Source organism: Podarcis pityusensis, assembly GCF_964106645.2.
Source record: "Podarcis pityusensis genome assembly, chromosome: 8".
Lineage (NCBI taxonomy): Eukaryota > Metazoa > Chordata > Lepidosauria > Squamata > Lacertidae > Podarcis > Podarcis pityusensis.
Genome location: NC_138033.1, coordinates 77,112,995 through 77,689,710, shown reverse-complemented (window position 1 = coordinate 77,689,710; position 576,716 = coordinate 77,112,995). Strand labels below are relative to the sequence as shown.

At 47.7% G+C, this 576,716-nt stretch overlaps 2 protein-coding genes and 2 long non-coding RNA genes across 4 annotated transcripts; 1 reads left to right on the top strand and 3 right to left on the bottom strand.

Moving 5' to 3' along the window:
* Window positions 1-57,439: 57,439 nt before the first annotated feature.
* Window positions 57,440-66,760, bottom strand: KLHDC7A (kelch domain containing 7A). The gene is made up of 2 exons (XM_081017934.1): window positions 63,980-66,760; window positions 57,440-57,912 (listed from the first exon to the last, which is right to left on the bottom strand). Exon 1 carries the CDS (start codon window positions 66,621-66,623, stop codon window positions 64,008-64,010), a length of 2,616 nt encoding a protein of 871 aa, XP_080874060.1. The 5' UTR covers window positions 66,624-66,760; the 3' UTR covers window positions 57,440-57,912; window positions 63,980-64,007.
* Window positions 66,761-123,187: 56,427 nt separating this feature from the next.
* IGSF21 (immunoglobin superfamily member 21) lies at window positions 123,188-359,753 on the bottom strand. The gene is made up of 10 exons (XM_081017983.1): window positions 358,806-359,753; window positions 279,467-279,579; window positions 228,340-228,461; window positions 177,828-177,946; window positions 149,998-150,113; window positions 143,449-143,920; window positions 130,399-130,484; window positions 126,312-126,504; window positions 125,014-125,052; window positions 123,188-123,446 (listed from the first exon to the last, which is right to left on the bottom strand). Exons 1-10 carry the CDS (start codon window positions 358,861-358,863, stop codon window positions 123,373-123,375), a joined length of 1,392 nt encoding a protein of 463 aa, XP_080874109.1. The 5' UTR covers window positions 358,864-359,753; the 3' UTR covers window positions 123,188-123,372.
* On the top strand, window positions 238,893-246,125 carry LOC308483802. The gene is made up of 2 exons (XR_013989791.1): window positions 238,893-239,033; window positions 245,195-246,125. It is a non-coding gene; the product is annotated as an uncharacterized lncRNA (long non-coding RNA).
* A 42,877-nt stretch (window positions 359,754-402,630) lies between the features above and the next one.
* Window positions 402,631-413,132, bottom strand: LOC308483804. Its single transcript, XR_013989793.1, has 4 exons — window positions 413,062-413,132; window positions 405,041-405,205; window positions 404,476-404,593; window positions 402,631-403,725 (listed from the first exon to the last, which is right to left on the bottom strand). It is a non-coding gene; the product is annotated as an uncharacterized lncRNA (long non-coding RNA).
* Between the last annotated feature and the right edge of the window lie 163,584 nt (window positions 413,133-576,716).

Below are 576,716 nucleotides of genomic sequence, written 5' to 3'. Positions count from 1 at the left end.
GCAGAATTGGAAATTCCTGCCCTACTCAGGTCCTGCTTACGGGCTTCCCATTGGGGCAACTGGTTGGCCACTGTGAGAAGACCCATTAAGCGGCTCAGGACCACAACACCTCAATGACCACCTCTGTCCCATTATGCATTCATAATCTGAGGCCCTTCTTCGTGTGCCTCCTCCATGTGAGATCTCTGGAGACCGACAACGCGAGAATGGGCCTTTTCTGCAGTGGCTCCCTGTTTGTGGAATGCTCTCCCCAGGGAGGTCTGCCTGGCATCTTCATTGTAAATCTTTAGGCTCCAGGCAAAAACCTTCAACCAGGTCTTTGGCTGATTAGTATTCTGCAGCCTTTAAAATGTGTGTGTGTGTTATTGTTTGTTATTTTTCCTTTAACTATTTATTTGTGCTTTTACCCAGTACAGTGGTGTTTGTTTAGTCGTTTAATCGTGTCCGACTCTTCGTGACCCCATGGACCAGAGGACGCCAGGCACTCCTGTCTTCCACTGCCTCCCGCACTTTGGTCAAACTCATGCTGGTAGCTTCGAGAACACTGTCCAACCATCTCGTCCTCTGTTGTCCCCTTCTCCTTGTGCCCTCCATCTTTCACAACCTCAGGGTCTTTTCCAGGGAGTCTTCTCTTCTCATGAGGTGGCCAAAGTATTGGAGTCTCAGCTTCAGGATCTGTCCTTCCAGTGAGCACTCAGGGCTGATTTCCTTCATAATGGATAGGTTTGATCTTGGGTTAATATCTTAATTCATTCCGGAGGTCCGTTCTTAATCTGAAACTGTTCTTAACCTGAGGTACCACTTTAGCTAATGGGGCCTCCCACTGCCGCCGCGCGATTTCTGTTCTGATCCTGAAGCAAAGTTCTTAACCCGAGGTACTATTTCTGGGTTAGCGGAGTCTGTAACCTGAAGCGCCTATAAACCGTGGTACCACTGTATTTTTATCTTGTGAACTGCCCTGAGATCATCAGACGAAGGGCGGTATAAAAATCTAATGAATAAATAAAAATAAATCATTTTTAAACATCTGAACCAGCCGCATTGCTCCTCACCTCTGGCAACGCCTCACCTCAAAAGAGCTTCGCTGTGTTTGTTGAGACTATATATGCTGCAGTGACACACACACACACACAAAATATATCTCTTTCTTTTTCTCACCACACCACAGGGGCTCCACAGCCAGAAGCTGCAGACATTTGCTCTGGATCTGTGCCCCGGCCCTCCCTGGGCCTTCTGTTTATCTGACGGGTTCCTGCAACAGGAGCTGGGACTTGCGAAATCAGCTCCCTGGAAGCTCCGGAAACCTGGAAGTGTCAGGGCTCAGTCGGCGAGCCAGCGGCAGATGGCCTGGCGTGCGCCAACCCTTTGCGCTGGCACCGGCTGGCAACTCTCAGCCGCAGGGCACCAGCGCTGCATGAACGGATTCCTAATTAGTCGTTACACAGCGAACGGGGGCTGGCGGGGTGAGCTGGGGAGGGGTAAGAGAGAGAGAGAGAGAGAGAGAGAGAGAGAGAGAGAGAGAGGCGGCGGGGGGGGGGGGACAGCAGGACCTGAACAAATGACTGTAAGCTCAGAGTGTGGAGAAAACCAGCAGGGAAGGGTGGCGGTGGGGGGCGGGGAGCCTGAGGTCGCAAGGCGAAGAACCGGCACATTCCCCACCATGCTCTTATTTCGTATAGGCCTCCTGAAACAATCCATTGATGTCCCCAGGTCAACTGTGAGCTTGGTGGATCTGCGCCTGCCTACCTGCCCACCTCCTCCCTTTTTAATGATCTATAAATCTCTACCTCCTTGGGAGGCTGACAGGGCCGGCTGAGTCCCGAGTTCTTCCAAGACGGCTCGATTCAGTCTTTCCCTTCGACAGCTTCATTAAGCGATGCGACCTGCTGCAGAAGTCCTGCTGCTGCTGCTGCTGGGTTCAAGGGGAGATGTTGCAGTGTGTGTGTGAGAAAGAAGATGCCTTGCATGCAGAATGTATGGAGAGATGGCTCGAGCAAGCTCCCTTTATCACCCTGCCTTAAGCACAAACATAGCATCTTAGGATTGTAGAGTTGAAAAGGAGCATCTCCACCCCCATCGTTCTGCCTGGACACTGAGGTCCAGCGCCGAGGGCCTTCTGGCGGTTCCCTCGCTGCGAGAAGCCAAGTTACAGGGAACCAGACAGAGGGCCTTCTCAGTAGTGGCGCCCACCCTGTGGAACGCCCTCCACCAGATGTCAAAGAGAAAAACAACTACCAGACTTTTAGAAGACATCTGAAGGCAGCCCTGTTTAGGGAAGCTTTTAATGTTTAATAGATTACTGTATTTTAATACAGTGGTACCTCGGGTTAAGTACTTAATTCGTTCCGTAGGTCCGTTCTTAACCTGAAACTGTTCTTAACCTGAAGACCACTTTAGGCCATCACACTAGCAGCCATTGGTAGCCTCCTCCATGAAGGGATGCGGGTGGCGCTGTGGGTTAAACCACAGAGCCTAGGACTTGCTGATCAGAAGGTCGGCGGTTTGAATCCCCATGATGGGATGAGCTCCCATTGTTCGGTCCCTGCTCCTGCCAACCTAGCAGTTCGAAAGCACGTCAAACTGCAAGTAGATAAATAGGTACCGCTCCGGTGGGAAGGTAAATGGCATTTCCATGCGCTGCTCTGGTTTGCCACATGACCCGGCCACATGACCCGGAAGCTGTACGCCGGCTTCCTCGGCCAATAAAGTGAGATGAGCGCCACAACCCCAGAGTCGGTCACGACTGGACCTAATGGTCAGGGGTCCCTTTACCTTTACTTCCTCTGTGAATTTTTCTCCTGTGGGAGTGAGTTCCATAGTTTAACTGCATGAAGAACTTTCTTTCATCTGTCCCGAATTTTCCAACTTTCAGCTTTATTGGAGGCCCCCGATTTCTAGTGTTACAATATGCTCTTCTACTGAGCAATGCCTCTTCCTTGAGGGCAATCGCCCTCTCCTGCTTGTCCCCAGAGACTGGCATTCATCTACATCTGAACTTGGGAGGCGGTAATATCCATCACAATTAGTAGCCATTGGTGGCCATGAATTTGCCGCATCCAATCAGGCTCTGACCAAGGTTCCTGTGGAATGGAGCATAGCACCATTTCAATGGTCTTCCCCACCAGCTGTCCCTGTGTCTCATGTAGTGAAGACTTATCAGCTAAGGCAAATGGGGGCACCAACATCAGCCAGCCCTCGCTAGACTGCCTTCTTATTGTCAGGGATTGGACACAAGAGGGTGAGATGGAGGAGGAGGAATGGTGGAGATCACCACCACCCTTTCTCCTGATGCTGCAGGAGAAGAGGGATGCAGCATTGGTTTACAGCAGGGGTTTGAGGAAAGTCAAAGAAAAGCTGGGAAGCAGCAAGAAGAATTACCAACGAAAGAAGACTGGAGGATGAAGTTGATGGACTAAGCAGCATTAGACAAATTAACAGGAAGGATTCAAAACCTGCGGGACCAGAGATCCTTAGAAGACTGGTGTAAATATATGAACTATTTGGAAAGTAATTGTGATGAACAGATTACGCTAGTAGGACTGCAAGAAATTCTGCAAAGGATTATTTGCAATACTGCAAGAAAGACTATGAAGAGAATTATAGTTAAGGACAATTAAATGCAGATGCAGATAAAGAACGGAAAATCAACAGAGGTGTTGACGGAAGTCTAAAATATTGTATAAGATGAGAAGATATGTTGTATGACTGTTGGAACTGATATGTAAGAAAAAATAATAAAAATGTATTTTTTTAAAAAAAGAAAAGTTGGGAAGTGAAGGGGGGGGGAGAAGAACTACGGCAGGGCAACTGGGTGACACGTTGTCACTGGAGAGTATTTCTGATCCCCCTTCTCCCAAAACTTGGCGTTCATTAAGAGTACAGGAACAAAGGAATTTGACCATGAGTGGCCACCATAAAGGGAGAGGCTGTTGCTAGGGAGGAGGGGCCCAGTTTGGAGCAATGTCATCGTTAGAGCTTGGTGTGTTCTTTTGTCTCTCTCTGTTGTGATTGAATAAACTCATTAAAAAGGACTCCACCTTGTTTCTCTTGCTGCAACCGGGGGAGGAATAGCTTTCCTGAAGCCTTGACATTTTGTTGTTGTTGTTGTTTAGTCATGTCCAACTCTTCGTGACCCCATGGACCAGAGCATGCCAGGCACTCCTGTCTTCCACTGTCTCCCGCAGTTTGGTCAAACTCATGCTGGTAGCTTTGAGAACACTGTCCAACCATCTCGTCCTCTGTCGTCCCCTTCTCCTTGTGCCCTCAATCTTTCCCAACATCAGGGTCTTTTCCAGGGAGTCTTCTCTTCTCATGAGGTGGCCAAAGTATTGGAGCCTCAGCTTCAGGATCTGTCCTTCCAGTGAGCACTCAGGGCTGATTTCCTTAAGGTTTGATAGGTTTGATCTTCTTGCAGTCCATGGGACTCTCAAGAGTCTCCTCCAGCACCATAATTCAAAAGCATCAATTCTTTGGCAATCAGCCTTCTTTATGGTCCAGCTCTCACTTCCATACATCACTACTGGGAAAACCATGACATTTACTTACAACCAACTCAGTGGTGTGACCCTGCCTCTCAGTTTCCCCCGAATCTCAATGTTGCCCTTGTAGAACTCAGCAGGGACGAGGATGGAGACAAAACCGGAAAGAATTGGCTCTGCCTGTCATTGGCTCTGGCTCAACCTGCTGCTGACTTCCACTGTACAATGGACAGCCACTGCCACTGTATATATATCTTCCTATATACATAAAAATGTAAGGCTTTCGTCATGCTGCAGTTTGTGTGGCTGCCAATAGCACAACCAGCTTCCTCCTCCTTAGTCCCAGTGTTGCCTCTGGTAGAGGTCAGCAGGAAGGAAGAAGATGGGGATGAAACTAGAATGTGTTGGGTACACATGCCATTGGCTCTGGCTCAGCCAGTCATGGCCTCTGGCGCCACCTACTGTCGGGCTCCCCGCCTTCCACCCCACCAGTCCAAAAGGGCACCAGCCACCACTGTTGTCATCTAAATAAAAGCAGCCCGTTCTTTCCCTAAAATGGAAATTTCAAGAGATGGAGTAGAACTGCTTTCTCTTTTTCTTTTTAAGTTTGAGGGTAGAAAGACAACAAAGAAAAATGGAAGTGTAAAGGCTTAAGAAAACAGCCCCAAGAGTCCATTAAGTCTATAACACTGTGGATGCTGGTTCTTGGGGAACTCACCTTTCCAGCTGCCTCTGGCCTGGAACCGTTGACGAGAAAATCCCAAAATGTTTCCATCATTTTAACCATCTTCTCTGCAAAATAGTGACAGGCGCCACCAATTGGCCTGCTTGCAGCCATCTTCTGCCTGCCCCAGAAAGACAGACTGTTGTCTGAACGTGCAAAGCTGTTGGCTCCGTTGACAGGAAGAGAGAAAGTGATGGATCTCTAACTGCTGGGCCTATTTTTATTTTCTTTCCGGAGTGCAGGAAGGCAAACATCTCCACCATTGCCAGCGCCAGTGACGGAGGCCTCAGTGCTGCCTTTGGTGGCAGTGTGGGGAAAGCCAGTAGCTCTGGAAAGTGTATTCTAAACTCTGAACAGGGACAGGCAAATGTCTATTCCGCCTGGCCTTTAATTTGAATTCAGCCTGATCTTGTATTTCCCTTCTGTTCCCTTCCCCTTCCCTCCCCTTTATGAAGATCACCCACTCTGAGACCCCACAGCAAATTCTCCCCTGGCCTCCTCACTGGCCCAAGTAGGAGCAATTCAGCCAGCTAGCCCTGACTGATTTTTGACTTTTATTGTTAGTCATGTTTTTATACTGTATTTTATGCTGCTTTTATAATTAAGTGTTTTAAATTTGTTGTCAGCTGCCGTGAGCCCATTTTTTGAACCGGAAAGGGCGGGGTATAAATAAAAATTTATTATTATAAATGGGAGTTTCCTGGCCCTCATTGCTGGGAGAGGACTCAAGCTCAGATCCTTGCTTCTCTCAAACTCTTTAATTAATACTTATTTATTTATTTACATTTATTTCCCACCTTTTTCCTCCAAGGAGCCTGACATGGCATGCACAGTTCTCTTCCTCCTCATTTTACCCTCACAACAACCCTGTGAGGTAGGTTACGCCGAGGGAAGCAGCAAGTGGTCCCCAAATTTCACACCCAGTGAGCATCCTGGCTGAGTGGGTGAAGGAAGAGGGGAAGGTTTAATCTTAATATTATCTGCACATAGTGAGTCTTTGCACTAAGCTTACTTCTGCAATTGTGGTTAAGCCAGCTACCAGACAGGCTGAGGGGTCGTTTCCTGTCTTGCGCTTCTGCTTCAGTAATGCAAGATAAGAAAAGACACGTACAAGGGAGTAAGGGAGTGCTTAGCTAGCAAAAGGACACGTGTACGAAGGAGAGGGGAGGGAGTGCTTAGCCAGCAGAAAGGCACACGTACAGGGGTAAGAGGAGGGAGTGCTTAGCCAGCAGTGCTTAGCCAGCAATAAAGATATGCCCTAAAAGGGAATAAGTTGAAAACTTGCCAGCTGATTGGGGAAGTTTTGGGGGGAGGTCTGGGAGGTGGGTAAATGCTTTCAGGTATAAGAATGCTTGCTGGACTAGTAAAGTTGCAGCCAGATTTCAGAAACTATTCTGCTGGTTGTCTCTGTGCACAGATTAAACTCTTTTCTCCAAAGAAGAAACTTTCCAGGTGTTATTTTACTCTTTCTTCGGTTCTGGGGACGCGGGCAAACGATTCCCTGGGGCAATAAGGCTTCATGGGGAGATTTCAAAACTGGTCTCTGCAAGCTCCTAGGCCGACACTGTCACCACTATGGCATTATGCCATTATGATATGGTTTCAAATTGGATTTGCCCCCTCCCCCAACGTGCTGAGATTCCTGCATTGCAGGGGGTTGGAGTGTTACCATAAAGCACCAATGCTGCAGCAAGCAAAGGCTCTAGCAGCTCAGCCAGTTGCTTGTGGCTGGAAAGCCAGACAGGATGTTTGTGACTGTTGCCATGGGAACAAAGGGGCAGTCCATTCTGTACTGAGCACCGGATGTTAGCTCAGTGTGTGTGTGTCATATGACCCGTACTAGATGTACTTGGGAGGAGTTTCTTCTTGCTGTTGTTGAGTGCAGACATGATTCTCTGTACTGATGTAAGAGGCAGAAATAAATGATGTAAATAGTTTTCTGTCTGCTTCTTTCCCCTCCCTGGGGACACCAAAGGGGAGAGAGGAAGAACGGTGTGTTCCTCTCATACATCTGAGAAGAATCGCCGGACCTCGCCTGCTTATCAGCAAAGTGGAGACGCGGGGAGGTCGACAGGAATATCTGCCGGTGCCTACGCTGTGGCACATTCCTCTGACCCAGGCAGAATTCCAACAGTGGCAGCCTTCGGATGGTTGCGATTCATCGGACATCTGCATGAGAGGCTGGTGGATTGTCCTCCTCTGCTCCAAGGAGGAAGGAAAGCGTCTGAAAGAAGCCAGAGGTTCCACAGACAGCTGGTGGAAAGAAGAGGTGTTTTCCAGAGCAACAAAGTTCAAGGTATGCTGCATTTCGGGCTAAAAGTGTGAACGCAGGAAGATTAATTCCCTGGTTCACGGAGCTGCGTTTCAAAGAAAACAAAAGCTCCGGAGGAAGAGGCCTGCAGCTTGGAGGCTGAAGCCTGCATTCCACAAATTTTTGTGGTAGATAAGATGTCTTATTGAAATGCATTGTTGCTAGGTAACGGTCCTGGAAAGTTACTGGCAAAGGGGCTGGACTCTGAGTGTAAGCCTGGGAAAGCGAAACAAAACCAGAGAATGTTTTGGCTACAAGGTTTACGAGCTCTTGGAAGGGACTTTTCAATAGCAGCCTGAGTTTAGCTGCCAGGTGCAAAAAGCACAAACAACTTGCAGTTTTGCTGCGTGAGAAAGGAAAAAACAACTGTTGGATTTTACAGTTTGTTTGACAGCGTGAAAGAGGCTTGGCTTCAAGATGGATGCCAAGAAAGGGGGAGTTTTGCCTTGCCCACCTCCCTTAACCAATGACAATTATTCATCTTGGTCTGTAAAGATGAAGGCCCTGCTGCAGAATCAGAGGCTTTTTGATGTAATTGAAAACCCCATCCCTGCAGCACCAACCAGAGGTTGGGAGTCACAGAATGTAAGGGCCAGGACTGCTATAATTCTGTGTGTCTCAGATGATCAGTTGGTGCATGTTCAGCATTTAGAAAATGCGAAAGAGGTATGGGACACGCTGCGTACAACGCATCAGAGAGATGCTGGTTCTTCAGCGTTGCTGTATTTTGAGAAATTGACCAATCTGAGACTTGCGCCTGATGGAGATGTTCAAGCGCACCTGACAGAAATGAAGTTTCTGCGTCAACAGATGGTGGAACGCAATTTCCGTCTTCAGGAGGAAGTGTTTTGCTTCATGATGATAAACAGCCTTAGCCGCACCTACAAGGTTGTTGCCAGTCAGCTTGGTTCCCTACCGGCCGCGCAGCTGACCGCGGAGAGAGTTTGTGCTGTGGTCCTGAATGAACACGACAGACTTGCTGCACTGGAAGAAAAAGACAGGGGGAGGGAAGAACAGAGTTCTAATTCCCCCACTGCTGATGCTACTGGAGAGCATGGTGTAGCATTGAGTGCTGTCCGATGCTACAATTGTGGACAGACTGGGCATCTACAGCGAAACTGTAAGAAGCCGCGCCAGTCAAGAGGAGCAAAGAGCAGCTCTACGAAGCCTCAGGCGTCAGGCAAAAGCCATACCAAGTGCCAGGTGAAACCTGCAAAGGCTATGATGGCGAAAGGAACCACGCCAGATGTTGGGAACGCATTCATAATCGACACGGGCTGTACAAAACATTTGTGCCCGCACAGAGGACTGTTTTCGACGTTGAAGAAGCAAAGCTTCACTGTGAAACAGGCCAACGGTCAGGAGTTGGAAGCGACTGGAATTGGGACTGTGTATCTTGAGAGTCTGAACTTGACTATAAGTGATGTTTACCTGGTTCCAGAACTGAGATTTAATCTGCTGAGCGTGTCGCAGATTGCAAAGAAAGGACTGAAACTGTCCTATGATGCTAAAAGCTGCAAGATCTACAAAGATGGAGAACTGTTTCTTACTGCCAAAGAGAAAGATGGACTGTATTTGTTGACTTTTGATCAAAGTGATTACATGAAATGTAATTCTTCTGATGTTTCTAACGAAATCTCTCTCGCAGGTGTGACCAGTGTGAGCACCAGGAAGGTGACTAAGACGAAGAAGGTCAACAGAGCATTTCAGCGGGTGTATGCTGATGTGATTGGTCCTCTAGAACCATCTAGAGGCGGTGCACGATTTTACCTTGTGTGTGTGGATTGTTTCACAAATTATTCTTGGGTTTATATGATGGAGAAACCGCAAGAAACTTTAGAAAAGTTTCAGGAGTTTTGTGACAAGGTTAAAAGTATGCATGATGCTAACATTGATTGTCTTTTCACAGATGAGAAGCAAATTTTTCTGTTGCAGAAGTTTCAGAAGTTCCTGGATGGAAAAGGGATAGACCATAAAGTTGCAGTTTCACAAGAAGCGTGGAACAGAGGGGTCTGTGTGAGAGTGAACAAAGAATTGCAAGAGGGGATGCATGCGCAATTGCTGAGTTCTCATTTGCCACATGAATATTGGGCTGAGTCGCTAGCGTCCTATCTTCATGTGTGGTTGAGAAAGGTCTCAACAGAGTTGGGATGTTCTCCTTTTGAGAAGCTGTTCAATAGAAAACCTTCTGTTGCCTACTTTAAGGTTTTCGGGTCTCATGTGAGAACAGAAGCTCCAGGTGGTGTAAAGAATGCCAGAGGCATTTTTGTGGGTTATGAAAAAGGTCTCTACAGAGTAATTTTGTCTGAATCTGGTCAGGTGATTCTCACAAAGTTCCTAGAGAGTGCTCCAAAGCAAGAGCGGATAGTACAGACATTTCCCACAGGAAACGATTCTGATGATGATGATGATGATGAGTTTGATCTTATTGAGTTCAGTAGTACTGATGATGACAGTGAGAGCTCAGAGAGTTCAGTTGTCACAGTCATTGAGAGGAAATCTCACACAATGGATAGACCTTCACAGGTGAAGGAAGAACCACTGATTGCTACTGGTTCTCCAGAGAGTTCAAAGGTTGAACCAGTGAGCACAGAGGATCAGAACCTCTTACGTAGGTCTGAGAGAGCAACGAAGGGTGTACCACCCAAGAGGTATTCAAAGGAGTTTGCTAACCTTGCATATGTTGCTATTGTAAACGACCAAGGACAGATTGAAGCTGTGTCTGAGTCAGAGACAAAGGCACAACAGAGAGTTGTTAACCGAGGTAATGCGAAGTCACACAACCAGAGAGGTACATTGGTTAAACCAGTGGCGGGTAGTTCCAAGGGTGGAACTGAAACAACAGGGGAATGTTATAAATATAACAACTGTTTGTTTTCTTCTCTAGATGACGCTTTGCTCGCGGCACACATTGATACTTTAGGGGGAGTATGTTACCATAAAGCACCAATGCTGCAGCAAGCAAAGGCTCTAGCAGCTCAGCCAGCTGCTTGTGGCTGGAAAGCCAGACAGGATGTTTGTGACTGTTGCCATGGGAACAAAGGGGCAGTCCATTCTGTACTGAGCACCGGATGTTAGCTCAGTGTGTGTGTGTCATATGACCCGTACTGGATGTACTTGGGAGGAGTTTCTTCTTGCTGTTGTTGAGTGCAGACATGATTCTCTGTACTGATGTAAGAGGCAGAAATAAATGATGTAAATAGTTTTCTGTCTGCTTCTTTCCCCTCCCTGGGGACACCAAAGGGGAGAGAGGAAGAACGGTGTGTTCCTCTCATACATCTGAGAAGAATCGCCGGACCTCGCCTGCTTATCAGCAAAGTGGAGACGCGGGGAGGTCGACAGGAATATCTGCCGGTGCCTACGCTGTGGCACATTCCTCTGACCCAGGCAGAATTCCAACATGGAGTAGATGACCCTTGGGTTCCCTTCCTACTCTACAATTCTATGATTTTCCCTCTCTCACAACGCTAGAACCTGTGGGCATCCAAAGACACTGAACGTTGGATGATTGAGGATAGATAACAGAAAGTCCTTCTTCACGCAGAACTGCGGAACTCCCTCCCACTGGAGACCTTGATGGCCACCAACCTAGATGACTTTAAAAGAGGATTAGACATATTCAGAGAAGAGAAGAGTTTTGGATTTGATATCCCACTTTATCACTACCCGAAGGAGTCTCAAAGCGGCTAACATTCTCCTTTCCCTTCCTCCCCCACAACAAACACGCTGTGAGGTGAGTGAGGCTGAGAGACTTCAGAGAAGTGTGACTGGCCCAAGGTCACCCAGTAGCTGCGTGTGGAGGAGCGGGGAATCGAACCCAGTTCACCAGATTATGAGTCCACCGCTCTTAACCACTACACCACACTGGCTTTCAGTGTGGTGCTAGCCACAATGGCAATGTTCTTCTGCTTCCAGCTGTAGGGGGCAGAGCACAGCCATCATGACTAGTAGGCACTGAGAGCTGTCTCTTCCTTTTGTGCTTGGGTCCTGCTTGTGGGCTTCCTATAGGGGCATCTGGCTTTGCCACCGTGAGAAGAAAAGGCTGGACTAGATGTGGCCCCTTTGACCAGATCCAGCAGGCTCTGATTCTTAATGTGGCAAACAACAGGCGTTCCTGCTATGGACAAGCAAAACGTGGGCTGGACCTCTGAGGCTTGTGTGCCCTGGCATCCCTGTGTTCCTACTGTTAAATAAGTTGGAGTTCTTATTATTAAATATACCAAGAAAAAAGCACACCAAGAACTCTGGCCAATATAAGTTTCAGTAGTGGGAGTGGTCCCTATTCGTAAATCAATAGTCAATTATAACAAAAACTAATCCATTCAAAAGTATGTATTCTGACAAGGATCGCAAAATCAAACAGAGATTACAAACTCAAACTCATAAGGATATGTATAACACAATAATTCGTTACAGTGTTAGAGATAAAAGTTTATGAGTAGAGATAAGTCCACGTTAGTCCATAGTCAGATTTGACGTGAAGATCTTAGTTTCAATCATTGAGCAGAAGTCAAAGTCAATTTTGGATCAGAAGCCAGGACAGGGCCCTGTTTTGATGTACAGTGGTACCTCAGGTTACATGCGCTTCAGGTTACATACGCTTCAGGTTACAGACTCCGCTAACCCAGAAATAGTGCTTCAGGTTAAGAACTTTGCTTCAGGATAAGAACAGAAATCGTGCTCTGGCGGTGCGGCAACAGCAGAAGGCCCCATTAGCTAAAGTGGTGCTTCAGGTTAAGAACAGTTTCAGGTTAAGAACGGACCTCCAGAATGAATTAAGTACTTAACCCGAGGTACCACTGTATTCACCTTCATCAGCTGGAAGTATCAAACATTACATGAAAATACAGTTAAATTCTAAATTATCATAAATTATAGAACAGTATTATACAACATTTGGTTCCTCAGTATTATTCCAACATTTGGTTTTTAGTTTTGAAAAACTAAAAAATAGAGTGCGAGATTGGCTCCACTATTATCAAATAATGGAGGCGTACAATTTGGATAAAAAAATTGGCTTCCAGGTGGAAAAATCAAAATTGGAAATAGAACTGTTAGATCCCAAAACTAAGAACTTGTCAAGAATGTATAACTTGCTGTTGAAATGGAATACTCAGGATGAAACGGTGAAATCAACTATGATCAAATGGGCACAAGATGTAGGACATAATATTATGATGGCTGACTGAGAACAGTTATGGACCACAGGTATGAAATTTACGGCATGTAATGCCCTAAGAGAGAATATAATGAAAATGATCTACAGGTGGTACATGACACCAGTCAAGCTTGCAAAAATATATCATTTGCCCGATAATAAATGTTGGAAATGTAAAGAGACTGAAGGCACATTTTTTCACCTTTGGTGGACATGCCCAAGGATTAAGACATTCTGGGAGATGATTTACAATGAAATGAAAAAGGTATTTAAATATACCTTTCAGAAGAAACCAGAGGCCTTTCTCCTGGGCATGGTCGGCCAATTGGTGTCAAAAAAGGATAGAACTTTTTTTATGTATGCCACAACAGCAGCAAGAATACTCATCGTGAAGTATTGGAAGACACAAGATCTACCCACCCGGGAAGAATGGCAGATGAAGGTGATTGACTACATGGAACTGGCGGAAATGACTGGCAGAATCCGAGACCAGGGAGAAGAGTTGGTGGAAGAAGATTGGAAGAAATTTAAAGTTTATTTACAGAAACATTGTAAAATTAAGGAATGTTAGAAGGATATTGGAATGAAATAATGCGGTTTTAGCAGAAATGCTATAAAGGATTAAGGAAAAATAGATTGCTAAATGGTGAAGGAGGGAAAGTAAAGTTACATTATATTAAGATAGAATAGAGGACAAAAACTGGAAAAGATGGAAAGGATTTGCTGAAATAGCTAATTGAACTAGAATACAAAAAAGGGAGGTGTGAGGAGGTCAAGGAAATAAGCAAATGAAAGATAAGTTATGGGAAGATTTATTGTATTTTTTCTTTTTTTCTCTCTCTTTTTTTTCTTGTTTCTTTTTTTTTTTATATTATCGTGATGTGATGTTTTGTATTTCTTAAATATGCTGTTTTTTAATTCTTTCTTTTTGTAACCCTTTAAAATTCAATAAATATTTTTTTTAAAAAAAAAACGTTTGGTTCCTCACCTGATTTTTAAGCGGTCGTGTAAGTTTCTGTGTTCCTGGCAATGGAGGTGCTGCCCCTGTATCTGACTTACTCTCAAGCTCCTCCCCAAAAGGAGGTTCCCTACTGATATAGGTGGCCAATTCCCACCCCTGTGGAAAACAGGCACATTTTCAAATTCCTCCTGAAAGTTGAAAATGATGGAGGCAGGCGCACCTCACCAGGAGAACAGTTCCACAGTTGGGGAGCCACTGCTGAAAAGGCCCTGTCACGGGGTCTGCGCCAGCCGGGCACCACCAACAGTTCAGTGTTCTGGATGACACCAAAGGCCAGGACGTTGACAGGGTGGGGATACCAATAAATTATGCGATAGTGGGAAAAAAGATTTCTATTTTTTGTGTGCAGCAGAACCTAGATCATCAGGAATCCAGGTTCTAATCCTGGTTGCTATTGACAGTTTCTTGGCTGGGCCATGAATATGCAGCTGCTGGTTGCATTGTGTATGTTTTTGAAGAGAGTGCCTGCCACACTGGACCAGAGCAAATGTCTGTCCAGCCAATCAGGTCACGGCAGGGATAGACATGGAGCAACCAATAGCCCTCAAGCGGTCAAGAGGGTAAGAGGCAGGTCTTGGGGGAAAGCCAATCAGGGACTGATGATGGCTCAGGAGAATGTTTCTTTTGAATTTAAATGAACAACTGCAGAGAGTTGACCAAATCTTCGCCTCTCTGGTTTCGTCTAGAGAAACCCCGCTAATGTATTCCAGGACACATAAGAATTTATTCATGACTGGGCAGGATGCAGAGGGAGGAAAGACAGGCCTTGTTGCCTCGGTGACAGACAAGGGGTGTTTGGCAGAGCAGAACGGCAACAGCAGTATAGGCCAAGCCAGGATGGAAGAGAGAGAGAGAGAGAGAGAGAGAGAGAGAGAGAGCATGCACAAAAAAGAGAGGGGGTAATATAGGAAGATGCTGCTTAAGACTGAATGAGACCCATACGTCCATCCAACTCAGCATTGCTTGCACTGACTGGCAGCAGCTTCTCCAGGTTTCCAGGCAGGGGATATTCCCAGCCCTACCTGGAGATGCTAAGGGACGCGGGTGGCGCTGTGGGTTAAACCACAGAGCCTAGGGCTTGCCGATCAGAAGGTCGGCGGTTCGAATCCCCGCGACGGGGTGAGCTCCCGTTGCTCGGTCCCTGCTCCTGCCAACCTAGCAGTTCGAAAGCACGTCAAAGTGCAAGTAGATAAATAGGTGCCACTCCTACGGGAAGTTAAATGGCGTTTCCGTGCACTGCTCTGGTTTGCCAGAAATGGCTTAGTCATGCTGGCCACATGACCCGGAAGCTGTACGCCAGCTCCCTCGGCCAATAAAGCGAGATGAGCGCCACAACCCCAGAGTCGGTCACGACTGGACCTAATGGTCAGGGGTTCCTTTACCTTTACTTTACCTGGAGATGCTAGCGGTTGAACCCACAACCTTCTTCATGCAAAGCAGGTGCTCTAACACCAAGTTACAGCCCTTTGCTATTCTGAAGCTGGCCACTGCTCCCATCTAGCTCAGTACTGTCTACCCTGACCAGCAGTGGCTCTCCAGGATTTTAGGCATCCGTCCTTCCCAGCCATGCCTGGAATTGGTGGAGTCTGAACCCAGGACCATCTGCATGCAAAGCAGGTGCTCTGTCACTAAGCAGCCGCCCGTCCCTTACGACACAGGAGCACAGCAAGCTACCTTCTACTGAATCAGACCATTGGTCCATCTACCCCAGTGTTGTTTACACTGACTGGCAGCAGCTCTTTAGGTTTTCAAGAAGGGGATATTTCCGGTCTTACCTGGGACTAATCTATACTGGTGAGTTATAATGTTATAAATGCGTTATAAAAATGTGACACCAGGGGGTGCTGTAAAGCAGTCAATGGAAAATTGCACTGAGAGAAACATAGCGTTTTTTTCTTAGTGTTTTTAAAGATCTGTGTAGATCCAGCCCTAGAGATGCTGCCAGGGATTGAGTCTGGGACTTTCTGCAGAAGATCCAAACCTGAGCTATGTCCCTTTCCCCTATAAATAGTTAAGTTCTCATCGCTCTGAGTAAAGTGTTCATAGAATCATAGTGGGGGGGGGGATCTCGAGGGTTATCTTGCCCAACCACCGGCAATGCAGGAATCTTTTGCCCAACGTGGGGCTTGAACCCTCGACCATAAGATTCAGAGTCTCATGCTCTACTGACTGAGCTATCCCAGGAATCTGAAACATAGGAAGCTGCCTTAGATAGGAACATAGGAAGGGAGCATTGTCTACACAGACTGGCAGGTTATCAGGAAGGGGACATTTGTGGTCCTATCTGGAGGCGCTGCTGAGGATTGAATCTTGATCCTTCTGCATGCAAAAAAATAATTTTTTAAAAAAATACAGGTGCTCTGCCACTTAACTAAAGTGCTGGTATGTGGTCCCTAAAAGGTAAAGGGACCCCTGACCATTAGGTCCAGTCGTGACCGACTCTGGCATTGCGGCGCTCATCTGCCTCTATTGGCCAAGGGAGCCGGCGTACAGCTTCCGGGTCATGTGGCCAGCATGACTAAGCCGCTTCTGGCGAACCAGAGCAGCGCACGGAAACGCCGTTTACCTTCCCGCCGGAGCGGTACCTATTTATCTACTTGCACTTGATGTGCTTTTGAACTGCTAGGTTGGCAGGAGCAGGGATCGAGCAACGGGAGCTCACCCCGTCGCGGGGATTTGAACCACCGACCTTCTGATCGGCAAGTCCTAGGCTCTGTGATTTAACCCACAGTGGTGACAAAAGCAGAAAGTGGTCCTTGGGCTTGAAAAAGACCCCAATCCCTGCTCTGTAATTTTTTTTAACCCTTTCCCCAGTGTCTCAGTGGATTTTGTTTGGGGCAGGAAAAAAAGGACCATCGCTCAACACAGCTTCTGAAGTCTGGGCCTGACTCCACAGTTCCTCTGCCACAGGAGTTCCATTCTGCTTACACAAAAAAATTGCAGGGGAGGAAATCCCTCCCGCTTCGCCATCATGTTTTCCTCCCCACCCTCCCCCCATGTCAATAAAGCAAAAAACAAGGAACATCTTGTAAGGCCGGATGACAAGAGTGCTGAGGCAGCTTTGATTATGCGTTGATGGAGTTTGCTGGGAAAGCTCTAAGTGGAATGGAAGAAGTCGCTAATGGATGTGGACAGAGGGTGCCGAGATGACCTTTTCCGCGCCTTAAAGGATCTTCCAACGAAGCCAGATGCCAGGTTTTGGACAGCACTGTCAAAATCCTTGTTATGTAATCCACTCCTGCCCCCTATCCCAGTGGTCTTGAGTCCCTTGGTCTGGCTGCTATCCTGTTCTTAGGGCCTGCAGGGAAAGTGGTGGTGAACATCAGCTCTTTCAGTCCTAAGCAAAATGAACCAGGACCCAGGCCAGCTCCCAAGAGAAAGGCAAGGGAAATCAGCACCTTGGCTAGCTCCCAGTAGCAAGGCAACACCAATCAGGACCAGTGGGACCTGCTGGTTGAGCTTGAAAAAATGTTGTCACAGCAAAGGCTCCAGAGTCACCTGAAGCCTTAAAAAGCCTGGCATGGGTTGATCTTCCAGTGGCTCTCCCTTCTCCCCTGAATAGTTCATGGGCCCCATGTCTATTCTGCAGCTGTATGCAGGACATGGTTGTCCTGGTGGGCACTCAGTGCCAAGGTAAGTAGACCACATGGCACACTGGCCCTGGAGATGTTCTCAATCCCAATGCTGCCCTCCTAACCCTCCTCCTGATTGTTGGAGACAGTGGGGTCAGGGAGTCATGTTCCTCCAGGGTCCTAGCCTCCTCTGTGTCGGAGGACTCTGTGATCTCTTCTGTGCTGGTCCCAGGGGTTAACCAAGAGGCGAGGTCCAGGTCCAGTCCGTGGTTGATGATGCAATAAGTCCGTAAAAGTTGAAGCTGGGGGCAGGGCAGAGTACAGGCAGGAACTGACAACCAACAATGTTGCTTCCGCAACTTGGGACTGGGGCTGACTGGCTTTTATCTGCCCCGAGGCATAGGGCAGCCACGATCCTCAGGTGACTCGCCTCTCCTGGCCTGGAGGCAAGCACTCCTCCTGCGGGAACCTAGTTCCCTCCGCCTCTCTGCCCTGAGCCTCTGCAGCCCAGGAGAGGCTAGAGGGTTATCGGACCCAGAGGCAACCTCCTCTTCCCCTGACGGGGCTGAGAGTGGAGCACCTGCAGGCAATGGGTCCTCCATCACCTCAGGAGCCAGAGCAGACTCAGCTGGTGTCTGCGTCTGAGGATCCAGCGCGGGTGAGGACCCTTCAGGCTCATGCCCCAGCCCCGGCTCAGCTGGTCCTGGAGGCAGGGAATCCTGTGCAGGCTGGGATTCCTCAGGTTCAGGATCCGACTCTGAATCCCAGGCCATAACATCTTCTTCCATGTGTGCCTGGTATTCCGTTCTTCTTGCTCTCCCTTTGGCCCTTCATTCTCCAGCCTCTCTTGCACCTCTTCATGTTCCATGGGGGTGTTGAGGTCTCCTGAACTGAATCCCAAGAACCTTCAGTAGCCGCTGCTGCCCTCCTCCAGGTCGTGCACATCCTGTCAGCCGTGGCGCACCTGCTACTCCATGACAATGGTGGTGGAGCAAGCTGTAGTGGAATCATCAAATTCTATTACTGGAAGGGATTCCGGTGTCATCAAGACTTGCAGTGCAGGAATCACAACTAGAGAATCCCAAAGGGCCATCTAATCTCTGTTTAAATTCCTCCAAAAAATGAGTCTTCCATCTTCCAATGGAATGTATGCAGTCAAAACCTCCTTTCTTATAATTTGAACCCATTGGCTTGGGTCCTACCCTCTGGAGGAGCAGAAAACAAGCTTGCTCCATCTTCCAGGTGACAGCCCTTCCAATATTTGAAGGTGGCTATTCTATAACCAAGGGTGGTGCTGTGGGTTAAACCACAGAGCCTAGGACTTGCCGACTGGCGGTTCGAATCCCTACGACGGGGTAAGCTCCCGTTGCTCAGTCCCTGCTCCTGCCAACCTAGCAGTTCAAGAGCACGTCAAAGTGCAAGTAGATAAATAGGTACTGCTCCAGCGGGAAGGTAAATGGCATTTCCGTGCGCTGCTCTGGTTCGCCAGAAGCGGCTTAGTCATGCTGGCCACATGACCCGGAAGCTGTACGCCGGCTCCCTCGGCCAATAAAGCGAGATGAGCGCTGCAACCCCAGAGTCGGTCACGACTGGACCTAATGATCAGGGGTCCCTTTACCTTTTACTATCCTATAACCTCTCTGTCTTTTCTGCTCCAGGCTAAGCATACCTACCTCCCTCAGCTGCCAGTGAGAGGGGTGACATGGCTAGTGTTCTGAGGGCCAAATAAAGAGGCCTTTATTTGAATTATGTGACGCCAATTGTTGCATTCTCCTGGGGCCCCCTTAACCCAGGCAGGGCAACAGCAAATGAATTTTCTGCATGCTATGAAGACCCCTCCCAGAATTCCCTGAAGCATCACAGAGCATTATGGAATAGCCTCTCAGCTGTCAGGAACATGCCCCCCCCCCAAGCGCAGGGGAAGAGTTAGATTCAGAAACCGGACTAAGTGAACGAGGGACCGACTCTGCAGATGAGAGCTGGCTGATAGAGTCGAGAAAGGGCAGTTTGACCCCCCCCTTCCCAGGGAAGACTCTGTTAGCTCTCAAGAAGAGGAAGAGTTGGAGGGCAGCCAGAGTGTTGCTAGGCAATCAGCAGATAAGCCGAGGTATGAGTCTGTGTCAAGTGGCAGTGGGGAGGGGGCAGGCCAACCCCTCAGTCCCCGTTCTAGGCATCTGGATAAGATCAGATGGCAAAGGAAGGGCAAGAGGGGAAAGGCGGGAGTTTGGCGTCCTTCCTGCTGTGGGAGGGGCGAAAATTCAGACTGACCAACTATCGTAAATGTGAGCAGGCGAGAAGCCATGCTCTGTCTTTTTGTAAATAAACGTACACAAAACTGCTGAGAGTCATTACTTCTTATCGGGGCTTGCTTGCCTGCCACAGATCATTACATCAGCCTTAACTTCACTGCTGTATTCAGCAAACTGACTGTCCCTCTCTCTGATTGCCTTACACAGCCACCTTGTTGCTCAGCAGCCCTGTCTCTTCCTTGCCCTCCATGGTGCAAGATCGACTACAGAAGAAGCTTTTGCTTCTGGAGCCCATCTATAGCACCAAAGATTCAGACACACTGAAAATGCAGCCTGCGGGCCACTTTCTTTCCAGTGCATTTGTCAGTGGAGGTGGGGGGAGCTTTTAATCCAATCAGTGAAAAGGTTAACGGAAAGACCATTGACCCGTAGCCTCAAATGTTGTCTTTGGAAGCTGCAAAGCCCCCAGTGGCTGCGTGTCAAAGTTCTTTCGCTTCTTGTTACAGCTGGAGGAAGGGGATCGCTATTCTTTTATTTTCACCGTAGCTGTGTGTGCGTAGCTGGCAGGTGAGACTTTCCAACAGAAAATGGGTGGGGTGGTGGAAATCGGCAGATAGGAACAGGAGAAAAAGCTGCAAAACCTCCCTGTGAATGCCAGAGGCGTGCAGTGAAATTTTTCATAGGTGAACAATTAGGGCCAAAGGCGTCACCTTGCGCAGGCAAGAACGCAACATCGCGCCTCCATCCCTAAGCTAGGCAAAAGCTTCCCAGGCTTTGGGAAGGAGGCGCCAGGCTTTAATACTTTAATACTCTAATTTACTGGATCATTTAGAGGACTGGCCTAGTCCATTGACCTAGTGCCACTGAAATATAGACACAGGATGGTGTGTACCTTCCCAGAAAAACCAGCTCCCCAGAAACCTCAGTTTTCATGTGTATTTGTGTGTGTGTATATATGTATAATTTTTATTAAATGCTCTGTTTTACAATTTAAAATATTTATTTAAACAATCTGAAAATATCAGTGACTTCCCTTCTTCTCTTTCCATGGTTCATTATGCATAACATAGTCACTGCATATTTTATATAAACTAAACCATTCAGTATTCCATTATTACATCCATCAAAACTTATTTACACTGTTGAATTTATCTTAACGCTGCCAACGTTTTCAAATATACCCCCCCATATATTCAATAAACATTTTCCAATCTTCTTTAAACACATGTTCTTCTTGTTCTCTTATTCTATAAGTTAGGTCCACATGCTGCACATATTCCAGTTGCCATTCATCTTTGGTTGGGACCTCGATCGTTTTCCATTTTTGGTCTAATGAAAAACGGGCCGCAGTAGTGGCATACATAAATAAACTTTCTTGACACCTGGGAATTTTAGTCTGAATTAGCCCCAACAGAAAGGAATCCGGTCTTTTTTTGTAAAAGTGCTTTGAAACATTTCTTTCAATTCATTATAAATTATTTCCCAATACAGTGGTACCTCAGGTTAAGAACTTAATTCGTTCCGGAGGTCCATTCTTAACCTGAAACTGTTCTTAACCTGTTCTTAACCACTTTAGCTAATGGGGCCTCCCGCTGCTGCTGTGCCGCCGCCACACAATTTCTGTTCTCATCCTGAAGCAAAGTTCTTAACCCGAGGTACTATTTCTGGGTTAGTGGAGTCTGTAACCTGAAGCGTCTGTAACCTGAGGTACCACTGTATTCTTTTATCCTTTTACAGGTCCACCCACCAGTGGTGGAGGAACCCTCTCCAGCACCTGGGGCAGGATGCTGAGGGGTGGGGTGAACCGCCTGGTGGCGCACGCGCAACACCTGTAAAAACTGCGCACGTGCGGCATCCCATATGGACTGCACATGCGCAGCATCCTGTACGGACTGCATGCACGCCCTCGGCCACTCTCCAGCTGGGGGGGGCAGTAGGTCATATTGTCACCCCCTGAGTGGTGCCCAGGGCGGACCACCCCCTTGGCCCCCCTTCGTATGCCTCTGCCACCCACTCATTTCTGGAGTGCAAATTCAGAGTAGAAGGGTTTCGGTTTAGCCTTAGGGCGTCTGCTCTGCCTGCAGAAGGTCCCAGGCTCAATTTTTGATGTCTCCAGGTAGGGTTGGGAGAGACTCCAGCCTGAAACCGCTGGGAGGAGGCCCAGCGCTGAGCCCAGTGCAGTGTGACTTCATCTCTCGTGCTCAAAAGGAGCCAGTCCCTGAACAGCACCATGCTTGGCCTCTTCTGCCCACTCAAATATTGAAGGGGCTGAAGACCCCTCAGTCCCTGGGAGTTGGCACTCCTGGGAAGGTGGAAAACCAGCAACAGATATTCCACACCTGCTTCATGACTTGCTTTCCTCGCAATGTAAGTCTTTCACGAGCAGCAAAGCTCTGTGCATTGTAAGGACCCAGCAAGACCTTTGTTATACAGTGGTACCTCAGGTTAAGTACTTAATTTGTTCCGGAGGTCCGTTCTTAACCTGAAACTGTTCTTAACCTGAAGCACCACTTTAGCTAATGGGGCCTCCCGCTGCCGCCATGCCACTGGAGCACGATTTCTGTTCTCATCCTGAAGCAAAGTTCTTAACCCAAAGTAATATTTCTGGGTTAGCGGAGTCTGTAACCTGAAGTGTATGTAACCTGAAGCGTATGTAACCCAAGGTACCACTGTACAGTGGTTCCACCCTTCCTCCTGGGCCGTGTCCAGAAAGTGGTGTTGGGGGATGAGTGTTCAGATCTCTGGGCTCTCACTTGTGGGGTGCCTCAGGGTTCTGTCCTCTCCCCCATGCTTTTTAATATCTATATGAAGCCGCTGGGAGAGATCATCAGGGGGTTTGGGCTGGATGTTCATCAGTATGCGGATGACACCCAGCTCTACCTCTCTTTTAAATTGGCACCAGTGAAGGTGGTGAAGGTCCTGTGTGAGTGCCTGGAGGTGGTTGGAGGATGGATGGCGGCTAACAGATTGAGGTTGAATCCAGAAAAGACAGAAGTACTGTTTTGGGGGACAGTGGTCGGGCTGGTGTGGGGGACTCCCTGGTCCTGAATGGGGTAACTGTGCCCCTGAATGACCAGGTGCGCAGCCTGGGAGTCATTTTGGACTCACATCTGTCCATGGAAGCACAGGTTAATTCTGTGTCCAGAGCGGCTGTCTACTAGCTCCATCTGGTACACAGGCTGAGACCCTACCTGCCCGCGGACTGTCTCGCCAGAGTGGTGCATGCTCTGGTTATCTCCCGCTTGGACTACTGCAATGCGCTCTACATGGGGCTATCTTTGAAGGTGACCCAGAAACTGCAATTAATCCAGAATGCGGCAGCTAGACTGATGACTGGGAGTGGCCGCCGGGACCATATAACTGAGAGAGATCTGCATTGGCTCCCAGTATGTTTCCAAGCACAATTCAAAGTGTTGGTGCTGACCTTGAAAGCCCTAAACGGCCTCAGCCCAGTATACCTGAAAGAGCATCTCCACCCCCATCATTCAGCCCGGACACTGAGATCCAGCACCAAGGGCCTTCTGGCAGTTCCTTCATTGCGAGAAGTGAGGTTACAGGGAAGCAGGCAGAGGGCCTTCTCTGTATTGGCGCCTGCCCTGTGGAATGCCCTCTCATCAGATGTCAAGGAAATAAGCAGCTATCCTATTTTTAAGAGACATCTGAAGGCAGTCCTGTTTAGGGAAGCTTTTAATATTTATTGCTATAGTGTTTTTAACACTCGATTGGGAGCCGCCCAGAGTGGCTGGGGAAACTCAGCCAGATGGGTGGGGTATAAATAATAGATGATGATGATGATGATTAGAGTTTCTTGTACTGATTGGTGAGGATCAAATACAGCTGAAGCCTCAGCCTTCGCTCAGGCAGGGAAGAAACACCCTCCCTGGAAACCCTCTTGCAGACACCAGCTCTTCCCTCCTAGCACAGTTCCTCGAGCTCCTTCTCTCCCAACCCTTTCACTTCCCTGTCTTGTTTAATTAGACAAATAAGCTCCTTGGGTTGGCGGATATCTTTCACGAGGTGTTCTCATACCGGGCCACAGCAGGCTTGTCATTAAACAGGAGCCCCAGGTGATTTTTCTTGTTAAATAGGGCTTGTTGACACAGAGTCATGTGCCCCTTCCCCAAAAGTTGAAGCTGGCAGTCTTCATCCTGCTCTCACAGTGGCCAATCAGATGCCCCAGAGGGAAACCTGCAAGGAGAATCTGTGCACAAAATCTCCCCTCTGGCAGCTTCTAGCAACTGGTCTTTGAAAGCACTGCTGCCTCTGACAGTGGAGGCAGAGCATAGCCTTTGTGGCTAGTAGACCTCTTCTCCATGAATTTGTAATTCTAATTCTGGAAGTCATTTTGGACTCACATAAAGGCGAAGTTCAATTCTGTGTCCAGGGCAGCTGTCTACCAGCTCCATCTGGTACGCAGGCTGAGACCCTACCTGCCCGCGGACTGTCTCGCCAGAGTGGTGCATGCTTTGGTTATCTCCCGCTTGGACTACTGCAATGCGCTCTGCGTGGGGCTACCTTTGGAGGTGACCCAGAAACTAAAACTAATGCAGAATGCGGCAGCTACACTGGTGACCGGGAGTGGCCGCCGAGGCCCTGTAACACAGGTCCTGAAAGGCCTACATTGGCTCCCAGTATGTTTCCGAGCACAATTCAAAGTGTTGGTGCTGGCCTTTAAAGCCCTAAATGGCCTCGGTCTGGTATACCTGAAGGAGTGTCTCCACACCCATCGTTCTGCCCGAATACTGAGGTCCAGTGCCGAGGGCCTTCTGGCAGTTCCCTCGCTGCAAGAAGCCAAGTTACAGGGAACCAAGCAGAGGGACTTTTTGGTGGTGGCGCCCGCCCTGTGGAATGCCCTCCCATCAGATGTCAAGGAAATAAACAACTCTCTGACTTTTAGAAGACATCTGAAGGCAGCCCTGTTTAGAGAAGTTTTTAATGTTTGATGTTTTAGCGTGTTTTAAATATTCTGTTGGGAGCTGCCCAGAGTGGCTGGGGAGGCCTGGCCAGATGGGCGGGGTATAAGTAATTATTATTATTATTATTATTATTATTATTATTATTATTATTATTTTAAAGGCATCTAGGATGGCGGCCATCACAGCCTCCTGGGAAAAACCTGTTCTATAGTTTAACTATTCACGGCATGAAGTACTTCCTTTTAAAGGTCCTGAATTTTCAGAGGATCTGTTTGCAGAGTGTAGAGTTGATCTACTGGACTTGTAAAAGGGTAAAAGATTATTGGGAAATGATTGATAATGAATTGGAAAAAATGTTTAAAACCACTTTTCCAAAACCAAACCAAAACAAAACCCAGACTTCTTTCTGTTGGGGATAATCCAGACTGAAATTCCCAGGTGTCAAAAAAGGTTATGTATGCCTCAACTGCAACCGGTGTTTTGTTAGCCCCAAAATGGAAAACGAGTGAGGTCCCACCCAAAGAAGAATGGCAACTTAAGTTGACAGAATATGTGCAACTTGCAGACTTTACATATAAAATAAGAGAACAAGAAGAACATAAGTTTAAAGAATATTGGAACATATTGATTGAATATATGGGAAACAATTGTGCCCAGCTGAAAACGCTAGCAGCATTAAGATAAATTCAACGGTGTAAATAAGTTTTGATGGATGCAATAATGGAATACTGAACGGTATGTTTTTTGTAAAATGTGCAAGGATTTATGATATGTAAATTGAGCCATGGAAAAAGAAGAAGGGAAGTCATTGATATCTTAAGGATGTAAAATGAGTATTTTAAATTGTAAAACAGAAAATTTTATATATATATATATGTGTGTGTGTGTGTGTGTGTGTGTGTGTGTGTGTGTGTATTCCAAAGATCTCATTCTCTCATATATAAGAGGCAGTGACAGACACCATCTTGGCTGGCTTTAAAAGAAGATCAGGCCAATTTATGGGGGGATAGGGCTGTCACTGGCTAGTAGCCAACGAATGCTGACCGTTGAAGAATCACAGATGGGAAGAAAGCTGTTGTGCTCAGGTCCTGTAGGCATCTGGTTGCCCACTGTAAGACTAGGACTAGACTGGACTAGATGTGCCATTGGCTTGCTCTAGCAGGGCTCATGTTCTTATGCTCTAAGATGCAGTGATGGCTTCCAACTTGGCTTAGACAAACTTGGCTATCAATGGCCCTTAGCCATGATGGCTATGTTCAACCTCTGCTTGTCAAGAAGCAGTTGCTGAGAATCACAAGTAAGGAGCGTTGCTGTTGCGTTCAGATCCTGTCCGTGGGCTTCCCATGGGGACATCTGGCTGGCCAAGGTGGGAACAGGATGCTGGACTAGATAAGCCCCCTTTGGCTTGCTCCAGCAGGGCTCTTCTGGTGCCCTCATGACATTGTACTATCTGTCAGGGTTCCCAGAGTTGGGATCAAGAGAGGGCATGGTCAGGAGCCAATGAAAATAGGCCGAGAGAAATTTCTGCAGGAACAGGAAATGGTGAGATTATTTTCTTCGAGCCAAGGCTTCCTATGCTGCCTGAGGTAAATCACCGGAGGAGGAAGGGGTGTGTGGTAGGTGCGGCCCACCCTGGGTGTCATTCCTGAAGGGTGTGTGTGACATTGCTGCCCTTCACCCTGGGACGCTCGCCGCTTGCCGCTCGCAGCGGGTGGCGCCCCCCTGGGATGCTCGCCCTGCCCCCATGGGCAGCTAGCTCCACCTCTGAGGTAAATAAAGGACAAATGAAAAGAAAGTACTTCGTCACACAGTGCATAGTTAAACTATGGAACTCACTGCTGCAGAAGAAGAAGAAGAAGAAGAAGAAGAAGAAGAAGAAGAAGAAGAAGAAGAAGAAGGAGGAGGAGGAGGAGGAGGAGGAGGTGGTCTCTTCTTATGTTCCTTTTGGTGCATCTTCCAAGAGCTGCCAGCCTGCTCCTGGTGTATTATTATCCCTCCTACAACCCAAACAACCGGCCATTTCTAAACCCAGATCTCTTTATTGTCCTTGGCATTCCTAGCATCACATTCTTTTGTGGTAACTGAGCCAAATGCTGATGCTGCGTCAAAAGGGAAGGGGCCAATTAGCAGGTTTTCGAGCACAGGTGTGAAATCCTTCCACGAAGCTTGCAGGACTGCCAAAGGGGCAGCTGCTGTGATGCCCCTTGCCTGCCTCCCCTCCCCCCACCCTCCAGCAGGCATGATGGATGCAGGGATGGAATTTGGCCTGTCCCACTTGCGACGGCTCTGGCTGTTCACTGGAAACAACTGCCTTTGCTAATTGCTCCGTTCAAAGGAGACCGAGGTGTGCAGCTGGCGTTCCATAAATCAAAACAGCACAAAAACTTAAAATTGCTTGCCGAGGGAAATGAGGGGAATGTGTGCATGAGGAGTGGGGAAGGAGAGGGGGGAAGAAAGAGGTGTCCTGCTTAGAAAGTGAAGCGACGCAAGTTGGGATTCATGGCTGGTGCCACCGATCCTGGGCCCCAGGTCTCGCCGGCGATTTGTCTCCTTCTCGGCAGACTTTTTGTAGAGGAGATGTTTTCCATGGGTGAATTGGCTGAAGATTAACCTGGAAAGTTTGAAGATTCGGGACAGGTAAAAGAAAGCCCTTTGTCCTGCAGCACATAGTTAAACTATGGAAATTGCTCCTGCAGGAGGCAGTGATGGTCATCAATTTGGAAGGCTTTAGAAGAAAACTGGTCAAATTCATGGGGAGGACTATTGATGGATACTAGCCATGATGGCTATGCTCTGTCTCCATCGTTGTAAAGGTAAAGGTAAAGGGGACCCCTGACCATTAGGTCCAGTTGTGGCTGACTCTGGGGTTGTGGCACTCATCTCACTTTATTGGCCGAGGGAGCCGGCGTACAGCTTCCAGGTCATGTGGCCAGTGTGACTAAGCCACTTCTGGCGAACCAGAGCAGCACACGAAAACGCCGTTTACCTTCCTGCTGGAGCAGTACCTATTGATCTACTTGCACTTTGACGTGCTTTCGAACTGCTAGGTTGGCAGGAGCAGGGACCGAGCAATGGGAGCTCACCCCGTCGTGGGGATTCAAACTGCCGACCTTCTGATCGGCAAGTCCTAGGCTCTGTGGTTTAACCCACAGTGCCACCCGCGTCCCTCCATCGTTGTCGGGAACAGTTATTTCTGAATAACAGTTGCTGGAAGCCATAGGAGGTGAGGGTGCTCTCCTGCCTGAATCCTGCTTGCAGGTTTCCCACAGGCCACTGTGAGAACAGGATGCCAGCAGGCTATTCTTATTTTTTTTTATCATGGGACCATCCTGGTAGAATCTACTGATGACTCAGGTGCAGGTCAGATATTAATTCACAGCTAAAAGGGGGGTGGAATTGTAATCAATGTTAAAGGCACCATCATTTAATTGCCTTTGTGGAGATATCTGGGCCTTGAGATTCTCTAACAAGCCATCCAATGGGGACCTCATTTGTGGAGAACAAGCTCTCCTGAATGTTGCTGAGGAAGGCTGACTTCTTTTGGGCTTCTCCGGAGGGAACAGGGCGGGGTGAGAGATTGGGGTGCCATTTTGATGATCCCAGCAGATAGGAGTCCTCGAGACTGCAATAATGCAGCGCTGGCAAGATGAAAGGGATATATCATCTCCTTTCCCTCCCCAGGTCCTGCTATAGAAGAAAGATAATGTGTGATATTTTTAGAATGTTTTAATGCACTTCTTACAGCTGCGGTGGTAGGGAAGGATTAAATGATGGTGTGGGGAGCATCAGCTAGGAGATTGGATTGACTTTGGCCATACTCCTAGAGAAGCAGGAAGTGGTGAGGCCCCTAAGTGTTGCCAAACTTCTACAGAAGCATAGGCATCTAGCTGGGCTCTTTGTCTGTCTTTGTGCGACGTGTTCTTAATCAGGAAGTGATGAGAAACTTCCCTCCCCCCCAACACTGTTTGACTTTTTATTAAATACAGTTGTACAAGAGCAACTATTTATTCCTTTTCCTCACTGCACAGTCTGGCATTTGGATTGGTGACTTTGATAGCAAGCCAAGCTGCTCTTTACACAATGATCTTCCGATTCTTGGATGAAACACTATGAGCAATCTCTGCACAATAGAACTTCATCAGCACCTCCAGCTCTTTGGCGTTGTGGATAAGGAACTTTCTGAATCCTGAAGGCAACATGTGCTTTGTCTTCTTACCTCTACCATACCCAATGTTGGGCATCAAGATTTGGCTCTCAAACCTTCTGTGGACTCTGTTGTCAATACCTCTGGGCTTCTGCCAGTTACTCTTAATTTTGACACAGCAAAGCCACTTCCGAGCTGGAGAGGAGGTGGGGTTGCGGGCCCACACCCTCCCCACACATGCGGGGGCTGGCTTCCAGCCCCCTCGAGAATGAGGGAATCCTCGGGCGCGTCAGCTCCCTGCCTAGCCAATCGGCTGGGCAGGGGGGCGTGGCCCGGGCTATTTATGCCCGGCGCGCCCGAGGACCGCCCTCTCTTCACCTTCCAGCTGATCAGGTTTCCCACCCTGCCTGCCCTTTAGTTGCTCCTCTGACCTTGCTATGGACTTCGGTTGGTCACCGTCAAGGGGCCTGGTAGGAATTTTTTCCACTTGGCGAATTGGCACCAGCCATTTGGTTTTTCGCCTACCTCGTAGCAAACGTCACAACTTTCCCGGTATTGGCGGTTAGGCATTGGCAGGGGTATTGTTATGCAAATGAGGGGGGGAAGGAAGTGCCATCACCTTCCCCAAAAGCAAAGGGTAGTCCGGTAAAGGATTCCGGGGGGCGTTGCCCTGTCCGAAGCCTATGGAGGTGTCGGTCTAAGGCACGCCCCTGAGCGGTGACACCCGGGGGATCCTAGTTGACCTACTTCAGCAGGACTCCCCCCGCTGGTGGTTAACCCTCACCGGTCTTCATGCAATTGGGCTGAAGCCGGTTAGTCGATAGGAACCAATGCCTAAGCCAATACCTCTCAATTCCTGTCATCAGTAAAGTTGTGGCCTTTTACGCCCATTAACCTTAAATAAAGTGTCCTGTGTCTTTATTTCACAAGGGGGAGGGGGACTTGCCACGCAATCAGATTGATGGCAGATGAACTTCTTGGTCCTCTTCTTGATGATTTTAGGTTTCATGAAGGGTCTGAGGGCCAGCATAGTGTCAGAGAGAAAGTTGAGCTCCAGGAATGTTTTTGAATGGTGCCTAAAGATATGTAACAAAGGGGCCAGGCAGGCCTCACCAGGGAGAGTATTCCACAAGCGGGGAGCCCCCACAGAAAAACCCCTGTTCTTGTATTGCCATCCTCTGGCCTCTCATGGAAGGGGCACATGAAGAAGGGCTTCTGTTGGTGATCACAGGGTCTGGATCTGTTCATATGGGGAGAGGTGACACTTGCGATCCTGAGCTGCTTAAGGCTTTATAGGTCAAAACCAGTACTTGGAATTAGGCCCAGAAACTAATTGGCAGCCAGTGCCATTGGACCAGGATTGGTGTAATATTCTCAAACTGTCTTGCCCCACAAGCAACCTGGCCCCTGAATTCTGCACCAGCTGAAGTTTCCAAAACATTTTCAGAGGCAGCCCCACATATAACATACTGCAGTAATCTAGCCTAGAGGTTAGATTACCCCAATGAGATTAAGGTGCTTGGTTTAATTATGCCTAATAATTTCAGTGCACCTACTCTGAGTAGGACTAACACTAGATGCAACCCGTGGTTTCCATCCTTTTTTCTTTCAATGGTTATGCGATTATCTCCCTTCATCTTAACATTGTTATTTTAGCTTTGACATAACCGCAGAGTCGTATATTTTGCCCTCCCAGCTCACAACAGCAGGAATTGTTGGCATAGCAAATTCTAGCCGTTACTATTCTATACTCCAGGGGCGAGCAGACTCCAGACTTGACAGATCGACTTTGTTTTATTTGCTAGAACCTCAAGACCCACCAAACCGGAGGACTGGAATTTATTTTTGGAACCAGAACTGACCTGCTTTCGCATATAACCCCACTCCGAGTTTCCCACCCACCTCTCCCAGCCTCCTTCAGTTCAGCAACATAACTCAGAAGCAGAAAAATCCATTTTTCTTTGCCCTTGTTGAACCAGAGATGGGGAACCTCTTTTCCCCAGAGGACCGGATTCAAATGCTGCCAAGCTTCCAGAGTGTGCAAAGGCAGAAGTGGGTGGGGTCAAATTGGGTGTGACCAAAGACAAAGCTGAGTGGAAAAAACGGAAAGCTTATCCACATTTACCTCCCCCACCCTGTTCTTTAGTGCTCAATCAGAGCAAATGGCAATTTGGATTTTCCTCAGACTGCTGTTTGCTCCAATTCAGCTTTAAAAAGTGGCTTGTCTTGGAGAAAGGGTGATCTTGTGCCTGGAAAGAGAGAAGCAACAGGTAAATGCGGATAAGCCCTATGTTTCTATTTAAACCATCTTTTTAATAACAACCACAAGGACCGGCATCTTGTTGTTATTTAGTCGTTTAGTCGTGTCCGACTCTTCGTGACCCCATGGACCAGAGCACGCCAGGCACTCCTGTCTTCCACTGCCTCCCGTAGTTTGGTCAAACTCACGTTGATAGCTTCAAGAACACTGTCCAAACATCTCGTCCTCTGTCGTCCCCTTCTCCTTGTGCCCTCCACGTTTCCCAACATCAGGGTCTTTTCCAGGGAGTCTTCTCTTCTCATGAGCTGGCCAAAGTATTGGAGCCTCAGCTTCACGATCTGTCCTTCCAGTGAGTACTCAGGGCTGATTTCCTTGAGAATGGAGAGGTTTGATATTCTTGCAGTCCATGGGACTCTCAAAAGTCTCCTCCAACACCATAATTCAAAAGCATCAATTCTTTGGCAATCAGCCTTCTTTATGGTCCAGCTCTCACTTCCATACATCACTACTGGGGAAAAACCATGGCTTTAACTATACAGACCTTTGTTGGCAAGGTGATGTCTTTGCTTTTAAAATGCTGTCTTAAAAAGATGCTGTCTAGTGACGACTAGAACCTTGATTTTTGGTTTTGGAGTGTGCTGCCCTGGACAAATGGATCACCTCCAGTGTTGGCTCCTGTTTTTTTTTTTTGGGGGGGGGGGTCCTGCTTTTTAAGGTGATGTCTCTGCTTTTTAAGATGCTGTCTAGGTTTCTCATTGCTTTTCTTCCAAGAAGCAGGCATCTTTTAATTTCTTGACTGCTGTCACCATCTGCAGTGATCATGGAGCCCAAGAAAGTAAAATCTCTCACTGCCTCCATTTCTTCCCCTTCTATTTGCCAGGAGGTGATGGGCCCAGTGGCCATGATTTTCATTTTTTTGATGTTGAGCTTCAGACCATATTTTGTGCTCTCTTCTTTCACCCTCATTAAAAGGTTCTTTAATTCCTCCTCACTTTCTGCCATCAAGGCTGTGTCATCTGCATGGCCAGCATCTTACTTCACCCTTAAATGAAGGACCATAGCACACTGGCAAAGCACCTTCTTTCCGTGTAAAAGGCACCAGTTTCAACCCCTGGCATCTCCAGGTATGGCTGGGAATGACCAAGGAATGGTCTAACTCAGGACAGTGCAACTTTCCGTGTTCTGCGTTGTTCCTTCAAAATCCTGTGGAAGTTCCGCCCATGGAGGGAATGCAAATTGGCTTCCTGTTTCATTTCAATCTCCCCCAAGGTCCTTCATTCAAAGAGTGCAAATGAGAGGCAGTGGTGTGTAGTGGTTAGAGCACTGGGCTGGGGCCTTGGCGATCAGGGTTCAAAACCCCTACTCAGTCATGAAGCTCACTGGGTGTAACTTTGGACCAGTCGCCCACTCTCCACCTCACCTACCTTGCAGGGTCGTAGTTGAGGAGAAAATGGTGAGGGGGAGAACTGATGAGAGCCTTTGTGGTGCAATGGTGGACTAGGATGGTCTACAAATATTCTACCTGCCATTTGGATTGGTCGGAAGAGGAAAAAGGGAAGAGGGAAGTAGCAGAAGAAAGAAAGGAAAGAGAAAGGGGAACACATTTAATTGATAAGCTGGGTAATGATTAAAGGTAGCCCGGAGGTGGATGATGGGAGTCGAGTCACACGATCGCCCATCTAATGTGGAATTGTCTGCTCTGATGGTCAAAGGCTCTCCATGATTTGCAATGAAGATCCCTGATCAAGGACACGATCAGAGAGGTTTTCTCTGTCACACACACCTCCCGCTTTGACAGAACAAAGAGTTATTCTTTTCCGCCAAACCGTGCAACGAAGCCATTCATTTAATGGGGTGACAATAAAAAAGAAGGTTTCTTTCTCTCTCCCCCCCCCTGCCCAGAGGGGAGGAAACAGGAAAGCAATTATATCACATCCTTTTGACAAGCGAGCACAATGGCGGGTTTAGCGGAAGGCCGCCTGCCACCCAGCTTTCGGCCGCCGCTCTTCCCGCATTTCATTCTTCGTAGTGTGGCAGACGTGCCCTTCTGTGATCTCGGCGACACCTGTACCGGCAGCCTTAGTCTTTCAACGTGGGATGGCTTGTGATGTGTGCCGGCCGCGGGCCATTAAGCAGGAAGGTCAGCCCAGAGTCCCTGGCTGCATTGCAATTCATCCTGGCAAGCCTGTGGTTCCCCGAGCCAAAATACCAATATTTTCGTTCCGTGTAGCAGGAAATGATCGAATTTTTGTTGGGTTCTCTTTCCTCCACCTCTTTAGGGGATGAATGCAGGGGCTCCTTAGCCGGCCCTTAGGAATCTCCCCATGCCCCATATCTCCCTGGCCTGCTCTGCACTTGCCTCACAGACTTTCTCTTGACGGGATTGTATCTGGAATATGGAAGTAAGAAAACACAGTTTTCCATTCTTCCCTGTATCCATGGAATCATAGAATTGCATTGCAGAAATCACAGCTACAGAATCCCTGACAGATGGCCACACAACATCCTCTAGGACTGGGCGATCTCTGGTTTTCAGCATTGTGATATATCACAGGCTAAACATCACAATACACCAATATATCACAATGTCCAAAATAAGGATGGAGCTACGCAGAGGCATTGGCTGGCTTCACAGTTTTCCCCACCTTGTAATTTTTGATGCATGATATATTGCCAGGTCAAAAATTATGAAACCGATATCACAATATGGACTTCGAACTGATTTCGGACATGATATCAATATATCGCCTGGCCCGAGATACTTAGCCGCTCCAGCAGCATATCTATATTTCCTCACATCCAGAAACGCAAGAAGGGCTTTTACTCTTGCTAGAAGCTCGGCCGTGCCCTCACCGGTTCTGGAAGACTCCTATAGAAGTGTCCCGTACGCACAGAGACTTTGCACTTGCCCATTAGGGGAAACAGGAAGCCTCGAACCTATATTTTTTAGATGTCCTTTTTATGTTGAGATTCATAGAGACACCATTGATCCTTTGCTGAAGAGGCTCTCCGATCTTTCAGACAAGTCTAAACTTAATTCTCTCCTTTTAGGCAAGGTTCATAAGATGACCTGGCTGGTAGCCAGAATCTGCGCCCAGATTTGTAGGCACAGATCATCCTCTAGAATAAAATAGCTTACTAGGGAAATAATGAAGTTGCCCTTGGGGCACTGTGATGTTAACATAAGAGAGAGTGCTGGAGGTAAATAGTTAAACAGGTTGCCCAGTCAGGACCCAGGGGGGTGGAGTCAGTGGGACTATAAAACCAGTTCTGGGAGGAGTTCGTTGGGAGTTGTTGGTGGGTAGTTGGTTGGATTTAGTGGGTTGGCTGGTTGGGAAAGGCAGTTGGTAATAGAGAGACAGTTAGGGCAGTGGGTTCTTGAGTGTGGGGAGGTAGAAGAGATAGAGAGAGGGAAATAAGACTAAGAAAGTAAAGAGTAACAATGTTTGGAATGCTGTAAAAGTTCTGTTTGTGTCTGAAATAAAACACACTCTTCTTTATTAATTGAAAAGCTGACTGAGACTGAAGTGATTTTACCAGGGAGGACCTGGTTGGTGGCAGCGGATTAGTGGTGTACGGGTCAATAGTCCGTGAGATGACTGGGGGCTCCTTACGAACGCCACAGGCGCCTCAGGGTCAATTCTTGTTATGGTAGCCCAAATCTCAGTTGTACGGGTGTATGTATATATCTCAATTTTAACTCATTGCTGCAATCTGCTCCGATTGTATGTTTTATCTTTATGAACGCTGTTTTTATTGCGTTATGTTATGTGAGCTGGTCTTTGACCATTATAAATTATCTATTTATCTATATCTATCTATCTATCTATCTATCTATCTATCTATCTATCTATCTATTGCCCAGCCCTAGGTAAAGGTAAAGGGACCCCTGACCATTAGGTCCAGTCATGACCGACTCTGGGGTTGCGGTGCTCATCTCGCTTTATTGGCTGAGGGAGCCGGCGTACAGCTTCCGGGTCATGTGGCCAGCATGACTAAGCCGCTTCTGGAGAACCAGAGCAGCTCACGGAAATGCCGTTTACCTTACTGCTGGAGTGGTACCTATTTATCTCCTTGCACTTTGACGTGCTTTCGAACTGCTAGGTTGGCAGAAACAGGGACCGAGCAACAGGAGCTCACCGCGTCGTGGGGATTCGAACAGCCGACCTTCTGATCGGAAAGTCCTAGGCTCTGTGGTTTAACTCACAGCCCTAACATTCACTTAAAAACTTCCAAGGAAGGAGAGTCCACCGCCTTCCGAGGAAGTCTGTTCCACCACTGAATAACTCTTACCATCAGAAAGTTCTTCCTGAAGTTTAATCGGAATCTCCTTGTGATTTGAATCCATTGCTTTGGGTCCCCTCTCTGGAGCAGGAGAAAACAAGCTTGCTCCATCTTCCATGTGACAGCCCTTCAGATGTGTGAAGTTGTCACCTTTTAGCCTTCCCACCTCCATGCTAAACATCCGTAAACATCTCCCTCATAAGGCTTTGGGTTTCCAGACCCTGTTCCATATTAGTTGCCCTCCTCACAACAAACCTCCCGATCCATTGCTGGCAGCACCATTTTCTTCTGTCAAAAAACAGTGTTTTTCATTCTTGCTGTCCACTGTGCTGAAATTACATCGCTTACATAATACATACAATTACTGCATTACTACTATGCACTCTATGTGGGGGTTCCCTTGTGCTTTATCCGGAAGCTGCAATTAGTGCAAATTTCTGACTCGAAGGGAGATCTTGCCAGCGTAAACCACACCTCTGCTTAAGAGACCTGCACTGGTTGCCAATTTGCTACCGGGCTAAGTTCAAGGTGCTAACACAAAGCCCTTCACGACTTGGAACCGGTTTACCTGTGAGATCACCTTACCCAACATGTGCCAGCTCAACTGCTTCTATCTGCAGAACTGGCATTGTTACAGGTGTTAATTCCTCTTTCCACATTTGTAAGGTTGTTTTTTTTTAGTGTAGCAGCACCTGTACTTTGGAATTCTCTGCCCATTGACATCAGACAGATGCCTTCACTGTACTCTTTTGCGCCTGCTAAAAACATTTTTGTTTAGACAAATCTGCGCAGGTATTTAGAATGTTGATGCATGTTTGGTTTTTAGTTTATCCCTGATATTGATTTTTGGGGGATGTTTCAAATAGTTCATAGAATCATAGAGTTGGAAGGGACCCTGAGGATCATTTAGTCCAACCTACTCTCCGACCAGGGACACGAGTGGCACTGTGGGTTAAACCACAGAGCCTAGGGCTTGCCGATCAGAAGGTCAGCTGTTCGAATCCCCGCAATGGGGTGAGCTCCCGTTGCTCGGTCCCAGCTCCTGCCAACCTAGCAGTTCGAAAGCACGTCAAAGTGCAAGTAGATCAATAGGTACCTCTCCGGTGGGAAGGTAAACAGTGTTTCCGTGCGCTGCTCTGGTTCACCAGAAGCAGCTTAGTCATGCTGGCCACATGACCCGGAAGCTGTACGCCGTCTTCCTCAGCCAATAAAGCGAGATGAGCGCTGCAATCCCAGAGTCGGTCATGACTGGACCTAACGGTCAGGGGTCCCTTTACCTTTACCTACTCTCCAACCTACTCTCTTTGCAAACTGCTTTGAGGTTGTTGTTTTTTAAACAATCGAACAGTGCATAAGTTTTATAAATAAAACGAGTACCTAAATTACGTTATCATTCTATTTGACCCCATTGATTTCAGTGCAAAGGGAACACAACGCAGATGAGTGTGGGGGTGGGAATGTAATCAATTATGTATCATTTGTGGGCCGATAGCAACAGCAGCAGCAAATACTGATCACATTTGCTGGATTGATTTCCATTCCGGACGAATAAGCAAACATCATCAATTGGAATTCTCTGATGTACTTGGCCCTGGAATTGTGATAATGCGTTCTCTTGCCTGGAAGGCGAGAGGTGTCTCTGTGTGGAAGCCATCTAGTTTTTGTGTAGCTGGAACACAGCATACAGTTCCCAGGTAAGAGACACACCCATTGTGCTGCAGACATTTGTCTCTGGTCCCATACGTTATTGGCATGTTTCCTTTATGCTCACAACAGAAGGTCCAACTCAATATATAGCTCAGTTGGCTAGAGCGTGGTGCTGAGAATGCCAAGGTTGCTGGTTCAATTCCCCGTATGGGACAGCTGCATATTTCTGCATTGCAGGGGGTTGGACTAGAATGGTCTTCAGGGTCTCTTGCAACTCTGCAATACTATGGTTCTATTTTTAATGAGACTGTAACTATCAAAAGGGGATGCGGGTGGCGCTGTGGGTTAAACCACAGAGCCTAGGGCTTGCCGATCAGAAGGTCAGCGGTTCGAATCCCCACAACGGGGTGAGCTCCCGTTGCTCGGTCCCTGCTCCTGCCAACCTATCAGTTCGAAAGCACGTCAAAGTGCAAGTAGATAAATAGGTACCGCTCCAGCGGGAAGGTAAACGGTGTTTCCGTGTGCTGCTCTGGTTTGCCAGAAGCGGCTTAGTCCTGCTGGCCACATGACCTGGAAGCTGTGCACCGGCTCCTTCGGCCAGTAAAACGAGATGAGCGCCGCAACCCCAGAGTCGTCCATGACTGGACCTAATGGTCAAGGGTCCCTTTACCATTAACTATCGAAAGCATGAAATAAAGCAGGATAATGCCAGACAAAACCCACCGTTTTGTACACGAGGCTTCAGTTTGCATCTATTAACCTTCTTCCTCCCGTCTCTCTTTTATCGAAAATGCTCAAGATGGTAAGTCGGCTGGTTGTCCCATTCCCGGCCAGGAACAGAAGGTGGAACAGCAATCTTGTGCCTTGCTCAGCTCAGGGCTCCCTGCCATCACCGCCTGGAGCCAAATCTTTGGCAGTTTCCAGTCGCAATTCTCTCTCACCCTCCTACCCCCATGTAGTATATGTTCTCATTTACCTCTTCAAGGAGCCCCTGAATCTTCCTTGACTGCCTGAGCATCAGGGAGACACCCTGAGTGGTGATGAAGTGCCAAGATGCTAACTCAAATGAATGCTCAAGCTTCTCCATTGTTCGATCTCGCTGCAATGGTTGCGGCACACACTCACACATGCCAAACACGCCATAGGTATTTTTTGATGCCCCCCCCCTTGCAGGGCCCAATTTCGCCAACCCCCTAGGTATGCCTCTGAGAGTCAATCCCTCCCCTCTGGCAGCCCCAGCAGCCTGGATAGCTCAGTTGGCTAGAGTGTGGTGCTGATAACGCCAAGGTTGCAGGTTTGATCCCTGTGTGGGGCAGCTGCGCATTCCTGCAGGGGGTTGGACTAGATCAGTGGTTCCCAATTAGGGGACACACTCAGGGGGTCCGTGGCCCCATCCCTTGCCTCCCCCCCACCTATTTATTTTAATCATTTTTTGCAAATTTCATGGTCTGTTTTAGCGCTGTGCGATTTTTCAATAGGGAAAAGTCGTGGTCCAGTCATGACCGACTCTGGGGTTGCGGCGCTCATCTCGCTTTACTGGCCAAGGCCAGCATGACTAAGCCGCTTCTGGCGAACCAGAGCAGCGCACGGAAACGCCGTTTACCTTCCCGCTGGAGCGGTGCCTATTTATCTACTTTCACTTTGACGTGCTTTCGAACTGCTAGGTTGGCAGGAGCAGGGACCGAGCAATGGGAGCTCACCCCATCGCGGGGATTCAAACTGCCAACCTTCTGATCGGCAAGTCCTAGGCTCTGTGGTTTAACCCACAGCGCCACCCGCGTATATCGGACAAAATTGGTTTTGAAATCACACCTTGATAACGATTTTGACCTGGCAATATGCAGCAATGTATCGCTCCTTGCACGAGGGTGAGCAGGGCACCTGATTTTAAGGCACCACCGATATCGCACGATGATCTCAGCCGATAATGCTGCTCCCGGTAGAGTACAGGGTCAGATTTAAGGTGCTGGTTTTGACCTTTCAAGCCCTTCACGGCCTAGGACCCTCGTACCTATGGGAACGCCTCTCCCGATATGCCCCACGGAGGACCTTAAGGTCCATAAATAGCAACACCCTAGAGGTCCCGGGCCCTAAGGAAGTCAGATTAGCCTCAACCAAAGCCAGGGCCTTTTCAACAGTGGCTCCAGCCTGGTGGAACGCTCTGCCTCATGAGACCAGGGCCCTGCGGGATCTGATTTCTTTCCACAGGGCCTGTAAGACAGAGTTGTTCCGCTTGGCCTTTGGCTTGGAATCAATTTGATTCCCTCCCCCTCTTTCTTTTTTCCTTTCTCCTTCTGTGAAGGAACTCCTATTTGGGGACTTCCCTGGCTTTTTTCTGGCCCATGTAGGACCAGTCTGGATAGTTAGCCTTGGTGAAGATTTGACGTTTTCATCCCCCCAAAAGTTTTTGATTTGAGTTTCCATTGAAATGAGGCTGTATTTTAATGTTTTAATGTTGTATTTTAATCTTGTTTTTTAAGCTGCATTTCAGTCGTTTTGGTGTTAGCTGCCCTGAGCCCGGTCTTGGCTGGGGAGGGCGGGGTATAAATAAAATTTATGATGATGATGTTGATCTGAGCTGCCTTCCTCTCATGCTGACAGAGAACAGGGCAGTTGATTGCCCTCATTTCAAGGCACTGTGGCACAACCTTCCCCTGGCACTGAGGCAGAGCAGCTTTTTCAGTCATCAGGAAAGCAGCAGCCACAGTGGACATGCATATTTGCTGGCTGCCAATGCTGGCTGCTCCACTGACTTTGGCTTGATGCACCCCCCATCATCCCCATCCCATCCCCTCCCACTCAAACCTCCCACCCATCCAATCTCTGTGACTGCTCCTTCCCTCATCCCCACACCTAATCTCCAGTTTCAGACATTGTGATGTATTGCAATATTGCGATGTTTAGCTGCTGATATATCACGATGCTGAAAGCCAGATATCTCTCAGCCCTAGTCTGTTTTTTTAGTACAGTGGTACCTCGGGTTACAATAAGGGATGCAGGTGGCACTGTGGTCTAAACCACAGAGCCTAGATCTTGCTGATCAGAAGGTTGGCGGTTCGAATCCCTGTGACGGGGTGAACTCCTGTTGTTCAGTCCCAGCTCCTGCCCACCTAGCAGTGCAAGTAGATAAATATGTACCGCTCTAGCAGGAAGGTAAACGCATTTCCGTGTGCTGCTCTGGTTTCTCCATGCTGGCCACATGACCCAGAAGCTGTCTGAGGACAAATGCTGGCTCCCTCGGCCTATAGAGCGAGATGAGCACCGCAACCCCATAGTTGTCTGCGACTGGACCTAACGGTCAGGGGTACCTTTACTTTTTTACCTCTGGTTACAGATGCTTCAGGTTACAGATGCTTTAGTTTACAGACTCATCTAACCCAGAAATAGTACCTCGGGTTAAGAACTTTACTTCAGGATCAAAACAGAAATCGTGCCGTGGCGGCGGCGGCAAGAGTCCCCATTAGCTAAAAGTGGTACTCCAGGTTAAGAACAGTTTCAGGTTAAGAACAGACCTCCAGAACGAATTAAGTTCTTAACCCGAGGTACCACTGTATACCTGAAATCCTTTGCTTAGTAGGGGCTACCCCCACATTTTGTTCAAAAAATTGCTTAGTAGAGGTAACTGCAATAGAGTTATCTATGGTAGGGGGTCCGTGGCTTGGCTTTTGAAAAATCAGGGACCTCAGTTATTAGCTAATTGGGAACCACTGGACTAGTTGATCCTCAGCGTCACTTCCAACTCTACGATTCTTTGATTCTGTCCAAGAAAGGCTAGTGTGCTCCTGTTCTCTGTTTGCTGGCTGAGAGTCCAGACACAAAGACTGGCACAATCTCTCTGCAGCCTGTCTTCCTTGGGGCCATCAGCCAACAGTTGCTGGGCGGGTAATGACTTGTCTGTCCTCTGGAGGTCTACAGGAGTGCCACAGGCTGAGGCTGCTGCCAATTCTCTTTCCAGCCACTGGTGCTGATTATCAGTGGATTTGTTTGACCCTCTGGCAGGAGGCCGGGGCTTCGAACTGGGGCAGATTCAGCTCCCCCACCTCCTGGCATCCTTTGTTCAGTTGCTCTGGCTCCCACCACCGTCTCTAAACCCGTTATCAGCAGCGGCCAGTCCGAGTGCTTTTCTGAACGCTTCCTCTCGCTGGGAGATTTGGCTGCCTTCTCTGTTTTGCTTTCTGATTCCGTTGGCTTCCCTCTCCCACCTGCCTTCTCCTGCAGATCATGCAAAAAAGGAAATTAGGGTTGTTAATGGAGGAATCCAGGGGCTCCCTTGGGCAAAAAACAAAGACACCAACCAGAACAATTTGGAGCAAAACAGCAGCCTGTAGGCTTGGCCTTTATTGGAAACTGTCACGACAGGACTCCCACCCACAACAAGATGAAGCAAAATGGAAGCCCTGAACATAAGAAGACCCCAACTTTTATTAGCTACTAATCCCCCAAGCTACACCCCTAGAACTACATCACAACTATATCATGACTACATCATTCACACATCACAAAAAGGAGGGGTTGAGGGAGGGGTTGTGGAAGTAACCTGAGTATCTTGTCACCTGGCTGGTCCCTCCTTTCCCCCTCCCCATGAGTCATTTCCAGAGGACAAAGGGGAGTTGGCAGTTTCCTGCCCCCAGAGGGAAGAGCTGATCATTGTCCTTTGTTTCAGTCTGTGTTGAATCCACTCCCATATGCAAGTCCGTTGAGTCCTTGATGGTCTTCTGCCTGGGACCATCAAAGTTGCCATGCCAACTGGGCAGGGCTCCTGAGTACGTGTTGGTACAGTTAAGGGATTATGGCTGTCGTGTATCAAACCATCCCCCTTTGATAGTCCTTCCTTCATGGAGCAAAATAAAAGTGGACTGGTGTAAATCCGATGTATGGTTGATTTACTATGAATTTATAACAGAAACATCACGTATGTCATGTGTGAGTGTGTGTGCTGTGTTTGTACAAACTGAATGATTGGGGGGGGGGGTTCCTGCAACAGGGTTTCTCCCCTCTGCATTTCCTCTATATGTCCCAGTTTAGTTGGTAGGTGCTGGATGTTGCGGTGTGGCTCAGAAGAAGGGAATCTGCTTTGCATGAAGAAGGTTCCAGGTTCCATCTCCAATGACATCTTCAAGTAGGGTTGAGAATGTCCCCCTCCCCACACAATCTAAATCCCTGAAGAGCTTTTGCCAGTCAGTGAGACACTACTCAGCTAGATGTCCCAGCTGTCAGACTCAGTATGAGGCAGTTTCTCATGTTCCTGAAGATGACCTGGAAACAGCAGAAGCTGGGCGTTTTAGTGTCTCCCTATCGCTCAACCCTCCCTCCCAGTTGTAGTGAGGACTTTGTTGTTGTTTAGTCGTTTAGTCGTGTCCGACTCTTCGTGACCCCCTGGACAAGAGCACGCCAGGCACTCCTGTCTTCCATTGCCTCCCGCAGTTTGGTCAAACTCATGCTGGTAGCTTCGAGAACACTATCCAACCATCTCGTCCTCTGTCGTCCCCTTCTCCTTGTGCCCTCCATCTTTCCCAACATCAGGGTCTTTTCCAGGGAGTCTTCTCTTCTCATGAGCTGGCCAAAGTATTGGAGTCTCAGCTTCACGATCTGTCCTTCCAGTGAGCACTCAGGGCTGATTTCCTTAAGAATGGATAGGTTTGATCTTCTTGCAGTCCATGGGACTCTCAAGAGTCTCCTCCAGCACCATAATTCGAAAGCATCAATTCTTTGGCAATCAGCCTTCTTTATGGTCCAGCTCTCACTTCCATACATCACTACTGGGAAAACCATAGCTTTAACTATACGGACCTTTGTTGGCAAGGTGATGTCTTTGCTTTTTAAGATGCTGTCTTAAAAAGATGCTGTCTAGTGAGGACTAGAACCTTGATTTTTGGTTTTGGAGTGTGCTGCCCTGGACAAATGGATCACCTCCAGTGTTGGCTCCTGGTGTTGTTTTTTTTTTTGGGGGGGGCGGTCCTCAGATGAGACAGCTCCCATAGGCCTCCATCCTTTGGTGATGCTGTTCCTCTTTGCCACCATCACCATCATCTTCCTCACTGCTTGCTTGTGACGCAGAGAACCCTTGAACAAACAGCAGGGATGGCTGCTGTCCAATTGGGGACTAGTGAGGAGCAACACAGTAGATGACGCCAGAGCCATGACAGCTCATTCTAGTTTTGTCCCCAGGCTCTTGAGTTCCACAAGGGGCAGCACTGGGACTACAGGAGAGTTGGCCGCAGGGCTGTCTTAAGCATATGCAGTGCCAGGGTGCAAAGATCTGCCCGGCGGCACCCCCAGGTTGCCCAGTCCCAGGCGCGCAGGAGGGCGGAGCCAGCCTGCCACCTCAGCGTCTTGCTGGCAGAAGAACCTGCCGCAGTGCTTCAACTGATGGGCATGCTCCTCCCTAGACTCAACTCTCGGGCCCCGGACTCTTTTTTTATATATATAAATTTTTATTAGTTTTTTAACATATCATTTTCAACAGTAATTAAACATACTTTTTACATCTTATTCAATTTTTTTGACTCCCATCAATCCTGTCTGAAAATTTTCCAATCTAATCTCTCAGTATGCATTTCTTATTTTCTCTATTACATTTCAATCTCATAATAAACATCTCTATCTTTTTCTACTTTGTAACACTTCGTATATTTCTCCTTACAAAACTTCTTGTAGTCCTACTAGCGTAATTTGTCAAAGGTGAAGCGGGGTCCAAGGCAGGGAGTCGGGTGAGGTCAAGAACTCCGGCAGAAGAGCAGGACAGGGTGCAGGCAGGAACAGGCTACCAACAATGTTGCTCCCACAACCTGGGACTGGGGCTGGCTGGCTTTTATCTGCCCCGAGGCATAGGGCGGCCCCAGTCCACAGGTGACTCGCCTCTCCTGGCCTGGAGGCGAGCACTCCTCCTGCAGGAACTTAGTTCCCTCTGCCTCTCTGCCCTGAGCCTCTGCAGCTCAGGAGAGGCTGGAGGGTTACCGGACCTAGAGGCAACCTCAGCTTCCCCTGATGGGGCTGAGAGTGGAGCACCTGCAGGCAATGGGTCCCCCATCACCTCAGGAGCCAGAGCAGCTGATGCCTGCACCTGAGGATCCAGCACAGGTGAGGACCCTTCAGGCTCAAGCCCCAGCCCTGGCTCAGCTGGTTCTGGAGGCGGGGACTCCTGTGCAGGCTGGGATTCTTCAGTTTTAGCCTCCGAGTCTGAATCCCAGGCCATCACAGGTTACAGTGTTTGGGACTTTTTAGTTTAGACCTGTTTTTCCCAAACCTGGGTCTCCAGCTGTTTTTGGACTACAGTTCCCATCATCCCTGAACACTGGTCCTGCTAGCCAGGGATGATTCTCTCAAACCTTTTATTGGCATCACATACAAACATCCATAGCAAATCAATACAGAATTTCCGCCTTCCCAGTGACACAAAACATTTGTCAAATGAAAGAGGCAAAGCAGTCTAACATTACATCTCTAGGTCTCCAGGGAGATCAGACGTCTGCAATGTGTTTCGACGACAAAAAACCAGATAAAGATATTTAACCACTAACTTGGTGAGCTCCTGATTACAGTGGTACCTCTGGTTGTGAACAGGATCCGTTCCGGAGGCCCGTTTGCAACATGAAAAGCCCGCAACCTGAAGTGCCTTATCTGCGCAGGTGTGCAGCATGATTTGGCGCTTGTGCGCATGCGCGAAGCACGATTTAGCGCTACTGCGCATGCGCGAGCAGCGAAAGTCGGAAATAACCCTTTCCGGTACTTCCAGGTCACTGTGGGGCGCAACCTGAAAAAACGTAACATGAAGCAAACGTAACATGAGGTATGACTGTATTCCCTAATAATAGGAAATGTATGACCTCTAACTCTGGTTTCCATCTGGGGATGCAGAGGTGATCTAGGAACTGATGGAAGATCAACATATAGTTTACATTTAAGAACCATATGTGTAAGAGTTTCCACCTGATGGTCTTCACATGGGCAAATTCCTTCTCCTTCCACCATTCCTGAGAACCTTCCCCATAGGAGGTTTGAAGGATTTAAATTAAACCTGGCCAGCGAAAATGCCCTTCTTTCTTGAGGATTAAGCAAAAATTCAAGATAATTGTGGTTAATTTCATGTGCCCAAGAAAGTTGAAAGTTAAGAGGGGAACATGTTATTATTTATTATTAGATGGGCCATGGGCTGGATCCAGCAGGCTTTTCTCGCATTCTCAGGTGGGATGTGGTGGAGGGCAAGCCCATGGAGGTGGGGCAATACCCCACTTGCTCTGATGGACCAGCCTTTGCTGTCCAGTGGGCAATGTGGATTCCACATTCCCAACACCACCACTGCCTGGGGCAAGAGCAAGAGGTAGGTGCAGGAGGAGGTGAGTGGGATGCTGAAGAAGAAGAGCCAGGGGCCCTTGCCAGCGTGGTCCCCCAGCACATGTCCACGCAAGCTGAGCCTTGGTGCCCCCCCAACCATCACTTTCCCTGTCGCTTCCAAAGCCCCGGGGCTCCCCGAAAGCTGTAGCAAAGATTCATGGCTGCGGAAAGGGCGGTAATCACCCGTGAAGCTGCTTGGCCTGGCGCGAGGTCTGCCACTCAGGTAAATGTCCACCCAGAGGCCAGTTCCTGGAAGCCTTGCCCTTTTGGCAAGGCGGCTAATGAGCTTGTAATGGAAAATAACAACCCCCGAGCTCTCGAGGTGATGCTTTTAATCTTCCACGGCCGGGTTTCCAGCCTGACTCAGACTGAGCACTGAAGGTTGACAGCGTCGGCTGGGCCTGGAAAAGAAATATTCCGGGGCTGTCAAGCACGCTCTCCCTCCCGCTCATAGAGGCTCTTTCAGGTCTTTCTCAGAACAATTCAGCTACAGGAGCCCCAGCTGATGAAGTGTTCTAGAATTGTAGTGATCAAAGGGTCACCAGCGGTCATCTAGTCCATCCCCCTGCAATGTCAAGGTGCCAAGGTGAGTTAGACAGGAGAAGGCTTCCACCAGCTCATGGAAGAGCCACAGGTGTTTCTTCAGGAGGGGGCTGTATCTGAACAACCCCCCTCCCAGATAGAAGAGGTTCCTTGGGGCAAATGTCTGGGTCCTTGAGAAAATCAGAGAGGTGTTGGATGAGGCCAGTGGCCTGCCTAGTCCAGCATCCTGTTCTCACAGTGGCCAAGCAGTGGCTTGTGGGAAACCCACAAGCAGGCCCCAAGCACAAGAGCCTTCTCCCCACTCCTGTGGCTTCCAGCAACTGGTGTTCAGAAGCTTTGCTGCTTCTGAACATGAAGGCAGAGCATAACCATCCTGACTAGTGGCCATCAATACCTTTTTCCTCCTCTGTGAATTTGCCCAATCCCTTTTGAAAGTCAACCAGTTTGGTGGTCTCACTTTCTCCTGTAGGAAACAGTTCTATGGCTTAACTATGGTTAAAAAAAGGTAAAGGTAAAGGGACCCCTGACCATTAGGTCCAGTTGCGGACAACTCTGGGGTTGCAGCGCTCATCTTGCTTTATTGGCTGAGGGAGCTGGCATACAGCTTCCGGGTCATGTGGCCAGCATGACTAAGCCGCTTCTGACGAACCAGAGCAGCACACAGAAATGCCATTTACCTTCCTGTTGGAGTGGTAGCTATTTATTGACTTGCACTCTGATGTGCTTTTGAACTGCTAGGTGGGCAGGATCAGGGACCAAGCAACGGGAGCTCACCCCGTCGCGGGGATTCAAATTGCCAACCTTCTGATCAGCAAGTCCTAGGCTCTGTGGTTTAACCCACAGCGTCCAGCCAAGGCGACTATGGGGTTGCGCTCATCTCACTTTCAGGCTGAGGGAGCCGGCATTTGTCCACAGACAGCTTTCTGGGTCATGTGGCCAGCATGACTAAACAGCTTCTGGCGCAACGGGACACCGTGATGTAAACCAGAGCGTATGGAAACGCTGTTTACCTTCCCGCTGCAGCGGTGCCTATTTATCTACTTGCACTGGTGTGCTTTTGAACTGCTAGCTTGGCAGGAGCTGGGACAGAGCAACAAGAGCTGACCCCGTTGTGCAGATTCGAACCACCAACCTTCTGATCGGCAAGCCCAAGAGACTCAGTGGTTTAGACCACAGCGCTAACCACATCCCTATGGTTTAACTATGAGCCCCGGCTCACCAAGCGTCAAGGTGATCTAAACAGGAAAACACAGTTTTCCTCTGCTTTTATCATCAGAACAACCCTGTGTGGTAGGTTGGGCTGAGAGACAGTGACTGTCCTGACATAACCCAGTGAGCGTCAGAGTCAAGTGGGTGGATTTGAACCCTGGTCTTGTCTGGTGCTCCAGGTCTGGCTTTCAGTTCAGGAGGGGAAAGTGTCTGTAGTGTGCTCTATGTGTCTCTGAAGGGAGGAGCATCTGACCAAGGGCAAACACAGGCCATGCGCCACAAACAGACACATCTTTGCTCTAGAAGCTTTTCCTTCGATATCCACACATCCTTTCCCATCCTTTCCTTAATGATTGCTGAGTCAGCACACCAGTGTCAGAAATGCTGCAAGGGTAGTACACGACATCCGGGCAGTTAGGGAAAATGTACAAAACTAGTTCAAATATATGTTGGAAGTGTAAGGAAAAGAAGGGACATTTTATCGTATGTGGTGGGATTGTAAGGTAATTAAAAAAATTGGGAAATGATATACAAGGAATTGAAGAAAATGTTCCATTTAACATTTGTTAAAAAACCTGAAGCTTTTTTGTTAGGGATTGTAGGGAAAGATCTGCCAAAAAAGCTGAAAAACATCTTCATGTATGTGACAACGGCCGCGAGAGTTCTGGTAGCACAAGGATGGAAGACTGAAGAAACCCCAACTAAAGAATCATGGCAAGAAAAATTGATGGACTATGCAGAACTGGCAAAATTGACATATAAGCTACGGGACAAGGATAACTGTGACTTTAAAGATGAATGGGAACCCTTTACAAAGTATTTGAAGACGCAACAAAGCGAACTGGACTCCTTGGCTGGCTTTGAATAAACATTCACAAACTTTTCTATTGCTGATAATCAGCTAAATAGTTTGAGGACCTATACAACTGTGTAACATGCAGAAAACAGCATTCTTAGAGAAATTGAAGACTGGAACTGAGGGAAGCTGGGGGGTGGGGGTGGGTGAGTTTTGTGTGGGAGGGTGGGGGGTGGGAGGAAAAATGGGGGGGAAATAAGGATGAGATGTTTCTGGATAATATGTTTTGTTTTAATTTTGAATAATTTTTTTTTTTTAAAAGAAATGCTGCAAGAAATGCACTATAAAGAATCAGAAATGTTGAGTCGGAAGGGATCTCCAAAGGTCATCCAGTCCAACCCCCATCAAGGCAGGGATCACAGCACAAAAATCCCTGATAGCTGGTCATTCAATTTCTGCTTAAATACCTCCAACCAAGGGGAGTCTGCCACCTTTCAAGGTAATTCTTCCTCTCCATTCCACCCCCCCCTCCAGCATTGTGGGCGGCCCACATTTCCCTCTGTCTGACGGCTCCCTCCTAACTCCCGCCAGCCACAAGGAGCAGCCTCTTCTTGGCCTCTGCTATTTCTGCTGGGGAGTGGAGCAGGGAAATCAAAACGCCTTCCACCCGTCTCACGGGAGCTCATTTAAGCGGCTGATGGCTGCTGTAGCTCCTGTTCCTAAATGATAATTCAGGGGTTCCTGCAGTTGCAAGGGGGAGGAGAAGGAAGAGCGCTGCTTTGTCCCACTGGATGGATGATGAAGGAGGCCCCGTTTAGGCGACAAACCGCTTCCATTAGCCTGGTTGCGGCAGCCTCTGCAACTCCTTTCTCCCTGTTCATCTATATTTCAGCACGGCGGGCTGAGGGGATCATCTAGGCTTATGGAAAAGGATCAGCCAAGGGGGATCAGAAACGTCAACAGGCTCCAAGAGCTATTGACCAGGGCTGCTTATAGGGAGCAGGCGATTCTCTCAGACCCTCCAAATGTTCCTATTTTCCATGGACAATCCCGGATTTATAGAAGCTGTCCTGGTTTCTGATTTGATCCTGGAATGTCTTGCTTTTCCTTAGGACGTCCCTATTTTCATTAGATAAAAGTCGGAGGGTATGGCAGGATGTCCCTATTTCCATCGGAGTGCATGGAGTTGTGTGACCCCCAAGCCAAGGAGATAAGTAACTGTACAACCTTTAGAAGACATCTGAAGGCAGCCCTGTATGGGGAAGTTTTTAAAAGCTTAATGTTTTATTATGTTTTTATACATGTTGGAAGCAGCCGAGAGTGGCTGGGGTGACCCGGTCAGATGGGTCAGGTATTATTATTATTATTATTATTATTATTATTATTATTACTTCCCTATTTTCCTCGGAGAAATGTTGGAGGGTACGTTCCCTTTGTAGAACAGCTTCACTGGCTACCAGCCTGTTTCTGGGATATAATCCAAAGTGCTGGTCATCACCTATAAAGCCCTGTATGGCTTAAGCCCAGGCTGTCTGGAGGACCATATTCTCTCATACAAACATGCCCGGGCTCTGAGATCTCCAGGGGAGGCACTTTTCTCAGTCCTGCCATCCTCACAAGTGCACTTGGTGGGGATGTGGGGCAGGGCCTTCTTGGTGGTGGCTGCTCCTAAACATCTTTGGAACTCCCTTCTTCTTCTTTTTTTTTTTTTTAAAAAAAAACATTTTTATTAAAGATTTTCTCGGTTTACAAAAGGACATGCCTTGTCTCTTTTTCAGGTTGTGCAGTCTTTCTTACAAACCAGTTATATTTGTTGTGAGACATTAGTGTTGAGTGCAGTATAAGGTTGGGGGAGAGGAGGGGTGGGGTGGTGAGGCTCAGGGGCGGAGGAAGGGGGTGAGGTGGGGGCGGGGCGTCCCAGGTATCTTCGCTGAGGTGGGTGACATTTGACGTGCCACCCTCCTGTGACTCCCAAGCCTACCCCGAGCCATCGGGGGGAGCTGCGCTGCTTTGCTGGTGGCATTCCCCCCTTCCCCCTTCATTTTGACAGCTGGGGGAGGCTTGGGAGTCACGGGCGGGCAGCGTGCTGAATGTCCGCCATCGGCGGCTCGCTGTGCCCCTGGCTGCAGGGCACCTGTGCTGTTCCATGCACCCGAGCAGCTATCCTGCACCTGGGAGAGCACCCTCCACGCCATGCCCCCCTCGGGAGTGTGCCCGCCGTGGGCAGCGCAGGCCTATGCTCCGGCGCTGGTGAGGCTTACATTCTTTTACATAGTGTACATGTGGGGTTTTGTATCAGCATCAACTGGGTAGGTTCTCTTTCTGTTTGTTTCTTACCTTTCCTTGGCATTGATAGGTCTTGGGGAGCTTGTCTGTGGTTGGTTGCCTGTGGTTGTCTGCAGTGGGGTTTGTTTTTGTGAGGCAGGGAGGGCTTGTTGGGTCAGGTAAGCCAGATTGATTCGTATGCTGTCGGTGGATTCTTGTTGTCATCTTATTGGGCTGTGTGCAGTGGTACCTCTGGATGTGAACAGGATCCGTTCTGGAGCCCCGTTGGCATCCTGAAGCAAACGCAACTCGCATCTGCACATCTGCGCAGGTCACGATTCGCCGCTTCTGCGCATGCGTGTGACGTAATTTTGAGCATCTGCGCATGTGCGAGCGGCGAAACCTGGAAGTAACATGTTCCATTACTTCCGGGTCGCTGCAGAGCGTAACCTGAAAACGCTCAACCCGAAGCTACTTCAACCGAAGGTATGACTGTATGTGATAAAGGGGAGCCATACTGGGGTGAAGGCATCCTCTTCTATTTGTCCCCTCATCAGTTTCAGTTTATTGGTTAGCTTTTCCAGTAAGGCTGTTTCCCATACAATTTGATACCATTGGTTCATATTTACTTCTGACAGGTCTCTCCAGTGTCTGGCTATGAGGTTTCTGGCTGCTGAGAGAAGGTGGGTTATAAGCTCTCCATAATGTTAGTGGTCATTATGATCTTGGAAGATGTTCAGTAGGGCCAGTTCTGGGGTGAGTTCTAATACCTGTTTAGTTATTTTGCGTATCTCTTGTAGGACTGCTGTCCAGAAGGGTTGGATTTTAGGGCACTCTCACCACATGTGGAGGTATGTACCTGTGGAGGTACAGCCTCTGCAACATCTTGATGAGGTTCTTGAGCGTCTTCTTCTTTGGTGATCACTCGTAGCCGAGTAAGATTGTCTTCCATAAACACGGTTTTAACAATAAGTCCGTAAGTGACTGTGGAGGCCAATTCTGGAACCACACATCCTTCCACAGTAGGGACATTGGTTTTCAGGTGGGAGTTGGTCACAGTGTGAATTTGCCAAGTGTGCCTTCCTCTTAGCACGTTTCTCCCTTGTGTCCTGAGTTTGAGTGTCTCCAAAGCCCATGACACCTTTGGTAAAGGCTGTTCTAGCCTCCTTTTTCTTCCTTCAGTTGTCCCCCGCCTGCTCTTCGAGTCTCTTGAAGCGCTGCAATATCGATGTTAAAATGTCACTGCTCTCTTGCAATGATGGCAGTTCTGTATTCAGGACTCTCGTTATCTGTGTTATCCGACAAAGTCCGTATATTACATGTTCCAAAGTTCAATTGTCTTTTACGACCGCTAGGTGGTGACCCCACTGGGTGTGGTAATCCAGTCAGGGAAAATGGGAGGCAGACTATTTTTAGGGCACCTTTCCTAGCCCCTCCCCCTTTTCGGGGTGAGCAGAATGGATCCTAAAAAGGGCTGCTCAGTCATGGATACAGCTGCTGAGCTGCTCAACTGCCTCGTTCCTTGAGTCAGAACGACTGAATCTGTATCCACTGTCCATGTGCCGGTTCATGACTAGGGGCTTCCAGATTTCACGATCCTGCCCCCGTTACCATTTGCCGATCGCCTTGGGACTTTTGGGGTTTGGGATGGGGTTTTGGAAGACACCTGGACGTGAATTTGTTTTATGTGTGTGGATCAGTGCACGCTGCCCAACGCACAGTCTTCGCAGTAAGGCTCTGTTCCGATGGATTCTTATCTGCTGCAGCCTTTATCTGACTTCCCAGCTGTTGTAGCATACCGCTTGATATCTTCCACCTGTTCTGCCGTTGAGGACTTCTTGGATCATTCTTTGTCTAGCTCCTTCCCTTTGACCTTACCGCCTTGGGTGACCCTGCTGGGAATATGAGATTCCTGATGGCTATACGGCCTAGGACCCTCGTACCTATGGGTCCGCCTCTCCTGGTATGTCCCACAGAGGAATTTAAGGTCTTCAGATAAAAACATCCTGAAGGTCCCAGGCCACAGAGAGGTTAGGCTGGCCTCAACTAGAGCCAGGGCTTTTTCGGCTGTGGCTCCAATCTGGTGGAACGCTCCATCACAAGAGACTAGGGCCCTGCAGGACTTGACATCTTTCCGCAGGGCCTGCAAGACGCAGCAGTTCCACCAGGCCTTTGGTCAGGGCACAGCCTGACTCCCTCCTATGGCAATCTTCACAGAACTTTAGCCTAACGGTTGCCATCAATTTGAGTTGAATTAATTTTATAATGAAATGATTTTAGAATGTTGTACAGTGGTGCCTCGCAAGACGAAATTAATTCGTTCCGCGAGTTTTGTCGTCTTGCGATTTTTTTCGGCTTGCGAAGCACGGTGTCGGGAAAGTTTTGGAAAAGCTTCAAAAATCACCAAAGTCTTTAAAAACCTCAAAAAAGGCTACCACACCAGGTTCTATGAGTTGCTCCTCGAAGTCAAGTCACAACTGTATTAACGGTGTTAAGAAAAAGAAAACAAACTTGCAAGACGTTTCCGTCTTGCGAAGCAAGCCCGTAGGGAAAATCGTCTTGCGAAGCAGCTCAAAAAACGAAAAACCCTTTCGTCTGGCGAGTTTTTCGTCTTGCGAGGCATTCGTCTTGCGGGGCACCACTATACTATTTTATTGTTGTTAGCCACCCTGAGCCCGGCTTCGGCTGGGGAGGGCGGGATATAAATAAATTATTATTATTATTATTATTTGCTCACAAGGGTCATAGGAACGTGCAAGCCCACTCACCACGACACAGTGAATCAGCACCAGTTTCCGTGGTGCTAAGTACCACCTGTAGGTGAGTTTCAGAGTGTATTTTAAATATAGCTGGGTGTGTTTGGCCAACGTGCACCATAGTTTCAGGGAGTCCTAGAGACACTCGCACAATCTCCAACATTATATTCTACTCACCCACAACAGAGAGTGGAGGGAGAGCCTGAGACGAGATGAGAGGGGGAATGGATTTCAGCCAGGCTCCTTTGTGACAGCAAGAAAGATGACAAGATTATTCATCTAAGCAGCCAGGAGAAGATTGAACTGTAAAAATCTGGGAGCTTCTGCTGAGGCGGCGAATTCTGTCGCCGTTCTCGGGGATCTCGGAGGATTACTGCTGGCACTGGGAGGCAAGATGGGAACAATGCTCAGATTTCTCCCCAGCTCCTGAGGCTGAAGGCCAAGTCTGCTCCAAATGAACCCAGCATCTAATTTTGTGCGTTTGAAACATTTGCACAATGCTATCTAGCTCGAACAGCTCTAAAAAGGGGCTTACATAATTCTAGTAATTATTATAGTCAATAAAATAGCTCTCAGTCTCACAATCTCGAAAGACATCACACAAAAGGAAAATGGGAAGAGGAGGGAAGAGGAAAACAAGCAGGCTCAGGCATTCAGTTCTTAATTTTGCAAGGCTCTTCTCCTTCTCCTTCTTCCTAAGGTCACTAATAACCAGCTTGAAAAGAAATGGGCTGCTTACAGTGTTTACAGTGTTGGACTTGGGAGACCAGGGTTCAAATGCCCCACATGGAGCTCACTGGGTGCCCTTGGGAGCCAGTCACTGCCTGTCAAACTGACCTACCTCACAGGGTTGTTGAGGAGGGAGACAACCATTTACAGTGTACCTCGGGTTAAGTACTTAATTCGTTCCGGAGGTCTGTTCTTAACCTGAAACTGTTCTTAACCTGAAGCACCACTTTAGCTAATGGGGCCTCCTGCTGCTGTCATGCCGCCAGAGCCTGATTTCTGTTCTTATCCTCCAGCAAAGTTCTTAACCTGAAGCACTATTTCTGGGTTAGCGGAGTCTGTAACCTGAAGCGTATGTAACCAGAAGCGTATGTAACCTGAGGTACCACTGTACTCCACCTTGAGCTCCTTGGAGGAAAAGGTGGGATATAAATGCTGTTCATGATGATGATGATGATGATGATGAAGATAAAAGGTAAAGGGACCCCTGACCATTAGGTCCAGGTGTGACCGACTCTGGGGTTGCGGCGCTCATCTCGCTTTATTGGCTGAGGGAGCCGGCGTACAGCTTCCGGGCCATGTGGCCAGCATGACTAAGCAGCTTCTGGCAAACCAGAGCAGTACACGGAAATGCCGTTTGCCTTCCCGCCGGAAAGGTACCTATTTATCTACTTGCACTTTGACGTGCTTTCGAACTGCTAGGTGGGCAGGAGCAGGGACCGAGCAATGGGAGCTCACCCTGTCACGGGGATTCGAACCGCCGACCTTCTGATCTGCAAGTCCTAGGCTCTGTGTTTTAACCCACAGTGCCACCTGCGTCCCTATATGATGATGGTAGCACCACTAATAATAATAATGATAACGATTTGCATACATGGTGCAGATGTGGCCCAAGTTGCTGCTAAGGGCACAGGCTGGGCCCTTCATTCTCGTCAGTTGGTGACCCTATGTATGGTTCATTTTTTTGGGAATGGCAGTGTCAAAATACAAGGAATTTTCAGACTGGCTGGAGGCCTAAACAGCACCATTTTCAGTTGCTGGAGATGCCCTGCAACATTTTGCTGCAGACTCCAGCTTGCACTGCCCCTCAAACAAAGGACCAAAAGAAGAACCAAATGTACAGACAAGCAGATGCACAGCGCCAGTCCACAGTCTGCAGGGCTCTTGGACTGTGCCCCCGTGCCCCTAAAAACCTTGAATGAAAACCCAACCTTTTCCATTCGAAAAGAACACATCTTTTGTTTCTTTTGACCTTCTGAGGTATTTTTTAAAAATGACCTTGATTCCAAAGCTAGGATGGAGCGAGGCAGGGTGGGGGAATAATGCAAAATGCAGAATAAAAAATGACCTCTCTCGGTCTAGAGTCTTTGGACCAAACGATAAATAAACGTTGGGCCCAGGCTGGGTTTTAATGGCCTGGCTGATTGTGTTCCTGACATTGGCAAGCCTTAAAGTACGGCGTTGCTATAAACCTTGTGGGGAAAGAGAGGTGAAATAGGATCGAGGAGAGAAAGCGCAAACAGTCTCCCTCGCACACACATGCTCTCTCTGTAATGATAGCTGGTGAATCATGTGCCACTGGTCTCTCTCTCTCTTTCTCCTGAACTGGCAGGCCAGCAGCCATTGCATAAAAAGCAATGCGCAGCCCGCCAGACCCCGCGCATATTTTTACCCCCACGCTTATTCGCTCCCTGTTCTGACGCCGGGCAGATTTTAATTAAATAGTCATTCGCTGGGCTGTTACTCTGCCTTGGACGCCGTCCAAATACCAGGACTTGTTCCAAAGGCATCGCAAGGGGGGCATGTTCCCTCCCCGCTCCGCTGTCTCCCCCCACTTCTCCCTCCGAGGAGGGTCGTCGTCTGCAAATACCGCTAATTATGTTTGGCTGGCGGCGGGCCAGCCTCCCCGATAGCATCTTTTCATTAGCCCCGACCTCATCGCGCACACAAGGTGCTGGCTGGCACCTTCCATGACGGAAGGCTCTGGCTGTGCGTTCTCTAGGGCAGTGGTGTAGCATGGGATGCCAGCGTCCCTGGGGAGGGGACAGTGGCAGTGGCTGTTCTATTATTATTATTATTATTATTATTATTATTATTATTATTATTTTCATGAAATTGTTATGCCACTTGATTTTGGTTTATTTTTCTTTTGACATTTTGCACCACTCCCAAATTTACTGCCACGGCAGCAGTCCCACTTCCCCCGCTATGCCACTGTTCTAGGGGGGTGGCATTCGAACCATGGGAGCCATGAGCATGGAGGGGGCCTGGGGCCACCGAGCCAGCTGAGTGAGTGCAAGACCACAACTGAGCATGCACTAAATTTAAAGCCTTAAACAGTCTCGGCCCAGTATACCTGAAGGAGCGTCTCCACCCCCATCGTTCAGCCCTGACATTGAGGTCCAGCTCCGAGGGCCTTCTGGCAGTTCACTCACTGCGAGACGTGAGATTACAGGGAAGCAGGCAGAGGGCCAGTTCCTGGAAACTACAGGAAGGGAGAGTGAAATACTGCTGGTGGCTTTCCCACTGGGGCTTCTGGTTTTCAATGTGAGACCAAGATGCTGGATTAAATTAGGTCCAGTGGCCTAATCCAGGAGACTCTTCTTATGTTCTCTTGTCCGATTCAGCACTCCAGCGGTTGGGAGAAAAGGATCTGCCTCTCCCATCAGAAAAGGTTCCCTACACCAGTTTGATCCACGCTAGTTTGACACTTAAAGATGGCCAACCTGCAGTAAGTCTTTTTGTGGGTTCTGGGTTCCAGGGATCCTCTGCAGGACTGGTAACATGCTTTGCTGTCTTTGGCAAATGATGGCAAAAACGGGACGTGGGAATCAATCGTCAGGAGCAATCCTGCCCCATCTTGGGCCTGCCTTTACTGCAACAAATTGGCCCAGTCTTTGACAGGCAGGCTGCCTGTGAATTACAATTATTTGCATTATTGAAGTGGAAATCTCTCCCCAAACGTGACGCGTTCATCTGGGCACTGCAGGGGCCGTTTTGATGTTCCTGCCGTAATTGGCTTGACATTTTAATGGGAGCAACTCACTTAGCTTGGCGGTGCTCATTGTATGATTTCGCTATTTATTCTTGTTTAAACTTGTTTGAGCATGTTTGTCTCTCTCTCTCACACACACACTTTATCTATATATAGCTATAAGATTCAAGCGATGGGGGATTTCATTAGGATGTTATCTAGCTCTTGCGTGATCGTGGTGAGTGGAGTCACAGCCTCCTGCAATCGACACTCTTGTAGGTTCCTGGTTCTTCAACCTGGGCTCCCCACACGTTGCTGGACTACAATCCCCATCATCCACAGGAAGTGTAGCCAATGGCAGTGGATGATGGGAATCGTAGTCCAACATCTGCAGAGCCAAGATTAAAAAGCGCTGCTTAAAATCTTGCAGCCTTGAAGGTAAATCAGGGGTGGGGTGGGGGTGATGTCAGATCAGACACCTGGAATCTTATCTTTTCTTATCTTTTGTTGTTTACTAGTACAATGGGATTCACCAAATGGATCCAGATCCAAATCAGGACCCAGATTTATTTGTAGGGAGAGGCCTTGGCTTCCCTGAACCCAGGGGAGTTGAGTGGGACAGAATCCTTCACCACACCTGAGGGCAGCAGAGTAGATTTGGGATTGCCTTAGCTGTGAGTCCTGCACTGCAAGGGGTTGGACTAGATGACCGCTGGGGGAATTTCCAACACTGCAATTCTAAGATTCCATCTTACTAAGATAAACCATCCTGGAAACAACTAACAGTGACCATCCTGGAGCCATCTATGGCTTTTTAAAAAAACAAAAAAAGTGCCTATAGTGGAGGAATGAAACCGCAGCCATTTGGAATCTGCACTCCAGATGAGTAATTGGTGGCACTTTGACGAAAATGCATTCTGAGACACCGAGATGTAAAGCGCATTAATGATTATGGCAGGTTATGTATCTTAATTATCCAATTTCAGTCACTTACAGTAATGGAAGAACCAAGGGCAAATATGAGGATGCGGCAGAAACCTTGATGAAAGCATGTGGCAGAGATCTCAAAGGCTACTTTGTTGTTACTGCTGTTTATTTTATTTTATCTGCATATTCAAGCCCCGGAGAAAATATATATAGGCCCATTTAATTACACACAGGCATTTAAAAAGTCTGCAGAGTTTACTGCCCCTCTCCATTTGAGGTCCACACAGCTTCTGCCGCCATTGGCTGAGTCTCTGTGATGTCATGGAATGCTCATAAACACACACATATATACACACACACACACACACACACACACACACACATTCCCACCTGCTAGAGAGGGGAAACTGTCAGTGATGGAATGTGGTCAAACACTGCAGGGCTGTGAAGTGTGTGTGTGTGTGTGTTTGTGTTTCATGAGATGGGGCAAATCCTTGCTTGGTGCTGAGGCATAAACTGATCTGTGAACAAGCAGGAAAGGCTTTTGGGGGCTGGGAGCAACTCTCAGAGATGTGGAGTTGAGACCGCTTTGGTCCCTCATCAAGCTTGCATCTTGTCCTACTTATGAGGAAAAGAGAGCTTTAGTTAAAAGAATGTTCCAAGCCTTTATGAGATAATTTTTGATTCAATGAGCATTGATTAATTGAGCCCAATGTCCAAGTCATCAGAAAGCTCTTTTAATCTGTACGGGAAAGTGCAGCGGAGAACAGTTGCAGGGATGCCATCTGCTCTGACCCAGATACCCTAACCTACCTAGTATTATGAGATGAGAGGCAGTGTGGCATAATGGTTAGAGCATGGGTAGGCAAACTAAGGCCCAGGGGCTGGATCCGGCCGAATTGCCTTCTAAATCTGACCCGTGGATGGTCCAGAAATCAGCGTGTTTTTACATGAGTAGAATGTGTGCTTTTATTTAAAATGCATCTCTGGGTTATTTGTGGGGCATAGGAATTTGTTCACCCCCCAAAAAAAAATATAGTCTGGCCCCCACAAGGTGTGAGGGATAGCCCACAGCTGAAAAAGGTTGCTGACCCCTGGGTTAGAGTGTTGGACTATGACCTGGTAAGACCAGGGTTCGAATTCCCACTCAGCCATGATGAAGGACACTGCGTGTGACCTTGGGCCAGTCGCCATTTCTCAGCTTTAACCTACCTCACAGGGTTGTTGTGAGGATGAAATGAGGGAAGGGAGAACTGTGTGTCCACCTTCAGCTCCTCGGAGGAAAAAAGTGGAACATAGATGTAATAAATAAAACCACTCTGCACATGCGCTCTATGTGGGGCTACCTTTGAAGGTGATCCGGAAACTACAACTAATCCAGAATGCGGCAGCTAGACTGGTGACTGGGAGCGGCCGCCGAGACCACATAACACCGGTCTTGAAAGACCTACTCTGGCTCCCAGTACGTTTCTGAGCACAATTCAAAGTGTTGGTGCTGACCTTTAAAGCCCTAAATGGCCTTGGTCCAGTATACCTGAAGGAGCTTCTCCACCCCCATCATTCAGCCCGGACACGGAGGTCCAGCACCAAGGGCCTTCTGGTGGTTCCCTCACTACGAGGTGAGATTACAGGGAACCAGGAGGAGGGCCTTCTCGGTAGTGGCACCCACCCTGTGGAACGCCCTCACACCAGATGTCAAAGAGAACAACAACTACCAAACTTTTAGAAGACATCTGAAGGCAGCCCTGTTTAGGGAAGCTTTTAATGTTTAATAGGCTATTTTATTTTAATATTCCGTTGGAAGCCGCCCAGAGTGGCTGGGGGAACCCAGCCAGATGGGCAGGGTATAAATAATAAATGATGATGATGATGATGATGATGATTACATGGGCAGAGAACCTCTAGTCTTCAGTTCATCCCAGTGGTGTGATCATGGCAGTTTTGGACTCTGGACTTAATGGTCTTATGGAGAGACCCCTCCATAGTCAGTTACCGTACTTTTCGCTCTATAAGACGCACCAGACCATAAGACGCACCCAGTTTTTGGAGGGGGGAAACAAGAAAAAAATATTCTGAATCTCAGAAGCCAGAACAACAAGAGGGATTGCTGTGCAGCGAAAGCAGCAATCCCTCTTGCTGTTCTGGCTTCTGGGATAGCTGCGCAGTCTGCATTCGCTCCATAAGACGCACACACATTTCCCCTTACTTTTTAGGAGGGAAAAGGTGAGTCTTATAGAGCAAAAAATACGGTAAGTGAATGAGTTGGCTTACTTGGCTTCCCCCACCCCCTGGTGCATTTGGGAGTCCTCTTGCTTTTCCTGCTGGCTGGAGCCTGGGTTTCTGCTTCCCACAAGTCCTGCCCTGATGATGCTCATGTTAATTTCTGGTACTGGGTTTGTGGGAGGAGTGACCCCTCCACTGGGCATGTCAGAATGTCTGTACTCACACAGGAACCCCAAAACTTCCCCATAGAGTGGTCCAGAGCAGAAAGCTCAGTCTCACCATAACTGCTTAGGCATAGAGGGTTGTATCCAATTAAGTACAATGTTCCATCTGTCAGAGGTTCTTTGCATTGCAGGGGGTTGGACTAGATGTCCACCTGGGGCCCCTTACAACTCTACATTTCCCCCTTTCTTTCCAATCTTAAGTTCAGTTCTATATAATTTCACATTAATTTGTTGTTGTTGTTGTTGTGACTATTACTATTCTAATTATTTAAGTCCTCCAGAAAATTCAATAGCATTTTACTGTGAATTTCTATTAATGCATACATGTTTGCATGCAATTTTGCCTAACATACCCATTCTGGCAAAGCCCTGCATTTCTACATGTTATTGTCACTAACAGATGCATTTTGATGCATGATTGAAACACACACCCGCACTTGCACACACATGACTTGGCTGGAGAATGGCATTGCAAAATTTGGAGAGCTGTTAATTCTCAAGGGGTGATAGTGTTTTCAGTCCTTGTACCATTTTGGAAAGTGTGAAATAGGTGGGTTTTGCGTTGAAAGGTGAAACTGGAATCACATTTTTCCCTGCCAAGAGACGTGAGGACAGCTGCTGCCTTAAAGGTAAAGGGACCCCTGACCATTAGGTCCAGTCGTGGACGACTCTGGGGTTGCGGCGCTCATCTCGCTTTATTGGCCGAGGGAGCCGGCGTACAGTTTCCGGGTCATGTGGCCAGCATGACTAAGCTGCTTCTGGCGAACCAGAGCAGTGCACAAAACGCCGTTTACCTTCCTGCCAGAGTGGTACCTATTTATCTACTTGCACTTTGACGTGCTTTTGAACTGCTGGGTTGGCAGGAGCAGGGACCGAGCAACGGGAGCTCACCCCGTCGCAGGGATTCAAACCGCCGACCTTCTGATCGGCAAGCCCTAGGCTCTGTGGATTAGACCCGCATCCCAGCTGCTGCCTTAAATGCCTTTAAATGGAATTAGATCAATTCGTGGAAGAAGAGGAGACTAGCAAAAGAACATAAGAAGAGCCTGCCAAAAAGCAGTGGTGTGCGGTGAAATTTTTAATAGGGGAACAGTTAGGGCTGCAGGAGCTGGCTTGCGAGGGTACTTGGGTGGGTGGGACGTCGTGCTTGTGAGCATCGTGCTTTCTTCCCTAAGCCAGGTGTCACAAAAGCCTTCTGCCTGCCCCTCTCTCCACCATGATAATGATAATAATAATAATAATAATTTATTATTTGTACCCCGCCCATCTGGCTGGGTTTCCCCAGCCACTCTGGGCGGCTTCCAACAAAGATTAAAAATACATCAAAATGTCACACATTGAAAACTTCCCTGAACAGGGCTGCCTTCAGATGTTTTCTAAATGTCTGGTAGTTGTTTATCTCTACCCAGACTCTGACAGGAGGCTGGACACCTCCTGCCTCCAGATGGGCTTTGGGGAGGTGGCAGCAGCGGTGGAGCATATGCCCACGCTGCCCAGGGTGGGCACGCTCCTGAGGGGGGCGTGGCGCGGAGGGTGCCCTCCCAGGCGTGGGATAGCTGCTTGGGTGCCCAGAGCGATGTGCACGCCCTGCAGCCGGGGGCAGAGTGAGCTGCCCACGGTGGACATTCAGCACGCCGCCTGCCCACAACTCCCAAACATCCCCCAAGCTGTCAAAACGAAGCAGGAAGGGGGGAATGCCGCCGGCAAACCAGTTTGGGAGTCGCAGGTGGGCGGCGTGCTGAATGTCACCCCCCTCAGTGAGGGCACCTGGGGCAATCGGCCCCTCACCCCCCCTTCCTATGCAGGAGGGTTCTTGGAGCATATTCCTGGGCTTTGGGAAGAAGGCACCAGGGGAACATTTAGGGGACTAGCCTAGGCCCCCCCAGTCCACTGACCACATGCCACTGCAGCCAATGACCCATACTGCATCCTGTTTTTACAACGGCCAGCCTGATGCTGCAATGGGGAACACTCAACCTGAGCACTAGAGCCATAATAATAATAATAATAATAATAATAATAATAATAATAATATGTCACCCATCTAACTGGGTTGCCCTCCTGGAAGTGCCACAAAACCTCTGCATTCCACCCATGAGAATTTCACCAAATCCCCCCCCCCCAGCCTTTTGCTAGCTTTCTAATGCAGTTCCCTTTTTTCATTAAGAGCATAAGGAGACTCTGCTGAATCAGGCTAATGTAGCCCAGCAACCTGTTCTCGCAGTGGCATGTTCTTGTTGTTGCCTGTGGGATACCAGCAGGCAGGATCCGAGTGCAACAGCCCTCTTCCCTCCTGTGGTTTCTATAGCCCCACCACTGGAGCTGGAAAGATCAGGCATGCATGGAATTGTTTGGCAGTTCCTTTCGGGCTGCGAATGGCCTTTCAGAACACAACACAGCGGCAGCTTGGTTCTCAAACGCCTTGGTTCTCAAACTCCGGAAGCAAGTGTTCTGGTTTTCAAACTTTTTCGGAAGCCGAACGTCCAATGTGGCATTCGGCTATTGTTTCTGGGGCGCCTGCACCAATCAGAAGCTGCGCCTTGGTTTTCGAACATTTCGGAGTCAAGCAGACTTCTGGATCGGATTAAGTTTGACGCTTTTGTTTTTGCTATTTATTTTGTGGTTTTGTTTTTGAGGCCTTTTTGGTTCATTTGTTTTTGTGTCTGTGTGGGACCCAGTTCAGCTACTGATTGATTGATTGATTGATCCATTTCCACAGTCACATAAAAGCCAAACAATGACTATCACCAGTGCAGGTAAGAAAAAAAAAATTTTTTTTTATCATCTGTCTTATTTATTTTATAGTACTGTCTTATTTATTTTATAGTACAGTATAAATACTGTACTATAAATTAATAAATACTGTCTTATTTATTTTATAGTACAGTACATTGATTATTGCTTTCTTTTTATGGATCAATGGTTTCATTAGATAGTAAAATTCATGTTAAATTGCTGTTTTAGCAGTTGTTTTTAAAAGTCTGGAATGGATTAATCTATTTTGCATTACAGTTATACCTCGTGTTACGTTTGCTTCACATTGCGGCTTTTCAGGTTACGAACACGGCAAACCCAGAAGTGTTTACTTCTGGGTTCACCCGTGCGCGTGCACAGAAGCGATTTGTGCACTTTGTGCATGCACAGAAGCGCTCTATTGCGCTTTGCGCACAAACAGTAGCGGTGCTCTACTTATGGACTTTTTGGGGTGCGAATGGCATCCCGAAACGAATCGTGTTCATAAGCAGAGGTACCACTGTACTTTCTATGGGAAAGCGCGCCTTGGTTATGGAATGCTTTGGTTTTAGATTGGACTTCCGGAACGGATTAACTTTGAGAAGCAAGGTACCACTGTAGTGTATTATGAGGCTGCTGGATCAGGCCAGTGGCCATTCTAGTCCAGCATCCTGTGGCCAACCAGATGCCTGTGGAAAACCCGCAAGCAGGATTCAAGCAGAACAGTGCCTTCCCCTCCTGTGGTCCCAGCATCTGCGATCCAGAAGCATTGCTGCCTTGAACTGTGGAGGCAAAGCCGAGCCATCATGACTAGCAGTCATCGAAAGCCCTCTCCTCTTCCATGAATTTGTCTAATCCTTTTTTAAAAGCCACCCGGGTTGGAGGTCATGCCTGCCTCCTGCGGGAGCAAGTTCCACAGTTCAACGATCCGCCGCGTGGTTAATTGGTGATTGACAGAGGACGGTTAAAATCAGAGCACGGAAGACCCTTTTGGCACAGCGCCCTGAAACACATCAATATGGGTGGGGTGAACCTTTGGTCTTATCCCGCAGGGCTCTCCTTATATCCTTGCATCTCTCTCTCTCTCCCCTCACTCACTGCCCCCAGATTGCTATACATTCATAAACAAAATCAGAAGATGACTTTGAGAGCTGAGAGCAGGGAGGAAGGGAGTTGAGTTAGCCATAGGGTTAAGCCTCCCTTGTATCACAGATAATGATGGTGTGAAGCAGGATTGTGGTGCCCCGGCTCTGCGGCATTTGCCTACATTCGCACTAACTAGGCCTGTATTGGCGACCGTCCAAGACCCCAAAGGCTGCGTTTAATTTGCATGCAAATTTACAAGGATTTAAGTGCCTTAAAATAAACAGATCCTGCCAACCCGCTTGTAGCTCCATCTCCCTTGACAGATTTGTGGAAATTGGCTAGTGGGCTGTGTGTGTGTGTGTGTGTGTGTGTGTGTGTGTACGTGCAGCGGCAAGGCCTGTGGAATCAAGCAGCTTCACCTCCTCATGGTTCCCGCCATCGGTGTCCTCAAACCCTCGTCTGTACCACTTCCCTGTCCGGCAGCACAAGAGTCACAGGCGAAAGGGTCCCTCTTGGGGAAGGGAAAGTTTGTAACTCCTTGGTCCCGAACCGCGGCGAGACATAATCGGCCAGGAAGCGGATGTTGAACTGCCGGCCGATGCAATAGACCAGGTTCTCGACGACGGCACACTGGAAGCTGGTCAGGAAGGGCATGGGGTGGGTGGCACACTCATACCAAAGCTTGGCCCTGGCACCACAGCGGTAGACACTGATGCCCATACTCCGGTTCAGGTCAAAGCGGTAGATGAACCCATTGACGGTCACCATCTCTGTTGTCCGGTCTTTGTTTCCACTGGTGAGGCTGAACTTCCACGTATCCGTCTGCCCAACGTATCTCAGCAGCATGTAGCGCAGAGTGCCCCCTGTGACGTAGATCTCTCCATCGCACGCCGTGGCGGTGTGGGCCACGGCGAAGGTATCGTTGGGCAGCGGGGCGGCGAAGGTCCAGCGGTCCAGGCGTGGGTCGTAGCGCTCGACGGTGTAGAGGCACTCCCCGCCAATGGCGTACAGGTAGCCATCCAAGGCAACCAACTTGCAGTGTGGCCTGGCTTGGTTCAGTGGGCAGATTTCGCGCCAGATGTTGGTCAAAGGGTTGTAGCAAAAAACCCGGTTGGACGGCTTCTGGTGCCTCCCCCGTCCTTCGCAGCCAGCCGCCACAAAGAGGTAATTGAACATGCTGCACATGGCACAACCCTTGGAGACGACTTCCAGAGGCACGTGAGTCAACAGGTGCCAGGTATCCTTTTGGTCGTCGTAGTAGCAGAGCCTGCTTGCATGCTGGTTCTCGCCCTGAGAGCTGACGTCCGCCACAGTCACGTACTTCCTCCCCCGCATCCTCCGCTGCAGGATCAGGTCCCTCTCCATGCCATTGAGGCGGCTGTAGATTGCATGGGTCCTGAGCACCTGGAGGTAGTTGTCGCTCATGACCTTGTAGGCCGCTTCCCGAAGCGTCTCCAGCTTCTGCTTCTTGGCCGTACACAAGACCTCGTAGCAGTTCCCCAAGTCCAGGTGGATGTCGATGGAGGACTCTGAGCTGAGCGGGATGTGGAAGAACTTGGCGCCAGCCACCAGCTCCACTGTGGGTTCCTCACTCGTGTCGCTTTGGAGACTCTGCATGGACCCGACCAGTGAAGAAACGGAGCTGGAACAGAGGGGGCTGAGAGGTGGCGTGTCCAGTCCTGACAGCCCAGAAGCCAGACAGCCAAACCCTTCCATAGGGACCTGAAGCTCTGGGTTGTCTGTGATTTGATGGAGGCTGTCTTTCCGGCTGAAGCTGCCAGCTCCAGGTCCTGGAGGTTTCTTGGACCTCTTTTCTTGGACAGCAGCCTCATCCTGGCTCCCAGGTTGCCGGGGCTTTGTCTCATCCTGGATAAGATGAGGAAGAGCACCAGGAGATGGAACATCCTCAGGGTCATCTTCTGCTGCTGAGGACTGGGCTGATTCCTGACCCAACCGCTCATCAGAAGCATCAGGGATGTTGATCACAGGTAGCTGAGAAAATGGTTGGGTACCCAGGCTGGTGCAGGAAGGCATTTCCTTCAGGACTGACTGGGAGATGGACTGAACGTAGTAATCATAGACTTTGCCTCTCAGGCTGGTCCCAGGGACCCCTGGTTGCCCATTACTGTTCTCCTGGATCTTCCGCTCTTTAACAAGGCTCTCCTCCACCTGAACTTGGGCCACAGAGGAGAACATGTACGTGGTGTGTGACCCAGCATGGCTATGGTTCATCTTCAGGCCCATGTCAGAAGTGGCATGGAACGATGGACGGGTCCTCTCCTGCTCCTCTTGGGTCGGGGCTAAATGCTGCCTCTCCTCTTCTCCAGGTGGATCACTTCTCCCTCCTCCTAAAGTGGAGCCATTCTCATCTGCAGGGTGAAGTGCTGCATGTCCAGATCCCTTCTCCTGAGCAGCCAGGCAAAGTCCATCTTCTGCAGAGCTGACATCCTTGTGGCTGCCGTTCAAACTGCAGAAGCTGCCTTCTGGGGAGAGCAAACCCAGAGAAGGCAACCTGCCCTCTGACTCCGTTGCAGTCTCTGTGACTGCAGCACTGTTTCCGTTGCTGAGGACAGCACCAGAAGTCTCCCCTCCCTTCTCCTCTTCTGCCACAGAGCATTTTCTGTCTGGGGGCAGCCCACTTCCCAGGTGACTCATCCTCTCCTTCTCCTGTTTCTTTACCTCTTTTTCCCCATCCGGCTCTCTGCAGGCAGGTGTATTTTGCCCTCTAGATTCCCCAAAGACTGCAGGCCCAGGTGCCCGAAGCGGCGGGTTACCCCCTGCCCTGTGGTTCGGCTTCTCACCCTTGCTGTTGACCCACCGGTGCCTCAGTCCAGGGGGCAGTTCTTCCTCCCTGCAGCAGACCATGCTCTCCGTCCCCTCTGCGTCTTCGCTGCCCTTGCCTCTCTCCCCGCTGGCTCCTTGCTGGCTGCCGCAGGGCACTCGAGACTTGTAATATCTATACGCCAAAGTCAGTAGGAGGAAGGCGGCGGCCGAGAGGGCCACCCTAGCAGCCAGCTGCATATCTGAGGTCTGCTCTCCGCTTACCTGGACACCGGGGGTCATCCTTCCATACCACGCTGGGTGCTCAGGAATGCGAGAAATCCGAAGTTAATTATTTCTTGAGCAGGGGCTGGCTCAAAGCGGCCAAGGCCTGACTCCCAGGAAGGTGACTTTTACCTGTCGACAGGTAGAGAACACCGCAGGCTCCCTGGCTGGTCTCCCTCCCTCCCTCCCTCTCTGTATGCCAGGTGTCTGCTTACCATAGGAGGTTTGCATATTTGAACAAGGTGGGCCGGGCCGGACACAGGTGACACGGGATGTGTGTGTGTGTTTGTGTGTATTAAGTGGAAAACAAAGCAAGCAGACAAGACAGAGTCTCCCAAATGGGGGTTTAGTTTACCAAGCTTCTGTAAACAAGAGAGGAAACTTTGGAAAGCTATGAGGAAGTAGGAAGAGAAAATGAACAGGTGCCTGTAAAAATAGATTTCCCTGAGCTGATAGGAGCTGGTCACTGATTATGGTTTTCTCCTTCAGTGCTCACTTTTAGAACTCGGCTAATGAACATTTTTTCAGGCGGCGCATTGTTAAACTAAGGAACTCACTCCAGCAGGAAAAAGGGATGACCTGCTTTAAAAGAGTATTGGATCAAATCATGGAGGAGAGGGGTCTTGAAGGCTGCTTAGCACCATGGCTATGCTCTGCCTCCAGACCCTCCGAGTGTCTCTATTTTTCGGGGATGGTCCTGGATTTGCAGAAGCCATCCTGGTTTCTGATTTCATAGAATCATAGAGTTGGAAGGGACCCTAAGGATCATCTAGTCCAATCCCCTGCATTGTAGGAAGAGGCAGCTGTCCCATACAGGGATCAAACCTGCAACCTTGGCATTATCAGTGCCGTGCACTAACCAACTGAGCTATCACGGAATGTGATACAGGGCTGCTTTGAGATGTCTTTTAAGAGTTGTATAGTTCCTTATCTCCTTGGCTTGGGGGGTCGCATAACTCCATACCCTCTGATATTTCTCTGATGAAAATAGGGATGCCCTAAGTGGGTGGTGCTGTGGTCTAAACCACTGAGACTAGGGTTTGCCGATCGGAAGGTTGGAGGTTCGAATCCCTGCGACGGGGTGAGCTCCCATTGCTCGGTCCCAGCTCCTGCCAACCTAGCAGTTCAAAAGCACATCAAAGTGTAGGTCAACAGGTACCGCTCCGGTGGGAAGGTAAATGGCGTTTCCGTGCGCTGCTCTGGTTTCACCAGAAGCGGCTAAGTCATGCTGGCCACATGACCCGGAAAAACTGTCTGCGGACAAACGTCGGCTCCCTCGGCCAGTAAAGCGAGATGAGTGCCACGACCCCAGAGTTGTTTGCGACTGGGTTTAACTGTCAGGGGTCCTTTACCTTTACAAGGAAAAACTGGACATTTTGGGATCAAGTCAGAAACTGGGACGGCTTCTGCAAATCTGGGACTGTCATGGGAAAATAGGGACACAATGTTGCACATGGCTCAAGAGCTTTTGCCTGGCTAGGATGAGGCCCTGAATTGGGATAATGCCTCTTGCTTGCTTAGATGGAGAGACACATGTGCGTTTGTGGAAAACCCTGGGCATATTTCCAGGCCGGATTGTATGCTACTGTTGCAAGACAAGAGATGTATCAGTTGCTCCACTTAACATTGTTTCTGCTGAAAGCTTGAACAAGTGGGGGGCGGGGGGTAGAGGGAGGGGCTGAGTCCACCTTCCAGGCTGAAAATGTTTCCCCACCCCTGTTCAAAGGCTTTTAGGTCATTGAACCGGGACTCTTCTTTCACTTTCTCCTCACAAGCCTCGAGATTCACAGACAAGGCCATCTGAAACTCCAGGCCCTACTATTCCTGAACTCTGTCAAAGAGGTCAAAGTCCCTGGAAGGCTGCAGTTCATGAAAGTTGCCGCTCACACCAGACTGTGATTTTTTTATCGTAATCATTTGCATGCTTTACAAGGATTTTATATATTAGCGCTGCCATATGTCCAGAATTTCTCAGGCATATCCGGGATTTATCAGGCGGACGGGATTTCTGGGGAAATGTCTGGTCTGGGGAAACCCAGGCATATGGCAACCCATGTTGGAAGTGTTGATTTTTTTTGGCGAATTTCCTAAAAAACATCTCAAAAACTTCATTTTTTTGTTTGTTTGAGATTTTGCAAAAACTTTTGTGCCCAGATTTTCACTTTTAGAAATATGTATATGGTTTTAATTCCATTAATGCTTATTTTTTTAAAAATGATTGTCCTTTCTATGTTTTTAGCACTTCTTGTTTTTATCTGTAAGTTGCCTTGCGTCCTGTCATGGAAAAAGGCAGGGGATAAACAACAACAACAACAACAACAACAACAACAACAACAACAACAACAGGTTTGTTGGTGTCAGGGTTTGGGCAATATCTAAAGCCTTTAAAAGCTGCCACACACCTTTCTGCTGGGTCCTCGCCTCCTTGCAGAGCGGGGATACTCTGTGGCAACAGAAAAATAAAGATCTTCCTTGCTTTCCTTCTACGGGTCCTTGCCTCTACTCATTCTTCACTGACTGATAATGGACTTAGGGGACCCCGATCCGCTTGGGGAGTTGTGCTGTAAAGGCCAACCCCAGATTTCCATACAACAATTGCTCTGGGAAAGACTACCAGCCAGGGCATAAAATGCTCAGGGGAGTAGCTCAGTTGGTATAGCATGAGACTCTTAAATCTCAGCTAGACGGGCCAATGGCCTGAATCTGAAACAGCACCATAATACTTTGACCAGTTGTGGCTTCCTCCTTAAGGCATCCTGGGGGATGTAGTTTGTCCAGGGGGTTAGGAGACCCTGGCTCCCCTCCCAGAGGAAAAAATTCCTCCTAGAGATCATCAGTCCCTCAGTGCTGCTTCATTAACAGCAGCGAGATTAAAGGAGAGCCTCTCCACCCTCTAATTTTTTTAAATTTTTATTTCTAAAATTTCACAAATAAAATACAATCGACCAAACATTTACCAATATACATTCACTTTAAAAAGTCAACTCCCCCCCCCACCTTTCCCTGGTTTTCTCCTGATTTATCTTGTCCTGCTACATATTATAAATAATCTATACCTTTTCCCCCTCAGCTTTATTATTGAAATAACTTTTACTGCTGAACTTACTCCAAACCTGCTAGCGGGCTAACACATTTACAACTTTAAAAAAAAAGAATCTACAAACATTTCCCCTTTCCTCCATGAAAACTGTTTCATTTAGTCCTCTGTTTTTACTAGTTAAACTTGCTAATTCTGCAACTTCCATCAATCTCTCCACCTTTTCTCTAGATCAGCCCAGTGGGCTTTCCCTCAGGGGCACAGTTACCCCATTCAGGACCAGGGAGTCCCCCACACCTGCCCACCCCCTGTCCCCCCAAAACAGTACTTCTGTCTTGTCAGGATTCAACCTCAATCTGAAACAAAACTCCTGCTCACCACGGGGCATGCACAATGTGGCGGCTGGGGGCTGGCAGAAGTGTTTACTGTAATCTTACACTCTGCACGGTAGCTAGGCAAACGGGTTTTGATAAAACCGCAAGCAAACATGCACATTCCCTTTTAGATTTCCCCATAGGATCCTGTGCGCAAAGCACTAGAGGTGGGTGTATTTATTTTAATCCTGCCCCACAAAGAATTGTGAGGAGGGGGATGTACGCACTCTGTATCTTGTAGCTGCAGCCTCCGAGGAGATGCCGTGAGCAACTGCGGCTGCTAAGGTCAAAGCGGTCGGCGCTCGAGTCAGAGAAAGTTCCGAGTTGGAAAAAGAAACTTCCTTCAACTCTGGGATCACTTCAGGGCTGGGAAAGCTCTCAAGGCTCTTGGCGCTCGGTTCGTTCTGGAATGGCATCTCCATGGTCTGGCTCATTCAATGCCGGGGTCTACCTGGCAGGACTGTTGGGAGGATAAAGTGTGGAGGAGAGACGAGTCCTGTGGGATCTGGCCAATTGCCCATCTAGTCCAGCAACCTGTTCTCACAGTAGTCAACCAGATGTCTATCATAAAGGTAAAGGTACCCCTGACCGTCAAGTCCAGTTGCGGACGACTCTGGGGTTGCGGCGCTCATCTCGCTTTACTGGCCGAGGGAGCCGGCGTACAGCTTCCTTGTCATGTGGCCAGCATGACTGAGATGCTTCTGGTGAACCAGAACAGCGCACGGAAACACCGTTTACCTTCCCGCCGGAGTGGTACCTATTTATTTACTTGCACTTTGATGTGCTTTTGAACTGCTAGGTTGGCAGGAGCAGGGACCGAGCAATGGGAGCTCACCCCGACGCAGGGATTCAAACCGCCGACCTTCTGATCAGCAAGTCCTAGGCTCTGTGGTTTAGACCACAACGCCACCCGCGCCCCATGTCTATCATAGGAAACCCTCAGCCAGGGTTCTCCCCACTTGTGATTTCCAGCGACTGCCTTTGCTCATGGAGGGTACATGCAAACCTAAAAAGAGCCCTGCAGCTGGATCAGGCCAGGGGCCATAGGTGCAGCCGGGAAGGGAGGGGGAGTAAGGTGGAGCTTTCCCCTCCCTAAACAAAATAAATAAAGAGAAATACTTAACTGAAAGTAGAAATTGTGGAAAGATTTGGACAGATTTTTTGGAGCGCTAGGGGTCAAAAGAAAGTAATTTAAAGCAACTGTTGCTGAGGCATTTCATTCCAAATCTGCTGGACAGAGCCAGACAAAGGATGATGACAGGAGGCTGACCTCCCACCACTAACATATATCCTGGCTAAGTCCATCTAATTCAGCATCTTCTCACAGTGGCCAACCAGATACCTCAAAGGGAAACTCACAAGCATTGTGAGGTTGAGAGGCAATGAATGGCCTAAGGACACACCTGGTGAGTTTCATGGCCACGTGGGGAAATTGAACCCTGGTCTCTCCCAGGACCTAGCCTGACACTCTAACCACTACACTACACTGCTTCTCCAGAGCTAACTGGCTCGTGCTGTTTTCCACCCACATGCAACCCCTCAAACAAACCTGTTTTTGTATTTATTTATTTTTGCTGCATCGGAGAAAGCAAAACCAGCACCTTAACAGCTCCTTTTTGTGCCTCCAACCCTCTTTTTTGTTTTCTGAGCAGCAAAACGCCTTTGATGTCTCTTGCTCGCTCGCTTCGTCCCCCAAGATCCCCATGCAAAAAAAAAAAGTCAGCAATATTTTCACTTCTTGCTGCCTGAACTCCAGGAGGAGATTTCTGCCATTTTCTCCCTTAAGGGATAAGATAGGCCTTTGATGGGGTCTGCAAACAAGGCACTTCTCGTTTGCTGGCAGGGTACCGCTTTGCTGTTCCTCCTGCTCATTTCACCCCCACCCCTACCCCAAATATGTGAAAACAAAGTCAAGATCCAAAGCTGAGCATCTTAGCCTCCGCCATCAGCAATTCAGATTAGGAACTCCCGCATTGTAACTGAGAATCAGGTTGCCTTTAAAGCAGCAAACCAAGGTTTCATCTTCTACTCAGGGCATTAAACCTAAAGAGGACCTGGGAACACTTAGTGCATTTGCCAGAGAGAAAGGCTTGCTGTTCCCCAACTATTCTTTAATAAGGGAGCTTTGCAATGATCTAGCTAGAGCAAGGAATATGGGGACATGGAACTGACTAGCAGGCCTGATCCTTATCCACTGTGGGCCAAATCTGGCTGGCCTGTGGGGCCGCCCACTAGTCAATATCACAACAAGAACATAAGACGAGCCTGCTGGATCAGGCCAATGGCCCGTCTAGCCCAGGTGCCCCAGTGGGAAGACCACAAGCAGGATTTGAGCACAGCAGCAAACTCCCCTCTTGAGAGTTCCAGACACTGGAAGTATCTGGAAGTATTGGAGGCAGAGCTTTTTCTTCTTCTTTGGCGATCATTCATAGCCAAGTAAGATTGTCTTCCATGAACACGGTTTTAACAGTGAGTCCGTAAGTGGCTGTGGAGGCCAGTTCTGGATCCGCACATCCTTCCACAGTGGGGACATTGGTTTCTGGGTGGGAGTTGATCACGGTGTGGATTTGCCAAGCGTGCCTTCCTCCTAGCACGTTTCTCCCTTGCATCCTGAGTTCAAGTGTCTTCAAAGCCCAGGACACCTTTGGTAAAGGCTGCTCTTCAACTGGAACACTCGCAGGCCAGTGTTTCCCAGTTTATACTACATTTTTTAAAAAAGATTTGCCTTTAGAGTGTCTTTAAACCGCTTTTGTTGACCACCAGCATTACGCTTTCCATTCTTAAATTGGGAATAGAGTAGTTGCTTTGGAAGACAATAATTGGGCATCCGAACAACATGACCAGTCCATCAGAGTTGATGTCGAAGAATCATTGGTTTAACTCTGGAGATTTTTGCTTCTTCCAGTACACTGATACTAGTTTGCCTGTCTTCCCAAGTGATTTAAAAAATTTTTTTTAAATCTTTTCTATGATACAAACAACAACCGCAAAAGACACATACAACAAAAACCATAATAACAATAACACAATTTGACAATTCAGATTTGAATACATTGATATACCTATGACTTCACCTTTTTTAACAATATTTTCTCACCTCTCTCTCCTCCCCCTACTTCCCACCACTATCCACCTTCCCAAGTGATATGTACAATTTTTCAGAGATGCCACTGATGGAATCTTTCAAGGAGTTGGGGGTGGCATTTATAAGTGGTCCTTGTTTCACAAGCGCACAGTAAAGTTGGCAGTAGCCACTGTTAGCAATCTCGTCTGAGTATTTGTCTAATCCTCTTTTAAGATACCTAAATTGGTGGTCATCGCTGCCTCCTGGGAGAGGGCTTCCATCGTTTACCTATAAAAATACCAGAGCCATTTACAACAATTATATAAAAGAACCAAACAATAAAAACCACATGCAATTCTAAAAGCAGACATTTTAAACTCGCCATTGCAGAAGGACCTTTTATTAATTGCTTGCATAGGTCTGGTGGCATATAAACATTTTCAGCAAACGTTTAAAGGTCAATAGAGAGGACGTCGGCTGAATCTCTATTGGAAGAGCATTCCACGTGGCTGGGCTGGTGACGCTCAAAGCTCGGTTTTGTGTCGATGTTAAATAAGCCTCACTAATTCAGAGGGTGACTCGTGACGCTGCTGCAGATGATCTCAGTGACTGAGCTGCGATATCGGGGTTCAGGTGGCGCCTGAAGGTTCCTTGGACCTAAGTTGTTCAGGGCTTTGTGAATTAACACCAGGACTTTGAGCCTGGCTCGGTAGGAGATAGGCAAGCAATGCAGATGTTTTAATTACCAGCAGTGTGGCTGTCACACTCTACTCCATCTGGAGTCCCAGGGCGGTCCCACAAAAAGCACTCTGCAGTAGTCTAATGCACATGCTGGAGGTTCCTCACTGCTGAGCTAGGCTTAATAATGAGGGGCAGGCAGGCAGGCTGGGGTATAGATGGTATAAAAGAGTGGTATTTAAAACCAGTCAGATTACCGTATTTTTTACTCTATAAGACGCACAGTCCACAAGACGCACCTAGTTTTTGGAGGAGGAAAATAAGAAAAAATATATTCTGAATCTCAGAAGCCAGAACAGCAAGAGGGATCACTGCGCAGTGAAAGCAGCAATCCCTTTTGCTGTTCTGGCTTCTGGGATAGCTGCGCAGCCTGCATTTGCTCCATAAGATGCACACACATTTCCCCTTACTTTTTAGGAGAGAAAAAGTGAGTCTTATAGAGCAAAAAATACGGTAAATCAAATAAACAAAGAATATTCGGTGTTATTTTGGAGAGGATGCCAGGAAACCGGGAATTATGTTCACATGTAGTGGGGGTGTAAATATGTACAATTTTTCTGGCAAAGGGTGTTTAAGGAGATAACAGAAATCACTGGGTTAAAGCTGACCGAAAGTCCAGAGGTGGCATTATTATCAATTTACGATGGGGTGGAAGGTTCACAGGCTAGGAAGAACTCGCTCACAAATTCATTGACAGCTGCCCGAGTTATTGTAGCTAGGAAGTGGAAGGGGCAAGCAGAATATAAAATGGAAGAAAGGTATAAAGAGGTGTGGGACAGAGCTATGAATAATGAATTAACACGTGCCATTAACGTAAGAGGAGGAATACGCAGGAGAAATGATTTTGAAGAAATATGGAAAGTGTCTGTAGAATTTGTCCTATTACAACGGAAAGGGGTCAAACCATCGCAAGAGGTGTTGAAATTTTGGAAGGTTGGATAATTAGAATGGAATGGCCTCAATGGTGGGGCACCTTTTTATTCTTATTTATTTATGGTTATTACTTTGTCAAAATAAAAAATAAAAAATGACACATTCTACTCATGTAAAAACACGCTGATTCCCAGACCATCCGCGGGACGGATTTAGAAGGTTATTGTATCCAGCCCCCGGGCCTTAGTTTGCCTACCCATGCTCTAGGTTATCGCATGGATCTTTCCTCCACCCCCCTCACCGAGCTATCTTCTTCGGCGATCACTCGTAGCCGAGTAAGATTGTCTTCCACAAACACAGTTTTAACAGTGAGTCCATAAGTGACTGTGAAGGCCAATTCTGGATCCACATGTTCTTCCACAGTGGGGACATGGGTTTCCAGGAGAGAGTTGATCACGGTGCTGGTTTGCCTATTGTTAAGTTGTGCGTGAACTTATCAGACGACACAGCGATTCTTCAAACAGCTCTTGTTTATTCACAGGCCGGAACAGAACTGAACTGAAGGGTTCAGCCAGCCTGCTTATATAGAGCTTCACTAGAACGCAACAGTAACCATTTTCTGTAACTATCCAATCACCGAACATCACTTTCGATCCCTTATTTGCATATGTGGATCTGAACTATCTGCAGTATCCCCCTGCTGGCCCAGAGTGAGAACTTCAGTATATAACACCTATCGTGCCTTCCTCTTAGCACGTTTCTCCCTTTCGTCTGAGTTTGAGCATCTTCAAAGCCCATGACACCTTGGGTAAAGGCTGTTCTCCAATTGGAGTGCTCGCAGGCCAGTGTTTTTCTGAAAGACACCTGTGCGTGAATTTGATTTCTGTGTGTAGATCAGTGCACGCAGGTAAGGCTCTATTCTGATGGCATGAGTATCACCACAACCAGTAGATTCTTATCTGCTGCAGCCTTTATCTGCCTTCACAGCTGTTGTAACATACTGCTTGTTATCTTCTGCCTGTTCTGCCGTTGAGGGCTTCTTGCATCTTTATTTGTCTAGCTCCTCCCCTTCGACCTTACCGCCTTGGGTGACCCTGCTGGGAGTACGAAACTCCCGATGGCTTCACTCACAAGGGTCACAGGAGTATGCAAGCCCATTCACCTCGACAAGGTGATAGTAATAAATGAAAATCTGCCCTTATTCCCTTATGGGGGACACAAGAGCCCTTTTAGAGTCCTTTACAAGTTCTCCATTGGTCGGAGAAGATAACAGAGGCCAACCAGAGAATATTGAGAAGCAAAGCAGCTAGTAAGCCTGATCTTTATTGAACTGTTGCAACAGGCTGCCCCCTTCACACGCAAGAGAAGGAGGAGGACCCAGAACACAAGTGTGTCCGCCCTTATATAGACATTTTAAATTGCCCGCCTTGGAGTCCAAGACCACCCCCAGAAACATCATACCTACATCACAGAAGGGGTGCAGCTCAAGACCACTCCCCAGATACGTCATACCTACATCACAGAAAGGGCGGTCTACAACAGAAATCTGAGCGCATTGTTTATCTCCTGTCTGGCAGATTACCTGTTAATGGTCACTTGATTGGATACCCTGGGGAGCCTGACCAGTCTTTTGTAATGATAAATACTTAGTTCCTGAGCTAGGTCACAGGCTCACCCTATTCATACACAGACATACCCTTAAGACAGGTTTTGTGAATGAAAAGACAACGGGGAGGATTTTCCATTTTCCTTTGACCTTGCAGAGAAAACATTTGGTCAGTTTGGGAGCCAAAATCGTTCCAGGGCTGTTTTCCTGTGCTGCTTCAGACATGTGGTTTATGTATTTATGTACGTGTTTGCTTGGTACATTTATGAACATTTATTATATATATAAGACCTTAATTTTTTTATTTCATGATGATCCAGCGAGTGAGACTGAGCTATAGATAGGAGAACAATAGCAGAGTTGTGTGTGTATGAACTGAGCTGGAAACAGGCTGGAAGCTGGAGACCCAGAGACCTGCTTGCTCTGTGCTGGATCCATAGCTAAAACTAAAGGAGAAGCAAGATCTGTTGAGGGTGTCAGTGTTGTGAGTCCTTCCACTTTAGGCTCAGGTTGCCTCTGGGAGTCTCTCACTGCACAGAGATCAGGGCGGCAGGCAGCAATATTGAAGCTGAAGGTGGCCAAAGCTCACCCAGGAGAGTTTAGAAGGCAGTGCAGAGAGAGAAGCTGATCTGAGACAAATCTCTCTCCCATTTTAAAAAGTTGAGGCTTTGCAGCCAGCACTTGAAAGGGGACTTGACATCAAAGGAGAGGCGCCTGCTTTTCATTGGTGTCTCCTGAAGGAGGGGGCGGGGTGACAGTGTGTGTGTGTGTGGGGGGGGGAACTGGGCAGCTTTGAAGAGTTAGGGAAAGGATTAGCCCAGCTTTTGCTGACAAGTGTTCCTCTCTAAGTGAAGGAGAAACGTAAAGAATTCCTGCCAGTTTCTTTGCAGGTTTTGGGGGGTGACACGGTTTTGTCAGGCTGGGGATGAGTAAAACTGGCAGCGCTTTGAAGGAGGAGGGTGGTGTGACAGGGATGGAGGGATGGGAAGGAGGAGGATTTCAGCAATTAGCTTCTAAACCAGGATAAAGGCAGTGGTTTTTTCTCTCCCTGGGGAGACACAGGGGTACACGTACCCCTAAACATTTTGTACTTTTGTCCATTCACTGTCTTTATTCCCCTCGATTTGAATTATAAAATGGTGACTTTCTTGAGTCAAAATGAGAGTACCCCTAAACATTTTTATATAAAAAAAGCCTGACTCCAAGAAGTGCTTCTTGGTTAGAGTGTCAGCTAGGACCCCAGGGAGGTAAAGGTAAAGGAACCCCTGACCATTAAGTCCAGTCGTGACCGACTCTGGGGTTGCGGCGCTCATCTTGCTTTATTGGCCGAGGGAGCCGGCGTACAGCTTCCGGGTCATGTGGCCAGCATGACTAAGCCGCTTCTGGCGAACCAGAGCAGCGCACGGAAACGCCATTTACCTTCCCACCAGAGTGGTACCTATTTATCTACTTGCACTTTGACGTGCAGGGACCAAGCAATGGGAGCTCACTCCATCGCGGGGATTCGAACTGCCAACCTTCTGATCGGCAAGCCCTAGGCTCTGTGGTTTAACCCACAGCGCCACCCATGTGTCGACACCCCAGGGAGACTAGGGTTCAAATCCCGCCTCCAGTTGCTCATGAAGCTCATTATGTGACCTGGGGACCAGTTGCTGCCTCTGAGTGCTCTTCTGCACTGCTGTTGTGCCATGCCTTAGAAAACACGGCTCTGAACAGTTTTCTGCTTGACATATGTTTTCTGCTTCTTTGAATAACCCTTTCCCCACCCATTTCCCAGGGAAAACCTGCTCTTTAGCTCTAAATCAGAACCAAAGGCTATCTGTGGAAAACCCAATTGCCGTTTGCACCAACTGAGTGTGTTTTTTCCCTGCGGAAAAGCAGAGGGACAAGGGGAAGTGGGGATGAGACCTCAGTGCAGCCTACCTGACAGGATTACTGTGGAGATTAATTGAGGAGGGGGAGGACCATGGTACACCCCCTTGGAGGAAAAGGCCGGCTATCAATGCAATAAAGAAATAAAACAATAAATAAGTAAACCTAGCTGGAAAAACCCCAGCTCTTTGCACATGCCTGTCCGGCAAGGAAAGTGAGTTAGGGTTCTGATCCACATCTGCCGCTCCTCCCATTCTGCCACTGAAGCGTCTGCCTCACCATGGCTCATGAGAGAGCCGGCCCTGAATTGAAGACTATCCAGATGAGCAGAACTCCCAGACCCAAGCATTTGCTGTCATACAGCGACACATCCAGTGCCGGATTTACGTATAAGCCAAACAAGCTATAGCTTAGGCCCCCACTCTCTCTTAGGAGCCCCCAAAAAATTAAAGGAAAAAACCACTGGATGTACATTTCCAAAATATAAGATTAAAAAAACAAATAAAATAAATCCTACATACAGCAACAGTGTTTTGTGTTGTATAGGCTCCCTTGTGTTGTAAGTAGTGCTAGCCTGCTCCCTAAAATATCACTGCTTGGTCATTTCTATATATAGGGTGCCTACATTCTGCATGGACTAGTTGCATGGCAATATGTGCAAATGGCTTTAGATACATATTAGGTCCACAAATTACCATATAGCATATATTCAACACGAAAAACAGCAACAATTTGTTGTTGACAAAGGACAGTTTAATATGACATGGGGATTAATATGACATGGGGATTAATATGACAGCCAAAAATGGGAACTTATTTAAAGATAATTATGAAAAATGTTGGACTGAAGTGAAAAAAGGTTTAGAAATCTGGTCAAATTTGAAACTCTCACTGCTGGGCCGTATTGCTGTGATAAAGATGAATGTATTGCCTAGAATGTTGTTTTTGTTTCAGACACTACAAATTGTAGATAAGATGGACTGTTCCAAGAAGTGGCAGAGAGATATTTCTAGATTTGTCTGGCAGGGCAAGAAGCCCAGAATAAAATTTAAGATATTAACTGATGCCAAGGAAAGAGGTGGATTTGCCCTGCCAGACTTTAAACTTTACTATGAATCAGCAGCTTTTTGCTGGCTGAAAGAATGGCTACTTCTTGAAAACACAGACATTTTGGATTTAGAAGGTTTTAACAATGTATTTGGGTGGCATGCATACTTATGGTATGATAAGGTCAAAGCACACAAAGCATTTAAAAACCATATTGTTAGGAAAGCATTGTTTAATGTTTGGATAAGATATAAAGATTTAGTGGAAAATAAAACCCCAAGGTGGCTGTCACCAATGGAAGCTTCTGGCGAACCAGAGCAGCGCACGGAAATGCCGTTTACCTTCCCACCAGAGCGGTACCTATTTATCTACTTGCACTTTGACGTGCTTTCGAACTGCTAGGCTGGCAGGAGTAGGGACCGAGGAACAGGAGCTCACCCCATAGTGGGGATTCGAACCGCCGACCTTCTGATCAGCAAGTCCTAGGCTCTGTGGTTTAACCCACAGTGCCACCCGCGTCCCTTCAGTAGCTTAGGGCCTCATCAAACCCAAATCCAGCCCTGGACACATCACCAAGCTGAGATTCACAAGTCGGCATTTCAGAGTCGAATGCTGAAATCTGACTTAAGGGGGGGGGGGCAAAAGAAAACTCATATGTGTTTGTTTCAGAAGAAGGCAATTCTCCCTAAGCCAACCATGGGTGTTGGCTGGGGTCCTACTTGTGCAAATGTCAAGCCCTGGTGCTTTCCGGGACTCTGCTAATTGGCCAGGCTTGGCTGAGAAAGTTGGGCCATTAAGGGAGGAAAAAGAAGAAACATATCCCAAAGAGTTTTCCTGTGGCTCTTATTATGATGATCATTTTTCAAAAGGAATCAGCATGCAGACCTGGATGGGAAGAGCCTCGTTCTTGGAGAACAATGAATAATGCATCCAATTGCCGGTGGCCCCCTGAACCTCACTCGACACTCGCTACTTCTCATAATTACATGAAGGAGTAGGCAGTGAGCCGAATGCATCCCTTCCTTGCAAATTCAAATGGATTTTGAAAACAAAAATCTTCATGCAGACGCCTGGGCAGTTGGGTCTTCCAGATCAGAGATAGGAAGGAGTGCTAAGACTGACGTTTCTCAGCCCCTTTTGGCGAGAGGAAACTATGCGAGCCTAAATCAACCCACCCAGTGCTTTCAAGATCCACAGCAACACCCGCCAGGCTGTTAGGGCCGGCGCAAGAGGCTTTGCTGCCTGAGGCAAAGAACAAGATGGCCCCTTTCCACATACAAAATCCAAACAGACAAGTGGTTCACTCTTATTTCAACACTGCTGATGGAACAATGTCCACGGTGTCTGAGAATAGCAGGCCGGGTCTATTAATTATTATTACTATTATTACCATTTTTTTGTTTAGTCGTTTAGTCGTGTCCGACTCTTCGTGACCCCATGGACCAGAGCATGCCAGGCACTCCTGTCTTCCACTGCCTCCCACAGTTTGGTCAAACTCATGCTGTTATATATAGATCAAGATTAAGGATTAGGATTAAAAAGGTTAAAAGAATGGAAAATTGGTTTTTAATAGGTAAAAATTTAATGTTATATTATATTAATATTAAGGATTGGGATTAAAAAGGAGGGAAAGGAATTGCTGGACAAACAAACTGAATTGGAATACAAAAGAGGGAGGTATGAGGAGGTCCGGGAAATAAGTAAATGTAAAAGTAGTGATGAAAAGATGGAATTATTTTTAACTGTTTTTTCTTTTTTCTTTTTGTATTCTGTATTGTGTATTTTTCTTTTTATTTTTAAATTCTTTTTATTTTTTATTAATGTGTTTCTTTTCATGTGAAACTTTAATAAATATCATTAAAAACAAACAAACAAACAAACTCATGCTGGTAGCTTCGAGAACACTGTCCAGCCATCCCGTCCTCTGTCGTCCCCTTCTCCTTGTGCCCTCAATCATTCCCTGCATCAGGGTCTTTTCCAGGAAGTCTTCTCTTCTCATGAGGTGGCCAAAGTACTGGAGCCTCAGCTTCAGGATCTGTCCTTCCAGTGAGCACTCAGGGCTGATTTCCTTAAGGTTTGATAGGTTTGATCTTCTTGCAGTCCATGGGACTCTTAAGAGTCTCCTCCAGCTTGGCTGCAGGAGTTGCCGGAAGGAGGCGTAGCAAGCCCAGGTGGTACCCGGCACGAAATTGTTTATGTCACCCCCCCCCCCACATTTACAGCTCAGGGTAGACTTGGGAGTCATGCGCGGGCACCAAATGTCACCCACTCTGGGTGACACCTGGAGTGGTCCGCCCTCCCTTCCTACGCCTCTGTGCCCCCACCACTGTGACTCCCAAATACCCTGAGCTGTCGGGGAAAGGGGGAGAGCTATGCCGCTTTACCAGGGCACTGGCAAAGCTGTGCAGCTCAGGAGCCATGGCTTCTGTCCGTCCCCCTCCCTCCCTCCCCGGCTCGCTGTAAAGTGGCAAAGCGGGGGTTGCTTACGGCGAGATGGGGAGGGAGGGAGGCTGGGAGGGGGGCCCCTGGCTTGCCGTAAGTGGCTCCTGCTGGTGGCGGAGGGATCCCACCGCCGTCCGTACAGCGCTCCAGCAGCGCCGGTGGCAAACTGCTATGTACAGTGCATGTGCGGCATTGCTATGCACAGCGCATGCTTGTGACACCGCACATGCATTGTACATAGCAGTTTGCTGCCGGTGCCGCTCGAACACCATACAGACAGTGGTGGGATCCTCCGTTCACGGCTGCAGCCATGAATGGAGGATCCTCCACATGCGGCTGTGGCTGCACCGCCCCCCGCCCCCACCTTGCTGTTAGAATTCCTGCTCCATGATTGCAGTCATGGGATTTTTGTCTTTCACATGACGGTGTATGTTTTGACTCCACAGAGTGGGAAGTGACGGAGACAGGATGTTTGTGTTACTGTGTTCCATGAAGTGGGAGTATTGTCCTTTGTTTTCTCTCTCTTTGCTGTCTGATGCTAGAGAGAGAGGGAGCCATGTTGCAGTGCTCCGTGTGTGTTTATATGTAAATAAAGTAGATTAGCCAAAATGCTGAGTTGCTGAGCTCTGTTACACAAGCTGCGAAGACTCTGCGGATCCCTAAGTGGTGCCGAAGTCTGTTGGCATCGGTCGCTGTGATGTTTGGGCTGAAGAAAGCTTTTAAAGCTCCCGTATGATTGACCAGGAAGGAGAGAACATGCCAGTCATGAGCTCCTGACACTTGCGACGTCACTGTGTACGAGGCGCCAGCCAACCGCCTTAGGGACTCCACTCTGGACCTGTGTAGCGTTTACTCCTAGCCTTTTCTTCTCCCAAAGATATCCACAAAGGCAGCAGAGGTTTAGAATCAGTATTTTCTCCTAGGTAAGCTACCTTTCTATTATTTTAATTTATTATCTGCCAGTGTGGTGTAGTGGTTAAGAGCGGTAGTCTCGTAATCTGGTGAGCCGGGTTCGCGTCTCCGCTCCTCCACATGCAGCTGCTGGGTGACCTTGGGCCAGTCACCCTTCTTTGAAGTCTCTCAGCCCCACTCACCTCACAGAGTGTTTGTTGTGGGGGAGGAAGGGAAAGGAGAATGTTAGCCGCTTTGACACTCCTTAAAGGGAGTGAAAGGCGGGATATCAAATCCAAACTCCTCCTCCTCCTCTTCTTCTTCTTCTTCTTCTTCTTCTTCTTCTTCTTCTTTGCCCATATATACAATTCAAAACTTCGTTACACTGTGGAACTTGCTCCCGAACGAGGCTGTGATGGCCACCAACTTCGAAGGCTTTAAAAGAGGATTGGACAGATTCATGGAGAGTGTTATCAGTGGCTACAAGCCCTGATGTGTATACTGTGCCTTCACGGCCAAAGGCAGTAATGTTTCTGCACTCGGATTTGCTGGAAATCACAGGAGGGGATGGTATTCTTGTGCTCAAGGCCTGCTTAAGGGATCACTGGCCTGATCCAGAAGAGCTCTTCTTATGTTCTTAGTCTAAAAACTTACCTTTACAGAAAAATGTGATTATAAGAAAAAACCAACTTAGGTCCACTCCTTTCAATGGGTCTACTCTGTGTAGGACTTAGCTGAAGACAACCAAGGCAGTGTGTCGCAAGGGTATAACAGGCATGGCTCACCTTTGGCCTTTTAGATCAGGAACCATTTCCAACCCATTGGTCAGTCGAGCTCCATACTGTCTACATCAGAGCTTTCCAGCTCGACTTCCGGGGGCGGCGCGAACGACAATGGCGGTCCTCTTCTGAACGGGAGAGGAGGCTCCGCAGGCAACGGGTCGTCCGCTACGGCGAAGCGGAGACCCACATCGGAAAACCCCAGGCGGCAAGAGCCTGGGGTCTTGAGGCTCGGTGGGCGCCTAGAGCGACCCTCCAAGTGCAGAAGGAACCCCGTAAGGGGCTCCGGAGCACGGAGGGGGGTTGCGGCGCTGTGAGCTGTTTCGCAGCCTGAGGAGCGAAGCCGCGCTGCTGCTGTCGGTGAGCGCTGATCCCTTTTCCTGCCAAATTACGGATCCGGACAAAAAAGCAACTAATTTGTGAGTAAAAGACTGAATCACTCGGAATTTGAGACTTTAAAAGGGAAATTTAAATTGGCTTGAACTTGGCTGTGAGCGGAGAGACGTGGAAGCAGGAAGTCCGTCTTCCGCAGCCATTGAACTTGAAAAAAAAGCAATCAGCTGGAGGAGTGGAGGCTGAAAAGAAAGAGACTTTAAGTTTTACAGATCTAAGCATCTATTTGAACTTGCATTTTAAAGTAAAGACTTCAAGTTAAAGATTTGGGATTGCTATTTGTACTTGACTTTCCTCCTCTTATTGGATTACAAATTTAAAGGTGAAACCCAGAGTCAGGAGCTGCCTGAGTACTAAGGGAGCTGTCAGTACTGCAGATTTGGATACAGCATATTGGAACTGGAAACAATCTGAGGGTATTGATACCTTTTAAATTTGAAACATTCTTTTTGGAAATAAATAAGCACTGTCTGCAACAAGGTAATCATTTATAAACTCTGCTAAGTATTTGTATCTGAAGGTTCTTGGACATTAATTTAGACTCTGAAAGATAGATCAAGCTCCCTCTAGAGGACTGGATTATAACAGTGATTTTACATACACTTTTTACTTTCGATTCCCTTGCTGTTTGCTTGCTCTGGACCTTTCCATTCCCATGGGAACAACTCAGTGTGACCTTGACTGATAGATAACGTTGGAATGAGTGGCACAAGAAAAAGAGGGAGAGCTAAACAAACAACTCTAACAACTCTAACCTCAGCCTTACAGACACGCAGATCATCTGTGCCTGCTTTGCCCTCAGAAGTGGAGGGTGAGGGCGAAGCAGAGCAGTTACAATTGGAAGATATGGCCTCAGGAGCATCTGCCTCTATACTAGATAAAATCTTTGAAAAATTGGAAGCTTTGGACAAGAAAGCAGATGCCCAATCAGCAAAGATTGATAAAAATACAGAATGTTTAAACAAATTAACCACACAAGTGACACAGAATGCACAAGCAATTGGACAGCTAACTGAGGCCTCAGCAGAAAATCGGAAATTGACTGAGGACACTAGACAAAGATTTGAAAATTTAGAGCAAGAGGTAAGACCACTCACTAAACAAGTTGGGGAACACCAGATTTATCTCTCGATGATAGAACTGCGAAACCGTGAGAATAACTTAAGGATTAGATCACTACAAGAGGCAGAAGAAGGAAATCTAACTGAGTTTTTGACTAAAGAATTCTCCAAGTTCTGGAACTTGGAAGAAAAGGACTTTAAAATTGTGTCAGCTTTCAGACTTGGAAGATTCATAAAGAAGGAGAGGCCCAGAGACTGTTTGATAACATTGAGATCAAAGGAGGAAAGGGATAAGATTCTGGGATTACATTTTGTAAAATCACTGGAGGTGTTGGATAGAAGAATTGAAATTTATAAAGATATCCCAAGACTACTGCTTGACCTTAGAACCGCCTATTCTGAACTTGTTAAACTACTAAGGAGCAACGCAATTCCATTTAGGTGGGAATTTCCTCAAGGATTATCTTTTACCTTTAGAGGGAGAAAGGTTAAAGTTAGAACACTGGAAGAGAGAGACAAATTCCTGTCTACACACGGAGAGGACCTTCAAAAAAGAATTGAACTACCTGCTGGGCCTGAGGCAACGCCAACACCAACATCAGCACCTGTGGAACCTGAAGTCCCTGAGAAGATACCACCCCTTGAAAAATAACCAGATAATCCAGGATGTCTCTGCAACTGTTGAGCTGGAATATTAATGGTTGTAACATTCCGGAAAAAAGGAAGAAAATATTTCATATATTAAAAAAAGAACAATTGGACATTATTTGTTTACAAGAAACACATGTGACGAGGCTCCACAGAAAAGTGTTAATAAATAAAAGATTGGGCCAGGAATTTGTATCTTCGGACAAAGTTAAGAAGAGAGGCGTAGTGATATATGCAAAAGAGAGCCTGTCACCTAAATTCTTATTTAAAGATGAACATGGAAGAATTTTGGCCATTGAGATACAATATCAAGGAGAGAAACTGCTGATATTAGGAATTTATGCACCTAATGAAGGGAAATCGGAATTTTACAAGAAGTTGCAGGAGACAATGCTGGATTATCTAGACTACAACAACATCATAATGATGGGAGATATGAACGGGGTCGTATCAACTAACATGGACAAGTCACAAAGTCAAAATGTTACAAAAGACGGCAGACTACCTAAAACCTTTTTTGAAATGACTGACAATATGGACTTGATTGACATTTGGAGGACAAAGAACCCACTAGGAAGAGAGGGAACATTCTTTTCTGAAGCCCAACTGACCTGGACAAGAATCGACCAAATATGGATTTCCAGAGGCCTGGCACCTAAGGTTAGAAAAGTGGAAATCTGCCCAAAGACCTGCTCTGACCACAATGCAGTAAAGATGGATATGACACTATTACCAACTGGATCCTTTAGATGGAAGATGAATGACAATTTGTTTAGAGATCAGGAAATTACCAAGAAGGCCCAAAAAGTTTTGAAGGACTATTTTGAGATAAACATGAATAATATGGTGGAAAAAAGAATAATCTGGGACGCAAGCAAAGCTGTAATGAGGGGATTCTTGATACAACAGAATGCAGTGAAGAAAAGAACATATAATGAGAAAAAAGATAAGATCTTGGATAAAATAAAAGAATTAGAGAAGAAATTAAGAGTGAATCCGAAGTCACAGCCAACTCTGAGAGAAATTAAACTTTATCAAACACAATATTCCAAGTTGATAAATCAGGAAATTGAATGGAAGGTTAAATTAATGAAACAAAAAACGTTTGAGTCGGCGAATAAATGTGGAAAACTGCTAGCTTGGCAGTTGAAGAGAAGACAAAGATTAAACACTGTTACAAACTTGGAGGTTGATGGAAAAAACATCCAGAATCCGGTGGACATTAGAAAGTGTTTCCAGAGATACTTCAAAAAATTATACACCCAAGGGCCGCAAGATGATGTTGAGATTAAACAATTTTTGGCAAAAAACGGATTATCTAAATTGTCACAAGAAAATAGGACAATCCTGAATTCTAAAATAACACGACAGGAGATCGAACAAGCTATCCAGAACATGCAACTTGGCAAATCTCCAGGACCAGATGGGCTGACCTCCAAGTACTATAAGACATTGAAAGACTATTTGATACAACCTTTGATGGAGGTCAGCAATGAAATTATGGAGGGGAGGAGGGCACCGGAGTCGTGGAAGGAAGCATTTATCACATTAATACCAAAGTCGGAAGCTGAAAAGACACAACTTAAGAACTACCGTCCCATCTCTCTCTTAAATGTGGATTATAAAATATTTGCAGACATTTTGGCAAATAGATTTAAAAAAGTTTTAAATGAAGTAATTCATAAGGACCAGGCTGGCTTTCTCCCAGGAAGACATCTGTTTGCTAATACAAGGAACATTATTGACATCTTGGAACTTCTGCAAACAGATATAAATACAAAAGCAGTTTTAATTTTTATAGATGCGGAGAAGGCCTTTGACAATATCTCCTGGAAATTTATGATGGGAAATTTAAAAGAGATGGGAGTGGGACGGGGTTTTGAAAATGGGATTGAGGCGATATATTCAGAACAGAAAGCTAAACTGATAGTTAATAATGTGGTTACGGAAGAGTTTAAAATTGAAAAAGGGACACGACAAGGTTGCCCTATTTCCCCTTTGTTATTTATTTCGGTTCTGGAAGTGCTATTGAACATGATTAGAAGGGATCAGTTGGTGGAAGGAATTCAGGTTGGTCAGAAACAATATAAATTAAAAGCTTTTGCAGATGACCTGGTTTTGACTTTGCAGAAGCCAGAGCCCAGTACGAAAAGAGTATTACAACTGATTAATGACTTTGGTCGGGTGGCTGGATTTAAATTAAATAAACAGAAAACTAAGGTTTTGGGGAAAAATTTGACTAATACAGAGTCAGAACGGTTTCAGAATGAGATGGAACTTAATGTGGTGAAAAAAGTGAAATACCTAGGGGTAAACATAACAGCAAAAAATCTAGGTCTATTTAAGGACAATTATGAAAAATGTTGGACAGAAATTAAGAGAGACCTAGATAGTTGGACAAAATTGAAACTTTCCTTGTTAGGCCGAATTGCTGCTATTAAGATGAATGTATTGCCAAGGATGCTGTTTTTATTTCAAACACTTCAGGTTTTGGACAAAACGGAGTGCTTTCAGAAGTGGCAGAGAGACATTTCCAAGTTTGTCTGGCAGGGCAAAAAGCCCAGAATTAAGTTTAAGATATTAACCGATGCAAAACAAAGAGGGGGCTTTGCCCTGCCAGACTTAAAGTTGTATTACGAAGCCGCAGCGTTCTGCTGGCTAAAAGACTGGCTACTTCTTGAAGACACTGATGTGTTGGATTTGGAGGGGTTTAACAATACCTTTGGATGGCATGCATATTTATGGTATGACAAGGTTAAAGCAAATAAGGCCTTTAAGAACCATATTGTCAGAAAATCATTGTTTAATGTCTGGTCAAAATATAAAGACTTGCTGGAAAATAAAACACCAAGGTGGCTTTCACCTTTGGAAGCCAAGGCCCGAAAAAGACCCAATATGGAGGCCAAATGGCCAAAATATTGGGAAATACTAGAAAAGGATGGAGACAAATGGAAATTGCAGAGTTTAGAGAAAATGAAAGACAAAGTGCGAGACTGGTTACATTACGCTCAGATCAAAGAAGTTTTTAAAAATGATAAGAAATTAGGGTTCCAGGTGGAGAAATCGAAACTAGAAACAGAATTGTTAGAACCAAAGATTAAGGTACTTTCAAGGATGTACAACTTGCTGTTGAAATGGAATACACAAGACGAAACGGTTAAATCGGCTATGATAAGGTGGGCACAGGACATTGGGCATAATATCATGTTTGAGGACTGGGAGAGGTTGTGGAATAATGGACTGAAATTTACTGCATGTAACGCCCTGAAAGAAAATGTAATGAAAATGATTTATAGATGGTACATGACCCCAGTCAAACTTGCTAAAATTTACCACCTGTCTGATAATAAGTGTTGGAAATGCAAAGAGTGCGAGGGAACGTTCTTCCACCTCTGGTGGACTTGCCCTAAAGTGAAGGCGTTCTGGGAAATGATCTATAATGAACTGAAAAAGGTATTTAAATATACCTTCACTAAGAAACCAGAGGCCTTCCTTTTGGGTATTGTCGGCCAAGGGGTGGCAAAGAAGGACCAGACATTCTTTATGTATGCAACAACAGCAGCAAGGATACTTCTCGCAAAACATTGGAAAACCCAAGATCTACCCACACTGGAAGAATGGCAGATACAACTGATAGACTACATGGAACTGGCTGAAATGACCGGCAGAATCCGCGACCTGGGAGAAGAGAGGATTGAGGAGGACTGGAAGAAATTTAAGAACTATCTACAAAAGTATTGTAATCTGAGTGAATGCTAAATAAGATGCTAGACTAAAACAACTGAGCACCACTAAATTTAGAAGCTTTTTTAAGAAAATAAGTAAGACTGTGAAAAGTTAGCTCCTTTTGAGAATTATATGATTATGAAATATAGAAGGGATATAAGAATTTAAACAAGATGATAAATTGCTGACAAAATGTTTTAACGATGAAAATGGGAGCGGGAGGTGTGAGGAAGTCCAAAGAAAATGTGAAAATAAGTTAAGACCGATGTTACATTGATTATTATGTCTATTTTTATTGTAAAATTTAATAAATTGCTTTAAAAAAAAAAAAATACATCAGAGCTTTCCAAACTTTGTGTCATGACACGTTAGTGTGTCGGCTGCAGTGTGTAGGTGTGTTGTGTGAACACTCCCCATGCGCCTCCTGGGGCTGGAAAGGGGTTAGTTTAACCTCCGGTTTGCTAGTAAAACTGAATTACCGCGTCGCGAAATGATGCGAAACTGAATTACTGTGTTGCAAAATGGTGCGTGTCTAATAAGTGTGTCGCCAACATGAAAAGTTAGGGAAGCTCTGGTCTACATCTCGGCTGTGAGTCCTGGAAGACCTGATCCCTGCCTTGCGGGCTTTTCCCCACCTGGCCTGGAAGGGCAGAGGCCTAACTCCAGCTACAAAAGCTGAGATGGCTGAACAAATGTTTAGGGTTTTTCGTTGCTGTTGTTGATACTAATTATATTTGCGTCTTTATTTTTAGACCTTACGATTTATGTGGGAACGACTCAGTTTGGTTGTGCCCTTTCTGTTGTGTTTTATTTATCGTTGATGACAACTTTAGTTACGTTTGCAATTATGCAAATCTCTTTACGTTGCAAGCTGACTCCAGCATAGTTTTAACTATGGAAAGGCGGCATACGTTTCCGAGCACAATTCCACCCCCATCGTTCTGCCCGGACACTGAGATCCAGCGCCAAGGGCCTTCTGGCGGTTCCCTTACTGTGAGAAGTGAGATTACAGGGAACCAGGCAGAGGGCCTTCTCGATAGTGGCGCCTGCCCTGTGGAACGCCCTCCCAGCAGATGTCAAGGCAATAAACAACTATTTTACAGTGGTACCTCGGGTTACATACGCTTCAGGTTAAATACGCTTCAGGTTACAGACTCCGCTAACCCAGAAATATTACTTCAGGTTAAGAACTTTGCTTCAGGATGAGAACAGAAAGCATGCAGCGGCGGCGCGGCGGCAGCAGGTGGTCCCATTAGCTAAAGTGGTGCTTCAGGTTAAGAACAGTTTTATGTTAAGAACAGACCTCCAGACCTCCACTTTTAAAAGACAACCAAAGGTGGCCCTGCTTAGGGAAGTTTTTAATGTGTGACGCTGTATTGTTTTTAATATTCGGTTGGAAGCTGCCCAGAGTGGCTGGGGAAACCCAGCCAGATGGGCAGGGTATAAATAAATTATTATTATTATTATTATTATTATTATTATTATTATTATTACATGAAGGGGATGATGGCTGGCTGGAAGTAGCTCTCCAGGATTTCAGGCCTTCTCGGTCCTACCTGGAGATGCCATTGAAGGTTGAACCTGGACCTTCTGCATTCAAAGCAGGTGCTCTACCACTGAGTTATGGTTCTTCCACCATGCATAAGGGCTGGAAGGGTTCCTGGATTTTGCTGCCTTTGCTGGGCTGCTTATAACTTCATCAGCAGGACGGATGTGACAACCTCCTGCAGTTCTGGAAGGTGTCCTTGAACGGATGTCTTTCCATACTTTTGCGATCACCTTCCCACGGTCATGGGTGAAGACAGCCAAGCCTGTCTTCAAAAGATCTGGCAACCTCCTCTCTGTGTCACTTTATGAATTATTAGTTGGCTCCGGTCCAAGCAGGAGAGTGCAAACCTGTCTCTTTTTCCCCTCTGCCTGCTTACCAGCAGGAGGAAAGTAGGCTCAGAGAGTTGAAAGGCAAGCAGGTGCCGCCTGCGATCATTGGCAAAATCCTAGACCCTCGCCTCCCGAATGGAGGTGATTCAGGTCCCAGCGGCATTGCTGAGACTTGAAAAGAGAAATGCCCCTACACCACCGGAGACAGGAAGAGGGAGGGGGAGAGAAACTGTCTTCTTCTCCCACCCTGCTAACACGTAGCAGATTCAAGGCTTCAGGGAGGGCGTGAGTCTATAGAGCATTCGAAAGGATATTGCTGAACGGGAGGAATTCTAAGCACACACAGCCAGGTCCTTGTGGAAATGAGCTCTCATTGCAAGTCAGAACCCCAGCATCTCATAGAATCGTAGCGCTGTCGAGTTGGAAAGTCATCTAGTCCAGGGTGTAAAGCACAACAAAGATAATTACAAAATTGTATTATTTGCGGATGATTTCCTTTTATTTATTACAAAACCAGAATTATGGAGAAAATAAAAACCTTTTACAGAATATTGGGATATTCCATAAATTGGACAAAATCAGAGCCACAAAAAGATTCCATTGAGCACATGGATTGATAATATGGACAGATTAGCTACATACAAACGAATTGCATGTCGATGCAAAATAAGAATGGATAAATATGAAGAAATCTGGAACAACATTTAAGCGATAAGGCGGATAGTGATGGGAAGTATGGGGAGGAGAGAGAGGTGGGAAAATATTGTTTAAAAATGTGTAGTCATAGGCATATCAGTGTATTCAAATCTGAATTTTTAAATTGTGTTATTATTGTTATTATGGTTTTTGTTGTATGTGTCTTTTGCGGTTGATGTTTGTATATAAAAAAATGATTAAATAATAAAAAAAAGTCATCTAGTCCAATCCATGGCAATGAAGATGACCTGTCCAAGTTCAAACAATGACAGAGTGGTAGAAGGGTCCTCCATGAAAGTTATCCATCCTGTTAGAGCAATGTTGGGGGAGATTTTCAGCCAGAGGGCCACATTCCCTTCTGGGGGCCACATGCCAGGGGTGGGGAGGGCCAGAGACAGAAGCCGGTAGATTTTAGCCTTCTCCGTCAGTCTACATAAACTAACAATGCGTCTCTCTTTCCAGCAAAGTTATACTCGGGGTAGACCCATTGAAATGAATGGACCTTGCTTATTCATGTGCAGAGAAGGGTGACCATGATGACCAAGGGTCTGGACACCAAGCCATATGAGGAACGTTTGAGGGAGTTGGGTGCGCTTAGCTTGGAGGAGAGAAGACTGAGAGGATGCTCACACATCCATATGAAAGACAGAGCCAGCTTGTTTTCTGCTCCTCTGGAGGGTAAGATCTGAACCAATGGACTCAAGTGACACGTCAGGAGATTCTTACTAAACAGCAGGAAGTACTTTCTGATGGTAAGAGAGATACATTTTGAAATTTTTAGTTTCTTCTCTAGCATGGTGAATCGTCAGTTCCATTGCTACCCCCGATGGTGGCCTCATTTCCTGTCATGTTTTCCTGAATCTGCGAATGTGCGAAGTAGGAGTTGGAATCTAGCACGGTGATTAGTCAATTTCATTGTTGTTGTTGTTTAGTTGTTTAGTCGTGTCCGACTCTTCGTGACCCCATGGACCAGAGCACGCCAGGCACTCCTGTCTTCCACTGCCTCCCGCAGTTTGGTCAAACTCATGCTGGCAGCTTAAAGAACACTGTCCAACCATCTCGTCCTCTGTCGTCCCCTTCTCCTTGTGCCCTCCATCTTTCCCAGCATCAGGGTCTTTTCCAGGGAGTCTTCTCTTCTCATGAGGTGGCCAAAGTATTGGAGCCTCAGCTTCAGGATCTGTCCTTCCAGTGAGCACTCAGGGCTGATTTCCTTAAGGTTTGATAGGTTTGATCTTCTTGCAGTCCATGGAACTCTCAAGAGTCTCCTCCAGCACCATAATTCAAAAGCATCAATTCTTTGGCGATCAGCCTTCTTTATGGTCCAGCTCTCCAATTTCATTGTATTTACTATTTTTATTTCCCCCGATCTGAACTATAAAATGGTGATTTTCTTGAGTCAAAATGAGAGCACCCCTAAACATTTTTTTAGAAGAAAAGCATTGCATTCATACCTTGAAATGCAGACCTACACAAATAAGTTTCTTTATTACATTTCCAAGCCCACTTTACAGCCCACAATATTGTCTTTGATGAACGTTCTTCTCAATCGCAATCATGAACCTTGCAACGTTGCCTGTCATGAACTTGTCAGAGTCAGACAGCAAATATGGGATCTTCACTTGGCCGTCCACATCAAGCATCTTACACAATCGTTCACAAATGGGCTTAGCTCTCGGGTTCAGAATATATGTGTCAGGGATGCCTTAGCTGTGATTCCTGCATTGGAGTCCCTCACAACTTTACAGATCTATGATTTAAGGTTGAATGGGTCTACAGTGAGTAGGACTAGCACGGGATACCATTCTGTGTGCGAAAGGCAGGAGAAGCAGGGTCTCCTTTAGACTGATGGATGAGTAGCTCTGCCCTGCCTTGTTTTCTATTGCAGGAATGGCTAAACTCTTTCAAGCCAAGGGCCACATTGACCTAAAGCCAACCCTCCAGGGGCCACATGCCTTATTCACACTTCTCCAAGCAATATGTGAATTGAAAGAGCACCTATCCTCTGAAACCTGTGCTTCTCTGACTTTTGCAAAGCAGCTCATCAGCAACAGCAGGTTTTAAAAAAGAACGTATTAGGCAAAAACATGCAAAAGGTGCACATAATTGAAAACAGCATTTTATTTGGCGGGAGGAGAGAAAAAACATTTGTAAAAAAAATGTGCACGCTAGGTAAAATTGGGTAGAAAAGTGTGCTTGTTCCGTGTTTTGTGGAACAGCATCCCTGTTGAGCTGTGACAGGTGCCTGCGATCTGTAATTCCTGAAAACGATCGGAGATGTTTTTGTTTCGGCAAGCTTTTCCAGCTGGATGAAAAAGTGGCGTGTACAAAGACAGGAACCCAGGAAGATGCCTTATTCCTGGGAACTGAGCCTGGGACCTTCTGCATGCAAAGCAGTTGCTCTGCCACTGACCTTCACCTTGAAATAAAATAAGATTCCAGTCCTCAAGGCTCTAATTACTGTATTTTTTGCTCTATAAGACTCACTTTTTCCCTCCTAAAAAGTTAGGGGAAATGTGTGTGCGTCTTATGGAGCGAATACAGGCTGCACAGCTATCCCAGAAGCCAGAACAGCAAGAGGGATCGCTGCTTTCACTGCGCAGTGAGTGATCCCTCTTGTTGTTCTGGCTTCTGAGATTCAGAATATTTTTTTTCCTGTTTTCCTCCTCCAAAAACTAGATGCGTCTTGTGGTCTGGTGCATCTTATAGAGTGAAAAATACGGTATAGGGTTGGTTTACACAGGAAGACAGGAAGTTGCTTTCGATAAAGTCAGACCATTGTCTACACCAACTGGTAGCAGTTCCGCAGGTTTTCAGCCAGGGGTCCCTACAGAAGATGCTGCCTGGGACCAAACATTCTGCATGCAAAGAACCCACTCTAACCACTGATCCTTAACCCCCCTCTGCTTTAGTGTTCGGTTTGTGTTGCTTTTAAAACTACCTTTAGTTGTTTTCTACAGTATTTCTAAAACTGCTTTCAGCAGTTTTTTATGGTATTTTTGCAAGTGAGACTCAGGTAAAAGGAGATCAATAAATTAATATTGGTTACAGATAGGTAGCAGTGTTGGTCTGCCATAGTCAAAATAAAAAATATTCCTTCTAGTAGCACCTTAAAGACCAACTAAGTTAGTTCTTGGTATGAGCTTTCGTGTGCATGCACACTTCTTCAGATACACTGATACACGTGTATCTGAAGAAGTGTGCATGCACACGAAAGCTCATACCAAGAACTAACTTAGTTGGTCTTTAAGGTGCTACTAGAAGGAATATTTTTTATTTTTAATATTGGTTGTGATTCCTTCACTGCTCTGGGTCGGGTCAGATGACCCCTTGCATCCTTTTCAACTCCAGCATTCTGTGATTAATATTAATACTAATAATAGACTATTAGAAGACTTTTCATGTACAGATTTTCATGCTGATTTGTTGCTGTTTTTAAAAAAAATAAATTTGCAACCTCTTGTGGAAAACAGGGCAAACTGTACTAAAGACTGACCCCCTCCACCCCCCAAAATTGACTACATCCATTCAGTTCCAGACAAATCCATTTCCCAGAAATATGAAATGTGGGGGGATTATATATGTCAATATACCTTCTGACCACTTTGGACCAGGGCCAGCACCTCTCGGAATATCCTTTTCAACTGCCTTCCATTCTCCTGGTGACATTTTGCTGCTTGTGATCCTAATTGAATGTAATTGCCTCCACCGAAACCTTTGGGAAGTCCCTTGAAATAAGCAAAGCGTCAATATCGCTGGTCTTTGGGGGTCACACGTGCACGTGTGTGCGTGTGTCCTCACCCCCACCTCATCCACGTCTATCCAAAGAGCGACAATTAATTTTTTACAAGCTAATCATCTCCCTTAGGCAGATTGTCAGCGGAGGACCCGTCATCTCTCATCAATAATGAAACAATCGCCGTGATCCCTTTCTCCCCCCCCTTCCCTCCCCAGCGTCTCTGCATTATTCAATTCCAGAGCTTCAAATGCAGGGCCAGGCAGGAGCACTTTAATTGATGTCCTTTGTAATTACCTGGTGAGAGTCATATGGGCTGAAGGCAAGCGAAGGCAATTGGCTACCTGATTTATGATCTACGGCTCACACGCCTGTCTCCGTTGTCAGATCTCTGTGTGTGAGGCAAAACGCAGCGATAGCCACCTGAGCTGGTAGGATGGGCACCCCCCCCCTTTCTGGATACCTTTTTAAAATGTTCCCCAACTGACTGATTTCAAAGTATTTATATCCTGCTCTTCAGCCAGAAAGGCTCCCAGAGCAGCTGATAGATCTTCGAAAAAGAAACCAACCAACAAACCACCCACAAAACAAGACAGGCTGTGTTTGCAGGCCTACGATAGAAACAGACACAGCACAAAAGGAGAATGTGGAGGGCAGGGAAGAGGAAAACCAAGCAGCCTCAAGTACCTCACCTCGAAAAGGATATTGTAGCACTGGAAAAGGTTCAGAAAAGAGCAATCTGAATGGTCAAGGGGATGGAGCAACTGAATTTGTCTACAGTGGTACCTCGGGTTACAGATGCTTCAGGTTACAGACTCCACTAACCCAGAAATAGTACCTCAGGTTAAGAAATTTGCTTCAGGATGAGAACAGAAATTGTGCAGGAGGCCCCATTAGCTAAAGGGATTTGATCTCCCGCTTTATCACTACCCGAAGGAGTCTCAAACCAGCTAACATTCTCCTTTCCCTTCCTTCCCCACAACAAACACTCTGTGAGGTGAGTGGGGCTGAGAGACTTCAGAGAAGTGTGATTAGACCAAGGTCACCCAGCAGCTGCATGTGGAGGAGCGGAGATGCAAACCCGGTTCCCCAGATTACGAGACTACTGCTCTTAACCACTACACCACACTGGCTCTCCACCAGGTGTACAGGAGCACCAACACTTTGAATTGTGCTCAGAAATGTACTGGGAGCCAGTGTAGTTCTTTTAGGACCAGTGTTATATATATGTACAGTGATACCTCGGGTTAAGAACTTAATTCGTTCTGGAGGTCCGTTCTTAGCCTGAAACTGTTCTTAACCTGAGGTACCACTTTAGCTAATGGGGCCTCCCGCTGCTGCTGTGCGATTTCTGTTCTCATCCTGAAGCAAAGTTCTTAACCCGAGGTACTATTTCTGGGTTAGCGGAGTCTGTAACCTGAAGTGTCTGTAACCTGAAGCGTATGTAACCTGAGGTACCACTGCATATACAGAGTTAGACCATTGGACCATTTTGCTCCGTGTTGTCTGTAATTTAGCAGTCTGGGGTTCCAGGTAGGAGTCTCTCCCAGGTCTACTTGGTGATGCCACAGAGATTCAAACCTGATACCTTCTGTATGCAAAGCAGACACTCCAGGGCTGAGCCACAGCCCTTAAGCAACCTCCACCTGCCTCCAGAGGAAAGTGGGGCAGATCAGTGAGGATGTTTTGGACCCCTCCCTGCCCCCACTGTTTGCATCGCTCTGTAACCTGGTTGACAAAGATTAAGCCCTGTCTCCCAGGGCAATGCGGGAGATAGCTCCTCCGATGCCATCACCACCACTGCTGCCTTAATGCTCCTCATTTCCATGGTTCCAGGCTAATACTGCCACATTTGCATTTAAATGGAGGCCTGGGAGTCCGTAAATCTCCATTTTCTCAGCAAGTGGGCATAATGGCGGTTTAATCACGTTCGGATGAGACCCCCTCGGAGCATCAATCCACGGAAAAGATGAGAGGGGAGCTATCCAGTTCGGTCAGCGTAGGAGCGAGAGAGCTCCTCATCTCCCCAAGGCCTGATCGAGGTGAGCGGTGAGGAATGGGTGGGGGAAAAGATCCCACGTTTTGGCTCCGGGGAAGCTCTGGGGAACGTGGGCTTTGAATATCAACTTCGAGAGAAGCAAGCTGCCGGGGAAGATGGATGGCTGTTGCCAGAAACACCCGCCCCACATTGCTTTCTCTCGCCGCAACAGCGAGTAAGTAAAAGAAAAAAAAAAAGAGAAAAACTCGCAGGAGCTGGGAAACATCAAGCACCACCGCCCATAGCAGAGTGCTCATAGAATCATCTAGTCCAGGGGTGGCCAACTCCCAAAAGACTGTGATCTACTCACAGAGTTAAAAACGGGCAGGGATCAGTGATCTACCCCTTTTTGGGGGGTTCAGGTCATAGTTTCATAGCTTTTTTTAGGGGGGAGGAAAGCAGGGCTAAAATCATGAGCTTTTTAAAAATTGTTGAGCTTCTTTGGGGGGAACCAGTAATCTACCAGAGACATCCAGTGATTTACCGGTAGATCACGATCTACCTGTTGGACATGTCTGATCTAGTCCAAGTGCCTGCGGTGGGAAAATGCAGCTGTCCTGCATGGGGATCGAACCTGCAACCTTTGCATCAGTAACACCACCAACTGAGCTATCCAGGTTACATTAGGACGTAAGAGAGACCAGAGTTTGAATCTCCCCACTCGGACATGAAGCTCACTAGCTGACCTCGGGCGCTAGTCTCTGCCTCTCAGCACAACTGTCAGGTTTCAGGGAATTTTATGCCAAGAAGCAGATAAACAAGAAGAGTTCTTACCAGTAGTTTATTCAATATTCACAGAGAGAGACAAAGGAATGCTGTCTCCCTTAGATAATGGCGTTGCTCCAAGTAAAGTCCCACTCCCTCAGTCCCTCCTATTCTACGTCACCCCTGTGCTGGCTGATCTGTGCTTTCTGCCTCTGAGCTTTCTGTTCTCCTACTCTCAGGGCACGCCTGGTCCTAGGAGAGGGGGGTCAGGAATACTTTCTGGAGACACTGAGCCTGTTAGCTGTCTCTCCTCTGGGTCTTTTTCTCCCTCCTGCTCCTCTCCCAATATTTCCCAGCTTCTCCCCTCTGCAGCCTCTGAACTGTGACCTTCTGCGAACCACTGTTCTAAATCTCTACTGTCCTCCTCTTCTCGGGAAGGTCCCTACCAGTCCTCCTTAGTCCAGCCCCTGACAACAGCCTACCTCATAGGGTTGTTGTGGCGCTTAAATGAGAAGGGGGAGGGGAAAAAGCCACCTATGGCAACTCAAGCTCATTGAAGGGAAAAAGGTGGCATTTCAATCACTGAATAAATATACAGTGGTACCTCGGGTTACAGACGCTTCAGGTTACAGACACTTCAGGTTACAGACTCCGCTAACCCAGAAATAGTACCTCGGGTTAAGAACTTTGCTTCAGGATGTGAACAGAAATCATGCAGCAGTAGCATGAGGTCCCATTAGCTAAAGTGGTACCTCAGGTTAAGAACAGTTTCAGGTTTAGAATGGACCTCCAGAACAAATTACCGTATTTTTTCCTCTATAAGACTCACTTTTTCCCTCCTAAAAAGTAAGGGGAAATGTGTGTGCATCTTATGGAGCGAATGCAGGCTGCGCAGCTATCCCAGAAGCCAGAACAGCAAGAGGGATTGCTGCTTTCACTGCGCATCGATCCCTCTTGCTGTTCTGGCTTCTGAGATTCAGAATATTTTTTTGTTTGTTTTCCTCCTCCAAAAACTAGGTGCGTCTTGTGGTCTGGTGCGTCTTATAGAGCGAAAAATACGGTAAATTCTTAACCTGAGATACCACTGTAATCTCAAAACAAAGCTGCAGCAAGTTTTGGGCACCTTGAGGTCACTAGCTATTGTGGCTACCTACAGCCTCCACGGTTGGGGCAGTTTGCCTTGGAATCTGAATTGCCAGGAATCCCAAAGCAGGGAGATGACACTTATAACTCTGCAGTTCCCTTTGCCCTCACACTCTCCTGGAATTCCAGTTTGGCTAGATGGATTTCTACAATCAAATTCCAGAATCGGGACATGCACAGCTTGCAACAGCGGACTGCAGAACCTCTCCAAAATCCTTACCTGGCTTGTATCAAGGTTCTGTTGGGTTCTTTTGTATTCTGTTGGAGGCAACCCAGTCAGATGGTCAGGGTGCAAGTAACAAATTATTATTATTGATAAAAACACAAGGAGAGCTTGCTGCATCAGGCCAATGGCTTAATAGTCCAACATCCTGTTCTCATGATACCTGTGGAACAGTGGCAAACAGGACCCAAGAACACGAGCATTTAGGATCACTCAGTCGGTAGAGCATGAGTCTCTTAATCTCAGGTTCATGGGTTCAAGCCGAACGTCAGGCAAATATTCCTACATTGCAGGGGGTCTACATTGTGGTCCCTTTTAACTCTGATTCTATAACTCTCCCCTCCTGTGGTTTCCAGAAACTGGCATTCAGAAGCACTGCTGCCTCTGACCCTGGTTTTTAGGTATTTGGTACAAGTCTCATCACCTCTCCCCCACAGCCGATCACTGCCATCCGTTCTGCAAACTCACACAAATGTCACATGGCAACTCCTCAATTAGTCCTCTCCCACTGAGGATCTGATCCTCTCAGATTAGTCTCTGTTTGCTCAGTGTCTCTGAAGGCTAAAGCACTTAACACAAATGCCTGGTATTAATCACAGCGTTCCGGGTGGATGGATGGTGATCTTCCCTGTCCTGTCAGCTGAGATCTCAAAAGTGAACCTCAAATGAGTTAAACGCCAGTCGGCTGATCAAACAGAGTCCAACCAGTCTTCCAGGTGCGTTCATTCTGGAGCAACCTCCCCCAGAATAAGGTGCCCCTCCACAACGCCTATCACCTTGAGCCAATCTGGGAGCTGAGGTTCAACACATCTGTAGGTAAAAGGCAAAAGGCGAAAGGTGAAAGGTGAAAGGTGAAAGGACCCCTGGATGGTTAAGTCCAGGCAAAGTTGACTGTGGGGTTGTGGTGCTCATCTCGCTTTCAGGTCGAGGGAGCCGGCGTTTGTCCACAGACAGCTTTCCGGGTCATGTGGCCACCATGACAAAACCAGTTCTGGCGTAACAGAACACTGTGATGGAAACCTGAATGCACAGAAACACCATTTACCTTCCTGCCACAGTGGTACCTATTTTTCTACTTGCACTGGTGTGCTTTCGAACTGCTAGGTTGGCAGGAGCTGGGACAGAGCAATGGGAGCTCACTCCATCACGGGGATTCGAACCGCTGACCTTCCGATTTGCAAGCCAAGAGTCTCAGTGGTTTAGACCACAGTGCCACCCGCGTTCCCTACATCTGTAGGGCATCCATTTGGGGAAGAGTATAGGAAAACCCCCACTTTATTTTGAAGCTTGGAAGGCACACACAGGAATCATTGGTCCATGTAGCTCAGTGTTGGTTACACTGATTGGCAGTGGCTCTCCAGAGTTTCAGGTGGGAATCCCTCCCAATCCTACCTGAAGATCTTGTCATGAAATAAACCTGGGACCTCTGATGCTCTCCCACTGAGCTCCGGCCCTCCTCTGAAGACATAGGAGCCTTGGAAGCTGCCTTCTGAGTTGGACCCTTGGTCCATCTAGCTCAGTGTTGCCTACACTGGCTGGCAGCAATGGTTGTCCAGGGTTTCAAGCAGGGGACATTTCAAGCAGACCTACCAGAAGATGCTGCTGGGAACAGAATCTGAGACCTTCTACATTCAAGGCAGATGTTCTGTCACTGAATTTCTGGGCCTTACCTGAAGACAAAGGAAGCTGCCTTCTGAGTCAGACCATTGGTTCAACTAGCTTAGTGCAGACAGTACTAAGCTGGTACTAGGCAGCACTAGACTGGTAGTGGCTCTACAGGGATTCAGGCAGGGCATATTCACAGGGTTCCCTCCCAGCTCTACCTACCTAGGACCTTCTGCTTTCATGACAGATGTCCTGTCATTAAACCACAGCCCTTCTCCTCATGCTTGACAGGTTTTCCCTCGAAATTCAGTGAGATTTGATGCCTGGCTGTCATTGGAACCCACACTTACCAGGGGTTTGGCCCCAGGACCTGGATGACCCTGCCAGTGCACTGAGATCATTTCCTGAGACTCTGATCCAGGTGACTGGACCTTCATAGGTGAGGTGGGAGGCTGTCAGAACCACTGCCTTTTCTGTTGTTGTTTTTTTTTTAGTCGTTTAGTCGTGTCCGACTCTTCGTGACCCCATGGACCAGAGCATGCCAGGCACTCCTGTCTTCCACTGCCTCCTGCAGTTTGGTCAAACTCATGTTCGTAGCTTCGAGAACACTGTCCAACCATCTCGTCCTCTGTCGTCCCCTTCTCCTTGCACTCTCCAGCTTTCTCACCATCAGGGTCTTTTCCAGGGAGTCTTCTCTTCTCATTAGGTGGCCAAAATATTGGAGCCTCAGCTTCAGGATCTGTCCTCAGGGCTGATTTCCTTAAGAATGGAGAGGTTTTATCTTCTTGCAGTCCATGGGCCTCTCAAGAGTCTCCTCCAGCACCATAATTCAAAAGCATCAATTCTTTGGCGATCAGCCTTCTTTATGGTCCAGCTCTCACTTCCATACATCACTACTGGGAAAACCATAGCTTTAACTATACGGACCTTTGTTGGCAAGGTGATGTCTCTGCTTTTTAAGATGCTGTCTAGGTTTGTCATTGCTTTCCTCCCAAGAAGCAGGCGTCTTTTAATTTCGTGACTGCTGTCACCATCTGCATTGCGTTTTCTGTAGTTGCACCCATTTCTGGAATGCCTTAAAAGATATTCACCTGCTCTTAACTAGCTCATCAGTTCTAAGTATCTAGTCTGCTAAGTAGTGGCTTGTTGGCGCTATGGCTCTAGCCTCCTCACAACTAGCTTGTTGGTGCTATGAATCTAGCATGTTCAAAACTAGCTTGTTGGTGCTACAACCCTAGCCAGCTCGTAACTAGCTTGTTGCTGCTACGGTTCTAGCCTGCTCATAACTGGCTTTTTGGCACTACAGCTCTAGCCTGCTCGTAACTGGCTTTTTGGCACTACGGCTCTAGCCTGCTCGTAACTGGCTTGTTGGCACTATGGCTCTAGCCTGCTCATAACTGGCTTGTTGGCACTACGGCTCTAGCCTGCTCGTAACTGGCTTGTTGGCGCTACGACTCTAGCCTGCTCACAACTAGCTTGTAGGTGCTACAAATCTAGCCTGTTTGTAACTAGCTTGTTGGTTTTTGCTTTTCAGTTCTAGGACTCTAGCTTGCTCATAATTAGCTCGTCAGCGCTATGAAATAAATGAGCCTGCTCCTAACCAGTTCTTCGGTTCTAGGAATCAAGCCTGTTCATAACCTAGCATGTCAGTACTGCAAATCTAGCTGGCTTGTAATAATTCTCAAATGTATAATGAGTCTTGGCACTGTTATGCTGAAATTCTTAATATAGTTGTCAACAAAAACAAGACTAAATATGAGCTATTATTGCACGTGTGCCGACTGAGTGGCTGGCTCCTGTTTTTCCTTTTTCCCAGCTAGTCTGCTAGTTTTATCAAGAGGATGCCTAGCTGTGTTTTTGCTTTTAAAAACCAGGGAAAAGATGCAAAACCGTGGCCTATTTGCAGCCAAGATTTCCATATGTAAATGTATGCAAAAAGCAGCAGAGTGAGGCCCCTGGGGTGGGGGTGGGGGAGAACGTGGGAAGCAAAGTTTATTTCTCCCAACAGAGAGAGTGAGAGTGAGTGAGAGAGAGAGAGAGAGAGAGAGAGAGAGATCGGAAGAGTTGTATACAAAATGTGAATGAATTAGTTTTGGGGGAATCAAAATGCACCAAAACAATGCTGGTTTGGGTGTGCAGTTAACAAACGCGACCTTGATGCATGGTGTAGGCTGGCTTGAAAATGTTCGTAGAACAGCTGTGAGCTTTAAGAGAGGGATTCCAAGTCAACCTCATCACTCTCCTCTTTTGTCTGATATTTTGGAGCCTCCGTTAAACTGAGCAAAAACATATTCTCAGTCTGCTGAAGCATTTGAGAGTACCCTGAAAGATGAGATGATCTTGGATAAATATTTGATGATATTGTAGCAGCTGCCGGCCGGCCGCTCGTGATACCGTTACAGCTGTAACAGCAAGTCTTGCCACATCTTTTATGCCCTCGTCACAACCTCGTCGGCTGAATTCACTGGGAACCAACATTTTCTGTTTCATCTCAAATGGAGGCCACACACGCATACACAAATATTTAAATCTGGGAGAGGGGGGTCACTTTTTACTGCACTTACTGGAACCAGGATGGCCAATGGTCCACAAAGGAACACCCAAAGGTCATCTAGCCCCCTCCCACAATGCAAGGATCCCAGGTTAGAAGACTCCTGCCTGAAAGCTGCAGAGAGTGGGTTTAACAGTTAACCCTTTGTCCCCTGGAACTGTAGCTCCTTGTGGCGGGTAGGGGGGGGGTCTCCAAACAACTCTTAGCACTCATAACAAACTACAGTTCCCAGGATTCCTTGGGGGAAACCATGACTGTGAAAACGCTACAATGCTACTTCAAATGCATAGCGGAGACAGGGCTTAAATCAGACCATCGAGGTCCATCTAGCTCAGTACAGTCATACCTCGGGTTACAGACGCTTCAGTTTGTGTTTTTTCGGGTTACGGACGCGTCAAAACCCGGAAGTACCAGAATGGGTTACTTCTGGGTTTCAGTGGTCATGCATGTGCAGAAGCACCAAATCGCAACCCGCGCATGCGCAGGTGCGGCTTTCAGGTTGCGAACGCTGCGAGTTGCGAATGTGCCACCCGCACGGATCACGTTCGCAACCCGAGCATCCACTGTATTGTGTAAAAGGTAAAGGGACTCCTGACCATTAGGTCCAGTCGTGACTGACTCTGGGTGTTGCGGCGCTCATCTCGCTTTATTGGCCGAAGGAGCCGGCGTACAGCTTCCGGGTCATGTGGCCAGCATGACAAAACCGCTTCTGGCAAACCAAAGCAGCACACGGAAACACCATTTACCTTCCTGCCGGAGTGGTACCTATTTTTCTACTTGCACTTTGACGTGCTTTCAAACTGCTAGGTTGGCAGGAGCTGGGACTGAGCAACAGGAGCTCACCCCGTCACGGCAACTTCTGATCGGCAAGTCCTAGGCTCTGTGGTTTAACCCATAGCGCCACCAGCCACTGTGTTGTGTACACTGACCTAATAAACTGGGGATGTGATGGGATATGGCAACATTGCTGCACAAGAACCTTCAGAGACTTTAACCCCTCCATCCGCAACTCTCAACACTGTCTCCAGGGTGCTTTGTGTTAAATCACGACTGTTTAAAGGGGTATGATACTGCTTCAAATGTACCTCGATAATATTATGATTGCCAATAACCAATAATATAATGATGTTATCAAACGTATCCATTCTTAAGGAAATCAGTCCTGAGTGCTCACTGGAAGGACAGATCCTGAAGCTGAGGCTCCAATACTTTGGCCACCTCATGAGAAGAGAAGACTCCCTGGAAAAGACCCTGATGTTGGGAAAGATGGAGAGCACAAGGAGAAGGGGACGACAGAGGACAAGATGGTTGGACAGTGTTCTCTAAGCTACAAACATGAGTCTGACCAAACTGCGGGAGGCAGTGGAAGACAGGAGTGCCTGGCGTGCTCTGGTCCATGGGGTCACGAAGAGTCGGACACGACTAAACAACTAAACAACAACATAATGATGTTCCTTTTTTAGTGGGGTGGGGCAGGATTTTACAATGGCCTCTCTCTTTTTTTGGTCAAGAATGCTTTTTGTCGTTCTGATGTTGTCTTTAATTCGCTCCTCTGCATGTTTTTACAGTGCTAAGTCACTTTGAGACAAGCGATCAAACAATGCAAGAAGTAATAGCAAATAAATTAGAATTTCACCGCTACCTTGAGAATGCAAGGAGGTCTCCCCAATGCATTAAAACATCTGATTTATGATGCCCTTGACAGAATGGTGTCCCCTTCCTCTCTGTGAGGACATGAGGACCCTTTCTTTCTTTCTTTCTTTCTTTCTTTCTTTCTTTCTTTCTTTCTTTCTTTCTCTTTGAACGCTGGGGAGAAAAAGCAAGGATGGTCTTTTAATATTTAAAATGTGGTTTTATACACTTTTTGATGTCTCATCTGGACATAAATGCCAAGGCATTTTATGAAGGGCATAAAACTTTTATGGCACAGCTGCACCGTTCCGCAGCGACTGCATTTTTGAGAAGACGGGGCGGCATTACAATTAAGTGGCAGAGAGGTTTTGCTCAAAGGCCCGGCCCGTCATCCTCCGGGGAGAAAGAGACACCTGCTGTCGACGCGACGCGCTCTGGGGACCTTTCTGAGCTGAAACGGTGGGTGGGTTTCCCAGGCTTGAAGATTTGGGTGGAGAAATATCCTCAGCGCTATTTCCGCATGCCTTGGTTTACACGTAATTAACCAGCACCCGGCACCTGCTTCGTATACCATGCTAAACTCCAGAACAGACTGCTGGGAACCCTGGAGTCTCACTGCTACTCAGTGTAGACAGTTCTAACCTTTAAAGCTATTTACAACTCTTGATCACAATACTTTCAGACCCGCCCAATATCCCTGTTTTCCAGGGACAGTCCTATATTTACAGAAGCTGTCCTGGTTTCTGATTTGATCTCAGAGTGTCCTGCTTATCCTTAGGATGCCCCAATTTTCATTGGAGAAATGTTGTTGGGTTACAGAGTGATGCGACCTCCAAGCAAAGGAGATAAGCAACTACCGTATTTTTCACTCTATAAGATGCACTTTTCCCCTCCTAAAAAGTAAGGGTGTGAGTCTTATGCAGCAAATGCAGGCGGGAGGCTCTGTCAGCGCTCCCTTTAAAGAGCTGCGTGGAGCATGTGTGCGGCTCTTCGAGGCTTTTCCCCGAGGAGGGAGAAGGGCTGCCCTTCTACTTCCTCGGGGAAAAGCCCACAAGAGCCGCACACACACTCTGCACGCTCTTTAAAGGGAGTGCGGCTCTTGGGGGAGCCTTAGCCGCGCGCAGCCTCTCCTGGGCAGGGGATGAAGGCTCCTCTTGCCCAGGAGAGGCTGCGTGCGGCTATCCCATAAGCCAGGACAGCCAGCGGGATCGCTGCGCAGTGAGTCAGCCCTGTATAGGAAAGGTTACTTTATGTTTAATGTTTTATTATGTTTTTACATATGTTGGAAGCTGCCCAGAATGGCTGGAGCAACCCAACAGGATAGGCGGGGTATAAAGAATAAAATTATTTTCATTATGGAATAGGACGTCACCATTTTCATTGGAGGAATGTTGGAGGGTATGCTGGAATGCTCCTTCTGCTATGAACCTACCTGGACTTTTAGATCTACATTTGAGGCTCATCTCCGGGCTTGGAGGGAGAGCAGGGACTTTTCAGTGTTGGCTCCCCATTTGCAGAATGCTCTCCCTAGCGAGGTATGTTTGGAACTTTCCCCGATATTTCAGTATCAGGTAAAAAGACTCCTTTCCCCCTTCTGGGCATTTTGATAGGCAGAGATGATGTTGTTCTGTTACTAAAGGTAAAGGGACCCTGACCATTAGGGTCCGTGACTGACTCTGGGGTTGCGGCGCTCATCTCACTTTATTGGCCGAGGGAGCCAGCGTACAGCTTCCGGGTCATGTGGCCAGCATGACAAAACCGCTTCTGGCGAAGCAGAGCAGCGCACGGAAACGCCATTTACTTTCCCACCGGAGCAGTACCTATTTATCTACTTGCACTTTGCCGCGCTTTTGAACTGCTAGGTTGGCAGGAGCAGGGACTGAGAAACAGGAGCTCACCCCGTCGCGGGCATTCGAACCGCCGACCTTCTGATCGGCAAGTCCTAGGCTCTGTGGTTTAACCCACAGCGCCACCCGCATCCCATGTTCTGTTACTACTCCACTATTAAAACTTCCTAAGTCACACCCTCATACCAGGCACCCAAGTGGCTAGCTCAGTGAAGAGTTGGACACAACTAAACGTCTAAACAACAACAACAGACAGTGTTTTTGGGGAGCAAGTGGCTCTGGGAAATGGAGCTTTCCCAAGGGCCCCTCACACCTCCAGTTCATCAGCTGCAGCAAGGGAAGGGAAGAAGGGGATCAGTGGTTGAGAGTGCGTTGGGAACAAGGTGGGTGGGAGAGACAGGGGAGGAGCAAGTCCTGAGCTGGGAAAAAAACCCAGGTGCTCATGATTGTATTTGGCTCAGAATTGGCTTTTTCTTAGGCCAGCATTGTGAGCCTTCTGAGGCTTCATAGTTCTGAATCCCACATGCCATCTCTGTTCTGAACAGGAGCTGTTTCCTTTGGCAAGGGCTTCCAGAAAGCAAGCCGGTCAGCCATGCTAGATCAGCACCTCCAGCCGATGGCCAAAGGTGGATAAAAAGCAGGTGCTCAGAACTGGCTTTGTAACTGGCTTATATTACCAGCATTACAAAACCTTCATCTACAGTGGTACCTCGGGTTACATACGCTTCAGGTTACAGACTCCGCTAACCCAGAAATAGTGCTTCAGGTTAAGAACTTTGCTTCAGGATGAGGACAGAAATCATGCTCTGGCGGCGTGGCGGCAGCAGGAGGCCCCATTAGCTAAAGTGGTGCTTCAGGTTAAGAACAATTTCAGGTTAAGAACGGACCTCTGGAACGAATCAAGTACTTAAACTGAGGTGGCGCTGTGAGTTAAACCACAGAGCCTAGGACGTGCCGATCAGAAGGTTGGCGGTTCAAATCCTTGTGATGGAGTGAGCTCCCGTTGCTTGGTCCCTGCCCCTGCCAACCTAGCAGTTCGAAAGCATGTCAAAGGGCAAGTAGATAAATAGGTACTGCTCTGGCGGGAAGGTAAACGGTGTTTCCATGTGCTGCTCTGGTTCGCCAGAAGCGGCTTAGTCATGCTGGCCACATGACCCAGAAGCTGTACGCCGGCTCCTTCAGCCAATAAAGCGAGATGAGCGCCACAACCCCAGAGTTGGTCACGACTGGACCTAATGGTCAGGGGTCCCTTTACCTTTACCACTGTATTATTTTTAGCTCCCCAAAATAAGAGAGTGGCACTTCTGATTTTTTTATGGGAGATCTTTTCTTTGGCTAGGGCCTCTGGAAAGTCCACTTGTTGGCCACACAGGCTCAGCATCACCATCCAATGGCTCAGAGCTTTTGCAAATGACCGGCTGCTTTGAACTGCACGAATGGCGCCGCATTTCAGATCTTTTTTTTAAAAAGCTTGAGTGCACTGCAGTAAAACCCATCTTTCACCTAATATATGCTAATTTGATTTTAATGGGATTCAGGTTTTTTTCAACAGCGGTGCAGCTTTATCCCCGGTAAGTTATAATCATATCTAATTGGTAATTCTAACATAACAAATTTCCAGGATAAATTATTCGTAGTTAATAGCCCCTGGAGAACAAAGAAGGTATGTGTGTGTGTGTGTGTGTGTGTGTGAGAGAGAGAGAGAGTTTTAGATATATATTTTAATGTGTCTGTATAATAATAAGAAAAGGAGATGAATGAGTTCAAGGAGAAGAAAATTCTTAAACATATTAAGTGTATATTTCAGATGCAAAACGGCAGGGGTGGCGGAGGGAGAAGGGTTGAACAAACTCAGCCTAAATAATATGAAAACGGAAGCAGAAAAAATTCACGGAGTACAGCTTTTCCCCATGTAATAATAGGAAACTCATATTGTAGCCAACAGAAAGCTGCCCCTGTGTGACGTGGAGATACCTGCAGGCTGGCGAGGAGTGAGAAAACGGGGAATAGCCCAAGGTTTGGATAAAAATATTGTAAAGGGACCCCACCCCACTCCAGATTTAGAATAAATTAGGGCTGAGTATCAAAAGTGGGCCTGGGATGCTTAGGGGAGGGGCAGAACAGAGAATCAGTGGTGGGGGCCTGGGGGAGGGGAAACGGAGTACCCTTGAAAAGGGCATGCAACCCTTGGTCAGGAGTACTCCATACTGCACTGTTTTGTGGCGACGCGGGTGGCGCTGTGGGTTAAACCACAGAGCCTAGGACTTGCCGATCAGAAGGTCGGCGGTTCGAATGCCCGCGACGGGGTGAGCTCCCGTTGCTCGGCCCCTTCTCCTGCCAACCTAGCAGTTCGAAAGCATGTCAAAGTACAAGTAGATAAATAGGTACCACTCCGGTGGGAAGGTAAATGGTGTTTCCGTGCACTGCTCTGGTTCGCCAGAAGCGGCTTAGCCATGACTTCCGGGGTGGCGCCATCGGCAATGGCGGACTCCCTCTGAACTGGAGGGACTAGCTCCGCGTGAAACGGGTCTTCTCCGCTACGGCGAAACGGGGACCCTTTTGAAAATCACAGGTGGATGAAGCCTGTGACCATGGGACTCGGCGGGCACCTTTAGCGCCCCCCCAACTCGCAAAGGAACCCACTAACGGGCTCCGAAGTGAAGAGGGGGAAGTGGCGTGGTGCTGTGAGTCAACTGCTATTTCCGTGGAGCGAAGCCGCATAGCCGTTGCCGGAGAGCGCTGCCTTTTTCCTGGGACAATTTGGACTCTAAAATAAGCACCCGTGAGTACTTAAACTTTGAACAACTGGACCTTAAATAAGGACTTGCGAGCAGAAAGGAATTGGATTTAAAAATTTATTTCAATTTGGTACTGAATGGGAAGGTCTAAACAGGAAGTCAGCCTTCCATTCTTTTGTAGACAGAATAAAGCAAAGACAACGTAAACTAGAGCTCAGAAAATCGCCTTTAAAGGATTGGATTTCACCATTTAAAATTGTGGAACCCCCCTTCGACAGCAGGAGAAGAAGGGGGATCTTTTTTGGACTGTTTAAAGTGAGTTTAAAGTAAAGTAACTTTCCACCGTCCTGATCCTGGAGCGGGGTGTCAGGACTGACGTTTGAAGCTCATTGACCAGAGACAAATGTTTTTGACAGATAGCTAAAGGAAGAGAGGCATAGTGATTCCACTGTTTCCCTTCGCATTTTAAAGGAACAAATATTGACAAAATATCTCAAAAAGGAAAACTTTGTTGCAAGAACAAATAGAAGTTTCCCCCCTAGAGGGAGACTGTGAAACTGTAACCAATTCCAGGGAGCCGGCAGCTGTTACAGATTACAATCATGGGAATAGACATTTGACCTTGCAGGACAATGTATTCAGAAGCTCTGTTGTGTGCTTTCTATAAAACAAATGCCCTACTGGAACAGTTACATGAGAAGATGAATTTGATGGTGACTTCGACTAGAAATTTTGAACAGGCAGTGGGAAATTTTGAACAGACAGTGGGAAAATATGTGGAGCCCACCCAGGAATTAAATCAGGAGTGTGTCCTGACAGAACAGGCCCAACAGGAATATGAGCTTTCGGATTTGATAAATGAACTTGGAAAAAGCCAGATTTGGAAAGGAAAAGTTTGGTTTGGCTTGGAAATGGGGGGCTGGATTGACCCCCCTATGCTGGGATGTTTGGCCTTTTCAAATCTGGCAATGGGCCGTGAGATGTTTGGGATTGTGGGGGCTCTTAATTTTGGAGGGTTTTTGAAACATGTTTTTAAATACCACATGGAATTTAGTGTTGAATATGGAAAAGGGGCTGATCTGTCGAGAAGGGTCAAAAATATTGCCAAGCTGGAGTTACCACGAGCAGGAGACAAGGGAAAATACAGTTACAAATATGAAGAAGAGCTGCAGAAGGGACATGGAAGAGACTTGAGGGCCTCGGATATAAGGTTGCCAGGTTAATGCGCTAGATCAATGGGATAATAAGGACTGACAAAACCCGGGACCAGGAGGAAGGGACGCTGGATGAAGATTGGATCTGTTTGTATTCCTTTTCTTTACTATTAGGACTGTTTTATAAAATTGATGAATGTTAGAAAAATGTTGGAATGAAATTACTTGGCTTTAGTAAAGATGTTTAAAGAATTATGAAAGAATATTATGGTTATGAGAGGTCGGTAAGGACAAGATTTAAGCTTTAAGTTTCAAGGTTTTTTTATAGAAAGATAAGACTAAAACAGTTTAAGGTAATGCAATGACAGAATATTATGAAATATGGAAAGGATTTGCTGGGATAATTAATAACTAGGATACAAAGAAAGGGAGGAGGAGGAGGTCAAAGAAAGAAGGTAATGACAGTTGAGGATTTGAGAATAATGAATTTGTTTTTAAATGTTCTTAAATGTTTGTGGTGTATTTTTGTTTTTTTCTGTTTTTTTTCTTATTTTGAATTTGTATTTGTATTGTTGGAAGTGGTTTGTTTTTCCCCTTTTTTACTCTGTTAACCATTTTTATTTTGTACTTTTTTCTTTTTTTTATTTTTATTTTCTAACATTTTGAAAATCTCAATAAATATCTTATAAAAAAAAAGAAAAAAGAAGCGGCTTAGCCATGCTGGCCACATGACCCGGAAGCTGTACACTGGCTCCCTCTGCCAATAAAGCGAGATGAGCGCCGCAATCCCACAGTTGGCTACAACTGGACCTAATGGTCAGGGGTCCCTTTACCTTTACCTTTATAGAATCGTAGAACTAAGGCCCGGGGCCTGGATCCAGCCCAATCACATTCTAAATTTGGCCCACGGATGGTCCAGGAATCAGTGTGTTTTTATATGAGTAGAATGTGTCCTTTTATTTAAAATGCATCTCTGGGTTATTTGTGGGGCATAGGAATTCGTTCATTTTTCCCCCTTCAAAATATAGTCCGGCTCCCCACAAGGTCTGAAGGACAGTGGACTGGCCCCCTGCTGAAAAAGTTTGCTGACCCCTGATCTAGGCCAAACCCCTGCAATGCAGGAATCTCAGCTAAAGCGTCCATGACAGATGGCCATCAATCTCTGCTTGTAAACCTCCCAGGAAGAAGAGTTCACCACCTTCTGAGGGAGTCCTTTCCCCTGTCAAACAGCTCTTACTGTCAGAAAGTTCTTTCTGATGTTCCGTCGGAAACTCATTTCTTGCCATTTGAATTCATTTGTCCGGGTCTTACCCTCCGCAGCAGCAGAAGACAAGTTTGCTTTATCTTTCACATGACAGCTCTTTAGATATTTGAAGGTGGCAGTCATGTCCCTTCTCAGTCTTCTCTTCTCCAGGGCTTTGTGTCCAATCCAGGTTTATCAGGACAACAAAGCATGTTTGGCTTTGCTGACTTCTGAAGGTTGTAAGCAAAGCACGAAGCACTTGCAGTTGAAGCTGCAACATGCTAGAGAATGTGTTCAGAAAGGACTCGTAACGGTGTCCTACATGCCAGGTAATGAAATTCCTGCTGATTTATTGTCCAAGGTTGTTCCGAAGGATCAACACTGTAACTATGTACAGAAACTGGGCTTGTACTGAGATTGTACTGACACACTGCCCAGTGGTGTTCACAGAAAGGGGGAGGATGTTAGTTTCTGTTTGTGCCACTGTGCAGCCGCTTGGAGTCACAGGACTCTGTTTACATTCCAGGGATTCCAGACTGTTGGAAGTCTCACAGAAGACAGGAGACAGATGTGATGTTTACTGGTTTCCTGTTCCTTTGTTTTTCGGTTGCTCTTTGCTTTCACAGAGAGAGGATGCATTTCTTTTCTGTCTGCGTAGCTAGAAAATAAACCCTTGCGATGTAGCTCATAAATCTCGTCACTTCTGCTGCTATGAAACTCTGCTGAATGGGAACGTGCTTGGAGCCTTATCAGAGGCTCAGGTCATTAATTATAGTCGGAGGGCAATTCTGGAGGAGCTCAGAGGAGTTTGGTTGAATGCAGGTTCCGACATTTTTTACTAGATGACCCTCAGGGTCCCTTCCAACTTTACGCTCCCATGACTCTATGAGTCGACTTGCGAAAAGCCCCAAGTTCAATATCCAGGTAGGTTATGGTTACCAGATGTCCCTGTTTCGCGGGGACAGTCCCTGGATTTACAAATCTGTCCCCAGACAAAAATCAGTCCCCGCAATGTCCCAGGATTTCATTTAATGTCCCCAGATTTATATTTTAAGTGTTGTAGATTTATTAGTAGGGAATGAATGTTGTGTGATTGGTTCAACGGCACAAGACACATCATATGGGGACTTTCGGTGAGGCAAAATGGCGGGCGCCACGGCAGCGAGCAGCTCCTGAAGCCAACCAGAGCCAACTGCACTACCAGGCTGGCTTCAGGCTGCTGAGACTGCTGCTACTGCTGCCGAGGGGGAACCAGGGACACCTGGTGCTTCAACTGGGGGAACTGCTGACCCCCCTCCCCCCTGACCCAAATCGAGCCGGGAGCGAGAGCACCTGGCCACCCGGCTGACTGCCCAGCGGCGCTCCAGGGCCAGTAAAAATCCCGCAGCTTGCACAGGGAGAAGGAGGAGAGGAGAAGGAAGATAGAGAAAGAGGAAGGAGAAAAAAGAGGGGAGCCCCAACCTTGCTGTGCTGCTGTTGCTGCCGCTGAGGAAGAGAGGTAGGAGAGCACTGGGAGGGCAAGGCATGTGACCCGAGCCTACTCCACGGCGGCTAACGCTCCAAGAGATCCCAGAGGAAGGCCATGTGACAGAGGACACCACAGAAGAGAAGATAATAGTTCTTAATTTTTAATTTTTTTAAAAAATTATTTTTTTAAATAACTTTTGTTTTATTTTGTTTTTAAAATAAAAAGGTGTCCCTGGATTCTTTGAAAAAAATCTGGTAGAATGCCCTTTGTGAGAAAACCTGGAGAGATTCTGCTGCTGAGCTAGACAAGGCATTGGTTCAGCTTTTTGTAAGGCAGCCCCCGACGTCTACAGAAAGCGCAGAAGTCCTGTGGTTGAATAACCTAGTTTGCGAAGCCTCCTCTGGGGAGAGATTCCCCAAGGTCGGAGAGACCTCAGTGGCGAGTTTATCCCGGCGTTCCCGTTGACATTTTGGTGTTGGAGCTTGTGGGACCACCTTGTCAGCAGCAATTCCCTCTCACTGCGAAACACAAAAAAGGTTTTGCCTGTTGGAAGAGGGCTCACAACCTGCCACAGATTCGACGCTCCTCACCTGCCCCCCTTCCAAGCCCAGGAGGGTCAGCGTCTGTCTGGACAGTGTTGATTAATAGTGCTAAGTGCCTCTTGACAAGCTGTCCACTAAGGCAGCCTCTCCTTTATGTACTTTTTCTCCTTCAGATGATGCGTTTCATGTCCTTCTCCCCATGGACACCCACCCGCCTCCCGCTGTCTCTTTCCCTCCCATCAACACCTTTTAATTTCCTCTCTCTCGAGAAGGAACTATGCTGTCTGCTGAGCAGAACTTTTAGCAGCTAGAAAGAGTTTGCTGGACTTTTTTAACTGCCAGGAGCCCTGGATGGTGTGGCAAATGGTTAGAGGAGGTGGACGCTGGAGTCCATTAGCACCCAGACTAGGGTTACCAGACGTCCCCGTTTCCCAGATTTGCGAATAAGTCCCCAGACAAATTCCATCCCTGGAATGTCCCCGGATTTCATCTAATGTCCCCGGGCAACGCAGCGGTGGCAGTCTCAGCAGCCCAGAGCAGTTGGCTCTGGCTGGCTTCAGGAGCTGCTCGGACGTCCCCATATGATGGTGGTGCAGGGGCTCTAAGATGCAGCTTCCGGGCTGCCTCCACCTTCCGTGACCCCAGCAACTAAGCTGTGAAGGGAGGCTTCATGCTACCTATCAGAGCAGCCTCCCAACTCCTACTTGCGTGCAAGCAGGAGGGGGCAGGGATCTCTCAGTTAGGCAATGGGAAGCCTCCCTTGCCAGCTGAGGGATCCCCGTCCCCTCCTGCTTGCATGCAAGTGGGAATGGGATTGGGGCTGCTCCGATGGGAAGGGAGGTATCATGCTGCCCAAGCCTCGCTACTGCTGCTCCTCTCGGCCCTCCTTCTCCGCCCTCCACGCCTGACCCGCCATGCACTGCTCCCCCCCCCGAAGAACCAACAACTCAGGGGCTGCCCAGGCTCATGGAGAAAGGCGATAGAAGCCTCGGAGAAAGGGGAAACGTGGTGGTTGAGGTCAAGGTGGTGGTCGCCCCTCTGCCACCACCATCGCTGCAGCATCAACGTCTCGAACGTGTAGTATTTATTTATTTAAAGTGGATTCATTGAAAAAAAATCTGGTAACCTTAACCCAGACTGCTTGCAGTCTCCTCTGGCCTGCATTAAGAGGAGGCGGAGTTGTGGAGAAGGGGCAGTGAAGGCAAGTAAGGGAGTAGTTCAGGAATATGGAGAACGCTTGGCCCTCCCGATGTTACTAGAATCCTCCCATCATGGCCAATGGTTAAGGATGATGGGAGTGGTGTCCAGCAAAATCTGTACTTAATGTACTTTTAACCTTCTGTTGGAAGCTGCCCAGAGTGGCTGGGGAGACCCAGACGGATGGGCAGGGTAGAAATAAATGATGATGATGATGATGGAGGGCCAAGGGTTACCTATTCCTGCTTTGAAAGGAGGCTGGGTGGTGATGGAGGTAGCTAGGGGCAGTGAAGGCAAGTGATGATCTAGTTTAGGAATGGGGAACTTTGAACCCTCCAGATGTTGCTGGAGCCCTCCCATCATGCCCAATGGTCAGGGATGATGGGAGTGATATTGGAGGAAGCTAGGGGCCATGAAGGCAAATGACGGCCTAGTTTAGGAATGGGAACCTCAGATCCTCCAGATGTTGCTGGACTCCCAAATGCCACCAGCCCAATCAGCAAGTGGTCAGGGGTGATGAAGGCCAACAACATCTGGAATGTCACAGGTTCCCCACTAAATAGTCCAACCCTCTGCAATGTAATTTGGCTTAATAAAAAACCCCACCAAAGCGTCCACCATTAGATCAGAAAATAGGGATTTCCAGAAGCAAGAACATGTTCACTGAGCGATTGCCACCCCCTGCCATACCTCTTTACTCGTGATCCTCAGCTGGTGTCCCTCATCCGTCACCATGGTGACCGGCCCACATCAGTCATCTTCACTACCTTTGGAGAGCTGTCATGGGAAGGCATTGCATTTCGAATGCGTGGCCCGGAGGCTGGGAGGTCCATAAATAAGGGGAGGTTTGTGTCCCCAAGCAGCCACTCAGCCCAGACCTTCTCTGCGCCCGCCTTGAGCTATTGCCCCCAAGGAAGCTCTTTCTCCTGACAAAATCGCCGACACCAAGGCAGCAGGCGGGTGACAGATGAGATGCTCCGTGGGATGACGCGCGTCACAGGAGCACTCGGGGGATCCATCAAAGGGGGTGATTTAGAAACCGGCACCGGAGGCGTCTGATGGATGGTCAGGAAAGAGCAGCCTCCGATGGGCCCCGTTAACACCCACGTTACACTTGCGTCTTTGGAGAACGGCATCACAAAAAGGATGCCAGAAGATTCTGCGTCGGGAGTGGGGTGGGATGAGGGCACGGGCTGGTCCCTTTTTCTTTTGAGCCAGCTTCCCTAAACCTCTCCGTAAGAAGAGACCTTCCGGATCAGGCCAATGGCCCATCTAGGCAGTGGCATAGTGTGTGTGTGGGGTGCATTGGGGTGGTTTCCCCAGGTGCAAAATTGTTAGGGTCACAAAATTTCAGCATACAGCTGAGCACTTCCGTAGCTGGGCTCCACTGAAAATGGTGTCTCCATTTGAACCAGGAAGTGACCTCTCCAGACAACAGAATGACTTCTCTATTCTTATACCCGCAGCTGCAGTCTCCTGGGTGATGTGGACACCATTAGGCAGTTGATTGTGCATGTGTACTCTGTCCGTTCCCCTCTGTGTGGCCCCGGGTGCTAGCAACCCACGCTATGCCACTGCATCTAGGTCTCACAGTGGCTGAACAGTTGCCTGTGGGAAACCAACAAGCAGGATTCTGGAACAAGGACTCTCTCCCCTCCTGTAGTTTTCAGTACACAGAAGCATCACAACTGTGGAAGCAAAGCAAAGCCAACATGCCTGGTGGCCATTGACAGTCTTTCCCTCCTCCATTAGTTTGTCTAATCCTCTGTTAAAGCCATCCAGGTCAGCGGCCATCCAGGTCTCTTGTGGGAGGGAGTTCCATAGTTTAACTATGTGCTGTGCAAAGAAATTTATCCATCCTAAATCTTCCAACACTCAGCTTCATTACAGTATATATGTGTACGCTTTATAGTGTTATGAGAGAGTGAGAAAAACCTTTATTGGCTTTCACAGTGAATAATTATAATAAACTTCTATCGTGTTGTCTCTCCCTTGCCTTTTCTCTAAACTAAGAAGTCCCAAACGCTGCGACTTTTCTTCATTGGAAAGAACACTCCATCCCCTTATTTGGGTCGCCCCTTGCTGAATTTCCCCCCAACTCTGTAATATCCTTTTTGAGGTGAAGCAACCGGAACTGCTACATTCTGCCTCTATAGTAGAAGGCGGTGATGCTTCTGAGCACATAGGAGGGGAAACTGCTCTTGCAGGAATCCAGAAGGCCACCAGGAGAGCAAGACACAGGACTAGATGGGCCGCTGGCCTGATCCAGCAAACTCTGGTGCCTCAACACCATATGAACAGGCCAGTGTCCCATTTAGCCCAACACCCTGTTCTCTCAGACAGATACCCCCAGGGGAAGCCTTCAAGTAGGACTCAAGCACAACAGCCCTCGACCCTCCTGCTGTTGCCATCAAGTGGTACGAACAGTGTTTGGGCTGAGAACTGCATTTCAAAATTCAGAGAAGTAGAAAATCCAAAGTATAATTACGGTCCAGCGCTTTAGCTCTAGTTCAGAAACACAGAAACCTGACCTCAAATGAGGGGTGTTTCTATGACTAAGGTGAAACTTTGAAGCTCCTTTGTTTTTGTTTTCTTGCTTTTGGATGCTGCATGTAATTTTAAGTATTCTTGTTATATTTATCGTATTGAAATATGTTAGCATATTTGCTATTATTCTGCTCTGTTATTACAAAATCATTCCTATGAAATTGTTTTGTAGTGTTTGTTTGAATTGCATTCTTGTTCCTTTCTTGTAAGCTGCTTTGGGTGTGATTTCTTTTGTGGGAAGATGACATACAAATAAAATAAATTAATTCAGACCACAGATCCATCAGAGAGTTCAGTGTTGTCTACACTGACTGGCAGCAGCTCTTCAGGGTTGCAGAGCATCCTTTCCCAGCCTTACCTGGAAATGTTGGGGATTGAACCTGGGAACTTCTGGCATACAAAGCAGGGGCTGTACCTATGAACTGTGGACCTTCCCTTAACAAACAAGCACCTGTCTTATACTGTCAGCTCAATGGCCCACCTAGCTTAGTATTGTCAACTCTGACTGGCAGCAGCTGCCTAGAGTTTCAGACAGAGGCACTCCCAAGCTGACCTGGAGGTACCAGGGACTGAACCTGAGATGTTCTATGTGTAAGGCAAGATGTTCCATCACTGATCCAATGTCCTCCCCCTCACCTTAGCATTGTAGAATTGGAAGAGACCCCATAGGATCATCTAGTTCATCCCCCTGCAATGAAGGAATCAAAACTAAAGCATCCCTGACAGATAGCCGCCCAACCTCTGTTTATTTCCTTGACATCTGATGGGAGGTTGTTCCACAGGGTGGGCGCCACTACCGAGAAGGCCCTCTGCCTGAGAAAATAGGCTGAGAAAACACCAATCGGCCCTCTCTATGGAGGAGGAATATCCCACCATTTTTCTCTTCTTTTAAACATTCTCAGCTCCGCAGACCATAAACTTCCCTCACCAACATCTCTCTCCCTTTCTTCCTCTTTCTCTCCTGCCATACAGCCTTCCCTCTCAAAAACTCTCAGGTGTCGAAATAGGTAAAGAAGCTTCAATTATAATAAATTTATAATTTGAATAAATGATGCGGGAACCTAATTAAGGTGTTTTGTTTGCTTCTTAAAGCAGGTTGGTAGCGGGGGGGGGGGGAGAGAAGAGAGAGTGGCTTATGATTTCCTTCCTCTTTTTCAGAAAGTCTCTGTGGGATGTATTATTACTAGAGCAGTCAATTACAACGTTTTCCTGTTGCCTAGAATGGACACACAGGGGAATGTGGTTCCAGATAGGGAGGACTTCCTGTCATACCTGCTCTGGCGCTTCCTCCCCCTGTGTGTGACCAGGTAGATGGGCATGATCCTAGCTGACCAGATAAAAGCTCTGGCCATGCAATCATCTCTGTCTTGGTCTCTTGGCCTCTTGCTCTTGGATTCTCCTGGCTGGTAGCCAGCGCATGACTCAACCTTCACATAGAATGGAGACCATAAGCAGGAAGTCAGAGATGTAACTCAGACTTCTTTTTGCTGAAACCACAAAGTAAAGCCTGCCTTCAGATTACAACAACAAACCTATGGTTACGTGCAACATACTCAATAAACACACAAGACGTAACCGGCTTTACTTTTGAATAAATAAGGTATACTATTCATTGTAGTATACCTTATTTATTCAAAAGTAAAGCCGGTTACTATTCATTGTAGAGACGCGGGTGGCGCTGTGGGTTAAACCACAGAACCTAGGGCTTGCTGATCAGAAGGTCAGTGGTTCGAATCCCCATGACGGGGTGAGCTCCCGTTGCTCAGTCCCTGCTCCTGCCAACCTAGCAGTTCAAAAGCATGTCAAAGTGCAAGTAGATAAATAGGTACCACTCCGGTGGGAAGGTAAACGGCGTTTCCGTGCGCTGCTCTGGTTTGCCAGAAGCGGCTTAGTCATGCTGGCCACATGACCTGGAAGCTGAATGCCGGCTCCCTCGGCCAATAAAGCGAGATGAGCGCCGCAACCCCAGAGTCGGCCATGACTGGACCTAATGGTCAGGGGTCCCTTTACCTTTACTATTCATTGTATCAAATTATAGATTTCAACAGAAGTCTCATAAAGTTCAACGAAAAAAGCAGAAGACCCAGTGGATCAGTTCATTCTCTAGTCAGTTCATGCATAAGGTACATGCATACATGTACAGTGGTACCTCAGGTTAAGTACTTAATTCGTTCCGGAGGTCCGTTCTTAACCTGAAACTGTTCTTAACCTGAAGCACCACTTTAGCTAATGGGGCCTCCTGCTGCTGCCGCGCCACCGGAGCACAATTTCTGTTCTCATCCTGAAGCAAAGTTCTTAACCCGAGGTACTATTTCTGGGTTAGCGGAGTCTGTAACCTGAAGCATATGTAACCTGAAGCGTATGTAACCTGAGGTACCACTGTATAAGTATCTATTTGCCATCCTAGGCTTCATCAGTAGAACAGGTTCATATGTAATATTACAGGATAGTGGATCTTATAGCTTAGTAGTGGTTGCAAGATGGCGAAACAAGGCTAATATTCTGGAAATCCTTGTCTTAGACACTGTGAAAGGATTCTGTGGAACTGTAACAACCCTTCATGTGGATTATTGGACTCTTTGAACAGACAGGTGGAAAAGATACTTACACATGTATGGACCTTATGCATGAACTGACTAGAGAATGAACTGATCCACTGGGTCTTCTGCTTTTTTTTGTTGAACTTTATGAGACTTCCGTTGAAGTCTATAATTTGATACAATGAATAGTATACCTTATTTATTCAAAAGTACAGTAGGGTTACGTCTCGTGTGTTTATTGCCTTCAGATTACTGTTGTGAACTGAATGTGAATAACACTTTATTCTTACTTTGAAAGAAGACTGTGTTGTCTTGTGTTATTATTTTAAGAGGGAAATGAAGGGGAAACTTAGCAGGAACAATCCAGACTGGGTTGCTTAATTAACGGATTCTAACGAATCCTCAACTTGCTTCCAATAAGTTGCACAGGGAATGTGCTCTGCTGTTTACTCACTAGCGTGAGTGAGGAGGGATAATATCAAAACAATATATCCTCTCCTACCTTCCTTAGCATTCCCACAGTCTAAGTGCCTGGCGGTCTTCCATGTTAATATTTCAGAGGATGCCGGAGCGTGCTCCACTCATGGGAAAATCTTGCAGAGTTGTTGTTCAGCTCAAGGCTTCCTGGAATGTGTGCAGCTGCAAGGAGGATGGGAGCAGGAGGCCTGGAGCTGGAGGTGGGTGGGCAAAAGAAGACAAATTCTACAAGTGAGTGTCTGGAGGTGGTTGGAGGATGGATGGCTGCTAACAGATTGAGGTTGAATCCTGACAAGACAGAAGTACTCTTTTCGGGGGACAGGAGGCAGGCAGGTGTGGAGGACTCCCTGGTCCTGAATGGGGTAACTGTGCCCCTGAAGGACCATGTGCGCAGCCTGGGAGTCATTTTGGACTCGCAGCTGTCCATGGAGGCGCAGGTCAATTCTGTGTCCAGGGCAGCTGTTTACCAGCTCCATCTGGTATGCAGGCTGAGACCCTATCTGCCCGCAGACTGTCTTGCCAAAGTGGTACATGCTTTAGTTATCTCTTGCTTGGATTACTGCAATGCGCTCTATGTGGGGCTACCTTTGAAGGTGACCTGGAAACTACAACTAATCCAGAATGCGGCAGCTAGACTGGTGACTGGGAGTGGCCGCCGAGACCACATAATACCGGTCTTGAAATATCTACATTGGCTCCCAGTATGTTTCCGAGCACAATTCAAAGTGTTGGTGCTGACCTTTAAAGCCCTAAATGGCCTCGGTCCAGTATACCTGAAGGAGCGTCTCCACCCCCATCATTCTGCCTGGACACTGAGGTTCAGCACCGAGGGCCTTCTAGCAGTTCCCTCACTGCGAGAAGCCAAGTTACAGGGAACCAGGCAGAGGGCCTTCTCTGTAGTGGCACCTGTCCTGTGGAATGCCCTACCACCAGATGTCAAAGAGAAGAACAACTACTAGACTTTTAGAAGACATCTGAAGGCAGCCCTGTTTAGGGAAGCTTTTAATGTTTAACAGACTACTGTATTTTAATACTTTGTTGGAAGCCTCCCAGAGTGGCTGGGGAAACCCAGCCAGATGGGCGGGGTATAAATAATAAATTATTATCATCATCATCATCATTATTATTATTATTATTATTATTATTATTATTATTACCAGCAGCCATCCCAGCGCCTAAGCACCATTCATCTCATTTCACACAATTTATTCCACATCCCACCACCATGTCTTAAACTATTTTGCTATGTAATCAATTCTTCAGAATAGTCATGCAGAGAGAGCGGATCTCCAGCATCTCCGCAGACCGGTCGAAAACCCAATTCCCACACTGGCTTTGGAGATTTCCCTGGGGTGTCTTTTGGCTGGCTTTCCCAGCCAATTCTTCATATGGACTGGGAACTTGAGTGTGTTAAATACTGAAGTATGTTGAGAACGGAGCTTCTGAAACTGAAAGATGTGCTGCAGCTCTGTAGGTTTCTTTTCTTTTTTTAAAAGGAGAAAGGGAAGGTACATTCCCAGTAAGATTCTAGTCCTCATGAGAAAGTGCTGATTCAAATAGGAACAAAGTAAGCTGCCTTACAATGACCTGGTTACATCTAGAACAAGACTGTCAACACTGACTGGTAGTGGTTCTCCTGAGTTTCAGGCAGAGAACAATCTCAGCCCTCTCTGGAGATCCTGTTGAGCATTGAACCTCAGACCTTCTTCATGCAAAGCAGGCACTCTGCCACTGACCCTTTCCCTAGAGCTCATATAGCCTGGGATACAGTGAGGTGCTCAAATCCATTTGGTGTTGGGTGGAAAAAAACAACCCACCTGTGCCCTGTTGCTGTGCCCTTGAAAATCCTTTCATGTGCAATTACAATGGTTTCATGTGGATTCTGGCTAGCCAGCTTTTAAATTATTATTTTTTAAGTCACCTGCATACAACGGACGAAGAAAATAATCAGCATTAGTCTTACTCCCAGGATATTATTATCATTGGGCGGCGGTGAGGTTTTTTTTTTTCTGTCATTGTTTTCTTTTTAATTAAATTGGATGACAAAGCCAAGACACAGACAGAAGAAGACCGATAACGAGACCGTAAATAGTTTTAGAAAAAAAGAGGGGGTGGGGAGAGGAGGAAGAAAAGAAAGACAGAAAGAAAGAAAGCAAAGCAGAAGAGAGAAAGAGAGAGAGAGAGAACAGAAGTCTGGTCAACGGAGATGTGAATTCTGGGTGGAGGAGAAGAAACGAAGGGTCTCTGTGTCAAAGGCTTTCACGTTAGTTCCAAAGTAACTGTTAAGATGATGGCCAGAAGGAATTTATAGCTGCTGTGGCTGTCTGGTGAACCTAGGTAGGCAAAAAAAGAAGAAGACAATTTTTGACGGGCTTCTTTTGTACGTGTCTGGATGCACAGACCTGGACATCATTTCATTTTTACTTCATCAGAAAATCAGAAGAGGCTGCCAGATCAGACAATGGGACCATCTAGTCCAGCTTTCTGTTCTCACAGTGGCCAACGAGATGCTCCAAAGGCAGGGTTCAAGCATAAGAGCACCATCCCCTCTTACAGTTTCTGGCAATTGGTATTCAAAAGCATTTCCGCCTCTGACCATGGAGGCAGAGCCTGCTGTCATGGCTTGTAGCCATCAATAAGCCCTCTCCTCCGAAAAGTTTAAAGCCATCCAAATTGGTGGCCATCATTGTGGCAATATCTAAAACAAGGCAGTCAGAACCAGCTAGATTGCCAGAAAGGCACGCACACAGTTGGATCTCACAAGAGCCTGCAGGAAATTCTTTCTTGTGAGAGCCACTTTCACTGTGTCAAGCCAGGTAAAGGAGATCAGCCTATACAGTGATACCTCTGGCTGTGAACGGGATCCATTCCGGAGGCCCGTTCACAACATGAGCAGAACGCAATCCGCGTCTGCGTGTGCGTGGCTTGTGATTTGCCGCTTCTGCGCATGCACATGATGTCATTTTGAACATCTGCACATGCGCAAGCGGCGAAACCCAGAAGTAAACCTTTCCGGTACTTCTGGGTCACCACAGGACGCAACCTGAAAACGCTCAACCTGAAGCAAACGTAACATGAGGTATGACTGTATAAGCTGGTCACGTCCCTAGCCTGCTCTCTCTCTCTCTGATCTCTGATCTCCGATCTCTCTGATCTCTTCTCTTCGATGCTTCATCGATGACTAGGGATGCAGGGCACGTGTTGAGTCTGAGTCACAGCTCAGACACCGGTTCTAACTTAAACAACAATATATGTCTGTAACTACATTTTAAGCCTGCCTCAAAACTGTTACTGTGAATCCGAGTGAGGAAATCTACCTTTACTTAGAAGAAGAGTGTTTTGCATGGTTGTTTTGAAGGGAGAAAAGGGGGAAATACCAGGAAATCCAGTTTGCAGTAAAGCATCCTTGATGAGTTAAATTAAAAGGCTAAAGCTAGCTTATCAACAGCTTCCTTAGTTTTGCTGACAAAGGGATGGACTCAAAAACGTAAGGATGGATAATATCTAAGAAATATATCCTCTTCCTAGTTTCTATACCAGGATTCCTCAACCTCGGCCCTCCAGATGTTTTTGGCCTACAACTCCCATGATCCCTAGCTAGCAGGACCAGTGGTCAGGGATGATGGGAATTGTAGTCTTAAAACATCTGGAGGGCTGACGTTGAGGAAGCCTGTTCTCTACACATCCTTGCAATCATTTCTCCCTTTGGGAGGAAGTTCCTTAGTTTAGCTGTGTGCTGCATGAAGAAGCCCTTTCTTGTGATCTCCAGCAACTGGTGTTTCCGAGGTATAGTGTTTATGACAGTGGAAGGAGAACATGGATATCATGACTGGTTGCCTTATCCACCGGGCAGGGACTTAGGATTGCTCCCTAAATAAAAGCAGAAGGGTTGTGCCTTACCATTGGAGTCTTCTGTTCCTCTTGGGATATTTGGGTTTTCTAAAAGGAGAAAGAAAAGGGACAAAAATGGAGAATAATGAGGTGGTCACATTAACATGGGAGAACATTATGCAGTTGCCAGATATTGCCAGTGTGGGATGTGATACATAAGTAGCAGTCAAATACAACATTCCTTGTTTTCCTAGAGTGGACATGCAAGGGGATGTTTGGTACAGCCAGTCGGAACTTCCTGTTTCATCCTGGGCTGGGACATACTTCCTTTTGCATGTGACTAGAGGTGGGCGTGACCTTACCTGTGCAGGTAACAAAAGCACAAGGCACGCAGCCCTCCTTCCTCTCTTTTCCACCTTCCTTTCATGGTGTGAACTGTAGTGACTGCCAGTCTGTAGTCACTGGGATTAACCCTCCCATATGGGGTTGATCCACATGTATATACTTTGTAACTAAGTCTGCCTTCAGGGATCCATCTGTGGAACTGATGATGTGAGTAAACTTCTTTTATAGACTTTACACAAGATTGTGGTGTGTTTATTCTTTTAGGAGGGATTCAAAGGGAACTTACTAGGAGTGTAATAGTAAGAGGCTTAAACAAGCCTGCAACCAGCTATCTGCTGTGCATTTAAAAGGGGAATGTGAAACTCTGCTAAGTTAAAGGACTTGCTAGTGCACGTTAGAAAGGATATAAATAAACAATATATCCTCTCCTGCCTCCCTGAACTCCCTGCCTCCCACAGCCAGGACATTGGTGACACCTTCAAAATTCAAGGGGGGTAGGAGAAAAGAAGACACCCCCTGCACTCCCAGGCTGCTTCCTGGGGGGGAGCCGCATCGCTTTGCCGCCAGCCTCCCCTCCCTTTCCCTTTATTTCTGGCGGCTTGGGGGAGGATTGGGAGCAGCAGGCGGGCTGGGCACCATTGCCCCATGCTCCCTTGCTGCTCTTGGGGGGGGGGGAAGACCGCCGGCAAAGCAGCATGACCCCCGCAGAGCAGCCCACTGCTCCCAAGCCTCCCTGAGCCATCAGGAGAAAGGGAAGGTCATGAATATAAGCTGCACTTTAACTTTTCACTGTCAGAATTTTTTGTGTGTGGCTTATATTTGGGCCAATACGGTACTTCATCGTAAGATTTTGGGGTGGTTCACAGACCATAGAGCCAGCATGCCCAGAGGCTTCTATGAGTAGTGAGGAGGAGGATCTGGGCCTGATGGTGGCAGGAAGGGGATAATGTGTGGAGGACCCCAAACCATGGAGAATGGTTCCCCAAGGGCTGTGAATGGGAGAACCTCAACCTCCCGCATACCAAAGACTATCAGCCTGGTGTGAGTGTCTGTGGATCCAAGTGGGTTCTGTGCTGTGCAGCGGTACATGGAGCCGTTCAGTTCTGCTGGCACTCGCTCCAAGATCAGCTCCTTGCCATCGTGCTCCGCACTGCCGTCCAGGAGCCTGCTCCCAACGCGGGTCCAAGTGAACATGGGTTCGGGGAAGACTTCATTCTGAAAGCCAAGCAATGCCCAACAAATGCATCAGCAGAGCTGCAAAGTCTAGTTTCTCTGCAACAGTCACCAGATAGGAACTTTGAAGACTCGTAAGGCTCATCTTAAAGAAAGAGGAGGCTAAACCTCGCAAGGTCCCTAGATTTGGAATTGCAATCTAAACTGGAGAAGAACTCCTTGCAGCTCACCTTGAACACAATGGAGTGCAAAGCAAACTACATTTCCCAGAAGCCACTGCAGCAGTGGGTGTTTTGGATGGATGAATGCTATTTCAAGGGAAGGAGAAAGGGGAGTTTCATGAATTAAGAGGCTGGATGGTTGGTTGACTTTGGGGGGTGGATTGGCTTGCTATTTAAGTACAGTGGTACCTCGGGTTACATACGCTTCAGGTTACATACACTTCAGGTTACAGACTCTGCTAACCCAGAAATAGTGCTTCAGGTTAAGAACTTTGCTTCAGGATGAGAACAGAAATCGTGCTCCGGCAGCACGGCAGCAGCAGGAGGCCCCATTAGCTAACGTGGTGCTTCAGGTTAAGAACAGTTTCAGGTTAAGAACGCACCTCCAGAACGAATTGAGTACTTAACCCGAGGTACCACTGTACAGTCATACCTCATGTTATGTTTGCTTCATGTTATGTTATTTCAGGTGACGTCCCGCGGCGACCTGGAAGTACCGGAAAGGGTTACTTCCGGGTTTCGCCGCTCATGCATGCGCAGAAGTGCAAAATAACATCACGCGCATGCGCAGAAGCGACGAATCGCAACCTGCGTGTGTGCAGACGCACCGCTGTGGGTTGCGCTCTACTCATGTTGCGAACGGGCCTCCGGAACAGATCCCGTTCGCTACCAGAGGTACCACTGTAGAGTATTTTCTAGCATTTTGGGGTTAATGTGGGGGCAACAGGTGGCTTGATCTGATGTGAGTTAGGCAGGAAAGGTTTGTGTCCAATGCCAGTCCTACTCAGAGTAGACAGTGTTGTGTAGTGGTTCGAGTGTCAGAATCTCCTTTCTTGTAACTTGAATCCATTGGTTCAGGCACCATCCTCTGGAGCAGGAGAGAACAAGCTTGCTTCATCTTCTATGTGACAGCCCTTCAAGGTATCTGAAGATGACTCTTGTTTCACCTCTCCTCTTATCCAGGCCAAACATCCCCAGCTCCCTCAGCCATTCCTCCTAAAGCTTGGTTTGCAGACCATTTTATCATCTCGGTTGCCCTCCTCCGCCTACGTTCCAGCTTGTCAATATCCTTCTTAAACTATGGTGCTCAGAATTGGCACTGGATTCCAGGGTGGGGTATAGACTGTTCCCACAGACTGTCTCGCCAGAGTGGTGCATGCTCTAGTTATCTCCCGCTTGGACTACTGCAATGCACTCTATGTGGGGCTACCTTTGAAGGTGACCCGGAAACTGCAATTAATCCAGAATGTGGCAGCTAGACTGGTGACTGGGAGTGCCCGCCGGGACCACATAACACCGGTCCTGAGAGATCTGCATTGGCTCCCAGTACATTTCCAAGCACAATTCAAAGTGTTGGTGCTGACCTTTAAAGCCGTAAACGGCCTCAGCCCTGTATACCTGAAGGAGCGTCTCCACCCCCATTGTTTTGCCTGGACACTGAGATCCAGCGCCGAGGGCCTTCTGGCGGTTCCCCCATTGCGAGAAGTGAGGTTACAGGGAACCAGACAGAGGGCCTTCTTGGTAGTGGCGCCCGCCCTGTGGAATGCCTCCCTTCAGATGTGAAGGAAATAAGCAGCTATCTCATCTTTAAAAGACATCTGAAGGCAGTCCTGTTTAGGGAAGTTTTTAATATTTAATGCTGTATTGTTTTTAACACTTGATTGGGAGCTGCCCAGAGTGCCTGGGGAAACTCAGCCAGATGGGCGGGGTATAAATAATAAATTTTTATTTTTATTCTTATTCTTATTACCTCCACCCATGAGGTAGAGCTGCCACTGAGCTACGCTTTGTGCGTCTTCTACCTTCCCCCTGCCCAACCCCAACCCTGTGCACACATGCAGCTGTGAATATGGATCGGCTTCACTCTCCCGAAAAGTCCTACTTAGTGCCTTCAATTGGTTCAGCTCAGCGCCTGGATTAAGGAACAGTTACCCCCCTTTCACACCCTGAAATCACCTGGTAATGACAACAAACATAGGGCAGATGAGATGGCATTAAACAGCTTGCAAATCCTCTTGAGTTAATGGGGTGAGAGAAAACAGTGTAGGGCAGGGGTGATATCTAAATCTCACCAGCTTTGTGCTTTGCAAGGAAGGGTGCAAAACATATGAGAGATTTTGACACACAGGAACACAGCAAGCTGTCTTATACTAAGTCAGACCATTCGGCCCATCTAGCTCATTACTGTCTACACTGTTTGGCAGTAGCTCTCCAGGAATTATAGACATGCTTCTCTCTCATCCCTACTTGGGGAGTGAACCTGGGACCTTCTGTATGCAAAGCAGATGCTCTACCACCAAGCTATGGCCCTTCTCCTCCTTTTGCTAATTTTAATTTTTCCGGTTAGCATGAAAATGCTTTATAATAATGCATCCAAACTGCCATTTCCTACTCTGAATGGAGAACGTGTCTCCAAAAACATTCTCTGTTTTGGCAAGCTGGAAATCTTTTTGCTGCAGGTGCTGGGGATCAAACCAAGGTCTGTGGTCTCATCTGATGAGGGCTGTGGCTCAGTGACAGAGCAACTGCTTTGCATGCAGAAGGTCCCAGGATGACCCTCCAGTGGAATCTCCAAGCATGGATGGGATTGTCCCGTGCCTGAAAACCTGGAGAGCTGCTGCCAGCCTGTGGTTAGTAGGCCAAAAGCCCCAAATTCACTCCAAGCAGAAGGCAGCTTCCTACATTCTTCTATTGAACACATGCCCATCGTAGGAGCTCTCCAAGGTCCTGAAAAGTCGGAAACTACTGTCTGTGATGGTATTATCCAGATCCTGCAATTCTCTTCTCACTGCTGGCTGGTCTAAGGTGCAAGTTTAACATTCCTATGAGTAATGGACCCACACCCATACATAGCTGCTGAATACTGATTCAGACCATTGACTCATCTAGCCTAATATTGCTAACTCTGACTGGCAGTGGATCTATAACAGGCATCCCCAAACTCGGGCCTCCAGTGTTTTTGGGACTACAGTTCCCATCATCCTTGACCACTGGTCCTGTTAGCTAGGGATGATGGGAGTTGTAGTCCCAAAAAAGCTGGAGGGCCAAGTTTGGGGATCCCTGCTCTATAAGGTCCTTTGCCTAATATAGAATATCTTTCTACATTATCTCCACTAATCCGGATGTCTTCAGTTTGTTGTAAGCTGCAAAATTTAGAGAAGAGCAGATGTCAAAGAACAACTGTGGTTTGATCTCCGTGTGTTAGTTTGCGAAGTAGGTTCATATGGGATCCAGTGTGGCATAGTGGTTAGAGTGTCAGACCTGGTAGAGACCAGGGTTCAAATCCCCACTCAGCCATGATGCGGGTGTGACCTTGACGCCAGTCACTGCCTCTCTCAGCCTAACTTACATCACAGGGTTGCTGCGAGGTGTAGTGGTTAAAGTGTCGGACTAGGTCCCAGGAGACCAGAGTTCGAATCCTCCCACTGGGCCATGACACTCACTGGGTGTAACTTTGGGGGCCAGTCACTGCCTCTCAGGCTAGCCTACCTCACAGGGTTCTTGTGGGGATAAAATGGGGAGGACGAGAAGCATGTACACCACCTTGAGCTCCTTGGAGGAAAAGGTGTAAGACTATAAATGTAAACAAACCAACAAGATTAAAATGTGAGCTGATGAAACATCTCCCCCATCCTTAGATATAAACAACTCAAACTCATATGAACTATACCAGATGCCAGTAAGTCTCAGTGATGCCCTTTGGGTTCATACTCACTTGAAAACCTTGCACCAGGATTCGCACTGTGTCTCCTACTCGGGCTCTTGTTGGGGTCATCATGATCTTTGGGCCCTTGGGAGCCACTGTGGGAAAAGAGAACAGGTGGGTACCCCAAACTGTTGCACTTCCAAACATCCCCATCATGCGCACTGACAACTGTTGAACTAGTCCCAGCTCCTTTGCCTTTTTGACAGAAGCCAGGTCCACAGCAAAGAACAGAGTGTTGTGTTTAGTACCATCCCAAGAGATGGTTGGAATGGCTGGTTAGAGCGTGGTGCTGACACTACAGTGTGGTACTGAGAACTGGGTTCAAATCCCACCCAGCTGTGATGCTCACCTGGCGATCTTGGACCTCTCTCCCTCTCCCTCCCTCCCTCCCTCTCTCTCTCTCTCCTACCTCCCAGGGTTGTTGTGGGGGGCAAAACAGGAGAGGAGAGCCACCCATGTTACCTTGAGATCCTTGGAGGAATGGTGGAATATAAATATAAGGAAGAAAACATATGAGCTTCACCCACCACTAGCCCCACTCAAAGGAGATCAAATGAAGTTAATAGACATGTCTTAGGTTTATTCATTTCAATGTGTCTGCTCTGAGTATGACTTAGTTTGATATACTCCATTGCAACTCCTTACCTGCCCATTTCTCTTACAATCATAGAATTGTGGAGTTGGAAGGGAGCCCAAGAGTCATCTAGTCCAACCCCTTTCAATGCAGAAATCACAGCTAAAGCATCCTTGACAGATGGCCATCCCACCTCTGCTTAGAAACAGGCCCTCTTCCCTGGTTGGTTGGCAACTTCATGCATACATTTCCTGGCTTTTCCTGGCTGGATTTCATGCCCCAATTCCCCCCCCCCCCACCTTTGACCTCAAAACTCTGAGATCTGAATGCAGATCCAAGAAATCTGAGCAGACATTCAAATCCTCCTTCTTCCACCAACTTGGGGTCCTTGTTCCAGCACCTCAAATTTCAATGGTGCCTTGTGTGATGCCAAAATCTGGCACCTTCCCACCAGGATGAAAGAGTGGTGGCAGCTGCTGTGACACCCCAGATGTTCAGCCCCCAGTACGACCACACCAGTCGCGCTCCCCTAGAACCGCCTCTGCTGGTTCATGGCCTGACTTCTTCACAATTTCACAAACTTGCTGACCATTAAAGACGGGAGGAAAAATTCAATACGAAAAATGGCGGGATTTTGCGTCTAAAAGTTCTTGGCTGGGGGGCTGTTTGAGAGTTCCCTTCTTCCACATGGAGGAGAGGATCACATCAGGGAGTGAGAGGATCCCTCCTGGACTAGAGCCCCTAAGTCCACCTTTCTGTTTCCCGCATCAACCAATCAAATGCTTCCAGGAAGCACAGAGGCAAGATGGGAAGGTATTGGCCATCCCTCGTCCCTAGCAGCCAATAACCAGAGGTTGACTGCTCCTGCTCATGGAGGCTCTATCCATATTCTGACTAACAAGGTTTGGTCCGCTTTTACTAGAGACTGGGCACTGAGGGTGGCATACTCTGCCCTCTGGAACTCCCTCCAGCAGGGCTCTTTGCATGTTCTTATGTTTCTTTCATGTCCCTACACACACTTTTTGTAAATGAAAATTCCCCCATATGTAACAGTACCTCGCAGGAGACCTGCTACGGCCCCACTATCTTTTGGGTTGCCCTTTTCTGCACCTTTCTTAGCTCTACAAAATCCTTTTTGAACTGTGGGGACTAGGACTGTTCACAGTTATTCCAACTGCTGTTGCACCACAGATGGGCCTTTTTATCTTCAATACCTTTCCTAACAACCTTCCACACAGAATTCACCAGCACCATCCCCCTAACCTCCCTACTGAACAAATCAGAATATAATTTGCATCGGTTGTCCTTAACAAGTCACCGGCTATGTGGGGGTCAGGCGTCTAGGAGGCAGAAAAAGTGCCCCGAGTTGTTTCTTTTTGCGGAGATCAAGCAACGAAGCTGCATGCATAAATGAGATTCGCCGGGCACTCCACTCTCTTCAAAGGATGTGTGGAGATGTGCTGGAATTGGTAAGGGTCAGAGCTGATTGGATGAAACAAGGAAGGTTACCTTGGCAACGAAAGATCTAAATTCCCTTGGCTTACACTAAGACTGGGGCGACGCCCCCCACCCCAAGGGGGACATGCGGAAAGTGTTCTAGGGGGTTTCTACATTTTCTGCATTTGGAGAGGCACCAGTTGCGCTCTTTGTGCCACTGTAGGAAGAAGCTGCCAATCTCAGACTGGCCTGGTCTTTCTCATCAGTTTGACACCTGTCAGTCGGCATTTCCCAATCTTATATTCAGCCTTCCATGTTTCCACATCAGTAAGCGGTGATGTGACAGAAGTTTATAAAATTATGCGTGGCATGAGACAGGGGATAGAGAGGCAGTGTGGTGTAGCGGTTAGAGACCTGGAAAAGAGTTTGAATCCTCACTCACTCATGAGGCACACTGGGAGCGAGGGCAGTCACTGTCTCTCAGCCTAACCTACCTCACAAGGTTGCTGTGGGAATCGAATGAGGAGAGAGAGCCATACACACTACCTTCTGGCATAGATGTCAACTTACAGATTTGAAAATAAGGGACAAGCAGCCTTGGAAATAAGGGATCAGCAGCCAAAATAAGGGATTTTCAGAGCACAGGGATGTTCGATTTCTGAGCCCCTCTGAGCCAAAGGCAGAAAGCCCAGCCAGCAGCCAAACGAAGCCTCAGGCGGTGGTTCCCACAGCGCAGCAACCCGGCAAAGGGGATGCAGCAAGGAAAACCAATGCCACCTCTCTGCTGGGAAGCGCTGAGCAAAGGCGAGTCCCCAGGCAACGCGGCTGATTTGATCGGCACAAGGCATGCAAGCTCCACCCCCCAGTCGTTCTTAGACTCCTTATTGGGTGAGCAACACAGCCAAGCAACACAGTTGGAGCCTCCCTCCTCCCTGGCCAGCAGGGAGGGAGGGAGGGAGAGGAGCTGCTTCCTTTGAAACCCGAGAAATTTAAGGGACATCATCAATAAGGGACAGCAGCGGGACACGGCACTGGGATAAGGGACTTTCCCGTCAAATAAGGGACGGTTGACAGCTATGCCTTCTGGGAGAAAAAGGTGGGTTATAAATGCAATCCATGCAATGAACAAATGTTTTCCTTCCTCTCCCATAGCATTAGAACTCATGAACTTCCAATGAAGCTGAAGCTGTGAAGATTTAGGACGGATAAAAGGAAGGACTTAACATTTAAGAACATAAGAAGGCTCTGCTGTATCAGGGATGGGCTTTGGTCTTTCAGACAACATTAACACCCCTTGCCTCTCGTCCTCTGTGCTGCTCAATCCTCTATGTGAGGCACGTCCAACTCTGGCTGTGATCTACCCATTGTCATGAGTTGCTGAGCTTCTTTTAGGGGAGACTTGACCAAAGTTCTTGAGCTTTTTAGGGGGAGCGGGGTTTGGAACACAAGAGTGATCACTAACTTGATACTTAGACACCCCCGAGATTGACCGGTCGATCGCGATCGACCTGTTGGACATGCCTGCTCTACATCATAGTTGTGATGCCCCACGGCACCCCCTAGGCTAGGTGCCCCATATGTCCTAAATCCGACTCTGGCCGGATCAGGCTAAAGGGGGCACATCTAGCCCAACATCCTGTTCTCTCAACCAGATGCCTCTTCTGGGAAAGCAGTGGGATCTGAGTGCAAGAGCCCTCTTCCCTCTTGCAGTTTCAGCAACTGGTGTCTGGAAGCATTGAACTACTGCAATGCACTCTATGTGGGGCTACCTTTGAAGGTGACCTGGAAACTACAACTAATCCAGAATGCGGCAGCTAGACTGGTGACTGGGAGCGGCCGCCAAGACCATATAACACCGGTCTTGAAAGACCTACACTGGCTCCCAGTACGTTTCTGAGCACAATTCAAAGTGTTGGTGCTGACCTTTAAAGCCCTAAACGGCCTCGGTCCAGTATACCTGAAGGAGGGTCTCCACCCCCATCGTTCTGCCCGGACACTGAGGTCCAGCGCCGAGGGCCTTCTGGCGGTTCCCTCGCTGCGAGAAGCCAAGTTACAGGGAACCAGGCAGAGGGCCTTCTCAGTAGTGGCACCTGCCCTGTGGAACGCCCTCCCACCAGATGTCAAAGAGAAAAATAACTACCAAACTTTTAGAAGACATCTGAAGGCAGCCCTGTTTAGGGAAGCTTTTAATGTTTAATAGGTTATTGTATTTTAGTGTCTTGTTGGAAGCCGCCCAGAGTGGCTGGGGAAACCCAGCCAGATGGGCGGGGTATAAATAATAAAAAATTATTATTATTATTATTATTATTATTATTATTATTATTATTATGGCCAGCTGTCATGGGTTAGCTGAAATTCCTGGGCTGCAGGGGGGTTGGGCTAGATGACCCTCGTGGGTCTCCTTCCAGCTCTATGATTCTAACGATGCCTCTAACTGCACAGGCACAGCACAGGCACCCTGGCTGGTCACCATCGATAGCTTCCTCTTCCTCTGTGAATTTCTGGAATCCTCTTTTGAAGCTATGTTCTTAGAGAAACAGCAAAGCATGGTTCTACCTGGGATGAGGATGTGGCAAATTTCAGCTGGTGGTAGTGGGTCACAGAGGATGTAACCCTGCCCTCCCCTTCAGCTCATGAAGAACCAGAGTAAGAGCAGCTTGCCTGCATCTTCCCCCTCCCTAATCCATTTTCACACCCTGTTCCTTAATACCAGGCCAAGTCACTTAAATTAACAAGCAGGAAATAAAACAGAAAGGTTTCTTTGCACAGCCTGAATCCACCAAGGCAGCAAAAACTCTCCACTCACATCCAGGGCCTGGGGTATTCCTCCCTACCACCATTTCAATTTTTTACGACCGTTAATAAACACAACGATGGCAGTTATGCCTCTTAATAAAGGAGGTGATCAAATTTCATGCTTTGATGGAAGAGGAATGGAGGACTGGAGGACTCTCTTAACACCAGCCTTTCTCAACCTTGAACTACAACTCCCATCATCCATAGCTAGCAGGATCAGTGGTCAGGGATGATGGGAGTTGTAGTCCAACAACATCTGGGGACCCAAGATGTTGAGAAAGGCTGCTCTAATCATTCTGCAGTGCTGGGCAGTGACAATGAGTGGGTGGAGCACAGCAGGTTGGCCCAGAACTCCCAAGCAATAAGTGAGGGGGTCAACATGTATCTTTCAGCATGAGGGTTCTTTGGTTGTTGGCAATCCATCTGTCTCAAGAGACAACGGAAGTGTGTGCCTTTGAGTGTGCTCAATTACATCCATCCTTGCGGGCTTCCAATTGGGGCACCTAGGGGACCACTGTGAGAACACGATGCTGGACCAGATGGGGAAATTGGTCTGATCCAGCAGCCAGGCTCTTCTGGCATTCCTTAGATCCTGAAGTTCTAATTTAGATTCTGAAGTTCTTCCTTAGATCCTAGAGGAAGCTTCCTGACCGTCCGTGGGAATTCTTTGCTCCTTGCAGTGAGGATTGTTTCACAAAAAGATACCCACAATCCCTCTGAATATCTGTTGCAGGGAATCACACGTGGAGAGAGACGTGTTGCACTCAGGTCAACATTTGTGGGCATCTGGTTGGTTCATAGCTGTCAACAGCCCCTTATTTGGCAGGAAACTCCCTCATCCCAGAACCGTTTCCCGCTGCTGTCCCAGATTGATGATGTCCCTTAAAGTTCCTGGGTTTCAAAGGAAGCAGCTTTTCTCCCTCCCTCCCTGCTGGCCAGGGAGGAGGGAGGCTCCAACTGTGTTGCTTGGCTGCGTTGCTCACCCAATAAAGCGTCTAAGAACGACTGGGGGGTGGAGCTGCTTGCATGCCTTGTGCCAATCAAATCAGCCGCGTTGCCTGGGGACTCGCCTTTGCTCAGTGCTTCCCAGTGGAGAGGTTCCGGTGGTTTTCCTTGATGCATCCCCTTTGCCGGGTTGCTGCGCTGTGGGAACCACCGCTTGAGGCTTCATTTGGCTGCTGGTTGACTAAAATCCCTTATTTTGGCTGCTGGTCCCTTATTTTCGAGGCTGCTGGTCCCTTATTTTCAAATCTGTAAGTTGACAGCTATGGGTTGGTTAGATGGGCCACTGGCTTGATCTAACAGGGTTCTTTTGATGTGCATTGCTAAACTGTGGAACTCACTTCCACAAGAAGTTATGATGGCTGCCAACTTGGAGGGATTTTTTAAAAAAGGTTGGACAAGTTCCTGGAGGAAAAGGCCATCCATGGCTACTAGCCATGATTCCTATTTTCTACCTCTGCCTCTGCCTTTGAACACGAATTGCTGGAAATCTCAAGAAGGTCCTGCTTGCAAGCTTCCCTTTGGGGTATCTAATGGGGCCCTGTTGCAATAGTTGTGCTTCTTCTGGACCCCCCATTTTTAATACAAATGGAGGTGGGGAGAGAATTACCACAGATCTTTCTCCCACAAAATGTTAAAAATAGTAGCGTCTCTGCAGCCCTTTACCCCAAATGCCTTCAAGCATGCAGAGGCTGCCCACTGGAGATCAAACCATTTCCGTGTCAATTATTCACTCTTTCCTCTATTATTTACCAATGCCACAAAGCCTGTCTGCCTTCCTTGCTGGTTAGCATTGCCCCAGGCTGACAGGGCAGTGCTGGATAGTCAGGGACACTGGCAGTGGGCCAGAGCCTCTATATATCCTTTCCAGCAAGAAAGTTTGGATCCTTGTGGCAGTTCAGTGTAAGGTAAAGGTAAAGGACCAGGACCCCTGGGCGGTTACGTCCAATCATATTTGACTATGGGGTTGCGGCGCTCATCTCTCCTTTCAGGCCGAGTGAGCTGGCATTTGTCCACAGACAGCTTTCCAGGTCATGTGGCCAGCAGGACTAAACTACTTCTGGAAGCCATGGAAGTCATGGAAGCCAGAGCGTTGACCTTCCCATCACAGCCGTACCTATTTATCTACTTGCACTGCTGTGCTTTCAAACTGCTAGGTTGGCAGGAGCAGGGACAGTAACGGGAACTCACCCTATTGAGTGGACGTGAACTGCCAACCTTATGATCAGAAAGCCCAAGAGACTCAGTGGTTGAGACCACAGCGCCACCCGCACGCCCCCCCCCCCCAGTTCAGTGTAGACCAGGGGTCAGTGAACCTTTTCAGCAGGGGGCTGGTCCGCTGTCCCTCAGACCTTGTCGGGGGGCCCAGACTATATGTTGCCATGATTATGACCCGCATTTTTGGCAAAATCCCTTATTGGGACCAACCCCAACATTGCCGAAATGTGATTTTTTTGGGGGGGGGAGTTTTCCCTCATACACCCACGCTGCTTCCTTTGTGTTTTATGTGTTGACAGTTATTATTTCTCTCATAAGGTGGGGTAGGGGGGTGGGGGGCTGAGGTAAGCACGCCATTCCTGTCAGCCCTGGAGAGCGTGTGCGCATGTGTGGGTGAAGGGAAAAGCCGTTGGCCCCGCTAAGTCAGGCTAGAGCTGCTCAAGCAAAAACTTTCTTTTCCCTGCATGAGGGAAGACGAGGCAGCAGCTATTTACCTTTCCATGGCTTGCACCATGTAGCTAACAAGCAGCCTCCCCAGCAGAGCACAGAACTGTTTTGGAGTGCAGCCGCCCAGGCGCTCCCTGCTTCCTCCTGTGGGGACTACTGCCGCCACAGACACTGGCAGGCGTTGCTCCTGAGGCCGCAACTGCCCTTCCTGAGGTCAGTCGCCGTCAGCTCCATGGTGGAAATCCGAACTGTGGCTCCTTTCCCCTCTTCCCCACCCCCCACCCTGGAAGAAAACATTGCTGCACGCACATGACAGATGAAGCAGGGGCTTGTCTCGATCAGCCACCCACCTCACTTTTGACCCCCAAGCCTGGCTGAATAGCAAAAAGCATTGCGCACATGCTATGCCCACTGCCTGGATTCCCGGACCGTCCGCGGGCCGGATCTAGAAGGCAATTGGGCCTGATCCGCCCCACGGGCATAAGTTTGTCAACCCATGGCATGGTGTAGACCATGGGTAGGCAAACTAAGGCCTGGGGGTCGGATGTGGCCCAATCGCCTTCTAAATCCGGCCCACGGATGGTCCGGGAATCAGCGTGTTTTTACATGAGTAGAATGTGTCCTTTTATTTAAAATACATCTCTGGGTTATTTGTAGGGCCTGTCTGGTGTTTTTACAGGAGTAGAATGTGTGCTTTTATTTAAAATGCATCTCTGCATTTGTGGGAGTTCAGGAATTCATTCAGGTCCCCCCCCCTCAAAATATAGTCCAGACCCCCACAAGGTCTGAGGGACAGTGGACCGGCCCCCTGCTGAAAAAGTTTGCTGACCCCTGGTGTAGACAATGCCAAGACAGCTGACCAAGGTCCTGACCAGGAATATTGCAGTTTTCTACATTCCGCCTACATCTGCCGCCAACCACTTTCCTGCAGCTCCCCTTGCTTTACTCTTGTCACAGACACCGACTCTTAAGATGGGGGTGGAGGGAGGAGCATCCTTCAAATGCCTCTGCACTGAGCACAGGATCTCCTTGCCCGAGTCCCATTATCCTGGAAGTGTAAGATTTATGTCTCTCTCAGCCAAAGGCAGCTTCTCCACTGGGGATTAACATAAAAGGTATTTTGTCTTTAATATGTAAATGTCGGGTTTGACAGGAGGAGCGGAGCTCTCGCAAAGGCAAGGCTCAATGGAATGTTTGATCAGGACACTCTTCCCAGGATTAGCTCCTTAAAGAACATCGGCTAATCTTCCTCCTCTAGCCTGAGAGGGGAGGGGAGGGGACAACAAGCGGAGCTGGATCAAGTAAAACGGGGAAGGGTTAATGACTTCTCTTAAGGGATTAAGGGTCCACCCTCTCTCTTTTGATGTTGGGTTTCTCCTGCTACGGTCTGTGGACCAGGCCCCCTAAGACTGACTGATCAACAATGGATGCTAAGCAGAACGTAAGAAAGCAAGAAGAGCCCTGATGGATCAGTGCACTGACCCATCTACTCATAGAGGCATAAAGGTAAAGGGACCCCTGACCATTAGGGCCAGTCGTGGCCGACTCTGGGGTTGTGGTGCTCATCTTGCTTTACTGGCCGAGGGAGCTGGTGTACAGCTTCCAGATCATGTGGCCAGCATGACTAAGCCGCTTCTGGCGAACCAGAGCAACACACGGAAACGCCCACCGGAGAGGTACCTATTTATCTACTTGCACTCTGATGTGCTTTCGAACTGCTAGGTTGGCAGGAGCAGGGACCGAGCAATGGGAGCTCACCCCGTCGCAAGGATTCAAACCACCGACCTTCTGATCAGCAAGCCCTAGGCTCTGTGGTTTAACCCACAGTGCCACCCGTGTCCCTGCATAGAGGCATAAAAGGATAGAATTGCAGAGTTGGAAGGGACCACGAGGGTCATCTAGACCAACCCCCTGCAATGCAACAATCTCAGTTAAAGCATCCATGACAGATGGCCATCCAACCTCTGCTTAAACACCTCCAATGAAGGAGAGTCCACAACCTCCTGAGGGAATCCGTTCCCCTATCAAACAGCTCGTACTGTCAGAAAGTTCTTGCTGATGTTTAGTCATAATCTCCTTCCTTGTAACTTGAAGCTGTTGGTTCGAGTCCTACCCTCCAGAGCAGGAGAAAACAAGCTTGCTCCATCTTCCATGTAACAGCCCTTGAGATATGGGAAGATAGCTCTCATACCTCCTCTCAGTCCCCTCTTTTCCAGGCTAAACATACCCAGCTCCTTCAACCATTCCTCATACAGCTTGGCTTCTATACCCCTGGATCATCTTGGCTGCCCTATTCTGCACACATTCCGGCTTGTCAACATCCTGTTCTCACATTGGCCAACCAGAGGCCAGTTGCTGTAATGTATGGGATGGGATGCCATCCCACAAAATGTTTCTGTGCTACTGATCCAGCAGGGAAAGAATGGGTCTGGAAGGAAGGTGGTCCACAAGCTAAAACATTGGCAAGGGAGATAGATGGGTTTTCCATGGCAAGCGAGTCACCACTTGCAGAAGGGGCAAGATTCAACTAAGTTGTGGCATACATGGAATGAGGTTTGCTTGCGCAATGCAAAATCTGCTCTGGAGGGGATGGAGGAACCCCTAGAAACAGGTTTGGGAGGAGAGAGGTGAATGTCCCATTGTGCAAGTGGACTTTATTCCTTGTGTGGATATCCCCCTTGGTGCTACATTGCATTCCACTGTGCACTGCACGAAGGTCTATCTTTTATCTGCCCTGAATCTTCCAACATTCAGCTTCACTGTTCTTGTGTTTTGAGAGAGTGAGAAGAATTTCCCTCGATCCACTTTCTCCAGGCCGTTCATCATTTCATGTACTTTCTCTCACTCACCATGTCCCTAAGATAAAAAGTCCGGAACGCTGCAATCTTTCTTCATAGGGGAGTCACACACCCCCACCCACCGCCTTGATTAATTTGGTTGCCCTTTTCTGAGCCTTTTCCAACTCAACAACATTCCTCTTGAAGTCAGGCACCCGGAACCGTATTCCAAATGTGGTCACGCCATAGATTTGTATAACGGCATTATGACACTGGCAGGTTCCCTTTCAGCTATGATATCAATGCTTTTCTCAGAAGTGGTTGTGAGATTCTTCGCGATGAAGGAATGGCAGCCAGAACCTTATCTGACTTTCATCTGTGCTCCCTCTCTGAACTCCTTCAACAACCAGGAGTTCCAAGTGCGATACAGTTTCTCAGCCTGGAGCACATTTTGAAGGGACGTATGTAGATATATGGGCAAGATGCCCTACTATCTGATCTCAGGTCGTCAGCTAGGAGAGCCATACTCATATGATCGTATTGAAGTTTCCTTGTGCTGAGTAAGACCATGGGTCCCTCTAGCTCTGAATTATCTACACTGTCAGCAGCTCTCTCAGAATTTCAGGCAGATGTCCTCCCAGGATGGCTTAAATAGGAGCAAATTAAGCTGCCTTATACCCAGTCAGAGCTGTGGTCCATCTTGCTCCATAGATGGCAAAGTTGTAATGGCGGTACCTAGGGGCAGTAAAGGTGGCTTAGTTTGAAGATGGAGATGTGTGTATTTTCTGTGTGTTATTCTACTTCTGGGCGACTCTTCATCTCATGGAATTGTAGGGTTGGGAGGGACCTCAAAAGTCATCTAGCCCAACCCCCTGTGATGCAGGAGTCAAAGCTAATCACCACCCTGGGAGCCACCAGGTTGAAAGGTGAATTACACACCTTCCTAGCAGAGCTAAGCCACTGGATGAAACGAAAGAAGCAGAAAATTCCCCCTGGCGTTCCTTCAGCACGGCTTGCAGTCCACCAAGGCTCGTTAGCTCAAATCTTGCTCACTAATGATGGGCAAGAACAAAGGAGGAGGAGAGCGAAGGTCTGTGCTCACACTCTAGATAACTGCCTTCTTTTTTTAATGAGAAGGAAAGAGAGAACGGAGGAACGAAATGTGGAGGATGGAAGGGAGGAGGGAACCATCATTTATGCCTGACAAGAGATCTCAGCTGGATGAGGCAATCTCAGATGGCTGATAATGGTCTGAAGAGCCCATTAGACCTAAGGAAAGTACAAGCAGGTGGAGCTGCAGGGTGGTGGAGGAAGGCAGGCAATTTCATTAATTTAAAAGGAACAGTTCCAGGACCGTACGCTTGGAAGGACCCCTTTTTTGAGAGAGAGCACCTTCCTGGTGCCACACCAATTTGCTTCCCTCGGAAATACGCTCAAATCTCAACAAGTGTTGGGCCAATCATTTTGGCCTGTGTGTGAGATGGGAGGGGGAATTCATGTGGAATTTCACAGTGGGGAAGTGTGCTGGTGCTTAATAAAATTTCCTATACTTCTTAGAATGCATTAAAGGTTGTTATAAGAACATAAAGAGAACCTGTTAGATCAGGCCAACGGCCCACCTAGACCAGCATCCTGTTCTCACAGTGGGTACCCAGATTCCCCAAAGGGAAGTCTATGCACAGGGCCTGAGTCCAACAGCAGCTTTCTCCTCTTGTGATCCCCAGCGACTTAAATTAAAAGGTAGACTGCCTATGATCCTGGAAGTAATATACATCCAACATTACTGGTAGCCATTGATGGTCTAATGCTCCATGAATCGGTCTAATAATTTTTCAAAGTCATCCATAAGGTTACATTCCCTCTGAAGGGGCAGGTACGTAGCTTGGGGGGGGGGGGCGGTCCTTCTGGAGCCATAGCTGTAACTTGAGGTTCAGGTGGCCTCAGTGGTGCAGAGTGCCTTCCATCAGCTTCAGCTGGTGGCCCAACAGGCAACTTCTGTTGCCTATGCTCTGGTAACCTCTAGGTTTGAATACTGCCACACATTATACCAGGCATAAGCAAACTCGTCCCTCCAGATGTTTTGGGACTACAACTTCCATCATCGCTGACCACTGGTCCTGTCAGAAGGGACCCTGAGGGTCATCTAGTTCAACCTCTTGCCATGCAGGAATCTCAGCTAAAGCATCCATGACCTCTGCTTAAAAGCCTTCAAGGAAGGAGAGCCCATCATTCAAGGGAGACTGTTCAACTGTTGAACTCTTACTGTCAGAATTTTTTTCCTGCTGTTTAGTCAGAATCTCCTTTCTTGTAACTTGAAGCCATTAGTTCAGGTTCTACCCTCCAGAGTAGGAGAAAACAAGCTCATTCCCTCTTCCATGTGACAGCCCTTGTGGATGTACATCATTATATCCACACAACTGCAAGGAATCCAGAGTTTGCTCATGCCCAACAAATACCTGTACAACCTCTGCTTTCAAACCACTGTTGCAACAGATATGTTTCTCTAACCAAAGTCTACCCTCCTGCAGCTGGAGCCCATTAGACCTAGTCCTCAGTGCACCAGTGCAGAGCAGACATGATGGAGCCCTGCCGTAATCACCTCTAGATGGGTCAATCCACTCCAAAATGCCTATCCCACATTCATCTCCAGATGTTTCAATTGACTCCCAAGTGTGCATCTCACATACACCTCCAGGTGGACCGGTCCACTCCCAAGTGCCCCTTCCAGGTCCACTTCCAGATGGTTTGACCCACTCCCATGTGCCCATCCCACTTTCTCCCACCAACCATGGTGGCCATCCATCTTACCTAGCGTCACTTCGGATTGCATGGGCATAGAGAGGGCAGGGTGCTTGACCTCACAACTGAAGAGTGCATCATTGTCTATCTGGGGGTTAAGCGTCCACATGAGCATGGCCCGCACCTCCACGGTGCCATCGCTGATGGGGATGTGGGTGTGGTGGAAGTAGTAGATGGGCTCCACATTCTGGATCCACCGTGGAAACTCCCGGCTCACCACAGTCTCTGGGATGATCTCCGTAGCTGGGCTGAACAAAAGTCCCTGGTTGGGGGTGAGGCCTTTCAAGGGGTCCTCCGTGTAGGGCCTCCCACCCCGGTCCTCCACATCCAGGAGGGAGAGAGACTTCTGCATCTTGGTGTCGTCCATGTCTCGGTGGAAGAGGTTCCGGGAGGCCCGGCCATCTTGCAACCCGGCAGCATTAATGGGGGCTTCTGTGAGGGGCACCACCTCGATCAGCTCCCCGTCTCTCTTGAAGTACACCTGGAGAGGGAAATTTGGGAAGAGATTGGAGTCAATTCCTTCTCAAGAGCAGAAATACAGGCCACATTCACACCACACTATTAAAGCGCTCCGATACCACTCTGAAACAACCATGGCTTCCCTCAAAGAATCATGGGAGTTGGGATGAAACGGTGAAATCTGCTATGATTAAATGGGCACAAGATGTTGGACATAACATAATGATGGCTGACTGGGAACAGTTATGGACCACAGGTATGAAGTTTACGGCATGTAATGCCTTAAGAGAGAATATTATGAAAATGATATACAGGTGGTACATGACACCAGTCAAGCTTGCAAAAATCTATCATTTGCCCGATAATAAATGTTGGAAATGTAAAGAAACTGAAGGTACATTCTTTCACCTTTGGTGGACATGCCCAAGGATTAAGGCTTTCTGGGAGATGATCTATAATGAAATGAAAAAGGTATATAAATATACCTTCCTGAAGAAACCAGAGGCCTTTCTCCTGGGCATAGTTGGCCAATTGGTGCCAAAGAAGGACAGAACTTTCTTTATGTATGCCACAACAGCAGCAAGAATACTTATTGCAAAGTATTGGAAGACACAAGATCTACCCACTCTGGAAGAATGGCAGATGAAGGTGATGGACTACATGGAACTGGCAGAAATGACTGGCAGGATCCGAGACCAGGGAGAAGAGTCGGTGGAAGAAGATTGGAAGAAATTTAAAGACTATTTACAGAAATACTGCAAAATTAATGAATGTTAGAATGATGTCAGAATGAAGTTAAGTGGTTTTAGCAGCAATGTTATAAAGGTGTATGTAAAAATGGATTGTTAACAGGTGAGAATCTAAAGTTATAATATATTAAGTTAAAGGATTAAGATAAAAACAAAGAGGGAAAGGAATTGCTGAATTAACTAATTGCTGAATTAACTAACTGAACTGGAATACAAAAAAGGGAGGCGTGAGGAGGTCAGGGAAACAAGTAAATGAAATGTAAGACATGGAAAGATTGATTTGTTTTTAAGTGTCTTTTATTTTTTCTGTATTTTGTATTTTTTCTTTTCTCTATTTTTCTTTTTTTTTATCTATGTAACCTTTTTTTGAAACCTTAATAAATATCATTTAAAAACCCCCACAAAGAATCATGGGAGTTGTAGTTTGTTATGGAAGCTGATAATTTGTTAGGAGACCCCCTCCCCACCCACATTTCTCTCTCACAGCCCCACAGCCCTGTTTCCATTCTGCTGCCGTTCACTTTCCACCAGGGCCTTCCCTATTCACCTCACTGTTCACTGTGGCGAAATTAAATAACTAGTGTATATTGCGCTGTCATTACGTTATTCCACACCGTGAATTCCGGTGCAAAGGAAACACAATAGAAACTGGGAGGGAGGGAGGAGCATAATCAATTACGTCTTATTTGTAGGTGGAAAGCAACAACAGCTAATACCAATCACACCTGCTGCATCGATTTCTGTTCCAGACACGGGACAAGGAAGCGGGTATCAAATTTCCATTCCCATTTCTGCACCTGCCAACCTCCCTAAGTCACAGGAGAGGACAATGAACATTTGAGTTTTATTTGAGGCCCCAGAGGGGACCTTCACCCTAGTGGCTCCTAGGCCCAGGAACACCTTGCCCCAGCAGGATTGTGTGGCCACCTCCCAGAATGCATTTGGGTACCAGATGTTTCTGGAGCCCTGGCATCCCTGAGCTGTCCTGGATGGTGCTGATGCTGATGGTAGAGACCCACAACATCCGTAGGGTGGCATCCACATTAGTTTACCCCAAACTGTGGCTATATGATCACACAGGTATGCATGCAAAGAGGGTGCCAGTCTGCAGAGGTGCATGCGAGAGTGTGTTTGTGTAGCTCGGAGGACGGTTTCTCTGCAGACGCAACGCCTGTTAAAAATATTTCTGAACGTCTCTCTCTGAAGAGAAGATTGTATTCCTTTATCAAAAGCTCCTTTCAAGCTCCGGATGTCATGGTGGTAATGAAACGGCCGCAGGAATGTTTGCAGATAAGTGTGTGGTTTGCATTTTATTTTTAAGTATACGTTTTTTGAAAAAGGCTTCCTCTCACCTCTCTCTCCATTTTAAAAAATTCAGATGCTTCAAACATCGGAACGAATAAGCAGAAATAAGTCTCGGGGTCCTTAGATCCTCAACTCTCTTCCTCTCCCCCCCTTCTCCCACCGCCTCCCCACTTTAAATCTCTTGCGTGTGTTTGCATAAAAGAGAATCCACAAGGGGAGAGATGAGGCAGAGAGAGGGGAGGGATGAGTCTGGGAGGAAAATAAAAAAAGCTGACAAATTCAAGACATCTCCAGAGGGACCGCAGAGGAAGATATCATTTTCCAAGCTCCGTTTAATAGCATGCAAACTGATGCACCGGACAGATCTCGTTCTGCTTCACAACAGCCTGAAAAGGTTGGCCACCTTTGCTTCCCCCATCCACATTTTACAGATAGGAAATGGGAAGCAGAGTCTCACTCCTGAACCCAGGAAACTGCCTTAGACGGAATCACACCATTGGACTAAAAGCAGCTTCTCCGGGGATGCTTGCCAGAAGGTGTCAGGGGCCAAACCAGGGGCCTTCAACATGCCAAACATAGAATCATAGACTTGGAAGGGACCCTGGGGATCATCTAGTCCAACCCCCTGCAATGCAGGAATATGCAGCTGTCTCATACTGGGATCGAACCTGCAACCTTAGCATTATCAGCACAGCTCTCTAATGAGCTGAGCTATCTAGGCTGACACGTGCCCTGCCACTGAGTTGTTGGTTCCATCTAGCTCGACATTGCTGGTGGGATGATGATGATGATTAACAGAAGTAGAACTGTATTTATTTATATTCCATTGTTTTCCCAAACTGGGACACAAGGCAGCTTGCACAATTTAAAACAACGCACATAAAATGCAAAAAGCTAAAAGCACACAACAGTTAAAAAGCAATTAAACTCCAATAGAATTAAAAGGGATAAAAAAACCTCCCACAAATATATTAGACTGCAGATGATAAAAGCAGCACGGCTCTATTTGAAAGCCCTTTCCTTTAAAAAAACAGTCAGTTCCCAAGAGCCTGTGGGAATAGAACAGTCTCCATCTGCCAAAGGAAGGGCAGCAAGGAGGGAGCCAGTTTGGTCTCTCTAGGGAGGGGTTCCTAAAAGAGAGCTCCTTCAAGAAAGGGGGGGGGGTCTGTCCTGTTGCCTCCGACTAACAGCAAGGGATTCAAGTGGCTTCTCTGCAGGGTCAATGTCTTTTATACACAGCAGTTGTGCAGAGGCATTGATCCTGAAGGGGGCTCATTCACAAGCAACTTTCCTCCACGCAGAGCACCAGCTTGCAAGGGCAATGGGGTGTGTGTGTCAATGATGCACGTGTGACATCAGGACATCGGGAAGAGCTGGGGGCAAAGCCTAGCACGGTGGTCACATGGCTGCAATGGCTGGCAGCTCCTTCTCCACTTCTTCCTGTGTGGGAATGTTCAGGGATGCAGGAGAGGATATATTGTCTGATTATAGCCTTTCCAACTTGTGTGAACAACTTCACAATTTAGCAGAGTAACATTCCCCTTTTTAAACTCACAGCGGATGCGTTTGCTCAGGCTCGCTAAAGCCTCTATAATAACTGTTCTGGTATTTACCCCTTATTCCCTCATAAAAGATAAGACACGACACAGTCTTCTATAAAAGTATAGAAAGAGTTTACTCACATTCTGTTCACAATTGGATCCCAGAAGGCAGACTTACCGTATTTTTCACTCTATAAGACACACTTTCCCCCTCCTAAAAAGTAAGGGGAAATGTGTGTGCGTCTTATGGAGCGAATGCAGGCTGTGCAGCTTTCGCTGAAGCCAGGAGAGCAAGAGGGATCGGTGTGCACCGATCCCTCTTGCTCTCCTGGCTTCAGGGATAGCTGCCCAAAGCCTCCTGAGCGCAGCGGGACAGCTCCTCCCGCTGTGCTCCGGAGGCTTCGCGTTGCTTCCGCTGAAGCCAGGAGAGCAAGAGGAATCGATCCCTCTTGCTCTCCTGGCTTTGCTTCCCTGGAGAGCCGCTGCGCAGCTTTCCCTCTCTGCGCAGCGCCCCTTCAGCGAAGCGGGAGGAGAAACGGAGCCCCTTCCGTTTCTCCTCCCGCTTTGCTGGAGAGGCGCTGAGCAGAGAGGGAGAGAACATTTTTTTTCTTGTTCTCCTCCTCTAAAACTAGGTGTGTCTTATGGTTGTGTGCATCTTATAGAGCGAAAAATACGGCAACTTAGAAAAGTAACATACACCTGGAAACTATCTCATAAGGAGACAGTCCCTTTGTCCTCTCTTGGCTGGAAGCCAAGAGAGCATCTTTGGCAAAGCAGATGTTGCTTCTTTGATGCATGTAGTCAGAGAGAGGGAAATGGCTGCCCTGACCTGTGCTTTTGTCGTTACCTGCACAGGTGAGGCCACGCCCACCTCTAGTCACATGCAGAGGAAGTCTGTCCCAGCCCAGAAGCAAACAGGAAGTTTACCTGCTGGCTGGACAAACATTCCTCCCTATGTGTAAACATGTTCACTCTAGGAATGTTCTACTTGACTGCTCTTGTGTTTCACACCCCACATCCTGGAGCCACGGAGGGGGGAAGGAGGAGGCTGCATCGACCTTCAGGAAGGTGCCAACCAATGGAGCCACCCCACACTCAGTCCCAAGCTTTGTCTCTGCGTTTTTTGAACACGGGGTGGTGGCCCCCCACGCCCCAAAATTTTAATGGGCCCCAGAAGGGCTTGGCCCCCAGCAGCTGGTGCCCCTGCCCACATGGAAGCCATTTGGAAAAGAGCAGCCTGCACCCACAGGATCGAAGCCTCCGCTGAGCAGCTGTTCAGTGGAGGCACTGATCCTGTTCTTGCAGGAAGGAGAGCCCGGCATTGTCGGGCTCCTACCTTCTCCTGGGGAGACACAGCCGGCGATCAGGGGGATCTTGGCCTCTTCATGGGGTGTTCCCACCCAGTGCCTGCCACTCCTTCCTGTCTGACAAAAGCCCTGATAGCTCTGGACCAGCCAACTTGACCCTCAGCGATCTGTGGCTGGCATAACCCAACTTGGCCAATGCCCAAATCCCTCCAAATGGGCCCCTTCTTAGCTTGGGCCTCAGCTGCGATTCCTGCATTGCAGTGGGTTGGACTAGAGGACCTTTGGAGGTCTTTACAGTTCTACAATTATATGAACCTGGTCCACAACTTTAGCATGAAACTGATATGAAGCTGATCCTATGGCCTACAGAAGGCATACAAGTTCATAGAATCATAGAATTGTAAGTTGGAAGGCACCCATTTAGGCGACAAACCGCTTCAATTAGCCTGGTTGCGATTGCCTCTGCAACTCCCTTCTCCCTGTTCATCTATATTTCAGCACGGTGGGCTGCGGAGATCATCTAGGCTTAAAAAAAAGGATCAGCCAAGGGGGATCAGAAATGTCAACCGGCTCCAACAGCTGCAGCAGGGCTATTGACCACGGCTGCTTATAGGGAGCAAGCGATTCTCTTAGACCCTCCAAGTGTCCCTATTTTCCATGGACAGTCCCGGATTTGCAGAAGCTTTCCTAGTTTCTGATTTGATCCCAGAATATCTTGCTTTCCCTTCGGTAAAGGTAAAGGGACCCCTGACCATTAGGTCCAGTCATGGCCAACTCTGGGGTTGCGGCGCTCATCTCACTTTATTGGCCGAGGGAGCCGGCGTACAGCTTCCGGGTCATGTGGCCAGCATGACTAAGCCGCTTCTGGCGCACCAGAGCAGCACACGGAAACACTGTTTACCTTCCCACCGGAGCAGTACCTATTTATCTACTTGCACTTTGACATGCTTTCGAACTGCTAGGTTGGCAGGAGCAGGGACTGAGCAACGGGAGCTCACCTGTTGCGGGGATTTGAACTGCCGACCTTCTGATCGGCAAGTCCTAGGCTCTGTGGTTTAACCCACAGCAGCACCCGCGTCCCAATAAAATGGTAGAATCAGAGAATTGTAGAGTTGCAAAGGAACCCAAGGGTCATGTGGACCAGCCTCCTTGAATGCTCTGCCCTCTCCCCAATTCACTGCCCTTGCCAAAACTCACCATTGGGGCAGGCTTCCCGCCGGAGACAATGCAGACCAGAGTGAAGTTCTGAGCCTGGTAGCGGCTGAAGGGAGCTGGCGTGTCTGCAGCAATGACCGAGATAGACATGGGAGGAGCTGTTGGAGTGAGAGGAAGATAGCTGATAGTTAGTTCAATTGTTCCTTGGTATCATACCCCACCGAAAAGACCCAGCCACCCACACCTTGGAAGATTCAGGAAAGACTAAAGCATGGGTAGGCAAACGGCCTCAGTCCAGTATACCTGAAGGAGCGTCTCCACCTCCATCGTTCTGCCGGACACTGAGGTCCAGCGCCGAGGGCCTTCTGGTGGTTCCCTCGCTGCGAGAAGCCAAGTTACAGGGAACCAGGCAGAGGGCCTTCTCAGTAGTGGCGCCCAGCCTGTGGAACGCCCTCCCACCAGATGTCAAAGAGAAAAATAACTACTAGACTTTTAGAAGACATCTGAAGGCAGCCCTGTTTAGGAAAGCTTTTAAAGTTTAATAAGTTATTGTATTTTAGTGTTCTGTTGGAAGCTGCCCAGAGTGGCTGGGGAAACACAACCAGATGGGTGGGATATAAATAATAATTTATTATTATATTATTATTATTATTATTATTAAATAGAAGCAAAGTGAGCTGCCTTATACAGAGTCAGAGCATTGCTTCATCTAGCTCATGGGTAGGCAAACTAAGGCCCAGGGGCCAGATCCGGCCCAATTGCCTTCTAAATCCAGCCGGCGGACGGTCTGGGAATCAGCGTGTTTTTACACGAGTAGAATGTGTGCTTTTATTTACAATGCATCTCTGGGTTATTTGTGGGTGTTATGTACTGAGTTGAATAGGATCCAAACTGCAGCAGTCTGATTGGTCCTAGAACAATGGGATCCAAAATGCAGCAGTCTGATTGGTCCTAGAACAATGGGATCCAAAATGCAGCAGTCTGATTGGTCCTAGAACAATAGGATTCAGAATGCAGCAGTCTGATTGGTCCTAGAACAATGCAGCAGTATGATTGGTTGGCAGGAACCACCCAATCATGCTCCAGATAGAAGTGAATCCACAACCTGATTGGCTTACAGTAGAATTCCGGAATTAGCCAATCATGTGCAGCCCATTGTGTAAATAATGTATATAAAGCAGATACTTTGAGGGGACATTCATTCATTCCTCCTCACCACTATGAGCTGAATAAAGAGCGTGAAATCACTTTGCGACTCTGAGTATATTTCAGTGGGCCTTAGGAATTCTTTCATATTTTTTTCCCCAAAATATAGTCCGGCCCACCACAAGGTCTGAGGGACAGTGGACCGGCCCCCTGCTGAAAAGGTTTGCTGACCCCTGGACTAAAGGAAGCAGTTCTTCGCAAAGAGCATAGCTAACCTATGGAATCAGGGGTGGCCACCAACCTAGATGGATATAAAAGAGGAGGACATAAAATCATGGAGGAGGAGAGGGCTAGCAATGGCCACTAGCCACGATGGCTCTGCCTCTGTGGTTGGAGGCAGCACTGCTTCTGAACGCCCTTTGTTGGAAACCACAAGAAGGGAAACCTGCTCTTGTGCTCGAATCCAATTTCTCTGGTTTCCCCCAGGCATCTTGTTGGCCACTGTGAGAAGAGGGTGTTGGACAGCAGGCTCTTATTCTGTCCTGATGTTTGTAAGTTTTGCCAGCCAGTTGCAAAGAAATCCCAGCCCCCGATGACGGAAAGCAGGTCAGCTCGGCGGGTTGGGAGCCCCAGCTGGCAAACGCCGCTGCAGCCGTTACGCCGAAATTGAGAGAGCGAGTGGTTGATTTATGCCGGGCGACAGTCCGTGAACTCCATCCCGCGCTCCCGCGCTCCGGCGGGATTTCCCGAGCTGCAACACAGCGTTGCCCGGCAAATCGGAGCCTTCAGCTTGGAGCAGAGGGCTTCGGGCCATGTGCTTCCTCCTGCTTCCGCCTCAAAAATATTGAACAACCTTGGAGAGAGAACAGGCACACACTTCGTTCCACTTGGCCATCTCCCTACAGACATCTCCCCGGGGGGATCTGTACAGCAATTGTATTTGAAAACACTTTATAAAGTCTTCCCAGCTCTAACGACAACGCTCAAGCGATCACCCTTGTCAACGTGGGCACAAATAAGTGCTACTGGTTTATGTCGTTTTAGAGACTGCGCCTCACCTCTTGTGCTCCACTTGTTGAGTCGGAAAACGTAGGATCCCCAGGAGCATAGGGTGTTTTCCTGGGAATATTTCTAGGAGCATTTAAAGGCTCAACCCTACATTTCATTGAATATTTTCACATCTACATAGAATCATAGAGTTGGAAGGGACATTGAGGATCATCTCGTCCCACCCCCTGCAGTGAAGGAATATGCAGCTGTCCCATGCAGGGACTGAACCTGCAACCTCAGGTGGCCTCAGTGGCCCGGAGTGCCTTCCATCAGCTTTTGCTAGTGGCCCAGCTACAGCCCTATCTGAACAGGGATGGCCTAACTACTGTTGCCTATGCTCTGGTAAGCTTAAGGTTAGATTACTGCAATGCGCTATACGTAGGGCTGCCTCTGAAAATGATTCGGAAACTTCAGCTAGTGCAGAATTCAGCGGCCAGGTTGCTCACAGTTTGAGCATATTTCACTGATCCTGGTCCGACTGCACTGGCTACCAGTGAGTTTCCGGGCCCAATTCAAAGTGCTGGTTTTGACCTATAAAGCCTTAAATGGCTCAGGACCACAATACATCAATGACCGCCTCTTTCCATATGAACCCACCCAAACCCTCAGATCATCTTCTGAGGCCCTCCTTTGTGCGCCTCCTCCTTGAGAGGTCCGGAGGGTGGCAACACGAGAACAGGGCCTTCTCTGCAGTGGCTCCCCATCTGTGGAATGCACTCCCCAGGGAAGTTCACCTGGCACCTTCATTACACACCTTTAGGCACCAGGTAAAAACATTCTTTTTTAACCAGGCCTTTGGTTGATCTGTTTGACATCCTATGCCCTTTAAAATATCTCTCTCTCTCTCTCTCTCTCTCTCTCTCTCTCTCTCTCTCTCTGTGTGTGTGTGTGCTATTGGGTTATTGTTCTTATTTTTATTATATAGATTGTGATTTTATTCTGTGAATCGCCCTGAGACCACCGGGTATAAGGTGGTATATAAATTCAATAAATCAATAAGTAAAACTTGCTTTAACCAACTGAGCTATTTTTCCTCCATAGCTCAGGGGCACATAGGGTCATATGTGGCCCTCCAGACCTCTCCATCTGGTCCTTGGTGTTCGCTGCAGGTCTTGCTTCACAACTTCCTTGAGTGCTTTTGCCTGGCTGGGGTCACAGGATGATAAACTTGTACAGCTGAAAGGGACTACAAGGGTCAAAAAACCCAATGCAAAGAATCCCTGACAGATGACCACCCAACTTCTGCTTTAAAACTTCCATTGAAGGAGATTCCATGACCTTTCAAGGGAGTCCATTCCACTGGTGAACCGCTCTTGCTGTCAGAAAGCTCTTCCTAATGTTTATTTTGAATCTCCTTTCTTACCATTTGAATCCATTGGACGGGCCCTTGAACTCTGAGGATGAATATTGTTTGCTTAGTTGGCACAAAAATGGAAGCAAGAAGGATTACTGACGAAAGAAGAATGGCGGATGAAATTGATGAACTATGCAGAACTGGATAAATTAACAGGAAGGATTTGAAACCTATGGGACCAGAGATTCTTAGAAGACTGGAGTAAATATACGAACTATTTGAAAAGTAATTGGGATAAACAGATTACGCTAGTAGGACTGCAAGAAGTTTTGTAAGGAGGACTATCTGAAATATTGCAAGAAAGACTATGAGGAGGATTATTAGTTAATGATAATTAAGAGTAATAGAGAAATGGAGAAATGCAGAACAAGTGATAAAGAACGGAAAATCACCAGAGGTGTTGACGGAAGTCTAAAACATTGTATAAGAGAATAAGTTATGTTATATGATTGTTGGAAATGATACGTTTAAAAAAACCCCAATAAAAATCTATATACCGTATTTTTCGCTCTATAAGACTCACCAGACCACAAGACGCACCTAGTTTTTGGAGGAGGAAAACCAGAAAAAAATATTCTGAATCTCAGAAGCCAGAACAGCAAGAGGGATCGCTGCTGGGATAGCTGCGCAGCCTATATTCACTCCATAAGAAGCACACACATTTCCCCTTACTTTTTAGGAGGGAAAAAGTGGGTCTTATAGAGCAAAAAATTCGGTATATAAAAAACAGAATGAATATTGTTTGCTTGGATATTGTGTTGGTCCCAGGGGGAAGGTTACCGTTGGCGTGGTCAAAGTCCGGTCCTGGGTCATGAGTCTGGAAACAGTTCACAAAGAGCGAGGTGGGGTCCGAAGCAGGAAGCCGGGTGGGGACGGGAACTCTGGAAGGACAGGTCTGGGTCCGGGCAGAAGCAGGTATTCAACGACGTTGCTCCCACAACCTGGCCTTTATCTTCTCTGAGGCCAGGGGCAGTCCTGGCCCCCAGGTGACCCGCCTCTTCTGGCCTTAAGGCGAGCACTCCTCCTGGGAGAAACCAGTTCCCTCCGCCTCTCTGCCCTGAGCCTCTGCAGCTCAGGTGAGGCTGGAGGGTTACTGGACCCAGGGGGAGACTCACCTTCCCCTGACAGGGCTGGGAGAGGCACACCTGTAGGCACTGTGTCCTCAATCACCTCCGGAGCCAGAGTGGAATCACCTGGTGCCTGCTGCTGAGGATCTGGCACAGGTGCAGATGCTTCAGATCCAAGGCCCTGCCCCAGCTCAGCCGGCCCTGGAGGCGGGGACTCCTGTGCAGGCTGGGGTTCCTCCGGTTCAGCCTCTGAATCAGATTCCCAGGCCATCACAGATATAGGATGGAGAGGGTTTGTGAGAGTGTATCAAAACTAGCCTGCTGCATCGATGTGAAATTCACACCCATTTGGCGCCCTGGAAGGCTGCCTTCAGGCTGAAGAAGTTTCCTCACCCCTAACGCAGAGTTTTAACCAACTACTCAAGAGGGATTCCCAAATCGCCATGTTTGGTCACATTGTATCTCTTTCTTCCGAAGCCCCCCGCAATTTAATATATATACTCTCCTCCTCCCCCAGCATAAGCGAGAAGCAAGTCCCCAAATGCCAGGCTGTATATCTGTGTGACAATGCGAGAAAGATAGACTGGGAGGGATGGGGAAGAGAAATTATCCCAGAACTCATTTTCCAGGAGAGGGTTGGGGGGGGGCGAGAAAGAGTTAGAGATGAGAGATGGATAAATGGAGGAAGAGAGAGTTATGGTAAGGTGGAGGAGGGGGAAAAAATAGATGCCAACACAGAAAAAGCCGGCTGGGGGTTTAAATAACAGGAGGGAGCGACAGCTACATGGAACGCAACAGATGCATGGCTCGGAAGATTTGTGCTCCTGTCATCTCTGGGATGCATTTTCTGCAGTCTTGCTTTAGAAAGAGCAGAGGAGGTCGAGGCTCACACATCATCTACCTACGGGCACCAACCGGGATGGCTTTCAAAGAGGATTAGATAAATCCATGCAGGAGAGGGCTATCAGTGGCTACTAACCATGATGGCTATGTTCTGCCTCCAAAGTCTGAGACAGCAATGCTTCTGAATACCAGAAGCTGGAAACTCCAGGAGGGGAGAGTTCTGCTGTGCTTGGGCTTCCCATAGTTGGCACTGTGAGAACAGGATGCTGGACTAGATGGGCCATTAGCCTGACCCTGCAGGTGCTTCTTATGCCATTGAGTTTTTAATAATAAATAATAATAAATTTTATTTATACCCCGCCCTCCCCAGCCAAGAACAGGCTCAGGGCGGCTAACACCAGGTATAAAAACAATTGATTGAAATACAACTTAAAAGCAAGATTAAAATGCAACATTAAAATGCAGCCTCTTTTCAGTAGGAACTCAAATCAAAAACTTTTTGGAGGATGAAAACGTCAAGTCTTCACCAAGGCCAACTATCCAGACTGGTCCTACATGGGCCAGAACAAAAGCCAGGGAAGTCCCCAAATAGGAGTTTCATCACAGAAGGAGAAAGGAAAAAGGAAAGAGGGGGAGGGGATCAAGTTGATTCCAAGCCAAAGGCCAGGCAGAACAACTCTGTCTTACAGGCCCCGCAGAAAGAAATCAGATCCCGCAGGGCCCTGGTCTCATGAGACAGAGCGTTCCACCAGGCCGGAGCCAGTGTTGAAAAGGCCCTGGCTCTGGTTGAGGCTAATCTGACTTCCTTAGGGCCTGAGACTTCTAGGGTCTTACTATTTATGACCTTAAGGTCCTCCGTGGGGCATACTGGGAGAGGCGGTCCCGTAGGTACGAGGGTCCTGGGTAGGTCCTGAAGCTATTGCTCCCCTGCGAGCCTCTCTCTTTTAGAATCTTCCTGTATTCCAGGCACTTTCTAATGAGCAAAGTGACATCCTGTTTAGCTCATCATCAGCCGCTGACACCATCCATAAGGGACAGACGATGTGTCATGTTAGCCAAGACAATTATTGCATGATTCCTTCTGTCTGGACACCGCAGCCTCCCCAATGAATGCCCGATGGTGCTATCCACTCCTGATGCGATGCCAGTAACCTTCGCCGCTCCCCTAAATCATCCCTTGAGCACACCCGCGCTCCCTGGACCATGAAGTCACACATCATGACCAATTAAAGGTGCCGTCTGGAGGAAGGAAACTTTACCTAATGCCGAAGACTGCTAAATTTAGAACCAACCAACAGGGGAGGTGTAAACCATCCCACCTGACCTAGGAGATGTCAGAATCTAATTATGTCACTGCCAGATTCCCCCCTCCCCAGCACCAATCAGGGCAGACAGAGGAGAAAGTCAGCAGACAAGAAAAGTCAGTGTTGTCTATCAAATGGAGCATTACCTTTCTTTCTTTCTCTCTTCCCTCCCGTCCAACCACAAATGCCAATTCCAATTTAACATCTCCCCTGCAAGATTTCAAAGGAAAGATCTACAGGAGAAACTGTGATGTATGCTCTCAGGAGCAGCCGCTGATATCGGGAAGCATGGGGAGATTGTATTCCCCGTGGTTCCCTGTGTCAATGAACGCCGCCATCGAAGTTTTCAGCAACACCTGGCCTTTAATTGCGGAGGCTAGATTTCCACGGACCCACTCTGGAATAGGCTCCTGTCCCAAGGTAAATTGGAGAGGTGGTAATGAAGGCTGATCGCCGAAGAACTGATGCTTTTGAATTATGGTGCTGGAGGAGACTCTTGAGAGTCCCATGGACTGCAAGAAGATCAAATCTCTCCATTCTTAAGGAAATCAGCCCTGAGTGCTCACTGGAAGGACAGATCCTGAAGCTGAGACTCCAATACTTTGGCCACCTCATGAGAAGAGAAGACTCCCTGGAAAAGACCCTGATGTTGGGAAAGATGGAGGGCACAAGGAGAAGGGGACGACAGAGGATGAGATGGTTGGATAGTGTTCTTGAAGCTACCAGCATGAGTATGACCAAACTGCGGGAGGCAGTGGAAGACAGGGGGTGCCTGGCATGCTCTGGTCCATAGGGTCACGAAGAGTCAGACACGACTAAACGACTAAACAACAACAATGGTGGAGAAGAGGAGGTTTGGGGTCAGAGTAGCTGCCAAGCAGACGTCTTCCTATCTCAGCTGATGTTTCGGAATGAAGACAGATGACATTCAGTGAAGATGGCTGCAACACCTTGAGAGCAGTAAGGCTTGTCTGGGACTGCCCTCAATTCACATGTGCCTTTTTCCAACTCTGATTTAGCGTGGGGCTGTATACTCGGCTCCAGAAAACCTGCAGCTGAAGCTGTTGTGCACTGACTGGCTAGCACCCGGGATGTCACCCCAAAAATGACACACAAACACACCAACCCAGCTCTAAAGCAGCTTTTTCAGTTTCAAGTCTTCATTAAAACTAGGATGAATTGATAACAGAGATATGATTCTTTTCAAAATCACAGAGGGGCAGACCACCCACTTTTTGGGGAAGCTGGTGGCCGAACCACACTCCTGTCAATCAAATTGCTAAGTCAAGTTCACACAGCAGAGAGGGTCCTCATCATATATATTCCCACATACTCTCTCTGCACAGCTTTTTCTCAGCTGTCACGCAGATTTTGCATCCCATCTTAGCAAAGCATGAAACTCCCTAGATATGCCCCAGGAATCCCATTCGCATGCTTTCATCTTCCCTTAGATATGCATGGCAGACCTCACCACCACCACCAAAAAAAGGGAGAATGTGGCTCTGTTACTTGCATGGAGACCCAGGGGAGGGGCAGTGCATTAGGGAAAATGGGGCAATGCCCCCACCTGCCTGCCTTCTTACTTACAACCAGTCTGGGGAAAGGGGGGGGGGAGCTGCCTGCCTGTTTCCTCCTCCTTAGACCACAACTGCACCATCCATTTAAAGCCCTACAGTACCACTTTAAAGAGCCATGACTTACCCCAAAGAATTCTGGGAGCTGCAGCTTGTGTAGAAAGTGTGTAGAAAGTCAGCAGGGTCTAGTGGTTAGAGCAGGGGTCAGCAAGGTTTACCTTGCCTGGGCCAGTTCACTCCAGCAGAGATCCCTCTGTGAACTGGATTGCGTGCATGGCCACGATTTCCGGTGTCCACGTCTGCGCAGACATGATTTCCTGCATCTGCGCAGATGCGATTTTCGGCGTCTGAGCATGTGCAGATGCAATTTCCGGCACCGCAGAAGCGAGTCCCTGCGCCATGCTGCACCAGTTTAGCACAGCACTTGGGGACTCGCCAAGCGGGCAGCTTGGTTCAGGGGTCGATTAAATGACCCCCGTGGGCCGCTTGTGGCCCTTGGGCCTTAGGCTGCCTATCCCTGGGTTAGAGTGTCAAATGAGGAACTGGGAGAGACCAGGGTTCGAATCCCCACTCGTCTACATAGTTACGATTCCCAGATTGGTTTGTTTGTTTGTTTCATTTATAGCCCACTCCCCTCCCCAGGGACGCGGGTGGCGCTGTGGGTTAAACCACAGAGCCTAGGACTTGCTGATCAGAAGGTCAGCGCTTCGAATCCCCACGATGGGGTGAGCTCCCGTTGCTCGGTCCCTGCTCCTGCCAACTTAGCAGTTCGAAAGCACGTCAAAGTGCAAGTAGATAAATAGGTACCGCTCTGGCGGGAAGGTAAATGGCGTTTCTGTGTGCTGCTCTGGTTTGCCAGAAGCAGCTTAGTCATGCTGGCCACATGACCCGGAAGCTGTATGCCGGTTCCCTCGGCCAATAAAGCGAGATGAGCGCCACAATCCCAGAGTCGGTCACGACTGGACCTAATGGTCAGGGGTCCCTTTACCTTTACCTTACCCCCCCCCAAGGAGCTCCAGTACATAGCTCTCCCTTTCTTTTCATTTAATCCCACAACAACCTTGTGAGGTAGGTTAGGCAGAGAGAGAGAGTGACTGGCCCAAGATCACTCAGTGAGCTGCATAGCCAAGTGGGGATTCGAACCCTGGTCTCCTAGGTCCTAGCCTGACACTCAAGCCACAACGCCACACAGACAATCCCTCTTCACAGGGAACTCTAGTAATTTTAGTTCTGGGAGGGAGGGGAGGCTCTTGACAAATCTCAGCACCCTAAACATTCCACAGTTCCCAGAAGTCTCTGGGGGAAGCTATGACTGTTTAAAAGTGACACTACAATGCTTTAAAGGGATGGTGTGGATGTGGTCTCCGTCTCAGTGTTGCCCTAGAGATCAGTGGGGAGGAAGAAGAGGGTGTGGACGAAGCTTGGGTTCATTGCATCTGCCTGTCATTGCCTGTGGCGCCACCTGCTGTTGGGCTCCGTCCCTACCGCCAAACCAGCTCCATCCATCACCAGCGAACACCGATAGATTCAAGGAGAGCACCTCCATTAAGACACAGCCAAGCCCTCTGCAGCATCTACAAGGGGGAAGATGCAGCGTAGGAAGGAAAAAATAAACATTTAATGCAGCAACGCAATGTTGCCTGCGGAGGGGAAGGTGGAAAATCCACAGTGGGTGATGATTTTATTCCCTGAAGCATAAGATTTGATTGCTCTTAATGTCTCCTAACTTGCACAGCTACAAATGTTATGAGCAGGCGTTAAACATTCCAGGGCTCGTTTTGGAAGCCAGGCGTGGCGTCGCCACACTGACCTCTCAACCCAATCCCTTCAAATTCGACTGAAGAAAGCATTAGCCCCCTACTCCTTTAACCAAATGTAAATATTCTGTACAGTCCCTGGGAAGGGAAATAAAAGCAATCTCAGCTTGGGTTGCCTGGGAAGGGCCATAGCTCAGTTGGTAGAGCATCTGCTTTGCATGCAGAAGGAGCCAGGTTCGATCCCCAATGACATCTCCGGGTACAGATGTCAAGGAAATAAGCAACCATCTGACTTTCTGTAGACATCTGAAGGCAGCCCTGTACAGGGAAGTTTTTAATGTTTGATGTTTTACTGTGCTTAATGAGTTTAATTTGTTTGAAGCCGCCAAGAGTGGCAACCCAGTCAGATGAGCAGCAAGCAAGCAAGCAAGCAAGCAAGCAAGCAAACAAACAAACAAGCAAATACAGTGGTACCTCAGGTTAAGAACTTAATTCGTTACGGAGGTCCGTTCTTAACCTGAAACTGTTCTTAACCTGAAGCACCACTAATGGGGCCTCCCGCTGCTGCTGCGCCGCCGGAGAACGATTTCTGTACGCATCATGAAGCAAAGTTCTTAACCCGAGGTACTATTTCTGGGTTAGCAGAGTCTGTAACCTGAAGGGTATGTAACCCAAGGTACCACTGTAAGTAAGTAAGTAAGTAAATAAATAAATAAAAAATTGTTGTTGTTGTTCTTATTATTATTATTTGGCAGGTAAAAAGGTAAAGGTAAAGGACTCCTGGAAGGTAAAGTCCAGTCAAAGGCGACTATGGGGTTGCGGCACTCTTCTCGCTTTCAGGCCGAGGGAGCCGGCGTTTTTCCACAGACAGCTTTCCGGGTCATGTGGCTGGCATGATTAAACCGCTTCTGGTACAATGGGACACCGTGATGGAAACCAGAGTGCACAGAAATGCCGTTTACCTTCCCGCCACAGCGGTACCTATTTATCTGCTTGCACTGGTGTGCTTTCGAGCTGCTAGGTTGGCAGGAGCTGGGACAGAGCAACAGGAGCTCACCCGGTCGCGGGGATTCAAACCGCCGACCTTCTGATTGGCAAGTCCTAAGCCACCGCGCCACACTGCACTCAGTGGACCAAGTCTGTCTTGGTATGAGGCAACGTCCTATGTACAGGGCAGTTGAGAGCAAATGGGGTCTTTCAAAAATTATTGGACTCCCCTGCTGCCCTTGACCACAGGCCCATTCTAGCTCAAAATGATGGGAATTATTGGACCCCAGGAACAACAGGTTACACTTTGGAACTCCTTGCTTATTAATATCCAGCCTTTGCTGCAATCTTTTCGGTGCCTGCCAAAAGCATTTTTGCTTAGGCAAGAAGTTGACGAGGGTTTTAATCTGTTGCTATCTTTTCAAAAGTCTTAAACTGCTGCTGTTGTTTCCCCCCCACCCCAAGTAATAATTTTATTGCTTTCTCTTGTTATGTCAGCTGTTTTGTGGAGAGGGGCTGGGGTTTCACTTTTGCAATGAAGCGGTGTATAAATCATACAAAAAATAAAAAATAAACCCTGCCTTCAGCTGCATAGCTCAGCTGGCTAGAGCGTGGTGCTGATAACGGCGAGGTTGCAGGTTTGAGACCCATATGGGACAGCTGCATATTCCTGCATTGCAGAGGTTTGGACTAGATCAGTGTTTCTCAGCCTGTGGGTCCCCAGATGTTGTTGGACTACAACTCCCATCATTCCTAGCCAGCATGACCAGTGGTCAGGGATGATGGGAGTTGTAGTCCAACAACATCTGGGGACCCACAGGTTGAGAACCGTGGGACTGGATGATCCTCAGGGTCCCTTCCAAGCCTAGAATTCTATGATGTAACATTTGCTGCAGAAAACAGCTGGCAATACGGCTTCTGTGGATCTCCCTCTTTCCTCTCCGCCCCCCCCCCCGAGATTGCCTCCTTCCCCACCCTTGCCAACTGGGCCTCTTGCCTCATTACCAAGAGGCTTGTAAGTTTAAAGCTGCAGAGATTGAACAAGAGGCAGCGCCTGGGAGGTTTTCCGCTTTAATAGGGGGCTTTGGGGCTAATCTGCAGGCAGAGAGCCATCTTCTTCTTCCCAGGTGATTTAATGGAGGATCCAGGGCCAGGAGGCAGAAAGAGTGGAGGAACAAATTAACAGAGCTGGGGAGGGGGGGGGAGTGAAGAGGAGGAGAAGAGGAATCAAGGGGAATGAGCCATGAAGGAGCTGAATCGGAGCCTCTGTACATAAACCACTTGGGTGCAAAAAGATGCTTGGTGATGGATAGCTGGGGGGAGATTTAACTATCTGTCCTAGAATAATACCATTGTAGAGCTGGAAGGGGTCTCCAAGGGTCATGTAGTCCAACCCCCTGCAAGGTTGTTTACTCCTGCTCTGGAGGGTAGGACTCGAACCAATGGCTTCAAGATAAAGAAAGGAGATTCCGACTAAACATCAGGAAAAAATCTTTCTGGCAGTAAGAGCTGTTTGGACGGTGGAACGGTCTCCCTCGGGAAGTGGTGGGCTCTCTTCCCTTAGAGGTTTTTAAGCAGACGTTGGATGGCCATCCGTCATGGATGCTTTAGCTGAGATTCCTGCGTTGCAGGGGGTTGGACTAGATGACCCATGGGGTCCCTTCCATGTCTATAATTCATGGGTAGGCAAACTAAGGCCCGGGGGCCGGATTCGGCCCAATTGCCTTCTAAATCTGGTCCACGGACTGTCCGGGAATCAGCATGTTTTTACATGAGTAGAATGTGTGCTTTTATTTAAAATCCATCTCTGGGTTATTTGTGGGGCATAGGAATTCGTTCATTATTTCCCTCAAAACAATATAGTCCGGCCCCCCACAAGGTCTGAGGGACAGTGGGCCGGCCCTCTGCTGAAAAAGTTTGCTGACCCCTGCAACAATTCTATGATCCAGAAACAAGGATCATAGTAGCCGATGGGCAATGCGAGGATGCCTTGCTCCACCAAAGGAAGATTTGGGAGTTTGCTTGAAGCTCTCAATTGCTTGGGACCTGCCCCACCCCTGATGGAAACAGCAATGTAGTGGAGGGGGTTCAGAAGGGAGAGCAACTCCAGGACTCTCTCTCCTCCCTCCACACAGAGCAGAAGAGTGGACATAAATCACTGCAACAGCAGGGCAACTGATGACTCTCCCCTACTCTGGCAAGCCAATGTGGAGATAGCAAGGCTTTCAAGTTCCCCCCTTGTTTGCAAAATATCGGCACAGAGAATGGCCCCAGCTTATCATTTTATGACAACCCACTTGTGGCGATCACACAGGGTCCCCGGACGTTTAACGGTCTATTGATCCCTGTGCCACAACTGTGCTCGCTTCCCCGCTGCCACCAAGCAGTTACTCTCTGGTAAAACACTGAGTCCAGTCAGTTGTTAAAAGTGAACCAAAAGAAGAAGAAGAAGAAGAAGAAGTTTATTTTACAAACATTAACAAGTTTATGGTTTCTCAGATAATATTCCTGTCAGTATCTTAACTTTAGTTTCTTTACCGGTCTAAGATCAAACCTATCCATTCTTAAGGAAATCAGCCCTCAGTGCTCACTGGAAGGACAGATCCTGAAGCTGAGACTCCAATACTTTGGCCACCTCATGAGAAGAGAAGACTCCCTGGGAAAGACCCTGATGTTGGGAAAGGAGAAGGGGACGACAGAGAACGAGATTGTTGGTCAGTATTCTCGAAGCTACCAGCATGAGTTTGACTAAACTGCGGGAGGTGGTGGAAGACAGGAGTGTCTGGCGTGCTCTGGTCCATGGGGTCACGAAGAGTTGGACATGACTAAACGACTAAACAACAACCTTCCTAACACCTTCTGACTGATTATCTCAACTGTTTGACTGACTCCTCTTAACAAATTCTCTCACTCTCTCACACCAGACTAGCCCAACCCACAGACTTATCTTCTCGTCTCGTCTAACTCCAGACTGTCTCCTCAACAACTCTAACTCCCTAAAAAAACCTCTGTGCTTAAACCTTATACACAGTTAACTCTGCCCCCTGGGTTCCCATTGGTTAGTCATTTTACCTTTCCCTATGAACCCAGTAGGGACGCGGGTGGTGCTGTGGGTTAAGGTCCTACAGAGCCTAGGACTTGCCAATCAGAAGGTCGGCGGTTTGAATCCCCGCGACGGGGTGAGCTCCTGTTGTTCTGTCCCTGCTCCTGCCAACCTAGCAGTTCGAAAGCATGTCAAAGTGCAAGTAGATAAATAGGTACCGCTCTGGCAGGAAGGTAAACAGCCTTTCCGTGTGCTGCTTTGGTTCGCCAGAAGTGGCTTAGTCATGCTGGCCACATGACCTGGAAGCTGTACGCCGGCTCCCTTGGCCAATAAAGCGAGATGAGCGCCGCGACCCCAGAGTCGGTCACGACTGGACCTAATGGTCAGGGGTCCCTTTCCCTTTCCCTATGAACCCAGTATGATGTCACACACATAGCACGGCAAACTCCACATCGCTCTTCCTAATAAACTGGGTATTGAATTGGGCATCACTGCTCTGTCTACCTCTGTATGCATCAAGGCAGCAGGCTGTGATTTGGGGTTGGGGTTGGGATAGGCACAGGGGCAGCCACGGTGAGATCCTGCACTTCAGACTCTTGCACTGCGGAAGCAACTCAGGAAGGGCACGGCTAAATCTCAACACAGTGCAACTTCTGCGGCCCCTGCTCTATTTTATGAGGATGTTTTAAGACAGAAAGGTCTCTCCCAGGAGCTCCTTGGTTAATTACCTCATTCGGTCCAGACATGGCTTTCCATTATGGGATGAATTATTCTCTTTTCCTGCTGAGGCAGCTGGCATGGGGAGAATGGGGTCACCAGCCTTCCTTTGAAACCCAAGGGCAATTGAGATGATGTGGGAGGGAGGGAGAGCCATTGAAGGAGAAGAGGGGTGGTGGTAGGAAATGACTGTGAACACTCACAGCACCAGGGAGGTAGTGAGGAGGGGGAAGAGGAAATGGGCATTTCCTGATTTGTGGACTGGCTTGAAAGACCCCCCCCCCCAATTAACATGTCTCAGAATGCCGAAGATACGAGGCTGCACTTTCTATTTATACTGACAGCCCACCCTACGAGCTGACCTACATATCCAGCAGAATTGCATGCTGCAGCACTAACAGTTATGGAATCACAGAGCTGTCGAGTTGGAAGGGGCACCCAAAGGCCATCTAGTCCTGCTCCCTGCAACACAGGAACTGCAGTTAAAGAACCCCCCACAGGTGGCCATCCAATCTCCACTTAGCAACCTCCAAGGAAAGAGAGGCTACCACCTTCATGTGGTGCAGTCGGTCAGCATGTCTGGCTGTTAATCAGAAGGTTGATGGTTTGAGTCCACCCAGGGATGGTTGTGGGCAGCATTCCTGCATTTTTGGGGGTGGGACTAGAGGACCCTTCCAACTCTACAATTCTATAATAAATAATAAAAATAAACTTTTATTTATATCCCGCCCTCCCCAGCCGAAGCAGGGCTCAGAGCGGCTAACAACAGTAAAAATAGCACAATTTACATAAAATCACAATCAAATAATTAAAATACATTCTAAAATAAATTCAGAATCAGTTTAATGGCAATCATTGGGCTAGAGTTCTATGAGGATTACAGAAAGATGGGGTCAGACTGGGCCTTGGCCAAAGGCCTGGTGGGACAGCTCTGTCTTGCAGGCCCTGCGGAAAGATGTCAAGTACCGCAAGGTCCTAGTCTCTTGTGACAGAGTGTTCCACCAGATCAGGGCCATGGCCGAAAAAGCCCTGGCTATGGTTGAGGTCAGCCTAACCTCCCTGTGGCCCAGGATCTCCAAGATGTTTTTATTTGAAGACTGTAAGGTCCTCCGTGGGACATAGCAGGAGAGGCGGTCCTGTAGCTATGATTCTAAGAGAGTTTGCTCCACTCTCAAACAGCTCTCACCATCATAAAATCTTCCTGATGTTGAGTTGGAATCTCCTTCCTTGTCATTTGAATTCATTGGTTTTTGTCCTACCCTCTGGAGCACCAGAAAACAAGCTGGCTCTGCCTTGTATATGACAGCTTTTTGGCAATGAGAAGATGGCTATTGCGTTACATCAGCCTTCCCTTCTCCAGGCTAAACATACCCAGCTCCCTCAACCATTCCTCATCTAGCTCAGTTTCCATATCCTTGATCATCTCGGTCACCCTCCTCTGCGCATGTTCCAGCTTGCCAACATCCTTCTTACATTGTGGTACCCAGACGTAGACACAGGACTCCAGGTGGCATCTGCGGTAATAGAGTGGAATAGAGAGGTAAAATAGGGATGCAGGTGGCGCTGTGGTCTAAACCACTGAGCCTAGGGCTTACCGATCAGAAGGTCGCTGGTTCGAATCCCCGCGACGGGGTGAGCTGCCATTGCTTGGTCCCTGCTCCTGCCAACTTAGCAGTTCAAAAGCACGTCAAAGTGCAGCGGGAAGGTAAACGGCATTTCTGTGCGCTGCTCTGGTTCGCCAGAAGTGGCTTTGTCATGCTGGCCCGTAGACTGTCTCGCCAGAGTGGTGCATGCTCTAGTTATCTCCTGCTTGGACTACTGCAATGTGCTCTACATGGGGCTACCTTTGAAGGTGACCCGGAAACTACAACTAATCCAGAATGTGGCAGCTAGGCTGGTGACTGGGAGTGGCTGCCAAGACCACATAGCACCAGTCTTGAAGGACCTACATTGGCTCCCAGTACATTTCCAAGCACAATTCAAAGTGTTGGTGTTGACCTTTACAGCCCTAAATGGCCTCGACCCAGTATACCTGAAGGAGCATCTCCACCTCCATCGTTCTGCCCAGACACTGTGGTCCAGCGCCGAGGGCCTTCTGCCAGTTCCCTCGCTGCAAGAAGCAAAGCTACAGGGAACCAGGCAGGGGGCCTTCTCAGTAGCGGCACCTGTCCTGTGGAACGCCCTCCCATCAGATGTCAAAGAGATAAACAACTACCTGACATTTAGAAGACACCTGAAGGCAGCCCTGTTCAGGGAAGTTTTTAATGTGTGACATTTTAATGTATTTTTAATCTTTGTTGGAAGCCGCCCAGACTGGCTGGGGAAACCCAGCCAGATGGGCGGGGTACAAATAATAAATTCTTATTATTCTTATTATTCTTATTATTCTTATTATTCTTATTACCCAGAAGCTGTATGCCGACTCCCTTGGCCAGTAAAGCGAGATGAGCGCCGCAACCCCAGAGTTGTCTGCGACTGGACCTAACAGTCAGGGGTCCCTTTACCTAACAGCAGACTGTAATGCTCGTTTCCCACCACTAGGTGACACATGCCCAACACATCTGACAGGCATTTAGCAGCTCCTAGTGGCAAAACGCAAAGAAAAAGCCCCAGAAATGCAGCCAGACAGCTTGTCAGGGGTGCAGCTTCACATCAAAATTGGCCTGTGGCCAGATAGCACCTCCAATTATTTCCCACCGTGTGCAGAGGCGAACGCACTGTTGTCTCGGAGACGGAACGTGCTCCTTGTAGTAGACTTCGCTAAAGGTTACGGCAGGCTGTTCTCCCCCGATATATCTTCACTTCTATTAAGGCCGATTTGTAGGTTCAAATGCCTCTGAGGAGGAGGACAGCCGCCCATGGGGAAAGTGTGACCTCATTTATTGCCATGTCTTTCGACAAGGTTGAAGACTTTTACTGAGGAAGCCATGTGGGAGACAGAGACCTGTTCCTATCTCTAAAGGTCATGTACATGGCTTATTTTTAAACAGCCAGTGCCCCCTTAGACATGCATCTTACTTGGCAAAAGACCCACCTGCTTCCTGACCCCCAACAATACAAAACATCAAACAACCCACTTTCCTCCCTCTCTCCCTCCCTCCCCACATTTGTAATGGCAGAGTTCATATTGGGGCATTTGTTTCTACCCAGAGTAAAGGCAGGTTAGACCTTGCTTTCAATTCCAGAGCTATAAATCCTAGCAATGCAAAGGCCATGCCTCTGTGCATATCTAGAGTGTGCACTACATTTACAATGCACAGTCTCTGAGCCTCACACACTACAGGCAAACATTTCAAGGTCACAGGGATTCATGGACCAGGCAATAGTTCCAGGAAGGGCTGGGAGAGGGCCCCTGGCAGAGCCACATCTAGTCAGTGCTGATACTGCTGTGCTAGGTATACTTGTCAGGAGTCCAGGTTCCCAGCTTGATAACACAGTAAGCGTAGGTAATTAAAAAGGAGGATTCATTGCAAAAAACAAAAACAAAAAAAAAACAGATAGCTCCAGGAGGCTCTGAAAAAGCCTTCAGCATTATTACTCAAGATGACCCTTCTGAAGACTCCTTCCAGCGTCAACAGAAGATATTGAACTTACGACCCTTACATCTCTTGTTTTGCTTCCAATCTAGCAGCCCTCCCATTCACCGACTTCGGACTTAGTGGATCAGCTCCAACCTCTTCCTGTTCTGAGAGGTTGTCTCTGAATCTATTCGCTCCTATTTGTGCTTCCTGTGAGCTTTGCCTGTGTTCTAGCCTGCTCTCAGCTACTGCCTTATCAGCCTGCCTATCAAGGTCAGGAAGTGCCTAAGTCTGAAGCAGCCAGCTCTCGCCTGCCTGCAGAGACGTAAGGGTAGTAAGTTCAATATCTTTTGTCGACACCGGAAGGAGTCTTCAGAAGGGTCATCTTGAGTAATGATGCCGAAGGCTTTATCAGAGCTGCCCGGAGCTATCTGTTTGTGTTTGCAATAAATCCTCCTTTTTAATTTAATTAGGGTTAGTGGCGCCCTGCACCACGGTGCCCGCCCATCAGGGGCGCCCATCAGCCGGAGTGCAGGATCAAAAGGGAACAGCTGCAAGGGCATGCTGGGCAGCGGTGGCTCTTCCTACGGCCAGCCACACTCTCTTGCTTCCTGCCTGGGAGAGGCGGCGGCGCCGCGCAAACCTACGGGGCGCCCTTCTCCCTCCTGCCTGCCCCGCTGCAGTAGCAGGACTGCTGAGGAAGCCCGCGCGGCAAGCAAGCCTCAAGCTGCCCAGTGCAGGGGGCAGGGAGGACAGGGAGGGGGAGGGGTGCCAAGAACATTGGCCCCCACCCCTTCCATGGAGGAAAAAGGTGGAGGAGGGATTCATTCGGATTTGGGACGGTGGGAGGGGAAAGCTGGGAGGGCGCACTATCATTAGGACTCAGTTCGGAGGTAAGAATGGACTCGAGAGCATGCTCTCCATGAAGTTAGTTAGTGGTTAAAAACAAACAAACACCAACAAAAAGTCCTTTAAAGACGGGGGCGGGTTTTAAGGTCCTATTAGATTCAGCAGGGCTTACTCTCAGGTAAGTGCAGTTAGGGCTCCAGCCTTTGTGACCCAAGTCTTGGATCCTTTTTAGGTTCAGGGTGTCACTGCTTGACACACACGCACACACACCAATATTTGAAAACGTCAGCTTTGTACTTAAACACAAATTTGACGGGAACTTCATTCTCTGTGTCTTCATCAATTTATTTAAAGAACAACAAACTGGTGATTGCTTTAACTTTTTGATATGTGGTGATTTGAATCATGAGGATGAATTAGAAGAACTGCTGAGTCTTGAATGAGTCTTGCTTTGGAATTGAGGACTTCATTAGATTTTCTTCTGCCTTTTCATTTCATTTTGTTCTAAGGGCTTGTTAGAGATAATATGTAAGTGTGGTGTCAGCTCCCTTAAAAAAAGTCAACCTCTCTGGGGCCCCCCTTATTAAAAAAGGCTGACAACTCTGAGAAAACGGGGGGGGGCGGGGGCACCGGAGGGATCTTTGCACCACGGCGCCGGATATGCTTAAGAGGACCCCGCCTACCTAACATCTAAGCCTCTCTGTTCCTGGCTGCTTTCTGCAGTTAGTAAACAAACAAACCCCTGTGTTGCAAAATATGAGTCAGCAATATCAAAAGCAACATGATGGCCAGAAACAATTACAATGTGAAAACTTTATGGAATAATTCAAAACATCAAAACTAACAAACTGAAGTCTCTGAAAGTCCTTAAATGAATCACGGTTACCGTCCCGTCAGTCCCAGCCTCATACTGGCGGCAGGTCCACTAGTCAATCTAGTTTATCATCCCAGTCGGACACTGGAGACCAACACGTCTCCTTACATCCCCTCCCACACAGACTGAGTGCAGCACTTGGTAGAGGGGATTTTCGAAGGGGGAGTTGCTACCGGAAAAGGAGGAAATTTTAATTGTTAATAATTTGTCGTGCACTTCATCTACTAATGAACTGCAAACTTTACAATTGGGACTTGGCTTTGTTCCAAAACCTTCTTATAATGCTTTTCGGACCAGGGTCTGGCCATCGTGTTGCTTTTGATATTGCTTTCTGCAGTTGGCAGCTGGCTGTAAACCTTCGCTTGGAGCTGGCTCATTCCTGACAATACCTTTGGTTTGGCTCAGGATCAGGAAGCTCCTGGTGTTTTAAGGCAAGGTCAGGCAGGCAGAGCATGAAGGAAACAGCCGAGCTGCATCGGACAACTTAACTACGAACTGCAAAAATTGGAATTTCCTCCAAACCTGTGCCAAAATTTTGCAGGTTTTTGTGTGTGTGTGTGTGGCAGCGTTTAGCAGTAAAAACCCTGCATTTTGCAGCACCCCACAAACTGCTACATCAAACACGGGGTCCGTACTTAACTATGAACCCCAAAATCTGGAATCTGCTCCGAATCTCCCACGTCTTTACTCAGAATAAGAGCTCTGCAGCTGGATTGGAGCAAAGGCCCCTCTGGTCCAGCCTGCTGTTCTCACAGTAGCCAATCAGGTGGCTCCACAAAGCCCATAAGCACCTAGGACACCACAAGAAGAACCTGCTTGACCTGGCCAATGACTCATCTAGCCCAGCAACTGGGATTCAGAAGCACTGCTGCCTCCAATGGTGGAGACAGAACCAAGCCACCATCAGGGCCGGTCCAATATATTTTGATACCTGAGGCGAACTGCAAAATGGTGGAGTAAGATCTACATCAGGAACAAGGGGGTGGGGGAATAAATATCTACATTGGGATCTGCTTTCCCTGTGGCTCCTGCCACCCAAGGCTGTTGCCTCATCTTGTCTAATGGGTGGGCCAGCCCTGACCATCATGGCTATTAGCCATTGATAGCTGTATCTTTCATGGATTTGCCTCAAGCTCTTTAAGGCCATCTAAGGGGGCGTGTAACCCTGCCTCCTGTGGGAAGGAGTTCCAAAGTTCAATTATGCACTGTGCCAAGTGCATAATTTTATCTGTCCTGAATCTTCCAACATTCAGCTTCATTGGATATGTTCTAGTGTTGGGAAGAGAGAGGGAGAAAAGCTTTCTCTATCCTTTTCCGTATAGTTAAAGCCATGGTTTTCCCAGTAGTGATATATGGAAGTGAGAGCTGGACCATCAAGAAGGCTGATCTCCGAAGAATTGATGCTTTTGAATTATGGTGCTGGAGGAGACTCTTGAGAGTCCCATGGACTGCAAGAAGATCAAACCTCTCCATTCTGAAGGAAATCAGCCCTGAGTACTCCCTGGAAGGACAGATCCTGAAGCTGAGGCTCCAATACTTTGGCCACCTCATGAGAAGAGAAGACTCCCTGGAAAAGACCCTGATGCTGGGAAAGATGGAGGGCACAAGGAGAAGGGGACGACAGAGGACGAGATGATTGGACAGTGTTCTCGAAGCTACCAGCATGAGTTTGACCAAACTGCGGGAGGCAGTGGAAGACAGGAGTGCCTGGCGTGCTCTAGTCCAGGGGGTCACGAAGAGTCGGACACGACTAAACCACTAAACAACAACATCCTTTTCTCTAAGCTATTCTATACCCACTTTCTCCCTGCAGCTGGATCAGACCAAAGGCTCCTCTAATCCAGCCCTGATGCCTATGGGGAGCCTGCAAACTCTCTCTCTCTCTCTCTCTCTCTCTCTCTCTCTCTCTCGCCCCCCACTGGTAAAGAGAGTTTAAATCCTAGGGTCAAAAGAGATGCAATATAACAGGTACAGCCTTTGGCATTTCCATGCAAAGCTCAAATGCGTACAAGACAAGCTTTGTGACCCTTTGCCACAGCAGGCAATTAACAATAACACATTCTTGCAACACTCCCGCTGTTGTATACATTTGGGCTTTGCATGGAAATGTCACAGGTTGCAACTCCTGAGTTCCACCACCTCTTGGTCACTCTGTTAATTATTATAATTTTTTGAAAAAAGGCATCTGATGATGGTGGTTCTGACCCATGAAAAGCTTATGCTGCAATGAAAAATAAACCTTTTTATTTTTTTAAGTTAACAGCAAAACTAGCACAGTTTTCTGTGGAAAGGTGCTCCATGTCTTGTAGGTGCACCGCCGGTTTTTGCCTAAAGAAAACATCAAAGCAAATCCTGCCTATTAATGATGATGATGATAATAATGATAATGATAGGAATTATACCCTGTCCTTCCCAAGGAGCCTAAGGTGGCAAGCAGTTACACAATCTAAAAACAAAGCTGAAACATTGCAAAACAGCCAAAACATTCCAAAGACAATTACACAACTGAAAACATCTAAAAGCACTTTCAATTAAGAAATATTCTAAAAGCAATTACTGTGAAAAACATCCTTCCATCCAAAGATCAGGGGGATGCCAGCAGCAAGATTTTTCAGTGTGGGTAAGCAGGAGTGCTTCTGAATGCCATCTGAAAGTTAATCTATATCTGTCTGTCTGTCTGTCTGTCTGTCTAGCCATATTGCATGCATATCCCTCCTTTTTCTCCAATGAGCTCAGTTCACTCCCAGTCAGAGCAACCAGCTCACTCTGAGCTCTCCGTGGTACTGAAACTCTTGAAATTTCTGAGGTGCCTTGCCTTGGGGTTGGGTTGGGGGCTTCTCCTCTCTGGACCTAGACGGGGGTGGGGGCACTATATTCACAGCCATCTCCTTAAGTACACCCATGAAAGATCTGAGGCCTGAGGCACAGCCACCATTAAATATTACAGACCAGTGAAGGAGAGTGATGTTTTCCCAGCTAGTAAGTAACTGTCAGAAGACTCTGACCAGAGATATAATTACTACAATGGGAAGAAGAGAACAACAGAAGGGTTGGGGGGGGGGAGATGGAAGAGAAAGAGTGTTTAGCCCGGCGGCTGGTCGCCATGGATACCACTGCGCACTGCACTGGGCTTTTCTTAAAGACCTCGAGAAACGGAAGGGTCATCCGCTCGAGAGAAAACGCTCCTTAAGAAGCTGATTTCATATTTGAAAGCCCAGGGCTTGGGATGCATCCCACATCACCGCAATTACATACAATCTATGAGCTAGTCCTCCTCTCCTCCTCCTCCCCCCAAACCCCCCACGTCCCCTACACAACCCTCTCAGATGGGGAGGCTCACAAACCTGGGACTTAAGAAAATAAGAAGAAACTTTAAAATCGAAAATGCATAAATAAACATTAAAAAAAGAACATAAGGTGGATCAGGCCAAGGGCCCATCTAGTCCAGCATCCTGTTGTCACAGTGGCCAACCAGATACCCCAATGAGAAGCCTACAGAACATGCAAGATTCAAGCACAAGAGTGCTCTCTCTCCTCGCCTGTGGTCTCCAGCAACTGGTGTTCAGAAGCATTGCTGCCTTCAGCTGTGGAAGCAGAGCACAGCCGCTGTGGCTAGTAGCCATCAATAGCCCTCTTCTCCTCCATTAGTAATAATAATAATAATTTATTATTTATACCCCACCCATCTGGCTGGGTTTCCCCAGACACTCTGGGCAGCTTCCAACACAATATTAAAATACAGTAATGCATCAAACATTAAAAGCTTCCCCAAACAGGGCTGCCTTCAGATGTCGTCTAAAAGTCTGGTAGTTGTTGTTCTCTTTGACATCTGGTGGGAGGGCATTCCGCAGGTCAGGCGCCACTACCGAGAAGGCCCTCTGCCTGGTTCCCTGTGACTTGGCTTCTTGCAGTGAGGGAACCACCAGAAGGCCCTTGGCGCTGGACCTCAGTGTTCGGGCAGAACGATGGGGGTGGAGATGCTCCTTCAGGTATATTAGGCCAAGGCCGTTTAGGGCTTTAAGGTCAGCACCAACACTTTGAATTGTGCTCAGAACCGTACTGGGAGCCAATGTAGGTCTTTCAAGACCGGTGTTGTGTGGTCTCGGCAGCAGTTCCCAGTCACCAGTCTAGCTGCCACATTCTGGATTAGTTGTAATTTCTGGGTCACCTTCAAAGGTAGCCCCACATAGAGCACATTGCAGTAGTCCAAGTGGTAGATAACCAGAGCATGCACCACTCTGGCAAGACATTCTGCGGGCAGATAGGGTCTCAGCCTGCATACCAGATGGAGCTGGTAAACATTAATTTGTCTAATCCTCTTTTAAAGCCACCTCGGTTGGTGGACATCACTGCCTCCCACTGGAGTGAGTTCCACAGTTGAACTAGGTGAAACCACTAGGTGAGTAAGTCCTTCCTTTTATCTCTCCTGAATCTTTCCATATTCATCTTTATTGGATGGCCATGAGTTCTTGTGCCATGAGAGAGGGTCCCATTCAGTCCAGTAAGGCCCCAAACCACAGATCCCATCCCCATGACCATGGAACAGCCCTCCAGGTCTCACTTTGGGGCTTTCCACAAGCATCTGAATGGCTGCTGCAAAAACAGGATGTTGGACAAGGCCAGGAGGACTCCCCTGCTCAGTGCCTGAGGGCCACAGCCCTGCCACTCACCAGCTGGCCCGGGGCGGGGCCTAATGGGCTCTATAAAGGACTGCTGCTGCTGCTGCCACTGGGCAGAGAGGGCTCCGTTTAGTTTAGTTTTTGTTTAAATTGCTGTTATTTTTTACCTACCGTATTTTTCGCTCCATAAGACACACTTTTTTCCTCCTAAAAAGGAAGGGGAAATGTCTGTCCGTCTTATGGAATGAATGTGTGGTCGATCGCTGGCTCCCTTTCCAGCCCCAGCCCCTTGCCCAGGTCTGCATTGCTGAATGTTCTGCAGACGGAGGCCATTTGTTTCCCCAGCGACATGGGACTGGCTGATGAGATTATCTGTCTGGAAACTGTAGAAATGGCTCCCTTTCCTTTCCTAAAGAAGCTGCAGAACTGTGAGTTGAACCCCATAAAAACAAGATTTTTCCCCTTTGCAAAGCAAGCTCAACAACTTTGAGCTGATCCTCAAAAAAAAGGGGCTTTTCCCCTTTGCAAAAGAAGCTGCACAACTGTGAGCTGATCCCCCCAAAAACGGGGCTTTCCCCCTTTCCTCCTCTGAAAACTAGGTGCGTCTTATGGACGGGTGCATCTTATGGAGCGAAAAATACGGTATGTCATTTTAAACTGTGATATTAATGCTGTATTCTTAGTTTTAGATTTTGATTTATGTGGAAATCGTTTCCCATTAGGTTGTGTATTTTTTTGATGTGGTTTATTTAATGTTTATGACTTTTGTAATTATGTAAATCTTGTTATGCTGTAAGCTGCCTTCAGCATTTTTTTTGGACTGTGGAAAGGCGGCATACAAATAAAAAATGATGATGATGATGATCTTGTTCTTATGTTTAACTGAGTGGGGAGGGAGGGCTGTGGTTCTCCTGCCTGGCCCATGGCCTTCATGGAGCCACTTGAATGGCTACTATAGGAAACAAGATACCGAATTAGATAGGTCTTTTGCCTGATCCTACAATGACAAACCTAGACAGCATCTTAAAAAGCAGAGAATCACCTTGCCAACAAAGGTCCGTATAATTAAAGCTATGGTTTTCCCAGTAGTGATGTATGGAAGTGAGAGCTGGACCATAAAGAAGGCTGATCGCCGAAGAATGGATGCTTTTGAATTAGGGTGCTGGAGGAGACTCTTGAGAGTCCCATGGACTGCAAGAGGATCAAACCTATCCATTCTGGAGGAAATCAGCCCTGAGTGCTCACTGGAAGGACGGACAGATCTTGAAGCTGAGGCTCCAATACTTTGGCCACCTCATGAGAAGAGAAGACTCCATGGAAAAGACCCTGATGTTGGGAAAGATTGAGGGCACAAGGAGAAGGGGACGCAGAGGACGAGAAGGTTGAACAGTGTTCTTGAAGCTACCAGCATGAGTTTGACCAAACTGTGGGAGGCAGTGGAAGACAGAGGTGCCTGGCATGCTCTGGTCCAGGGGGTCACGAAGAGTCGGACATGACTAAACGACTAAACAACCACAACAACCACTACAACAACAGGGCTCTGCTTATGTTCCTTATTTCCAGGTCTTTGTCCTTGACTGATCTTCACGTATGAGGTTTTTTTTATTTTTATGTCCCTCGTTATAAGGGTTGCTGATTCGAAGAGAGGGAAGGGAGGGGGAGAGGCGGTAGAACATGCCTGCTGCACCGTTCCAGGCCTGAGAAGATTTCAACAGACAGGCAACTGCACGAAACGTGGTAGCAGCTGGTGCTGAGCGCAGCCTTCCTCCCCCCCTCCAATGACAGAGAAGCTCATTTGTCAACTCCGGGTTCCTCCGCTGCAAACGGAGCCACGCTCAGTAAATATAAATCGCAACATCTGTTCCATGCTGCTCCCTGGCACAGATCTCACTCACCCACCCGTCCTCCTCCTCCCCGAAATAGCACACACACACACACACACACACACTCGGAGCAAGCGACAAAGATGGAGGCTCGGCCTCTTGGCTACAGACAACAGAACCTGCTGACTCCATCGCCATCCGGCAGCCTCCCTGTGGTACAAGGTCTGGATCAGGGCTGCAAGGGACAGCTGGTGTTTGTATTGTGGTGTGTGCTTCTGTGGCGAACTTATGTTTATTTTTAAACAGGCGTTTGGACCCGTGGCACGGCGCACTGGCACCATTAACGGGGAGGTTAAACCTGTGCCTGTAGGAAGGCATTGCCGTTTCATATATAGCTGCATGTAGTTGCCAGATTAAGGGAAGTCACCGCACTACTCTGTCCTGCCTGGAGTCCTGTTCTGGCCATGCCATGGTTCCAGGAGGGTATTGACAAGCTGGAAGGTGACCTTAAGAGATTTGAGAGTGGGGCCAAAACTAACAAAGTGAATTTCAGTAGGGACAAACGTAAGGTTCTGTGCTTAGGCAGGAATAGTCAGATGCACAGATGTAGGATGGAGGAACCCCCTGGGCTTGACAGCGGTGCATGCGAAAAGGATCTACAAGTTCTTAGTACACCACAAGCCGAACACAAGTCAACAGTGTGATTCAGCAGAAGCAGAAGCTAAACATATATATTTTTGAAGGAAGTTTTAAATATTTAATGCTGTATTGTTTTTAACACTCGATTGGGAGCCGCACAGAGTGGCTGGGGAAACTCAGCCAGATGGGCGGGGTATAAATAATAAATTATTAAATCATTATTACTATAAACCAAACAGCAAATGCAATTCTAGTCTGAATCAACAGAAGTCTCGTGTTCAGATCAAGGGAAGTAATAGCATCTCTCTATTCTGCCTGAGACAATGGAGAAGTAATAGGAGAGCCATCTTCAAGCATCTGAAGGGCTGGTCCATGGAGGATGGAGCAAGCTTGTTTTCTCCTGCTACAGAGGGTGGGACCCAAACCAGTAGATTCAAATGACAAGAAAGGAGATTACAACTAAATATTTGGAAGAACTTTAGGAGGGTAAGGGTTGTTCAACAGTGGGGTGGTCTCCCTTGGAAGGTGGTGGGCTCTCCTTTCTTGGAGGTTTTTAAGCAGATGTTGGGTGAACATCTGTTGTGGATGCTTAAGCTGTGATTCCTGAATTGCCGGGCGGCGGACGAGATAACCCTCTCAACTCTACAGTTCTATGATCCTATAAATAGTGTGTCTAGTGAGTTGTTAAGAAGAGGGTTTAGCACTTACACATCACGTTGAGGAAGATGTTTCCAGATGCTAGCACCACTTTCTCACGCGTTGCTCTGTCGTAAATCCCCACGTGGCACTCATAGGGGCCATTGTCTGAGATACGGACTTCAGGGAGCCTGGAATTACAAAGAAGAGGGAAAGACAAAGGTGAGGAGAGACAGTGCAAATTATAGGGCTATGCACGGACCTTCCGATCTGCCCTGTGGTCCCCGGAGGAGGGTGATTTACCCTGTGCCACCCCTGGGGTTCACTCACCCTACCTCAGATCCATCACTGAAACAAGTTGAGTGCAGGGCTGGCTTTTTGGCTTTTTAAGGTAAAGGTAAAGGGACCCCTGACCATTAGGTCCAGTCGTGGCCAACTCTGGGGTTGCAGCGCTCATCTTGCTTTACTGGCCAAGGGAGCCGGCGTACAGCTTCCGGGTCATGTGGCCAGCATGACTAAGCTGCTTCTGACGAACCAGAGCAGCGCACAGAAATGCCGTTTACCTTTCCACCCGAGTGGTACCTATTTATCTACTTGCACTTTGACGTTTTTTCGAACTGCTAGGTTGGCAGGAGCAGGGACCGAGCAACGGGAGCTCACCCCGTTGCAGGGATTCGAACCGCCGACCTTCTGATTGGCAAGTCCTAGGCTCTGTGGTTTAGACCACAGCGCCACCCGCGTCCCTGGCTTTATAAAGGGGTATTTAAATTCTCAAAATTCCTCTTAAATGTTAGGGGTGCTGGTTGCTGCTCAGAGTGGCTTCTCTGAGCACAAGGGAGCAGTTGCTAAGCAGGAGGAGTTGCTCGCAAAGGGGCACCCACACCCTGCAGGATCAATGCTTCCCCTCAACGACTGTTGAGCAGAGGTACTGATCCTGCATGTTGAGATGTCAGGCAGGAAGGAGAGACGTGGCTTAGGTCTCGCTTCTTCTGGGAAGACACACACTTAGTCAGGAAGGTCTCGGCCATTTTTGCATCCTGCCTGCTCCTCCCTCTTGCCTGATGCCACACTCACTGACAGTCACAGATCACGCTGGATCAATCCGACTTGACTCGAAGTGATCTGCAGCTGCATGAACCTGATTCGGTTGAAGCCGAAAGCTTGCATCCAATGCACAGTAAAGCAGCAGCTAATTCTACAGTGTAACAACCTCAGATATGCAGATGACACAACCTTGATGTCAGAAAGTGAGGAGGAATTAAAGAACCTTTTATTGAGGGTGAAAGAGGAGAGTACAAAATATGGTCTGAAGCTCAACATCAAAAAAACGAAGATCATGGCCACTGGTCCCATCTCCTCCTGGAAAATAGAAGAGGAAGAAATGGAGGCAGTGAGAGATTTTACTTTCTTGGGCTCCATGATCACTGCAGATGGTGACAGCAGCCACAAAATTAAAAGACGCCTGCTTCTTGGGAGAAAAGCAATGAGAAACCTAGACAGCATCTTAAAAAGCAGAGACATCACCTTGCCAACAAAGGTCCGTATAATTAAAGCTATGGTTTTCCCAGTAGTGATGTATAGAAGTGAGAGCTGGACCATAAAGAAGGCTGATCGCCAAAGAACTGATGCTTTTGAATTCTGGTGCTGGAGGAGACTCTTGAGAGTCCCATGGGCTGCAAGAAAATCAAACCTATCCATTCTGAAGGAAATCAGCCCTGAGTGCTCACTGGAAGGACAGATCCTGAAGCTGAGGCTCCAATACTTTGGCCACCTCATGAGAAGAGAAGACTCCCTGGAAAAGACCCTGATGTTGGGAAAGATGGAGGGCACAAGGAGAAGGGGACGACAGAGGACAAGATGGTTGGACAGTGTTTTCGAAGCTACCAGCAGGAGTTTGACCAAACTTCGGGAGGCAGTGGAAGACTGGAGTGCCTGGCGTGCTCTGGTCCATGGGGTCATGAAGAGTCTGACGTGACTAAATGACTAAACAACAACAACAATGTCTTAGGATGTGAACACAAGAGAAGCTCTTGCCTCCCCCCTCCCAGCTGTGCTCATGATATCATGATTGCAGTAAGCCAGAAAGTGGATTGGATTGTCTTCATTGTCAAGGTATCAGTGCACAATTTTCAAGCTCTCCACCCCAGCCAACAGTTTGCTGTTATCTACACAGACTGGCAGAAGCTCTCCAGGATTTCAGGCAAGAGATATTCCCAGCCCTGCAGGGAAATGTTGTTGTGAATTGAACCCGGGACCTTGTGCATGCAACACAAAAGTCCCCTCCCCCCCACGAGACACATCCTTTTCTTCCCCCATGGCCCTTCTTCGTCTCCACCTCCACCTGCAACTGTTTCACCAAGTAACATTTGCAAATGAGAGAGACAGAGAAAGAAACTCTCTCTTGCAGTCTTCTGAATGCAAACAGAAGAGAGAGTGAGAAATTAGGGCAAACTCTTGGATGCAAGAGAATTCTCTGTGGAAGTTGGGAGCAGGGGTTAAGCTGAGAGAAGCATTGATCTCTCTTCACCTCGATGCTCTGGCGCCTGACACTTCTCTGCTCCAGTATTAAATTCATCATGTGACATAATTTTAAATTAAAAACGGGTCTGAAGAGAGGGGAGGGGAAGAGGAAGGGGGGGCAGAGAAGGCCATCAGGGGGAGAGCAACAGAAAATCAAAGTGTCCCTACCTTGTCGCAGAGTCCAATTTGGAACGGGAGCTAAAGAATGAGCCTCCACGGACAGCAATCATGAAGGGCTCCTTGGTTGGAAAAAGACAGATTGATGGGATCGGGCTTCTGGTGGGCCCCCAATATTATGAGTTAATCAAAGGATGCTGGCATGCTGGGGAGGCCGGGGTTTCAGGAGGGCAGATGCAGAACTCCAATTATAACCTCACAAGAAGAGGGAACCGGTGGCTTTCTTGGCACAGGGTGAGAGAGGGCTAAGGAGACCAGAAATATATTGGGCAGAACTGGGAGAGAGAACGGAGGAAGAGGAGGAGGGAGAAGGTGTTGGCCCGGATGGAGAGCTTGAAAACCGAGCACCAGTACCTTGATAATGAAGGGATGTGGCCCTGGGTAGAGCATCTGTGTTGCATGCAGAAGGTCCCCCAGGTCCAGTCCTCAGGTAGGACTGGGAATGTCTCCTGCTTGAAGATCCGGTGTAGACAATGAAGGAGAGTCCACCACCTTCCAAGGTCTTAACCATAGCATTTTTACACTGTACACTACAGTTGGCATGAAAACACGATGCTGGACTAGATGGGCCTTTGATCAGATCTGCAGAACTTATCATAAGAACTTGAGAAGAGCCTGCTGGATCAGGCCAATGGCCCATTTAGTCCAACATCCAGCTCTCACACCAACCAGATGCCCATTCTGGGAAGCCCTTAAGCAGATTCAAGCACAAGAGCTCTCTCCCCACATCCTGTGCTTTCCAGCAAGTGGGATTCAGAAGGATGGCTGCCTTCAGCTGTAGAGGCAGAGCTAGTAGCCATCAATAGCCCTCTCCTCTATGAACTTATCTATCACATTTTTTCTGAACTAAAAAGTCCCAAATGCCGCAACCTTTCCTCCACCCCCCTGATGCTTTTGGATGCCCCTTTCCACCCCCCCCCCCACTCTGTGATATCCTTTTTGAGGTGAGGCATCCAGATCCGGACATAATATTCCCAACGGGGGTCGCACCATAGATTTGTAATGCCATTATGATATTGGTAGTTTCATCCGCAGTTCCTTTTCTAACAATCCCTAGCATGGGATTTAACCCTTTTTCACAGCCGATGCACACTGGGTCATACGTTCCTAAGTATTTTTGGGGCGCTTCCCCAAGGGGAGACACCATTCCACTTTCCTCCCCTTGTGTGGGCCATCGCTGAAAACTTGAGCCATGAATTTCATTGGCCTTCACTTGACATTATTCCTGCCTCCCTCCTGTAATCTTACCTCCCCACAGAGCTGCCTCCTTGCTAAAGTGGATTAAGTAGGCAGGAGAACATTTTTTTCCCTGGGAATTGAGTACCATCGATCGGCTGTCTGGTTAGTAGTCAGTATTCAGATAACCGAGGGAGGGGGAGAGAGAGATATGTCAGGGGGGGCTGGAACGAGGCTTCTTTTTTTCACTGGCGATGGGGCTCAGGGATCAATAAACTATTAATAAACTGCAGAAGGTTTTAAGGAGAGATCTGTGTAATGCAGTTTAGCAGCTGGAGTTTACCAACACTGACAGCGCTTCAGAAGGGTAAGTAATTGTGTTATTGGAAGGAGGTGGGAAGAGGCACAGAGGGAAGAGGTGGGGGAACCAAGGCCACTGGTGGATCAGGGATGGGGACAGATGCTCACCGCAGCAGGACCAACCACCAACAACAACCAACCACCTAGCATTTGTGGGGGAACAGAGCTTCAGCTGAAAAGTTTTGGAGCTCAGGATTCTCTCTCCCTCCCCACTCCCATTCCATTAGTCCACCAGGCCTTTGTGAACAGGCCAGCTTTGGCGCTGGAGACTTCAGACTTAAAAAAAATGGAATGGGGAACCTGTGCCCTCTCAAATGTTATTGGACCACAATTCCCATCAATATCACTAACTGTTGGCCATGCTGGTGAGTGTCAGAGTCCAGTGACATTTGGGAAACACAAGTTCCTTATCCCTGAACCAGACCATCACTTGCTCTCATTGCCCCTAGCAGCTTCCATCATAACACTTGTCTTATTTTAATGCTGGGATTGAGAACCTGCAGTTATTTAGATGTTGCTGGACTTCAGCTTCCACCATCCCTGATCTTTCTCCATGTTGGCTGGGTCTGATGGGAGTTGGACTCCACTAACATCTGGAATGCCACAAGTTCTACCTGAACTAGACTCTCTTGGCTTTACTGCCTCCAGCTGCACCATCTTAGCTCTGCCTTCTTTCAATGCAGGGATGGAGAACTGTGGCCTTGTGGAAGCTGTTAGATTCTGACTCCCATCATCCCCAACTGGTGACCACACTGACTGATGGAAGTCAGGAGTCCAGCTACATCTGGAAGGCCACAGGCTCCCCATCCCTGACCCAGACCACCACTTGCCTCTTCTGTCCCATCACAACTCTGTTTTTAGTTAATTCAGGGATGGGGAACCTGTGCCCTCTAATCCTTGATGTTCTTCATTTACAACTCTCCTCCTCCACCACCACTGGTGATGCTGACTGAGGCTGAATGTTTGGAAGGTCACAGGTTTCCCCATGGGCTGTGAGTCAGGTCAGGGGGGCTTTGCCCTTCCTGAAGAGTTGACCTCAAACTAAGCCAGATGACCAAGTCCATCTAGTCTGATGTCAGGGACTGGCTGGATGAGGAGGAGTGGTGGAAGCCACCTGACCAAGATCCTCCCTGGGAAAGCAGAGAGGGAGAGTATTTGGATCCTGGATCCTGGTGGTGGGAAACTGGTCACACCCCAAAGGAGGGGAGGCTGGGAGCTTGGAGGATGATGAAGAGGAGGAAACAGGCAGGTGCCCCAGCTCAGGGCAGAGACAGGAACCAGACTTTGCAGCTCCACCACAGAGCCACACCAACAGCTTCTCTGCTGACAGCCTGCAAGTCCCCTCTCACTCCCAGAAAAAGGCATTTATTGCATGTTAGCGAGCAGAAAGCCAGGCAGAAACAGAGAGGGTCCCTTGGGGCTTGCTGTAGACAGAGGGAGGGGCTGGACACAGAAGGGTAGGGAGTGAAGGGGGAGCTACAAGTCAGTCTGGGCAACTGCTTCATCTAGACAGGAGCAACCCTTTGACGTCTCAGTGTGTTCTCTGTTCTTGCTTCCTTAATAAAGAAACAAACTATAAGTTAGCTGGTGTTTCACTGATCTGTGAACAACCTGTTCTCCTTGTCGGCTCCCGGACATCTGAAATTGTCTATCCTTCCAGTTTCGGTGCCCTAGCTATTATTGAGTTGCAACTGCTGTCATTCCTGTATGATTGCTTAAGCTGGTTGGGGATGATGGGGGTTGAAGTCCAACAACATCTGAGGACCGAAGGCAAAGGGGTGTGTGTCCTCACCCCCCCATAAGTCTTTCACTGAAGAGGCACTACCAGTGATTGAAATTTCAAGTGTTCTTCATGCAAATCGTACGCTTTCCTACTGAGCTACAGCCTCTCTCTCTTTCTCCCTTTGGAAGTCTGATCTCAATAAGTTGTCAGATCAAAGCAACACCCGTCGCTAGACAGCCTCTTGCACACCCCCGCCCACTCTAAGTTAGCCTTGCAAACTCAGAGCTGTGGATGGTGTGTGTTACTTAAGCTACTTTGAAAGTTACTCCTTTGAATCTGAGCCACAGCTGAGGATGGGCTAGAGAATTTTGTTCCGTCTTCTTTCCACAGCAAACTGGCCCAAGACGATTCTCCTGAAGCGGCTGGAAAAATCGGAACACTATGATTCTATGATTTTATGATTTTGTTAGAGAAAAGATGCATGTGGGGGGAAATCAATGCTTTATGGAAGAATGCACTGAAAAAGTGCATTTGTCGTCAGGCTGCCATGGGCATTCTCTCTCCAAGCAGCCAGAATGTCTGCAAGCACATTTCATGACATCACAGCACCTCATTCAACAGCCGCACCAGGAAAGCTGGTGTACCCTTGTGTGTTTCAAGCCTTTTGCAGCTAAAATGCAACTCCTGTTTATCCCTTCTCCTCCTTTTTGGCAAGGCCTGTGAGGTTTTCAAAACAGCTGGCATTTTTTCAGTCCCTGCTCCCAGCTCCATGGGATGCAAATCAGCCACTGTATCTGATTTAAATATGTTGGGTTGATCCAGGCATCTCTGGCCGTGGCCAATTAATCCACCAGATGAAGGCAGAGATGAGATTCTGGGGAAGGAAGGCAGGAAGAAGGGAGCTGGTTTGCCGGAATCGGAGCATGTCTCGTTGCAGAGCCGAGAAGGCTTTATTGCTCCATTTAGTGGGTGTTGAACTCTTCCCCCCCAAAGCCTTTAAAAAGCCATTAAGAGCTTCCAACCAGCCCCACCACCCCATCCCCTTCTCCTCTCGGCTTCCAAGGCAGATGCAATCATAAAATCATTCCGTGGGATGAACACATCCAGAGATGGGGGAGATCAAAGGATGGTTGAATAAGAAACGCAGATTGGACAAGATGAGCCACTCGGATTCAACGTGCTGGAAAGGTTGGCAATTTGGGGAGGGGGAGGAGAGGGGGGGTAAAGACCCTCATCAAGGAGGATGGAAATGACACGCAGGGTCACATCCTGCTAAAAACAAACAAACAGGCAACATGCCCCAATCTCCGAAGCGAAGGAGCTCTTGGCTGGCAATTATGGCACTCCCGAGTTAATGTTGTTATAATTAGCTGCTCTGCGCAGTTCATTACTAACACCTCGTTGCATCGGTGGCAGAGTTCCAGTGACCCGTTGGGATGGAGGACAGGTTCCTGCCGGCTGTGCACCAAGGGGGTTCTTCTCGACTCTGTTCCTCCATTTCAAGGCAACCTCATCTCTCCCGAGGTTAGCAAGTTGCCACCATGCTGCAATGGCTTTCACTGCAGAAGAACATCAGGAGAGCCCAGTGGGGCTGGATCAGGCCAAAGTACTAATAATTATGCATTGCCGTTTATTAAATTTATATACTGCCCTTTTCCAAAGATCCCAGGGCGGTTTACAGCATAAAAACACAAAATACATAACACAATCATAGAACTGTAGGGTTGGAAGTGAGGCTGATGATCATTTAGTCCAACCCCCTGCAATACAGTAATATGCAGCTGTCTCATACGGGAATCGAACCCGAGACCTTGGTGTTATCAGCACCATTCTCTAACCAACTGAGCTATCCATAATGTAACATAACAACAGCGAAATCAGCATATCCCCTTCCCCAGATGCATTTAAAAAGCCATAGATTGTTTCATTGGCCCAAGGCCTGGGAGAAGTGTTTTTGCCTGACACTTAAAGATATGCAACAAAGGAGCTAGGCAAGCCTCCTTGGGGAGTGCATTCCACAAGTGGGGGGCCACCACAGAAAAGGCCTGTTCTCACGTTGCCGGACCTTTCATGGAGGAGGCACACAAAGAAGGACCCTGTCAGATTCTGACTGTAGGGCCTGAATCGGTCCATAAGAAGAGGCTGCTGGATCAGGCCAATGATCCATCTTGTCTAGCATCCTGTTCTCACAGTGGCTAACCAGATGCCTGTGGGAAACCCCGCAAGCAGAACACGAGCACAAGAGCCTTCTCCCCTTTTGTGGCTTCTAGCAACTGGTATTCAGAAGCATTGCTGCTCCAACTGTGGAGGCAGAGAATAGCAATCCTGGCTTGTTGTTTAGTCGTTTAGTCATGTCCAACTCTTCGTGACCCCATGGACCAGAGCATGCCAGGCACTCCTGTCTTCCACTGCCTCCCGCAGTTTAGTCAAACTCATGCTGGTAGCTTCGAAAACACTGTCCAACCATCTTGTCCTCTGTCATCCCCTTCTCCTTGTGCCCTCCATCTTTCCCAGCATCAGAGTCTTTTCCAGGGAGTCTTCTCTTCTCATGAGGTGGCCAAAGTATTGGAGCCTCAGCTTCAGGATCTGTCCTTCCAGTGAGCACTCAGGGCTGAGTTCCTTCAGAATGGAGAGGTTTGATCTTCTTGCAGTCCATGGGACTCTCAAGAGTCTCCTCCAGCACCAGAATTCAAAAGCATCAATTCTTCGGTGATCAGCCTTCTTTATGGTCCAGCTCTCACTTCCATACATCACTACTGGGAAAACCGTAGCTTTACCTATACGGGCCTTTGTTGGCAAGGTGATGTCTCTGCTTTTTAGCAATCCTGGCTAATAGCCATCAATAGCCCTCTCCTCCTCCATGAATTTGTCTAATCCTCTTTTAAAGCCCTCTAGATTGGGGGCCATCACTGCTGCCTATGGGTGAGTTTCATCATTTGGCTAATCACTGATCCTGTGGGGCATGGGTGCTTCTTTCTAAGTGGCCTTCCTGCAGGAATGTGATTTGTGAAGGGGGATCTCTGCCTTCCACCAACAACCACACAGAAACACTTCATTCTGTAACTTTTTGTTGCCATTCCCTCTGGTTCCTTACACTAGACCAGGGGTCAGCAAACTTTTTTGGGAGGGGGTCGGTTCACTGTCCCCCAGACCTAGTGTCAGGCCGGACTGCATAGATGTGCATGCGGCGGAGGGGGCTTCTCTCTCCCCAGCCCCTCCCCTCCCCCTGAAGAAGAAGAAGAGGAGTTTGGATTTGATATCCCGCTTTATCACTACCCAAAGGAGTCTCAAAGCAGCTAACATTCTCCTTTCCCTTCTTCCCTCACAACAAACACTCTGTGAGGTGAGTGGGGCTGAGAGACTTCAAAGAAGTGTGACTAGCCCAAGGCCACCCAGCAGCTGCATGTGGAGGAGCGGGGAAGCAAACCTGGTTCACCAGATTACGAGCCTACCATTCTTAACCACTACACCACACTGCCTATCTCCTCCACTGCTCTGCCTGTGGTTTGGAGCCAGTGGTGGTGGTGGCGCCGCCTCTCCTTTTCGGGCCAGCTTTCCTGGGCGCCAGGTGCAGGCCCAGCGGGCACACCAAGCTCCAGCCCACAGCGTGGCCATGGGGGGAGGCCGACTGGCGGGTGGCGAGGCTTCCTACCAAAGCCCAGCCCCCTTCCTATGCAGGGTGGGGATAAGCCAGGAAAAGGGAGGGAGGAGGGAGGAGACACTGCAGTGGTGAGGGAGGGGGGAATGCAAAAAAAAAAGAGGCACCCCCCAAAAAAATTGGGGGGAAAATGGCGACCACACCAATCCAAGCGACGATTGCAGAACCATTTGCGGGCCGGATCTAGCAGGCAATTGGGCCTGATCCAGCCCGCGGGCCTTAGTTTTCCGACCCCTGCACGAGACAGTGGGACTTAGTTCTGAGTAAAAATGCTTCAGATTGTAGTGTAAGGCTGCACAGTTACTTGGGAGCAAGCTCCATTGAATACAGTGGGACTTACTTCTGAGTAGACAGTGTAAGTCTTAATTTACACCCCCCCATTTGTTTTTCGAGATGTGCAGGGGAGGAAAAAAGGAAAACCAGGACATTCTGGGATCAAATCACCAACCAGGATGGCTTCTGTGTTTCTGGGACTGTCCCTGGAAAATCGGGACACTTGCAGGGTATGGAGAAAGTGGGATATAAACTTAATAAACAAAGGAAATTGGGAATGCCTTTGGCCCTTGTCTTGCACTGGCCTAACAACCTCTCCCTCTCCCTCTCTCAGAGTAGGAATCTAGGCTTTAGGGTGGTGAAGAAAGAAGTTTGCTAACGTTGCACTCCTCTCTCCTTTTTCTCCTAATAGTTCTCTGAAGCTTTGATTTTCTTTTTTGTGTGGACTTGATTTGTTTATAGAGCAACATCTTCACCTTAAAAGGGAAAACAGCCGTGGCAAAGGAACCCTGCCCAGAGCTACGTTTATTCTGCCGACGTTTCGTTAGCGGAGAGCCAAGCATAGTTTATCTCAATGGCACCGAGGGGGGAATGGATTTTCTCGCTGCAACTTGGGCTGGGAGTTTTGCGGGTAAGCTGAGCTGAGTGGGCTTAATGAGATCCGGGAGCATACGTTATCAACACAGCATGCCAAGGAAAGGCAGGGGGAGAGAAAGAGAGAGGGAGGGAGGGAGAGAGAGACTACATCGTGTGTCCATAAATCCAAAATTGGGGTGGGGAGACTTCAACCACCGCAAAACAATTTCCAGTTTAAAGCTTCCTCTTGGATGGCTGAGCTGCACTTCCTCTCCTCCCAGTAAAGGAAATCTGGCTGTTTAAGAGAGTGTTGCTGCCGCTTACATGAAAGATGGCCCACAAGGGAAAGAAACAATGTCCCAGCTATGCTGGGCTCTCCACATGTCTCCTAACAGCAGCCCTGCTATGGATATTTTATTATTAAATTTGTATACCACCCTTCATTGGCTGATTATTGTAACTCACTCTACGTGGGGCTGCCCTTGAGGCTGACCCAGAATCTCCAGCGGGTGCAGAATGCCACGGCGAGGCTCCTTACGGGGTCCTTGCCGTGGGATCACATTCATCCAGTGCTTTACCAACTGCATTGGCTCCCGATGGAGTACAAGATCAGGTTTAAGGTGCTGGTTTTAACCTTTAAAGCCCTATACGGCCTAGGACCCTCGTACCTACAGGACCACCTCTCCTGGTATGTCCCACGGAGGACCTTACGGTCTTCAAATATAAACATCTTGGAGATCCCGGACCACAGGGAGGTTAAGCTGGCCTCAACCAGAGCTAGGCTTTATCGGCTGTGGCCCCGATCTGGTGGAACGCTCTGTCCCAAGAGACTAGGGCCCTGCGGGACTTGACATCTTTCTGCAGGGCCTGCAAGACAGAGCTGTTCCACCAGGCCTTTGGCCAGGGCGCAGCCTGACCCCCTCCTCCTGTAATCCTCATAGCACTCTAGCCCAATGGTTACCATTAATTTGATTCTGAATTGATTTTAGAATGAATTGATTTTAGAATGTATTTCAATTACTTGATTGTGATTTTATGTAAACTGTGTTATTTTTACTGTTGTTAGCTGCTCTGAGCCCGGCTTCAGCTGGGGGGGGGGCAGGATATAAATTATTATTATTATTATTATTATTATTATTATTATTATTAATCTCAAGGTGGCTCAGATCATAAAAATACAAGATTAAAACACAAAATCTGTAATAAAATCAAGAAAAATAACCAGTGACCCCCCCAACCCCCTTCCACAAACATAAAAGGATATAGGATGTTCAAAGACCTGGTTGAAGAGGAAAGCTTTTGCCTAGTGCCTAAAGGTGTATAATGAAGGTGCCAGGTGAACAGCCCTGTGGAGAGCACCCTTGGGGAGTGCCTCAGCCTTATCTGGATTGAGCTTGTTGGCTCTCATCCAGTCCATTAGCAAGGCAAAGCAACACAGTCCAGCACATCCAACGCCACACCGGCAGATGTAAAAGAAAAGTAGAGCTGTGTGTCCTCAGCATATTGCTGACAACGTACTCCAAAAACTCTGGATAACCCCACTCAGTTGTTTCATGAAGATGTTAAACAGCATAGGGGATAAAACTGAACTCTGAGGAACCCCATATTGTAGGATCCACAGGGCCAAAGAACAATCTCCAAGCATCACCCTCTGAAAACTTCTATCCAAGTAGGACCGGAACCGCCACAAAATGGTGCCACTCGCACCCCTAATTCAGTCAACTGCTCCAGAATGATATGATGGTCGATGGTACTGAAAGCTGCAGAGCAACTGAGGAGTCTTAACAGGGACACATTTCCCCTGTCTCCCTCTCAACAGAGGTCAGCACACAGGACAACCAAAGCCGTTTTGGTGCCAAAACTGGGCCTCACAACCTGATTGAAATAGATCTAGAAAATCAGGTTCAGCTGTCCCAAGGTAACCTGGGGAGCTTCATGGCTGAGTGAGAGATTCGAACCCGAGTCTCTCCCAGATCCTAGTCCAGCACTCAGATCACGACATTACACTGGTTCTACAATAATATTCCATAATGAATAATCCATCTCCAGCCCTTGGTTTTCAATTCAACCACTTCAATGTGATAGAAAGACGATTATTTAATTTAATTACTGAACCAGGGATGGTGTATTGCACACAGGACAAGCTGGTACCTATGTAGCTTTTGATGTCTTGAGATCAGCCGGGAAGGACTTTTCACCAGCAGTTTGTTCAAATTAGCACCCTCCTTCCCCCCCGGCACCCTTAAAGGGAACTGTCAACCGGTAGCTTATTTTAATGGGCACGCCACTTTCCTGTTAAAGCTGTTGCCATCTGTTCCTGCCCTTAATTACCTGAGCACTCAAAAAGGAAGAGGGGAAGTTATTCACCATTTCTTAGAAAGGAGTGAAAAAGGGAAATGATGAACAGTGAGGGGAAAGATGGATGAGAAGGAAGATCCATGGGAAGGGTTGTAATTAGAGTCCTGTGATGCCTACACGTGACCCCACAGAGAATTCTTTTAAATACCTCCTCTTTTTTTGCACTTCTCTGTATGCTCACAAAACTCACCCACTACAGTAACTTAATGACCACATGCCAGAGGCAATGGTGGCCCAGCAACAATGGATGGAAATGCTACTTCTGAACAACCCACTCTATCCACTCAAATGCTTCATCCAGGGATACAAGAAGCATCATCAAAGTTCAAGGACATATTCCAGCAACACAGAAAGACTCAGGGAGGATATGAAGTGTCCAGAGGAAAAGACCAGATGGACAGGTTTGGAAGGCTACATTCAGATTCCCAGCCCTGTCTTGAGGAATCTGCCTGCTTAGATCCTTTTAGAACACTTATGGGTGAGCTCTTTGAGAGACAGAACTGACACTCAAGCAACAAGGCTCTCAGTCCAACTGTAGTTGGACAGAACTTCCAGGTCCTTGCTAAGGGACCATCTGGCTGATGTTGTGTATTTTGAAAACTGTGATTCTTAGAAAACCTTGTCCTAGGAGCATCCTATTGAGGAAGACATTGGGACCCAATGAAGACCAAAAAAGGCAGCCTTCTCTTCTCCATTTCATCTCTTCACTGCACCTGGAAGTAGGAAGGACTGTAGCTCAAGTGATAGAGCACCGCTTTACATGCAGAAGGTTCTAGGTATGATCTGCAGTTGGGCATGCACTCTGGACTCTAACAAGCTGCAATGTGTGCAGAGGAGGGCGACCAAGATGATCAAGGGTCTGGAACTGTGGAAGGAGTTGGATAGGTTTAGCCTGGAAAAGAGGAGCTTAGATAGTCATCTTCAAATATCTAAAGCAGAGCTTTCTGAACCTTTCAAGTTGCTGGCACAATTTTTAGACATGCATCCTTTTGCGACACAGTAATTCAGTTTTACTAGCAAACCAGAGGTTAAACTAACCCATTCCAGCCCCTGGAGGAGCGCAAGGAGTGTTCATGTGACACACCTACACACTGTAGCCTACACATTAACGTGTTGCAACACACATTTTGGAAAGCTCTGATCTAACATGAAAGAGGGAGAAAGCTTATCTTCTCCTGTTCTGGAGGGCAGGACCCAAACCAATGGCTTCCAGTTACAAGAAAGGAGATTTGGTATAAGGCAACTTCCTATGTTCCAAAGTTCAAAAGGGTTTTTTTAATAGACATATGGGAGTTTGAGGAGGAGGAGGCTGTAGTGTGCCTGGGGGAAATTTTATAACCTTCTATATGTTAGAGAACTCTCTGATCACTCTTCTGAGATTTCCTAAGCTCAGGGTGTTTGGGGGTTTTCAAAAGTCTCCAAACACAAACCCAAGACACAAATTTGCATTAAGAATCGTATAGATGAATATTTAGGCTGACTTTCAGAGCGCCGGAGAAACTCTGGCTCATTCTGCCAGGGCTAACTGAGCTATGGGGCGTGATTTTGCGGGCACAGCATCCTCAGTGACTGCTGGTGCCCACTGGCACTGCCGGGGCAGAAGGCAGGAAGCCCAAGAGAAGGTGGAACCAGAGCCACTGACAATCCAATCCAGTTTTGTCCCCATCTTCCTCCTCTTCCCTGCTGAGTTCTACAAGGGCAGCACTGAGTCTATAAAGGGGGAGGAAGCTGGAAGCTGGGGCCTTGGCAAGACTTCCAGAAGCCGTGTCAGGCCCCTCAGACCTTCTGGAAGATGCGTTGGGCCTTGTCAGGCTTTCTGGAGGCTGCAACAGGTCCCATGGGGGGGCTCATCATGCCATGTGATGTCACAGGCCCACACCAGGCACCCACAAAGTGGCGTAGAACCTGGTGTCCCTGTAGCCATCAAGAGTTAAAAGGAAGTGGAGGACAGGAGATGAAGCGAATAAGGCTAAGCACAGCATCCCTGTATCTTAAAGGTAAAGGGACTCCTGACCATTAGGTCCAGTCGTGGCCGACTCTGGGGTTGTGGCACGCATCTCGCTTTATTGGCCGAGGGAGCCGGCGTACAGCTTCTGGGTCATGTGGCCAGCATGACTAAGCCGCTTCTGGCGAACCAGAGCAGCGCACGGAAACGCCGTTTACCTTCCTGCCAGAGCAGTACCTATTGATCTACTTGCACTTTGACGTGCTTTTGAACTGCTAGGTGGACAGGAGCAGGGACCGAGCAACGGGAGCTCACCCCATCGTGGGGATTCGAACTGCCGACCTTCTGATCAGCAAGCCCTAGGCTCTGTGGTTTAATCCACAGCGCCACCCGCGTCCCCATCCCTGTATCTAAGCATCCTCTATAAACCTTGGAAAGAACCAGTTTTCACTAAATCGGAGGTGCCCCTCCTTCCATCTCTAAAAGAGGACAACCCACTTGTTCAGTTCCAGCAGAAGCAGAAAGGACCGTTTGCTAACACGGCCCATTTTTCACCCCCAAGGAAAGCAGCAGCTGCTTAGCAGCGATCCTTCGCTTGCAGCACCGAAACCATCTGCAGTGACCAGAACTAAGTGCCCTGTCTCCGCCTGTTCACTCCAAGCATATCTTTCTCGCTAGGGAAGACTTGCCTGCCAATCTGGAGGCTGACGTAGGACTTTACGGCTGGTCCTTTAAACCCTTGGCAGGATGCCTGCCTGAAGTTTGACCCAGTGTAGAGTTCTGCATACCGTTACAAAAATTGTTATGATAATGATGATTACCAGTGCTATTTTTCTAGAAAAAGAGGTGCTGGAACTCACCTTGAGCACCTCCCTCGTTCTCTTAGAGTGGCAATGGCACTCACCTGAAAGGTGACAGAACTGACTTCCAGTGAGTTCCGCCTGAAAAAAAATCCCTAATGATAATGAGGATGATTAAATAATAGGTGATATGATATGTATAAGGGAGTCCTTGGAGCACCCCACATTTGCCTAACCTTGGCTCCCATAGATTCAGGTCAGGGATCACAAACAAGAGACTTTAGCCAGGAGACAGAAGCAAAACAGCCGCCTGTAGACCTGATCTTTATTGTTGCAAGAAGACTTCAACTACCACACAAAAGAAGCAGAGAGAAGCCCCGAACAATGATTACATCAGTATTTTAAAGTTTCCCAAAGTTTCCCATAATACATTTCCAGAAGCATCATCAAGACATCATAGCTATGTCATGGAAAAAGGTGTGGTCTCTCCAGGCATCCCCCGGTCACTCAAATATAGTCTTTCACACATACCCCATCACAGTACAAAGGAAAGCATTTACAGTTCCCTGGTCCCTGAGTCAAGTCAAATATACCCCTTTGTCATGTCCCGGCTTCATCCCACTGCGGGGTGGGTAAAAGGTAAAAGTAAAGTGAAATATACTAGGAGTTGAGAGTGGATTTCATGCTCTTTATTCAGCTCATAGTGGTGAGGAGGAATGGAAGTTCCCCCAGAATGTCTGCTTTATATACATTATTTACACAATGGGCCCCACGTGATTGGCTAATTCCAGGGTTCTCCTGTAGGCCAATCAGGTTGCAGATTCACTTCCACCTGGAGCTGGATTGGGTGGCTCCTGTGGACCAATCAGACTGCTGCATTCTGGGTCTTATTGTTCTAGAACCAATCAGACTTCTGCGTTCTGAATCCTATTGTTCTAGGACCAATCAGACTGCTGCATTCTGAATCCTATTGTTCTAGGACCAATCAGACTGCTGCATTCTGAATCCTATTGTTCTAGGACCACCTGGAGCTGGATTGGGTGGCTCCTGTGGACCAATCAGACTGCTGCATTCTGGGTCTTATTGTTCTAGAACCAATCAGACTGCGGCATTCTGAATCCTATTGTTCTAGGACCAATCAGACTGCTGCATTCTGAATCCTATTGTTCTAGGACCAATCAGACTGCTGCATTTTGGATCCTATTCAACTCAGTACATAACACCAAGGGACCCCTGACAGTTAAGTCCAGTCGCAAATGACTCTGGGGTTGCGGTGCTCATCTCGATTTACAGGCCGAGGGAGCTGGCATTTTGTCTGCTCTGCAGACAGTTTTTCTGGGACATGTGGCCAGCATGACTAAGCCGCTTCTGGCGCAACGGAACACCAGCACCAGAACAGCCATTTACCTTCCCGCCGGAGCAGTACCTATTAATCTACTTGCACTTTTTGGCTTTTGAACTGCTAGGTGGGCAGGAGCTGCGACAGAGCAACGGGAGCTCACCCCGTCACAGGGATTCAAACCGCCGACCTTTTGATTGGCAAGCCCAAGGCTCAGTGATTTAGACCACAGCGCCACCCGCATCCCTATGGAGTGGGAAGGCATTGCGATTGAGATGGTTATCTGACTGACACTCTTGGGGCAGGATATCACCAGTCATGACTCCTTGGGAAGGTCCTGCGGACATGACTGTACATCTCAGGGATTAAGGCTGGCTCACTAACCTCTCCTCTTATACATCACTTCCCTGGGTCCTAAATGCCATTGGAACTGAGAAAATTGATACAACAAAGTGACTTCTTATAAATTTCTAAAGTTTTCCCATTGAATCAGTACATAGATACATTTATCAGTGAATTGTTACATTTGGGAATGTGCAGCAGAGGCTCTTTGTCTTTGTCCTCTAGTGTGGAGAGGCAAGGCTCATGGTATGTGTGTGTGTCTCACCCCCTTTCCAATTTCCCGGTAACAGATAGAAGTTAATCAAAAATTTCACGGCATGGAGAAAGTGGATAGAAGTTCTTCTCCCTCTCTCATAACGCCAGAACTGATGAGCACCCAACAAAGCTGAATGCTAAGAGCTTTAGGAAAGAGAAAAGAACGGATTTCATCAGAAAGAGCAGAGTTAAACTGTGGAACTCTCTGCCACATGAATGGGCTTTAAAAGAGCATTAGAAAAATTCATGGAGGAGAGGGCTATTGATGGCTGCTATTCATGATGGCTGTCTTGTGTCTCCACAGTCAGAGGCAACAATGCTTCTGAATCACAGTTGCTGGAAGCCACAGAAGGGGAGAGGCCTCTTGTGCTTGAGTCCTGCTTGAGGGTTTGCCCATTGGTCATCTGGTTGGCCACCTTGAGAACAGGATACTGGACTAGATGAGCAACTGGCCTAATCCTGCAGGCTCTTCTAACAGCAGCAGCAATGATTCTGCAGTCCAAATAAAGCACGCATGAATATTTACTTAGCTGACAGGCAGGAATCCAGTTACCAAGGGAGATTTGGGGAGGGGGGGCAGCGGTCCTGCGAGGACAGGGGATTGGGAAGAAGGGAATGATGTCATCAAGGTGATTCATTGATACAAGCATGTCTCTCTCCACAAGATGTTCTGCCAGCGCGTCTGGTTCACCGAACACAGTGTGGGATTCGGAAAGGTTGGAAGGAATCTCAGAGTCGCTGTCAACAGGGTGAGCATGATCTGCTCGGTTTGACCCAAATATAGTAAGCAAAGGCATCCTGGCAGCCACCCCACCTAAATATTGGCATGGAGACTCGGCTATATACGTGACGGCGGAAAGGAGGGCAAAGCTGTATTGAAACAGACACTGGGAGAATGTGAGAGCCACGGGTGACTTTGAAAGAGGATTAGACACATAATAGTCGCTGGTAATCACAGCTTGGGAAAGGACCACATTTGGGTCTTGCTTGCAGGTTTTCCAGAAGAGGCATTTTGTTGGTCACTGTAAGAACAGGATGCTGGGTGAAGGAGCACCTTGGTCTGATCCAGAGGGCATTTATCTTCTTACATGTAGCCCATCTTCAGCCCTAGGGTGTCCATTCCACTACTCTGATGTGTCAGAAAGAAGAAGAAGAGTTTGGATTTGTTATCCCGCTTTATCACTACCCTAAGGAGTCTCAAAGCGGTTAACATTCTCCTTTCCCTTCCTCCCCCACAACAAACACTCTGTGAGGTGAGTGAGGCTGAGAGACTTCAGAGAAGTTTGACTAGCCCAAGGCCACCCAGCAGCTGCATGTGGAGGAGCGGAGACGCGAACCCGGTTCCCCAGATTACGAGTCTACTGCTCTTAACCACTACACCACACTGCCTATCTCCTCCGCTGCTCTGCCTGCTCTGCCACACTGGTTAAAGATGCATTTAGCTTAATTTCAAAAGAGGAGGCTGAGAGGAGCGTTGATAGCCATCTTCAGATATCTCAAGGGTTATCACATGGAAGACGGAACAAGCTTGTTTCCTCCTGCTCCGGAGGGTAGGACTTGAATCAATGGCTTCAAGTTGAAAGAAAAGAGATTCCAACTGAACATCAGGAAGAGCTTTCTGGCAGGAAGAGCTGTTTGGACAGTGGAATGGTCTCCCACAGGAGGTTGTGGGTTCTCCTTCCATGAAGGTTTTTAAGCAGAGGTTGAATGACCATCTGTCATGGATGCTTTAGGTTTTCTTTAGGAAGTCCCTATTTTCATTTTTTTTTAATAAGATATTTATTAAGGTTTTTTTAAATATTACAGTGAGAATGAAAAAGAAAAAAGAAAAATACAAAATAAAACAGTTAAAAACACACATATTTTCTATTACTTATTTTCCTTTAGCTTGTTTCCCGGACCTCCTCGTAACTCCCTTTTTTGTATTCCACTTCAATTTATTGGTTCAGCAAATCCTTACCATTAGATTTTAACCCATTTATAACCCTTTTTTCATATTCTCTTAGAGCATTACAGCTGGACACCGCTTAATTACTATCCAACATCATTCTATCATTCATTAATTTTACAATATTTCTGTAAATAGTCTTTAAATTTCTTCCAATCTTCTTCCACCGACTCTTCTCCCTGGTCTCGGATTCTGCTGAAGTCCCTATTTTCATCAGAGAAATGTAGGAGGGTACAAAGTTCTAGTGTTCTTCTAAAATACTTCTTAAAAGGTAAAGGGACCCCTAACCATTAGGTCCAGTCACAAACGACTCTGGGGTTGCGGCGCTCATCTCGCTTTATTGGCCAAGGGAGCTGGCGTACAGCTTCTGGGTCATGTGGCCAGCATGACTAAGCCGCTTCTGGCGAACCAGAGCAGCGCACAGAAACGCCATTTACCTTCCTGCCGGAGCAGTACCTATTTATCTACTTGTACTTTGACGTGCTTTCGAACTGCTAGGTTGGCCGGAGCAGGGACCGAGCAACGGGTGCTCACCCCGTCGCAGGGATTCAAACCGCCAACCTTCTGATCGGCAAGTCCTAGGCTCTGTGGTTTAACCCACAGCACCACCCGCATCCCTTCAAAATACTTCTTAGCACATAGCTAATCTATGGAACTTGCTCCCATAGGACTCAATGTTGGTCATCAACTTAGATGGCATTAAAAGAGGATTCGAAGGCTATTGATGGCTATGCTTTGGCTCCACAGTTGAAGGCAGTAATGTTTCGGAGTACCAGTTGTTAGAAACCACAGGAGGGGAGAGGAATCTTCCACTCACGTTCTGCTTGTTGGTTTTCCATTGGGGCCTTTGGTTGGCCACTGTGAGAACAGGATGCTGGATAATATAATAATAATAATAATAATAATAATAATAATAATTATTATTATTATTTATACCCCGCCCATCTGTCTGGGTTTCCCCAGTCACTCTGGGCAGCCAGCCTCTGGCCTGATCCAGCAGGTTCTTCTTGTGTTCTCCAGCTCTCAGCGTGATGAGAGGAGAAAAGGTTTTCTCTCTCTGCAATGCATAATTTTATATGCTGCTATCATCTCGTTGCTTGAAATCCTGCATGTATTGATCACATTTTTCTTGCAGAGGCTGTTCCTTGGCACTCAATAACTATAATGTGGAGTCAAAGAATGAGAAGAAATATATATATTTTTCCTCTCAGCTCCCTCTCCGAGGCCTTAGTTTGCTTGCAATTCACACTCTCCGTGTCAGCTTCACACCCTCCCTGCCCTGACATTTCTCTGCACTGGACAGCATCAGTGCAAGAGCCATGGCTGTCCCTGGGAGTTTGCTTCCCTCTCCCCTTCCATGCTCAGCTGTCATGCTCTGGAACAAGGAGAAGATGATGCGAGACGAAAGCAGGGGGAGAGGGCGAGCAAGCAAGTGTTGTTTTGCAGGCAAGCAGGGGAAACAAAAGATTTCTCAGACAGCTGCAGCCATCAACAAGGAGGAAGTTGAGCACTGATGCCTTGCCCTCGCCAACGCCACCAAACAGCCAAATTCAATTGGCTCCACCGTGTTGTGTCAGGGTGGATGGACCTGTCAATTCAGATTTCTCATTTTTCCAGCCACAAGTTCAGCTAGCCCCATTTCCACATTAGGGGTGGAGCATCTTCTTGCCATGCAGAAGGTCCCAAGTTCAAACCCCAGAATCTCAAAGTGGGGCTAAAGATGCTGCCTGTCTAAAACTCTGGAGAGCCAGTGCTGATCAGTGTAAACCAGGCATAGGCAAACTCGGCCCTCCAGATGTTTTGAGACTACAATTCCCATCATCCCTGAGCACTGGTCCTGTTAGCTAGGGATGATGGGAGTTGTAGTCCCAAAACATATGGAGGGCCGAGTTTGCCTGGTATAGACAATACCGAGCTAGGGGGACGAGCTTCCTATGTTTCTATAAGTTTGCAATATTTTAATATATACCGTATATTTTGCTCTATAAGACTCACTTTTTCCCTCCTAAAAAGGGGAAATGTGTGCGCATCTTATGGAGCGAATGCAGGCTGTGCAGCTATCCCAGAAGCCAGAACAACAAGAGGGATTGCTGCTTTCACTGCAAAACGATCCCTCTTGCTGTTCTGGCTTCTGAGATTCAGAATATTTTTTTTCTTGTTTTCCTCCTCCAAAAACTAGGTGCGTCTTGTGGTCTGGTGCGTCTTATAGAGCGAAAAATACGATATATGTGTGTGTGTGTGTGTGTGTGTGTGTGTATATATATATATATATATATATATATATATATATTCAGAATCTTGTGGATATTTCCCCTAATATACACATATTTACAGGCAATCTCCCTCAACTCAATGTATCTTTGTAAGATATTTTCACCAATATATGCATTTTTATCCACACTTTTACCCACATATGTTAATATATATTATTATTTTGCAGCAAAGGGCAGCCAAAATGATCAAGGGAAGATGGAGCAGGGTTACCATAGGTCTAGAATTTCCCGGACATAGCCGGAATACTGCAGTCGGAAGCAGTGTCCGGGTGGAAATCGCCAAAATGTCTGGGAAAATCCGGCGTACGGCAACCCATGTTGGCAGTGACGTTTTGGGCAATTTTCCTTCACAACAGCTCAAAAGCTTCAATTTTCTTTGCGATTTTGCCAAAACTTTTTTTTAAAAAAAACCCTATATGAAGCTCAACAACTTTTGTGTCCAGATTTCCCCTAAGATGAAACATGGCAGCCCTAAGATGGAGGAATGCTTTTATGTGAAAAGGCTGCAGTTTTGGGGAACTTCTCAATTTAGAGAAACACACAAGTAAGATGGAAGTTTATAAAATGATGCATGGCCTGTGGAAAGTGGAGAGAAAAAATCTTTTTCTCCCTCTCTCATAAAATGTCATGGGCATCCGATTAAGCTGAGTGTTGGAAGCTTCAGGAGAGATTATAAAAAAGTACCTCTTCACACAATGTGTTGTCAAACTACAGAACTCACCATTCCTCCTCTGCATGACTGGCGATTTTTAAGCAGAGGTTAGGTGGCCATCTGCCATGGATGATTTCATTGAGATTCCTGTGTTGCAGGGGGTTTGGACTGGATGACGCTCAGGGTCCCTTCCAACTCTACAATTCTATGACTCTATTAAGGAGGCAGCGATGGCCACCAATGTGCATGGCTTTAAAAGAGAAATGGACACATTCATGGGAGGATAAAGGTAAAGGTAAAGGGAACCCTGACCTTTAGGTCCAGTCATGACCGATTCTGGGGTTGCGGCGCTCATCTTGCTTTATTAGCCAAGGGAGCCGGCGTACAGCTTCCGGGTCATGTGGCCAGCATGACTAAGCCGCTTCTAACGAACCAGAGCAGCGCATGGAAACGCCGTTTACCTTCCCGCTGGAGTGGTACCTATTTATCTACTTGCACTTTGATGTGCTTTCGAACTGCTAGGTTGGCAGGAGCTGGGACAGAGCAACAGGAGCTCACCCCGTCGCGGGGATTCGAACTGCCGACCTTGGGGCTATCAATAGCTACCCACCAGAATGGCTATGCTCTGCCTCAGTGGTCAGAGGCCTTCACGCTTCTGAATACCAGTTGCTGGAAACTGCAACTGGGGAGAGTGCTTTTTGCATTCGGGTCCTGCTTGCCAGCATCCCATAAGAGCCATCTGGTTGGTCATTGTGAGAAAAGGATGCTGGACTAGATGAGCCATTTGTCTAATTCAGCAGCAGGGATCTTCTTCCATAACCTCCAACATTTCTCTGAAGGAAATGTTGTTGTTTAGTCATTTAGTCGTGTCCGACTCTTCGTGGCCCCATGGACCAGAGCACGCCAGGCACTCCTGTCTTCCACTGCCTCCCGCAGTTTGGTCAAACTCATACTGGTAGCTTCGAGAACACTGTCCAACCATCTTGTCCTCTGTCATCCCCTTCTCCTTGTGCCCTCCATCTTTCCCAACATCAGGGTCTTTTCCAGGGAGTCTTCTCTTCTCATGAGGTGGCCAAAGTATTGGAGCCTCAGCTTCAGGACCTGTCCTTCCAGTGAGCACTCAGGGCTGATTTCCTGAAGAATGGATACGTTTGATCTTCTTGCAGTCCATGGGACTCTCAAGAGCACCATAATTCAAAAGCATCAATTCTTCAGCATTCAGACTTCTTTATGGTCCAGCTCTCACTTCCATATATCACTACTTGGAAAAACCATAGCTTTAACTATACGGACCTTTGTTGGCAAGGTGATGTCTCTGCTTTTTAAGATGCTGTCTAGGTTTGCCATCACTTTTTTCCCAAGAAGCAGGCATCTTTTAATTTCGTGACTGAAGGAAATAGGGACATTCTATTCCACATCATCACCTTGCCAACAAAGGTCCGTATAGTTAAAGCTATGGTTTTCCCAGTAGTGATGTATGGAAGTGAGAGCTGGACCATAAAGAAGGCTGATCGTCAAAGAAGTAGATAAATAGTTACCGCTCCGGCTGGAAGGTAAATGGCATTCCTGTGCTCTGCTCTGGTTCGCCAGAAGTGGTTTAGTCATGCTGGCCACATGACATGGAAAAACTGTCTGCGGACAAACGCCGGCTCCCTTGGCCAGTAAAGCGAGATGAGCCAGAGTCTTCCGTGACTGGACCTAATGGTCAGGGGTCCCTTTACCATTTAACTGGTAATCTACAATGGAGGGTTTATTGTAGCTTTTGCCTTCCCATCTTTCTGACCCACTCAGAAGCAAATGCCTCCAAGGGAAGCTTCAGAGGAGCCAAAGAACACACAGGTATGTTTTCCTGACAGCAACCACCCAATGCCAGCAATTCAGAAAAACGCCCTCCTTTTACATCTTGTAGACAAATACGTATTCCTCCACCTCTTCCACCTCCTCAAGGCAACAATGGGCTGTTTTCCTCCCCTTTCTCGTTTTTCCCCTCCAAAGGTGAAATCTGAAAACACTCTTTTTACTGCAAACAAACGCCACACCACGGTAATTCAGACAATTTGAGCGAGGCTGGCTGAGAATTACAGAGGCTTTTAAGTGCTCAGCGCTGGGCCGGCAGAAAATGGTTCTGCCTGCAAATTGTGTTAGTTCTACAACATTCACTGCGAGGAGAGGAAGGCGGCTGAGCGAAGTCCCTTCTGGAGGAGATAAGGGCCCCGTTGACAGCTTAGAGGGCTCGGATTTGGAGATGTGTGAGCAGCGGAGAGGAACGGGAACAAGCAATTCTCTCCCCCCACTCCTGTGTTTTTTCTTTCTTCTTGGGAGGGGGGTGGAAAGATCTGCCAAGAAGGAAGTTGCGCTGATCAAAACAAGGCACGTCCCTTCTCCTTTGGGGCCCTTTCGTCTTAAAGAAAGGACAAGCATTTCCCCCGAAGGAGCTCTGAGTCAGGGATCAAAAACTTACAGAGTTGGAAGGCACCCACAAGGACAAGTAGGCAAACTAAGGCCCGGGGGCCAGATCCAGCCCAATCGCCTTTTAAATCCGGCCTGCAGACGGTCCGGGAATCAGCGTGTTTTTACATGAGTAGAATGTGTCCTTTTATTTAAAATGCATCTCTGGGTTATTTGTGGGGCCTGCCTGGTGTTTTTACATGAGTAGAATGTGTGCTTTTATTTAAAATGCATCTCTGGGTTATTGGTGGGGCATAGGAATTCGTTCATCCCCCCCCCAAAAAAAATATAGTCTGGCCCCCCACAAGGTCTGAGGGACAGTGGACCGGCCCCCTGCTGAAAAAGTTTGCTGACCCCTGATCCAGACCAATCCCCTACAAAGCAGGATTTCCGGACAGATGGCCATCTGACCTCTGTTAAAAAACATCTAGTGAAGAAGAGTCCATCACCTTCTGAGGGAGTTCCTTCCATCATCAAACAACTCTTATGGCCAGAAAGTTCTTCCTAATGTTTAGTCGGAATCCACTTTCTAGTCATTTGAATACATTGGTTCAGGTCTTACCCTCCAGAGCAGGAGGAGACAAGTTTGCTCCGCCGTCCGTATGACAGCCCTTCCGGTATTTTGTGTTGGAGTGTTCTGTTGCACATGGAAATGGGAGCCATGATTGCTGCAATTCTGCACGTCGGACTGAGGTCAGGAAAGGAAATCATGCCAGGGCATGCAAAAAAGAAAACTGTTGCTTCCCGAATCTGCGGACAGTTCGTAAACAGCATGGTTTTTGACGTTTCCATTCTGTTGAAATGCACAGACATTTATTGCATGCCTAATTCCAATGGGTTGTATCCAGTGTTAATCCTACTCAGAGTAGGCCCACTGAAATGAAGGAATGTTGGAAATTTGGTCCCATTAATTCCAGCCGGTGTGCTCCGTTGTTGGATAAGACCATTAATTAAACGTGTAAGTTTTGGCCAACACTGATAGCAAGGATATCCAGTTTGCAAAACTGTGTTTGCATCCACACCATGCATTGAAAGCTGTCGGCTTCTGTAACCCTCCCTGTAGATTTCCCACAACAAAGCTACACGTTCTGGGACAGTTCAGTCAGCAGAGCATGAGATTCTTAATCTCATGGTTGTGGGTTCGAGTCCCATGCTGGGCAAAAGATTCCTGAATTGCATGGGGCTGGACTAGATGGTGTTGTTGTTTAGTCGTTTAGTCATGTCCGACTCTTCATAACCCATGGACCAGAGCATGCCAGGCACTCCTGTCTTCCACTGCCTCCCGCAGTTTGGTCAAACTCATGCTGGTAGCTTCGAGAACACTGTCCAACCATCTCATCCTCTGTCGTCCCCTTCTCCTTGTGCCCTCCATCTTTCCCAACATCAGGGTCTTTTCCAGGGAGTCTTCTCTTCTCATGAGGTGGCCAAAGTCTTGGAGCCTCAGCTTCAGGATCTGTCCTTCCAGTGAGCACTCAGGGCTGATTTCCCTAAGAATGGATAGGTTTGATCTTCTTGCAGTCCATGGGACTTTCAAGATGGTGACTAGATGGTGGTCCCTTCCAAATCTACAAATCTATGACGCTATGATTCTAATTCCCAGTACCCTTAAAAACTATAGTTCCCAGGATTCTTTGAGGGAAGCCAAACGTGTGTGTGTTGTGGATGTCATTCCTCTGCTCCTGGTTTCCACAAGCACCGGAAAGCTTCGGAATGGCAATGCCTGGTGTGTGTCTGGGTGGCAGACACAAAAGGCTAATTGCCAGCTTGTAATGTATTCCAGCACAAGGCTGCCTTCAGGCTAGGCCATCCAGCATCCTTTCCTACTGTTTGTAATTGGTGGTTTGGGACTTCCAACTCACTCACTCTTCATGTTTTAAAAAGGCAGTGATAAAAAACAGAGAAATGGTGCCCTGGGGCATGAGCTGAGTTCCTAGCGCAGAGAAGCCGTTCCCTCCAGCATTCACCTGAGCTGAGACACAGAAGGATCAGGACCTCCCAATCCCATAGTGGTGGCCGCAGCAGCAGGAGTTTGTCCTTCGGCTCAGTAGCAGAGCAGCTGATTTGCAGGCAGAAGGTCCCAGGTTCCAATCCTGACATTTCTAGGCAGGGCTGGGAAACAACCCCTGCCTGATACCCTGGACAGCCACTGCCAGTCAGTGTAGACAGTGTAGGCTGTGAGTCTTGGAAGACCTGATCCCTGCCTTTTCCCACCGGTCCTGGGAGGGTAGGACTGACTCCAGCTACAAAATCTGAGGCTGCTGAACAGACACTTTTGGGCTGGGGTGTTGTTTGGGGGGGTTGGGGGGGGAGAGGGAGGCAAGGTTATTGCTCTTATTGATATTAATTCTTGTATCTTTATTTTAGATCTTATCTTGATTCATGTGGAGATGGTTTAATTAGCATTTGATGTTTCTCTGATGACTGCATTTGTTATGTTGTAAGCTGCCTTGAGCAGAGTTTGAACTATGGAAAGGTGGAATGCTAATAATAATAATAATAATAATAATAATAATAATAATAATAATAATTGTACCCCACCCATCTCTCTGGGTTGCTCCAGCCACTCTGGCCTAGGTAAAAAGGTAAAAGTAAAGGACCCCTGGACGGTTAAGTCCAGTCAAAGGTGACTATGGGGTGGCGACGCTCTTCTCGCTTTCAGGCTGAGGGAGCCGCCGTTTGTCCACAGACAGCTTTCTGGGTCATGTGGCCGCTTCTGGCACAACGGGACACCATGATGGAAGCCAGTGTACACAGAAACACCGTTTACCTTCCTGCTGCAGTGGTACCTATTTATCTACTTGCACAGGCATGCTTTTGAACTGCTAGGTTGGCAGGAGCTGGGACAGAGCAACGGGAGCTGACCCCATCACAGGGATTTGAACCGCTGATTTGACAGCACCATCCGCGTCCCTGAGCTAGACAGTACTGGACTAGATGAGCTGATGGTCTGACTTGGCAGCTTCCTGTGCCTTTATTTCATCCAGCCCTTTATGCGGAACCATGAGGACTAGAACCATACTTGATTTGTAGCAGAAAGAACAGAGCTCAGCAACAGAGTGCCTGCTTGACTTTGAGAAGGTCTCGCATGCTCTGCCTCCATGATCAGAGGCAGCAATGCTTTTGCACATTAGTTGCTGGAAGCCACAAGAGGGGAGGATGCTCTTGTGCTCGAATCCTGTTTGCTGGTTTCTCGCAGGCCAGGCCTCTGTTTGACCACTGTGAGAACAGGAGGCTAGACTAGGTGGGCCATTGGCCTGATTCAGCAGGTTCTTATTAGGTTCTGATATTCTTAACTGTCTTCAAAGGCAGCCTCGTGCGCAACACATTGCAGTAATCTAACCCAGAGGCATTAGAGAGGAAGCTCACTATCAAAGCATGAAGTTTTCCTTAGGTTTTGTTATAGGAATTCTAAGGTCTCATATATATAAATCATATGTTCATAAATTTACAAGGCAAACACATACATAAGTATATAAACTACATGTCTGAACACATACGTTAAATATATAAACTACATGTCTGAAACAGTACAGTAAAGCCATTTTGACTCTTTCAGTGAACTCAAATATTCCTCTGCAGTTTGGATGGAAATGGGAAAAGCCTCCCCATTGTCTCTGTGCTCACAAATCTTGCCTTAAGGGCACATTTGGGTATGCATAGGGTGAGCCTGTGACCTGGACTCAGGAATTAAGTATTTATCATCACAAAATAATGGCCAGGCTGTCCAGGTGAACCCATTAACAGGTTTCCTGCCAGACAGGATTCTGCTGTAGACCGCCTCCTTCTGTGATGTATGTATGATGTTTTTTGGGGTGGTCTTGAGCTACAGGGTGGCAATTTAAAAAGCCTATATAAGGGCTTTCACACCATTGTTTAGTGTTCTCTCCTCCCTCCTGCGTGGGGTGAGTGAGGACCCTGCTGCAACAGTTTAATAAAGGTCAGACTTACTATCTGTTTTGCTTCTCAATATTCTCTGGTTGGCCTCTGTTATTTTCTCCTACCGATAGAGAACCTACTTAAGGACTCTATACAGGTTCTTAGATACCCCATAAGGGAAAGGGAGCAGTTTTTCTTTTCTTACAACTGTTTGTTCCATGCACTTAGTATTTAGAGGCATGTTTCATCTGTATGTGAAGATTTTATCCAGTGTAATCGGCAGGGTCTATTTCTTCACTACATGTGAAGACACTCCAAGCGTCCCTATTTTCCAGGGACAGTCCCAGATTTACAGAAGCCGTCCCGGTTTCTGGTTTGATGCCAGAATGTCCCCCTTTTCCTTAGGACATCCCTATTTTCATCAGAGAAATGTTGGAGGGTATGGAGTTATCTGACCCACAAGCAATCTGAAGGTGGCCCTGTTTAGGCAAGTTTTTAAATGTTTAATGTTTTATTATGTTTTTATATATGTTGGGAGCCATCCATAGTGGCTGGGGCAACACTGAATAGTAAAATAATCATAATCATCATCATCATCATCATAATTGAATAGGACCTCCCTATTTTCATCAGAGAAATGTTGGAGGGTATGCATGTATTCAGATAATTGGCCATCTCTCCCTCCCCCCCCCCACCAGAAACATTCTCTTTATAAATGTACTGCAGAAACAAGTTTTGAGGTCAAGATCACATAAAGGAACTAAAAAGTTCCAATGCAATCCCCTCTGTGAGTTCCCTCGCTGTTGTGGCGAGGGGGGGGGGGGAAGCACTTTCTCTGATATGGAAAGAGAACAAAGTCAATAAAGATGAAAAAAGGAACAATACTCTTACAAGCAGGGGGGAAGAGAGGAAGGGAGAGAGAGAACATTTTGCATTCCAAGAGGAGAAGGAAATTGTCAAGTCAGGGAATATGTAATCAATTAGTAAAGCCCCAGAAATACTTGCAAAACAATAATTAGTCATGTCAGAAAAATTCCACAACAATTAAACTGGTGGCTGAGCAGAACACGGGCTGCCAAGGAAACAAAAGTCAGGATTAAAAGGAAGAGAAAGAGAGATAAGCGTGATCCACTTTGCTGTGGATTGCACGTGCTAGCCAGCATTGTGGAAATGTATCCACATAACTGCCACCCCCCTCTCCGGCTTTTATATTTGTCAACATCCAAAAACTCTGAAGGAGAAATAGATGGCGGGTACAGGATGAGCCAACAGGGTGCCCTGCAGAAGATGAGAAATTGCAATTCTCATCATTCCTTCCCAATGGCTACTGCTGGTCATTGGGGGGGGGGGGGGGAGGGAGCCTGGCAGAGCCAGTGATAGGTGGAGCCACAGCCAGAATCCACAGAATCACTGGCTCTGACGCCCACTACTGTTCAGCTCCCTGCCTTCCTCTGTACCAGCCTCAACGGGCACTGATGTGGGTCTGGTGCAGAAACTTCAGCTGATGGCTTGGCTAGCAATGGGTAAAGACTACTGCCAATGTGTGCTACTGGTGTTGAAAGAACAGAATATAATAGAATAGAATTTATTATTTATACCCTGCCCATCTGGCTGGGTTTCCCCAGCCACTCTGGGCGGCTTCCAACAAAGTATTAAAATACAGTGGTCTAAAAAAATAAAATAAAATACAGTGGTCTGTTAAACATTAAAAGCTTCCCTAAACAGGGCTGCCTCCAGATGTCTTCTAAAAGTCTGATAGTTGTTCTTCTCTTTGACATCTGGTGGGAGGGTGTTCCACAGGGCGGATGCCACTACTGAGAAGGCCCTCTGCCTAGTTCCCTGTAACTTGGCTTCTCGCAGTGAGGGAACCGCCAGAAGGCCCTCAGCACTGGACCTCAGTGTCCAGGCAGAACGATGGGGGTGGAGATGCTCCTTCAGGTAAGACCTGCACTGGCTTCCCATCTGCTAATGGGACAGGTTCAAGGTTTTGGTACTGGTGTACAAAGCCCTGAACAATGCAGAACACCTAATCCCTGTATGTTCCAAATGGGTCACTTGTGGGATGTGACACATAGATAGCTGTCAAGTACAACATTCCTAGAGTGGACATGAAAGGGGATGTTTGCTCTAGCCAGTCGGAACTTCCTGTTTCCTCCTGGGCTGCGACATACTTCCTCTTGCATGTGACCAGAGGTGGGTGTGACCTTACCTGTGCAGGTAAAGAAAAGCACAAGGCGTGCAGCCATCTCTCTCTCTCTGACTTCCTCCTTGGGAGGACCAACAGCTCTTTTTAGCTAGAGATGCCCTGTTGGCTTTCAGCCAACATAGGACAAAGAGACTATCTCCCTATGGGGTAGACCCACCCACCCACATATATATATATATATATATGTGTGTATATATATATATATATATATATATATATATATATATACACACACATATATATGTGTGTGTGTAACTAAGTCTGCCTTCAGGGATTCATCTGTGAACAGACGATGCTGTGGATAAACTCTTTTTATATCTTTAAATAAGATTGTCATTCTTTTAAGAGGGAAAATAAAGGATATTACCAGGAATCTATATTGAGAAGCTTAAACAAGCTTGCAACCAACTACCTGCTGTGCGTTTAAAGGGGAATGTTTAAAACTGCTAAGTTACAGAACTTGCTAGAGCAAGTTAGGAAGGATATTAATAAACAATATATCCTCTCCTGCCTCCCCGATCATTCCTACATCACAGAGATCATTTGGCAAGGGAGCCCGGCAGTAGGTGGCGCTAGAGCCATTGAGAGGCAGAGCCAATTTTTTCTTGTTTCCCCCCACCCCTCCTCCATCCTGCTGAGTTTTACAAGGGGAACACTGAGCCAAGGAAGAGGAGGAAACTGACAGGCAGGGCTACCCCCTTCCCCCTGGGGCTGGGTGTAAGGAAGGAGGCTGGTGTGGGCTGGATGAGGGCAGACTGAGTTTGGTGGGGCAGCAGCCAAATGGACTGGCCTCCAATATCTCAGATCAGCGTTTCCCAAACCAGGGTATCCAGCTGATTTTGGACTACCATAATCCTTAGCTAGCAGGACCAGTGGTCAGGGATGATGGGAACTGTAGTCCAAAAACAGCTGGAGACCCAAGTTTGGGAAACCTTGCCTTAGATTAAAGAAGCAGGCAAACCTTGCCTTAGATTAAAAGAAGATTAAAAGCCTTAGATTAAAACCTTGCCTTAGATTAAAGAAGGACAGGGATTGAATGAACCTTCTGCTTGCAAGGCAAATCGACCAACTACAAAAGAAAACTGGAATCAAAGGGGTTAAAAAAGTAAAATACCTGGGTATATGGCTGTCTCCAAAGAACACAAATTTATTTAAAGATAATTACGAAATAGTTTGGAAAGAAGTTAAAAAGAATTTGGAAATATGGAAAACAGTGGTACCTCAGGTTACATACGCTTCAGGTTACATACGCTTCAGGTTACAGACTCCGCTAACCCAGAAATAGTACCTCGGGTTAAGAACTTTGCTTCAGGATGAGAACAGAAATTGTGCCCCGGTCGGCGCAGCAGTAGCGGGAGTCCCCATTAGCTAAAGTGGTGCTTCAGGTTAAGAACAGTATCAGGTTAAGTACGGACCTCCGGAACGAATTAAGTACTTAACCTGAAGTACCACTGTAGACTGAAATTGTCATTCTGGGGGAGAATCGCGGTAGTAAAGTCGAACGTGCTACCCAAAATGCTCTTTTTGTTTCAAACCATCCAGATAATTACTGGGTTAGGGCAATTCAAAGAGCGGCAGAAAGTAATGCAGTGGTACCTCGGATTACATACGCTTCAGGTTACGTATGCTTCAGGTTACAGACTCCGCTAACCCAGAAATAGTGCTTCAGGTTAAGAACTTTGCTTCAGGATGAGAACAGAAATCGTGCTCTGGCGGCGTGGCAATAGCAGGAGGCCCCATTAGCTAAAGTGGTGCTTCAGGTTAAGAACAGTTTCAGGTTAAGAACGGACTCTGGAACAAATTAAGTACTTAACCCGAGGTACCACTGTATCAAGGTTTGTATGGCAAGGGAAGAAGCCTAGAATAAAATTAAACTTCGTACAGACAAAAGGGAAAGAGGCGGATTCTCATTGCCTGATCTTAAACTTTACTATGAGGCGGCCTGTATAACATGGTTGGGTGATTGGATAAAATTGGATAAGACCGATGTACTAGATTTAGAAGGGTTTGGAAACAGGTACGGGTGGCACACATACATACCTTTGGTATGAGAAAGTAAAAGTCCATAAGGACTTTCCAAACCCTTCCCCATCTAGCCTAGCACCTGTTCTCACAGCGGCCAACCAGATGCCCCAATGGCAAATCCTCAAGTAGTTCAGAATAGGGAGCAGTATACGTTCCTGGCATCTTCAGAAAGGACTAAAGCAGTTTTCAAGATCGAATGCAGAAGTTAGCCAAAGCTGCAAGGGAGCCAAGCAAATGAGATCACCGGCATGCGGGTGGATCGTTATCCTCAGTGCTTTATGTTCCCTGGTGCTCAGGAAAATTAAAATACAAGTCCTGAAATATGCTCAGACCAATTCTGAAGAAATAGCACCCAACGTAACGAGATGCGATATCCCAGCCTTTCTCCTTAAATTAAGCCTCTCTTTAGCATTTTTATGCCCCAGTTTGGGTTTTTATAAGCCTGCCCGTAAAGCCAACGGCATAATTAGTAATAAATCCAACCACGCAAAGAGTGATTTCTTGCGGCATTTATTTATTTATTTCCCCACCCCACTCCCTCTCTACATGCACGCAGTGCCTGGATCCATTTTTGTCTGGATTTATGTCAATCCATCTCCACACGATTCCATCCCACCCGGTGGCAGAACAGGCAGGGCTTCCAAGAAAGCCAGCCTAAGCCTGTCACTGCCGAGTGTCAGGTGAAAGGAACCGCACACCCATCCCCGCGGCATCTGGTGAGCTCAAGGGGATAGGAAATCGGAAGGAAGGGAGCTGGAAAGGGGCCAAAGGGATGGCAGAGTCCAGATCTTCCCCATGTGGAAAAGGCAGAACCGTCCATTTACGAACGCCGCAGGGGATCAAAACTGCAACATCTGGAACCTGTGATGCGTTTAGAGGCGAGGTTTGGCATCAGAAGGTGACCACAGCACAAAGGTGCCGGGGTGACTTATCAATAACAGCCTTTAGCAAAGGTGTCATGGGCTTTGAAGATATTTGAACTCAGGACACAAGGGAGAAATGTGCTAAGAGGAAGGCACGTTTGGCAAACCCTCACTATGATCAACTCCTGCCTGGAAACCTATGTCCTCACTGTGGAAGGACGTGTGGATCTGGAATTGGCCTCCACAGTCACAAGGACAGTCACTTATGGACTCATTGTTGTTTATGGAAGATAATCTTACTCGGCTACAAGTGATTGACAAAGTAATAGAAGAAGAAGAAGACATCACTTTGTACAGCACATAGCACAGCACCACTGCTAACAGATGGTAAATGGGAGCTAGGTAGCACCACAAATCCAGTGTCGAATGAGCCTCCATCTATTGGAACCAACAGACTTGGAAAATATATACTGTTGGTCAATCGCACCTCTGGACCACAAGAGGGAGCCAAACAATTTCCCATGGGCAATGTAAAGCTCACCAGGGAGGGAGACCTTGTGGGTGGAGGTGGGAGATAGGAGGGCTTGGAAGGGTTGCCCAAAGCAGTACTACAATGTCACGCTGCAAAAATACAATGAATGGGGTGCTGATTAGGGCTACAGTTTTAAAAATAGACGATGTGGCAGGATGTAATTAATTAGCAAGATTGTTGGCAAGGGAGGGGCAGAACGGGGGAGCCATCAGCAGAACAAGGGAGAGGGGGAAGGAAGGAAGGAAGGAAGGAAGGAAGGAAGGAAGGAAGGAAGGAAGGAAGGAAGGAAGGAAGGAAAGCAATTGTAGAACTGTAAAGTGGGAAGTGATCGCTGAAGAATTGATGCTTTTGAATTCTGGTGCTGGAGGAGACTTGAGAGTCCCATGGACTGCAAGAAGATCAAACCTCTCCATTCTGAAGGAAATCAGCTCTGAGTGCTCACTGGAAGGACAGATCCTGAAGCTGAGGCTCCAATACTTTGGCCACCTCATGAGAAGAGAAGACTCCCTGGAAAAGACCCTGATGTTGGGAAAGATGGAGGGCACAAGGAGAAGGGGACGGCAGAGGACGAGATGGTTGGACAGTGTTCTCAAAGCTACCAGCATGAATTTGACCAAACTGCGGGAGGCAGTGGAAGACAGGAGTGGCTGGTGTGCTCTGGTCCATGGGGTCATGAAGAGTCGGACACGGCTAAACGACTAAACAACAACAACAACAACAACAAAGTGGGAAGTACAGTGGTACCTCGGGTTAAGAACTTAATTTGTTCTGGTGGTCCATTCTTAACCTGAAACTGTTTTTAACCTGAAGCACCACTTTAGCTAATGGGGCCTCCTGCTGCCGCTGCGCCGCTGGAGCACGATTTCTGTTCTCATCCTGAAGCAAAGTTTTTAACCCGAGGTACTATTTCTGGGTTAGCGGAGTCTGTAACCTGAAGCGTCTGTAACCCAAGGTACCACTGTAGTTACCCCCAGTGGTACCTCCATCAATGCAGGAGTCCCAGCTAAACCATCCCTGATGGAGGACCATCCAACGTCTACTTAAAAACCTCCAACAAAGGGAAGAAGGGACTCGGGGTGATCCAAGGAAGGATGCCAGCCAGCAGTTTGCGGGCAGTGGAGAATTGTCCACCCTCTTGTGAACTCCAGAAGAGCCCTGAAGGTGGTTCAGGCCAAAGGGGGTCCCATCTGGTCAGGAGTCCTGCTCTCACAGTGGCCACTCAGATGCCCTAATGGGCAACCGACAAGCAAGACCAGAGATTAACAGCAGCACTTTTTTTATTTATTCCCAGCCAATAGCACCCACAGCCATACTGGAGATGGAGCATAGCAACCATGGCTAGTAGCCACTGAGAGCATTACCCTCCATTCATATATTCTGAGTCAGACCAGCGGCAATGGTTCTCCAGGGTTTCAGGCAGAAGGTCTCTCCTGGCCCTCCATGGAAATGCCACTGGGGATTGAACCTGGGACCTTCTGCATGTAAGGCAGGTGCTTCACTGCTGAGCTACAGCCCTTCCCTAAGGAGCAGAGGAGATCCAAGGTCCATAGGGATATGGAGTGTGTATGTGTGCAAGGCAGGGGAGATGAATAATCATAGAGCTGGAAGAGATCCTGAGGATCATCTAATCCAGGGGTAGTCAACCTTTTTATACCTACTGCACACTAATGCATCTTTCCTGATGGTAAAATTTCCTTACAGCCCACCAGTGCTTGATGGAAGGAGGATTTAGCTTGTGCTGTAGAACCCCCTAGAATCCTGAAACTCCTACTATTGGGCGGTAGGGACCAGGTTGATAACCCCTGATCTAATCCAACCTCCCACAATGCAGGAATATGCCACTATCTCCTATGGGGATCAAACCCAGGCTTCTTCAACCTCGGCCCTCCAGATGCTTTGAAACTAGAATTCCCATCATCCCTGACCACTGGTCCTGATAGCTAAGGATCATGGGAGTTGTAGGCCAAAAACTTCTGGAGGGTTGAGGTTGAGGAAGCCTGCTAACCAACTGAGCTATCCAGTTGAGATGGCAACTGGTGTAGGGTCTCCAGTCCCAGCGCAGGGATGCCTGGATGTGATGGTTGCTCTGGTCACTGGTAGTGTAGAGATCTGCCAAACACAAGAAGAGGCTGCTGGATCAAGTTGAAACCCATCCAGTCCAGCATCCTGTTCTCACAGTGGCCAGCCAGAAGAGCCTGCAGGATGAGGCCAATGGCCCATTGAGTCCAGAAACCTCTTCTCACACTGGCCAACCAGAAACCTGCAAGCGGGATCCAAGAGCACCTCTCTCCTCCTGCATTTTCCAAAAACTGGTATTCAGAAGCATTAACTCCCGCAGAGCATAGCCATTGTGGCCAGTAACCACTGACAGCCTTTATCCTCCATGCATTTGTCCACTCCTCTTTTAAAATCATTTTGATGGACATCACTGCAGGAGCAAGTTCTGCAGTTTAACTAAGCCCTGCATGAAGAAGAACTTTCTGCACATAGGTTCTCAAACTCTTTGCTCCTCTGACCAGAGCTGAACCCTAACAAAATATCTGAATCTTCTGAGGGACTTCACGGCTGACCAGTCTGCCTGAAACCTCTTAAGGAGCTGCCCTCTGGCATAAATCTTGCCTATTTTTTTGTTTAATTGAGAAAAGATTGCATTTCGCTCTCTAGTAAATCTTCCTTGCCTCATTCTCCACTTCCCCTGCGACACGGCAGGCCCTGTCGCTCTGGCATCTTGAAGTGGCGGGACTTCCTCTTGCTCAAAATGCATTAATTTGTAAATATCTTCATTTATATGTAAATGTGGATGCCTTATCCCTTACGCCTCCCCAGTCAATCGCGAACAGCGCGCAGGCTGTTTTCACATCAAACTGCTCTTGCCTTTATGCAATGATTTTTGGGTTGCTGGGCTGACAACTCCCCCCTACCCCAACCCCAAATATTATTGTCACTTCCACTCCTTCCCTCGCCATTATTTTTTTATTTCAAATCTCTCCTCTCCTCCCCCCCCCCCCCATAATGGAAGCACTCCTATCTCCTGTTCCCAGGCTGGATCGTATGTGTGAAACAGAATTTCTGTGGTCTTACGAAGTGTTTTGACATCGTCATTTCCAAAACAGAAACACCCCCTCATTTTCTTAAGCAGACGGTGGACTTACAGGGTGAGACGGATAAGAATAAAGTCAGAATTAAGGAATGAAATAGGTGTGTTTCCTGTATTGAAGGGGTTAGATTAGATGACCCTTAGGGTCTCTAAAGGCTACCAGCAAGAAAGAGAAAGGTCCGAGGGTCAGAGAGAGATATCTGGGAGGGTGGTCATTCCCCATTCTGGGTCTGAAGACCCTTCTTTGTCCTGTGGCAATACTGCTCCTGCCCTTGAGTGGGGCTGAATCTGCCACACCCTACCTGCCCTAGAAAGAAGAGTCCATGTGAAGGGGTGGAAGGAAGAAGAAGTCCCGACAATAATGGATTGCGTGGCAAGTCCCCCCCCCCCATGGAAATAAAGACACGTGACACAATTATTTAAGGTTAATGGGCTAAATATGGCCACAACTTTATTGGTTACAGGTGATGAGTGGTATTGGCTTAGGCATTGGTCCTAACCGACTATCCGGCTTCAGCCTGTCCGCTTGAAGTCCGGGAAGGGTTAACCACCAGTAGGGGGAGTCCTGCTGATGCACATCAACTAGGAACTCCCCCGGGGTCACCGCTAGGGGGCGTGCCTTAGGCCCTCACCTCCATAGGCTTTGGACAGGGCCACGCCCCCCAGAATCCTTTATCGGACTACCCTTCAATATGCGGGGCAGGTGATGCCGTTACCTCCCCTCTTCCATCTACAGAGCAATACCAATGCCTAACCGCCAGCACAAAGGAAGTTGTGACGATTTGCTACAAGGTAGGTGAAAACCAAGTGGCTGGTGCCAATTTGCCAAGTGGAAAAATTCCTACCAGGCCCCTCAACGGCGACCAACCAAGGTCCATAGCAAGGTCAAGGAACAAAAACCTTAAAGGGCGGAAGGGTGGGAAACAGAAACAGCTGGAGGCGGCAAAAGAGGGAGACCCCCAGCCGCCCCTGCGTTAAATGAAGCAGGCCACACACCCCGAGCCAGCCCATTGGCTGTCCAGGGGATGATGCGGCTGGGGGAAGTGGCTTTGGCATAACAAGCTACAAGTATTTGCTGAAATGGTGCAGTTGACAGCCTGAGAGGCAATTCAAAACAAAAATTTACGGAAAAGTGGGCTAGATATAAGATATATGTTCAAAAATATAGTAAGGGTTCGCTATTTATGCTAGCATTCGATTGACATTGGAGAGAGACTGAGTTGAGATATAAGACCAAGGGTACATATTGATATAGGGACGCGGGTGGTGCTGTGGGTTAAACCACAGAGCCTAGGACTTGCCGATCAGAAGGTTGGCGGTTCAAATCCCTGCGACGGGGTGAGCTCCCGTTGCTCGGTCCCTGCTCCTGCCAACCTAGCAGTTCGAAAGCACGTCAAAGTGCAAGTAGATAAATAGGTACTGCTCCAGCAGGAAGGTAAACAGCATTTCCGTGTGCTGCTCTGGTTCACCAGAAGCGGCTTAATCATGCTGGCCACATGACCCGGAAACTGTACGCCGGCTTTTATCTGTCCCGAATCTTCCAACATTGGATGTCCACAAGTTCCAACGATACGAGAGAGGAGGGGGAGAGAACTTTTCTATATCCACTCCATCTTATCCTTGCAAGCCTCTAGACCAGATGGGGCCTTGGTCTGATCCACTGATGTTGTTCTTATAACCGAAATCCTCAGAGATGTGGGCTCCGCCATTGTGGAGGCTCTCAGCAATTTGGGTGAATGACACCCACCGATGAAATTGTTTCACGACAATAAATTATATCTGCACTTGGTGTGATCCGTGAAGATGAACCTTCTCCAGGTTCATTTTTCAGCTTGAAAGAAGTGATCCCTTAACTTTTAATCATAGCTCTTGTTATGTACTGAGTTGAATAGGATCCAAACTGTAGCAGTCTGATTGGTCCTAGAACAATAGGATCCAAAAGGCAGCAGTCTGATTGGTCCTAGAACAATAGGATTCAGAATGCAGCAGTCTGATTGGTCCTAGAACAATGCAGCAGTATGATTGGTTGGCAGGAACCACCCAATCCTGCTCCAGATAGAAGTGAATCCACAACCTGATTGGCTTACAGTAGAATTCCAGAATTAGCCAATCATGTGCAGCCCATTGTGTAAATAATGTATATAAAGCAGATACTGTGAGGGGACATTTATTCATTCCTCCTCACCACTATGAGCTGAATAAAGAGCATGAAATCACTTTGCGACTCTGAGTATATTTCACTGGCGACGAGGATGGGATCCCGCTGAGCTGACTGCCACACACAGCACCGCAGCACCGCCAACTGCCGCACCGCTGCCTCGCACCGTGTATCCAGGCTTCAGCTCCGGGGCACAAGGAACTCAGAATGGCAGCCAACAGCAGCTTCTCGCCATTCAACCCAGCATCTGGAGACTGGGAAGCGTACGCCTCCCGTTTCACCTTCCTCCTAGAAGCCAAAGGGGTCACCGACGAAGAAGACGCCAAGAAGAGGGCGATATTCTTCAGCGTCTGCGGAGAGGAGACGTTTGAAATCGCCCGGGCTCTCCTTGCGCCTGAAGACGTCGCTACTGTTCCATACAAAACAATAATGGAACAGCTGAAGGGGCACTTTTCGCCGCAGCCCTCAGTGGTGGCTCGTCGAAATGCCTTCTACGCAAAGCGGCAAGCCCCTGGGGAAACCATAACTGGGTTTGTGACCTCTCTCCGCCAAGCCGCCCGGTTCTGCAACTTCTCAGAGCTGGAGAACATGCTTCGTGACCGCCTCGTCGGTGGCCTGAAGGATGAGAAGCTGCAACGACGCCTCTACGCTAAGAAGGACCTAACGTTCCAGGTCGCTCTGGAGGAGGCCCTGGCAACAGAAGCTGCCGAGAGGTCGACCCAAGAGGCACGGCCGAGCCTGCCATCCCAACCGAGGGTCCACCATGAAGACCTCACCGACGACTCAGGATCCGACAGGGAGGAGGTGCACCGAGTACAGCAGCGCACTCAAGCAGCGCACAGACCACAGCTGCCTCGACGAGAAGGAGGGAACTGCGCAAGCTGCGGGGAGAGTCATGAGAGGAGGACCTGCCGTTTCCGCAACGCAGAGTGCAGGCAGTGCAGAAAATCGGGACACATCGCCCGGGTGTGTCGGGCTCGGCCCACCCGACACCAGGCATCAGATGACCAATCCAAGAGCCCCAGGTCCCGGGGCCCAACGCACCAAGGCAACTCGACGGAGCTCACGGACTTCCAGGTATACCAGTTGCCCCACCCCAACGTAGAGAAAATTTATGTAGAGGTACAGATAGAGGGGGCCCCATGCCGCATGGAGCTTGACACGGGTTCAACTCTATCCATAATCTCGGCAAGGACCTTAAGGAAACTGTGTCCCACTGGGGGTCCCAAACTCAGGCCGGCCCCATTCACCCTCCGGGACTTCCAGAAACGTAAGGTCCCCACAATGGGGGTGGGGACCTTCAGGGTGCAATACCGAGGGCGGACGCGGCAACTGGACTTGCTTGTGGTCAAGGGCCCCTACATTAGCTTACTGGGATTGGCATGGTTTGGACCACTGGGGCTAGCTGTCACCGGGGTGAACCACACTAGCTTACAAGTGGACGTGGACGCCATATGCAAGGAATTTCCAGGGGTTTTCGATGGGAAATTGGGACAGTATACGGGCCCCCCCATTGCGCTACAGCTTGACCCCGCAGTACGACCGGTCAGGCTCAAGGCCCGCCGGGTCCCGTTCGCCTTGAAACCCCGTATAGACGAGGAATTGGACCGACTCGTAGAGCAAGGAGTGCTGGAGCCGGTGCCTAATGCTCCCTGGGAAACCCCAATCGTCACACCCGTCAAGCCTAATGGTTCGGTCCGCATCTGCGCAGACTACAAATGTACCATAAACAAGGCCCTCACGGCCCACGCATACCCAGTGCCAGTGGTCAGCCATGTCCTTGCCACCCTGGCTGGGTCGAAAATTTTTGGCAAGCTGGACTTGGCCCAAGCATATCAACAGCTGCCAGTAGATGAGGCCACAGCAGAGGCACAGACGATTGTGACGCACAGAGGAGCGTTCAGGGTAAAGCGGCTGCAATTCGGTGTCAGCGTGGCACCAGGCATATTCCAGAATATAATGGACTCTCTCCTTAAAGGGATTCCTGGCGTCACCCCCTTCTTCGATGATGTGTTGATTGCCGGCCCCACACCAAAGGAGTTTGAGGACCGCCTCCGCACCGTTCTGCACCGTTTCCAGACGGCGGGTCTCAAGGTGAAGCGGGAAAAATGTCTACTAGGAGTGCCTCAGGTGGACTTTCTGGGATTTATGGTGGACGCAGAAGGGGTCCACCCGACTGGGGACAAGGTACGGGCCATTTGTGATGCCCCAGCGCCCAAGAGCAAGACTGAACTTCAGGCCTTCTTGGGACTATTGAACTTTTACCATTCCTTCCTTCCCCACAAGGCGGCGGTAGCGGAGCCCCTACACAGACTCCTGGACAAGCGGGCCCCTTGGGTGTGGGGCCAGCGCCAGGAGGCCGCATTCCAGGCAGTCAAGGACTTGCTTGTCTCAAACTCGGTCTTGGCACACTTCGACGAGAGGCTGCCGGTGGTGCTAGCATGCGACGCCTCACCCTATGGCATTGGAGCTGTCCTGGGGCACCAACTCCCGGATGGAAGAGAGGTACCGGTGGCGTACTTTTCCCAGACACTCAACACAACCGAGCGGAACTACTCGCAAATCGACAAGGAGGGTCTGGCAATCGTAAAGGGAGTAAAAAAATTCCATGATTTCTTGTACGGGCGGCCCTTCACCGTGGTGACTGACCACAAGCCGTTGCTTGGCTTGTTTGCCCCCGAAAAGCAGACCCCCCAAGTGCTGTCTCCTCGCGTCCTCAGGTGGTCAATTTTCCTTGCCAGCTACCAGTATGCACTGATTCACCGACCTGGGAAGGCGATGGGCCATGCGGACGCCCTCAGCAGGCTACCACTACCGGAAACAGGCCCTGACCCAGCACCTGCACAAGAGGTTATGAGCCTGGAGCTGCTTCCCGACCGCCCCATTCAGGCACAAGAAGTTGCACACCATTCCAAGAAAGATAGGGTCATCTCCCGGGTCCTGGACTGGGTGTGGAGGGGATGGCCCAGCAGCAGCCCCGGGCCAGAATTCGCCGGCTACACAACCCGCAAACATGAACTGTCGGCCCACAAGGGGTGCCTGTTATGGGGAAGCAGAGTCGTTGTTCCCCAGCCCCTCTGCAAAAGGGTCCTCACAGCCCTACACGAGACACATCCAGGGGTAGTAAGAATGAAGGCCCTTGCCAGGAGTTATGTGTGGTGGCCGGGGATCGATGGAGAGATAGAGGCCTGGGTCAAACACTGCCAGGCCTGCCAAGAATCCCGCCCAGATCCCCCAAGGGCCCCAGTCCAGTCCTGGGAGTCCGCCCGAGCACCATGGTCACGCCTGCATGTGGATTTCGCTGGCCCCTTTCAGGGGAAAACATTCTTCATAGTGGTGGACTCCTACACCAAATGGCTGGAAGTCGCACTGGTACCGTCCACTTCCACGTCCGCAGCCATCCGGGTACTACGCAGGCTGTTTGCAACCCACGGGCTCCCTGACACTCTCGTCTCAGACAACGGGACTGCATTTACGTCAGGAGAATTCCAAACCTTCACAGCGCAGAACGCCATCCGCCACATCCGTTCGGCGCCGTTCCACCCTGCCACCAATGGCCAAGCAGAACGCATGGTGCGGACCACCAAGGACACCCTTCGCCGCATGACGCAAGGGGACTGGGAGTACCGCCTTGCCACATTCCTTCTAGCACAGCACAGCACCCCCAGCTCAACGACTGGCCGGAGCCCCGCTGAACTACTAATGGGTCGGCGCCTTGCAATCAGATTGGACCGCCTTCACCCCGATAGAGCTCAGGATGAGGTAGTGGTGGGGGAAGGCAGGAACCCCCGGACCTTCGAGGCCCAGGACCCAGTGTACGCAAAGAATTTTGGGGCAGGCCCAGCATGGGTACCCGCCACAATCACCAGGGTCACTGGCCCCGTGTCGTACGAGGTGCTAACGGATGGGGGGCAATGCTGGCGCCGCCACTGCGACCAGATACGGCGACGATTCCCGGGAGAAAACCAGGAGGAGGACAGGTCAGAGGAGTCCCAAGGGAACAGCGGGGCAGTGAGGCCCATAGAGCAGGAGGGGCCAGCAGGAGAGGCAGAATCAGTAAATACAGAGAGGACCCGTGAGGCCGAAAGGACACCGGAACCAGAACCACGACTGAGCGAGCCGGTTGCACCAGACCAAACAGCCGCATCACAGCCAGCATCCTTGGAACACGAGCCAGAACCCGGAGCCCGGACCAGGGAACACCCCAGGCCACAACGCACACGTAGGCCGCCGGCATACCTTGAGGACTATGAATGCGACCTCCCGGGCAGGACTGGAACTTAGAGGGGAGGGGTGTTATGTACTGAGTTGAATAGGATCCAAACTGTAGCAGTCTGATTGGTCCTAGAACAATAGGATCCAAAAGGCAGCAGTCTGATTGGTCCTAGAACAATAGGATTCAGAATGCAGCAGTCTGATTGGTCCTAGAACAATGCAGCAGTATGATTGGTTGGCAGGAACCACCCAATCCTGCTCCAGATAGAAGTGAATCCACAACCTGATTGGCTTACAGTAGAATTCCAGAATTAGCCAATCATGTGCAGCCCATTGTGTAAATAATGTATATAAAGCAGATACTGTGAGGGGACATTTATTCATTCCTCCTCACCACTATGAGCTGAATAAAGAGCATGAAATCACTTTGCGACTCTGAGTATATTTCAGCTCTGTTTACAGCATCCCTGATGAACAGATTCTCCCCCCCCCCAATTATTTTTGCTGTGCCTACAGCAGCCACCATTCACCCCTCTGTTTTCATTCCTTCTTGAGCAGGCTCAGGCAATCAGGGATCACATGGACACTGCAGTGCTTTGTAAGCAATCAGATTTTGCCACTTGCTGATGTTACATTCAAGTTGGCTTACCAGACGTCCCTGGTTCCCAGGGACAGTCCCCGTATTTGCAAATCTGTCCCTGGACAAATTCTGTCCCCAGAATGTACCCAGATTTGCAAATCTGTACCCAGAAAATGTGGCAGCGGCAGCCTCAGTAGCCTGGAGCCAGCCTAGTAGCACAGTTGGCTCTAGCTGGCTTCAGGAGCTGCTCGCTGCTGCCGCCGCCACTGCCAAAGGGGAACCAGGGATGTCCAGTGATACGGATCTCCTGCCCCCTTCCCCCTTTGTTTTGACAGATCAGGGGAGGTTCAGGAGTTGTGGGCGGGCGGCTGTTGCCCAGGAGGGGTGCAAGGCGCGCAGTTTCTCTGCCAGGCAAGGTGCAAAGCCCTTCTTTCGCACCCTGCAAAATATAAATGCACAGAGTTTTTTAAAAACTGGGCAACGGCTGCCTGCCCGCAACTCCTCAGCCTCCCCCAATCTGTCAAAACAAAGGGGGAAGAAGATCAGGGAAGGCTTGGGAGTCACGGGCAGGTGGTATACCATTGCCCAGTTTTCTTAAAATTGCGCATTTATGTTTCACAGGTTGCGAAAGAAGGGCTTTGCACCTTCATACAATATGCATTTGTGCTTGGGCCCAGGGTCTTTTGCCTCACCATCCCCACTACTGACTCCCTCTTGCTACTCAGCTTAAAAAAAAAAAAAAAAGGGTCCCTGGATTCATTGAAAAAAATCTGCTAACCATGCATTTAAGCCCATTTGGAATACGAGCTTTTCTAAGGCAGTAAAGAGTGGCCCTCCAGAAGTATATGGACTTCAGCTCACATCAGTCCAAAAATACATAACCAGTGGTCCCCATCACTGCATTAAAGATAGAGTAGGGGCAGCAAAGGCAAGTGATGGCCTAGTTCAGGGATTAGGAACTTGTGATCCTCCAGATATCGATGGATTCCAACTCCCATCAGCCCCACCCAATATAGGCAATGATCAGAGTGATGAGAGTTGTAGTCCAGCAACATCTGGAGGGTACCATGAGTTTCTCATCCCTGCTTTAAAACAAGGCAGAGTTGTGATGGAGTTAGCTGGAAGCAGTAAAGGTAACCGCTGGTCTAGTCCAGGGATGGGGACTTGTCACTCACCAGATGTTACTGGGCTCCCCAGTCCCATCAATCCTAGCCAGTGGTCAGGGATGATGATGGATGTTGTAGTTTAGTAACAGCTGGAGGGCCACAACTTTCTCAGATCCGCCTCAAAAGAAGACAGGGCAGTGATGGAGGAAGCTAGGTGCAGTAATGGTCTAAAAGTAAAGGTAAATTGACCCCTGACCATTAGGTCCAGTTGTGACCGACTCTGGGGTTGCGGCGCTCACCTTGCTTTATTGGCCAAGGGAGCCGGCGTACAGCTTCCGGGTCATGTGGCCAGCATGACTAAGCCGCTTCTGGCAAGCCAGAGCAGCACATGGAAACGCCGTTTACGTTCCCGCCGGAGTGGTACCTATTTATCTACTTGCACTTTGAGGTTCTTTCGAACTGCTAGGTTGGCAGGAGCAGGGACTGAGCAATGGGAGCTCACCCTGTCATGGGGATTCGAACTGCCAACCTTCTGATCGGCAAGTCCTAGGCTCTGTGGTTTAACCCACAGTGCCACCCGCGTCCCTTAGTAATGGTCTAGTGAGGGTCTTTTTCAGGGATGAGGAACTTGGAGGGCCACAGGTTTCCCAACACTGACATAAGGTCACATGGGTGATCCTGTTAGAATTCCTTCTCCATGATTGCAGTCATAGAATTGTTGTATTTCACATGGCAGTGTATGTTTTGACTCCACAGAGTGGGAAGTGATGGAGACAGGATGCTTGTGTTACTGTGTTCCGTGAAGTGGGACTATTGTCCTTTGGTCTTTTTCTCTTTGCTGTCTGATGCTAGAGAGAGAGGGAGCCATGTAGCCGTGCTCCGTGTGTGTTTATATGTAAATAAAGTAGATTACCGTATTTTTCGTCCCATAGGACGCTCTGTCCCATAGTCCGCACCTAGTTTTTTTTTTGGGGGGGGAAATAAAGGAAAAATATTTTCCTTTATTTCCCCCCCCAAACCAGGTTGGGGAACAGCGGGATGGTGGCGCTGCGCCTCCCCTCTGCCCCCCAAGCTTGTGGGGCTGGCCGATGTCTGCCCGAAGCGCGGGGTGCTCTGCTTCAGCGCTCCCGCGCTCTGTTCAGCAGGCTGCTATCCGCAGCGTGGGGACATCCCCACGCTGCGGATGTCTGCCCGGCGCGATAGGCGCTCTGCTTCAGGGCGCTTCACGTGCCGGGCAGCAGGCTGCTATCCGCAGCGTGGGGAGCCCTGCGGGAATTCCCGCGGGCTCCCCAGGCTTGCTGATAGCTTCCTGAAGCCTGGAGAGTGAGAGGGGTCGGTGCGCACTGACCCCTCTCGCTCTCCAAGCTTCAGCGAAAGCCTGTATTCGCCCCATAGGACGCACACAGATTTCCCCTTCATTTTTGGAGGGGAAAAAGTGCGTCCTATAGGGCGAAAAATACGGTAGCCAAAATGCTGAGTTGCTGAGGTCTGTTATGCAAGTTGCACAAACTCTGCGGATCCCTAAGTGTGCCAGTGTCAGTTGGCATCAGTCGCTGTGGTGTTCAGGATGAAGAAAGCTTTTGAAGTTCCCGAAAAATCAACGAGGAGGGAGAGACACATGCCAGTCGGGCATGTGTCTCTGCCAGGGTCCTACTCGAGTGTAGGCTGAACTCCTGACAGATCCTAGCCAATCAGGGATCATAAATCATCTGGGTTACAAGTGCTTTCCCCCTCAAAACAAACAAACCAAAAACCACCCCATGGGGGAGTGCCAGTAAGACTTCAAGGAAGGATTTCATTAAATTGAAGCTTCTCCATTCAGCTCTGTCCTAGAATATGCAGAGTCTGGTGAAAATATATCAGAGCACCTTACAAAGTGATACCCTATGAGGGGGTTGGGGAATCCAAAGCGTTTCAGTAACATCACAAAGAAGGTTGAAAGGTTCACCTAAGTTTGCACACTCTTCTGAAACGGTTGTGTTGGCCTACCAAAGGTATCCTGCTAATGTGGAGTTTGTAGCACCCTAAAGACAAAGACATCTATTATAGCATAAGCTCTCCTGGACTCAAGTCCACTTCATCAAACGCACGAAGCGCTAATTTCACTTGTCGGGTGTATAACAGCCAGGTCAAATGGCCATGAGAGGCAAAGAACTGTAGCCTGCGACAATTCAATTAGAGCTGAAATGCATGCAGAATGAATACGGGGGCCCTTCACCAACGCAGCATCATTGCCCTTGAACAATGATGACCACTCCAGGGAGCATCCTGGCGAAATGGACAGAAGCGGTCATTGGGGCTGCCCACATAGCCTCAGAGGTGTCTCATCCTGGGGTCACGGGGAAAGAGGGTGTCAAGACCCATTCCTATCTTAGCCGCAAGGTCCCCGCCTCCAGCATTTGAGAGCACCAAAGTGGAGCTTCTGAACCACCGAGAACAAGAAGTCCTCCCACACTTTTGTGCTGATTGGATCCAATCAGAGGGAAAGGAGGCAAGTCGGCTACAGGGGAGAGTCTGCTGGAACCATCAAGGCAAGTTTTTCCACCTGCCTTGCCCGCCTGCCTGGGACCCTTATAAGGAAAAGATTCTGCTTAAATTTTTTTTTTGGTCTTCCCTTAACTTTTTTTTTTTTTGGTAGGGGATTGTTATGTACTGAGTTAATAGGATCCAAAAGGCAGCAGTCTGATTGCTCCTAGAACAATAGGATTCAGAATGCAGCAGTCTGATTGGTCCTAGAACAATAGGGTCCAGAATGCAGCAGTCTGATTGGTCCACAGGAGCCACCCAATCCAGCTCCAGGTGGAAGTGAATCTGCAACCTGATTGGCCTACAGGAGAACCCTGGAATTAGCCAATCACATGGGGCCCATTGTGTAAATAATGTATATAAAGCAGACATTCTGGGGGAACTTCCATTCCTCCTCACCACTATGAGCTGAATAAAGAGCATGAAATCCGCTCTCGACTCTGAGTATATTTCAGGGATGTTCTGTGCCTTTTAGATAGGAACACAGTAACGTTTGGTTTTCAATGCCATTAAAAGGTTTTGACCCTGTATAATAGTTTGTATTTGTGTTACTGCATTTGCATGAATCTGTTTATTCCTGTGAGCCTCTTTGGGGCTGAAAGGCAGCACACACACAAACACACGTATATCTTCTTCTTTGGCGATCAGTCATAGCCGAATAAGATTGCCTTCCATAAACACGGTTTTAACAATGAATCCATAAGTGACTGTGGAGGCCAATTCTGGACCCACACGTCCTTCCACAGTGGGGACATGGTTCCCAGACGGGAGTTGATCATGGTGCGGATTTGCCAAGCGTGCCTTCCTCTTAGCACATTTCTCCCTTACGTTCTGAGTTCAAGTGCCTTCAAAGTCCATTACACCTTTGGTAAAGGCTGTTCTCCAACTGGAGCGCTCACAGGCCAGTGTTTGCATGTGCCGGTTCATGACTAGGGGCTTCCAGATTTTACAATCCTGCCCCCGTTACCATTTGCAGATCACCATGGGACTTTGGGGGTTTGGGTTGGGTTTTTGGAACACGCCTGTGCATGAATTTGTTTTATGTGTGTAGATCAGTGCACGCTGATCAACGCACAGTCTTCGCAGTAGGGCTCTGTTCCGATGGCATGAGTAGTCACGACGAATTGGTAGATCCTATCTGCTGCAGCCTTCATCCGCCTTCACAGCCGTTCTAACATACCACTGATGATTATCACTCGCTGGATCATCACCTTGTCATGGTGAGTGGGCTTGCACGTTCCTATGACCCTTGTGAGCGAAGCCGTCGGGAATCTCGTACTCCCAGCAGGGTCACCCAAGGCGGTAAGGTCAAAGAGAAGGAGCTAGACAAAGAATGATCCAAGAAGTCCTCAACAGCAAAACAGGTGGATATATATATATATATGCCAGTTACATAACGTAGGAGTGAAGACCAGCTCTTAGGGTGCCTCTGGAGAAGGGGCACTGGAGGAACACAAAGGAGATGTTGTTCTGTGTGCTCCAGAGCTAAGCATTTAGGAATCACCGAAAACACATGTTTCAAGAGAATGGTGTGCAAGTTCTGTCCCGTATTTTGAGAAGTTAGCTCAAATGCACATAAATGTATCAAACAAATGTTGGAAATGTAAGAACTATGAGGAGTCATTCTACCCTATGTGGTGGGCTTGCAGCAAGTCAAAGGCCTTTACGGACATGAGATATGATGAAATTAAGAAACATTTTAAAGTGACTTTCCCCAAGATCCCAGAATCCTTCCTGCTGGGGATATTAGACAGCAAAATCCCAAATGAAGCCTCAAGGGTATTTATGTATGTGACTACAGTGGCAAGGATTCCCTATGCACAGAAATAGAAGGAGAGAATACTCTCAAAGGAAGAATGGTTGATGAAAATCTTGGAATACACAGAGATGGCAAATCTGACTGCACTTAGAATCCTTTAAAGAAGACTGAAAACCATTTCTAGTTTATATAAAAAGTTATTTACCATATGCAAAGGCCACAGTGGGGTTTGAAGTGTAAGAGAACAGCAGAATATATTAAGAAACATGTTAGAGAGGAGGAAATTAGATAAAACGGAACCTTAAACCGCAACTGTATGCAATTTGAGTTGTAAACATTGATGACGGGTGAGCGGGGAGTCGCTGGTTTTGTTGAACTGGAATATAATTGCTGAGGAACAAATGTAACTTTATGGAAAGAAGAATAAAATATTATTGAAAAGAAAGGCAACACATGGAGATCTTCCCTGAGTGTTGCAACGCAACCCTATTTATTGGTATTGTATACTTGCACAGTTATCGTATAATCTTAGAAGGGGGCATGGATCTGAGGGAACATGGCTGTGACTGTCACAAATTTGCCACTAGGGCACTGTCTGGGCTCTGCTGCTCACAGGGAGGGAGAGGGGCTGGGCAGTGGGGTGGTCAGCGCAGTGTGGACACGTCAGCAGACCAAACTAGACCCTAGGCCAATGTGCCAACGCAGCAAAGACTTCCTTCCTGGACCTCAGGAAGCAGGAGTGACTTCAGTGCCTGGAGGCGAGATATGTGGCGTTGCTCGCCATCACCCGCCTAGAAATGACATGGACAGTGACTTACCGCACCGTGGACTGGTACACCAGGTCCTCCCTCTTACGGTAGTTCTCCATGTGCGACTGGTTGGTGGAGAACATGGCGTCAAAGGTGAAGATCTTCTGTTTGATGGTGCCACCATCCGTCACCTGCCAAGGGGAAAGGAAGGCAGTTGGAGGGGGTCCAGAACAGGAAAGCAACTAATAGGCTTCTAACGCAACTCTTCAGAAAAGGGCGAGTTATTTGATGAATCATGGAAGTTAAGAGTTGGATCCCCCAAAGGTCATCTAGTCCAACCCACTGCGAAGCAGGCGGCTTCCTTCCTTCTTTCCTCCCTCCCTTCCAGGAATCAGTTACCCAACTGCTGATACGGCCTTCCAGCCAGGCCCCTTATTGCATCTTCCTCCCTGCAGAGGAGCAGCTGGAAAACTGTTGCACTGCCAACTTGTTCTGCCATAATATGTTTTGTTTTAATTTTGAATAAAAAAGTAATTTAAAAAAGAAGAACAACAATTTCAGGTTAAGTACGGACCTCCGGAACGAATTAAGTACTTAACCCGAGGTACCACTGTATAAGTGTTGGTTTGTATTTATTGTGGGGGTGGGTCTTGGGGCCTTGAGACGCAAATGAGGAGTTCGGACCAGGGTTTGAATCCCGCCCCCCCAGTCACAAAGCTCACTGCAGGGACCTTGGTGTGAGCCACTGCCTCTCAGCCTAGCCTACCTCACAGGGTTGTTTTGAGGATTAAATGGGGAGGGGGAGAAGCACCACCTTGAGCTCCTTGGGGGAGAGGTGGAACATAAATGCAAGAAACAGTATTAATAACAAAACAGCCACCTCATTTAATTCTTATTTCTCTCTCTTTCTCTCAGACCAGCCAGATACTTCAGCGTTGCCCCCCCTCCCTGTTTCCACCCTTCAGCCAAAAGATTAGAAAACATTATTCTCCCTCTCCTTCTCTGCTTAGCTGCAGTTAGGGCATGTTTAAAGATAAATTAGTACAAACGTGGTGAGAAAAAGGAATTACCCAGGGAATATTTTCCCGCTCTAAAAAAAGAAGAAGAAGAAAAGATATATATTTGAAAAAGGGAAGGGGGGAAAAAACACAAGGAAAGAAAGCAGCCCACTTTGATCCGCGAGCTTCAGCAATCGCCATTCAAAGACCGGCAGCAGGGGAGATGAAACCAGAAAACTTGCCGGAGGGCCTGGAGGAAGGCAAGGGAACGAGGCTGGGCCACCGCCGAGCTCTGAAGATCAGGCCATAGCTTTTAAAGTCTTAGCAAGCATCAGGGGGGCAGCAAGACTTCAGATCTTGCTTGGTTATTTATCTCCTGCACATTTGAGCACACATTTTGCAGGGTTGCATTTCTTTCCCCCACTCTTACCATTATACATTATCTTGTGAAACAAACACACACACACACACACACACCCATAACCTTGTGATGGATTCTGAGGGCACAGCTAGCTACAGATCTAATCTGCTTTCACAGTCCCTCCATTCTGTTTGATCTGACCCTCCAAGCGTCCCTATTCTCCAGGGGACATCCCTGATTTAGAAAAGCCATCCCAGTTTCTGATTTGATCCCGGAATGTCCAGCTTTTCCTTAGGCTGTCCCTATTTTCATCAGAGAAATGTTGGAGGGTATGGCGTTATCCAACTCCCAAGCCTTCTGAAGGCAACCCTGTATGTTTAATGTTTTGTTATGTTTTGATACATGTTGGAAGCCACCCAGAGTGGCTGGGGCAACCCAGTCAAATGTGTGAGGTATAAATAGTAAAATTATCATTACAGAATGGGATGTCCCTATTTTCATCGGAGAAATGTGAGAAGGGTATGGAACAGAGATGGTTTGGCCCGGTTTCCAGCCATGCAGGTGAGAATTCCAGGCCTGGAAACTTGGAAACCTTTGGCCAATCAGAAAAGACAACTCCATACCCTCCCACATTTCTTCGATGAAAATAGAGACATCCTATTCCACCATCTGGGATGCGGGTGGCACTGCAGTCTAAACCACAGAGCCTAGGGCTTGCTGATCAGAAGGTCAGCGGTTTGAATCCCCGCGACGGGGTGAGCTCCCGTTGCTCGGTCCCTGCTCCTGCCAACCTAGCAGTCCGAAACCATGTCAAAAGTGCAAGTAGATAAATAGGTACTGCTCCAGTGCGCTTCTCTGGTTTCCATGCGCTTCTCTGGTTCGCCAGAAGCGGCTTAGTCATGCAGGCCACATGACCTGGAAGCGGTACGCCGGCTCCCTCAGCCAGTAAAGCAAGATGAGTGCCGCAACCCCAGAGTCGGTCACGACTGAACCTAATGGTCAGGGGTCCCTTTACCTTTACCTTTAAGGAAAAGCAGGACATTCCGGGATCAGATCAGAAACTGGGACGGTTGCTGTAAATCCAGGACTGTCCCTTGAAAATAGGGGCACATGGAGGGTCTGCAATACCAAGCCCAAGGGACCCAATGGCTCAACTCCACAGGAGGCATAATTCATGGATGTCCAATGAAGCTTAATGTTGCTCAGGGCAGAAAAGGAAAGGAGCACAGAGTTAAGCTATGGCATTCACTCCCACAGGAGGCAGAGATGGCCATCAACCTAGATGGCTTCAAAAGAGGTTTGGGCAAATTCATGGAGGAGAGGGATATCAATGTTGATTAGTCAGGATAGCTGGTATTTTCTCCCTTTCCTAGTTGAACTTGGCCATGTTCCTGAATCCCAATTGCTGAAACCTGCAGGAGGGGAGATCTGCCATTTTGTTTCGGTCCTGCTTGTGGTGTCTGGAGGCATAGGCATAGCCAAGGTAGTTGATACATACTGAAGGATGGCAAAGTGCTCTTGTGCTTGGGTCCTGCTTGTAGGCCTCCTATTGGGGCATCTGGGTGGCCCCTGTGGGAACAGGATGCGGGACTAGATGGGCCATTGGCCTGATCCAGCAGGCTTTTCTTGAATTCTTATGTCCCAGCTCTAGCCTTCCTAACCAGAGAGAATGGACAAAATGTTCTCTGCGGCTGCCATGGAATATCCTGGTTTCCCTGGCAGGGGGCAGAGAGAGAGCGAGAGAGTGCCACCTATTTTATAAGGGGCCCCCTGGATCAAACGTTCCCCTCTCCTCCACTGAGGCTGCTCCCATCCAAGTTGCGCCTCGTCTCGGAGATAATGCACGACAAGGCGCGAATCTGCTAATGAAATAACGCACCTGGAGGCAGTGTCAAAATGTCTCTTCCAAGGGAAATGTGAAAATGCAGATGGTGCTAATAAACTCCAGAAGCAATGTCTGGGGAATAAATAAATAAATACGTGGAGAGACGGCATTATTGGCACGTGATGGGAGAGGAGGAAGGGAAAGGAACGGGGGTTAACTTTATGCCGCTCTTGGCTTCCCCCTAAATCATCCTGGTAACTGTAGTTTGCAAAGGATGTTGAGAGTTGTTAGGACACCCCTATTCCCGTTACAAAGCTACAAATCCCAGAGGGGCTTCACAATCAACCCCTCTTCCCAGGGAACACCGGAAACAAGAGAGGGTCTCCAAGCAACTCTCAACACCCTCAACAAACTATAGTTTCCAGGATACTTTGGTGAGTCATAACTGTTATAATTGGAACAACAGTACTGTAAATATTGTAGGCAACATGATAGCCACCAGTGCTGTGCGGTCAGTGGACTAGAGGGACTAGGCTAGTCCTTTAAATGTTCCCCCGGAGCCTCCTTCCCAAAGCCCAGGAAGCTTTTGCTTGGCTTAGGGAAGGAGGCGCGATGCTCTGATGCAGAGATTTCCAGACTTTTCATGTTGGTTACACACTTTTCAGACATCCACCATTTCACGACACGATAATTCAGTTTCACTAACAAAACGGAAGTTGAACTAACCCCTTTCTGGCCCTGGGAGGAGAACGGGGAACGTTTGCGTGGCACACCTACACACTGCAGCTGGCACACTAATGTGTCGCAACACACAGTTTGGAAAACTCTGCTCTGATGGGATCCAAAATCCCTCCCGCCACCTTCTTGGAGCCCTCCCGGCTTCTTGGAGGGAGGCAGGAGGGCTCCAGCATCCGGTAAGAGACCTGATGCCTCCTTCCCAAAGCCTAGGAAGGTTCTGCTGGGCTTAAGGAGGGAGGCACGAAGCTCATGCACACAACATCGGTCCTCCCACTGCTCTCCAAAGCTGGTGCCTCTAACCATAACTGCTCCCCTATGAAAAATTTCACTGCACAGCACTGATAACCACCTGTAGCTATTTGTGTGGGATGTGATACCTACGTAGCAGTCAAGTACAATATTCCTTGTTTTCCTAGAGTGGACATGTGGAGTAATGTTTGGTCCAGCCAGTCGCAAGCTTCCTGTTTCCTCCTGGTTGGCACATAACAGTGGTACCTCGGGTTAAGTACTTAATTCATTCCGGAGGTCCGTTCTTAACCTGAAACTGTTCTTAACCTGAAGCACCACTTTAGCTAATGGGGCCTGCTGCTATTGCCACGCCGCCAGAGCACGATTTCTGTTCTCATCCTGAAGCAAAGTTCTTAACCCGAGGTAATATTTCTGGGTTAGTGGAGTCTGCAACCTGAAGTGTATGTAACCCAAGGTACCACTGTAGAATGTCCCTATTTCCTTCAGAGAAATGTTGGAGGTTATGGAAGAAGATCCCTGCTGCTGAATTAGACAAATGGCCCATCTATTCCCGCGTAACGCAAAAGGACAAGGCATGCTGCACACACCCCTCTCTTTGACTTCCTTCGTCGTTGGAGCAGCTTTTTAGCAAGAGCAACAGAGGACACTGGGATTATCCCCATATGGGATAGATCCACATGTACTGTATATACTTTGTAACTAAGCATGCCTTCAGGGATCCAACTGTGAACTGAATGTGTGAGTAAACTTCTTTTATATAAGAAGTTTTATATACCTTGCTTTTATATGCTTTACACAAGATTGTGGTGTGTTCATTCTTTTAAGAGGGATAAAAGGGAACTTACCAGGCACATACAATTCAATACTGAATTGTATGATAGTGAGAGGCCTACACAAGCCTGGAACCAGTTATCCGCTGTGCATTTAAAAAAGGGAATGTGAAACTCTGCTAAGCAAAGGAACTTGCTAGAGCAAATTAGGAAGGATATTAATAAACAATATATCCTCTCCTGCCTCCCCGAACAGTCCCACAACTTGGAGGATGGAACAATCTTTCGTTCTGCTTCTCAGTGGTGCAGCGTATGCCAGGGCTGCCTGGGGCCGACATGCTGGGTGAGCCCTGGACGGGGTCGGGGCTCAGGGGGCGCCCTCCTGGGTGCCACAGTTCAGGGTAGGAGAGGGGTGGGGAAACTGCTGCCCACTCTCCTTCTGCTCCCAGGCCTAGCCCAGGGGCCGGAGCTGAACCAGGCACAAGCACCGCAGCCAAGGCACAGCTCCTTCTGGTGCGGAGCCAGGCTTCAATGAAGGAGTCTGCTGTGGGGGCGCCTGTTTGTGCCCCCTCTCAAAATTGCACCCGGGGCCATGGCACCCCCCACGCTACGCATCTGCTGCTTCTCCAGAGGACAGGACCCAAGCCAAAGGCTTCAAATGGCAAGAAAGGAGATTCCGACTAAACATTCAAGAGAAGTTGTTGATGGTAAGAGCTGGTGGACAGTGGAACAGACTCCTTTGGAAGATGGCAGACTATCCCTCCTTGGAGGTTTTTAAGCAGAGGTTGGCTAGCCTTCTGTCAAGGATGCTTTAGTTGAGATTCCTGCATTTGCAGGGGGTTGTATGAGATGATCTTCGGTGGTAACCCGCCTCCCCAACCCTACAATTCTGTGATACTATGAAATTTATTATGCAGATGTCGGTTGTCATGGCAGCCAGAAAAATAAATCAGAAGTCACCATTTTCATTTTTAAACATGCTTCAAAGAACCACCGTCTTTCAAAAAATAAAAAAGAGAATTTCAAGTCAATTCCTTTGGCAATCATCACAGGTTGACTCCAGCGCTGGAGTCACCTTATAATTCTTCTCCTTCCGTGGATCAGAGCCTGGAAAACTGGACTGGAGAGTTCAGAGCCGCAAGACCCAATTCTTGCAAACACCCTTCCAGAACACCCTCTACACAGCAGGGAGCCAGGCCTCCATCCAGCTCTTCAAATGCTCTTCAAATGCGTCCCTCCTAGCTGAAATTTCACTCCATTTTTTTTTATTGCGCAGGAACCAAGAGGAATTTGGGGAGGGGGGAGAGAACGGGGTGGGGAGGGAGGGAGAGGAGCTGTCAGTAAAACTGTCTCCTCAAATTTATTTGCTCAGCCAAGGTTTTATTGCAAAGAAAATACACACTCTCACATACACAAGATAAAGAACTGGAGGGGGAATTATCCAGGTCGTAAATCCCTTCACACTTTGTAGGGATGCCTGGTGGACGTTTTCAAGGACACAGACCATATCAGCGGCTCTTTAACATCACCGTGTATATTATTAATTGTTGTTCTTGATTTCCTTATTTGAAAACTCTTCCAAGAAGCCTGGGGAAATATCAAATAAATTTTTCCACTTGGCAAATTGGTACCAGCCACTTGGTTTTCTCCTACCTCATAGCAAATCGTCACAACTTTCTGGGTATTGGTGGTTAGGCATTGGTATAGTTCTGTAGAAGGAAGAGGGGAGGTAACGCCATCACCTGCCCCGCATATTGAAGGGTAGTCCGATAAAGGATTCCGGGGGGCGTGGCCCTGTCCGAAGCCTATGGAGGTGAGGGCCTAAGGCACGCCCCCGAGCGGTGACCCTGGGGGAGTTCCTTGTTGATGTGCATCAGCAGGACTCCCCCTACTGGTGGTTAACCCTTCCCGGACTTCAAGCAGATGGGCTGAAGTCGGATATAGTCGGTTAGGACCAATGCCTAAGCCAATACCTCTCATCACCTGTAACCAATAAAGTTGTGGCCTTTTTTAGCCCATTAACCTTAATAATTCTGTCATGTGTCATTATTTCCACTGGGGGGGGGGGACTCGCCACGCAACCAGCACCATGCTCTAACCGACTGAGCTATGTTGGAAGATTCAGGACAGATAAAAGAAAGTCCTTCATTATGCAGAGAATAGTTGAACTCTGGAACTCCCTCTCACAGGAGACAGTGATGACCATTAACTTCGGGGGCTTTAAAAGAGGATGGGGCAACTTCATGGAGGATGAAGCTAGCAATGGCTGCCCGTCGCAGTGTCTGTGCTCTGCCTCCATTGTCAGAGACAGCAATGCTTCTGAATACCAGTTACTGGAAGCCCCAAATGGAGAGAGTGTGTTTGTGCTCAAATCCTATTCGCAGGCTTCCCACAGGTATCTAGGTGGCCACTGTGAGAACAGGATGCTCAACTAGATGGGCCCTTGGCTTTATCCAATTGGGAGCTTTTTATGTTCTTATAAATGGCCTTCCAAGTTCCCCAAGCCCAAATTAGAAAAACTGCTAAGGATCATTTCTCCCAAATTAACATAGGAAGCTGCAAACCGCATCATTGATCCAACCAGCTTGGGATTGTCTACACCAGGTTTTGACAAATTCACGGAGGGTTTAGCAGGGTCAGCAAACTTTTTCAGCTGTGGGCCAGTCCACTGTCCCTCAGACCTTGTGGGGGGCCAGACTATATATTTTTTTTGGAGAAATGAACAAATTCCTATGCCCCACAAATAACCCAGAGATGCATTTTAAATAAAAGCACACATTCTACTCATGTAAAAACACCAGGCAGGCCCCACAAATAACCCAGAGATGCATCTTAAATAAAAGGACACATTCTACTCATGTAAAAACATGCTGATTCCGGGACTGGCATGGGACAAATTTAGAAGGCGATTGGGCCAGATCTGGCCCCTGGGCCTTAGTTTGCCTACCCATGGACTAAATGGTCAGAATTTGGGAGGTTTCAGGGGATGGAAAAACTTCACCACAGGTCAAATCCACAACGGGCTGCAACTACAGTGGTACCTCGGGTTACAGATGCTTCAGCTTACAGACGCTTCAGGTTACAGACTCTGCTAACCCAAAAATAGTACCTCGGGTTAAGAACTTTGCTTCAGGATGAGAATAGAAATTGTGCTCCGGCAGCACAGCAGCAGCAGGAGGCCCCATTAGCTAAAGTGGTGCTTCAGGTTAAGAACAGTTTCAGGTTAAGAATGGACCTCCAGAACAAATTAAATACTTAACTCGAGGTACCACTCTATCCCAATTTACAGGGGCATCCTCTTGCAAATTTGCAAACACACACTTGCTGCGTTTATACAACAAAAACACCCTTCTCGCTCTCTTTTTTTAGAAGGAAGAGGAGGCGGTACAGATTTATCCATCCTACCTACAATTTCTGTATGACGTCCAGTGTGAGCTGATGGACAGATTCTCTCTTGGTTCTAGGGAATGAAGGATGGGGATGGAGGGGCTTTGTCAGTTTTGATAGTTGTCAGCTCCTGGCTTGGTGTCGCAATTGACATATGCTAGCCATGAAACTGACGTCTCGATCAAAAAATATAAAGCTGGAGTGGGGGGATGGTGTGCAGAGGACATTTCTTTCCCCGAGCACCGCCGAAAATCCTTTAATTGGCAGCACCCACCTGAGAGAAGTGGCAAACATGAAAACGGATTTCACGCCAGCTCAAATTATCTACCCGTCTTCCGGCTCGGCCCTTCAAATGTGATGGGTCCCTTTCGACGGTGCAAAAACAAACAAACAGGTGTCTGCAACTATGGCCTTTGGCATGGAACAATGCATGGAAAAAACTCAAGTTCTGGGAAGTAAAGAGGCACAACAGATCCACAGAGAGAATAACAGGAGAGCATCCAAAAGGATCACAGAAGACAAATCTTAAATTCTCAGACGTTTGCTAGACAAAGTTTCAGCTTCCTGCTCTGTTTCCAAGGGCACGATAGTTTATATTGTATCTATATCTACACCTATACTTATGTTTATAGAATCATAGCTGGAAGGGACCCTACGGATAATCTAGTCCAACTCCCTGCAATGCAGGAATACGCAGCTGTCCAATAAGGGGATTGTACTTGAAATCGTGGCATTATCAGCACCGTGTAATAATAATAATAATAATAATAATAATAATAATAATAATTTATTTATTATACCCCGCCCTTCTGGCTGGGTTTCCCCAGCCACTCTGGGCGGCTTCCAACAAAATATTAAAATACAATACAGTGGTACCTCAGGTTAAGTACTTAATTCGTTCCGGAGGTCTGTTCTTACCTGAAACTGTTCTTAACCTGAAGTACTACTTTAGCTAACGGGGCCTCCTGCTGCTGCTGTGCCGCCAGAGCCCGATTTCTGTTCTTATCCTGAAGCAAAGTTCTTAACCTGAAGCACTATTTCGGGGTTAGCGGAGTCTGTAACCTGAAGCGTATGTAACCTGAAGCGTATGTAACCCGAGGTACCACTGTAATCTGTTAAACATTAAAAGCTTCCCTAAACAAGGCTGCCTTCTGATGTCTTCTAAAAGTCTGGTAGTTGTTTTTCTCTTTGACATCTGGTGGGAGGGTGTTCCACAGGGCGGGTGCCACTACCGAGAAGGCCCTCTGCCCTTCTGGCGGTTCCCTCACTGTGAGAAGTGAGGTTGCAGGAAACCAGGCAAAGGGCCTTCTCGGTAGTGGCGCCTGCCCTGCGGAATGCCCTCCCAGCAGATGTCAAGGCAATAAACAACTATTTTACTTTTAAAAGACAACTGAAGGCGACCCTGTTTAGGGAAGTTTTTAATGTTTTATCGTGTTTTTAATATTCTGTTGAGAGCCGCCCATGGTGGCTGGGGAAACCTAGCCGGATGGGCAGGATATAAATAAATTATTATTATTATTATTATTATTATTATTATTATTATTATTATTATTTTGCCAGACTGGATGGGCCAGTGGCTTGAACCAGCAGGCTCTCCTTATATTCTTAATTAAGTATCATTTTCAGACTGGGAGCAGGGAATACGGATCATATCTGCTATGCTGATTTCCATTCCAGACATGGGACGAATAAGATCAAGGCTTTCCCATCTCATTTTCATTTTCGCCAGAATTCTCCAACATCCCAGCTTTTGTCAAACAAACACAGGTCAGTCTCAAGGAATGTGTGTGTTCAGATTCCATTGCCTCTTTCTCCTTTCTGGCGTTCCATTCGCCGCTGGGAGAAACAAATCACAGCCGGTCTTCCCTGACCCGTCTCAGCACAGCTTGGAAATGGGACGGCGATTTTCGCTTGCCCGGCACAAGCAAAACAGATCAAAACTCATCTCCCCACCCCCACAAGCAAACTCTCCGCAGCCGCCCTCTAAAGTGCTGCCCCCCCCTCTATCCCTCTCCATGTTCTACAAAACCAATTACAGACTGGAAATAGCTGTAATAAACTTGATATCCCACTCATGGCCCAATCCCACCGATGCTGAAAGAATGTGTAATAGCTGCTGGGACACACAGGGGGAAGGAAAAACAACAACTCACAGCGGTTTCATCACTCAGGTTGTTTAAATTGTGTCCTGTGCATCTCCTGGCCTCTGCCCCCCTCCTGTTGCTGCAAACAGGACGGAGTGTACAGCCAAGTGCTTTGAGACGCTGTGCGGCGACTCAGCACCTCAGCTGGGGCAAAAAGACAAAACGGGTAACACAATCTGATGCTGGAGGGCTACTAGATTGAAGCCATTGGGCGCTGTGAGGAACAAGACATTGGAGTAGATGAACTGTTTATCTGATCCTGTTGGACCCTTCTGATGTCCAGTTTGTCAGGTGTGTGTGTGTGTTTGTGTGTGTAAGAAATAAGGATGAGGAAAGGTTAACAACAGGAAGATTTAAAGGAACTATTGGAAAGACTATTCAAGGCAGCAGAGATATGAGATGATCAGAGCCCCCGAACTTGAAGCATGGGAAGTCCCAACAAAAAAATTATAATTTAGGCAGAATAGTTGGACTATTTGATATGTATTTGTATAATCTGGAATCCATATTTAAGGCATACCCCCCAAAGAATCCTGGGAGCTATAGTTTTCTCCCCAGAAAGCTGCAATCCTGAACACTGTTAACAAAGTACAGTTACTGTGTTTTTTTTTGGGGGGGGGGGGTTGGAGTGAGAATCTCCTTTAAATGTGCTTTAAATGTATGACTCGTATGCAAGATAATTAATCTGGGATCTTAGGGCAGGATTTGCTGCTGTTTTAGGAGTTTTCTGTAAGTAAAAAAACAAACCCCTGCACCCTCCCCATCCAAATTGCCCGTGATGGAGCAGAACGGTGCGCCATATGATCAGTTTCCCATTCCATGTCCTTAACATCTGCTTGAACAACCAAGCGACTTTCAGGAAATAGATCATCCTTAAGCAAACAGTTTTAGACAACACAGACTCCCGTCCAACTATCTTTCCTATCACGGGCAATTACCAAGACGTTTTAAGGTGATGTGGAAGGCTGCTCTGCCAGGGCTGACTTCTGGAGCTGGAGAGCTGGGCATATGACGTCGTCTTCTAGACCAGGGACAAGGAACTGCAGGCTTGGTAGTCAAATGGAGTCCTCCAGGCCTCTCCATTTGGCCCCCAGGACTTTGCTCAGCCACACCCCTTCTCCCCAGGCCACACCCCTCCTGCATCTTGTTCACCTGCATGAAGGACTAATCAGCCTTCATGGGAGGTGTTCTAACGCTGCTTGGATGGGCCTGCTAGCTGCTCCAGCAAGTGGTAGTATGATTTGTGTACAGCATGTGAGTGTCTGAGAGAGCTTGAGATAGGAAGTCTGTATAATAATAATAATAATAATAATAATAATAATAATAATTTATTTATAACCCTGCCCATCCGGCTGAGTTTCCCCAGCCACTCTGGGCAGCTTCCAATTGAGTGTTAAAAACAATACAGCATTAAATATTAAAAACTTCCCTAAACAGGGCTGCCTTCAGATGTCTTTTAAAGATAAGATAGCTGCTTATTTCCTTCACATCTGAAGGGAGGGCATTCCACAGGGCGGGTGCCACTACCGAGAAGGCCCTCTGCCTGGTTCCCTGTAACTTGGCTTCTTGCAATGAGGGAACCGCCAGAAGGCCCTCGGCGCTGGATCTCAGTGTCCGGGCTGACGATGGGGGTGGAGACGCTCCTTCAGGTATACAGGACCGAGGCCGTTTATCTCTTCCTTCTGAGTACTATTGGAAGTTAGTTTCACTTCTGTGTGTGTCACAGTTCTGTACTGCTGTTCAGAGAGCACAGACATACTGATGGAGTCTCTGTACACAAGACTGTAAATAAAGTAGTTTAGAACTACGATTGAGTCTTTCTTCTGCTATGATATACCAGAAGACTGGTGTGCTCTTTTCAGGAGAGAAGGGTCACTTATTACCGGTCTCTCTGGACTGAGGGAGATTTACACCCAGGGAGGACCACCAGAGAGACGCTCCGAGGACTTGGGAAGTTGGCAGCCTTCCCGGGGGGGGGGGGGCGGGGGATTTTTCCAACAGGGCCACCAGTCAGGGATTATTCAGCTGTGACTCCTGCATTGCAGGGGCTCAGACTAGAAGACCTCTGAGGTGCCTTCCAACTCTGTAATTCTAGTATGCTATGATCGGGGTATGTACAACTGGTTTATGCAATCCCTGATAGTAGGGTCTTTATTTAAAAATATTTTTTATTGATTTTTCCATGTATACTTCTTCTAACAATATATCTTTAACAATTTTTCATATTTCGACCCTCTTCCCCTGGACTTCCCCCATACTCCTGTTTTGTTTTATTTCCATATTATTCACCCTGTGTATTATTTCCCCAAAATTTTCTCAATACATATGGTCTTATTTTTTTGTTGTATACAGTTGTGATTGTTTACTCAAACCCTGCCAATGAGTCCATTTCTTTATTTTGCCTCTTCATATATGTTGTGAATGGGAAGCATTTACAATGCTACTGGTTTCTTAACAAAGGTCTTTTTAAACATTTTTTTTCAATTCATTATATATCATTTTCCAATAATTTATAATCTTTTTTGCATTCCCACCACATATGAGAGAATGCCCCATCTTTTTCTTTACATTTCCAACAAGTTTTTGATCCCTTTTTATATATTTTGACCACTTTCTCTGGTGTTATATACCATCTATACATCATTTTCATATAATTCTCTTTCAATAAGATACAATCTGTAAATTTTAGGTTCACCTTCCACATCTTTTCCCAATCTTCAAGTTGTATATAATGACCTAAATCCTGAGCCCACTTTATTTGTGCTGACTTTACCACCTGACAGTAGGGTCTGACTTTCAGGACCTCGGAGAGCTCCAAGGATGTCCAGGTGTTCGCTGTAGGAACATCGGAAACGACTTTCTTTTCTTTTTTAATAATAATATTTATTCAGAAATGACTTTCTACTGAGTCAGATCCTAGGTTCTTTCAGCTCAGTATTGTCTACACTGGCAGAGGCCCTGCAGGGTTTCAAGGAGTAGGTAGGTCCCCATCCTATCTGGAGATGAAATTAGGTTGAACCTAGGACTTTCTGCATGCAAATCAGGTCCTCTAAGCCACTGAGTTATGGCCTCTTCTCCTGAGAAGTCAGCATGTGTAGCATGTTTTCATCTGAAGAGATGGACCCACCTTTCAGAATCCTCACCCCCACGAGCTCAAGGCTGAAAGTGGTTCTAGCTAAAAGTCAGCTATATCCTCCGTGGAAAAACATCACATACATCCACCCCCTTTCATGGAACAGGAAAATACCTCTGGACTCTGCTACCTTGTCAGGACTTGGATGGAGATCTTGCCTGCAAAGAGAGCTGTGTGCATTTACAGTGGTTGCTATGCAATAAATAAATAAGTAAATAAAATTGGGGAAAGTGCCAGGGGTGGAGGGGGGAGAGAGGGAGAACCTCCTTTCATCGCCTCCCCACTGACTCCGGCAAACAGGCTTCCTAGGAACAAATAGAGCATTCAATTTGTTTTTCCAGGAGCAAGCTGTTTCCATCTCTCAGCAGAAATAATTAAGGATAAAACACAGCATCCTACCTTTCTGCTTGCTGACTATCCCTGCTGCAGAAGAAATGTGGAAACACAGAATTGGAAGGGGACCCAATGGGTTATCTAGCCCAACCCCTGCAATGCAAAGTCTGAGCCAGAAGCAAGGGAAGCTTTCTTCCAACCTGAGAACTGCATTCCCTGATTGCCAGCCTTCCAGGGGCCATGTACAATTGACAAAGAGGGGCCAGAGGCAAAAGCAGGGGTGACAAAAGTTGCTTTTGTACAGTACTCAAAGCTATGGTTTTCCCAGTAGTGATGCATGGAAGGGAGAGCTGAACCATAAAGAAGACTGATCACCGAAGAATTGAAGCTTTTGAATTATGGTGCTGGAGGAGACTGTTGAGAGTCCCATGGACTGCAAAAAGATCGAACCTATCCATTCTGAAGGAAATCAGCCCACTGGAAGGACAGATCCTGAAGCAGAGACTCCAATACTTTGGTCACCTCATGAGAAGAGAAGACTCCCCGGAAAAGACCCTGATGTTGGGAAAGATTGAGGGCACAAGGAGAAGGGGATGACAGAGGACAAGGTGGTTGGACAGTGTTCTTGAAGCTACCAGCATGAGTTTGACCAAACTGCGGGAGGCAGTGGAAGACAGGAGTGCCGGGTGTGCTCATAGGGACACGAAGAGTTGGACACAACTAAATGACTAAACAACAACAACAAGTTTGTATAGCGCATGGGTAGGCAAACTAAGGCCTGGGGGCCGGATCTGGCCCAATCACCTTCTAAATCTGGCCCCTGGACGGTCTGGGAATCAGTGTGTTTTTACATGAGTAGAATGTGTCCTTTTATTTAAAATGCATCTCTGGGTTATTTGCGGGGCATAGGAATTCATTCATCCCAACCCCCCAAAAAATATAGCCCACCCCCCCCCCAAGGTCTGAGGGACAGTGGACCGGCCCCCTGCTGAAAAAGTTTGCTGACCCCTGGTATAGTGGGTTTAGAGAACTGTGTGTGTGTGGGGGGGGGGGGGGGAAATCAGGTAGTACAGTCATATCTCAGGTTACAGCCGCTTCAGGTTGTGATTTTTCGGGTTGCGGACCTCCGAAACCCAGAAGTACTGAAACGGGTTGCTTCCAGGTTTCTGCAGTTGTGCATGCACAGAAGTGCTAAATTGTTGTCAGGGCTGCCTCAAGTCTCAGCTCACAAAAGACCAACGCCTATCTCTTCTTATATACAAAAGTGTTTATTGCAGTTCATTCTTTGCTTTAGATCCGAGGCGCGCAGCCCTACGTCTGCTAGGCTTAGACCGCTGAAGTCCCCTCTGAATCCGTCCCTCCCCTGCACCAGTTTAAGAGGCTTGCGCTGCTCCACCTCTTTCTCTCTTTCCTTTTCCGCAGGGTCTTTCTGCCCGCTGGGGTTTCGCCCCTCCTGGATTCCTCCGATGCGGAATCAGACTGCTCTTGCCCCCTCCTGCGGGCTTTGGGACCTGGCCCCTCCTCCGGGCTCCCTGTACTTCCGCGCGCCTCTACATTTGAACTTGGCGCGCGCGCCCAACCTCTAACTTTCCTTTTGACAGCTACACTACTCCCTTCACTACTCCCCTCCCCTTCCGGGAGGGTGGCTTGCTCCGACCTCCCTCCTTTCTCTACTGCCGGAGCCGCCTCCCCTGATACACTGGAACCTCCACCCCCTTCGCTGCACTCTGGCGGGGAGGCTGGTCCTGATGCCCAGCTGCCACTTTGGGATCCCCCGCTGGCCCCCTGCTCCTGACACGTCCCCCCTGGGGCTCCCCTGGCCTTGACCACCGGCGCCCCCTTCTGGGAATCCTCTGATTCGCTGGAAAGACTCATGGAATCTCTTGAGTCATTGTCATCCTCTTCCTCGCTGTCCTGGGATTCATCCCCATCGCTCTCCATCTCCTGCCTACCCTGTGCCTCTGTCCCTGAACCCCTGACAATTGTGCTTTGCGCATGTGCAGAAGTGGTTAAATCGCAGCCCTCGTGTGCGCAGACACGCAGACATGGGTTGTGAATGCTGCGGGTTGTGAACATGCCTCCTACACAGATCACGTCCGCAACCCGAGCGTCCACTGTATATGGGAAGATGAGTCTAAAAAGTCCAGGACACCAATTTTGACAGCCCTCTAGCAGCTGCGGTGCCTCATTTACCAGAAGTAATGTATTTAGCATTAACTCCGGAAGCGTAAACTCAATTCTGACCTCCTAGAGTAAAACACACATCAGGAGGCTTAGTTTTACAAATCTATGGTGTGACCTCACTTGGCATAATGCTGTGTGCAGTTCTGGTTGCCACCTCTCAAAAGGGATATTGTGGAATTGTACAAGGTTCTGAAAAGGGCAAAGGAAACATCAAAGGGATGGAGGGACTCCCCTAGGAAGGAACGTTGCTGTGTTTGGGGCTTCTTAAAGGTAAAGCTAAAGGGACCCCTGACCATTAGGTCCAGTCGTGACCGACTCTGGGGTTGCAGTGCTCATCTCACTTTATTGGCCAAGGGAGCCGGCGTACAGCTTCCGGGTCATGTGGCCAGCAGGACTAAGCTGCTTCTGGCGGACCAGAACAGCGAACAGAAACGCTGTTTACCTTCCCGCCGGGGTGGTACCTATTTATCTACTTGCACTTTGACGTGCTTTTGAACTGCTAGGTAGGCAGGAGCTGGGACTGAGCAATGGGAGCTCACCCTGTCACGGGGATTCGAACCGCTGACCTTCTGATCGGCAAGTCCTAGGCTCTGTGGTTTAGACCAGTGCCACCCGCATCTTAGCTTAGAGTAAAAGCGAGTCAGAGGCGACATGCCAGTAGTATATGAAATTATGGAATGGAGAAAATGGAGAGAGAAGTTTTTCTCCCTCTCTCATGGTGCTAAAACTTGTGGTCATGCAATGAAGCCAAATGTTGGACAGATAAGATAAAGGAGTTAAACTGTGGTACTCCCTCCCACAGGACCGGCCACCAACTTAGATGGCTACTACTCATGATGGCTCTGGTCTGCCTCTACCATCGAGGACAACAATGCTTCTGAATACCAGTTGTTGGACACCACAGGAGAATTCTTGTGCTCGAATCCTGCTTAGGGGTCTCCCGCAGGCCTTTGATTGGCCACTGTGAAACCAGGATGCTGCCCTAGATGGGTCATTGGCTCTTGTGATGTTCCAGTTCCCTCCTTCCTGCCCTCAAAGGAAACCAGCCAGCCAGCCTACCTGCCAATCACCCCGCAACTTTCACAAAGCCACGGCACTGTAATCACTCACCCTCCCAATCGCCGTGGCTTTCCGGGGGACACAAGGGTGGGCGAGGATCCTGCTGCCCAGCTGAATTAGAGATGGCTCCTCTCAAGCCACCCTTGGCGTGACCGCCACCCCCGCCCCTCTGCCCCCAGACATCGCGGGAAGTCGCCGGGCAGGGTTTTAACGTCTCATTTTCTTAACGGGAACTGGCAGGCGGGACCCCAGCAGGGACTCCGGCTTGTCAGAGTCAATCAGGTTGGCTTGGGGAAGTGCGGAGAGCATCTGTAATTCATCAACCCCAAGCCTGTCCCGGGTGACGGGTTTTTCACTCATCGGAGCACAGTGCTTTCCTCCGGACGAGGATCGAGCTGACAGCCGCGGTGGCGGAAAGAGCATCATTGCCACCAGGGACGGCTGCTAATTAGTCTACAAGATCTTTACACCCCCAACCCCACGCGCACACACAACCAGCCTTGCATACAGAGGAGGTTCAGCAAGCTGGCTTCCCAGAGCATTCTGGGGGGTGAAAGAGATCAAACATGTCTCCTTCAAGACATCCCATGAAAAGTGCCACCAAGGAAACGCATTGCTGCATATCAATGGTGGTCTTCCTGTTGCTAATGCAAAATAAATATTTGTTTATGGCATTTGGATCCTGTCTTTCTCCTTCAAGGAACTCAAGGTGGCATACGTGGTTCTCTTCCTTGTTTCATTCTCACAACAGCCCTGTGAGATCGGTTAAGCTGAGAGATATGGTAACTGGCCCAGTCTCTCAGTGAGCTACATGTAGAGACTACAACCCCCGTCTTCCAGGTCCTGGTTCGACACTCTAACCACTACGCCACACCAACCTCAGGTCTGTGAGCCAGATGCGGCCCCTGTGACCTCCTGATCCGGCCCTCAAAACTCTCTGCAGCCCTTGCCACCTCTCCCTTTGCCATGAGACTCAAGACGCTTTCTTCACCATTAACTGGATTTGTCTTAGTAGCAGGAAGTACAGTTGTACCTCGGGAGTCGAACGGAATCCATGCCGGAAGTCTGTTTGACTTCCAAAATGTTTGGAAACCAAATGCAGCTTCTGATTGGCTTCAGGAAGCTCCTGCAGCTAATCAAAAGCCCTGTCAGATGTTCGGGTTCCAAAGAACATTCGCAAACTGGAACACTCGCTTCTGGGTTGGTGGTGTTCGACTGTATGCTTATAGCCACATTCTAAAAAGAGAAAGGTAAAGGTACCCCTGACCGTTCTGGGGTTGCACGCTCATCTCGTTCTATAGGCCAAGGGAGCCGGCGTTTGTCCACAGACAGCTTCCGGGTCATGTGGCCAGCATGACTAAGCCGCTTCTAGCGAACCAGAGCAGCACACAGAAATGCCATTTACCTTCCCACCGGAGTGGTACCTATTTATCTACTTGCACATTCTAGAAGGATTTAAAAGAGGCAAACAAATGCTTGGTACAAGAGAGGATGGCATATTGCCCTTACAGAAAAAACAAATTGAGACTGGCAAGAGGAAGAAAGAATAAAGCAGGAGAATAGCGGAGCTTCATTTCATTTGCAATTTCTCCAGAAAACCAAAGACCAGTAGCACAGGTTCAAACTAACTTGTGGGTCACTTAATAACAACATGTATTGCGGCTGTATACTGTTATAAGTAGGGACGCGGGTGGCACTGTGGGCTAAACCACAGAGCCTAGGGCTTGCAGGGTCGGCAGTTTGAATCCCCACGACGGGGTGAGCTCCCGTTGCTCGGTCCCTGCTCCTGTCCACCTAGCAGTTCAAAAGCACGTCAAAGTGCAAGTAGATCAATAGGTACCACTCCGGTGGGAAGGTAAACGGTGTTTCTGTGTGCTGTTGTGGTTCACCAGAAGCGGCTTAGTCCTGCTGGCCACATGACCCAGGAGCTGTGCGCCAGCTCCCTCGGCCAATAAAGTGAGATGAGCGCCGCAACCCCAGAGTCGACCACGACTGGACCTAATGGTCAGGGGTCCCTTTACCTTTACTGTTATCAGTGGCACATGTATAGAAATGCCAGTTTTCACAATGGATTTTGGGGGGGTCTCTGGGGAAACTGAAGGAAGAAAAAATAATAAATAAATCAACCCCAGAGCCGCAGTGACATCTGTGTTCCTTTTACCCACCAGGTCTCATTAAAAGTCACAGAGAGGAGACCCTGATAAACACAAAACATCACCTCCTGCCACAACCTCTCCACTAAAAGTCCCTCCCTGCAGGGTCTCCAGAGCTAAAAATGTGCAACACTCTCCTTTCCATGCTCATCATATTGTCCTCACAGTGCTAGCCACACTGCGAAGCCAAAACCTCGCCACTGCCTAGTTTGCTCTGTATCAACATCTTTGCAGGCGTCTGGGCAGAAAGTTGAAGGAGGAGTTTTGTTTTGCTCTCCTGGCACTATAAGAGAATAAATTTCCTTCCATCCCAGCAAACTGGCAAAGCCCTGCTGGCAGCCATACCGATCAGGTCTCCGGTGAACCTCTCAATCCAGCTGCCATCTGAAGCCAACTAACAGCTCAGTGGCTCCATGTTTTTTGGGCAGGATGCTGCCAATTCAGCAGTAAAACTACAGTCGCATCACAAGCTAAATGGTGTGGCATCTAAGGAAGGGTAGGAAGTCCCAACACAGACTTCCCCAAGAGGGTGCCCTTCAAATCTCTTGGACTCCAACCGGTGGGAGCTGGTGGGAGGGCCATCACTGAAGTAGACCGCCACTTGCCTTTACTGCCTCCATTGAAACTCTGCCTTCTTTTGATAAAGCGGCTCCAGTAATTGCTGGACCCCAACTCCCACTCTCCCTTACTAATTGACCATGTTGGCTTGGGGCTGGTGGGAGTTGGAGTCCGCATTCCCCAACTAAACCATCACTTGTCTTTACTGCCCCTTGCTACCTCCATCAGTGGTGTAGCGTGGGTTGCCGGTGCCCAGGGCTGTGAGGAGGGGCGGGTGGGAGAGAGAGAGGGGGGGGGAATGGACGCATGTGCATTCAACTGCCTAATGGCTATCACCCAGGTGATCACCCAGCCACAGAGAAGAAGAGTCATTCGGTCATCCGGAGAGGTTACTTCCTGGTTTGCATAGCAAATCTGTTTTCAACAGAGCCAAGTGACAACAGTGCGCAGCGCTGGGTGTTGAAATTCTGTGCCCCCTAACAATTTTGCGCCTGGGGCTACCGCTTCTGTGTGCCCTCCATGCTACGCCACTGACTTCCATCACAACTCTTTCTCCTTTTAATGCAGGGGCAGGGAACTGTAGACTTCCAGATATGGCTGGATTCCAGCTCCCATCCTCCATGCCACAGGCTATGTTGGTTAGGGACTAGATGGACCATTGGTCTCACTTGGGGGAAGGCAGCTTCCTACTTTCTTACATGGCTCATCCTCCTGCTCGCTCAACAGTTGAAACAGCTGCTTGTGAAGAATGATTACAAGCGATATGCCTGCTGATGATGTTAAACAGCCATTTGCTCACCGACTCGGTATTTTCAGCCCCTGCAAGACCCTGACGTTCATGGCGCTAAATAAGCAGGTAAATAGATGGTGGTAAATAAGCAGGAGCTCCAAACCAAGACAAAGCACTAGAGGAAATGAGAACAAAGGTGTAAGGATGAAACCTGGGGCTGGATTGCACCTGAACCTAAGAACTTGAAAAGTCTCTGCTGGATCAGGCCAGCAGCCAATCTGGACCAGCTTCCTGTTCTCACAGTGGCTAACTATATGCTCCAAAGGGAAGCCCAGAAGCAGGAACCGAGCGCAAGAACACTTTCCCTTCCTGCCGTTTCCAGCAACTGGTGCACAGAAGCATCACTGGCCCCAACCACGGAGGCACAGCATAGCCATCATGGCTAGTAGCCATCAATAGCCTTCATAAATTTGTCCAATCCTCTTTTAAAGGCATCCAACCACCTGGGCTGAGAAGGAGGCTTACAAAAGCTCTGCCATCCCAACGCACTTGGCAGGATCCCACAACTTCCTGCCTCCCCCAAATGTCGAAAAGGAGACAAAGAGCGTGGGCGAGAGGACGAGGAGAAGGGTGACCTTGGGTGCAGCTGCACCAAGGAGAAAGGAGGCTGTGTCACTGGCATGGTCCCCACACACCCCTTGCCGGGGCTGGGGAGCCATCACTGCCAAAAGGAGGGAGATGCCAGGGGTCTGAGGAAGGAGAGAGGCAGAGCAGAAGGTTGGCTGACGGGGTATGGATTTCAAGCTGGTTCTGTCCTTGGCACCAGCTGATGAACCATCACGTGCTTCTCCCATTGTCAGACAAAGAAGAGAGTGATTTCCTAAAGCTAATGCAATTCTAGGCTGCATCAACAGACATCTCCCAATCCAGGGAAGAAATAATATTGCTCTATTCTGCCCAGCGACGTGGGTGGCGCTGTGGGTTAAACCACAGAGCCTAGGACTTGCCGATCAGAAGGTTGGCGGTTCGAATCCCTGCAATGGGGTGAGCTCCCGTTGCTCGGTCCCTGCTCCTGCCCACCTAGCAGTTCAAAAGCATGTCAAAGTGCAAGTAGATAAATAGGTACCGCTCAGGTGGGAAGGTAAACGGTGTTTCTGTGCGCTGCTCTGGTTCGCCAGAAACGGCTTAGTCATGCTGGCCACATGACCTGGAAGCTGTATGCCGGCTCCCTCGGCCAATAAAGTGAGATGAGCGCCACAACCCCAGAGTTGGCCATGACTGGACCTATTGGTCAGGGGTCCCTTTACCTTTATTCTGCCCACACCTGGAGTTCTGTGTCCAGTTCTGGGTGCCACAATTTAAGAAGGATATTGACAAGCTGGAATGTGTGCGATCAAGATGACCAAGGGTCTGGAAACCAAGGCTTAGGAGGAATGGTTGAGGCAACTGGGTATGTTTAGCATGGAGAAGTGAAGACTTAAGAGATGATATGATAGCCAAACTTTAATATCTGAAGGGCTAGTCTATGGAAGATGGAGCAAGCTTGACTTCTGCTGCTCCAGAGGGCAGGATCCCAACCAATGGATTCAAATGGCAAGAAAGGAGATTCCAGCTAAACCTTAGGAAGAACTTTCTGGTGGTAAGAGTTGTTCAACAGTGAGACAGACTACCACAGAAGGCGATGGACTCTCACTGGAGGTTTTTAAGAAGAGGTTGGAAAGCCATCTTTCTGGGATTCTCTAGCTGCAATTCCTCAATGGCAGGGGTTGGACAGGATGACCTTTGGGGTCCCTTCCCACCCTACAGTTCTATGATGCTATGAAATGGAAGCCATCTATGACAACAAGAAGAAGCTGCTTTCTACCAAGTCAGACCAGTGGTCCACCTAGCTCAGTACTGTCTACCCTGTCTGGCAGCAGCTCCCCAAGGTTTCAGACAAGGTGCCTCTCACAGTTCGACTTGGAGATTCCAGCAAGTGAACCTTGAAATCAGGAAAAAGCAGCTTCCATTGTTGAACACCTGCACTTCCAGGGAGCTCTCTGAAGACCCTGCTATCTGGGATTGAATTACCTCGACCCTGCCCTTGTCTTCTCATTGCTGGATGGAGCCCTGTGTGTAAATGGCTCCTCATTGCTCAGGCACTTAGTGCTTTGCTGGAAAAGACACCCCCTGAAACACACATGCACATTACGAAGGATTCCTAGGATGGGGTGTATCAGAGAACTATTGTAGGGCAGTAATTAGAGTGCTGGGTGGTGCTGTGGGTTAAACCACAGAGCCTAGGACTTGCTGATCAGAAGGTCGACGGTTCGAATCCCCACGACGGGGTGAGGTCCCGTTGCTCGGTCCCAGCTCCTGCCAACCTAGCAGTTCGAAAGCACCTCAAAGTGCAAGTAGATAAATAGATACCGCTCCGGCGGGAAGGTAAACGGCGTTTCCGTGCACTGCTCTGGTTCTCCAGAAGCGGCTTAGTCATGCTGGCCACATGACCCGGAAGCTGTACGCCAGCTCCCTCGGCCAATAAAGCAAGAAGAGCACCGCAACTCCAGAGTTGGCCATGACTGGACCTATTGGTCAGGGGTCCCTTTACCTTTACCTTAATTAGAGTGCTGAACTAAGATCTGAGAGAGACTAGGGTATATGAAGCTCACCAGACTGGGTGACCTTGTGCCAGCCACTGCCTCTCAGCCTAACCAACAGGATTGTTATGAAGATTTCCATGGGCATCTGGTTGGCCACTGTGAAAGCAGGATGTTAGACTAGATGGCCCTTTGGCCTCACTCAACCAGTTCTTCTTATGCTCATCATGAATGGAACCATTGAGGAAATAAAATCCTATGCTGTTAACCCAAAAGAGCCTTGGGAGATAGTTCTAGGCCGCATGGCTCACACTTCAACACAGAGAGCCAGTGTGGTGTAGTGGTTAAGAGCAGTAGACTCGTAATCTGGTGAACCGGGTTCGTGTCTCTGCTCCTCCACATGCAGCTGCTGGGTGACCTTGGGCTAGTCACACTTATCTGAAGTCTCTCAGCCCCACTCACCTCACAGAGTGTCTGTTGTGGGGGAGGAAGGGAAAGGAGAATGTTGGCCGCTTTGAGACTCCTTTGGGTAGTGATAAAGCAGGATATCAAATCCAAACTCTTCTTCTTCTTCAACCTCTACCACGGTAGTGAGGATATCTGATGAAGATAATGTAATCATGGAATTGGAAGGGAAGCAAAGGGTCTTCTAGTCCAACCCTCGGCAATGCAGGAATCACAGGTAAGTATAAAAATATATATATAAGCAAAACACATCATTTTGTGGTATCCCAGACACCCCACTTCCCCAGAGCAATCTGTAAGTCCACAACAAGATTGACCATCGACAGGTCACCCACCCTGTCAAATCCCCCCACCCATCGCCTTGGAAGTTCAGAAACCACTGTGGTGCCTACTGAGCCGAACAGTGCAGCCAAGGCTTCTTCCACTCCCTCATGCTGATGGATGATGTATCCATCCCTTGTAAACAGGTAAGGAATGGCTGTTGTCAGACTCGCAGGCAAATCCCCCCTGCCATATTTGTTGCCTGTCAGACTCTGGCCGCCGCGGAGGTGGCATATGATATGTTACCGCCCACACCAAAGGTAAGAGAAGACCCATCCATCAGCTCCGCAAATGTGCCCTGATAAAAAGAACATCTGAGTCATGGAGGGCTCCAGGGGAAAAGTCCCAATGGCCTGATCCTGATTTTAGCCTGACATACCCATATATATATATATATAGAGAGAGAGAGAGAGAGAGAGAGAGAGAGAGTCATAAAAAGGTAAAGGTAAAAGGACCCCTGACCATTAGGTCCACTCGTGGCCAACTCTGGGGTTGCGGCACTCATCTCGCTTTATTGGCTGAGGGAGCCGGCATACAGCTTCCGGGTCATGTGGCCAGCATGACTAAGCCGCTTCTGGCGAACCAGAGCAGTGCACGGAAACGCTGTTTACCTTCCCGCCGGAGCAGTACCTATTTATCTACTTGCACTTTGACGTGCTTTCGAACCGCTAGGTTGGCAGAAGCAGGGCCCGAGCAACGGGCCCTCACCCCGTCACGGGGATTCGAACCGCCGACCTTCTGATCGGCAAGTCCTAGGCTCTGTGGTTTAACCCACAGCATATATATATATATATAGAGAGAGAGAGAGAGAGAGAGAGAGAGAGAGAGAGAGAGAGTGTCATAGTATACATAATAAGATAAGGGGAGCCTGCTGGATCAGGCCAGCATCCCATCTAGTGCATCATCCTATTCTCACAGTGTCAGATGTGCATGCAGGAGTCAGGCCCTGTGACCAATAGGACTTTGCAGGACTGGGGCCTTCCTAAGTTTGTTCTGAAGAGGCAAGGTGCAGCCACGCAGGTGAGGCCGATTGGTAACTCACAGCACCTGCTGGCAAGAGCCGGGAAGGGATATAAGGTCAGCATTTTCCCTTCAGCATTTTGCCACAGCAACACATTCCTTGCTGAGTTTGACTCCTTGATCCTTGGACCCCTGACCCCTGACTTTGGGACTCCTTGCTTCTTGATCCTCAGACCCCTGACTTTGTGACTCCTTGCTTCCTGACTCTTGGACTCTTGGCTTCTGGACTCCCGTTCCTGCTCCCACCCCTCCATCTTGCCTCCGGTCTCAACATCCCCAGCCAGGACTTTGATCACCCGTGAACTGGACCGTGACACACAGGGGCCAAACAGATGTCCCTTCTGGGAAGCCCATATGCAGGATCTGAGCGCAAGAGCACTCTCCCTATCTGCGGTTCCCATCAACTGGTGTTCAGAAGCCTTGCTACCCCCAACCTTGGAGGCAGACCATAGCCATCATGGCTTGTAGCCTTTGGTAGCCCATGAATTGGTCTAATCCTCTTTTAAGGCCACAGTTTTATCTGTGCACTGTGTAAAGAAGGGTTTTCTTTTAGTGCAGGTGTTTAAATGCACAGGTACTGGGATTTTAACTTGTTCAAATTTTAACTTGTTCAAAATTATCTAGAGTTATGAGGGAAGAGGAAGGTGGCCAAGTCTGCTCTTGATGCTAAATTGTTCAGGTTTGTTTTTATATTAATATTATTATATATCATAATAACACACACACACACACACACACACACACACACTACCCCATCCACACAGAAACGTTTAAAGACTATAGGTTGTTGAATCAGGCAAAAAGGCCTGGTTGAAGATGAATGTTTTCGCCTTGCGCCTAAAGATACTCAATGAAGGTGCCTAGCAAGCCTTCATAGGGAGAGCATCCCAGACTTTTAGAATACATCTGAAGGCAGCCCTGTAGGGGGTGTAACTCCCTCAAGAGCAGGATAAAAGTAAAGGGACCCCTGACCATTAGGTCCAGTCGTGACCGACTCTGGGGTTGTGGCGCTCATCTTGCTTTATTGGCCGAGGGAGCCGGCGTACAGCTTCTGGGTCATGTGGCCAGCATGACTAAGCCGCTTCTGGCGAACCAGAGCAGCGCACAGAAACGCCGTTTACCTTCCTGCCGGAGTGGTACCTATTTATCTACTTGCACTTTTACATGCTTTCGAACTGCTAGGTTGGCAGGAGCAGGGACCGAGCAACGGGAGCTCACCCCGTCGCAGGGATTCGAACCACCGACCCTCTGATCGGCAAGTCCTAGGCTCTGTGGTTTAACCCACAGCGCCACCCGAATACTTCCTTAAAAAAGAAGACCAACTTTCCTCATTCCAAGATCACTTTCCACAATCCCCGACTTTGCTCTGCAGTGGCCTGTGGTATCAGCAGCAGGGAAACTCGAAAACCCAAGTATCTCTGGGGGTTTAGGCTTGAGAGAGCTGATGGAAGCAACTGGCATGCCAGGGGAATGCTCCCCCTATTTCCCCATGGGCTGAGCCATCGGAAAGCGTCCCTCCCATTCCATAGAAGCAGAAACTGCGAGATGAAGAGCAGCTCATCTCACCGTGGTGCTATCATGGAGATGCAACGGCAGACGTTGTCGACGCCATCTCCCTTGTGTGAAAGGTGAGAGAGTTGTTAGATGGGCCTGTGCAGGAAGAACTGATAGACCGCCCTGCCCCCCCCCGCCCGCGACTCTACCGGGAATAAGGAGAGATTTCTGCAAGCCTCAGAATGCCAGTGAGACCGTGATAATGGAATATCTCGCTTCCCAGACTACAAAGGATTTTTAAAAAATATATATATAAAGAAATAAATCCATTTTCTAAAAGAAAAAGAATATGGCATTGCTCTTCTCATTGGACCAAGAAAGAAAAGAGGATAGACTGGATAGATTGCTAGATAAGATCGGGAGATAGACAGGAAGGATAGACAGACTGGTGGATTTCATAAAATTTATAAACTTGATAGTAAAAAAAAAAAGTGATTTACAAAAAGATAGATGATAGATGATACATAGATAGATAGATGATAGATAGATAGATAGATAGATAGATAGATGATAGATAGAGATGATAGATGATAGATTAGATAGATGACAGGTGGATAGATAGAGATAGATAGATAGATAGATAGATAGATAGATAGATAGATAGATAGATGATAGATAGATGAAAGAAAGAAAGAAAGAAAGAAAGAAAGAAAGAAAGAAAGAAAGGGATGTAATCCACTGGGAACAGTCAAGTACAACATTCCTTGTTTTGCTAGAGTGGACATGCAAGGGAATGTTTAGTCCAGCCAGTCAAAACTTCCTGTTCCTTCTGGCGTAGAGCATCCTTCCTTGCATGTGACTAGTGGGTGGGACTGACCTTTCCAGACCTGGTAAAAGGCCAAGTCACGCTGCTACCTTCCCTCTTTTTGACCTTCCTGTTCGTCCTGTTCGGAAGGAAGGAAGGTGACAGATATAAGAAAGAAAGAAAGAAAGAAAGAAAGAAAGAAAGAAAGAAAGAAAGAAAGAAAGAAAGGTATAAGAAAGAAAGAAAGAAAGAAAGAAAGAAAGAAAGAAAGAAAGAAAGAAAGAAAGAAAGAAAGAAAGAAAGAAAGATAGGAATAAGAAAGAAAGAAAGGTGATAGGAAAAAGGAAGGAAGGAAGGAAGGAAGGAAGGAAGGAAGGAAGGAAGGAAGGAAGGAAGGAAGGAAGGAAGGAAGGAAGGAAGGGCTGGCACTTTGTTTGGCTGCTACAGTATGGACACAAGAACCTAAGAAATGCCTCTTGGTTTAGGCCAATCGTGGCCCATCTAGTCCAGCCTCTTGTTCTCACAGGGGCCAACCAGATGCTCCAAAGTAGGAGCCGAGCACAAATGCCCCCTTCCCTCCTGCAGTTTCCAGCAATTGTTACCCAGAAGCATTGCTGCTCCTGAGCATGGGCAGAGCATCCCTTATAAATAAATAAATTAGGTTCCGTTTGTTCTACACTACTTATATACCACTTAATCATAAATATTTCAGAGTGGTTTACACAGAACACAGGCAAGCCATAGGAAGGCAGGAGACGGGCCTGAGCTCAGTGGTAGATCACCTGCTTTGGATGCAGAAGGTCCCGAATTCAGTCCCCAGCAGCATCTCCAGGCAGGGCTGGAGAAGATCCTCTGCCTGGAAACCTGGAGAGCTACTCAGACAATGCTGAGCTGGATGGACCATTGGTCCGACTCTGAATAAGGCAGCATTGCAGGGAAGGGAGGGTTGTAGAAGTTGGTGGGGGTTATTGCAGAAGCCAATCTTGAAACCACAGCGTAATAGACCTGAGATGCATCCTGGCTGTTCCTTTCTGCTGTGGTTTCCGTCCATTGAAATGGCTGCCTCTCTCTCTCCAAAATATCCCTGAGTCACAAGCTTTCATTGTTCTTTTTATCGCTCCCCAGAACCACACCAAGGGAGACGTCATGCAGCCAGCAACAACAGCTCTGCTTATTCCCTCTCTTCATCTCTGGCTTCGCCTGATAAGACCAGCTGAGAAGAAAAGGACATCGCTAGCAGGGAACAGAATGTATTTTTTTTTTTAGAGAAAAGAAAGCAACCACCTTTCTGGGGTGGGGTCTCCATAGCAACCTCCAGCTCCGAGCTCAGTGGAACCAGTTCTGCTCACCCCATCTTGAAAAGCACTGAAGACGGTGGAGAAATATCAGTGCCATGTATGAGGTGTGTACAGTTATGGTAGCCACGGAGCATGCTCAGATGAGTTTGACGCTGGGTGACAAATTGAGTAATGGGCATCAGGTGAAGATCCCTGCCACCTCTGCGGTCTGTACAACTCATTTGTTGTTTAGTCGTTTAGTCGTGTCCGACTCTTCTTGACTCCATGGACCAGAGCACGCCAGGAACTCCTGTCTTCCACTGCCTCCCGCAGTTTGGTCAAACTCATGCTGGTAGCTTCAAGAACACTGTCCAACCATCTCGTCCTCTGTCGTCCCCTTCTCCTTGTGCCCTCCATCTTTCCCAAGATCAGGGTCTTTTCCAGGGAGTCTTCTCTTCTCATGAGGTGGCCAAAGTATTGGAGCCTCAGCTTCACGATCTGTCCTTCAGGATCTGTCCTCAGGGCTGATTTCCTTCAGAATGGATAGGTTTGATCTTCTTGCAGTCCATGGGACTCTCAAGAGTCTCCTCCAGCACCATAATTCAAAAGCATCAATTCTTCGGCGATCAGCCTTCTTTATGGTCCAGCTACAACTCATAGAATTGTAGTATTGTAGAGTTCAAAGGGATTATCAGATTCATCTAGGCCAGGGTTTCCCAAATTCAGCCCTCCAGCTGTTTTTGGACTACAACTCCCATCATCCCTAGCTAGCAGGACCAATGGTCAGGGATGATGGGAATTGTAGTCCAAAAACAAATGGAGCCCCAAGTTTGGGAAACTCTGATCTAGACCAATCCCCTGCAATGCAGGAATGTGCAGTTGTCCCATTTGGGGATCGAACTTGTGACCTTGGTGTTATCAGTACCATGCTTCAGCCAACTGAGCTATCCAGCAATCAAGTAGGGAAAACAGTTTCACAGCATGTCAAGCCCCTAATGAGTTAAAGGTAGAGGGACCCCTGACCATTAGGTCCAGTCGTGGCCGACTCTGGGGTTGCGGTGCTCATCTCACTTTATTGGCTGAGGGAGCCGGCGTACAGCTTCTGAGTCATGTGGCCAGCATGACTAAGCTGCTTCTGGCGAACCAGAGCAGTGCATGGAAACACCGTTTACCTTCCCACCGGAGTGGTACCTATTTATCTACTTGCACTTTGACGTGCTTTCGAACTGCTAGGTTGGCAGGAGCAGGGACCGAGCAACAGGAGCTCACCCCATCAGTCCTAGGCTCTGTGGTTTAACCCACAGTGCCACCCGCGTCCCTAATGAGTTACATAGCCTTAGAAAGATAGGAAGCTGCCTCATACTAAGGAGGACCAATGGACCATCTAGCTCAGTGCTTTCCACACGGACTGGCGTCAGCTATCTTGAAACAAAACAGGTCTCTGTCACTGAGCTATGGTCCCCTTCTTCAAAGCAAGCTTCTGGTCCTCATAGTTTTGAAGGACTGGTTTCAACAGGAGCACAGGAAGCTTCATTGATGGTAATATCATCCACATTGACTGGTAGTATCTCTTTGGGATATCAGGCTGGGTTGTCTCCCAGCCCTACCTAGAGATGTTACCATTGGGGATTGAACCAGGGACCTTCTGCATGCAAAGCAGGTGCCCTAACAATTGACCTACCACCCTTCTCCTGAGTTCTACAGAATCACAAGATACCAGCCTGAGAGCATCTGGGAGAACCATGGGTTCAACATCCCTAAAGCCAGTGTGGTGTAGTGGTTAAGAGCAGTAGATTTGTAATCTGGTGAACTGGGTTCACGTCTCCGCTCCTGCACATGCAGCTGCTGGGTGACCTTGGGCTAGTCACACTTCTCTGAAATCTCTCAGCCCCACTCACCTCACAGAGTGTTTGTTGTGGGGGGGAATGGAGAGGAGATTGTTAGCCGCTTTGAGACTCCTTCGGGTAGTGATAAAGCGGGATATCAAATCCAAACTCTTCTTCTTCTTCTTCTTCTTCTTCTTCTTCTTCTTCTTCTTCTTCTTCTTCTTCTTCTTCTTCACTGGACCATCACTTGCCTTTGTTGCCCCCAGCTACCTCCATCACAGCTCTACCTTCTTTTAAAGCGGGGATAGGTAACCCTGTGTGGTGTCTCTGGATACTGCTGAACTAAAATCCCCATCATTATCCCTGATACCATTGGCCACACTGGCGCTGGAGCTGCTGGGATCCCAAGCCAAACAATATCTGGAGGGCCCCAGATGCTCCTCATCCCTGACTGAGAAAAACTGGGTCCTCTCCTCCCCTCAGAGGTGAAAAGAAGCGAAAGTGTCACCAGGCATGCAGCTATTCCACACACCTGTTCCTCTCCTCTCACCAACAAGTCCTGTCAGAATCATTTACAGATCGTATAAATATAATTTCCACAGTCTCGGCATCTCCAAAACATTTCAGCAGGCAGGACTGCTCAGCTTTGAAGAGGAGGAGATGGAAACTTGTATCTTCGGTGTGTGTTTCTGTGTGCTTTTTTCATGCACCCTTTCCCCTAGTATATGAATTTCTGTACACACAGCTTGGCAGAAGAACCTCATTGCAAAATCTGAAGCAGTGCAAGCTTCGAAAGTGGGCTGTGTTTCAGATTCTTTCAGAAATTGAACAGGTTCGCCCTGAAATGTGAACTAAATTGAAATTTCTCCTCCATCCCCTAAGATTTTAGAACTCCTAATAAATCAGCAAGCAAAGCGTGGACCAGTGGCAATCCCCCTGCTCCCACAAACAGAGCAGCGCAATTCAGGATTGGCTAGAATCATTCATGGTTATGAGAATCTAAGAAAAGACTGCTGGATCAGGCCTTTGGGGTCCCATGTAGTTCAGCATAGTGTTCTCAAAGTGGCCAACCAGATGCCCCCAAAGAGGAACAAGCAAAATTCAAACACAAAACCACCCTTCCTGCAGTTTCCAGAAACTGGCATTCAGAAGCATTGATAATAATAATTATTATTAATATTTATACCCCACCCATCTGCCAGGGTTTCTCCAGCCACTCTGGGCAGCTCCCAACAGAATAATAATAATAATAATTTAAAAAGTGGTAGAATATCAAACATTATAAACTTCCCTAAACAGGGCTGCCTTCAGATGTCTTCTAAAAGTCAGAGAGTTGTTTATTTCCTTGACATCTGATGGGAGGGCATTCCACAGGGCGGGTGCCACTACCAAGAAGGCCCACTGCCTGGTTCCCCATAACCTCACCTCACAGGGAGGGGACCACCAGAAGGCCCTCAGAGCTGGACCTCTGTGTCCGGGCTGAATGATGGGGGTGGAGACGCTCCTTCAGGTATACTGGGCCAAGGCCATTTAGGGCTTTCAAGGTCAGCACCAACACTTTGAATTGTGCCCGGAAACATACTGGGAACCAATGTAGGCCTTTCAGGACTGGTGTTATATGGTCTCGGCGGCCACTCCCAGTCACCAGTCTAGCTGCCACATTCTGGATTAGTTGTAGTTTCTGGGCTGGGTCACCTTCAAAGGTAGCCCCACATAGAGCTCATTGCAGTAGTCCAACTGGAAGATAACTAGAGCATGGGTAGGCAAACTAAGGCCTGGGGGCCAGATCCAGCCCAATCGCCTTCTAAATCCAGCCCGTGAATCAGCATGTTTTTACATGAGTAGAATGTGTGCTTCTATTTAAAATGCATCTCTGGGTTATTTGTGGGGCATAGGAATTCCTTCATTTCCCCCCCACCAAAATATAGTCCAGCCCCCCCACAAGGTCTGAGGGACAGTGGACCGCCCCCTGCTGAACAAGTTTGCTGACCCCTGAACCAGAGCATGTACCACTCTGGCAAGACATAGCTAAGGAGGACTTTATTGGGTCTGTCCCGAGCCTTCCAATCTTCACTGGATGTCCACGAGTCCCAAGCTTTCCTCCATCCATTTTCTTTGTGCTACGCATAATTTGATAAACTTCTATCATCTTGCCTCTCACAACTAAAATGCCCCAATCACTACACTCCACACACCCCCTTGATCATTTTGGGTTATCCACTTCAAGTTCCCTCTTGAAAATCTCTTTCCATTAAAAAAATAAAATAAAAAAGCAATGATAAAAATAGCTAATCCCGCCTTTTTCTCCTCTTGCCCAGCCCATCGCCACTCAGCCTGGAGAGAGCAATTTGTACCCCCCCCCCAATTCATCCACCTCATCTTATCACAGCGATACCGCAATGCTCCGCCAAACGGGAAGAAGGATTATGCAAATTGAAAATCAGCTTTTCGGGGAAAGTGGGCTAATCCAATATTACTGAGCAGGCCTGCAGTGGACTGGAAAACGGACCGAGGGGGATGTGTAGGTAGGGGCGATTATTTTTTATATTTTTATTTTTGGATTGGAGGGGGTGGGAACTGTATACATGTGTGCAAAAACTGCTCAAAGCCAGTTACTTGAGAGACCACCATGTCCTCTATTTACCCCAGTAGCTTGGAGGAAGGAGAAATCTGGTTTTGTTCCCGTTTTAATGAGAAACTGCTCTGTCCTTTCTCCTTCTCCCCGTATGTGAACCCAAGCACGGTTTGAAATTTGCACTTTTAAATTGTATTGCTCTTATATCCCCCCCCCCCCAAGGAACTCAAAGGGGTGGCTTACACAGTCCTTCCCCCCTCCACATTTAATCCCAACATGAACCCTGTGAAGTAGGTTAGACTGAGAGGCAGGGGCTGGTCCAGGGTTGCTGAATTCCAATCCTCTGCATCTCTGACCACTGCAGCTTTGCAGGTGCACAGAATAAACCTCTGCTTTTAGATGTTAATTCAGGGTTGTGCAACTTCTGACCCTCCAGATGTTGCTGGACTACAACTCCCATTATCCCTGGCCATTGGTAGCACTCGCAGGGGCTGATGGGAGTTGTAGTTCAGCAACATCTGAAGGGCCATACCTGCTCTATAGCCTCTCTGTTATCTCTTGCTGAGCATCCTCCATATGAGGCTGAACAGATATGTCATGACTGACCCTCAGGGAAAGGTTGTTTTTCCCCTCAGTAAGATCTGCAGTAAAACTCTGCATTTTCCTTTTAGCTCATCTATAAACAACGGGAGTGTCAGGAGTTTTCTCTCTCTTCCATCTCTGAAGAGGCTTCACACGGCCGGTTCCAGGAGACCCCAACAGGGACAAAAGCAGCCCCTGGTTCTTCCTCTGCTGGCACTGGGTCTGTGGCCCTGATCCCTGGGCCCATAACCATTGTCAGGAGTGCAGCTTACACTCGAGTAGGACTCTGGCAGAGACACATGCCCGACTGGCATGTTCCCTCCCTCCTGGTCGATCGTTTGGGAGCTTCAGAAGCTTTCTTCAGCCCGAACATCACAGTGACCAATGCCAACCGCCACTGGCACACTTATGGATCTACAGAGTTTGCGCAACTTGCGTTACAGAACTCAGCATACGGTGGTACCTCTGGTTATGTACTTAATTCGTTCTGGAGGTCCGTTCTTAACCTTAATCTGTTCTTAACCTGAAGCACCACTTTAGCTAATGGAGCCTCCCACTGCTGCCGCGCCGCTGGAGCACAATTTCTGTTCTCATCCTGAAGCAAAGTTCTTAACCCGAGGTACTATTTCTGGGTTAGCAGAGTCTGTAACCTGAAGCATATGTAACCTGAAGCGTATGTAACCTGAGGTACCAGTGTATTGGCTAATCTACTTTATTTACATATAAACACACACGGATCACTGCAACATGGCTCCCTCTCTCTCTAGCATCAGACAGCAAAGAGAAAAAGAACACTTCATGGAACATAGTAATACAAACATCCTGTCTCCGTCACTTCCCACTCTGTGGAGTCAAATCATATACCGTCATGTGAAAGACAACAATCCCATGACTGCAATCATGGAGCAGGAATTCCAACAGGGAGAACCTGCTGGATCAGGCCAAAGGTCTCTTTCAAGAAGCCTAAAGGTAAAGGTAAAGGGACCCCTGACCATTAGGTCCAGTCGTGGCCGACTCTGGGGTTGCGGCGCTCATCTCGCTTTATTGGCTGAGGGAGCCGGCGTACAGCATCCGGGTCATGTGGCCAGCATGACTAAGCCGCTTCTGGCGAACCAGAGCAGCACACGGAAACACCGTTTACCTTCCTGCCGGAGCAGTACCTATTTATCTACTTGCACTTTGACGTGCTTTCAAACTGCTAGGTTGGCAGGAGCAGGGATCAAGCAACGGGAGCTCACCCCGTCACGGGGATTCAAACCGCCGACCTTCTGATCGGCAAGCCCTAGGCTCTGTGGTTTAACCCACAGTGCCACCCACGTCCCCTTCAAGCAGCCTACTGTTCTCCAATAACCAACCAGAAGCTCCGGTGAGAAGCTCAGAAATAGGACATGAGCCCAAGTGCACTCTCCTTGGTTGTGATTCCTAGAAACTGCCATTCATTGTAACTATCATGGCTAGCAGCCTTCAACATCCCTCTCCTCCAATCCTCTTTGGAAGCCATCCAAGTTGATGGCCATCCCTGGTCCTGTGGCAGTGAGTTCCATAGGCTCTGCAGTGCCTGAAGAAGCCCTTTCTTTTTCTCTGCCCTGAATCTGCCAACATTCAGCTTTATTGGATGACCCTGAGTTCTAGCAATGTGAGAGGGGGAATAACAACATGCCTACAACCTTTGGGTTTTTGCCAACACTTCCATTACCAATTTGTGTGTGTTTGTGTGCTGTTGTATTCAACATTATTCATACACAGACTAGATTCGGAGAAATGAATAGATTTTACTGACCACCATTAATTGAAACGAGGGAAGCGTGTACCCAGTCTGAGGAAGACGGGATACAACCCATTGTTCAAAGTTGAATTTCAATCATTTCAAACCCTTTCTGAAGCTTGTCGATTTCATCAGCATTTCTTACAAATATTTTGTGTATTGCTTTATGTGAACTGCTCAGAGGTCAGCCTGCTAAGTGCCAGGTAAAGCCTTGCGTAGCCAAATATATATTTAAATAACAACCTGCAGGGTTTGGCATTTTATTTTATTTTTTCAGAAGATCCGCTTGATTGTGAGTCCCTGGTTTCCTCCTCCCCCTTTTAATGCAATCCGAAGAGAATTTTAATTAATTAACCAGCCCGATTAATCTATTAAGCATTGCAGCCCTAATTATCATCATCATTAGCATTCCTACTCATAGCTCCACGCAGGGTCAGGTTTTTTTATTTGAAATTTTTTTTTTTTTAACTTTTAATGGGCAACTATTTCCTGCGCTACACACTCCCGTCGGCAAGACCGACTCCTAATCTTTTTGTAACGCGCCTGATTCTGCTTCCACGGTTGGCTGCCTTTACAATCCAGCTTGCACGCCAGAGATGTACGGCAAATCAAGAGAGAAGACGGCAGGGAGGGAGAGGGGAGATTGAGAGAGCGAGAGATTTCTCTGTGCACAAAAGAAAACGACACATACATCCTGATGTACGTTAAGCAGGCTGGCTCCAAATGGAGTTTTAGGGAAAGGGTCTGGAATCAGAGAAGCAACCCGACCTTAAGGTTTTGGGGAACCCATTAAGGGATTCTATCTATCTGTCTGTCTATCTATCTATCTATCTATCTATCTATCTATCTATCTATCTCTATCTATCTATCTATCTATCTATCTATCTATCTATCTATCTATCTATCTATCTTTCATCTATCTATCATCTATCTATCTATCTATCTATCTATCTATCTATCATCTATCTATCTATCTACCTACCTACCTACCTACAGTGGTACCTTGGGTTAAGTACTTGATTCGTTCCGGAGGTCTGTTCTTAACCTGAAACTGTTCTTAACATGAAACTGTTCTTAACCTGAAGCACCACTTTAGCTAATGGGGCGTCCTGCTGCCGCCAGGCCGCCAGAGCACGGTTTCTCTTCTCATCCTGAAGCAAAGTTCTTACACCGAGGTACTATTTCTGGGTTAGCAGAGTCTGTAACCTGAAGCGTATGTAACTTGAAGCGTATGTAACCCGAGGTACCACTCTATCTATCTATCTATCATCTATCTATTGCCCTTCATCTGGAAATACCTGCCCTTCTTTAAATGGCAATATTGTTTAATCAGCCAAAGTGCTAGTTGAAGAAAAGCATTTTCTCCTGGCGCCTGAAGATACAGTGGTACCTCGGGTTACAGACACTTCAGGTTACAGACTCTGCTAGCCCAGAAATACAGTGGTACCTCTGATTACGTACTTAATTAGTTCCAAAGGTCCGTTCTTAACCTGAAACTGTTCTTAATCTGAAGCACCACTTTAGCTAATGGGGCCTCCCACTGCCACCGCGCGATTTCTGTTCTCATCCTGAAGCAAAGTTCTTAACCCGAGCTACTATTTCTGGGTTAGTGGAGTCTGTAACCTGAAGCGTATGTAACCTGAAGCGTATGTAACCTGAGGTACCACTGTAGTACCTCGGGTTAAGAACTTTGCTTCAGGATGAGAACAGAAATCGTGCAGCAGGAGGCCCCATTAGCTAAAGTGGTACCTCAGGTTAAGAACAGTTTCAGCTTAAGAACGGACCTCCAGAATGAATTAAGTTCTTAACCTGAGGTACCACTGTATAGAATGACGGCATACCCTCCAATATTTCTCCAATGAAAATAGGGAGCTCCTGTGATGGCCTGGGATTCCGATTCTGAGAGTGAACCGGAGGAATCCCAGCCGGCACAGGAGTCCCCGCCTCCAGGGCCGGCTGAACTGGGGCAAGGCCTAGATTCTGAGGAGCCTGCACCTGTGCCAGATCCTCAGGAGCAGGCACCAGGTGAAACCATTCTGGCCCCAGAGGTGCTTGAGGACTCAGTGTCTACAGGTGAGCCTTCCCCGGGGCCCAGTAACCCTTCGGCCTCTCCTGAACTGCAGAGGCTTAGGGCAGAGAGGCGAAGGGAACTGGTTTCTCCCAGGAGGAGTGCTCGCCTTAAGGCCAGGAGAGGCGGGGCTCCTGGGGGCCGGGACCGCCCCTGGCCTTAGAGAAGATAAAGGGCAGTCAGCCCGGTCCCAGGTTGCGGGAGCAACGTCGTCATTGAAGAGCTGTTTTGGCCAGCATCCAGTCCTGTTCCTCCAGTGTTCCTGTTCCCCGCCCGGCTACCTGCTTCTGATCTTCGAGTGTTCCTGTCCCCGCCCGGCTCCCTGTTTCGGACCTCACCTCGCACTTTGTGGACTATCTCCAGGCTAGTGACTTAGGACTGAACTTTGACTACGGTAACAGTAACCTTCCCCCCGGGACCAGCACAGTTTGCTCCCGCCACACCCGCACTCCCCCTTCGTTGGGGTGCGTTCGGGAACAGCCAGAGGCCATGGTTGACCAGGCAGCTGTGCTGGTGGCATTGGCCCAGGAGAACCAGGCCTTGACCCACACCGTTCAGCAGTTAAGCGATGTGGTTGCGGCGCTTCAGCAACGGTTGGAAACCTTTACAGATCATGGGGCCGACGCCCCAGCTCCAGGCAAGTACCCAGTGGCTTTGCCAGAGAAATTTGATGGGACCCTGGCCAGTTTTCCCATGTTCTTCGCCCAGGCCAAGTTATATATTCAGGGGCGAGCCCGGAACTTCCCTGACGACCGCACCAAGGTGCACTTTCTGATCAGTTTGTTAAAGGACCAGGCGGCCAAGTGGGCTTTGCCACTGCTCCGGCAAGACTCTCCTTTGTTAACGGACTATGTGGGATTTTGTAACCACTTAGAGACTGTGTTTGGCAACCCTCTGAAGGAGAGCCAAGCCAATCGGGCGATTCGTCAGTTGAGACAGGACAAGTCCACAGCCGCCGCCTACGCCACAGAATTTCGGCTGTTGGCACAAGACTTGTCTTGGAATGACTCTGCACTACGGGACCAGTATCTGGAGGGACTGTCGGACGAGATACTGGACCAGTTGGCCATGATGGAGCGTCCCACCACGCTGGACGCCCTCATTCAGCGGAGCCTGCAGATAGACGATCGGTTGGAGGACCGTCGCCAGGCCCGGGACCGCCAGCACCCCCGGCTCCTAGCGCCCATCCTTCCCAACAGGTCCACGCCCACAGCCGAGTTGCCAGTCGAGCCAACGCAGCTCGGGGCTGTGCGACCTCGCCTCTCCCCCTCGGAGAAGACGCGGCGTCGGGAGGGAAACCTGTGTCTTTACTGCGGTGGGAGTGGACATTACGCCCGTTCCTGTCCCAGGAAAACGCCAGTCGCAGGAAAACCACCAACCTCTGCAGCCGAAGGCCCTAGCAACGTGGGGTCCCAAACCATGCAAGAGGGGCCCTCACCAGTGGAGTTGCGACATCTCATGGTTCCAGTGCGTCTCTACCCTCCAGGTGGGCCCTGGATTCTTACCCACGCTCTGGTAGATTCGGGGGCAACCCGCTCCTATATGGACGCTGCCTTTGCCGCTCATCATCAGGTGCCACTTCAGAACAAGCCAGAACCGGTACAGGTGGAGGCAATCGACGGACGGCTCCTGCGTTCGGGTGCCGTCACTCGGGAGACCCAGCCCTTGGTCCTGTGTCTCCAGCAGCACCGGGAGGTGCGAACTTTGGACATTGCCTCCATGCCCCGGTTCCCCCTGGTGCTTGGAATGGACTGGTTGGAGGCTCACAATGTTCAGATTGACTGGGTTAATCGGACTGTGCACTTCCCAGACCCATGCCCCCATGCTCGGTCCGAGATGCTAGCGGCCGCACCCACTGAGGAGGCAGCACCCACGCTCCCAGCCGTGTACCGGGACTACCAAGACGTGTTCGAGGAACGGGGGGCAGACCAGCTGCCGCCGCATCGGTCTTTTGACTGCGGCATAGACCTCCAGCCCGGAGCGCCCCTGCCGGTGAGTCGCTTATACTCTCTAACAGAGCCAGAGCGCGAAGCTTTGCAGGACTTCCTGCGCAAGAACCTGGAGCGTGGGTTCATTAGGCCTTCTACCTCACCCACCGCTGCGCCAGTACTCTTCGTTAAGAAGAAATGTGGGGAGCTTCGCCTTTGCCATGATTACCGGGCCCTGAACAAAATTACCATCCCGGACCGGTACCCCTTGCCCCTTATTTTGGAGTTGCTGGAGCGGGTGCAAGGGGCGCAGATGTTCACCAAGCTTGACCTCCGGGGGGCCTACAATTTAATTAGGATCCGAGCCGGGGATGAGTGGAAGACAGCATTCGGGACCCGGTACGGGCAGTTCGAATACCTGGTTATGCCCTTCGGATTGTGCAACGCGCCCGCTGTGTTCCAACGGTACATCAACCACGTGTTCCAGGACTTGCTGGACAAGTACGTGGTGGTGTACCTGGATGACATTTTGATTTTCTCCCGTGACCCGGCTCGCCACGAGGGTCATGTCCGGACCGTGCTGCAGCGCTTGCGGGAGCACCGCCTGTATGCGAAGCTCAGCAAGTGCGAGTTCCATCAGCAGACAGTGGATTTTCTGGGTGACCGACTCTCTCCAGATGGGGTGCAGATGGATCCTGGGAAGGTGGCAGCGGTTCGGGAATGGGCGGCACCTCGGAACCGCAAGGACCTACAGCGTTTCCTGGGGTTCGCCAACTATTACCGGACCTTCATTGCGGGTTACGCTCGTCGCACTACCCCATTGACCCGGCTACTGCGCCCCAAGACGCCGTTTTCCTGGGACAGCGAGGCAGAGGAGGCGTTTCAGGGGTTGAAGGCCTGTTTCCAGAGAGCGCCGATCTTGCAACATCCGGATCCTTCTCGACCCTTTGTGGTAGAGACTGACGCCTCCAGTACGGCTCTCGGTGCCGTCTTGTCTCAGCAGTACGGACCTGATGCGCCACTCTTACCCTGCGCCTTTTATTCCCGCCAGCTCCTGCCCGCGGAGCGTAACTATACTGTATGGGAGCGGGAACTACTGGCCATCAAGGTGGCTTTTGAGGTCTGGCGCCACCATCTTGAGGGGGCACGACACCCGGTGGAGGTGAGAACCGACCACCGGAACCTGGAGTACCTCCAGACCACCCGCAAGCTGAACCAAAGGCAGATCCGGTGGGCGTTGTTCTTTTCCCGGTTCCAGTTCCGGATCCGCTACATCCCTAGCTCCCAAAACCAGAAGGCGGATGCCCTGTCCCGGAAACCTGAAGACAACACAGACACGGTACAGCAGGCAGTACCCACCACGATCCTACCACCGGCTGCATTCCTGGCCACCCAGGAGGCTGAGCCACTGCAGGCTCGGGTGCGGGAACAGCAGCGGGTCGACGCTTGGGCCCAGGAACGACTCCAGGAACTGGCCGAAGGGTCATGCCCTCAGTACCCGGGGCTGGTCCTGCATCAGGGCCTTCTGCTGCACCACGGGCGCCTGTACATCCCGCCAGGGCCGCTGCGGGCTGAGGTTCTCCGGATGACCCATGATGCTCCAGCAGCAGGGCACTTTGGGCGGTATCGGACCACCCATCTGGTAAGCCGTGAGTTTTGGTGGCCCCGTCTGAAGGCTGACGTGGCTCGCTACGTCGCTGGTTGTGATGTCTGCCGGCGGGCCAAGGGGCCTACCGGGCGACCTCCCGGCCTTCTTCAGCCGTTGCCGGTTCCACCACGTCCTTGGCACACGGTTTCTCTGGACTTTGTAGTGGAGCTACCCCCGTCTCGTGGCTGCACCTGCCTTCTAGTTTTCTCTGACCATTTCACGAAGATGGTGCACTGTGCCCCCTGCCCATCCGTACCCTCAGCTAAGGAAACCGCTCAGCTGTACCTTCAGCATGTCTTCCGCCTGCATGGCCTACCTGAGCGTGTGGTGTCCGACCGTGGCGTTCAGTTCACGTCCCGGTTTTGGCGTGCTTTGCACCAGGCCCTCGGAACAGAGGTCTGTCTCTCATCTGCCTACCACCCACAGACTGATGGCCAGACGGAACGGGCGAACGCGGTGCTGGAACAGTACCTCCGGTGCTACTGCAGCTACCAGCAGGATGACTGGGTCGACCACCTAGCATTGGCGGAGTTCGCTTACAACAACGCGGTGAATGCATCCACCCAGCAGACCCCGTTCCAGGCCAGTTACGGTTTTCATCCACGGTTGTTTCCAGATGTGCTGCCGGCATCTGCGGTCCCTGCGGTGACAGAGTGGCTTCAGGAGCTCCAGTCCCAGCAACAGCTGTTGATGGAGCAGCTGCGCCAGGCCAAGGAGGCGTACAAGGTCCAGGCCGACCGCCACCGCCAGGTGGGGCCGGAACTCCACGTCGGTGACCTGGTATGGCTCTCCACTCGCCACCTCCACCCTTCTCGCCCTTCGCGGAAGCTGGACGCCCGTTTCACCGGCCCGTTCCCTATCGTGAACCAGGTCTCGCCTGTGGCATTCCGTCTCCAGTTGCCCGCAACCCTGAAGGTTCACCCGGTATTCCACAGGTCCCTTCTGAGTCCGGTGGCCCCACCCGACGAGTTCCACCCGGACCGTCCCCGACCGCAGCCAGTTTTGGTTCAGGGAGAGCCTGAGTACGAGGTGGAACGCATTCTGGACTCCCGATACCGCAGGGGAAAGCTGCAGTATCTCATTGACTGGAAGGGGTATGGGCCGGAGGACCGTTCCTGGGAACCAGCGGCCAACGTCCACGCGCCTGCCTGCCTCCGAGAGTTCCATGCGGCGTACCCCAGCAAGCCGGGTCCAGACCCTCGATTAAGGGGGGGGGCTGGGAGGGGGGATGGTGTGATGGCCTGGGATTCCGATTCTGAGAGTGAACCGGAGGAATCCCAGCCGGCACAGGAGTCCCCGCCTCCAGGGCCGGCTGAACTGGGGCAAGGCCTAGATTCTGAGGAGCCTGCACCTGTGCCAGATCCTCAGGAGCAGGCACCAGGTGAAACCATTCTGGCCCCAGAGGTGCTTGAGGACTCAGTGTCTACAGGTGAGCCTTCCCCGGGGCCCAGTAACCCTTCGGCCTCTCCTGAACTGCAGAGGCTTAGGGCAGAGAGGCGAAGGGAACTGGTTTCTCCCAGGAGGAGTGCTCGCCTTAAGGCCAGGAGAGGCGGGGCTCCTGGGGGCCGGGACCGCCCCTGGCCTTAGAGAAGATAAAGGGCAGTCAGCCCGGTCCCAGGTTGCGGGAGCAACGTCGTCATTGAAGAGCTGTTTTGGCCAGCATCCAGTCCTGTTCCTCCAGTGTTCCTGTTCCCCGCCCGGCTACCTGCTTCTGATCTTCGAGTGTTCCTGTCCCCGCCCGGCTCCCTGTTTCGGACCTCACCTCGCACTTTGTGGACTATCTCCAGGCTAGTGACTTAGGACTGAACTTTGACTACGGTAACAGTAACCTTCCCCCCGGGACCAGCACAGCTCCCAATAATAATTTTATTATTTATACCCCACCCATCCAACTGGGTCGCCCCAGCAACTCTGGGTGGCTACACACATAATAAAAAATTAAACATTAAAAATAGAACTTCCCTATACAGGGCTGCCTTCAATGTCTTCTAAAAGTTGTATAGTTACCTTACTTCTCTCCTTGGCTTGGGGGTCACATAACTCCATACTCTCAAAAATCCCATATTCTGAAATATGTGGCACAAAACAGGTTTTATTCACACACGTTTTATTTTATGGCCCATATTATGCAAAAATATATGATAAGTATTTGGACCCTTTATTGAAGGAGGGGATGCGGGTGGCGCTGTGGTCTAAACCACAGAGCTTCTTGGGCTTGCTGATCAGAAGGTCATCGGTTTGAATCCCTGTGACAGGGTGAGCTCCTGTTGCTCTGTCCCAGCTCCTGTCAACCTAGCAGTTCGAAAGCATGCCAGTACAAGTAGATAAATAGGTACCACTGCGGCAGTAAGGTAAATGGTGTTTCCATGTGCTCTGGTTTCCTTCATGGTGTGCCAGAAGCAGTTTAGTCATGCTGGCCACATGACCTGGAAAGCTGTCTGCGGACAAACGCCGGCTCCCTCGGCCTGAAAGCGAGATGAGCGCCGCAACCCCATAGTCACCTTTGACTGGACTTAACCATCCAGGGGTCCTTTACCTTTTTTTACCCATCACACCAACTATTCCAGGATCCCCTTTCTGCTGAATAACTGTAGGAATGACGTTGTGGAGAATGTGGAAAGATTTTTGAGTGACGCCATGAAACTTCGTCAATATAGGTCCTAAGAGCCACCTTTTTATTTCACGATGTCTGGACCATTTTATCCTAAAGTGTCTCCTAATATGAGTCATTGTCAATGTTGTGTTTTGATCCATGTATCAAAGAATACATGCATCCCAAAGAGGAGGTACAAATGCCATAAATAAACCCCAAGACATGGGTGGCGCTGTGGGTTAAACCACAGAGCCTAGGACTTGCCGATCAGAAGGTCAGTGGTTCGAATCCCCGCGATGGGGTGAGCTCCCGTTGCTCAGTCCCTGCTCCTGCCAACCTAGCTGTTTGAAAGCACGTCAAAGTGCAAGTAGATAAATAGGTACCACTCTGGTAGGAAGGTAAACGGCATTTCCGTGAGCTGCTCTGGTTCACCAGAAGCGGCTTAGTCATGCTGGCCACATGACCCGGAAGCTGTACGCCGGCTCCCTTGGCCAATAAAGCGAGATGAGAGCCACAACCCCAGAGTCGGTCATGACTGGACCTAATGGTCAGGGGTCCCTTTACCTTTACCTCCCATCCCAGTGGTGGTCATCTTCAACAGCTCCATGAAGTCAATACCCACAAATGGTTTTTGAGTGCCTTCATCACGAAACAGGGATTTCCAAAGGCTACACACTGTAGATCTCATGCAACTATTCTATGGCTTTGGAGCAAGCTCTCGGCTTCAGGTTCAAATAAACTTATTTCAAATGGGATGTGCTAACGAATAGACCCAGGATGAAAAGAGACCCCTGTGGTGTTCTGTTCCGGAGGACTGGAAAAAAAATTGGGGTGCCAGGGAGTCAGATGCTGTTATCGGAAGATAACGAAGACATGGAGAAAGTGCTAATGAGCATAATTGGGATGATCAATGAGTCTTATGGGATTGGGGGGAAGGGGGATGAGCTGTGAGTTTTACCAGAAGTAGAGTGGATAATTAGGCCTGCACTCATTTGTCATAAAAATGCAACATAGGGAAATCGAGACACGGAGATGATACTACAATGGTATAGAAGAACTTGGAAGGACGGGTTTTTCCCCCCTTTCAATTTCTTTCCACTTGGAAACTTCTGATTGCCTCCGATTGTTAGCCCTACTCAAAGTAGGCATAAGAGAATGAGAACAAGCCAACAGCCTATCCAGTCCAGGATCTGCTTTGCACAGTGGCTGAACAGTTGCCTGAGGGAAACCCTCAATTAGGGCCTGAGCATAAGAGCCTTTTCCCCTTCTGCATACCTGCCAACATTTCCCTGTTGAAAATATGGACATTAGGAGTTTTAGATCTGATGGAAAACCTAGGATAGAATAAATAACATTAAAGCCAAAATATGCTATAATGTGGCAGTGAATAATGGATGAGAAACAGAAGTAAGGAGTGGACGGGAAGTCAGCTATATAGGAAAAAGTCATTTTATGTTAAATGTATTATGAGCAATATTCAATGTATTGGTGGTGGTGTTGTTGCTGATGATGGTGTTTTTCTTTCTTAGTTGTTAGGAGGTAATGGATATTTGTTTATCTTCATATTTCTTTTTTGTATTAAAATGAAATAAAAATATTAGAAAAAGGGGGGGAAAGAAAAAAGAAAATATGGACATCCTAAATTATTATTATTATTATTATTATTATTATTATTATTATTATTATTTATACCCTGCTCATCTGACTGGGTTGCTCAAGCCGCTCTGGGTGGCTTCCAACATTTTATATATGTTAAAACATTATAAACTTTTTGAAAAAAACTTCCCTTCAGGTGTCTTCTAAAGGTTGTATAGTTACTTATATCCTTTGCTTTTGGGGGGGGTGGTCACATAACTCAATACCCTCCCACATTTCTCCCATGAAAATAAGGACATCCTATAGATGGCTTCAGCCCAGTATACCTGAAGGAGCATCTCCACCCCCATCGTTCAGCCCAGACACTGAGGTCCAGTTCCGAGGGGCTTCTAGCAGTTCCCTCCCTGTGAGAAATGAGGTTACAGGGAACCAGGCAGAGGGCCTTCCCGGTAGTGGCGCCTGCCTTGTGGAACACCCTCTCATCAGATGTCAAGGAAATAAACAACTATCTGACTATCTGACATCTGAAGGCAGCCCTGTTTAGGGAAGCTTTTAATGTTTGATGTTTTGTCACTTTACTATTATTATTATTACTATTATTATTATTATTATTCTGTTTGGGAGCCGCCCAGAGTGGCTGGGGAAACCCAGCCAGATGGGCGGGGTAGCAATAATAAATTATGATTATAATATTATCATTACTGAAAAGCAGAGCATTTGGGTATAAAATCAGAAACTCGGACGGCTTCTGTAAATCCAGGACTGTCCTGGAAAACAGGGACACTCAGAGGGTCTGCTTCTGCCATTTCCAGCAACTGAGATTTAAAAGCATAAAACCTCCAGCTCGTCATCGTAAAACTGGCATGTGGATGATGCTCGCTGATCTCCGCCAAGAGGCTGGTGGGTGGACACCTGTAGGTTGCTGTTTTATGTGCTGAACTTTGGAAGAGCTGGAGGAGAATTATGATTCTGTGGTCTCTGAGTTGGCTGCACAAGCTGACTCGGGGGAAATCAGCGGCTGCTGCCATGACCGCCCACCCCCTACGTCCTGCATACAGCCCCACAAAGACCTCTCCACGGCCTTCAACCTCTTGACAGCAGCAACAAGCCAAACTGCACCATCTCACCACCAGGCCCTTCACTTCCCATCAGAGCTGATTCGCTCCTCGTCCGGGTCAGACAAGGCCAACAGAGAATTGCCGTGCGTTAGCTCGGGGAATCTTAAATGTTGCTGTGTCTTAAAAGTGCTCGGCGGGGGATTTATCTCTCCCCCTCAAACTCAACACCCACATCATATGATTGTTTATCTTAAATCCCCTCGGGTGTCTGACATTGAAATCGGCTTGGCGTGGGGGAGAGAACCGAAGGAAAAGGGGATGCCGTCACCAGCGGCCGAGTGACTCTGGATTTATTTATTTTTATAATGAATTGAATCCCCAATTCATGTTTGCTGCTGACAAGGCAGATTGGGGCCCGGCGGCTGGATCTAGGAGGGCGTCGCAAAAAAAAGAGGCAGGGAAAATCAATTTGGGATGTCAAGCAAGTCACACACACACACACACACACACACACACACACGTATCATCAAAGAAGGCCACTGAATTTTCAAGATTTGAAATCCTGGTCCTACCCATCGTTTGGGGGGGGGGAGATAATTTGCTGCATCCCAACTCCCCTCCCAAGGAGATTCAGTTGGTTAGGTCCAGGGGAGGAGTTGCTGTGGTCAGGTGGCTCGTTTGAGCCAATTGGCATGGGGAGCATAGCTATTTAAGCCTGCTCCTCCCTCAAACTCTTCACTCTGACCCTTCCAGCGCCCTTCCAATATGCTCTTCCAAGTTCCTTCCAATATTTCCCACCTCCCCTAGCATCGAGAGAGACCCTGCGTTAAAAATGATTTACTTGCAAACTCTTCAAAGGTCAGATTCGTGTGCTTTCACATACAGCAGTCGGAAAACACAGGGAGTAAGACATAGGTTAGTTCCAAAGTGGGGAACTTCCTAAATTTATTGTATAGATGCACAAGGATGGATTGCAGAAAGCCATATGGTCTGTGCTTGGAGCAACTAGCTCAGACCTCTTTACATGCCAGAATTCACATTGTAGCCTGAGGGAAACAATAGGCTTGATTTCCTTCCTCCCAAGGTGAGGGGGATGACCTAGCTAAGCCTGGCAGGACAGCTTACTCTATGGCATTAACCCCTTTATGCCTTAACCAGACAAGCATTTTAGTTATATGAGGCTGGTCACCCTACGCCTCCTGTCCCTCCATATGCAGTAAGGGCTCTGCTTGTCACCTGTTCTGGGAGCTTAAGAGGAATTTTTTGGGTGAGCCTATAATTTATTGAACTCTCCTTTATTGCATACTTCATACTGCAGGGAGGTTTCTTTTTGCTGGAGTGGTATTGTTTGATTGGCGTAGGCCCATTTTTATGTTGTCTCAATTCTATTATACACTAATTACTTTTTAACTACACGCAGGTCTCGTTTTCCGAACACAATGCAGTCCCTAGAAACTGATCATTATGTGAGCGTTCACATAACAAGTTGGAGATTTCCACTGATTCCTATGGGGAAATTTCAAATATGTTCCTACAGAATTTTGACCTATGAAAAAAGAGGAAGAAAAAACCAGGAAAACCCAGAGAAACCCTCTGAAACCTTACTAAAATACAGATCGCTAAAGTTCCTCAGCCAACCAGCAAAAGGCAAACAAAGAAGTAAAAAATTCTGAATCTGCAGTGTGTATAGCAAAGTTGGGAGTACTAATTCCTCGTCTTCTGATCAGTGAATTTTCGCATTGTGAGTGTTAGGGAAACATGACCTATGTATATTATCTTTTATATGCTTTTAGCCTTCTGAACTTTATCTGTGCTTTATTTTGTGTAAGCTACCTTGACTACCCATCAGGGGAAAAGGTGGGATAACAACAACGAAAGCAACAACATTGCACAGCGTTGGACTAGATGACCCTTGTGATCTCTTCCAGATCTACTGTTCCATGATTCCATTTTAACCAACCAGTATTTATCCATGCTTACATCTTTAGATTTTGTATGCTGCACGCCATCTTCCTGTACGTCTATGAAAGTATAGTCGATACATATTTCAATAAGCAAACTTTTTTCTTTAATGAAAAACAAGTTGGGGAGATGATATCAGAAAACACGGCCGCTTGCATTCGAATCGCTGCTCTTGCCCTTGAAAATCCACACACACAAACCTCCCCCAATATAGTGACCTCATTTTTATGCACACTTCCAAGTCTGATGCAGATACAAATCCAGATTGCAGAAGAGCAGAGGTCTCTCTCTCTCTCTCCCCCTCTTCCTTTTAAAATAGAAGCACTACCAGGGGCAAACCAAGCCAAGATATCCGATGATTTTCTCCCGTCTTCCGCAGGCAGGTTGGCCCAGAATGAGTGGAGAGAGCAGCAGCCGGAGAAAGGGGAAGACAATCAACTTCTCGGGCAGGGTTAAACTCCTGTCATTTCCCCCCACCCCCCGAAAAGACTTAATGGGTTTCTAGATAAATGGACCTACGGCTCCAGCAGCTGCCCAGGTGACCTGAAACTAAATGGCGTTTGACACAGACTGCTAATGCACAAGCTCATACTTTCTTTCCTTTTCTTTCTGTGCGTTAGGTCAGTTCCACCACCACCCCTTCCGCCGTTGATCGTTCCATCTCTCCGCTGCGTACCTAAATATGTCAAATTTGGGACCACCCCGCAAACCTTCAGGTTGCTGGAGTTCTTTAATACTAATACTAATACTAATACTAATACTAATACTAATAATAATGATAATTTATTATTTGTACCTTGCCCATCTGGCTGGGTTTCCCCAGGCACTCTGGGTGTCTCCCAACAGAACATTAAAAACACAATAAAACATCAAATATTAAAAACGTCCTAAACAGGGCTGCCTTCAGAGGTCTTCTAAAAGTCAGATACAGTGGTACCTCGGGTTAAGTACTTAATTTGTTCCGGAGGTCTGTTCTTAACCTGAAACTGTTCTTAACCTGAAGCACCACTTTAGCTAATGGGGCCTCCTGCTGCTTCCGTGCCGGAAAATGATTTCTGTTCTCATCCTGAAGCAAAGTTCTTAACCTGAAGCACTATTTCTGGGTTAGCGAAGTCTGTAACCTGAAGCGTATGTAACCTGAAGCGTATGTAACCCAAGGTACCACTGTAGTTGTTTATTTCCTTGACATCTGATGGGAGGGCGTTCCACAGGGCGGGCACCACCACCAAGAAGGCCCTCTGCCTGGTTCCCCGCAACCTCAGGGAGGGAACCGCCAGAAGGCCCTCGGAGCTGGACCTCAGTGTCCGGGCCGGACGATGGGGCTAGAATTGCTCTTTCAGGTATACTGGGCCGAGGCCATTTAGAGTTTTAAAGGTCAGCACCAACACTTTGAATTGTGCTCAAAAACGTACTGGGAGCCAATGTATGGTCTCGGCGGCCACTCCCAGTCACTGGAGCTGGAAGACTCCCAGTCTTTCAAGCTGGAAGATGAACTGCATTCTTAAAAACCTTCTAAAGATCCTAGGCATGTTTCTTTGAAAGCAATGTCCCACTAACTCAGTTTTATTCAGGAGCAAATCCCTTTAAATTAACAGGCCTCCGTTAGCCAGGCCCATTAACTTCAACAACTCTAGGTACAATTAAATGTTGAATGTACACAACGCCCTGTGGTTGGAAGGGATCCCAAGGGTTTTAATTATTATTAAAATTTGTATGCCATCCTATATCTGCAGATCTCAGGGCTGTTCACAGCATAAAAACACACTAAAAAACACACAGAATACATAATTAAAATATGTATGGCAGCACCTACACTTGGGAACTCCCTGCCTATTGATAACAAGCAGGCGTCTTCGCCATATTCGGAAAGTTTTGAATTATTTGTTGTCCATTTTTATTGAGAATTTTATTGTTTTATCCTTTGTGTAAACTGCTTTGAGTTTGTTCGTTCGTCTGTTTTACAATCAAATTTTACGAAACAAGGAAACAAATGAAAGGTGAAGCTCTCCAGGTCTGATCTTGGGGGCCAGTCACCCACTCTCAGCCTAACCTACTTCACAGGGTTGCTGGGAGGGCAAAATGGGAAGGAGGGAGAAATCCGCTTCTGACCTAGAAGGAGGTGGGGTTGTGGGCTTCACCTTCCCACCATGCACGCGGGGGCTGGCTCTCTGCCTCCGTGCGATTGAGGGAATCCCGATCGCATCATCCCCTGGCCAGCCAGTCGGCTGGCCTGGGGGGGGCGTGGCCTGCTCCATTTAATGCAGGGGCGTCCTGGGATCTCCCTCTTTGCTGCTTCCAGCTGCTCCAGTTTCCCACCCTCCCGCCCTTTAAGGTTTTTTCGTCTTTGACCTTCCTATGGACCTCAGTTGGTCGCCGTTAAGGGGCCTGGTAGGAATTTTTCCACTTGGCAAATTGGCACCAGCCACTTGGTTTTTCGCCTACCTCGTAGCAAATCGTCACAACTTCCTTCGTATTGGTGGTTAGGCATTGGTATTGTTATGTAGATGGAAGGGGGGGAGGAAGCACCATCACCTCCCCACATATTGAAGGGTAGTCCGATAAAGGATTCTGGGGAGCGTGGCCCTGTCCGAAGCCTATGGAGGCCAGGGCCCAAGGCACGCCCCCGAGCAGTGACCCTGGGGGAGTTCCTAGTTGATGTGCATCAGCAGGACTCCCCCTACTGGTGGTTTAACCCTTCCCGGACTTCAAGCGAACAGGCTGAAGCCGGATAGTCGGTTAGGACCAATGCCTGAGCCAATACCGCTCATCACCTGTAACCAATAAAGTTGTGGCCATATTTAGCCCATTAACCTTAAATATCTGTGTCATGTGTCTTTATTTCCACTGGGGGGAGGCAGGAACTCGCCACGCAACTACATTTACCACCTTGAGCTCCTTAGAGGTGATATAGAAACAGAGCGAGTAAATAATGATGGAAACTCTCACAAAACAAACCGATACAACAGCTCAAGGGGACTTTGGGGGTGGATGAAGGAGGATTGGCTCTCTTACCCGGTACCACACTATTTCCCGCATCCTGCCATCCGTCTTGAAGTTGCATTTCAAAGTGACGGCATCCCCAACCACCACAGGTGGGAGCGGCTCGATGCTGACCGTCAGGTAACCTGAGACACAAGAAAAGATGGAAGAAGACAGGTGAGAATGCAAGAACCACCTTGAAAGGTTTCTGCTCTCTCTCGGGAGCTCTTGACGTCAATGGGCTGCCGGAACTTCAGTTGCCCCCTAGAATGAAAACCACATAAGATTTGTGGTTGTCGCTTTAGTGTAAAAGTGTGTGGAGTTGACCATTACCTGAAAAAGAGTCGGACATGACTAAACAACTAAACAACAAAGAACAGGATGCTAGGCTAGATGGACCCCTTTGGGCCTGACCCAGAGGCTCTTATTAATTTTATTTACATACTGCCCTATACCTGGGGGTCTCAGGGCGGTTCACTCACTGCAACATAGTACCTCCTCGGCTTAGCTCCCTGTAGCCCAGGTCAGGGCTGGATTTAGGTTTGATGAGGCCCTAAGCTACTGAAGGTAATGGGGCCCGTTATATGTCCAGCTGTCCTTTGTCAACAACAAATTGTCGCTGTTTTTTGTGTTGAATATTTTAGGGAGCAGGCTAGCAGGCGGGGCCCATTACTTACATCATAGGAGCCTACACAACACAAAACACTGTTGCTGCATGTAGGTTTTATTTTATTTGTTGTTTATCTTGTATTTTAGAAATGTACATCCATTTTCCCCCCTTTAAATTTTTTTTTTTTGGCCCCCAAGAGAGTGGAGCCCTAAGCTTGTTTAGCTTATACAGTGGTACCTCGGGTTAAGAACTTAATTCATTTTGGAGGTCCATTCTTAACCTGAAACTGTTCTTAACCTGAGGTACCACTTTAGCTAATGGGGCCTCCAGCTGCCGCCGCGCGATTTCTCTTCTCATTCTGAAGCAAAGTTCTTAACCCGAGGTACTATTTCTGGATTAGCGGAGTCTGTAACCTGAAGCGTCTGTAACCTGAAGCGTCTGTAACCAGAGGTACCACTGTATGTAAATACGGCATTGGCCCAGGTACATAACTGCCTCTCCACCAAACCAGCCCTTACAACATTTTCCAAAGGACTCAGCAAGATTAATTAAGAAGCGAGAGAAAACACAGATCACTGATTTAAAAAATAAAAAAGGAATTAGCCCCCAGCTGCCACTGTTCGCTCTCCCCACCGCCTCCCACCAACATCCATTCCTCTCATTGCGTCCAGTGCTGGACGCCGGATCCTTCATTAACTTGATGCTTCATTACTCCAAACAGCTCCATCCGTCTCACTCCCCTCTCAGCGAGGACGGTTATGCCTCGCCTATTAAGATACATTTAGCAAAATAAGCTGCGATATTTAAGAATTAGACATGGCCATGGGAGGGATTTATTGCCAGAGATCTGTCTCCATCAAGACGTGTTAGATGCTCCAGTAGTGTTATAAAAGGCTGGGGAAAGAGATATCCCACAGATTCTGTCAGAGAGTCGCGGGCGCTGCTGAGGAGCAGATTCAAGGAGAAGAACCAAAACCCTCGGGGAACAGGTGGTGGGGCTCAGAGCTTCCCAGTCCCCATGGGGAGGGTGCTTACTGGGAGACAAGACTGATCTCGTTGACAGTTTTCCTTAAGGCGACAATGCTAATGGTTAATTCAAGTGGTTTTTTTGAAATAACATCACCCATCGGTTCATGATAAAGGAAGAGGCATTTGAAAATTATCCAAGGGGAAGCTCAGTATTCTCTACACGGACTGGCAAGCAATGGCTCTCCAGGGTTTGAGGCAGAGGGGTGTCATGATTCGAACCCGGGGCCTTCTGCTTGCAAGGCAGATACTCTGCGGCTGACCTACGGCCCTTCCCATTTCAGTGACGTTCTTGTGGGCAATGAAGCAGGTGCTTGCTGCATTTGTCTTATGGTTAAGGGGGCTGAGGGGTGTTTGGGAGTGACCTTCCACTCTACATCTCACTGGTGATCCCAGTGAGAAACTGGGCAAAGGTCAGGGATGATGAGAGTTACAGCAGAGCAACACCCAGAGAATAGGAAATCCCCTACCCCCGCATTAAAAGAAGGCAGAGTTGTGATTGTGGGAATATTCAAGGTAGCAGGAGAGGATATATTGTTTATTAATATCCTTCCTAACTTGTGCCAGCAAGTTCCTTTACTTAGCAGAGTTTACATTTTCCTTCTGCCGCACAGCAGGTAGCTGGTTGCAGGCTTGTGTAAGCCTCTCACCATTAGGTTCCTGGTAAGTTCCCTTATATCTTTCTTAAAAGAATAAACAAACTTGTGTGAGTTTCTTAAGACAATACGCAATTGATTCTGCCTTGTCTAGATTGAAATGTGTTCTAATATTTTCCTGGTTAAAGGTAAAGGTAAAGGTACCCCTGACCATTAGGTCCAGTCGCGGACGACTCTGGGGTTGTGCGCTCATCTTGCTCTATAGGCCGAGAGAGCCGGCGTTTGTCTGCAGACAGCTTCCAGGTCATGTGGCCAGTAGGACTAAGCCGCTTCTGGCGAACCAGAGCAGTGCACAAAAACGCTGTTTACCTTCCCGCCGGAGTGGTACCTATTTATGTACTTGCACTTTGACATGCTTTCGAACTTCTAGGTGGGCAGGAGCAGGGACCGAGCAACGGAAGCTCACCCCGTCGTGGGGATTCAAACCGCCAACATTCCGATCGGCAAGCCCTAGGCTCTGTGGTTTAGCACCACATGGACTGCTAGCATGCAGTCACTAGGTTTGTATATGTTTGAAACTTTAAGCCTAAAGCCTGCCTTCAGGGATCACACTGTGCTCTGCTGTGTAGCTTTCTTTTTATTGCTTATGAATGAGACTGTGGTGTCTTTATTCTTTTAGGAGGGATTCAAGGGGTCTTAACTAGGAAAATGGACGCGGGTGGTGCTGTACCTCGGGTTAAGTACTTAATTCGTTCCAGAGGTCCGTTCTTAACCTGAAGCACCACTTTAGCTAATGGGGACTCCTGCTGCTGCCGCGCCGCTGGAGCATGATTTCTGTTCTCATCCTGAAGCAAAGTTCTTAACCCGAGGTACTATTCCTGAGTTAGCGGAGTCTGTAACCTGAAGCGTATCTAACCCGAGGTACCACTGCACCTGACATTTAGAAGACATTTGAAGGCTGTTCCCTGTTCAGGGAAGTTTTTAATGTGTGACATTTTAATGTATTTTTGATCTTTGTTGGAAGCCGCCCAGAGTGGCTGGGGAAGCCCAGCCAGATGGACGGGGTATAAATAAAAAGTTATTATTATTCTTATTCTGGCCCCTCCCAAAGGTTGCTCTGATAGGGTAGGCATGGGGAAAGGAAGGTTAAGTGGGAAGCACTTGGGTTTTTAAAATAAAATAAAATAAAATAATAAAATAAAATAGTTTTTCCAGTGAAGGGCCCAAGTTGCCAGCGCGACTCTTGACAGCTCTGGAAAAGCACTTTGAGGGAAATGCATTATGGATTACAGACAAGGCAATCATCTCTTTGCCACTTCTCTTTGGCCTGCCAGGTGAGTGACTGGGATTGCAGAGCAAAGGGAAGGCAAAAGGTTTTTATCTCTTTTTCAGAGCGGGCAAGAGACCCACAACAAGGCCCTTGTAATCAACAACATAGTGGCAAATTCTGCCTTGGAATCCACCTGGAATCCTGCATCTAGTTCTGGGCTCCCCAGTATAAGAAGGATATTGACAAATTGGAATGTGTACAGAGGAGGGTGACTGAGGTGAACAAGGGCATGAAAACCAAGTCTGATGGGGAAAAGGTGAGAGAGTCTGTGTATGTTTAGCCTAGAGAAGAGAAGGCTGAGAGGAGATACGAGAGCCATCTTCAAATATCTGAAGGTCTGTCTCATGAGCATAGCTGTCAACTTACAGATTTGAAAATAAGGGACCAGCAGCCTCGAAAATAAGGGATCAGCAGCCAAAATAAGGGATTTTCCGGGCACAGGTATGTTCGAGCCAAAGACAGAAAGCCCAGCCAGCAGCCAAACGAAGCCTCAAGCAGTGGTTCCCACAGCACAGCAACCCAGCAAAAGAGATGCAGCAAGGAAAACCACGTCACCTCTCTGTGGGAAGCGCTGAGCAAAGGTGAGTCCCCAGGCAATGCAGCCGACACAAGGCATGCAAGCTCCAGCCCCCAGTCATTCTTAGACTCCTTATTGGGTGAGCAGCACAGCCAAGCAACACAGTTGGAGCCTCCCTCCTCCCTGGCCAGCAGGGAGGGAGGGAGAGGAGCTGCTTCCTTTGAAACCCAGGAAATTTAAGGGACATCATCAATAAGGGACAGCAGCGGGACACGGCGCTGGGATAAGGGAGTTTCCCACCAAATAAGGGACGGTTGACAGCTATGCTCATGAGAGATGGAGTAGGCTTGATTTCTCCTGTTCCAGAGGGGAGGACGTGAATGAATGGATAAAAGGAAGGAGATTCCAGGAGCTGCTCAATAGTGGAATGGACTTCCTTGGACTCTCCTTCATTGGAGGTTTTTAAACAAAGGCTGGATTGCCATCTGCCATGGTTGCTTCAGTTGAGATTCCTAAATTGCAGGGAGTTGGACTAGATGCCTCTTGGTGTGTCCCTTCCAGCTCTCCAAATTCTTTGATTATAAATTCAGAAGTGCAGGGTCCCTCCACGATTGTGACAGCCGTGCCCCCTTGCGACCACGCTCCCATTCTATGATGATACAACCATAATTAGGGATCTATTGTCAACAATCAGTGCAGATCTCCACTTGTTGCCTTTCAGCTAGATGTATTGTTTTTCTGGACACATACACGGGCAAATTATTTGGAGTTCTTGAATATTTCCCTTTTGCAGGGCCTTAAACTGTGCTATCCTTGAAGCACAATTGTGCATAACAGGATTTGCACTTCATTATATTGAAAATGACGCACCTTGCATTCTCTGGGTTCCTAAAAACTCAGCTTTGAAGCATACAGAACAACAACTCCTCTGTAGAACACCATGCACTTTCTCAAGAGTGACCCTAGGAGCCTATCTTCAGTAGCTGACTCACCTCCTTCCTCCCCGATTGTCTCCAGTCAACACAAAGGATAAGGCAACTTCTACTTAGTGGCTGAAAAACTCCCCTTTCCACTAAGCTGAATGGCTTTGAAAGATGATCGGGCAAATTTCTGGAGCAGAAGGCTATCATTCCTTATGAGCCAAACTAGCTATGTTCTGCCTCTCATAAGCATCTGGGTTGGCCACTGTGAGAACAGGATACTGGACTACATGGGTCAGATCCAGCAAGCTTTTTACATTGCTGTTATGGGTTTGGAGGAAGGTAGATCCAACCTTCCTTTTCAAAAGTGCCAAAACTTTCATGGAGAGGTAGGTAAAGGTAAAGGGACCCCTGACCATTAGGTCCAGTCATGGCCGACTCGGGTTGCAGCGCTCATCTCGCTTTATTGGCCGGGGGAGCTGGCGTACAGCTTCCGGGTCATGTGGCCAGCATGACTAAGCCGCTTCTGCAGAACCAGAGTAGCGCACGGAAACGCCATTTACCTTCCCGCCGGAGCGGTACCTATTTATCTACTTGCACTCTGACGTGCTTTCGAACTGCTAGGTTGGCAGGAGCAGGGACTGAGCAACAGGAGCTCACCCCGTCGTGGGAATTTTAACTGCCAACCTTCTGATCGGCAAGTCCTAGGCTCTGTGGTTTAACCCACAGCGCCACCCGCGTCCTGGAGAGGTACCAAACAGTTTTTGCTAATCCTGAATACTAAGGAGACAGCAAGTAAACACACAGCTAATACGATCTCACTTGGCGGGGGGAGAGAATCTGTCTGCCCTACTCTGCCAGGAAGTCCTCTTAGACCTGTACCCTCCCTGGTAACCCCATCATCCTGTTGAAAAGCAAATTGGCTCTCTTGTCACCGTAATCCATGATGGAACCTCAACAGGGCTTATTTCTGAGAGATCCCACTTCACTCTCCACAATTTCCATCTCCGCGCCGAGGAAATGACACGGGAGCAGGCAACAGAGGCGCTCTTTGAGAAATGTAAATAATTTCTTAATGGAACTGTCATGGGGTGGGGGCGGGGGGAGGGAAGAAAGCTCAGATTAATGCATGGCAAAGAATGAAGAGGTTGGAAGAGGAATGGGTTCTTACAGAGAGAGGGCACCTGGAGAAGGGTGCAGGGAGAGGTGAGTGGTGGAACGAACACATTCCAGGCTGCTCGTTGGCCAAGGGGCATGTCTGTTCACAAAGATAGGATAATGAGGGGTGTTGGGTCCTTCCATTTTAAAAATAACCATATTGATAGAGTTTAAAAGTCCAGGTTGAAAAGCTGTCTGCCTCACCTGATGAAGGGGGATGTAGCGACTCTCCTACGAAGGCAAGGTTGCAACAGCTGGGGCTTTTTACCTGAGGAAAGGTGAGGAAGTGGCAACGTGATAAATGTTTATAAAACTGCGTGGCATGGAAAGAGCGGACACAGAAAAGTTTTTCTCCCTCTCTCATAACACTATAAGTCAGGGGCTTCCAATGAAGCTAAATGCTCGAAGATTCAGGACAGATAAAAAGGACTTCTTCATGCAGCAGGGAGTGGAACTGCGGAACTCACTTCCACAAGAGGTAGTCATTAGCCACCAACTTGGATGGCATTAGGAGAAGACAAATTCAAAGAGGAGAGAGCTCTTGGTGGCTATTGAGGGGAGAGTTGCTCTTGCAACTTGCTTGCTGATTTTCCATGGCATCTGGATAGCCACTGTGAGAAGAGGGTGCTGGTCCATATGGGTCCATATTGGCCCATCCATTTAGGCTCTTCTTACATGCTTATGCTCTTAACCTCCAGCCCCTGCTGCTTTCCCATCATCCCATCATCCCTGGCCACTGGTCTATGCTGGTTGGAGTTGTAGTTCAACAATACCTTGAAGGCTACGGACTGACCAACGCTAAACTAGACCTTTACTTCCCCTAGATACTTCTATCATAACATTGACCATCACTTGCCTTTGCTGCCCTTAGCTATTTCTGTCAGAATTCTGCCTTCATTTAATTCAAGGGTAGAAAAAACCACAACTGAACCACAACTCCCATCACCATCCCTGACCATCAGCCAAGCTAATTTTAAAGAAATAGGGCCTTTCAAGTTAGTCCTCATCAACTTGCCAAGTAGCGTGTTGGATTGCTAGACTCCTGTCAATCCCCTTCTCCAGAACAGAAGCACACAGGCTGAATCCCAGCCAGATATCCCTCAGGCCTTCATGAACGGCCAAGTTTCCGCCATGCCTTCCAAGGAACTCTGGCACTGAAAGGTGTTGGGCAGATAAGATGCAGGAGGGGAAGAAAGAAAAACAACCTGCTTTCCATTCATATCCAATATTTGTTTACGTGTCTTGTTTCAGCACTAAAATTACGGCTCCAGCTCCAGTGACAGACCCTTTTCATTAACTGCCCACAAGCCTGGGATCCCTGGTGGCATTGACACCAATCAGGGAAGAGCTTCAAAGCCTTTAAGGCACAGAAGCCTGTTTCTGGCAGGAAGACTATCTGTGAATGACAGGCGAGGGACAGTTTTATGACAGCCTCAAGCATACCCAATTGGGACTGTCTGGTTGGCACAAGCAGGGCCTTTTTGGGGGTGGTTCCCTCGTTGTGAAATGTCCTCCCTAGTGACTTCTGGGAGGAATTTGAAAGCAATCCTGTTTACCCAGTCATTGGACGGCTGGGTAAAACTGTTCCTGGAAACCCGGTGGAAGAATGTTGCAAACTGTGATTCCTTTAAGAATGTTTTAAAACTGAAAGTGCTTTTTAGATGTTTTTAATTGTAACTGTTTATAGAATGTTTCAGCTGCTTTAGAATTATTTTGGTTTTAATTGAGTTTGCTTGCTACACCACTGGTTGAATGGCCACCTGCCAGGGCTTATGTAGCTGGGATTCCTGCACCTCAGTGGGTTGGGCGAATTAACCCTTGGGGGTTGCCTTCCAATCTATGATTCTTCCTCAGTGAGTCCTGGACCAGAGCAACAGATGGGTGAATGAGAAAACATGATGCAACGGTGAAGAGGAGCAGCAGTTCCAGGGGGCTCTTCTTCTTAGTGGGGTCCCTGGTGGGGTATAGATGCCCAGTACAGATGCCCGCTATGACTGCCTTCAAAACAACAAGCCTAACTGGAAATCCAAAGCAAGGATTATTCCTACACTGGTGGAATTTTTAGATCTATATTTTTGTTAACACCAAACCCTGTGACTCGTGGAGGCAGTCGGGGGGGGGGGGGATATAGAATCTCATGCGCTCTAATCTCGATTTCACACCCCTGCGCTGCTCGGCTGGGAAAGAAAGCGTTTAGCTCGGGCTGATTGCGGTGGATACAGACAGCAGCTTTTGTTTATTTTCTCCTCTCTCTCTCCCCCCTTCCCTTCATCTGAGAGAGTGCCAAAATGCCCAAGGGGGGGGGGGATCTGAAACAAATTGCTTACCTACTGGATTGGCAAGACGGACAAGTTGTCTTCCAAGACAAACTAGCCCAGAAGAGAAAATATTGGGGAAAGAAAGAAAGCTTGGTCAGTGGCCAGATCTGCTTCCTCTAGGTGCAAATATTTCATTTTTCCTCCCCATCCCTTTCTTTTTCAGTGATCCTCTAGATACCTTCTCATCAAATTTGGTAAATTCATGGCAGAGAAGGCCTACTGGAAGGATATTGTCCAGAATAGCTAAATTAGAGGTGGAGACTTTTTTGCACTTGGAGTAAGTATCATGCAAGAGAGAAGAGTGCTCTCATGCTTGGGTCCTGGTTTTGCAGCTTCACATGTGGACATCTGGACTACGTGGGCCCCAATTTGCCCTGATCAAGCATGACTCTTCTTCTTTTAAAATACAGACTCCAGACCCTCCAAGTGTCCCTATTTTCCAGGGACAGTCCTGGATTTACAGAAGCCATCCCGGTTTCTGATCTGATCCCAGAAGGTCCCGCTTTTCCTTAGGATGTCCCTATTTTCATCACAGAAATGTTGGAGCTTTGCGACCCCTGAGCCAAGGAGATAAGTAACTAGACAAGCCTTAGAAAATATCTGAAGGCAGCCCCTGTATAATGTTTAATGTCTTATTAAGTTTTTATATACAGTGGTACCTCAGGTTAAGTACTTAATTCGTTCTGGAGGTCCGTTCTTAACCTGAAACTGTTCTTAACCTGAAGCACCACTTTAGCTAATGAGGCCTCCTGCTGCTGCCGCGCCACCGGAGCATGATTTCTGTTCTCATCCTGAAGCAAAGTTCTTAACCTGAGGTACTATTTCTGGGTTAGCGGAGTCTCTAACCTGAAGCGTATGTAACCTGAAGCGTATGTAACCTGAGGTACCACAGTATTTTGGAAGCTGCCCAAAGTGATTGGGGCAATCCAGACAGATGGGTGGGGTGTAAATAATAAAAACCCCATGATGATAATGATGGAATAGGGCGCTCCTATTTTCATAGAGGAAATGTTGGAGGGTATGGTTTTGGGGCTTCACATTTGGGCATCTGGTTGGCTACTGTGAGAACAGGAGGCGGGACTAGCATGATCCAGCAAGACTCATTTGATGCTCTTAAAATACAGATTCTGAGCCTTTAGCCTCATCATCACATCCCTCCTTTTCATAGCACCCATCCTGTTATCAACATTAAAGAAGTATCACATAGTAGCAGCAGTAACACGTACCTGCAGCAGTAACAAGTATTTTGCACCCCAGAGAGGAGAGATACAGACAGAACTGCCCCCCCCCTTTTTAAAAAAAGCCCACAGTTTCCCTCCCAAACTTGCAAACCTCAACAATCACAGGCTTTTAATCAGCTGCTGATAACCCCCAACCCCAGCGCACCACCCCAGCAGAATTGGAAAAGCAGGCATCTTATCCAACCCAGGCGCTTGGATCCACAATGAATAAGCTGAGCTGACGGGGAGTCTTATCAGAGTAAGCAGAGCAACTCAGGAGGGCCCAGACATGGCTGATATTTGCCGGCTCTGTTTTTTTTTTTTTTTTAAAGCAGCCTGCATGTTAATGAAATGTCGAGATCCAACAGAGTGAAGGCTTGCTTGCTTGTTGTTGATGCAGATAAACAGCAGCGATTGGAAGAAAGTATGCAGCCCGGGTGAAATTGCCAGTTTGGCAACAACGGGAACCGGGGAGTGGGAGATAACACACAGATTGTGTTCCATACTCTATCTCTCTCTCTCTCTGTGTGTGTGTGTGATATTGGGATCCACACAGTGCCAGGCTAACCTGAGGAATTCCTTTTTAAAAACTCCTTCTACCAATTGTGCTTTTAGTACAAGCTGCAGGTTTCTCAGGAACTGCTTGCTGGCCTTGCCAGAATTCCCACCACCGCTTGCTGCGATATATCAGCAATTGCTTCAGAAATGCCGGCCGATTCATAAAGCAACGGCCTTGCTCTGAAATGGCTCTGCCCTCAGTGACATCGGCAGGTTGCCAAGCCTGATTGGTGGCATAGCGTTGCGATAATCAGGCAGGAAGTTGAAGTGGCTCACAAGTTGGTCTCTTGTCTCTTATCATCATCCTGGGGGAAAAGTGACGAGTGGGGTGCCGCGGGGTTCTGTCCTGGGCCTGTTGCTGTTCAATGTCTTTATAAACAACTTGGAAGAAGGAATTGAGGGGGTGCTCATCCGATCTGATGGCACTGTGATAGGACTTTTGAGGTCTTAGATATATGTTAAATGTTCATAAGTGTACCAACCAAGTACATACATAGATCAGCACAGGAAGACCGACCTGGAACCATTTTGATTCCTAAACTGAGCAAATGTTTTCTCTGCAAGGTCAAAGTGGGAAACCTCCCCATTGTCTCTTTCCTCACAGATCCTGTCTTAAGGGTATGTCTTGTTTGAATAGGGTATGAGCCTGTGACATGGCCCAAGAACTAAGTATTTATCATTACAAAAGACTGGCCAGGCAATCCAATCTAGTAAGCAGGGTATCCAATCAAGTAACCTGCCAGACAGGAGATAAACAACGACAGGAGAAAAGCAATATTCAAATTTCTGTTTTAGACCGCCTTTCCTGTGATGTAGGTATGATGTATCTGAGGGATGGTCTTAGGTTACACCCCTTCTGTGATGTATGCATGATGTATCTGGGGGTGGTCTTGATCTATAGGGTGGCAATTTGAAAAGTCCATATAAGGCCTTGTGCGCCATTGTTCTGGGTTCCTCCTCCCTCCTGCGTTGTGGTGAGTGAGAACCCTGTTGCAACAGATCAATAAAGATCAGGCTTACTATCTGCTTTGCTTCTCAATATTCTCTGGTTGGCTTCTGTTATTTTCTCCTACCAATAGGGAACCTATGTAAGGACTCTATATGGGCTCTTGGGTACCCCGTAAGGGAAAAGGGCAGATTTTGTTTACAACAGCACCAAACCGGGAGGGATAGCTAATGCTTCAAGAGACAGAATCAGGATTCAAGACGAACTCAACAGATGGGAGAGCTAGGAACAAACTAACAAAAGGCATTTCAATCGGGACAAATTTCAGGTTCTGCACTTAGGCAGGAAGGAGAAGATGCACAAATATAAGATCAGGGACACCTGGCTTACTAGCAGTACTTGTAAAAAGCATCTAGGGGTCTTAGTGGAACATGAGGCAGCAAGCTGATGCCATAGCAAAACAAAACAAAACAAAACAAAAAGTTTTAGTAAAAAAAAAAAAAACCCGCTGTGAGGAGAGGGTGGGAAGTCAATATATGAAACAATGTAATTATTGGATTTGAAGATTGTTGTGAAAATCTTTGAAAAATATAATTAAAAAATTATATACAAAAAAGAAGCAATTTCTTCTATCTGTCCTGAATCTCCCAATATTCCGCTTCATTTCATGGCAAATAAAAAAAATCAGATATAATCCAAAGGGGCTCTGTTTGTGTCTGTAGAAGCCAATATTCTCCATCTTCATTTTGCCTCTGCTCCTCCCTTTTAAAGAATACACACACACACACACACACACACAGAGAGAGAGAGAGAGAGAGAGAGAGAGAGAGAGAGACTCTAATCTCTCCAGCTATTGATAGTTATCTGGTCCAGCGCAAGAGCAAAAGAGACGCTTGTGTCAAACATTGAAAAACGGCTCCTCAAACTGCCTCTCTCCATTCTGAAAAGGAGGTGACGTCTCCCTGAGCATACAAATCACTCTGTGTTCCAGGGCCCTCGATTCAGTTCGGTGGGCGGGCAGGCTGGCATGTGTTTGGACTGCAAAAGATTCGCTACCCAGACCACGCCAAGGTCACCTGCATGAGGGACTTTGCAGCACGGCTGAAAGGGCACCGCGATGCATTTGGAGGAATGGCGTCATGTTACTAGGGACAGATGAACCTGTCAGTTGTGCTTTCTCATTTTCAGAATCATAGAACTGTAGAGTTGCAATGGAGCCCGAGAGTCATTTAGTCCAACCCCCTGCAATGAAGGAATCTCAGCTAAAAAATCTTCGACAGATGGCCAACCAAACATTGCTTAAACACCTCCAGGGAAGGAGAGTTCACCACCTTCTGAGGGAGACCGTTCCCACTGTTGAACAGCTATTACAGTCAGAAAGTTCTTCCTGATGTTTAGTTCTTGTATCTTGAAGTCATTGGTTCAAGTTCTACCCTCTGTAGCAGGAGAAAACAAACTTGCTCCATCTTCCATGTGACAGCCTTTGAGATATTTAAAGATGGCTATCATATCCCCTCTCAGTGTCTTCTTTTCCAGGTTAAACAGCTCCTTCAACTGTTCCTCATAAGTCTTGGTTTCCAGACCCTTGATCATCTTGCTTGCCCTCTTCTGCAAACCTTCCAGCTTGTCAATATCCTTCTTAACTTGTGGTGCCCAGAACTGGACACAGTATTCCAGATGTGGTCTGACCAAGGCAGAATAGAGTGGTACTATTGCTTCCCTTGATTTGGACATTAGACTTCTGCTGATGCAACCTAGAATAGCATTAGATTTTGTTGCTGCAGCATCACAATGCTGACGCACATTAAGCTTGTGGTCTACTAACATCCCTAGATCCTTTTCACATGCACTACTGGCAAGCCAGGTCTCCCCCATCTTATACTTGTGCAGCTGGTTCTTCCTGCCCAAGTGCAGAACCTTACATTTGTCCCTGTTGAAATTGGTTTTGTTATTTTGGGCCCAGTTCTCCAATCTGTTAAGGTGATTTTGAATCCCGATTCTGTCTTCTGCAGATTCTGACACCCTCTCAGGTTGGCTGCCATATTCCCTCTCAGTCTTCTCTTTTCCAGGCTAAGCATACCCAGCTCCTTCAACTGTTCCTCATCAGGCTTGGTTTCCAGACCCTTAATGAACATCAGAAGAGGCTGCTGGATCAAGTTAGCAGTCCATCTAGTCCACCATCTTGTTCTCACACTGGGAAACCAGATGCCAGAAGCAGGATCTGAGCACAAGAACCCTTTGCGCTCCTTTGGTTTCCAACAACTGGAGTGCAGAAGTATTACTACATCTGATCATAGAGGCAGAACATACCCACTGAGACTAGTATTCATTGACAGCCTTTTTCCAAGCTTAAGTCCAGTGCTCCTCATTTTCACATCAGTTTGCATTTTTTAAAAAATAAAAAAAGTTGTAATGACTAATCACCAGCAGTTTAGGGCAAATTTCTTCCAATATAATGCATTTCCCCCCTGTTATTTTACTAATATATTTGTTTTTGTAAACATTGCTTGCCTGGAGAACTGTATTGCAAAATTCAGAGAAGTGAATGTCCATGTGAAAATTCAGCACAATTTTCTGCTAAGATACATGTTCTACAGTGGAGCGAACTCCCTTGGACAATGGTGGACTCTCCTTCATTGCAGGTTCTTAAGCAGAGGTTGGGTGGCCATAGACGCTGTAGTTGAGATTCCTGCATTGCAAGGGGTTGGATTAGACGACCCTTGTGTGGGATGTGATGCATAAGTAGCAATCAAGTGCAACATTCATTGTTTTCCTAGAGTGGACACACGGAGGAATGTTTCCTCCTGGCTGGGACATACTTCCTTTGCACGTGACTAGAGGTGGGTGTGACCTTACCTGTCCCGGTAACAAAAGGACAAGGCATGCAGCCACACTCCCTCTCTTTCACTTCCTCCATCGTTGGCGCAGTTTTTTAGCTGGAAATACTCTGTTGACTTCCAGCCAACAGAGGGCACTGGGATTATCCCCATATGGGATAGATCCACATGTATATACAGTCATACCTCATGTAAAGTTTGCTTCATTCAGGTTACATCCCACGTTCTTTCAGGTTTTGTCCCACGGAGACCCGGAAGTACCAGAAAGGGTTACTTCCGGGTTTTGCCACTCACACATGCGCAGAAACGCAAAATCACATCATGCGCATGCGCAGAAGTGCTGAATCGCAACCCGCGCATGCACAGACGTGCCGCTGTGGGTTGCGCTCTTTTCATGTTGCGAACAGGCCTCCGGAACGGATCCCGTTCGCAACCAGAGGTACCACTGTACTTTGTAATTAAGTCTGCCTTCAGGGATCCAACAAGAAAATTGGAAGATGGGATTTGTAAAGGATAACAACAAAGAAATGGAAAGATGGGACTTGTGAACATCAAAGCAGCAGAAATATGAGATGATTGGACCCTTTCTGAACTCGAAGCATGGGTACCCCCAACAAAAATTTAAAATTTGGCTAAATATTTGGAGTTTATTATATATTGGTATAATTTGGAATTAATGGGATATGATTGGTTTGTTAATTGGAAATTTAATAATTTTTTTTTTTAAGTCTGCCTTCAGGGATCCAACTGTGAACTGATGGTGTGAATAAACTTCCTTTATAAACTTTATAAACTTTAAACAAGTTTGTGGCCTGTTTATTCTTTTAAGAAGGATATAAGGGAACTTACCAGGAACCTAATAGTGAGAGGCTTACACAAGCCTGCAACCAGCTACCTGCTCTGCGTTTAAAAGGGGAATGTCAAACTCTGCTAAGTAAAGGAACGTGCTAACGCAAGTTAGGAAGGATATTAATAAACAACATATCCTCTCCTGCCTACTCTATGATTCTGTTATTCCAGACGGTCTCACCCTCTGTGTCATCATCAGTTTGAGATGCCTTGTCATAGGTGTTCGATTTCTTTTCCTCCTGCCAAATCCTCAGAAGTTTATAATTGACTAACAAGTTTATAATTAGTCAACCAATTAGCCAATTAATGTGTGACCTTTCTACCACAGTTCATCTTTTACAAGTCTTCCTTCTGTGGTAGAAACACACGCTAGGAAACTGGCTGACGCTGAGTCAGACCCTTGGATCATCTAATATTCTCTGCACTGACAGGGAGGGACACAGGTAGGGGAAATACTTAGCCCTACCTAGAGATGCTGTAGACTGAAGCTGGCGCCTTTCCCCTTGCAAATGACCTACAGCCCTTTCTTGCAAAAAGAAAGTAAGGTTCCAGTCCTCAGGTCTTGCAAAGCCAATTTAAATAGGGATGCGGGAAGCTGCTTTTGTCAGATCATTGGTCTCAATACTGACTACACTGACTGGCAGTGATGTCCTGAATTTCAGGCAAGGAAGGTCTCCCGTTCCTAGCTGGAAATGCTGCTACAGATTGAAACTGTGACCTTCTGCCACTGAGTTATGGTACTAGCTTAGGACACAGAACCCAGAAAGATGCTGTATACAGAGTCAGATCCAGAAGTCTTATATAGATTAGTGCTGCCTACACTGATCTCCACCTGGCCTCCTGTGTCCAGTCCTGGGCACCAAAGTTTAAGAAGCATATTGCTGAGGTGGAACATGACAACTAAGAAGATGAAGGGTCTGGAAACCAAGCCTTATGAGGAACAATTTAGGGAGTTGGGTATGTTTAACCTGGAGATGAGAAGTTTGAAAGGTACAATACGATACAATACGATACAATATGATACAATAAAATACTCTTTATTGTCATTGTCCCATACAGAACAACGAAATTGAGGACTTCCGGGTTGGCGCGTCTGTCTAATGGCGGATTCCCTCCGAGCTCCGGAGGGAATCGGCTCAGCAGGGGATCGGGTCTTACCGTGCCGGCGACACGGGGACCCTCACAAACCACGTACACGGGGTACGTGGACATGGTGACTCGGCGGGCATCGTAAGCGCCCCCCCGACCCGTGAGAGAGCCTTTTTAAAGGCTAAGGATCGGGTGCCTGGGAGCGGCGTGGTGCTGTGAGTCTTCTGCTACCCCTGCCGAGCGAAGCCGCATGCCATTCTTCAGTCAGCGCTAACTTCTTCCTGCTAAATTTGGACTCAAAACTAAGAGCAACAACCCGTGAGTAATTTGAAAATTGGATTATAAATTTTTGCGGATTGGATTTGGTACGAACGGAGGAGATGAAAAAAAAAGGGAAGTCCGCCTCCTCCATATTGTTAACAGTGCAAGCAAGGATTTGACAACTAAAGTTGCGGGAAAACTTGTGAGATTGGATAAAAAATACAGACCTCACGGATTTAAAAGACCTAAGCTAAGGTGCTGGAGGACAAGAGATTATTTTGTTTGAAATTAAGTATCACCCTACTCAAGCCCGGGAGCAATCCGAGCTAAGAGCCTGCTGAGACATAGATACTTTTGACAGCTGTCAAATTAGCTGTCAAAGTTGAAAGAACTGAAAATTGAAACTTTAACCGATTAAATTGCTACAAATTATTACAAATAAGGAAAGATCGACACAAACAAGTCTGACTTTTGGATCGGAGAGGGAAAGATCATTAAAACCAGAATCCCTCTAGAGGGGACTCTTGGACATTGCAAGAATGGAACTAAAACAAGGAATACAGGAAATACGTGCTGGTTTGAAAGAGCTGATCTCTCTTGTGGGAAATTTGATACAGAGGAATGAGAAAGGCCTTGTTTTGTCTACGAGCCCACCAGACCCGAAGCTATCTGAAAATACACTAACTGATTTGGAAAGGGACTCATCGTTTGAAACACAGGCAGCTGGACAAGGGAAAGAACCCAAGATTGAGGAGGAAAAGACACCTGCCAAGCAAAAGGAGCTGAAGGAAGGGAAGGCTGAGACACCACATAAAGGAGAGGAGAGACCAAGATCTGCTAAGAAGAAATCTAAACTGATTAAGGTGAAAACAGGACTATTGGGGACATATAGATTTATGAAACAATGTTGGAATATGGGACACAAGCAAACAGGTTTAACTGAAAGAATCATCGCCAACATTGAGAAAATAAGTCTTCGATCCTGGGAGTTAAGCATGAGAGACTTTCGAAGGAATCGGCTGAAAGGAACTGTGAGAGACTTGCGCGCCTCGGACGTGAGATCACCAGGCTAGAAAGATGGACTAAATGTACTTTGATTAAGGATTGAAGCCGGGGGAGAAGGGTGGGACTTAACAGTCCGAAGGGGGTTGAAGTTTTTTTTTTTGTTTTCTACCTTTTAATTTTTATAGAATAAAGAATATTTTATAAGAATGGGGAATCCGTGGGGGGGAAAGGGTGGCAATTTTAGGAAAGGTATCTTTTTTCTTTTTTAGAAACATGCTTATATCTTTTTTCTGTTCTTTTACTTTTATACAGAGGATTAAGGGGTATACGTTAATAAAATGCTAGCACAACAAATGAATTAAAGTATAATTTTATAATTAAAATGAATTTAATCAAACTAGGGTTAAGTAATTTTAATAAAATAAGGTACAGGATGTTTAGGGGAAAAACTTGCTAGAATAAATAAACTGGAGTTGGGAAACAATAGGAGGAGACGTGGGGAAGTCCTGAAAAGAAGTTATTGAAAATAAGTGTACAGAGGTGAACCTCTTTTTCTTTTTCCTTTTTTTCTTTTTTTCTTTTTGGATGTATGTTTCTATGTTCCTGAGCTTTGATTCTTAATGTAATCTTTTTTGGAAAATTAATAAAGATTATATAAAAAAAAAAAAAAAACAGAACAACGAAATTGAAAATCTGCATCAGACATTCAGAAACCAACAAACCTGCTATCCCAGCTATCCCAGCCTGCTTAGCCCCCTAAAAACTCTGATATCCCATTATTAAATACAATATACTCCCATAGAGACTACCTTACACTGCGTTTAAAACCAAAATCACATTTGGATAAAAACTGTTTCTCAGGCGGCTAGTCCTAGTCTTTATAACCCTGTATCTTCTTCCAGAAGGCAGAAGCTGAAAGAGATCATTTCCGGGGTGCGCACTATCCTGCACTATCTCTGCAGCTTTCTTATGGCACCTGGAAGCATAGATTTGATCCAAGGTGGGAAGAGTGCACCCATTTATTCTCTCTGCAGTCTTTACAACTCAGGATAGCATTGTTTTTTCCCTGACCGTGCAGCTCCCAAACCACACACAGAGACCATAAGTTAATACACTCTCAACAGTACAATGGTAAAATGCCATCAACAGGTCCTTTGAGAGATTATTTTTCTGAAGGATCCTCAGAAAATATAACCTCTGCTGTGCTCTCTTCATCAGGTCTCTGCTGTTTTCTCCCCAGGTTAGGTCATCTCTCAACTCCATTCTTCAAGCTCTTCAAATACCCAAAGGACTGTCCCATGGAAGATGGAGCAAGCTTGTTTCCTGCTGCTCCAAAGGTCCTATTGTTCTAGGACCAATCAGACTGCTACATTCTGAATCCTATTGTTCTAGGACCAATCAGACTGCTACATTCTGAATCCTATTGTTCTAGGACCAATCAAACTGCTGCATTTTGGATCCTATTCAACTCAGTACATAACAGGTAGTACCAAAACTGATGGACTCAACATGCAAGAAAAGTGATTCCAACCAAACATTAGGAACAACTTTCTGAGGATGAGAGCTGCTTTCTGAGAATGAGAACTGCTTGATAGTGGAACACACTGCCCCAGAACTCTCCTGGTGGACTTCCTTCGCTGGAGGTTTTTAAAAAGAAGTTGGGTGGTCCCCTGTCCTCTCTTGTGGTTCCCAGCAACTGGTCTTCAGAAGCATTGCTGCCTTGAACTGTGGAGGCAGAGCATAGCCCTCATGGCTAATGACCATCAATTGCCCTCTCCTCCATGAAATTGGTGGCCACCACTGCCTCCTTGGGGGGAGAGAGAGCCTTCCGTCAATGTATAAGGGTTTATGCATGCAGAGAAAAAGGACAAGAAAGGGTGTGCTGGTGAATTTTGGGTGTGTTTGCCCTGCACCTGTGACTAAAACATGTGAGAGTGAGTCAGCAAGCATGAGAGAGTGACTCGGCACAATCTAAAGTAGAAATGCACTTGGGTTTGAAGCAAGTTTGGCAGAGCCTAATCTGTGCTGGGACACTACAGGGGACTGTACACTGCTGGGAAGACCGTACATTACAAATGTATGTAAGCTATGAGCTGTGGAAACGCATTATGTTGTCAGTAAAGGGACTGGCCCTACCTAGAACCATCTGGTGTTTTTCTGTTCCATTGGCCCACTCTGCTGGCATGTTGAATGGGCGCTCAGTGTGGGGTATCCAGAAAGAGCAGGCAAGCCCAACATTTCTTGTTTGCAAGAATGGGCACTCAGCACAATGGGGATCCAACAGGGACTGGGGTGTCTTGCCCATAGAGGCAAGTGGCGCAGGGCTCCAGGGCGCCACGTTCTGTAGGGCGCCATGGAAGAGGCAGAGGCTGGGTGCCTACTGGCATCAGCGATGTAGGGACTTGTTGAGTCTGAGGTCAGAAGACTCAGACTCCATCATCCTTAGATATACAGATGTACCTGTAGCTGCAACCTAAGCCTGCCTCCAGGTTGCTACTGTATGGGAACTGTGAGTAAACTATTTTATTCTAAGAAGACTGATTTTGTGCTATTGTCGTTTTGAAGGGGTGGGGAGAGGGGAATGTACCAGCAATGCACCAAGGCATCCTGCTTCCCCCAAAAGGCTGTAACCAGCTGAATCCTAATTTTGCCACAAAAGGGGTGCACTCTGCTAAACTCACAAACACCTGTACGGTAGGGTAATATCTAGCTAATATAGCCTGTCCTAGTTTCTATACACATCCCTACACTCTGCACATGCCCCAACACCGTCTGCATGCAGGGACCAGTGCTCTGGCCTTGGGCCCTTCCTCAGACAGCACATTGCCACATGCTCAATGCAAACTTATGGGTGTTGCTCCAGCAATGGAACGGGGAAGCAAAGATAGACAAACTCCCCCTCTCTCTTTTTGTCAGAGTGCCTAATGATGTTGACATTTGGGCTTCTCCTCCGGCCCACCCCAGCAGCCCCAGTGCCTTATTTAAATACTCAAATCCACCATCTCCCAGCAGGGTCCCCTTTTTTCCGTCTTGTCTTGTCGATAAGTCCAGAAAGCTATGCAAACACACACAAAAGACTTTGCACCTCTGGCCTTCATTTAGACACACACACAGAGAAGCAGAGATGTTTACACTCCAATACAACAATTCAATTTTATCGATGCCACTGCAGAGAGAGGGAGAGAGGGAGGGAGGGAGAGAGGGAGGGAGGGAGATGGAGGGAGAGTGTAGCAGACCTACAGCAAAGGCCCCAGGGCCTCCATTGCCTTCTGCTGCGACGAGATCAGAGCCACATCTGTTGCGGCTGGAGGTGTGTGGCTACAAAAGTTAACAAAGACTCCGAGCTGCAGTTCTGGTTCAGGGCTGTGGGAAGCTGGATGTGGGCCGGCAGCCCAATGGGGGCTCAGCAAAACACTTGCTTTGGTGGGCTTCAAAACACGGAGGTTGCCACGTCAAGAAAGAGGCAGGTGGAATTCCCTTACATGGGGCAGGAGGGGCTTGTGTGCCCAGGGGTCTTGTGGGGGGTGCAGTCCACTGCAGGTGTCATGCCTAGGGGGGCGTGTGACAAGATCCCCCCAGGCAGATCAGCATGGCGGTCCTTGCACCCTCGGAGGGCGAATTTTCGCAATTGGCGCAATTGTTGAGAAAATCTACCCGCGGATCGCACAAATATGCCCAGTGATTAGCCTGGCACCCCCCGGTGGGCAGTATTCAAACCCCCCAGTGAGCGGCACTCACATCCCTGGTGGGCAGTTTTATGTGATCAGTGGTCAGATTTTCCTGATTGCCAGGTAGTGCTGGCCCGCTGGGGGTGCCAGCGCCACCCTCCGACTGCAAAAATCTGACTGCCGATTCAGCAAATATGCCTGGTGGTCGGGCATATTTGTGCGATCGGCGGGCATATTTTCACAACGATGATTGCGAAAACCCACCCGCCGGGGATGTGAGAGTCAGCTGCCGAGGGGTGCCAGGCTGATCTCTCAACAACTTTGGGGTACCCTCCCTAAAAAAAGTTCAACAACTCTGGGCAATGTTCCCAAAAATTGCAATGTGGGTTGGTGAAAATCCCCCCCCCCCTGCAGCTGGCACCCCTTGACCATGCTATGCCTCTGTGAGTGCCCAGACATGTCCCCACCTGATGGACCATCATAACTGTAAATAATGAGACACGACAAGTTGTATTTGGGGTCAATCAGGCCACAACTTTCTTTGAAGAGGTTTGGCATTCATAGAGCACACCGCTGCTGGCACTCCTGCCATAAGTACTTAATTTGGGGTCAACCAGAAGAGAGGGAGTTATTGACCTACATCAAAGAGTAGCTCCTTTTCTGGGTTGCAGCTTGGGAGTATTGTGGCCCTAGCCCCTGCCCAGGCACCTGGCATCTCCCCAGATCCCTTTAATGGGACGCCACATTTTCAGGAAGGGAATGCAGAGGCTACAACCTCTCCTCTGTCCAAGACTACGCCCACTCAATGCCGAAACCACAAAGTTGTGATGATTGCTATGAGAATGGTGAAAACCAGATGTCCGGAGCCAATTTGCCAAATGGGAAAAATTCTAACCTGGTCCCGAATATGGCGACCAACGGTGTCCATAGCTAGTTTCCTCAAGCAGCACACACCAGACCAGTAGGGAAGGAGGATGATCCAGTGATAGAGTGGCTCTCAGCTTCAGCCACAGGTCCTCTTTAAACCTCCAGGGCACGGACCTGAGCAAAGCCGCCAGGCCCAGCCAGGTCCGCCCCCTACAAGTAGCCTGCCCCCCAAACTGCTCTCAATTGGCCAATTGTGCAATCGGGCAGAATACATTTCCTGGGCAGCAAGCTCAGTCCAGGGGCATCCTTTGCCTCCCAGGAAGTGGCCTAAAGGTTGGGGCCTCTGCTGGCAGGTCACGGAGGGCAGAAGGAGCACTAGTCCGCAACAGTGATCTCCTGATAGGATGAGCGGACTTTCTGGTGGCATGACTCCAAAGCCCCCTTCACCATTTCCAGGGGAATGGGAATGTCTTCACACATTTCTCACAGCTTCCAATGACAGATACCTCCTCAGATTTTAAAATGAGAAGAAACCAGAATAATTTGAGAATGTCAGAATGTCAGGCCAGTTGCCCCATCAAATCTAGCATCCTGTTCTCAGTGTGGCCAACCAGATGTCCCAATGGGGAACCTTTGAACAAGACAGCAGCATCAGAGCCCTTCATTCCACCACTGTGGCTTCCAGCAAATGGTCTTAAGAAGCATCGCTTCCTGCAACTGTGGAGGGAGGGCATAGTCATTGAGGCTCGTGTAGGGTAAGAAGAGCCCAACAATGTCTACGTTGACTTGCAGCAGTTCTCCAGAAGAAGAGGAGGAGTTTGGATTTGATATCCCGCTTTATCACTACCCGAAGGAGTCTCAATGCGGCTAACATTCTCCTTTCCCTTCCTCCCCCACAACAAACACTCTGTGAGGTGAGTGGGGCTGAGAGACTTCAGAGAAGTGTGACTAGCCCAAGGTCACCCAGCAGCTGCATGTGGAGGAGCGGAGACGCGAACCCAGTTCCCCAGAATACGAGACTACCGCTCTTAACCACTACACCACACTGGCTCTCCAGGATCTCAAGCACAGGTCTTTCCCATCCCTAGCTGAAGACACCATTGGGGATGGAATCTTCCACATCCAAAGCTGATGCTCTACCACTGGACTACAGCTGTTCCTCCATGGGACCACACCAGTGGAATTGGAAGGGACCCCAGGGGGACATCTATGCCAACTTCCTCCAAGTCCCATGGCTCTAAGGGGTAGGGAGGTTGAGGTTACTGGGTAGAGATATGGTCTACCTCCATCGTTAAGAAACATCTCATTGCAACTCTCAGGCCCCAGTCTCAGAATTACTACAGTGGTGGACACCACAGCCTGGTCGCTGTTGGAGTTAAATTCCACCCGCCCCGCTCAACACATGCCACTTTCTAAATAAAGAACTGTATTTCTCCTCCGCAATGTCGTATCTGAAATGCAACCTTCTGATTAGATTACCGACCGGGAATTACAACTTCTCTGATTAGATGGCAGCCCCGGCAGAATACGAATCTCTTCCTGATAGCAGAGAGGAGAGGTAATTTTGGCAAGACCCGTTCTATAACACAAGGCACACACAGAGATAAATATATTTGTCCTTTTAAATCAGGAGGGACACCTTTTCGGTTTTTTCCCCCCTTTAAAAAAAAGATGTTTACAGCATGCTCTGTTCTTTCACTTGAAGATCAGCCATATAAAACGTCTGTTGGATTCATTCCAGTCTTTGTTTAGGCATTTAAACATATGGATTATTTAAATCCTGGAGGCAGCTCCCGAGTCTGAAAAGACAGTGTGGTGTAGTGGTTAGATTGTCAGACTACTAGGTCCTGGAAGACACCAGGATTTAAATCCCCCACTTGGTCAGGAAGCTCACTTGAACTGACCCTGATGTTGGGAAAGATGGAGGGCACAAGGAGAAGGGGACGACAGAGGATGAGATGGTTGGACAGTGTTCTCGAAGCTACTAGAATGAGTTTGACCAAACTGCGGGAGGCAGTGGAAGACAGGAGTGCCTGGCGTGCTCTGGTCCATGGGGTCATGAAGAGTTGGACACGACTAAACAACTAAACAACAACAACAACATGTCAGGGATGCTTCAGTTGAAATTCCTGCATTGAATGGAATTGGACTACAGTAGATGATCCTCAGGTTCCATTCCAACTCTACAATTCTATGATTCTATGAAAATAAATAGAAACGATCTCAGATCATGTTTGGTCTTGTATGAAACATGAAGGCACAAAGGGTGTTCAGAGACAAGCCTTTATCACTGCTGGGTTTCTATTCTTCCATTTTCCCCTCTCACACAGAAGCTTCGCTTGAGTCCTTTCATCAGATCAAGAAGGGAGGAAAACCACATGGACATATCCTTTTCTTTAAAAGAGAGAGAGAGAGATAGAGAAAGAAACTTCCGGGATTTTTAAACCATCAGTGTCGAGTGCATCTTCTCCTGGAAAGAGGGTCTCTTTCTTCTCCTCCCCCTTCTTCCAATTCTTACAGACTTTGATTGACAGCGTGAAAAAGGAGGGTGCCAGCCAGAGTCGAGTCTGCTGCGACAGTTGACAGATGAGCTGACAGACGATGCTCCCCAAAGCCCCATTTCACGCAGCATAAACAATACCCCTGAAGCGTTTGCGGCCTGAGTTCGTGAGTGGCTCTCTGTCTGTGGCTGAAGGGACGTGTTAATCTAATATTAATATTTTATCCCCTGACTCATTTACTGACTTCCTCAGCTGTTGGAGTGAGGAGGGGAGTCCTTGGAGAGCTAATTGCCAACAGGTGACTGGGCTAGTTAACGTCTGCCCTCAAATCTGTCAGCTTCCACACTCGGGGCCTGGTAGAAACCACCGGTGGAGGTTTGGAAGATGGCATACAGCAAACAGAAAGTGGTTTTGTCCCATACATAACATTGAGGGTTGGTTTCCTCCAATGAAAATTCAGGAGAAAGCCAAGTCAGAGCATTAGGTCTATCTAGTTCTGTATTGTCTACACTGACCGGCAGAAGCTCACCAGGGTAAGATTCAGGGGATATCTCTGGCCCTACCTGGAGACACCAAGTTCAGATCCTGAGGCCTTCTGCATGCAAAGCTGATGTCCTATCACTAAGCTACAGGTGTTTCCTAAGGATACAGTAAGATCCTAGCCCTCGTGGTTTTGAATAAAGGGTCGATTGAAATAAAAACCACAGGAAGTAATAGAATTGTAGAGTTGGAAGGGACCACAAGAGTCATCTAGTCCAGCTTCTTTCAATGCAGGAATCTTTAGTCCAACGTGGGGCTTGAACCCCTAACCCTGAGATTGGGAGTCCCATGCTCTATTGACTGAGCTATCCAGGAGCACTGCCTTAGACAGAGCCAGACTATTGAGTTTACCTAGCTCAGTACAGTCATACATCTAGTTGTGTTAGGTTCGTGTTGTGGATTTTCGGGTTGCGAACATGGCAAACCCAGAAATGTATACTTCTGGGTTTCGCTGCGTGCACATGTGCAGGAGCGTTCTGTGCGCTTCGTGCATGCACAGGAGCGCTCTATTGCGTCACGCACAGAAGCGGCACTCTACTTACGGACTTTTCAGGGTGTGAACGGCACCCCAGAATGGATCGCATCCGTAAGTAGAGGTACCACTGTATTGTTTACACTGACTTGACAGTGTATTTCAGACAGAGGTATCTCCCCCCGCTACCTGGAGGTGCCATTTGTGTTGAACCTGGGACCTTCTGCATGCAAGGAGATGTTCTACCACAGAGCTATGGCTCTTCCTCCATGGAAACACAGGCTTCTAGGAACAGATGTTGCCTTGTGCCAAGCGCAACAGTGGGCCCACCTAGCTCTGGGTTGCCTACATTGACTGGCAGGGACTCTCCAGGGTTCAAGACAGGGGAGTCTCTCTCAGCCCTACCCGGAGATGCTGCCACAAATTGAACCTAGGTCCTCTATGCATTGAGCCATGGGTGCTTCCAATGAACATCTGAAGGTGCTTTCTATCATTGCAGGTCCACCTAAATCCGTACTGTCAACACAATGTTAAGCGATGGATATGCAGGTATGCATGAACCCGGGTGCTGCATTTGCCCCTTTCTCTTCTAACAGTGGGGTCTTCTGCCTCCCAAAACAGCAGAGCACACTTTCTGACCTGTGAAGCTGAAGCAGCATGCATTCATGTTCAAGAGAAGGATGGGCCAGGCAGCTAATTCCATCCCACCTAGAATCATAGAACTATAGAGTCAGAAGGAACCCCAAGCATCATCTAACCCAACCTCCTGCAGTGCAGGAACCACAGGTGAGAACTGATTCTCCAACAAAGGAAAGTCCACTCCCTTCTGAGTCCTTTCTTGCAGTTTGAATCCATTGGTTTCAGTTCTCCCTTCTGGTGCAGCAGAGGTCTAGCATCATGTTCACACAGCGGCCAACTGGTGCTTATTCCCTTTCAGTGCCTGAAAATACACAGGTCCAGGAAGTTCATGAAGCCAAGGGTCAGCCACAGATCATCAGGGTCTCCTACAGTCCATGTGTAAGTTTGTCTCCTGCCTTATAACAAGGATGTTCTCTTTTGTTTGTTTTAGTCTCTTGGACCCAGGAGACTTTATCTGTGCCCTGACCAATGATCTCTCCATTCCGTTTCCCTTCCTCTCCCTCCCCAGGTGCCTCCACTCTGTCTCCTCTCTCCCGAGGTGACAGAGATAATATTAACACATCATCATTTTAATCAGTACATGATTAACAAAACTTCATGCATTATTCAGCTTCACTCCGTTAAAAGGTTCTCCGCCGCTTCCTCTCAGCTCCAACGGCAACAGCCTGCGCAAGCTGCCATTCATCACCCTCAGCCGTCATCCTTCCTAAACCTCTGTTCTTTCCTGGAGGAGCAAGGACGGCTGAGAGGTGCACAGAGTTACTTGCTCCACAGTCCAGGCTCAGGACCACCAAGGTGAAAAGACAAAGCAGGGCCCTTGATATGGCACAGTCTTGAGATGGCACCTTGAATGGACACAGGTTCCCCATGCCTGAACGAGACCATCACTTGGCTTCACTGCCCCCAAGCTACCTCCATGGCAATTCTGACTGTTACTTGCCTTCACTGCCCCCAAGCTACCTCCATCGCAACTCTGACTTTCACTTGCCATTACTGCCCCAAGCTACCTCCATCGCCACTCTGACCATCACTTGCCTTCACTGCCCCCAAGCTACCTCCATCGCAACTCTAACCATCACTTGCCTTTACTGCCCAACAACATTGGGGGGGGGGAGGAAGTCACCAGAGCCAGGATCAGAAGGTTAGCATTAAATGAGACACCTACAAATCTTTATGTGCCCCCTTGTGAGTTCCATCTTGCGCCTCACCACCCCTGTTGTTGGTACCTTCCCTGCCATCGTAGCCCAGAGCACTAGCAATGGACTGCACCACGTTACATGGAAAGAGATTGGGGGTGGGGCAGTGTCAGTTGAGTCAGTAGCAACACCTACAGAAGTAACACAGTTTGGCATGACATGGAGCCCAAGTCTAAATTCAGGGACCATTTCAGATCCGAGACTCCCAAACCTGAGACAACCTCCTCACCAAAACCATCAGATAGGAAGTGTATAGGGAGTTGGAGCTCACCACCAGAGGTACTCCCTCAACTGCTGTAGAACCTGCGAATCTCCATGCAGCTTTCATAGAGGAGAGGACAATTGATGGCTATTAGCCACCATTGGAGGCAGTGAAGCCACAGGAGGGGAGAGCGTTGTACTTGAATCTGGCTTGCTGGTTTTGCACGGGCAACTGTGGGAAGGGGATGCTGGGTTAGATGGGCTATTGGCCTGATCCAGCAGGCTCATCTTAGGCTTTAAGGATCTCCACTCTCAAAACCTCATCAGCGCTGCAGCAGTTAAAGAGTTATCACGTGAATTTGCAGAGCCTTCATGGACATCCTTTCAAATCCAGAAGATGCAAACTCAAGGCCACACAGAATCGGGAGTGTGAGCCTTGAGCTCGCTAACCCTTGTTGCAACTGGAAAGGGGGAGAGAGAGACGGCAGCACAAAAGGCATCACGTCACCCAACTGAGTGCAAAAGCAGATCCCATTAAATAAAACATGTGTTGACATGCGGCGGTTTTCTACATTTTCATGAAACATTCACACCACCAGTTGTCTCCCTTCTCTGCTGCAAGAGCAAAGGAGAGATGCCTCTCCTTTTCCAGGTCACTCCTGGTCCCGCACAAGTGCTCAATGTAGAATTTTACAGGCAATTTACAATTAGGAGCAAACGTTCAGCAGGAAGAGGGGAGGGAGGGAGAGAGAAAGTGGGTTGCATCCAACATTAGCCCTTCTCACCAGTGGGGTGTAGTGGTTAAGAGCGGTAGTCTCGTAATCTGGGGAACCGGGTTCGAGTCTCCGCTCCTCCACATGCAGCTGCTGGGTGACCTTGGGCCAGTCACACTTCTTTGAAGTCTCTCAGCCCCACTCACCTCACAGAGTGTTTGTTGTGGGGGAGGAAGGGAAAGGAGAATGTTAGCTGCTTTGAGACTCCTGAAGGGAAGTGAAAGGCGGGATATCAAATCCAAACTACTACTCTTCCTCCTCCTCCTCCTCCTCCTCCTCCTCCTCCTCCTCCTCCTCTTCTTCTTCTTCTTCTTCCTTCTTCTTCTTCACAGTAGGCCCACTGAAATTAAGGGACATGGCTAACGTAGGTCCATCGCAGGACCGGATTTAGGTTTGATGAGGCCCTAAACTACTGAAGGTAATGAGGCCCTTTATATGTCCAGCTGTCAACAACAAATGGTTGCTGTATTTTTGTGTTGAATATATGCTATATGGTAATTTATGGACCTAATAGGCATCTCAAGCCATTTGCCCATGTGGCCATGCAACCACTCCATGCAGAATGTAGGCACCCTATATATAGAAATGAGCAAACCAGTGATATTTTAGGGAGCAGGTTAGCAGGTGGGGCCCATTACTTACATCACAGGAGCCTACACAACACAAAACACTGTTGCTGTGTGTAGGTTTTATTTTATTTGCTTTTTATCTTATATTTTGGAAATGTACATCCAGGTATTTTTTCCTTTAATTTTTTGAGGGGCCTTCAAGTGAGTGGGGCCCTAAGCTATAGCTTGTTTAGTTTATATGTAAATCTGGCACTGGTCCATCATTTCCTCTGAGAAGGACATAGGAAGAGTCTTGCTGGATCAAGCTAAGGACCCATCTAGTCCAGCATCTTCTTCTGAACAGCTGCTGAGGCATCAGATCAAGGACTGCATTTTAAAATGAGCTTAAAAAATATATTTGCAAATGTTTGTATGTTTTATGCCAGGCATAAAGCAGCTGGCTAAGTACTTTGGCAGTTGTTTATCTCCTTGAACAGGACCCCCCTTGATTTATAGTAGTAACAGGAGACACGTTTCTCAAAGTTGTAAAAGGGAAATACAGGCTGGGAGCAAAGGTTACATTGACCCTACAAATTACAGAATACAATCAAGCTGCAAAAACACTAAGAGTTGGTAAATAGTAAAATTTATTGTTTAACAGAAGACTCGAGCCATATTTTCCTAAGGTTAAAGGGCAAGAGCTTATAGGAACAGCAGCTGGCTAGGAAAGGGAGTTGTAAATTGAAGAGGTTGCTTTTGAAACTGTTTTTACTAAGTTCCTTTTCTTCTAAAAATCTATCTATGTTATGTATGAAATATATTGGCTTAAATGTAATTATGCAAAGGATTTAGAAAGTAAGAAATGTTAGATTCTTATGTTAGATTCTTATTTCATTGATGGTGTGTGAGAAGGTGAACCCAAGATCTCTGTTTAGACAAAATTTAATACCATGAGCCATCTGTTTTAGCCATCTGTTTTGGAGTGAAGGGGCAATAGGGTAATAGGGCAATAGGGCAAAAAGGTTATCTGGTAATTAAGGTGCCTGGTCGAGGCAAATATAAGATATATGGCTACTTGTCTGCCATTTATGGATAGAAGGAAATATAGCTCTTTGTCTCCCATAAAAGGTAATAGGAAATGGGTGTATCTTTTATGATTGGTTCTAGCAAACAGCCAATAGGAATTTCAACCAGGCTGATTGGACAGAGGCAGCCAAAGGAGGAGCAAGGGGGCTGGGCTGAGGAAATATAAGTGCTGGCCATCAGGGCTGGAGTGGGCAGAGCTTTGGTAACCATACACCACTGTGTCTCTCATTTATTTGTCTGACAAATAAATTATTATTTTAATTTCTCTATTGCTGCGTTGAATATTTCATTCCAGCTAAGCGTTAACCACAAGCAGGGTGCTACACTGCCAGTGGAAAACCAGTAGGCAGGATTTGAGCATCAGAGCCTTCTTCCCCTGCAGTTTCCAGCAACTGACATTCGGAAGCATATCTGACTCTGACCATGGAGGGCACACATACCCTCCAAGTGACCTGATTTTCCAGGGAGGGTCCTGGAATTACACAAGCCATCCCAGCTTATGATTTGATCCCAAAATGTCCCTATTTCCTCTGCCAGTGCTGCTGCCACAGAGCTCAGGGAGGAGGGTGAGTGGCAGTGGCAAAGATACAGCTCCTCTGTAGCTCATTTTGAAAGATTTACAGCCCTTTTAGGGCCTTGGGTCTACAGTGAGAGGTAGGCAATGGTTAGTCCCGTTTTACTAGGCTGAGAGAGCAAGGACTGGCCAAGAAAGCACAACCTGGGCGGAACTTGAACACAGCTCTTCTAAATGCCTTTAGTACTGTGAATACACTGGCTACCAATCAGGGCCAGAATACAATCTTTAGAGGCCCTAAGCTCTTAAAAGATTTTGGTGCCCCCATATATATCTAAGTCAAAAATGCAAACAATAATAAACCATTAAATAAAAGTTTACTTTTGGAAATGAAACGAAACCTGCAGTCAGATGTATCCAAATACAAACCTCATTTTCTTTCCACCTTATTTATATCTGAAACATTTTCTCCTGTTTTTCTAATTGCAAAGTCTTTGATCAGATCATCAAAACCAATCTGACACAGCATATGTGCTTCTACACTTAGTAGAGATAAGGCACTCAGCCTGCCTTCTTGCATAGTTGTTCTGTTGGGATTTAAAAAATATACTTCAGCTGAGAAAACGAAAGCTCAGCTGAGCAATTTGTGACCGTTAAGGTTAAAAATCTGGCAGTGGGAAATTTCTGTGGTGCCCCCTTTCCCTTGATGCACCAAGGACGTGCTCATTTTGCTTAACGGTTGAACCTGGGTTCAAGTGATGGTCAGACATTTAGACCAGCATCCTGTTCTCACCAGCATCTTAAAAAGCAGAGACATCACCTTGCCAACAAAGGTCCGTATAGTTAAAGCTATGGTTTTCCCAGTAGTGATGTATGGAAGTGAGAGCTGGACCATAAAGAAGGCTGATTGCTGAAGAATTGATGCTTTTGAATTAGGGTGCTGGAGGAGACTCTTGAGAGTCCCATGGACTGCAAGGAGATAAAACCTCTCCATTCTTAAGAAAATCAGCCCTGAGTGCTCACTGGAAGGACAGATCGTGAAGCTGAGGCTCCAATACTTTGGCCACCTCATGAGAAGAGAAGACTCCCTGGAAAAGACCCTGATGTTGGAAAAGATTGAGGGCACAAGGAGAAGGGGACAGTGGCGTAGCGTGGGTTGTCAGCACCCGGGGCAAGGCAAGTAATTTGCGGCCCCTAACCCTACCCCCCAGATGTTGTGCCCGGTGCGGCCGGCCCCCCCTGCATCCCCCACGCTACGCCACTGGAAAGGGACGACAGAGAACAAGATGGTTTGATAATGTTCTCAAAGCTACCAGCATGTTTGACCAAACTGCGGGAGGCAGTGGAAGACAGGAGTGCCTGGCGTGCTCTGGTCCATGAGGTCATGAAGAGTCGGACACGACTAAACGACTAAACAACAACAACAACCTGTTCTCACAGTGGCCAACCAGCTGCCTGTGGGAAACCACAATTAGTACCTGAGCACCAGCTCCCTGACCTCTTCTCTGCCTCCTCGGGATCCACCCACCTCCATCCATGAGGTCTCCATGGGGCTAATGATGGGACACACCTTCTGCTTCTCTGTTGGTGTAAGGGTCTAACACCTTGACATGCTTATTCCCTCTGGGGGCAGACCCCTCCCACCACAGCTAGCAGACCCTTCAAGTGTCCCTATTCTCCAGGGACAGGCCCGGATTTACAGAAGCCATCCCAGTTTCCGATTTGATCCCAGAATGTCCCACTTTTCCTTAGGATGTTCCTACTTTCAACGGAGAAATGTTGGACAGTATGGAGCTATGCAACCCGCGAGCCAAGGAGATAAGTATCTAGACAACCTTTAGACATCTGAAGGCAGCCCTGTATACGGATAAGTGCCAGTGTCTTCTGTCAAGAGCTTGGGTGTAACCTTCAATACCTCCCTTCGAGGCGCAGGTTGCAGCCACAGTAAAGGTGGCATTTTTCCATCTGCGCCGTATTAAGCAGTTGGTCTCTTACCTTTCTCACCCTAGTCTGGCCACAGTGATCCATAGACGGTCACCTCCAGGCTTGATTATTGTAACTCGCTCTACGAGGGGCTGCCCTTGAAGCTGACCCAGAAACTCCAGTGGGTGCAGAATAATAATAATAATAATAATAATAATAATAATAATAATAATTTATTATTTATACCCCGCCCATCTGGCAGGGCTTCCCCAGCCACTCTGGGTGGCTTCCAACAAAGATCAAAAATACATTAAAATGTCACACATTAAAAACTTCCCTGATGTCAGATGTCTTCTAAATGTCAGGTAGTTGTTTATCTCTTTGACATCTGATGGGAGGGCATTCCACAGGGCGGGTGCCACTACCGAGAAGGCCCTCTGCCTGGTTCCCTGTAACTTGGCTTCTCGCAGCGAGGGAACCGCCAGAAGGCCCTTGGCACTGGACCTCAGTGCCCGGGCAGAACGATGGAGGTGGAGACGCTCCTTCAGGTATAAGCTCCTTCAGGTATCACATTCATCCAGTGCTTTACCAACTGCACTGGCTCCTGGTGGAGTACAGGGTCAGGTTTAAGGTGCTGGTTTTGACTTTTAAAGCCCTGTGTAGCCTAGGACTCATGTACCTATGGGACACCCTCTCCTGGTATTCCCCAAAGAAGACCTTAAGGTCCACAAACGACAACATTTTGGAGGTCCCAAGTTGCAAGGTGGTTAGATTAGTCTCAACTAGGGCTAGGGCCTTTTCAGTACTGGCCCCGACTGGGTGGAACGCTCTGTCACAAGAGACTAGGGCCCTGTGGGACTTGACATCTTTCTGCAGGGCCTGAAAGACAGAGCTGTTCCACCTGGCCTTTGGTTTGGACTCATTCTGACCCTTATGTTTCCCTCCCCTTATGGTTTTGATCTATGGGCTACTATTAAAATGAGGCTGCATTTTAACTTGTATTTTTAACCTGTATTTTAAATTCGTTCCCTCCCCATTATGTTTTTATTGTAATTTTACTGGTGTTAGTCACCTTGAGCCTGGCTCTGGCTGGGGAGGGCGGGGTATAAATAAAAATTTATTATTATTGTTGTTGTTGTTGTTGTTGTTGTTGTTGTTTTGTTATGTTTTTATATGTGTTGGAAGCTGCTTAGAGTTTCTGTGGCAACCCACTCAGATGGGTAGATGATGATGATGATGATGATGATGATTATTATTATTATTGAAAAGGACGTCCTTAATTTCATTGGAGAAATGTTGGAGGGTATGAGAAAAGGCCTCTTGAAACTACCATTCAATTCTCCAAAAGTCTTTCGATGGGAGAGCAGAGACGGAAGTCTCCGTTATCGGTGAGAGAATGGCCCCCACTGGCGAGGAGCGCATTGCATTAATGCTGTGCAAATACCACATTAGCAGGCCAGCCAAACAATTAAGAGCTGGTAATTAAAATTCATCTTCCTTCACACCACCATGTATTAAAAGTACAAACATTTAATTATATGCCTCTTACCTCACTGATCTTCAGGAGTGTACAAGAAACACTTATCAGTTGCACCTTTAATTACATGCTATGGGTGGGTTGTTGTGGTTTTTTAGCTGAGGCCCTGGATGGCCAGAGCAGGAATGGGATTTTGTTGGGGGAAAGGAATTGCAAAGGGTTGAATCTAAACGGGAAGGGGGAGGAGAGAGGCAGATCAGTGGAAAACTCCATGCCACCTGACTATTTTAAGCGGGGGGGGGGGGTTCAAAAGTGGAAAAGCAGGTGGCAAAAAGACTCCCCCCCATTTTTGGCTTTGCGAAATAATGTTACATCTGATCAGATTATGTGGAGCCATTGGAAGCCTATTCAGAGTGACGGCAGTGGCTCCTGCCCTCACTCTGAACAAGCAAGAGCCTGTGCAGGAAGTTCACTCAGCACAGAGAACCATGCCACCAAAGCTGAAGGCTTGGTTTGTGCAAATATTTGCAATACTGTTCTTTGGTTTATCTATACAGTGGTACCTCAGGTTACATACACTTCAGGTTACAGACTCTGCTAACCCAGAAATAGTACCTCGGGTTAAGAACTTTGCTTCAGGATGAGAACAGAAATTGTGCTCCGGTGGCGCAACGGCAGCGGGAGGCCCCATTAGCTAAAGTGGTGCTTCAGGTTAAGAACAGTTTCAGGTTAAGAACAGACCTCCAGAACAAATTAAGTTCTTAACCCGAGGTACCACTGTATTGGCTCATCTATATGTAAGTAAATAAACAACCGAACAGGTAATTTTTTAATTTATTTTATTTAATTAAATTTAATTAATTTAATTAATTTAATTTAATTTATTTAGTTTTAATTTATTTTAATTTGTTTTAATTTATTCACTTTTATTTTTGCAGGGGAGCAGAAGGAAGAAAGGTCCAGGGTACAGAAAAGTAACCTGTCAAGGAGAAGCTTACTCTTGACAACACATCCAAAAGAAAGCCTTTCTTCCTGGCATACTAGATCTCTAGATGCAGGGATTTGTTTTGGTTACCTGCCAGTTTTTAAATGGCAGAGCATTCAGTCAGAATCCCGGTACAAGGAAAAGACGGCTCTTATGATCTTGTGAAAACATAGCAAATACGCAAAAGCAGCTAGAAAAAGAGAGAGAGAAAAAGACCTTTCTGATAACTTGCTTCATTGAGCTGGAACAGTGGGCCTTGCTGATGATCTGCGCTTCCAAGGAGGGGAGAGGGAAAAAAATGAAGACATTAACAAGGGCGCAACATCCCCGTCCTGGCACCAGCCACGTAACGGTTATGGATGATTCTATCTGCAGCGGATCTGTTTTTCATTAGCGGCTGGCGGGCAGGCGTAATAGGCCAGATAAAAAGCAGGTGCTTACATCCGTTTTATTGGTCACTATTTGGTGTCATAATCGGGACGTGATTTATAGGAGTGCCAGAGCCACGCAACAGGCAAGTGGAAGGCAGGACGGAGGGAGGGAGCAGGGGAAATGGAGAGAAGGGCAGACACAGGCCAACTGGGGACTTTTCAGGCTGTTTTGGGAGACTTCGGTGCTAAGGACTACTGGCCAGATGGTTAGGGGGTCAGGCAGGAATGGGTAGGGGGGAGACCTCACAGGGCAGGAGATGACCCAGATTTGTCTGGTTGAAATAAATAAATAAATAATAATAATAATAATAATAATAATAATAATAATTTATTTATACCCCAAGGGGACGCGGGTGGCGCTGTGGGTTAAACCACAGAGCCTAGGACTTGCTGATCAGGAGGTCGGCAGTTCGAATCCCCGCGACGGGGTGAGCTCCCGTTGCTCGGTCCCTGCTCCTGCCAACCTAGCAGTTCAAAAGCACGTCAAAGTGCAAGTAGATAAATAGGTACCATTCCAGCGGGGAGGTAAACGACATTTCCGTGCGCTGCTCTGGTTTGCCAGAAGCGGCTTAGTCATGCTGGCCGCATGACCCGGAAGCTGTACGCTGGCTCCCTCGACCAGTAAAGCGAGATGAGCGCCGCAATCCCAGAGTCGGTCACAACTGGACCTAATGGTCAGGGGTCCCTTTACCCTTTACCTATTTATACCCCACTCATCTGGTTGGGTTTCCCCAGCCACTCTGGGCAGCTTCCAACAAAAGATTTAAAATACACTGAAACATCGGTCATTAAAAACTTCCCTAAGCAGGGCTGCCTTCAGATGTCTTCTAAATGTCATATAGTTGTTTATCTCTTTGACACCTGATGGGAGGGCGTTTCACAGGCACCACTCCCGAGAAGGCCCTCTGCCTGGTTCCCTGTAGCTTTGCTTCTCGCAGTGAGGGAACTGCCAGAAGGCCCTTGGAGATGGACCTCAGTGTCTGGTCTGAACGATGGGGGTGGAGACGCTCCTTCAGGTATACTGGGCCGAGGCTGTTTAGGGCTTTCAAGGTCAGCACCAACACTTTGAATTCTGCTCGGAAACATACTGGGAGCCGATGTAGGTCTTTCAAGACCGGTCTCGGCGGCCGCTCCCAGTCACCAGTCTAGCTGCCGCATTCTGGATTAGTTGTAGTTTCTGGGTCACCTTCAAAGATAGCCCCACGTAGAGCGCATTGCAGTAGTCCAAGCGGGAGATAACTAGAGCATGCACCACTCTGGCGAGACAGTCTGCAGGCAGTAGGGTCTCAGCCTGCGTACCAGATGAAGCTCTTGATGAAAGGCTCGCCACATCACAGCCAACTTCTAGAACTCAACTCAGCTACTTTCAGGCATTGTGGCTGGGCTAAAGTAAACATGAGGAGGCAGGGAAAGCAGGGAAGTGTGTTTCTATGCTCCTCCATACAAGGCAATAACATAATGATTCTAGCCCTCATGATTCTGAACCGATTTCCGGGTTTGTTATAGAGCTTTCTTATACCAAATCAGACCATTGGTGAGTCTCATAGACTCATAGACTTGTGGAGTTGGAAGAGACCCTGAGGATCATCTAGTCCAGGCATAGGCAAACTTGGCCCTCCATATGTTTTGGGACTACAACTGCCATCATCCCTAGCTAACAGGACCAGTGGTCAGGGGTGATGGGAATTGTAGTCTCAAAACATCTGGAGGGCCAAATTTGCCTGTGCCTGATCTAGTCCAACTGCCTACAATTCAGAAATCTCAGTGAAAGCATCCATGACAGATGGCTCAGTATGGATACCTCTTGATTGGCAGTCGCTGTCCAGTGTTTAGGGAGGTGACTTTTGGTTTCCCAGCCCCACCTGGGAACTGAACCCAAGACATTTTGCATGCAAACCAAGATGTTGCTGGATGCTATTTGTGTTGGCTGGTAAGGAGGAGGGAGAGAGAGGAGAGTGGTTTGTCTTAGTGGTCCTTCATATATGATGTTGCAACTTTTGAATATTGTCATTTCCCCCCAGTACCATATACCATTGTTGCTTCATTTTATCGTTCCCTGCTCTGGAATTAAATAATATTAAATGAAGAGCAGCTTATAAATACTTTGAATAAATCAGGCAGCCTGCCCCCAAGCAATCCTTCCTCACGTTGCAGAGGATCCCTGCTCATTTTAGAACCAGTTGCTGGAAACATTAAGAAGGGGAAAGGGCTCTTGGGCTTAGGTCCTCTTGTGATCTTCCCATCAGGGCATCCTGTCGGACACTGGCTGAAGTTAATACCCAAAGAACATAAGCAGAGCCCTGCAACTGGACCAGACTAACGGTATCCTGTAACATTCCTCACTGGGAATTCCACGAAACAACACAGGAGCCGTCTCCCCTTCTGGGATTCAAGAGCACTCTTACCTCTGACCATGGAGGCAGAACATAGTCATTACGGCCAGGGCCAGATTTAGTTTTGATGAGGCCCTAAGCTACTGAAGGTAATGGGGCCCTTTATATGTCCAGCTGTCCTTTGTCAACAACAAATTGTTGCTTTTTTGTTGTTGAATAAGTACTACATGGTATTATGTTGAATATGTGCTATATACAGTGCTACCTCTGGTTGTGAACAGGATCCGTTCTGGAGCCCCATTCGCAACCTGAGCAGAACGCAACCCACAGATGTGGGTTGCGATTCACCACTTCTGTGCATGCGCGTAACATCATTTTGAGTGTCTGCGCATGCGCGAACATCGAAACCCGGAAGTAACCCATTCCGGTACTTCTGGGTCGCCGCGGGACACAACCTGAAAAGGTTTAACCTAAAGTGTCTTTAACCCGAGGTATGACTGTATTCAACATTTTTATGTTGAATATATGCTATATGGTAATTTATGGACCTAATATTCATCTAAAGCCATTTGCACATGTTGCCGTGCAACCAGTCCATGCAGAATGTAGGCACCCTATATATATAGAAATGAGCAGTGATATTTTAGGGAGCAGGCTAGCAGGCAGGGCCCATTAATTACATAATAGGAGCCTACACAACACAAAACACTGTTGCTGCATGTAGGTTTTATTCTATTTGTTTTTTATCTTATATATTTTGGAAATGGACATCCAGTTGTTTTTTCTTTTACATTTTTTGGGGCCCCCCAAGAGAGTGGGGCCCTAAGCTATAGCTTGTGCAGCTTCTACGTAAATCCAGCACTGATTATAGCTGATAGACTTCCATGCATCTAGATTCAGGTAGGTAGCCGTGTTGGTCTGATGCAGCTGAAATATATAAAAAAACAAAAAAATTGTCCAGTAGCACCTTAGAGACCAACTAAGTTTGTTCTTGGTATAATCTTTCGTGTGCATGCATACAAAAGCTTATACCAAGAACAAACTTAGTTGGTCTCTAAGGTGCTACTGACCAATTTTTTATTTTTCTTTATATATTTAGACTTCCAGGTATTTACCTAATCCTCCAAAGGTCCGTATAGTTAAAGCCATGGTTTTCCCAGTAGTGATGTATGGAAGTGAGAGCTGGACCATCAAGAAGGCTGATCGCCGAAGAATTGATGCTTTTGAATTATGGTGCTGGAGGAGACTCTTGAGACTGCAAGAAGATCAAACCTATCCATTCTGAAGGAAATCAGCCCTGAGTGCTCACTGGAAGGACAGATCGTGAAGTTGTTTGTTGCAGGAGAACATGTGCAGACTGGGACTCTTCAGGATCAGGCCCCAGACTTGGTTCAGATGATGCCTGAGGCAAATGATCTGGTGCAGACTGAGTCTCCTCTGGTTCCGAGTCTGAGCCCGAGTCCCAGGCCATCACAGCCAGAGTGGTGCATGCTCTAGTTATCTCCCACTTGGACTACTGCAGTGCATTCTACATGGGGCTTTCATTAGAAGGGGATTCTACAACTAACCCAGAATGCGGCAGCTAGACTGGTGACTGGGAGCAGCCGCTGAGACGACATAACACCGGTGCTGAAAATTGGCTCCCAGTACGTTTCTGAGCTGGACCATAAAGAAGACTGATCGCCGAAGAATTGATGCTTTTGAATTATGGTGCTGGAGGAGACTCTTGAGAGTCCCATGGACTGCAAGAAGATCAAACGTATCCATTCTTAAGGAAATCAGCCCTGAGTGCTCACTGGAAGGGCAGATCGTGAAGTTGAAGCTCCAATACTTTGGCCACCTCATGAGAAGAGAAGACTCCTTGGAAAAGACCCTGATGTTGGGAAAGATGGAGGGCACAAGGAGAAGGGGACGACAGAGGACGAGATGGTTGGACAGTGTTCTCGAAGCTACCAGCATGAGTTTGACCAAACTGCGGGAGGCAGTGGAAGACAGGAGTGCCTGGCGTGCTCTGGTCCATGGGGTCAAGAGGAGTCGGACACGACTAAACAACTGAACAACAACAACCAGCAGGAGCAGGAGCATAGTGTGTGTGTGGGGGGGGGAGGCACAGGTGCAAAATTGGTAGGGGGTGCAAAATTTAAACACCTGATCCAGCCTCAAAATACAGCTGTGAGCTTCTGTCGCTGAGCTCCATTGAAAAGAAGAAGGAGAAGGGATTATTTTCATTATACATCACGGCAGGAATAATTCCACTATCAAAACAGGTCAGAAAACTTTTAAAGGGGTGGGGGCAGACAACCAGAGAAAAAGAGAGTTTCAAATCGATACCCAGAAAGCAAACTGCCTCGCTGCATTGACCCTGCTATATATTTAGTGGCAGGTAAATTCCTGAGAGTCACCCAATCCCCATGCAAATTATGGAGAGCTCTGCGTTGGCTGGCGAGATAAGCTGCCTTGATATATCGTATTTTATTAGCCAGCCCTGGCCTCCTCCATACAAGCTGAGAAGCCATCTACATAAATTATAGATTTAATATTTATCTCCCACCACCGCGCAGATGTGAAGAATCTTTAGCAGCATTTTACCCTACTGCAGTAAAAGTTTTATTTATACATTCCTCCTCGCCTTCCTTTTCTCTCTGGCGCGCCGCAGGGGAGAGCTAGGAAGCGAGGAGGAGGAGGAGCCTCTGCTGGTCTCCTGGTGGCTGAAGAATCATAGAATCATAGAACTGTGAGGGACCCCAAGGGTCATCTAGTCCAACCCCCTGCAATGCAGAAATCTTAGCTAAAGCATCCCTGTCAGATGACCATGCAACCTCTGCTTAAAAACCTACAAGGAAGGAGAGTCCACAACAGGGGTCAGCAAACATTTTCAGCAGGGGGCTGGTCCACTGTCCCTCAGACCTTGTGGGGGGCCAGACTATATTTTGGAAAAAAAATGAACCAATTCCTATGCTCCACAAATAACCCAGAGATGCATTTTAAATAAAAGGACACATTCTACTCATTTAAAAACACGCTGATTCCCGGACCGTCCGCGGGCCGGATTTAGAAGGCAGTTGGGCCAGATCCAGCCCCTGGGCCTTAGTTTGCCCACCCATGGTCCACAACTTCCTAAATTCCACTGTTAAACAGCTCTTACTGTCAGAAAGTTGTTCCTATTGTTTGGTCAGAATCTCCTTTCTTGTAACTTGGTTCGAGGAGAAAGCAAGCTTGTTCCATCTTCCATGTGACAGCCCTTGATATAGATGGCTATCATATCTCCTCTTTCCCATACCCAACTCCCTCAACCGTTCCTCATAAGGCTTGGTTTCCAGACCCTTGATCATCTTAGTCACCCTCCTTTGCACATGTTCCAGCTTGTCAATATCCTTTTTAACTTGTGGTGCCCAGAACTGGACACTATATTCCAGGTGTGGTCTGACCAAGGCAGAGTGGTACAATTCCTTCCCTTGATCTGCACACTTGACTTTTGCTGATGCAACCTAGAGCACACTGCAGCTGCAAGACGTAGGAACCTGCTTTGTGCAGTCAGGCCACTGGTCCACCCAGCTCAGTATTGCCAACCCTGACTGGCAGCTGCTCACTCTCCAGGACCCTCTTTTAACACTGTCTAGGTGTAGATAGGGACATGGGTGGCGCTGTGGTCTAAACCACCGAGCCTCTTGGGCTTTCCAATCAGAAGGTCGGAGGTTTGAATCCCCACAACGGGGTGAGTTCCTGTTGCTCGGTCCCTGCTCCTGCCAACCTAGCAGTTCAAAAGCACACCAGTGCAAGTAGATAAATAGGCACCATGGTGGCGGGAAGATAAACTGCGTTTCTATGCACTGCTCTGGTTTGCCAGAGTCATGCTGGCCACATGACCCGGAAGCTGTACGCCGGCTCCCACAGCCAATAAAGCAAGATGAGTGCCACAACCCCAGAGTCGTCAGCGACTGGACCTAATGGTCAGGGGTTCCTTTACCTTTACCTTCATAGTATGGGGAATTCACAAGCAGGATTTGAATTCTGAGCAAGAGAAGGAATGAGAGATTATTGTATTGTCATTATGGTTTAAAAGAGGTAAGATAGTGTTCCGTTGTGCCAGAAGTGGCTTAGTCCTGCTGGCCACACGACCCGGAAAAGCTGTCTCCCTCAGCCTGTAAAGTGAGATGAGCGCCGCAACCCCAGAGTCGTCTGCAACTGGACTTGACTTTCAGGGATCCTTTACCTTTACCTTTTTAGGTGTAGATTGGCGAACATCACTGCCTCTTGTGGCAGGGAGTTCCAGAGTTTAATTCTGTGGGGTGTGAAGAAGCTTCCCAAGCAGTATCCTAGAGCCAGCTCATGAGAACAACGTGAGAATATAAGGGGGCCTGATCCGACAGTGGCCCAACAGATGCCTGCAGGAAATCAGCAAGTAGGATCTGAGCACAAGAGCAGTCTCCCCGCCTGCGGTTTCCAGCAAGTGTTATTCAGAGGCATCACTGCCTCTGACTGAGGAGGCAGAGCCTAGCTAGTATGGCTGGTAGGCTTTGGTAGTCATGAATGTGCCCAATCCTCTTTCAAAGCCACCCCAGTTGTTAGCCATCCCTGACTCTTGTGGGAGTGAGTTCCACAGTTTAACTATGGTCTGTGTGAAAAAAGGACTTTCTTGAACAGTGGTACCTCGGGTTAAGAACTTAGTTTGTTCTGGAGGTCTGTTCTTAATGTGAAGCACCACTTTAGCTAATGGGGCCTTCCATCTTCAAGAATCTTAATAGCACAAGGATGGAAGAATGAGGAAACCCCGACTAAAGAACTATGGCAAGAGAAATTGATGGACTATGCAGAACTGGCAAAATTGACACATAAACTACGGGACAAGGATAACTGTGACTTTGAAGATGAATGGGAACCTTTTACAAAGTATTTAAAGAAGCAACAAAGCCAACTGGACTCCTTGGCAGGCTTTGAATAAACACTCACAATTTTTTTATTGATAATAACCAGTCAGATAAATTAAGGATTTATACAATTTTGTGACATGCAGAGAATAGCATCTACAGTGGTACCTCGGGTTAAGAACTTAATTCCTTCCGGAGGTCCATACTTAACCTGAAACTGTTCTTAACCTGAAGCACCACTTTAGCTAATGGGGCCTCCTGCTGCCGCAGCGTCACCAGAGCACAATTTTTGTTCTCATCCTGAAGCAAAGTTCTTAACCCGAGGTACTATTTCTGGGTAAGCAGAGTCTGTAACCTGAAGCGTATTTAACCTGAGGTACCACTATATAGAGAAGCCAGAGATTGGAACTGAGGGAAGTCAGGGGGGAGGGGAGGGGAGTTGTTTTATGGGGGGGGGAATTAAGGATGATATGTTGTAAGCTAATATGTTTTGTTTAAATTCCTAATAAACAAAAAAAAAATATTTAAAAAAAAGCTAATGGGGCCTCCTGCTGCCACTGCGCCACCGTAGCACAATTTCTGTTCTCATCCTGAAGCAAAGTTCTTAACCCGAGGTACTATTTCTGGGTTAGTAGAGTCTGTAACCTGAAGCGCCTGTAACCCGAGGTACCACTGTATATGTCCTGAAAATCCCAGCATTCAACTTCATGAGATGGCCGTGAGCTCTGTGGCCCAGCTGTCATTCTGTATTCTACAAAGGACACGCTCTGAATCGACTTGTGTTTTCATGGACTGGGGAAGAGGCTCATTAAATAAATAGGTGTGAAATCTCACACTTGGCAGGCGACATTAAGACAAGCACCGTATGACACCGTGCAGACTGCATTTAGGAACCGTCTCTCCCTGTGTGGCAAGGGCCCTGCCGCTTACGGCGACTGCCTTTGCTCTCTGCCACGCTGCCACTGCAGAGGACTCTGGGAATTGTATGCAAATAGACATGTGGCAGGCGCACTTGGCAACCCATGAAAGGATGCTGTTAAATTGGAGGCGCTGAGCTGGCCAAAGCCTTTATGGTCACTGCATTCCAGCCCGGTCTGACTCTCTCCCCCTCCCCCCCATCTGCCTGTCCAGCTGTTCCTCCCCCATTAATGCAAGCCATGTCGACAGGTCAAGCCACAGTCCCCGACTGACCCATTTATTTATTTTTAAATATATGGGTAAAGCGCTCCCCATTTGCATATATGCAAATGATGCTCTGCTGCCTTCAAAGCAAGCTGCCGTGCCGTGCAGCTAAATGAACATGAGAAGAGCCCAGCTGGAAGCATCCAAATCTGTGACTCACAATGGCCAACAAGCAAGGCCTGGGGACCACATCCCTCTGCTGTGGCTAATGCAAAACCACAGTTGCTGCGTTGGAGTCACTGGGGTTGGAAGCCCCCAAGAGCCCAAATTCTTCCATGCATTTGTCCCATCCTCTTTTGGCATGCCCTCCAACATTTCTCCAATGAAACAGGGATGTCCTAAGGAAAAGCGTTTTCCTTTTGCATTGGCAAGCTTAAGGACTAGAAACTTTACTTAAAATAAAAATAATTCATCTGTCGGAAGTCTGCATCCAGTATTATTCATACCCTCAAGCATTTCTCTGATGAAAACAGGGACACCCTATTCCATAACAATAATGATAATTGTATTATTTATACCCCCCCCCCATCTGATGCGGGTGGTGCTGTGGGTTAAACCACAGAGCCTAGGACTTGCCGATCAGAAGGTCAGCGGTTCGAATCCCCGCAACGGGGTGAGCTCCCGTTGCTGGGTCCCTGCTCCTGCCAACCTAGCAGTTCAAAAGCACATCAAAGTACAAGTAGATAAATAGGTACCACTCTGGCGGGAAGGTAAACGGCGTTTCCGTGCACTGCTCTGGTTCGCCAGAAGCGGCTTAGTCATGCTGGCCACATGACCCGGAAGCTGTACGCCGGCTCCCTCGGCCAATAAAGCGAGATGAGTGCCGCAACCCCAGAGTCGGCCACGACTGGACCTAATGGTCAGGGGTCCCTTTACCTTTACCTTTATCTGACTGGGTTGCCCCTGACACTCTAGAAAGCTTCCAACAGATGTAAAAACATCATAAAAGATTAAGCATTTAAAAACTTCCCTATATAGGGCTGCCTTCAGATGTCTTCTAAAGGTTGCATAGTTACTTATCTCCTTGGCTCAGGGGGTCGCATAATTCCATACCGTCCAACATTTCTCCAATGAAATAGGGACATCCTAAGGAAAAGTGGGACATTATAGGATCAAATCAGAAACCAGGATGGCTTCTGTAAATCCAGGACTGTCCCTGGAAAATAGGGGGCTGGGATCCATCACTGCCCTATTGTGAGAGCAAGTTGCTTGGTCTAACCATGCATTGTGTGAAGAAGGAGTTTCCTTTCAGCCAACATGTTCTCCACGGACTACTTAAGGACATCTGCAATGGTTGATAACACCACCTCTTGTATGGCACCACGTTCCATAAGTTCATAAATCCAAAAGTTCTGTAAGCCAGTATTCTGTTCTAATGATGGCCAAGCCTGCAAGCAGACCCTGAGTGCATCACTACATCTGGGTAGCTCAGCTGGTTAGAGTGTGGTGCTGATAACACCAAGACTGAAGGTTCGATCCCCTTATGGGAGAGTTGAATTTCTTGGTGTTATGTACTGAGCTGAATCCTAGAACAATAGGATCCAGAATGCAGCAGTCTGATTGGTCTGCAGTAGCCACCCAATCCAGGTCCAGGTGGAAGTGAATCAGTGGCCTGATCGGCCTTCAGGAGCAGCCAATCAGGCTTCTGGAGGTGGTGAATCAGCAACCTGATTGGCCTGAAGGAGCAGCCAATCAGGCTTCTGGAGGAGGTGAGTCCGCAACCTGATTGGCCTACAGGAGCAGCCAATCAGGCTTCTGGAGGAGGTGAGTCCGCAACCTGATTGGCCTACCGGAGCAGCCCAGAATTAGCCAATCACACGGGGCCCATTGTGTAAATAATGTATATACAGTGGTACCTCGGGTTACATATGCTTCAGGTTACAGACTCCGCTAACCCAGAAATAGTACCTCAGGTTAAGAACTTTGCTTCAGGATGAGAACAGAAATCGTGTGGTAGCAGCCTGGCAGCAGCAGGAGGCCCCATTAGCTAAAGTGGTGCTTCAGGTTACGAACAGTTTCAGGTTAAGAACGGACCTCCGGAACGAATTAAGTACATAACCAGAGGTACCACTGTATAGCTAGACGTTTTGGGGAAAGTTTCATTCTTTGCTACTATGAGCTGAATAAAGAGCATGAAATTCACACTCGACTCCGAGTATATTTCCCTTGTGTTGCAGGGGTTTGGACTTTAGATGATCCTCCAGGTCCCTTCCAACTCTACAATTCTATGATTCTATCTGGCAGGAGTGAATCCTGTAGTTTAATGATGCACCTTGTGAAGAACTTTTCCCATTCTCTGTGGCTGCTGTCACTGTATCCTAGAGGTGGCCTGATAATTATAACACTAATTCCCAGTCCTGTAGTACATGTAGTCCTTTGCCAGCAGCTGTACAGGACATCTTTTCTATGAGTGAATGAAGACCTTATTCTGCCCTCACCTCCAGCCCCCAGAAAGAGTGATTTTATTTTGATTGCATTATGTATGATTGCACAACATAAGAAGAGCCCTGCTGGATCAGCGCAAAGGAGTCTTGTCTTGTCCAGCATCAGATCCCAACCAGATCCCCTCTTAGCAGGACCTGAGTGCAAGAGCAAAACTCTCCCCACTTACATTTCCCAGGGACTAGAATTTGGATGTAAACTGTCCCTGAGTATTGAGAGTCCACCTATTTAATGTTGCTGAAACCTAACAGCATAAGTAGAGTCCTGCAGCTGTATCCATACTCTCCAACATTTCTCCCATGAAAATAAGGATGACCAGTTAAATGTTTCTAGAAGAGGAGGTGCAGGAACAATAACACCTCCCTTGTTCTCTTATGGCAATGGCACCTATCTGAGAGGTGCCGGAACTGGGTTCTGGCTGGAAAAATAAAACCTTGGGGACATCCTATTCCATATCCTCCAACATTTCTCTGATGAAAATGGAGACATCCCCTCCAATATTTTGCCGATGAAAATAGGAATGTCCTAAGGTCAAGCTATGGTTTTCCCAGTAGTGATGTATGGAAGTGAGAGCTGGACCATAAAGAAGGCTGATTGCCGAAGAATTGATGCTTTTGAATTCTGGTGCTGGAGGAGACTCTTGAGAGTCCCATGGACTGCAAGAAGATCAAACCTCTCCATTCTGAAGGAAATCAGCCCTGAGTGCTCACTGGAAGGACAGATCCTGAAGCTGAGACTCCAATACTTTGGCCACCTCATGAGAAGAGAAGACTCCCTGGAAAAGACCCTGATGTTGGGAAAGATGGAGGGCACAAGGAGAAGGGGACAACAGAGGACGAGATGGTTGGACAGTGATCTCGAAGCTACGAACATGAGTTTGACCAAGCTGCAGGAGGCAGTGGAAGACAGGAGTGCCTGGCGTGCTCTGGTCCATGGGGTCATGAAGAGTTGGACGCGACTAAACGACTAAACAACAACAAGGTCAAGCTGGGTGTTGGGGTGGGGAGTCCCATCTGGTGAAGCACTCTGTTCTCACTGTGGTCAATCAGATGCTGGTGGCAGCCATTTAGAGATCCTTTTAGAGCAGTGTTTTTGTGTTGATCCTTGTGCTCATCAATCAAGCCCCGTATGAAAAGTATCTAGAGCGCACAGAATCGACTCACAGTGGCTTTGTTATCTATCTCGCGCAGGGAGGCGGGGATGAAAGATGAACATCTAATGAAAGCTCCGGGAAAACTCTGCATGCGCTCCTTAATTCTGGTTTGATAAGGAGGAGTGGGAGACGGCACGGATCGGAATTGTGAGGCTCTAAAAGGCATTGAGGCATCCCATTCATCACATTTTGGCATCTTCTCCAGCCTCAGAACTCCCACTGGCTCAGAGGAGGATGGAGGGGCAGCGGCAAGGCGTTCCCTGGTAAGCTATGGGATCATATCCAACTAATTTCATCCGTAGTAGTCCCATTGGGTGCAATGGGTCCAAGTGTCCATGGCAAAAAGAAGAAGAGCTAATGCTATTCTAGGCTGCATCCACAGAAGTCTAGTTTCCCCATCAAGGGAAATAATAGTACCACTCTATTCTGCCTTGGCCAGACCACACCTGGAATACTGTGTCCAGCTCTGGGCATCACAATTTAAGGACGATGTTGACAAGCTGGAAGGTTTGCAGGAGAGGGCAACCAAGATGATCAAGGGTCTGGGAACCAAGCCTTATGAGAGAGAGTTGAGGGAGTTGAGTATGTTTAACTAGGATAAGAGGTGTCAGGTGTGCGTGCAGGAGCCAGGCCCTGTGACCAATAGGACTTTGCAGGACTGGGGCCTTCCTAAGTTTGTTCTGAAGAGGCAAGGCATGGCCACACAGGTGAGGCCGATTGGTAACTCACAGCACCTGGTGGCAAGAGCTGGGAAGGGATATAAGGTCAGCATTTTCCCTTCAGCTCTTTGCCACCGCAACACGTTCCCTGCCTTGCTGCGTTTGACTCCTTGACTCCTTGCTTCTTGATCTTCTGACCCTTGACTTTGTGACTCCTTGCTCCTTGATCCTCGGACCCTTGACTTTGTGACTCTTTGCTTCGTGATCCTCGGACCCCTGACTTTGTGACTCCCAGCTTTCTGACCCTCAGACTCTTGGCTTTCTGACTCCTGGCTTCTGGACTCCTGTTCCTGCTCCTACCCCACCATCTTGCCCCCAGACCCGACGTTCCCAGCCGGGACTTCAATCACCCGTGAACCAGACTGTGACAAGAGGAGACTGAGAGGTTCTATGGGGGCCTTCAAATATCTGAAGAGCTGTCACATGGATGGAATGAGCATGTTTTCTCCTGCTCCAGAGGGTAGGATCTGAAAGGAAGAAGATTCCAACTAAACTTTTCTGGTGGTAAGAGCTGTTAGACAGTGGAACGGACAACCTCAGATGGTGGTGTTTTTCATTGGAGGTTTTTAAACATGTTGAATGGCCATTTGTCAGGGATTATTCAGCTGCAGTTTCGAGACCCTTGAATGATCATCTTGGTTGCCCTCCTTTGCACATATTCCAGCTTATCAATATCCTTCTTCAACTGTGGTTTCCAAGAACTGGACACTGCAGGAGAGGCCTGACCAAGAAAACAAGCTTGCTCCATCTTGCATGTGACTGCCCTTTGGATATTGGAAGACCTTCTCCAGGCTAAGCATCATTTGTGGGGGGCCCTCTAAGGGTACCGGTTAGGTGGAAGTCAACATCAGCCTTGGTGCAGCTTCAAAGCATCTCAATTCCATCCCTCCTCTCAAAAAAACCAAAACCAATGTCATCTCCACCGAATGGCAATCAGTCTGGCCTCCCTCGCTAGACCACCACACAGAATCATAGAAGTACAGAGCTGGAAAGAGACCTCACGAGTCATCTAGTCCACCCCCTTGCAACTCAGGAATCGCAAACCCGCAGACAACAAAGGAGGCAGGTAGCTGCCCACTTGGCAATTTCTACCCTTTCCTTCTTTTTGAGGGTTTCTTTGTGCCTGTGCTTGCGTTCTGTTTTTGCAACTGGAAAGCCTCCACGCCACCTAGCAGATTTAATCAAGAGACTTAATTTGCGTGCCGCTCTCTGATTGCCTAACCTACGCCCAGGCTGTTCGTTTGGGTATGCGCTCCCTTCGCAATACACATGTAACTCATTCCTGCTAATTATATAAACACCCCGGCTCTGCAATCTGCAAAAATTAGATGCTGCTGTTTAGCAGGGTACAGAGAGTGCTTTTTTTTTTTTTTTTTTTTAATCCTCTCCGCTTTTGCCAATTCAACATGCTGGGAGGTGAAGTTCTCCATTTCAGTTTTTTTGCTGCTATGCGCACACGCACACACACACACACACACACACACACACAGAACGGATGACTCTCTCACTGGGAATGGTTAGGGGCTGGCTACAGACCTTCCCCTTCAAAATCACAGGAGACTCACTTCTCTCCCTCTCCCTTAAGCACCCTCTCTCGCTCTGTCTCTCTCCTCCCCACCCCCCTCTTCCTCTCCTAAGTTCTGAGGAGAGTTTAGAGCAGGGGTAGGCAAGGATGCGGCCCAATCGCCTTCTCAATCCAGCCCACGGACAGTCCGGGAATCAGCGTGTTTTTACATGAGTAGAATGTGCCCTTTTATTTAAAATGCATCTCTTGGTTATTTGTGGGGCCTGCCTGGTGTTTTTACATGAGCAGAATGTGTGCTTTTATTTAAAATGCAACTCTGGGTTATTTGTGGGGCACAGGAATTTGTTCATTCCCCCCCCCCAAAAAAATAGTCTGGCCCACCACATGGTCTGAGGGACAGTGGACCAGCCCATGGCTGAAAAAGGTTGCTGACCCCTGGTTTAGAGCATCCTTAAAGGTAAAGGGACCCCTGACCATTAGGTCCAGCCATGACCGACTCTGGGGTTGCGGCGCTCATCTCGCTTTACTGACCAAGGGAGCCGGCGTACAGCTTCCGGGTCATGTGGCCAGCATGACTAAGCTGCTTCTGACAAACCAGAGCAGTGCACAGAAACACCGTTTACCTTCCTGCCAGAACGGTACCTATTGATCTACTTGCACTTGACGTGCTTACGAACTGCTAGGTTGGCAGGAGCAGGGACCGAGCAATGGGAGCTCACCCCGTCATGGGGATTCGAACGGCCAACCTTCTGATTGGCAAGCCCTAGGCTCTGTGGTTTAACCCACAGCGCCACCCCCATGACCAATCAGGTGTTCAGGAAAAAACTGAGTCTGGTGTCACAAGTAGCACAGAGAATAGGATCCCTACGAAGACACACTGCTGTGCAAATGCATCAAAAGATATGCAAGAAGCTGCCCCATGCTGAATCAGGCCATCAGTCCATCTAGTTATTATCATAGAATTGTGGAGTTGGTCAAGGGGACACCGGAGGGTCATCTAGCCCAACCCCCGGCAATCCAGGAATCTCAGCTACAGCATCCCTGACAGATGGCCATCCAACCTCTGCTTGTAAACCTCCACAACCTCCCGAGGGAGACAGTTCCCACTGTCAAACAGCTCTTGCTGTCAGACAGTTTTCCCCCGATGTTTAGTCAGAATCTCCTTCCTTGGAGCCTGGAGCCACAGGTTCAAGTCCTACCTTAGAGAGCAGGAGTAAACAAGAGGGAGGTTAAGCTGAAAGGCAGTGACTGGCCCCAACGTCGCCCAGTGAGCTTCACGGCCAAGTGGGGATTTTCAACCCTTGTTTCCCAGGTCCTAGTCCAGTGCTCTAACCACTATGCCAGAATGCCTCTCTTCTCCCACTACCCCATTTCGTTACTGTTGCTGTTTTAAAAAGCATCTTCTGCAAGAATCCCACCCAACAACACAGAATCGACCACGGAGTCACGGAAGCAAAGAAGGCCGTGTCAGGAAAGGTGCAGGGAGACTAAGTGAATGCTTTTGCTCCAGCTGATGAATTTTTAGGAAATCCAATTATCACAGCATTTTGACGGGATCCATCTCATTTGGTAGTATTGATCCTCCCTTTCCCCCTCTCAATATTGTTATATTTTAATGCCCGGGCCTTGGAATCGATTTTGCAGAGCAGCTGCAGAAGACAAAATGGCCTTTATTTTTTTTATTTTATTTTTTTTTAATTTTTTAAAAAAGCTAACTCGCGGAAGTGCGCACAAGCTAACCTCCAAGGGAGAAAATCTATCCTGTTAAACGTGGGTTAATTAACAAGGAGGAAGAACTCAGAAAGGACTGATCAGAGCTATCATTTCAAACCAACAATGTTGTCCCAGCGCGCACACAGGGAAAGAATGCACAGCTCAGGGATAGAGCACCTGCCTGGCATGCAGAAGGCCCGATTTCAATCCTGAAACCCAGGACAGTCTCTGCCAGTCAGTGTAGGCATTACTGAGCTGTGTGGATCAAGGGGCCGACTCCACAGAAAGCGACTTCCTACTTAAGGAGAAATTCCAGTGCAAATCTACATAATTCACACTTCCTGGAAGAACAGCAAAAAATGGCACAGGGATCAAATGCAGCTCTCTTTTTGGCTCCCAGAAGTCTCTCCAGGTCACATGTTCTTTGAGTATTGCTGCAAAGCTGGAAAGTGTCTAAGACTGGGCAGTATCTGGTTTTCAGCATCATGATATACAGTGGTACCTCTAGATGCGAACGGGATCCGTTCTGGAGCCCCGTTTGCATCTAGAAGCAAACGTAACCAGCGACTGCACGTCTGTGCACGCATGCGTCGCTTTTTACTGCTTCTGCACATGCGCATGACGTCATTTAGAGTGTCTGTGCATGCACAAGCGGCGAAACCCGGAAGTAACGCACTCCATTACTTCTGGGTTGCCGTGGAGCGCAACTCAAACGCGCTCATCCTGAAGCATATTCAACCCGAGGTATGACTGTATCCAGAGCCAGATTTACGTATAAGCTAAACAAGCTATAACTTAGGGCCCCAAGTGGGGCCCCCCAAAAAATTTAAAGGAAAAAAACAACTGGATGTACATTTCCAAAATATGAGTTCAACAATTACTTTGATGAAATACATATTTTGATATGTGTAAATGGCTTTAGATACCGATTAGGTCCATAAATTACCATGTAGGATATATTCAGCACAACAAAACAGCAACAATTTGTTGTTGACAAAAGACAGCTGGACATATAAAGGGCCCCTTTACCTTCAGTAGTGTAGGGCCTCATCAAACCTAAATCCGGCCCTGGATATATCAACAGCTAAACAGCACAATATACCAATATATCATGATGTCTGAAAGAAGGATGGAGTTATGGAGAGGCATCGAATGGCTTCACGGTTTTTCATGGCAGTGTGTGTGTGTGTGTGTGTGTGTGTGTGTGCGCTATGCAAAAATCACATCATGATTCGCAATATATTGCCAGGTCAAAAATTATGAAATAGATATCACAATATGGACTTCAAAGCAATTTTGGATGATATATCAATATATCGCTCAGCCCTAAATGTATCCTTGAACTGTGACAACGCTGCCTGCTTGACTGGGTGGGGATGGGAATGGAGAAGTATACAGTGTGTCTACATGGGTGCAGAATGCAACCTGTAGCACAAAGTTAACAGTCGCATCTGTTGCACTGGTCCCCACCCACCATGTCTATGGGGCCCTCAGGAAGTTGCCCGTAGCCAGCCCTCTGGCTCAGAGAAGGTTCCCCGTCCCTGCCACGCATGACCTGCAAACACATCTTTCCTTTCAAATTCACCCTCCTCTGAGTTTTGCAAGGCAATTTCCCAAGCAAAAAGACATTGCATTTGGGGAAATCGCTTGCAAAAGTGTGCGTGTGTGCGCAGCCGAATTACGTACCTAACCATATTAGAAAAACATGCACAGAACTTTTGAGACATCTGGCGCTATAGAAACTTTGCAAACCAATGTGGAAAGTGGGGGATAGGGAGTGAGCTTATGATTGAGACAATGGGGACCTAACGCTGATAGATTCCTTGACTCATTCATTCCATTGATTTCTCAGCTCAAGCCGGCATTTATATAGTTCTATACCTTCCTCAGGGACGCGGGTGGCACTGTGGGTTAAACCACAGAGCCTAGGACTTGCCGATCAGAAGGTCAGCGGTTCGAATCCCCACGACGGGGTGAGCTCCCGTCGCTCGGTCCCTGCTCCTGCCAACCTAGCAGTTCGTAAGCATGTCAAGTGCAAGTAGATCAATAGGTACCGTTCTGGCAGGAAGGTAAATGGTGTTTCTGTGCACTGCTCTGGTTTGTCAGAAGCAGCTTAGTCATGCTGGCCACATGACCCGGAAGCTGTACGCCGGCTCCCTTGGTCAGTAAAGCGAGATGAGCGCCGCAACCCCAGAGTCGGTCACGACTGGACCTAATGGTCAGGGGTCCCTTTACCTTTACAACCTTCCTCATTTAATCACCACAACCACCCTGCAAGGTAGGTTAGGCCAAGAGGCTGTGACTGGCCCCAAAAGTCATCCAGTGAGTTTTATGGCCAAGTGAGAGATTTCAGCCCTGGTCTCCCAGGTCCTAGGTCCAACACTCTAACCACTAGGCAACACTGCCTCTGTCCCGACACGCACAGGCACACACTTGAAGCCAATCTTTTTTTAAAAAAAATTCTATGCAATATTCATCTATCTAAAAATGGAAACATGTCTCAGACACTCATTTGCATAAAGCTGGGGGAAGGTGTCAGCTGTCCAACCCTTTGCCAAAGATAAAAGGAGACGTAGTTTATTAAACTTGGAAATTTCTCAGTCACAAGCGCCAGCTGGTGTTGCTAGCCAGAGCGATCGCAGGAAAGAGACAAACCATCTCCCCCACAACCCCAGCATCTGGTAAAGGAGGGACTAGTACAGATTGGGGCCTCTCTGACTCCCCCCCCCTTCAAAATAAACCCTCAATCTTTCCATCTAGTTGCAATGTGCAGACATTGTGTGTTCTTGCTAAGGCAGGCAACACAGAACAACTGGTCCTGAATGGGGTAACTATGCCCCTGAAGGAGCAGGTGCGCAGCCTAGGAGTCAATTTGGACTCACAGCTGTCCATGGAGGCGCAGGTCAAATCTGTATCCAGGGCAGCTGTTTACCAGCTCCATTTGGTACACAGGCTGAGACCCTATATGCCCGTGGACTGTCTCACCAGAGTGGTGCATGCTCTGGTTATCTCCCACTTGGACTACTGCAATGCGCTCTACGTGGGGCTACCTTTGAAGGTGACCCGGAAACTACAACTAATCCAGAACTCGGCAGCTAGACTGGTGACGGCCGCCGAGACCACATAACACCGGTCTTGAAAGACCTACATTGGCTCCCAGTACGTTTCTGAGCACAATTCAGAGTGTTGGTGCTAAAGCCCTAAACGGCCTTGGCAGGAAGCAGCAGTGGCGTAGCGTGGGTTGTCAGCACCCGGGGCAAGGCAAGTAATTTGCGCCCCCTAACCCGTGGATTTGCGCCCCCTAACCCTAACCCCCAGATGTCGCGCCCGGTGCGGCCGGCCCCCCCTGCACCCCCCACGCTACGCCACTGGGAAGCAGATACCTGAAGGAGCATCTCCACCCCCATCCTCCTACCCAGACACTGAGGTCCAGCACCGAGGGCCTTCTGGCGGTTCCCTCACTGCGAGAAGCAAAGCTTCAGGGAACCAGGCAGAGGGCCTTCTCGGTAGTGGCACCCTCCCTGTGGAACGCCCTCCAAGCAGATGTCAAAGAGAACAACAACTACCAGACTTTTCAAAGACATCTAAAGGCAGCCCAGTTTAGGGAAGCTTTTAATGTTTGATGTATTACAGTATTTTAATATTTTGTTGGAAGCCTACCAGAGTGGCTGGGGAAACCCAGCCAGATAGGTGGGGTATAAATAATAAATTATTATTATTATTACTATGATTTTACCCTGAGTGGGACTAGCATTCAAAGAAGCCCACGACAGGGCATAATATTTTCCCACCATCCACTTTTTCCACACCAGGCATAATCAAACACACCTTTCTTGTTACCCAGTTTTCTTTCTAGGCTAAAACGACATCATTTTTTAAACCTACTGTCACCATTCTTCCACTTACTTCACCTGCACCCAATTCTTCTCCCTTCTCATCACTTTGAAGTTGACCTCCAATCCACACTTTTGCTAATTTGAAGCCCCTTTACCCTCTCTTCCCCATCCGCAACCTCCCCGAACCGATCTGCTCCCAGCGATTAGTAATCTCTTGCTTTCTCCGTAATGCTGGGCCTGCTAATAAGATTAAAACGTATCTCCCTATTACAGCACCGATCTATAATGCTGATTTACCGTTACTTCTCAGCCGCTATGGAAACAGATGAGAAGCCCCGTTACCTTAATCCTCATCTGAGCCACTGAGGGATAGCAGCTAATTAATACCTTTCTGTCTCCCGGTTTCGCCGAGATATGAAGGCCTATCAAATATTCATCAGGAACTCACCCACCCATCTCTCCAGACAATCCCTTGACTCTTTGCCCTGCTCTGCTACCGATATTCTCCACGAAACGGTGAAGGTTTTCTTCCCTCCCACTCTCATAACGCTAGAACTCACAGGCGTCCCAAGAAGCTGGAGTTTGGAAGATACAGGGCAGATAGAAGGAAGAACTTCTGGACACAGATCAGGCTTAGACTGTGGAACTGCCCTCCACATGGCGAGGAAACACAGAGCTCAAGAACGTCAGAAGATCAAGCCATTAGTCCATCCAGTTTAGCCTCCTGTTGTCTCGGGGGCAGATATTCCAATGGGAAGCCCAAAAGCAGAGCTTACACACTTGCCTTCCAATATTTCTCCAATGAAAATAGGGACATCCTATTCAACAACAACAACAACATTTATAACCTGCCCATCTGACTGGGTTGCCACAGCCACTCTGGGCGGCTTCCAACATATATAAGGTAAAGGGACCCCTGACCATTAGGTCCAGTCGTGGCCGACTCTGGGGTTGCGGCACTCATCTCGCTTTATTGGCTGAGGGAGACGGCGTACAGCTTCCAGGTCATGTGGCCAGCATGACTAAGCCGCTTCTGGCGAATCAGAGCAGCACACGGAAACGCCATTTACCTTCCCGCCACAGCTGTACCTATTTATCTACTTGCACTTTGACGTTTTTTCGAACTGCTAGGTTGGCAGGATCAGGGACCGAGCAACGGGAGCTCATCCCGTTGCAGGGATTCGAACCGCCGACCTTCTGATCGGCAAGTCCTAGGCTCTGTGGTTTAACCCAAAGCGCCACCCGCGTCCCTTCCAACATATATAAAAATATAATAAAACATTAAACAAAAACCTTCCCTAGACAGGGCTGCCTTCAGACAGCTCAGGGGTCGGATAACTGAGGTTTCCCAACAGCTAGGATTCCAGAACCAATTCCTACCTCTGACCATGGAGGCAGAGGGTGGTCATTGTGGTTAGTAGCCCTTGATAGCCCCCCTCCTCCATGAATTTGTCCAATCTGCTTTTGAAGCTGTCCAAGTGGTGGCCATCACTGTGGAAGGGAGTTCCACAGTTCAACTACATGCTTGCCTTTCTTTTATCTGTACCAAATCTTCCAGCAAATGACAGTCTAAGACACCTGCCTTTTTCCAGTCCTAGATGAGGCAGGGGAGGGAGAAAGGGGGCAGTCTCTCAATGGGTAGAGCATGAAACTCTTAATTTACCTCGTATTTACGGGACCGCCTCTCCTGGTATGCCCTGCAGAGGACCTTAAGGTCCATGAATAATCATAGTTTAGAGGTCCCAGGCCCTAAGGAAGTCAGATTATCCTCCACCAGGGCCAGGGCCTTCTCAGTGATGGCTCCGACCTGGTGGAATGCTCTGTCCCATGAGACCAGGGCCCTGCAGGATTTAACTTCCTTCCGCAGGGCCTGTAAGACAGAGCTATTCCACCTGGCTTTCCATTTGAACTTAGCCTGATCTTTTATTCCCCTTCCTTCCTTCCTTCCTTCCCCTTTTTATGAAGATTACCCACTCTGGGATCTCACAGCTAATTCTCCCCTGGTCTCCTCGCTGGCCCAAATAGGACTAATTTAGCCAGCTAGCCCTGATGATCACCTAATGTTTATTGGATGGATTTCCCCCCTGAATTGATTTTTGAATTTTGAATTTATTGTTATTCACTTTTTATACTGTATTTTATGCTGTTTTTTGTTGCATCAATTAAGTGTTTTAAATTTGTTGTTAGCCACCCTGAGCCTGGTTTTCTGAACCGGGAAGGGTGGGGTATAAATAAAAAATTATTATTATTATTATTAATCTCAAGGTTGTGGGTTTGAGTTCCATGTTGGGCAAAAGATTCCTGCATTGCAGGAGGGTGGACTGGATGAGACCCGTGGTCCCTTCTAGCTCTGCAGTCCTACGAGTCGATGATTCCGAACCACTCTTTGCTCATGTGCAGACACACTAGTGGAGGCTCACAGCTGGCACTCTGCACATGCTCAGGGGCTCAGTTTCACTTCAGAGGGAACCAGGGCCGACACTACCACCAACGAACACTTGGGGAGAATCCAGCCCTAGGGTTGGGAGGAGGGGAGCGGAAGGCAAACAGCCCATCTGATGAATGTGGCAGGAGAGGCGCTGACACACTGCTTTTAATGAAACATAATGAAGCGTGGCATCGTAAAATATTTCCTTTAATTCAGTGCTCCCGTGAGGAAGTGGGAATAGCAGCTCAGTAATGGGTTCGGCCGTTTGGCTGGAAGAGATGGAAAGCCTTGTTTGCTAAAACAGGGATTTTATGTTTCCCTTTTAAAAAAGAAAGAAAAGGCGAAGGTGCCTAAACAGATCCGTAGGGGGCAGTAAGGGAAGCGCTGCAGCTCGGTGGAAGAGCATGCACCTCCAATCCCCGCTGGCAGCATCTCCAGGTAGGGCTGGGAGAGGTTCCCTGCCTGAGCCCTTGCTGCCAGTCCGTGTAGACAGCACTGAGCTAGGCAGACCAGCAGGTGCAAATCTCTATGCGGAAACTTCCTGGGCCTTAAAGCAAGGGATGTAGCTCAGTGTCAGGACACCTGCTCTGAACACAGAAGGCCCCAGGTTCAAGCCAGTGCTCTGACCCACTGTAAGGCAGCTTCCTAGTTATGTCAGGTCCTCTATGAGGACTAGAATACTGCTACATCTTCAGCAGAAGGTCAGAAGTGAAGCATGCACAACATCACAGGTTCAATCTCCAATGGCGTATCCAGCTAGGGCTGAGAGAGACTCTCTTTCTGAAACCCTGGACAGCTGCTGCCAGCCAGTGGAGGCAATATTGAACTAGATGGATCAAGTGTCTAATTTGGTAAAGGCAGGTTTTTGCTGAAATCAGTGCTGTGAGGACTAGAATCTTACTTTGCTTTTGGGGGAAGGAGCAGCTTGCAAAATAATAATAATAATAATAATAGAAAAAAATGGAATACTTTATTGTCACTTGTACAACTTGTATAGGACTCAGGTGGCGCTGTGGGTTAAACCGCAGAACTTAGGACTTGCTGATCGGAAGGTTGGCGGTTCGAATCCCCGCGATGGGTGAGCTCCCGTTGCTCGGTCCCTGCTCTTGCCAACCTAGCATTTTGAAAGCACGTCAAAGTGCAAGTAGATAAATAGGTACCACTCCAGCAGGAAGGTAAACGGTGTTTCCGTGCGCTGCTCTGGTTCGCCAGAAGTGGCTTAGTCATGCTGGCCACATGACCTGGAAGCTGTACGCCGGCTCCCTCGGCCAAGAAAGCGAGATGAGCGCCGCAACCCCAGAGTCGTCCGTGACTGGACCTAATGCCCCTGCTCCACCCTCATTATTCATCCGCTCCTCGGACCTCTTAGATTTCAGCAGACACTCCCAAGCCTCTCTTTGCATTTGCAAGCTTAAGGCCTTGAAACTTTATTTCAAATTAAAAAATGAAAATAATTCATCAGTCGGAACTCTGCATCCAATCTTGCTCATACACTCAAGCATTTCTCCAATGAAAACAGAGACATCCTATTCCATAATATTAATGATAATAATTGTATTATTTATACCCCGCCCATGTGACTGGGTTGCCCCAGCCACTATAGGCAGCTTCCAACAGATGTAAAAACATAATAAAAGATTAAGCATTTAAAAACTTCCCTATATAGGGCTGCCTTCAAATGTCTTCTAAAAGTTGCATAGTTACTTATCTCCTGGGCTCAGGGGTTGCGTAATTCCATACCCTCCAACATTTCTCCAATGAAATAGGGACATCCTAAGGAAAAGTGGAGGACGCGGGTGGCACTGTGGGTTAAACCACAGAGCCTAGGCCTTGCCGATCAGAAGGTTGGCGGTTCGAATCCCCATGATGGGGTGAGGTCCCATTGCTCAGTCCCTGCTCCTGCCAACCTAGCAGTCCAAAAGCATGTCAAAATGCAAGTAGATAAATAGGTACCACTACGGCGGGAAGGTAAACGGCATTTCCGTGCGCTGCTCTGGTTTGCCAGAAGCAGCTTAGTTATGCTGGCCACATGACCCGGAAGTTGTCTGCGGACAAACGCCGGCTCCCTCGGCCAATAAAGCGAGATTAGTACTGCAACCCCAGAGTCGGTCACGACTGGACCTAATGGTCAGGGGTCCCTTTACCTTTACCTAAGGAAAAGTGGGACATTATAGGATCAAATCAGAAACCGGAACGGTGTCTGTAAATCTGGGACTGTCCCAGGAAAATAGGGATACTTGGAGGGTCTGCATTGCTTATGTTGACACCATAATGGAATTGTGAAATATTAATACCCCAATTATAGCATCCCCCAAACTGGACTTTATTATAGTAATTTTTCTCTAACCAAGCTCCAGTCCCTGCAGTCTTCAAACTCCATTCTACGGAAGGCAATGGTGTAAGCAATTAATATTCCCAGCGTTGAAAAATCCCACCACATTTCGGCTCCATCCTCCACGCCGCGCTAAATATAACCATTAAATGTGCTCCCTCTTTTTTCTTTTTTCAGAGGGAGTTAACATTGTTTAAATAAGCCCTCTAAATGTTTAAAGAGACTCGTTATTTTATTTCGTATTCTATCTCCCCCCCCTTCCCCTCTGCAGGAAGCTTTCAGCGCTACGGAAGGAGGGAGGGCAGGCCTGCTTTAGTGGAGAGAGGGCAAGCGAAGAGAAATACAGTTTCCTGCAATAACAGCTCCTGCCACCACCATCGCGATTTGCAATAAATCTGGGAGCCGCTTGTAAAAAAAACAACCCACCCCAAAATAATCCTCAGTAACAACAGCATCTTATACCAGGGCCGGGAGATGACGGAAAGAGCTCTCCAGCTCTCCAAAGGCAAAGACTTCCTCCTTCTCATTTGAACACAGACCTGTCACTCGCTTCCCCAAGGAAAACTGATGGACACGGACTAGGATGGCTTAAAAACACACACACAGTTAGACAAATTCATAAGGTGACCATGATGGCTGTGTGCCTTTAAAAGGTAAAGGTAAAGGGACCCCTGACCGTTAGGTCCAGTCGTGGCTGACTCTGGAGTTGCGGCACTCATCTCACTTTATTGGCTGAGGGAGCCGGCGTACAGCTTCCGGGTCATGTGTCCAGCATGACTAAGCCGCTTCTGGTGAACCAGAGCAGCGCACGGAAATGCCGTTTACCTTCCCGCCAGAGCAGTACCTATTTATCAACTTGCACTTTGATGTGCTTTCGAACCGGTAGGTTGACAGGAGCAGGGACCGAGCAACGGGAGCTCACCCATCGCGGGGATTCGAACCACCGACCTTCCGATCGGCAAGTCCTAGGCTCTGTGGTTTAACCCACAGCGCCCTCTATTCTAATTCCGCTTCCTTTTAATGGAAAAATGCGGGATTTGTGTGGCCTTCCAGACGCTGATGAACTACAACTCCCATCTTCCTTGGTCAGTGGGCACGCCAGCTGCTGAGTGTTTCCTGGGAACCAGAAACATAGTGCCCCATTGCTGTTTTGGCAATTCCCCATGGATTTCCCCCCCACCCCTAAAACAAACCACCAGAACAAAAAAGGAAGAAATGTTTGCGCCCTCCCCATTTTGTCCTTGGCAGCAGAAATTGCAGAGTCCTAATTTGAAAGGTCTCTGCTTTTTGCAATCAATGTGTTTGGGTTTCTGCTAGAACTGAGAGAGGACTTATACGCTCTTTAAACTGCACTTTGACTGTCATCAATACCACAAAGTTCAGAGATGCATCTCTCTCTCTCTCTCTCTCTCTCTCTCTCTCTCTCTCTCTCTCTCTCTCTCTCTCGGGTCTGGAAAGGCTGCGGAAGACTAAAAACCAACTCAAGCCAGTTTGGAGATATTTATAACATTGTATTCCCTTACCAGGAAGTTTTAAATCTCTAGCAAGGGAGAGAGAGTGCAAGTGTGCTTCCATTAACACGGCTAAAAAGTATCACTGCAACTACTTTCTTTAATATCTAGGAAATGCAGAGCTGACATTTTTAGGTGGGAGTTATGTTCCCCCTTAAGAGGAAAGCAAGTGATGCTCTAATGATGGTCTATATCAGCCTCTCTCACCCTTGGGTACCATCATCCCTGACCACTGGCCATGCTGGCCAAGAATCATGAGAGTTGTACTACCAACATCTAGGAACTCAAGGAACTCAACGTTGATAAAGACTAGATCATGGGATCTAGTCTTTGCCTTAGGCAAACTAAGGTCTGGGGGCCGGATCCAGCCCCCCGCCTTCTAAATCCGGCCCACGGACAGTCCAGGAATCTGTGTTTTTACATGAGTAGAATGTGTCCTTTTATTTAAAATGCATCTCTGGGTTATTTGTGGGGCATAGGAATTCGTTCTCCCCCCCCAAAAAAAAAATATAGTCCGGCCCCCCACAAGGTCTGAGGGACGGTGGACTGGCCCTTCTGAAAAAGTTTGCTGATGTGTGATGGTTGATTTGCTGCATCAGCAGCGACAGGCTAAAGCAGTGTTTCCCAAACTTTGATCTCCAGCTGCTTTTTGGCTACAACTCCCATCATCCTTAGCTAGCAGGACCAGTGGTCAGGGATGATGGGAACTGTAGTCTAAAAGCAGCTGGAGACCCAAATTTGGGAAACACTGGGCTAAAGGAACCTACCTAATTTCTAATATGCTGATGGCACACAGTTCTACTTCTCCTTTATATCGGCAGGCAAGGCATTGGATGTGCTGGACTGTTGCCTTGCCTCAGTATTGGACTGGATGAGAGCCAATAAACTGAGGTTCAATCCAGATTAAGACTGAGGCACTGTTGGTGGGCAGTTCCCTAGACCAGATAGGTGGAAGACTGTCTCTCTTGAGGGCATTACATTCCCTTTGAAGGAGTGGGTATAAGGATCCATTGCTGTCACCTGAGGCTCAGGTGACATCCGTGGCTCAGAGTGTCTTCCATCAGCTTGGGCTAGTGTCCCAGCTGCACCCCTATCTGGACAGGGATAGCCTAACTTCTAGTTGTCTATGCTCTGGTAACCTCTAGGTTAGATTACTGCAACACATTACACATAGGGCTGCCTCTGAAGACAGTTCGGAAACTTCTGCTGGTGCAGAATTCAGTAGCCCTGCACTGGAACAAAACTGGGAAGCATCTTCCCAGTGTAGCTCATTTTTACTGGTCTTAGGATCCCCAGCGTGTGGGAGTTAAAGCCCTGAGCTGAATTAAACAGGAAAATAGGAAGCTGGCTTGCATGGAGACAGGCAATTGGTCTACACTACTGTCTACACTGACTAGCATTGGCTCTGCAGAGTTTCAGGCAGCGATCATTCCCAAGCCTATTGGCGGATGGAATCAGGGACCATCTGCATGCTAAAAAAAGGACCCCTGGGTGCTTACGTCCAGTCAAAGGCGACTATAGGGTTGTGGCGCTCATCTTGCTTTCAGGCCGAGGAAGCCATGTTTGCCCACAGACAGCTTTCCGGGTCATGTGGCCAGCAGGACTAAACTGCTTCTGAGACACCGTGGCGGAATGTCGTTTACCTTCCCGCCACAGTGGTACCTATTTATCTACTTGCACTGGTGTGCTTTTGAACTGCTAGGTTGGCAGGAGCTGGGACAGAGCAACGGGAGCTCACTCTGTCACAGGGATTCGAACCGCTGACCTTCTAATCAGCAAGCCCAAGTGGCTCGGTGGTTTAGACCACAATGCCACCCACTTCCCTTAGCATCTGTATGCTAAGCAGGTGTTGTGCCACTGAGCTTTGGGGTCATTCACACACACACACACACGAGAGAGAGAGAGAGAGAGAGAGAGAGAGAGAGAGAGAGAGAACGAGAACTTTGTTTTAATTGAGAAAATGGAAATATTATTGAACGAACACAGAACTGACTCAGAACAGAACTGGGATGATTCCTCCCTCCTCACTGAGCGATAGAATGTAAAGGTGTAGTGGGGGGGGGGTGAGAGGAGAGAACTTTTCCCTCCAAAGCAAAGTTTTTAAAACCCAAACCTTTCATCTGCCATCATTGGCTTGGCCTTCCACACAGGTTAATTAGTTTATGGGGCCTCCTCCTCCCTGCCAAGGAAAAACTCTGCTTTGAAATTTCTGCTGTCTTTAAGGAAGCGTTAATTGGAATCATCACCTCCGCCCTTTCTCCGACAGCCCTGGACTCCCCATCACAGCCAAAATGCAACACTGACCCTCAAGGGGACAGAGCCTTCTGTCTTCAAGGACTGGCCGTCCATCCTTACATTGGGTTGCTTGAATAAAACCCACAGAAAGCTTGACTCAAGCACCTCTGCGATCTCGCTGTCTTGAGAGAGAGGTGATATTTGGAGTGTGGGGAGAGCAAATGCTAAACTCATCATCCCACATTCAAAGGAAGACATCCTCCCACTCTATTCTGCCTCGGTCAGACCACACCTGGAATACTGTGTCCAGTTCTGGGTGCCACAATTTAAGAAGGATGTTGACAAGCTGGAACGTGTGCATAGGAGGGCAACCAAGATGATCAAGGGTCTGGAAACCAAGCCTTATGAGGAACAGTTGAAGGAGCTGGGCATGTTTAGCCTGGAGAAGAAGAGACTGAGAGGCGATATGATAGTCATCTTCAGATATGTGAAGGGCTGTCACGTGGAAGATGGAATAAACCTGTTTTCTGCTGCTCTGGAGGGTAGGCTTCAAGTTATAAGAAAGGAGATTCCAACTAAACATTAGGAAGAACTTTCTGGGGATAAGTGCTATATGACATGGAATGGACAACCTCAGAAGATGGTGGGTTTCACTAGAGGTTGGATGGCCATCTGTCAAGGATCAGTTAGCTCTTATTCCTGCATATCAGGAGGAGGACTAAATCGCACTCATGATCCCTTCCAACTCTATAATTCTATGATTCTATTACTTTACCCCTGTCCTTTCATCCCTGTCAGGGAACCCAATCCCATTACTTGTGGGTGGGGAAGATGCTGCAGACCTTTTCTCCTGGCTTTCGTCTTGTCAGAATGATTACCGCAGCATCTTCAACCAGCCCACATCCCTTCCCACCAGCTCGTACAGAGCTCTCTCCGAAGCTTCGAGGGACTTCTGCTTCCATATGTTCAACACAGCATTAGGAGCTCATATCAGAAGACACTGAAGGTCCCCCTCCTTCCAGAGCTCCTTTGCCTCAGCTTCAAACAGAGAGGGAAGGGGTGGTCCTGGGAGACAAGATTGCTTCCGGCTGAGGAAGTTCCTGCAGATGGCATTTTGTTCCTCTCCCTGGAATAAAACAGGCAGAGTAGCCTTTGGAATCAGCACTGCTTAAGATCAGCATCCCTAGAATGGAGCACATTAGGTTCTCTCTCTCTCTCTCTCTCTCTCTCTCTCTCTCTCTCTCTCTCTCTCTCTCTCTCCCTCCCTCTCCCTCACCCCTGACACAAATTCCGGTGCCTCATAAAGCACAAGAAATCATGTCCGAGGCCTTGCGAGACCTCAGAACCTGACTTCCAGTGCCATGGGAAGTCAGGTTCTGAGGCCACGAGGTGCATGACATCATGATGTCACGTCACTCGCAGTGAGCACCCATAACCTGTGGCCCAAGTTGGCGCCCCTGGACCCTGAGGGTCATCTAGAGTAGACCAACCCCCTGGAATGCAGGTATCTCAACTAAAGCATCCAAGATAGATGACCATCCAACCTACTGTCAAAGTTCTGCCTGATGTTTAGTTGGAAACTCCTTTCTTGTAACTTGAAGCCCTTGGTTCAAATCCTACCCTCCAGAGAAGGAGAAAACAAGCTTGTTCCTTCTTCCATGTGCAGCCCTTGAGATATTTGAAGATGGCTATCCTATCTCCTCTGAGTCTCCTTTTCTCCAGCCTAAACATACCCAGCTCCTTCAACCTTTCATTTCCAGACAAAACTGCCATTCAACCTCTGTTTAAAAACCTCTTATGAAGGAGGGTACACCACCATCTGAGGTTGTCCATTCTACCAGAAAGTTCTTCATAAAGTTTAGTTGGAATCTTCTTTCCTTCAGATCCTACCCTCCGGAGCAGGAGAAAACATGCTTGTTCCATCTTCCATGTGATAGCCCTTCAGATATTTGAAGGTGGCCTTCATAGAACCTCTCAGTCTCCTCTTGTCCCAGTTAAACAGACTCAACTGCCTCAACTCTCTCTCATAAGGCTTCGTTGCCAGACCCTTGATCATCTTGGTTGCCCAGCTCTGCACACGTTCCAGCTTCTCGACATCCTTCTCAAATTGTGTTGCCCAGAATTGGACACAGTATTCCAGGTGTGGTCAGACCAAGGCAGAATAGAGAGGGACTATTACCACTATTACCAGCTGCTGGGAATCAAGAATGAGGAGGATGTCAATAAGCTCAAATCCTGTTTGTGGGCTCACACTGAAGCATAGGCTCAACTTTCCATCTAGGCTAGGTGCATAGGAAGCAACTTCAGATGGAGTCAGAGTCCTGATCCATCAAGATCAGTATTGCCTACACTGACTGTCAGAAACTCCAGAGTTTCAGACATGGAGTCCCCCCCCAGCCCAACCCGGCGATTCAACCTGGGGCTTTCTGCATGCAAAGCAGGGGTTGTGATACTGAGCTATAATCCTTCCCCTAAACAGAAAAAAGGTCCAAGTCCTTATGGTGCTGAAAGGTCGATTTAGATAGGGACATAATAAGCTGGCTTAGGCCAAGTCAAGCCATTGCTCCATCTACTTTAGTATTGCCTATGCTGGCTGGCAGCAATGGCTCTCCAGGCAGGGAGTCTTTTCCCCAGCCCTACCTGGTGATGGGATGCGGGTGGCGCCGTGGGTTAAACCACAGAGCCTAGGACTTGCCGATCAGAAGGTTAGCGGTTCGAATCCCCGCGACGGAGTGAGCTCCCATTGCTCGGTCCCTGCTCCTGCCAACCTAGCAGTTCGAAAGCATGTCAAAGTGCAAGTAGATAAATAGGTACCGCTCCGGCAGGAAGGTAAACGGTGTTTCCGTGCGCCGCTCTGGTTCGCCAGAAGCGGCTTAGTCCTGCTGGCCACATGACCTTGAAGCTGTATGCCGGCTCCCTCAGCCAATAAAGCGAGATGAGCGCCGCAACCCCAGAGTCGGTCACGACTGGACCTAATGGTCAGGGGTCCTTTTACCTTTTTACCTGGTGATGCTGGAGGGAACCCAGGTTCCATGCCACTGAACTACAGCCCTTTCTCATAACAAAAATGCATTATATTCAGTGAAACTGTGCTATAAAAATGTGCATACGAGGTAAAAAAAAGAATTAATACAGGCTTGAACATATCAGGAGAAATTTGCACTAAAATGCTGGTCACTTTTCTAGAGGGTTTGGGATTGAACATTTTGAGGGGAAAGCTAAATTGACAGCTTCGCCCGTCTCTTGACTGCAAACAGCGATCTGCCAAATCAAGGCCCTGTTGTCGCTACCTTGAATCATCAGGAGTAGAAGTCTCGTCCTCTCAGGCTGGAGGCATGCCGTGAATGACTAGAAGAGGCTAGCGTGGGCAGCAGGGACCCTAAAACATTTTTGTAGACCAGTAACTTCTGAGAGAGACCCTTCCAAGGCTGGAGGAGATCCAAAGAATTCATCTATCTTTTAAGATGCTTATTCTCCTTCCTCAATCTAACACACTCTGCCTCGTGCATGGGACAGCTGACCACGAAGAATGGACAACAGCTCTATGACGCATCCTGGACTGAAGCAACTCGTGGAACTCTGCACATGGATCAGAACACAACACACAGGCAGAGGACATACATCGCTCTGGATTTGGCAGGGCAGCTACACCAGTGGCCAAAACTGTGGAAGGAAAAGTGTATTTCCGAGGTTTGATGGCTCATAATACCTGCTTGGCTCATGCTCATGCTAATTGGCAATATTCAAATGAAGGAAATCTACTGCATATCAACCTAAGCAAGTCGTGCTTCCTGATGGACTACATGGAACTGGTGGAAATGACTGGCAGAATCCGAGACCAGGGAGAAGAGTTGGTGGAAGAAGATTGGAAGAAATTTTAAATTTATTTACAGAAACATTGTAAAATTAAGGAATGTTAGAAGGATGTTGGAATGAAATAATGCGGTTTTAGCAGAAATGCTATAAAGGTTAAGGAAAAATAGATTGCTAAATGGTGAAGGAGGGAAAGTAAAGTTACATTATATTAAGATAGAATAGAGGAAGGACAAAAACTGGAAAAGATGGAAAGGATTTGCTGAAATAGTTAATTGAACTAGAATACAAAAAAGGGAGGTGTGAGGAGGTCAAGGAAATAAGCAAATGAAAGATAAGTTATGGGAAGATTTATTGTATTTTTTCTTTTTTTTCTTGTTTCTTTTCTTTTTATTATCGTGATGTGATGTTTTGTATTTCTTAAATATGCTGTTTTTTAATTTTTTCTTTTTGTAACCCTTTAAAATTCAATAAATATTACTTTTTTAAAAAAGCAAGTCGTGCTTCCCTTTTTCTGGTTATTTGGCTATAACTTTTGATAGAATACAGATAATTGAACAAACTTGGTTGTATTACATTCTTCATTAAATTATCTTTCTGTTGATATATAATTTTATGACATTACCCAAAAAAGTGGTGTTATGAGCCATCAAACCTCAGAAATACACTTTTCCCAAAAGGTTTCCACAATTTTGCCACTAGTGTATGATTTAGGGGTGTGGTTTCAATGCACAGAAATGCAAGATCATATGTAGCAACTGAGTTATTTTACAGACTCAGGGTTGTACCATGAAAGTTGGAGCAAGCATGTTTCTGCTGCTCTGGAAGATAGGACCTGAACCAAAGGATTCCAATTACAAGGAAGGAAATTCCTACTATTATCTAGATATGTGTATGTGGATAGCTAGACAGCTAGGCTGAATCTGCCCATATTGTATATAAAAACGCTATGAAAATGCTTTTCCTAAAAAACAACACCATGTTTTAAAATATACATGGAATTTGCCATTCGCTCAGCAGTGCCATCTAGTATCACATTTGTATAATGCACTTAAAACACACTTAAAATGTTATATTTGCAGCTGTATAGCTGAGTCCCTAGACAGACAGATAGACATGTGTGCCATTTGGGATGTTTGGTGCAAGCCGAAAAGCAAATGACAAATATTTTATATGCATACATGTACGAATAGTTTCCTCCTCTCCTGCTCATAACTACCCTGTGAGGTGGACTTCACTCCCAGGTGGTGATTGTACCCCAGTGACCTCATTGAACTTAATGATGGAACAAGGATTACAATCATGCCCCCCCCAAACCACAGTCAGCTCTCTAACCCAGTAGTTGCTGAACTTTTTTGGACCCACCTTGGACCTATTCAAACTCATTCCCAGTGCCCCCTACCATATAATAAGAGTACTATTCAGAATAGCTGCTTGCACGACCCACTAAGGGATTCAAAGAAGCCACCATTAATTGCATGTTTACTCAAATTCCAGTTTAAACGATCTAATTAATTCAGCAAAATGGATGAACTTGATCCAATGATAGCACACACACCCCCCCTGCAAACTCTGGCAGTGATTGACACCTCCAGAACTGCAGTACCGCCCACTTTGGGAACCAGTGCTCTAACCACTATCCACCATGTTGCCTTCCACAGAAGCAGGCTGGAAGGGCCAGATAAGATGCAAAGTAGGTTTTTCCTCATTTCCCTGCATTTTGCTATCTGCACTCCAGACAAAGGCTCGCTGATATTTCAAAAGCAACACACACAGGGGAATGGACACACACACACACACACACTCACACACGACAGACACACACGAGAGCAAGAGAGAGAGAGTGCATGTGATTGACAGTTTATTTTAGGAAGGCTGTCAAAGAGGACGAAGGAACAATAATGGCAGGGAGATAACGGAAGTGCCCAGTCATTAGCTGCACACACACACACACACACACACACACACACACTTAAAGGTAGGAGCCATCAGTATAGTAAGAACTTCTGCAGGAAGCTAAGGGCACAGAGGAAGTTTTGGCAGGTGGACAAAAAATATAGGACTAGGCAGATCCCTTGCAACCTTGCAGTTCCGAGGCTGCCTGTGAGTTGAGATGATTTATGAGCCATGGGGAGGAGAGGATGATGGGAGGAGATTAACCTGTCTCGTCCTCCTTACTTTGAATCAGGGCCTTCCTGGTCCCATCATTCTAGGAACCATCTTGTCCAGAAATGTCCTTTGCAGGTGCTTCTCTCGGGCTCTGGAAGTGTGCTGGTCCCGGGGGCTAACCGAGAGGTGAGGTCCGAGTCCAGTCCGAGGTCGATGGTGCGGTATGGAGGCTGTCCATCAAAGCTGTAGCTGGATCCAAGGTGGGGAGTCGGGTGAGGTCAGGAACTCTGGCAGACGAGCAGGACAGGGTGCAGGCAGGAACAGGCTAGCAACAACGTTGCTCCCACAACCTGAGACTGGGGCTAACTGGCTTTTATCTGCCCCAAGGTCCCGGTCCGCAGGTGACTTGCCTCTCCTGGCCTGGAGGCGAGCACTCCTCCTGCAGGAACTTAGTTCCCTCTGCCTCTCTGCCCTGAGCCTCTGCAGCTCAGGAGAGGCTGGAGGGTTACTGGACCCAGAGTACCTGCAGGCAATGGGTCCTCCATCACCTCAGGAGCCAAAGCAGACTCAGCTGGTGCCTGCACCTGAGGATCCAGCACAGGTGAGGACCCTTCAGCCTCAGGCCCTAGCCCCGGCTCAGCTGGATTTGGAGGCGGGGACTCCTGTGCAGGCTGGGATTCCTCAGGTTCAGCCTCTGAGTCCGAATCCCAGGCCATCACAGGAAGCCTCAGGAGGCCTGGCTTCATATCCCCTACTCATCCATGAAGCTGGCTGGGTGTGATCTTAGGCAGTCACTCTCAGTCTAACCTACTCCACAGGGTTGTTGCAGGGATTAAACAGATGGGATGGGGAACAGAAAACAGTGTACACCACCCTCAAACGCCCTGGAGAAAACAGAGTTGTGATGGAGGTAGCTGGGGCGGTGAAGGCAAGTGACGGTCAAAGTGGTGATGAAGGTAGTTCAGGGCACTAATGGTCTAATTCAGGGATGGGGAACATCTGTGGCCCTCCAGATGTTGCTAAGCTGAGAACTCCCAGCAGCCCTGGCAGCCAGCACAGCCAATGGCCAGGGATCAAGGTGGGGGTCATTCAGAAACATCTGGAGGGCCACTGGTGTTCTTCATCCTTTGCCATCCATCTGCCACCAATGAACATCTTCACAGGTCCTGCCTTTGGTATTCTTTTCTAACACGGCACCCTGTGCAAGTCCAGAATTTGGCACCACCCAAATGGATCATCTCAATCATGGATCTTCTCAATTTTGCACCCCTTCGGCTTGGTGGCCTATGCCGGGGAACTGCTCACAACACCCTAAATCTGGCATTGCTCTCAACCTCCCATAGGCTTTTCAGGAACCCTGGCATAGTATTCAGTTTTCCCTGCCCAGCCCCTTGGTCCAAAAGTTACTCATCATGGTGTCAGATTTGCAGAGACAGAGAAGAGGAGGAAGAGGCGTGTTGAGGTGTAAACTGCTGGAAAGTATATTGCATACCCTACAACATTTCTCTGAGGAAAGAGGGACATCCTCTTCCATAATAATAATTTTATTATTAATACCCTACCTATTTGACTGGGTTGCCCTAGCCACTCTGGGTGGCTTCCAAAAAACATGAAACATTAAAAATATTCACTATACGGGCCTGTCTTCATATGGCTCAGGGGATGGATATCTCCGTATCCTCCAACATTTCTCTGATGAAAATAGGGGCATCCTTCAGCAATTCTCCGCTGAAAATAGGGACATCTTAAGGAAAAGCGGAGGGACGCGGGTGGTGCTGTGGGTTAAACCACAGAGCCTAGGACTTGCTGATCAGAAGGTCGCGGTTCGAATCCCCATGACGGGGTGAGCTCCCATTGCTCGGTCCCTGCTCCTGCCAACCTAGCAGTTTGAAAGCACGTCAAAGTGCAAGTAGAAAAATGGTACCGCTCCGGCGGGAAGGTAAACAGCGTTTCTGTGCGCTGCTCTGGTTCACTGGTCACATGACCCAGAAGCTGTACGCCAGCTCCCTCGGCCAATAAAGCGAGACGAGAGCTGCAACCCCCGAGTCGGTCATGACTGGACCTAATGGTTAGGGGTCCCTTTACCTTTAAGGAAAAGCAGGGACGTTCTGGGATCTCATCAGAAACTGGGACGGCTTCTGGAAATCCGGGACTGTCCCTGGAAAATAGGGACACTTGGAGGGTCTGATTATCGCGTTTCTCCCAGCTTCTTAATTGCTAGGCATGTAAAGGAAAGAAACTGATCGCGGACACAAAACTGGCTTCCTCCCTCTCCCCACCCAACCTCTAGTTCAGGAAAACAACCACATCATCACTTTGAAAGGAAGAACAAGAGCAAGAGGCGCTTGCTAACTGAGCTAAGGGAGCGTGCAGGGTTTCTGTCGTCCTGCACAAGAGGCCCCCGGGGGCTGCTGCACAGGCACTTCATGAAGGGGAAGAGGAGGAGGACGAGGAGAGAGATGGCACAAAGGGTTCATGCAAGGGAACTCTGAGCATCGCCTCCTTCTGCCAGTGCAATTTCTTCTTGGACGGCTGAGCCCACAAGATAGGGTTGTTATTTTTATTTTTTTCAAGGGCCAGGGTGAAACGAGAAGCACCCTCTCAAGTGACGTCCTTTGGAGAGATCAACCACCTCTAGCCTTTTTCACAATGATAAGCCAAAGAGGTTGTTTCTTCGATGGCTTTCGAAAACTGGTGGCTGCTAGGCACAAGACACACCTCCCTGTGTGATTTGGGGCAGGGCTGGAAAAAATGGCATAAACCCACCTCCACACACACATTTATTTAGCACAGAGCCTAGGACTTGCTGATCAGAAGGTTGGTGGTTTGAATCCCTGCAACAGGGTGTGCTGCCATTGCTCTGTCCCAGCTCCTGCCCACCTAGCAGTTTGAAAGCACACCAGTGCAAGTAGATAAATAGGTACCACTGTGGCGGAAAAGTAAACAGTGTTTCTGTGCGCTGCTCTGGTTCGCCAGAAGCAGCTTTGTCATGCTGGCCACATGACCCGGAAGCTGTCTGCAGACAAACGCTGGCTCCTTCGGCCAGTAAAGCAAGATGAGCGCTGCAGCCCCAGAGTCGTCTGTGACTGGACCTAACGGTCAGGGGTCCCTTTACCTTTACCTTTACCATGCCATATACTTTTAAAAATTTCATTTATGGGTCACTTCTGATGGAGCATCTCCAAGCCGTTTCACGATACAGTCAAACCTTGGTTCTTGAATGGCTTAGTTGCCGAACAAATCGGCTCCTGAACGCCACAAACCCAAAAGTCAACGTTCCGGTTTGCAAACTTTTTTTGGAAGCTGAACCTCCGACGCGGCTTCTGCTTGAGTGCCTTGGTTTTTGAATGGTTTCAGGAGTCGAACGGACTCCTGGGATGGATTAAGTTTGAGAAGCAAGGCACCACTGTACAACAAAACATGCATTAACAGAATTGCACTATTCATAATGGAATTGCATCCAACCTAAAACCAGCGGTTAGGGTGTTGGCCCAGGGCCTGGAAGATCAGGGTTCAAATCCCAACTAGGCCAAGGGATCAGCCTCAACAAAGGATTCAACAAGAGCCACCTTCTCCACTCCAAACTACCACAACAAGCAGAGTTCAAAAAGGAACAGTTATGAGTAACTGGGGGGAATAGACATATGAGAACACAAGAGGAGCAGAACCCACAAGCAGGATCCAAGCACAAGAGCCCCCTAACTTCTTGCAGTTTCCAGCAACTGATATTCAGAAGCTTTGCCGCCTCCAATAGCCCTCTCTTCCATGAATTTGTCCAATCCTCTTTTAAAGTCATCCAAGTTGGTGACCATCACTGCTTCTTGTGGGAGCGAGTGCCATGGTTTTAACTCCTCGCAGTGTAGAGAAGGACTTTCTTCCATCTGTCCCGAATCTCCCCAAATTCAGCTTCACTGGGCACATGTAAGTGAAGACAGAGTTAAGCGGGGAAAGGCAGTTGTTCTACATCGCCCGTTCAACAGAGAACGACAAATCTCCCAGACTCCATGGAAGAACCTGGTAGGGAAAGATGAAGCTGTGATGGAATCTGAAGCAGTGCTATCTCCAGCGGAAGGTAGTGGGTAAAAATATTGAATCAAATGTAGTTTTTAAAGGAATCCAGATAGCCTCAGCCTCCCCTAAAGATTATATGGCTGTAAAAAATAAATAAAAAATGAGCACATCTTCCGCTAAGACCCAGAACAATATGGAAAACCAGCCAGCCAGCTTAAACCCACAGAACATCCATTAAAAATGACTGCTGTTATCTGGAAAGCAATCAATAAAATCCACAATTGGAGCTTCTTGATGGGCCATTCCATTATGAAGCTGAACATCCGGGGGGTGGGGTAGTTAAATTCACCAACACAGAAGAAGTAAGAACGCATAACTCACCATTTTCAGAAGACTCCAGTACATGTTGAAGGGATCCACCACTCCCCAATTTTTTTTGCTAGCTTGATATTCTTAACAAAAAATGATTGCCTGTCACTGGCTATGACTAAACAGCTGCTTCTCTCAATTTTTCATTTCTTGGGAGGGTTCTTCGTCACTCATGCTAGAAGTTCAACTGCCCACTAAGATCCAGCACCTCCCTTTTTATATACCACTTGGTCAGCTGACCTGCATATCACATCACCATAAGCAGGTGGGCTGATCTCTTTCACTTGCCCACGCCCTCTTAAAGAGACATTGACAACCATTCCAGGGGGAGTGGAAATGGAAGAGGGTGATATATGAACTTATATCCCAACTTAGAACACACCAGCACTAGGGGTTGTATTCTGTCAAGACCTACTCAGATTAGGTCCTTTTTGAAACTCACAAACCTAAGTTAATCGTGTCTATTAAATTTGACGATGCTACTCAGAGTAGCACTAGGGCAGGCATCCCCAAACTCGGCCCTCCAGCTATTTTGGGACTACAATTCCCATTATCCCTGACCACTGGTCCTGTTAGCTAGGGATGGTGGAAGTTCTAGTCCCAAAACAGCTGGAGGGCTGAGTTTGGGGATGCCTGTACTAGGGCAATAGACTGCTTTGATCCACTTTAACTGTGCATGTCCTAAAGTTCCAGAGTTCACTTAAATCCCTCCTGTGAAATATTGACAGCCTAGCAGCACCTTAAGGGACATGTTTACTGACATTTCTGCCACCACATCCCTTGAACACCTGTCTATGATGTGTGGGAAGAGGACAAACAGCCAAACCCCAGAATCATCATCGCACCACACAATGTCTCATTACGAAGAGATAGAATCATAGAATTCTACTTGGAAGGGACACCAAAGGCCTTTTAGTCCAACCCCCTGCAATTCAGGAATCACAGTTCAAGAATCCCTCACAGATGGCCATCTAACTTCTGCTTAAAAACCTCCAAGGAAGGAGAGTCCATCACCTTCTGAGGGTGTCTGTTCCACGGTCAAACAGCTCTTACCCTCAGAAAGTTCTTCCTAATGTTTAGTTGGAATGTCTTTCCTTGTCATTTGAATCCATTGGTTCGGGTCCTCCCCTCTGGAGGAGCAGAAAACAAGCTGGTTCCCATGGAACAGCTCTTCAGATATTTGAAGATATTCAGTCTTCTCTTCTCCAGGCTAAACACAACCAGCTCCCTCATAAGGCTTGCTTTCCAGACCCTTGATCATCTTAGTTGCCCTCCTCTGTGCACGTTCTGGTTTGTCAATATCCTTCTTAAACTGTGGAGCCCAGAACAGGACACAGGACTCCAGGCGGGGTCAGATCAAGACAGAAAACAGTGGCAGTTACTTCCCTTGATCTGGACACTGTACTATTCTGTACAGTGTCCAGATCAATATTACACTGTAATATTACTATGTAATATTCCTTTTCCTTTTGGCCCATCTTGCAGACACCAGATGAACCACTTTTCCATGGCAGGGAGGTACAGAGTAATTTCCAGGCCATTAATTTATTTTACCACCACCGAGGCAGCTTTAAAAGAAAAGATCGTCCAGCTTCTGTTGGCTTTCTATTATTTAAAGCCTTTTTATGTCCCTTGATTGAGAATCTCTCTCTCTCTCTCTCTCTCTCTCTCTCTCTCTCTCTCTCTCTCTCTCTCAGAATGAATCAGTCAGCACAAGAGAAGCAGACACACACAGAGCTCATAGAGAGATGGTTGGAGGCGAGGAATTGCAGGGGGTCATGGTGAAGCCACAAGTGTGAGAATCTGAAAGGAGAAGTTTGCAAAGTTCACATCGCTGCATGGCACGTGTCTGCACATGGAGCCGCCCTCTGCTGGAGGAATGAAGAAATCCCAGCCAATCTGAGCTCCCGTGTTTATTCTTTCCTCAGGAAGGGGAAAAGAGATTTTGAAGACCTGCTTCTAGAATAAGGAGACACATCCTTGCACAAGCCCCAGGGAACTCAGTCAGACTTGGAGTAGAAACATAGGCACATAAGTTGAGCCCTGCTGGATAATAATAATAATAATAATAATAATAATAATAATAATAATATATTTGTACCCTGCCCATCTGACTGGGTTGCCCCAGCTACTCTAAGGGGCTTCCAACGTACAGTGGTACCTCAGGTTACATACGCTTCAGGTTACATACACTTCAGATTACAGACTCCGCTAACCCAGAAATAGTACCTCGGGTTAAGAACTTTGCTTCAGGAGGAGAACAGAAATCGTGCTCCAGCAGCACGGCGGCAGCAGGAGGCCCGATTAGCTAAAGTGGTGCTTCAGGTTAAGAACAGTTTCAGGTTAAGAACGGACCTCCGGAATGAAATAAGTACTTAACCCAAGGTACCACTGTATATAAAAACATAGTAAAGCAATGACATTAAAAAGCTTCCCTATACACGGCTGCCTTCAGATGTCTTCTAAAGGTTATATACAGTAGTTACTTATCTCCCTGACATCTGCTGGGAGGGCGTTTCACATGGATCGCATCACTGCCAAGAAGGCCCTCTGCCTGTCTCCCTGTAGCCTCACTTCTCACAGTGAGGGAACCACCAGAAAGCCCTCGGGTCAGGCTTTCAGCGCCCTCATCACAGAGTGGTCACCCAGGGGCCCCTGAGAACTTCTCAAGCACAGAGGAGCCCTCCTCTCCTGTTATTCCCATTAGAATGTAAGAACATCAGAAGACCCTGCTGGATCAGGCCAATGGCCCACCTGGTCTAGCATCCTGTTCTCACAGCCATCAACAAGATGACCCAATGGGAAGTCTGCAAGGAGAATTTGAGCAACCCCTCTCCTCCTGTGGATCCCAGAAACTGTTATTCACATGTATTTGCTTCCTCTGACCATGGAAGCAGAGCATAGCCATTGTGGTTAGAAGCCATCAACAGCCCTCTTCTCAGCTATGAATTTGTCCCATCCTCTTTTATAGCCACCCACATTTGTGGCCCTTGCTGCCTCCTGCAGGAGCAACTTAAGGCAACTTATCATCCCTAAATCCAGTAGTGGCTGGTGCCCACTAGGACCAGTGGGGCAGAGACTCCACCAGGATGGCCCCAGGGCACAATGAGAGGTGGAGCCAACTCATTCTGCTTTCGCCCCCACCTTCCACCTCCTCCCTGCTACACGAGGAAACTAGCAAGCGGAACCACCTTCCAGACTGGAAGAAAGGAAAAGGGCAAATGAAGACAGGCCGAGGGAGGACTGAGGTTGGGAGGGCAGTGCCCCTTTCACCCCAGTGGACCAGCTTCCACTGCAAAATAAATAAATAAATAAATAAATAATAAATAAATAACAGGACAATAAATGATGTTATCAGGTGCTATTGGTTCTCAGAAAAGCTGAATCCACGGAGTACAGAGGGGCCAAGGACACTGAATCCAGCCCTTACACCCACTGTAAACACAAGAATTTAGGCCAGAGTTTGCCATATCACAGCAGAGAAGTGGCTTGGGGAAGTGATCATGTATCTAGATTGCTCGGGTAAGTAAGCCAAGCTGTGTCAGGCAGGTGAAGCTCTGCCACTGGTGCCACCATTGCTACTCCCGAAACCCAGCCTACACTGTTTGGCCAGCTCCTATTGCCTTGCTTCGTGAAAAGAAAAGAGTGTACAGATCACATATAAAGCAGCCAGGTCAAAATAGCTCAAACACCAACACCAATATGTATTTATTCCACTTTAAAAACAACAACACCAAGCTGAAAAAGAGTCCATTGTAACCCCATAGCTTGCCTCCCGCATTATAAACTTAAGATGCTGTAAATGAAAGTAGAATCATTCCTATTTTGAACACAAACACACTTACATTTTCTTTGTTTCCAATACTGTCATTTATTGTTCTGAATGTCTAGGCAGAAGCAATACTTTGCCTTGTTCACCTCCACCACCAACGGGAGATCCTCATAATCGAATAAATCCCACCAAAGGCCGCATATCGAATCCTTCTTGCTACTTCCCCAAAGAGTCGAGGGAAGAAGAAGTCATCTCTTCCTTCCAGCAACTTGTTTTCTCAACCAGCTGCCTGACATTATTCACGGTTATTACTCATTCAAATTTCAGCTCACCTGGAAGATTTGAGTTGGGCTATTATAGGAAGAAGGGGCGGGAGGACACCCATAAACTCAGTGCTGTATCGACAGTATGTGATAACCTAGGCTGGAAGCACTTGAACTGGATTTTCACTCCGAATCAAAAGGTAAAGCAGCAGCAAAGAGATATCAACCACCAATTCCTTTCCCTAACCCTCCCCCCCCAAAAAAAAACCACTGCAAAAAAATGAGAGGAGAAAAGACCCCCCCGCCCAGCTCAGAAATTACAACAGGGTTAAGTTTGGAGACTGAAATCATCCAAGGATTGGTGTGGCTGACCAGAGGTGATAGGAGAGTGTGACTTTTTGAGAACTCCCATTGCTATATATATGGTGGGGGGGGGGGAAATAGGATTGGAACTGAAACAAAATATTGCATTGAGGTCCATTCTGGTTCTGTCAACACATGCCACAAAGTCTGGGAGGGTGGGTGGGTGCTCAATAAATCAGTTCCTTTGAAAAAATAAATAAGGGGAACTTTCTGCTTTTGCTCTCCGGATCACACACACACACACACACACACACACACACACACAGAGCATCAACCCATCTGCCCTCAAGTAACCCCTGGAAAAAAGAGCCTGAGCTAATGAAAGTCTTTTGTTTGTTTCTGTTGTTTTTAGCCTAAATTCAATCGCAAAATAATAAACACACCACAGAATTTTCCAAAGGGGAACGAACACACACACAAGAGAGGTGTGTGTGTGTGTGTGTGTGTGTGTGTGTGTGTGGATGCATCTGCTGTTCGACAAACCGGTCCAGAGTTTGAGACCAAAGGTAAACCCACAAAACAAGTACCTCCCTGTTTATCCTCCCCTCCCACTCTTTTCTCTGTGAACCCCCCAGGTTACTTATCCCCAACATACTCCTCCTCCATCACCCCCTCTCTTGGTTTATTTCGCCTCTTTTTGCTCAAACCGGGTTGTGTTTTCTCCAGAAGACGACAACAACTCGTCAGATGCCATTGAAAAGTCTATTGTCCGCTTGCAACCTGGTTCCACAATGGATGCTGATTGTGGGAGCTTCGGGGGAAGGGGGGGTTATTATCATAATAATTATTGCGACCACCACCAGAGGAAAAAAAGAGAAAGTGTTTGCTTTGGCATTTGATAAGGCTTTTCATAGATCCACGCACAACATCACTGCCTCCTAACTGGGGGGGGGGGGGGAGAGAGAGAGAGAAAGAGAGAGACCCACTCAACTCTTAGCAGTTGAGGTCCAACAAAGGGCAGCTTTGAAGGACCAGAGAACTGGAGCATTAAACAACCAAGCCAGGATGGGGAAAGTTGGCATGAGTTGGGAGAAAACACCCCGTTCATCTCCCACTGACTTCCCTCTGCCCAGCTCCAAAGCATCCTCTATTGACTTGAAGGGGGGAAGGAGAGCGGTTTGATGCCCCGAGCTAAAATTCTCTCGCCGTTCGTGGCTTTGGAGAGAACCTGAGCAGCGTTGGTTTGGGAGGGGGTGCTGGCGTCGCATGGGATTCTTGCATCTCCTTTGGTGATGGGGGGACATGAAAGCCATGCCTCTATCCTCTCTTTCTTTCCCCCCCCCCCCAACCCGCCGCCGCCGCAAAAAAAGCAGGTGTCTCTCGCACACACTCACCCAGCACCGCATCTAAGAGTTTGAGGAATAGGAAGCAGAGAGGCAGCAGGCGGTTCATTGTGGGTGTCTTGGCCCCCCGGATAGAAACTCCATCTGGTTTAGAAGCACCTCGGCTCTCCGCATGGCGAGGCTCCTCCGGAAGGCAAGGCGGGCAGAGAAGACGGGGTGCCGGAGCATCCGTGGCCGGCGGCGGAGGAACACATCGTGGATGCCTGCTGGGGAGGGGTTTGGAGACGGAGGAAATGTAGAAAGAAACCCCTCTCTCCCCGCAGAAAAAAACGGAAAACGGGGAGCGGGGAGGGAAGGCAGGCGATGGCAAGAGAGGAGTATGTCCGAAAGACCACGAAGGCGAATGGTACCGAAGGGATGCTGAGAGTGGTACCCAGAGGATGCTGAGAGTGGTACTCAGAGGATGCCGAGAGTGGTACCCAGAGGATGCACCTGTTCAGTCCCTGCCTCTCTTTCTCCTCCCGTGGAATAAGCAGATTAGCAGCTGGAGTTTGGGATCTTCAACTCATCCTTCTTTCCTCCTTTTTGCTCCTTTTCTTATTCTCTTTCTTCTTCCTCCTCCTCCTCCTCTCTCTCTCTCTCTCTCTCTCTCTCTCTCTCTCTCTCTCTGCCCCCTCCCCCTTGTGCTGGCGTCTGTATTATACAGACTTTTCTTTAATCCATTCTAGGCTCCTCTGCTCTCGTCCTTTAAGCCGGATTTATTGCAGCAAGAGAGAGTGAGAGAGGAGAGAAAAGCCAGTCCCTCTCTTCTATTGCACCTCCCTCCCCAGCGCTCTCTCATGCTCTCGCTCTCTCTCTCTCTCTCTCTCTCTCTCTCTCTCCCTCTATCTTTAGAGGCTTAACCCTTTAGCAGCCAACCCCCACGCTGCTTCCACATTCCGAGTCAAGGAGAGACGCCTGGAAAGTCAGCGCAGAGATTTAATCTGCAGCAATAATAATGACAATACGTCAATTTATGTGCAGGTATGAATGGGGAAGGAAGTCTCAGCCCTGATATGGAGATGGTACGTGATTGCACGTAAAAAGTGATGTTTGCAAATTCCACTTTTAAACCTTCCTTTGACAGTCTTGTTTGGGGAGGAGTCAGTGATTCAAAGTCTCCCTTCTGCGCTGGCTTTAATAAGAAGTGTTAGACACGTTGTTCTGTTCTCTCTCTCTCTCTCTCTCTTTCTCTCTCTCATTTTCTCAGTCTTCCCAACTGCAAAATGGGTATAATAACCTTACAAGGTTGTGTCATCATCATCATCATCATCATCATAATCACTTATCACCCCTCATTCACTCAAAGGTCTCCGGGTTGGTTAAAGCAATTACAACATAATGCGAGAAACATTTTAAAACAACATACAATCACAGAAATAAAGTAGAGCCTAAAAATAAACACCCCAAGTGTCAAAAGCCAGGTTAAAGAGTATTTGTAAGAACCGGGAGCCAGAGAAAGGCCTTTGAAACACTTTGAACATTGGAAAGGACTATATCAGGGGTCAGCAAACTTTTTCAGCAGGGAGCCGGTCCACTGTCCCTCAGACCTTGTGGGGGGATGGGACTATATTTTTTTGGGGGGGGGGGGAACGAACGAATTCCTATGCCCCATAAATAACCCAGAGATGCAGTTTAAATAAAAGGCCACATTCTACTCATGTAAAAACACAATGATTCCCAGACTGTCCGTGGGCCAGATTTAGAAGGCGATTGGGCCAGTTCCAGCCCCCAGGCCTTAGTTTGTGTACCCATGGACTATATCAATGCCCGGCTGGATCAGGTCACAGGAGCCTCCTCCCTTCCTGTGGTTTCCAGCAATTGGTATTCAGAAGCATGACTGGATCTGACCATGGAGGCAGAGCATAGCCATTGTGGCTAGTAGTCACTGAGAGCCCTCTCCACCATGAATCTGCCCAAGCCACCCAACTTGGTGGCCGTCACTGCCTCCTGCAGGAGTGAGTTCCATAGTTTAACTCTGTGCTGCGCAAATAGGTATGCCATGGATCTTGCAACATTCACCTTTCCGTGTCCTTATTAGCTAGGGTTGCCATAGTTCAAAAAGTAAAAACCCGGGGAACCCCAAAGTTGTTGATTCCCCCTGGACATCATTTCTGCCTTTGAAATCCCAGTAACAGCAACAGAAGCTCCATATACTGTGGGAGTGAGTGCCATAGTTTAACTCTGTGCTGCGCAAAGAGGTAGAATCATAGAATCATAGAAGTGTAGAGCTGAAAAGGATCCGGAGGAATCCTGCCCTGGGTGGCCTCAAATCACCAAACTTCTGGCTAAGAGCCAGACACACTGACCCATTGTGCCACCTGAGACCAAGCAGTAATTCTTTATTTCTGTCCTCAATCTTCCAAATTCAGCGTCTGACATCCTTATTAGCTATGACAGGAACAGAAGCTCCGTACGATTAAGAAGCTGACCTCCTGATACTGGATGCTGGGGGAGATATAATGAGGAGGGGCTCTTATCTTCAAGCCCCACTTTCAAATTCTTTTTGGGAAGCATTTGATTGGATGCTCTAGGAAGCACCATGCTGGAATAGATAGATCTTTGGTCTGATCCAGCCGGTAACATCTTACTTCCACTGCTGAGAGCTGGTAAGAAGCAGGTATTACGGCCTTCAGATGCTCCTTTGCCAAGGGCATCAGGGAAACTCACCATCTGTGCACCGTACAGGCCCCAGGCACACAGCTAAACATGAGCCTACAGGCACTAGAGGGCGCTGTAATGCACAAGCAGAGGCCTGGCTGCCATCACCTGTGGTTATCTCCTCCACTGCCTGTGGTCAGGGAAGACATTCCAATTAAAACGATTTCCCCCAATTAAATTGCTTTAAATTAATGTCTGGGGAAAGCCGGTGAAACGAAAAGGCAGCTTGGAAATCCAGAGCTACAGTAGCTTTTCCAGCTCTGTCTCCCGGTGAGAAATAAGCCAGATATTGCCAATCCCGTATCCCAGAGCAGCCAATCGGATGCTGTGACACTAGGATTTGTGGGCATCCAATGAAACCGAAGGTTGGGCGGTTCAAAAAGTCCTTCTTCAAACTGTGCGCTGATGAGCTGTGGAACTCCTTTCCGCAGGAGACAGCGATGGCCATCAGCTTTAAAAGGGAATGAGGAAATTCACGGAGGAGAGGGATTTTGATGGCTACTAGCCACAGGAGGGGAGATCTTATGTTTAGATCCTGCTTGAGGGTTCCACACTCTCCCTTCTATGCTTAGCAAGAGTCCCACTTCTTTTCCATCCCTCGTTGCTCCTGAATCCTGCAGGTATTCTGTAGTGGGGGGGGAGGGGGGAGGGAGTAAGGTGTAAGTATCCAGAACCCATTTGAATTAATGCATGGGTAGGCAAACTAAGGCCTGGGGGCTGGATCCGGCCCAATCACATTCTAAATCCGGCCCGCGGACGGTCCGGAAATCAGCATGTTTTTACATCAGTAGAATGTGCCCTTTTATTTAAAATGCACCTCTGGGTTATTTGTGGGGTCTGCCTGGTGTTTTTACATGAGTAGAATGTGTTTTTATATTTAAAATGCAACTCTGGGTTATTTGTGGGGCATAGGAATTGGTTCATTCCCCCGCGCCCAAAAATAGTCTGGCCCCCCACAAGTTCTAAAGGACAGTGGACCAGCCCCCTGCTGAAAACGTTTGCTGACCCCTGCATTAATGCCACGACCTACTTAAGGCCATTAATTTCAGTGGGTCTACTCTGTAGGACTTTGTATCCAGCCTTAACCATAATTCCTTGAATGGTTAAAAACTGTGCATCTGCCCAGTGAGGAGTGTGGTCTGGTCGGAGTTCTGGGGGTCATAAGGAGAGTTTGCATGGCTATTTTTGCCCCTCCTTGCCCTCCAGCTTCCAGAGGTTCCCCATCCCTGTGGTCAGTTTCCCCTGGCCTCCACTGCCACCCCTGCTTCAAAACCCAGCAAGCGGCAATTGCGATACAGAAGCAAGCCACAAACCATCTTCATATATTGAGAAGAGTGTGGCCGGAGAGAAGAATCAATTGGCGCTCCATGCTCCATTTGCACAAGATGGGGTTTCCTGACCCTTTCCCCTGCTAACCTCCAGATGAACTGTCTCTGCAGATGGACTAGCTGGATGAGGAAGAGTAGGGGGAGCCACCTGTTGTCTTTGTCCATGGAGTTTTCTTGGCAGGGATACTGGAGTGGCTTGCCGGTTCCTGCTCCAGGTGGATCACATTTGGTTAAAACTCCACTATGACCTGTCCATCTTGGGTGCCCTGCAGGGCATAGTTCATAGCTTCTCTGAGTTATTCAAGCCCCTTTGCCACGGCAAGGCAGTGATCCATGAAGGGGATTCTGAAGGAAATCAGCCCTGAGTGCTCACTGGAAGGACAGATCCTGAAGCTGAGGCTCCAATACTTTGGCCACCTCATGAAAAGAGAAGACTCCCTGGAAAAGACCCTGATGTTGGGAAAGATGGAAGGCACAAGGAGAAGGGGACGACAGAGGATGAGATGGTTGGACAGTGTTCTCGAAGCTACCAGCATGAGTTTGAGCAAACTGCGGGAGGCAGTGGAAGACAGGAGTGCCTGGCGTGCTCTGGTCCATGGGGTCACGAAGAGGCGGACACGACTAAATGACTAAACAACAACAGGGGGAGCTGCGTGCCCAAAAGCCCTCCCCCCCGGAGGGCATAGAAGATGACTTAGATCCTGGATCCTGGTGGTGGGACAGGCTGGGGGGTGCTAGAAGCAGGGGGTTTAAGCAATCAAGGGAGGGCAAGAGAAGGATAGCCTTCCAGGACAGGGTTCGAGGCTGAGAGTGACAGTGTGAGTGCAAACTCGGACAGAGAGGAGTCAGAGGTTGCCCTTGCAACCCAGCAGCAGGGGAGTCCAAGTCCTGCTGGCTCTCCTCCCAGTCTGACACCCTGCTCGAGGACAGTCCCGCATGTTGCTTGGGAGGGATCCAGAATGAGTGGTTAGAGCAGGGAAGGGTCAGTTTCAGCAACGTCTCAGCTGAATGAAGATGAGCCAGAGGACTCTGTTGTGTTGTTATTTTCTGTTAATAAAAAGCTAATTGCGTTCTGTGCCTCCCATGTTTCACTGCCCTGTGGATGACCTGGGCTCGCTTGACAGCTCCTTGACAATGCCGAAGGCCAGTGCCAAAGGCTGTATGGTAATCATGTAGCAGTTTATTCGACGGCAGATGCAATCACGCTACGGCGAAACCCCTTTGGTCAGTGTGGTGCTTCCTTGTATCTTCTGGATGTGCGTTTCTAAGAGTCAACACAACCCCGCCAGAAGTAAGGAGCCACGCACAGGGGTGAAAATAATAGTTGTAATTGACTCAAGGTTCATTTGAGGTCAAGTGGCTTTTGCACACGCAGAACTGGAGATCTCATGGGAAGGCAGCAGACCACACATGCATAGACCCAGGTAGGAATTTTCTAGCTGAAGCACCGCCAAGAGAGACTTTATATTTCACAAACCCTGTCCCGGCCAATGGCTGAAGTCTCAGGAAGATGCTGCTCTTTGATCTGCAAAAGGAGCAACAGGTACAGAGTCTAGCATTTATACATCACATGTGACTAAGACAAAGTATCTGCATTGCCAGCCAATCACAGGGGGTGTTGTTGCACAATACTGTTCCCTTACTTGACACTAGAGGGCACCATACTTCTCCCTCCCTCCCAGTATTGGGGACATAGGAAGACATGGTTGTCTACACTGCTGGGCAGCAAAGGCCCTCTGAGGTTTCAGGCCAGGATTTCTCTTAACCCTACCTGGAAATGCTGCAGGGAATTATCCTGCGACCTGCAAGATAGCAGGTGGTCTACCAACTGTCCTTGAGGCAGCATAGCTGGGGGCTTGTGGGGAATCGATGGGGGCTAGGATATGATTACCAGATTTTTTTCAATGAATCCGGGGATACTTTTATTTTTATTTTTTGAAGCTGAGTAGCAACAGGGAGTCAGTAGTAGAGATGGTGAGGCAAAAGACTCTGGGCCCAAGAACACAAGCATATTGTATAAAGGTGCAAAGCCCTTCTTCCGCACCCTGTGAAACATAAATGCGCCGAGTTTTTTTAAAAAAAACTGGGCAACGGTCGCCTGCTCGCAACCCAAGCCTCCCCCGATCAGTCAAAACAAAGGAGGAAGGGGGCAGGAGATCTGTACCGCCAGATGTCCCCGGTTCCCCTTCGGCAGTGGCGGCAGTGGCAGTCAACAGCCCAGAGCACAGTTGGCTCTGGCTGGCTTCAGGAGCTGCTTGCAGTCATGGCGCCCACCATTTTTCCTTCCCAGAAGCCCCCATATGATGTGTTGTGCAGAGAGGAAAAATGGCGGGCACCACGGCAGAAACAAGCAGAGAATTTTAATGTGTCTTTGATAGAGTTTCAGGGGCCACACAGAGACCTTGCAGGTCCTCATTCTTATCCCTGGCCTAACAGCAAGGAGGAGAGATGGGCGAGAGAGACAGGACACACCTAAAGCATTTTGATGAGTCTTTATTCTTTGACAGAGGGGTTGAATTGTGACAGAACGAAGTTAAATATTGGATGAGGACGAAGTGCATCCTAGGCAGAATTCTTGGGAGAGGAAAGAATTTCATATATATATAGAAAAAGCAGAGCAACCAAACTCAACAACCTGGAACCAGAGCCTGCCGCTTCCTCCTCAGCCCCAGCACAGGAACAGCCTCCCTCTCGGTGGAAGATGTGATGCTCCATATCACCGTTTTGTGCCTTCCGAGCTCCAGAATGTTATTAACAGTGATAAAAACTACCCAGCTTTGCCTAAGCATTGTCTCCAGTGTCCCGGGGCACTGGTTTTGCAAATTGGCAGGTATTTAAATTCCACCTACTCCATCTTTGCCAGCCAGGCTGCTCCGCGCGGAGCTAAATCCCCCCCCCAAGTGCGTCTGTTATACAAGATGAAATGAAACAACACACACACACCAAACCAACTTTGGATATAACTAAGGAAAGTTACATCGCGTACCTGCTTGGCAGCCTGCGTTGCCTCCGGAGGCTCATTGCCATTGGGTAAAAGTAGAATTGAACATAGAAACTGAACAAAGTTTAGATAAAAGGCAGGTGAGAGGCAACAGGATCGAAGTTTATCGAATTATGCGTGACAATCTCCATGCCATGCGTTATATGATAACCCATTATGGATAGAGTAGATACAGAAAAGTCAGTCTCTCTCTCTCTTTCTCCCTCTCTCTCACAGCACTAAAACTTATGGGAATCCAATGAAGTTGAATGTAGGAATACTCAGGGCAGATAAAAGGAAGTCCTTTGTGGAGTGCACAGTTAAACTGTGGAACTCCCGACCACAGGAGGCAGTGATGGCCGCCAACTTGGATGGCTTTAAAAAAGGATGAGACCAATTCATTGATGATAGGGCTATTGAAAGCTACTAGCCATGGCTATGTTCTTTTCTTCACTGTTGGAGGCAGTAGGCTCCTGAATACCAGCTGCTGGAAGGTTTTGCTTTGGGGCTGTATACAAGTGTCTGGATATGCCAACTTGTAACATACAATGGGGGAAACTTTTTTTTAAAGCATCTGGGTGCTTTGGATGTCTTTCCACCTTAAAGGGGGTGAAACACATTTTACAGGTTGCTTTGGTAAATTTGCTTCTCAGCTGCTCTAACAGCAGTGTCCTGTATTCCCCTAGCCCACCTTACAGGTGACACCATGCATTTCACTATTGATTTGATTGACGTGTTTCACAGCTGCTCTAGCAGCAATGGTTTGCACTCCTCCAGCCTAGGCTACAGGTGGCATTCTGTGCTTCAACGGGGCTTTGATAAACAGGCATCACAGCTGCTCTAGCAGCAATGGTTTGCACTCCTCCAGCCTAGGCTACAGGTGACATTCTGTGCTTCAACGGGGCTTTGATAAACAGGCCTCACAGCTGCTCTAGCAGCAATGGTTTGCACTCCCCCTCAAGCTTGCTGAACAAACATACCGCCTCTCCCCCATTTGAAACTGAAAACACAAGCACTCAAGAAACACAAGTCTCTATCTCTGGCCCACATTGGAAGCAGAACTATTATTAAGGACGCCTAGTTGAGCTCCTTTTGGCAGGTAGGAGCATTCAGGCACAGTATGGCCTCCTCCATCAAACATCCTCTTTTCTCTCCTGCCCTATACCAATTCATCTGCTCCGCTCGATTTCTCTATTATTACACCCTCTCTTTTTCTCACTCCTTACCCAGCTGGGTGTTTATCTGTCTTGGAGACACCCCCGCATGCACACACACACTATTACAGATCAATAGAAATTATATCTTGACTACACCTCTGAGAATAAAATGGACACTTTCCAAACTGCTCCTATTTATTTCCCCCCTCCCAGTCTCTCATCTTTCCCTCTCTCTCCCACCCACCCCCCCTCCTCCCCAGTCCTCTCCATTTTTTCTCCATCGCTCACAAGTTCATTTGCCAAAAAGGCTTCATGGCAGATGGGGAGGGGGGGGGGAGAGAGAAGAGGCTAAAATCTCCGGCAACTAACAGGGAGATGGAAGAAGCAAAAGAAGAAGAAAACATTTGGCTTTTGGAACTGACTCAGAATTAAAGACGCACAAGAAAGGGAGGTTTTCGCCCTCGGAAAGTCATGCTGTCCTTTAAAAGGATGTTAATGCGCCAGCTTGCTTGGGAACACATGACGTTATTAATGCTTTTATGATTTCAGGGGAATCTGCCTGATAAACAAGTCTTTTTTAGATCATTATTTAAGCTCCAATGACATACATTATAAACACACATAGAGAGCCGGGGAAGGATGAAAATACTCTCTTTTTCTGCATCTCACTTAGACACAGAGGGACATGAGCAGCTGAAAGGGCTCTCCTGGAGAGATCAGGTGGCAGGATGCGCACAAGATGCATCACACAGGCTGGATGAACATTCTGGTGCCAGCTTAAATTGGGTTTATGGCACAACTAGCAATGTCTATGTTCTACCTTCACTGTTGGAGGCAGAACACTGCTGAAGACCAGTTGCTGGATTCACAACCGGGGAGAGCACTGCTGTTGTGCCCAGGTCCTGCTTGCCAACTTTCTAGAACTTCTGGTTGGCCCCTGTGAGAACAGGAGGCTGGACTAGATGGGCCATTGACCTGTTCCAGCAGGCTCTTCTTAAGTTCTTATGGTACAATTTGATTGGCAGCCGTACAAAGGCTGGCCTAACCTCCTCCTCATTTGTTATCAGGGGGTTGGAAAATTCGTGGAGGTGAAGGCTGTTGGTGTCTACGAGCCATGATGACTATGTTGTACCTTCGCTGTCACAAGCAACACCAGTTGCTGGAATTGTAAGTCACGGTTTCAGGAAAGCCTTTCAGCACCTTGGATAGCTCCCAATGACTCCCCTCATTAGATAAAAGGAGATACTGTCCCAGCAAGGAGCTAGTTCCATCTGAAGGCTCCTAAAAGCAGATAAGTCCTGTTTGGCTGTAGGCTGGACCCTTTTGGAAAATTTTGCTATATTTCTTAAAGGGTCATTCCCTGATTTTGCATTGTCAAGCATCTGCAAAGCTAAGGAGAGGATTGGGTGGCTGAGGGCTCCTCCTCTGACTCTGCAGACGGGGATGAAGCTCTGGCTTCCATATCAGGGGGTCCCAAAGAGATTGACATCCCATGCTCCCTTGCCCGAGTCACCCTCCATGTATTATGGGGTTGTGATGAGGGGAACGGATGCAACTGAAAACTGCAAGAGGACATTAAGACTGGGTGAAGTCCTGAATTAAACCTTTGAAGAGCCAGAGTGGCATAGTGGTTAGAGGGTTAGACTAGGACCTGGGAGACTAGGGCTCAAATCCCCACTCAGCTATGAGGCTCACTGTGTGACCTTGGGCCATTCACTGCCTCTTTCAGCCTAACCTACCTCCCAGGATTGTTGTGATGTTTACATGAGGAGAGGGGAGAACCATGAGCGCCACCTTGAGCTCCTTGAAGAAAAAGGTGGAATGTAAATGCAATTAATATAACTAATAATCAATAAATGAAATACTGTTTATGCAATACTAGGATGTGAGGCAGAAGAACAAAGGGGAAATAGAGGAAATACGCTTTCAGAAGGAGTAATTTGGTAGAGTAAGAGAAGGCCAGAGAGTAGAAAGGAAGACTTCCTTTTCACCATCTTGTTCTTCAGGAAGAGGAGGAAGTTGTAGTTGTCTCACACCGTTTCAGATATTTGCTTTTTCCATTCGAGGCTTCCAAATCCATCTGCCAAGCAGACAGAGGGGATTTCATTTGCTTTCTTCTCTTGAACCATTTGAAAATGGATTTAGGGTCGTTTGGGTTTTGCTTCTGTTCTTCTCCCAGCAGTGAAATTGTTCTGACGTCTTCTTGGATGGACTATTGTAAGGTAAGGCGGCATGCTGGAAAGGAACCGAAAGGGACTTTGAGGCGGTTGAAGGGCATTAAAAGAGACAGTAAGCGATGTAAATTGTCAGACGGGAAAGATTGCTGTTTGTATGAGGTGTCTGGATTCATTGTTCTGCTTGGTTTTTAATTTGGGGCGAGCGGAATGTTCTGGTGGAAGGGAGTCAGCAGCGCAGGCCATGGAAGAAAGGAGGGAGGGAGGGAAGGAAGGAGGGAGGTATGGAGGGAAGAAGAACAGAGGATCTAGCTGCCTTAACAAATCAAGTATCCTTTCTGGAAGAGCCATAGCTCAGGGGTAGAGCACCTGCTATGCATGCAGAAAATCCCAGGTTTTGTCACCAGCATCTCCAGGTAGCTCCCCAAAACCCTGCTGCCAATGGAGACAATACTGAGAGAGATGGATCAATGGTTCAACACGGTGTAGCAGCTTCCCATGAACCTTTGTTGAAGTCAGGAGTCAAAAAGGCAAATTTATTTTCTCAGTATACGATAATGCTGAGGCCTGCATTAGAGATGGCAGAAAAATTCGATCTAGTTCTCATTTAAAGGCAAACCTACCCGTGTGGCGCTGTGGGTTAAACCACAGAGCCGAGGACTTGCTGATCAGAATGCCGGTGGTTCAAATCCCCGCGACGGGGTGAGCTCCCATTGCTCGGTCCCTGCTTCTGCCAACCTAGCAGTTCGAAAGCACATCAAAGTGCAAGTAGATAAATAGGTACCACTCCGGTGGGAAGGTAAACGGCATTTTCATGCGCTGCTCTGGTTCGCCAGAAGTGGCTTAGTCATGCTGGCCACATAACCCGGAAGCTGTACGGCAGCTCCCTCGGCCAATAAAGCAAGATGAGCACCGCAATCCCAGAGTTGGCCATGGCTGGACCTAATGGTCAGGGGTCCCTTTACGTTTACCCAATTTTCACTTTCTGGAATGACAAGAAAGCCTAAACAGATCCATCCTTTGAGATCTGCTCTTCTCCAAATTTTTCAATGTAGCACTACAGCCAAATAATGTGTCAAAAGGGGAAAACGTATACACTGGGACAAGGCATGCATTAAAAATACATATAGCCTGAAAACAACAGTCAAAGTGTTTTTCTATTTGTGATAATGGCTTTGCGAAATGGGCGTGCATTGGGAAAAATTGCCTAGAAACATGGGTGTAAGGGTAAATTTTTGCTGAAGTGCTGCTGAATTTTCACGGGGACTTGAAAGAATTAAATAAATTGCAAACCAATGTGGAAAGGAGGGGAACTGAGCTTAGCTGTGATTCCTTCGTCGCAGGGGGTCAGACTCTATGACTCTTTGGGTCCCTTCCAAGTCTCCAATTCTATGATTCTAAGATGTGGGGGGGGAAATGAGAAATTGAGAGAAACTGTAAGTGACAAGTTCACCCACCCCTAACCTACATATCATTTTGAAACCCAATAAAACCTTCGCTCTGTTTACCACAATGTTGATGGTTTCGATCACCAGGTTCTGTTCGATTCCTATTCTCCCGGTTGACAAGCGTGAATATGTATGTAAGTACCATGAGAAGCAGTAACTCACAGTTCCACTCCCTACGCTGGATCTATATGCAAAATCATTGTTAAAAAGAAAAGTAAGGTATTTAATACTTTGGGAAGTTATAAATACACTGAACGGTGTGAGTCAAGTTATGTGCTAAAAGTTGCAGGATAAAGCATTTTGAGATCCTGAAGATTGCACTCACAAAGGAGTTGGGTGTTGCATCCATTTCAGTCTCCTCCTCCATTCACAGATCTTTCTCCTGCGAGAAAGAAAAAAGGCCAGGGGTTGAATCGCACTGCAGAGGGTTGGACTTGATAGCCCCCTTCTACCTCTACAAGCAAGGGTTTCCAAGCACAATTCAAAGTGTTGGTGCTGACCTTTAAAGACCTAAACGGCCTTGGTCCTGTATACCTGAAGGAGCATCTCCACCCCCATCGTTCTGCCCGGACACTGAGGTCCGCGCTGAGGGCCTTCTGGCGGTTCCCTCGCCGCGAGAAGACAAGTTACAGGGAACCAGGCAGAGGGCCTTCTCGGTAGTGGCACCCACCCTATGGAATGCCCTCCCACCAGATGTCAAAGAGAACAACAACTACCAAACTTTTAGAAGACATCTGAAGGCAGCCCTGTTTGGGGAAGCTTTTAATGTTTGATGCATTACTGTATTTATTTATATCCCGCCAGATGGCTGGGGTATAAATAAATTTATTATTATTATTATTATTATTATTATTATTATTATTATTATTTTGGGTCAAGCCAGTGGCCCATCGTGTCCTGCATCCTATTCTCACAGTGGCCAACCAGATGCCTGTGGGTAACCCGAAAGCAGGACTGGAGTACAAGAGGACTTTCTCCCCTCCTGCGATTTCCAGCAACTAGTATTCGGAGCCACTGCTGCCTCCAACTGTGAGGGGCAGAACATAGGTATTATGGTTAGTAGCTGCCAATAGGCCTCTCTTCCATGAACTTGCCCAATCCTCTTTTAACACCATCCATGTTGGTGGGCATCACTGGCTCCTGTGGCAGTGAGTTCCATAGTTCAACTTGTTGAATGGTTTCTTTAAATGTAAAGGTTCGTCACTGTTCCACCTGATGTGTATGTCTTTAAGGGGCCAGAGCAAGGGCCAGAGCAAGATAACGAGACCCAGCTTTACAGCTGTGAAACATAGCAGGTGCTGCTGAGTTGTATTGATTAAGCTGTGTTGGTAATTGGGTGTAGTATATAAGGAGCAGCACCTAGCTCTCCCATTACCCTGGGGGATGGGTTGGTGGTTGGGTCATGTTTGTTTGTTAATGTATTTAGTGTAAAAGGAGTTTTTGTTTTTGTAATTAAAACCTTGTTTAAGTTATTTTTGAGTCCCTTTTTAATGCATGGTCTCCCCAGCAAGCTCTCTGCAGCGCTACCATACTGCAAATAGCCAACACAACTAACCTAGTTTTATCTGCCCTGAATCTTCCAACATTCATTCTGTATCCACCAGTTTTAGTGTTGCATGTGTGTGAGAGAGAAACTTCTTCTCTATCTCTTTTCTCCTTGCAGGGCCATCTTTACCCGGGGGTGCAAGGGTTGCAGTGCTCCCGGGCGCTGAATTCTGGGGGTCGCCAAATGTATCGGTGGCAGTGAAAAACAATGGAGCGAAAGTCCCCACCAGCCTCCTCTGTCGCTCTGTTACTCCATTGCATCAAATATTCCCGACGAGTCAGGAAACAAAAGCAGATATTTCCATTGCATCGTTAGCTCCCCCCCCCCAAAAAAACGCTCAACAACTTTGTGTTCACCCCTCCTAAAAATTTATTGTTATTATTATTATTATTATGTGCTAAAGACGGCCCTGTCTCCATGCCACCGTCATTTTATAAACTTCTACCTTGTTGCCTCTTATCTGTCTTTTCTCGAATCTAAAAAGTGCCAATTGCCACATCCTTTCTTCTTAAGGGAACTGCTCCTCCCTTTCTGTATCATTTTGGCTGCCCGTTTCTGAGCCTTTTCCAACTCTACAGTATCCTTTGTAAGGGAAGGTGACCAGAACTAGTAAATGGGATTCCAAATGTGGTCACAACATAGATTTTCAGCATTAGTATATTGGCAGTTTTACTCTCAATTCCTTTCCTAAAGATCTTCAGCATGGAATTTGCCTTTCCTGCTACAAAAGGTCCAGACAGTTGAACCTGTGATTCCAGCCCACCCCCCAAACTTCAGAGGCCAGTCCCTAGCAAGTCCTGGGGGTCAGCCATGGCATAGGTACTGCAGGTCACACAAAACGTCTGCCCTTGCAGCCCAGAGTCAGGTCAAAAACTGTGGGGGAGAGAGAGAGAGAGATGTCCCCTCTAAACCAGCACAAAATCTCATCCCCGCCCTCACCTCTTTCTTCCTCCTGGCCCATTTGCCTGAATCCTGTGCACTAATTAGCAGCATAATAAAGTAGCAAGGAATACGATTTCCTCATTAGCTGGAGAGAGATTCCCAGCTAACATGACTGATAGGAATCTACAAGAAAATTAACTTCAGCACCAGGGCTCTGTAATCAAGATTAATGAGGAAATGGAGAGAGGGAACAGACCACAGTTCTCCTTTGCTCCTGCCCATCTCCATCCCTCCCTTTGCAGGAGACTAAGTGGCGACTGAAAGAGGGGATTGGCAGGGCAGAAATAAATTGCCCTACAAGCTGTTTGGAATACTACCACCCCTGTAACCCACAGTGGTACCTCAGGCTAAGAACTTTGCTTCAGGATGAGAACAGAAATCGTGCTCCGGTGGTGCGGCGGCAGCAGGAGGCCCCATTAGCTAAAGTGGTACCTCTGGTTAAGAACAGTTTCAGGTTAAGAACAGACCTCCAGAATGAATTAAGTTCTTAACCCAAGGTACCACTGTATCCCGCTTACCAGGAGCTGTCCAGCGAATCAAACTTCAGAAGGTGCCGGATAGCAGGTGAGCTGTCCAAGCAGATCAGCAGAGCAACATTAGACGTTGCTTCAGCACTGGTTCAGCTTGACCTGAGCAACTTTAGAGTTCGATGTTGTTGCCCCAACTCTTTCTGGCTTGTGATCAGGGTTCCTATTTACATGGTGGTGGGGGGAGGAAGTGCCAGAGACACTGACGAGCTAATTTAGATTGTTGCTAAGCATCCTTCTCACAAGTAGGAGTTGTGGTGGGTTGGCTACATCTTGCCACATGGGCACTGTCCCTCCAGCTCTGGGCTTCCATTCAAACCATATGGATTTATTCATAAAGCTCCTCTGAGACTGTGTGTCCTAGTGGTTTGAATGCTGGACTAGGAGCTAGGAGAATAGAGTTAAAATCCCCACTCAGCCATGAGGCTCACTGGGCCAGTCAGTCTCCGCCTAACAAGCCTCACAGGGTTCTTGGGAGGAGAAGATGGGGAGAAAGAGAAACATGGACATCACCTTGAGCCCCTTGGAAGAAAGGTCACAAACAGATCCATAAACTACCATTGTGAAAAGTTGACCCATACCAGCCACACAGTATTTCTTCCGCAAGATTTTGTACTTGACAGTCCCCTGTGCTATACTGAGAAGATCACTTCCAACTTGCCTGCATGCAGACACAGCCACAAGATTGAAAGCTCCTGCTTTAAATTAACCACACTTTAGCATGTGAACGGGCCGACTTGTTCCAGCAAACCCTACCATCCTCTCCTGTATCTAGGATTATTTCATGTTGCTAAATAGCTAGGTCTTGCTCCTCAGGAAATAGACTTGGCAGTGGCACCTGCTCCTTTTCCATATGAAAATATAGAGTTCCCTTTGAAGAAGGGTTGTCCAAGAACGGCAAAGAGCACATTTAATTCCATACACTTCAAAGATGGTGTATAAGATTAGATGCTGCAGCTTTAGAGTTTGGCATTGCTGCGCCCAACTCTTTTTGACTTGTGATCGGGGTCCCTATTCCCATGGTGTGAAAAAAGAAGATACCAGAGACATCAATGAGAGTGTTTAGAATGTGGTTCTCAACCTGTGGGCCCCCAGATGTTGTTGGACTACAACTCTCATCATCCCTGAGCTCTGGCCTTGCTAGCTAGGGGTGATGGGAGTTGTAGTTCAACAACATCTGGGGACCCACAGGTTGAGAAAGGCTGGTTTAGATAGTTGCTAGGCATCCTTCTCATGAGCAGGAGTTGCGGTGGGCTGGCCAATCTGTTGCAGTGGTAAGAGCATTGGACTAGGACCTGGGAGAACAGGTTTCAAATCTCCACTTGGCCATGAAACTCACTGGGTGACCTTAGGCCAGTCACTGGGTCTCAGCCCAATCTACCTCACAGGGCTGCTGTAGGAATTAAATGAGGTTGGGGGGAACAATGTGTACGGCCCTGAGCTCCTTGGAAGCTGTTGATCTTTAAAGGTGTTGACCTTTAAAGACCTAAACGGCCTCGGCCCAGTATACCTGAAGGAGCATCTCCACCCCCATCATCCTACCCAGACACTGAGGTCCAGCGCCAAGGGCCTTCTGGCGGTTCCCTCACTGTGAGAAGCCAAGTTACAGGGAACCAGGCAGAGGGCCTTCTCGGTAGTGGCACCCACCCTGTGGAATGCCCTCCCACCAGATGTCTAAGAGAAGAACAACTACCAAACTTTTAGAAGAAATCTGAAGGCACCCCTGTTTTGGGAAGCTTTTAATGTTTGATCTATTACGGTATTTTAATATTTTGTTGGAAGCTGCCCAGAGAGGCTGAGGAAACCCAGCCAGTTGGGCGGGGTACAAATAATAAATTATTATTTTTATTATTATTGGAAGAAAGGTGGGATATAAATGCATCAAATACATACATAAATGCAAAAAATAAAATGAAAAATGAAATAGAATAGTCTTGGTGGATCAGCCCCTAATTAGGCCCAGCTAACTGAGTGCACATGACTGGTCGGTTGCCTCAAGGGAGCCCAGAAGTAGAACACAAAATCCTTCATTCATTCTGCCCCCTGCCCCCACCTCCATCTTCCTGTTAAGCAGCCAAGACTAAATAAGGCTTTATTTCAGCTGTATATTTGAAAGATGTGCCAAAGATAAAATATATCTTTCGAATCCATTTTATAAGCATTATTTTTTATGGGGCACTATAAACGCACGTTTTAATGCTGCAATAACATTCTGTGTTTTGAAGATTGTTGGATGCTAGGGGCTCTTTGGGTGAGAATGTGTTATGAGATGAAATCAGCTTACAGAAAGGAATCAGAGAATTGGAGAGCTGGAAGGGACTCCAAGGATTATCCAGTGCCACCCCCTGCAATGCAAGAATCACAGCTAAACAAAAATCCCTTACGGATGAACCTCTAGTCTCTGTCACACCACACCTGGGATACTGTGTCCAGCTCTGGACACCACTGTTGAAGGAGGATATTGGGAAGTTGGTACGTGTGCAGAGGAGGGCGACCAAGATGATGAAGGGTCTGGAAACCAAGCCGGATGAGGAATGGTTGAAGGATCTTGGTATGTTTAACATGGAAAAGAGGAGACTGAGAGGTGATAGGAGAGCCACCTTCAAATATGTGAAGGGTTGTCACCAGTGGCATCACAACGTGGGGCGGGAGGGTGGTGCGCTCCCGGTGCCACATCTGCAGGGGTGACAAGAAGGCGACCCGCCGTGGTGGCGCGAACAGCCATCGTGTCGCCACAGCCGCATGTGGAGGATCCTCCATTTGCGGCTGCAGCCACGAACAGAGGGTCCCGGCACCAAGGGCAAACCGCTATGTACAGTGCATGTGCATTGTCACTACATACAGTGCATGCGCAATACGTAGTGATGCCGCACATGCGCTGTACATAGTGGTTTGCCTCCAGTGCTGGGATCCTCTGCTGTATGTAGCGATGCCACACATGCACTGTAATTGTGTTTTGCCGTCGGCACCACTACAGCGTCGTACAAACGGTGCCAGGATCCTTTGCAGTGGCTGTAGAGGATCCTCCGTTCACGGCTGCAGCCACAAGCAGAGGATCCCAGTAGCGTCCATACAGTGCTGGAGCGGTGCCGCCGGCAAACCGCTATGTACAGTGCATGTGAGGTTGGAGGTGGTTGGAGGATGGATGGCAGCTAATGGATTGAGGTTGAATCCTGACAAGACAGAAGTACTTTTCTTGGGGGACAGGGGCAGGCTGGTGTGGGGGACTTCCAGATCCTGAATGGGGTAACTGTGCCCCTGAAGGACCAGGTGCACAGCCTGGGAGTCATTTTGGACTCACAGCTGTCCATGGGGGTGCAAGTCAATTCTGTGTCCAGGGCAGCTGTCTACCAGCTCCACCTGGTACGCAGGCTGAGACCCTACCTGCCCGCGGACTGTCTCGCCAGAGTGGTGCATGCTCTAGTTATCTCCTGCTTGGACTACTTCAATGCGCTCTATGTGGGGCTACCTTTGAAGGTGACACAGAAACTGCAATTAATTCAGAATGCGGCAGCCAGACTGGTGAGTGGGAGTGGCTGCCGGGACCACATAATACCGGTCCTGAGAGATCTGCATTGGCTCCCAGTACGTTTCAGAGCACAATTCAAAGTGTTGGTGTTGACCTTTAATGCCCTAAACGGCCTCGGCCCAGTATACCTGAAGGAGCGTCTCCACCCCCATCATTCCGCCCAGACGCTAAGGTCCAGCACCGAGGGCCTTCTGGCAGTTCCCTCATTGTGAGAAGCAAAACTACAGGGAACCAGGCAGAGGGCCTTCTTGGTAGTGGCGCCCACGCTGTGGAACGCCCTCCCATCAGATGCCAAAGAGATAAACAACTACCTGACATTCAGAAGACATCAGGGAAGTTTTTAATGTGTGACATCTTAGTGTATTTTTGGTCTTTGTTGGAAGCCACCCAGGGCGGCTGGGGAAACCCAGCCAGATGGGCGGGGTACAAATAATAAATCATCATCATTATTATTATTACATACGGCGCATGCATCGTACGTAGCGGCGCCGCACATGCAAGCTACGTAGCAACGCCCTGCCCTGGGTGCCACGACACCTTCGTTTGTCCCTGGTTGTCACGTGGGAGATGGAGCAAGCTTGTTGTCTGTTGCTCTGGAGGGTAGGACCCAAACCAATGGATTCAAATGGCATTCTAAACCTTAGAAATAACTTTCTAGGGTAAGAGCTGTTCAACGGTGGAATGGACTCCCTTGGAAGTTGATGGACTCTCTTTCACTGGAGGTTTTTAAGCATAGGATGGAGGCCCACCTGTCAGGGATTCTTTAGCAGTGATTTCTGCATTGCAGGGTCTGGACAAGTTTAGCCCTGGGGTCCCTTCCAGCTGTATGATTCTATGCTAATTCTTTGGTGTGGAATTTCTGACTGCTAGTTTTAAACTTTCTTTCTAATCAGGCAGCTGAACTCTGGCAAAGTGAAGACATCAGGCAAGTTAAGGGGAGTCTTACTACTGCCCGTGGACTTGACAAAGTCACTTTACATGATTGAAGATCCAGCACTCGGGGGTAATTAACCACAGATAACTCACCATTAGCATTAACGGGGATTTATCTTTGGCTCATTATCCCAATCTCCAGCCTTAAAAAAAACACCCACACGCGAAGTTCAAAGTGCCCTTCCTACTTCTCCCCCAAACCTTCAGCTACAATGGGAAAGGACTGGTGCCGTTCTGTAGAAAACACACACACCTGCTACATTCTGAATGGCGGAAGGTAGCTCTTCTTGTCTGTAGATCTAACAGCTGTGGTAGCTAAAGTGGAACCTCCTCGGTCAGAGGCAGTGTGCCTGTGGATACCACTGGGGAACAATGAGCAAGGGTTGGTGGTCACCTCCATCTCCTGATCCTAGGATTCCTGGAGGGACCTGACTGAACACCCCTGGAGACAGAATGCTGGGGCAAGTGGTCCTTTGAACTGATCCAACAGGACACTATTTGTGAAGTTCAGGGTTGAATGGGAAAGGCCCCACTCAAGCTCAGAGTCCAGTGCTTTGCATGCAGCAGGTCCTGGGTTCAGTCCCCAATGGCATATTCAGATAGAGTTTAAAGAGGATCCTGTGAAACCATGGGGTGCTGCTGCCAGTCTGTGTAGGTAATACTGCGCAAGATGGACCAATAGTCGTCGTCTTCTTCTTCTTCTTCTTCTTCTTCTTCTTCTTCTTCTTCTTCTTCTTCTTCTTTATTGAATTGACTTACTTATGACAAACCTAGACAGCATCTTAAAAAACAGAAACATCACCTTGCCGACAAAGGTCCGTATAGTTAAAGCTATGGTTTTCCCAGTCGTGATGTATGGAAGTGAGAGCTGGACCATAAAGAAGGCTGATCGCTGAAGAATTGATGCTTTTGAATTATAGTGCTGGAGGAGACTCTTGAGAGTCCCATGGACTGCAAGAAGAACAAACCTATCCATTCTGAAGGAAATCAGCCCTGAGTGCTCACTGGAAAGACAGATCCTGAAGCTGAGGCTCCAATACTTTGGCCACATCATGAGAAGAGAAGACTCCCTGGAAAAGACCCTGATGTTGGGAAAGATGGAGGGCACAAGGAGAAGGGGACGACAGAGGACGAGATGGTTGGACAGTGTTCTCGAAGCTACCAGCATGAGTTTGACCAAACTCTGGGAGGCAGTGGAAGACAGGAGTGCCTGGCATGCTCTGGTCCATGGGGTTACGAAGAGTCGGACACGACTAAACGACTAAACAACAACTTACTTGGGATAAGGCAGCTCTTAAGTCTTAACCCTGGAGAGCTGCTCCCAGTCAGTGTGGACAATGCTTAGCTAGATGGACCAGGGATCTGGCTCGGTACAAGGCAGCCTATTTCCCCATGGTCCTCATGCAGCCAAAATGGCACCATCCAAAGGCAACCAAGTGGTCTTCTGATGCTGAATGGACAAAACTGCCCTTTACAAACAGAAGCTCTCATGGGACCTTCAGCTGCCACCATCTTGGATCTGAAGGCATCTGAACCAACCAATTCTAATTACAAGAAAAGGCAGTTCCAATTAAACTTTAGGAAGAACTTTCTGGTGGTAAAGAGCTGCTTGACAATGGAATGGAAGACCATGAAGAGTGGTGAAGTCTCCTTCCTTGGAGGTTTTTAAGCAGAATTTGGGTTGCCTTCTCAAAGGGCTTCTTTCCTGCATTTCAGGGCCATATGAGACTTGGGGTCTCTTCCATCTCTACAACTCTATGAAGGCCACAGGCACATTCTGCCATGTGGTCTTGTCCTCTCTCTCTCTCTCTCTCTCTCTCTCTCTCTCTGTAGCAACTGATCTAATCTGAGGGCTCAAGCGTCGCTCCAGCTAAATTATAACTCATTGGTGACATTGTGAAATATGACTCTCCTCACAATTGCTGGCGAGGGTTATTTGCCATCTACATTATGCATATATAATAATATTCTATGCAAAAAAGGGGGACATTAGCAAAGCACCCGGGCAGAGGATTTCAGTCACGCAAGTGTCAGCATATTTAAAAAATGGGGGTTAAGATTATACCAGGTTCGATTTCCAACATATTGCTTATAGCAATGCACTGACATCTCCACCTCCCTTGCTGTTTGCAATTATGGCAATAAGTAAAGTCAAGGGGGGTTGGTTTCCACAGCAACTCTAGGGCCTCTTTCAACACACCCCAATCAGTATTATACCATTGTGATGCTCTTGAGTGCAACAAGGCATTCGTATGAAGTTGAAGGGGGCTGGATTACTATAATGCACTCTATTTGGGGCGGCCCTTGGGCCTGGTTCGGAAGCTCTGGCTGGTGCAGAATGCAGCAGCCAGACTGTTGATGGGGGCATCTGGTTGAGAACATGTGACCCCATTTTTAATACACTGGCTGCCCATCAACTACCGAGCCAGGTTCAAGGTTCTTGTATTCATTTACAAAGCCCTGAACAACTTTGGTCCACGGTGCCTTGGGGAATCCCCTGACCTCTTCTATCCCAGCTAGATTACTGAGATTACCTGCAGGAGCATTGTTGGCAGTGGCGGACCTACATTTTGGGGGCCCTGAATCCTGAACTGTCATGGGGCCCCACTTCACAACCAACAATGAGGTCTGGATAAAACTGAAGTCCCCTAAATGGCTGGTTCACACCTGAAGGAAAGCCTTCTCCTTGGACAATGATAGAAGATGACTTCCATTCAACGTACTTTTCTTCAGTTTCACTTCAACAGCATGCTCAGCTTTCTCCAAAGGGCCTTCTTGGTGGTGGCTTCCAGAGTTTGGAACTCCCTCCCTGCAGAAGCCAGACTGCCTCCCTCCATGCTGTTATTCCACTGGCAGGTGAAGATTTCCTTATTCCAACAGGCCCTTAAGGGACTAGCATTTTTTAAAAAAAAAATCTTTTAATAGTGCTTGCTATTTTGACTACCTGCATTTTGAGAAATTTGATTTTTATATATTGTTTTAATTCTATTAAGAGTTGCTTCTTTAACACTTGTCTTTTATATGCCTTTAGCTTTTTGCATTTCATCTGTGTTGTTTTAATTTGTGCAAACCACCTTGGGAAAGAGGTGGCTTACAAATAAATACATAAATGATGCTTCCCATACCAAGGCCACTTACGGAGGGTTTCACCCAAGCTGATCAGCTGCTGCAGAATTATTTCTCAGCACTGGGTGATTGAACATTTTCCCCCATCACATTCAGTACAGGCCCCCACTAATGAGGCCCTGAAACAACTACTACTACTACTACTTTTGCTACTACTTCTTCTACTACTACTACTTCTTCTACTTCTCCTTCTGCTTTTACTACTACTTCTTCTACTACTACTTGTACTTCTACTGTTACCGGAAAAATCCGAGGGCTCCCTTGGACAAAAAGTAAAGACACCAACCAGAGTAAATTGGAGCAAATCAGCAGCCTGTAGGCTTGGCCTTTATTGAACTGTTGCAACAGGGTGTTCCCCTCACCTCACTTGCAGGAGAGAGGAAAAGACACAGAAAAATGGTGTGCAAGACCTTATAAAAACTTTTGAAATTCCCATCCTCTAGGTCAAGCCCACCCCCAGAAACATCATGCATACATTACAGAAAGGAGGGGTTGAGGGAGGAGTTGTGGTGGTAACCTGAGTGTCCTGTCACCTGGCTGGTTCCCTTCTACCCCTCCCCATGAGTCATTTTCTGAAGACAAAAGGTAGTCGCTGTTTCCTGCACCCTGAGGGAAGATCTGATCATTGTCCTTTGTTCCAGTCCATGCAGAATCCACTCCCATATGGAAGTTCTTTGTGATCTTGATTGTCTTCTGTCTAGGACCATCAGGGTTGGCATAGCAACTGGGCAGGGCTCCTGTGGATGTGCTGGGATGTTCAAGGGATTATGGCTGGCCTGTATCAAACCTTCCCCATTTTGTAGTCCTTCCTTCATGGAGTAAAATAAAAGTGGAACAGTGCAAATCCAATGTATGGTTGATTTTCTATGAATTTATAACAGAAGCATAGCGTATGTAGTGTGTGAGTGTGAGTGTGTGTGAAGTTTGTACAAACTGAATGATGGGGGGGGGGGGTTCCTGCTACACTACTTCTACTTCTTCTTCTTCTACTACTTCTACTTTTTCTACTACTACTTCTATTGCTTCTACTACTTCTACTACTACTATTTCTACTACTTCTTCTTCTACTACTACTTCTTCTATTTCTTCTTCTTCTTCTTCTTCTTCTTCTTCTTCTTCTTCTTCTTCTTCTTCTTCTTCTGCTGCTGCTGCTGCTGCTGCTGCTTCTGCTTCTTTTGCAAAACTGGGTCCTGGTGGGTTAAATCACACATCCCTGTTGCCATTTATCCCCTTCCCAACATTTTCCTCCTCCTCCCCACTCTCCTCCTGACAGGGGTAGGATGTGGGGGACCAACTCTAATTCCAAAGCACCGCCTGAACATGTAAATCCTTCAAAGAGGGAGCGTTCCTATTTATGAGTCTCTTATTCCCTTCCAAAAAAAAAAATAGTAGCGGAAACTGGAACTAGCAGACCCACCCCTTCTCGCTTGCCTGCTGTTCTACCTTTCATTTCCTACTCCTTCCCCATTGTCCCTCCAGCATCCTCTCCCTCCTTCTACCTAGCTGGAAACATGTGCTGTGTATTAGTGATAAGGAAGGAAGGCTTAAAAAAATAAATTAAATAAAATACGCCTCCATTGACACATGCAGGTGGTTCTGGATTCTGTGTGTTTTCCTCCATTCACTGCCTTCACTCTGATCATCTCTTTCATTGCCTCTTGCGTAAGAGTACCTGTCTCTCTCCGCCTTCGCTAATGGTCCCCCCCTCACCCCCTCGCCTTTTCAGTTCGACAGACGCCCAGAATGATACCTCGAAATGATAGCCGAGGCAGATTAGTCAGCAAACCGTCCATTTCCAGAAAGATAATTAAACGCAATGAGTTCTCTTGCACCCTTGGAACGGCGGGATAATGGCACCCCTTCCTCCTCCAATGTTGCGGGGGGAAGGGTCTCCTTGTATTCAGATCCCAACTTGAAACCCAGAGGATTTATTATGGCATGAGCCTTTGCAGACTGAGAGCTCTTGTGGATAAGTCCACAGTAGCTTATGCTGCAATAAACCTGTTAACTTTTAAGGTGCAACCTCCTGGCTTTGTTGCTTTTGCAGCAAGAGACAAACGGTGTGGCAGTTTCCTTTGACTGGAAACCAAGTCAGTTTGCAGGAACTCAAAGACATCTCTCATCACCCCTGACCACGGCTGATGTGACTTGCAGCCTAACTGCCAGGGACTGGGCAGGTGGGGACGAGTGGTGGAAGACCTCCATCTCAAGAGGCATCTGGGCAGGAGGAAGATGATGATAGTATGGACCCAGATTCATAGTGGGGGCAGGGGACAGGACGCATCTTAGAAGAAGAAGCAAAGAGCTGGGAAATAATGGAGGATTGGGAACAAGTTAGCAGATGCTTTAGTCCTGAACAGAGGCAGGACTCAGAAGTGGGAGAAACAGTACAGCATTCAGTGGACATTGTCGCTTGAAAGCCTGGTAGAACCTCCTTTTCCAAGGCCCAGGTGATCTTAGAGCAGAAGGCCAAACAGAGACAGAAAGAGTCCATTGCTGGCCACCATAGGCAGTAAGGCGGGGTTTGGAAGTGCTGCAAGGGAGTGGAGCAGGCACTCTGAGCAATGTCTCAGGACTGAGGAGAACATAATCCATGGTCTTTCTGTGTTGACTTAAATAAAAGAACCATCAGACGCTCTCTACGTCTCTGATTTCACTAGGCAGCTAGCCTGGGAATCATGACACTAACATCTCAAGGGCAACAAAGGTCCCTCATCCCTGAGCTAGACCTTCACTTGCCTTTACAGTGGTACCTCAGGTTAAGAACTTAATTCGTTCTGGAGGTCTGTTCTTAACCTGAAACTGTTCTTAACCGGAGGTACCACTTTAGCTAATGGGGCCTCCCGCTGCTGCCGCCACCGCTGCACAATTCCTGTTCTCATCCTGAAGCAAAGTTCTTAACCCGAGGTACTATTTCTGGGTTAGCGGAGTCTGTAACCTGAAGCATCTGTAACCTGAGGTACCACTCTACTGTCCCTGTCTACCTCCGTCACAACTTTGCCTTCTTTTAATGCAGGGCTGAGGAACCTGTGGCCTTCCAGATGTTGTTGCACTCCAGCTCCCATCACATCTGACCGTTGGCCATGCAGACTGGAGCTGAATAGGAGTTGGAGTCCCACAACATGAGAGTGCCCACAATTGTCCCACCGCTCTCAGGGACTGGTTGGATGAGGAGGAGGAGTGCTGGGAGTCTCCTGGCCAGGAGCTTCCCAGGGAGCACAGGGAAGGCAAGGATTTAGACCAGCGGTTCTCAACCTGAGGTTCCCCAGATGTTGTTGGACTACAACTCCCATCATCCCTAGCTAGCAAGGCCAGAGCTCAGGGATGATGGGGGTTGTAGTCCAACAACATCTGGGGACCCACAGGTTAAGAACCGCTGATTTAGACCCTGGGTCCTGGTGGTGGGGCAATGAAGAAGAGGCTGGGGAAGGGATGAGTTAGGAGATGCTGGAGGCAGGAGGTTGGAGTGATCAAGGTGGGTCAGAAGAAGGTCCTTCCAGACCAGGGCTGGAGGGTGAACATCTCAATGTGAGCGCAGACACAGACAGACACAGACGGGGAGGAATCAGATGGTACACCTGCCATCCCGCAGCAGAACAGTCTCAGTCCTGCTGGCTCTCCTCCTCTCACAACCAGCTCTAGGAGAGTCCTGCATGTTGAAGAGCAATGGGCCAGACAGGCCCAGAGGAGGAGCTCACTTCCAAGTCATAGTCTCCATTTGTTGTGGGGGGCAGGGGGCTCCAGAGTGAGAGGCTAGAGGGGAAAGGCTCAATTTCTAGCAATGTCTGAAGCTGAAGCTGTCGAGCCAGGAAGACCTCACTGTGCTACTTTCTGTGAATAAAAGTCAATTGCATTCTGTACCTCAGGCCTTTTCCTGACTTGCAGGGACTTGGCACTTTCCTGTCAGCCCTTAGAACCTAAGGAAAACCCTGCTGGATCAAACCAAAGCTCCATCTAGGAAGGTCCCTGTCATGTAAGGACCTCTATTGAAAACTTGGAGAACTTCTGACAGGCAGTGTTTCTGTGTCTTAAAGGAAGAGTCATTGATGAGCCGTTGAGCATTTGCTGTGAATGCAGAAGAACCCAGGTTCAGTCCCCAGTGTCACCTCCAGGTTGGGAGGGGAAAGTCCAAAAAAACCACTGCCAGTCAGTGCAGTCAATATAGAACTCAATGGATCGATGGTTTGGGTCAATAAACAGCAGCTTCCTCTTTTCTCCATCCAAAACACTATTGGCTATTTTTCTTTGCCTCCATGTCTCTGGGGGTGGGGGCAGGGCGGTGACAGCCCAGCACCATTCTTTTATTTATTTATTTATTTATTTATTTATATGCCGCTCATCTGACTGGGATGCCCCAACCACTAAAAAATAGTAATATATTTTTTATTTTTTTATTATTTATACCCCACCCATCTGGCTGGGTTTCCCCAGCCACTCTGGGTGGCTACCAACCGAATATGTTCCAACCGACAGTAAAACATCAACCTTTAAAAACTTCCTTGGACAGAGCTGCCTTCAGATGTCTTCTAAAAGTTGTTTATTTCCTTGACATCTGATGGGAGGGTGTTCCACAAGGAGGGCCTGACTACTGAAAAGGACCTCTGCCTGGTTCCCTGTAATCTTACTTCTCACTGTGAGGGAACCGCCAGAAGGTCCTCGAAGCTGGACCTCAGTGTTCAGGCTGGACAATGGGATGGAGATGCTCCTTCAGGTATTGTTGTTGTTGTTGTTTAGTCATTTAGTCGTGTCTGACTCTTCATGACCCCATGGACCAGAGCACGCCAGGCACTCCTGTCTTCCACTGCCTCCTGCAGTTTGGTCAAACTCATGCTGGTAGCTTCGAGAACACTGTCCAACCATCTTGTCCTCTGTCATCCCCATCTCCTTGTGCCCTCCATCTTTCCCAACATCAGGGTCTTTTCCAGGGAGTCTTCTCTTCTCATGAGGTGGCCAAAGTATTGAAGCCTCAGCTTCACGATCTGTCCTTCCAGTGAACACTCAGGGCTGATTTCCTTCAGAATGGAGAGGTCTGATCTTCTTGCAGTCCATGGGACTCTCAAGAGTCTCCTCCAGCACCATAATTCAAAAGCATCAATTCTTCAGCGATCAGCCTTCTTTATGGTCCAGCTCTCACTTCCATACATCACTACTGGGGAAAACCATAGCTTCAGGTATACAGGGCCGAAACCATTTAGGGCTTTAAAGGTCAGCACCAACACTTTGTATTGTGCTCAGAAACGTACTGGGAGCCAATGCAGTTCTTTGAGGACTAGTTATATATGCTCCCATTGGCCTCTCCCAGTCACCAGTCTAGCTGCTCCTCCTCTCCATGTGGGGAGGTGGTTGTGGTTGTACGATATATACGAAGAGTGTGTGTGTGTTGTGGATAAAGGAAGCACTTAAGCAACGCTTATCAAGATGGATAAATCATGGTGTGGTATCAGATTGTTGGACAGGGGTGAGGTACAAGAGTGTGTTGGTCCGACACTGATGGTTATTCCCAGTGGGAAGATAAGATTGAGGGAAAGATTAGGGTGCTGGCTGGTGGCATTCGAAGTGAAGCCACTTCAGAGAGCATCATAACTCACCCATACAAAGCTGAGCATGAGACCTGTTTACTGTTGATTAATGGCAGATATGGCAGGTTCTCAGCCCATATTTTTGATGGCTATCCAAGGTCCTTGCTTTGTTTTGCTTAGATTCCTAGAGTAATAAGAAAGAACCAAGGCAGACTTCAGCTGCTGGAAAGGCAAATCAAAGTTCACATTGCAAGCAGCACTTTGGACAGCTCTGGATGGAGATGGACAGAAATCAGCTCAGCAGAAGGTGGCAGACACAGACCCAAATAGGGCCAAAATAGGCAGTCAATCAACAGCTTGTCAAAAGGCGCTAGCGCTAACCCTACCTGGAGATGCTAGGGGGCTGTAGGTGGGGCATTCTGCAATCTGCATGCAAAACAGGTGTGCTACCACTGGGCTACGGTCCTCCCCCCCGCCCCCAGGTGAATGGGAATAATAATAATAATAATAATAATAATAATAATAATTTATTTATACCCCGCCCATCTGGCTGGGCTTCCCCAGCCACTCTGGGTGGCTTCCAGCAAAATATTAAAATGCACCAAACATTAAAAGCTTCCCAAAACAGGGCTGCCTTCAGATGTCTTCTAAAAGTCTGGTAGTTGTTTTTCTCTTTTACATCTGGTGGGTGGGCGTTCCGCAGGGTGGGTGCCACTACCGAGAAGGCCCTCTGCCTGGTTCCCTGTAACTTGGCTTCTCGCAGTGAGGGAACCGCCAGAAGGCCCTCGGCGCTGGATCTCAGTGTCCGGGTAGAACGATGGGGGTGGAGGCGCTCCTTCAGATATACTGGACCGAGGCCGTTTAGGGCTTTAAAGGTCAGCACTCCAGTTAATAAAGCAAGAATAATAAAATTATACAGGTGGAAGCCAGCTAGCCAGCCAGCCACACCTTTCCCATGATACTCTATTCCGTTCAGCAGCCGTTTCCAGGCCAGAAGAGTAGCACTTGGGGCATCTGAGAACTAGAGGGTGAAATCATAGAATCATAGAAGGGGACCCAAGGGTCATCTAGTCCAACCCCCTGCAGTGCAGGAAACTCAACTGAAGCGCAAATGCAAGTGCACCCAAGCCCATTTTTCTGTATTTTAAATAGGTTGTGAATGACCCCAGCAACTTTTGAGAAATGCAGTCAGAAAGTTCTTCCTGTATTTATTTGGAATCTCCTTTCTTGTTGCTTGAATCCATTGGTTTGGGTCCTAACCTCTGGAGCAGGAGAAAACAAGTTTCCACGAGGCAGCTCTTTAGATATACGAGGATGACGATCACATATCTCCATTGCTGTAGCTTTTCCCCCAACTCATTTGCCTGCTATGCCCCAGTTTGCAGCTAGTTTGGCCTGCTATGCCCCTTTCTGCAAACAATTCTACCCATCACGCTAATGTTTGCAAGTCATTCCCCCTAATATACTGCATTTCTTTTGGTTGCTTTCACTGACATAAGCACACACACCCTGCCAATATATATATATATACATTTGTGTGCACATTTCTCAACAAGAGGCCACAATCACAAAACTGGGAAGCGTTTGAATCTCAAAGGATGGCTGCATTTTGGTGCATGTATCACATCAGTGAAGTGTGAAGCCGGTAGGTTTGCATTACATGTGCATTAAAAACCAATAAGATTTGCATTAAAATGTGAATTGAAGCAAATTTCTGCCCCATCAGCAACATTAGGCCTTTAGATAGTGAAAGAAAATAAAAATCTTTCAGTCCTGCAAAAAAAAAAAAGGGGGGGGGGTGACAAGTCCCACAACCTAAGACCAAGACAATATTCTACAGCTCAAGAAAACTGAGTTTGTTTAGCCCTTTGAATTATCTTTTTTGGGGAAATGTTTGTAAAATTGCTCTGCATGTGTTCCTTATCCTTAGTGACATCACTGTGCAGCCACATCCAATCACTTAATTGTTGTTAGCTGCTCTCAGCCCGGCTTTGGCTGGGGAGGGCAGGATATACCGTATTTTTCGCTCTATAAGACGCACCAGACCACAAGACGCACCTAGTTTTTGGAGGAGGAAAACAAGAAAAAAAATATTCTGAATCACAGAAGCCAGAACAGCAAGAGTGATCTCTGCACAGTGAAAGCAGCGATCCCTCTTGCTGTTCTGGCTTCTGGGGTAGCTGCGCAGCCTGCATTCGCTCCATAAGACGCACACACATTTCCCCTTACTTTTTAGGAGGGAAAAAATGAGTCTTATACAGCAAAAAATACGGTAAATAAAATTATTATTATTATTATTATTATTATTATTATTATTGTGTAGCAACATCCTTCCTTTGGCCTCTTAACCAATTATCTCTCAGTTTTAATCAGTTCTTCCATCTTTTTCAGTTTGTGAACCCTGATTGGCTGGGGTCACCCATCTGGCTAAACCAGAAAACAGGTCTCACTTGACTTCATGAGCCCTCAGTGATGTCATCACAGAGCCAGATCAGAGGGGTTATGCAGCACTGTGACATCACCGTCCTCTGATCACCGTCCTCTGACTGGCATCATTATGGGTGTCAAAATGCCACCAGTCACATTTTGCCAGTTAAATCCTCCTGAGTCGGGGGAGGGAGGTGAATATAAATATGGAGGTATGGATCCAGAGTGGAAGATAAAATATAGAATGATAGAACTGTGAAACTGGAATGGACCCTGAGAGTCATCTAGTCCAACCACCTGCAATCCAGGAATCTCAACTAAAGCATCCATGACAGATGGCCATCCAACCTCTGCTTAAAAACCTCCAAGGAAGGAGAATCCACAACCTCCCAAAGGAGTCCGTTCCACTGACAAACAGCTCTTACTGTCAGAAAGCTCTTCCTGATGCTTAGACAGAATCTCCTTTCTTATAACTTGAAGCCATTGGTTTGGGTCCTACCCTCCAGAGCAGCAGAAAACAGGTTTATTCCATCTTCCATGTGACAGCCCTTTAGATATCTGAAGAAGACTATCATATCACCTCTCAGTCTCTTCTTCTTCAGGCTAAACATGCCCAGCTCCTTCAACCGTTCCTCATCTGGCTTGATTTCCAGACCCTTGATCATCTTGGTTGTCCTCCTCTGCACATATTTCAGCTTGTCAACATCCTTCTTAAATTGTGGCACCCAGAACTGGACACAGTAGTGTAGGTTCGGTCTGACCAAGGCAGAATAGAGTGGAACTATTACATCCCTTGATTAGGATGCTATATTTTTGTTGATAGAACCTAGAATATCATTAGTTCTTTCTTTGCTGCTGCATCACACTGTTGGCTCACGTTCGGCTTGTGGTCTACTAAGACCCCCAGATCCTTTTCACATGCAGGCTGTACCCCATCTTATATTTGTGCATCTGGTTTTCCTGCCTAAGTGCAGAACCTGACATTTATCCCTTTTGAAATTCATTTTGATAGTTTGGTAGTCCTTTCTCCCATCTGTTGAGGTCATCTTGTCTTCTGCAACATTAGCTACCCCTCAGATCATTCATAAAGATGTTGAACAGCAACTGGCCCAGGACACCCTACTTGTCCTTTTTAACGTCACCCTACGTCACTTTTTAACAGGATGACGAAGAACTATTAATGAGCATTATCTGAGTTTGGTCAGGCAACCAGCTACAAATCCCCTAACAGTAACCTCATCCAGCCCTACTTGTCACTTTTTAACAGGATGACGAAGAACTATTAATGAGCATTATCTGAGTTTGGTCAGGCAACCAGCTACAAATCCCCTAACAGTAACCTCATCCAGCCCACAGTTTACCAACTTCTTTGCCATGGGGGACTTGGAGTTTATGCATTTTTAACGTGAAAAAAAAGGAGTGTTTGCACAAATAGGTTGGTGGAGAGAGACAGAGAAACACACACACACACACACGAGAGAGAGAGAGAGAGAGAGAGAGAGAGAGAGAGAGAGAGAGATCTGCAAGGAATCAACTTTTCAGTGTGCCAGGACTGACACTTTGGAACTCTCTGCCACTTGACATCAGGCAAATGCCTCCATGAACTCTTTCCTGTACCTACTTAAAAAAATTTCTGTTTCGGAAAGCTTATCCAAATATGTAGAATGTTGGCACGCACTTCATTCTGGTTTCTTTATATATATGTGTGTATATATGTGTGTGTGTGTATCATTTTCAACAATAATGAAACATACTTTTATATCTTATACAGTTTTTTAGACTTCCATCAATCACATCTAAACATTTTCCTATCTTTCCCACTTAGTTTACATTTCTTACTTTCACTATTACATTTAAGTATCGTAACTAATATCTTTCATCTTTATCTTCTTTGCAATATTTCGTATATTTCTCCTTACAAAACTTCTTGTAGTCCTACTAGTGTAATTCGTTGATTACAATTGCTCTTCAAATAGTTCATATATTTGTTCCAATCTTCTGTGAATCTCTGGTCCCGCAGGTTTTGAATCCTTCCTGTCATCTTGTCTAGGGCAGCCCTGTTTAGGGAGGCTTTTAATGTTTGATGTGTTACGGTATTTTAATATTTTGTTGGAAGCTGCCCAGAGTGGCTGGGGAAGCCCAGCCAGATGGGTGGGGTATAAATAAATTATTATTATTATTATTATTATTATTATTATTATTAACTCTGCATAGTCCATTAATTTCGTCTGCCATTCCTCTTTCGTCGGTATTTCTTCTTGCTTCCATTTCTGGGCACACTTCATTCTGGTTCCTAGCTTACTGTTGACTTCAGTTATGCTTTGAACATTCTAAATAGTTGTTTTCAATGGGCTTTTTAAAAAACTGATACAGCAATTTGTTTTATTACTTTTGCAAACCACTTTGAGAAGGCTTCCCCCGCCACCTCCAATCGAGTGGTATACAAGTTTTATGAAATAAAACAAATGTGGTCCCTGATTGGCACGTTATGAACACAGGTTGGATAGGGAAATAGCAGCCATAAGGGCAGAAAACACTATTCTCTCCCCCCCCCGCCCAGTTTGTCTATCAAACTGGGAGGCTGTTCAGCGCACCCCCTAATTCCGAAACTCTCTGAATGGTGAAAGGGGGGAGTCTTCCGCTCTGAGCATTGCATCCCAGGCACGTGCAGAAAAAGTTCTTCCGTGTTCTCGCCTGAGAGTCATCTGTCGAAATGTCACCAGTCAAACTTTGCTAGATGAATCTGCCGGGTGGGTGGGAGGGGGGGCAGGTTTAAATATAAATATGGAGGTGTGGATCCAGAGGGGAAGATAAAGATATGTATTTTTAACACAGAGGAAAAGGAGCATCTGTATAAATAGGTTGATGACATCGTGAAAGGAGGCTATAAATAAAAAGACAGACAGGGAGAGTTAAGATGTTATCGCTGGCTTTCTGGGCTGCTTGGGGGGGGGGGCTGCCTGCCATGCTCTTGCACCCTTGGGTGTCAGTCAGAGATCCCCATCACAGAAGTGAAGAGCAGCTCTTCGCAGTACAAAGAGGAGGAGGAAATGTCTGATTGGCTGATGTGCTAAAAATAAGGACCGTCACCACTCACGTTTGCTCACGGTGTGAAGACAAATAGCCACACTACAGATACCTTCCTGGCTACTCCCGGGAAAGTTAGCACAATCACGCAGTGTACAACTTTGCTCCTTTTTTTAAAAAAATAATCATCATCAGAGATGCATTTTAAATAAAAGGACACATTCTACTCATGTAAAAACACACTGATTCCCGGACCATCTGCGGGCCGGATTTAGAAGGCAATTGGGCCGGATCCGGCCCCTCGGCTTTAGTTTGCCTATCCCTGCTCCAGAAGGATACCATGGTCAATGGTATTGAAAGCTGCTGAGAGTTCAAGGAGAATTAACAAGGACATGTTTCCCTTGTGTCTCTCCCGACAGAGATCATCGTACAGGATGACCAAAGCAGCTTCTGTGCCAAAACTGTGCCTAAGCCCCGATTGAAATGGAACCAGGAAATCAGTTTCTTCCAAAGCACCTGGATCTGCTCTGTGACCACTCCTATGTTTAGACAAATTCATGGCTACTAACCATGAAGGCCATGGCTACTAACCCATTTAAGGTCTCTAGACTGTCTTGCCAGTGTGCTGGGCCCAGGGGCAACCTGTGAAAAGTGGTCCAGGACCAGTCCAGAATGCAAAGGTTCTGCTAGGAGTCAGTCCAACAGGGCCAAGGCAGGACACAAAGCAGGAAACCAGGCAAGGACAGGTGCAGGATCTAGCATACAGCAATGTTGCTCCTGCAACCTGGGGCAGGGTGCGACAGCCTTTTATCTTTGTCGGGGTAGCAGCCGGTCCTGATCCCCCGGCAACTCACCTCCCTGTTTCGCCCAAAGGTGAGCTCTCCTCCTGCGAGTACTCAGGTCTCTCCTTCTCTCCGACCTTAGTCTCTGCAGCTCGGGAGACGTCGGTGGGTTACTAGACCCAGAGGCCGCCTCAGCCCCCCCTGACCCAACTGGTAGGGGAGCAGCTGGAAGTGATGCCCAGCTGAAGGCAACGAGGTAATCCTCGCATCTGGAGCCAGGGCAGGCTCAGGCCCCTGACTCAGCCCAGGTGGTGTTTGTTGCAGGGGAACCTGTGCAGACTGGGACTCTTCAGGATCAGGCCCCAGACTTGTTTCAGATGATGCCTGAGGCAAAGGATCTGGTGCAGACTGAGTCTCCTCTGGTTCCAAGTCTGAGCCCGAATCCCAGGCCATCACAGCCAGAGTGGTGCATGCTCTAGTTATCTCCCACTTGGACTACAGCAGTGCATTCTACATGGGGCTTTCATTAGAAGGGGATTCTACAACTAACCCAGAATGCGGCAGCTAGACTGGTGACTGGGAGCAGCCGCTGAGACGACATAACACTGGTGCTGAAAATTGGCTCCCAGTACGTTTCTGAGCTGGCCATAAAGAAGACTGATCGCCGAAAAATTGATGCTTTTGAATTATGGTGCTGGAGGAGACTCTTGAGAGTCCCATGGACTGCAAGAAGATCAAATGTATCCATTCTTAAGGAAATCAGCCCTGAGTGCTCAGTGGAAGGACAGATCCTGAAGCTGAGGCTCCAATACTTTGGCCACCTCATGAGAAGAGAAGACTCCCTAGAAAAGACCCTGATGTTGGGAAAGATGGAGGACACAAGGAGAAGGGGACGACAGAGGACAAGATGGTTGGACAGTGTTCTCGAAGCTACAAACATGAGTCTGACCAAACTGTGGGAGGCCGTGGAAGACAGGAGTGCCTGGCGTGCTCTGGTCCATGGGGTCATGAAGAGTCGGACACGACTAAACGACTAAACAACAACAACGTTTCTGAGCACAATTCAAAGTGTTGGTGCTGACCTTGAAAGCCCTAAATGGCCTTGGCCCAATATACCTGTGAGAACAGGAGATTGAACAGGAGACTGACCCAGCAGGCTGTTCTCCTGTTCTTATGAACCTGGGCTCTTCTGCATTCAAAGCAGGTGCTCTGTGACCGAAGTCGTCACTACCTTTATCTGCTTCCGCATGGCTCTTACAAACCTCTCTTTGTGTTTTGTAATTTGATTGTTTTATTCGTAGCTTCAAATGTGGTTTTCTTGTTTCACCCATTATCTTTTAAGAGCCACCTTGGAAGAATCCGACCCCCCTCCCACCGCCCCTGAAAAGGCAGCATATAAATATTTTAGATGTGTGTGCCTTTCTAGCGCATATTAGTTTTTTCTTCAATTCAACTGCTTTTGAAATGTGTCTGAGAAGGTGGCGCAGAGAGACTTCTGAAATAAATACACACGTTAAAAGATCAAAGAAGAGGAGGACTCTCCATCACAGCCTCTAGCTTTCAGAATGTATCCCTCTCTGGGCCACAGACAGTGGGGACGATCTTCATTTATTTCTCGCTTTCCATGCACAAAAGTCTCTGAGTGATTTATGAACCACAGATTTATATATATATATTTTAAAAAAACTAGAAGTGTTCACACAGTTTCCCACGGAATTAAACTCGGCTTCCAGATCCACTCACACACTGGTGACCTAGATGGAGATAGCTGGGTTGATGGACAGACAGACAGATGAGATAAGGAGATCCCTGCTGGATCAGACAAATGTTTCACCCAGTTCAGCATCCTCTTCTCACAGTGGTCAACCAGCAGTGGCATAGCATGGTGGGCAGGGGGCTGTGGCGCCGGGCACAAATTTATGAGGAGGCACAACCAGGCGTCCCCATTATGGGGGGATGGAGCTCGCGGGAGGCAAACTGTCCCCAGGCCAGGCCTTCAGAAGCTGGGGCAGTGGCTGGGGAAGGGACAGCTGGAAGGGGGGGAGGGACCGCCACTGCCTACCAAGGAGCGAGGGAGAAAGAGGAAGATGGGAAAGCACTGCTAGAGCCCAGTGTGCCTCGCTGCAAGGACAGGAGGATGAAGCGACACAGCAGCGCTCTTGGCTTTGCGTTTCTCCGCCTTATCTCTGCTCCCAGGTTGAGGCTAGTTTGCAAGGAGACACTCCCTTGGTTAGACGCTGGCTTCAGAAGGGGCAGAGCAGTCCACCAGGGCAGGCACAACGCTTGCCCTGCCCCGGGCAATGGCAACCCACGCCACGCCCCTGCCAAGCAGGATCGGAGCACAAGAACATTCTCCCCCCTTGTGGTTTCCAGAAACTGGTATTGAGAAACATCGCTGCTTCCGATTGCGGAGGGCAGAGTGCAGCCATTGTGGTTAAGAGCTATCAATAGCCCCCTCTGCTCCCCCGTGAATTTGTCCAGTCCTCTTTTGCAGCTGTCCAAGTTTGTGGCCCTCCTTGCCTCCTGCGGGACCAACTTCCGCAGTTCAGATCTTGCGCTGCATGGAGAAGGGCTTTTTTCTTTTATCCGTCCTGTCTCATGCAAAAAGAGACAGAGCGAGTATTTCGGGTTCCCGCCCCTCGTCATCAAACCCTCTTTGGTGGCAGTGGGGAAGCTGAGCAGACATTTCCCTCAAAGCCGAAGGATGAGCTGCGACTATAAAAGCAGTCGCTTTGGGACTGTTTGCCTGCACGCTGAATTCGGGGAGGCTGGGCATGGATGTGTGGAAAGCGTGCGAGGAAAGGAGAGCGGGCGGGGGTTGCGATTTGCATTAGGTCGTTATGGCAACGGGAGGACGTAATGTTAAAAAAGAAGAAGCAAAAAAGCACTACAGGTTTGCTAGTTAATGCAGTTTTGTATCGGAGAGATGGAGAGGCGCAGGAATTGCCAGTGTGGAAAGAGAGTAGGGAGAGAGAGTGGAGGGGTTCCAGGAATGTATGGGAGGTGGAGACACAGATCAGCAGAGGGACAGCTGCTGGGCATGCAGAAGGCCTCACGTTCGACCCAGGCACCTCCAGTTTCAAAAGGGTGGGTGGTTGACAGAACCACTTCCTGCATGTGTTCCCAGAGTCTGCAGGAGTCTGTGACCCTCCAGGTGTTGCTGTGACTCCCAGCTCTCAGCGGCAAGCAGGACCAGTGGTTAGGGATGCTGGGAGTTGGAGTGCAGCAACATCTTAGAGCCACCATTGCCTTATATCCCTAAGACTACTGGCTGCTGGGAACAAGGAAGCACTAACCAGAAAGGAGGCTCACTGCTGTGTCTCTGCATGAGTTGCTGCTCTGGTTTTTCTTAAGACTGGATAAAGCAGGGAGAGAGACCCTGTGGCCCTCCAGATGCAGTTCACCAGTGGTCAGGGAAGTGAGTCCAGCAGCATTGGGAAGGTCGTGTTCTATGACATGAGAGCCAGTGTGGCGTAGTTCTTCAAGTGCTGGACTAGGAGGCCATGGGTTCGAATCCCGACTCGGTTATGAATCTCACTGGGTGACCTTGGGCAAGACTGCGTCTCAGCCTCACCCACCTCACAGGGTTGTTGTGGGGATTAAATGAAGAGGGGGAGAGCCATGTACATAGCCTTGAGCTTCTTGGTGGGCTATAAACGCAATCAGTTAAAAATAAAATGACCCGTTGGATCCTAATGTCATGGGAGGAGGAGGGGAAAAAATTCTCTATCTGTTTTCTCCATGTCATGGTGAACTTTTCACACGCATCCTTTGCTCTGAACTAGAAAGGTCCAAATTTTGTAATCTTTCTTCATCAAGGAGTCACTCCAATCCCCCTGCTTATGTTAGTTGTCTTATCTGGAACCTTTCCCCAGCTCTACAATATCCTTTTTTGCTCTGAGGCACCCTGCGCTTTACAGCCACATTGCTCTCTGTCGAAGGCAGACAACTGGGCAGGACAGAGAGAGAAAATTATATCAAGGTGGGGCAGAGTGAAGAGTGAGGAAAGCCCATCTGCTGAGAGTTCCACTCACCCACCCCACCCTCCTCTGCCAGGTTTATAAAATTATCCATGGCATTGAGAAAATGGATAGAGAAAAGTCTCTCTCTCTCTCTCTCTCTCTCTCTCTCTCTCTCTCTCATAACTCATGAACGTCCAATGATTTTGAATATTGGAGGATTCAAGAGAGATTGAATAAATTCCAGTTGTGACCGACTCTGGGGTTTTGGTGCTCATCTCGCTTTATTGGCCAAGGGAGCCGGCGTACAGCTTCCGGGTCATGTGGCCAGCATGACTAAGCCGCTTCTGGTGAACCAGAGCAGCGCACGGAAACACCGTTTACCTTCCCGCCAGAGCGGTACCTATTTATCTACTTGCACTTTGACGTGCTTTCGAACTGCTAGGTTGGCAGGAGCTGGGACCGAGCAATGGGAGCTCACCCCGTTGCGGGGATTCAAACCGCCGACCTTCTGATCAGCAAGTCCTAGGCTCTGTGGTTTAACCCACAGCGCCACCTGCATCCCTCTGTGTGAGGGATGGAGGGGCGGAAATAGCGGAAAAAATGGTGCCCGATTTTTTTTTTTTTTTTAAATTGCGTTTGCGCTGATCCAAGCAGCGACTCCAGAACCATCTGCGGGCTGAATCTAGAGGGCAATTGGGCCTGATCCGGCCTGCAGGCCTTAGTTTGCCAACCCCTGATCAAAAGCAAGCGTAATAATCTAATGTTATTTAGAGAGGATCAGAAAAATTCATGGAGAATTTGAGACTCTGCTCTGTCTTGTTTCGATGGACTGCATGCAAGCCACTTTGGCAGCCCTTTTTGGCTGAAGAGCAGAGTGCAAGTTTATTTGCAAACAAATAAACAGAGCAAGAACACAGAAGATGTGCCCAAGGTCTGCGCTCATGCGCAAAGACACACCTGGCTGCTGCTTCCTCCTCGCTCTCTCCCCCTCTACCATTCCATTGTTCTCAGCTTCCAAACAGGTGAGACAACAGTCGCATCTGACCCCGTTCGCTTCCCTCGTGGCACTGGAGCGGCGGCTGCCGTTAATTATATAGCAACACCAAGACACAAATAGTTTCTGCCGCTGCAGGGATCGAACAGGAAGCTAAGGGATCGCGAACGGAGCAGCAGCAGCACAATGAGCAGAGGAGCGACGACAAAAGGATGCAGTGACAATGCAAGGGAGGCAGAATGACGGGATGTTAGGTTAAGGCAGAATCAGATCCTACGACCCACTGAATAACACACCTCTCTATTCTCCTAAGGCGTCAATAAGGCCAATTGAGAAAAGGGAGAGAGAGAGAGAAAGAGAGACTTTGCAGGGATGGCAAAGTTTCCTGCTCTCTCTTCGGCACCAGAAACCGCCACCCCATAATATCATGATGTCTCTTCATGTAGCTCAGTGGCATCATGTCTGCCTTGCAAGCAGAAGGACCCAGATTCAATTCTCCCCCTGAAAGGCTGGGGAGCTGCTGCCAATCAGTGCAGACAATACACAGAGCTTCAGACAACTTACTTTGAACCAGCCCCTTGCCAGAAACACGAGCGCTAGATTCTAGTGGCTAGAATCTGATTTCATTTTCAGCATGAATATTCATATCCAGTCTTGCATTTTACAAAATCACATATTTAAATGCATGTTTTATCTCAGCTTGTACATTTCTAATTGTATTTTATCCTAAAATAGGCGTACTCAAGGCACATTGTAATGGGCTTTGGGGTTTTTTTTAAGCTGAGAATGCAAAGTTGAGAAAAAGTGCAAAATCCAAAAGGTAATTAAAGTCCCATCTGCATATTCAGGAGAGGGGAGAGGCCTAGTGGTTAGAGCAGTTGCTTTTCAGGCAGAGGGTGCCATGTTCAATCCCTGACATCTTCATGTAGGGTTGAGAGAGATTCCTGCCTCTGAAACCCCCGAGAGCTACTGCCAGCCAGTGCCGGCCTGACTGAATATACAGCAGATTCCTATGTCTTGAGCTGAAGATCCTAAGTAAGGGGTAGACCGGGATGGAAGAATCTGTTGATTTTAGTTTCTCTTATTCTCTATTTTCCCCAGTCTGAAATTCAGATCTCCACATTTCCACAGCCATTTAAAAATAAAATAAAACCACCACAGAAATTCATCAACCTTTTAGTGTGATTTACACAGCAATTTGCAAACTGTTGAAAGAAAACCTCCCCCAAATTCGCCATGCATTTTAGTGCAAATTTCTCCTAATAAACACATTTTAAGCGAGGTTTTGACTAATATGCACCTACCCCGTTTCCTTATTAAAGCATTTTTGTGTTTGATTTTGCCTAAAATGGGCATTGATGTACACATTCGTTTGGTTGGAGGACAGCTTTCTCAGAAGTGTGGTTTTCAAAGGGCTGCTGTGTTTTGGGTCAGGTATTGGGTTCAAGGTGTGTGAATTGGGTCGTTTATCACGAAAAAGCAAAGAAAATCAAACCTGCGGTGGCCATGACCCAGTTTTGCATGCAGAAGGTCCCAAGTCAAACCTTAGCATCTCCTGGTAAGTGAATTCTGAAATTCTGGAAAGTTGTTGCCTTGTCAGTGTAGACAATTCTCAGATAGAATGATCCATGCTCCAGCTATTTATTGCTTATTTATTGCATTGATATCTCACATTTTTCTCCAGGGAGCTATACATGGTTCTCCCCCTCCTCATTTAATCCTCACAACAATCCTGTAGGGTAGGATAGACTGAGAGGCTGTGATTAGTGTCCAAGGTGAGCTTCATAGCCAAGTGGGGGATTCGAACCCTGGACTCTCAGATCCTAGTCCGACACTCTAACCACTGCACCACACAGCTAGTCCTGGCCTTTTGTGCAAACAGATGCACTTTAAGCTGTCCTCTGACAAGCTGGCCTTTCCCCATCCAGCCTGGCCTTTAATAAAAATATTGTGATTTAAAATCTCGCATCCCAAAGATTTATAAAGCTTGGAAGTTAAAGAGCTGTCTGCATGTCAGGAGGGCGGCAGCGAAGAGGGAGTTGGTGCCCAGCTTTGTCTTTAATGGATGAGAGGGAGAGGGGGAGAGGGGGAGAGAGAATCTGGGTTGCTGAGTTCATATCTCTGCTTTCCTCGAGAGCTGTCAGAATCACTTAAAAGAATGCAAGTGGGCAGGCGGATGGCAGGACTAATTGGCAGGGGCAACCCTACAGGGTGGCACGATTCATGCTCTGTCCTCCTTCTCACGCAGTGGCGGCTGCAATGCCACCAAAGCTCACATGCAGGGGAAAGGGCACCACGGGGTCATTTGTGTTGGTGGCAAGGGGGAAAAATAGGTATAAAAGTAGAATTCGTGGATGCCAAGTTTGGAGGAAGTACTGTTTGGTGAGAGAATCTCAGCAGAGATTTAAAATCATAAAACATGCAGCAAAGTAAGGCGTGGAAATATAGGCTATTAGACATTTAAAACATCCCCCTGTGAGTTCCAAAACTTCCATTTCCCCCCAGTGAAAAGGCCACACATTTGGGAAGTTAAAAATGGTTTACTTACAAACCCTCCAAAGGTCAGATTCATGTGCTTTTTCATACAGCATTCGGAAAAGGTTGAATAGGCAGTAAAAGTTGGCTTAGTTACAGTGGTGAAAATTATTGGTTTAGGAACTCAAGAATCATAGAATTGAAGAGTTGAAAGCTACCCCAAGAGTCTTCTAGTCCAACTCCCTGCAGTGTAGGAATTTCAACTAAGATGATAGGTGGCCATTCAACCTCTGTTTAAATTCCTCCAAGGAAGGAGAGTCCACAACCTCCTGAGACCGTTCCACTGTTGAACAGCTTGTTCTCTCTTCCATGTGACATATTTCAAGATGACTATCATCTCCTCTCAGTCTCCTCTTTTCCAGGCTAAACATACCAAACTCCTTCATCCGTTCCTCATAAGGTTTCCAGACCCTTGATCATCTTAGTTGCCCTGCCCTGCACATGTTCCAGCTTGCCAATATCCTTCTTAAATTACGGTGCCCAGAATTGGACACAGTATTCAAAAGGCTTGTTAGGGCCATGTGGTCTGAGCTCGGAGCAACTAGCTCAAACCTCTTTACACACTGAACTTCTTAGGTAGACTGAGAGAGAACAATAGACTCATAACCTTCCTCCCAAGGGGAGAAGGAGTGACCTAGCTAAGCCTGGCAGGACAGCTTACTCTATGGCATTAACCCCTTCATGCATTAAATAGACTTAATCTTGTTGGTTATATAAGGCTGGTTATCCCACAATTACTGGGACACGGGTGGCACTGTGGGTTAAACCACTGAGCCTAGGACTTGCCAATCGGAAGTTCGGCGGTTCGAATCCCCACAACGGAGTGAGCTCCCATTGCTCGGTCCCTGCTCCTGCCAACCTAGCAGTTTGAAAGCACGTCAAAGTACAAGTATATAAATAGGTACCGCTCCGGCGGGAGGGTAAACAGCATTTCCATGCGCTGCTCTGGTTCGCCAGAAGCGGCTTAGTCATGCTGGCCACACGACCTGGAAGCTGTACGCCGGCTCCCTCGGCCAATAAAGCAAGATGAGTGCCGCAACCCCAGAGTCTGACTAGACCTAATGGTCAGGGGTCCCTTTACCTTTACCTTTATCCCACAACTTGCTGAGCAGCTGAGACTGCCAGCATCCACTCCCAATCAGAGGGTTTAAATTTAGGCGGAGGGCCACAGCTCAGTTGGTAGAGCATCTGGTTGGAATGCAGAAGATCCCGTGTTCGATGCGCGACATCATTTCCAGATAGGACTGGAAAAGGCTAATTGTCTGAAATCCCGGAGAAGTCGCTTCCGTTCAATGTGGACAATATCATACCTCCCCGTCTCTGAGCTAAATGGACCATCCCAGTGGTGCAGTAATAAAACTGCTAACACATTTGCAAAGCTAAGCAGGGTCTAGTATGGTTTCAAATGGGATGGGGGACTTCCTGATGAGATAAGACCCTTGTGGTCTCTTACAATTCTATGATTCTATGGCCTGACTCACTTTAAGGCAGCTTCCTTTATTCTGATTGAAGCCAGTCCTTTATTCAGAAGCATGAGGACTAGTATCTCACTTTATTTTAATTTTTTAAGGGGGAAACAGATGCAGCTCAGTGGGTAGAGCAGCTGCCTGGCATGCAGAAGACTCCAGGTTCAATCTGGGTAGGGCTGGGAAAGGCCCTCTGCCTGAATTCCTGGAGAGCCGCTGCCAGTCTGTGCAGACAGTACTGAGTTAGATGGACGAATAGTCCGACTCAGGGTAACACAGCTTTTTATTCCAAACCATGAGGACTAGGAACTTAGCTTTCTGCTGCTCCAGTGGGTAGGTCGTGAAGAAATGGATTCAAGTTACAAGATTTAAGGAGATTTCGGCTAAACATTAGGAAAAACTTTCTGAAGGTAAGAGCTGTTCAATAGTAGAACGGAGTCCCTTGGGAGGTGGTGGGCTCTCCTATATTCATGGATTTTAGGCAGAGGTTGGATGGCCACCTGTCAGGGATTCTTGAGTTGTGATTGCTGCATTGCAGGAGGTTGGACTAAATGGCTTTTGGGGTCCCTTCCAGCTCTACTGTTCTATGATTTTTAGGAGAAGCTCTGTAGCTCAGCAATATAAATATGTATACTCCTCCTGGATGAAGGCATAGTTTCTTTTTTAAAAAAAAATATTTTTATTAAACAATTTCAACATAAAAAATTATCAAACCATATAATCACATATGTTATTTCCCCCCTTTTTTCCACTCCCCCTTCCATCCTCCCCCCCACCAAGGACTTCCCTCAGCTCCTCTCTCTGATTTCTTCACACATATTATTCTCTGCATGTTATAAAATTATACATATCCTTGCCTTATCTATTGTTATGTAGTGAGTTGAATAGGATCCAAAATGCATCAGTCTGATTGGTCCTAGAACAATAGGATTCAGAATGCAGCAGTCTGATTGGTCCTAGAACAAGAGGGCCCAGAATGCAGCAGTCTGATTGGTTCACAGGAGCCACCCAATCCAGCTCCAGGTGGAAGTGGATCAGCAATCTGATTGGCCTACAGGAGAATCCCAGAAATAGCCAATCACGTGGGGCCCATTGTTTAAATAATGTATATAAAGCAGACATTCTGGGGGAACTTCCAGTCCTCCTCACCACTATGAACTGAATAAAGAGCATGAAATCCACTCTCGACTCCGAGTATATTTCACTGGCAACGAAGGTGGGATCCCGCGTAGCTGACCGCCACACACAGCACTGCCACCTGCCACACCGCTGCCTCGCACCGTGTATCCAGGCTTCAGCTCCGGGACCCAAGGAACTCAGAATGGCAACTGACAGCAGCTTCTTGCCATTCAACCCAGCATCAGGAGACTGGGAAGCGTACGCCTCCCGTTTCACCTTCCTCCTATGTAATCAACCAATAAATTTGTGTATGTTTATTCAAAACCTGCCAAGGAGTCCAATTCATTTTGTTGTCTTTTTAGATCATTTGTAAAAAGTTCCCATTCTTCCTTAAAGTCACAGTTGTCCTTATCCCGCAGTTTGTATGTCAATTTAGCCAACTCTGCATAGCTCATCAATTTTTCTTGCCACTGTTCTTTCGTTGGGATTTCCTCATTCGGATGAAGGCGTAGTTTCAATATTCTCTGAAGGTATAAATACCTGTTAGTCCTGCTCAAGAGCAGGCTAAGGCCCATTGATTTCAACAGGTCTAAGTATGAATTTGTTGGATATCTTCATTTGGACTGCGTTTGACATTAGAGATGCTCAGATCCAACCTATTGACATTGAAGGCTGGGCTGAACTTAGGTCCATTGATTCCAGCGGATCTCCTTTGAGTCAGTCTTAGTTAGAAGACAAACCCTTTGGGTGCTATAAAAAGAATCAAACTGTAATAACATTTTCTTAAAAAGCAGATAAAACCTCTCATATAACAGAGGGCGAAGAGAATTCAGATTCTCAGCCCCAACACACACAAATATACACCCACACTGCTCTGTGTTTCACTTGCTAATGTGTTTCAGCGAATGTTGATTGGAAGTTTGGAGCCAATAACTCAAAACAGAATGGGTGGGTGGGAAGAATAAAATGTGTGTGGGGTGGGGTCCGTCACTCGGCCTTTGCAACAGAACCACACTGGTAGGTAAACACAGAGGAAATCAAGGACAAAAGTCCAAGTGACTCAGCCCGTACACAGATGATACTGAACCCTGAAGGCATCTTTGGCAAGGTTCGGCAGACAGGAGTCCACTCTGATCGTTCAAAAAACAATGAGTGACATGATTAGAAGAGATGGATGGATGGATTGGAAGCCAGCCCTCTCACTTTGGGGCTCAGCAGAAATCGCACCCCCACCCGTTCACCTCTTGGCGTTCCAGGTTACTCTGCCCGATGTCTTCAAGCTAATAAGGACCTGGGAGAGAAAACCATAATGAGGCCCTCAAGGTATGGATTTTCCAGCCTGTCGGAGATGATTTGAAGAGAGGTTCAATGGTGACATGTGTAGGAGACTCACACACACACACCTGGGCAGATGTGTAACTCAAGCAAAGTCCTCAGGCTGGGGAGAGAAAATAAGGAAGCTTTTTCAGCAAGACGTTCCTTCCACAGCTCTTTGCTTACTTGGACATCAGGAGTCATAGACTTGTAGAGTTGCAAGGGAGCTCTCCAAAGGTGATCTTGTTCAACCCCGTGCCGCAATGCAGGAATCGCAGCTCAAGAACCCCTGATGGATGCTCGTCTGACGGACATTTAAGAAGAGATTTAAGGAGAGTTCACCACCTTCTGAGGGAGTCTGTTCCCCTGTCAAATGGCTCCCACCAGGAGAAAGTTCTTCTGTCTAAGAGAACCAGTATGGTGCAGTGGTTAGAGCACCAGACAAAGACCTGGGAGAGACCAGGGTTTAAATCCCTGCTTGGCTATGAAACTCACTGGGGACAGTGGCGGAGAACAGGCGGGGGTGTGGCTGGCGTGCACCCTGGGGGCGTGGTGTGCTGCCCGCAGGGGCGTGGTGCGTATCCTGGGGCTGTGGCATGCATCCTGGGGGCGTGGCGCCTAGTGCAGGGGGGCCAGCCATGATGGCACCCCACCGGGATCGTGCCACTGGGGGCAGTGCGCTCCCCCCACATGCCTGTTCCTCTGCCAGTGACTGGGGGACCGGTTACTGCCTTCTCTCAGCCTAACCTACCTCACAGTGGAGAGTGCTCTTGTGTTCGGATCCTGCTTGCTGGTTTCCCATAGGTATCCAGTGAGCCACTGTGAGAACAGGATGCTGGACCAGATGTGCCACTGGCCTGATCTAGAGAAAGGCTCTTCTTATGTTCGTAGGGTCTTCTCAGTGGTAGCCCCCAAGCTGCGGAATGAACTGCCCACTGAGACACGGTAGGTACCTACTGTGGTCAACTTCTGCTTAGCATCTATCAGGCTTCCCTGGACCTCTGGTACCAGCTGCGTGATGTAGTCACCTTGTTTTTATTGCATATTGGGTTTTTCTTTTGCAAAAGCTTGTTTTTTGATATGCCACCTTGTTGCTATTTTAGCGAGAGAGATAGGCATGCTTTCAATTAATGAACTCCCCCAGATGCTTTGGGGGATATGCAGGTGTCAGATTGGCTCACGGGCCAGGATTCCTTTACTCCCTGCTGCAAGCCCCCGCCAGCTGCACAGCATTGTGGGATTCCCCCGCTCGCAGCCGGCGGGAGAGAGCAAGAGCTGCATTAGAGAGCTCCGCCCGCCCGCCCCCTTTCGTCCCCGCCTGCTCCCCTTGCCTCACTCCACCCCATTAGTCATGCTGTCTCATTTTCTATTAGTTCCCTTCAATATTTTATGGGGCCTGTTTCCCTTCAGGTAGCAACAATGCAGGGGTCAGCAGAATCTAGTGCTGCGCTCTCAAGTGCCGGCGCTGTGACTGCTGTATATTATTTACCAGAGCATTATTATGGCCCGCTAGCCTCGCTCAAAGTGAAAAGGCCTGTCAGGACCTCTCCTCGTCCAGGCGGAGAGAGGCACGGGAAAAGGTGGAAGGTGTCACGTGCGAATCCTGCCTGCCTGGTGAAACGCAGGCAATCGCAGTGTTCCACTTGACCCTCAGCTCCTTCCCCCTCCTCCTTTCTCCATGTCAAACAGTTTCCTGAATTGAGTGCCAATTCAACACACATGCAAACACACATACCCAAAATGCCTGGAAATATGAATTGCATCAGTGTGGATGGATATTATTACCGTTGTTGTAAGAAAAAGCTGCTCCCTTTCCCTTATGGGGTATCCAAGAGCCTGTAGAGAGTCCTTAAGTGGGTTCCCTATCGGTGGAAGAAAATAACAGAGGCCAACCAGAGTATATTCAGAAGTAAAGTGGCTAGTAAGCCTGATCTTAATTGAAGGAACTGTTGCAACAGGGTCCCCACTAACCACATGCAGGAGGGAGGAGAACATGGGTGGCACTGTGGTCTAAACTACTGAGCCTCTTGGGCTTGCCGATCTGAAGGTCGGCGGTTCGAATTCCCACGACAGAGTGAGCCCCCGTTTTTCTGCCGCAGCTCCTGCCAACCTATCAGTTTGCAAGTACAGTGGTACCTCGGTTAAGTACTTAATTCGTTCCGGAAATCCATACTTAACGTGAAACTGTTCTTAACCTGAAGCACCACTTTAGCTAATGGGGCCTCCTGCTGCCGCTGCGCCGCCGGAGCACAATTTCTGTTCTCATTCTGAAGCAAAGTTCTTAACCCAAGGTACTATTTCTGGGTTAGCAGAGTCTGTAACCTGAAGCGTAAGTAACCTGAAGCGTATGTAACCCGAGGTACCACTGTAGATGAATAGGTACTGCTGCGGTGGAAAGGTAAACAGCATTTCCATGCGCTCTGGCTTCCATCACAGTGTCCTGTTGCACCAGAAACGGTTTAGTCATGCTGGCCACATGAGCCGGAAAGCTGTCTGTGGACAAACGCCGGCTCCCTCGGCCTGAAAGTGAGATGAACACCGCAACCCCATAGTCACCTCTGACTGGACTTAACCATCCAGGGAGTCCTTGACCTTTTTACCTTTATGCTGGAGAAAGGTTGGAGGGTATGTTAGTGGCCACCACTGCCTCCTGTGGCAGTGAGTTCCACAGTTTAACTATGCGCAGGAGGCTAATGGCTTCTGCATGCCTTCTGAATAAACACGCTTTCGTTTCCCAACACAGCGCAACGTTCCTGAGTTTCCTAGCTCCGCCTGGTGTGCCTCCTTCCAGTTCAGTCTGCACAAGATTGGCGCTGTCCCAAAGCATGCATCTTCCCCCCCTCCTTTAAAGCCTCACAGCCAAGGGAACACACAGACACATATACACCCAGGAGCAAAGGGCAGGCTGCAAGCCAAGTCAGCGCTCTTTTTTTTCATCACTCTACTGGCTGGTTTGGCAAAAGAACAAGGGCAGACTGTTCTCTGCTAATCCCTCCTCTGGGCTGGGAGCAGGGGAGAAGCATGAACTCAGCCGGGAGCAAGAGAGAGCGGATCTGTGTGCCACGCACACGCATGCGTCGGTGCATGCCAGCTTTTGAGAGCATCCCGGCTAATACCTGCTGAGTCACATCTGGATGAGTCCAGCGGTGTCACCACTGCAAAGCAATTTGTCTCTCGCTCAGGCAAGAGGGATCCATGGTGGATCACCGGCTCTCTGCAAGCAGAGCGAGGCCGGGAGAACAATGTCCCTTTCTCTTTGCTGAATTGCCACATGGCTGAGCTCGCCTCTTCCTCGAGAAAGGGCAGCGGGCAAAGAGTTCGAGCCTGATCTTCGCATCTAGACAACTGTCTGCCAGCGAGGTGGGGTGTTTTGAATGAAGCAGGGGCGCAGGTCTGGGGCCCTTTGCATGCAGAAGGTCCCAGGTTCACTCCTGGAAACCTGGAGAATGTCTTCCAGTCAGTGCAGTCAACAGCATAGCCTCCAAAATTTATCCAATGAAAATAGGGATGTCTGTTGTTGTTGTTGTTTTATACCCTGCCCATCTGAATGGGTTTCCCCAGACACTCTGGGTGGCTTCCAACAAATATTTAAACATAATAACATCTAACCAACAAACTGAAACTAGCACAGGGACAAATAAAAGGGGATACCTTCACCCATTGTGCCTCCCCTTTATTACACGGTGTTATGTACTAAGCTTGGATCCTAGAACAATAGGCAAGTAGGATCTTAGAATGCAACAACTGATTGGTTTGCAGGAAAAGACCAATCAGGCTCCAGGAGGAAGATAATCAGCCTATTAGGCTGGTAGGATCATAGAATGCAATAACTGATTGGCCTGCAGGAAAAGACCAATCAGGCTCCAGGAGGGAAGCAGAATCAGCCAAACAGATGGGACTCATTGTGTAAATAATGTATATAAAAGCCTGAGGTTTGGGGGGCAATTCAATCACTGTTTTACAAGCTGCAATAAAGAGCATGAAATCACTACAGGACTCCCGAGTATATTTCACACATACAGCCCAACATGACAAACCCCCCCCCCAACAGCATACGAATCGATATGGCTAAGCTGACCAACCCAACAACCCCTTCCGCCTTCTCACATGCAAACAAAACTTAATGCAGTCAACTATAGACAACCAACTATGCCCTGCTCCCCCAATCTCTCTCACCGCCAATGAAAACGAATAAATGCATAGGAAGAGAACCTGCCCACGTGATGCTGACACTAAAACCTTGCACATATGCTACGTAAAAGAATTAAAGTTTTCTTCTTCTTCTCCTTCTTCTTCTTTGGCGATCCCTCGTAGCAGAGTAAGATTGTCTTCCATGAACACGGTCTTAAGAGTGCGTCCGTAAGTGACTGTGGAGGCCACTTCTGGATCCATACGTACTTCCACAGTGGGGACATTGGTTTCCAGGCAGAAGTTGATCATGGTGAGGGTCTGCCAAGCATGCCTTCCTCTTTGCACGTTTCTCCCTTTCGTTCTGAGTTTGAGTGTGTTCAAAGCCCACGACACCTTTGGTAAAGGCTGTTCTCCAACTGGAGCACTCGCAGGCCAGTATTTCCCATTCGTCAGTGTTTATACTACATTTTTTTAGATTTGCCTTAAGAGAGTCTTTAAACCTCTTTTGTTGACCACTGGCATTACACTTTCAATTTTAAAGTTTGAAATAGAGTAGTTGCTTTGGAAGCTTCTCCCTCCCTCCCTGCTCTCTCTCCCCACCTCCCTTCTCTCCCAACTTTATACTATATACAATATCAACATCCCACATCAAATAGAACTTTTGTAAACCAAGAAAATCTTTAATAAAAACCATAACGCACACACACACACACACACAATTTTCATTACAATTTAAAATACTCATTTTACATCCTTAAGACATCAAGGACTTCCTTTCTTCTCTTTTCATGGTTCATTTCACATAACATAAATCCCTGCATATTTTACAAAAACTATTCCAATCGGTGTTCCATTATTACATCCATCCAAACTTATTTACACTGTTGAATTTATCTTAACGCTGCCAGCGTTTTCAGCCGTATACAATTATTTCCCATATATTCAATGAACACTTTCCAATCTTCTCTAAACGTATGTTCTTCTTGTTCTCTTATTCTATACATGAAGTCTGCAGGTTGTGCATATTCCGTCAGCTTAAGTTGCCATTCTTCTTTGGTTGGGACCTTGCTCGTTTTCCATTTTGAGGCTAACAAAACATGCGACTCAGCAGTGACATACATAAATAACCTCTTTTGACACTTGGGAAATTCAGTCTGAATAATCCCCAACAGAAAGGACTCTGGGGTTTTTTTTTGGGGGGGGGAAGTACTTTTAAACATTCCCCCCCCCCAATTCATTCTGGATCATTTCCCAACACTCTTTTTCTCTTTTACAAGTCCTGGCATGAAACATTTTCTACCAGCCTTTATTCAAAACCAAATGGACTGGAGTCTTACTTTATTTCAAGGGGAAGGGTCATAGCTCAGTGGCAGAGCATCTTCTTAGCATGTAGAAGGTCCCTGGCAGCATCTCTACTGGAGGGGAGGGGACTCTAGTGCTCAGGTGCTGCTTGTGAGTTTCCCACAAGCCTCTGCTTGGCCACTATAAGAACAGGATACTGGACTGACCCAGCAGACTTTTCTTAGGTTCTTAGGTGAGGCATCCTGTCTGCCTTCTTTTTCAACAATAAAAAGAAACCCAACCACAGAGATCTGAGGCAGGAGAAGAGAAAGTTTGGAGGAGAAAAGTTCCTGTCGGGTAGAGGGGAAAACGAACCCAGGAGTCCTGCCCTCTAACATCTCCACCTTCACCACAGCAGCCTGGGGAGCTTTGAAAGTACACAATCAATGGATTCCTCGGTACCTGTCAGTTTGCATTTAAACTGAGCAGGATGTGTTCTGGATGTTTGAGGCTGAGGAGGAAATCTATCCAAGTGTTTGTGAGAAACACACCGCGTGGTTCTTTAAGAAAAGAAAAGGAATTAGCTCCCAAGCCTACCTTCAGACTTGCAAAAGCAGCTCTAGGTTTTTGTCTGTAACCTTCAGCTGCAACCTCTTATAGGTACATCCATCAGCCTCAAATCTAGATTTGGGGCATCAAAAGGACACAGTGGGGGGGTCTCTGTCTCCCAGAGAGTCATAAGAACACAAGAAAAGCCTGCTGGATCAGACCAATCAAGTCCAGCATCACAGTGGCAACCTCCCAACTGGAAACCCTCAAGCAGAATGCAAGTGCAAGAGCATTCTGCCCTCCTGTGACTTTTGGCAACTGGTAAATATTTTATTATTTATGCCTTGCCCATCTGTCTTGGTTGCCCCAGGCAATGTGGGCAACTTTCAGCATATATAGAAACATAATCCTTCTCTTTGCCAATACTCGTAGCTGAGTAAGATTGTCTTCCCTAAACACAGTCATCACAGTTGGTCCATAAGTGACTGTGGAGGCCAATTCCGGATCCACACGTCCTTCCACAGTGGAGACATTGGTTTCCTGGTGGTAGTTGATCACAGTGAGGGTTTGCCATGTGTGCCTTCCTCTTAGCACGTTTCTCCCTTTCATCCTGAGTTCGAGTGTCTTCAAAACCCACAGCACCTTTGGTAAAGGCTGTTCTCCAGTTGGAGCACTCACAGGCTAGTGTTTCCCAGTTGTCAGTGCTTATATTACATTTTTTTAGATTTGCCTTGAGAGAGTCTTTAAACCTCTTTTGTTGACCACCGGAATTACACTTTCCATTTTTAAGTTTGGAATAGAGCAGTTGCTTTGGAAGACGATAACCAGGCATCCGCACAACCAGTCCAACAAAGTTGATGTTGAAGAATCATCGCTTCAACATGGGTGATCTTTGCTTCTTTCAGTACACTGGCATTAGTTCCCCTGTCTTCCCAAGTGTTGTGTAAAAATTTTCAGAGACACCATTGGTGGAATCTTTCAAGGAGTTTTAGATGGCATTTATAAGTGATCCATGTTTCACAAGCATACAGTAACGTTGGTAGTACAATAGCTTTGTAAACAAGCATTTTGGTTTCCCTGCAAATGTCCCAGTTCTCAAACACTCTGCACTTCAGTCGGGAGAAAGCTGCACTCACAGAGCTCAGGCGATGCTGGATTTTGCATCAATGTACAGTGGTACCTCTGGTTAAGAACTTAATTCATTCTGGAGGTCCGTTCTTAACCTGAAACTGTTCTTAACCTGAAGCACCACTTTAGCTAATGGGGCCTCCTGCCGCCGCCGTGCCACTAGAGCACGATTTCTGTTCTCGTCCTGAAGCAAAGTTCTTAACCCGAGGTACTATTTCTGGGATAGTGGAGTGTGTAACCTGAAGCGTCTGTAACCTGAACCGTCTGTAACCCGAGGTACCACTGTATAAAAACATAATAGCTCCATACTCTCTGACATTTCTCCAATGAAAATAGGGACATCCTAAGGAAAAGCAGAACATTCCAGGATCAAATCAGAAACCAGGACGTCTTCTGTAAATCCAGGACTGTCCCTGGAAAATAGGGACACTTGGAGGGTCTGCATTAGATGTCCATGAGTTATGATAGTGTTTTAAGAGAAGGGGAAAGCTCCCAAGACAGACCCTTTGGTCCATTTAGCTTAGACTTGACTACACTTCCTGGTAGAGACTCCCCAGAGACTCTCCAAGTCCTTCCTGGAGGCACCAGGATTAAAACTGGGACCTTTGACATGCTCCATAACTGAACTATGGCCCTTCCATTGAAGAAGGGGGTGGGGGAATATTTTGGCGGAATGGGCCTGGTCCTTATCTTCCCCCACCCTGTTCCCTGCAAGAGCATAGGACCTCATATATCAGTGTAGCTTGAGGAAGATCAAATGGGGAGGCCAAATTGACTCTGCAGGCTCTGGAGGTTGAAGGTTTCTCATCCCTACCTGAAGGCACAGAAACACAGAAGCAAACTGCCTTGTTACAGAGTCAGACCACCAGACCACTGACTACCAGAGACTCTCCGAGGTTTCAGTCAGGAGGCTCCCCTTGCCCTGCCTGGAAATTCCTGGGATTGAACATGGATCATCTGCATGCCAAGCAGGTGCTCTAACTACTGAGCTATGGTCACACACTTTAAAATATTATAGTGGTACCTCGGGTTAAGAACTTAATTCGTTCTGGAGGTTCGTTCTTAACCTGAAACTGTTCTTAACCTGAAGCACTACTTTAGCTAATGGGGCCTCCCACTGCTGCTGTGCGGCCGGAGCACGATTTCTGTTCTCATCCTGAAGCAAAGTTCTTAACCTGAGGTACTATTTCTGGGTTAGCGGAGTCTGTAACCTGAAGTGTATGTAACCTGAAGCGTCTGTAACCCAAGGTACCACTGTACAAGAAGAAGAAGAAGAAGAAGAAGAAGAAGAAGAGGAGGAGGAGGAGGAGGAGGAGGAGGAGGAGTTTGGATTTGATATCCCGCTTTATCACTACCCGAAGGAGTCTCAAAGCGGCTAACATTCTCCTTTCCCTTCCTCCCCCACAACAAACACTCTGTGAGGTGAGTGGGGCTGAGAGACTTCAGAGAAGTCTGACTAGCCCAAGGTCACCCAGCAGCTGCATGTGGAGGAGTGGGGAAGCGAACCCGGTTCCCCAGATTACGAGTCTACCACTCTTAACCACTACACCACACTGGCTCTCAAGCTTCTAGTCTTCATAATTCTGACTTAAGTACTGTAGCTGCCTTATCCTGAGTCAGGCTGGTGGTCCAGTATTGCCTACCCTGACTTGCAGTCTCACTCCAGCAGTTTCCCAGACCTACCTGGAGATGTCATTGGGGAAGGAACCTGGGACCTTCTGCCTGCAAAGCAGGTGGTCTGCTCCTGAACTGTGGGCAAGGAAAGAAGAATGGAAACAGGACACCTGGACCAGAGGTTCACAGCGAGGGGGGAGAGCGTGGCAGTGACATGCAAGGTGTTCTTGAAACTATTGCTCAGCTGTTGGAAGAGCACCAGGGGAACCTCTTAAGAGTGTCTATTTTGGCTAACAGCAGGGGGAGGAAAGCCACTCGGTGTTGTTTGCGGGAGAGTCCTCCATGCAAGAGAAGGTGCCTGTTTTGCAAGATTCTTAGTCAGGGAAGGGAAGCATGGAGTGTTTTCACTGCGAGAGAGGTTAGAGAAGGGTGTCACGATGGCAATCTGTAAGCACCATCACAAGGAGAAGGAGTGGGCGGGCGTCAGGAAAATAGCAGTTTCTTCTGAAGAGTGCTTAATGCTGGCAACTTAAACCTGGGAACACAGCAACAGTCTCTCTCACATACACAAAGCGGGGAACTGGTATCCGAAAGCAGGGACAAGCAGCTATTCCTCTATGTTGGCTCTTGAAGTGACCCCCAAATGTGGGATCCCTTGTACCCGTGTCAAACTTTTGCAGTTTTTCTGCAATATAAACCCTGCACTTGCAAGTCAAACAACACACTGGGGTTCCTACTTGTGAGTCAAGGACCCACCACCCACATAGGAGTATAATAAGACACAAGGACACATTATTTTAGGTTAATGGGCAAAATTAGGCCACAACTTTTATTGGTTACAGCATGTGAGTAGTACTGGCTTAGGCATTGGATGAAACAGCAATACCAGACTCCACCCCGCACAGCTGGGAGTCATATCAGGGTTAACAACCAATGGGAGGAGCTTGTTGATGCAAATACAACTGGAAGCTCCCCCATGACATCACTGGGGATTGTGCCATGGCCCTAGCCACCAGCAAGGCATTGGACAGGATCCGCGACTGCCAGATTCCTTTAATGGAATTCCCAAAAGGGGAGGGGTAGATGATGGTGCATACCCAATCCCCCAACACAGGACACATATTCCAATTCCTAACCATGCAGGTGAGAATTAGGCACTCTGTTGTGGTCTTGATCCGAAGAGGGTCTTGATCCAAGGAGGCTTGATCTGACAAGATCCGAAGAAAGCAGGAACAGACTGGGAGCAGAGCATTGCCGCGGCTGTTTAAATGCGGCTAGCCCTGCCCAACAGCCGGCCCTATTGGTCGGCTGGAAGGCTTGGCTGTGGCAGCAGAAGCAATCAGGAGCAGGGAGCGGAGTACGCCTCACTGCCCTAGCGGGAAGCTGCTCCCGCTCACAACTCCTCCCCTCTGGGAGGAGGAGAGGCCTTGTTGTTGTTGTTTAGTCGTTTAGTCGTGGTCCAACTCTTCGTGACCCCATGGACCAGAGCACGCCAGGCACTCCTGTCTTCCACTGCCTCCCACAGTTTGGTCAGACTCATGCTGGTAGCTTCGAGAACACTGTCCAACCATCTCGTCCTCTGTCATCCCCTTCTCCTTGTGCCCCCCATCTTTCCCAACATCAGGGTCTTTTCCAGGGAGTCTTCTCTTCTCACGAGGTGGCCAAAGTATTGGAGCCTCAGCTTCACGATCTGTCCTTCCCCCTTCATGGATCACTGCCTTGCCGTGGCGAAGGGGCTTCAATAACTCAGAGAAGCTATGAATTATGCCATGCAGGAGAGGCTTTAACAGTGCTCAAATCCAGGACACTGCAAAATGATGTCAAAGCTTTGGCACAGGTTTGGAGGCACCCAAATTCTGACGTTCGTAGCTGACACAACTCTGGTGTGGGCAGCTACGACAGATTAGTGGCACCCTTAAGGGATTTGTTAAAGGACAGCAGAATTTCAATAGGATCATAGGGTCAGTGAGTCCAGCCCCCTTCAATGCAGGAGTTAAAACTAAAGAACGCCATTCAACCCTTGCTTAAAAACTGAGCCCACCAGCTTCCAAGGGAGTCCGTTCCTCTGTCAAACAGCTCTTATTCTCAGAAAGTTCTTGGTAATGCTTAATGTTTTCTTGTGGCCTGTTGTGGGAGGGACCCTCTGCAGGCCAAAATGACTCTGGAGTCGTGAACTAGAAGGTTGCAAGGCAAGCCAAGCGAGGGCTGAAGGGCAAGTCAAGAGGCAGGATTGCCTATCAAGTCAGGAGCAAAGGGCAAGTCAGGACAACAGGACAAGAGTCGGAAGAAGGATCAGGAAGGAGGTCGAGGCTAAAGGGCAAGTCACAGCTATGGGACTTACCAGAGCAAGGAGCAAGCTAAAAACTTGGACTGTAGCATGATCAAAAACTCAGGGACACACAGAAGAGCTCAAGATGCTCAAGGCAGAAGGAACTATGCAGAGCATAGTTAAACTATAGAACTCCTTGCCACAGGAGGCAGGCAGAGATTGCCATCAGCTTGGATGGCTGTAAAAAAATGGATTAGGCCAATCCATGGGGAAGGTTGAGGTGATCAATGGATGCGGGACACAATGGCTTTTGGCCAAATCATCTGCACTATAAACACAAAGCAGGGCTGCAGCAGTGTAGCGTGAGCCAGGAGATGAGAACCGGACCCCTGGGAATGATTGCCACCATCTGCTTGGTCACTGTGGGAAGCAGGTCGCTTGAACATAGGCCCTATCTGCATGATACATTTAAGGAAGTACAGTGGTACCTCGGGTTAAGAACTTAATTCGTTCCAGATGTCCGTTCTTAACCTGAAACTGTTCTTAATGCAGGTGGTGCTGTAGGTTAAACCACAGAGCCTAGGGCTTGCCGACCAGAAGGTTGGCGGTTCAAATCCCTGTGATAGGGTGAGCTCCCGTTGTTCAGTCCCAGCTCCTAGCCACCTAGCAGTTCGAAAGCCCATCAAAGCACAAGTAGATAAATAGGTACCACTCCGGCGGGAAGGTAAACGGCATTTCCGTGCGCTGCTCTGGTTCGCCAGAAGCGGCTTGGTCATGCTGGCCACATGACCCGGAAGCTGTACGCCGGCTCCCTCGGCCAATAAAGCGAGATGAGCACTGCAACCCCAGAGTTGGCCACGACTGGACCTAATGATCAGGGGGTCCTTTACCTTTAAGGGCTCTCAGCAGGGGCCAACAAACTACACTTCCCAAGATCCTTGGGGGGGGGGGGAGGCAAGACAGTTTAAATTGCTTTGAGACTGCTCAATACCATTTGTTGGGAATCACATGTGGGGCTGTTATCATGCTCCGGTCCTGCTTGTGGGATCCTCACTGTTGGGCCATCGTGAGATAAGGATGATGGACCAGATGCACTTTTGTTTTGATCCTGCTGTGGGGCTAGTGTTACTTTCTTAACCTACTTCACAGGGTTGTTGTGAAGATGTAATGGGGAGGGATGGAAAGTTGGGATATAAACACAATAAAATTGGTGGTGTGGTGTTGTTGTTTTAAAATATAGCACCCTCAGATTCTTGATTGTGTAAGTGACCGCAGTGTTATCACCCAGACACAAAGAAATGTACGAGGTTCCACTAGATGACTCTTTGAGACCTTTTCAATTCTATGATTCTGTGACCTTGCTCCATAATCCACCACCTTCTCCCCCCCCCCCCCCGCTTTATTCTGTTTTCTTTCCCAGGCTCTTTGCCAGCAAATAGATTTAATACTTAACTACAGTCCTCCCTCCCTCTCTTTCTCTCTCTCTCACACTCCACACCTGCCTGAGGAGACACGGAGAGCGATTTGCATATTTATTAAATATCTTTTAGTAGGATACACAAACCGCATTGCTACATCTTGCTCACAGTGTGCAGACCTGCTGGCGGTGAAGCAGGGGGGAAAGGTGATGAGAAAGAAGAAGACATGGGAAAGGAATGTTTCAAGATATCTGCTTTCACACTAGCGACCGTGCAGTGAGCAGGAAAGGGGAGGGAAGAGAGAAAGCCTGAAAAGATATGAAATTCGGGCCTAATCCTGAAGTTAATGCATTTGTCTATGGACTGAACCACTTTGAATAGCAGAAATTTTTTCAGCCCATGTGCTGAAAAATTCACTGATGCATCTGTTCTCCTTGCATCTAGAAAGCTAGTGCGTCAGGGATCAAAATTACACTTCTCCCTGTCTTGCTAGATTTCTGCATTTGGATTTATTTGTTTGTTTCTTTGTTTGTTTTTAAGAGCATGCATCAGGGAAGGGCAGTAGCTCAGTGGCAGAGCAGCTGCACTGCATGCAGAAGGCAACAGATTCAATCCTTGGCATATCTAGGTAGGGCAAGGAATGTCCCCTGCTTGAAACCCTGGAGAGCTGTGGTCGGTCAGTGGAAACAACACTGAGCTAGATGGGCCAACGGTCTGGTTCAATTTACAGCAGCTTCCTATATTCCTGTCATACAAACACTCACTTGTTAAAAAGTAATGAAACTGCAATCGAATCGAAATGATGGAAAAACAAATCTATTAAAAGGAAGATGGTAAAAACTGCAAAGCCCATTCCTTAAATAAAAAAATAAAATAAAAAACTGTACACCAAAGGCTTCTTTGAAAACAGGCCTCTTTAAAACAGTCTTCACCTGCTAGTGAAGTCTTCACTCTTCCGCAACCCCACCAAATGGGGGGCAGGGGTGAGAGAATGGCCTTCCCTGAAGATTTCGGAGTCCAGGCAGCTTTCTATGGGAGAATACAGTCCTTCACATAGCTTTAGCCTAAGCCGTTTAGGGCTGCGTTTTTCAACAGCAGTTAAAAACGATGTCAGAAATCCTCAAGAGGACTCAGTTGGCCAGAGTTCACATCCCTCCCCTCTTTCCCCACACGTCGGTTGGGAGTGGTTATGATTCCCCTCCCATGTGATTTGGTGGAATTATGACTCTTTGTAGGTTATTATGGTGCAACAAAATGATAATCCAAGATTTAGAAGGACACCTGTTTTCTGTGTAGGCACTGGGTTCTCATTTTCATCCTTAATTGACGATTCTTCTAAGCAGGGACTTGCTTTCTTTTCTTTTTTTTCAAGAGAAGAAAGAAGTGTCCAGCAATAACAGGATCACGCTAATCCATTTAGCCGCCTCGCTCCCTTGGCGAGAGTCGATTTCAGTGGGCTCGGCTGATGCCCTGGTGAAGCTGTGTTCCGCTTGGCCTAGACAGTGCCAACCAAAGATTGCCAGCTCCCATGCTAGGCGCAAAACAAAAAAGCCATAAACCTTTTTGCTGGGCACTTAATTGCAACCACCCAGGTATAATGCAAGCAGCAGGGATAAGAAGGATGGAGAAGGGATTATTGACTGACAAAGCCCACAAGGTTAGCGGCAAAGAGACGAGAGAGGGCAGATCAAGAAAATCAGAGCAGAAAAAGATCTGGCAGATAAGATGGAAGGGGTTCAGGGGATTAAACGCAGGTCTGAACCCAGAGAAAGAGAGTGGGGGAGTTCAATTCCTGACTCAGGTCAGAGTCACAGAACAGCAGTAGTTCGATTTTCTGGGGTGTGAAATGTTGCTATTGCAAGTTATGGGCATAGAGAACAAGTGAAAAAGCAGGGTGGAGGAAATTGTTCGTTGTAGGACTCTCATTTCCCAGCTTGGAAAATTATCTTATTCTATAATTCTATAATGATCACCACAAATACAAAGCAAATCCTGTGAATCTTCTGGGTTCTTCTCTGGCTCAGATTCAACCTGAGCCAGAGAAGAATCCAGCTTCTTCCCCCTCCTCCCATCTTTCATGCTGGGAACTAGTGTGTTCATTAGGGAAGTCCTAGCAGCTATTAAGAGACTCTTGAGGGAATTCAGTTCAGCACCCTGGAGAGCTCCTAGTGGCACCTGCTAGCTGAACTTTTGAAGATGTTCATCATCATCATAATTTTATTATTTATACCCGGCCCTTCTGGCTGGGTTTCCCCTTAAGAAGGCTGGCAGGGTTTTTCACTTCTGTGGGCTACTGCCTGCTCCATGCACCGCCGCCGCCCCCCCCCCCAAATTTTTTTGCTGCTATCCTTAAAAGATCCATATTTAATTCTGAAGCATGGTGGAGGAAAAGCAATAGGTGAGTCTGTGTCAAGCCCGGGAGATGACAGGAGAGCTGCATCCTCAGGTGCAGTGGAGAAAGGGGTTATTGGTGCCCCTGCCCCAAAGCTTTTGAATCCTCTGAAGCTAAGCCCTCAAGCTCTTTTCTCCCACCCAACTAAATCAGCTCCCTTTTAGCCATTGGGAAAGCTAAATTAGACATGGTGTGCCACATAGCTAGAACCAGACCCTTGGTCAGCCTGGATAAATCTGTTGGTTAAAGCATGGTGCTGATAATGCCAAGGTTGTTACCTAGGAGCTAGTTGAGGAAGGTGAAGGAAAGGTCCACCCCTTAGTCTGGAAAACACCATCACTTAGTTGCAGCTCTTGCAAGCTAGCTCATCCTTTTGGGATGTTGATGAAGATACTTAAGTGTTCAAGGAATGTCTTACAAAGAAACTTGTCTGACTGGTTCGGCAAACTAGTCTACTTGATTTCAACCCATAATGGGTACAGGATCCAAAGAATTGGAAGGATCTCGGGGCATCATCCAAATTGACCCCCACAACCCACAACATCATTAGTCAATTGGAGACCTGCTATAAAGCTTCTGCATGCAAGAGAATGAGTGTGTGTGTGTGTGTGTGTGTGTGTAAGGGAATGGGGAGGTAAAATAATCTTTATTAAATGGGATCTATTAAAAGGGTGTGGGTGAAATCAATCTCTATGATTTCTTTTGAACCCATTACAAATAACGTCCCAGACTTGAGGATTGAACTGCTGTCTCACCAGTGAAGCTGAATTGTATCCCAACTGCTCTTTATACACTAACAATCTCATTTTGCATTCCTATGCAGAGATTGCGATAGTATTAGTCAAAATGCATGAAAGTTTCAACCTGTTTGGGGCCTTCCAGAGCAAATAAACAAGCTCAGTTTGATCCCAAACAGTTCCTTCTCTTTGCACTAAGCTTGGAATTTTAGGACCCGACAGAAACCTTCTTCTCAGGGAGAAACCCAGAATACTTGAATAACACAGAATTATGACATAAAATAACCCCTAGTGATGCATCTGTGCAGCACTTTAGAGGGTAGTTTTCTTTTCTAGTGCTTCACATAAATTATCTTAATAGTCCTTCCATCCTTGACCATAACCAGGCAAACTGGTGTGAGTTTAGAGCCCAAGTTCTGGTTCCAGGTTCTCCGTCCCAGAACTAGCCTTCAGCCTGCAAAGGTTTGCAGGAGAAAGAAATCTTAAGATCTACCTAGAAACATTTCAATATCGTTTGGGGGATCATTCTGGATGATGCCTAGATTCCCTTCCTATTCTTGAGGTTCTGTACCCACTGAGTGATAAAATCTAAAATATTAGGTTGCTGAACTAATCAGACAAAGGTTTCTTTTGGTAAGACAATGACCATGGCTGGCCATTTAAGTGTCCTCATCAGCATCCCAAAAGAATGAGCCAGGCTGCAAGAGCTACACCTAAGTGAGGATGCCCTCCAGGCTCACCCCACCCTACTCAACGAGCTGCTAGGTAGGAGAACAATAGCCAGAGTTTTGGGTATGAACTGAGCTGGAAGCTGGATACCCAGAGACCTGCTTGCTCTGTGACCAATGGAGATGCAAGATCTGTTGGGGTGTCAGTGCCATGAGCTCCTCATGTTGTATATATGCATGAATAAAGCTCTCCACTGACCTTCATCCCAAGGGTGGTGTGTAACATTATTCATTAAATTGAGAGTAGGAGGGAGAGGGAGAGAAGGAGAGGGAGAAGGAAATGACTCAGCCAAGGAAGAGGGAAATGGATAGGATGCTAGGAGTGAAAGCCACTCTTACACAAAGGCGTCACCTCCTAGAGAGATCAAACACTGGGCAAGATAATGGTGAAAGTCTTCCGGAGTAGGTTGGAGAAGAGGAGGTGACAACCCAATTGAGTCAGGTGCTTAATCAAACCAGGAACCTTGACTTCTCTCTATTTACGGGGTCTATTACTCCATTATGCTGAGTGCTTTGCTTTCCACAGGCACCCAGACTTCCAGTCGTTAGAGGTAGTTATCTCTACGCAATTTAATTAAAGTCTAGTGTTTAATGACACAATGTGCGGCTAATTATTTCTCGTGGCTTGCCGGGAAATTTCTTTTTTTGTTCATTCCCTTTATTTTATCCTCTCTTCTTTTTTGCAACAAAGCAAGGGGGTCGAGAGAGAGAGATCTAATTATGTTGATCGTCAAATGAAAAGGTGAGGCATAGGAATGAGCAACAGGGAACAATGCGAGCGAGGAGCTAAAGGCCTGTGAGACGCAAGGAGAACTTAACATTCACAGATGTACTGCAACCTTTTGATGCTGTTGCACTCCAGCTCCCATCATCCCTTACCATTGACCATGTCAGCTGGGCCTGATGGGAGTTGGAGTCCAAAAACATTTGATGGGCCACATATCCCTGAACTAGACCATCACTTGCTTCTATTGCCCCTGGCTACCTCCATCACAGCATCTTAAAAAGCAGAGACATCGCCTTACCAACAAAGGACCGTATAGTTAAAGCTATGGTTTTCCCAGTAGTGATGTATGGAAGTGAGAGCTGGACCATAAAGAAGGCTGATCGCTGAAGAATTGATGCTTTTGAATTATGGTGTTGGAGGAGACTCTTGAGAGTCCCATGGACTGCAAGAAGATCCAACCTATCCATTCTTAAGGAAATCAGCCCTGAGTGCTCACTGGAAGGACAGATCATGAAGCTGAGGCTCCAATACTTTGGCCCCCTCATGAGAAGAGAAGACTCCCTGGAAAAGACCCTGATGTTAGGAAAGATGGAGGGCACAAGGAGAAGGGGACGACAGAGGACGAGATGGTTGGACAGTGTTCTCGAAGCTATCAACATGAGTTTGACCAAACTGCGGGAGGCAGTGGAAGACAGGAGTGCCTGGTGTGCTCTGGTCCATGGGGTCACAAAGAGTCGGACACGACTAAACGACTAAACAACAACAACCTCCATCACAACTCTGCCTTCAGCAAATTGTGAATAGAGTAGAAATAAATAATACAGTGGAAAATCTACTTACAACCTAAATCCATTTTGGAGGTCTGGTCATAATTAGAAACATACATAAGTAGAGATGCACTTTTCCATAGAAAGTAATGGAAAAGTGAATTGATTCGTTCTAGAGGAAACACCCCCTAAAACAGCAATTTAGCATGGATTTTACCGTCTAACGAGACCATAGATCCATAAAATGAAGGCAATAATCAATGTAAAAGGTAAAGGTACCCCTGACCATTAGGTCCAGTCGCGGACGCCTCTGGGGTTGCGGCGCTCATCTCGCGCTATAGGCCGAGGGAGCTGGCGTTTGTCTGCAGACAGCTTCCGGGTCATGTGGCCAGCATGACTAAGCCGCTTCTGGTGAACCAGAGCAGTGCATGGAAATGCCGTTTACCTTCCCGCCAGAGCAGTACCTATTTATCTATTTGCACTTTGACGTGCTTTCGAACTGCTAGGATGGCAGGAGCAGGGACCGAGCAACGGGAGCTCACCCCGTCGTGGGGATTCAAACCGCCGACCTTCTGATCGGCAAGCCCCAGGCTCTGTGGTTTAGACCACAGCGCCACCTGCGTCCCTGTCAATATAAGACAGTATTGTAGATGAAAAAAATTAACATTTTTTTCCCCTTACGTGCACTGAGGGTGGGTGGGCTTACCTGGTTACAAGCTGGGGGTGGGGCAAGGGTCAGTAAAGAGCTGATTCACTTTGGCCAGGGTCACTTTTTTCCTTGCCAGGCCAGGTTCTTCTCTGGACTGCCTCAGGTTAGTTCCTCGGCAGGGTTTGGGGCTGCAGTGTGCCCTGCTGTGCCTCTTGCAGATGGCACCTCTTCCACAGCTTTGGGGGTGGGATGGGGGCCCTCTCCCCAGCGGCAGAGGCCCCAGCGCTGCCCTGCAGCCAGCCAGGCAAGCTCCAGACTGCTGGCAAGGCCTCTGTTTGTATCTAGAGGAAAGTTCATAAGTTGAAGCACCTACTGAAGGTCGTAACTGGAATCGTACCTAAATAGAGCCGTACGTAAGTCGCGGTTCCACTGTACATGCTCACGGAGCTAAAAGATCTGCATTGATTGTTACAATTACCGTATTTTTTGCTCTATAAGACTCACTTTTTCCCTCCTAAAAAGTAAGGGGAAATGTGTGTGCGTCTTATGGTGCGAATGCAGGCTGCGCAGCTATCCCAGAAGCCAGAACAGCAAGAGGGATTGCTGCTTTCACTGCGCAGCGATACCTCTTGCTGTTCTGGCTTCTGAGATTCAGATATTTTTCTTCTTGTTTTCCTCCTCCAAAAACTAGGTGCGTCTTGTGGTCTGGTGCGTCTTATAGAGCGAAAAATACGGTACTTTACAACTAAAAGGTTACTGTATAATCTTACAAGGGTCTAATCCTTTTAGAAGAAGGTGTGGCTATGACCATCACGATGGGACCCTGTGTTTCTGAATTTGCCATTACACTACTGCCTGGCAGACAGAACACTTGTAGATTGTCTCAACACCTTGGGGAGGCCAAGCTAACATGACAAAACATTATTCCAGTGAGTCACTGTCAGGATGCAGAAGCACAACGCCAGCATGCAGCTCGGTTGCGCTGCATTGCACTCAGCCTCATTCCTGGCATGCTTCGATGTCCGCACAACAAGCAAAAGCAGTTGTTTTGCCACAGGAGGGTACCGCTGGCTGCTAACGCAGTGTCATGTTGAGCGTGGCTGTTTATTAGCTTCCTCTCCGGTGAAAATTAGCGTGCAGAGTGCCGTGAATGACATCACCCTTGGGCGAAGAAGGGGGCTGCATATTCCACATTCATTACAGTGGAGGCAGATGAATGCAGGCAGAGTTGGGACGAATGGGGATTGGTCAGGCTCAGGAAGAGGAAGAGGCACAGAATCATAGAATTGCAGAGTCGGAAGATGATCCACAAGGGTCATCTAGTCCAACCCCCCAACGTAGGGCTCAAACCCAAGACCCTGAGATTAAGGGGTCTTGTGCTCTATCAGTTGAGCTACCTGTATGGTTGGGTTGGGGGAGGGAAGTCTGGGGAAGGGTCTTGAAGGAGGATAAGGTAGGTAAAGGTAAAGGGACCCCTGACCATTAGGTCCAGTCGCGGACGACTTTGGGGTTGTGGCACTCATCTCGCTTTATTGGCCGAGGGAGCCGGCGTACAGCTTCCGGGTCATGTGGCCAGCATGACTAAGCCGCTTCTGGCGAACCAGAGCAGCGCACGGAAATGCCATTTACCTTTCCGCTGGAGCGGTACCTATTTATCTACTTGCACTTTGACGTGCTTTCGAACTGCTAGGTTGGAAGGAGCAGGGACCGAGCAACGGGAGCTCACCCCATCGCGGGGATTCGAATCGCCGACCTTCTGATCAGCAAGCCCTAGGCTCTGTGGTTTAACACGCAGCGCCACCCACATCCCCGATCAAAACGGCTATCAGTGACTATGCTCTGCCTCTGTGGTCGGAGGCAAGAGTGCTCTGGAATCCCAGTTGCGGGAAACCACAGGAATGGAGAGTTAGTCTTCTGCTGAGGCCCTGCTTGAAGGTTTCCCATTGGGGCAACTGGTTGACCACTGTGAGAACAGGACACTGGACTAGATGGGACATTTGCCCAATCCAGCAGGCTCTTCTTATGTTCTTATGTTGGACTTGACCATGTATACCTGAAGGAGCGTCTCCACCCCCATCATTCAGCCCGGACACTGAGGTCCAGCTCCGAGGACCTTCTGGCTGTTCCCTCACTGCAAGAGGGATATGCAAAAGCCAGAGGTGGAATTTCCATATTTTTTCCATGTTCTCTCAGTGATGAGCGTCGGGTCTCTGCAGAAAACCTTTTCAGCTGCTCAGGTGTCCCTCCACCCCCACCACTTGTGTGGCTGCCAGTCTTTAAATATTGTCCTTCTACATAGACTTCTAGAGCTGGAGGAGGATGGCCATTGATGGCTATTAGCCAGGAGGGTGATGCTCTGTGACCACAATTGGAGGCAGCAATGATTCTTAATCCCGGTTACTGGAAAACGCAGGAAGGTGAGAGGGCCCTTGGGATTGGGTCCTGCTTAAGGCTTCCATTGGGGTACCTGGGTTGGTCACTGTGAGAGCAGGATGCTGGTTTAGGTGGGCCCAATCCAACAGGGACCTTCTTAGGTTGTTACATACCCTCCAACATTTTTCTGATGAAAATAGGGATGCCCAGAAGAAGAAGAAGAAGAAGAAGAAGAAGAAGATAAAGATACTATTTATACCCTGCCCATCTAACTGGGTTGCCCCAGCCACAGAGGAACGAACCCCCATGGCAGCTTGCCAGGAATGACCTCGACACAGTATACCAGAAGGAGCATCTCCACCCCCATCGTTCAGCCCGGACACTGAGGTCCAGCTCCGAGGGCCTTCTGGAGGTTCCCTCCCTGTGAGAAGCGAGGTTACAGGGAACCAGGCAGAGGGCCTTCTCAGTAGTGGCACCCGCCCTGTGGAACACCCTCCCATTAGATGTTGAACAGATAAGCAACTACAGTGGTACCTCAGTTTTCAAGCGTCTTGGAAGCTGAACATTTCGGAACCTGAACGCTGAAAACGCTGAATGCTTCCATTCTCTAACACACCTCAGAAGTCGAACGGCTTCCGAGGCGTGTTTCTCAATTTTCTCAATGGAATTTTCTGACCGCCCATTAAGCCTCGGTTGCCGAAAGTTTCAGAAGTCAAACGGTCTTCCAGAATGGATTACGTTTGACAACCGAGGGACCACTGTATTTGACTTTAAGAAGACATCTGAAGGCCACCCTCTTCAGGGAAGTTTTAGCGTGTGATGTTGTATTGTGTTTTTAATATTTTGTTGGGAGCTGCCCAGAGTGGCTGAGGCAACTCAGTCAGATGGGAGCCATATAAATAAAATTATTATTATTATTAAAATTATTATTATTAAAATTATTATTATTAAAATTATTATTATTATTAAAATTATTATTATTATTATTTGTGTGGCAGCACACTAAGAACATAGATTAGAAGGAGCTCATCTGCAAAGTTAGTACTTGGTAAGTAAGGGTTGAGATGGTCCTTCAAATAACTTGGTCTCAAACTGTATAGGCCTTTATACACCAGAATCAGCCCACTGAGCTTAGCCAAGTAGCTAAGTGGCAGCCAGTGTCTTCCGAAATATCTTCGGAGACATTTCAGCTCAGCTCTAAGCTAGCCTCCCTCACATCACTTCCCTGCCTGTTGTTCTCCCACTGGCACTATTGTTTCATTAATTTATGAATCCCTTCCTGTGAAGCATATCAAAGCGATTTGACAACGCAATGGAAGCATATGTAATGTGACTGCATATATACAAACCCTTTCAAATCCAGCACAGATGCAGAATTTGATTAAAAATTCTCCATTTAGAAAGCACGCGGAAAGAGGAAAGTCTCCAGCATGTGCCAAATGGGGCACCAGGGACTGCATGTCTCTGATATGCAGTGGCAGGGAGTTCCAAAGGGCAGCTGCTATCCACAATGGCTCCACAGTCAGAGGCAGTAATGCTTCTGAATACAGTGGACGCTCGGGTTGCGAACGTGATCCATGCGGGAGGCACGTTCGCAACCCGTGGCTTTCGCAACCCACATAAGCGGGTTGTGATTTGGTGCTTCTGCGCATGTGCGCATGTGCGACCGCCGAAACCTGGAAGTGACCCATTCCAGTACTTCCGGGTTTCGGCGTGTCCATAACCTGAAAAAAATGCAAACTGAAGCATCTGTAACCCGAGGTATGACTGTATTTGTTTCTTTCTTCTTTCTTTCTTCTTCCAAATCTTTTTTTATTGATTTTCCACATTTATGACAAATATAACATATAATACACACAAAAGAAAACACATTACAAAACTAAAAGAAAAGAAAAATATAAACACTTATTACTTCTTGAACCCATTTTAACTTTCATTGTTGTCTGACTTCCTCAAATCCCCCCTAACTGAATTTCATTGTATCACCTTGCAACAGTTTTCCAAAATCCTCTTTCTAATAAAATTAACTCCTTCAATTTACTATCTGGTATGACTGTATTTGTTTGTTTGCTGCCCATCTGACTGTGTTCCCCCAGCCACACAATCACCTTGCCCAGGAATGGAATATTTGGCAATAATTGCCATAGTAGCCAGGTCCAAAGCCAGGTTTTTTTAAGAAGCGGTTTGATGATGGCTTCTTTAAGGGGGCCCGGGAAGATTCCCTAACAGAGGGAAGCATTCACCACCCTGCAGAGCCCATTGCAGAGCCCTGCCTGGCTCGCTTTCATGAGCCAGGATGGGCAAAGATCAAGGAGACAGGTGGTCAGTTTCACTCGTCCAAGCAGCCTGTCCACATCCTCGCTGGGAACAGGTTGCAACTGATCCCACACAACGTGACTAGACAGAGCTCTGGCACTCTCCTGCCCCGACACTGCTTCCCCAGTGGAGTCTACCTCTTTCCAAATACTAGTGTGTGGCTTTAAACAAGGATAAGATAAATTTATGAAGGATAAGATGAAGAATGATGACCATGCTCTGCCTCCACAGTTGGAGGTGATGATGCTTCTGAATGTGCTGTTGCACTCAGGTTCTGCTTTTGGGTTTCCCATTGGTAAAGGTAAAGGGACCCCTGACCATTAGGTCCAGCAGTGGCCGACTCGGGGATTGCGGCACCCATCTCGCTTTATTGGCCGAGGAGCCGGCATACAGCTTCCGGGTCCTGTGGCCAGCAGGACTAAGCCGCTTCTGGCGAACCAGAGCAGCGCACGGAAACACCGTTTACCTTCCCGCCGGAGCGGTACCTATTTATCTACTTGCACTTTGATGTGCTTTTGAACTGCTAGGTTGGCAGGAGCAGGGACCAAGCAACAGGAGCTCATCCCGTCGTGGGGATTCGAACCGCCGACCTTCTGATTGGCATGTCCTAGGCTCTGTGGTTTAACCCACAGCGCCACCCGCATCCCTGGGTTTCCCATAGGCCACTGTGAAAACAGGATACTGAACTAGGTGGGCCATTGGCCCGATTCGGCTCCTCTTATATTCTTACTTTCCTCCTCCCACCCCCTTCCCCCAAAAGACGATTGAGCTGTTTATGTATGTAACGACAGCAGCTAGGATTTGGTATGCACAAAAATGGAAGGAAGAGGAAGTTCCCACCAAAGATGAATGGATAAGTCAAGAGTCGGACTATGCGAAATTGGCAAAGCTAACAGCTAAAAGAAGAGCGCGACAGGGTGAGCTCCTGTTGCTCAGTCCCTGGTCCTGCCAACCTAGCAGTTCAAAAGCACAAAGTGCAAGTAGATAAATAGGTACCACTCCAGCGGGAAGGTAAACGGCGTTTCCGAGCACTACTCTGGTTCTCCAGAAGCGGCTTAGTCATGCTGGCCACATGACCCTGAAGCTGTACGCTGGCTCCCTCGGCCAGTAAAGCGAGATGAGCGCCGCAACCCCAGAGTCGTCCACGACTGGACCTAATGGTCAGGGGTTCCTTTACCTTTACCATTATAGTATGGGGAATTCACAAGCAGGATTTGAACTCTGAGCAACAGAAGGAATGAGAGATTATTGTATTGTCATTATGGTATAAAAGAGGGAAGATAGGGTCACGGGCATAGCCAGGATTTTTGTTAGAGGGGGCAGAACCTCAGTTTGCTATATATTTTTATTGATGGGGGGCAGCTGCCCCTCCCTGCCCCCCCCTGGCTATGGATAGGGTGCAGCAAGGGGGAGAAATAAAAAAACACCATTGAAAACAGAGTGGGAAGTCGATAAAACAAAAGAAAAATGTGTTATGCATCAGAGTGTATATGTGGGTTTTTTTTAAAAAAAAAATAAATAAAATATAATTGAAAAAAAGTATTCCTCCTCCTTCTCCAGCACCCCACCCCCAGTCTCTGTGTGGGGCAAAACATTCTCAAGGAAATCCCAGTTAAAATGTTTGCTAGCCCTCTTCACATTTAATAAACAGAGGGCAGAAACGAGGCTGGCTGTGGCGGATTTATTTGAGTATATGAAATCTTCTACAGAATAAGGTCATGTGCTGAAGTCGGGAAAACACTTTAAAGGGATGTTATTTATTTATTTTCGAAAGGGAGAGATTAAATCTGCAAATCTGGCACTTTCAGACAACGGATGGCCACAGAAGACTTGCTCCAGCCCCCGCAAGCCTCCCATAGATGCGACGCATTTATCGTTCTGCAATGTTACAAGCTGGAGAGGTTGTTGCGCGCACCAATAGGGGGGAGCTCTCTCTGTGTGTGTTTGTGTGTGTGCGTGTGTGCGCGCGTGCCATACAAAAAGTTTATTTGCTTTTAGCGAATGTAAACAGTAGGCAAAAGCTCAAAGCTCCAAAGAGGCGTCTTGGAAAAAAAATACAGGCAACAACAGATTTCGGGAGCAATATGCTCTGCTTCCGAGGAGCAATTTGCGTGAAATGTTTTGGCGTCGTTATTGTCAGCAGAGCGGCATGCTTTTATTTCCGAACAGAACCTTTGCAGGCAAAAGATGGGCACGCAGATGCTCACGGATGGGGCTCCTGGGTTCTTGCAGTGGTCCAATTGCACTCGGGCATGTGCAAAAGCCAGAGGTGGAATTTCCATATTTTTTTCCAGAACTGCTCTCTCAGCCATGAGTGGTGGGTCTCTGCAGAAAGCCTTTTCAGCTGCTCAGATGTCCCCTCATCCACTGCCACCACATGTGTGGCTGCCAGTCTTTAAATATTGTCAATCTACATAAACTTCTAAGGGACGTGGGTAGCGCTGTGGCTTAAACCACAGAGCCTAGGGCTTGCCAATCAGAAGGTCGGCGGTTCGAATCCCCGCCACGGGGTGAGCTCCCGTTGCTCTATCCCTGTTCCTGCCAACCTAGCAGTTCGAAAGCACGTCAAAGTGCAAGTAGATAAATAGGTACCAATCCAGCGGGAAGGTAAATGGCGTTTCCGTGAGCTGCTCTGGTTCGCCAGAAGCGGCTTAGTCATGCTGGCCACATGGCCTGGAAGCTGTACGTCGGCTCCCTTGGCCAATAAAGCGAGATGAGCGCCGCAACCCCAAAGTCGGCCATGACTGGACCTAATGGTCAGGGGTCCCTTTACCTTTACATAGACTTCTAGAGCTGGAGGAGGACGACCATTGATGGCTATTAGCCAGGAAGGTGATGCTCTTTGACCACAATTGGAGGTAGCAATGATTCTTAATCCCAGTTCCTGCAAACCACAGGAGGGGGAGAAGGCCCTTGGGCTTGGGTCCTGCTTGCAGGCTTCCCATCTGGGTACCTGGGTTGGTCACTGTGAGAACAGGATGCTGATCTAGGTGGGCCCAATCCAGCAGGGATCTTCTTAGGTTCTTACATACCCTCCAACATTTTTCTGTTGAAAATAGGGGTGCCCAGAAGAAGAAGAAGGAGGAGGAGATACTATTTATACCCTGCCCATCTGACTGGGTTGCCCCAGCCACTCCGTGCCAGGCAGCAGAGGAACCAACCCCCACGGCAGCTTGCCAGGAATGACCTCAGCCCCATATACCTGAAGGAGCATCTCCACCCCCATCGTTCTGCCCGGACACTGAGGTCCAGCTCCGACGGCCTTCTGGCAGTTCCCTCCCTGTGAGAAGCGAAGTTACAGGGAACCAGGCAGAGGGCCTTCTCGGTAGTGGCACCCACCCTGTGGAACGCCCTCCCATCAGACGTTGAACAGATAAGCAACTACAGTGGTACCTCAGTTTTCAAGCGTCTTGGAAGCCGAACATTTCAGAACCTGAACGCTGAAAACCCGGAAGTGAATGCTTCCATTCATTTCTTCCATTCACTTACGGACTCACTGTTAAAACCATGTTCATGGAAGACAGTCTTACTTGGATAGGAGTGATCGCCAAAGAAGAAAGAAGAAGGGTAGTATCCAAATTTAATAAACAATAATAATAATCTGCTGAAGGAATTGAGGCCCCATAGGCATTGTATTTCTCTGGATTCAACTTCAGTCTGTGGAACATCACCATTTTTTTAAGGATGGTGCCTTATACAAAGCCAGACCACTGGTCAATCCAGTTCAGTGTTTCCCAAAGTTGGTTCTCCAACTGTTTTTGGACTACAACTCCCATCATCCCTAGCTAGCAAGACCAGTGGTCAAGGATGATGGGAATTGTAGTCCAAAAGCAGCTGTGCTAAACAAAGAACAGCCAATGGAAGCCCTGCTGCATGGGAGGGGATTCATGAGTTGGCCAGAAGTCATGCTCCTGATTTAAGTCTCACTGCCCAGAGTCCCAAAGGTTTACGGAGGAAAGTCAGGCATTTATGCACAACAATGGGAAGACAAGAGGTGAGCTTGCAACCTTCCAAATGATTTAGCGAGAGGAGAGAGAGCGAGAGGCTTTGAGAAGCACTTTGCGTTCCTTTGTGGATCTTTAATGAACCTTTAAACGTGCTTTTAAAAAAATGGAAAGTGGAAATAAAAAGCCCTCATTAAGGGTTTTGGCAGATTTGATTAGTGACTCTGAAGACATCTAAACAGCCATTTAATTGGCAAATCCTTTGGCAGCCTGGAGGAAACATAGTAAAGGGAGGACTGTCCTGTAGAAGGGGGGGAAAGTTTTTAATTCTTTCAGGCAGCTTTCAGAAGTCACACGTTGCTTGCAGCCTGTCTCTCGCATGCCAGGAAATGGATGAGAGGGGAAGGTTTCTGAATACAAGACCGATCGTCCCAGTGGCACCGTCACAATGGCCTACAGAAAGCCAGATTGCTGCAAACTCGTGCACTTTGCAAGGGCAATCGTGTGACCTGAGGATAGGACCCGGCTGAGCTGGAGGCCTGGTATTGTGTGTGTCTGAGCCTCAGCACCCTCTTCAGACCCAGGAGGCACTAGTGGTGCAGAACTTTGCCCTCCTGTGATCAGAAGGCAGCATGATGCCTCCAGGTGGGTCAAACTAGTTGTGAATCCTGAGAGGTTGCCCTTCTCAACTGGTCTAGCCACTTCATATAAACTATGGAACTCCCTCCCACATGAGTGAACGGAGCGAAGTTTTCATCCCTCTCTCATAACGCTAGAACCAATAAAGCTGAATGTTGGGAGACTGATTGATTGATTTTGCCACACCTTCCCTGACAGGTAACAATAAAAACAGCTAGAAATATAGGGAACCAATTGCAAAAAAACAAGTAAACATTGTGCTCTCTCTCTATATATATTTCATACTGTTATAAATTTTAAGGGGTGGGGGACCGCCTAAACCCTAGAAAATAATAAATGGTAGGATTTTGATTATTCAGGATGTGAAGGGAGAAATACAATGTGCAGAGAAATTCCTTGACTAGCCTATGCAAAAATGACCTCGTTAAGGGCCGTTAAGAAACAATACAGGACCACTGAGAGCCATTGGCAATGCAAGAGAACTGTCCTCCCCACTTGCCCCAAGGTGTGGACAGAGACTGGGGGTTTTGACGTTTGCTGGGGTAACTGGAAAAGAGTTTTTAGCAGGGTGTACTGGGAGGTTAAACCACTGAGCCTAGGACTTGCCAATCAGAAGGTCAGCGGTTCGAATCCCCGTGATGGGGATTCCCCGCAACAGGTCCCTGCTCCTGCCAACCTAGCAGTTTGAAAGCATGTCAAAGTGCAAGTACAGCGATACCTCGGGTTACATACGCTTCAGGTTACAGACTCCGCTAACCCAGAAATATTACCTCGGGTTAAGAACTTTGCTTCAGGATGAGAACAGAAATCGTGCAGCGGCAGTGCAGCGGCAGCAGGAGGCCCCATTAGCTAAAGTGGTGCTTCAGGTTAAGAACAGTTTCAGGTTAAGAATGGACCTTCGGAACGAATTAAGTACGTAACCAGAGATACCAATGTAGATAAATAGGTACCGCTCCAGCGGGAAGGTAAACGGCGTTTCCGTGCGCTGCTCTGGTTCGCCAGAAGCAGCTTAGTCCTGCTGGCCACATGACCCGGAAGCTGTACGCTGGCTCCCTCGGCCAATAAAGCGAGATGAGCGCCGCAACCCCAGAGTCGGCCACGACTGGACCTAATGGTCAGGGGTCCCTTTACCTTTACCTTTTACTGGGAGGAAGAAGGAAGAAGAAGAAAAGACTGGGATCCATCTTGGGCAGGTTGGCTGAAGGCTGGCTGGCAGGGAGGCACTGCTGTGATGGACAAGCCCCTCTTGAAATGACCATGCTGTGGGATCTGGACTCCCTCCATGCAGACTGAAGGTGCAAATCGGTGAGTCAACCACATTTCTTATATCTACAACAGTCTCTGCCGTGTCTCAGTCCTCCAAAGGAACACAGAGGGTCTGGAGCCCCCTGGACTCTTGCTACCACTCGGCAGAGAGTGGGGAGGTGGGCACCCAACTTTTGTAACAATACAGATTAATTACGGTTTAAAAAAAAAAAACCAAACAAACAGCATGGCACCAGCCCTTTCATTAAAAGCAATACAAAAGAAGGTCATAAGTTGAAGTGGCCACAGGCCTGAACCAGCAAGCTTGTCTTATGTGCTTGGGATTTTGCAAGTAGGGGAGTTGCTTTCAATATACGGACAGCCTATGTAACAGCCCCAAAGATGGCAATCACCGTGCCTTTTAAATCAGCTCTTGTCCAGGCTAAACACCTTCAGACCACACTGAATCACTGCCTCTCAGCCTAGCCTACCTCACAGGGTTGTTGCGGGGGTTAAATGAGGAGGGGAAGGCCACCTTGAGCTCAGCAGAGGAAAACGCCACCAATCCATCACCCGTTCCTTCACAGTGAAGGCAACTGAAAATGCTGATAATAATGATCAGGTAGGAATTCTTCCCTTCCTTAGCCAGCGTTACCCCAGACTTGGATGTCCTTTGTGCTCTTGTACATTGAGAAAGAGATTGATTAACGCAACATGACTTGGAAGTCCTATTCACTCTGCTTTTGATGCAGCGGTGGCTGGAAAGGGGCGGGAGGAGAGGACGGCCGCATGCGAGCGAAAATGCTTAGCAAATTAACTCCCTTGCAAGATATTGTTTCTGATATCGAGTGTGCGTGTAAGAGCGGGGGCGGGGGTAGGGTGGGGAGGAAACGCGACGCATTTCGCACGTCGGCTGTGCGATTCACACACACAGCATTGCTCACGCCAGAGGGAGACAATACATTTTCCTAGAAATTAACACTGGGAGGGGCAGCCGCTGTTGGAATAATGAACTTGCTCTCTTATGGTGCACGGATTGAGAAAAGCAAGAGAGGGGGGGGGGAGGGATCTGTGTGGGAAATGGGAGGGTGACTTAGGGGGAGGGGCTGGGGGGAGGACAGAGAGATGTATCCAACGGCAAAGGAAAAATCCTTCCCCTCCCCGGTCTGGATATCCCATGGAGTCACCTGCTGGATCCGGCCTTTCCTCCTCCAACCTTCCCATAAGGACGTTTCTTTAAAATTCTCTTTCATTCCAGATGACTTCATGCTTGCTGACTCTCCTGCACTGAGCTAAAGGCAACTGAATTTGGAAAGGCAGATATCCACACAACCCTCCAACCACCTGAAAATAAGAAGAGCTTGCTGGATCAGGCCACAAAACTTCTTAGTCCAACAACCTGTTCTCATGTGATGCTCCTGGGAAGCCCCACAAGCACAAGAGGTCTTATGTTCTTATGCATCCCAGAGGAAAGAGTATCCTATACATGGCATATTATCAGGACTTCTGCGCAATGTCAGAATCAGGTCTTTGGCTAAGAGAGAGCCTGGTGGATCGGACAAATCCAGACCCTCCAAGCGTCCCTATGTTCCAGGGACAGTCCCAGATTCACAGAAGGTGTCCCAATTTCTGATTTGATCCCAAAATGTCCCACTTTTCCTTAAAGGGTAAAGGGACCCCTGACCATTAGGTCCAGTCGCGGACGACTCTGGGGTTGCGGCGTTCATCTCGCTTTATTGGCCGAGGGAGCTGGCATACAGCTTCCGGGTCATGTGGCCAGCATGACTAAGCCACTTCTGGCAAACCAGAGCAGCGCACGGAAACGCTGTTTACCTTCCCGCCAGAGCGGTACCTATTTATCTACTTGCACTTTGACATGCTTTCGAACTGCTAGGTTGGCAGGAGCAGGGACCAAGCAACGGGAGCTCACCCCATCACGGGGATTCGAACAGCTGACCTTCTGATCGGCAAGCCCTAGGCTCTGTGGTTTAACCCACAGTGCCATCCGCGTCCCTATAGCTTTTCCTTAGGACATCCCTATTTCCAATGGAGAAATGTTGGAGGGTACGGAGTTGTTATGTTTTTATGCATTGATGCCAAAATCCAGCATTGCCTGAGCTCTGTGAGTGCAGCTTTCTCCTAACTGAAGTGCAGAGTGTTTGAGGACTGGGACATTTGCAGGGAAACCAAAATGCTTGTTTACAAAGCTCTTGTACTACCAACGATACTGTATGCTTGTGAAACATGGACCACTTATAAATGCCATCTAAAATTCCTCAAAAGTTTCCATCGATGGAGAAATGTTGGAGGGTGTGGAGTTATGTGACTCCCCCAAGCCAAAGAGATAAGTTACTATACAGCCTTTAGAAGACATCTGAAGGCAATCCCAGGCAGAAGAGTCATCTCCCCTCCTGCAATTCCTAACAACTGATATTCATAAGCATCTTGTGTATAGCAGTGGAGGAAGAACATGAACATCATGACTGGTACCTACTGATAACCTTTCCCTCTTTGATGGATTTGTCCTTTTTCAAACTCTCTGCCTGTCTCTCTCTTTCACACACACCTTATGTGCCAAATCCTTTAAGTTCCTAGCAACCCCCCTGTTCCTCAATCTGCCATTGCCAGGTTAAGCCCAAGAGGAAGGGGTGTCAGGATGCTGTCAGTGGCTCCAGGCTGGTTGCCCAGGAAAGTATAAAGACGAGGGAAAGTTTCTTACCATCCTTTTTCATTTCAATATTACAGAGAGAGGCTATAGAACCCAGCCTCCTGGATAATGGCGTTGTCCTGAGTGAATCTCCACCCCCTGTCTTTCCCACTGCCTCATTCGTCATTATCATCTCCTCTATGGGTGCCCCTAAGTGCCCTCTGTCGTTGAGCTCTTTGCTCTCCTACTTTTAAGGCTCGCCAGATTCTGGAATAAGCATGGTCTGGAATGCTTTCTAAAGACATTGTGTCTGCCCTCTCCTCCTCCTGTCCCATGATTTCCCAACTTTTCCCCTCTGAGATGTGACCTCCCTCAAACCCCTGTTGTATATCTACACTGTCTTCCTCTTCCTCCTCCCTGGAAGCGTCAGGAAGAAGGGGGCAATCTCCACCATTCCTCCTCTGCCCAGTCCTTGACATGGGGAACCACTGCCATTAGATGTTTCCACCAGGGTTCCTTCAAACCTGAAGCCCAAACCCTGTTCCTTGGAGATCTCTTGCAGACACCAGATTGTACTGATGGCAGTCTCCCATGGGGCTGCAAGACTCGCCCTCCCCTGCAAACAAATAACTAAAAGTCCTTCATCGGTGGTTCAGCGAGGCGGACCCCCCCACCCCCCCAAAAGGGCAGCTGATAATTTAAGAGCTCTCTACCGCTGGCATGGCACCAGCAGCCCATCAGGAAATAAATGTCATTAGGCAGCCGTCTGTTCACACTGGACTTTGAGGGAGGAGCTGCTGCTAATGCATTAAAAGGACCACTCAGGATCAGAGCCCATGCATCTTTCATCTCCTTGTATAAATTAAAACGGCAACGACGTGATTGGCTAATGAAGTTTCTTGGAAGTCACTCAGAGTGTTCTGCCATCCTCTGAGGGCTTCCCGCTGATTCCCCTTCAGTTAACAATTCACTGTGCATTATGCTCCCATAATGAGTCCCCACTTTGTTCAAATCAGAGAAATGTAGAGTTGGAAAGGAACCCCAAGGGTCATCTAGTCCAACCCCCTGCAATGCCGGCATCACAGATAAAAGAGGCCCTAACAGGTGGCCATCGGACTTCTGCTTAAAAACCTCCAAGGAAGGAGCGTTCACCACCTTCCAAGGGAGTGTTCCACTGTCAAACAGCTCTTACCACCAGTTCATGCTGATCTTTAGTCGGAATCTCCTTTCTTGCCATTTGAAATCATTGGTTTGGGTCCTGCCCCCTGGAGCTGCAGAAAACAAGCTTGCTCCATTTAGATGGAATGATTAGGGATGTGCAGAACTGTCCGTTTCTGTTTCTTATCCCCCCCTCTACACAATCTATGTTGGAAAGTCCTCGTGGAAATTCTTCAGCATTTTTTTAAAAATATTTTTTATTGCTCAATTTCCACATAACAAATTATCAAACCATATAATCACTGAGATAATTTCCCCCCTTATTTCCCCCCACCCAAGACTTCCCTCAGCTCCCTCTCCCTGATTTCGCTGCACATATTTTCTCTGCATATTATAAAATTGTATATGTCTGTCCATCATGTTATCAACAATAAATTTGTGTATGTTTATTCAACACCTGCCAAGGAGTCCAGTTCATAATGTTGTTTCTTTAAATAATTTGTGAAAAGTTCCCATTCCTCCTTGAAGTCACAGTTGTCCTTGTCTCGCAATTTGTATGTCAATTTAGCTAGTTCTGCATAGTTCATCAATTGCTCTTGCCACTGTTCTTTTGTCAGGGTTTCCTCATTCTTCCATCCTTGTGCTATCAAGACTCTTGCCTCTGTTGTAGCATACATAAACAGGTTCCTTATTTTCCCTGGCAGGTCTTGTCCTAAAAATCCGTAACAAAAATGCTTCTAGTTTTTTTGCAAATGTCATTTTAAACATTTTCTTCAATTCATTATATATCATTTCCCAATTTTTTTAAACTTCTCTACATTCCCACCACATGTGATAAAAAGTCCCTTCTTTGTCTTTACATTTCCAACAAATGTTAGAGCCCGTTTTATACATTTTTGCTATCTGTACTGGTGTTATATACCATCTATACACCATATAATTTTCTTTCAGAAGGAAATTCTTCAGCATTTGGGTGCTGGTTTGGTGTTGATTGGCCAGGCTTTGCATAAATGCCAGGAACTCACCTTCGCCTGGTCAATGGACCAGGACCCTCTACCTGCTGTGACTTGGGCTCCTTGCTCCTAAGAACATCGGAAGAATCTGTTGGATCTGGCCAGTGGATCTGCTTCTCACAGCGGCCAACCAGATGCATGTGGGAAACCCATAAGTAGGCCCTGAGCATAAGCACACTCTCACATGTTGTGGTGTTACTAGTTGTCAGGGACTGCTGGAAGAGGAAGAGTGGTGCAAGCCACCCACCCAAGACCCCCCAGGGAAGGCCCAGAAGATGATGACTTAGATCCCGGTTCCTGGTGGTGGGACACTGAAGAGTAGTCTACAGAAGGGACGAGCTAGGAGGTGCTAGAAGCAGGGGATTTGAGCGATCAAGGAGGGTCAGGAGGAGGAGGGCCTTCCAGGACAGAGGCTGAGAGTCACAGTGTGAGCACAGGCTCAGACAGTGAGGAGTCAGAGGTTGCCCTTGCTACCCAGTGGCAGGACAGTCTCAGTCCTGCTGGCTCACCTCTCCTTCTGACACCTGCCCAGAGGAGGAGCCCACCCCCTCGACACAATCTTCATCTTCTTGGGATGGATCCAGAGTGAGAGGCTAGAGGGGGAAGAAGGGCAGAGTTAATGGTCAGTTTCAGCAACGGCTCTGTTAATAAAGAGCTGATTGCCTTCCATGTGTCCCTGCCCGGTAGTTGACTAATAATAATAATAATAATAATAATAATAATAATAATAATTTATACCCCGCCCATCTGGCTGGGCTTCCCCAGCCACTCTGGGTGGCTTCCAACAAAATATTAAAATACAGTAATGCATTAAACATTAAACGCTTCCCTAAACAGGGCTGCCTTCAGATGTCTTGGCTCCTTGACATTGGTCATGGTTGGAAACATGGTACAGTAGTATTTTAGTTTTCAAACTTAATCCATTCAGGGAATCCTTTGCAAACCAGAACACTTACTTCCAGGTTTGCGGTGTTAGGGAGCCGATTTGTTTGACAACTGAGCCATTCGAGAACCTAGGTACCATTCTACTGGGCTAGACGGGTCTTTGATCAGATCAAACAGAACTCTTCATAAGAACACAAGAAGAACCTTCATCTGGCCAATGACCCATCTAGTTCAACCTCCTGTTCTCACAGTGGACAACCAGATGCCCATGAAAGCAGGACCAGAGCAACACTCATCTCTTGTGGTTTCCAGCTTTCTGGGTCTTGTGGCCACTTCTGGCGCAATGGGACACCATGACAGAAGCCAGAGTGCATGGAAACACCGTTTACCATGGTGGCCAGTAGCTAGTGATAGCTTTCTCCACAGGGAATAGCCTTTTTCTCTGTGACATAAGATGAACCTGCTGGATCAGACCATTGACCCATCTAGTCCATCATCCTGTTTTCACAGTGATCAACCAGATCCCCACACAAATACCACCCAAAAGCCAGAGCAACAATCTCCCCTCCTGAAGTTTCCAGCACCTGGTATTCAGAAGCACCATTGCCTCCTGTGATGGACTTCCAGAATGCCCAGTTAGAAATGACCTCCACTTCTGGATTCCAGAACAACCACCCCTAGTCCCAGCTTGGGCCTCGCTCCAGCTCAAAAGCACAGGCCCCGTTCCTTGGTGTCCAAATCCCATCACGCCGGATTCGTCACCTGTCGCTGTGGATTAGTTTTCCAGCCCAGCGATGATTGTATTTTCACTGGTGGCTGGAGCCATTCCCTGATACACACGGCTTATAATAAAGTGCTCTGGTGCGCGAGGCCGCTCTATAATTGTAAGATATTATTATGATATTTTCGTTGGCGCCTATCAGCTGTGTACATAAGGAATGAGAGGGCAAAAAAAATAAAATGAAATCAACCACTCTCCATCCAAACCCATAGCATTCCCATCTGTCGAGGGATAATATGCTTTGCTTTGATTAAGGGATGAAAAGCAAAGCATTCAAGCAGACAGGAGAAGATCGGGGATCAAAGTTTGACGTGGCAATCTATGCATTGCCTCTACTATCCAATGCAGTTTGTGACATCGTTTCCCAGAGCTTCTAATGCTTCTTCATCTCCAGTTCTCCCCACCCCACCCGAAATCTGCCAATTGCTTGATAGTCATGCAGAAGACAATCCCACTCAATCAGGGATCAGGCAGCAAACAGGACAGGGTAGCCAGTCAGGGATGGCAGTGTGATAAGATCATTGAGGGCGAGTGAAGGCAGAAAGAAGGCGAGAGAGGGTTATGTCTATAAGCAGGCAAATGCTTGCTTTGCAGAATTGCAGAGTTGGCCAGGACCTTGATCATTACAAAACCTGCAAGAAGGAACTTGTCTTTCACTTCCATGCTGTTTCTAACCACCTTTGTTCCAAAACAAAGATTACTTGGGGTTCACGGACTGGGGACCACCAGTGAAAATTAATTCTCCAAAACAGAGCTTCTCATTGAGGACATAAAGGGAGGAGTGAAGGGGGAAGGCTTCAATGGAGACGCGTGGAGGAACCGGTTACACTTCAAAACCCGATTTTGCACCAATTCAGAGCTGAAATGAAACCATCTCTTCTGGGAACGGATTTAATATCGTAGCAGCGCTTCTGTCTTCATTTAGGTCCACCGAAATGCATTTTGTTCAGCTTTCCTTGGGAGTCTTCTCTTTAAATTTGCTTCGAGTTTATTCATTTAGCTGGGGCGGGGGCCAATGACACACACCACAAAGAACCAGGATGGCTGGGCATGTGTGGAAATAAGCAAAATGCCTTTTCATCCTGTTTTTATTTCCCTGTTCCTTGGTTCTCAAATGAGATTTATTGAGTCCCTTTTGGCTCCTGCCTAGACCTGCTTCTCTCCCCCTCCTCCTTCTTCTTTTTTTTTAAGAAATAAAGTAAAATAAATCGAACTCACTGAGGAATCAGTAGCAATGAGAATTTCTTTAACTCCCTGGGTTTATTATGACACAAGCAGAGCTGTAAAAGGGGGAAAGTGGTTATTAAGACTGGGATTTTTCGAGGCTCAAAGTATTCAGGTGTTCAGCAACCTGCCCATGTCAAGGATTTAATGTTTGAAAGAAGGACTGGGGGTGGAGAGAAGGAGGTCAACAGTTTGACCTGAGAGGGCATTGCCACGGAGAGAGAAAGAGAAATCATGGGTTTTAAAAGCTATTTCTTATAAAAAAGCAACAACAGTGTATACTGCCATTCACACAGGCATCCAGGTGGTGTACAATATAATAATTATTAGGATCAGTATTACAGTCATACCTTGGATCCCGAACGCCTTGCGACTTGAACATTTTGGTTCCCCAACGCTACAAACCCAGAAGTGAGTGTTCCGGTTGGAAACGTTCTTTGGAACCTGAACGTCTGACACGGCTTCTGCGGCTTCTGATTGTGTGCAGGAAACTCCTGCAACCAATCGAAAGCTGCGCCTTGGTTGTCAAATGTTTTTGGAAGTCGAACGGACTTCCGGAACGGATTCCATTTGACAACCAAGGTACGACTGCAATAGTAGTATTAGTATTAGTATTGTTGTTGTTTAGTCGTTTAGTCGTGTCCGACTCTTCATGACCCCCTGGACCAGAGCACGCCAGGCACTCCTGTCTTCCACTGCCTCCCGCAGTTTGGTCAAACTCATGCTGGTAGCTTCGAGAACACTGTGCAACCATCTCATCCTCTGTCATCCCCTTCTCCTTGTGCCCTCCATCTTTCCCAACATCAGGGTCTTTTCCAGGGAGTCTTCTCTGCTCATGAGGTGCCCAAAGCACTGGAGCCTCAGCTTCAGGATCTGTCCTTCCAGTGAGCACTCAGGGCTGATTTCCTTCAGAATTGAGAGGTTTGATCTTCTTGCAGTCCATGGGACTCTCAAGAGTCTCCTCCAGCACCAGAATTCAAAAGCATCAATTCTTCGGCGATCAGCCTTCTTTATGGTCCAGCTCTCACTTCCATACATCACTACTGGGGAAACCATAGTTTTAACCATACGGACCTTTGTTGGCAAGGTGATGTATTAGTATTAATATTATTAGTATTAGTATTAGTATTAGTATTACTCTGCCCATCTGATTAGGTTGCTGCAGACACTTTGGGTGGCTTCCAGCACATACATAAACATAATTTTAAAAAATCAAATGTTAAAAACTTCCTGACACAGGGCTGCCTTCAGATGCCTTCTAAAAGGTGTGTCGTTCTTTATCTCCTTGACGTCTGATGGAAGGGCGTTCCACTGCATCTCCATGGATAGCTGCAAGTCCAAAATGACCCCCAGGCTCAAAATGACTCTGAGAAGGACTGGCACTACTACATTCCCTTCTCTCCCCCTTCCCCATCCATTCCAGAACCTTGTTGATCTTGCATTCCGGACATTTTCTATGCATCATTTCCCAGCTCACTTCTTTCCATCCCTCCCTGCTGGTCCGTGTCACCCACCTGCCTGAGTCGTTTCCCACCTGCATCCATTATCAATATCTAATTAAAAAATAAAATTGAAAAAAGAGAAAGAGATGGGAGGAAAATAATTATTAGGTTATAACCGTTATCGACTCACCTCCGAGCATACTGGGAGGATGCAGAGCAAAGAGCCAGTTGCCGTCCAAGAAATCTCTCGGGTGCAAATTTGGGGGAGGAAATTCTCAGGGTGAGATGGGGTGAAGTTCCTCTTGCGTAGGCAGCATTCTTACTGATGGATCACCTGGCACCTGGTCTTACAGGATTAGGCAAATTTATGGAGGAGAATAAGGCTATCAGGGACTACTGTACTAGTGTGATGGCCTGGGATTCGGACTCAGAGGCTGAACCTGAGGAATCCCAGCCTGCACAGGAGTCCCCGCCTCCAGAACCAGCTGAGCCGGGGCTGGGGCCTGAGCCTGAAGGGTCCTCACCTGTGCTGGATCCTCAGGTGCAGGCACCAGCTGAGTCTGCTCTGGCTCCTGAGGTGATGGAGGACCCATTGCCTGCAGGTGCTCCACTCTCAGCCCCGTCAGGGGAAGCGGAGGTTGCCTCTGGGTCCGATAACCCTCCAGCCTCTCCTGAGCTGCAGAGGCTCAGGGCAGAGAGGCGGAGGAAACTAAGTTCTCGCAGGAGGAGTGCTCGCCTCCAGGCCAGGAGAAGCGAGTCACCTGTGGACTAGGGCCGCCCTATGCCTCAGGGCAGATAAAAGCCAGCCAGCCCCAGTCCCAAGTTGTGGGAACAATGTTGTTGGTAGCCTGTTCCTGCCTGTACCCTGTCCTGCTGGAGCGCCTGACCTCCCCCGACTCCCTGCCTTGGACCCAGCTTCAGCTTTGACGGACTGCCTCCACTGCACCCTCGACCTCGGATTGGACTCAGACCACACCTCACAGATAACCCACGGGACCAGCACAACTAGCCAGAATGGCTTTGGCCTTCACTGTTGGAAGCCGTGATGCTTCTGAATACCAGTTTTTGGAAATTGTGGGAGGGGAGAATGCTCTCATGCTTGGGCCCTGCTTGTGGCCTTCTTCCCACCACAGTGTCCAGTGTGAGAAGAGGGTGCTGGACTGGATGGGTATGTTCTGGACTGGATAATGTTCTTATATGATGCAGTAGTGACTACCAACTAAAGGTAAAGGGACCCCTGACCCTTAAGCCCAGTAGCAGACGACTCTGGGGTTGCGGCGCTCATCTTGCTTTACTGGCTGAGGGAGCCGGCGTACAGCTTCCGGGTCATGTGGCCAGCATGACTAACCAGAGCAGCACACGGAAACACCATTTACCTTCCCGCCAGAGTGGTACCTATTTATCTACTTACACTTTGACGTGCTTTCAAACTGCTAGGTTGGCAGGAGCTTGGACCTAACAATGGGAGCTCACCCCGTCGTGGGGATTCGAACCGCCGACCTTCTTGTCGGCAATCCCTAGGCTCTGTGGATTAGACCACAGCACCACCCGCATCCCTTGACCACCAACTAGTATTAGGCAAATTCATGGAGGGTAGGCTATTGTTGGCTATGTTCTAACTCCACTGCTGGGAAGCACAAGTGGGGAGTTTGCTACTGCTTTCTCAGGTCCTGCTTGCAGACTTCCCAGAAGAGCTGTCTGCTTGGTAACCCTGAGAACAGGATGCCAAACCAAAAGGGCTGTTAGCCAAGGCTCTTCCTTCAGTCTCCTTCTCAGATGCCAAATGAAGCTCCCTGGTTCCCTTTGAACACCAGTGGCTTGGAATCACAAGTAGGGAGAGAGGGCACTGTTGAGAGCAGGTCCTTCTTTTGGACTTCTCATAATAAACTTTGAGACCAGGATGCTGATCTGGCAGGGCTCTTCGTATTGGGCCTTACCCTATTTAGAGAGGCTATTGATAACTAGAACCAATATGCCTCCAAGTACAAGATATTGAGATCAAGCACAGGACAATTCTTGTCTTCATATCCTACTTGCAGATATCTAAGTAGCCCTTATGCTGGAGCAATTGGCTCCATTTTAGTCTGACCAAGTCTGATTCTTAATTTCTTATTAGCAATGAAGTTATGATGGAACCTCCTTCTTCGGCCATAGTCTACCTCTGAATGCCAAAATCAGGGATGCCTTAAAGACTTTCTTGTGGGCTTGTCTAGACTCATGAGACTGGGGCTAAATGGACCCCACCTGACTCAGCCCCCCCCCAAAAGTAATCCTTAAATAGGCATAGGGTACTGCTCCTTCCTTTGCTGCTTTCATAGAATCATAAAATAATAGAATTGTAGAATTGGAAGGGACCCCAAGAGTCATCTATACCTTAGAAAGCAACCTTATTTATTTCCCGCTGCAATGTACATCTGACATTTTATCCCCAAAGTTTTGCATTGATTTTGCCATTTAAAAAAAGTTATGATTTTGGCATAGTTAAAAAATAACATTGATCTCTCTCTTTCTCCACCCACCCCCCTTAAATTGTCTCAAAACTGCAAGGTCCCTTAATGGCTTGCATCAAGATTTACAATATGATGGAGCAACAGCTCCGAGTAAGAGCCCCAGAATTTATACCGCTGGCTCCAACTCGGAGTGAAGGTCAGTCAGTTGAGTTGGGTTGGGTGGTAACCCACAAGGCTACTGCCTTCCGAACTCTTTCAACTAAAGTTGAAACCTGCTTGCCATCCACATCTGGAGGTGCTTTCAATGCCTTCAGGCATGAAGGAGTGCTTCCTCACTGGCGCACCCACTTGCTTGCCCAGGTCAATGGTTCAGGGGGGAATCCTCACAAATGACTGTGCTCACCCACGATTCAAAAGCTGAGCTCAGGTTGCATCTCAAGTGTTGGGACAATGTATTAGCCTCACCATGGACCTTAGAATGTTGACAGAACACAATAAGATCCCCGAAGATGGATCAGGCCAATGGCCCATCCAGTTAAGCCTGCTGTTCTCACAGTCGCCAACCAGATGTCTCAAAGGGAAACCTGCACAAGAGCCTTCTCCCCTCTGGGTCAGGCGGCAGAGGAACCAACCCCCACAGCTGGCTGCCAAGAACAGACAAGACAAGGGAAAGTTCTTACCATCTGCTTTTCTTCAATATTCACAGAGAATATGCTCAGAGGCAGTGGTGCTTCACTGAAGCAGTGAAATACAACATTTCCTGTTGCCTAGAGTGAACACACAGGGGAGTGTTGCCCCAGATAAGGAGGACTTCCTGTCATACCTTCTCTGGAGCATCCTCCCCCAGTGTGTGACCAGGAAATGGGTGTGACCCTAGCAGACGCTATAAAAGGGCTAGTCACATAGCCATTTTCCTCTTTTTGCTGCTCTTTTGCCATCTTCCTCTCTGCTGGCTCTTAGCCAGCAGCACATAGCTCATACTTACAGAGGATGGAAGCCACAAGGCAGAAAGTCCGAGGCCTAGCTCAGACTTCTTTTCTCTACAAATGTAACTGTAACCACAAGACAAAGCCTGCCTTCAGAATACAGTCATACCTTGGGTTACAGCCGCTTCAGGTTGCATTTTTCCGGGTTACAGACCGCCGAAACTCGGAAGTACCAGAACGAGTTTCTTCTGGGTTTCAGCAGTCGCGCATGCACAGAAGCGCTAAATTGCGCTTTGCACATGCGCAGAAGCGCTGAATCGCAACCTGTGCGTGTGCAGACGTGGCACTGCGGGTTGCGAACGTGCATCCCGTACGGATCACGTTCGCAACCCGAGCATCCACTGTACTACTGTGAACTGAATGTAAGTAAACTTTGCTCTTACTTTTAAACGAGACTGTCGTCTTATTCTTATTTTAAGAGGAAAATGAAAGCGGAAACTTACCAGGAACAATCCAGTCGGGACAAGCCAGAATGGATTGCTCAGTGTAAATGATTCTAACGAATCCATCAGCATGCTTCCAGCAACCTGCAAGGAAATGTGCTCTGCTGCTTGCTCACTAGCGTGAGTGAAGAGGGATAATATTTAATCAATATATCCTCTCCTACTTTCCTCAACATTCCCACAGAAACTGCAGAAGGGGGTGGGGCTCTTGTGCTCAGACCCTCTTAATGTGAATTCCCCCACCAGCACAACTGGTTGACCACTGGATCTTCTTACGTTCTTATGTTAACTGCCAGTCTGGCTAGCTTCTGTGCCTGGAATGGTGGTGGCAGTGAAGGTGCCATATTATCCTTTGCCTCCGGCAGAAAAATGGCTCAGCACAGTGGACCCGAGACTCAGATCTTTAGGCAAGGAAGAACAAAATTAAAAATTGCAAAAGAAAATACTTGCTCTGAGGTTTGGAATAAGGCTCAGAGGGCCAGCAGAGAACTCTCCCTCCTCCCATTGGCCATTGCAAGATGAATTTCCCCGCTAATAATCTGACATGCTTAGCAGGCAAATCGATCAACTCCTGGGATGTCGAACATCTGTGAACACAGGCTCTGCAGCAACGGACACCTTTGCAGAGGGGAAGAAATTAATTAATAGGGGCTAAGAGGGACTGTACCCCCTGCAGACCTGAGGAACATAAAAAGGTGGCTTATAGCAGATCAGACAACATGTCCCTGTAGCCTGGTGTTTATCCGCTCGGACTGGCAACTGATTATTCAAGGTCTCAGGCAGAGGCAGATCTTTGCTTTTACCTGCTATGTGACCCTTGAAATTGGAGGCGCTGGGGATTGAACCTGCGACCTTCTGCATGCAAAGCAGGGTCTACCAGGGAGTTGCAGTCCTTACCTTAAGATGTAGGAACATAGGAAGCAGCTTTGTGCCACATCAGACCACTGGTCCATCTACATACTGACTCCAGAGTTTCAGGTAGGGAAGATTCCCAGTCCTGACTGGAGATATGCTGCGGGCAACAGAATCTGTGGAATTCAAGGCAGGGACTCTACCACTGAGTTACGGCCTGTCCCTTAAGACGTAGGGATATTGGAATTATTATTATTATTATTATTATTATTATTATTATTATTATTATTATTTTATACCCTGCCCATCTGGCTGAGTTTCCCCAGCCACTCTGGGCAGCTCCCAATCAAATTTTAAAAACAGTACAGCATTAAATATTAAAAACTTCCCTGAACAGGGCTGCCTTCAGATGTCTTTTAAAGATAGGATAGCTGCTTATTTCCTTCACATCTGAAGGGAGGGTGTTCCACATGGTGGGCACCACTACCGAGAAGGCCCTCTGTCTGGTTCCCTGTAACCTCACTTCTCACAGTAAGGGGACTGCCAGAAGGCCCTCAGCGCTGGATCTCAGTGTCCGGGCTGAACGATGGGAGTGGAGACGCTCCTTCAGCTATACAGGACCGAGGCCGTTTAGGGCTTTAAAGGTCAGCACCAACACTTTGAATTGTGCTCGGAAACGTACTGGGAGCCAATGCAGATCTCTCAGGACCGGTGTTATGTGGTCCCGGCGGCCAGTCCCAGGCACCAGTCTAGCTGCCGCATTCTAGATTAATTGCAGTTTCCGGGTCACCTTCAAAGGTAGCCCCAAGTAGAGCCCCAAGCAGGAGATAACTAGAGCATGCACCACTCTGGTGAGACAGTCCACGGGCAGGGAGGGTCTCAGCCTGCGTACCAGGTGGAGCTTGGAAGTTGCCTGCTCTCACAGTGGCCACCCAGATGCTCATGGGAAGCCTAAAAGCAGGACCTCCCCTGCTCTCCCCTCTTGCAGTTTCCGGCAGCTGGTGCTCAGAAGTATCACTGCTTTTGGTAGCAGAGGTAAAACATGGTCGTTAGAGTTAGTAGCCATTGATAAACTCAGTTCTCACACACTGCAGCAAATGCTTCAGTGACATCTGAAAAGAAGAGGTTTTTCACCTTGCTGGCTATATCCAGTTTGTATTTTCCTGCTGGATGAGGCCAATGTCCCACCCAGCTGTCAAGGACTGGGCAGAGGAGGAATGGTGGAGACCACTACCCCATTCAGACCCTTCCAGGGAGGAGGAAGAGGGAAACAGTATCGATTTACAACAGGGGTTTGAGGGAGGTCACAACTCAGAGGCAGATGTGGGGAAAAGTTAGGAAATTGTGGGAGAGCCAGAGCAGCTGGCTGAGACGTTGTTTAGGGAAGCTTTTAATGTTTGATGCACTATTTTATTTTAATATTTTGTTGGAAGTCGCCCAGAGTGGCTGGGGAAACCCAGCCAGATGGGCAGGGTATAAATAATAAATTATTATTATTATTATTATTATTATTATTATTATTATTTATTATTATTATTATTAGACATTTCAGACTCACCATCTCACAGAACCTGGCAGGCCTTAAAAGTAGGAGAGCAAAGAGCTCGAAGACAGAGGGCGCTTAGCAGCACCCATAGAGGAGGTGATGATGACGACGACTGAGGAAGTGGGAGAGAAGGAGTGGAGATTCACTCGTGACAAGAGGCTGGGTTCTATAGCCTCTCTCTGTAAAGTTTGAAATAAAAAAGGACCGTAAGAAACTTTTCCTTGTCTTTATGCTTTCCTGGGCAACCAGCCAGGAGCCACTGACACCAGTTCAGCTTTATCCAATTATATTTGACTAGAAAAAGGGGTGCTGGAACTCACTATGAACTTCTCCCTTGTTCTCTTTTACTGCGGTACCTCGGGTTACATACGCTTCAGGTTACAGACTCCGCTAACCCAGAAATAGTACCTCGGGTTAAGAACTTTGCTTCAGGATGAGAACAGAAATCGTGCTCCGGTGGCGCGGCAGCAGCAGCAGGCCCCATTAGCTAAAGTGGTGCTTCAGGTTAAGAACAGTTTCAGGTTAAGAACGGACCTCCGGAATGAATTAAGTACTTAACCCGAGGTACCAGTGTAATGGCAATGGCGCCCACCCAAGAGGTACCCGAATTGGATCCAACCAATCAGAGATCATGTGAGTGTGACAATATGTAGCAATCCAGAGTTGACTACAGACAGTAACTGTTCTAGGCGCATCCATTATGTGCACAACAGCACACACGTGCATTGCAGCAAACTCAGAAGCGACCTGAAAAAGTCACAAAAGCATCACAAAAAGAGGTGGGGCAGGGGGTGAATAGGGTGTTTGCAGGCTTTTTCAAGTGGGCAGTGACTCAGAGTGCAATCCCCACGCAAATGGGGAGTTGCCTGTAGATGACAATGTCACAAAGCCAAGTCAGAGGCAGGGCAAAACATCTTGTCCCATTCTTCATGGGCAAGTATATTTACATACATGAACTATTGTTCAAGGGGGCAGAGCATGTGAGCAAACCATCCTCCCCCCACCCATGCGCACCCTCCTTTTGACTCAGTCCTGTGCTGTACCAATATGAGCAACCACAACAAGCCATATGTACCAGGTAGAAAGTGTATCTTGGAAGATGCATGGATTGACAGCTCGCTCGATGAAGATGTCGACCCGGTGTGCGGTGGCCATGAAAAAGACAAATTCCATGCTAGGGATCATTAGGAAAGGATCTGAAGCTAAAACTGCACATACCAGAATGACATTATACAAATCTATGGTATGCCTGCCCTTTGGAATACAGTTCTGGTTTCATTTCAAAAAGGCACTCTGGGAAGAAACTGATTTTCTAAATATGTCCAGTTTGGGCACAGAAACTGCCATACATCTGAAATTTTCGGAAAAACCAGGCATATGGCAGCCCATATCTGAAGTGTTGATTTTTTTGTCTATTTTTTTAGAAAAAGTTTTTACAAAAACTCTTTTTGGGAAGGAATTTTCCAAAAAGAAGCTCAACAACTTTTGTGTCCGGATTTTCACTTTTTGAAATATGGCAACCCCACTGTTGAGAGAGAGAGAGAGAGACAGGCAAAATGTGTCCTTGTTCATTCTCATCAACCTCTCAATGGTTTTTTATTCCATTGAATGCAGTATCCTTTGATTACTAGGGTGGGATCTACACACATATAAAAAACATTGTGAAAATGCTTTTTTTAAAAAAAGTTTTGAAAAATACATTGAATTTTGCATAGCTCACACTCGCCCCCTGGTGCCACATTTGTATATTGCACTTTACAACACATTTAAAGCGTTTTATTTGCAGCTGTGTGGATGAGTCCTAGAACTCATGTCCATCCGATGAAGTTGAGCGTTGGGTGAGAAAAGAGAGGACTTCTTCATTGTTGAATGATGGAACTCGCTCCTGCAGGAACCACTGACGGCCACCAACTTGGATGGCTTTAGAAAAGGATTGGGCAAATTTGTGGACAAGGCTAGTAGCCACTGTGGCTCAGCTTGGCTTCTGCAGTCGGAACAAGCAATGCTTCCGAATACCAGTTGCTGGAAACCACAGGAGAGGAGAGTTGCTCTTCTGCTCAGATCCTGTCTGGGGGTTTTCGCTGCGAGAACAGGATGCTGGACTAGATGGGCCCTGATCCTGCAGGACTCTTGTTATGTTCTTACAGAGGCCTCTCCTTTCTCTGGCATTGCTTCCCACCTGCAGAGGCCAGGGTAGGAAGATACTGGGGCTGCCTCCAGCACTCGGCTACTAGCAGAAAGAGACATGTGTTGGCTTATGATCTGCAAGTCCTCCCTCAGCGGGAACGTTTAAATAATGTGCATAGCCGCTGCAATCAATACATTGCCATGTAATCTAATGGGTTCAATGATAGCTCGTTTTAGAACCATTGGTTAAAAATGTATTACGGTGCCGCATCAGAAGGCACACACTGATGAGTTATTAATGAACCAGGCTATGTTTATCATCACTTTGAAAAAAGAAAAAAAAAGTTGCTAAAGATTCTCAACACGGATCATTTCACTTCAAGAGACACCTCCACCAACAGGCTCACACAGCTCGTCTGCGTGATACAAAGTTGTTCCTTGGCAGTTTATGCCTTTGGTTTATTTCAAGGAACATCTATTAATCAGGAGCCCAGACAGAAGGCCTGTCACTGAGAGTTTAGGTTTAACTTTAGAGGCTTTCAATATCCTCCTCCTTATAGGCATCTCAGACGCTCTTCTCTGAGTCTGAACGGGACAATATCTCTGCCTCTTGTAAATAACAGGGAGCACATTTCGTAGAACTGAAGTCAGAGGGGATCCCAAAGGCCATTTAGTCCAACCCCCTGCGACACAGGAATCGCAGCTAAATAATCCCTGACAGATGGCCATCCAGCCTCTGCACAAAATCTCCAACAAAGAAGAGTCCAGCAAATTTCCAGGGAGTCCATTCCGCTGTGGAAGAAGAGTTTGGATTTGATATCCCACTTTATCACTACCCTAAGGAGTCTCACAGCATCTTAAAAAGTAGAGACATCACCTTGCCAACAAAGGTCCGTATAGTAAAAGCTATGGTTTTCCCGGTAGTGATGTATGGAAGTGAGAGCTGGACCTTAAAGAAGGCTGATCACTGAAGAATTGATGCTTTTGAATTCTGGTGCTAGAGGAGACTCTTGAGAGTGCCGTGGACTGCAAGAAGATCAAACCTATCCATTCTTAAAGAAATCAGCCCTGAGTGCTCACTGGAAGAACAGATCCTGAAGCTGAGGCTCCAATACTTTGGCCACCTCATGAGAAGAGAAGACTCCCTGGAAAAGACCCTGATGTTGGGAAAGATGGAGGGCGCAAGGAGAAGGGGACAACAGAGGACAAGATGGTTGGATAGTGTTCTCGAAGCTACCAGCATGAGTTTGACCAAACTGCAGGAGGCAGTGGAAGACAGAAGTGCCTGGCGTGCTCTGGTCCATGGGGTCACGAAGAGTCGGACACGACTAAACGACTAAACAACAACAACAACAAAGGAGTCTCAAAGCAGCTAACATTCTCCTTTCCCTTCCTCCCCCACAACAAACACTCTGTGAGGTGAGTGGGGCTGAGAGACTTCAGAGAAGTGTGACTAGCCCAAGGTCACCCAGCAGCTGCATGTGGAGGAGCGGGGAATCAAACCCAGTTCACCAGATTACAAGTCTACCACTCTTAGCCACTACACCACGCTGGCTCTTGCCATCAGAAAGTTATTCCTAATGTTTAGTTGGAATCTCCTCCCTTGTCATTTGAAGCCATTGTTTTGAGTCTTCGGCTAAAGCATCCACGACAGATGGCCGTCCAGCCTCTGCTTAAGCTAGCCCATCTAAGCTTCCTTTTAAGCTGCAAAGGAATGCACTCTGCTGAACTCACAAACGTGGGGAAGGAAGAATAATATCTTATAAATATATCCCTACACATCCCTACAATCATGGATTTCTCTTCTGATTCATCCTCCAGTGAGCATACTGATTTGGGGAGCAGTGATACCACCCCTTTGGCTTGCCCCTAGCATCAAAAACCTTAAGTACGAGACCCACCAGTTATGCCCTTTTTATCTACAACCCCTGTTTCGTTTCAGATTCTTGTTCATTGATTTCTCTCTCCTCGTGTCTCTCTTTGTCTCGCTCACGTTTTTCTCCCTCCTGCTTTCAAAATGAAATACGCACCATGGAACAAAACCAAGACAGAAGATGCGGTGATTATAGGTGACGCTCCATTCAAGAGAGATGGAGAGGGGTGGTCTTTACCGATCTCGCCACCACAGATTGCAGGCGGCTCTTGATTGTTCCAGGAAGCTTCAACTGGAAAAGAGCATCCATCCCTGCCTTCAAGTCTCATGTCGCTTGATTAATAAGGGGCAGAGAGAAAAGTCTTAAGGATTCAGAAATGCTCACTGGAAGATCTGCCTTCAGCTGCTTCGGGCAGCTAGATCTTCATTTGTTCCCCAAGCCAGGCGTTCTTCAGCTGTGCTTTCTGCATTGCAAGGGGTTCGATTGGAAGACCCCATTGGATCCCTTCCAACTCTACAATTCTGTTATTCAGTGTTAGCCAGCTTTATTCCTGCTAAGCTAACCTGCCGCCCTCCGGTACATTGAAATTGAAATTGAAATTGAAATTGAAATTGAAATTGAAATTGAAATTGAAATTGAAATATTGAAATTGAAATTGAAATTGAAATTGAAATACTTTATTGTCACTTGTACAACTTGTATAGTGAGATTACACGAGCACCCCCGCAAGCTGTTCTTTACCCTGTTGGTGCGACAAATCATGCTTCTATATCTTCTGCCTGAGGGCAGGAGATCAAGAAAGTGCAGGCCAGGGTGTGAATCATCCCTGAGAATTTCCCTCACTCTCCTGAGGCAACGTTCTTCCACAATGTCATCCAGCGGATTCACGGTACAGCCCATAATATCTTGTGCTGTATTCACCACCCTCTGTAGGCACTTCCTGTCAGTTGATGTCAAACCAGCATACCACACCGTGATGCAGTATGAAAGGACACTTTCTATTGTGGACCGGTAGAAGGAGATCATCAAATGTTGATTGACATTGTTCTTTCGCAATACTCTGAGGAGATGGAGTCTCTGTTGGGCTTTCTTAACCACCTGGGTTGTATTGATTTTCCAAGTAAGGTCTTCACTGAGATAAACTCCTAGGAATTTAAAGGAAGAGACTCTCTCCACACAGCCCTCCCCGATGTACAGTGGGGCTAGTTCTCCTCTCTTCTTCTGAAAGTCCAACACCATCTCCTTTGTCTTGCTGATATTAAGGTGCAAGTTGTTCCCTAGGCACCATGTAGATATTTTTTGGACCTCCCCTCTATATGCTGATTCATCTCCACCTGTTATTAAACCCATTATGGTAGTGTCATCCGCAAACTTAATAATTGCAGTAGACGGGTCAGATGATACACAATCGTATGTATACAATGAATACAGGTAGGGACTTAGCACACATTCATAGATCATAGAATTGTAGAGCTGGAAGGGACCCTGAGGATCATCTAGTCCAACCCACTGCAATGCAGGAATGTGCAGTTGTCCTATATGAGAATCGAACCTGCAACCTTGGGATTATCAGCACCACACTCCAACCGACTGGGCTATCCACTTGAATAGCATTGGTGGTGTTATTATTTTTCCCTCCCCTCTTCCTTCTTACTGGATGTTCACAAGTTCTAGAGTTATGAGAGAGGGAGGAAAACATTTCTCTATCCAATGTCTCCATGCCACACACGCTTGTATAAAGTTTAATCGTGTCACCACTTACTCAGCTTTTCTGTAACCTAAAATGCCCCAAATAAGTAAAAAAAAAGTTAAAGGACCCCATGACGGTTAAGTCCAGTCAAAGGCAACTATGGGGTTGCGGCACTTGTCTTGCTTTCAGGCCAAGGGAGCCAGTGTAACGGGACACTGTGATGGAAACCAGAATGCATGGAAACACTGTTTACCTTCCCACCACAGTGGTACCTATTTATCTACTTGCACTGGCGTGCTTTCAAACTGCTAGGTTGGCAGGAGCTGGGACAGAGCAACAGGCGCTCACTCTGTCATGGGGATTTGAACTGCCGACCTTCCGATTGGCAAGCACAGTGGCTTAGACCACAGCACCACCCACGTCCCCAAATACTGCAACCTTTCCTCACACCATCCCTTTGGTGATTTTGGTTGCTCTTTTCTGAACCTTTCCTGATTTGGCAATATCCTTTTTGAGGCAAGGCCACCAGCACTGTAGGAAGTTCTCCAAAGCTGGACATACTATATGTCTGAGGGCATTATGAGAGGGTAATTTTTAAAGGCAGAAATTGTTCACAGTGTCCTGGTGGTGCCAGGTGATTGGTAGGTGGGTGACCACATCCATCTGTCAGACTTGGTCTGTGGGTTGTGTGGAAAAGTTGATATTCACATGGAAGATGGAACCATCTTGCTTTCTCCTGCTGCAGAGGGTAGGCTCTGAACCAATGCATTCAACCACCCCCATCATTCAGCCCAGACACGGAGGTCCAGCTCCGAGGGTCTTCTGGCAGTTCCCTCACTGTGAGGTGAGGTTACAGGGAACCAGGCAGAGGGCCTTCTCAGTAGTATCGCCCACCCTGTGGAACGCCCTCCCACCAGATGTCAAGGAAATAAACAACTATCTGACTTTTAGAAGACATCTAAAGGCACCCCTTTTTAGGGAAGTTTTCAATGTTTGATGTTTTATTGTGTTTTTAATATTCTGCTGGGAGCCGCCCAGAGTGGCTGGGGAAATCCAGCCAGATGGGCAGGGTATAAATAATAAATTGTTGTTGTTGTTGTTAAACTACAAGAAAGGAGATTCTGACTAAACATTAGGAATAACCACCTGTTTGACAGTGGAATCGACTCGCTCACAAGGTGGACTATCCTTCCTTGGAAGTTTTAAAGCAGAGGTAGGGTGGTCATAATGGGATGTGGGTGCTCAGTAAACCACTGAGCCTTGTGCTTGCCAATCGGAAGGTTGGTGGTTTGAATCCCCATGACGGGGTGAGCTCCCGTTGCTCTGTCCCAGCTCCTAGCAGTTTGAAAGCACATCAAAGTGCAAGTAGATAAATAGGTACCACTCTGGCAAGAAGGTAAATGGCGTTTCCGTGTGCTGCTCTGGTTTCGCCAGAAGTGGCTTAGTCCTGCTGGCCACATGACCCAGAAAAACTATCAGTGGACAAACGTCAACTCCCTCGGCCAGTAAAGCGAGATGAGCGCTGCAACCCCAAAGTTGTTCGCAACTGGACTTAACTGTCAGGGGTCCTTTACCTTTAGGATGGTCATCTGTCAGGGATTCTTTAGCTGGGATTCCTGCATAGCAGAGGGTTGGACTGGATCACCCTTGGGGATCCATTCCAACTCCACAATTCTATGATTATCTGGTTCTTCGTGCCCTGATTCAGCAAGTCTTCCATTCCTTCCTTCCTCCCAGGCAGAGCAGGGAGCCTGGAGTGGGCAGGTGTGCATTTGGAGAGCTCCTGGCTGCCTCCCAGGTGTGGTGAGGCGGGGGAATCTGGGCCCACTTTGCTTCCCAGCTTGCAAAGGCAGCCTCCCTGATTGCCTTGGCTGCTGCCAAAATGCCCTCTGCATTTCCAGCGGCAGAGAGCCAGCGAAGCAGGTCCTCGTTACGGCCTCTTCCGAGCCACAGCGTGCCAGACGCTTGGCTGTGGCAGGCGCCCACAGAATGAGCAGAGCCGACGGGCAGCATATGGGCACCAGCTTGTTAAGTGCTCAGACAGATCTCAGAAGCGGGCACACGATGTTTTCCGAAACGTGAACGGCAGGCTCAACTTGTGAACTTTGGAATTAAAGGAATAAAGAAAGAGAGATGTCCCATTCCATACCCTTCATCAATTCTCCTCTGAAAATATTGTTGCTGTTTAGTCGTTTAGTCATGTCCGACTCTTCGTGACCCCATGGACCAGAGCACGCCAGACACTCCTGTCTTCCACTGCCTCCCGCAGTTTGGTCAAACTCATGCTGGTAGCTTCGAGAACACTGTCCAACCATCTCGTTGTCCTCTGTCCTCTGCCCACTCTGTCGTCCCCTTCTCCTTCTCCTTCTGCCCTCAGTCTTTCCCAACATCAGGGTCTTTTCCAGGAAGTCTTCTCTTCTCATGAGGTGGCCAAAGTATTGGAGCCTCAGCTTCAGGATCTGTCCTTCCAGTGAGCACTCAGGGCTGACTTCCTTCAGAATGGATAGGTTTGATCTTGTTGCAGTCCATGAGACTCTCAAGAGTCTCCTCCAGCACCATAATTCAAAAGCATCAATTCTTCGGCGATCAGCCTTCTTTATGGTCCAGCTCTCACTTCCATACATCACTACTGGGAAAACCATAGCTTTAACTATACGGACCTGTGTTGGCAAGATGATGTCCTCTGAAAATAGGGACATCCTAAAGGAAAAGCGGGACATTCCAGGATCAAATTGGAAACCAGGACGGCTTCTGGGAAAGAGGGACACGTGGAGGGTGTGTGTCCCATTATCACAGTGGCCAAGCAGATGCATCTCTTAGGAAAAACCCTCAGGCATGATCTAAGGCTAAGCACAAAGGCAGGACTCTCTCTTTCCTGTACCTTCCTGCAAGTTGTATTTGTTGGAAGGTTCAGGGTGGCAGGAGAGGATATATTGTTTATTAATATCCTTCCGACTTATGCTAGCAAGTTTCTTTAATTAGCAGAGTTTGCATTCCCCTTTTCACGCACAGCAGATTGCTGGTTGCAGGCTTGTGTAAGCCTCTCACTATTATACAATTCAGTCTGTCTGCAGATTGAATTGCATATTCCTGGTAAGTTCCCTTTAATCCCTCTTAAAAGAATAAAGACACGACAATCTTATTTAAAGTCAATAAAAGAAGTTTACTCACATCAGTTCACAGTTGGATTCCTGAAGGCAGACTTAGCTATAAATACGTACATGTGGATCTACCCCATATGGGGGAATAGTTCCAGTGCTTATGCTAGCTGAAAGCTAGAATAGCAATCCTAGCTAAAAAAGCTGGTCCAGCGAAGAAGGAAGTCAAAAGGAGAGACAGTGCTGCGTGCCTTGTCCTTTTTGTTACCTAGACAGATAAGGTCACGCCCACCTCTAGTCCCATGCAAAAGAAGGATGCTCCAGCCAGGAGGAAACACGAAGTTTTTGACTGGCTGGACCAAACATTCCCCCACATGTCTTCTCTATCATTACATCCCACAGTATTCAGAAGCATTTCTGCTTCCAGCTGTGTAGGGAGAGCATTGGCACTGTGGCTAGCCGCCACTGACAGCTTTCTCCTCCACGAATCTGTCTAATCCTCTTTTAAATACCTCTAGGTGGGTTTCCATCACTGCCTCCTCAGAGATTGACTTCCACAGCTGCCAGAGAAATTGTAGAGAGACAGAAAAGGCAAATAGTACAAAGAGAGAGAGAAGCAGACCCTCCAAGTGTCCCTGTTTTCCAGGGACAGTCCCAGATTTGCAGAAGCCATCCCAATTTCTGAATGTCCCACTTTTCCTTAGGACATCACTATTTTCATCAGAGAAATGTTGGAGTTATGTGAAACATGCCCACCCCACCCCCCGAACCAAGGAGGTAAATAACTATGCAACCTTTAGAAGACATCTGAAGGCAGACCTGGATACGGAAGTGCTTTTTTTTTTAATGTTTAATGTTTTGTAATGTTTTTACACATGCTGAAAGCTGCTCAGATGGGCAGGGTATAGAAAATAAAATTATTGTTATTCTGGAATGGGACATCCCTATTTTCACCAGAGTAGTGTTGGAGGGTATGAAGAACCGGATTGTGGGAATGAGTATGAAGAAAGTGACTTGGTCCAGTATATCTGAAGGAGCGTCTCCACCCCCATCGTTCTACCCGGACACTGAGATCCAGCGCTGAGGGCCTTCTGGCGGTTCCCTCACTGCGAGAAGCCAAGTTACAGGGAACCAGGCAGAGGGCCTTCTGAGTAGTGGCGCCTTCCCTGTGGAACGCCCTCCCACCAGATGTTAAAGAGAACAACTACCAAACTTTCAGAAGACATCTGAAGGCAGCCCTGTTTAGGGAAGCTTTTAATGTTTGATGTATTATAGTATTTTAATATTTTTTTGGAAGCCGCCCAGAGTGGCTGGGGAAGCCCAGCCAGATGGGCGGGGTATAAATAATAAATTATTATTATTATTATTATTATTATTATTATTATTATTATTATTATTATTATACCATTAGTCCATCTAGCTCATTATGGTCCACACTGACTGTTAGCAGCTCTCTTGGGTTTCAGGCAGGGAACTTCTGCCAGGCCTACCTGAAGATGTCAGGGATCACACATGGGAACTACCACAATTAAATAAGATTCTAGTCCTCATTTTTTTCTGATAAAGGGCTGATTTAAACAGGAGCAAAGTAAGCGGACTTATACCTACCTGGAGATGCTATTGAGGAGATCATATGCATGCAAAGCAGATGTTCCACATCCTCTAACATTTCTCCCATGAAAATGGGGACATTCACACTCTACACTGCCTCCTTCCCCTTCATAATAACAATGGCTGTCCTATAGCTATTTTAAGCCCACAAATACATAATCAAAAGGGCGTATTAGGATCAAAATCCTGCACCAGAAGACTATTGATTTCTCGGACCTTTTTAATAGGTGCCAATTTGCGAAAGCTCGCTCCAGACCCTTGTCAGGAGCTTGGCTCATGTCTGTGAATGGGCCTCTAATGAGCAGCCTGGGGACTTTGACAAGAGACCCTTAATGGTCCTTTAATGGGGCTGGATGCTTTCCTGATGGCCTGGAATCTTCCATCCAGCCCTTCGAAGGCCTATACCTTCCAGCCGGGAGGCGGGGGAGGCAGGGCAGGGAAAGAGAAGCCATTTGGAGTCAGTTTTGCAACCCTAAACTTAGAAAGTCCCCAGGAGAAGATGGGAGGGGTTTTCCAGCTAAAACTGGCAAGTGGCTTGTGAGATCATAGACTCATAGAACTGTAGAGATGGATGCAGTTCTTCTGCATGTGGATCAAGCAAAAAAGACCAATAGGAGGTTCAACAGTCAGGAAGACGGTTTTGGCACATGCTGTAGAGGGAAGTGAGGGGCAGAAATTCTGTGTGGTAGTAAACTAGCAAAATTGTATAAGACAGGTACAAATATCTGCTGGAAATGTAAAGAAAAAGAAGGCACCTTTTATCATATGTGGTGGTCATGGAAGGTAATAAAAGCATTCAGGGAAATGATATGCAATGAGTTGAAAAAAATGTTTAAACTAACTTTTATTTTTTTAAAAAACAGAGGCTTTTCTATTAAGAATTTATGTGCTGATATTCCAAGGGAGAAGAAAAGACATTTTATGTATGCGACAACAGCCACGTGGATATTACTAGCCCAGAGGTGGAAAGAAGACAAAGTCCCTACCAGAGAAAAATGGCAAATTAAACTGTTGGACTATGTCAAAACGACAAAACTGACTGGAAAGCTCAGGAACTAAGAAGACCAAAACTTTAACAAAGAATGGGAAAAATTTATAACTTATCTGGGAGACCACTGTAAGCAGATGAAAGCATTAGCAGGACTGCAATAACACTTGTAATGTAGCAAATACTATGTGGGAAGTCCAGAGATTCAGAGGAATCTTTAAATATGGATGTCTATGGATGTATTGTTATGGTTTTATACTTGTAAAATCAAATAAAAATTATTTCGAAAAGAAAAGAAAAGAAAAGAAAAGAAAAGAAAAGAAAAGAAAAGAAAAGAAAAGAAAAGAAAAGAAAATTCTGTGTGCAGCCCACAAAGTACCCTTGCAGCCAACTTGGCACAAATCCTAAGACGGTTGGATGGTGCCTTATAAACCTGCTTCTGGCAACTCCTGCAGCCAAGCTGGTGCCAAACATATTGCCTCCCTTTCCTTTGGACCACATCAGTAAGAATGAGAGGGGGGGTCTTGTCAACGGGGAAGCCCAGGACCTCCATACACACTGCTCAGGCTTGCGCCCCAAGGAGGTCTGCTAACACAGTGGTTTGGCTTCACCCCTTGTGCTGTACTCCATTGTTTCTCAAAAGAGGTCGGTGCCAGCAAGTGAGGGGTGGCCGAGGGTCATCTAGTCCAACCCCTGCCATGCAGGCATCAAAGGTGGTCAGAAAGGTATTTCACTGGGGAATCTGGGGGAGGATTGGATGCCAGACTGTGTGTTTGTAGGAGAGTCCTTGCCTTGACATCTTCTCTGTCCCAAGCTTGATTTTGCATAGGTACCGCATGGGAATAAAGGTAAAGGTAAAGGGAACCTGACCATTAGGTCCAGTAACGGACTCTGGGGTTGCGGCATTCATCTCGCTTTACTAGCCAAGGGAGCCGGCGTACAGCTTCCGGGTCATGTGACCAGCATGACTAAGCCGCTTCTGGCGAACCAGAGCAGCGCATGGAAACACCGTTTACCTTCCCACTGGAGCAGTACCTATTTATCTACTTGCACTTTGACGTGCTTTTGAACTGCTAGGTTGGCAGGAGCAGGGACTGAGCAATGGGGGCTCACCCCGTTGCGGGGATTCAAACCGCCGACCTTCTGATCGGCAAGTCCTAGGCTCTGTGGTTTAACCCACAGTGCCACCTGCGTCCCTTGTATTGTTTGGATAGGTATCACATGGGAAAAGAATGCTAAACTCGGTGTGCGATTGGACTTATCCAGCAGGATCTTCTTATGTTCTTACACAAATATTGGGGGGGGGGGGGGAGGGTTGTATGCAATAAAGTCCTATTCAGGGCAGATTCCTTGGAATGAATGGGTCTAAGTTAGGCACACTCCTTAGCATCAGTGGGGCTACTCTGAGTGGGGCAAGCAATGGACGCAACCCAAGGTTGAAAAATCAAACCATTTGCTCACAAATACAGTGGCACCTCGGGTTACAGACGCTTTAGGTTACAGACCCCGCTAACCCAGAAATAGTACCTCGGGTTAAGAACTTTGCTTGAGGATGAGAATAGAAATTGCACAGCAACAGTGGGAGGCCGCAGTAGCTAAAGTGGTGCTTCAGTTTCAGAACAGTTTCAGGTTAAGAACGGACCTCCAGAACGAATTAAGTTCTTAACCCGAGGTACCACTATACACAGCTTGGGAAGTGCCAGCAACCAGAGGGTCTTGCAAAGCCCCCTTAGCAGCACTTTGAGAATCAGCTGATGGTTCCAAAAGAAGCAGCCTGGATAGCTCAGTTGGTTAGAGTTTGGTCCTGGGAACGCCAAGGTTGCAGGTTCGATCCCCATGTGGGACAGCTGCATATACCTGCATTGCAGAGGGTTGGACTAGATGGTCCTCAGGGTATCTTCCAGCTCTACAATTCTATGACTCTGAGCCAAAGGCACCATGTGCTGGCCCCCTAGGACTAATGGGGCACTGCCCCCCCCCCATTCTGTCTGCATCCAGGCCCTCACCTGCCTATCTACTTACTACAACCAGGAACGGTGGCAGTGGTTGTCAGTGTCCTCCTCCTTAGTCCTGGCGTTGCCCTTATAGAACTCAGTGGAGGGGCGGGAGGAGACTGGGAACAAAACCTGTGATTAAATTGGCTCTGCCCATCATTGGCTCTGGCGCCACCTACTGTCAGGCTCCCTGCATTCCACCCAACCATTCCAAAAGGGCACAGCCCATCACTGCAATCCACACCGGTCCATCAGCACCCAGAGGGGGAGATCTCTCTCTCTCTCTCTCTCTCTCTCTCTCTCTCTCTCTCTCTCTCCTGGCCCAAACCAGGTTTCTTTGCACTGTTCAGAGATTCAGAAAATCCAAACAAGGCAGATTTATACTGAAAGTGAGTCCGAGGGAAAACTAGGTCAGGTATTTTAAGCTCAAACGCTTGCTCAAACCGCAACCCGAAATGTATGTTAATAGCAGGAGCATTAAGCGGCAGGGCTGCTGCGGCACGACCGTCGCGCAGGATGACATCATGCGTGCAAGGAATGATGCTGGAAAGATGTTCCAAATGAGTTCTGCTCGGGAAGACGGCTCTGTTCTGCCCCCGCCATTGGAGGCAGCGGTGCTTCTAAATCCCAGTTGCTGAAAACCAGAGGAGGGGAGTGTTGTTCTTGCGCCCGGGTCCTGCTTGCAGTGGCACCTGGATGGCCACTGTGAGAAGAGGATGCTGGTCTAGGTGGGCTGTTGGCCTGATCTCGCATGCTCTCATTATGTTCTTGCCTTCATCTTGGGGTGTTTCTGCCTCCTCGGTTGCCCTTTGGACGCACCTTCCAGCTTGCTCTGTAGTTCTGGCTGTTGCCAGTGGACTGACCCAATGTATAATGAAGGCGTCTGGCGAGCTTCCCTGGGGAGGGCATTCCACAAATGGGGAGCCACTGCAGAAAAGGCCCCGTTCCTGCGTTGCCACTCTCTGGATCCCTTGTGGAGAAGGCACACCAAGAAGGGCCTCAGATGGTGAAAGCAGAGTCTGGGTCGGTTCATATGGAGAGAGGCGGTGCTTAAGGTATTGCAGTCCTGTTTAAGGCTTTATAGGTCAAAACCTATCTAAAAACTAATTGGTAGCCAGTGGGATGGACTCAGTATCAAGTGGCTTCCTATGTCTGTAGCCTAGGGACTAGAATGATGCTTTCAGAACTGGGAGAGACTCCGTGCTTGAAACCCCAAAGAGATGTCCATGTGGAAATGGCAGTATTGAATCAGTAGCTCATGGGCTTCTATCTTGCACTATTGATAAAGATTTGAGGATGTTATTACTCCTCTACTACTATCCATATTGGGATGCAGGTGGCGCTGTGGGTTAAACCACAGAGCCTAGGACTTGATGATCAGAAGGTTGGCGGTTCAAATCCCCACGACGGGGTGAGCTCCCGTTGCTTGGTCCCTGCTCCTGCCAACCTAGCAGTTCAAAAGCACATCAAAGTGCAAGTAGATAAATAAGTACCGCTCCAGCGGGAAGGTAAACAGTGTTTCCGTGCGCTGCTCTGGTTCACCAGAAGCAGCTTAGTCATACTGGTTACATGACCCGGAAGCTGTACGCCGACTCCCTCAGCCAATAAAGTGAGATGAGCGCCGCAACCCCAGAGTCGGTCATGACTGGACCTAATGGTCAGGGGTCCCTTTACCTTTACTATCCATACCAGGTCTCTCAATCATTGCTACTGTGTTCTTTATTCTAGCAGGTCAAGATAATCAGGTGACAGCAAAAACTGCAACAAAAAATTAGCAGGGGCAATTAGAATAATTATTTGATTATTGATGTAAACCTCCAGAATGTATTTTGTATAGTTGAGTTTTTAAATAGTTTTTTATTTATATTTTTTCAAATTTATACATTTCATTAGTTTTACAATCAATTTAACATTTCCAAATTTTGACTTCCTCCCCCCTCTTTTTGCGGTTCCTTCAATTTTTTAAAAAAATCTTCTGCATATCCAAGTTCATTTAACTTGCTCATTTATTTATCTACTGTAAATGTCTACTCTTATAAAGCTGCAGGTTATTACATTAATCCTGCTAATGTTTTTATCTGTTTACAATTTATCTGTAAATATTCAATAAACCATTTCCATTCTTTTATAAAAAGTTTGTTATCTTGATTTCTTATTCTTCCGCCAAATTTCGCCATTTCTGCATATTCCATGAGTTTTTGTATCCATTCTTCCTTTGCTGGGACTTCTTCTGCTTCTTTCCACTTTTGGGCAAGTAGCATTCTTGCTGCTGTAGTTATACATAAATAAATTTCTATTTTCTATTTTCTAATTTCTATTTTCCCAAGAGAAAAGCTTCTGGGTTGTTTTAAAAAATAAAAGTTATTTTGAACATTCTTTTCAATTCATTATATATCATTTCCCAATAAGCTAAGTTTTTACCTCTAAGTTCTGTACATTTTATTTTATTTTATTGCTGTGGCTAGTGGCTGATGCAAATAAAGTTCTTCTTACCCCAAAGAGCTGCTGGCAGCCAGTGCAGAAAATCTATGTTCCTCACCTAGAATGATGCTTTCAGGGAAGGGTTGAAACTTGGTGGTAGAGCAGCTGGCTTGCTCTACAAGGTTCAACCCCCAGCAACTCCAGATATGGCTCAGAGAGACTCCTACTTGAAGCCATGGAGAGCTGCTTCAGCTGCTGCCAGTCAGTGTTGACAATGCTGAGTTTGATGGACCTCAGGATCTGACTCAATATCAAGTTGCTTCCTATGTTCCTAGCCTAGATGATAAATAAATAAGTAAATAAATAATTTTTTATTTATACCTCACCCTTCCCGGTTCAGGAAACTGGGCTCAGGGTGGCTAACAACAAATTTGAAACACTTAATTGATGCAACAAAAAAGCAGCATAAAATACAGTGAATAACAATAAATTCAGAATTCAAAAATCAATTTAAGGGGGAAAATCCATCCAATAAACATTAGATGATCACCAGGGCTCGCTGGCTAAATTGGTCCTGTTTGGGTCAGCAAGAAGACCAGGGGAGAATTAGCTGTGGGATCCCAGAGCGGGTAATCTTCATAAAAAGGGAGAGGGGGAGGGAAGGAAGGGGAATAAAAGATCATGCTGAGTTCAAATTGAAAGCCAGGTGGAATAGCTCTGTCTTACAGGCCCTGTGGAAGGAAGTTAAATCCTGCAGGACCCTGGTCTCATGGGACAGAGCATTCCACCAGGTTGGAGCCATCACTGAGAAGGCCCTGGCCCTGGTGGAGGATAATCTGACTTCCTTAGGGCCCGGGACCTCTAAACTATGATTATTCATGGACCTTAAGGTCCTCTGCGGGGAATACCAGGAGAGGTGGTCCCATAAATATGATGCGTTCAGGAGTGGGAGAAACTCCCTCCTTGAAAGCCCAGAGACCTACTGCCAGACCTACTGTAGACAATGCTGGAGGACCAATGGTTTCACTCTGCACAAGGAAGCTTCCTTTGTTGTTATGTCTTAAGGCAAAGGCTGAAGCTCAGTGGCAGAGCAGCTACTTTGCATGCAGAAGGTCAGGGGTTCAATTCTTCGCATCTCCAGGTAGGACAGGGAGAAACCAAATGAGGCTGCCACTAGTCAGTGTTGACATTACTAAGCTGTATGGTATAAGGCAGCCAGTGTGGTGTAGTGGTTAAGAGCGGTAGAATCGTAATCTGGTGAACTGGGTTCGATTCCCCGCTCCTCCACATGCAGCTGCTGGGTGACCTTGGGCTAGTCACACTTCTCTGAAGTCTCTCAGCCCCACTCACCTCACAGAGTGTTTGTTGTGGGGGAGGAAGAGAAAGGAGAATGTTAGCCGCTTTGAGACTCCTTCGGATAGTGATAAAGCGGGATATCAAATCCAAGCTCTTCTTCTTCTTACAAAAAATAAAATAAGAATCAGAGCACCCTTCCTGGTCTGCCATGGGGTGCTTGTCATAGCCTGTTCAGAAGCACAGGCTTTCCATTCATATTCCAGGTCCTTCGTGATTACACACACACACACACACACACACACACACACATCTCAAAAAAATCTCTTATTTTTCTTGTCTGTCTTTAAACCAAAATAGATGAAACAACAAAAAAAACCGCACAACCATTTGAAAAATTGAATACAGCTTAATGCAAATTCCCCCTCGTAGATGCGAATGCTGAACCCTCGACTTTCAAAGCCACCTTCTCCAAAAGCTTTTGGCGACAGCTGTTGGCCTCTTTCTAAAGTGCCGCACACACATTCCCCAGCCAGGCGAAACAGCTGTTCCCATCACATCTGCAGCTGCCGGGTCATTGCCGTGCCTGGGAAGCCACCGTTTACCGGCTCAGGCCTCCCTGGGTCACTTGCACTCACATCCAGAGATCCAGAGTATATATATAAGGCCAACGCAATGTGCTTGACCCGTGTCCAAGACTGTGAATCATTGCATACGCTCCAACATTTCTCCATTTAAAAAATAGGAACGTCCTATTCCATAATACGAATTTTACCCTTTATAACTTGCCCATCTGACTGGGTTTCCCCAGCCACTCTGGGAGGCTTCCAATATGTATAGAAAAAATTGAAAAAATCAACACTTCCCTATAAATAATAATAATAATAATAATAATAATAATAATAGTAAATTTTATTTATATCCTGCCCACCCCAGCCGAAGCCGGGTTCAGGGCGGCTAACAACAGGACTGCCTTTAGATGACTTGAGGGTCAGAGAACTCCATACCCACCAACATTTCTCCAATCAAATTAGGGACATCCTAAGGAAAATCAGGACATTCTTGGATCAAATCAGAAACTGGGAGTTTTTGTAAATTTGCGACTGTCCCATTGAGTCCTCACACTGCTCTGTAACCAAACCTATCAGTGTGGAGTAGTGTATAGAGTATTGCAGACCCTCCAAGTGTCCCTGTTTTCCAGGAACAGGCCTGGATTTATATAAGCCATCCCATTTTCTGATTTGATCCCGGAATTTTCTTATTTGATTTGATCCCGGAATTTCCTCGTCTGATTTGATCCAGGAATTTCCTTGCTGCTGTTGCTTAGTCGTTTAGTCGTGTCCGACTCTTCGTGACCCCATGGACCAGAGCATGCCAGGCACTCCTGTTTTCAACTGCCTCCCGCAGTTTGGTCAAACTCATGCTGGTAGCTTCGAGAACACTATCCAACCATCTCATCCTCTGTCGTCCCCTTCTCCTTGTGCCCTCCATCTTTCCCAACATCAGGGGCTTTTCCAGGGAGTCTTATCTTGTCATGAGGTGGCCAAAGTATTGGAGCCTCAGCTTCACGATCTGTCCTTCCAGTGAGCACTCAGGGCTGATTTCCTTCAGAATGGATCGGTTTGATCTTCTTGTAGACCATGGGACTCTCAAGAGTCTCCTCCAGCACTATAATTCAAAAGCACCAATTCTTCAGCGATCAGCCTTCTTTATGGTCCAGCTCTCACTTCCATACATCACTACTGCGAACACCATAGCTTTAACTATACGGACCTTTGTTGGCAATGTGATGTCTCTGCTTTTTAAGATGCTGTCTAAGTTTGTCATTGCTTTTCTCCCAAGAAACAGGCGTCTTTTAATTTCGTGGCTGCTGTCACCATCTGCAGTGATCATGGAGCCCAAGAAAGTAAAATCTCTCACTGCCTCCATTTCTTCCCCTTCTATTTGCCAGGAGGTGATGGGACCAGTGGCCATGATCTTCGTTTTTTTTGTTTTTTTTGATGTTGAGCTTCAAACCATTAAAAGGTTCTTTAATTCCTCCAATGATGTAATAGGATGTCCCTATTTTCATCAGAGAAATGGTGGCAGATATGGAGTTCTAGTGCTATGAGAGAGAGAGAAAAAAACCCATTCCCTCAATACACTTTTTCCTTTACAAAGAGAAGAAAAGGATGCTCTGAAATAAACTGACATCAAAAACAAGTTTCCTTTCTCTGTTCATATATATAGGGAAAGGAGAATGTTAGCTGCTTTGAGACTCCTTTGTTGTTGTTGTTGTTGTTTAGTCGTTTAGTCGTGTCTGACTCTTCGTGACCCCATGGACCAGAGCATGCCAGGCACTTCTGTCTTCCACTGCCTCCTGCAGTTTGGTCAAACTCATGCTGGTAGCTTCGAGAACACTGTCCAACCATCTCGTCCTCTGTTGTCCCCTTCTCCTTGTGCCCTCCATCTTTCCCAACATCAGGGTCTTTTCCAGGGAGTCTTATCTTCTCATGAGGTGGCCAAAGTATTGGAGCCTCAGCTTCACGATCTGTCCTTCCAGTGAGCACTCAGGGCTGATTTCCTTCAGAATGGATAGGTTTGATCTTTTTGCAGTCCATGGGATTCTCAAGAGTCTCCTCCAGCACCAGAATTCAAATTCTTCGGCGATCAGCCTTCTTTATGGTCCAACTCTCACTTCCATACATCACAACTGGGAAAACCATAGCTTTAACTATACGGATCTTTGTCGGCAAGGTGATGTCTCTGCTTTTTAAGATGCTGCCTAGGTTTGTCATTGCTTTTCTCCCAAGAAGCAGGCGTCTTTTAATTTTGTGACTGCTGTCACAATCTGCAGAGATCCATCCCTATTTTCATTGAGAATGGGATGTTGGACTAGAGACAGATCATTGGCTTGATGCAGCAGGCTTATTCTTCCATTCCTCTGAGAGGCAGGCGGATTTCAGTGCTGAAGTTCAGATGTACTTTTCTTACACCATAGGAGGCCCCTTTTATCTCAGCAGTTCTATGATTCTATGAAAGAAGGTTGTTGCTGAGAGGTGAAGTGGGTTGGTAGTGACTCCGGTTTGCCTTCCGCCATGGCTGATTGGGCCGGTGGGCATTGCAATTGCTGGAAACCACAGAACAGGGAGAGGGCTCGAGGTGGGTTTGAATCCTGATTGCCGGCTCCCCATTGGGGATCTGGCTGGTCGCTGTGATGTTGGACTAGGATGTTGGACTAGGTAGAACCCAGTTGGCTCGATCCAACAGGCTCTTCATGATCTTATGTTCATATGGCTATCGTGAGAAGAGGATGTGGGACTAGTTGGGCCATGGGCCTGATCCAGCAGAAATCTTATTATGCTCTACAACAGGTTTGAGCTGAAGTAAGCCATCCCAAAATTTCCTAAAATTATGGAAACGCCTTTCCAGAACATCTGGTTGAAACCAGGCGAGACTCAACAAGACAATCTTCGTTCTCTTCTACAAGGATTGAATGTTTGATCTTTAATTGTATTCTTTTGGGAACCACCCAGAGTGGCTGGGGCAACCCAGTCAGATGGGTGGCTTATAAATAATAGCATCCTCCTCCTCCTCCTCCTCATCATCATCATTATGAGGCTGGCCTCCAAGAAAAAAGCTTAACTGAAAGGTGACCCAGAGGTCCACTCTTGACAAGGCAAACTGAGCAGCTGAAGAAAGTTAGCAGCTTCAGAGCCTTTTGTCTCCTCTCCTTCCCTCCCTCCCAATTATTCACCATAAATCAATGCTGCCTTGTGATGTCCCGGGGTAAATATACTCATTGTCTAACACCTTGTCAAAAGCCAGCGGGTGATCTTGCTCCATAACTCGTGCTGACATATTGATCCCAGTGGCAGTTGTCTGGATACCTCTGTAAGGAAAGAGAAACAAATCCTCTTTTATTGTCCTCTTCTGACAGACTGTGTGTGTGTGTGTGTGTGTGCTGAAAGACTCCAACCAGTCCCAGATGCTAAAAGTCAGCTAAATGGCCGGCAGGTTTAGGGAGGGGGCCAATGCAGGCAGAAGGCAGGATCCTCTTTAGACTGGCAGAAGGGGGACAGGAATGCAGTTTGGCCTAGACCAGGCATAGGCAAACTTGGCCCTCCAGATGTTTTGGGACTACAACTCCCATGATCCCTAGCTAACAGGACCAGTGGTCAGGGATGATGGGAATTGTAGTCCCAAAACATCTGGAGGGCTGAGTTTGCCTATGCCTGGCCTAGACCTATGGAATCTAGGTTTGGGATGAAGGAGAAGAGAATGAGATGGTCCTTGGATACATTCAAGGTTAAATTGCAAGAGGGGGTGGGGACAACCCCATATCCCAAAAAGAGTGACTCCAGTTCAGAGGAGTGATGTCAACTGCAGATGCTCACCCAAACTGATTTTGGTGGGCGATGTGTTTTCTCAAAGTTTTTGCAATGACCAAACAACAAGGGATCCTTTCTAACTGCATGAGGCAAACAATCAGGGTTCTCTGCCTCTTTATAGGTAAAACCCTGCAACATTGCACTGCAAACTTGATGCAGCAGAAGCATTGGGCATTTCCTTCCTCTCTCCTGTTTCAAGGAGCTCCTGTTTCTGTAGCTGCAGCATAAAAGTTTGGGGACTGAGCCACTAAGGTAGGCAGCAGACACTTCTCCACACTCCTTTCCCTTAACAGGCACAAGGGGACGGTGAGTTCCCGGTGCCTTCACGCCCCAAGCCTAATGGAGCATCGTTCCAATCTCAGAGAAATCTCCTGGGGGAACTCTGCACTCATCGCCAGCCACCCTCCAACCACACACTCCTTTTTCTCCCCCATCTTCCTTCTCACTCCCACTTAACTGTTCAAAACATGGGTAGGCAAACTAAGGCCCAGGAGCCGGATTTGGCCCAATCACCTTCTAAATCCGGCCTGCGGACGGTCCGGGAATCAGTGTGTTTTTACATGAGTAGAATGTGTCCTTTTACAGTGGTACCTTGGGTTAAGTACTTAATTCGTTCCGGAGGTCTGTACTTAACCTGAAACTGTTCTTAATCTGAAGCACCACTTTAGCTAATGGGGCCTCCTGCTGCTGCCGCGCCGCTGGAGCACGATTTCTGTTCTCAACCGGAAGCAAAGTTCTTAACCTGAGGTACTATTTCTGGGTTGGCGGAGTATTTAACCTGAAGAGTATGTAACCTGAGGTACCACTGCGTTTAAAATGCATCTCTGGGTTATTTGTGGGGCCTGCCTGGTGTTTTTACATGAGTAGAATGTGTGCTTTTATTTAAAATGCATCTCTGGGTTATTTGTGGGGCATAGGAATTCATTCATATTTCCCCCAAAAAAATATAGTCCGGCCCCCCACAAGGTCTGAGGGACAGTGGACCGGCCCCCTGCTGAAAAAGTTTGCTGACCCCTGGTTTAAAAGAAGCTTCCACAGAGGAGGGATCAGACCCAGGGAGCTGTCTTATTCCAGCTCAGATGATGCATCCATCAATTCTGCCAGTATTTCAATGGGGTCTTGGTCTGGCATCATTCTGTCAGAAAATGCCAAGGACTAAACCCGGGATCTCCGATCTTCTGCAAGCAAAGGATGTCCTCCAGCAATGCTCCCTTCCTTAAGACACAGCCACCTACAAATCTGCTTTATAAAGAATCAGGACACAGGTCCATCTAGCTCACTGCTGTCTAACCCCAGTGGTGCACAGCCTGCAGGTCTCTAGCCATTGCTGGATGGCAAGGACTGGCAGGGCTCTGGAGAGTTTGTGGCAGAGGCGGGGGACTAGGGCAATGTCTCCGGAGAGAGGAGCAGTGATTTGCGTGTGGAGGTCCCACGAAGCCACCCCCAAATAAATCGCAATTCACACATAATTTTTGTTTAAGGTTTTTGGCATAATTTTGGCCACAACTTTATTAAAATACATAAAGTGAGTGGTTGCTTAGGCATTGGTTCCAACTATCTGTCACCGCCATCGGGACAGGACTGACTTCCGGATTCCAGTAAAAGCCAGTCGGGGAAAGCAATATTGGGGAGAGCATGGAGCTGGGCACCAGACCCTTGCCTCCCGCCGCATGCTCCCAGGGGCTTGCATGGCCCAAGCCCCAACCAGGGATTTGGATGAAAGGATGGCAAGCCCCTAGATTCCTTTAACAGAATTCCCTTGCAGCAGCAGCATTGGAGGGGCAGGCACCGCCAATCCATACTCCTCCACCAACCAATTTTTTAACCAATGCCTAACCGCAACCTTACAAGTTGTGACGATTTGCTACGCAGTAGGCAAAAACCAGATGGCACCAGCTAATCAGCCAACTGGACAAAATTCCTACCAGGCCCCCGCCCCAAAAGCAAACGACCCCATGACAGGCATAGCAAGGTCAACGCAAAGACCAATACCTAGGGAGGGTGGGCGGGTGTTCCGATGCACGCAGCAAAGAGAACGGTCAGTGCTGCGTATCTTACATTTAAAACCTTTTAGCCCTTCCCCTTAATTGGCAACATCAAAATTTCCCTAGTAACAGGAAACTACCCAATCCTTGCTAATGGCTATCCAAACGATCCCACCCAGCAATAAGGGGGTGGTGTGCCAGACCCCACCGCAACATGTGCTCTCCAGGAAGGAGAACACGCTTTGTCCAGTCTTCTTCTTCTTCTTTTTAAACCAGCCAAGTTGGTGACCATCACTGTCCCCTGTGCAAGGGAGGCCCAAGATTTAACTCTGCATTCTCCACTCCAGCAAATTCATGTAGGCCTCTTATAAATGTCACCCACAACCCCTCAAAATAAGTTGACTGGAGATGTTCACAGGCTGGAAGGTTTATTTCCTGCATACGTTGTGTCTAATTTTAGAAGCTCAGTGCTTCAATAAACGTGATTTTCCCCTTTCCATTTCCTTTTTTTCCTACTTTTTTTAAAATAAAAAACCACACACATTTACTTCTCTCCTCCCATCTGTCTGATAATCCATTTGAATGTTTCCTTTTCCTCCACACGTAAATCCCCACAGCTGTTGGTGTTTGAGAAATCCTTGATCCATCAAGAGAAGCAAAGAAAGAGGTTGGGGGGGGGGGATGAAAAGGCCGCCTTGGCGAACACAACAGCAGTTTCTTTAAAATAATAAGGCACACACTCATTGCCACAATGTCGTTAATACGTAAACTGGTGAAATTTCCAGCATTCGGCGTATCATTAATCTGTCTAAAGTGGCTTTGATCTCCTCAGCTTTAATTAACTTATAATTATAACGTGATTGCTGGGTTTTTCTCCCGCCCCGCGTGTGTCAGGGAGAAAAACGGACTGGAAACGGAAATCTGAAAGGCAGCGGCATTGAAAAATGCTGTTTTGCATTGCCTGCCTGTCCATCATGCCTTACTCTTAACTCTACCCCCGTCACAGCCGCGCATGCGTTTGTTTAGCTTGAGGTGAGATTATATATATATATATATATATATATATATATATATATGAACAGTGAAAGGAAACTTGTTTTTGATGTCAGTTTATTTCAGAGCATCCTTTTCTTCTCTTTGTAAAGGGAAAAGTGTATTGAGGGAAGGGAGTTTTTTCTCTCTCTCTCTCTCTTTCATAGCACTAGAACTCCATACCTGCCACTATTTCTCTGATGAAAATAGGGACATCCTATTACATCATTGGAGGAATTAAAGAACCTTTTAATGGTTTGAAGCTCAACATCAAAAAAACGAAGATCATGGCCACTGGTCCCATCACCTCCTGGCAAATAGAAGGGGAAGAAATGGAGGCAGTGAGAGATTTCACTTTCTTGGGCTCCATGATCACTGCAGATGGTGACAGCAGCCACGAAATTAAAAGATGCCTGCTTCTTGGGAGAAAAGCAATGACAATTCTTGGGAGAAAAGCATCTTAAAAAGCAGAGACATAACCTTGCCAACAAAGGTCCGTATAGTTAAAGCTGTGGTTTTCCCAGCAGTGATGTGTGGAAGTGAGAGCTGGACCATAAAGAAGGCTGATCGCTGAAGAATTGGTGCTTTTGAATTCTGGTGCTGGAGGAGACTCTTGAGAGTCCCATGGACTGCAAGAAGATCAAACCTCTCCATTCTGAAGGAAATCAGCCCTGAGTGCTCACTGGAAGGACAGATCCTGAAGCTGAGGCTCCAAGACTTTGGCCACCTCATGAGAAGAGAAGACTCCCTGGAAATGACCCTGATGTTGGGAAAGATGGAGGGCACAAGGAGAAGGGGACGACAGAAGACGAGATGCTTGGATAGTGTTCTCGGAGCTACCAGCATGAGTTTGACCAAACTGCAGGAGGCAGTGGAAGACAGGAGTGCCTGGCGTGCTCTGGTCCATGGGGTCACGAAGAGTCAGACACGACTAAACGACTAAACAACAACAACAACATTACTTCATTATACTTTTATTATTTTATACCCCCTCCATATGATTGAGTTGCCCCAGCGACTCTGGACGTCTTCCAACATGTATAAAAACATAGTGAAACATTAAACATTATTTTTTAAAGTCGCTATACGGAGCTGTCTTCAGGTGTCTTCTAAAGGTTGTTTAGTTACTTATCTCATGGGCTCGGAGGGGTCGCATAACTCCAAACCCTGCAACAGTTCTCTGATGAAAATAGGGATGTCCTAAGGGAAAGCGGGACATTCCAGGATCAAATCAGAAACTGGGATGGCTTCTGTAAATCCGGGACTAGGAAATAGGGACATTTGGAGGGTCTGGAATTCATGGATGGAACTCAACGAAGCTGATTGCCAGAAGATTGAGGGCAGATAAAAGAAAGTCCTTGCAGTGCCTAGTTAAACTCTGGAACTCACTGCCACAGGAGGCAGTGATGGTCATCCAGTTGGAGGGCTTTAAAAGAGGACTGGACACATTCATGGGGGGGGGAGTCAACAGCTGCTAGCAGCCATTGCTGGAAACAACAGGAGTGTTCTTGTGTTTGGGTGCTGCTTGAGGGTTTCCTACAGACATCTGGTCGGGCACTGTAAGGACACGATGCTGGACTAGACTGGGCAATGGCTGAATCCTGCAGGCTCTTCTTACATTCCTGGGTTGTGATCTGCTGTTGGAGTCCCAAATGCAGTGCCTGGATCAGAAGCAGAATATTCCCCTGCAGCCTTTGGTCCATCAGAAACCGAAATTCCCCATTTGTGTCACATAAGGCCACTCAATCATCTCTTAGCGCAAATTCCCTGCGGCAATTTTGGACAAGTGAGCAGTGCACCAACCTCAGGACCGTTCTCGACATTTTTCAGATGCTGTGAAAAGGCCAATTGAGGACCCCATTAGCAGCGAGATGCGGAGAATGGGTCCCTCTCCTCTCGTTCCTCTGAAGGTGGCAGGAAGTCATCGTGTCACACTAGACAGGGTATAATGAGAAGTGTCACCACGTAAGCAGGTTTAATGGCACACTTTTGAGGTGCAAATTGGTTGCACCACAAAGGAAATTATGGGGAGCCTCCCATATCTTGCTTCCAGTTTGGAGGGGCTTGTTCTCTCTGTTCTTTTCTGGAACAGCTCTGCCTTGAGGTGCCCCTTCTGAAAAATGAAATGTCCTAGATACAGGCAGAGAGTATTAAAGGTCACAGTCCATCACACTTTTGCTGTGTGAGAATACTCGTGTGTAGGCACCTCGTAAGAAGCTTTCGTCCATTTAGCAGAGTTTCTGGAAGCAGTGGTCAGCAACTGAGGTTACACTTTGAGATGAAACACTCTCAGACGCCGCGAAACTCAGTCAAGTGATTTAGTGCTTTGACCAGTCATAAATGCATCATGGTAGCACCAAATCACTAGGCTGAGTTTCAAGGTTCATGTGAAAAGTTCTAACTCCTAGCACAGTGAACCTTTCTGGAGGTATGCCTTTATTGCTCCTCTATGACCTTCAAACTTGAACACTTTCCCCCCTCTGACCCTTCTTCCCCCTCTGCTTCTTCCTGCTTGGGAGAAATTGGGAGATTTTAGAGAAGGACTCTTTCTGGCTTCCTGCTTGAAGGCCTTAGGAGATTGGGTACTGGGACCCTCATCCCCAGATTTCTCATCACTATCAGAGAGAGGGGGAAGCTCAGCACAGTCACATAATGCCCTAGTTCACCGTAGCTGAACTTACAGTTTTGTGGAGGGTGACTTTAAAAGGGGATTGGGCTTGGAGAAGAATAAGGCAACTGTTATGTACTGGGCCAGCAGGGGGATACTGTAGATAGTTTTCACTCAGGTCCGCATATGCAAATAAGAAATTGAAAGTGACGTTCAGTGATTGGATAGTTACAGAAAGTTGTTACTGTTGCTTTGTAGTTGAGCTCTATATAAGCAGGTTGGCTGAACCCTTCAGTACAGTTCTGTTCTGGCCTGTGAATAAACAAGAGCTGTCTGAAGAATCGCTGTGTTGTCTGATATGTTCACCTGCAACTTAACAGCAACTAGCCACAATGGCTGTGCTTCATGGCTTTTGACTCTGAGTGCCAATTGCTGGAAACGGCGAGAGGCCAGAGTGCTCTTGTGCTCAGTTCCTGCTTTCAAGCTTCCCCCTGGGGCATCTGGTTGGCTACAAAACAGGATGTTGGGCTAGTTGAGCCTTGTCTGGCCTGATCCAGCAGGTTCTTCTTTTGTTCTTACAGCCATAAAGGTAAAGGTAAAGGGACCCCTGACCGTTAGGTCCAGTCATGGACGACTCTGGGGTTGCAGCGCTCATCTGGCTTTACTGGCTGTAGGAGCCAGCGTACAACTTCTGGGTCATGTGGCAGTATGACTAAGCCGCTTCTGGTGAACCAGAGCAGTGCACGGAAACACCATTTACCTTCCCGCCAGAGTGGTACCTATTTATCTACTTGCACTTTACGTGCTTTTGAACTGCTAGGTTGGCAGGAGCAGGGACCGAGCAACGAGAGCTCACCCCGTTGCAGGGATTCGAACTGCCGACCTTCTGATCAGCAAGCCCTAGGCTCTGTGGTTTAACCCACAGCGCCACCTGCTCACAGTCATAGCATCCTCTTATTTCTTTCTTTTATTTATTAAATGTGTATGCCACCCTTCATCCAAATATCTCAGGGCAGTTCACAGCACAAAACTACAAAGTAAAAACACAAAGCACATAATAAGAAGGACACAGATTATTCTTTTAAATGCTTGTAAGAAGTTATGTGAAGTTGGCCATCTTTTCTACACTTGATCACTCTGATCAAGAGCTGGAAAGAATGGTTGACAGTTTTAACATATAGAGATTCTGTATCCTTTGTATATTTATAGTGAAGCAGTATACAAATACTGTTAAACAACATAATGTATAATCAGTGCTTTTTTAAAGGAAAAAAGGTGCCAGTACTCACCACGAAGTTGGTACAGTAAGTGCCACACTTTTAAAATTGGGGTATGTGTGTGTGCCAGTACTGCGTACCCTTCAGTGCCCCCGGGGGGAGAAGCACTGTGTATAATAAATTATGTGCATGAGATGTAGTCAATTCTCTTGAACCCACCTTTTCCTCCAGGGAACTCACATTGGCAAACATGTCCTCCATCCCCTCATTTTAACATTGCAACAATCTTGTGAGGTAGGTTCGCCCATTGAGCTTTATGGCCAGTGAGGAACTGAACCCTGGTCTCCCATGTCTTAGTCCAGCCCTCTAACCACTACGCCACACTGCCTCTTTGGCCAACTTAGAATCCCACTGGGGTCCTGCTCAAGCCTTCCACCAAACCGTTAGCAGGCCTCCCTAGAGAAGGCGAACCATCCCATGTCTGAAGCTGCAGCCCTGTGCCTGGCAGCTGAGATGGTGACATTTCATCTCTGCATAAAGGAGAGGGGGGAAGGCAGCGAAAGAGGCATTAGCTGCTCCCACGAAGATCATATTTTATTTCACGTTCAAACAGAGATCTTTGGCTCCCTGCCCGGTCCACAGAAAGCTTTTCTCTCTTAAGGGCCACTGGGGACCCAGTGAACTTTAGAAATCGTAATCCCACTTCAGCCCTCTCTCCCCCCGCTTTCGTCTCCTTCCCGTTGCTCCCATCCCAAGATCACATTACATTTCTCAAAAAGAAACATTTGTCTTTCCATTTCTCCCTCCGAGTGCTTCTCCTCCCATTTACATGAAGCTCAGGGTCCCGGGTTCCAGTCTTCTCTCTCTGCCCTTGGAACTGTCCCCAGATTTTGCCACCTCCTCAGTCATATATCTTTGCTGCAGGCCACACCCCTCACCAGCCCTGATCTGCACCCTCCCTGGGTGGTTACAGAAGTCCAGGGTCCAAGGGAAGCAAGAGTCCCGCTTTGTTCTGCCTTGGCTAGTCCACACCTGGAGTCCACACCTGGAGTCCAATGTCCAGTTCTGGGCACCCCAGTTTAAGAAGGATATTGACAAGCTGGAAGGTGTGCAGAGGAGGGCAACCAAGGGTCTGGAAACCAAGCCTTGTGAGGAACGGTTGAGGGAGCTGGGTATGTTTCGTCTGAGAAGGAGGAGACTGAGAGGAGATGTGTGAGCCATCTTCAAATACCTGAAGGCTTTCCTGGTGAATAAAGCTTGTTTTCTCCAGCTCCAGAGGGCAGGACCCAAATAATAATAATAATAATAATAATAATAATAATAATAATTTTTATTTATACCCTGCCCTCCCAGCCAAGCCCGGGCTCAGGGCGGCTTACAACCAATAATAAAAACAAGTTGATTAAAATACAATTTAAAAGATTAAGCTACAACATTAAAACATTAGGATGCAGCCTCTTCACAGGAGGGAAAAGGAAATAGAAAGAGGGGAAGGGAATCAAACTGATTCTAAGCCAAAGGTCAGGTGGAACAACTCTGTCTTACAGGCCCTGCGGAAAGAAATCAGATCCTGCAGGGCCCTGGTCTCATGAGGCAGAGCGTTCCACCAGGCCGGAGCCAGTGTTGAAAAGGCCCTGGTTCTGGTTGAAGCTAAGCTAATCTAACTTCCTTAGGGCCCAGGACCACTAGGGTGTTGCTATTTATGGACCTTAAGACCCTCCGTGGGGCATACTGGGAGGATGAATTCAAATTCATCAAATTCAATGGATTCAAACTATAAGGACATTCCGACTAAACATTAGGAAGAACTTTCTGGCATTGAGTGCCATTCAGAGAGGAACAGACTTACTCGGAAGGTGATGGACTTGGAAGTTTTTCAACAGAGGTTGGATCTGCCACTTGTCATGGATTCTTTAGCTGTGATTCTTGTATTGGAGGGGGTTGGACCAGAGCACCCTTGGGAGTGTGGTCCAATTTTACAGTTCTATGTTTCCTGCGCTACGAATCAGACCCCAGGGCCTTCTGCGTGCCAAGTACACACACTTATTGTGCCACTAAATTACTGCCCTTCCACTGAGATGCTGGGAACCTTCATCCTGCTCCCACCCACAGCACACACGCCAACCACATATAATTCCTTGTTCCTTTTGTCCTTAACTCCAAGCAACCGCCTGCTCCCCAAGAGATGGCTGCCTCCTTTCTTTTCATCCCCTCCCCGCCCAACTCCACAGATCCTCCTGCTCATTTATGTAAATCAGATCAAGCTTATTCCAAGTCGTAGACAATAAAAAGGAAGAGGTATTAAAAAGGGAAAGCAGGGAGGGGGGGGGGGATGTCCAAACAAAATCACGAGGGGGCGGGGTGGTAAATACTAATAGTTCTATCAGGAGAATGCATTTTATTTTCTTGCTAAGGGGAAGGTTATGTTTAATTAAATCTGCTTGTTCTTTGCTGATGGGCCTAGATTTTCAATCAGTTCCCAGACCCAATTTGCAGGCTGAGGAGCTGGAGGCAGCGGGCAAGCGGAGGCTGAAGCATTAATGCAACGCCGCAGGGCGATGGTGGTAATGGTGAAGGAGGAACTTGTTGCCGGATTTGCTGGAGGGAGGTGGCTGCAATGGCGCAATGCAACCAGACTTCTGTGATGCACTGACTTTCCCCCCAACACACACACCAGCCCCAAAAAGGTTGCATCTCAGAACAATATATCGTCTACGCCTCCAAATTTGTCTGGCACCAACATGTTGAGAGAGGGGCAGAACCTGTGAGGCAACACCACCTCAGCTTTGTGTCTATGTTCAGTCGCACAGCATTGTGGGTTTTGTAGTCTTAAGGCTGTGTTCTTGTTTAGAAGGTGCCCTTGCATCATCCAAGGATAGTAAAAGACCTCCCGGCCACAGAGAGGCAAGACCTATCATTTCTGAAAAGCGTCATGGGTCTTTCAGAACTCCTGGATGTCCAACGAAGCTGAATGTTGGAAGTTTCAGGGCAGATAAAATAAAGAATTTTTTCATGCAGTGCATAGTTCGGATATGGAACTCACTCCTGCAGGAAGAAGATGGCCACAAGCTTGGATGGCTTTAAAAGAGAACTGGAGACATTCATGGTGAACTATAAGGCTATGAATGGCTACTAGCCAGAGTTCCGGGGAAAGCAACTTGAAATTTACAGCATGTTATTCTTTGAAGCAGAACTACCTGAAAATGATTCACAGATTGTATGTAACGCCGAGTAGGTTTGCTAAAATGTATAAGTCCGAATCATCTAAGTACTGGTAGTGTAAAGAGTTGGAGAGAATGTTCTTTCATTTGTGGTGGACATATAAAAGGGTAAAAGAATATTGGGAAATGATCTATAATGAATTGAAAAAAATGTTTCAATTATTTTCCCAACAAACCCAGAGTCCTTTCTGTTGGGGATCATTCAGACTGAAATTCCCAGGTGTCATAAAAGCTTATTTATGTGTGCAACAACTGTGGCCCGTGTTTTGTTAGCTCAAAAATGGTAAACGAGCGTCTTCCCAACCAAAGAAGATTGGCAACTTAAGTTGACAGAATATGCACAACCTGCAGACTTAACAAATAGAATAAGAGAACAAGAAGAACATACGTTTAAAGAAGATTGGAAAACGTTTATTGAATATGTGGGAAATAACTGTGTACGGCTGAAAACTCTGGCAGCATTAAGATAAATTCAACAGTGTGAATAAGTTTTGATGGATGCAATAATGGAACACCAATTGGTATAAAAGAAAAAAAATCCTTCCAGTAGCACCTTTAAGACCAACTAAGTTAGTTCTTGGTATGAGCTTTCGTGTGCAAGCACACTTCTTCAGTGTGCTTGCACACGAAAGCTCATACCAAGAACTAACTTAGTTGGTCTTAAAGGTGCTACTGGAAGGATTTTTTTTCTTTTGACTATGGCAGACCAACACGGCTACCTATCTGTAACTGGAACCAATTGGTATAGTTTTTGTAAAATATGCAGGGATTTATGATATGTAAAATAAACCATGGAAAGAGAAGAAGGGGAGGCGTTGATATCTTATGTAAAATGTTTATCTGGAATTGCAAAACAGAAAATTTAATAAAAATCATATTAAAAAAAATATGAATGGCTACTAGCCATGACTCCACAGTTGGAAGAAACGATGGAATACCAGCTGCTGGAAACTTCAAGAGTGTTCTTGTGCTCACTTGTTGACCACTGTGAGAAAAGGACACTGGATTAGATGGGCCACTGGTCTCATCCAGCAGGACTCTTCTTATGCTCTTATGATTGATGGGCAGGGGATTCAGGAGAGTCCTCCTTCGCACACCATGGAACTAACTGCATTCTGGCCGAGGTCCAGTGATAAAGCAATGGCTTTGCATGTAGAAGGTAGCAAGTTCAATCCTTGCTTCTCCAGGGTGGGTTGGGAATGTTTCCTCCCTGAAACCTCGGACAGCTGCTGCCAATCAGTGCTGGCAATAGTGATCTAGATAAAGCAAGGGTCTGACTTGGCAAAAGGCATTCTGAGAAAGAAAGAAAAAAACCCAGTGGCAACCTAAAAGTGTGTCCCTCTTGCTAAGGTGCAATTCAGTGCCTACTTCCTGCTATGTATAGTTAAATGGCATAGTTGATCAGCACCACGGACAGATCACTGGGGCCAATGGTGGCCAGAACTTGCTCAAGGAGAGCTGTTGTCTCAGAAGCACACAGAGGGTCTTCAAGGCTTTTGTCATGAACTAGCAGGAAGAGGATTCCAGCTAGGGGTGTAGCCAAGACTGGGACACATCGGGGCAAGCCTGGGATGGGGAAGGAGAGGTTGGTGTAGGAAGTACTGATGGGGTGATGGAGGATGGTGAGGGAATGGGGGTCAGTCCATAGGAACCAGAACCACACAGGACCCATCACCAGAGCCCTGTCTCAATGAACACGGCAGGCTCTGAGGCATAAGGAGCAGCAGGAGAGATATTCTAGGAGGCTGAGGCAGGCAAGGACCCGCAGCTCAACTCCCTAGCTGACCAGGTGGGGTTCACTAGCTATGGAAGGAGGTGTGCGATTGCTCAGCTGGAGTAGGCACAGAACAGGTGAGGGTCACCTGCCTAATCAAGCCCAGAGCTGAGGTGCTGGGTCTGCTCAGCTTCCCACGTTGGTTGGACCATGGCTTGGGTGGTCCAGAGATGCTCTTTGGGACTATGCTTGTGCAGAACGGACCTCCTGGTGCCTTCACCTCTGGATCAGCTGCAGAGCTGGGAACCTGGCCTGACTGGACTTTGGACCTTGGACCTGTTGACCTGCCAGCATCTGCCATGGGGTGGTGCACTCCAGCGGGACTTGCTGCCAGTTACCCAGTGGTTCAGGACCACTTTCTGGAGGCTAACTGGTGTATACAGCGTGGTACATACAGTAGGAACATAGGGTGATGTCTTATCAGCCCACTGGTCCACTGCATACACAGACTGACCAGGATAGTTACTAGCATTATACCTATGTTCTGCCTCCACAGTTGGGGGCAGGAAAGCTACTGAATGTCCATTGCTGGAGACAGCAGGAGACTCTTATGTTCTCAACCCCAGGATGCAAATAGAAGGTGCAAAGAGAAGCTTTGGGGTCAGGAGTGGGGTAGATGGATAGGGTTGGGGAGAGATGAGGAGTGGAGCACTGGGTGGGGATCTGACCCATATTCATCTCTGATTAGGAGCCAATTTCCCTGACTCCCCGGGACCCCATCTTGGCTCTCAGCATGAACAGCATTCCTAGGGCTTAATCAGAGTGCACAGCGCATAGAATTGATTAAAAGCCTTCTTGGTCAAATTGGAAAATAGAAAAATGATCCTGTAAACTCCCTGTTTATCTAACTTTCCTCAGCAATTTATGAACACATCAGTTCACATTGCTTGGGGGGGGGGGAGCGAAGGAAGAGGAGCGGAGGGGCGAATAATTAATACACCTTTTTTTCCAGAGATACATACTTAAAAGAAGCAGTTCATTCTCATTAGGCGGGAAAATATGCAATAAAAGAGAGAGATTATATTTTTTATTTTAAAAAACCCCCACAGAGAATCAGGTTGTTCAAGGGTAAATTTGCTGCATAACGTGGAAACAATTCTTTGTTATGTCTTAACTTGATTAGCAGACCATATAAGACTGGATCTGGGGTCTGTTTCATAGCCAAGGGCTTTTAAGCCCCAAAGACTGAGTTATGAGTCTCTTAGCATGTGCAAAGTTCTAGAACACAATCTAGTCTCTTTGCAAGAACTGGGGTAGGGGAAGGATTATCCAGGGACAGGTAAAACCCCCAGAACCAAACAAACAAGCCCCCGTTGTGATACCATTTCAATATACGAAAGACTGCCTCCTTTCCTATGTACCATCTCAGGTGCTAAAATCAGCAAAGGGGGCCCTCATGGTGTTTCCTCCACCCTCAAATACTTGTGGCTGCTGCTGCTGCTACAGAAATCACTTCTCTATGGTGTGGCGCTGTGGTCTAAACCCCAGAGCCTAGGGCTTGCCAATCAGAAGGTTGACGGTTTGAATCCCTGCGACTGGGTGAGCTCCTGTTGTTGGGTTCCCAGCTCCTGCCAACCTAGCAGTTCAAAAGCACATCAAGTGCAAGTAGATAAATAGGTACCGCTCTGGCAGGAAGGTAAACGGCGTTTCTGTGCGCTGCTCTGGTTCGCCAGAAGCGGCTTAGTCATGCTGGCCACATGACCTGGAAGCTGTCTGCAGACAAACGTTGGCTCCCTCGGCCTATAGAGTGAGATGAGTGCCACAACCCCAGAGTCGTCCGCGACTGGACCTAACGGCCAGGGGTACCTTTACATTTAAGCTGTGGAATTCTCTCCCCACAGAGACCTGCCTGACACCTTCATTATACAGCTTCGGGCAAATGCTGAAGACATACGTCTTCAGCTTGGCTTTAGACAGTTGATGTGTATATTTTGGGTACCCACCTTATTTCTGTTGGTCATAAGATGTTTAAAACTGCTTTTAATATGGTGTTTTAATGTTGCAACCCACCCTGGAACCTTAGGGTTAAGGGCAGGCTAATAATAATTACAACACGGTAAAAGATGTTTGACAGTGAGATGGACTCCCTTGGAAGGTGGTGGACTCTCCTTCCTTGGAGGTTTCTAAAACACTAGTCGGATGGCCATCTGTTGAGGATTCTGGAGCTGAGGTTCTTGCATCACAGGGGGTTGGACTAGATGGCCCTTAGGGGTCCCTTCTAACTCTACAATTCCATGAAACTGAAAGCCTTTTCTCCTCCATGAATTTGTGCAACCCTCTTTTAAAACCATCCAAGTCAATGGCTATCACTGCCTCCGCTGGGATCAGATTCTATATTCACCATCCTTCCCAGAATTCACCATGCTGACTGGGCAGAAGAGGGACTGGGCAGAAGAGGAATGGTGGAGCCCGCCTCCCAATCCAAGAAGGAGTAAGAGGAAGACAGTTTAGACTTACAACTTTGGGAATGTTGAGGGTGGCAGGAGAGGATATATTGTTTATTAATATCCTTCCTAACTTGCGCTAGCAAGTTCCTTCACTTAGCAGAGTGCATTCCCCTTCTTACGCAGCAGAAAACTGGTTGCAAACTCGTGTGAGTTTCTTAGGACAATAAGCAATTCAATCTGGCTTGTCCAGATTGAAATGTGTTCTAATACTTTCATGGTAAGACCCCTTGAATCCTTCCTAAAAGAATAAAGACACCACAGTCTTATTCATAAGCAGTAAAAAGAAGGTTCACTCATGATCAGACAGAGCACAGTGTGATCCCTGAAGGCAGGCTTTAGGCTTAAGGTTACAAACATATACAAACAGGTTTACCCCATAAGGGAGATGACTTGGGGGACTGCTTGGCTGGTAGCCAACAGTTCAGTCCAGAAAGTTCGCAGGACAAAAGGAAGATGGAAGTGAGAGAGAGTGGCAGCACGCCTTGGCCTTTTGTCAGGTCTGGAAAGGTCATGCCCACCCACTAGTCACATGCAAGGAAGGATGCTCCAGGCCAGGAGTAACAGGAAGTTCGACTGGCTGGACCAACATCCCTTTGCATGTCCACTCTAGGAAAACAAGGAATGTTGTATTTGACTGCTCCCAGTGGATTACATCCCACACATGAGTCGTTTGAGGTTTTTAAACAGAGGTCAGATGGCCATCTGTCAGGGATTCTGCAAATGAGATTCCTGCATCGCAGGAGGTCAGACTAGACGACCCACAGGGGCAGCTTACAGCTTCTACGATCCTACAATTCTATTATTCAAGTAATAGTTCTAAGACACCCTTGACAGAATCCGGGAGCAGATCCGGGAGGGCAGCTCTTTGCCAATTAGCAGGGAGCGCCACGGTGCAACCTGGTTTCCACGTCACCAGCCAGGGAGACTCTGTTCCAGCTGCGCTGATGTCCCTGCAAAGCTCCCGGAGAGATGAAATTGCTCAGGAGCTTGCAAAGAAAATCTCGCCCATCTGCTCCGACAGATTTCCTTCTCCTCCTCTTCTCCCTCTGGAGGGCTCCCAGCTTTGCATTCCTCTGCAGTCGCCTACCTTTGGCTGCCCTCATCCTCCCGCACTTTCCACTTTCCCCGCCTCGCTCTCCCAAAGAGGTGGAGGAAAGTGGCGCATCAGGTCTTTCCACCCTGCGGCCACGCTCCGTGCTGCTGATCTGTGTCAGTGGTCTTGGTTTGTTTGCTCATTTTCTTGTTGAAGGGGAAGCAGGGGGAGAGAGAGAGAGAGGGAAGGTTTAATACCAGGTAATTAAACACACGCGGCTCAGGGCCGTAAAAAAGCGCAGGAACGAGTCCCAACTCCCTCTTGATAAGATCTCCGATCATTCAATTCTCGTTGCTCCAATAATCCAGATCTAATTTGCTGGGAGCTTCGGAAAAAAGAGAGTTTCTCTCACAGCAGTTCATTACGGGCGTGTGACTAGCATTTCATTACTGCCCGCAACTGGCATGAAGGAGGGGGGAGGAGGCACGAATCTTTCCCACCTTCAAGTCCCCTTGTGACGTGCACCACAAGTGAGCTTGTAGAATCATAGAATTGTAGAGCTGGAAGGGACCTCTAAGGCTTATCTAGTCCAACCCACACATGCAAACACACGGGTGGCGCTGTGGTCTAAACCACTGGGCCTCTTGGGCTTGCCAATTAGAAGGTCAGCAGTTCAAAAACCCATGATGGGGTGAGCTCCCATTGCTCTGTCCCAGCTCCTGCCTACCTAGCACACCAGTGCAAGTAGATAAATAGGTACCACTGCGGCAGAAAGGTAAACAGCATTTCCGTGCACTCTGGCTTCCGTCACGGTGTCCCATTGTGCCAGAAGCGGTTGAGTCATGCTGGCCACAGGACCCAGGAAGCTGTCCATTGACAAATGCCAGCTCCCTTGGCCTGAAAGCAAGCTGAGCGCCGCAACCCCATAGTCGCCTTTGACTGGACTTAACCATCCAGGGGTCCTTTAACTTTTACACACACACACATTGCAGGAATCACAACTAAAGCATCCCTGACAGATGGCCATCCAACCTCTGCTTAAAAACCTCCAAGGAAGGAGAGTCCGCCACCTTTTGAGGGAGTCCGTTCCACCGTCTAACAGCTCTCACCACCAGAAGGTTCTTTCTAACAGTGAGTTGGAATTTCCCTTCTTGGGATTTAAATTGTGCCCGAAAGGGGAGGCCTTCACTGTGAGGGTGTGGAGCCTGTGGAGCTACTGTCTGCCTTCGCTGGTTGCCTTCAAGAGAATTCCGCTCCTCTGTGCCAGCTTCAACTCAAGGATTCACTTGCTGAAGCTTAGCTTTACAAAGGGAATGGACCTCCAAGAACTGGCCAAGTTCTGAGCCCCAGGGACCAGCTTCCATGGGGGATGGGGAGAGCAGCCTTCATGGGGCTGTTTGGCTGAAAGCCTCCTATGCTGCTCTGTCAGGGCAGAAGGAAGTGGCACATAGATGGGGGTGCCCAACTGGAAGACTTTGCAGCTGCTGCAGGGAAAGGACATGGGATCTGAGCCCTGAGCTCTAGAGTCCCTTATCTCCCTCCCAATCCCTTGCCGATCAGCTGCTCAGTGGCTTTGTTTCAACACCCCCTTCCCTCTTGTTTGCCTTAGTGTCTTTTCCTTAGCTGGAGCAGTTTTTTTGCTCCTCCTTTTCTTCTAATTTCTCTCCTCATTGCTTTAATCTCCCTGTCTCCTCTCCTTGCAAGTTTGCTGTCTTTACCTCCCCCCTCCCAGGTAGCCTCCTTTATCGCTAGAGTCCCTTATCTCCCCTTCCTATCGCTTGCTGATCAGCTGCTCAGTGGCTTTGTTTCAACACCCCCTTCCCTCTTTCTAAAAAAAAAAAAAAGCACGATCTGCTTTTTGCCCCTGGACAATTCGGCTCCAGGGACCATGCATTCGCTCCATAAGATGCACAGACATTTCCCCTTACTTTTTAGGAGGAAAAAAGTGTGTCTTATGGAGCGAAAAATACGGTATATCATTTCCCAGAATGCTTTTAGAACCTTACAGGTCCACCACATATGATAGAAGGTGCCTTCCTTTTGCTTACATTTCCAGCAGATATTTACACTTGTCTTATAAATTTTTGCAAGATTACTAGGAGTCAAATACCACCGGTACATTATTTTAAAATAAATTTTTTTCAGCGTACAACATGCTGAGAATTTCACCACTGCCCAAGCCTCCCTTACCTGGATTGTGCAGCGGCCTGGCAGCAACAATGGCAGATTCTGGTGAGATCTTGTGAGATCTCACTGAGCTCTTGCAAGATCTTACAGAGCTCATGAGATCTTGTGAGATTTCAGGAAGATCTCTCAAGATCTTGCTAGCCTAATACTGCTATTAAATGAACTAGATTTAGTAGGATTATGCATAGGGTTTCCATGTTGGGTTGCAGCTAGCACTGTCGGCAGGGTAAGGTCCTGACACTTACATGACCTCCCACTATTGACATTGTTGGTGCTGGCAGGGTTGAGTAAGGTTGGCACAGTGCAAACACACCGGTGCAGCCAAACTCGTGCTCATGCCAGTGTGTTCACACCACATCAACCTCACCTCCTTCCTCTTCTACCTTCTTGTAAGCCACAGTGATGTCAGCGTTGGGAGATATGCTAAGTGCCTCCCCCCACCAAATGCTACTGGTTGTGGGTGGCCTATGATTTTAAAAGATTCCACCTTCTGCCCAAGTAGTGTTTTCAAGCGGCCATTGTAGCTGTGCTTTTAACAGCAGCTCGACATGCAGACATAGGGTGATATTCAATTAAATAATTGCATGAGTGGACCACAATGGGACTTTCCTCCCTCTCTTCCTGCTGTGATCCCCCTAAATCCTTTGCACAGGTCTAACTGGGTCCCAGCCACTCTGGTCAGGTTCCAACATATATAAAACCATAATATAACATTAAACGTTTCAAATCTTCCCTACAAAGAGCTGCCTTCAGATGTCTTCTAAAGGTTGCATAGTTACCGTATTTTTCGCTCTATAAGACGCACCAGACCACAAGACGCACCTAGTTTTTGGAGGAAGAAAACAAGAAAAAAAATATTCTGAATCTCAGAAGCCAGAACAGCAAGAGGGGTCACTTGCGCAGTGAAAGCAGCAATCCCTCCTGCTGTTCTGGCTTCTGGGATAGCTGCACAGCCTGCATTTGCTCCATAAGACGCACACACATTTCCCCTTACTTTTTAGGAGGGAAAAAGTGAGTCTTATAGAGCAAAAAATACGGTACTTACTTCCTTGGCTAGGGGGTCGCATAATTCCATACCCTCCGACATTTCTCCGATGAAAATGGGGACTTCCTCAGGAAAAGTGGGACTCACCAGGATCAAATCAGAAATGGGGATGGTTTACATATGTCCAGGACTGTCCCTGGAAAACATTGTAGCTTGGTGAGGGGAGTAGGGTAAGGGCAGTCTTCTGACAATTCTCCGCACCCTTCAAAAGCTACAGTTCCCAAGATTCTTTGGGGGAAGCTATGTGTGCTCAAAGTGACATGATACCGCTTTAAGTGGTATAGTGCAGATGGGGACTTAGCGCAAGCATCCTGCATCCTACAGTAGCCAACCGTGATGGTGACAACAGTTCCCATGAATCCCTTCCCCAGGGCTCCCAGTCCCAGGGCTCCCGGTCTTATCTCTGGGCTCACTTCACAGCCTAGGACCCTCGTACCTACGGGACCGCCTCTCCCAGTATGCCCCACGGAGGACCTTAAGGTCCATAAATAGTAACACCCTAGAGGTCCCGGGCCCTAAGGAAGTCAGATTAGCCTCAACCAGAGCCAGGGCCTTCTCAACACTGGCTCTGGCCTGGTGGAACGCTCTGTCTCATGAGACCAGGGCCCTGCAGGATCTGATTTCCTTCCGCAGGGCCTGTAAGACAGAGTTGTTCCTCCTGGCCTTTGGCTTGGAATCAGTTTGATTCCCTCCCCCTCTTTCTTTTTTCCTTTCTCCTCCTGTGATGGAACTCCTATTTGGGGACTTTCCTGGCTTTTTTCTGGCCCATGCAGAACCAGTCTGGGTAGTTAGCCTTGGTGAAGACTTGACGTTTTCATCCCCCCAAAAAACGTTTTTAATTTGAGTTTCCATTGGATGAGGCTGCATTTTAATGTTTTAATGTTTTAAAGTTGTATTTTAATCTTGTTTTTTAAGTTGTACAGTGGTACCTCGGGTTAAGTACTTAATTCGTTCCGGAGGTCCGTTCTTAACCTGAAACTGTTCTTAACCTGAAGCACCACTTTAGCTAATGGGGCCTCCTGCTGCCTCCGCGCTACTGGAGCACGATTTCTATTCTCATCCTGAAGCAAAGTTCTTAACCCGAGGTAGTATTTCTGGGCTAGTGGAGTCTGTAACCTGAAGGGTATGTAACCCAAGGTACCACTGTATTTCAATCAACTTGTTTTTCTATCGGTTGTTAGCCGCACCCCTGAGCCCGGTCTTGGCTGGGGAGGGTGGGGTATAAATACATTTTATTGTTGTTGTTGTTGTTGTAAACTATTGCCTGCAGCTCCGCCTTGACACACCCTCGCACTCTGCCCCCCTCCCCAGCTTAATTCCTGCGTCTCGTCTCGCTCAATGCCTACAGTTACAAAGGAAGCCTTAAGACCCCACCCTCCTCGCCTCCCCCCACCCCAGGCCCGCAAGTGGGCTCGTATTATTTCTAAAGACTTTCTTCTTTTTTTAAGAAACTCTTAGCTACCAGACTAGGAGGGGAGGACAAGGCAGAAAGGAACAGAAGGATGATTTTTTTAAGAGAGAGAGAGATGGGGGAGAAAAAAAGAATGAGAATGTCGTGGAATTGGGGGGGGGGGGTTATTTATAGCCGTGACTCCTGCAAAGCGAGAGATATCAGTGCCAGGGAGAGATTGTAGAAATAATTCTGGAGACAGACGCCTCTGCCTTTGGTGAGAACGCTGCATGACAATTGCGTTTGCGGTGCATTGGGGAAGGGGGGAGTTACAGGGAAATAAAGAGGCGCTTGATCCCCTTCCTGGATTTACTGTACTATATAAGGGAAGAGGCCTCTCTGTCGAACTTCCAAAACTTGTCTGGTAAACCTGTGTTTTGTTTTGTTTTCTTAAAAGAAAAAACAAAGGCAACCTCTTTTGCCTCACTTTGGTGGGATTTTATTGAATACATTTTTTAAAAAAAGGAAATTTACATTTGTCTCATCTACATGCCTCTTGGGAAATTTAGGATAAATAACATTGGATTGGTTGAAACTATTTATTGGTGTGATATAGAGCCTTTTAGTCTTGGTGCTTCAGCTAAAGTTTTCCATTTCTCTATGTCTTACAAGTCCTGTGCCACACACACCTCTCATTTCTCACGATGGTACTATCCCCTTATCTGTATCTCTTTGCAAATATCCAAATAACCAGCTTTATATTTTCTTCTTGTGATTGTGACATCCCATTGACCAGCCTTTGTTTGGTTCAGCTGAGTTCTTATGTGACTTGTCTCATGAAGTTCTATTTTGTTATTTGGATCAGATGGATAAATTTCAATAAAAATAGTTTTTAGAAAACAAAAATATTCCAGGTGTGATGCCATGGTGGCAAATCTCCCTTGTTGTGAAGCTCAAAGGGACACTCATAAAAAACATTGTGAAAATGCTTTTTTTTAAAAAAGTTTTGAAAAATATATTGAATTTTGCATAGCTCACTTCGCCATCTAGTGTCACATTTGTATAATGCACTTCACAACGCATTTAAACGTTTCATTTGCAGCTGTATAGCTGAGTCCATGATCTGGTGACTGCAGAGGTGCTTGGATGGTGTGGGGAGAAGGGAGATTTTGAGTTTCTAAAAATATGTATAATAGGCAGAAATGCATATATTATTATGTCTTTATTTATAACATTTATATCCCACCTTTTTCTCCAAGGAGCTCAAAGTGGCATACATGGTTCCTCTCTCCCTGCTCATTTAATCCACGACAACCCTGTGAGATAGGCTAGGCTGAGAGGCAGTGATTGGCCCCCAATCTTCCTGGCTGAGTGAGGATTTGAACCCTGGTCTCCTAGGGTCAGCACAGACAGTACTGAGCTTGATTGGCCCAAGGCCCTTCTGAATTGGTATCAAATTGCCTCCTATGCCTCTGGAAGGTAGGACTCGAACCCATGGCTTCAAGCTCCAAGAAAGGAGATTCCGACTAAACATCAGGAAAAGCAGAGTCAGAGCTGTTCAACAATGGAATAGTCTGCTTTGGGAGGTTGTGGACTCTCCTTCCTTGGAGGTTTTCAAGCAGAGCTTGGATGGCCCCTGTCATTGATGCTTTAGCTGAGCTTTCTGCATTTCAGGGGGTTGGACTAGATGACCACCAGGATCCCTTCCAACTGTACCATTCTATGATTCTATGACCACTGCCGATGATGGCTCCTAGCCTAGGGTCACCAGACGTCCCCGTTTCCCAGGGACAGTCCCCGGATTTGTGAATAAGTCCCCGGACAAATTCCGTCCCTGGAATGTCCCCGGATTCCATCTAATGTCCCCGGAAAATGCAACAGCGGCAGTCTCAGCAGCCTGGAGCAGTTGGCTCTGGCTGGCTTCAGGAGCTGCTCAGAAGTCCCCATATGATGGTGGTGCAGAGGCTCTAAGATGCAGCTTCCATGCTGCCTCCACCTTCGCTGACCCCAGCAACTAAGCTGTGAAGGGAGGCTTCATGCTGCCTATCGGAGCTTGTGTGCAAGCAGGAGGGGGCACGGATCTCTCAGTTAGGCAATGAGAAGCCTCCCTTCCCAGCTGAGGGATCCCCGTCCCCTCCTGCTTGCACGCAAGTAGGAATGGGATTGGGGCTGCTCCGATGGGAAGGGAGGCATTGCGCTGCCCGAGCCACGCCACCGCCACTCTCGGCCCTCCTTCTCTGTCTTCCATGCCTGACGCACCATGCACCGCTTCCCCACCACCACCACCGAAGAACCAACAACTCTGGGGCCGCCCAGGCTCATGGAGAAAGGAGATAGCAGCCTCAGAGGAAGGGGAAACATGGCGGTTGAGGTCAAGGCGGCGGCTGCCCCTCTGCCACTGCCATCACTGCAGCATCAACATCCCGAATGTGTAGTATTCATTTATTCATTCATTCATTCATTCATTCATTTAAAGTGTCCACGGATTCATTGAAAAAAAATCTGGTAACCTTATCCTAGCCGCGATGGCTCTGCTCTGCCCTCTTAAATCAGAAGCGGCAATCTTCTTCAACGCCAGGGGTCAGCAAACTTACCATGCCTTGGGCCGGTGTCTCCAGCACCGATCGCGTGGCGGGCAGGGGAGCATGTGCCCATACGCATGCGCACACGCTATTTCCGGCGCACTTCTGGGTCAGAGGAGCACTGGGTCAGAGGAGCATGTGCACAGGCCTCCTCCAAACCGGATGTGCACCGGAAATAACGCATGCGCATAAGCTATTTCCGGTCCTCCTACGACCCGGAAGTGGGCAGCCGCTCAGTGCAGTGCAGTGCTGGTAAGAGTGGGCGGCGGCAGCAGGCGTCGCCGCGGGCCGAATAAACAAGTCCCTTGGGCCTTATCCGGCCTGCAGGCCTTAGTTTGGGGACCCCTGCTCAACGCCACTTGCTGGAAACCACAGCAGCTGTGCTCAGATCCTGCACCCTGCTTTCCAGCAGGCATGCGTTGGGCTGCTGTGAAAAGAGATTGCTGAGCTTCAGCGGGCCCCTGGCCTGATCCAGCGGCCTCTTCTTGTGTTCTTATGCTCTTATGGTGCCACATAAACAATTCTATGTGCATCCTCGCCCCCGGCCCCCAGCCGCCATCCCTCCCCTCCCTCCGCCGTTAAAATTAAAAAGGGGAGGGAGAGAGAGAGGGAGAGAGAGAGAGGTCCCTCTGGACACACGGCGACTCCAGAGCATAAAGATTAACAGTCCTTTAATAATGCTGCAAATCCCAGGCAAGGAGGGAATGCCTCTTTCACGCTATTAATATTTCTCCATTCCGCCGCACTATTCCAGATGGCTCTCAGCTTTAATGCCCCCTCCATCCTGCACATGAATCTGCTACTGCAATATCTGTTTCCCCATGGTACAGAGCAGAGCAGGGACAGGAAGTGTGTGGCGGAGAGGGCACACCCACAAACATTTACCTTCTCCTCCCAACTTGCTGAAATTTCAGGGATTTGCTCCGAAATGCTTCACCTTTTCAGGAACTCTGAGCAGGGTTTGTTCGCCATCAGCAACAGCGGCACCTAATTGGCTACGTCGTGCTGTGATGTCACCATGTTTGCTCTGCGATCCCCGATTGGAACGTTGTAAGAAGAGGAGAGAAGCCATATCACAGCTGACCGGCAACAAACGTTTTGGGCAGAGCGGCAAACTGGCTGCAGGAAGGAAGGACTGAAAAGAAGGTTGACGCTCTTCAGCGTTGTCATAAAGCCAAATCAGAGTGAGGGCAGGAGCTTGAAACAGGGTTTCCTGACATCACTCTGGCAGCTTCTGCGTAAGAACAGGATGCTCAGCTAGACGGGCCTTTGGCCTGATCCAGCAGGGCTCATCTTAACATAGAATCATAGAATTATAGAGTCAGAAGGGACCCAGTGGGTCATCAATTTAATGTAATGACATTTTAATGTATTTTTCATCTTTGTTGGAAGCCGCCCAGAGTGGCTGGGGAAACCCACCCAGATGGGCAGGGTGTTGTTGTTTGTTGTTGTTTAGTCGTGTCCGACTCTTCGTAACCCCATGGACCAGAGCACGCCAGGCACTCCTGTCTTTCACTGCCTCCCGCAGTTTGGTCAAACTCATGCTGGTAGCTTCGAGAACACTGTCCAACCATCTTGTCCTCTGTCGTCCCCTTCTCCTTGTGCCCTCCACCTTTCCCAGCATCAGGGTCTTTTCCAGGGAGTCTTCTCTTCTCATGAGGTAGCCAAAGTATTGGAGCCTCAGCTTCAGGATCCTGTGAGCACTCAGGGCTGATTTCCTTAAGAATGGATAGGTTTGATGGGCAGGGTAGAAATAATAAATTATTATTATTATTATTATCAAGTCCATCCCCCTGCAATCAGTGGCATAGCTAGCCACTTGGGTACCTGATGCGGGGGCGTGTCCTGCAGCCAGGGGCGGAGCGATCCACCGTGGGGGCGGAGCAATCCACCCATGGGGGCGGGGCGAGTCTCTCCAATGCTTAGAGCCTCTCCACCGCCTCCCCCTCAGCTGTAGGGCAGCTGAAGGAGAAGTAGTAGGCAGACGCAAGTCCCATGCTGCCGTTTCAGGCAGCACGGAACCTGCGGACGCCTAAGCCACCACGTCACTCCTAAAATTTTTCGTGAGGCAATTAATTTTTTTAACAAACTCATTTTGTCACCCCCCTCAGTGATGACACCCAGGGCGACCCACACACCCCGCACCTCCCTTCCTCCTCCACAGCCTGCAATGCAGGAATATGCAGCTGTCCCATCTGGGGATCGAACTTACAACCTTGGCATTATCAGCACTAGGCTCTAACCAACTGAGCTAGCCGAACTGACATGTCCTTATATAGACAGGAGGTCCATTCCACACGGCATCAGAAAGGGCAGCACCTCTCCTTTGGAACTCCCCCTTGTTCTGTGTTCCGATGTAGCCATACTTGTCTCTGGAACTTCCTGTGATTTCATGTGATTTATTTTTTTTGCAGGGCGGGGAGGGAGGAGGAAGGCGTTCTGCTCTTCAGCCTCAGAATCCTTCCCCAGAAATCCCAAAGTGGAGGCAAACTGGATCACCGAGATGCCAAGGAAATGTCAGCCCGTCACTTTCTCCTCTTGTTCTCTTTCTCTCTCTCTCTCTCCCACCCCTCCTATTACGGATCTCTCCCCTCCTGATCGCTTTTCATCAAGCTGTCAGCGAGTGACAAAATGCATTTACACACTCATGCAGATGCACACTCACCAGAAGGGAGAGGAAGGAAGAGGGGGAGAAACCACCCGAGTCTAGTTTTCATCTTCCACATTTGGAAGATTATTCATCGCAAGCTGTTAGACGCTCCTGACTCACACGAGCTACGGATGTTCCAGTTATGTCAAGGCTGGGGAACCGAATGCGGCCCTCTAGTCCCTACTAGATGGCCCCTGAGACTCTCTCTGCTCCGCACCCCTCCTTAGCTCTCCTTGAGTACCTTCCCCTGTCTGGCCTTATCCTCCCCATAAGATAAATATAAAAAGCTACTTCATACCAAATCAGGTCAAGGCCCCATCTAAGTCCTGGACTCCCTCTCCTCGGACTGACAGCAGTTCTCTGGGGTCTCAGGTCTTGAGCTCTTCTTCCCCATCGCATCCTCTGTTTGAACCTAGGCCCTTCTGCACACCAGGCAGGTTCTCCGCAGCAGAACTCTCCTCGAACTCTGAGCAAGTGTCTTGTTTGCCTGAGTGGAGGAAAGAGAGAGGGGAAATGAGTGTAGAAACTGGAAACTAGAGGCAGTGCGGTGTAGTGGTTAGAGAGCCAGACTACGCCTACCTCACAGGATTGTTGTGGGGATGAGATGAGGAAGGGGCAGAACCATATACGTCACCTTTAGCTCCTTGAAGAAAGGGGTGGGATGCAAAAGATTAAGCCTTCCTTTTAGGTGCCGAAATCCCAAGGGAGCAGAAAAGACTACGGTGGTACCTCGGGTTAAGAACTTAATTTGTTCCGGAGATCCGTTCTTAACCTGAAACTGTTCTTAACCTGAGGTACCACTTTAGCTAATAGGGCCTCCCGTCGCCGCCGTGTGATTTCTGTTCTCATCCTGAAGCAAAGTTCTTAACCCGTGGTATTATTTCTGGGTTAGCGGAGTCTGTAACCTGAAGTGTCTGTAACCTGAAGCATCTGTAACCCGAGGTACCACGGTACAGTGGTACCTTGGTTTAAGAATAGCTTAGTTTCTGAACAACTTGGATAAAGAATGCTGCAAACCCGGAAGTAGGTGTTTTGGTTTGTGAACTTCACCTTGGAAGCAGAACATGTTCCGCTTCCTGTTGAGTGTATTCCATTTGCAAATTGACTCCCCAGTTGCTATGGGACAGCACGCCTTGGTTTAAGAATGCTTTGGTTTAAGAACGGACTTCCGGAACGGATCAGGTTTGTAAACCAAGGTACCACTGTATTTATGTATGCAACCACGGCTGCGTGGGTGTTATTGGCCCAGAGAAGGTCACCAGGAAGTGAGTGTGGCCCTCCCCCTCACCACCCTTGCTCTCTGAGGTCTTTTCAAATCAGTCCCTGCTTTGCCACTGAAATGGGGTGGGGGCTCACCATCTCTGTCTCCTGGCCTGCCCCGGCGTCTGAGCATGCCAAGAGTGTAAAATGCCGAATGACACTTCTGCACAGCCTCTGACACCTTTGTCACATGGTCAACTGGCATTAGCCCTGCCATATAAATGAGGGGTTCCTGTGGCTCCCCCCACCCCCCGCAGCCCATGCCCCAGATCCCCCGAAAAGGAATCTGGCACAGCATTCTCCTGGCAAGCCAGGTTAAGGGCATCCCAATTTCCCCCTGGGGAGAATTGCTCTTAATGAATAATGTATCTGACCACCTTTCCCTTGAGCGCAGGAGTTATCTGGCCCCCCTTCCGCACATCCCCTCTTCCGCAGCGCTGATATCTCCTTTTTCCCAGGGTTCCTTTAGCAGAATGGGTATCTCGTTGCCCAGGATCTCTGTCCGCATGCTAAGCAGAGGGAGAGGATTGCACCATCATCAATCAGAGGCCAGAAGGACGACAGACCTCGCTGCTTTCGAAAAGGAGTTGCGGAGATCCAATCAGATCTTCGGCCGAGAGCGGGGAAATAAAACTCGGGGCTAAAGGGAGAGGCTTTCCTGAGCCCACCCCCCTGATCTTGCTGACAGGGTGGGGGCACAGGGGGTGGCAGGGAACAAATGAGACCACTTAAATAGTAATTAAGTCCTAATGGCCTGCACAGATAGGTCTCCACCGGCTTGGAAATGTGCAATGCCGGGAATTAGATGAGGATATTCACAAGTGCGCCGGCAACCTGATTAAAACAGCATTAACCCTGTTATGATTACAGCTTAAAAAAATAAATATCTATGTTTGTTATGTTGAAATAGATATAGCACAATTTTCTCGCCCTTTCTCTAGCTCAAGGCTTTCTCTAGCTCTCTGCCACTGTTAAGAGTTTAAGAATAGTCTGCTGGACCAGGCCAGTGGTCCACCTAGTGGTGGAAGAATGACAAGGAAAGAGTCAGTCTGGCTTCTCCAGGGAGGGAGATCCAAAGTTGTCTGGGAGCAGCCACCAAGAAGACCCTCTCCTGCATCCCCACCAAGTGTGTGGGTGGTGGGACCTAGAGATGGGCCTCCTCAGAAGATCTTGGAGCCAAGAAAGAAAGAAAGAAAGAAAGAAAGAAAGTCCATTGTATCAGCATACAAGAGCTCCTGATATCCTCCTCTATTTGATAGTTTCCCCACTTTTTCCTACTTTCATCTAAATCTCCTTCTGAAGGAAGATAACAGATTCCATGTATGTGTGTTTTTTCCTTAATTTTTCATGGCATTCTTGGTTTTTCAAAAAACAAAAAGGACCCCTGGATGGTTAAGTCCAGTCAAAGGCAACTATGGGCTTGCAACACCTATCTTTCTTTCAGGCCCAGGGAGCTGGCGTTTGTCCACTGACAGCTTTTTGGGTCATGTGGCCAGCATGACTAAACCACATCCGGCACGACGAGAAAAGAAAATTGTGAGCCGCTTTGAGACTCCATAAGAAGAAGAAGAAGAAGAAGAAGAAGAAGAAGAAGAAGAAGAAGAAGAAGAAGAAGAAGAGTTTGGATTTGATATCCCACTTTATCACTACCCGAAGGAGTCTCAAAGCGGCTAACCTTCTCCTTTCCCTTCCTCCCCCACAACAAATACTCTGTGAGGTGAGTGAGGCTGAGAGACTTCAAAGATGTGTGACTAGCCCAAGGTCACCCAGCAGCTGCATGTGGAGGAGCGGGGAATCAAACCCGGTTCCCCAGATTACGAATCTACCGCTCTTAACCACTACACCACACTGGCTCTAATTTATTTATATCCCACCCTCCCCAGCCAAAACTGGGCTCAGAGCGGCTAACAACAATAAAAGTAACACAGCATTCTAAAATCAATTCAAAATCAAATTAATTGCAAGCACTGGGCCAGAGTTCTACAAGGATCACCAAAGGAGGGGGTCAGACTGTGCCTTGGCCAAAGGCCTGGTGGAACAGCTCTGTCTTGCAGGCCCTGCAGAAAGATGTTAAGCCCCTATCCTTAGGGTAGTGATAAAGTGGGATATCAAATCCAAACTCCTCTTCTTCTTTTCTTGGCATGCTCGCACCCGCCATGGGCACTGCTCTTCATGCTCTTCCGTGTGGGATCGCTCGTGGTGGCTCCACCTGAGCAAGATCCTCCATGACGTGCAAGGCTCCGTGCATTGCACCCTGCCCTGGCTTGCCCTGCGGCCTTCCCTGGCTCGCCCCGCCTCTGGGCACAGGGCATGCGCGCCACACCGGGTGCCCGAGTGCCTAGCTCTGCCACTGCTGCCAAGAAGTGCATTAGTACATGACCAGAGACCCCCTGGAAGGGACGCTGGTGACGCTGTGGGTTAAACCACAGAGCCTAGGACTTGTTGATCAGAAGGTTGGCAGTTCAAATCCCTGTGACGGGGTGAGCTCCTGTTGCTCGGTCCCTGCTCCTGCCCACCTAGCAGTTCAAAAGCACATCAAAGTGCAAGTAGATAAATAGGTACCGCTCCAGTGGGAAGGTAAACAGCGTTTCCATGCACTGCTCTGGTTCGCCAGAAGTGGCTTAGTCATGCTGGCCACATGACCCGGAAGCTGTACACCGGCTCCCTTGGCCAATAAAGTGAGATGAGCACCGCAACCCCAGAGTCGGTCATGACTGGACCTAATGGTCAGGGATCCTTTTACCTTTACCTTTCGAGACCCCCTGGATCAGACCAATGACTTGCATAGTCCAGCATCCTGTTCTCACAGCGGCCAACCAGAAACCTCAGTGTCAAACCCCGAAACAGGATCCAAAGAGGACTCTCCCCTCCTGCAGTTTCCAGCAGCTGGTATTCAGAAGCATCACTGCATTTGACTGTGGAGACAGGGCAGAGCCACTGCAGCTCACAGTCGCTGCAAGCTGTGAGTTTGAACGCAGACTGGGAAGAGGCCACTTGAGATCAGGAACGAGACTCTTCTTTCTCCTCCCCTCCGCTATCCTGCCCCCATTGCACTCCACTTGCAGGGAGAGTTAATCTCATTGACCCAAATTCTCTTTTGTTGGCAAAAGGAAGGGCCTCCTCCGGAGACAAGGAGAGTGAGGAGAGAAAACCATGCGGATAATAAGGCTCCGACCGACAAAGCGTTTCGAAATGCCACGTGGAGGCGAGAGGAGGCAGGAGGTGCCCCCGCGAAGGGAGAAAAGGAAAGAAAGCAAATTCTAAAGCCCTGTGGCAGGTGGAGTGCGCCCTTTTGTCGGAAAGAAGGTCACTGTCTTCCAAAGAGGTTGTTATCCAATTTCCCCCAACAAAACCAAGATATTTCAGCTGCTTGCGAATGGTGGAGAATCGCTAGATTCAATAGCCAAGCCAAGCGCATATGTGTGGTTTTGAGGGTGCGCACACATAGGGCCAGTGTGGCGGTGTGATTGGAGCGCAAGACCCGGGTTCAAATCCCCCCACTCAGCCAGGAAGCTTGCTGGGTGATTTTGGGCCAGGCACTGCCTCTCTCGACCTAACCTACTTCGCAGGATCGTTGTTAGGTTGGAATGGAGAGGAGGAGAAGGCCATCTTGAGCTCCTTCGATACTTTTGCCATCTAGGAAATTAATTTCAAAGAGTCTACTCTGAGTAAGACAATTACTAAGTAGAGTGGTACCTCAGGTTACATACGCTTCAGGTTACATACGTTTCAGGTTACAGACTCCGCTAACCCAGAAATAGTGCTTCAGGTTAAGAACTTTGCTTCAGGATAAGGACAGAAATCGTGCTCTGGCGGCGCAGCAGCAGCAGGAGGCCCCATTAGCTAAAGTGGTGCTTCAGGTTAAGAACAGTTTCAGGTTAAGAACGGACCTCCGGAACAAATTAAGTACTTAACCTGAGGTACCACTGTACTAGCCTCTAAGCCAGCCTTTCTCAACTTGTGGGTCCCCAGATGTTGTTGAACTACAACTCCCATCACCCCTAGCTAGCAAGGCCAGAGCTCAAGGATGATGGGAGTTGTAGTCCAACAACATCTGGGGACCCACAGCTTGAGAACTGCTGCAGCTTTGCTCCCTTCCACAGGCAACTGCTCAGCCACTTTGAAAACAAGAGATTCGATTAGAAGATGGATCCATCAGGGCTCTTCCTATATTCTTAGGATTTTATTTTCCCCATGCTTCTCATTGACTTGTGATGTTACTTCATTTTTAAACTCTTCATTTCGGGTTCCGCTGTGGTTTGTCAATTCTATTGCTCTTCCGCAGTCCCTTCTGCTATTTACCAGTCACACGCACAGAGAGGCACACACACACACACACACACACATCTTTCAATAATTTTGATGCTTTAATATGGCATACATTTGCTTTTTTAAAAAATAAACATATCTGAATGGCGCACTGGGAATTTTGACGAACCAAGTAAATGCGATTAGTAAATACATTCACAGCCACGCAGAATCACCGATGTTTGTTTGTTCCATTTATAAGTTGGCCAATATAAACTGTTCCTTTTGCCGCACACACAAACTTAAAGCTACAATTTAAACAAGGCAAAGATATGTGAAGGCGGCAGATAAAAACAAAGCAGGTTGGAAAAGGAAGCAAATATCAAGGGGCAAAAATAGGAATAATCAATGTCATAGGATTGAACTTGTGGCCAACCAGATGTCTTAATGGGAAGCCTGAAATCAGGACTTAAACACAAGAGCACTCTCTCCTTCTGTGGTTCCCAGCAGCTGACATTCAGAAGTTTTTACTGTTCCAATAGTGGAGGCAGGCAGAGCATTGCCATCATGCCTAGCAGCCACTCATAGCCCAGAATCACAGAATTGTAGAGCTGGAAGGGACCCCGAGGGTCATCTAGTCCAACCCCCTGCAATGCAGGAATCTCAGCTAAAGCATCCATGACAGATGGCCATCCAGCCTCTGTTTAAAAACCTCCAAGGAAGGAGAGAGTCCACCACCTCTCATGGGAGTCTATTCACTGTTGAACAGCTCTTAGTGTCGGAAAGCTCTTCCTGATGTTTAGTTGAAATCTCCTTCCTTGTATCTTGAAGGCCATTGGTTCGAGTCCTACCCTCCAGAGCAGGAGAAAGCAAGCTTGTTCCCTCTTCCATGTGAAAGCCCTTGCAACAACTGATAATTGTTTTCCTATCTCCTCTCAGTCTCCTCTTCTCCAGGCTAAACATACCCAGCTCCTTCAACTATTCCTCATAAGGCTTGGTTTCCAAACCCTTGATCATTTCTATTGTCCTCCTCTGCACACATTCCAGCTTATGTTCTCTCCTCCTTTGCATATTTGTCCAGCAGCCCTTTTTTAAAGCCCTCTACCTTGGTGGCTTGGCAGGACGCGGGTGGCGCTGTGGGTTAAACCACAGAGCCTAGGACTTGCCAATCAGAAGGTCTGCGGTTCGAATCCCCACGACGGGGTGAGCTCCCGTTGCTCGGTCCCTGCTCCTGCCAACCTAGCAGTTCGAAAGCACGCAGTGCAAGTAGATAAATAGGTACCACTCTGGCGGGAAGGAAAACAGTGTTTCTGTGTGCTGCTCTGGTTTTGCCAGAAGCGGCTTAGTCCTGCTGGCCACATGACTGGGACGTTGTACGCTGGCTCCCTCGGCCAGTAAAGCGAGAAGAGCGCCGCAACCCCAGAGTCGGCCATGACTGGACCTAATGGTCAGGGGTCCCTTTACCTTTACCTTGGTGGCCGTTGCTGCCTCCTGCAGGTTTCATCGTTTAACTCAGTGCTGCGTGAAGATGAATCCACGTTAATTCTCTCCATTTGGGAGGCTTCAAATGTACTCCTTCTCCATGCTGAGAATCTGCGGTCCATCTGTTAAGCCAACCACCCGTAAAGAAGTCCTCCTTAGGTTTCTGATGCTACCTGACAACCGGCAGGAATCATTGTCAACACGCAAAGCATGTAGTACAAAACCCGGCGTATATCCTGGGAGCAAGGGTATGGGAGAGAAAGGGGGAAGTGGGGCGTGCATATATTTCAGGCTGAAACTCCGGCACACAGAGAGGAAGAAGAAGAAAATGCTGCCCTGGGTGACTGTGCTATACGAAGGGGGAAAGGAGACCTGGAGAGCCAGGCTTTTTTCATCCGCGACCTGTTATTGACGCCGCTGGCAAGAGGCGGCGATGATGCTCAAGACGGATGCAGGAAAGGATGCGGAGAGACAGCCTCACCGAGAAAACATGTGTGTGTTAAGGATGGGGAGAGGGGGCGAATATGAGAGCTGGGTTCTCCTGCCAAAATCAATGGCCTCTCCCCATAATTGCCCTTATTTCCTTTGTCAGGATGGCAGATGTTTGTGTCAAGAGAGAGAGCTGCTGGCTGGGGATGCTGGCATGACACCGGCCGTGGGCATCCATAGCTGCTGGTTATCCACCAGTGAGGAATTTTTGGACTGTCTACAGGATGTCCTCGGCGCGCATAAGATGAGCACCAGTAGATCTATGGAGCGAAAGAAAATGATGGGGTGCGGGAGGGAGGCTCAGTTTAAATGATCAACCTTGAAATAAGGTTCAGCTGCATATCTTGTCTGATTCCGCACATGGAAAAGAAGGTAAGGTGTCATCTCAACCTTTGCATCAGGCTCTGATCATAGAATCATAGAGTTGATCGGCGGTTCGAATCCCCATGATGGGGTGAGCTCCCGTTGCTCAGTCCCTGCTCCTGCCAACCTAGCAGTTTGAAAGCACACCAGTACAAGTAGCTAAATAGGTACCACTGTGGTGGGAAGGTAAGCGGCATTTCCATGCACTGCTCTGGTTTTGCCAGAAGCGGCTCAGTCTTGCTGGCCACATGACCCAGAAAAACTGTATGCAGACAAACGTCGGCTCCCTTGGCCAGTAAAGGGAGATGAGCGCTGTAATCCCAGAGTCCTTTGCGAGTGGACTTACTGGTAACTGTCAGGGGTCCTTTACCTTTTTTTTTTTTAACTATCATGGCAACACTCTGAAATGTTATTGGGAAATGTAGTTTGGTGAGGGTGCTGAAAAATTCCCTCCCTGGGAAGTCTAGTCCCATCTCATATTACTGTATTTCTCAGGGATCCTCGAAGAGAGATAATGATGGCAAAATTAACTGGGATCCATAGTGTAGGTCACTTCATGCTATGGGGCGTGAACATAGGCTGCATTTTAAATTGCATTTTAACCTGTATTTTAAATTGGGTCTTTTTCCTATTATGTTTTTACTGTAATTTTACTGGTGTTAGCCGCCCTGAGCCCAGCTCTGGCCGGGGAGGGCGGGGTATAAATAAAATTTATTACTATTTATTTATTACAGTCATACCTTGTGTTGCGTTTGCTTCAGGTTGAGCCTTTTCAGGTTGCGTCCCGCGGCGACCTAGAAGTACCAGAAAGGGTTACTTCTGGGTTTCTCCGCTTGTGCCTGCACAGACGCTCAAAATGACGTCACACACATGCACAGAAGCGGTGAATCGCAACCCACGCATGCGCAGACGCAGGTTGCGTTCTGCTCAGGTTGACCAGAGGTACCACTGTACTATTATAAGAACATAAGAAAAAGACCTGGCAGATCAGGCTAGTAGCCCATCTAGTCCAGCATCTTGTTCTCACAGGACCCAACCAGGTGCCCCAAAGGGAAACCAGCAAGCATGACCAAAGCACAACAGCATTTTGCTTTCCTGTGGCTTCCAGCAACTGGTACTCAGAAGCACTACTGCCTCCAAGCATGGAGGCACAGCTTCTTCTCTTCTTTGGTGATCATTCGTAGCTGAGTAATAATAATAATAATAATTATTATTATTATTATTATTATTATTATTATTATTTTTTATTTGTACCCCGCCCATCTGGCTGGGTTTCCCCAGCCACTCTGGGTGGCTTCCATAGAAACCAAAAATACACTAAAGTATCATACATTAAAAACTTCCCTGAACAGGGCTGCCTTAAGATGTCTTCTGAATGTCAGGTAGTTATTTATCATTTTGACATCTGATGGGAGGGCGTTCCACAGGGTGGGCGCCACTACAGAGAAGGCCCTCTGCCTGGTTCCCTGTAGCTTTGCTTCTCGCAATGAGGGAACCGCCAGAAGGCCCTCGGCGCTGGACCTCAGCGTCCAGGCAGAACGATGGGGGTGGAGACGCTCCTTCAGGTATACTGGGCCGAGGCCATTTAGGGCTTTAAAGGTCAGCACCAACACTTTGAATTGTGCTCAGAAACGTACTGGGAGCCAATGTAGGTCTTTCAAGACCGGTATTATATGGTCTCGGCGGCCACCCCCAGTCACCAGTCTAGCGGCCGCATTCTGGATTAGTTGTAGTTTCCGAGTCACTTTCAAAGGTAGCCCCACGTTGGTAGACAGCTGCCTTGGATACAGAATTGACCTGCACCTCCATGGACAGCTGTGAGTCCAAAATGACTGCCAGGCTGCGCACCTGGTCCTTCAGGGGCACAGTTACCCTATTCAGGACCAGGGAGTCCTCCACACCAGCCCGCCCCCTGTCCCCCAAAACAGTACAGTGGTGCCCCGCAAGACGAATGCCTCGCAAGACGAAAAACTCGCTAGACGAAAGGGTTTTGCGTTTTTTGAGTCGTTCCACAAGACGAATTTCCCTATGGGCTTGCTTCACAAGACGAAACGTCTTGCGAGTTTGTTTCCTTTTTCTTAAAGCCGCTAAGCCGCTAAGCCGTTAATAGCCGCTAAGCCGCTAATAGCCGCTAAGCCGCTAAGCCACTAATAGCCGTGCTTCGCAAGACGAAAAAACCGCAAGACGAAGAGACTCGCGGAACGGATTAATTTCGTCTTGCGAGGCACCACTGTACTTCTGTCTTGTCAGGATTCAACTTCAATCCATTAGCCGCCATCCATCCTCCAACCGCCTCCAGGCACTCACACAGGACCTTCACCGCCTTCACTGGTTCTGATTTGAAAGAGAGGTAGAGCTGGGTATCATCTGCATATTTGTGGACACCCAGTCCAAACCCCCTGATGATCCCAGCAGCTTCATATAGATGTTTAAAAGCATGGGGGAGAGGACGGAACCCTGAGGCACCCCACAAGTGAGGGCCCAGGGGTCTGAACACTCATCCCCCACAACCACTTTCTGAACACGGCCCAGGAGGACGGAGCGAAACTACTGTATAACAGTGCCCCCAGCTCCCAGCCCCTCTAGACGGTCCAGAAGGATGTTATTGTCTTCCATAAACACGCTTTTAACAATGAGTCCGTAAGTGACTGTGGAGGCCAATTCTGGATCCACACATCCTTCCACAGTGGGGACATTGGTTTCTGGGCGGGAGCTGATCATGATGTGCCTTTGCCAAGCGTGCCTTCCTCTTAGCACGTTTCTCCCTTGCGTCCTGAGTTCGAGTGTCTTCAAAGCCCACGATACCTTTGGTAAAGGCTGTTCTCCAACTGGAGCGCTCACAGGCCAGTGTTTCCCAGTTCTCATTGTTTATACTAAATTTTTCTTAGATTTGCCTTGAGACAGTCTTTAAACCTCTTTTGTTGACCACCGGCATTATGCTTTCCATTTTTAAGTTCAGAATAGAGCAGTTGCTTTGGAAGACGATCATCAGGCATCCACACAACATGACCAGCCCAACAAAGTTGATGTTGAAGAATCATTGCTTCATTGCTGATCTTTGATTCTTCCAGGACACTGGCATTAGTTTGTCTGTCTTCCCAAGTGATGTGTAAAATTTTTCGGAGACACTGTTGATGGAATCTTTCGAGGAGTTGGAGCATAGTCAGTATGGCTAGTGGAATGTGTGGCTATGAAGACCTCATAAATAAGCCTTCCGTGATCACCCACAGGTTGAGTTTCTGAAACTAGGTAGTGAAAACTGTACCTGCAACAGATGCTACAAATACCTTCAGACTTACCAATCTGAAATTGCTTCACACAACAAGATGCACTGAACATTTTTTATTTTTTATTTTTTATTTTTGCTCCTTTTATTTTTTTTTTCTTTTCACAAGATTCTGCTTGCTTGGAAGTCGGGACAAACTTCAAAGGGAGTTTGAGGCTACGAGTCTCTAGGCCAGGCCTGCGATATATTTTTCTCATTGTTAATAATAAAATAAAAATGAATGGGGTTGATCATGCATGGCTTAATAAATATTTATGCCACCGCGAGAATTCATGACGGAAATAAATAGCGGTTATTTTCTCCGCTTAGGACAGAAATGTTTCTGAAGTGGAATTAAATGTGTGATTTATACATCCAGGAAGGATGTAATTGGATTTATAATAAACAGGTGTTTACATCCTTATCAAACCTGTAATGATGTCATAACAAGGAAATGGGGGGAGCGGTGGGGGGGGGATCTATATAGCCACTCGAGTAATGGAGCCCTGGCTGAAGGCAGAAAACTCAGCTTGGCTGTAATTCCATCAAGAAGGAACCAGGAGCATCGTAAACCTTCCTGAGCAAAAACTCCAATCACCAGAACCCTCAGGGGATGGAGTTATAGATGGAGCAGATTGGGTGGCTTGGGAAGCACATACGAATATAACATAAGAATCATAGATTCATAGGATTGTAGAATTGGAAGAGATCCCCAAGGGACATCAAGTCCAACCCTCTGCAAATCAGAAATTGCAGTGTCAGGGAACCAGCCAGCAATAAATCACACGGAGTAAGCATAGCTGTCAACCGTCCCTTATTTGGCGGGAAACTCCCTTATCCCTGCGCTGTGTCCCACTGCTGTCCCTTATTGATGATGTCCTTTAAATTTCCCGGGTTTCAAAGGAAGCAGCTCCTCTCCCTCCCTCCCTCCCTGCCGGACAGGGAGGAGGGAGGCTCCAACTGTGTTGCTTGGCTGTGTTGCTCACCCAATAAGGAGTCTAAGAACGACTGGGGGGTGGAGCTTGCATGCCTTGTGCCGATCAAATCGGCCGCGTTGCCTGGGGACTCGCCTTTGCTCAGTGCTTCCCAGCGGAGAGGTGACAGTGGTTTTCCTTGCTGCATCCCCTTTGCTGGGTTGCTGCGCTGTGGGAACCACCGCTTGAGGCTTCGTTTGGCTGCTGGCTGGGCTTTCTGCCTTTGGCTCGGAGCGGCTCAGAAGTTGAACATACCTGTGCCCTGAAAATCCCTTATTTTGGTTGCTGATCCCTTATTTTCAAATCTGTAAGTTGACAGCTATGGGAGTAAGTGATGTTAACTCTGTTCGAAGAAACAAGGCCTGCTCAGGGTAGCCATGCCTAATGAGCACAACGACTCTTCTTGGTAGGCCTTGTGAGGTCTTGGTGGAGGCTGAACTTCCCCGCCTATCCACAGCTGCTGAAATCATCTCTTCCCCCAGGTTTTCCCCAAGCAATCTCAGACTCTGCCATTGCGCATGTCTCGCCTCCTCCCTCTTCACACCTCTTCTGGTCCTGGGAAACTTCATTCTATTAAGTGGCTACGACATGCCAGCAGATCGTCTCCTGATGTTGTCAGGTTATTTGAATGACATGGTAAAGGAAGGAAATTTGTCGAGCTGTTACAGGACCCATTGTCAGGTCCAAACCTTTTGATAGCTACACATCTGAGGGACAGTAAGATGAAAATTTGGTTGGTTAAAATCTGGGCTATTGTAGAAACAGCGAAAGGTTGCAGAGTACATTCAGTTATGGGATGGGAACAGAAAGTTTTAATGGTAATTGGGGATTATTCATGAAGTTTATGAGGAATAGATATGGATTAGATATTAACTGCTGTAATTCACTCAAACTAATTTAAAATAGTGTTGAGTTATTATTACAGTTAATGATTGTATTTATAACCTTGGCCTATATTGCACTTTATTATATTTATGTCACTGCTGAAGTGTAGTTGATTGTATTTGGAGCTATGGATTGGTTTTTAAGCCAGAATTAATTTGAGTCAGGGAACACGAAGATAGAAAGATACTTTGCGTAACAGGCATTTCCAGGTTTGATTGTATAACTATTGCCCGTTCTTCATCATGTATGATGTACAGATTAATTGAATTATTCTTGTCTATTACAAAGCCGGATGAAAAGCAAGCATTAATTACATGTATATATTCATATGTGCATTTAAATATTGGGTTTATTAAAAGGAAATAATGAGATTTTCAGCCTTGGAAGGTGCACTCTTAATCATAGCTTTAAATATATATCTTTTAAAATGCTTTACAATTGCGGAATAATAAAAAAATGAAAGCAGCAGATTTCTGATTGTGTTCCAAGAATGCACAGATAGGGCAGGATCTGACCTCTGCACAATCAGCACACCAGTAGAAAAGAGCTTAATTGTCAGGGCACAAGAGAACAGAAAATAACAGAGCACAAAATGCTATATTGAAAGGAAAACAACCTTGCAAGGCCACTGCACAAGACCTTCCCCATCAATTAACATCATCTCAACCCTATCCAGATGGAAATCAAATTAGGATTGGTACCTCAAGGGAAGAACATGTAGGGGGAAAGGTGGCTGGCTGATGGAACTTGCCTTGCCCCCCAACTCTATTATTCAGGTTTTTAATCTCTTGGCACTGTGGGTTAAACCACAGAGCCTAGGACTTGCCGATCAGAAGGTCGGCGGTTTGAATCCCCGCGATGGGGTGAGCTCCCGTTGTTCAGTCCCTGCTCCTACCAACCTAGCAGTTCAAAAGCACGTCAAAGTGCAAGTAGATAAATAGGTACCACTCCGGCGGGAAGGTAAACAGTGTTTCAATGTGCTCCTCTGGTTCGCCAGAAGCGGCTTAGTCCTGCTGGCCACATGACCCGGAAGCTGTAACCGGCTCCCTCGGCCAATAAAGCAAGATAAGCGCTGCAACCCCAGAGTCGGCCACAACTGGACCTAATGGTCAGGGGTCCCTTTACCTTTACCTTACATATGCAGGATCTAAGGCTTTCTTGCATTGTTTAGAGCTGGGAAGGAAGAACAGGCAAGAAACATTAGGGGAGAGAAGGGCTACATCTGAATATGGAGAGATGCCTGAAGGGAGAGAAAGAGGGAGAGGGAGAGAGAAGATGTGATCTAATCATCTCACGGAAGTACAAAACCTCCTTTTAAGAAATTAGGTACTAGGATTTGGCAAGTTCAAGGCTTGGGAACGCTTCAGATAACAGCAAAGGAGGAAAGTGTGTGACTCGTTGGAAGCGGAGAGATAAAGGACAGAAGCCCAATGAAACAGGAAAGGCATATTTAAAAGGGGGGGGTGTCCTCCTCCCTTCCTGCAGCTCCTCCGCACACTTTGAAGAGCCTCAAAGTACTGAATAATTTAATTAAAAATGAAACTCAGGAGAGGAGAGTTGGCTCATTGAAATGAGAAGGCACTACCACACTGGCAGAAAGCTTTAAAGCCTGGCACTGTGGGAGGGCATTTGCTCATGCATCACAGACTCATAGAATCATAGAGCTGGGAGGGTCGGCTAGTCCAGGCTCCCTGCAATGCCGGAATCCAAAGGGAAGGCAAAAAAAACCAAACCCCCAAACCCCATGGCATTATTTGCTCTGCACATCTCCCTAACCACCCAAGAACTGCCATGCCCAGAAGGTCTCCTGGCCCCCTGAAATGCCAGCTTCCCCAAGCTCAGTGTTTTCACCAGAGGGAGAAACTCAGAAATATAAATCCACTTGCTTGAGGGGTGGCAGCAAGGGGTCCAGTGTTGACAGCTTCAAAGAGACCAATGGAGTGAAATCAGATTAAATAAGGGGGCAGCGAGCAAGTGACGAAAGAGAGCAGAAAGGAAATTGTAGGGCAAGGAAACTTTTGCAACCAGAGGTCCACATTCCCTTCATTCTTGGGGGGCACATGCCAGCGGTGGGTGGGGTCATAGACAAAAGCAGGTGGAGCAACCAATGTGAACTGTACCTTCTTCGCTCACCTGCATGCCATTCCTCACGCTGCAGCTGACATAGCCACCTACTGGCAGCCTTGTGAACTGCAGTGTGATGACAGCCCTACATTGTTATGTATATAGAAGTATATTATTGCTAAGCTATTCCTCTTCTTTCCGATATAGCTTTCCTTGAATGGTGGCAGAGCACCTGTTTTGCATGCAGAATCTCTGTGTTCAGTCTCCAAAGTTTCTAGGTGGGATTCTAAATGTCTCCTGCCTGAAATCCTGAACAGCCTCTTACAGTCTCTGTAGACAATTCTGAACTAAAAGGACCAGTGGTGTGATTTGATACGTCCTTTTTGAATCAGCCCTTTACTCAGAACCACAAAGGCTACAATTTAAGGATTTGAAGCAGGGAAGGGCTGTGGCTCAATGGTAGAGCCTTACATGCATAAGTTCCCAGCTTCAATCCCTGGAATATCCTGACACAGCTGGAAGAGAATGCAGCCTGAACATCTGAAGGAGCTGCTGACAGTCAGTGTAGACAATATGAGCTAGATGGACCAGTGGGTCTGTTAAGGCAGATCCCTTTGTTCCTAAGCTGCAAATGGTCAAATATGCTCCATTTAAAAAAAACACACAAAAAAAACAGGAAAAATGATAAGCTATGGATTAAAAAAAAAACCAGGCAAGAGACCTAATGTTGAAAAGAGGTCTGAGATGTGCTTGCTGTGGGTCCCTCCCTCCTTCTGTTGGAGGTCGTGTATTTTCTTGGCAAAAGAGTCCCCTTCCTTGAAAGCAGCTTAGATTAGTGGCTTTAAAAGGGGAAATTAGGGAGAACAGAGAAAGCAGACGCAGCCATCAGACTTGATGAATAGCTCGCCACCATTAAATACATATATGAATGAGCCACAGGAAAAACAGTGTAGGTACTCAAAACAAAGAGACTTGAAGATGAAATAGTCTTTATTAACAATGAGATGCCTTAATTCCACCGAGTTTTGGCTCAGGCGGATTCTCGCCTGTCTTCCTCTGCCATCAGCTGGGCAAAAATCAGGTCTCTTCCTACCTAAATATATTCTACGAGAGCCGGAGACTGAATGCCACAGTGATTTAAAGACTGATGTCCCAGTCAAATGCCTGGGTTTAAGTGTCCCTCGGCTATACATTTTCCTGCGTGATTTTTCTTTCTTGCTGTTCTCGAAAAAGTATTCACATGCAATTGAGGCGGGACAGAGGAAGCTGACATGCCAAGTCAGACCCTTGGTCTATAGGGATCAGTAATCCCTACACTGGCTGGCAGCAATCTCTAGGGTTTCAGGCAGCAGCAATGTAGGGCAGAAATGCTTCTGAATACCAGTTGGTGGAAACCTCAGGAGGGGAGATGTTATGTACTGAGTTGAATAGGATCCAAAAGGCAGCAGTCTGATTGGTCCTAGAACAATAGGATCCAAAATGCAGCAGTCTGATTGGTCCTATAACAATAGGATCGGATCCAAAATGCAGCAGTCTGTTTGGTCCTAGAACAATAGGTTCTAGAATGCAGCAGTCTGATTGGTCTGCAGGAGCCACCCAATCCAGCTCCAGGTGGAAGTGAATCTGCAACCTGATTGGCCTACAGGAGAATCTCGGAAATAGCCAGTCACGTGGGGCCCATTGTGTAAATAATGTATATAAAGCAGACATTCTGGGGGAACTTCCATTCCTCCTCACCAGTATGAGCTGAATAAAGAGCACGAAATCCACACTCGACCGAGTATATTTCAGGAGAAGACTCTTGTGCTCAGGTCCTGCTTTCCACTGAGGCATCTGGGTGGCCACTGTGAGAACAGTGTCCAGCAGGTCTCTGTTTATGTTCTTTAAAATGAGAAACTAGCATGGGCGGGTGCTGGCACCCATACTCCCCAGGGATTCCACCTTTGGCTGATGTCATCTTACCCAGGCTGGAAGATCCCTCATTTCGTTCTTAATGGGAGTTCATTCCCAACTCGTCTCACTCACCAATCAATCAGCATCTGGGACCTTTTCAGAGCACAGAGCGTGCCAAGAATTCCCACTGCATAACCTTTCAGAGAGAGCAAAGGACAGATGTTGAAGAGGGGGGGAAGACAGCGAGGCAGGAGAGCCTTCTTTCCCAGAGTGACTTGTACCACGACAGCTGGAGAATTGCAAGCAAGCTGTCTCCTATTCTCTGAGGCTCTGGCGGCTGGGAGCGAGGGGCCTTTATTTGTGCAAAACAGCTTCAATTCCCCAGCGTTGCCGCAATGCAAACAAACCCAGAGGAATCCAGAGGGAACGTCAGCCTGGAAGTGCAAGCCCTTTGTGGGGCACAAAGCATATTTATGTATTTCATTTATATCCCACCCTAGGTGGCCACTGAAGACGAAACAGAAAAATTCTTGGAGGGGAGGGCTATCGCTGGCTACGAGTTGGGATGGCTATGCTGTCTGCCTCTCTGGTTGGAGGCAGTTATGTTTCTGGATATCAGCTGCAGGGAATCACAAGAAGGTGCTTGGGGGCTTGGATCCTGTTTGCAGGTTTCCCACAGCCATCTGGCTGACCACTGTGATGTCAGGATGCTGGACTAGAGGGGAAACGGGCCTGATCCAACAGCCTCCTATGTTATTATAGAGTCAAACAAGCAGAAACGCAATTCACAAATGAGGTCCATGCTGCCAGGATGGCTGAAACCCTGGGCAAGTGGAGAGGGATACTGGGAAAAGAGCAAAAGGACTACAAGGCAGTGATTTATCTTAGAAACAATGCAGAGTAGTGGTTAGTGTCAGGCTAGGGCCATCAGCACCAAGGACAGCTCAACCTTCCGAAAGGGTTTCTTTCTTTATTGTAGGACTTCTTATCTACAAGGTAAAGGTAAAGGACCCCTGGACAGTTAAGTCCAGTCAAAGGCGACTATGGGGTTGCGGCGCTCATCTCGCTTCAGTGAGCCAGTGTTTGTCCACAGACAGCTTTCCGGGTCATGTGGCCAGCAGGACTAAATCACTTCTGGCACAACGGGACACCGTGACGGAAACCAAAGTGCACGGAAACGCCGTTTACCTTCCCACCGCAGTGGTACCTATTTAACTACTTGCAACGGTGTGCTTTTGAACTGCTAGGTTGGCAGGAGCTGGGACAGAGCAACGGGAACTCACTCTGTCACGAGGATTTGAACCGCCGACCTTCTGATCGGCAAGCCTAAGAGGCTCAGTGGTTTAGACCACAGCACCACCCGCATCCCTTTTCTACAACAGCTCCACTGGCTAGTGGTCAGTTTCCAGGCACCATTCAAAATAGTGGTTACAACCTACAAAGCCCTATATGGCTTAGGCCCAGGCTATCTGAAGGACTTTAACCTCCCATATGAGATTCTGTGATTTTGGAGGAGGCCCTTCTCTGAATGTTCTTGTGTTCAGGTCCTGCTTGTGGACTTCTATTTGGGACATCTGGTTGCCCACAGTCAGAAAAGAAGACTAGAGTAGACGGGCCATTGGCCTGATCCAGCTAATTTCTTCGTATGCTCTCTTTCTCGTGAGTAAGACCCAATACCCATCCTCGCAGACCTCGAATACCAAAAGACACAAGGTGCAGGAGAGTTTAAGAAGTGCAATGACCAAAGAAGGAAAATATATATATTGCTCAGCATCTGGTGGCTTTAATAAATCATAAGAATGTCAGAAGAGCCTGCTGGATCAGGCCAATGGTATGTCTAGTCCAGCATCCAGTTCACACAGCGGCCACAGTGCCTCTATTGGAAAACCTGCAAGCACAAAAGCTGGATAGCTCGGTTGATTAGAGCGTGGTGCTGATAATGCCAAGATTGCAGGTTCGATCCCTGTATGGGATGGCTGCATATTTCTGCATTTCAGGGGGTTGGATGAGATGATCCTCAGGGTCCCTTCCAGCTCTATGATTCTCTGATTCTATAAACTTTTCCTGTTGTTTCCAACAACTGGTATTCAGAAGCCTCCAATTGTAGAGGCAGAGTATAGCCTTCGTGGCTCGTAGCCATTAAGAGCCTTCTCTTCCTCCGTGAATTTCTCTGGTCCTCTTTTAAGGTCATCTGGTTTGGCGGCCATCACTCCTTCCTCTAGGAGTGAGGACCATAGTGTAACTGGAGGCACAGCATAGCATCATGACTAATAGCCATCAAGGGCCTTCTCCTGCAAGAATTTTCCATGCATCTCAGAAACAGATCAGCCAATTGCTGGGTAACTTTTCCAGACAACAGCACATTTTATTGCAGAGCCGCAGACCTGGCAAGTATCTCCCAAGCATTTTTTTTTTGCTGCTTCCAAAACTCTGACATTTCTGCAAGCCGTTTCAAGCTCCCGTTTTCACCTTTCAGATTCCCCTCTGGTTTGGCAGTGCCACAGACACACCAAGCCGTCAGCGCCAACCACCCATTTATCAGCGGCCCTTTGTGAATATTCATTATCCAGGCACATTTCATGTTTTCACCCTTGTCGTTGTCTCAAAATGATTATTAATTATCACCCATCTGACAGATTTAAGGCTCTTCCAGCAGGCTCAGAAATCCCTCAAGGGGGAAGGGACAGCCCAGTGGAAGGAAACCCAACTGACTCTTGGGGTTTACAGAAGGATGGAGTTTTGGGGGGGGGGGGAAACAAAGCCATGTGAAATTTAGACTTTGGGGGGGGGGTTGAGAAAAGAAGACTGCAGTGCTCTGATTTTTGGGAGGATTCTGGGGCATGTATGAGCTCACCACTGTCTTCCTGTAATAACTGAGTCCAAAGGTGTTAGCATGTGGAGTTAGCACACATCATTTCAGAGGTTCCTTCTAGTAAAATAAATCATCCCTTGGACCACATACAAAGAGTCCTGCTGCATCAGAGCAATGGTTCATCTAGTCCAGCATCCTGTATGCACAGTCATCAGCCAGACGTCTCAAAGGGAAACCTAAAAGTAGGACCCAAGCACAAGAGCGCTCCTGTCCAGCAACTGGGATTTGGAAGCATGATTCCCTCCATCTCTGGATCAGGTCAATGGCCCACCTGGTCCTACATCCTGTCCTTGCAGGAGCCACCCAGATGCCCATCAATGGGATGCTCACAAGCAGGACCTGAGTGCAAGGTTTATTGGCAAAACCTATTTGGTGTTTTGCAACTTTCTGACTAGTTGCAGGACCTTAACCAGACCTAGCAGAGTAAACGCAGAATCCAAGGAAGCAATTGGCAACTTGGCTGCAGACAGGATAGATGAAGCAGGAACCAGGAACTTGTAGTTAGGTGTTTATTATATACAGTGGACTATTTACAGGAACAGAACACGGATCTTTTGCTAGCTCTCTCTGACACGACTCACAACTCCTACACTGACACAGAACTCTGAACTCACGAACTCCTGAACTAATGCATTCCAGTTAGTAGGCCATTAATTATCACTCCCTTGAGAGAGCTTGACCAATCAGGGAGCAGTCTCCATGTCTCTGTTATCACCAGGCAGACTTACTCCTTCAGATTGCCTTTTGGCTGTCTGCCAAACCTTAATTGACTCTGTGTGAGTAGCTGCACGTACACAGTTTCCCAACAAGGGTAACTTTCCTGACTTGCAATTTCCAACCACTGGTACCTAAAGGCATTACCTCCTCTGACAGTGGAAGTGGGAGAACATGGGAACCTAAGAAGATTCTGCTGGGTCAGGTCAAGAGCTCATCTAGTCCAGCATTCTCTTTCCACAGTGACCAACTGGCTGCAAGTAAGACCCGAGTGCAAGAGGACTCTCCTGTGTTTTCTAGATTGTGCTAATCAGAAGAATTGCTGTCTCCAACCTCCAGAGGCAGAGTTTGCCATCATGGCTAGTAGCCACTGAAAGCCTTTTCTCCTCCATGAATTTGTGCAACCCTCTTTTAAAGCCATCCAAGTCAATGGCTATCACTGCCTCCTCTGGAATCAGATTCTATATTCACCATCCTTCCCAGAATTCACCATGCTGTCAGGGACTGGGCAGAGGAAGAATGGTGGAGACCACTTCCCTATCCTGACCCTTCCAGGGAGGAGGAAGAGGAAGACAGTTTAGACTTACAATAATAATAAAATAATAATTTATTATTTATACCCCACCCATCTGGCTGAGTTTCCCCAACCACTCTGGGCGGCTTCCAATCAAGTGTTAAAAGCAATACAGCATTAAATATTAAAAACTTCCCTAAACAGGGCTGCCTTCAGATGTCTTTTTAAGATAAGATAGCTGCTTATTTCCTTCACATCTGAAGGGAGGGCATTCCACAGGGCGGGTGCCACTACCGAGAAGGCCCTCTGTCTGGTTCCCTGTAACCTCACTTCTCGCAATGAGGGAACCGCCAGAAGGCCCTCGGAGCTGGATCTCAGTGTCCGGGCTGAACGACTGTGGGAATGTTGAGGCAGGAGAGGATATATTGTTTATTAATATCCTTACTAACTTGCGCTAGCAAGTTTCTTCACTTAGCAGAGTGCATTCCCCTTCTTACGCAGCAGAAAACTGGTTGCAAACTAGTGTGAGTTTCTTAAGAGAATAAGCAATTCAATCTGGCTTGTCCAGATGGAAATGTGTTCTAATATTTTCATGGTAAGACCCCTTGAATCCTTCCTAAAAGTATTCTTTTAGGACACCACAGCAACGGCTCCCCATTCTAGCCCCTGTTGGCTTAGCTGGTTAGAGCATGGTGCTGACGATGCCAAGGTTGCAGGTTCGATTCTTTGTATGGGACAGCTGCATATTCCTGCACTGCAGGGGGTTGGACTAGATTATCCTCAGGGTCCCTTCCAATTCTACGGTTCTATGATTCTAACTCCTCTCTTTTCTGTGCCACTAAATTTTTATTCAGAGGTGTCACAAGGTACCACCAGTAGCTTTGTCGAAAGTTTCACTGTTGGGAAGCAAGTTGACCGACACACCTCTCTATCGAGGATGCTCCCTTTTTAGAAAGAAAAGCTGACTTGGGGTTGGGTGGGAGAAAGAATCATTGTGGCACTCAATGATTCCTTCAGACCTCATGCCCAAATACCTTCCCACTGCGTGAGTAATAATTTGACACTCAGCTCTGCAGGCCATCTTGGCCAAGCAGGAAAACATCATCATTAAACCAGGCCCCCTCCCTGTGTCAAACAGGTTGTTTCTTCGGTCATGGATCTGTAACCCCAGCAGTTGTCAACCCTGTTAAGGCCACCGCAGTGTCCTGTCGGTCTTTAGAGAAGTGGAATTAAAACATTAGGAACTCTATTTGGGTCAGCGCCGTGTTCCTATGTAAAAAGAAGTCTTGCGTGGGATTCAACAAAGGCAAAAGGCTGTCTTTGGTCCTCAGTTGAGTGAGCGAGATGACTATGGCCCCTTTCCAAGAAAATGGGATATAGGGTGGAAAGGATAATAGAGTTTTGACCTAGGAAGAACGGCTGTTAGCTAGAACAGTGGTTCCCAAACAGTGGTCCATGAGTTTTATTCATGTGACCCACAGTGTGTTTATTTATGTACAGAGGGTGACCAAGATGGCAAAAGGTTTGGGAAACCAAACCTTATGAGGAATAGTTGAAGGAATGTTCAGCCTGGGAAAGGAGATGCTAAGGGGGTGATATGATAGCCAACTTCAGATCAATGAAGGACTGCCACATGGAAGATGAGGCAAGCTTGTTTTCTGCTGCTCTGGAGGGTAGGACCCAAATCAATGGATTCAAACTGCAAGAAAGGTGATTCCAACTAAATATTAGGAAGAACTGTTCAACAGTGTAACACACTCCCTCGGAAAGTGGTGCAGAGATTGGATGGCCATTTGTTAGGGGTTTTTTCTTAGCTATGATTCTTTCATTGTGGGGGTTTGGACTAGATGACCCTTTGGTTCCCTTCCAACTTTCCAGTTTTATTATTCCTCCAGCTCACTAAGCTGTTTGTCTCTGAAACACACACATCTCATTGCTTTATGACCTGCAAACCCCATATGTATCCACTGTCCCTATTTAAAGAATAATTTAATTAAGTGGAAGAAAATGCAATTAATTTTAATTGTTGGTGATAATTCATTTCCCCTTTATTAATACTTATTTTTTTTCTTATAAATATAAAAATATATCAGTGCTCGGTTAGTGTCTTATAATAGGGCAATTAAATTCTCTTACAGGAACTAGTTAATCTTCAGATTCTTTGGAAGTGGCAAATCTCAGTAACCCCAGGAAGCTTAATTTGAGATTGGGATCAATCTCAGGAGCTGGCTCAAAAACCAGGGTTTCTTGCAAAGCAATGCACAAGGGTAAGGACAGGACAAATTAGCAGTGGTGACCAGTAGAAGTACAGTGGTACCTCGGGTTAAGAACTTAATTTATTCTGGAGGTCTGTTCTTAATCTGAAACTGTTCTTAACCTGAAGTACCACTTTAGCTAATGGGGCTTCCCACTGGCACCACACCACCATGCAATTTCTGTTCTCATCTTGAAGTAAAGTTCTTATCCCAAGATACTATTTCTGGGTTAGCGGAGTCCTTAACCTGAAGCGTCTGTAACCTGAAGCGTCTGTAACCCGAAGTACCACTGTATCACAAAACCTTAAATCCAGAGATTCTAGGCACTTGCCCAAGTTTTTGGTTTCCTTGGATCATTGGAGACTGGGGAGTCTTCAGGATATATGGTTTTATTTTCACATATATACAACCTGAGCCTAGGATGGAGGGGCTCACAGCCTTGACACCTTGCATCTCCTTTGGATCCAGCACAGATCAAACATATCTCTGCATCTCCAGCTTCCAGTTGGCTTACAAGCTCAGCTTACATGTACTGCTCCCTATTGTTCTCCTACCTAGCAGCTAGGTGAGGTTGTGGGAAGGGAGGGAGGGAGGTCCCATCCACAAGTCTGGAGGGAACCTAGAGAGAACTTGTAGCTCTTTCAGCCTGACTCATTTGGGGGGCGGGGGCTGCTGATAAGGACACTTAAGTGGCTAGCTAAAATCATGTCTTATAAAGGAACACTGTTAGACTCTAATCCTCACTTGGTTGTTGTTGTTGTTTAGTCGTTTAGTCGTGTCCGGCTCTTCGTGACCCCATGGACCAGAGCACGCCAGGCACTCCTATCTTCCACTGCCTCCTGCAGTTTGGTCAAACTCATGCTGGTAGCTTCGAGAACACTATCAAACCATCTTGTCCTCTGTCGTCCCCTTCTCCTTGTGCCCTCCATCTTTCCCAACATCAGAGTCTTTTCCAGGGAGTCTTCTCTTCTCATGAGGTGGCCAAAGTATTGGAGCCTCAGCTTCAGGATCTGTCCTTCCAGTGAGCACTCAGGGCTGATTTCCTTCAGAATGGATAGGTTTGATCTTCTTGCAGTCCATGGGACTCTCAAGAGTCTCCTCCAGCACCAGAATTCAAAAGCATCAATTCTTCGGCTATCAGCCTTCTTTATGTCACTTCCATACATCACTACTGAGAAAACCATAGCTTTAACTATACGGACCTTTGTCGGCAAGGTGATCTCTCTGCTTTTTCAGATGCTGTCTAGGTTTGTCATTGCTTTTCTCCTCACTTGGTACAGCACCCTAAGAAGTGGAAGGGACTCAAAGCATCACCCTTCTTTTGGTGCTCTCTCTCTTTTTTAAAAAAGGCTGTATCGCATTTCATTATCTAACATCATTAGCCCCCTTAGACATTGGGTGGGGGCAGGATATCCTCCAGTCCTCCAAGAGACCACAACGAAATGGCTAAACCCAGCCAAAACCATTAAGCCCAAGGCGGTCGGGTTTTCATTTCTGCCACTTAAAAAGAGATTTCCTTTAAAAGGGGATGGTTATTTAAAACACACAGAGAGACGGGCATGAATAAATCCAGACCTTTTATTTATTACCCTCCACAAAAAGCTTTAATAGAGCGTGCATCCCTCTGCAGCTTTGGTGAAAGGGGAAAGGATTTTTCACTGCTCATATCCAGCCAAAAACATCAGCTGAAAGAGCATCTCGTTGCTCGTCTATGAGCTACAAAATCCAGATGGCAAATGATCTCCTCTTCACTGCACTGTTTTTTTTCAAAAGAGAGGGGGTGGGGGGAATCAATCAGTGTAGACCAGACAATATCACTGGCCATCTGCCAGGTATTGATCACACCCCCGTGAAATGGCACGCCGCTGGTGCCTTCACTCCTTGGTGCCCGCAACCAGTTCAAGGCAGTTTCTCTCCCCTCGATAAATTAACAGACCCAAGGATGGCTGTCTGAAGCTGCAGGTGCCACCCTCACTGGGCTGGCATTGAGTCCACCACACACACCCCTCTCTCTCAGTCCATGTGCATTCCTTACATTTAAAGCACACGGCTTCCTGCAATGCACAACTCATTTTAATGACAGTATTGTCATCAGCTAGAGACCACATAACACCGGTCCTGGAAGACCTACATTGGCTCCCAGTACATTTTCAAGCACAATTCAAAATGTTGGTGCTGACCTTTAAAGTCCTAAATGGCCACAGCCCAGTATACCTGAAGGAGCGTCTCCATCCCCACCGTCCAGCCTGGACACTGAGGTCCAGCTCTGAGAGCCTTCTGGTGGTTCCCTCCCTGCGAGAAGTGAGGTTACAGGGAACCAGGCAGAGGGCCTTCTCGGTAGTGGTGCCTGCCCTGTGGAACGCCCTCCCATCAGGAAATAAACAACTATATGACTTTTAGAAGACATCTGAAGGCAAACCTGGTTAGGGAAGTTTTTAATGTTTGATGCTTTATCGTGCTTTTAATATTCTGTTGGGAGCTGCCCAGAGTGGCTGGGTGTGATGGCCTGGGAATCCGATTCAGAGGCTGAACCGGAGGAATCCCAGCCTGCACAGGAGTCCCCGCCTCCAGGGCCGGCTGAACTGGGGTAGGGCCTTGATTCTGAAGCGCCTGCACTGTGCCGGATCCTCAGGAGCAGGCACCAGGTGAATCCACTCTGGCTCCAGAGGGGGTTGAGGACACAGTGCCTACAGGTGTGCCTCTCCCAGCCCTGTCAGGGGAAGGTGAGTCTCCCCTTGGGTCCAGTAACCCTCCAGCCTCTCCTGAGCTGCAGAGGCTCAGGGCAGAGAGGTGGAGGGAACTGGTTTCTCCCAGGAGGAGTGCTCACCTTAAGGCCAAGAGAGGCGGGTCTCCTGGGGGCTGGGACCGCCCCTGGCCTCAGAGAAGATAAAGGCCAGTCAGCCCGGTCCCAGGTTGTGGGAGCAACATCGTTGAAGAGCTGTTTCGGCCAGCACCCAGTCCTGTTCCCCCAGAGTTCCTGTCCTTGCCCGGCTCCTCGCTTTGGACCCCGCTTCACCCGTGGAGGACTGTCTGCCGACCCTCGACTCAGGTCCTGGACCTCGCCCCACGGTAACCTCCCCCCGGGACCAGCACACTGGGGAAACTCAAGAAGAAGAAGAAGAAGAAGAAGAAGAAGAAGAAGAAGAAGAAGAAGAAGAAGAAGTAGTAGTTTTGGGGTCAGCCTGGATGATCTCCCGGGTCCCAAATTCCAGGCCTGCTTAGAATCTACTGGAAGGAGCTACTTAACCAACCCAACCAGTTCCTTCGTTGTGGGAATGGCTTTGGCTGGTTAGTTAAGTACCACCATTTACATATCCAAAGACGTTGTTCTGTTGGCATAGATACAAACAGGTAAGCTTTCCCCTCACCTCACATGGCTGCATGGAGGAGAAACAATAAGAATAAGAGAGCTATTTGTGTGAGTTGGGCTGATGCTGGTAGCCACCGATAGTTTCCTCCTCCTCTGTGAATTTGCCTAATCTTCTTTTAAAGCCAGTTCGGTTGGTGGTCATCACTGCCTCCTGTGGGAGCAAGTTCTGCAATTTAATTATGTGCAGCTTGAAATAATTTCTTTTGTCGGTCCCGAATCTTCCAACATTCAGCTTCATTGAACGTCCATGAGTCCTGCGTTCTTGTTGATACTGCATCGCGTTTCTCCCTCCACCTTTTTCCTTACTGAATGATGGAGAATTTCTTTATTTTAAAAAAGAGCAGGGATGGGGAGGCAAATCGCAAACTTTCCCTCGAAAGGAAACAACAAAATTGAGAGCAGAGAGGACAAAAGCCTCCGATGCCTCTGACTGCGCTTTGCTGATGTTCAGAGAGCCGAACGCTAGAAAAAACAAAGCATTATCTTGAAGAGCCATTGAAATGCGCTGTAATTTTCCAGTGCCTTGAATCCAGACATTTAAAATATACATATATTTCCATAAAGGAATTACAGGCTGCTGGCGGGTTTCGGAAATCAAGAGAGGACCCCCCTCTGGTGCTGTTTATGTTCCCCAAGTGGGATAATCATCTTCAAAAGATCCAGCCCGCCTTCCTAATTGACTTGGCTCTCTCTCTCTTCGACTGTATCCTTTGGTTTGTCAGTCTCTGATGGGCTTCTCCTTGTTTTGCCCCTCTAAAGATGCTGGGAGATGGTGTCACATTCATGGTCCATCAGCATCTAAAGTGGTGTGCTGGTCCCGGGGGGCGGGGGGGTTACCGTAAGGCATGGTCAAAGTCCGGTCCTGGGCCGAGGGTCTGGAGACTGTCCACCAAGAGGGAAGCGGGTCCAAAGCAAGAAGCCAGGCGTGGTGGGGAACTCCGGAAAAACAGGTCTGGGTGCTGGCAGAAACAGGTTTCCAACGTCATTGCTCCCACAACCTGGGACTGGGCTGACTGGTCTTTATCTCCTCTGGGGCCTAGGGCAGTCCCGGCCCACAGGTGACTCGCTTCTCCTGGCCTTAAGGTGAGCACTCCTCCTAAGAGACCTTAGTTCCCTCCGCCTCTCTGCCCTGAGCCTCTGCAGCTCAGGAGAGGCTGGAGGGTTACTGGACCCAGAGGCAGCCTCACTTTCTCCTGACAGAGCTGGGAGAGGAGCACCTGCAGGCAATGGGTCCTCAATCACCTCCGGAGCCAGAGTGGATTCATCTGGTGTCTGCTCCTGAGGATCCGGCACAGGTGCAGGCCCTTCAGATTCAAGGCCCTGCCCCGGCTCAGCCAGCCCTGGAGGCGGGGACTCCTGTGCAGGCTGGGATTCCTCTGGTTCAGCCTCTGAATCAGATTCCCAGGCCATCGCAAGTGGCCTATCAGATGCCTTAGGGCATGGGGAGGTAAACTAAGGCCCGGGGGCCAGATCCGTCCAATCGCCTTCTAAATCCGGCCCACGGACAGTTTGGGAATCAGCGTGTTTTTACATGAGTAGAATGTGTCCTTTTATTTAAAATGCATCTCTGGGTTATTTGTGGGGCATAGGAATACATTCATTCATTTATTTATTTTTCAAAATATGGTCCGGCCCCCCACATGGTCTGAGGGACAGTGGACTGGCCCCCTGCTGAAAAAATTTGCTGACCCCTGCCTTAGGGAGTCCCGGTGTGGTGTAGTGGTTAAGAGTGGTAGACTCGTAATCTGGTGAACCGGGTTCGCGTCTCCGCTCCTCCACATGCAGCTGCTGGGTGACCTTGGGCTAGTCACACTTCACTGAAGTCTCTCAGCCCCACTCACCTCACAGAGTGTTTGTTGTGGGGGAGGAAGGGAAAGGAGAATGTTAGCCACTTTGAGACTCCTTCGGGTAGTGATAAAGCGGGATATCAAATCCAAACTCTTCTCCAAACTCTTCTTCACCAAAATGCAACAGCCCTCTGTGATGGAGCAGAGGGCTACCAAGGTCTACTAGCAGCAATGACTATGCGCCACCTCCACAGTTGCAGGCAATAAATGCTTCTGAATGCCATTTGTGGAAGCCACAGGGGGAGAGACTGCCCTTGTACCCATGCTCTGCTTGTGGATTTCCCACAGTCATCTGCTTGGCCACTGTGAGCAGGTCCGTAGCGTGTGGGGGGTGGCCGAGGCAATGGCCCCAGGTCCATTTTGGGGGGAGGGGACTGGTAGGGCAGCATGAGGAGGATGAACAGCCATGTGCCCTTTGGTCCCAGCCTCGCAAAGCCAGGGCAAGGCTGGAATTGAAGGGCGCATGACTGTTGCGTACTTCTCATACCGCCCACCCTTTGCTGCTCTGTGATCCCAGCCATGCAAGGCAGATCAGGGTTGGCATCATGTTGGAGGTGAGGGCTCGGCTGGCATGCCCACTGTACGCATGTGCACGCATGCCCTGGGTGCCATGAACTCACTCTCCGCTGCTGAATGTGAGAACAGGATGCTGTGTGATAGGAATTTTGAGGTCTTAGATATATGTTAAATGTTCATAAGTGTACCAACGAAGCACGTACATAGATCAGTACAGGAAGACCTACCTGAAGCCCTTTTTGATTCCCAAACTGACCTCAATTACTTCTCTGCAAGGTCAAAGTGGGAAACCTCCCCATTGTCTGTTTCCTCACAAATCCTGTCTTAAGGGCACGTTTAAGATACGAATAGGATGTGAGTCTGACCTGGCTCAGGAACTAATTATTTATCATTACAAAAGATTGGCCAGGCTCCCCAGGCAATCCAATCAAGTGACCATTAAACAGGTAATCTGGCAGACAGGAGGTAAACAAAGCACTCAGATTTCTGCTGTAGACCGCCCTTTCTGTATGATGTATCTGGGGTGGTGGTCTTGAGCTACACCCCTTCTGTGATGTATGTATGATATTCTGGGGATGGTCTTGATCTACAGGGTAACAATTTCAAAAGTCTATATAAGGGCTTGCACACCATTGTTCTGGGTTCCTCCTCCCTCCAGCGTGTGGTGAGTGAGGACCCTGTTGCAACAGATCAATAAAGATCAGGCTTACTAGCTGCTTTACTGCTCAATATTCTCTGGCTGGCCTCTGTTATTTTCTCCTACCAATAGGGAACCTATGTAAGGACTCTATATGGGCTCTTGGATACCCCATAAGGACAAAAAGGGCAGATTTTTGTTTACAACAGCTGCATGAGAGGGGCTGTTGACCTGCTCTACTAGGCTCTTCTTGCATTCTTCTGATGTTCTCTTTGAACTTAGGACTTTATTCCCTTAGACTGAAAAGCACATATTCTCATGGGCTCCCTTGCAGGGACCACATCCTAGTGGTTGGCAGAGCACACTCAGAAACCAGGAAGATTCTGGATGAAGCTGATGGGGAATCCAACAACATATTGGGGGGATGCAGGTGGCGCTGTGGTCTAAACCACAGAGCCTCTTGGGCTTGCTGATCATAAGGTCAGCGGTTCGAATCCCCACCACCGGGTGAGCTCCCGTTGCTCTGTCCCAGCTTCTGCCAACCTAGCAGTTTGAAAGCACACCAGTGCAAGTAGATAAATAGGTACCTCTGTGGCGGGAAGGTAAATGGCATTTCTGTGCACTCTGGTTTTCGTCAGGGTGTTGTGTTGCCCCAGAGGTGGTTTAGTCCTGCTGGCCACATGACCCAGAAAGCAGTCTTTGAACAAATGCCGGCTCCCTCGGCCTGAAAGCGAGATGAGTGCTGCAAGCCCATAGTCTCCTTTGACCGGACTTAACAGGGGCTGGCTGGCTTTTATCTGCCCCGAGGCATAGGGCGGCCCCGGTCCACAGGTGACTCGCCTCTCCTCGCCTGGAGGCGAGCACTCCTCCTGCGGGAACTTAGTTCCCTCCACCTCTCTGCCCTGAGCCTCTGCAGTTCAGGAGAGGCTGGAGGGTTACCGGACCCAGAGGCAACCTCAGCTTCCCCTGACGGGGCTGAGAGTGGAGCACCTGCAGGCAATGGGTCCTCCATCACCTAAGGAGCCAGAGCAGACTGTGCTGGTGCCTGCATCTGAGGATCCAGCACAGGTGAGGACCCTTCAGGCTCAAGCCCCAGCCCCAACTCAGCTGGATTTGGAGGCGGGGACTCCTGTGCAGGCTGGGATTCCTCAGGTTCAGCCTCCGAGTCCGAATCCCAGGCTATCACAGTACCACTTTAGCTAATGGGACCTCCCGCTGCCGCCGTGCGATTTGTGTTCTCATCCTGAAGCAAAGGTCTTAACCCGAGGTACTATTTCTGGGTTTGGGGAGTCTGTAACCTGAAGCATCTGTAACCTGAAGTGTCTGTAACCCGAGGTACCACTGTATTCAGTTCTGTGAAAGGTGTGTGCACCAGCCAACTTCCTGAAGGCCCTTCAAGTCTGTGGAGGGTTGTTGTTTTTCTTCTTCTATTAATCTGTTTCGATCAGGCAAACAGCAGATCTTGGATTCTCCTCTCCCGGCAGCACTGTTGCCGACCACCATTAATGGCTGGCTTGACAGCCGGTCACCATTAACACCTCCATTCCATAGACAAGCCACTTAAGAGCTGTTTTGATTTCTGAGACCGTCTGAGCTGTTCCCGGCAACACAACAGAGAGGGATTTGCTACAAAAGCCTAGTTAATTTCAGTTCCACTTCAAGCCCGAGTGGGATTGGAAAAGAGAAAGGGAAGAAAGCGGAAGAGTAATTTCAGCAGCGCCTGCCAGCACTGTCCCTGCAGCCTCGGGGAAAGAAGGCTATTAATGTAAACTTGCCATTGGCCCCACAGAGAAAATGAGGGATTTAAAGCCTTGTCCACACAAGCTGGAGATGAGATCAGCCACATGCTTCTGAATCCACGCAGCTACAAAGCTGGAGGTCAGGGTGGTGGGCAGAATGGCTGGATGCCAAAATCCCTGTACAGTGGTACCTCGGGTTAAGAACTTAATTCGTTCTGAAGGTCTGTTCTTAACCTGAAACTGTTCTTAACCTGAAGCACCACTTTAGCTAATGGGGCCTCCTGCTGCCGCTGCCCCGCCGCTGCACGATTTCTGTTCTCATCCTGAAGCAAAGTACCCAAGGTACTATTTCTGGGTTAGCGGAGTCTGTAACCTGAAGCGTATGTAACCTGAAACATATGTAACCCGAGGTACCACTGTACTTAGAAAGCTGGTGTGTCAGGGAGGAGGCTAGGCCCAAATTCTTCACCCTAAATCTGCCTCCCTTGCAAAGTGGTACCCCTATTGGGATCATTGAGTAAATTTATAAAAGAGACCTACGTTTTAGAAAGGAGCAATTCTACCAAATGCTAGGGACATCAGAGAAGCCCATTAGAAAGAATAATGAATAATACCCTATAGAGCAGCTGCCAGTCAGTGCAGGTAATACTCAACTCTCTGGACCAATGCATAAGGGACCTTCCTGTGTCCCGATGAATAACGCCTTAGAATGCGGCTGCCAGTCAGAGCAGACACTAGTGCGCTAGAAGGCCCATGGATTGACTCTGAACAAGGCAGCTATATTATAGCTCATAGATTTCCTGAGCAGGGATCCTTGTGGGATGCAACTGCAAACACCCGTCACCCTTTGCAACTCTGCGGCAGGAATAAAATAAACGGTCCAACTGGAGCAGACTAGCCCCACCGCTGTGGAACGCTAACGTAAGTGGAAATTAAATTGGGAAGTCAAGTGCAAAAATAGGTGTTACACCGCCAAGCAATTTAAGTGCCGAAAAAGCCAGCTCTTAATTATATGCAAGATTATCTCAAGTCGACACTTAGACATTAAAGGTTAAGCACTGCATTTTTAATAAGTGAAAAACAGGGGTCCTCCTGGACAGCCATGCAGGTCCATCAAGAGAAGCTAATAAACTTCTACTAACTGCAAGCTCCTGGGGTTCTCCCCTCACCATAGCTGGCAACCTTCTCCTTTTTTGCAGGAAATTCCCTTATTCCAGCGTCATTTCCCGCTGCTTCCCGCCGCTATCCCGGATTGTTAGATATCCCGTAGACTGTCCCCGGGACAGGTGAGGCTGCTGATCCCTTATTTTCGAGGCAACTGATCCCTTATTTTCAAATCTGAAAGTTGACAGCTATGTTCCTCACATCTAGGCAGGCTCTCAGTAGCAAACAGAACCAAAGGCATGGCTTTAAAGGCAACCGAAAGATGGGTTACAGAGCCCCAAGGCAGAGAATAATTGCACTGTTGGAACTCACTCCCGCAGGAGGCAGCGGTGTTCAACAACCTGGGTAGCTTTAAAAGAGAATTAGACAAATTAATGGAGGAGGAGGTTACAATCAGTGGCTAGTAGCCATTGGGAGATGTCCGAGGAAGCAACTCCACGGCCGGTTGCCAGGAACGGATAAGACAAGGAAAGTTCTTACCATCTGCTTTGTATTCAATATTCACGGAGAGCCTCTTGGAATAATGACGTTGTCCTGAGTGATCCTCCACCCCTTTTTTCCCTTTTCCCCTATTGGTTTTCACATATTGCATTACATTACAATGCAGATGTACCAAAGCCAACACCATTTCTTCCCCATCCCCCCATACATTTACATTTATATTTCCTCAATCCATCATATTATTCTTTTCTCCTTCCTCCCACTTCCCTCTGCCCCCACATTATACAATTTACAATAATCTTTGCAGTCTACAATCTTCTCAAAGCATCTATATATTCTTATTATCTTTCCTTACTAATTTTTCTTCCATCCAGTGCTTCACATTTTAATCTAGACATATTAGCGTATCTTTTTTTGAGCAACGTTTTGCCATATATTCATCAAAACGGATAAGACAAGGAAAGTTCTTACCATCTGCTTTGTATTCAATATTCACAGAGAACCTCTTGGAATAATGGCGTTGTCCCGAGTGACTCTCCACCCCCTTTTCCTCCCACTTCCTCATTCGCCATCATCTCCCCCGCGGGTGGCGCTGAGGGCCCTTTGCTTCTGAGTCCTTTGCTCTCCTACTTTCAAGGCTCGCCGGGTTTTGGGAGGCGGGGTCTGGAATGCTTTCTAAAGACACTGTGTTCATCAGCTGTCACCTTCCTGGTGTTTCCTCTTCCTCCTCTCCTGTTATTTCCCAGGTTTTCCCGTCTGAGCTGTGACCTCCCTCAAACCACTGTTGTAATGCTGAACTGTCTTCTTCTCTGGAAGGGTCAGGTTGGGGAGGCAGTTTCCACCACTCCTCCTCTGCCCAGTCCCTGACAGCCATGATGGCAAAGCTCTACCTCTGCAGTCAGAGGCAGCAATATTTCTGAATCCCAGTTTCTGCTGGAAACTGAACCTGGGAGCTTGCTCTTGTGCTCGGATCCTGCTTGTGGATTTCCCACTGTAAGAATCCTAGCCATGGGAGCTGTTGATAGCTTTATCCTCCTTTGTTCCTGTAGGAGTGAGTTCAATAGCTTGTCTAATGCTCTTTTAAAACCATCCAAGTCTGTGGCCTCTCTGCTTCCTGTGGCAGGGAGTTCCATAGTTCAACCCACTGCATGGAGGAGGATATCCTTTTATCTATCCTGGTTTTTCCAGCATTCAGCTTCAAAATCTATGGCCTGTGAAAGTGTGGGGGACGACGACAAATGCTTAAATTGTTGTTGTTTAGTCGTTTACTCATGTCCGACTCTTCGTGAGCCCATGGACCAGAGCACACCAGGCCCTCCTGTCTTCCACTGCCTCCTGCAGTTTGGTCAAACTCATGCTGGTAGCTTCAGGAACACTGTCCAACCATCTCGTCCTCTGTCATCCCCTTCTCCTTGTGCCCTCCATCTTTCCCAACATCAGGGGCTTTTCCCGGGAGTCTTCTCTTCTCATGAGATGGCCAAAGTATTGGAGCCTCAGTTTCAGGATCTGTCCTTCCAGTGAGCACTCAGGGCTGATTTCCTTAAGAATGGATAGGTTTGATTTTCTTGCAGTCCATGGGACTCTCAAGAGTCTCCTCCAGCACCATAATTCAAAAGCATCAATTCTTCAGCCTTCTTTATGGTCCAGCTCTCACTTCCATACATCACTACTGGGAAAACCATAGCTTTAACTACACGGACCTTTGTCAGCAAGGTGATGTTTCTACTTTTTAAGATGCTGTCTAGGTTTGTCATCGCTTTTCTCCCAAGAAGCAGGCGTCTTTTAATTTCGTGACTTCTGTCACCAGTCAACATGCTTTTTATTATGTTTCATTATGGTTTTTATCACTGATGTTCTGTGATGTGTTTTCAATGTTGTATTGGGATCTTCAAATAAAGGGTTGATATAAATAATAATGATGGAATAATATTGCTGAGCAATCTCATTCCTCCACATCGCCACCCAATGTTGCAGTTCTCCATCACTTTTCTTTCTTTCTTTTTGAGGGTCTCCCTCACCACCTCTCACCTGCCCTCTTTCGACAGCACCCCAGCGGGGGCTGCCCTTTACACAAGAACCTCTGGATCCTGAATTAACATCTAGGGTATTTAAAGTAGGCAGGCAGGCTACAGACTCCACCAGCTCCCAAATCTGCACAAAGCCAGCACTGATCTTAATTACTCCTTTCCTCCATCCATTTCCCCCCCTCCTACTTCCTTGTACCTGGAGGCATTTCAACATGACTTTCCCTGGCAGAGAAGATTGATTGATTGCTCCCCCTTCCCCTTAGGGTGGGGGGTGTGTGCATTCAGAGAGTCTGATTAATGTGCCTCCCAAACTCAAGGGGGAATTAATCTTAAGTTGTGGGAATTACTCAATAGACCATTCAAACATGCAATAAGCCAAGCCATTAAAAATTAATCGCTCGACATACCGGCCATGTAAACACAGCTAATAAGATCCTAGCAGGAGATAAGGTGGAGGGTTTTTTTGGAGGGGGGGGAGAACATCACATGGTAGAGTCCAAGCTATGGTCAGCGCAGAGAGTGGATGAGGAGGAGGGAGAATTAAGGAACAGTGGGATTCAAGGATGTCATGCATGGACGGAGGAGAGTCAAACAAGATCCTGTCCCTGTTTGATGAGCAAAGTTCTCCTCTGCAAATTTGGCTGTCAGATATTCTCCAGAGCTCTGCAATTCTCAACGGTAAGAGCTCATGTGCTTTGCATGAGCAATGCAAAGACTGGAGGTGCCACCTAATACTCATTTTGCATTTCTAAGCGATCACAGAATCATAGAGTTGGAACGGACCCCGAGAGTCATCTAGTCTATGGTTACCAGATTTTTTTCAATGAATCCGGGGACCCTGTTTTTTTTGGTGTGTTTTTTTTGGATGCTGAGTAGCAACAGGGAGTCAGTACAGTGGTACCTCGGGTTAAGAACTTAATTCATTCCAGAGGTCCGTACTTAACCTGAAACTGTTCTTAACCTGAAGCACCACTTTAGCTAATGGGGCCTCCCGCTGCCACCACACCGCCAGAGCACGATTTCTGTTCTCAGCCTTAAGCAAAGTTCTTAACCTGATGTACTATTTCTGGGTTAGCGGAGTCTGTAACCTGAAGCATTTGTTACCCAAGGTACCACTGTGGTGGGGATGGTGAGGCAAAAGACCCTGGGCCCAAGCACACATGCATATTGTATAAAGGTGCAAAGCCCTTCTTTCGCACCCTGTGAAACATAAACGCACAGAGTTTTTTTAAAAAAACTGGGCAACAGTGTGCTGCCCACCCGTGACTCCCAAGCCTTCCCTGATCTCCTTCCCCCTTTGTTTTGACAGATCGGGGGAGGCTCTGGAGTCATGGGTGGGTGGCCGTTGCCCAGGAGGGGCCAGCCTGGTAATGCAGTTGGCTCAGGCTGGCTTCTGGAGCTGCTCGCTGCCATGGTGCAGGAACAATGGCGGGTGCCATGGCAGCGGGCAACAAATAGCTCCTGAAGCCAGCCAGAGCCAACTGCGCTAACAGGCTAGCTCTGGGCTGCTGAGGCTGCCGCTGCCACGTTTCCCGGGGACAGATTTGCAAATCTGGGGACATTCCAGGGACGGAATTTGTCTGGGGACAGATCTGCAAATCTGGGGACTGTCCCCGGGAACTGGGGACGTTTGGTAACCCTAATCTAGTCCAATCCCATTACAATGCAGGAATCTTGTTCACAGCCATCCCTGGATGGGCTCAAACCAACAACCTTCTGGTTAATAGCCAGATGCACTAACCAATCGATCTTCTAGTGTAGCAACACCCACATTTCTTACCTCAATGGACCTCTGGGTTGATCCAGCTGCAGGGTTCCCCTTGATTTCTTATATCTGAGAACAGAAATTTAAGGGATTTCCCACTGGAGCAAACAGAAATTCCAGCATCTTACTTCTCACAGAAGACAACCAAACACTTCTAGGAAGCTCAGATATCAAATATTGCTACCCGTTGGTCTCAGTATTTAATAACTGACATGCAGGGACTGTATTTCATCAGCGACTGTATTCGATAGGTGGCAGAGGTGGACTTAGTATCTCGTCAGCTGATGGCTTGAGAGATTTGGGACGTGACAAGTGTCAGATCCATCAAATCTGAAAAACAAAAAACCTGTGTATATAGAGATACAGGCAGGCAGGCAGGCAGGTGAATATTGTTCTTAAAAGCGAGGTGGTGAGCACTCGTAGCCGAGTAAGATTGTCTTCCATAAACACGGTTTTAACAGTGAGTCCATAAGTGACAATTCTGGACCCACACATCCTTCCACAGTGGGGACATAGGTTTCCAGGAGACAGCTGATCACGGTGAGAGTTTGCAAAGCGTCCCTTCCTCCTAGCACATTTCTCCCTTTCGTCCTGAGTTCGAACATCTTCAAAGCCCATGACACCTTGGGTAAAAGGCTGTTCTCCAATTGGAGCGCTTGCAGGCCAGTGTTTCCCAGTTGTCGGTGTTTATACTACATTTTTTTTAGATTTGCCTTGAGAGAGTCTTTGAACCTCTTTTGTTGACCACAAGCATTACTGTTTCCATTTTTAAGTTCGGAATAGAGCAGTTGCTTTGAAAGACAGTAATCAGGCATCTGCACAACATGGCCAGTCTGCCTTAATGGGTTGGTGCACCAGGCTGTTAACCAAAAGGTTGGTAGTTTGAACTCAACCCAGGGATGGCTGTGGACAGGATTCCCATCAAACTCTACTATTCTGTGGTTCTATAAGTCTTCAAATACCAGCTGCTTATGACATGGATGGGGGATCTTTTCAACCCAAGGGCTGAATTATCTTTGGGGAAACCCTTTGGTGGGGGAGGGGCACATGAAAGTGGTGGGCAGGTCCAGAAGCAAAGGCTCTGGGGCCATGGATGTGACTCTTCGGCTACGTTATAGCCCCCCCAGCCTAATAATAATAATAATAATAATAATAATAATAATAATTTTATTCATATCCCACCCTCCCCAGCCGAAGCCTGGCTCAGAGCATCTAACAACAATAAAAGTAACACAACATTCTAAAATCAATTCATTTTAAAATCAATTCAAAATCAAATTCATGGCAACCATTGGGCTAGACTTCTGTGAGGATTGCCAAAGGAGGGGGTCAGACTGGGCCTTGGCCAAAGGCCTGGTGGAACAGCTCTGTCTTGCAGGACCTGCGGAAAGATGTCAAGTCCCACAGGGCCCTAGTCTCTTGTGACAGAGCGTTCCACCATATTGGGGCCACAGCCAAAAAAGCCTAGCTCTGGTTGAGGCCAGCCTAAGCTCCCTGTGGCCCAGGACCTCCAAGGTGTTTTTGTTTGAAGACCGTAAGGTCCTCCGTGGGACATAGCAGGAGAGGCGGTCCTGTAGGTACGAGGGTCCTAGGCTGCATAGGGCTTTAAAGGTTAAAACCAGCACCTTAAACCTGATCCTGTACTCCAGTGTTTTTCAACCTTTTTTGGGCAAAGGGACACTTGTTTCATGAAAAAAATCACGAGGCACACCACCATTAGAAAATGTTAAAAAATTTAACTCTGTGCCTATATTGACTATATATAAAGTAATTCTCTTGAATAGGAATCAAATAAACACAAAGGAAGTATTTTATAATTACTTTATTATGAAATAGTAAGTAAACAGAAATATGAAAAATTATAAAATACTTTATTCAGTGCGCAACCTGGGCCTGTTTGGCTGAACACGAAGCTGATATTCTGGCTGGAATTGGGACTTCCGGGTTGACGCCTCCGGCAATGGCGGAGCTCCTCCAATCGGGAGGAACTTGCTCCGTGAAAAGCAGGGTCTGACCGCCACGGTGAAGGCGGAGACCCATAGAAATCACAGGCGGGAGAAGCCTGTGAACCTGGGATTCGGCTGGCACCCTTTGCGCCTCCCCTACTCGCGGGGAAACCCTGTTTTGGGGATCCGGAGCGACGTGGGGGTGAGCGGCGTGGTGCTTTGAATCGACCGCTTCTTTCACGGAGTGAAGTCGCATTGCTGTTGCCGGAGAGCGCTGACTTTTTCCTGTGGACAATTGGATTTTAAACGACTACCCGTGAGTAGAACGGAGAATTGGATCTTGAAACACTTTAATTTGGCGCCGAAGCGGGAAGGCTCTAAACAGGAAGTCCGCCTCCCGTTTTTGTAAATAGATTGAAGCAAAGACGTTACAAGCTAAAGTCTTTGAAAGCTTTTGATAAAGGATTAAATTCCCACCGGACAAAAATATATAACCCCTCTTGGAAGCAGGAGAAGAGGGGGGAAGTTTTGGATCTAGTGTGCCTGCAGAAGAGAGTGAAAATCAAATTGCCACTGCTCTAAACCTGGAAAAGGGCTGCCAGATGACGTTCGGGGAATGTTTATTGACAGAACGGATTTGACAGCTAGCTAAAATAAGAAAGGCACTGTTTCCATTGTCCTCTTCTGCGTTTAAAAATGGAGGAAAAAGTAACCGAAAATTGAAACTATTGTTGTTTGCTTGAGCCGTGCTTGAAAGAATTGATACAAACGGAGACTGTTTCCCTCTAGAGGGAGCATGTGAAACTGTTACAGGAGTGCAACAGGGAGATCTCCAGCTGCAAGATAAGATTCTGAAAACTAGAGTCTGACCTTGGATCATTCAAAATGTTGATAGGAGAAGCTATTGTGACTGTATTATACAAGATAAACTACTCGTTGGAACAGCTCCATAAAAAGACAGATGACACGATCTCTAAAATTGACAACTTGGAACAGAACGTGATTAATTTGAGTCAAAAAGTGAGTGTCAATATAGAAACAATTCAGGATTTGGTACAGGAACATATCTTGGTTGGACAAATGGTGGAGGAAAAGGAGAAAGCTGATGATGTGAAAATGGTGGAGAAAAAGGAGAAAGCTGATGATGTGAAACCAAAAGTAGTACAAGCAGGATCCTTAATTTCTCAGAAGCAAATTGAGGATTATAAATTGAGGTCTTTCATGACTGAATCTAGCAAAAGTCAAATTTTGAGGCTAGGATCCCGGCTTGGATTGAAGAAGGAAAGTTGGAAAGAACCCTCTATCCAGGGATTGACTGACTTTTGGGACATGGACTTGGGTTTGGAGGAGCTTGAAGTTTTGGGGGTCGCTAGAATTGGAGGAATCCTGAAATACGTTCTGAAACACTCTATGGACTTTATTTTTAACTTTGGAAATTTGGCTGAACTGTCCAGAAGGAACAAAAGTATTGCTAGGCTGGAGTTTTCCCGAGATTTGCTCCTGAGCATCAAAGAATATGAAGAAGACCTGCAGAAGGGACTTGGAAGAGATTTAAGAGCCTCGGATATAAGAACACCAGGTTGATGGATTATATGGAACTGATGGAAAGGACTGGCAGATTCCGAAGCCAGGGAGAGGAGATAGTGGAAGATTATTGGAAAATTTAAAGTGTTTATTTAGAAATTTTGTTAAAGTAATGACTGTTAGAAAAATGGTGGAATGATATTTTATGGATTTAGCAGAAATGCTATAAGAAGTTGGGTGTATATAAGTAATTTACCTTTAATGGGAAATAAGGTTAAAGAATATGTTATTTATAATATGACAGAAAATACAGAAAGATGGAAAGGATTTGCTGAAACAAGTACTAGAAGTGGGATACAAGAAGGGAGGTGTGAGGAAGTCGAGGAAACAAGGGAATGAAGGACAGAGTATGGAAAAGGAGGGATGTTTTTAAATTGTTTTTGTCTTGCTTTGTTTATGTGTTTAGTTTAATGGGTTTAGGGTGGGTTTGTATTGTTTATATATTGTATTGTTTTTGTCTTTCTTTTTTCTTGTCTTTTTTTTCTTTTTTCTTTTTTGTCTTTTCTCTCTTTTTTCTACTTTTTTGTAACTTTTAAAAGCAATAAATATTATTATTATTATTTTTTTAAAAAAGATATTCTGGCTGGAATCCAAGAAAGACACACACGTAGCTCTTCGTCAACAGCTCTCAGTCTCTCTCTGTATTTAGTTTTTATAGCAATCATGCTTGAAAAGCTCATCTCACACAGATATGTAGTGGAAAATGGGAACAATGTCAAAATAGCTTTGTTTGCCAGAAGGGGGAACTCCTTGGCAGTATCCAACCAAAAACTGTCCAAAGGTAGGTCAGCAAATCTTAGCTTGAAACCACGATTTTGTCTCAGTTCAGTTAGTTCCTCCTGCTCCTGTAAAGTCATGTCCTTTCCACCAACTGACGCTGAGCTATAAGGGTCTCTAACCCAGTCAAGGCATTCAGTGGAGACTGAAGAGAAATAAAATGACAACTTCTCCGGTCCTCCTGGTGACTCGAGTCACAACGTCTTCTTCTCTCCGCTGCTGCTCACACTGTGCTCGGGCGGGAAGGAAGTCGGAAGATGATGTCCTACTGTGATAGGTCCAGGCTGGAGTCTGGACCAATCACAGCCCGGACATCAGAAAAGTGGAGGGTATCCCCCTGAGGAGCGCCAATCGGCACCCCTGCTGGCCGAGGGTGGGGTCAAAAACCCCACCCCCCTATACCCAGGACACAGTCCGGCGCCCGCCTAGTGGGCGAAAATTTGAATTTTTATTTTTTAAAAAAATCTTTCGAATTTTTCAATTTTTCCCACGGCACACCAGGCAACATCTCGTGGCACACTAGTGTGCCACGGAAAAGTGGTTGAAAAACACTGCTGTACTCCACCGGGAGCCAGTGGTATAGCACCGGGTAAACGTGATCCTGTGGCGAGGACCCCGTAAGGAGTCTCGCCACGGCATTCTGCACCCGCTGAAGTTTCTGGGTCAGTCTCAAGGGCAGCCCCATGTAGAGTCAGTTACAATAATCAAGTCTGGAGGTGACCGTAATGCGGTTCACAGTGGCTAGGTCAGGGCGAGAGAGGTAAGGAGCCAACTGCTTAGCTTACATTTTTATGCACATCAACACCTTCATCCAGGCAAGCAACAGCCCTTCCTGTAATAAGGATATATTCCAGCCAGAGTAAAATACTCAAGGCAGGTACAGAGGAGGACCTGGGGAGGGCATAGGAAGAGTCTAAGGCTTGCACAGGGAGGCCTGGGGGCTGCACTTGTCCCCCAAAGCATGAGGTTCTCCACCTGTGGCCTATGACAAGATAAAGGGGGAGAGAGATAGAGAGCAGAAGAAAATAATGAGTTATTTTACCATCCACACCTGAAACTGATGCCAGACCTAAGGAAGAAGCATGTGGACAGAGATCCCTGTGGCCATAGGAAGGAAGTTAATCCAGTCTGAATTTGACTACAGCTCCAGAAACTGTTTCCTGATAGAGGGAGAGGTAGCTCATTTTATTTCTCAGCCAAAGCCAACACGGGCCTTGAAGCAAGGGAATCGGCCCTCTCTTGTGAACCCCCGCTCTCTTGATTTAATATAATTTTATTCGGAGGAGGACCACAAAACCCCCACAAAAAGAAACAGTAAAATGGGAGAGATAAAGAAAACAGTTGAAACCTTTTTTTCCTTTTTTTTTTTTTTTTTAAGGACCTTAAACATTTTACAGCTAGTCTGTCTAGACCTCCAGCCAGCTTGGAAAGAGGCAGTAATTTGGGAGGAAAAGGGAAGAAAACAGAGGGTAAAAGCATCAAACTAGACACCTGGAAGGGATCCCCAAACATCATCTAGGCAACCCCCCCCCCCATGCAGGAAATCTATGTCTACATCTTAACATGGCCATAAGCAGCTTGCTATAGGTGGTATCCAACCGAGTCTTGGCTCAGAGTAGATCCACTATTACTAATTTCATAATGAACTCAAATTCACCAGGTCCATTTGCCCAGTGGGTCTATTCAGAGGAGGACTAACAGTGTTAGGAACACAGAACTCAATCAAAAATTATTCACTAAGAAGAAGATACTATTCTGAAAAACTGTCCTAAAATTCCCAGTACAAGTGGGAGAGTTGCATGGGCTGGTCTTCTCAGGGTAAAGGTAAAGGGACCCCTGACAGTTAGGTCCAGTCGTGGCCGACTCTGGGGTTGCGGCACTCATCTCGCTTTATTGGCCAAGGGAGCCGGCGTACAGCTTCCGGGTCATGTGGCCAGCATGACTAAGCCGCTTCTGGCGAACCAGAGCAGCACACAGAAACGCCGTGTGCGGTACCTATTTCTTCCCGCTGGAGCGGTACCTATTTATCTACTTGCACTTTGACGTGCTTTCGAACTGCTAGGTTGGCAGGAGCAAGGACCGAGCAACGGGAGCTCACCCTGTCGTGGGGATGTGAACCACCGATCTTCTGATTGGCAAGTCCTAGGCTCTGTGGTTTAGACCACAGTGCTACCCACGTCCCCTTCTCAGGGAGGAACTCTAATAATATCCCAAAAAACATTTCTTTCCCACTTTTCTGCTGGAAATCGGCTCATCCAAGCGCCAAACCACAACTGATTTAAAAAAAGGCTCCTTCTTCTGCAAGCCATCCTAATTTGGTGGTGGAGGGATGCTGATTGCTTATGCATGGAGGGGGGGGGCTGGCACTGGTCTCCCCTCTCCCCGCAAACACCCATTCAACCTTAATGCCTGAACGGCTTGACACTAGCTGATAAAGGCAGGAGTTTTCCGAAGAGGGTATTAAAGTCCCCTGTTCCTTTGGCAGTGCTAATCAGGGATCCAGGCCCCTTGGGGAGTCAACAATGATGATTAGCTGCGTTAAATATAGCCCAAGATTTGCCAGAGCTGAACTTAGACGGCATGAATAAAACATCCAAAATCCGCATTCAGGAGTCAAAATTAAACCTCTTAATGTTTTGACGTTCCGCACAGCAGTCCATCAGTCGCGATTATGGGTGGACCAGACAGTCTATTCCTTCTTATGTATCTGTTCATTTCATTTATTCTTGCATATAGCTTTGGTGCGAGGAAGGATATGGAAAACTTAAGATCCTTCCCCCGGCCCTTTCTTAATGCGAAGGCAACATCCAGTTCCAGAGTCACGGTCATTAATGAGCTGTCAAGTTAGCCATCAGGACCAGGATCCCTGGGGAGCTATCAGAGCCCCAGTGCCCTTGCAAGACACATCATAGGTGATATCCTGCTCTGCTGGGCCTTGGTGCTCAATTGGGAAGTGGTAGCAATCAGTAGCAGAACCTGCCTTCATGGCGCCTGGGGTAAGCGCATGCTTGCACACCAGCCTTGCAGATCCTCGCAGAGCAGCTCAGATAGAGTGACATGAGTGTGGGATGTGATACATAAGTATAAATCAAGTACAACATTCCCTGTTTACCTAGAGTGGACATGCAGGGAAATGTTTGGTCCAGCCAGTCGAAAACTTCCTGTTTCCTCCTGGCTGGGGCATACTTCTCTTGTATGTGACTAGAGGTGGGCGTGACCTTACCTGTCCAGGTAACAAAAGGACAAGGCACGCAGCACTCTCTCTCTCTTTCACTTCATCCGTCGTTGAAGCAGCTTTTTAGCTAGAGATACTTCACAAAAGATTGTGGAGTGTTTATTCTTTTTAGAGGAATATAAGGGAACTTAAAGGTAAAGGTAAAGGGACCCCTGACCATTAGGTCCAGTCGTGACCGTCTCTGGGGTTGCGGTGCTCATCTCGCTTTATTGGCCGAGGGAGCCGGCGTACAGCTTCCGGGTCATGTGGCCAGCGTGACTAAGCCACTTCTGGCAAACCAGAGCAGCACACAGAAATGCCGGAGTGGTACCTATTTATCTACTTGCACTTTGATGTGCTTTCGAACTGCTAGGTCAGCAGGAGCAGGGACCGAGCAACGGGAGCTCACCTCGCTGCGCGGATTCGAACCGCCGACCTTCTGATCGGCAACTCCTAGGCTCTGTGGTTTAACCCACAGTGCCACCCGTGTCCCTATAAGGGAACTTACCAGGAACCTAATAGTGAGAGGCTTACACAAGCCTGCAACCAGTTATCCACTGTGTGTTTAAAAGGGGAATGTGAAACTCTGCTGAGTAAAGGAACTTGCTAGCACAAGTTAGGAAGGATACTAATAAACAATATATCCTCTCCTGCCTCCCTGAACATTCCCATAATGAGAAGGATGCAACACCCATGCTTTGTGAAGCTGGGATCAAAGGCCCCTTGGCTATTGAGCCCTCCCCATGCTGCCCTGCCAGCATGGGCTGGAAGGGCACTGTGAGGAGGATGCAGCAATAATTGGGACGATTGGAAGGGCGCATGCTTGGCGCCTCCTTCTGACTCCCTGCCAACCCCATGCTGCTTTTTGGGCGTGGGGTTTGGGATCAGACTCACAAAGCAGCACAGGGCTTGCAGGGGCAGCATGAGGAGCAAAATGTGCCCTCAAAAAAAAGTGCCAGGGCAATGGCCCCCTGCCCGTGCTGATGTCAGGGGCTGAGCTGAGGAGGAATGGGTGGAAACCGCCCGTCCCCCTCTTCCTGCTCCTTCCCGAGAAGAGGACAGTATAGATTTAGAACAGTGGTTTGCAGAAGGTCATAGTTCAGAGGCTGCAGAGCGGAGAAGCTGGGAAACACTGGGAGAACAGCAGGAAGAAGAAAAAGCACTGGGGGAGAGACAGCTAATAGACTCAGTGTCTCATGAAAGCATTCCTGACCCCCCTCTCTCAGAAACAGGCATGCCTTGAGAGTAGTAAAACAGACAGCTCAGAGGCAGAAAGCACAGATAACCTGGCACAGGGGTGACGTAGAAGAGGAGGGACTGAGGGGGTGGCACTTTACTTGGAGCAACGCCATTATCTAAGAGAGACCGCATTCCTTCGTCTCTCTCTGTGAATACTGAATAAACTACTTGGTAAGAGGGACACGGGTGGTGCTGTGGTCTATACCACAGAACCTAGGACTTGCCAATCAGAAGGTCGGTGGTTCGAATCCCCACGATGGGGTGAGCTCTTGTTATTTGGTCCCAGCTCCTGCCAACCTAGCAGTTTGAAAGCACCTCAAAGTGCAAGTAGATAAATAGGTATCGCTCCAGCGGGAAGGTAAACGGTGTTTCCGTGCGTTGCTCTGGTTTGCCAGATGCGGCTTAGTCATGCTGGCCACATGACCCGGAAAAACTGTCTGTGGACAAACGCTGGCTCCCTTGGCCAGTAAAGCGAGATGAGCGCCGCAACCCCAGAGTCGTCCGCAACTGGACTTAACGGTCAGGGGTCCCTTTACCTTTACTTGGTAAAAACTCTTCTTGCTTTTCTGCTTCTTGGCATCCCACTGAGGGAGGGATAGGATTCCCCAAAGCCTTGACAGCTACGCCACTGGTAGCAATTACTGGAGTTTGTGTCTGGGGCAGGCAGAATGCAGACGAGTGTGCACCGGGGGAAGTGAAGATGGAGTTTGACTCAGGAGAGGTGGTGAGGGGTTTGTGTGGAACTGTCCTGACCAGAAGGCAAGAATTGGAGGATGGGAAGCTTTGGAGCTGGAGGGTGGAACACAGGATGGGTTGGAAGAAGGGGAGGAAGAGGCAGGTTCGGCAAGTGAAGAGCCAGGTGCTTCCCCACCCTCTCCTGTACTATACTGCCTCCCAGAACCAGGAGGGGAATGAAACAGGATGAGCAGAGGACATTGCCATGCAGGCACAGTCTCTGGCTGCATATGTGCAGTCCATCGGGGGAAAGTACATAAACTGGTGCATTTCCCATTGGAGAATCTGGTTGGCCATTGTAAGGATGCTGAACCGGATTAGCCATTGGCCTGATCCTGCTTCGGGGCATTTACCAGATTCCAAGACTATGGTATTTTGCCCATTTTACATAGGAGTAAACGCTACAGATATCAGTTCCTGGGGATTACATGGGAGGGCACTAGTGGGATTTACATCCAAGTAAACAAGCATGGGATTAAACGTTTAAGTTACCTGAACCAATATGAAACACCAGCAATAAGAGCAAATTGATCGATCAATACTAAGCTACATTAGAAAACGAAAAACGAAAAAACCCTAAAACATCAGCTATGGGGAAGGTAGGAGAACAGATGAGGTTATGTCTCGAATTTTCGAGGGTAATTCAATCAACCGATTTGAGGGCTTCTGTTGATGGGAAAGTTACATTGGCAGGAGATTTTAATGACATTTTTGTGTGCTAAATTAGATAAAACACATACACATTTACATCTTCACATTTACTGCTAAAGCTACTCTTCATTGTTCCAGGTATGCATACAGGGCGTACAGGAATTCCTTATTATCCACAATGGAGAGGAAGGCACACCCTGTTTAATCTTAGCTATTTGGGATGGGGGAGAGAGAGAGACTTACTGGCTTAGGTTAATGGCCGATCTGGTCCAGTTTCCCACAATGACCAATCAAATATGTCTGGGAAGCCAAAAAGCAAGACATGAAAGCAACAGGGTATCTTCCTGGCTGGACCAGTCCTGCGCTGCAGGAGACCCCTATTGCTGAACCCGGTTCTGAAGTGGTACCAGAGAAGACAACCAAAAAACCTTTCTGAGACCACCATCACCTGGGATGAAACCATCCCCAAAGAGGCTGAAATTAAACCACAGAGCCTAGGACTTGCCGATCAGAAGGTCGGCTGTTCAAATCCCCACAATGGGGTGAGCTCCCATTGCTCGGTCCCTGCTCCTGCCCACCTAGCAGTTTGAAAGCACACCAGTGCAAGTAGATAAATAGGTACCGCTCCGGTGGGAAGGTAAACAGCATTTCCGTGCGCTGCTCTGGTTCGCCAGAAGCGGCTTTGTCACACTGGCCACATGACCTGGAAATTGTATGCCGGCTCCCTCGGCCAGTAAAGCGAGATGAGCGCCAGAGTCTGTCACGACTGAACCTAATGGTCAGGGGTCCCTTTACCTTTAACTTGTCCTGAAGGCAGGGCTCTGGTTCCACAGTCAGAGGCTGCAATGCTTCTGAATCCCCATTGCTGGAAACCACAGAAGGGGGCAAGTGCTCTTGTGCTCGGGTCTTGCTTGCGAGCTTCCTGTTGGGGCTTCTGATTGGTCACTGTGGATGCCTGACATGATGCTGGACTAGATGGACCACTGGCCTGATCCAGCAGGCTCTCCTTATATATGAAGGAGTGTCTCCAACCACACAGATGCCCAGCTCCAAGTGCCTTCTGGTGGTCCCCACACTGAGAGGACAGGATACTAGACGAAATGGGCCATTGATCTGATCCAGCAGGCTTTTCTTATGCTCTTATATGGATGCAGGTGGTCTGAACCACTGAGCCTCTTGGGCTTGCCGATCGGAAGGTTGGCAGTTCGAATCCCCACAACGGAGTGAGCTCCCATTGCTCTGTCCCAGCTCCTGCCAACCTAGCAGTTCGAAAGCACGCCAGTGCAAGTAGATAAATAGGTACCGCTATGGAGGGAAGGTAAACAGTGTTTCTGTGCACTCTGATTTTTGTCACGGTGTTGTGTTGCATCAGAAGCAGTTTAGTCATGCTGGCCACATGACCTGGAAAGCTGTCTGTGCGCAAACACCGGCTCCCTCAGCCTGAAAGCGAGATGAGCGCCGCAACCCCATAGTCGCCTTTGACTGGACTTAACCGTCCAGGGGTCCTTTACCTTTTTTACATATGAGGACAAATCTCCCTGAGCCTCACAAGGAGTGCTCTGGAGCAGGAAGAAGTGAGGCAGGAACCCCACTTTTTACAGCTGCCCAGTCAAAGCCTAACCAGTGCTGAAGCACCGTCCAACCCAGGGGTCAGTAAACTTTTTCAGCAGGGGGCCAGTCCACTGTCCCTCAGACCTTGTGGGGGGCTGGACTATATTTTGAAGAAGAAGAAAAATGAATGAATTACCATCCCCCATAAATAACCCAGAGATGTGTTTTAAATAAAAGGACACATTCTACTCATGTAAAAACACCAGGCAGGCCCCACAAATAACCCAGAGATGCATTTTAAATAAAAGAACACATTCTACTCATGTAAAAAAATGCTGTTTCCCGGACTATCCGCAGGCCAGATTGAGAAGGCAATTGGGCCGCATCCGGACCCTGGGCCTTAGTTTGCCTACCCATGATCCAACCATTCCTTTACTCCCTGCTGTACAGCTCCTCTGCTCTCCCAAACCTTCTGAAATTTAACCTTGTCAGACAGTTAACTGGCAAGTCAGGATATCAACCACATGGTGAGGTGTCAGGAACAAGTGGAATTCAGAAACTTCTTCCTGGTTGGGGGTGTATGGAGTTTCTGTTTTATCTGTCAAAGGGTGCTAGCATTGATCAGACTAGCAGAAACACTTTTTTATATAAAAAATAATCCTGTAACTGCCACCATAACCAAGACAATGGGAACGCAGAGAGGGGAGTGTTAAAAAAAACCCCTAGCTAGCCAGATTTTTCGAAATGCCAATGAACAGACATGAACCTCCAGCATAATTAATCTCATTAAGTGCAGAGATAAGGGTTTGGAAATGTCTCGGGGAGTTCATAGTGTATGCTTGAAATAGGACAACACAGAGAAAAGCTTAGCCCATTTCATGGAGGAAATTTGCATGAAAAGAACATAAGAAGAAACTGCTGGATCAGGCCCAATGGTGCAAGTGGTCCAGCTTACTGATTTCCCCAAAGGGAAGCCCAACAGCAAAATGTGAGCTCAGGACCACTCTTCCCTCCAGCATCCTGTTCTCACAGTGGCCAGCCAGACACCTGTGGGAAACCAGTAAGCAGAATTCAAGCACAAGAACACCCTCACCTTCTGCAATTTCCAGAAACTGGTATTCAGAAGCATCACTGCCTCCAACTGTGGGGACCAGAGCATCTTGGCTGGTAGCCCTCGATCACCCTCTCCTCCTCCCTGAATTTGTCCAATCCTCTTTTCGAGCCACCCAAGTCATTGGCCATCCCTGCCTCTTGTGGGAGTGAGTTCCACAGTTTAACTATGTGCTGTATGAAGAAGGGCCTCCTTTTATCAGAATCTGGGCATAGGCATAGGCGAAAATTGTGGAAATGTTCAGGGATGCAGGAGAGGATACATTGTCTGATTTAAGCCTTTCCAACTTGTGTTAACAAGTTCACAATTTAGCAGAGTAACATTCCTCTTTTTTAAAACTTGCAGCAGATGCGTTTGCTCAGGCTCGCTAAAGTCTCTATAATAACTGTTCTGGTATTTTCCCCTTATTCCCTCATAAAAGATAAGACACGACACAGTCTTCTATAAAAGTATAGAAAGGTTTACTCACACATGATTTTGTTCACAATTGGATCCCAGAAGGCAGACTTAGCTTAGAAAAGTAACATACACCTGGAAACTATCCCATAAAGAGACAGTCCCTTTGTCCTCTCTTGGCTGGAGTCTTTGGCTAAGCAGATGTTGATTCTTCGACGAAAGTAGTCATAGAGAGAGAGATGGCTGCCGTGCCCTGTGCTTTTGTCGTTACCTGCACAGATGAGGCCACGGCCACCTCTAGTCACATGCGGAGGAAGTCTGTCCCAGCCCAGAAGGAAACAGGAAGTTTACCTGCTGGCTGGACAAACATTCCTCCCCATGTGTAAACATGTTCACTCTAGGAATGTCATACTTGACTGCTCTTGTGTTTCACATCCCACAAAAATCAGAGAAGGCAACAACTTGGTGACTGTTGAAGTAGGAGCTTGCTCCCATTCGCACTTGCTTAGGAGCAAAGGAAGAGGGGAAACGCTCCCCAAAATAACCTGTAAGGCAAGCACATCATGCTAAGCATTGCCATTCCAGTTCAAAAAGCACTGTTTCCATTTTGCTCAGAGGTGAATTTAGAAAAGCCACCGAGGGCAGTGGCAGCCACACAGCCTTTTAATGAGTATCTAGGAAAGACATCTAATCTCTGCCCGGGGGTCAAGTGGCCTTTGCTGGATCTGTCAGCAGTAATATCCCATCACTGAAGCCTGTGCTGCACTGAACGCCTTTGTTGCTTTCCCAGTTTTTTTTAAGGGCTTTGTTTGTTTGCTTGTTTCAAAGGCTAACGGGCTCAGAAAGTGCACTGAGCAACAGTCAAAGCGGTGTCATTTGCTAATCGTTGGCCCCTGAACAAGAGACGCCACAAAATGTTGTTTATAGGAAATGGGGGGGGGCTCTTGTTACACTGCTGGGTGCAACTCCTGTTGCAAATACCGTATTTTTCGCTCTATAAGACGCACCCGACCATAAGACGCACCTTGTTTTAGAGGAGGCGAACAAGAAAAAAAATATTCTCTCCCTCTCTGCTTAGCGCCTCTCCAGCAAAGCGGGAGGAGAAACAGAAGGGGCTCCGTTTCTCTTCCCGCTTCGCTGAAGGGGCGCTGCGCAGCTCTCCCTCTGTGTGCAGCGCCCCTTTCAGCAAAGCGGCAGAAGAAGCGGAGCCCCTTCCATTTCTCCTCCCGCTTCGCGGAAGGGGCGATACGCAGAGAGGGAAAGCTGCGCAGCACCTCTCCAGCGAAGCGAAGCCAGGAGAGCAAGAGGCTTCACGTTGCTTTCGCTGAAGCCAGGAGAGTGAGAGGGATCGGTGCACACCGATCCCTCTTGCTCTCCTGGCTTCAGCGAAAGCTGCACAGCCTGCATTTGCTCCATAAGACGCACACATATTTCCCCTTGCTTTTCAGGAGGGGAAAAGTGTGTCTTATAGAGTGAAAAATACGGTATGTTGGTCCAGCTATTCAGGACGAAAGGGTGTGGCTCAGCGATATAGAGCACCTGCTTGGCATGCAGAAGGTCCCAGGTTCCATCCTGGTTAGCATCTCCAAGTAGGGCTGCCCCCTGCCTGAATCCCTGGAGAGCTGCTGCCAGCCAGTGTAAACAATGCTGAGCTAGATGCATAGTTAACTTGCTCTGTCTTGGTCGAAACCAGCCCTTTCTTCATAACCACGGGGAGCAGAATCTTATTTGATCTCAAGGTACACAGCCGTGGATTGACGGCAGAGCACCTCCTTTGCTTGTAGAAGGTCCTAGGTTCAATCATCAGGGGCATTTCCAGGTTTAGCTGGGAGGAAGCCTGAAGAGCTGCTGCCAGTCAGTGCTGACAATCCTGAGCTGGATGGGCCAAGGGTTTGAAGAAGAAGAAGAAGAGTTTGGATTTGATATCCCGCTTTATCACTACCCGAAGGAGTCTCAAAGCGGCTAACATTCTCCTTTCCCTTCCTCCCCCACAACAAACACTCTGTGAGGTGAGTGGGGCTGAGAGACTTCAAAGAAGTGTGACTAGCCCAAGGTCACCCAGCAGCTGCATGTGGAGGAGCGGAGACGCGAACCTGGTTCACCAGATTATGAGTCTACCGCTCTTAACCACTACACGACACTGGCTTTCAGTATAAGACAGCTTCCTATGTCCCTAGGTCTTAAGGGAAGGATAGAGTATCTGCTCTACATGCAGAAGTTCAATCTCTGACAGCATCTCCAGCCAGGACTTGGGGAGTCCCCTGCCTGCAACTCTGGAGAGCGGTTGCCAATCATGGTAGAAAATATTGTGATAGACAGATTAACTGACCTGAAATGAAGCATTTTTCCTAAGTTCCAGAACGCTGTTGGGCACGAGGTTTCGTTAAGCTCTACGGTTATCATGTTCAGGTGGTTTTACAAAAGAAGATAATTTGCAATTCGTCAATTCCTATTAGCAAAATCATGGAAGCAAGCCGAACTCTCTGTTTTGGAGAGTTTGAGGGGAATGTGCAGCTATGAGGTCATTTTGATGCTGGTTACCAATGGAGAGGGAAGATGAATAGTGGCTAGTAGCCAATGACAGACTTATCCTCTCCTAGACATTTGCTTAATCCTCTTTTAAAGTTGGTGGCCGTCAACACACCTCATGGTAGCAAATTCCACCATCGCACTCTGCGCCACGTTGACAAAAAAATCATTCCTTTTGCCTGTCCCGAATCGCCCAGCAATCAGCTTTGTCAGGCAGCCCCGTTGGGTTGGAGTGCGATGAGGTTTTCCGGCGAGTGAGACACTGCAGTCCTTTCTCTCCCTCTCTCCTCTTCTCCTTGGCCCAAATCCAAGAGAGAATAGAAAGCTGTTTAAGTAGACTGCAGCTCTTTGCGAAGTCTGGAGGAAGCAACCGGGACCACACAGCCTGCATGATAATGAGGCTTCCTAGGAGGAACAGGAGGTTGGCGGAGGAGGGTGGGACGACCCGTTCTGTAGCAAGCGGCCCAAGAACCCATCGTTTTGCCTTAAGAGAGAACAAGACGCTCCTCTTCATGCAGAAGAGTGGCCGCCGAGACCACATAACACCGGTCCTGAAAGACCTACATTGGCTCCCAGTATGTTTCTGAGCACAATTCAAAGTGTTGGTGCTGACCTTTAAAGCCCTAAACAGCCTCGGCCCAGTATACCTGAAGGAGTGTCTCCATCCCCATCGTTCAGCCTGGACACTAAGGTCCAGCTCCGAGGGCCTTCTGGCGGTTCCCTCGCTGTGAGAAGCAAAGTTGCAGGGAACCAGGTACAGGGCCTTCTCAGTGGTGGTGCCTGCCCTGTGGAATGCCCTCCCATCAGATGTCAAAGAGATAAACAACTACCTGACATTTAGAAGACATCTGAAGGCAGCCCTGTATAGGGAAGTTTCTAATGTTTGATGTTTGATGGTGTTTTTAATATTCTGTTGGGGGCCGCCGAGAGTGACTTGGGAAACCCAGCAGATAATAATAATAATAATAATAATAATAATAATAATAATAATAAATTTTATATATACCCCGCCCTCCCCAGCCAAGACTGGGCTCAGGGCGGCTAACACCAGATATAAAAATTGATTAAAATACAACAGTAAGATGCAGTGAGGTATAAATAATTTATTATTATTATTATTATTATTATTATTATTATTATTATTATCATTATTATCATTATTATCATTATTATTATTATTATTAGCTGGATGGATCAGGCTAACAACCCATCTAGTCCAGCATCCTGTTCTCACAGTGGCCAACCCATGGGAAACCCACAGGCAGCACCCGAGGCACAAATTTCCAGCAATTGGTCTTCAGAAACATCCCTGCCTCCAACTGTGGAGACACAGCACAGCCACCATGGCTAGTAGCCATTGATCAAGGACATAGCATGGGGAGGGCTTGGAAGGCCGTAGCTCTGGGCGCATGATTTTGAGGGAGGTAGAGTCAGATGTCCCCTCAAAGAGATTCCCTCCCTGCCTGCTGCCGGGGGTCTCTGGGCCCAGGAGCCCAGCTGGGCCTTGCCACTGCACCCCTGGCCCTCTCACTGAATGGCCGTCCAGTGTCAGGGGCTGGACTGGTGGGGACCACCACCCCCTTTTCTTGAACCTTCCCAAGAACAGGAGGACAATATAGATTTAGAACAGTGGTTTGCAGAAGGCCATGGTTCAGAGGCTGCAGAGGGGGAAAGTTGGGAAATATAGGGAGAGGAACAGCAAGAAGAAGAAGCACCGGGGAGAGACAGCTGACGGACCCAGTGTCTTTGGAAAGCATCCCTGAGCCCCCCTCTCCCAGGATTAAGCGGGCATTGAGAGTAGTAGAACAGAGAGCTCAGAGGCAGAAAGCTCAGATCAGCCAGCACAGGGATGATGCAAAACAGGAGAGATGGAGGGAGTTGGACTTTACTCAGAGCAATGCCATTATTTAACACAGTGCATTTCTTCTGAAAGCCAGTGCTGGGGGGGGGGGGTGCCCAAGAAGGGCTGCGTTAGGCTTCCCCCCTGTGTGAGTGGGTGTCAGGCTTCAGGGAATCAGTAGATAAACAGAAGAAAGGAAAAGGAGTCTTCTTACCAGTTAGAAACATTCATGATCACAGTGAGAGAACAAAGAATCCATTTCCTAGGAACGGCGGTGCTCCCAATTAAGGCTTCCACCCACTTCCTCCCTAGTCACCCGCGTCACTACCGCATCTTGTAACCTGAGCTCGTAACCACTGTGCTTTCTGTGCTGCCACCTTATCAGCTCTACTTGACCTTGTTCTGAGCGGATGAATCCTTTCCAGAGACAGTGAACCTGTTAACTCTCTCTCTCCCAGTGCTTCTTCTCCTAGCTGTTCCCCATCCAATATTTCCCAGCTTCTGCCTTCCGAACTATGTCCCTCTACAAACCACTGTTCCAAGCCTATACTGTCTTCCTGCTCCTGGGAAGATTCAGGATCCGGAGCAGGAGCAGGGGGGGGGGCCAGACTCCCACTATTCCTCCTCGGTGCAGTCCTCCTCAGCACGGTTCCTGGCAGTGGGCGGGCAGGCAAGGCTCCATGAACCCTCCATGCCCCATGCCCACACAGTGGCAGTGGAGAGGGTTTGGCTGGCATGGCGGGTTTTGTTCACCCTCTGCACCCAGCCCCTGGTCCCGCCTGGTTCGGAAGCGCATTCGTGTCGAATAAAGGGTGCAACGCCACTGCCATGGATAGCCTTGTCCAATCATCTTTTAAAGCCATCCAAGTTGGTGACCATCACTGCTCCCGTGATGCCATCACTCGGGACAGTAATGGCAAGTGACGTCCCAGTTCGTCCACAGCAGCCAGTATGGCCAGTCGTGAGGGATGATGGTGCTGCAGCCTAGCAACTTCAGGAGGTTACCACACTGCCTCTCGCTGCCACCCAAACGCACTCAGTTCCCCACACTAATAATGGACTAAAAATGGTATGAGCGTAGGCTCAATAAAAATTAAAAGCATGCTCCCAGCTATCAGACGTTCGGGGGAGAAATTGCTTCCATGCAAGCATTCCTAATTTCCCCTGCCAGCCATTGCAAAGGATGCTAAGATTTCTCCTCTCCGGGAGCAGGAAGGAGATAAGAATGACGGGCTGTAGAAACAGCCTTAATTTGCCCCTTTTGCATTGGAACAAGTGCACAAGAGAGACTTCGCTCGGAAGGGGAGGTTGTTAGCCAGCTCCAGAACAGCAAGCCGGCAAAAAGCTAATCACCATTATTAACGCAAATATTGTAGCTTCCTCAACCTCCAGCTCCTCTCCAGCCAGTGGACCTCTCAAGAATCCCCCGTCGAAGGTCCGGCGCAGAGTGACACTGGCCAATTGACTCTTATTAAGACTCCAGTAATGTCTGGGAGATTGCGGCTTTGATCGACGCGCCGCCATACAGCTGAGGTCAACCGCATTAGGGAAATGTAATTAGACTAATAAATTCTTGGCAATTCTTTCCCCACCCCTCGCTCCCTCCCCTCTCTGCCAGAGGGGAAGGAGCAGCGAGCGTCGCCTCATTAGCCAGGGAGGGCTTGAGCGCAAAGCGACTTTTACCAGTGGGAAGAAAGTGCATTCTCTAGGACCTCTTAACCGTTTTGCCAAAATAATAATAATAATAATAATAATAATAATAATAATAATAATAATAATAAAACTGGTGGATTGCAAGAGAGCAAATTTGGCTCGGGTTGCAATCCAAATTTTAATTTCATTTCAAATACCAAGGGCTTTGTAAAAGGTAAAGGGACCCCTGACCATTAGGTCTAGTCGTGGCCAACTCTGGGGTTGCAGCGCTCATCTCGCTTTATTGGCCAAGGGAGCCGGCGTACAGCTTCCGGGTCATGTGGCCAGAATGACTAAGCCACTTCTGGCGAACCAGAGCAGCGCACGGAAACGCCGTTTACCTTCCCTCCAGAGCAGTACCTATTTATCTACTTGCACTTTGATATGCTTTCGAACTGCTAGGTTGGCAGAAGCAGGGACCAAGCAACGGGAGCTCACCCCATCACGGGGATTCGAACCACCAACTTTCTGATCGGCAAGTCCTAGGCTCTGTGGTTTAACCCACAGCGCCACCCGCGTCCCCAAGGGCTTTGAGGGAGGGTTAATTTCAGGTGGGCAAGTGAGCCCCAAAACTTCCTTCTCTTTGGCCAGCTTGCTGGGATAAGGACAGTTGTTTAAGGACCGGGGTGGAGTTGGAGCAATCAGGATTTGGGTCACCGGTCAGAAAAAGCTCCCTCTGCTCTCAGATGCCATCCCATCACCAGACTTGAAGGAAGATTTTCACGGCCAGTCCAGGGGCTTTGGGGCAGAAAAGGTGGGGTTGCGGTGTCATGAGGCCTGTGGGAATGCCTTGCCAGGGCTGGTCAGAAGAAAAGTGTGTAACATGACAAAAGCAGTCAAATACAACATTTCCTGTTTGCTCAGAGTGGATACACAGCGGAATGTTGCTCCAGCCAGGAGGACTTCCTGTCACAACTGGTCTGGAGTATCCTCCCCCTGTGTGACCAGGGTGTGAACCTGAGATACCCCATAACAGGGCTGGTCACGTAGCCATCTTCCCTTCTTCTTTCTCTTTTTCACCTTGTTCCCTCTTGATGCTTTTGCTGTCTGCTGATTCTCAGCCAGCAGCCCATGGGCTCATTCCCCGCATGGGATGAACCCACACTCTCTTCTGTAAGTACAAGCTAAAGTTGGCTTCGTGATCATACTGTGAACTGAATGTAAGTAAACTTCTTACTACTTTTCAGAGAAGACTGTTGTGTCCTTGTTGTTTTAAGAGGGAATAAAGGGGAGTTTACCAGGAACAATCCAATCTGGACAAGCCAGCCTGGATTGCTTAACTCAAGAGATTAAATCGAATCTACCAACCAGCTTCCTGCAATATACAGGGGGAATGTACTCTGCTACTAGCTCACTAGTGTGAGTGAGGAAGGATAATATTTAATCAATACATCCTCTCCTACTATCCACAACATTCCCACAAAGAGGAGGACTGGAGAGAGCCAGCATGGTGTGGTGGTTAAGAGCGGTGGACTCGTAATCTGGTGAACCAGGTTTGATTCCCCGCTCCTCCACATGCAGCTGCTGGGTGACCTTGGGCTAGTCACACTTCTCTGAAGTCTCTCAGCCTCACTCACCTCACAGAGTGTTTGTTGTAGGGGAAGAAGGGAAAGGAGATTGTTAGCCGCTTTGAGACTCCTTAGGGGAGTGATAAAGCGGGATATCAAATCCAAACTCTTCTTCTTAAAAAAATGAAAAAGGGGGGGGAGAGAGGAGGACTGGTGTGGCAATGTGGAACCCAGTGATGTGCAGACAGTGGACTGGGGAACTAGGCTGATGCCCTAAATGTTCCTGTGGAGCCTCCTTCCTAAAGCCCAGGAAGCTTCTGCCTGGCTTAGGAAGGGAAGCATAATGCTCTCTCTCTCTCTCTCTCACACACACACACACACACGCACGACTTTCCTCCATCATCGCAAGCTAGCACCTCTGGCCCTAACTGCTCCCCTACAACAACAACAAATTCACACTGGAACCTGATCCTGAGGAGGTGCCCAGGGGCGTAGGAATCGTGGTGCCAGACACTGGGCAGAGGGAAAGCATTGGCCAGAGAAAGATCCACCTTGGTTTTGCCAGACGTCCCAAGTGTCAAATTGGCCCCTGACAATGAAGAACTCTTTCCCTGCCCTCCGAGAGGCAGGAGCCGAGGTCTGATACTTAAACGGGCATTGTCGACCCTGCCACTTTCTCCTAGGACGTGGTGTTGGTTGCGCCACTGTGCGCTGGCTCAGCCTGCGTATAGATGTGCTTGTTGATATTTTCACCCCTCCCGTTGACAGAATCTCCTGATCTGATGTTTTGAGAAAGGAGGGGGCGGAAACGGTTCTTCTACTCTTCCTCTCCTGACTGACTGCCTGACTCTGTGTGTGGAGAGAGTCTTATCTGTGTAGTGACTAGGTGGCTGAGTGGGAGATGAAACACTCATGCAAGCCAGTAGTTCGTTAGTTTGTAGCAGCTATTAGAAATAAAAGGAGTTACGCTTCACAGCTAGCTTCCACATTATTTATACTCTGCATGAGTCTGGTGTTCACAATGCACAGTTGTGTGGCAAGTCCCCCCCCCCCATGGAAATAAAGACACGTGACACAATTATTTAAGGTTAATGGGCTAAATAAGGCCACAACTTTATTGGTTACAGGTGATGAGTGGTATTGGCTCAGGCATTGGTCCTAACCGACTATCCGGCTTCAGCCTGTTTGCTTGAAGACCGGGAAGGGTTAACACCAGCAGGGGGAGCCCTGCTGATGCACATCAACTAGGGACTCCCCCAGGGTCACGGCTCGGGGGCGCGCTTTAGGCCCTGGCCTCCATAGGCTTTGGACGAGGCCACGCCCCCGGAATCCTTTACTGGAATACCCTTCAATATTTGGGGGAGGTGATAGCGCTCCTCCTCCCCAACACATCTACATAACAATACCCCTATCAATGCCTAACCACCACTCGAGCAAAGCTCGCCGCCAGTACCCTCAAACCTGCAACCAATCTCTAATCCCAGAAAATATGTCGTCCAGCCAAACATTTTTCCCCGCATCGGAAAGATGCATGCCATCCTCTCAGTAGAGGGCCACTTTGCTGAACTGGATCTTGGGGTGGTCAATGACCTGACCCCCCCAGTGCTGCCACTCTACGTGCCACAGAACGTTCCAGAATCTTTCTGGCTTTGTTTATTGCAATAGCGCACCGACAGTCCCTCCAAACTCGCCCCTCCAGCAGCAATGACCAAAGTATGGCAATGTTAGGAAATGAGGCAATCAATTCATCAAAGTCACTGTAAATGCTCCCATCAAGTCCACGCCTTTTCCCGGGGCCATGCTTGCCTTAAGTGAGGCAAGCCACACACCCCGAGCCAGCCGATTGGCTGGCTCAGGGGATGACGCGGCCCCGAGGATTCCCCTGATCGCGCGGGGGCTGGAAGCCAGCCTCGGTGCGCGTGTTGGGGGCATGAAGCCTGCAACACCACCTCCTCCCGAGGTCGGAAGTGGCTTTGTGGGTCCAGTGCACTGGGACCTGCTTTCCAGGATTGGAAGGTCTCTGAAAGTGCTCCAGTCACCTAGCCCAGGAGGGGCAGAACCAGTTAGTGAGCCCAGTCGCTGACATCGGTTGAAAGGCGTACTGACAGTGCTCACTTGCTTTCTAGGTTCCATGGCTCGAATCTGCAACCTGATTCAGGCATAGTAGCCAATCCTGGAATTCTTATATTTATTGTTATTTCTTGCGTTTATATCGCACCTTCTTCTCCAAAGAGCTCAAGGTGGCTCGCATAGTTCTTCCCCTCCTCATTTAATCCTGATAATAACCCTGTGAGGTAGAGTAGGCTGAGAGGCAGTGACTGGCCAAAGGTCACTTAGCGAGCTTCCTGTCCGATCGGGGATTTGAACCCTGGTCTCCCATGTCCTAGCCTGACAATGTAACCACTGCACCAATAAAGCTTTTGGAAATTATCATGCCCATAAGTAGGAGCCAGGACTTGGGGTCTTCCATCTCATCCATGCTTCAGACAGCAAAATGTATTGTGCCGGCCCTATAATCTTCCAAACTGTGCCACTGTCCCCAACTCCATATACTAGGGCTGGTATATACAGTGGACGCTCGGGTTGCGAACGTGATCCATGCAGGAGGCACGTTCACAACCCGCAGCACCGTGTCTGCGTGCACGCGGATTACGATTCGGCACTTCTGCGCATGCGCAAAGCGTGATTTAGCTCTTCTGTGCATGTGTGACCGCCAAAACCCGGACGTAACCCATTCTGGTATTTCCGGGTTTCGGCGGGTCCGTAACCCGAAAAAACGCAACCTGAAGCATCTGTAACCCCGAGGTAGGACTGTATCTGATTTTCAACATCATGATATATCACCAGCAAAACATCATGATATATCAATATATCATGATATCCGAAATAGGGATGGTACTATGTAGAGGTGAACACTGGGTGATATTTGTTTTTCAGCATAGTGATATTGTTGTTGTTTAGTCGTGTCCGACTCTTTGTGACCCCATGGACCAGAGCATGCCAGGCACTCTTGTCTTCCAATGCCTCCCGCAGTTTGGTCAAACTCATGTTGGTAGCTTCGAGAACTCCTTCATGGATCACTGCCTTGTTGTGGCGAAGGGGCTTGAATAACTCAGAGAAGCTATGAGCTATGTCGTGCAGGGCCACCCAAGACAGACAGGTCATAGTGGAGAGTTTTGACTAAACATGATCCACCTGGAGCAGGAACCAGCAAGCCACTCCAGTATCCCTGCCAAGAAAACTCCATGGACAAAGACAACATAGTGATATATCCTTGTGAAATAAGGATGGAGCTGTTTTTCAACTTCATGATATATCAACAGCCAAACATCGTGGCATATCGATATATCATGACATATTGATATATTATGATTTATGTCTGAAATAAGGATGAAACCATGTAGAGGCGAACACTGAGCTGGCTGATATCTGGTTTTCGACATTGTGACACACCAGCAGCTAAACATCGCAATATACCGATACAGTGGTACCTCGGGTTAAGTACTCAATTCGTTCCGGAGGTCCGCTCTTAACCTGAAACTATTCTTAACCTGAAGCACCACTTTAGCTAATGGGGCCTCCTGCTGCTGCTGCTGCTGCTGCTGCTGCTGCGCCGCCGGAGCACGATTTCTGTTTTCATCCTGAAGCAAAGTTCTTAACCCAAGGTACTATTTCTGGGTTAGTGGAGTCTGTAGCCTGAAGCATCTGTAACCTGAAGCGTATGTAACCCGAGGTACCACTGTATATCACAATGTCTGAAATTTGCACGGAGCTATGTAGAGGCATTGCCTGGCTTCATGGTTTTCCCCATGTCATGATTTTTGCATAGCACACATATACACACATATATAATGATTCTCAATATAGTGACAGGTCAAAAATTATGAAACCGATATCATGATATGGACTTCAAACCGGTTTTGGACGATAGATTTTTAATGTATCGCCCAGCCCTACCATATACACATATTTTTGAACATCAGTTGTGAGCAACCTCACTGTCAAGTTTTGAATCAAAACATTTTGCATCCAGCAAAACAGCATTTCAGTTGGGGGAGGAGAGGCAGAAAATGAGAGAGAGAGAGAGAGAGAGAAGAAGTATTCTTTGCCTTTAGGCTAACTGCATCCCTAACCAGCATTTTCCCCCATCCTGGGTTGCTCCCAGACAAAGAGCTCCTTTTCACTTTCCTCCGGGCCATGATCAGATAGAAGAAAGCCGTCTCCTTGGTGGGTCTGGAAGGAGAGCGCCGGATCAAGGAGACTTCTCCACCCCGGGCGCCGCGAGAGCAATTTAAGTCAAGATTTGCCCGGGGCTACGGCCCAGCAGAGGCATCGATCACCTCGCTCGGCTTTTTGTAGAGGCTTGCAAAGGCTGCTTTACCCCGGGAGAGGCACAGCGAGTTTTCTGCCAGCAATGAGTTCTTCCTGAGGTCGAGCCACACACATCTTCCAAACAAGCACGCAGCAGTGTTTTATCTCGATGGGGGAAGGTGGGCTGATTTTAGGGACTGTGAGCCATCACGTCTCTCCATTTCCCGATCGGGCAATGTGTTGAGCAGGGGTCGGTGAGGTTTACCTCGCCTGGGCCAGTTCACTCCAGCAGAGATCCCATCGTGGACCGGATTGCGCACAAATTGCAGGTGCAATTTTTGGCACCTGCGCATGTGCAGACACGATTTCTGGCGCCATGGAAGTGAGTCCCCACACCGTGCCAGTTTAGCGCAGCACGCAGGGATGCGCCAAACGGGCGGCTTGGTTTGGGGGGACGCGGGTGGCGCTGTGGGTTAAACCACAGAGCCTAGGACTTGCCGATCAGAAGGTCGGCGCTTTGAATCCCCACGACGGGGTGAGCTCCCGTTGCTAGGTCCCTGCTCCTGCCAACCTAGCAGTTCGAAAGCATGTCAAAGTGCAAGTAGATAAATAGGTACCGCTCCGGCAGGAAGGTAAACAGTGTTTCCGTGCGCTGCTCTGGTTAACCAGAAGCGGCTTAGTCATGCTGGCCACATGACCTGGAAGCTGTACGCCGGCTCCCTCTGCCAATAAAGCGAGATGAGCGCCGCAACTCCAGAGTCGGTCATGACTGGACCTAATGGTCAGGGGTCCCTTTACCTTTTTTACCATGGGCCTGTTAAACAACCCCCATGGGCCGCTTATGGCCCATGGGCCTTAGGTTGACTACCCCTGGCGTTGAGCATAGCTGAAATGACACCAGCCCCACCCAAAGCTACCAATGTTTGCAAAAGCACACACACACACAAAAAGGTTTTTAGAAAAAAAATCAGGGAAGGAAGCCCCCAAAATAGCCTAATGAGGACTGAGCATGCTCAGCAGCAGCCAAAGAAATCACCATCATTCCTGAAAAATGGAAAATATCTGGGAAGCCACCTTCAAAACAGGATCAGCCTCTGAAAGGAAGGGGATGCCTGCCATTCCCTCCTTCTGTTTTGCGTTGAAGAAAGAGGCGGAATTAATTAATTGCCTCTTAAGCACTCAATCGATCACCCCCACTTAATCAAATGAAGAACAAAAGTGAAATAATGGCAGTTGTGGCAAACTTATCATTATCTGGAGGAAGGTATCGCTAAAATATTTATGGGTGGCTGTAAAAAAGGCAGGTCTTTAGCTGACAGGCAAATTTGTATTATGGAATTATTATTCCTCTTTTTCAGCCGAAAGAGGTGGGACACAGCGAGCAACCTCAGCACTTTAGAGAGGCTCGCCTGATACAATAGGTGACTGTCAGCTGTTTGTGATGGGATGTAATTTATGAGCGCTCCAGCCTCGCCTGTGGTTGCTCCGTCACATTTGCACCCGGATCTTCCTTCTGTTGAGATGTGAATAGATGCTGGTGAAGGATATATTCATTAGGTATGATCCTTCCATCCTCACATTGTTGAGTTCAGCAAAGTGCAACCCTTTGCAGCTTAAAGGGGAAGCTTAGATAGGCTAGTTTTAGCCTTTTCGTTTAAATGAGCCAGGATGCTTTAAGGCATCCCTTTTCTCCCCCTTAAAATAACAATCACACCGACAGTCTCGCAAAAGGCAAAAATAACATTCGCTCGCTCAGAAGACTTGCTGAAGAGTAACACATACAGCAGCTTTGTTCTGGCAGGCTTAAAATGGTAATTCGGTTACGAAGACAGACTTAAGTCTAGCTTTAAAAAACAGAGGTGCTTCGTCCAGAGATGGAAAGAAGACGAAGTCCCTACCAGAGAAAAATGGCAAATTAAGCTGTTGGACTATGCCAAAATGGCAAAACTGACCGGAAAGCTCAGGAACCAAGAAAACCAAAACTTTAACAAAGAATGGGAAAAAATTATAATTTACCTGAGAGACCACTCTAAGCAGATGAAAACATTAGCAGGGCTGCAATAACACTTGTAAGGTAGCAAATACTATGGGGAAAAAGGGAGCAGCTTAAAATATGAATTACAGTGGTACCTCGGGTTACATACGCTTCAGGTTACAGACTCCGCTAACCCAGAAATAGTACCTCGGGTTAAGAACTTTGCTTCAGGATGAGAACAGAAATCGTGCTCCGGCGGCACGGCAGCAGCAGGAGGCCCCATTAGCTAAAGTGGTGCTTCAGGTTAAGAACAGTGTCAGGTTAAGAACGGACCTCCGGAATGAATTAAGTACTTAACCCGAGGTACCACTGTACTGAATAATATGCAGTTGAAAGGGTTAACAATAGAACCCATGGAGGGGAAGGTGGGAAGGCCAGAGATTCGGAGGAATATTTAAATATGGATATGTATGGTAGTATTGCTATTTTCCCCCCTTTACATTTGTAAAATCAAATAAAAAATATGTAAAAAAGAATACAAATATTAGAATTTTTTTTTAAAAAAAACTATGGAGATGCTTCTTCACATTGCTGGCATGGTAAAGAGTGGAAACAGGAGCAGCAGGGGAATAAAAGGGTTTGCCCAGGCAGGTTAGGTGAAAATACAGTGGTACCAAAACCCAATATACTTTATCTACCTCGTTGTGCACTCTCGAGTTTTTAAGCAGCGCATTCCGCAAGCACCATCAGCGGCCAGCTTCACTGGGTACCAGTTTGTTGGGGAGGGGGTGCAACTGAGTGATGAAGCACATGCTTCTACCTGTGGGAATGTTCAGGGAGGCAGGAGAGGATATATTGTTTATTAATATCCTTCCTAACTTGGGCTAGCAAGTTCTATAACTTAGCAGAGTTTTACATTCCCCTTTTAAACGCACAGCGGATGGTTGGTTGCAGGCTCGTTTAAGCCTCTCAATATTACGCTCCTGGTAAGTTTCTTTATATCCCTCTTAAAAGAATAAACATGCCACAGTCTTGTGTAAAGTATATAAAAGAAGTTTACTCACATCATCAGTTCACAGTTGGATCCCTGAAGACAGACTTAGTTACAAAGTATATACATGTGGATCTATCCCATATGGAAATAGTCCCAGTGTCCTCTGTTGGCTGAGAGCCAACAGAGGAATTCTAGCTAAAATTTGCTCCAACGACAGAGGAAGTCAAAGATAGAGTATGCCCTTTTGTTACATGGACAGGTAAGGTCACGCCCACCTCTAGTCAGATGCAAAAGGAAGTATATCCCAGCTAGAAGGAAACAGGAAGTTTTCGACTGGCTGGACCAAACATTCCCTCGCATGTCCACTCTAGGAAAATAAGGAATGTTGTACTTGTCTGCTACTTATGTATCCCATCCAACACTACCTGCAGAAGGTCTTGGGTTCAACCTCCTGTCTAAAACCCTGGAGAGCCACTGCCAGTTTGTGCTGGAGATTGAGTATGGGGCCTGCCATACACCCAGGTTTTCCCGGACATATCCTGGAATCGGGTGGCAAAATGGCATCTCTGGGCAGATTTTTGCTGAATCGGCAAACTGTCCAGGAAAATCAGATATATGGCAAATAGGGCATTTTTTAAAATCCCCAAAAAGCTTAGCAGCTTTGACCAACTTTGTGTGGATTTTCCCTTTGAGGAATATGGCAACCGTATAGCAAAGGAGGTTCTCTGCCTCTGATCTAAAGTCCTTCCCTTAAGACTCAGAAGATTGGTCCATCCAGCTTATCATTGTCTACACCAGTCTTTCCCAAACTTGGGTCTCCAGTTGTTTTGGGACTACAACTCCCATCATCCCTGCTCGCTAGGGATGATGGGAGTTGTAGTCCCAAAACAGCTGGAGAAGCAAGGTTGGGAAACACTGGTCTGTACTGACTGGGAGTGGTTCTCCAGGGTCTCGAGCAAGAGGCTTTCACAGCTCTACACAGAGATGGCAGGGACTGAATCTGGGGCCTTCTGCATGCCAGGCAGGTGCTCCACCACTGAGCTTTCATATGATGTGTTGGGGCATATGCAAGAGGTCCATTCACCATGCCAGCAGAATGTGCCAATGGGACAGGAAGACACCAGCCAGTTCTAGGTAGGGTCATCTCCTTTGCCAACAGTATAATGCAGTTCTGCAGGTTATAGGCTACATACAGGTGTATATATATGTAACTTGCAGGGTTCCAACACAGATTAGGCTCTGTCCAAGGACAGGGGCTGAGAGCAAACTCTGTCCAAGGACAGGGGCATCTCCCTCTTTGCCTCTCGCCACATGTTCCTGCTTTTCCCACCCTCCCACCCTATAAGGTTTTTGTTCCTTGACCTTGGTATGGACCTTGGTTGGTCGCCATTGAGGGGCCTGGTAGGAATTTTTCCACCTGGCAAATTGGCACCAGCCACTTGGTTTTTGCCTACCTCGTAGCAAATTGCCACAACTTTCTTGCTATTGGCGGTTAGACATTGGTATTGCTCTGTAGATGGAAGAGGGGAGGTAACGCCATCACCTATCCCACATATTGCAGGGTAGTCCGATAAAGGATTCCGGGGGGGTGTAGCCCTGTCCGAAGCCTGGGGAGGTGAGGGCCTAAGGCACACCCCCCAATCGGTGGCCCAGTGGGAGTTCCTAGTTGATGTGCATCAGCAGGACTCCCCCTACTGGTGGTTAACCCTTCCTGGACTTCAAGCAGACGGGCTGAAGTCGGATATAGTCGGTTAGGACCAATGCCTAAGCCAATACCGCTCATCACCTGTAACCAATAAAGTTGTGGCCTTATTTAGCCCATTAACCTTAATAATTATGTCATGTGTCGATATTTCCACTGGGAGCGGGGGCGGGGGTGGGAACTCAACATGCAACACACCCAAACTTTTTCATGTCCTTTTTCTCTGCATGCGGAAAGCCTTCTGCATTACAATGGTTCTCGACTAGGACCCAGGAAACCAGGGTTCATATGGGTGAAACTGGGCGAAACGTCATTCTCTCTCAGCCTCACCTACCTCGCGGGGGGGGGGAGAGAAATTAATGTGTGCTACCTTGCTCTCCTTGGAAGAAAGAAGGCGAGGTATTGTTGTTGTTTAGTCATTTAGTCGTGTCCGACTCTTTGTGGCCCCATGGACCAGAGCACGCCAGGTACTCCTGTCTTCCACTGCCTCCCGCAGTTTGGTCAAACTCATGCTGGTAGCTTCGAGAACACCTTCCAACCATCTCGTCCTCTGTCATCCCCTTCTCCTTGTGCCCTCCATCTTTCCCAACATCAGGGGCTTTTCCAGGGAGTCTTCTCTTCTCATGAGGTGGCCAAAGTATTGGAGCCTCAGCTTCACAATCTGTCCTTCCAGTGAGCACTCAGGGCTGATTTCCTTAAGAATGGAGAGGTTTGATCTTCTTGCAGTCCATGGTGAGGTATAAGTCAAATCAAATACTTTCCTTCGGGGATTCTTTAGCTGTGATTCCTGCATTTGCAGGACTCTTTGGGTCCCTTTCAACTTTCCATTCCTTTTACTCTTTTATTCGAGTAGCCACAGGAGGTCCAGAAATGGCAGGGGGAGCTCCTTTCCTCCACCTCCGTCGCCCAGCACAACCCCGGCAACTGCTCTGCCGTGTAGCACACGGAGGGTTAATCGCTCCCAACCATTAATCTCGCACATACACATGCCTGGCAATTCAAATCAACCTGCACATTGTTTTGGATTACCCTTTTTGCCATTCAATCAGGTTTAAATAAGCAAGGGAAACAATAGGTGAAGGACAAAAGCTCCTTGAATCAATTAGGAGACCGAGGGGAGGGGAGGATAAACAAAGGATGTGAGAAGGGGGGGGCACATCACAGCTCTCAAACCTCCAGGAGCCGAACAGGATAGGCTTCCTAGTACCAAGTCAGATTATCGGTCCATCTAACTCAGTACTGTCCACACTAGCCGGCAGCAGCTCTCAGCCAAAGGACATATCCAGTCCTACAAGAATTTAACCTGGGACCATTGGTCCAGCTAGCTCAGTATTGTCGGCACTGGCCAGCAACAGCTGTCTGGGGTTTCTGGCAGGGGAGGTACCCAACCTTTCCTGGAGATGTTGCTCTTGGAGATTGAACCACAAGCGGCGTTGAGATCTTCCTCCAATAGCCACTGGCAGGAAAAATGGATCTTGGTCTGATCTGTTGTTGTTGTTGTTTAGTCGTTTAGTCGTGACCGACTCTTCGTGACCCCCTGGACCAGAGCACGTCAGGCCCTCCTGTCTTCCACTGCCTCCCGCAGTTTGGTAAAACTCATGTTGGTACCTTCGAGAACACTATCCAACCATCTCGTCCTCTGTCGTCCCCTTCTCCTTGTGCCCTCCATCTTCCCCAACATCAGGGTCTTTTCCAGGGAGTCTTCTCTTCTCATGAGGTGGCCAAAGTATTGGAGCCTCAGCTTCAGGATCTGTCCTTCCCGTGAGCACTCAGGGCTGATTTCCTTCAGAATGGATAGGTTTGATCTTCTTGCAGTCCATGGGACTCTCAAGAGTCTCCTCCAGGACCATAATTCAAAAGCATCAATTCTTCGGTGATCAACCTTCTTTGTGCTAAATGAAACCATTGCAGCCCAGCCAGGGCTCGTTTAGAGCCTGCAAATTTTCCAGTAATGAAAAGCGCAGGCCTCTGGTTTTCAGCAACTGGTATATCTGCCTCCGACCATGAAGGCAGAGCACAGCCACTGGGGCTAAAGGTAAAGGTACCCCTGCCCGTACGGGCCAGTCGTGTCCGACTCTAGGGTTGTGTGACCATCTCACTTAAGAGGCCGGGGGCCAGCGCTGTCCGGAGACACTTCCTGGTCACGTGGCCAGCGTGACGAAGCTGCTCTGGCGAGCCAGCACCAGCACAGCACACGGAAACACCGTTTACCTTCCCGCTATAAAGCGGTACCTATTTATCTACTTGCACTTAAGGGTGCTTTCGAACTGCTAGGTGGGCAGGAGCTGGGACCGAACGACGGGAGCGCACGCCGCCGCGGGGAATCGAACTGCCGACCATACGATCGGCAAGTCCTAGGCACTGAGGTTTTACCCACAGCGCCACCCGCGTCCCACCCACTGGGGCTATTAGCTGGCAATAGCTTCCTCCTCTATGAATTTGCCAGGCCTCTTTGAATTTGCCAGCCCTCTTTTGAAGCCCTCCAAGTTGGTTGGCATCCCTCCTTCCAGTGGGAAGGAGTTCTACGGTTCAATTCTGCACTGTGCAAAGAAACAGTGGGAGTAGGAGGGAAAGACCCCCATTTTCCTCTTCCTAAGAGTGCCAGCACAGGATGCGGGTGGCGCTGTGGGTTAAACCACAGTCTGATCAGACTTGCCGATCAGAAGGTCGGCGGTTCGAATCCCTGCGATGGGGTGAGCTCCCGTTGTTTGGTCCCAGCTCCTGCCAACCCAGCAGTTCGAAAGCACGTCAAAGTGCAAGTAGATAAATAGGTAACCTTCTGGCGGGAAGGTAAACGGTGTTTTGGTGCGCTACTCTGGTTCGCCAGAAGTGGCTTAGTCATGCTGGCCACATGACCCGGAAGCTGTATGCCGGCTCCCTCGGCCAATAAAGCGAGATGAGCACTGCAACCCCAGAGTCAGCCACAACTGGACCTAATGGTCAGGGGTCCCTTTACCTTTACCTTTAAGAGTGCCAGAGAGAAGGATCCTGCCAGTTTGTGTGTGTGTGTGTGTGTGTGTGTGTGTGTGCGTTTGCACAACTTAATAAGGAAGTCCATAACCTTATTTAAAAGTCACTTTCTCTGCTGACTGGAGGCATCTCCTCTCCCTCGGCCCCATCATTCCGCCTTCTGTATGGCTCATTTTATGACTAGTAATAACTCTTGTAAATTCCTCAACAGATGGAAATTTTATTCCTCTAATCAGTGGCATTTGACGTACCAGGAGGAGGCAGGGAGAGGAAACCTGGGATGGAAATGTTTTAGCAGAGGTTGGCTTTGGGGTTGGAGGGAGGAGAGTGTGGGGAGGGGGGAATCGTGGAGAGAGAAGTGGAGGCTGATGTGCAAAGCCAGCTTGAAGGTCTTCTAATTAGGCAAGATACTTAAAAAAAAAATTTGAAAAATTCCATCAGTTCTGTGTCTTCGTCTGCACGGATGACGCCCAAGCCAATGTGAACACCCAACTATGGGTCTGAGAGAAAGAGAATTCGGTATATCCTGCTCTCAGGGGTCAACCAAATGATACTGACAAGAAGGAGGAGATTTGGGAGAGAGGAAAAAAGGCATTGCCAACTTGCAGAACTCACAGTCGCAGAAAGAGGCGACAACAGCTGGCAGTGGGCCAGGAAAATATTTTCTCCATCTCTCGCACCACTGAAAGTTGTAGACATCCAATGAAGGTGAGTGTTGGAAGACCCGGGACAGATAAAAGGAAGGACATATTCAGACGGCGCAGAAATAACCTCTGGAACTCACTTCCACAAGAGGCAGGGGTAGCCATGAACTTGAAGGGCTTTTGAAGAGAATTAGACAAATTCATGGAGAAGGAAGAGGCTATCAATGGCTGCTAGCTATGCTGTGTCCTCGCAGTTGCCATCCCTTTGCAGCTTATGGTTCTGGAGGAGACTCTTGAGAGTCCCATGGACGGCAAGAAGATCAAACCTCTCCATTCTGAAGGAAATCAGCCCTGAGTGCTCACTGGAAGGACAGGTCCTGAAACTGAGGCTCCAATACTTTGGACACCTCATGAGAAGAGAAGACTCCCTGGAAAAGACCCTGATGTTGGGAAAGATGGAGGGCACAAGGAAAAGGGGACGACAGAGGACGAGATGGTTGGACAGTGTTCTCGAAGAGACCAAGATGAGTTTGACCAAACTGCAGGAGGCAGTGGAAGACAGGAGTGCCTGGCATGCTCTGGTCCATGTGGTCATGAAGAGTCAGACACGACTAAATGACAACAGATAGGCTAGTTTTAGCCTTTTAGTTCAAGTAAGCCAGTATGCTTTAAGGCAGACCTCTGAGCACAAGGTCTCCTTTCCGTCAGCAATCATGCTGCAGCATTCTGCCCCGACTGCTGCTTCCAGATCAAGTGGGAGGGGAGCCCCACGAAATAGCCATGTTACTGCCGAAACGTGAACAGAACTTCTCACCTGCATTGAAGTCACCTCTCTCTCTGTGGCTCTGCTAAGACTCAGTCCCCGGCGAGCAGGGAACCATGAGGGGACAAATAGATACAGACCCGAAACCTCACAGCACAACTAAAATCCCTGCTTTGTCCCTCACGATCATTTGGGATGCAAAGCGGTGAATGGAAAGCCGATTAGCTGAAATGAACTTGGCACAAGTGCCGCTAGCTGGTGTGAAGATGCCTTGCACTGAACGAGAGCGTTGGTCCATTGGGCAGCGTCGCAGAGTGGTTACAGTTTATTTGTGATGCCTGATCAGAAATACACAGTGGGTAACATGCCTCATGGACTCACAACCCACTAGGACCTGGGAAATTGGGCTTTGAATTCCAACTCAGCCCAGAGGAGGATTTAGGGGGAATGCGATGGGTTCTGTTGTGCTGGATGCAGAGGCTCAGAGGTGCTTCTGGGGAGGCTGAAACTACGATTTAGAATGGAGCATGAGACATAAAATGTATCAGTCAGAATCAGATAAGTGCTGGAGATGTAATGAGATTGAGGGTACATTTTATCATATGTGGTGGACGTGTAAAAGGGTAAAAGAGTATTGGGAAATGTTATATAATGAATTGAAAAAAATGTTTAAAAGTACCTTTCTAAAAAACCAGAGTCCTTTTTGTTGGGGATAATTCAGAGGGAAATTCCCAGGTGTCAAAAAAGGTTATTTATGTATGCCACTACTGCAGCCCGTGTTTGGCTAGCCCAAAAATGGAAAATTTTGTCCCAAGCAAAGAAGAATGGCAACTTAAGTTGACGGAATATGCGCAGCGTGCAGATTTAACATATAGAATAAGAGAACAAGAAGATATGTTTAAATAAGACTGGAAGATGTTTACTGAAAATTGTGTACATTTAAAAATGCTGGTAGCATTAAGATAAATTCAACAGTGCAAATAAGTTTTGATGGATGCAACAATGGTATACTGAATGGTTTAGTTCATGTAAAATATGCAGGGATGTGTGGTATGCAAAATGAACCATGGAAAGAGAAGAAGGGAAGTCACTGACATTTTAAGGTTGCTTAAGTGAATATTTTGAAACGTAAATTAGAAAATAATAATAAAAATAATATATATAGAATGGAGCATGAGAAACAGAGGGGCTCTGATTTGTGGCATTGCACAGGGCGCCACTGAAATTTGAAATCCCAAGACCCACCACTGCTCAGCTGTAAAGCTCACGGGGTGATCTTGGGGGCCAGTCAGCAATTTTCAGCATAGCCTACCTTCCAGGGTTGTGAGGATCAGCACCAGATTTAGGGAAGTGTCATTGATTTAAGGTGGTTTAAATGAATATTTTGAAATGTAAATTACACACACACACACACACACACACACACACACATGCACTTATGCAGAGTCTTGGGACGCGGGTGGCGCTGTGGGTTAAACCACAGAGCCTAGGGCTTGCCGATCAGAATGTCGGCGGTTCGAATCCCCGCGATAGGGTGAGCTCCCGTTGCTTGGTCCCTGCTCCTGCCCACCTAGCAGTTCAAAAGCATGCAGTGCAAGTAGGTAAAGGGACCCCTGACCATTAGGTCCAGTCATGGCCGACTCTGGGGTTGCGGCACTCATGTCGCATTATTGGCTGAGGGAGCCGGTGTACAGCTTCCGGGTCATGTGGCCAGCATGACTAAGCTGCTTCTGGAGAACCAGAGCAGCGCACGGAAACCCCGTTTACCTTCCCGCCGGAGCGGTACCCATTTATCTACTTGCACTTTGATGTGCTTTCGAACTGCTAGGTGGGCAGGAGCTGGGACCGAACAATGGGAGCTCACCCCATCACAGGGATTCGAACCACGGCCTTCTGATCGGCAAGCCCTAGGCTCTGTGGTTTAACCCACAGAGCAACCTGCGTCCCATCTCCAACATTTTTATTTTTATTTTATTTTTTTAAAAAACTTCCCTATGCAGGATTGCCTTCAAACAGCTTAGGGGTCAGATAACTTCATACCCTCCAACATTTCTCCAATGACAATAGGGACATCCTAAGGAAAAGAAGAACATTCCAAGATCAAATCTGAAACTGGGACGGCTTCTCTAAATCAGGGACGTCCCTTGAAAATAGGGACACCTATGGAGCTTGTGTCAAATATCTCCATCCCATGACCTTGAAATGCAAAAATAGTATGATTTGATCAGATATTCAGTGCCTCCCACAAGTTGATGGGTATTGCCATTCAAATGGTGTGTGAGCACCCCGTCATGTGATCGATTCTGCAGGACGGGGCTTACCTGTGGTCCCCAATATTTTATTCAAGTTGGCACAACTTTGCACATCTCACATCAGCATATCATGGGACTCCGGCCCCCTCAATAGTGAGGACATGCCAAGGCCTAGACCCCCTACCTTTTCTTCTTAATAAAGTTTCATAATCTGTGTGCGATTGACAACCTCATGTCACCTCTAATTCATTTGACAAGGAAGGAGGTGGGAAAGACTTTCCTGGGCATCCCCCTTCATCATGTCAAGGTGCTCACTTATCAATGAGGAGCTCGTGGCTCCCAACTCCGCTTTACAGGAAGAGAATAATAGAAACAGGGAACCATGGAGTTGGGAGGGACCCCGAGGGTCATCCAGCCTAACCCAGCTACAATGTAGGTGTTATAAGAAAAAAAAAACCTGCTCCTTTCCCTTATGGGTATCCATATATGAGATTCTTGAGTGGCTTCCCTATCAGTAGGAGAAAATAACAGAGGCCAACCAGAGAATATTGAGAAGCAAAGCAGCTAGTAAGCCTGATCTATATTAAACTATTGCAACAGGGTCCTCACTCACCACACGCAGGAGGGAGGAGGATCCCCGAACAATGGTGTGCAAGCCCTTATATAGACTTTTGAAATTGCCCACCCTGTAGCCCAAGACCACTCCTTCAAAACATCATGCATACAGTACATTACAGAAGGAGGCGGTCTCCAGCAGATAATGGTCACTGATTGCATTACCTGGACTGTCTGGCCATTCTTTTGTGATGGTAAATACTTTAGTTCCTGAATCCAGGTCACAGGCTCACTCTATTCATACACAAATATGCCCTTAAGACAGGATTTGCAAGCAAAAAGACAATGGGAAGGCTTTCCCCATTTGCCTCCCTTACTGCAGAGGAATATTAGAGGTCACCGAGAGAGTCAAAATGGCTTCAGGATTGCTCTCCCGTACTATTTCAGACACGTGGTTTATGTACTTATGTATGTGTTTGCCTTGTAAATTCATGAGTATTAATTTTATAATTTGAGACCTTCTTGTTGTTGTTTAGTTGTTTAGTCGTGTCCGACTCTTTGTGACCCCATGGACCAGAGCACGCCAGGCACTCCTGTCTTCCACTGCCTCCCGCAGTTTGGTCAAACTCATGCTGGTAGCTTCGAGAACACTGTCCAACCATCTTGTCCTCTGTCGTTCCCTTCTCCTTGTGCCCTCCATCTTTCCCAACATCAGGGTCTTTTCCAGGGAGTCTTCTGTTCTCATGAGGTGGCCAAAGTATTGGAGCCTCAGCTTCAGGATCTGTCCTTCCAGTGAGCACTCAGGGCTGATTTCCTTCAGAATGGAGAGGTTTGATCTTCTTGCAGTCCATGAGACTCTCAAGAGTCTCCTCCAGCACCATAATTCAAAAGCATCAATTCTTTGGCGATCAGCCTTTTTTATGGTCCAGCTCTCACTTCCATACATCACTACTGGGAAAACCATAGCTTTAACTATACGGACCTTTGTTGGCAAGGTGATGTCTCTGCTTTTTAAGATGCTGTCTAGGTTTGTCATTGCTTTTCTCCTAAGAATTCTTATAGGAACCACAGCTACATCATCCCTGACAGGTGGGCCTTCTAAACCTCTGCTCAAAAGCCACCAAGGAAGGAGAGCCCACAACTTCCAGAGGGAGTCTGTTCCACAGTCGAACGGCTCTTGGTGGGAGAAGCAGGAGATGGAAAATGACTCCCTCCTCTTTCTCTCTAAGCTCAGCTCAGGCCATGCTTGGCCAGGCACCCTCCTTAGTCACCGGATCTAGATAATAAAAGGGGTGCTTTGCGCACGGCAGGAAAATGATTAAGGAGGGGCCTTCCCCTCTTGTCAAGCAGGGATTTCTTGTAATCTGTCTTTATGGAGAAAAATGGGCCGGTTTGGTGGGTTAGCAGCATCCAACAGACTGTCCATTGTGCTGTGAAATGACTTTTTTGGGGGGGAAATGGTCTTGCTTCATGCGGTAAATAACTCAAGCCTGCAGCCGTAACCCCCACAATGTCAGGGGCTTGCGTAGGGGATCAGCTACCAGGGTTTGCAAGGAAGAAGGGGCAGGATTAAAGGACTTAAAATTCAAAGGCCTGACACACACACAGAGAGAGAGAGAGAGAGAGAGAGAGAGAGAGAGAGAGAGAGAGAGAGACCTCTCCTTGCTAATTCATCCGTACTGGAAAGAGTTGGAGGAGAGTTGCATGTCAGGGATTAGCCTGGGAGGCAGAAACGTTCCTGGAACTGTCCCCAATTTAAACTGTCAAGCTGGAGGAAGCCAAGGAATATCTCTGGACAAGTGTTGCTTTGAACAGGGGCCACTCCCCAAAATGGCAAGGCATTGAAACGGGGACATTGGCAGAAGTGAGAAAGGGCTGGCCTATTCTCCCACTACGGAAATGCCTGATTTTTAGAAGTCTGGACATTCCCCCTGATGTTTTGAAATGTCACAATCGGAAACACCCCTGAACCTCCCAGTGGGGTTTCTTAAACCACCTTAAAAAAGGTAAAGTAAAGGGACCCCTGACCATTAGGTCCAGTCGTGACTGACTCTGGGGTTGCGGCGCTCATGTCACTTTACTGGCCGAGGGAACCGGCATACAGCTTCCGGGTCATGTGGCCAGCATGACTAAGCCACTTCTGGTGAACCAGAGCAGCTCACGGAAACGCCGTTTACCTTCCCACCGGAGCGGTACCTATTTATCTACTTGCACTTTGACGTGCTTTCAAACTGCTAGGTTGGCAGGAGCAGGGACCGAGCAACGGGAGCTCACCCCGTCACGGGGGTTCGAACCGCCAACCTTCTGATCAGCAAGTCCTAGGCTCTGTGGTTGAACCCACAGCGCCACCTGCGTCCCTTATTGGCCATTAAACTGTGTTTCCCGCATAGCAGTGTGTTGGGCTGGACGACCCTGGGGAAAACATCCAACTTCTGCTTAAAATTGTTATAAGAATTTTAAGGTCTCAAATATAGAATAGATATTCATAAATGCACACTTATCTAAATATATGAACCATGTGTCTGAAATAGTATGGGAGAGCAATCCTGAAGCCATTTTGACTCTCTCAGTGACCTCAAATATTCCACTGCAGTAAGGGAGGCAAATGGGGAAAGCCTTCCCCTTGTCTTTAGTTCCTGAATCCTGTCTTAAGGGCGTGTTTGTGTATGAATAGGGTGAGCCTGTGACCTGGAGTCAGGAACCCAAAGTATTAGCCATCACAAAAGAATGGCCAGGATGCCCTGGTAATGCAACCAGTGACCATTATCAGGTATCCTGGCAGGCAGGATTTCTGCTGGAAACCGCTTCCTTCTGTGATGTATGTATGATGTTTTGGGGTGGTGGTCTTGGGCTACAGGGTGGGCAATTTCAAACGTCTACATAAGGGCTCGCGCAGCATTGTTCGGGGTTTCTCCTCCCTCCTGTGTGTGGTGAGTGGGGACCCTGTTGCAACAGTTCCTTGAATAAAGATCAAGCTTACTAGCCGCTTTGCTTCTCAATATACTCTGGTTGGCCTCTGTTCTTTTATCCTACCGATAGGGAACCCACTTAAGGACTCTATACGAGCTCTTAGATACGCCATAAGGGAAAGGGAGCGGTTTTTTTCTTTTAACACAAGTCTGGTTCCATAGTAAGGGCTAAACACAGCAATGCTTAGGTCAACTGTTATGTGCTGAGTTGAATAGGATCCAAAAGGCAGCAGTCTGATTGGTCCTAGAACAATAGGATTCAGAATGCAGCAGTCTGATTGGTCCTAGAACAATAGGATTTAGAATGCAGCAGTCTGATTGGTCCACAGGAGCCACCCAATCCAGCTCCAGGTGGAAGTGAATCCACAACCTGATTGGCCTACAGGAGAATCCCGGAATTAGCCAATCACGTGGGGTCCATTGTGTAAATAATGTATATAAAGCAGACATTCTGGGGGAACTTCCATTCCTCCTCACAACTATGAGCTGAATAAAGAGCATGAAATCCACTCTCGACTCCAAGTATATTTCATCAACACACATGCTCTCTGTGCTGATCAGCACCTCTCCCTCAAGGCTGCCATTTCCCCCTGAAAACAGCATCAGAGGAGGCAGGGAGAAGGAGGCAGCCTCTGCCAAAATGTAGGAGGAGGCTTAATGGACGAAGTCGCAAAATTCCATTGACAAATCATTTATCATTTTAATGAAGGCCTAATAAGAGACAATTTCACACGCCACAGAAGTAAGGAGCATCAATTCAGGGATTGCAAATAAGGAGGAGAAAGAGAAGGAGGGCACAATGTGACAAAGGAAGATCGATGAAGGATCCGTATGTGGTCATCTTCGGGATACAGAAGCCCTTGCAGAGAGCCTCCCATAAGTGTGACATTTGAAAGTAAGGGTGTTCCAAGACAGGCATTGGCTATGGGATGGGTGCTTCTCATGTATGCAAGTTTTTCACGGCATCCGCATGCAATTTTTGTGGGAATGTTGTGGATAGCTGGAGAGGATGTATTGATTAAATATTATCCTTCCTCACTCATGCTAGTGAGCTAGTAGCAGAGCACATTTCCTTGCACATTGCTGGAAGCAAGTTGATGGATTCGTTAGAATCATATAAGTTGAAGAATCCAGTCTGGCTTGTCCACAACAGTCTTCTTTTAAAAGTACAGTGGTACCTCAGGTTAAGAACTTAATTCATTCCAGAGGTCCGTTCTTAACCTGAAACTGTTCTTAACCTGAAGCACCACTTTAGCTAATGGGGCCTCCTGCTGCCGCTGCACGATTTCTGTTCTCATCCTGAAGCAAAGTTCTTAACCCGAGGTAATATTTCTGGGTTAGCAGAATCTGTAACCTAAAGCGTCTGTAACCTGACGTACCACTGTAATGATAAAGTTTACTTACATTCAGTTCACAGTATTGTCCTAAAGGCGGGCTTTATCTTATAGTTACAGGTACATGTGTAGAGAAAAGAAGCCCGAGCCAGGCCTCAGACTTTCTACCGTGTGGCTTTTAGAGCTCAATGGGAATATTAGAGGTAATTGGGAGAGTCAAAATGGCTTCAGGATTGCTCTCCCGTACTATTTCAGACACATGGTTCATCTATTTAGATATGTGTGCATTTATGAATATTCATTCCGTATTTGAGACCTTAAAATTCTTATGACACCTGTGTGTTAATTTCACTTCCATGGAGGATATGCAACTTTGTACACCTTAGTTGAAGGAGGAGGAGGAGGAGGAGGAGGAGGAAGCAAGGCTTCTGAATGCCAGTTGATGGAAACCCCAGGAAGAGAGAGGGGTCTTATGGGCAAATCCTGCTTTTGAGCTTTCCAATTGGGGCATTTGCTTGGCCAATGAGAGAAGAGGATGCTGGTCTTAGGTGGGCCGCAGACCTGGTCCATCACCCCCTCCACATGTTCTTAACAGCTTTTCAGTGTTTGGAGATGTGTAGATTTCTTTTTTTTTTTTTTTAATAATATTTATTAAAGTTTCAAAAGAAGAAAAATCACATTAATAAAAACATTAACAATAAAAAGGAAAAATAGAAAAAAGAAAAAACAGTTAAAAACAATTCCATCTTTTCATCACTTCTTTTACATTTACTTGTTTCCCAGACCTCCTCATACCTCCCTCTTTTGTATTCCAATTCAATTTGTTAATCCAACAATTTCTTTCCCTCCTTTTTAATCCTAATCTTTAATTTTGATATATTATAACTTTAAATTTTTACATATTAAAAACCAATTTTTCCATATTCTTTTGTACCTGTACAGCTAGAAACCACTTAACTTCAATCCAACATCATTCTAACATTCATTAATTTTGCAATAATTCTGTAAATAGTCTTTAAATTTCTTCCAATCTTCTTCCACCGACTCTTTTCCCTGGTCACGGATTCTGCCAGTCATTTCCGCCAATTCCATATAGTCCATCAATTTCATCTGCCATTCCTCCAGTGTGGGTAAGTCTTGTGTCTTCCAATGCTTTGCAATAAGTATTCTTGCTGCTGTTGTAGCATACATAAAGAAAGTTCTGTCCTTTTTTAACACCGATTGGCCGACTATGCCCAGGAGAAAGGCCTCTGGTTTCTTCAAGAAGGTATATTTAAATACCTTTTTTAGTTCATTATAAATCATCTCCCAGAAAGCCTTAATCCTTGGGCACGTCCACCAAAGGTGAAAGAATGTACCTTCAGTTTCTTTACATTTCCAACATTTTTTATCAGGCACATGATAGATTTTTGCAAGCTTGACTGGGGTTATGTACCACCTGTATATCATTTTCATAATATTTTCTCTTGGAGATGTGCAGATTTCAAAAGGACTGCCATGTTGCGTTTCGTGGCTGGTTTCAGAAAGCCAGAGCCTTTTGCCTTTAAATGCCAACCAAAGCCTTTCCACGACGTCGCCCCCTCGCTCTGCAATGCAATTCTGATTACAATTACCGTCCTGGCAAAGGTGGCCCCATCTGAAAATTAATAACCTTATCTCACCTTCCTGGATGCAGCACGCCTGGGAAAGGCTGCTGCCTGAAGCTGGTCCCAGAGAGAGGCTTTATCAGAGAAGCAGGCAGAGCTCTGTTGCAGGCAGGAGGAAGAAACCGGTGACAATAATTTCTCCTCCAGCGCTCCGGCTGGCATTGGTGTTGCAAAGCGGCACAAAGACTCGGGGATCAAAAGGAGAAGTGTTTCAGGCATCAGAATAGAGGCTTAGTGCGGAGGTGGCAGGTGCAGACCAAGGTCTCAGTTCAAATTGCAGGAAGGGGGGTTGGCTGTGGGTTTCTGGAATGCCACGGTGCACTGTTGTCTTACTGTAATCAGATGCAGGGCAGGGCTAAATTTGCAACTCCCTGTCTACTGCCTTCGCTGTGCTCTTTTCAGTGTCTGCTAAAAACACCCCTGCTTTGGCAAGCCTGTCCAGACTTAGAAAGTGGTCTTTTTATCATTTTTTATGTTTTCAAGTGGGACGCGGGTGGCACTGTGGTCTAAACCACAGAGCCTAGGGTTTGCCAATTGGAAGGTCGGCGGAAGGTCACCACGACGGGGTGAGCTCCCGTTGTTTGGTCCCAGCTCCTGCCAACCTAGCAGTTCAAAAACATGTCAAAGTGCAAGTAGATAAATAGGTACCGCTTCGGCAGGAAGGTAAACGGCGTTTCCGTGCGCTGCTCTGGTTCGCCAGAAGCAGCTTAGTCATGCTGGCCACATGACCCGGAAGCTGTCTGCGGACAAATGCTGGCTGCCTTGGCCTATAGAGCGAGATGAGCGCCGCAACCCCAGAGTCATCCACGACTGGACCTAACGGTCAGTGTTACCTTTATCATTATGTTTTAAAGCATACCCTCCAACATTTTTCTGAATAAAATAGTGATGTCCTTTTTCATCATCATCATCATCATCATCATCATCATCATCATTATTATTATTATTTTATACCCTGCCCATCTGACAGGGTTGCCCCAGCAACTCTGGGCAGCTTCCAACATATATAAAACCACAATAAAACATTAAATGTTTAAAAACTTACTTATACAGGGTTGCCTTCAGATATCTTCTAAAGGTTGTATAGTTACATATCTCCTTGGCTCATGTGTTGCATAACACCATACCCTCCAACATTTCTCTGATGAAAATAGGGGTGTCTTATTCTATTATTGAAAGATGGAGGGCACAAGGAGAAGGGGATGACAGAGGATGAGATGGTTGGACTATGTTCTCAAAGCTACCAGCATGAGTTTCACCAAACTGCGGGAGGCAGTGGAAGACAGGAATGCCTGGCATGCTCTGGTCCATGGGGTCACGAAGAGACGGACATGACTAAATGACTTAACAACAACAACATTCTATTACTACTACTACTACTACTACTACTACTACTACTACTATTACTATTTTATACCCTGCCCATCTGGCTGGGTTGCCCCAGCCACTTTGAGCAGCTTCCAACATATATCAAAACATATAACATTAAACGTTTAAAAACTTCCTTATACAGGGCTGCTTTCAGATGTCTTCTAAAGGCTGTATAGTTACTTACCTCCTTGGTTTGGGGGGTTGTATAACTCCATACCCTCCACCATTTCTCTGATGAAAATAGGGATGTCCTAAGGCAAAGCGGGACATTCCGAGATCAAATCAGAAACTGGGACGGCTTCTGTAAATCCAGGACTGTCCGTGGAAAACAGGGACACTTGGAGGATCTATTTAAAGTATTGCTGTAAGTCTTCATTGATCTTACTGCCTTATCTTTTTGTAAACCACTTTGA

Bases quoted from the DNA above. Each gene is read 5' to 3' on its own strand.
- IGSF21 (XM_081017983.1), bottom strand. From the start codon at position 358,863: ATGAACCGCCTGCTGCCTCTCTGCTTCCTATTCCTCAAACTCTTAGAT. The intron at 130,485-143,448 runs GTAAGATGGATG...CTTTTCCCACAG, and splicing joins GCAATCCGAAGTGACGCTAG to TGGCTCCCAAGGGCCCAAAG. The intron at 126,505-130,398 runs GTGAGTATGAAC...CTTGGCTTTCAG, and splicing joins TCCTGGTGCAAGGTTTTCAA to AATGAAGTCTTCCCCGAACC.
- KLHDC7A (XM_081017934.1), bottom strand. From the start codon at position 66,623: ATGACCCCCGGTGTCCAGGTAAGCGGAGAGCAGACCTCAGATATGCAG.